The 519,689-nt window shown below is 41.8% G+C and overlaps 4 protein-coding genes, 4 long non-coding RNA genes and 1 other non-coding gene across 13 annotated transcripts; 5 read left to right on the top strand and 4 right to left on the bottom strand.

Annotated features, from left to right (window-relative positions):
- Nucleotides 1–16,206: 16,206 nt before the first annotated feature.
- Nucleotides 16,207–25,654, bottom strand: tmdd1 (transmembrane and death domain 1). 3 transcript variants are annotated; one of them, XR_013657203.1, is made up of 6 exons: nt 25,509–25,654; nt 24,991–25,182; nt 23,725–23,844; nt 22,843–22,995; nt 16,323–16,413; nt 16,207–16,237 (listed from the first exon to the last, which is right to left on the bottom strand). XR_013657203.1 is itself a non-coding variant. In XM_023956838.2 (5 exons), the coding sequence occupies exons 1-5, from the start codon at nt 25,636–25,638 to the stop codon at nt 16,373–16,375; spliced, it is 636 nt and encodes a 211-aa protein (XP_023812606.2). In that variant the 5' UTR covers nt 25,639–25,654; the 3' UTR covers nt 16,308–16,372. The 3 variants fall into 3 exon arrangements, 2 of the variants coding, with proteins under 2 accessions (XP_023812606.2, XP_020560528.3); XM_023956838.2 differs by lacking the exon at nt 16,207–16,237 and having other exon boundaries at nt 16,308–16,413; XM_020704869.3 differs by lacking the exons at nt 16,207–16,237; nt 16,323–16,413 and adding an exon at nt 19,845–20,114.
- On the top strand, nt 21,172–23,452 carry LOC144993906 (uncharacterized). Its single transcript, XR_013657204.1, has 2 exons — nt 21,172–21,692; nt 22,716–23,452. It is a non-coding gene; the product is annotated as an uncharacterized LOC144993906 (long non-coding RNA).
- Nucleotides 25,655–27,558: 1,904 nt separating the features above from the next.
- LOC144993905 (uncharacterized) lies at nt 27,559–31,319 on the bottom strand. Its single transcript, XR_013657202.1, has 2 exons — nt 28,561–31,319; nt 27,559–28,462 (listed from the first exon to the last, which is right to left on the bottom strand). It is a non-coding gene; the product is annotated as an uncharacterized LOC144993905 (long non-coding RNA).
- Nucleotides 27,748–27,826, bottom strand: mir205 (microRNA mir-205). The gene has a single exon (NR_107117.2). It is a non-coding gene; the product is annotated as a microRNA mir-205 (primary transcript).
- Nucleotides 31,320–115,749: 84,430 nt separating the features above from the next.
- Nucleotides 115,750–120,801, top strand: LOC144993873 (uncharacterized). Its single transcript, XR_013657153.1, has 4 exons — nt 115,750–116,706; nt 116,782–116,879; nt 119,597–119,697; nt 119,778–120,801. It is a non-coding gene; the product is annotated as an uncharacterized LOC144993873 (long non-coding RNA).
- Nucleotides 120,802–137,472: 16,671 nt separating this feature from the next.
- Nucleotides 137,473–138,525, bottom strand: LOC144994057 (uncharacterized). The gene is made up of 2 exons (XM_078950246.1): nt 137,809–138,525; nt 137,473–137,691 (listed from the first exon to the last, which is right to left on the bottom strand). Exons 1-2 carry the CDS (start codon nt 138,391–138,393, stop codon nt 137,551–137,553), a joined length of 726 nt encoding a protein of 241 aa, XP_078806372.1. The 5' UTR covers nt 138,394–138,525; the 3' UTR covers nt 137,473–137,550.
- Nucleotides 138,526–232,490: 93,965 nt separating this feature from the next.
- Nucleotides 232,491–481,132, top strand: plxna2 (plexin A2). Of its 2 annotated transcripts, none has more exons than XM_020704870.3 (32): nt 232,491–232,564; nt 267,894–269,224; nt 276,519–276,701; nt 329,410–329,544; nt 366,950–367,050; nt 376,720–376,843; nt 382,466–382,619; nt 385,507–385,603; nt 388,477–388,591; nt 389,032–389,232; nt 389,685–389,781; nt 390,527–390,726; nt 397,333–397,484; nt 407,525–407,642; nt 408,741–408,877; nt 413,173–413,340; nt 415,675–415,768; nt 426,454–426,693; nt 428,037–428,180; nt 428,602–428,836; nt 432,287–432,429; nt 434,014–434,282; nt 455,996–456,062; nt 456,198–456,344; nt 456,931–457,090; nt 459,935–460,038; nt 465,138–465,237; nt 468,781–468,971; nt 470,399–470,568; nt 470,655–470,867; nt 471,152–471,302; nt 477,722–481,132. In XM_020704870.3, the coding sequence occupies exons 1-32, from the start codon at nt 232,513–232,515 to the stop codon at nt 477,815–477,817; spliced, it is 5,889 nt and encodes a 1,962-aa protein (XP_020560529.1). In that variant the 5' UTR covers nt 232,491–232,512; the 3' UTR covers nt 477,818–481,132. The 2 variants fall into 2 exon arrangements, with proteins under 2 accessions (XP_020560529.1, XP_004071029.2); XM_004070981.5 differs by lacking the exon at nt 232,491–232,564 and adding an exon at nt 232,973–233,397.
- Nucleotides 439,964–442,751, top strand: LOC144994056 (uncharacterized). 2 transcript variants are annotated; one of them, XR_013657438.1, is made up of 5 exons: nt 439,964–440,099; nt 440,616–440,673; nt 440,816–440,877; nt 441,687–441,782; nt 442,276–442,751. It is a non-coding gene; the product is annotated as an uncharacterized LOC144994056 (long non-coding RNA). The 2 variants fall into 2 exon arrangements; XR_013657437.1 differs by lacking the exon at nt 439,964–440,099 and having other exon boundaries at nt 440,462–440,673.
- A 10,685-nt stretch (nt 481,133–491,817) lies between the features above and the next one.
- On the top strand, nt 491,818–517,658 carry cd34 (CD34 molecule). Its single transcript, XM_004070894.4, has 8 exons — nt 491,818–492,089; nt 510,501–510,536; nt 510,709–510,920; nt 511,044–511,118; nt 512,088–512,199; nt 512,297–512,349; nt 514,038–514,181; nt 516,483–517,658. Exons 1-8 carry the CDS (start codon nt 492,017–492,019, stop codon nt 516,672–516,674), a joined length of 897 nt encoding a protein of 298 aa, XP_004070942.1. The 5' UTR covers nt 491,818–492,016; the 3' UTR covers nt 516,675–517,658.
- The last annotated feature ends 2,031 nt before the right edge of the window (nt 517,659–519,689 follow it).

Here is a 519,689-nt window from a genome sequence, read left to right as displayed (position 1 = left end):
ATAGATGAAATTGTAAATATTGAAAGAGAAAAGCAGCAACATATAGGATCTTCAAAGTTGTTGATGTTCTAACATTCTCAGTAGAATGGGGATGTTTGGGAGCACCAACAAGCTCTCGCTCTCTGTCAAGCTGGAGTTCATGGAGGCACGAGCGCAGGAACACCTGCAGAACTCTGGGTCCAGCAAGGTCAAAATGTCTGGTTCGGGAATCGGGGTGAAGACGGAGAGGAAGTGAAGGAATTGGAGACAGTCCAGTAAGCTGTAACCTGGTTGAAGCACAAGGCTATCCTAGGTTACTTTCATGTTTGGTCTAAAAAATAAAGACACTGATAATGGTATGCCTGCTTTAGCAGGTTAGGGTTTGATTCCTTACAGTGCTCTGTAAAATATTTGGACTTTGATACATGAAAAGATGAGCATTACAACCATAAAGCTGGATCAATGCTTATGTATGAGTGGCTTTTATCATTTGAAATGATTGGTTCTGCCATTCTCTTTAGCTGACGCCCTCACAGCCTTTTAAGTCATAGTGAACATCGTTCTTCATGGCTTTTTGTACTGCTTTGTTTTTGTATACCTTGATCTTGATTTTCTCTGTTTGGTTTTGCAGCCTTTGCTGGACAACTCTTTGCACATTAAAGCAGAAAAATGTGAGCTCCACTCTCCTTTAATCACCTTTCATGGATACATTTTGGTCTCTGGCACATTCAGTTCTCTCAAAAACAAGTTCTCTTTTGCACCAATTCTTGCCATTTCTTGTAAAAGTGTAACGGTTTCAGTTCCTTTGTGTTTTGTTCCTGGATTTCCTGTTTTATTTTGTAGTATTTCCTGTTTTGTTGTTGTTTCGAGTTTTACCTTGCCCCATCAGTCCTGAGTGTTTCCACCTGTCTCGTGCCTTGTATGTATTTAAGTCCTGTCTTTCCCCTCCTCCTGTGCTGGTCCATATTGTATTCTTCCCCGGTTTCGAGTCTTTCTAGTGTTTCGAGTTTTGCTTGCCTGTTGCAGTGGTTTTATTTTTGTAGTTTCGAGTTTATGTTATTAAACCCTATTCCCTGCATCCTCCTGCCCCCTCTCCTCTCTGCGCCTGGGTACTTCCCTTTCCCCTCGTGACATTATGGACCAGCCATTCCAGTACCCAGCAGAGGGGACCTGTCTTTGGTGGACCCCTGACTCCTCCCAGGTCTATTTGGACTTCAAGGGGAGTCGCCTGGCCGTGAGAGGGGGTCGTCGTCATCACCGCCGCCCTAATTGTAAGTCCTCCCCTGTTTCCTGGAAGGAGCAGGACGTTCTCCGGCATAGGTCCTTCCTGGACCCTCTGGACCAGGACCTATGGCTGTGGGAGGACTTATTTCTGGAGGAGGAAGGGGCCGCGATCCAGTGGGCCTTGGACTGTCCCCAGCTCCCTGCCTCCATCTTTGACGGGAGTCATCTGGCTGTGAGGGGGGGACGCAGTCGACGTCATCGCCGCCGCCCTACTCGACGTCCCGTATTTGTTTCGGAGGTGGACCTGAAGGCACCCAACCCGATCCTGCTCCGAGGAGGGTGCCGGTCCCACCCTGCCCCGTTCCGGCTCCGAGGAGGGTGCCGAACGCTCCACGACCTGTTCCTGCTCCAAGGAGGTTGCTGGACGCAACCTCGCCCGTGGCTGCTCCTAGGAGGGTCCCGGACGCACCACGACCCGTTCCGGCTCCGAGGAGGTTGCCGGACGCAACCCCTCCCGTTCCTGCCGCGGACCCCGAACCCGAGCCGCCTGCCGCGGACCCCGAACCCGAGCCGCCTGCCGCGGACCCCGAACCCGAGCCGCCTGCCGCGGACCCCGAACCCGAGCCGCCTGCCGCGGACCCCGAACCCAAACCACCTGCCGCGGACCCCGAACCCGAGCCACCTGCCGCGGACCCCGAACCCGAGCCGCCAGCCGCGGACCCCGAGCCCGAGCCTCCAGCCGCGGACCCCGAGCCGCCAGCCGCGGACCCCGATAACCATCCACCTGCCGCGGATCCCGAGCCCGAGCCGCCAGCCGTTTGCTGGTTAGACTGTCGATGCTGGTTGGCGCTGCCTCCCGGCCGCCCTCCGAATCCGCTTCGCCGGCCAGGGCGGTCTCCAGGCCGTCCTCCGGACCCGCTTCGCCGGACTGCTGTTGGCCCTTGGATTGGCCTTTCGGGCCCCCTCCTCCTGGACTCTTGGAGGAACCTCGGTGCGGTTCCTTGAGGGGGGGGGGTTATGTAACGGTTTCAGTTCCTTTGTGTTTTGTTCCTGGATTTCCTGTTTTATTCTGTAGTATTTCCTGTTTTGTTGTTGTTTCGAGTTTTACCTTGCCCCATCAGTCCTGAGTGTTTCCACCTGTCTTGTTGCCTTGTATGTATTTAAGTCCTGTCTTTCCCTTCCTCCTGTGCTGGTCCATATTGTATTCTTCCCCGGTTTCGAGTCTTTCTAGTGTTTCGAGTTTTGCCTGCCTGTTGCAGTGGTTTTGTTTTTGTAGTTTCGAGTTTGTTATTAAACACTATTCCCTGCATCCTCCTGCCTCCTCTCCTCTCTGCGCCTGGGTACTTCCCTTTCCCCTTGTGACAAAAAGTGGACGCATCAGACTCTGCTTTGGCTTCTGTGCTCTTGAATCAAATCAAATAGGTTTTTAATAATCTTAAGGAAATTTAAAAATGCCCATCTGCTCACACTCATAAAACACACACATACACACACACACACACACACAAACACCTACACACGCACGCATACCCACACACGCGCACACACACGCTAAAAATAATAAAGATAGTAAAAATAGCAATTGATTAAAAAGATTAATAGATAAAAATAGATTTAAAAATCAGTGGCTAAAAAACATAAAAAACAAAAATGACAAGAAATGACTTAACATGCCCTGACAGAGTTGTATTGCCTGATGGCACGATGAACAAAAGATTTCTTCAGTCTGTCTGCGGAGCAGCGCTGGGACAGCAGTCTGTTGCTGAATGTGCTATTCCTGATGATGATGAAGGTCTCATGTAGGGAATGTGAGGGATTCCTCATGATGGCCCTGAACCTGGTCAGAGTTTTCTGCTCTGCCACCTTCTCCACAAAATCCTGCTTCTGTCTCACCACTGAGCTCACCCTCTTGATGATTTTGTTGAGCCTCCAGATGTTCTTCTTGCTGGTATTTTACCAGTATACAGCAGCATAAAAGAGAGCACTCTCTACCACCAACTGATAAAACATACGGAGCAGTTTTGTGCAGATTTTAAAGGAGCGCCGACTCCGGAGAAAGTACAGACTGAACTGTCTTTTCTTGTAAAGCTGGTCCGTTTTGGTAGTCCAGTCCAGCTTGTGGACACAACCCCCAGGTACTTGTAGGTCTGTACCATCTCCACGCTTTCTCCTTCTATGTGCACGGGCTGAGGTCTTCGAGGTTTCCTTCTGAAATTCAGAACCATCTCCTTGGTCTTTTGGAGATTCAGCTGCAGCTGATTCTACCTGCACCAGGCCACAAAGTCTTCCACCAGCCGCCTGTACTCACTCTCCTCTTCTCCTTTGATTTATGCCACAATAGCTGTGTCGTCCGAGAACGTCTGCATGTGGCAGGTCAAGGTGTTATAGCGGAAGTCGGATGAATACAGCGTGAAAAGGAGAGGAGACAGCACCTTCCCCTGTGGTGCCCCTACACTGCAGCCGAGGGTACTGGAGACAGATAGATCCCCCCATGCGGACAAATTGCTGCCTGTTGGTCAGATAGTCCATAATCCAGGACACCAAGAATGGTTGCACAGTCATCTTGGTGAGCAGCAGGTGAGGATATATGGTGTTAAAGGCACAGAAGAAATCCCCGGGGGACAGTCTATCAGCTGTCCCCAACTTACCCCCTTCCTCATATAACCTCATAATAGGGTGAGGGGGTGGGGGGCTTAGCCTGCGATGAGCCTTGGGGGGGGTTTTGCTAGGCAGTGGCCCCCCTCCTATGGTTGCCGTATGGAGTGGGCCCCCCCTCTTTTGGTTTTATTTGCACCTTAGACATGTAGGGCCCTTGGTAGGGGGGGTGCTTGGACATCACTGCCAGCAAGCAGCGGATGTCCTCCTAGCACCCTACCCGCCAATTTTAACCGCACCTTAGACATTTAGGGCCCCTTGGTGGGGAGGGTGAGGGGACGTCACTGTGAGTAATCAGGAGATGTCCCCTTAGTGCCCTACCCGCCAATTTTAACTGCACCCCCCTTAGTACACACACCCCTCCCCCCTCAATATATACATCCCAACATAAACACACACACATGCACACACACACCCTCTCAAACACACATACACGCACACACATTTTGCAAGGAAGGTGGGACCTGGGTCCATCTGTCCCCTGCCTCTTCCCTGGTGGGGGGTACGGGCCCCTTTGCAACGGCGGCCGTGTCCCCGGGGTGCCGGCTTCCTGGGCCCGGCGGTGCCCTCTCCGCGCGGTGGGGGGGTTCACATTTCATCTGAGCCGGGGGTGTCTGGTCCCTGGGGGGTGGGTCCTGGTCCTTGCTCCTGAGTGCTGGGCCCCGCCAAATTTCCAACTGTGGCCGAGCCTGGTCGGGCCATATTTACAACACCCCTTGTGGGCCCTCTTTTTTCCCCGGGGTTCCCCCCTCCTGGGCGGGGGCGGCGGGCCCCTGCCTCGCTCCTCCCTGGACCAACCGTGGGCCGGGCGGATGGCTGCCTGGAGTGCGGAGCGGGTCTCCCTTGGGGGGTCCTGGCTCGTACCTGGGGTTGGGGCGGGGGGATGCCCGGAACTCCTGGGTGGTGGTGGGGTGCTCGTTTGGGGCTGTGGGCGTCCTTCTCCGGTGGGGCCCTGCGTTGGGTTCTCCCGGCGTGGCGGGGGGGCTGCTCTCCTGGTTGGGCTGGGGCGGCGCTCTCTTTCCCTCCGTGCCTCCCTGGCCTCTGGGGGCCTTGCGGCGGCCCTGCTGGCCCTGGCCTGGGTGGCGGGCTTGGTCGCCCGGGCGGCGGTTGTTCCCTGCCGGTTCCCGTGTGGCGTTGGGGGGATTCCGGCTGCCGCTGCCGCTGCTGCTGCGGTGGGGGTCTTGGGGTGGGGATGGCTGGGCACTCTCCCTCCTTCTTGTCACGTTCCACCATCCATTTTAGAAGAACATAAACACTCACCTGAGCACAGGTGTTAGCTCACCTTTGCACTAACAGTTTGCATGATTGAATGACTGAAATATTTCACACTAGTTGGTTTTAAGGCATAAGTATGCGTGTGAACACTATCTGTTTTGTGTACATGTCGACAGGTGGACATTTTTGCAGCTAGCAGGTGTGTTTATAACATTTGAGTGTGTGTGTGGACAGGCTCCGCCCTTTTTTTTTTTTTTTACTACATTTGAACCTTACCATAATGATTAACAACCAGTAAACTTGTTGCTTTATGCTGCTTCATGGTCTTATCCCCCTTCCCCTCCTATTATCACCCCCTACCCCCCCTCTCTCTCTAACGTCCCTCTCGCTTCTTCCCCTCTTTCCTTTTACGTCCGGTCCAACACCAAAGATTTTCAGACATGATTGAAATTAATAAAGTTTGGCCTCAATTACAAAGGGGTTTATTCAGACATACCTTTGGTTTGTCTGAAGATTAATAACCCCTCTTGTTAAAGTAAAATATGTCCAACACAAGAGGCCCTCAGCTCTCATCTGTCTGCCCAGCTGTTGGACAGGACAAGTTTAAAAAATAAAAAAAATAAAAAAAAAAAGGCACAGAAGAAATCAAAGAAAAGCATTCTCTCACCACCACCTCTTTCATCCAATTTGGAATAGGTGCGCTGTGGCAAGTAGAGGATTGCGTCTTCCACCCCTACTATCCCTGTATGCAAACTGCAGTGGATCTTGGACATGCTGCACCTGTGGCTTCAGCTGCTGAAGCACTAACCTCTCAAAGGTCTTCATCACATGTGAGGTCAGTGCTACAGGCCGATGGTCCTTGTTTTCTTTAGGATGCTTAACTTTGGGGAGAGGAACAAAACACAAGGTCTTCCAGAGGGATGGAAAACGTCCCACATTTAGGCTTTGGGTGAAAAGGTGCTAAAGAGGAGACCCAAGCTCATTTGCACACATTTTCAACAGCCTGGGACACACTCGTACCTGCACCTGCTGCTTTCCTGATGTTCAGTCTCTGCAGTTCCCTCCTCACCTGATGTTCAGTGATGTGGTGGGGAGCACATTCTGCAAGTGGAGGGCGTGGATCACATGTAGAGCACATGGGAAGAGAGAGATCATGGCTGGTTAGTGATGAAGGAGCAGCCTGAGCAGCTGGGCCCTCCTCTGGCTGAGGGGTGAGGACAGGTTGAGGAAAGGGCACTGTGATGGGTGTAGCGTGGACCGGGCTGGTATTGGAAGTGGGGGGGAGTAGCGGGTGAAATGTCAAACCTACTAAAAATGGTATTCAGCTCATTGGCTTTTTCTGCGCTTTCCCCCTCTACCTTTGTCACCTTCTTGCACCCTGTGATTGTTTTCATGCCTTCCCATATTTCCCTGATGTTGTTTTTCTCCAGTTTCCTCTCCACCCTGTCCTTGTAGGTATTTTTTGCCTCCTTCAAGCAGCTCCTCAGTTCTGTCTGCACCTTTTTCATTTCCTCCTGATCCTTTTTGTTGAAAGCGCGCTTCTTTTTGTTTAAAATCACTTTCACTTTCCTCATTATTCAGGGTTTGTTATTTGCAAAGAAATGGCCTGTTTTGTGGGCACAATAATATCCACACAGAAGTTCATATAGTCTGTTTTGCATTGAGATGCTCCCTTGATGTCCTCTCCAGCAGAATGCTCCAGTCAGTGCTTCCTAAACAGTCCCTAAGCTCCTCCTCAGCCTCAGGTGTCCACCTCCTCACGCCTCGTTTTATTGCAGGTTGTCCCCTCACCAAAGGTGTGTAAGAAGACTGTAAGGAGATCAAAACCTGATCTGATTTGCAGAGAGCGGGGAGGGGTGTGGCCTGATAGGCATCTTTGATGTTGCAATTAAACAAATCAATCGTCCTGTCATTGCGAGTTGGGCAGTTCACGTACTGCTGCATAGATAAAAATGGGGAATCCAGGGAGACGTGGTTAAAGTCCCCTGAGATGACCACAAGTACCTGTGGGTGTCGTGTTTGTAGTTCCATGACCGTACAAAAAACCCACCTCCATCGCTGTCTCTGCGTGCGCTCTGGGAGGAATGTAAACACAGACAGCCAGACATGCGTAAACTCCCTTGGTAAGTAAAACAGCTGAATGCGTACGGCTAGCACGGTCAGTACGCACCAGAGAGAAGCCGGGTAGCTCCATGTTGCTGTCGGGTGTGTTCGCTGTTCGCCAAGTCTCTGTTAGCATGAATAGACAGCACTCTAGATCCTTTGACTACCGACAACCCAAGGAGTTCATCTGCCTTATTTGCAGAGGCATTTACATTTCCCATGATCCCTGGTGGGACTGGTGGTTTATATCTCCATCTGCGTTCTTTTTTGGCGATGGCCCTTTTTCTCCTCTTTGCCCCAGCACAGGTCCCTCTGTATCTTCTTCTTAGTGTTCCAGCCTTGCTTTTCATCATAATCAAGAGTTCAGTTCTCTTGTAAACAAGCTTGTGGGTTTTAGAGACTTTTTTACAGTTTTTCCTTTCCCACTCACATTCAAACAGAGCAGTAAACCGGCAGCACATTTGACCCAGCGGCGCCATCTTATCTTATATTTTTCTGACTCTGATAACAGTCATGGGCTTTCTTCTCCAGCAAACTGACCTCATGTAAAAACTACAACATAAGGGACAAGGAGCTTGGTGACAAAGGATAAATGAAGGTTGTCTAAAAAGACGAGGATTTCGTCCCTGCCTCCCTGCTCCCATACAGGTTTTTTTAAACTAACATCTTACAGGATTAAAGTGAAGTTTGAAGATCGTTTTGAGGCCTTTACAGTGAACGAAATCTTTGCACGCACAGATAAAAGTTAGCTTTGAACACACCTTTATCTGTCAGAGGTTTCATCTCTGTTGCATGATAGCAGATCTTCATCTCAGAGAGCTGTTTGACATCAAAAGCTTTACCTCAACACAATTTCAATGATCTTTGTTTTTGTATTCAGTATTGCAGGATAAACAGGAAAATTAAAATGTCAAACCACACCGGTCATGCCTGATGTTTAACACTATTTCAAACTCTACAAAGGGAAAAAAAAGAGCTTTAAAGATAGAAACATACAGTGGCTGCCCTGTTTGTTACAAACAGACACACACTACGTTTGTCAGCTTTCAGCTCTTGACTTGGAAAATTATTCTCTAAATGAAGAATTTACGTGAACATTCCAGTTTCATGCTGAGTTTTGCTCAACAAACTACAGCAAACAGTAAAAACTCAATAATCAGGTTTTTATTGAGCATTAATAAACTGCATTCACTGCTAACTGCTATTATTTTGCTGCAAATAAAAACACTTTTTTGTCAAAAATACTCTTTTTGACAATTTTAAGATTCTCTTTCGCTCCCCAGCATGGAAAGAGAATAGACTCACTGGATGTGTGTGTGCGTAATTCTTGATTTGTCATTTGTGTCTTCCTGTTTGTGTGTGACATTGGATTTGTTCGTGTGTAATACTTGTTTGGAACTCATTCAATACATTTGGACCTCGTAATCTTTGGTGGATAGGCTCAGGGCCGATGAGTTTTTGCATGTGTGGGACAAACTTAGACCGTAGATAAATTAATGTATATTTAGGTATATAAAAAAACTATAAAAAATGTTCATAAATGCGTGTTTGCAGGTTTCTGGGTCCAAAGCTCTCGCATTCATGAGTCGCTATGCAAGTGTTTATGACCGTTTTCAGGCTTTATATAAAACAAATGCAGCTACTGAATGATCTTTGAAAGTTACACCAGATTAAACTACTGGCGGTTCTACACTAGGTTACTCCCCAGGGGCGAGTAACATCCCCCCCGCAAACACATGAACATGCAAACAATCTTGTGTTCCCTATTTTTATTTGCCCATTTTACACAAAAAATGCATGACCGTTGTTCACTCAGATTACAGTGGTGTCAAATTCAGTAACACAGGAGGCCTAAATGCTTGGTGTGTGGTTTCCTGTGTGGGTCTTTGTGAAACGTATCAGAGGGATTTGAATTTTTTTTAAAACATTGAATAACATTTTTTGGTCTTATTAAAAATTAAAAACTAAATCATAAAACTAATGATGGGAATTACTCCAAAAATATTTGGCATTTTCCTAATTGTGTGCAACACCAACAGTAAAAATCCAAAAACCTTAGTACATTCATAAACAAATGCTTTATTGTTTATTATCTCAAAACACCAACTAAACAACAGGCAAACGTAAAAATTACATTTTATATGGAAAATGCCCTTCACCCCTCCCCTTTTATTTCACAAATACATTATTTGCGGCACCTTCTCAAAGACCGGTTACAAACTCTGTGATATAAAAGAAATAGTGAACTACTAGTGGCGCAGGTGTTTTCCTTTTTTTTATAAGCACTGAGCTGCCGCTCCCCTTTAAATTTGCGCCCCGGGAAATTGCCTGTATGTGTGTGCCTAAAACCAGCACTGGATTGAACTTTGACCAATAGGGGACTCGGACTTTGTAGTGACATTTAGATCGCTTCCTTTTTAATTCCAACCAAAGTGCAAACCGTTTAAAAATTAATCATCGAAGAGAAATTCATTATTGCAGTTTTCACCCAGCCAGAATTTTATAACACCAAGTCTTTCATATAACGGAATGGAGCTGTGAAAAAAAAAGCCTGGAGAAAGATTCACGAGATTTGCACCGCTTTCCGCACATTTCACACCAAGCCTCTTCCAACTGTAGGTGGCAGACATGCGCAAATATCAGGTAGCAGTGTGAACACCATGGGCTAGACGCGCTTTCAAGCGTTTAACACAGGGGTCACCAACCCTGTGCACCCCTTGTGGCGCCCGCAGGGAATGCACCCAAAAAAAAATCTTTTTTTCTTTTTTATTGAAGCAAATATTCAACAAACAACCACCGCATGTCTGTCAATGACAACAATATCAATTCTGAGATAAAGGTAGACAAAGAAAACCCAAATATGTAAACAAATATAACTTAAAAAATAATCACTAAAAGTAAGGGTCTATTACAAAAGTTTAAATAGATCAAATAAATTACACAATTTCTGGGCATTCTTATGATTCATGTAATGTAAAGATTTTGAGAATAGGTTGAGGTGGTTGAGTAATCCATTAATGTGAGGATTAATATTCCTGTCTGTTTTTATTTACATTTATGTTTAAAAAGTTAAAATTAAGTTAAAGTTTTAAAGGTTTAAAAGTTTAGCTTTAGTGTGTTCAATAAATATTTATCTTGTTCGGCTGCAACCTAAAGTCTGTTTTGAAATTAGGCTCCCTCTGCAACTGAGTTTGACCCCCCCCCCCCTGTAATACGAGTCTAGAAAATTCATGCATGTTTTTGTGTGTAAAATGAGCAAATAAAAATAGGGCACACAAAAGGAAGTCCTCAAATTGTGTTGTTTTTTGTTTTTTTTTGGGGGGGGGGCTAGGAGGTTTTTAGTGGCGCCCTTCATACCACTTGGTGCCCATGAAATAGCCCTCGGTCTCAAAAAGGTTGGTGAACCCTGGTTTAACACATTCAAGACATCATATTTATATCTGCAGGCAATAGTCAGAAATAGAGGGCCATTCATAGACTGTCTGACCACTGAGAAATTTATCATAACACTCTCTTTCCTCCCTTTACAAAATACTTTTGATACTTTTTGTGCAGGTCAAATATGTTCTTCACTTCACCAGTCGGGGGTGTTGCGACTCTGCACATCCAAACAACAAGCAGGACTGCAGAAGGCCGCTCTGAGCCGTCGTGTGCCTACCTTTCAAAATAATTGTGCAGAGGACCTGCTGAATCTGCGGTCCTGCTGTAATTAACTGAGAGTGATCATGACCACAGCTGTGAGCTGCAGACTAGCCAAGGTGCAGTGGAGTGTGGTGAGAGGCTATAAAAGGGTAACCGCAAAGGAAAGAAGATTTACCCAGAATCAGCACTTTTTTAGCTTTGCCAGGACCAAACTTCCATACCTAAAACTACTAAGGAGGGGAAGTTAAAAATATAAATAAAGTAAATTGCTGGGATATAGGGTTAAAAATGAACTCTGATGGAAGCAGGTGAGAAAACACAACACACAGAGACGCAATCTTAAAAGTGCTGTCACATAGTTTCAATACATTGTTTGAGTAAAACTTAGTGACGAGTCAGCAGAAGTCTAGTAAAAAGTTGTATCAGCACATTTTTTGCTGAGTGTAATTAGTATTTTAATGGAATTTCTTTGATAAGATACTTGATTAGCAACACCGGGCCTTCTGAAGGACCATGAATCAAAACAACCTTCTGTGCGGGACACCAAATGTTTCTCTTGTGCTTAACTGCCAACACATATAGATCTGCAAAGGTATGCTAGAAAGTTTTTTCTGGTGTGATTAATCATGGAGACAATTTTTTTTCCTAATTTTCTTTACTGGCAATCAAGCCAATAAGAAAAATGCACATTCTAGTGAGCAGCAAGAAGAAGAAATTTAAACTACTGGTAGGTTTGAGTCTTTTGAATTACTGAAAAAAAAATAACTTAGTGACAAAAACTTTGTAAATGTTACCAAAGTTCATTCTAAGGTATTCAGACATACCTTTCACTCCTATTTTACAGCAAATCTGCACCTCAAGATTACAAGCTTCTGACACTAATCAGCATAATTTGGAGCCCAGGGAAGGCCTCTCATCGCTTGATGTGGATGATTACATATATGTGTGTGGAAATGATTTTACCTTTTCTTCTCTGGCTTATTGTTTTTCTAAAATTAGCATTTCTCAGACTTTGCTTTTATTTGAAATACAGGGGTGCTCTGATAGAATATTTAAAATACAGAGAAATGTTTTATCTTTTTATAATTCAAGTATTTCATTCATATTATCCCTTTCAGGGTCACAGGGCTGCCAGAGCCTATGCCAGCCACTTGTGGGCAAAGGCAGGGTACACCCTGGACCACAAACACACACCCATTCACTCTCACCTAGGGACAATTTAGAGTTGCCAATTGACCTATGAAGCATGTTTTTGGACAGTGGGAGGAAGCTGGAGACCCCGGGGAGAACATGCAAACTCCACACAGAAAGGTCCCCAGTTGATGTTCTGTTTCAAGTCCCCCAGCCGGGACTAGAACCAGGGGCAAGAACCTGTGAGGCAAGAGCGCTAACCACTGCGCCAACGTGCACCCCTGATTCAAGTAGGCAAAGAAAAATTCTTAAATTCAATGTTTTTGTTTACTCTGTGTTCATTCTGAATGACACAAAATGACAAACACAGTAGCCATTAACTTAGAGACGAGTTCATTTTAACAATCAGTAAGAAACAGCTCTGCAACAAACTAGCAACCTGTCCAGGGTGTACCCTGCCTTCACCAAAACAGTAGATGGGGTAGGTTCCAGTACCCTGTGACCCTTTCAGGTTCAGCAGCAGGCCCTGAAGATGGATGGATGAAAGTAAGAAACAATATTTTTAAAGAGTATCATTCAAGAATTGGAAATCTAAGAGTGAAAAAGATTTATACCAGCTGGCAATCAGTGGATTGATTGTTCTAAAGCCTGATATGTAGCTGCTAGGGTTGGTGCTAAATAAGTAGCACCAACCCCAGGAGCGACATATCAGGCGGAACAGGTTTGTTTTAACCTGTTAAAGATAAATATTTTAAGGCAGAACCCTGGAGGTGTTCAAAGTTTATGACTTACTGGTTCATTATTAATGGAGCAGCTGGACCCCGACCAGCACCGTACATTCTACAACCATTAAAGCACGCAGCTGAGCACCTCTGATTTAGAGTCCTCAGATTTTGTTTGGTTGATGGTGTGTTGGGTCTGCCAAAAGTAAAAACAAAAGGTCATGATGGGGCGCAGCTATGGGGAGACAAGGAGACGCAACATCTCCGCCAACAAACTTAAATAGAAAAAAAAAAAGGTTTTTTATTTTTGCCAAACAAAATCAAAGAATGTGCTCACCAAAAGTTCTGGGAGCACATATTGCAAACCACTGCAAAACTGCTATATCCAGACCGGCAAAGTTTAACCCCATCCCCCACCCTCATAAAGGCTTAGCCCCTCCCACAGGCCAATAAACCAATCATTTCTTTCAAATAAATTTCTGCCTTACAACTAGGGAAGTCTTAAGCATAATCCAAAAAAGTGGAAATATTTAAACATGATTTTAACTTATGAAATACAAAAATAAGTTCAAAATCATTTTGGCAGAAAGAACAAAAAACTGTCAAATGAAATTCTGACATATGAAGTCACTTCCTGTTTCCTGTTGTGGATGCTCATGTGTGGTAATGTGTACAATGCTTTGGTTGGAATGTTTGTGATGGTGAGTAAAATTCCATTTAAAACGAAGTGACACCCCTTGGAATTAAACAAAATTGGGTATTATGTTGTGGTAAATTCCGAATGATTTATGTGCCTGAGTGTGTATTGTGATAGATGGGTGTGTCTGGTGCAAACTATAGACTGCTAATACATTCAGAGATGAATGAAAGTATTTTGTTTTAACATGGTGTTGATATAAGCAACTGCAAAGAAACCTCCAAACAAGCAAGAATTCTGCCCCTGTTACTTCTTCTTGAAAACGCTCTTCTATCCTCCACTTGTCACCTGTATTAATGGCTCTGGCTTAAACTGGTTATCTTTATCAAATACACCTGTCCACACCCTTAAACAGTCAGACTGCAACCTCACCACAGAGACCAAAGAGCTGTCTATGGACACAAGGGACAAGATTGTAGACCAGAAAAAGACTGGGATTAATTTACAATAAGCAGCAGCTTGGTGTGAAGAGAACAACTGACGAAGCAATCATTAGAAAATGGAAAAAATACCAACAAACTTCCTCCATCTGGAACTCCATGAAATATCTCACCTGGTGAGGAAAAAGTAACGTCTTTTTAATTTAACTCAAGTCTGTTATCAATTTTAAGATAAAATTGATAGTTTTAAGAAAAGTGAGGAAACAGTCCAGAACTACACAGGGGGAAATGGGAAAATAGGTGGGACCACAGTAACAAAAGTTACTATAGTAACATACCATGTTGTCATGGATTCAGATCCTGCAGGGGTCCAAAGGCCTCCCTGCTTAAACCAGCACATGTCCAGACCCATCTGAAGTTCTACAGAATCCCCCTGGAGACCAAAATGAAACTCTTTGGTATAAACACCATTTGGCAAAACGTAAGTTACATCCCGAGAATGTCAAACCCACTGTGAAGCGTGGGGATAGAGACATCATGGTTTGGGCCAGGATAACTGATCCATGATGAAATAAATGAATGGAGCCACGTATGGAGAGATTCTGGGCAAAAACATACTTCCATCAGTGAGAGCATTGAGGATGAAACATGGTTAGCTCTCCCAGCACTGATTACAAACACATCGCCTGGGCAACAAAGGAGTGGCTACGTAAAAAGCCTTCTTAGATTCTAAATTGGTCTAGCCGGTCTCTGTATCTCATCCAACAGAGAATCTGTTCAGTAGTTGAAAGTCCCTGTTGTTTAGCACCAGCCCTAAAACAACCCAGCTCTCTAAAAGATCTGCATGGAAGAATGGACCAAAATAGCATCTACAGTGCAAACCTGGAGAACAGCTAAGAAACATTTGACCATTTGACCTTTGACCGGGATTACATAACAAAGTATTGAGTTGAACTTTTGTTTTGTCCAAACCCTTCTTTACTTCGCTCCCAGAGGTCAGAAAGTGAATACATTGACCACACTAAAATACATCCATCTGAGTTTTTTAATGACTAACTGATGCAATGGTCTTGCTTATGAAATCCATATTTTAAAGTTCAGATAAAAAATGAAATTTAATCAATTATTACAATAGATTTTAATTAACAAAGTATGTTCAGTTCATAAAAGCTTTTTAGAAGTCCAAGGCCCAGAGAGATTTTTATGTTAAATTTGTCTGAATATCCAGTGGTTCCACACTATGGAGACTAATTGCAGGGTGTCGGAGGGCATCTCCTTATTGAGTCACAGAACCTTGACATTTAGGTTCCGCCTGCCTTCACAGAAAAGTCTTTGCTGACAAAATTGTTTGCTCTGACCTTTAGAAACGGAAAGATTTAAAATTATGAACAAGAATCCAGAAAATCTCATGTTGTAAAAAGATTTAAACAAAAACATAATGGATGAGAAGGCAGGAGGACAGTGGAGAAGCGGCAAAATGTCTGGAAATGTGAATAATGGAAGCTATGACATTGATTAAGCGACAGTACTTAGCTCTTTGCATATGCATTTCGCAGACAGTGTTTGGGGGTTTATTCTGCATCATTAACAAACCAGATTTTTTGCCAGGAACCATAAATCTCAATAGTGTAACGTCAGCAAAATGTATTTGGACAGGGCTTATTTTACGAACTTGCTGAGAACAAATCAGACCAGCGATAGCTGGCGTTAATTAGTGCTGCACTTTGTCTCACTCTGGTAGTTCAGCAGCAATTAAACACACTAACAATAGAACACTTTTGCATGATTAATTAAGCTATAAATGTATTGAGTCTGCACCTCTGATTGCAGACTGGGTAATTATTTGTACATGAATTAGGCCTTGGACCCTGTGTCTGATTGAAGGTACCACTCCAACCATTGGGGTTTATCTTTAGTAGCTTACAGATGTAATGAATTTGTTCATTATGCCGTCATTATTGCAAGAAAGGTAATCCAATACGTCAACCGTTCTGGAATTATAGTTTTGAGCTGCCTGAACAAGTAGATGCAATGATCATTTTCTCTGGAATTGGGATAGAAACAGGGAGATGTGCAACCACTGAGATAAAGAAAAGGCATGCAACCAATCTCTTTTATCAGCACGTCAACTCAGTAAACACCACAACTGTTTTCATCTTCTAATTAGATGAGGAAATAAAAAAAGGATTGAGTGATAACTGTAGATATATCAGCTCCTTACTGAGCTGCTTGGCATCAACACAGAAATAAGATGAAACAATGTAAAAGCAATGTGGTGCAGTAATCCAGGGGCTCATTAGAAGCCTGCAGCATTCTGTCACAAGAACAGGCAGACTGCTTATTCCAATTGCAGCAGGTTTATTCAGCTAAAAGTCTGCAAAGCTAAACCAGGATCAGGCAGGCAGGGGTCGATGCCAAGCATAAGTTCATCAGAGGAGAGACAGGAGTAGTTAGGATCCAGGAGAGATTTGGGGGAGGTGGCAGGAAAGCTGAGTCAGAGACAAAACAGGGTCAAGAAATCAGCAGATCATGTCTGGATATAATGCTCAGTAATGCAGGCAGAGTGGCACAAACAATGCTTCACAATGAATGAGAGTCAGGTGTACGGGACTCAGGAACTGCACTCAGGGGTTTCTGGGAGATGTAGTGCGTCTAGAACTGGACACTGGAAAAAATAAATGAAAAAATACATAAGTTTGCACGTGGCATTTTTATTACATTTAAAAATAATCACAAAATCAAAGTTCCTAAAGGAAACGAAAGGGAAAAAAAGCAGTGATTTAGCAACCACTGTGCTGCAACAATTAAAAAAAGTCTAGTTAACACATTTAAACAGAAGTAAAAGTCAAATTTATACATTTTTTTCAATATTCTGTATTTTTATTTGGCATAGACTTCAAAAACAAACACCAAATCATTAGAAATCGACATTAGAAATAAACGTTAACTTAAACGTTGTCTAAGATGAATGAACTGGGAATGCTTTGAAAATTGATCAAAACATGATGGGAGGACCCAGAATAAAGACAGATGGACAGCTGTAATGAGAGGTGATGACCGCTAGATGGCACTGTGGTTTCATCTGGGAACACACACAGCCACACATTAGCATCAAAAACTTTGAAGAAGTCTCAGAGCCCCTGAAGGAAACCATGAAAGACAAAGTTGTGAAAGCCCATGCAGAGACGATTAAAAAAAAGAGCTGCTGTTGTGATCTTGCTTCCTGTGATCCATATGTATTGAGCAAAAAGAGAGTGATGGCTAAGTGGGGACTACAGCAGCTCCGTGCCTCTGCAGATGAATGAATTTGCAAATGCAGGGAGGGGGAAGTTAAAACCTTTAATGGCACTAAGCACACCCCAGAGGCCGCGCCGCAGAATGCTCAACCTCAGCACATCATGGCTCCCGCTGCCTAAGCATCCCCTCGGCACGCATTACATCCAGTTCATCTGCATTTTCATGCAGACAAACACTTGACTCCATGTGCAGAGCCGAGCCAGTGACAAGAGACAGATGCGCCCTCCTCAGAGAATCCATCCGATAAGCTGCTGCTCCACAAACTATTAAACACCCCAAAGAAACTACCGGAATGAGAAAACGCTCTATTTTACATGAGAATGGAAATGTCTGGAAATCATACCCTCGTACAGTGGCTTCGCCTTGGCTGCAAATGTCAATTTCATGTCAGACTCCATCTCCATTCATCCATGTGATTGCTTTATCGCTTTGCATGACAATGGAACAGTGGGCTATTCTTTACATCTATGAAAATAAAATAAAAAAGCTGAAAGGATGGAGTTGCAGATGGTCACATGATCAAGTTTGGCTGTGTACAGTACAGAGCTGACTGGGGTTTGAACTTTAGTGACATTTCTAAGGATCTTCCCACTTTCATGCTAATCCTCATGCAAAAAAGATTCTAATAAGCCAAATGAGGAAAAAAAGTAGTCTTTTACTTATTTATAGATTTAAATAAAGACATTCTAAATTTGAAAGCTGCTGGAGTTTGAAACGTCTTTGACTTTGTGGTTCGACAGCAATGGTTCACAAATGGTTTGCCTCAACAAGCTCCTCATCGGCTAAGAGGCATGGTGGTGCAGGCCTGCAAAAGAGTGTCACAACCACGACACTGGCCCCATGTGGCATGTTGTTTCTCCGGCTCAGTCAGGCATACAAAACTGCAGCTTTCCTCTTCACTGCTTGCAGAAATGCAGGCCAGCCTTGGGCAGGTGAACCTGTCACAGTCAGCACCTGCAGGAGCCTAACAGCCAGTGGGGGAATACAAGCAAAACTGAGGAAGCTTTGTCATGAAGTGTTATGAGAAACTCCGTTTTTCTTTTTAAAAAAAAATCTATCGTTAAAATGTTATCTTATTGTCTTCAAAAACCAAGATTTTTCATGATGCAAAAGTCTTTTGTTATTTTTATGGATTACACTGCTCTGATAACTAAAAATATAACATGATTCTTTGGTCTTTTCACTCTTTGCTTGCGTACTTCTTGGCACCATCATTTGTTTAAATGTTGATTTATGAAGTAATGGGCTGTAATTGCTGCTCAGTGCCAGAGTTAATCCAAGCTGCCGTCCTCCTGAAGCACATTAGGCTAGATTTGTATAATGAAGTAATTAGCTCAATTATGACAAAGAAAGTTAGGACACTAAAAAAAAAAGAATTCATGAAGCCAGAGCGTACTCCTGTGCCACTAGCCTGCATTTCTTCTTGCTGTTGTTAAACTGCATACCTCAGAAGAGTAAGTGGAAATAATCTGGCTGTTATTGATTAACTACACTAATTAAAGCCTAATCAGTGCAGTCATTTTTGTTATGGAGTGATATATTTAATTAGTTTTGGTTTTCTTGCAATAGCTTTGCACACACCCCTTCTTCTCCTTTCTAAATGTTGTGTAAAAATTAAAATGTTTTTGTTTTTGTTTTCTGTATGGCATTTATTACCATCGCCAACCCCAAAAAGAGAGCTTCATTTTCGTTGCACTTTCGCTGTTTTTTAGTCTGTTCCTGGCGGAGAATATCAGCAGTCAAGCTGGATAATTAGTAGTTTTTGATAAAATGATGGGAGCACTGCCATTACTTGGAGAGGAGATGGAAACCAGCAGAGTGACACCAGACGGTTTTGTATGAGAGCCATTCTGCTTGCATCCGTCACTTTACTGGTAATTCACTCATTAGTATAAACCAGGGGTTTGCAACTTTCAACTCTTAAAGTGCCATTTGGGTTGATTTCTCACCAACAGTAACCCAACAGGAATGCTTCACACTTAAGACACTGATTTGTGTTTATGTTTGTTACTATAATAATAAATGTATATAAAAATGTGTTTTTTTTTTGCATAAATAAAACATAAAAACAAAAAGGAAATAGCCGTTTTTTGAAAATATAAAATAGTTTTGATAGATTTACATTTTCCTTTCAAAATAAAAGACATCTAGTACCACAACGGATTATCTCAAAGCAGCAAATGTGGGTAGTGCAATGTCAGTAGTAATAATTAACTAAATTCTTTCTTTATTTATTTGTTTATTTTACCATTTTGGTGTATCTCAGCCAGAAATTCATAAATTTGACTACCTAATATTTATACAGAGCTAAGTTTTTAGCTTATAATCCTTGAATTTTTCTGAAAAATAGAAAGTCTGCCTTATTATCTGGGGTACTTTAAGTCTGAATTCTGGTTGTACTTAATTACCTCAAAGTTTTTTTCTGTGGTATAGAATCTGTCTAAATGCCGTGCAGCTTTATGGATTGTTGAGCATTATGGGAAATGTAGTCGGGAGCCTGGTGGAGTCGAACCTACTTCGCATCAACTGTAAAGTTCGAGATATGACAGTTTTTTCTTTTTTTTTTTTTGCTTTTGATGTGCCTTGTCGTTTGAAAAATAGGTAAAGTTTTCAAATGAAAAACATTTGATTTTTCTTTAACCAAAATCCACAATGGAGAGGTAAAGGAGCCACGTCTGGCTCCAGAGCCTCAGGTTGAAGACCCCTGGCATAAAAAATTCATTGGAAGATGTGGTTAATGGTTAATCATTCAATGCAAAAAACAAAAACAGAAAAAAAAAAAAAACATTTTTGCAGCAGTTTTTTTTTCAGTTTTCTAAAACCTTTATTATTTAAATTTTGAGTTTGACATCCCAAAGGTTGCATCTCCCAACTTCACATCTCAGCTTTGGCCCAACTCCCAACATTCTGTGAGGCACTGGCCTCGCTCAGATCTTTTCCGAATGATGATGATGAAGAGGACAGCTGCAAGCAAGGTGACTCCTATTGCCAGAAGTGTGCCGTACAAAAATGGCACAACCACAGATGAAAGGGCTCCTCGGACCAGGTCAGGCCCTGGCAGATCCTTCCCTAGTGTCGAAAGGGGAGGTGGTACAGCAATAGTGTTAATGTCAAGAGGTAATGAGTTGGAAGTGTGCCCACCCCCACATTTAATCCACATCTCATCTGCACTCCAAATAGATTAGGGCAAATACCATAACTCTTTCCTTTTCATGGAAAAAAAAAAGAGTACTTTTTAGGTAGGCTTTATGGAGGCCCACCTTGTTTTGTTTGACTAAATACAATCCTATGCATTTTGTCTTATCTTTTATTGATAGAGAAGTCTACCTGTGTGTAATGCTTTATTAGCACATTTGTTGTACTTTATTAGTCAAAGAGGGTTTTTCATGCCAGGTCCTCAACACCTTCAACCTGCATGTGTTCAGTGCAGACTAAAGACCTGATTAATCTCATCATCGACCCTAAAGAGATCTAGAGCAATAGTTATTAAAGTCAGGTGTATTTGGGAACAAGTCTGAGTTCAAGATCCTGAGTTTGTGTCCGAATTCATTCACTACTCATTACTTTGTGAACTATATAGTGTTTGCCATTTTACAAGTAGTGCTGTCTGAATCTACAATTCCTAAATCCAGCGCTCTGGAAATTTCACCAGTCTATGCAAAAACCCAGTGAGCATACTCACTAGATTGCTGTAAAATAGACCACAATGCATTGCTTTTAAACAATTTTTCATGAATTTTTTTAAAATTAACTTTTTATCCAAGTTTTGATCATCAGATGGATCCATAAATCGTCATCATAAAATGCTCGTATTTGTTAGGTTTTTACTTTTCTGTGATGTTATATTCTGTGTTTTTATAAAAGGTGGTGTCCAAAATTCAGAGCACTAGATAGTCCCTTCACTTTGCAGTTTTTTAGTATTTAGGAAGCAGGGAGGGAATTTGGACATAGCCTCAGTTTCAATACTCATTCAAGTTTTTTCTTTGCAATCATTGTAAATTAGCAATTGACCAGAAAACTGCTAGCGCCACTTTGTTTAGCTAAGAAAGTTATAAAACAACATGCTATCATGTAAACTTAACAGCCTGATTTTTGGCTGTTCATTTTTAAAATTGTTTTTATGACTTATTTCAGACTTATTACTATAAAACATGTAGGTATTTCAGACTTATTACCATAAAACATGTAGGGGTTAGCAGGGTATACTGTCAAATTTGTTAGGCAAACATCTGCAACACCTCCGTATTTTCCTCAATAGCTGACCTCTTTTCCAACATTTCTTGCCTTTAAAAGCACGTCTCTGCTTCCAAGAAAACAAAAAAGGATGACCTTTTCAGTGACTGCTCACATGTTTCCTTTCCTTTTGGTTGTATTTTTTCAAATAGCTTTGCTGTATTTTTCAACTTCTGTGTTCCATAGGGTAAATATAAAGGTGGACGGTTGGAGGTTAGCCCTCTTTACCTTCTCATGTGTTCTTGTTTTGATTTTGCAGGTTTCTTCTGGAGGAATTACGGGGAACTTGGGGCTGTGAAAAGCCAGGAAAGCCAAACAGAGAGGAGGGGGTGCAGCTCCATGCAGCAGGGTTGGTCTGCCTCAACAATCACTGGATGAAATTCAGAAGTGTGTCTGCTGTGCTGCTTTAACTGGGTCTGTCCTGATCAGAATTTTTTGTCCCCGATCATTTGATTTTGATACCAATCCAGAGTCCCGATCCGACACTTTGACTTTCTTCCAAAATTCTTATTGTAGCATGAATGTGATCACTTTCATGAATAGCTCATATTAGTGAAAGCGTTTATTGGTTTTGGTTGTTTTTTTGAGAGATTATGGGTTTATTTATTTATTTATTTTAATTCCCCAAGAGCCTGCAAGCTGCCGCCGCCTCACGGACAGCTCTCTGTCAGCAGCAGGGGAGCGCCGTTCTCATTACAGAGAATCAAAAATCCAATCTTTTTTGTGTTGAAATGCCTTGGTAGGTCATTTGCGTCACAACAAAAAGCAGGAGACACTTGCTGTCAGTTAAACCCCAAAGTCAGAGTCTGCGAATATCTTGCTAACTTTACAGAGCGGTTTTCGTCAGCCTTTAGCCTCCTGCTGAAACTGCTGCCGTATTCCGCTACGCTTTACGGCACTGAATTCTGTTCGATCTGTTCATGATATGCAGACTCCTACTAGGACATTTATTTGAAATATACAGCGCTGATTTAAAATAATAAATGAACAAAAATCAGATCCTGATCTGGAGACAACATCTGATTTACGATTAAGTCAGACCCTACATGATTGGGCCCGATTTCAGATCATGTGATTGGATGGGGACATCCCTATATAGCTTTAACTCTTTACATTCTTTCAACAACTATTATGAAGCAGAGAAAAGCAGCTTTGCACTAAAATGCAATCAACATTAATCTGCTATACAGAGTGAATCGGCGAAAAGTCACTTTTCTCCGCATCAGAATCAGCTGATCATGTTGTTGGCAAAAAGGTTACAGTAGGTCAAAGGTCGTGTGTTATTCAGGTGTTGCCGGTGATATCTCTGGTGTTAAAGGGTTAAATGAGTGACACCATAATTTCTATGATTTATGAATTTGTTCAACAGGGATTTTTTATCGTGCCGTGGATCTAAATCTTCTGAACAAACTTTTTTTTGAATTTGTTTTTCCACAGGAAGCCTGTTATAGGATTTGTTCACAAATCCTGACACAAACCTGGGCCTACACTCTCAGCTTTAAACAACGTTTTTGTGATGCATCAAACTGAACTAGGCAGTAAGCAAAAAGATGGATGGTCTTACCTGCTCTGTTTGAGGCCCTCTGATGTGCACGCTGATGGGTTTTTGTGGCTTCCTTCAGCGATGGGAGGTTCAAAGACATTACATATTTATGGTAATCCTCAACGTAGCGCTTCAAGCTCAAGGCTTTGTCCTGGTTAATGTTCTTCCCCACTTCTGTCAAAAACAAAAGCCCAAAGCCACGTTTATATTATCAAAGTCAATGTCTAGGAACAAAACTTGACTTTATGAAAAAAACAGTTAGAGTTGCAGGAGAAAGGATCATAACTGCTTCATTCTGTTTCACAGTATTCAGAGCCTCTAAAGCCTCGGCTCCCCTCCTGTTTTACAGCTCCCATCATCTCCTTGTGATTTTTATTACATTCTTTTTTTTCCTCTCCAAAGCTGCCGATGAAAGGAGCAGATGGTTTGTTCCCTGACTGATGTCAGATCTGCTGAGTCCTCTGTCAGATCATTTACACCTTCTCCTATCCAACGCCACTCGGCTGTGGAGTGGAGTTGTGCACATGCTGGACGGGAACACATGCCAGAAGCCGGCGGTGTGAAAACTATGTCACTTTTGAAGATCCAATTAAAGCAGATATTCGATTAATAAAGCAATTACACTCTGTTGTTAAAATCTTCAAGAGGCCTTATTGACCAAAATTAACTAGTTTTGAAAATAAACCCTCATACAGGCAAAACGATGCTTTGGTCCATTTTTTCTTTTGTCAAGAGACATGCTGCTTCCAGGGATTTGCTGCAATCAACTCTATCCTTCAAGCAGTAGTTGTTCCAGTTCCAAAGTTGTACTATTTGTGGCATCAAAGAAATCATCTGTAATATAATTACGAAGTGGTACACACGTGTGTTCTTTTTTTTTAATGTCTGTATTTCCTTTCTCACCAATGGCAATATCTGTTCTGCCGATGTGCTGCAAGGCGCGAGAAAGTCTGTCGTAGTAAGTCCTCTCACCGTTCTCCAGCATCCAGCCTGTCAGGGCTGCTCGACACTGAGTCTCATCATCTAGAAAAACACAGATGATACCGCCTCAGAGAGACAGACAGGCCTCTGACTGTCAGCTTCAGACAAACTCTTCAATTTGAGAAAGGCAGATAACAAAACGGACAGCTTTTATAGTGAGCTCTTACATGATATATAGCTTTCACTGTTTTTTGTTTGAGCCTCTCTTTGTTTTTTTCACAAATTAGGGGATAATGGTTGACTGGGGTCAGTGATGCAGAGTTTTTATTTGTTGTTTCATCTATTAATCAGTTTAATCTATCAATTGCTTAGTCTTAGCTCTTCCCCCCAGCGACAGTTCAAAACAGGCCCCTTAGAAATAAATCCAAAATTCTTCCCCCAATTGGTAGATTTTCTACAAATAGGCACAAACAAAATCTGCCAGTGGGTTAGGAAAAATTGTTTTTACCAAGAATTCTTATTTTAAGAAACAAATTCTAGTCACCCAGACACGTTTTATCAAATTAAGAATATTTTGCTACTGAAATGCTCTTTTGAAAAGATGATTTTTCTTGCAAGACAGAAAAAATAACTTTTTTTCTTTACTTTTTTAAGATTCAGTTTTTGCTCTGCATGAGCTGTAGATCAAGAATAAACAGCTATACAGGGGACCAAAATGAGCATAAGTAGGGTTAAGATCTTCTTTTGAAATGTGATGCAAAAATGCTTCCTGGATGCCTTCCTGTGAGGTGAAATATCTCAGCCATGGTTAACCAGGAGGGCCAGGGTCACTCGCTGAAGACATTGTATCTGCAGGTTGGCCTGGGCATGCTGCTGGATCTTTTTCAATAAGATGCAAAACATGGTTAGGTGTAATGGAAGTGCGAGAACCTTTTTGTTGAGTCTTCTGGCCCTGCGACCCGAACAGCAGATAATGAATGGGTGAAAATATTTCTGTCTTTCTCTCAACTGTCAAAGGGTTGTTTTTTTCCCCCAAACGAAATATCCTGCTTGCAGTTTGCAGTCAGTAACTAGGTGGTGGACTCTTACTTCTAGCTAATCCCTTGTGCTATCTTATATGTCCCCACCATTACATTGACATGTTATTCCTACCATGACATGACATGTCACATGTCTTCATCTACAGTTTTATGGAATACACAAAAATCATAAAAGGTCAAAGATCTCATATGTAAGAAGAAGACTAGCCTGCTGCAGTAGACGTGTCTCTCTTGGCTCGAGGTTGAAGACCTAATTGATTGTTTTCTGGCGATAGGAGTTGGATGTGCTGGAAAATGTTCTCCTCTGGGTTTGACAGGGCAACCAGGAGGTCCTCACACTCCTTAAATGTCAGCAGATCCACTAAACGTTCCAGCTGATGCACACTGATGTCCTCTGCCACTAAAGAAACAAAGAAGCACACTGAGGACCGTGCAAGAAGTGGCTTCAGCTGAAAGGCAGAACAGCCAACTGTCACATGACGCCTCGACTGTGCTGAACAGTCCTCAGCTAATTCTGAGTAATGAAGCATGCTGTTGATACCACACAAACAGTACTTGCAGCATGATGGTGCTTTCAATTAGCAACTGCTGCTCATGTGGCGTGAGACTGTCATTTTACCCCACTCAGCTGCCGAGAACGAAACCTGAATAATCCTCATTTTCAAAAGCCGTCTCGTTTGCAGTGTCAGACTGGCGTTGCACCTGCAGCAAGAGTGCAGCTCTCACCTGTGTCCTCCCCAGACATCCAGGTCGGTGGCAGAAACAAGAAAAAAAAGACAAGCACTTCCCAGACCTTCATTTTGGCTGTTAACCTCTGTTGTTCACAAGTAAAGATATTTATTTTCAAAATGCCCATAAAATCTAGAATTATTTGAAAGATAAACAACCAACTAAGTGGATATTTAGAATATTTTTAGGTACATCACCATTGGTTCAAATCTGCCTTATTCTTTCCAACGGAGCAGATATTTGGGGGGGGAAACTTTTTTTTCTAATCTTTTTGCCTTACTTACTCACAATAAAAATCCAGATCACACTAAACCGTCAAAAAGAAATGCCAAAAGTGACAGAAACAATGTTTATTCTTAGTCAGTAAATGGCATTAACTAAAGTTACATTTGACCTAATTCAAAATGCAAAAACGGAATATTAACAACGTAAAAATACTCTTGAGTCTTGGAAGAAAAAAAGTTGCATAAAAAAAATTCTATTGCATAATATTCTTAGTGACAAAACACGTCTTAGTGACAAGAATTTTTTTCTTAAAATAAGAATTCTTGGTAAGATCTTTTTTTACACCCAGTAGCAAAATCAATAAATTTACAATACTAAAGTTGTAAAGTTATGAGCAAATAGTTGTAAATTTATGAGAAAAAAGTAAAAAAGGACAAGAAAAAAGTGGTAAAAAGAATATGAGAAAAAGTTGTAATTTTATGACAATAAATTCATTGAATTTTGTGTGAAAGAGTCAATATTTTACAGCAGTAAATTTGTTGACATTTACAAGTGGACAATTGGTAAGATTAAAGTCTTACATTTTTTAAGCAACAACAACAAAATAGGAACCAGTCTCATGTTTTGAGATGGCTTCATTGATGGATTTAGTCAACATGTAGCCCACTGTGGATGGAGGCTCACACAACCAACACTATATTTAAAAACAAAAAGGCTTTTTCCATGTTAAATTACAACTTGTTCTCATAAATTTACTATTTTATATCCTTAAAATTCTGACTTTTTCTTGCAAATGTATGACTTTCCTCACAATTTTACAACTGTACTTTCATAAAACTATGACTTTTTCTCATAAATTTAAAAACTTTATTTTCGTAAATTTATTTTTACTTCTTTTTTTATGGTGGCCCTAATACTCTATTTAGCTTATTCAATGACCCCCCCCCCCCCCCCCATTTTAGGAGTGACATGTTTCTACGGGGTATGTTTTTGTAGTGCATTTACTCTGAGCTTTTTAGATTAACTTTAAAAGGACATTTGTCTCAGGTTGGTTTCAATCATTGTTCTGTCCAGATTTGACATCTTCTTGTTCATATTAGTTAATTTTGTCTTAGGCCTGGATTTCTTACTTTTCATATTTGTTATTTTCCACCATTAGAACTTGTTTATTGACTCAAAATCACCTCATATAAGTCAAATTCTTATATAAGTCTTAACTTCATTGCACTGGGACTGCCTGGAGAGTACATTTAAATTCACGAGTGTATCCTTATATTTGACTTAAATTATAATGGTTTGCTCTTTTGGGCTTTTTCAAATGTTGTAACATGAAGGCATCAAAGAAAGCAACAAAAACTTATTTTTGAAGCCTAAAAGATGAATCTGTAACAAAAAACGTACAAAAACTAAAATCTTAGCCCCTCTATTTGGATGAATGCACCTACGTAGCAAAGAACCTTACAATGCTTAATATTTTTATTAAATATAACACCAATAATTTCAAAAAAGGTGATTTTATTTTATTTTATATTAATGTTTTGCTTTTTTAACCTCTCCATAAAACATAATAGTCCATTAAATGACTCATTCAATGGCATGAATTAGAGAGCTCTAGTGAGGGCATGTTTTAAATTGTTAATAAGCCTCATCTGCCAAGAAGTAAATGTTGTTTGTGTGGGCTGAGTTTTGAATCCACAATGTTGGCTAATAGAAAAATATCGTGCTGTGGGGCTGAGAAACAGAAACTCTGGTGTGGGTGGCATAATGGCTTTGTAACGGTTGGAGATGTTGAACTCAGAAAGAAAAAAAAACACCAAAGACACAAGGTCATGAGATTTATTCACAATACACCACAGATAACATTTAAAAAAAAATCACTGTTTTTGACAAAAAAACCTCAATAAATTAAATAAATTAAAAAAATCTAAAATTGTTTCTTTTGTCTAACGGACAATAACAATCCGGGATCCTTTTTAAACTTCCCGGTTTCTCTGTGCTGAAGTTTTATCCCCATGTCTTTTACACTTCACACCACTGAAATCTGGTTCCATACAGGCACAGACTCCGGTGGAATGAAGGACAGAAAACATGGAATATTCCTGCTGTTTCCTGAAATAAAGCAAACCAATTGTCAAAAAAGAAAACATTTGTCATCTCCATCTCACTCAGACTTTAATTCGGTCCCTGATTTCCGCGTGAAGCAGGAAAGTGCCTTTTTATATGTTGAAAAACAGTTTAACGAAAGCCTCGAGGTTTCTGTGTTGAGCACCAGGAGAGATGGCCCGCCCTGCAACCAGGTGCAGAGCATGCGGCTGTGATTCATCCGAAACCCTCCGGGGGCCCAGGCGGACGCAGTGAGCACAGCAGATTTGGATCAGAGCCTCTCCCTTTCCTACTGGTTGAAGTCAGAGGCTGAGCGAGACCAGGCCTGTCCCGCTGCGTGGCTCCAGGGTTTCCGGCTGTTTTTGAAATCTTCGGCTCTGGCATGTTGTCACAGGTCTGAACCAAATGACTGTTTAGTCATCAGTGATGCAATACCACCGCTTCTCAGCTCCAGTCCAACTTCAGCCTCGCCGTCTGCCCGCCTCAGAGTCCTGCTCACGGGCAAACACGACATGCTGCTTCCCTCTTACACCTTTCTGATCAGTTTTCCATCTTTTTCTATGATTTTAAGGTGATTTTTTTCATTAAAAAAATCCAGTTTGTTGCTAAAACTGGCTGCTGATCTTGAAAAAAAAGAAAGATTAAAATACATTTAACTGTTACATAAAAACTTACCAGCGGATAGATAAATACCTCATCCTGGCTTAAGATCCTCACTTACATCGTTTGTGTCCAGACTTCCTCTGTTACCCCGCTGTGAGTTTGAACCAGAGAAATTCTCAAAGTGGGCTAAAGTTACAACCGACAAGTTGCTGTCAGGTTTTCCTTTGAGTTTTTTCCTGTAGCTTCCTCAGGTATTGGTGTTTTTAGAAGAATCCGCCAGCCAATTAAATGCAAGCACCTGAGAAAGGACCACCCTCTCCTCGGCCATTAAGTCCTGCCACACCTTGCTCGACTTTATTTAAGTAACAGAAAATAAAAAAAATAAAAACGTGTAAACACAAGGAATTACATTTTGATACTTAAAAAGTGACTTAGTATCCAACAAAAAAAAACAAAAAACATTCATCATGAAGAATTCTCATTACAAGGATATTGGAGGAAGACTTGAGGGTAGCAAAAACCTGCAAATCAAATAAAGAGCTTTCATGTAATATTCATCTCATAGGAGCCTTGTGCTCATTGTTTGATGAGTCTCAGCTGTAATTTGTTCATTTTTCTTCACAGCCTCGAGAGGAAGCTCCGTTCTTTATTGAACCATTCCACCAGTCTCCACTGCAAAAACCAGTTTGTGAAATGTAATTTGCAGCAGAACCAAATGAAAACACGTCCAGTTTCTTAAAAAGCAGCTCACTGTCCGGCTTCACCACCGTTCCAACACCCTAACGGTTTCCAAACAAGGCTGCGGCTTTTAGGAGTTACAGGTAAATATCCAAGTCGCATGCTTGAATGAAAAACAAGGGGAGTGACTTCCATGACTTTTTGAAAAGGATGCCTTCTTCTCACAATAGCCAGGCTAAGAAGGGAGGGGTTGGGTTGCTGGCGCATTCCTGAAGTGGAGAGCTGCACCCAGTCCTCCCCCCTAAAAAAGATATTCCTCTCGGGGCCACATCCATTCAGGCCCAGTCCTTTTTATGTGTGATCTTATTGACAGGGACACCAATATCTTTGAGTTATGAGCCGTTATTCTCGGGGGACAGGCTGTGCTTTATCTCTGTGTTTGGCGAGAGCCTGACACCTCTGGACACTGTGACTTGTTCAGAGTAATCCTTTGGACCGTTTGGGGGTGCCAAATGACAAACGAGCATGTAAAAGCAAGCAACTCCTTAAAGACCCACACCAATGAAAAACGTGTTTTTGGCGTTTTGAACATGTTCTTGTGGCATTTTTCTGATGATGGAGGACAGTTATTTCGAAAATTATGCTGAAAATTGCATTTTATGAGTATATGTTTATTCAAATTGTTGTGAATCCGGAGCAGACAAAAAAAAAGCGTATTTGTTACAAAGAAAATACACTGGCTGGTCTCCAAGTATATTTTGTCCAAACACCAAATTTGTCATAGATGTACCTTAGAATCTTCTCTTTCAGAAAAGCACGTTAGCTACCAAAAACAATCCAAAATGTTTGTAAAGATGGCGGTCATAGACTCAATTGTTACAGAAACAATGTTTACTTGTCCCAGTCTCAACAATACAGGCTCTCCATGAGAAAAATCCAGACTTTAAACTTGAGGGGTTTATGCTGAATGTATACTTTATATAAAATATATATATTTTAAAATCTAGGACTTTCCTGTTGCCAACATTCTTTTTCTGAAAGAGGAAATCCTTAGGTACATCCATGCTAAGTTGGGTGCTTGTAGCATAGGATGCACAATTATTTCAAAAACTGGCTCCTATATGTGGCAATGTTGGTGCAGGACACTTCTGTAACACTTTCTAGCCTGTCTCTAAAATGTTAAATATAAATAAAAAAGAAACTTTGACAGTGAGGACACAGCTTCCATGACCAGTGAAAAATAGCATCTTTTTTCAGTGAAATTTGAAACAAAAATGAAAAAGAGACTGTTTTCAAGGAGTTCAATATCAAAAGAGGCTTCCAGACTGGAAATGCACGGTGTGAAAATTGACAATAACTTTGGTGAAAACTTATTAAGATGTACTTGTTTTTTTATGGGAAGAAATTAAATGTTTTTCTTTGCAATAAAACATTCATGAAATAGTTCATTTGCATGTTATTAAAATAGTTTGAAGAACGTCAAGAAGTTTGGACATTCCTAGTGTAAACAGATGGGTGATGGGAAGTGGGGGAGGGAAGTGGGAACAGCCCCACCCACAATTTAGAGAAAAATGTCTCATGAACTACTGCGGCTCTGCAGAAACTATGCCTTAAAAAACAACACTTTTTAAAAATTTATTTTGGCTTAAAACAACACCATCATAATGAAAAGACCACTGGGAATATTTTTACAGAAGATGATGGGAGTGGATCCTTGTTTTTGGCTCCAGAGATTGTTGTGCAGCACTGCACAGAAACACGGTTATATCTCCAGCTGGTGTTGTTGCGTCGCTACAATGAAACCTGCTTTTATTCTCTCCTTTGCAAGACTTTTACAATACTGCCAGCACCCGTCAGTCTGCCTCAGATACATCAACGGATGTCTCCTTGAAGTCTGACAAAAGTGGATGTTGTTTTGAGCAGGCTGTCAGTGCGGGGCTCCACAGTGCTGGTGTTAAAATCCACAAAAATCTCAGCTTTTCTCTTCATTGGTATTGCCAAAACAATATTGCGAAACATGAAAGCATCAAAAAACCGAGTCGTTTAAGCGGTCTTCAAAGACTGCACGAGTGCTTCTGATGCTTTAGATCATGGAATTTGTGTAGTTCTGTTTAATATCTATCAGGAAAAAATATCTTTCTAACAAGCGTGTTTGATGCTTCAAGTAGAAATTATGTAGTGGCTCTGCTGATATCAAGTTTTACATATCCAGCACTACTAGGTGACACAATTAAAAGAAAATGTCTGCAAAACAAGGATTAGGAATAGCTAACCATTCCTATGTTGGTGTGCGACATGACCCTGAAAGCTCAGAGATGTTGAAAGAAGAAGTGCCGTGTTTCAGCATCACATTCCCTGAAGGAAACAAAGGGGTGGATGTGTTGCAACACGTCACACAGAGGAATGTGAGCTAATTAAACTCACAGAAATGCTTCTGCAGTGCTACACGGACATGCGTGAGTTTCCATGGATGTACAACGTCCAGCAGGTCTACTTCAGAATATGCTCAACTGAGCTCAATATAAAACTTTCTTCAATCAGATAAACATTTTTTCAAGTGTGAACTAATAATGTTTAAACGGAAATGATGGAGATTTCTCATGCAGGTATACTTTCCACCTTTTGAAGTTCTCATGACTTTATGTGGCGTGAACAAACGATTCAGGGTTGAAAGATCCAAACTAGTTTTGTTAAAAACATGCACCGTTCCTTTCGGTTCTCACACTGTCACACTTCAGTCACACTTTCAGCATTCATAACAGCAGTAGTTTGCAGGCAAGTTCAGGCATCTTCATCTTTGGACATACAGAAAGAACATTTGAGTTGTGAACATTTCCGCGTGCATCCATTAAGCCTTAATCACAAACATTCCTGGAGTTGTCCGGGCCTGTAGGGGATCGTAGAGAAGAGGGGCTGCAGGTGAAAAGTAGTGCAGGTGGGTCTCACGTTTGTAAGGCTCACATGATCACCTTAAGTGAAGATGTGCGTGTGATAAGTGGATTGTGAAGTATTTCTGAAGTACTTGTAAGAGTTATGTCAGATACATGCACTTATGATGTACGGGTTATAACAGTCAGGGTTCGAGCAAGGATCAGGCAAGGACCTCGCATGTATTACTTGAACAGTGGTATCGAGCCCCGTGCGCAGTTGCACAGAGTGTGTTATATACAGTGTGTTATATACAGTGTTCACTGCAATCTGTTAGCCACAGTGTGTCCAGAGAAAAATATGTGCTCTACGGGCTAACCAAGCGGTTAGTAGCTGCGTTTCCAGTGACTGTGAAATTGCACATACTGGATTTGCGATGATAAATGTGCCAAATGGAAATGTGCCAATTTTTGCACTTGGAGGAGGTGGTATTTGAGGCATATCAAAATTAACGTATTTGGCAAAACTGCCACAACCGGATGCAACTGGGCACAACAGTAGGTTCCACAGCCAACTACGATTCCCCAAAATCGCGTAACCCTTGTGATATCTTAGATAACCCCACCCTTACATTGACATGTTCTCCCTACCATGACAAAGGTGGATAAAGGTGGAAAGATTTCATGTAATCCATGGACACCAGGAAAGATCACAAATCATTGAAGAAAAAAGGTTCAGAGCACTGTCTAGTGGGTTTACATGACCCAACTCCCAATGTTAAAGTGCCTAGGATAGCACAAGGGTTAATCCGTTGCTGTTTCCATGTGTAAGGAGCTGTCTGCTCCATGGCCTGAAACAGACGCCCACGACTCATTTGATGGATGATTATTAGCGCTAGTGCAGTGGCAAAAATGTGAATGCATTTGCTGTAAATCAAAGTATTGCTCAGATCCATGTTTATGTTGTGAGTTGGTTTTTGTTTATTGGCATAATTATCGTTTAATGGAAACAGTGTAATTGCAAAATTGTGTTTTTTCAACATTTCTAGAAATTTGATACAGTTTTTGCATATGTGTAATGTAAATGCAGCTACTCACACTTTAAACATTTATAATACCAATAGTTTGCAGGCAAATTTAGACATCTTTGTCTTTGGACATACAGTAAAAACATCTAAGTGGTGAACATTCCTGCATGCATAGGCCTTAATCACATGCACCCATACGTGGGGCTGACCCGTCCGAGTGCTGCAGGATTCTGGCTTGTCAGGTCCCATTAGGGGGTACTAGAGAGGCTGCATCATGAAGCGAGTGTAGGTGTGTCTGACAGTCTCGCTGAGGCTTGTACGGCCACCTTAAGGGAAGTTGTGCATGTGGTAAGTGTATTGTGTAGTAGGATTATGTCAGTTACACGCAGTTATGGAAATAGGATGGATGGTCTTGGCACTTGGGCTGTGATTAATTGTCTATTTTTAAGTTTTGGGAAATATTTATAACATCAAATGTGACAGTTTGCTCAACAGAAGTTTGGTCATATAAACTCATCTTTATGCATTTTATCAATAAAACAAAAAAAGCTACCTCAAACAATTCATATTTTTCAGAAAACAAGAAATAACAATAGTTGTCATTGAATTGTCATTTAGCAACGTTACGACAGATAAAGTCAAAGCTTAAATGAAGTACTTACTTAATCAGGGAACCATTTCAGTCATTATCAGTATCAGAACTTCTTGTACATAAAAGGCCGGACTTTGGACATGATGTCATGAGATGGTCATTTCCCAGCTCCTGTTTCCGTTCATTACATTTCTGTTAAAAGAAGCTGCACTCGAAAAGCGTTGAAAAAATAAGTTAGCCTGTGCTTTGTTTGAAGAATAAAAGTTCTGGTTATTTGGGAATAAATTGCTTTAGAAAATGCAAACAAAACAAAAAACATATTTATGTTTGGGGGGGGGGGTTCTCTGCTTTAATGGTCTTCTCTTTCTACTGGTTTTTTTTTTTTGACGCCTCATATGCTTTTTCCGTTCTGATTGGTCTGGCCAGGAGTGCCTCTGCTTCCTAATGCACTTCTATGTTCAAGCAAATTGACAATGAGAAGTGCCATCACTTTTTTTCTGCATAAATATTTCATTCTCCATTTAGATGCAGATGCAGGATGTCACTCCCAGAATACAAATGATCTGTCTGACTACATGGAATATAACACAGGCTCCGCGTGAATATGATTTGTGCGGGCTGTAGGTGCGATGTGATTAAGCCTCATCGAGAATCTCTGTCACTGTAAAACAACAAAATAAACAAAGAATGATTTACTATTGAACGGCATCGTTTCAGCGGCTGGAAGCAGGCAAGCGAGGAGCTTACCTGACAGCTCAACATGTCTTCATTAAGAAGCAGCTGCGTTTTTTTTCTCTTCCGAATTTAATGAAAACTGATAAAGCAACACTGACGTGAAGCTGGAGCTTGACAGACGGAGGAATCAGAGATGCTTTTAAGATGCTGGTAGGAGAAATCCTCAAAAAGAAATCAAAGAGAATCTTTCATTTACCACATCAAACACTTATAATGTGAACCTGGGAGTTACTTTAATATGCAATCGATCAAAAAAAAAATAAAGTTAAATAAAACATATTTGATTCTAACATTGTTTCTATCACAAAAATTTCAAAACACAAGAGATCTGGGTATTAGTTCAAGTTCAAAACTTGGAGACGTGAAAAAAAGTGTAATAACAAAATAAGACAAGACAAGATTAGATGAAAAAAGAAAATTATATAAAACAAGACAAAATTATATACACAACAAAAGTGCAAAAGGGAATGAGAAGAAAAAAATCTTATAAACTCTCAGCCCCTTTACCTTAAGTCATTACTTTCTTAGTACATCCACCATCAAAGTCCAGTGCCGTACCCTAGACCATATTCGGTTACACCTGCATACGTAATTCTCATTTCCAAAAACACCCAAATGAATGACGCAATCTTATTTTATAAGCATTCAATGTACAAATGCTGATTTTCTGTCTTGTTTTGTATTTGTAAATATTTATCAATGATCTTATTTCTGTATTTATTTCTGTATTTAAACTCTTTTATGATTGGACATTGTTTCGAGCATTTACTGGTTCTGTTCCACAGCTTCACTCCACATATTGAAACATAAAATCTTTTTTTAAATTTGTACGTGCTTTATGTGTAATTTATATTTTTACCCTAAAATTGTATTTTTCCTCTTTTAATGAATAACCTTTGGATATTTGTCGGTAGGTAATAAATTGATTTCTGCCTTGAAAATTATTTGAGCTGTACAATACTCTACTAGATGATAAAATTATAGTAATTTGGATTGTATGAATAATTTGTTCATGTGGTCAAGGTAACTGACTGTGTATAATTCGTATTGCTCTCTTTTGAAAAATTGAAAGTGAATGTAATGTTGTTTTATAGTTGTTCCCCCAAACCTCTACACAATAAGAGAAATTTGGTAAGACCAATGTACAGTATAACATGTGGACTGATTTGTGCTCCAGAACCAGTTTTGCTTTATTCAACACGGAGATCCTTCTGGACAATTTAGTTTGTAAGTAAAACAAACTAAATTGACCATACAAATGACCATACAGCAGTCAAATTGACTCGCTTTTCACAAGCTTTTCCCTATTTGCTACTGCGGATTATGCTTCTAAATTAGCATAATCACAGTAATGTTTGTTTTAACAGTATCAGTCTGTTTTTTGCTGTTCCAAACAAGGGTGGGAGTTACAGTTATAATGAATATGCAAACTCGGCTAACACTTCTAACATAACTAGAGTGTCGTAGCAGTGTCGGACTGTGTTTTTTGTTTTGTTTTTTATTTACGTGTTACTGACAAGATTGGGATTAAACGTATTAATTGCAAGATTTGGTTCTTGTGGTATCAATCTATTTTCTTTTGAGTTGCAAAACAAATTTGGAGTTATAGGCTTTGTGAATATGCTAACGCAGCTACAGCTTATAAGGTGGCTAACGTCTAGCGTTTTACTGACAATTTGTGGAGTTACTGTAAACACAGTTAATGAAGTCTGATTGTCTGCCTTTTTATCACACCTTATGCGCCTCATAATCCCGTGTGCCATACTGTGCAGAACATTCAGTACATGATAAAATCTATAATGTTTAAAAAGCACTTGTAATTTATCACCTTAAACTTTATTATATATTCTGCGATTTAAAAATAAAACGATCGTTTTGAAAAAACACAAAATTTCTCACAAAATTAACATTTTTTATTCAAATCAAATCAAATCAAATCAAACCAAACCAAACCAAACCAAACCAAATCAAATCAAACTTTATTTATAAAATAGGGGCTTCTCATGCATTTTTGCAGCTAAAAGCACTTTAACATTAAAAACAGAAAACACACAATATTACAGTAAAAACCCAACCCACCCCACTCCACTCTGTTAAAACATATGACCCATGGCCCCCACGTACAATAAATAATGACTATGTAACTGTAAAATAAATAAAAAAAGAAAGAAAGAAAGAAACAAGTAAGGCTTGGCTCTGCTGTGAGGAAATAGTATTTGGAAATCTCTCCATGCCAGGAGCCAGCTTGGCCATGGGAGCATCGCCACAGTGCCCACCCAGACTGGGACACCAACGGGGTCCACTTCACAGCAGTGAGGCTGCAAAGTTAAACTCCAGCTGCCCCAGCCAGGGCGAGAACCGCGACAACAACCACTGACCAAGCTGACAAGCCCTGGAAGAAAAGATCCCCATAAGAAACACCTGGGCTGAAATCATGATAAGACACTCAAATTAAAGACATAAGATATATATAAAAACATAAAATTAATAATAAGATGCATAAAATGAAATTCAATGCATAAAATAGCCTATACTAAAACTAATAAAAATAAATTAGCAGTTAAAATCAACTAAAAGCGAAATTAAAATAATCCCAAAACACCATATTGTCTTTTTAGGGACTTTTTAAGCTTTTAAGTGTTTTATAATGTTTTTTCCACATAAAAAACAACCCCAAAGCAGGACTTTGATCCATTCACACATGTTTGAGTATTCCTTTAAAAACCTGGTCTCTGAGCCCCAGTCCCACCCAATACACGAAAAATAAGGGGTTCTCACATTGTGATGTCACAAAGTGCAGAACAGCCCCAGGAAAAGTCTGCGCTCCCAGCAACTCCCACTTTCTCTGCAGCGCTTTTATTTGCACAATATGCAATCCTGAGAAGTTGTTGTTTGTTTTTGTGGGTGAAATGACTATATGCTGCCGAGGACGGCTACTGTATGACATCATGAAATGGGCGGCACCTTTAGTGCGCCAAAGGTACAGGAATATATTTTCATATGTATGGATAACTCTGACATAACTCTTACTCTGACATGCTTAAGAAAAGCGCGTTATAATCCCTTTAATATTAGGATCTTTTACAGTTTATTTTGGTCAAAAAATGGGAAATTAACTTTTTTTTGCATTGCATAAATTGGTAAATTAACATACCAGGTGATTTACATATAGTGTGTCTTGTATACTAGTTTGTAAAAACAATATGAAATACTACAAGTGTTTACTGTAATTTGTCATCGTTTTTATATCGTAAAGGATCCTAGATCTATCATAAAAGCTTTTCAACACAGAGCAATCAATACCTATTTGATAACCTAGAAGTGAATTAACTTAGCTAAACCTTTGGGAAATATTGTGACTTCTAAATAAAATATAACAGCATTCTATAGAGGCTTTGAGGAGCTGTCCAGGTCCACCTCCAGACCAACTCTGCATCGTGACTTATAATACACTGCATGCATCATTCAAAAACTCATGGCCCAAAATGAATCTGTTAGGGTGAGAGGAGCTGGATAATTCCCCTATTCATGTGTGACAGTGGGGGGCTGTCAGAACCCTGTGTTTATGCACTTCTCTCACTGACGTGGAACGCTCTGTAATAACAGTGGAGGGATGGCATCGCAGCGGGAATGGCTGAAAATGAATAGAAGTGAGGCTGGAATAGCCGCCCGATGCCATTACTGCAGCACACAACCTTGAAGATGCTGGATCCGTTTTGTTTTCCTAATTTCACCAACCATTAAGTTGTAATATGACAGTTTCATTTCATTGGTGTTTTTGCATTTAAACACACTCTTCGACTAAAACTGCAAATGCAAGCGCTTCCCCAAACACTCCCAGTAGTCCTAACGATGTGCCGTGGCGAGCGGGTCTGAACTCGTTTTCTGCTCAGACTGCCTGTCTGGTATTTCAGCAAGCCTCTCCTGTAGAAACCAAAGAAATTCCAGCTGGTTGGCGCTGGAGGTGTCTATTAGAGTGCTTTGTGTTGAATGGCAGGGCGTTCGTCTTCTGCGGGGAGGGGATGGGGGCAGGCGTGGTCGAGAGGTCACTGCTCTTCTACTGAGGAAGGTGAGACAAGCAGGAGCAACCCCCCCATTGATTAGCTTGTCCATTAGTTAACCTGCTCAAACAATAGACCAACATGGGGAACCTGGGTCAAATATCCTACTGCAGGAATTTGGTCCCCTTTTGTCCGTGTCCGTGTGTCTTTGCACAAGCACATAATTCTGTTCTGCCAAGAATTATAGGTGAAGTCCTGCAATCTTGTTCAGCTCTGACTGAGCCGCCGCTCAAACTCTGACATAAATAAATTTAATCAAGAAGCTTCTGCCTTTTTCAACACACAGATTCTTCTCTGGATTGATTTTTGTCTCTTTCAGTTTGGGTACAGCCACATGGAAAGTCGATACACGGTCTGAGGGAGCTGAATGGGGTCACCCAGGGCTAATTTAGATTCCTCGGCTCCTCAAGCCAAAGTTAATCCATAGACAAAGGAGGCAGAGGAAAAAGCAGGGAAGGTGTGACTGGGCCCACATTGTTCCGATTGCACCTTTTTGTAAAGGTTATTTGATCATATACTTTAAGCAGCAGGCAGCAAAATGCCCCATAAATGCATCGGGGGTTTGTTTGAGCTCAGAAATGTTGTACAGAAGTTTGAAACAACGACGTTTTTTATTTCAAAAAGCTTTGAAAAAGCTTTTAAATCCAATCTTTTTATTATTTTTCACTTGACTGTTTTTAACAATTCCTTTAGGTAACCTGCTTCCTCAGGTGAGTGTTGAGACATTTGGAATACAGATGTGAGCTACATAAAGGCCTCCAGCAGCCTTTTTTTAAATGAACAAAATAAAATCTGGTAACAATTTCCAAAGCAGAAAAAACACGGATTTGCACTTTTTTGTGTGTATGTGTGTGTGTCTGTGTGTACCTTTTTGTAGAAAATGAAAGAAAAATGCATTGAATTTGAACTTGTTATGTGGTAATGCCTGATATTCTTTCCACTGAGCCCTGCCGATGCTTAGTTGAGGTTGTGCTGCAGATTTTTTGCAACATTTAAAAAAATCATGTTAAAAATAAAAAAAATCATAAAATACATTTAGAAACGAGTCTTGACTTTACAAGTTAGCTTGTATGTACTGTAGGTATTTGAATAATTTCTTCTGATATCATAAAAGGTTTTTATGATTTGCTTTTACAACCTCACTTGAGGAATGCACCTTTAACTTTTTTTCTCATTCATTTGGTTTAAGGGCAAATGCTAAACCTCTAACTTACACTTTTCCCCATGATTCATGGTGTGACTACAGCCTTTGCTTTTAGCAGTTCTATAAAGTGAATGAAATTAGCATTTGTTTTGAAATTCACATAATATTATTTCCTATGCAATTTGTGCATTTGTGAAAATGACTCATGTTTAAAATATTACATTTCACTTCACTTTGCAAAAATTGATCAGTTTTTGTTCAATATTTTATTATTGAACTGTGACATTTGCTGAGACAGGTTATTTCTTTTTTGGCTTATTTCGATTAAATAGCAGAATTTGGATCTTCTTTTCCGCCTTCTTGGATTTAAAAAAAGTCTTTATTAAATGATCAACAATGAACATTCAGAACCTGCATTACGATAACACCTTCTTTGGGATTTTGACAGAAAGTTTAAGAAAAAATGAGCTTATGATCAACAACAGGTTTATCCTAAGAACTAGGCTGATTGCCTAAAAAACCTAAGGCTGCTTTTTTTTGGGACGCCGTTTGAGGAGTCAATCGTCACCCCTCATCGTGGGCGGGTCCAGCCATTTGTTACCGTTGAACAGTTTCAGTGTGTAGGTGTGAGTGAGGCCTGTTGACAGTGGAAGACTCCATCTGACCGGCCACTGATGTGACCACAGCCTGCAGCTTAACATTACAAAACAACAACATGCTGACCTATCATGACGAGGAACATGAATTTAAAAAATTTCCAACGTTTTTATAAATTGTTGACCAGTTTATGCAATGTTCTCCATGGTTTACAGAAGATCAACATAGGTTTTGCTTGTAATTTAAAATTACTTAGGGTTTCCACTTCATTTTCCCTGTTAGTTTTTTATGTATTTTAATCTGGACTTCCATAGGGACAAAGGGAGAGAATTTATAGGAACACTCCAGTGTGAAAAGACCTAAAAACAGTTTTGAATCTTAAACAAAAGTCACCACAATCATTGCATTGATTTTTATTTTTATAAAAATGTATTAAGATATTAAACCTATTTACTTTTTAGAAAAAAAAGGAGTTTAAAATATTATATTGAATAAGAAGCGGAAAGATGACGCTCGATCCTGGAGGGGATTTGCGAATTGGTTAAGACTGTTCTTGTGATTTCTTTCCTTATTTGTACATAACAGGAAAAAGAAAATGAGACTTCACAATAAGAGCCCCAGCTGCAAGTATTGTCCTTCTTTATCCTTTGTTAGCACAAAGTTAGATGTAGGAATAAATTCTGTATGAACTGGTACTGATAATTTAAGATCTCTCAATAAAAAAACAGGACATCAAAGATCATGTTTGTCGTAAAGTCAAACTAAAAACCTTGGTTATATCTGGCTAAAAGCGGTGTCTCTGATTCGATTGAAAGTAAAGCCATCAAGTTTGTGATAAATATTCATCCTGTGGCCTTTTTAATTCAACTATTGTGAAGCTCAGAATTAATGAGAGTCTTTCTCATCATTAAGTTGAGCCACTAAACCCTGCAGCTGATCCCCGGTATGTCCCAAATTTGTTTTGTCATAGTATAATAATTATTTAAACTAAATTCTAAAAAAGGACTTTGAAGATAATAATATATCTGTTTAATTTAGAGAAAATTTAATGGATAAAATGGTTGACATTGGTTGTAGCTATAGACTATATATGAGAAATACTGCTATTACTCGGTCAATCTGTTTGTCAGAATTTCAATTCTTCATCTGTTACATCTGTCTATGTGGTCTTGCTAATAGTAATTCATCATGATATGTTATCTGCAGTGCAAGTTGTAAACTGACCAATCAAAAGCCTCAATAATAGAATGTGATCTCACATCAAATGTTCTAAACATTTGATTGACAGATTCTCCAGAGTCTGCTTTCAAGTGGTAGGGGTGAAGTCTTCCAGCAAACTCGTACATGATTGGCGAGAGAGGTTGTCATAGAAATCATAAATTTGACCTCCTGGGATCAGTCACTGCTAACTGGCAATGTCTGGCTCCAACATGGCAGGGTCCATATTGTGAAAAAAATGGCGACAAAATTGACTTCCTCTGGTTGGAGCTGAAAAACATTTTCTATAGATGATGTCACACTCACTCAGTACAATTCTCTTATATAGTCAATAGCTGCTAGACCTGAGTGCTGCCTTTGATACTGTTGATCATGGGATCCTTTTGCACAGACTCCAAGACTGGGTTGGCATCTCTGGATCTGCCCTAAGTTGGCTCAAGTCTTATCTAGAAGACAGGAAATATTTTGTTGAAATTGGGAGTTGTGTCTCAGACTACATGGCCTTGACTTGTGGTGTGCCCCAGGGATCGATACTGGGACCCCTTCTGTTCAACCTCTACATGCTGCCACTAGGGCAGTTAATACGCAGTAATAACATATCTTATCACAACTATGCAGATGATACTCAGATCTATGTGTCACTGACAACAGGTGAATATGGGCCGGTGGATTCACTCAGCCACTGCCTCCAACAGATCAGTGCGTGGATGCAGAACAACTTTCTCCAGCTAAACTCAAACAAGACCGAAGTTATTATTTTTGGCCCACAGAAACAAAGAGAAAGTCTCAGCAGCTACCTTCATTCTCTGTCTCTTAAACCCTCAAATCAAGTCAGAAATCTAGGGGTAATCATGGACTCTGACCTGAACTTTAACAGCCATATCAAGTCAGTAACATCAGCTGCATTTTACCATCTGAAAAACATTGCCAAAATCAAAAACATAGTGTCAAAGCCAGACCTGGAGATACTTATTCATGCATTTGTCTCCAGCAGGTTAGACTACTGTAACGGCCTGCTCACCGGCCTCTCCAAACGCGCTGTAAAACAGCTTCAGTACATCCAGAATGCTGCTGCTCGAGTCCTGACCAGAACCAGGAAGTATGATCACATTAGTCCTGTGCTCAGGTCTTTGCACTGGCTCCCTGTACCTCAAAGAATAGACTTCAAAGCAGCTCTGCTTGTGTACAAGTCTCTCCATGGCCGAGCACCAAAGTACATCTCTGACATGTTAGTGCCATATGAACCATCTCGTACTCTGAGGACCTCAGGGGCCGGCCTCCTATTGATTCCCAGAGTCAGAACTAAACAAGGGGAATCAGCGTTTCAATATTCTGCAGCTAAAATCTGGAACAGCCTTCCTGAATTCGTAAGACAGGCGTCTTCTGTGTTCATGTTCAAATCTAGACTTAAAACATTTCTGTTTAGCCGTGTATATGACTGAAAGGTCCTATCTGCACTTTTCTTTCCTTTCCTTCCTTTATTTTTAAATCAGTTTTCAATTTTTTTTTTCTTTTCTTTTAAAGTAAATTTTATGTTGATTATTTCTATGATGTATTGTGATTTTAATGCATTCTTCTGTTTTGTGAAGCACCTTGAATTACTTTGTGTATGAATTGTGCTATACAAATAAACTTGCCTTGCCTTGCCTTGCCTAGTTATAGCCTACAAAAATTAGGCCCAAAACCAAATGAACATGTTTCATCATACATGTAAAAAATGTTGTTCAGGATGAACTAGTTTGTAATAAAAAACAAAATAGTTTGTTCTTTTATAAACTAAATGGATTGCGTAAACTCTGTCTTCTTAAGAGCTCAGTTGCTTTAAGGGCATTATCAGTTTCCTTGAACTAAACTTCAACTCAATGTCGGACCTTCTGCAAGCCCGCTCTCACAGTGAATGCTAGGATCAATGCCTGCGCATTATTACAAATGTTTGACTATTTGCCCCACAAGTAAAAAAAAATCAACTCTTGGAGAGAAAACAGGCAGTTTTTTCTTTTAAATATGTCATTCAAATTTGGTACATTTTGACTTATGGTTTGTCTCATTGAGGGTAGTTCCATTTACACTGATTCATGCTGAGTCATTTTGAACGAGTTTGCTCACGCCTTGGAATGTCGCATTATTCACATCCCCTCTCAGGAAAACTGCACCCGCTCTGGCCCACTTTTTTAAAGGCGGCTGTAAAGCTGTGAGATTGTGCCCCAGGATGGAACAGAGCGTTCACACTAGTCAAACAAAACTCACTCTGAAGGCGAATGTGCTCGGACATGATGTGGATTGACTAGTTTGAGTGTGTACGAAAATGTTATACTGTGCAACTCAGTGGTCACGGAATTTTGTGTGGTATTGTTGGATAGTGGAGATGATTAGGAACAAACATACGTCACATAAGGGTCACTAAATCTTCAAAAGTCCCCAAATGTCTGTGGACTAGGGGAAGGTAATAATGGATTCAGCGATATGTCCCCATATTACATTTGGCGATACTTTTATCTATTTGAAATGCTTCAAGACGATAATTATTTACTTATGTATGAGTGTCCTCCAGCATCTGACTCTTGTTTTCCACGTGAACCTCCAACTGCCAGTTAGCAGCAGAGCGCACTGAGCCTCTATGAGCAGCTCTACACCACACAAAACGACAAGATAACGCGAGAACCAGCTTGTGATAAATGTTCAGTCAGGTCCTTGCAGTTTTTGTTGTTTTGAGACATACACTACTTAGTTTTAACTTGGGATGGGTAATGAACCAATAAAACTCTGTGCCATGTTTCTGCCAGTATCATATAAAAACGTGGATTGCGGTATTTTGTAGCGGGCTCAGATAAGAACCAGTAAAGCACTGCAGCTGCGCAGCAGCTAAGGCATGGAGCATCAGGCAAAATGCTGTTTGCAAAGCGGGTCAAAGTTCTGCTGAACTTACAGCAAGAGATTCTTATTCAGAGACCTGATGAATCAGAGTGCTGTTCACAACGCTCTGAAAATCAAAAAGGCCAACGACGTGGCAATGATCAGTGAAATGTTTAGCTCCATGTGTGAGAAAACTGAGCTGCAGAGCTTCAGTGCAGACTCTCATGTCAGTAAAGCATCTTAGCCATATTTAAGGGTTTTGCATTTTGTTAAGTCACAAAGACATTGCACATTGTGTTCCTTTTCTTCTGTCTTTACCACTCATCCTTTTATGTTTTCCCTCTTAACCTAATTTTAACAATCATGAGTTGTTCTTGAACCCCCAAAAAGGACTAAAACACTGTAGACAAGTCTTGCATAACTACAAAGAATCTCTTAGAAATCCTGCAACAAGTCTGCACAAATGTTTTCTTCTTCTTAGACGGAAGCTTCCACGGAATTATTCAACACTGACAATTATTCCCGAGTTGCATAAACATTTCAATGAGGGATTCAGTCGCTCTCACTTTCCTTTAAAACTCTCCACCCCGTGATTCTTGTAATCTCTCAGGGAGGAATTTTCCAGAAGGGTTTCCACAGAACTGGAATGCCGGCAAGCTGGTACACGTTTCTCGGTTTTTGCCGTATCCAGAACATGTCTTTATTTACCTTTGCAAACTAGGTGTAGTGAAAACTAAGGAGCAGGTAATCTTTGAAGGTCAAACAATTTTGGTCATTTATTGCTTGACAAAAGTATAAGTCCATACATTACGCATAAACTACGTATAAACTGACCAAAAATTTTAAACAGTTCAAAACCAAATTTACGTAAAGATTCTTCAGCTGAAACCCTTGACGGACATCTGGGCACATCGACAAATGACAAACGTATTTGTGGGGGGGGGGTTCGGCCTTCGATGCACCTTGGGGGGAGGAGCCACTTTGCAGTGTTTTTTGTCCAATGGTTGCCGTATGGAAGGCCCCCTCGGTTTTAATTGCACCTTAGACATCTAGGACCCTTGGTAGGGGGGTACTTGGACATCACTGCCAACAAGCAGGAGATGTCCTCTCAGTGCCCTACCCACCAATTTTAACTGCACCTTAGTCATTTAGGGCCCCTTGGTGGGGAGGGTGATTGGACATCACTGTGACGAATCAGGAGATGTCCTCACAGTGCCCTACCCGCCATTTTTAACTGTACCCCCTTAGTACACACACACCCTTTAGCCCTCAAAATATACTCTCCAATACAAACACACACACATGCATTTCACAAGAAAGATGGGACCTCGGACTGGACAGCTGTCCCCTACCCCATCCCTGGTAGGGAGTACTGGGCCCTTGGCAACGGCGGCAGTGTTCCCTGTGTGCTGGCTTCCTGGGCCAGGCAGCCCTCTCTCTACGCAGGGAGAGGGATCCCTGAGTTCTCTTGCAAGACTAAGAGCCGGGGATCACATCACATCTGAACCGGGGGGTGTCCGTGTCCCTGTGGTGTGGGTTCTGGTCCTTGCCCCTGAGCGCTGGGCCTCGCCAAATTTTCAACTGTGGGTGAGCCTGGTTGGGCCATGTTGACAACACTTTTTGTGGACCCCCTCTTCCCCTGGGTGTCCTCCTCCTGGGCGGGGATGGCTGGCCCCTGCCTTTTACTCTCTCCTGGACCAACCATGGGCCGGATGGGTGTAGCCTGGAGTGCGGGGCGGGTCTCCCTTGGGGGGTCCTGACTCCTACCTGGGGTTGGGGTGGGGGGATGCCCAGAACAACTGGGTGGTGATAAGGTACTCGTCTAGGGCTGTGGGCGCTCTTCTGTGGCGGTGTCCCACGTTGGGGGTGGTGGGGGTGGGGGGGGGTTTGCTCTCCTGGTTGGGCTGGAGCTGCCATCTCTGTCCCCCCCATGCCTCCCTGCTCTCTGGCTTTGGGGCCCCCCGTGGTGGTCCTGCTGGCCCTGGCCTGGGTGGCGGATGTGATCACCCGGGGGGCGGTTGTTCTTTATCTGCTGCTGTGCAGGTGTTGGGGGGTTCTGGCTGGCGCTGCTGCTGCTGCGGCGGGGGTCTTGGTGTGGGGATGACTGGGCACTCTCCCTCCTTTTTACATTTCATCATCCATTTTAGAAGAACATAAACACTCACTTGAGCACAGATGTTAGCTCACCTTTGCACAAATAGTTTGCGTGATTGAATGAAATGTTTCACACTAGTTGGTTTGAATGCATAGGTGAGTGTGGGAACATTATTTGTATTGTGTAAATGTTGACATGTGAACGTTTTTGGAGCCAACAGGTATGTTTATAACATTTGAGTGTGTGTGTGGACAGGCCCCGCCTTTATAGACTTGAAGTACATCTGAACCTCACTGTAATGAGTATAACCATCCAGAAACTTGTTGCTTGATGACGCTTCATGGTTTTACACCCCCTCTCTAACATCCCTCTTTCTTCCTCCCTCCTTTCCTTTTCCGTCAGGTCCAACACAAAAGATTTTCAAATATGATTAAAATGAATTAAGTTTGGCCTCGATTACAAAAGGGGTTTATTCAGACATACTTCTAGTTTGTCAGAAGATTCATAACTACTGTTGTTAAAATAAAATATGTCCAACACAAGAGGCCTTCAGCTCTCATCTGTTTGCCCAGCTGTTGGACAGGACAAGTTAACAAAAATAAAAAATAAATAATAGACAAACGCAAGAATGACTTACATTTATCAAAAATGAATCACAAAAGACCGAAATGTCATACGTGGAAAATGCGCAAAAAGCATGTATTGGCTGTGTGACACGGCCTAAAGTGAAGTTTTACCAAAAAGCTTAGACGGAGCTCTTCATGTTCTTTTAAACAAGCTACTGTTCAGTTTTCACTTCCTCTTCCTCCTCCTCCCCCACATCCAATCCAAACAAGCCGAAGCATCCTACTGAGGTTACTGCAGGAATCTGACAGTGGAGGATGCCAGTGTTTTGTCTCCTGAACAATACTGGCACACAGAAACATGAGCTGCAGCTTTGTGAAGCTTGTTCTGTCTGATCAACTCTGGTTCAGTCAGAGGACCCGCCTGGTGGTGAAACCTGATGCAGTGGTCCGTTTTACTTTGAAATGCAGAGGTAATGCACTCAACTCACCTCGAGGATTGGAAACATTTTGAAGCTTCCTTGACTCTGGGCTGTGGGAGTATAATCAAAATGCATGAGTGCCCCCGTTTGTCCATGGACGTAATGGTGTTTGACTCCTACATAATTAGGAACAATTGAAAAGCTCATTTCTGTGGGATGGTAGCAGCAGCACTGCTTGACCATTTTCCACTTTGATGCTGATGAAAATGAGGAGAGATCCCAACATTTAGCAAATACCCCCACATTGTTCTTTAATTAGAAAAATTCCAGTGAGGAGTTATTCCGTTTTCCTTTGGGTAATGGAACGAAGCGAGTCGAAGGTGGAACAGTATTCAGCGGCACCAATGACCTTCAGCAGCAGAAAGTATTGGTGTTACATTACGCAATCAGGAGCAGGAGATGCTCTTTTGCGCCATCTGTTGAAGCAAATATAGAATTTTTCCATTTAAAAATAGGATAAAATACTTTCATATATTTTCTGGCAACCTGTGGGATCATTTAAACCAGGGGTCTTCAACTTTTACTGCTAACAGAGCCATTTGGTCAAATTTTTACCAACCAAACATCCAGCTAGAGCAGCAAAATCACACTCTACCATACAGAAAAATACATTTTGTTTATGTTTGGGACTTTTCAGCCGTTCTAAATAGATACCAACTTCAACATTTTTACTTTTAACAGCAGCACATGCACAGTCATTTCAAAATAAAGTACACCTTGTGTTAAACAAGTCCCTCCTGATTTACTTGCATTTTATTTACTCTTAAGAATTTTGCTTCTAAACAACAAGAAAACACTTTTGTGCACCTGAAGATAAGAATATGTGCTTTAAGCTTATTCTTATAAGAAACAGCTTTGACAACCAGTTAAACCAGGGGTGTTCAAGCTTTTTGCAAAGAGGGCCAGATTAGTTGAGGTGTAAATGTGTGAAAGCCAACCATTGAGCCCAATCTATTTTTCAACTTTTTTAATAACGTTAATTTTAAATGAACTTTTTTATAAACATTTTTTTGCAATAGCATATTTGACATTTCTTCCCATACAACAAATACATCTAAATATGTTTGTTAGTAAAATGACAGTCAAACTGTCATCAATATTTTGCACCATTCATTCTCAGTTAGCTTGTTGTAGATAGTATGTCTCGTCTGGCAGCGCCTCTTCATGGTGAATGTAAAAACTTTATTTAGTCAACTACATTCAAGAAATCGTACACAGTTTTTAATAAGGACTGGGGGCTGCATACTATTGATTTTTTGAAAGGAACCTGTGAGTTGTTGCAAATATGAATGTGGTCCTCAGGCCGGACTTTGGACATGCCTGGATTAAACCTTTAACCATCATTTTGCTTAGTTATCTAATGTCTGCATTTTGGAGGACTGGTAAAGCACAAATAGCCTCTTAATTTAGTGTAATGTAAGCACTGGTTCAAAAACAATATCACTATTAAAAGATAGCCTTAGTTTAAAGATCTAAACATAAAAAAACATTATTTATTCTAATCGTCAGCTTTGGCTTCGGAGCCTCAGGTTGCTGACCTGACCTAAACCTTTAATGCACTTTCTTGTTGATCTAAATTTTAAATAAAACAGTTAATATAGGAAAAAATGCATGCTTTTATTATCTTATGATGTGATAAATAACTGTAAGACATTTGTTTCTTTTTTTTAGCTTACCGTTATATAAATGTTTAAAATTTTCTGAAACTAAAGCAGATTTTTTAACAAATCAACATTTTCTCATGAAAGTCCGATGTTTTTGATACAATTACTTTCTAAAAAAAATAAAGCTGTTGGGTGACTTCTATGAAGATGATGAACAACATTTCTTTCTGAAGGTAGAGTAAAGTGCAGGCTTAAGTAAATGATCTTTCTGGGACATGATAGGTCAGGGGAATAACAGCTTTTGCAGAACCTGACATTTCCTGGAATTTGTCTTTTATCTCCCGACTATTTTAGGGTCAGTAAGTCTCCTGGATCTTTCTTGCTCAGAGTGTTTGAAACCTCTGTAGGAATTTGATTACAATTCTCCGCGGGTCCACCTCATGGCTCTGCAAAATGTGAGACGAGCACCCTGTTTAACACCTTCCCACTCCTTCTTCCCTCTGTGACATTTAATTCGGTTTCGTTCAGTGACTGTGTTCACGTCAGCCTGAAATTTTTGATAAGATTGTGTTTGATGTTTCATTTGACAAAAAGTCGAGCCGTGCTGTTCTTTGTTCTCAAAGTGAAGTCTATAGATATCAGAAAATCTGTGAAAATTTGTTCTGATTACATTCAGAGACAGATCGGCGACATTAGACATCAAACATAAACTATTTAAAACTTTTACTTTTTGTACAAAATAAAACATGGAAAAGAAACCCACACACTTATCCGACAGCTGGTGTTCGCACATCAGCATACAAATATGCACGTGCGTTAGTCTGTATATGTAAAATGCGGTAAAGTCCTGATATAAAGTAAATGTTTCCATATTACACACTTAGTCCTATGTTAATTTTGTATCGTGACTTTCAATCCTCCAGTGGTCGTCAGGTGCAGCTTTTGCAGATCACTACAATAAACTCCAGCCTGAAAACTGTTGGTGGAGGGAAAGCATGCTACACATTTGAAGTGCATTTACTCCTTATGCATCTAAGTAGTCTCACTTGCCAGTTGAGGCCTTAGTCGCGTGCACCCATACAGAGGTTGACCCTTATAGGCCTTTGCAGCTTTTTGGGTGTTCTGGGTCCATGGAGGGTCGTAGAGAGCAGCAGCTGTGTCTTTACCCTTGTGCTTTCTTGTGGGGTCCAGATGTGCTGAACCTTTTTTCTTAAATGATTTTTGATCTTCACTGGTGTCCATGGATTACATGAAATCCTCTTCACCTTTACCTGCCTTTGTCATGGTAGGGATGACATGTCAATGTCAGTATGGGGTCATCTGGACCCCATAAGATAGATCAAGGGTTAAGGGAAGTTCAGGTGTGTCTTGCAGTTCCCCTGAGGCTCATGCGGCCTCTGTAACCCTTGTGCTATCCTAGGCACTTTAACTTTGGGAGTTGGGTCATCTAGACCCACTAGACAATGTGCTGAACCTTTTTTCTTCAATGATTTGTGCTCTTAACTGGTGTCCATGGATTACATGAAATCTTTCTACCTTTCTCCACCTTTGTCTTGGTAGGGAGAACACGTCAATGTAAGGGTGGGGTCATCTAAGATAGCACAAGGGTTAAGGGACTTCATGAAAATGGAACGTACAGTCGCTGTGCGTATAAGTGTATCGTTAGGGATTTGTGAGGTAAACGTAAGTTGCACGTTCTTATGACATACAGGTGATGGTGTCATCCGCTGCACTTACTGACCGCACACACAATGCTTTAGCCCTTGTGCTATCTTAGATGACCCCACCCTTACATTGACGTGTTATACCATGACAAAGGTGGATAAAGGTGGAAAGATTTCATGTAATCCATGGACACCAGTGAGGTTCGCAAATCATGGAAGAAAAAAGGTTCAGAGCACTGTCTAGTGGGTCTAGATGACCCAACTCCCAACATTAAAGTGCCTAGGACAGCACAAGGGTTAAACACGGCATTGCAGGTGATACACAAGAACCCGTAGGATGCCTGCAGATGGGATGCCCATACAAACTACACTTTGATTATTTAATTTCCAAATTTCAAACAGTCAAGCTAAACACAAGCAGCAATTAATTACCACTTACCCTTGCGTGTTTTTAAGTGTTCACAATGACCCGTCACCGCTAGTCTTGAATGGGATTGTCCATTGTTCTTCCACAGACAGCCACATCCACCCGTGGGGGCAGTTGGGACAAAGGCATTTACCTTCTCCACTGTGTATTCGAAAATGTTTGTGGATTGGAGGGAATAATTTGTTTAAGGTATTCATCATAGTAGTAGGTTTAACCCTTGTGTGCTATCCTAGGCACTTTAACATTGGGAGTTGGGTCATCTAGACCCACTAGACAGTGCTCTGAACCTTTTTCTTCAATAATTTGTGATCTTCACTAGTGTCCATGGATTAAATGAAATCTTTCCACCTTTATCCATCTTTGTCATGGTAGGAATAACACGTCAATGGACGGGGGGGGGGGGGGGGGGGGGGGGGTCATAGGATAGCACAAAGGTTAAAGGTCGTCATCTGGACTTGGTTTTTAAAGTTGAAGACGTTTCACCGGTAAAACATTTTCAACTTTAAAATCCAAGTCCAGATGACAACCTTTAAACCCACTACTATGATGGAATCTACCTGGATGACTGAGAGTCTTCATAGACATATTGTGCAAGGTTTTGGAAGATTCCATTTGAGTTAGCCTAATAAAGGGGGTCGTTCCTGTCACTCTTTTGTTTAAGAAGAATCTTGATACAAAAAACAGGTAAATTTTTTTTTGTTTTGCATTTCTCTTTATTTGCAGTGTAGAACCCTCAAGTAGTAAAATGTTTGTGCCTAAAAAATTAATTGCTGCTAGTCTAGATTCTGAGAGGAAATATAAACAATGGCATAACATAAAAAGCCTTTAAGTAGGGAAATTTCTTCTATCCATCTATTAATATGCGTATGTAGGTTTTTATAATTGCTTTTTTCATAAAGGTGAGAAAACTGGTCAGTACTGTATAACAACCATCTGTGTGACTAAGCGCAGTTTTCTTCACATCCTGATTACTTCTTTCTTTTTTTTTAAATCACATATATTATAGCAGGAACTCACATGAAAATACATCACTTCCACTTCTGAAACCTACTGTTTACGGCTTTTTTTTTCTTCCTATGTAGGCGAGTGACTCGGTCGGAGATATTTTTCTCCTGCTGTGGAAAGGACATAAAGAATGAAGCAATATTATTTCTGAAACCAAGCTGACGTTATTGCAGTTTTATGTGTCACGGGAAATCATTGTGTCCTGGGTTGCAGCAAATGATTATTGAGAGCTAATAGTCTGCGATGGTTGATATAAGAGAAAGAATTGAAGAAATCAGTCACAGCACCTCAGGGAACAAATTAAGGGTGAAAAAAAAAACAGGATCTGAGATATCTCTGCAGACAACGAAACTTTATTACCATCTGCCTGCCCCCCTCCTATTTTTTTGACATTACAGAGGCACATACTGCACAGCTGGTTGAGAACTCTATTCCCAGTCTTCTCTGGAATGAGCAGTGTGTGTGGACCGCAGTGTTTACTGTAGCCAATTCACACGGCAAATATTGACTTGTGAAATGCAGGGGGAAGTCAGAGTGGCTGCAAACTCCTGAGGCAATCTGAGGTGTTGCCTCTTTTTTGGCATATGTTTGACTTTGCAGTTTTACTGTCCCTTCATTATAAATCTTGTTTTCTTGCGTGTACGAAGGTAATCAAACGACAAAAAAAGAGTTGGTCAGATCATGCATAATTTACGCCTTTAACCTTGTGCATCCCTGTGTTTGCTGGTGTCAGGGCATCGAATCCCCAGCATCTTGGCCACAAAGCAAGCAGAGGAGGATTTGTCTCATTGACCTTTTTTTTGCGTATAGGTGTGGTCTCCAGAGAGCTACCTGTGTGTGGGCGTGCTTATCAGCCAAAGGAGCCTTTTTTCCTATCCTTCAACAAAGGGCACCTCCAGAGACATCTCTGCACAGTGAGCTAGCCAGAAGCTAGGAAGGCTCCACACAGGGCAAATATATTCAAATAAACTAGCATCCATAATCATTTTAAATGTGAAATTTCTTTTTTTTTCAGTTGACAGCTGTAGCTCAAACAATAGATTATTAGATAGATATAAATTTAACTTTTTGATGGAAGTTTGTGAGCAAAAAACTTTACAGCTTGAAAATGTATTATATAAATGCAGGAAAAATATGATTTTAAAAAACAAGTTAAACATTATCATTAATATTTTGTGTGTCATTATGTGACATTTACAGTATGTCATTTACACCGTGGTCCGGGAATACTGAAAAAAAAAAAGGAAAGACAGAAAAAACATAGGTTGTCTTATGTTATTCCATAGTATATCGCAACAGGAAGACAGTTGAACAGTTCAGTGATTTTATAGTTTACTTTAACCTGTTTGGGTAATTAAATCATTGTGAAGTCTGCGACACAGCAGGGCTGACAGATGGAAAAGATTAAGCAGGAGGAAAAAAGACATGAGGAGGAATGAAGTTATTTAGACTTTGTTTCTTTGAAACAAACTTTTGCTTCATCATCTGGACAAAAACAGAGGTAAACTTTACGTCGTAAATTATGCTTTTTAAATATATATATATTTTTTTTATTTGTCCTGTCCAACAGCTAAGCAAACAGATGAGAGCTGAAAGCCTTTTGTGTTGGACATATTTTACTTTTACAGCAGGGGTTCTGAATCTCATTATACACCAGATGTATATTTAAATAAACCCCTTTTGTAATTTCAGCTAAACTTTATTCATGTTAATTATATTCGTAAATATTTTCTTTTTTGGTTGTTGGACCGGATGGAAAAGAAAAGGAGGAAAGAAGAGAGAAGAATGACAGATAAGGGGGGGGGGGGGGGGTAGAGGGGTGATTATAGTAGCGAAGCGTCAGAAAGCAACAAGTTGCTGGAGCTTTGTAATCACAATTGACAGGTTAAGATGCATGAAAAATCTAAAATGGGCGGGGCCTGTCCACACACACACTCAAACATTACAAACACAACTGTTGGCTCCAAAAGTGTTCACATTCAGACTAACACAGGTGAACATTTCATTCAGTCACACAAACTGTTTGTGCAAAGGTGAGATAGAACGTGTGCTCGAGTTAGTGTTTATGTTGTTCTGGGGTGGATGATAGAATGTAAAAACAGGGAGAGAACCCAACCGCCCCCCCACCAAGGCCCCCACCGCAGCTGCAGCAGCAGCAGCCGGGACCCCTCAACACCCGCACAGTACAGCAGATAGAGAAAGACCGCCTGCCGGGCAACCACATCCAGGCAGCCCCCCCCTCAGGCCACAGTTAGTCCAGGAGACAGCAAGGCAGGGGGCGGCCCCCCTGCCCAGGAGGAGGACGCCCAAGAGTAGCGAGGGTCCCCCAGGGGTGTTTTAAATAAGGCCCGACCAGGCTCAACCGCAGTTGGAAAATATGAAGAAGGCCAAGACCAGAACCTACACCACCAGGACACGGACACCCCCAGGCTCAGATGTGATATGATCCCCAGCTCCCGGTCTTGCCGGGGAGCTCAGGGATCCCTCTCCCTGCGTGAAGAGAGGGCCGCCGGGCCCAGGAAGCCACCACCCCAGGGACAGGGCTGCCGTGAGAGAGGGCCCCGGTTCACTTTGCCAGGGATGAAGCGGGGGGACAGAAGATCAGAAGTCCCTCTTCCTTGTGTGATGTATGTGTGTTAGTGAGCGTGTGCGCGTATGGGTGTGTGTGTTGTAGTGTGAATTTGTGATGTAAAGGGGGTGTGTGTACTAAAGGGTGTGGTTAAAATTGGTGGTGGGGGGGGGGGGGACATCTTCTGTTTGCAGACAGTGATGTCCAAGTACCCTCCCCACCAAGGGGCCCTGAAATGTCTAAGGTGCAGTTAGAATTGGCGGGTAGGGCACAATGGACATTTACTGCTTGCTGGCAGTGATGTCCAAGCACCCCCCCTACCAAGGGTCCTAGATGTCTAAAGTTCAATTAAAACCAAGAGGGGGGGCGCATTCCATACGGCAACCAAGGGAGGGGGCCACTGCCAAGTAGCTCCTCTCCCCAAGGTGCATCGCAGGCCGACCCCTCCCCCCCATCACCCTAATAAATGGTTATATGAGGAAGAAGGTCCACCCATCCATCCATCCATCCATCCATCCATCCATCCACCCATCCATCCATCCATCCATCCATCCATCCATCCATCCATCCATCCATCCATCCATCCATCAAGTCCTAAATAAGTCATCCTTTTAAAACCAGGACCTTGGATCTTTTGATGGTTATAGATAAAAGGATGGAGAGTACTTACACAGCTGGCACTGTATATTGTTTTAATAAAAGATTCCCGAAAAGAATCAAACTGCCTAATACACTGAACATGAGCTCATGGTGAAAATAATAATATTATTCACCCCCCCCCCACCACCTTTTTTTAAACTTAATTTACAAGAAATTCAAATAATCCCACCAACCTAAAGGTAGAACAAACAAATCAAAAAACCTTAAATCCTTTTTTTAGTTTAACTTTAACCCTTTAACCCTATTTCTGGCCAAATGATGAGTCGACTGATAAACCAACCTGGATGGTTAATCTGCCAATGTTTGGTATTTTGACCTAATTAGTATTGGCTTTTTTGATAATCTAGTCATCTGATTGGAGGTCAATTTTTAACATGACTTTAACTCCGGACGGACTTACATGTGATTTTCCAAAATGACTGTGCGAGGTCCGAGTTTACTTATCTTCATAGAAGGCTTTAAAGACGTAAACTTTAAAACGTACGGTCTTTTCTCTATCTGTAGCCATTGTAGTTACAGGTTGATCCACTTTTATAAATCATTATTAAAAGTTCAATTACGTTTTTGGATGTTGCTAATGCCAAATATTCTAGAAATTCTTTCCTTCTTTCCAGTCCTTCTGTGTTCAATGAAACCATGGAAGAGACCTTTCCCATTATTTTGAGCAACTAGAAATAAATGATGGGATGATCTTGTTGTTTCTGTTGCAATAGTTTCCCCTTCTCTTTTTCTTTTTCTGTAACTATCTTTCTCTGTAACTATATTGGGAAATATATATACAGTATATCCCTTGTGCTATCTTAGATGAGCCCACCCTTACATTGACGTGTTCTCCCTACCATGACAAAGGTGGATAAAGTTGGAAAGATTTCATGTAATCCATGGACACCAGAGAAGATCACAAATCATTGAAGAAAAAAGGTTCAGAGCACTGTCTAGTGGGTCTAGATGACGTGCCTAGGATAGCACAAGGGTTACACATATACTACTTTGGTTTTCATCACAACTGCCCCTACTAGGTGTCTGTGGGTCAAAAATGGATAAACCACTGAGTCGGCTCTCACAAAATATAATAGTTGTAGACTGTTTGGTGAGCCAGAAAGAGAAAATCTTTTTATTCAACACGTTCAGGTAAGTAAGGGTACAGTCGGTGTGCACTCTTTGCGAGCAGTAGTTAGACAATTAGACTGTAGATTGTGCCAACATCCTAATGGCGTTTCACAGGGACTAATGTTTCACGTGCACACCTAAACCAGTTCCAGCATCTTACCATCGACTGGAGTGTGACATTAGGGTACTGTGCGACCGCATTACTTGTACATCATCAGAGCGTGTAACTTAAATTCTCCTAACAAGTACTCCAGGATATACTTACTATGCTCAGGACAATGGTACGTTCCATTTTCATGACGTCCCTTAAGTAGGTTTGCAGGAGCCTCAAAGGAACTGCGAGACACACCTGCGCTCCCCTTGAGATGCAGCAGCTCCTCTGTACAACCCTCTATGGGCCCAGACAACCCAAAAATCCACATCATGCATACGTGCCAGCCCCCGTGCATGTGACCTGGGCTTTTTTTTAGTTTTTGGAAGGAAAAATTAGTAATAAAGTCATAGCTACAGAATTGCCATAGCTTATGATTCTAAAATGCCAAAATTCTTAATTAAAACCTGTTACACAATGTTTCATAAGACAGAGTTTTAGTACAAACTTGATTTCCCATGTGTCTTCCCAGTTATATTACACAAGGTTGTTGTTGGGGTAGGCCTTAAAGGTACCGAACTATTTCTCATTAGAATAAAGGTTGCTGTAAAAGAGATGATATGGGCTCAGGGTTAGACAAAGTCAAGATAGGAAATGCACTTATGCTGTTTGAAGTGTAGTTTTTTACTTATTGAAGAAACATTTACTGCATCCACTGTCTATACAGAATCTATTGCATGAAAGGAAACAACCTTGGCACTGTGGTTTATGACTTGTTTTGTTGTTTACTTGGAGAAAGCACATAGCTGCTACATAAGTGATATGGAAAAAGTAATAAATGATGGCTGTCATGTTTGCTTAGGCAGATCTGCGTCTAAGTGCTTGTAATTCATTGATAAAAACATAATTGCTGTTGAATGAGTCAAAAATGCTTACAGTAGCTTTCTCCACTGACATTTGGCCCATCTCTGGGCCTCCCCCAGCTTCATCTCGCAGTGCTGGAGGTCTCACCAGAGTGGCAGCGGAGCGATTAGTGATTAAGTTGGAAGGTCAGGTGGAATTGATTCCCATCCCAGTGGTACACTCCTGCAGCACTTAGACAGGAAGCGAGAGCCAATTTGTTTTGGGAGCATAGGATTACTGGGGAAAATCTGCTTCTTCCTTTCATTTCCCTTCTCTCTCTTGGGAATTTCATCCGCTGCCGCTGACCCTGAGGAGCAGCCGGACTGGACGGCAGCAGCAGCGTCTGACTGACTGGGAGCCAGGCTTCAAGTGACCAGACGTGGGGGAAAGAATTTAAGTCAATTGCTCCATAAAACGGCAATTTGGAAGTCGGAACGACCTCTTGTGATGATTCATTGAGGCTTTAATCATCGTTTTAACTAATAGCTGCTGGACACAAAACAGTTTGCTCCCAGTTTTGTGTGTGTGTGTGTGTCTGTGTGGGTGGGGGTGGGAGGGGTCTTCTATTGGAGATGCACAACTAAAAGATGGGCTGGACCAATCATCACAATTACTCTTACTTTTCTACACAAAGACATGCTTTCCTTTCACTTGTATTGAATCAGTGATGTGTGGTCTATTCTGCCATTCTTTTGTGGATGCAAAGGCAGACGTTGTGTATTCCATGTCATGCAGACAATATCCAAGCGGCGTTAGCCTCAGTTTGACAACTTGTCCGGTTGTCTTAAAGCCTTGTCAAGCTTTGGCAGCAAACTATAATTGTTAGCAGAGCCTTCTGTTTTGATAGAAATGACTGACGCAAAGCTGACAGCGCACACAGCCGCCATTAGCTGGGGAATGGCTTATATTGTCCACATTTTATTTAAATAAACTGATTTCTCCTGCTGTGTGACAAAAGGATAACCAAGATGTACATGTTTTTGTCCATGGATATGCAAAATACGATTTTTTTATATACCTTGCAAGTAAAACATTTTTTTTCAACATAAAAAAAAAAATTGTATTTAAGTTATAAACTGACCAATCAGATGCCTCAATAGAAGTATGTGGTCTCACATCGAACGTTTGAAGAATTTGATTGACAATTTCTCCAGAGTCTACTTTCAAGCGGTAGGGGTGTGGACTTCTAACATGCTCACTACTGATGGGAGAGTGTGGTTACCACAGGAATGTGGACTCACACCACCTTAGACCAGTCACCGTTTACTGACGATCCACCAAATTATGAAAAAAAAATAGCAACTGAATCGACTTCTTGTCATTGTATCCTGAAGCAGGTCATTTTCTATAGGTAACATCACAGTGGGCTTCAGGATCCCTGCGACCCCAAAACGGGCTTGAACATTGGGTGGATGGTTGGACATTGGAAAAAATGCTCAGGTTATTGAGTATTGAATGTCCCATATGGAATTATTGGTGGACTCTACAGCAGGTAGTTGGTTTGCTACCACCCCCACCCTCAAAATGTTGGAAACAGATGAAAACACTCCATGTACCATGTAAAAATGCAATTGCTAAACTCAACTCGCTTGGCTTAAGCCATCAGGTATAAAAAAAACTGCGGTAGCCTCGTGATAGTATGGGCTGCACTGCTAGCAGGCCAAACTGCCTCGATACAGCTAGTTACTGCTTGGAATGACAATGCAGTTATGATTACAACTTTGAGGGAATGTCTTCATAAATGTCTGCTCTCAAGGGAGGCAGCAAGGGGATGCAGAGGCTCTTGTGCGGATCGGCTGTTTTTGGCATGAATAAATGCATGTCCACTCTTGTGTGCTGCCGCGGCTTGTTTGCTCATCTCGTATGCAGCTGGCACAGCGGTCTATCCCAGGAGAGGAAAGTTTGTAAACATGAATAATAATTAGGAACAGGTTGACGAGCAGGTAATCTGAATGTGGGTTGCAAAGGTGCAGTGCCCCATATGCTGCCAGTTGGGTGGTCTTTCGTTTGGTCAGAGCCACAAGTAACAGTCTTACCCAAGCATAAAAATTTAATTTCTAATTTCTTTAAAATACGTTTGAATCTTAGAAACTCCTGGGTAAAGTTTACTTGACTTTTTATATAATATTCATCCTATACTTCTCCATATAATAAAATAAATAAGAAATAACAGCAGAAAACACATACATGTGTTCATAAGACTGTTATCCATCCTTGACTGTCAATGAATTCAATGTAAGACTGATACAAGAAAAATAGCTCATTAAAGGTTGAGACACACTGAACTATAGAGTTCAAACAGGTGGGGAATACAGCTGTACCAGGTCCCTGACCTGTTAATCTAATCACTGCTTTCTAATGAACAATTAAAACTTTGATTTTATTACTAATGCGGGAAGAGCGAGCCGTGATCTTTAGATGACTTTGGAGTGGAAAAAAAGAGGCCATATTTTCCTCAGGCACTAACGAGCTCAACAAATCTTTGATGCGTGCCCCTCCATACCCACCCCTCCCCACACTTTTATAGATGGTCTTAAGACTTTAATCCGGATGCAGTGACAGACTCATCCCCAGTCAATAGAGTAAAGAGAATATCATGCGCGGGATGTGCGTGCTATTCCAAAGGCTGCTTCAAATGTACATGTTTAGAATGTTAATCTGGAGCTCACCTCAGACGAAGGGTATCTGCGTGATTTGACTCCTGCTTCACAAACTTTTTATTTTGCAGATCTGTGGCTGGTTTTATGGTGACAAATTGGCAGAATTAGTTGCCTTGTAGTACTTTTTTACCAGTTGAAACAGTCGTCATAAGCAGTCAGGCTTTTGGAAGCATGGGTGCAATACCCCGCATGTGTTCCACTTGGTTCATGCTCATGGTATCTTTATCCTGTCAGCAGTGATCTATGCTCAGTCACATTCAGAGCTTTAAGCAGGGGAGTGTGAAGGATCTTATGGTTGGAATTAGGTGCCCTGCAGGTCGCTATCTGTCTTTGTTAGGCCTGCTGCATGTCCTATCGCACCTGCCTTGGCAAAGACTGATTACAACCATATTCACCAGCATGTGCAGCCACAGCTAATATAGCGATTCGTATGCACTTTGTAAATGTCACTAGTGGCATATTATCTCTGTTCCTTCTGGATAGAGACCCCTCCCTCTTCAATAGAATATGCAAAAACTTAAATAATGAAGCCGAAATTAGATTTTCTTTCTTGATGATTTGTCAGAAATGAATTAAATGTTATGAAAGGGAATCTTGTTCAGGCTCTGCAAGCCAGCCAACATCGATGAGACTCATTGGGCCTCCAGTCTGAGTCCAATAAAACTTAGGAAAGAAAAGTTAAGGCTGAAAGTTAGTTGATGGGTTTATTCACATCAACTTGCTTCCTTATGGTGTCCTGTGAAGAAACACAGTTTCATTAAGAATCCGCAAAAACGAACACAATAAAAGTACAACAGAGAGTTTCTTTTGTCCTATTCACAGAGAGTGACAAACACAGCTGCCATCCTGCACTCAAGTCATTTCAGCAGGCTTCGCTGCTGTACACTTGCAGCACATTTCAACTCTGCAGAACTTTGACTACAACGTGTTGTGATGGATATTTGCATTGATTTCACACTAGGATAGACGCGTGGACTTAATTTGAATATGTGGAGAATGCTAATAAATTTTAAACAAAGAAGAAAGTAACTCGCCCCTCCAGCCCTTTGAATGTGGAAGCCTGAAACGCACATATATACGCATTTACATAGACTTTTAATTGCTGAGGGCAGTGTGAATTTAGCATTCAGCATATTGTGATGCATCATTCAATTCTTCTGGTTCCCTTCCACTATTTTATCTATTTACTTCCATTTACTCTCAATTGAACTGTACTAGAGTCCGTGAACCCAAACCCTTGTTCTCAAACAAACCAAGATTAACCAGGAACCAGGAGTTTTCAGACTTTCCAAAGAAAGCAGAATTTTACAGGAAAGCTTGTGTGAATTTAACATGTTGCCATGAATTCACGGCTCGAAAGCTTTTACATGGGGGGGGGGGCTATTACCACAATGTCAAATGACAGTTAAGAAGCCTTATAGATTTGTGTGTGATTTTCCTAATCAGCACAACACAACTTTGTGTCGAACTCCTACAAAACCCACATGACATCTGTCTATGACATTGCTCTTCTCAGCTCTTCATGAATTTTTGTTTTGTAAGAGAAACAAATCAAATGTGTGTTCCTGGTTAACACAGTCAAAAAATAAAATAAAATCATGGTTGGAATATATGTTTTCATGTGAAAAGTTCATCAATATAGAGCATCCAACACCATAGATTACCTTAACCACATCAAAGAGCAAATCATCAACATAACTGAAAAAACAAAATCTAAAAAAACAACTTTTCTGAAGGTGAAAAGAAGAAGATCTGTTCAGGAACCACTGAATATGTGAGTTTAAATACACTTAAGACTAATTACAGACACAAAATTTCCAATGTCAAGCTGTTCATGGTGAGTGAGAAAAGCAGTAACAGCAAAGTGAAATGAGGGCCAACCGGCATCACTGCCTTGTGCATTCACTGAACTCCGAAACTTGAAACACGACCCTGTCCAACTCAGTTCACAAGAATATTTACTGGCAGTATGAAAAATGTGGAATTGCCTTTTTTTTTTTTTAAACAATCAAAACAAAAAAGACTAAAGAAGACAAACAAATGGAAACACATAAAAGGAAAAGAAGGCACCTGCAAACACACATACAGTTTGAATACCTATTTACATATATATCAATACATGTTGTGTATCTACAGTACATACACAATATATATGGATATACTGTATGTTGTCCATCCACATCCACGTGCCATTTCAACCACACCGAACTACTTCAAGATTCAATCATGTGGTACAGCCGGGCAGCGAGGCTTCGGACATCACTATTTTTAGCTCCGCCCCTAAAAAACACAAACCTCAATACGTACATCGTGGAAATGCCCCCTCCCTTACTTTTGCTAATGACGAAGCCACAAAACAGAACATCACATCACTAAAATAAATCTCTGTTGAATTCATGGACTGTTAAAGGTTAATATTACAGCACAAACCAAAATCAGACCATCAAGCTTCCACATCTCTGCAGCATCACCTCAGGTCTGATTAGCTTAGCTGCCAATGCTATATTTGGTTGGTGTTTTTGATCAAGGCCACATCCAAGCTTGGTCACAAATTCTGGTTGCGGCATTAAGTCAAACAGACTGTCCCTCCCCTTCAGGCTACTCATTGTTCTTCATCCATTCATCCCCCATTCCTCAGTTCAGTACCACCCCCTCCTCCAGTTGCACCCCCATTTTTTATCCCCTTCATCCTTTATGTTTATCTTTATACCACTTCATCCATTCATTGTCCTTATTCTTCATTTTCTTATCTGACCCTCATCCTTCTTCATGTCATTCATGCATTCATTCCTACTCATCCCTCTTCTTATCCACTTATCTGTTCCACCCTCCTTCCTTTCCTCTCTCTATTTATTTTTATGTGCCATCTAGGATCTGACAGGTCCAAGTATTCTCAAATGGAAACGTGACTCCAAATCCCTACCACTTGAAAAAGCTCCTGTTGACCCGAAAAACGGCTGATTTCTCTTCTCCTGTGTTCTACCAGTGGAATAACCTTCTTCAAATAAAGAAACTGACTCAGTTGCCGTCCTTGCGAGTGACGTGACACTTTTTTGTGGAGACAACGAGGCCTTGAACATTTGAGTTAAACACCATAATTTTGTCCTTACTAAGACTGTTTTGTTGCTGGATTCGTAAGAGAACGGACCCACCATGCCCAAGGTGAAACTAAATGAAAGAACAACAATGTCACATTACAGTGTGGCTCTCTTTTACTATTCTCAGTAATTAAGTCTGCCACCATCCATCAAACCTCCACATGTAACCTTGTTTGCTCATTGAAAAGGCGGACGCCTGTGTATGCTGCCAGAGTGTCTGCAAAGAAAAAAAAAAGGTCATTAAAAAAATGGATGGAATTATTTTCTTCTGACAAACCAGTATCATTGGGGTTGCTCGAAAAAAAAAAAACCCACAGAAAAAGAAACATACTTGAACGGAACCATCTTGCAAGTATACTGTGAAAACTATTAACAAGTACATATAGGCATATTAGCAGTAGATACACTCATTGTCTTTCAACCAGAGATGTTTACAGTTGTTTACAGTGGCACTCATCCGCTTGAACACCAGATGTTAATACCTTTTCCTAATCGAACTGACAGGTATTGTACTTTTTTCATTTTAGTTTTCTAGTTTCTTAGTGAAGTGGCTCTCCTGGAGATCATCAGAAACGTGATTTTTCTGCTGGAAATTTTATTCTAAAAATCATTACACCAGTCCAAGTATAAGTTTTCCTTCAGAGTCTGCTGTGGTTACAGCTGAATTTTTGGCTTTGCTGTCTTTAAGGTACATATGAAGTTCTAGTACAGTAGCCCTTTGTTTGTTGTGGGCGTTGCGTTCTAAAAATAACCTGCTATAGATGAAATCTGCGAAGTAGAATTATGTTTTAAGGCCGTAGAACTCCTCAATACACACTTCATAATCATTTTTTCAGACAGGTATGAACGTTTTCACACTTTTCTCTCTTGTTCAAACGTGATCAGATCTTTGTTTTAATTCCATGATAATGGACTTATTTTTCTGTGAAGGTTTGAACTTTGATCGCGATCAAAAATAAATGTAGATTTGAAAAGCTGAATACATTCTGGGTCCCCCTGTGCCGGTTACCAGCCTGGATAAAATACAGGGTTGTGTTGGGAAGGGCATCCTGTCTGAAAATCTCTGCCAAACCACGTGACTCGCTGTGGCAACCCCTGAAGGAATATGCCGAAAGGTGAACAACAACACCCATGTGTTAATCCTCTAGCCCACATGTGTCAAGCTCATGGCCCGGGGGCCAAATGTGGCCCCCCAGGTCACTTTATGTGGCCCGCAAGATTTTTTTTTTTTTTTTTTTTAGTTGATTACTATATTTTATATTATTATATTTTTTCTGTGTATCTGCAGTTGTATTTATTCAATGTTTGCAGGTCTTATGTGTGTATGCAGACAAATTGAGTTGGATGCAAGGCTGTGTGTAGCCTTTTTTTGTAAAACGTTACACGTATAATACATGTTCTTTCTAGCTCAGTTTGTTATTTTTCTTTATTCACTTGGACAGCTTGATCCTGGGTTTTAATAAGCGGACAAAATTTAGAAGGATTTATGCTAGAGTAACAAGCAAACATATGCTTTCTGTGCAACTGTGATTGTCACTATAAAAGGTTATATTAAATAAATAATTCGTTATTTAACATTAAGGAGTAGTTACATTTATTTTTCATTAGATTTAGTTACATGTCAAAGTTATATCTGGCCCTTTGAGGACAGCCACTATGCTGATGTGGCCCTCAATGAAATTGAGTTTGACACCCCTGCTCTAGCCAATCAGAAAGCACACCACTAATACACAAATGTGAGCTCTATTTAAATCAAAATTGTTAGTACAAAATCAGCCTCCCCAGTCATGAGTAAGAGATGAAGAGAAAAGGTTGTATTTGTGTTTATTTTTGGTGTAAGGATTACTCGTTAACATTGGAGTCACTGGAAAATTGTTCCGTTTAAAAAAAAAAAACCTCAAGCGTGTTATGGTGCCTGTCAGTCTCCTCCCCCTCCCCCTCCTGCTCTGCTCCTGACTCCACCAGCTGGGACCAATTCACCTCATCACCTGCTTCTGCTCATAAGGAGATCCAGACTCGGTATCCAACGCCAGTTCGTTGCCCCTTAAGGCCCGTACACACCGGGACGAATATTCGTCAGGCGTTATTCACCAGCGTTTTTCGCCACGTTTTTTGTGTTCACACCCAGGCGATTTTCGCTGACGATGAGCCGAGCGAACATGCAATTTCATTCCCTGACATTAGATGGCGCTTAATGTAAAACAGAAATACTCCTGTACACAAGGTGGCGCTGCGCAACTTTACGCTTCTTAAAGTCGCTTTTCACTCAGAAGAAGAGAGCAAGTATTTACGCGCTTGTCAGAATCATACAAAGAAAACATGAATATTTCAAGCACCAGTGTCTCCAACTGGTGCTTGGTTCGGGGATATTTTAGAATGTCCGTCATTATTTTGTCGCGGCAGTGTAGACGCTACTTGGCATCTATCTTCTTCGCTGATATGCTTGCTCAGAAAGGCAGTTTTGTGTTTGAGCGCCCCCAAGTTGTGTTTTACTGAAACTTCAGAAGCTCCAGACACGTGTGCAAAAGCGCCATTCTCATTGGTCGCATAGTTTTTAACGTGACGCGACGCGTCAAACCAAAAAAACGAACCCGAGGCGTTTTTTAAAAAGTGACGCTTTGACGTGTGGCGTTTTTTCGCGTCGGTGTGCACACTCACATTGGTGCCCTTTGTTTCGTCACGAGGCGTTAAACGTCTGCGAAATTCGTCCCGGTGTGTACGGGCCTTTCGGGTGACTTAAACCTGGTCTCAGTCTAGTTCCTGTTTCTGTGTTCAAGTCTGGCCTCGTATTTAACTTGCCTCTCCCTGTCTCAGGATTCCAGTCTCCCAGTGTCTCCTGTGTGGATGTCAGTTCGAGCCCTCCAGCAGTACGGTGGAAATTTCAAGCTTCGCCAAGCCGCGCTATTACCTCCAGCCACGCCACTAGCCGCTGTCCTCACCAGCTTCATACCAAGCAACCAACAACCCTCCTGGAAGGAAAATAAATACTATTACTTACCTTTCACCTACCCTTGTCCTCATTCTGGGTTTCAGCATCTGGGTCTGTCCTTCCTTCAAGTCATGACAAAGTGGTCATTTCATGAACTGCAAAATTCAGTATTACCTGGTTTGCTTGAAATTCATTCAGTAAACTGAAGCTAAAACCTTGGATACAAAGGTTGATGGTGCAAATACTATCTTACATTTGTCTGACGTTTCGCGACTCAACACTGAGATCGGACTTCACTGGAATAGAAAAAGGCCTGCCATCAGATCTAAGCAGGGTTAAGCTGCTTCAGTGATTGGTTCAGACTTTTAGATTACTGTTACATCACAGTGCATAGTCAATCCATCCAACCCTACATTGCACCACAACTGTGGTGGCTAAAACAAATAAAAAGAGGCTGCGTCCGCTGTGAAAGAAGGCATAAAATTAAGATGGAAAAGCCTGTGTCAGTACCGCACCACTGTGGCATTCCAACCAAAGCGCATTACAAACATTTCATTAAGTCCCAGAAAATAGTGTCAGCTTGAGGAAAAAGGACACAATATGTCTCCTTTAGAAGGATATGTTTTCAAGGTGAAGTAAGGAAGATTAAATGACATTTAGGACATTCAGGAAGCTTTCAGGTCAAGGCCAACTGGATGCCTCTTTCCTCACACTTTCCTTTGAATTGTAGTGAAAAAATGACATTGGCCATTCAGGAAAGCCCTGAAAGCCATTTGCAGGTTCTGCATTTGCTTTGGAAATACAGAAGTCACACAAGTAAACGGGTAAATGAAAGGAGTATTTAGATTGGAAATTCCTAAAAATCCTGTTCTCATTTGAGATAATATTTAGATTAAATTAAACACCAAAAAGAAAACACATAGCCAACTATTTTCTAGATTTGCATCAGCTAAACTGAGTGAAGCAGAGCCTAAATAATTCAAGGTAAGACTTTTTTTGTCACTAAATCTTTGGCATGTTTAGCTCAACATGTCTAAACATGCAACAGATCAGTTGCATCAATCATGCACCACCACCCTTGTTTAAACATGAAGCACCACAGTATTGACATGTTATCTTTATCAGGATGCCAATAACTATTATCGCCTGACTTGTCTTGATCATCCTTTGAGCTGTAAAATCAATCAGGCATAATCCGATCCTTTTCAGTGGGTCAAAAGTTACTGTTTGAAGGTACAATGATGGATTTCTTTTTTCAAGCTTTTGGTTGTCAATCACATATTACCATTTTTGAGCACTAGATGGAAAATATAATTAGCAGCACAATGGCATCAAGTTACCAGCTTCTAATGCAAACGAAGCAGATGACCTATGCAGATGTCAAAAAAACCTGCTCTACTCAACCCCAGTACACACAGAACTGCTCACATCCACCTTACACTTATGTGCCACATCAATACAAGTCTCCCCAGGTTATTAGTCTGTAAGCTCTTGGAATGATTCCATCAAATAAAAAAGGGGAGAGTGAAAAGAAACAGAAGTAGCAATAACCCCCATGTTTCCCATGGCAAATCCAATTTCAACAGCATATTGAGTCTGCATAGGTGTTCATTCTTGGCTGATTTTGATGGAAACATGCAATACCGTGAGCATGCGTTTCTGAGATAATGCAAAGTGACATTACCACAGGGGGAGTTGTTTTTTAAACATTTGTCTTATATAATTTACCGACTCCCAGCTGGGTCTGAAAACTCAGCGTTTAAGAAAACAAACACAGATTTTGATCAGACAAATCTACAAATCAGCAATACAAAAAATTCAGCAGACATTAAAAAGTTCACAGTCATTTGAATAATCAGCAGGCTGCAGCTTTCGTAAGGGTATAAAACAGAAAAGAAAAGTTGCAGGTTATGGAGGAATTTTCCCTGCTGTAGCTGTGGCCCAAGACCTCCGTGTCTCTGGATCAGAGTACACTAATTTGATTTCATGGCATGCTGTTGAAGATGCATTAATCTCTCGTGGACCATCGCATGCCCCAGAGCAGCTGGAGAGGGAGGGAGAGTGAGACGCAGACAGGGAAGTGGGGTCGCCACGACGTGCCTCCCATGCAAACCATGCTCTCCTGCCAGCAGGAGTGCTCCCCTTCAGGCAGGCTGTGTAAACAGTGCCACCATCTCCAAATCACATCACACCCTTTGAGACTTTCCTGGCTCTTTGTCCCTCTCCATATCTTTTCTCCCTCCAGCTGAGAAAACATGAACAATCAGCTTCACTGGCTGATTAGGCTTTTCCTTTAAGGGTCATTTTCTTTGCAATTTTCTGTTTTTGTCTTAAGTAATCATTCACACAGAACTGTCGCTGCTCAATACAAGTACAGTTTCCCCCTTATTCGGTTAGGGACCAGAGACACCCGCAAATCCGTTGAATCCCTCACCGATCCTTACTCATCAAAAACCCTTCTGAAACATTTCTGATGCTTTGTGAAATATTCATTAAAGAACATTGGACTATTGCTCAACATGAAGAATAGTTTTTTTTTTGTTCAGAGCAATAGACTGTACTGTCGTGTACTTTATAACGCACATTTGGACTGACACTCTGTGCCTTAAAGCCAGGAGTCTGTGCTTCCTCCTTCATCAGTTGTGCGAGAGGGCATCTTCTTCCAGAAGAGACCAGTTTGATCAGTCATTCATTTTTTTGGTTCAAAAACTCCTTCACTAAAAAACAATCTTGCTGTTTGCTTTCTCCTCTCCAGCACAGTTCCTTTCGTGCATTATTTCCACTTACTGAGGCCAGGTCTCTTTTATACTTGACTGATATAATGTGTGGAAGTGTGGAGCTATTCTACTCCATGCTTCTCCCTCAATGGGAGGTATGTGCACTGTGAGAAACAATGATCTGAAGAGTATTAATTAATAACTATTAATTAGTTAAGTAAAAGAATATTAATGTTAAGTAATACCTCACTTAGGGTCAAGTAAGAGTAGCCTGATGACGTACACAGAACCCCACTACAAAGTGACACTTAAATGATAAATGCCAGATGTGTTTAGTAACGCCCATCCTAAAAACATAAAACATTTAAGGTAGGATTAGTAAATGTACTTGCAAGCCAATACTTTAGCTTGATAAATCCAAGTAAACAATCAAAATTAATTATTACTTGAGCCATCATCAGAAATACACTAACACATGAATTAATAATTAATGCATAGTAATATATACATAACACTAAGCATTTAAAAAGCAACATTTTTTAGGCTTAGTAATGCGTTAAGTAAAGTTAAAATTATTAGTTAACTACTTACTAATTCATTTTTATTGTATACTCAGTGATGCATAGTATGATTTGTTAATACATTGTTTATTAGAGCAATACTGCTTAATAATGCACTAATTAATAAAGGGACTCTTATTTAAATTGTAACCTGGACGGGTTGTGTAACTATTAAGACTAGACATATTAATATTGCTATATTAGAGGTTTTTTGATAGTTGTCCAAAAGCAACTTACCAAATCAAGACATTTCAGGGGTTTTGCATAAAAGGATGTAGAACACAGCAAGTTTACATTTTGACCAGTTCTTGACCCTGATTTTTGGTAAATCTTTAACATGATAGCATAAAAATGGAAAATTATGATAGACCAAACCAATATTCATAGATCATCCTCCATAGAAAATATTGTTTTTCGTACTTAGTACGCTCAAAGTTGATGAAGTTTATAATTTTGTGCAGTGAATCTTTAGTCCCCACAATCTTGTTGTGGACCCCGTACCCCGATGCAGCTGTGTGCACCGATAACTTAAGCCAAGTAATCAAAGTGAAGACGTAGCTTTGAGGCAACTCCCTACAATTTGTTGCTTCGTAACAAAGTCCATCAACGAGCAAATGCCTCCCAGTCATTTCTGGTCAACGAACATCAAATAAAAGAAGAGAAAATGGGGAGTGGACTGTGGAGGTAAGAGAAGAAAATGATTTTTGTTTTTTTGTTTTGCTGAACTCACCTTCTGTCCCATCGGCCTACCCAGCTGTCATCTCACTCAGGGCGGCAGAACAGGCCTACCAACCCCTTTTTTGTTGTTGTTCCATTGATCAACATTAACACAAAGCGGCAAGTGAATCAAACACCACAAGCCGCGGAGGATTCGGACCTCCCTCCCTTTAAGGGTTTCAAAGGAAATGGTGAAGGAACGAAAATATGAAAATAGTCTTTGTAGGGGTCTCGGAAGAAAGGCCTCTTCCATCATGACCATTTCTATTTTTCATGTAAAGGAAAACAAGCAGTTTCTCTGATGTCCATAAACACAAAGAGGCGGGGCTCTCCGTCTGCTGGAGCTTACAGCGAAGACAGAACAGACTGAGGGCGCCAACAGATCTTTTTTTTTTTAAAAACTGTTTGGTTTATGCCCTGGGGTATGCAATCATAACTGCTGCAGATCTGCAAAACGGCTCATTTGCATGTTTGTGTTATTTGCTCAGATGAAATTTTCCTCTTATCTTTTCATTTTTAACAAATTGTTTTTGTGATTGCAGCACACAGGAGGATTCAGAAAAAGAGAAAAATAATAACTAACATAGCAGATGCTGAAATACATTAATGAACATTATAAAAAAATCTTAATTAAGAGAGTTTAGGTCAAGGAAAAGTGACAAAGCCGAAGAGTTTTTGGATCATATCGTATTTTACGCACTAAAAGGCGCACTTAAAAGCCTAATTTTTTTTCAAAATTTAAACGACAGTGTGCCTTACAATCTGAAGCATTTTATGTTTAGATTCATTCTAGTTGTGTTTACTGATATTTAAGGAATTTTGACATGGATATGTGAAAATGTAAATCTGTCTTTTTTACGAGTTTCGAATAGGGTTGGGTGTTATGGTGAATTTGCTAACACAGCTAACGCGTTGTTGTGTTAGACTGTTTTTTTAATGTGTTACAAACAAGGTTGGGAGTTACAGGTATTGCGAATATGCTAACACTAATGTGTAGCAGCCGTTGACACAGACACTAAAACAAACAAACAAAAAAGTAAGAATCGAAATCTTCTTTACCAGGCAGGGTAAAGTGAGGTCTGAGCAATGTGCTTGAAGGTGATGTGCCCATATTAGATTTTGATGAGCTGCACTTGCCTGGCAAATAAGCAAATTAGTCTTGTCTAATGTCCTTGAGATTTATTCAGCTGGCGTCCTCATAGGAGAGCAGCAGTTAATTAAAATCCCACACAGGGATGTGGTTCTTTTGACCCATTCATACACATCGTGTTTGGGTTGAGTGGCAGACCTTGGCTTTACTAAAGTGCAAACATGACAGAATATCTTCCTTTCAGAGGAAATATATATATTATTGTTGAAAGTTTTAAATGGAAAATCTCCCATTAACAAGCATTTCATGATATAGCGGTCAGGCAAGGTTGTTCTATTGATTAGGTTACATTTTTCTGCTCCTTTCAGCCATCTTTTCTTTAAATCTCTTTTCCATGCAATGCAAAAAGATTTGAATTTCACTACTGATGGAGTACTGAAAAACAAACATCCATTATTGGTTATGCCCTTTACCCAAAAAAAATCTATCAACCAGATTTACCGCAGTCCGTTTTCTTCAGTTCATTTACTTAAAACAATTTGTAACATTTGATACAGCTGGGGCAGCAAGGTGCATTATTATGGAGCTTTGAGGGATCTCAGCAAAGTCTTGAAGAAGCAAAGGTAAGTTATAACCAAAGCCGAAAGGCCCGTTCACACCGGGACGAATTTCGCCGGCGATTTTCGCCGACGTTTAACGCCTCGTGACTAAACAAAGGGCACCAATGAGAGTGTGCACACCGACGCGAAAAAACGCCACGCGTCAGAGCTTCAAAAAAAAAAAACGCCTCGCGTTTGTTTGTTTTTTTCGACGCGTCGAAATCTACTCGACCAATGAGAATGGCGCTTTTGCACACGTGTCTGGAGCTTCTGAAGTTACAGTAAAACACAACTTGGGGGCGCTCAAACACAAAACTGCCTTGCTGAACACACATACCAGCGAAGAAGATGGACGCCGAGTAGCGTCTACACAGCAGCGAAGAAATAATGACGGACATTCTAAAATATCCCCGAACCAAGCACCAGTTGGAGCAACTGGTGCTTGAAATATTCACGTTTTCTTTGTATGATTCTGACAAGTGCATAAATACTTGCTCTCTTCTTCTGAGGGAAAAGCGACTTTAAGAAGCGTAAAGTTGCGCAGCGCCACCTTGTGTACAGGAGTATTTCTGTTTTACATTAAGGGCCATCTAATGTCAGGGAATGAAATTGCATGTTCGCTCGGCTCATCGTCAGCGAAAATCGCCTGGGTGTGAACACAAAAGACGTGGCGAAAAACGCTGGCGAATAACGCCTGGCGAATATTCGTGCCGGTGTGTACGGGCCTTTAGTCACATGCATCTGTACGGGTCCAGCAGGTTTTTGTCAGGCCCCATGGAGGGTCACACAGAGGAGTGGCTGCATATTAAAAGAGAGGGCAAGTGTGTAGCTGTTTGTAGCTGTGTGTGTAGCCTCCCTTTAATCTATGCAATTAAATGCATTTCCTGGAAAAACAAACCTCTTGGACATGGGCCCCTTTTGAACTAACCAATTCAATTTTATGCAGGCCATCAATCATTTTTTGACTGCAGACAGCCTATCCACCCATAAGGGCAATTGTGACAAAGACTTTAAGCTACAAACACACCAGGCATGTGACTCTCATGTATTTTAGCCCATGGTGTTCACACTGGATAAACAGTGTGGAGCTTGTTCTTCTTTTGCTACTGTTCACTAGAGCACAAGTTAAGGTGGTGCAAATCATGCAAATCATGCAAATCGTCTTTCACAGCTCTATTTTGATAATTGAAAGACTTGGTGTCAGAAAATTCATCATGGAGGAGAAATGTATAACTGCGGTTTGTGTCCGCTTGGAATTATAAAACAGTTGGCACTTCCCTGAATTGAAGGGGACAACATGCATAGATCACTACCAAATCCGAGAGCCTGATTGGTCAAAGTTTGACCTGGTTTGACCTTTAACATTCATCAACAGCTGCACATATTGTACTAAGAGCCTGAAAACGTTGAAGAAACTTGCATGGCTATGTGTGAATGTGAGAGTTTAAACGCAGAAACCCGAAATGCCTTTACGTAAACTTTTCATTGAAAGCGGAAACTCAATGGTGCATTGCCAAGGGCGGTGTAAGTGTAGGTTATGTATCATGCCACATATTATATGCAGATGACTTACGGCTGTACTCTTCAGCAGAAATTAACAATGCGGAATTTTTAGGATCTGACTGTTATTGTTTTACTTTTTTCTTACTCAAGAGTGCAGTTTAGCAAAGCAAACAAACAACTTTTAAAGGGATGGACAATATCCGATTTTTTCGGATGATCAATGTGTCTGTATTTTAAAACAGAAAACACATTTTAAAGACTTTTTACTCTTTATGCTGCCTAAACATTAAAAAAAAAAAAAAAGAACAAAAAAGCTTCCTTGGGGCTTATAAAAACTAAATATGCACCAAAGAAGTAACAACCTTTTTATTTAGGTGTTCCTTTCAGGTATTCTAGGATTTTTTCCAAATTTTAAATCTTATGGTATGTCATCAGAAAACTGTTCACCCTGAATTTTTGAAGTTTCTGCTCCTTAGTCTTCATACTTCTGGAAGGAATGTTGTCATTTTTGACTCTGCAGTTATCCTGAAATCCAATAAAACAATTACCCAAAGCTATTTCGGAATGTTAAAACATTTTTTATTTTGCCCTCTTTAAAAATATGAGCTGCATTTGATTTCCATGCTGCTATAAATATCTTCTAATAGTCAGTCACTGTTGCTTTATTTTTTAATGTGACGTTGTGTACTTGAAGAGGAACAGCAGTGTTTGAAAGGGAAAGCAATTCCAACCTTGTTTTTAATGGAAGCTCACACGAGTGTGCACGCCATTAAGGAAGTGCAGATGCTATCAGGGAGAACGCACATCATTATTCCTCACCGTAACAGCTCATTAATATGTTTTTTTGTCTGTTCATTTTATTCCCCTCGCAGCCCCCCTCCCTCCCTGAGAGGATGGGGGCTAGATGGGACGTGACAGACGGATGAATCTCTCCGAGTCCGGGCAGATGTTTCCTGTTCGGCATTTAAATTACGGACACACCTCGACAACAGACTCAACAGATCCACTGCGAGACAAACCCAAGCATCTCAGAAAAATATTTTGGTGTCCTTGTCACATGCTTTAAATCTCCCCCAGTACTTAAAGGTCAAACGGCTGAGAGGGAAGTGTGATCTATTCCAAGCTTTGGGCACAAACGGCAGAGTCTCTGTAACCTTTGAGGGCTGTTGTGACCACGGGTCATCATCGTCTCTGAAAGCAGTTGGAACCTCAACTTCAGAAAAAAATAGTATTCTTTGGTGTTTTATACATGTTCTTATGGCATTTTCTTTATGACGGAGGACAACTATAAAGAAAATTAAGCTCAAAATTGGATTTCTCAGTATTTCTTTATTCAAAGTGTGGTGAAACAGGATCAGATGAAAAAAATTACGCTTGAAAAAACTTGTAGCTGTGAACTAGAAGCTACAATCGACTGGCACAAAGCTCCCTGCTCCGCTCGATTCTGATAAATCCATTTGTACACAAATACATCCATGTAGGTCTTTGATTTCCTGATATGAGGGCAGGCTTGCTCCATGCAAATGCCCTGAATTCAGAGGTGAATTTCTAATAACATACTGCCGCTCTACAAAAACTATGACATAAAACATGACACAGGTTTTTTATTTTGGCTAAATAATTTAATTATGAAAAATCATAATGAAAAGACCACTAGGAACGCTTTTAAAATAGATCAAAAGATGATCAAAGCGGCATAGAAGTATTTTTTTAAAATTATTTTTGGACAGTATTTAAAAAAATGTTTTGCTCACATCACATGAAGCTAATCCTCCCTATTTTTTATCTGCACTCTTATATCTTTATATCAATAGTTGTGTTTCTATTTGTTCTCAGCACAGATTGCATTCAAGGGGACTTTCCTGGTCCAGACTAAAGCTTGTGAACAAAACCATGTGACTAAAGATCTCTTTTCTCATTGGTCATATATTACAAGGGCGGAGCAAAGCAACTTAAGACAAAAATTATGGAAATCCTGTGCTTTTAGTTCATTCAAATGTTATGTTTCACCCACAAGTTTTAAACATACTCTATGTGTCAATGTCAGGTAAAACAATTTTTACTCGCTTTTTTTGGTCTGGTAGAGGCATGCAGGGAGGTTAGTGGCAAAAAACAGCTAAGAATGTACACTGCTTAGTGTCTATGACATGTAGATTGTCGGGAAAACAGTGAGAAGCAATTAGTATCACATTCAAAATAGTTTTATGTCTGAATTCATCCAATCACATTTCAATAAGTTGGTGTGCCTCATTGTTGTGTTGTTATGGCATTATTTTAAGAAACTACAAGGTAGCTTTTAGGATGATGCCATTTAACAAAACACAGAAAAGCATGTAAAACGTGTTTTCAGTAGTGTTCTGAACAACATTCCAAAAAATAAACAGTTTGACCATTTTTTTTTTTCAGACAACAAATGTCGCTTTACATTTCAGTTGCTTCATCCTACTCTGTTTACATCGGCCACAGTGGGCGTTTTGGTTCAGTTGTTCTGCTCTGAGGACAGATTGCATTCAGACTGAGGAATCTAAGAGTGAACTGAAGCTCAATCCAATTGGAAACTAACAGAGACCACCTCCGTAGACGGGTCTGAGAGCGGTTCCTGGTCCCAAACCAAATGTGTCCAGCCTTATGTAGCATATATATTACTAATAGGGATGGGTGTAATCACAACCTGTGAGTAAGTGCAACCCAATCTGAGCAAAATATGTAATGGTAAGTATAATGGACTAGTCCTCAAAAGATTTAGGCACGGCTGAAGGATATAGGAGGCAGAGACTGGAGGATTTGCTTTTGGTTAGTTCCTTGTATTGAGTACCGGTAGACATACACAAAATAACCAAACATGTAACAGAACGAATGGCCATTCCTGAAAATCTCAGTACTTGCAATGGTTTCAATATTCAAAAGAACTGTCCATAAGTTTATCTGGAGCATACAGATCAGTGTGGAACAAAACAACCCAGCAGCAGTTCAAAAGTGGCGAGTGTCCACTGAAGGAGTGAGTGAGAGTCATGAAAGAGCACTGGGTTGCAGGAGAAGTGTGAAATCAAGAGTCTGTTGGCCACAGGAACCTCTTACCACCCCAGAATAAGCAAAGGGATGGAGGAAGTTCCTCGGAAGGCTCCAATAGTTGAGTTTGTTCAAGTTCAGGCTTAACTCTACCATCAACATATGGCCTATTTCGTCAAACACGCAGCTCATTTGGGGCGGGTTTGGACTGATAGTCGGCTTCTCGTAGCAAACATAATCCGGCTCTCCACTTATGTGTTTCCGAAAGCTTCCTGGTTAGCGGATAAAAAAAGCTAAGCCAATGGGTTGGTTGTGGTCACATGAACCAAGGCACGCAAGGTACGTAGCAAACACGCAGAGCAAGAGAATACGGCATATATTGTTTTGGCACCCGTGTCACACTCACATTAGTCTTTGCTCTAAAGACGACTTGTTTCCTCACATGAGGAATTATGTTTTTAAGTGATACTAACTGAAATACTGTTTTTTTATGTGACAGGTCAAAATCTGACGTTTCCTTCTGCTGTTTTTAAAAGGTAACTTGTTTCTTTATTTTCCTTTAACAAGACAAAGTAAAAAAGTAAATCCAATATTCAGCCTTCGACAGCCTCAGCTTGGGCATTCTCAGTTGCTATGTGGCAATTCCACAAAGAAACATTATTGTTATATATGACTTTGTTTACAGTTAGGGCCCTGCAGTTGCACAACAGTTATTCATCTTCAGCACCTTATTACTGTTATATGCTACGTGTTTTTCAAGACTTTTTTCCCGCATCTAACTAGCCCAAGTGGGAATTATTTTGCACAGACGGATATGACTGGGAAGCATCACCATCCGTCCTCCCCAGATTACTGTCATGTTATAGTGCTCCAATATAATTACTGTATGTGACTAATGCAGGCCAATATCTCTTGACAAAGAAGGCCCTAAATTAGACCCTGAAGGAAATCGAACTGTTAAAATGGAGAAAGTGTATGATGTACTGGTCCAATATGATTTCTTCCCCTCCAAATTCAGCTTCTGCTTGGTGCTAAGGCACTAATCAGGACAGAAATTCAAAACACAACTCAACTCTGTATATCCTAATAATTAAAGTTGGAAGTGATTGGTGCCATGTGATGGTCAGAAAGTTTATCACTTATCTTGAGAGAGGTGGACTACTTTTAAGAAGTTATAATTCTCTTCTTTTCAACAACTGCATCCACAGGTATCCAATCAAATCCAATTTATTATTTATTTAGATGGCGTACATGGCGTATACTTGTATAGCGCTTTTCTACCTACAAGGACAAAGAGCTTTTACAGTCACCGACCCATTCACCCAGTCACACACTGGTAGACGCACTGTTGCCAAACACAGGCGGCCGCCTACCACCAGAGGCAAGGTGGGGTTCAGTGTCTTACCCAAGGACACTTCGACTCATGGGCATGGAAAGCGGGAATCGAACTTGCAACCTTACGGTCATGGGTCGACTGCCCTACCACTGCACCACGGCCACCCCACCACAATTTGATACAAGGTAGATACCACCTGTTTGGTGTTGAGAAACTGGCAAATTTTAACGGGGAATGCAAGTATCCCGTACGAAATAGCAAGGTTATAGACTGCTTGGTTTGCCCATAAGGCAAACATTTCTATGTTCATTAGCATGTTGTGAGTGACAGGTTTTAACTAACAATTCTCAACATGCAAGGGTAAGTAAAGGTGAAAAGGTGAAATAAGTGAGGTGCAGAGATGTGTAGATTTTTCATGTATTTTGCACCTGCCCCTCAAAATCTGCGAGGAGGCTTTTAGTGCTTCTTTTCCCTTCCTAGTGGGCATCCTACAAGCACTTACATATCTCTGTGAGTGCAGCAATTGTTGACGGTCAGTAAGGATCCAGTGCGTGTACCTTATTAATGACAAATGTGGCGAAAGGACACCATATGACAGCACCACTCTAATGCAATGAGTGCATGCAACTTCCATTAACCTTATATATAGTGTTCCCTCATTCACCTGCACAGGTGAAATCCATGAAGTAGGATTACAGATGTTTCATGGTTGTAAAACCCCTCACTACACACTTTATACACTTAGCTCAGACGGACATGAACATTGTCAGACCGTCCTCTCTTGTTTACTCCTTTTCACTAAAGCTTTAGTTCCAGTGGTCACATTCTTTCGGCTACCGTAACTATTCAGCCGTTCGCGCAGTTAAGGTAATTCCAGAGAGATTCTGAATCAGAGAAAAACAGCTTTGCACTGATATCTGACACTTTATGCTAGTATGGTGTTGCATATGGGTACAAAAGCTGATGTGAAAAGTCTCATTTCCTTGCATCAGAATCAGCTTATTCATGTTGATTGCATGGATGGTCAAAGAGTTACACTATGTCAAAGTTATTTGAGAGTCACTGCCGGGCATCTCCAGGGTAACAGGATAAAACTGTCAAAGTTCAAAACTTCGTGGAAAAATATGACCAGTATTGTAGAATGAAAACATTGATTGAAGATTCAAGTAACTCTGGCAAACTGAACACATTCTGTGCAGGAGACACGGCACAGAGGAGATTGATCGACAATAGTCTAGGCCAATCAGAACACAAAACAGTGCGCTGTTTAAAAAAATACATGCAAAATTCCACTGAAAAATCAGCGAAACAGCAAGACTATGAAAGGTGAACAGCAATACAGCAAGGGCCTTGTTGGGCTTAGACTAAGTGGCACAGTGGCACAAAAAGGTCATTTCTTCAGACCTTTGTGTGTTTTTTGAATGTTATCTTTTGCGTGTTTCACACCATTTATGGATTTGGGCACAAACTACAGCTGTATGGACTTTCTGGACATTGGTTTCCAATAGAAGATGACTACACGTTATGTGTCATGAATTATGTTATGTTTTTTATTTTGAAAGTACAACCGAAGTTCTTAATTTGGAACCTGGACTTTCCTTTTTCTCTGGATAGCTCTGTTGTTTAATCCAAGGACTGGCACATGGGGAACCAGGGTTTGATTCCCCAGGGGGCGCAATGAGCTCTGTGCAGTGTGGGACCTTAGATACCAGGGGGCCCAAGTCTGGGTCTCTCTGTGCCGGTCCCCAGCCCAGATAAAATACAGCATTGCATCAAGAATGGTATCCAGCTCACAAATCTTTGCCAAACCACCCGTGAGAATCAGTGAAAGATGATTCACGGTACACAAACTTTTAGTTCCAGTTTCTCCGGCTTTTTGCCCCAAAATGGATTCGTCAACGGACTGGAAATAGAACTCCTGCTAATACTTATATGGACATGTCCATATAAACATTCCGATTGGTTAATTCACATTCTATTGTTTTGTGTCAACACAAGGGGGCACAGTGTAAATCAGGGTTTATGCTTACATTTTTTAAAAACCTGATCAGGGATAACAGCAAAAACCCATGGATGTCATCTGTTGGTCACTTTTGAAAGCAATTTTGACACAATCTGGCACCCTATGCCAAATGTAGGAAACAAATCTAGTTTTGTTTAGCACCTTCAGGCAACCTCTGATGTGAACAAGAGCTTTATAAAGAAACTGGACGGACCAAAAGCTATTTTATTCCCATGAACTGCATTGGATCTACCAAAAAAGATAAAAGACTGGCTTTTTTTTCCCTCATACCTCTGAGCATTGTAGATACAAGAAAGATAACCTTTTTATCTCCATGAACTGTAAGCAAACACACAACATCCCCAAGGATTAGCTGGACTGGGTGAGGCGGTCTCAGAACGGCTGTTGGAGTCAAAATATTAAAATTACATTATTCTAGAATGTTCTATTTCCCTCAGGACACAGCACCACCTGGGTCTCCTCTTTATTCCCTCAATCCCTTATCGACTGAAGCCTTCTTCAAACACTGAACACCGAAATGCAAACAGACTAATGAGGAGTTTACCTACTTCCTCCTTTTGGACTCTCACACTTGTGGCCTGTGTTGGCACAGTTTTCATCCTCACTGAGATCTTAATCCATCTGTATGTCCTTGAATGTAGCACAGACAAAAAAGAATCTTTTAAGTCAACAGAGTAGAAGCCACCCCAGTGTTCAATAATCCAATTAAAATCATTCCTCATTCCATTACCAGTGCAACCCAATCAGCAATGCGGGGGGTGGTTAAGCGTTGCATCGCTTCTTGTGTGAGGCTTGCCACAAAGAGCTCCATTGGAGGAAATGCTCTGCCGTGCCTTAATTACCCTCCGGATCGCTAATATTTCCTGTGGATAATCACTAAATCACTTCTAGTTTAGCACAAAGAGCAGGACTGGGACCCAGACACAATAAACGATCAGTCGTAGCTCCTCTTGGAGCTCGTATCATACATTTGTGTCCTCACGCCCAAGAAATATGTAGTGAAATCTTTCAGGAACACATCAATTACTATCTTTAATGGAACCCTCCTCGAGTATTCTGAGAGGGGGGAGAGGAATTCTCACTGCAATCATCCTAAATATCTTTGGACTCCTCTGCTTTGCTTCCCCTGTTCCTACTCTTCATTTTTTTTCCTCTTTTCAAATCTCCTTTCTGTTCAGCAGGAGCTGATGAGAATTGGGACTTCATTATGCTATGAATTAGTGGGGTGTAATTGGCTCCCCAGTCTCAGAGGAGGTGCCCTGCTCTGACTGGTCCTGCAGAAAGGAGCTCTTGTGGCCCAGGTGGAGGCCTTTTGTGGGCTTCAGCTTTCATCTCAGCAGCAGCTTCATTCATTTCCACTTAAAACAAACACAACAAAGTCTCATCCGAGCTGTTTTTGAACGGGTTTTCGTTTAATCCTTCCGAACTTCCCGTATTCATAATCATACTTGTAAATTGCGATCAAAATCTTTCTTCTTCATAATCATAAGTTAATTAACACTTGCTATTGACTTCTGCGATGCTAATTGAGAGCTTTACAGCAAACAGGCGACGCGCTGAGAGAATCAAAGGAGCCTGGGACTGCCGAACGGCTGGCTACAGGTGCACGGTCCATCACTCTTAGAAATGTAGATTTTACAAATCTTTTGTTTTGCTTGGCTAATTACTCCAAAGATGGCACGTTTTGTAAAAATGCTCTACAAATGTTTTTCATTGGACGCAGCCAGATCTGTTTCCTCCATCAGTCGAGTGGATTAGAAAGACTGAGCGTGATTCAGTCTCAGAAATAAATGATCTAATGTTGATTGCTAATTGAAAAATTAGAAAGTCAATTAGAGGCTAGAGATCTAATTAAAGTGGAACTGAATGGAAATCTTTCTCAGGACTCAATTTCTCTCTCTGCTTTCTAATCGCTTTAAGGCTCTGATTTGTCTGGTGAGTGAACACAGCTCTCCTCTGCGTGCTGCAGAAACACAATCAGCTTTTCCAGCACAGCAATCTGACAGATTGATTTGGATTTGGATTCAATCGCCGTGCTCTTGCTAGACGTGTGAAGGATGAAAATAATAATGTAAAGTCAGTACGTGGATGGCAAGTCTCTGAGCAAAAGCAGACCGGTGCGTGTGCTCTTCCCTTCCTGTGGAGCCATTTTCTAATTCGCATCTGAAGACGGTCGGCAGTGGAGTCCGCTGTGAGCTGGCATGCTTCAGCAGCTCCTCCACTGTTTTTGGTTGAGGAAGCTGCAGCTACTCTTGAAGAAAGTCTCACTCTGATCTATTTTAAAAGTGGACTTTGAATCAAAATTATGTCGTTTTTTATGACAGTTTCTGCAGAGCAGCAGGAGTTCATTAGAAAGTCACTTCTGAGAGGAGGGCAGAACTGGAGTAAGTCCTCCCCTTCCCATCATCCATCTGTTTACATGCTCTCCTGTTATAGCTTACAGCCCCTCACATCCCCAACCTCAAATGAGGAAAACAAAGACGTTCAGGAATCTATTTGTTTGCAAGTGGCTTCATCAAAGGGTGGAGCAGGGAGCTTTGTGTCTTCTCCTGATTCAAAGCTATTTGAATATAGAAATACTCAGAAATGCAATTATAAGCTCATGAGAGTCATATGAAAATGCTACAAGAACATGTTAAAATCAACAAAAGCATAATTTTTATTCGAATTTTTTTGCAGTTTTGCAGAAGAAGAAAAAACAATGATAACAAATTCATCCTGATAAAAATTTTCTTTGAGCTTTCTTTCTTGTTTCTGTTTCCCTTCAATCTGCTGCATCTTTTGCATTAGTCTGCTCTGTAGATTGCTATGAGCAAAACCATCTAATTATAAATAAAAACAGCCCCAGGGCTCAATGTATAATATATCAGCTCTGCAGTGTTCTGATGCATGGAAACCAACAAAAACATGAGTTCTTGTGAAGGAAACTCTCAGACAAACTGCTGCAGGCTTAAAACAGAGAAGTAATCTGACTGAACCAACTACTCCTGGCTACAGAGGCGTTGCTCACCGTGAGCGGGGTTAAACGTGTTGCACTCTGCCCACTGAATGTCACTCTTCTTCTTTTTCACCACAATCGCCGTATTTATTTTTGCATTTTATGTTTCCACGTCCAATAATGGCACCTGACGGATTTGGGAGTGTGTCCTGAGATGATTAAACTAAAGCTCTCAACGTACTATTTTTTTTTAATTTAGAAAAAGATTTGTTATTTTGATTTTAGGACATGGACACTCCTGCTTTTTTGAGAAAAACAAAACACACAGCCCTTTTTATTTATGGCTACAGGAACAAGAAAGGCAGACTGAACAAAACTGCGATGTGTCGCTCGCGAACGAAACGGCTCTTATCTCTTACATATAACTCATATTTTGTACTAGACTAGGAAATGCAATTCGCTTCTTTTTTCCGGCTTTGTATTCCCCTACTTCAGCTCAGTGGACGAACACACCAGCCTCTTCTGCGTCAGCGCGTTTGCAGTTCTCACAGACAGTCGCAAGAGAATCTTCATCTAAACAGAGTAGATCATTACTGACTGTAGAAACCAGATCAGCTTTTACAAAACTCATACACTTGGTATTTTTGAATACCAACCTTTACTGTGACGAAAAATCCCATACAGTGGCTCAACGCACTTAACTCCGCCCTCGTTGAGGCACGCCTCGGCCTGCAGACTGCAGCCGGGGGCTTCTTGACTGATATAAATCTCTATTTTTGTTTGACGGATTTTGTGTTCTACTGAGGAGGTTTTTTTTTATAGTGTGGCCTGGATCATTTTTCTTTTTTTACTGTCATCTTCTTTCTTGCCTCGGACATTTGGAGATTCATAAAGAGAAAAGGGCCAGATCTTTCAATATTCTAAAATAGTTCTACCATAAAAATTTGAAGTACATTATCTCCTCACTATGAAGTTAGATTCCTGTATCTTCTGCTAACCTTCTGTGGGCACCTCAGCCTCTTTTTTTTTCTTGCATCCCTTTTCAGTTTCAGTTTGCTCTGGTCAAAAATGTGGTAAAGTAAAAAAAAAAAGATAAAAGTTTTTGCTCGAGGCAAGAACAGCAAGAAAATTACAAGACTGCCGACCAGCAAGACTTTTTAAAGCAATTTAGCAATCACACATTCCTATTTCTAAAAAGTGGATGGATGGACGGGTAGACAGAAGGATGGAGAAATGAATGAAAGGATGTATAAATAGATGGATGGACAGGTGGAGAGATGTGAATGCTGTTTAATTTTGGAAAACTAGTGTCAACTTCTCATGTGTTTAAATTAAGTATTTTTTGCTGTTATATTGGAAACATCAAAACAAAAAATTTAAATAAGACCTTAACAGCTGTGACAGGCACTACATTTTTTGCCCACCCCTAGATAGCCTGACAATTTGTAGAACTTTTTTATGAGCTTTTGGTCACACTTTAACTTCTGTGTTGTTTGTGTCCAATGCGACCTCAATGGGGTCAATCCAGTGTTTTTGTGAGCTGGTCCCATGTCCGGGTAAATGCAGATGGTGGCGTCAGGAAATGTTTGCAGCGTAAAACCAAAGCCAAATCACTGCTGTGAAGAGCAGATTCGCTGTGGTGTCCTCTTAAGGAAGCAGCAAAAAGAAAACCTCGAAGTGCCACGTTTGGTCTATTTCCTTAAACTTATTTGATAAGCCCCTTACTATTAAATGTGCGTGAAAACCATGTTAACTGTGCCATTTTTTTCAGTGAAATCCACAAATACATGACTTTAGAGAACAATGATTCTAATCGGACCTGATCTACAAACACAGAAAACATTTGATCTGTGCTTCATTAACCAACGCTCTTTCTGAAACAAACCAGATCATTTGCTGAGGTTTGACTTTGCCTCTATGAAGCAATTTCTCCCTTCTCATTATCCAAGCGCACTCTTTCATTAACAGGGGGGAACAATTGTTCACCTTTGCAGTTCTGCTTCATTTGCTTCTTTCCTGAGGTGGGCAGAAGTTATTGAGGCAGACCAAACTGGATTTTAGCGATATTCTGACTCACATCCTGGCTTTAAGTTGATTTTGCAAAATATTATTGGTTTTTAGGGAATGATGTATTGTTTTAGTTACCCACTAGTACAGGGGTCGGGAACCTATGGCTCGCGAGCCATATATGGCTCTTTTGATGGTCACATGTGGCTTGCAGACAAATCTTTAATTATACTTTTTTTTTCTTTCATTAGACCAGTCCTTCTCGGGCGCGATGCGATGCCAGAGGCGCGCAGTAGTATCGGTGCTTGGAGAACAAAATCTGCGCCAGCGCTATCAGTTTACTATTATCTATTATTTCACAGAGTTTGTACCAGCTGAAAACCTGTGAATTGCCGTGCCTAAAACTGCGCGCTCCAGTCTCTGAGAAAGAGCGCACAGTTGCGGGGACGGGATGTGTGAGGGAGAAAGCAGAGGGTGGGGCTGAGGTGTTGTGGGGACAGGCAGCAGGTGAATCGCGCAGGGATTGTAATAACGTAAAACCCGCTGCCCGTCACTCACTGCAGCGTGTGAGTGTGTGTTTGGCTCCGCGTCTGCATGTGAGCAGTCTTTGTCACATCTACAGAACATTCAGACCTACGATCACGTTTAAAGTATCAACGCCTGCGTGAAGCAGAAATTCAACACGTATCAACCGGACTAGACAATCAGCAAAACTACCACGAGAAATACTCATCATTTATTAGCAACAGCATAACAATGTTATTAAAAAGAATCCACAGACTTATTGTACTTTAAAAGTGTTGAATTTACATCAAATGCACACACTCATTTGTATATTTAGTTTTAAACATATTGACGCGGACTGAGTTGGATGGCTGTTGGGCCGCGTTAAAAGTTCTGGAGTTCATGAACGCATCAAGAAGAGATCTGATTGGCTCTCAGTTCTGTCGCTCAGCCTGTTGTTAGGTAGTTTGGACCAATGGGGTTCAGCTGTGAGCCGAATAATGGAAATGGGAGGGCTGACGCGGCAGGAGCGAATCTAAAGTTGGGAGAAGCGCTCTCTCTCGTCTCTGCGAGAGAGATTGAGGAGTTGCTGAATTAATTGTACGGCGTTTGTTGCAGTCTACAGTAACCAGAATAAAGAACCTTAAGAGAGGTTAAGTCTCCGTGCCTCAGTGTGGGAAAGGGACACTACATTGTTGTATGGCTCTTTCGAAATTACATTTAAAAATATGTGGCGTTTATGGCTCTCTTGGCCAAAAAGGTTCCCGACCCCTGCACTAGTAGATAAGTATTCTTCCTTTTTGTACCTGTATTCCTTCCTTGTTATATTTTCTTTCAGTGCATTTTAGGGGGAAATCAAAAGAAGTGAAGGTGGGACTTTTTTTTTCTGACCCCCCCCCCCAAAAAAAAAAATTGGATTGTGTGTCTCCTTATGTTTACCAGGTAAAATACTTTCCTCAAGATTCGGTTGAAACTTCGATTTTTGGGTCACGGTTTATTTTTTTCACGGTTAATTTAGACCATTGTCCGGGTGAATACTCGATTCTGATTGGCTGCTGGGTATGCGTTAAAAAGTGATATACCACAGGAGAACCGCACGGTGAGACAAGAAGTTCCGGTCACCTAGCTTAAATGTTTTGTATCACTGCGCCGGCTTCTTTAAAAATAACCTTTTGCTTCATGTGGACAAAAACAAGCGGTAAGAGATGAACTTTCTCTCTGAACTGATGCTTTATTCAACCCGTCGTAAAGAAATCGTAACAAATACTCTCCTTTTTGTGAGAGAAGCGATACAAATCGGAAAAAAAACCAAGAATTAAGGACTAAAAATTGGTTAATATTTAATGCTTTTGTAAGTGACCATGGTATAAGCGGGTTAATGGCCTTTGAAGTGTGCATTATCACTTTTTAACGCAGTCCTTACTTGATCTTTAAGTTTTGTATTAGAGTACACCCTTGTTTTTCGCGGGGGTTACGTTCCAAAAAGAACCCGTGATAAGCAAAATCCGTGAAATAGAAATCTTTTTTTATTTTTACAATTATTATACAATTAAATGCTCTATTATACATTGAAAAGAAAGAACAAACCATTTTACAGGCTCAAGCATTTGTTTCACAAATCAAAGTAGTTTAGAAAATGATTTTTTCAACAAATAACTTCTGTACTGTACTGTCAAATAATAATTTTAATCATCAATGTGAACAGAAGGATTAGCCCCGCCCACCGCGACCCGAGTAATTGGATTAAACAGGAGAAAATTAAAAATGATTATGAAAAAAATACAAAGTACAGTTGGACAAATAGTGACTCAGGTGTATTTCACTGCTCTTCAGACTGAGCCGCTGCATCCTGACTCCACTCTGCAGTGTTTTCTTCTTTTGAAGCCCGCGGTGCAGGTGTGTTTGTTCGGGGGAAGAACATAATGATAGGCAGTTGTCGCTCTTTTTTCTATGGGTTTTAGAGAAACTCAAAATTGCTAGAGAATTTTCATGTATGTAATTTAAATTTGGCAAGCTGTTTTATGAACGTGTACATATTAAACTGCAACGTTATTGACGCACAGGTAGAGAAGAAGCGGAGTGACTTTTTAGCCAATCAGAATGCAGAACACAATGCAGGATGCAAATCTGTGAAGTAGCGAAACCGTGAAAAGTAAACCGCGTTATGGCAAGGAATCACTGTCCAAAAAAATAACAACAAAAAATTTAAAAAAAAAATTTTTTTGACTTGCTAACAACCAAATAAGAATGAAGAAAAAGGTCTGCTGCAATGTAAAAAAAACAATACCAAATCCTTCCTACATTTAGCACAACAACTGCTTTACACTTTCAATGTAAACATAATGGTATTCAGTTGGGATGCAACGATTCACTTTCCCTATGATTTGGTTTCATGGTGTAACACAAAACGGTTCAGTTTCAATAATTGTGGCATCCCAAGTATTAGCAGTTTCTTGGCAATAATTGATATGCTAAAAAATACGAGAGTTTATGAATGATATAGCAACGTAAAGCTTTTATTTCCTTTTTTGAAGAAACACTATATGTCACAAGTGCTTTATAAACATTACAACCAAGTTCGTCATCTCAGACATTTCAACATCTCTCCTACAATATTAGTCTGTTGAATTGATGCATACAGGTTCATTGTACAGTGCAAGCTGAATAACTTTACAATGGCCTGTGCTGATGTTTTTATATATATATATATATATATATATATATATATATATATATATATAATGTATGTATATAGACTGTGTTTACTTTGATTTCATTGTGCAATTTTAAAAAGAAGCACCTACAGACGTACGGCCTAGTGTAACTAAATAAGTGTAAGGGTTTATCATCATAAATCTACTTGAGGAAAAGGATAAAGTTTGGTGCAGAAAAATAACTTTGAGGAATACAATTCTCACCAAGTTACTAAACACTGGAGCTGTCATTGGCGACAGCCAATAACTCACACTCTGTAACTTTTCGTACATTTACGCAATTAACGTAATTCTAATGGATTCTGTAGCAGAGAAAAACAGTTTTGTATTGCTGTGCAACACCATATGTTAGTAAATTGTAACAGTTACAACTGTAAAGCTTTGCACATCAGTGTAACTGCATTACTGCGTAAATGACTGAAGAGTGACGGTGATTCAAAGAACATCCACACGAGCTAAAGCTGGAGAGGTTGCAGGCAAGAAATAAATAACACGTGCTTTTCAACATGCCCTTTAAAAAGCAGCTTTTCATGTCAGCTTTGCACCAATGTCCATCCATTCATCCATTTTCTTAACCCTCTATATCCCTTTTGGGTCACAGGGTTACCAGAGTCTGTCCGGGTTTTTGTTTGACAAAGGTGGGGTACACCCTGGATGGGTTGCAAGTCTGTTGCAGGTTTGCACCGACATGAACCTACATTACTAATCTAAAGGGTTGCATAATGGTGCACAGCTGCTTTTCTCTGAATAGGATCAACTTGAAATCCATTAATTGTGTAAACAGCTGAAGAGTTACAATAATTGACGTAAACATTGAAGCTAAAGCTGAGGTGTAAAAGACTTAAATATATATATATATATATGGTAAATAAATGTACCTGAGTAAATGTACATTTACTCACTGAAAACATAATTAACACAAATGTTAACAACTTTTACACTTTAACACTTGTCGGGCCCTGGTTTATCACTTTCACTTGGCACTATACGCTTGTGTGTTAAAACATGAGGATAAAGCTTTCTCCTGTCTATGGCCAGTTATGCAGAATGTCTTTTGCTTCATGGAAGCCAAATCCTGAATGTGGTTCTAGGAATACTTCATCTTTGGCATTTAGAACTCTTAAATAGATTGACTTGTGGCTATTATCAAAAAAATAGCAAGTGTAATAGTCCTTTAAGATGCCATTAGAGAGTAAGAGGTAATAAATTATGAACAATACGCTAATGAGCTTGTGGGAGCAGCCCTATAGAACTTCCTAATGATGATTGGTCACAGACACTTGATTTAAAGCATTAACACAAATTCATTTGTTCGTTTTGATCAAAATGAGTTTGTGGGGGCGGGAGATGTGAAAAATGAATTGAAGGAGCCAAAAATGCCTCAAATATGAAATGACTATCCTGCCGTTTCATGGAACGTTCTGCTGCAGAGTCTACAAATGATAAAGCCTCCCTGCTTTGGAGCCAGTAAACACTTGGCACCATGCATGCTCTGATGGCTTTGAAGGAAATGAAGCCACACTTTCAGTCTTATGCTACGTTCACACTAGTCGTGTGACACGGGTTTACCATTTGGTGTTTCTTACTGGTTTGTCGCTACCCTATACTAGCACATGTATGCCACCTGCAGTTGGAAGAGGCTTGGTGCGAATTGTCAAAGCAGTGCAAATCTCGCGCATCTTGCTTCAGGCTTTTCCTTTCACAGTTCTGTTCCAAGGTATAAAAGACTTAGTGTCATAGAATTCCGGTCGGACACAAACCACAGTTGTTAATTTCTCCTACAACGGTTGGCACCTCCATGAATTCGAGGGAACGCCATCTAAATGTCACTACCAGATTTGAGTTCCTTATTGGTCAAATTTTAACCTGGTTGAACTTTGAACATGTGTTCACATTTTCAACATACAGCCCGATAACGGTTGTAGTAACCTGCGTAGCTATGCGCGAACGCCAGATTTGTGCGTAGAAGGCCAAAACACGCATTTACGAGCGTTTACATAGACTTTCATTGGAAGTGGTCACTTGAACATGCGCTGCCGAAGGCGGAGTGAACGTAGCTTTACAGCTACTATAGTCAGGAGCCTGGTGTAGTGATATGTACTGTACCTTAACGTAATGAATTGAAAAAGTGAGAGTATTATTGACTTTTCATTAAAAGTGGTCACTTGAACACACTGCCAAAGGCGGATTGAACAGAGCTTTAAAGGTGAGTGAAAGTGTGACATCTGTACATAGAACAGCGGGACATTCCCGTCTTTTATGAGAAACAGTGGAGAGACGGGGTGATGGAGACAAGCAGGGAGGGTCAAGGTCTAACTACCCACTCTCGTGGCTCACCTCCTCATCTGTGAGTACCCCGTGGGCTGGGCAGCTTGCCCCCCTACCCACTCTCCCTGCTGCTGTGTCCCCTGTAGTTGTGTGTGATGGGGCCCGCAGTCAGGGACGAGGGAAAAGTCACTCCCATCTGGTACAATCGGATCAGCATGGACTGAAATGGGGGTGTGAGGGGTCATGTGTCCCTCTAGATCAATGACAAATCTGCTGTGCCAGCAATGACACGCTATTTCACCGGGAAAAGCTGGTTTTCTTTGTCTGAGAGAAATAGGACAAACGTTTGTTTTCTTGGGGGGAAATACACAGGGAAAGAAATATATATATATATATATATATATATATATATATATATATATATATATATTATAAAGTTCATGGATTTAGGGTAAAATTCAGCCTTTAGGAGGTATAATAACAGCACAGAACTAGATCAGTTTTTTTAGTTTTATGTATGTTTTCAGCAAAACAAGCAATGTCTTAAATTTATATTAAAGTAGAAAGGCTAAGTGCATGAAAACTTAAGAAAAAAAATTACCAAAGCATTTAACAAACCCGGAAAAAATGCATAAAATAGTAAATGTAAAACAAAAAACTATTTAAACTGTAATTGTATCAGAACAAATTGTTAGATTAAAAGGGTAAATATTGAGAGAATGAAAGCATTTATCAATAAATTATATTTTTAACACTTGAAGTTTAATACTTTTTTTTATTATAAATTAGTCCTGTACTAAATATTTGTTATGTTGTTGTTTCATCTCTTAAATTTTATACACAAAAACTAAAATAACAAAATAATATGAAGTTTGGCATGCATTTTAAAATGAAACTTTTTTTTTTAATGAAAAATATTGGACACAGGATGATCAAGCAGGGACATTAGGGAGAAAAAGTGAATGATTTTTTTTCTTTTTGTCAAAGCTTCTTTAAAAACTTCCATTGTACTGTGTAAAGTCCTCACAGGAAGTGATGCTCTGCAGAGGAACCAACCCAACATGCACAAGATTCTCTTTTCCCATTTGTAAAAATGCTGGGCTCCAGAATGTGAGTCAGTGGACAGAAACCTTAACACACGCTGCTCAGCACAGACCGTGCACAGCTGCTCACAGACAAACTGACAAATAGTTGGGTCTTATTAGAATTTTAAAAGTAATGGCACTTAGGGGAAAATTGCCTGAAGCCAGTGGTGGCTTAGCTAAGCAAATGGTGTGATTAAGAATTAATGAAATCTATGAAATGGAGGTAATAAATCACAGGATTGGGAATTTAGCTAATCGCTTAATCTGGGGCTCAGAAAGATAGAAAACAAATTACACATTTAACTACTACTAACAGTATTTTATAGTTGAGTAATTTTAGAAAAAACTCTGGGTTTCATGTTTTGCTTATATGCCTTCACATAACAGTGAGTTTGGACTTTAGAATCAATTGAGTTTATTAACGTGAGGAACTAATTATTAAGTATTAAAAAAGATCGTTATAAATAGCCATTCCTCAGTAAGAATTGTGATAATTCAGCATTTCCTACTTTCTTTAACATAAAAAACCTCACCCTTTAAATATTTATGGCTATAATTAAACTGTCTTACATTAATCTTTTTATACCATTTACATATATGCTTCGTCTTACATTTCCTGCAGGTTTTTTTTTTTTTTCTATAGTGATGTGTTACTGTTCAGTCTTCCTGCGCATAAAGTTAAAATATTCCACATATAAAATGCTATTTGGAGATGGAATTTTTACAATCAACTTTTTTTAGGACAAAGGGATTTTTTTTAAAAATATGAAGTCTTTCTGGTTGTAGTTTGTATGGTTGCCCTGAAGTGTAAATGACTGCAACAAATCACTCAAACAATAAAACTTCAAAGATCACAAAAATGTTCAAAAAAGAAAAGAAAAAAAATTACAGTTATAAATCAAAACACAATTCTAGAAAATGTAATGAAAGAAAAATTAGACCTTTCAGAAAATGACATACAATCAGAAACCGGTAAAGGTAGCTACTGTGGGACATCGCTGATTGGATGATGATGTTTAAGTGTTTTTGAATGTATTTTTGATGTCCCGATACTAATAAAGGTTTTATTTTTGGCACAAAGAATATCCTGTATCGCTTTATGCCAAATAACTTTCGGCTTAAATGATGGACAAACGTCCTGATCCAATCAGTAGTGTCCTATGGCACCCACCTTTTTTCCAGTTTCCCTAAAAAAGTTTGAAACTTTTCCAAAAAACAAAACTAAATTCCAGAAAACAAAATGAAATGTTAAAAAAAAGGAACACAGAAAACAGGTTCCAGATCAGTAAGCATAACCAGATTTCATCCAAAAGGGGTACCTGGATATAAGGTGAACTGTTAATTTTTGGGAAAACTTTGGGATTTTAAGCGATTCTCATCGCCCCCAATAATGGCAAATTTAAATAATAAAGGACATTTTATTAGAAAACTGTCAGACGCCATGAGGACCCATTGGTTGACTTCATAGAAAGACAGCCGGCTGTACCATCCAAGTCCTATAGTACCTACCTTTTCCAGTTTCTTGTTGTGGTTCTTTTGTTTTAAACAATATATTGCGATTTCTAGAAAATACTTCGTTTGTTCTCAGAAACGCTTCATTTCTATTTTATTTAATTTTTTTTTATTGTGTTTTGGTATCTGGAATTTTATTTAGATTTCTAACATGTAATGTTGTTTTTGTTGTTGTGATCTTTAAAATGTTTTTGCTTTGAGTGATTTTGTTGGTGTGATTTGCATGTCAGGGTTTGTCCTATTTGGGATTCACTGACTACAAAAGTAAAAGCCTTTGCCAAGTTTTGTTGTTCTCCTTGTAATTGTCTCACCCTGGCTTTTATGTTAGTTTATTCAGCTGCAAAAAACACTTTTCCGTTCCACTGATGTAATCCAGCAGAGTTGAGTCTTTCTTTTAGTCTAAAGGAGCTCAAAACGGCGACTTTTTGAAATATTACTCCTGACCTTTAATCTTACCGGATTAGCGTGGCTATCATAATTATCAGTGAGATTTGTAATTATTATGTGACAGCTCTCCCAGGATTAGTCCAGAGGGTTGGAAGAAAAATCAGAACACAATGAGAGCTACACGTCTTTGCCTTTTCAAAGGCAAAATTGGACACAGTGACGTTCAGTCTATCTATTTCCATTTGCCCTTCTCCGTTGTTCTGCTTTAATTCCACGTCTAATCCCTTTTCCTCTGGTGATGAGATGGTCAGTAATTGCTTGATGAGCAGTCAGGGAACCTGAGCCACAGTTCCACTTTGTTTTTAGAAGGATCTGGGCGTGAAGGGCACAAGCAGAACCTATAAGGTGACTTAAATTACTAATTATTCTCCGGTTGGTCGGTGGAGCATGCCAGTGGTTCTGCCCTCTGCCCTAAACTATCTGTTAATCAGGATGTCACGCACAGACTGATTACTTAGCAGGAGAGGAATACAAAAAAGATAAAGAAGTTCAACCTCCAATTCTGCCGATAAAGAAATTTCATTATATTCTTCTCTTTATGTGATAGTATTTCAATATATATGTATATATAATACATAAGATGATTTATTTTATATATATATATATGATTTAGTGTCTTTAATCTTTAATCCCTGAAAAGTAATGGACTAAGCGTTTTATGTATGATGTCAGCAGTTTCCATGTGCCCTTTCAAATAACTGTCTTCTTCTCCACTCTGCAATTCCAGGAAATCAAAGTGAATAACAGTGATGAAAGTGAACAAATGAAATCAAATAAAACAGGGTCACACATCACTGGAAGGGCAACAAATGGTCACCGAATTGGAAGTAATTCTTTTTTCCCTTGTGTCTCAACAGAAATGGGGAAAAAACCCATCAGTTCTGGTCAAAAAGCAAGTTGTCATTTTGCCGAAGGCTTCGCAATCCGCTCTAAGGGGGAAAAAAATAGGTCCGTAAAGAACTTTGTGTGACAGGGGAGGGTCACTCATTTTAATAGAAAAAGACAGTAAAAAAAAAAAAAAAATGCTGAGCGTTTCAAATCACAAGCGAGTTGGTGTGCAGTAAGGAAAAAAGTTCAAACCAAAAACTGGACAACGGTCTAACAAGTAAAGCTTGTCTTGTCTCTTCCTATGCTAAAAACGTAAAAAAAACTAGACAAAAAAAGAAATGTGAGCATGTGTTTACTGCTAAATAATAACGGTTTTATCTGTTTCTGACAGTTACAAATATGCAGCCTTGTTTTTAATCATTTTTTGGCATGAATAAATTAAAAAGAATGTTTATGATTCTAAGTGTCCTTATGTTAACAAAAACATCATGTAAGTGTTTTTTTTTTTTTTTTTGGGTGGTTATCCTGCCAGTCTTGATTTAAAAAAAAGTGTTTGGAAGACAAAGATCCACACTACACTAATGTTTGAGTCACTTTTTTCCCAGCAGAGCTATTTACACTTCTGAAAATTAACAGCTGCCCGATAAACACATCTGGAGCAGACAAACAACCCAAACAAATTTTAAAAAACTATCTCCTTACTAGTAATTTAGATGAAGATAGAGACAAAGTAAGCTTGGGAGGCCCCTTTTTATATATTTTTTTTAATTTTGCCAGATTTATTGTTATTTTCATTTTTCACATTACATAAAGCTCAGAGTTTCCTGGGGAAACCAGGGCACATGCACTATGTTTTTACTATGAAGGTGACCATTGGGTCAGAATGTGTCTGACAGGTTTCTGATTAAATGGTTGTCCTTTATTAGTTTTAATTTACTGGGGGTTTTTTTGGCTTTAAGGCACACTTAACCTAATCTTTTACTTGTCTCAAAAATTGACAGTTCACCTTCTATTCCTGTGTGCCTTGTGTGTAAATTGTGGTTATGCTTACTGATCTGGAACCAATTTCTGTGGTGCACAGCGCTCAAAAAGCTGTCAAAGTGATAATTTCGGGTTTGATTTCACGCTAAATGTGCATTTAGCCTACAGTGTTCCGACAGGACTAGCAGGGAGGGGTTTCTTCTTCTTTTTCTACAATTTACTAGCGCATGTCCACCACCTACAGTTGGAAGAGGCTTTGTGCGAAATGTCAAAGCGGTCCAAATCTCGCAAATCCTACTCCAAATGTTTTCTTTCACAGCTCTAATCCTACATAGAGAAGACTTGGTGTCAAATAGTTATAGCCAGACACAAATGCAATTTGTCAATTCTCCTCCAATTTTTAAATGTCTGGCAACTCCGTGAATTAGAAAGGACACCATCCATTTGTCACTACCAAATCCAGTTAGGGTGGTTTAACTTTCAAAGTGAGTTCAATGACCTCACATTTAGTACGTGTTTAGTACGTGTTCCCAAAAAATGATTGTAGAAACCTTTGAAGCAACGCATGAACACAGGTTTTGCCCTTTGGAGCCTGAAATGCACGTTTACATAGACGTTTCATTGAAAGTGGTTGTTTGAACGCGCGTTGCAGGGGGGCGGTGTGAATGTAGCTTCACAGCTGCCAAAATCAGGAGCTGAGATAGGCTGAAATATATGTACTTTACTTAGACTTAATGAATTAGAAGTGAACAATCCTAAGAGCTTTTGTCAATAAAGTTTTACTTAATTGTCGTGTTGCAAAATCTAAGAAGACGACTTTTTACAAATAAAAGAGGCAAACTTGAATGACAACATAGTTTGCTAGAAAATCTTCCCATCATCCTCTAAGACCATTCGCCTCTTTGCCCCCTTAGGCCATCTGGATAGTGTGCTAACCACATTATATGACTGTTCCATCTTACATGATGCCCACTATAATCCAGTGAGCATTAGACTCCTAAAAATATAGGATTGTGTTTTAACCCTTGTGCTATCTTAGATGACCCCACCCCTACAGTGACGTGTTCTCCCTACCATGACAAAGGTGGATAAAGGTGGAAAGATTTCATGTAATCCATGGAAACCAGTGAAGATCACAAATCATTGAAGAAAAAAGGTTCAGAGCACTGTCTAGCGGGTCTAGATGACCCAACTCCCAATATTAAAGTGCCTAGGATAGCACAAGGGTTACATGTGTCCTCTGTACTGACACATTCACTTGTGTACTTTGCAGTGGCTCGTAAACTCTTCAAAAATTCAATATGAGTGAATTAAAAACACTCAAACCTGCTACTAAAGGGTAACTGTAAACATCTCGACAGCTGTTAGCCCTCCTATCACACTCGTGTTTCCATCCTTCCCTTCAGCGAATGCCCGGGAGATCCCACGGATGTACCGTTTATCTTCCCTGGCAAGCAACTTTCTCCGGTGATGGGGGGGTGGGGGTGGGGGGGATCTGACACAAGCTGGAGACAGTTAGGAGTCTGTGGCCACCATGTTCACCACTGAGACTGCGGCCTCACCTCCTCCCCGATGATCCAAAGCCTTCTTGACAGCATCCCCGGCATGCAGCCTGCATGATGAATCACACAGAGCGGGTAAACAGTAAGTATTACCTGTCCCACTGTTGATGTACAATTACATGTGTGTTTGGGCCTGCGGAAATGACAGTCTAATGTGGTAACAGCCCGCATTCTTCAAAAATATAGCTGCAAAAGGCAGACTGTAACACTCCTCCTGCAGTTTCCGAATGTGATTGACAGTGAAACAGTGGAATTGTATGGTATTCTTTTTTTTCCATCATGTTCTATAAATTTGCTTTCTGATTTCAAACAGGTATTTTCCTTTTATTTTATTTATTTTTTACCCTGACTGACATGCAGACATGGCAGATTGAATATGAGTCATCTATGAGAGAAACAGGAGCAGTGGTAATAACTGAAGGCCACGGCCCTGTGGGGTGCCCGAACCCACTGCATATTCACCCCCTCCCCTTCCTCCTCCGCCCTCCATCCCCAGCCCTGCAGGCCTGGCACATGTGTGACATATAATTGATTCATTAATAACGCGAACAGATGTTTCTGGTCCAGTCTGGCGTCATTCCAGCTTGCCAGCATTTCCCCGTCACAGCTTGCCCAACTGCATCCTATTAAATGCTCATTGACACAGAATGGAAAGAAGGTGATTTATTTTTAATCCCAGACCGCGCTGAGGCATATAAAAGGCTAGGTTTAGCCAGGATTTGTTGTAGATTTAGTGTAAAACTTGACAGGGTGATTTTGAACACATCCATGCTTTGCTTGGCATTGATAGAAATGATCAGTTCCTCTCTGAATAAGGTTTTCACACTGATCGATGTCTGTCTCAGGATTTGACATAAAAGTGCTGATTAAGGAGCAGACTCATTATGTGCTGCAGGTGCTGGACTCACGCATACATTTGTGCGACAAGCAGTATGCTCATCACAGCAAGGCTGCAGAGAAACAAAACTGGCTCTAAAACTCGTCATGGTGAACTTGTTGGTCTTTACATCATTTAGTGTCAGTGTTGGTCAAGAAAACCAACAAAAAGAAAATCCCAGAAAATGATATATTCTTCGGGATTGATTTATTTACAATGTATTGTTAAAAAAAATTGTTAGGCAAGTTTCTCACTTTCTGCTGCTTCTCAGCTCAACAATCTTAAATCTGATTGTCTGATTGTAACTGCAGTCTTTAAATTTATTTTACCAAAAAAACTGTAGTAGCCAACTATGTTCATGGTTTGGATTAGAACTTGGTTTAGGTTTGTTTTGGTATTAGCTTGTGTCGATTTCAGTTTTATTGCACTGTGTCTGATATTTCTGTCAATTATTGGTTACACAGTGAGCTTTAAAAAGCACCGGTGTCGGTGTAAAGGTGGTTTTCTTCTCTTTTCTTCTTCTGGTGACATGGTTTCTACTGCTTCACTAGGTTACATATTTTGATTTGTTTTCTAGTCAATTTACAAATGAACATGGCAAATACATCTGCTATGCATATATATATAAATATATATATATAAATATATATATATATATATATATATATATATATATATATATATATATATATATATATATATATATATATATATATATATATATATATATATATATATATGTATTTTTATTGACCTTTTTTTATTCATAATTTTATGTAACAATTGTCACTCTGGATTTAGTACACAAAATCATCATCAATAAATGGGAACACAAACCCAAAAGTCTTTGAAGCGCCTCATTGGCTCCACTGGCACTTTAAAGTCCCACTCTAACTATATCTTGATCTACAGTAAAATCATTCCTAGTGGTCTTTTTTTAAGACACTTTCTGCAAAGGGGCAGGAGTTTATTAGAAATTTTCCTCTGGGTTGTTGGTGAGACTGTTGGTGCAGAAGTAACCCTCCGCTAGTATCCCATCATCCCTTTGTTTCTGCCACAAGCTCACAGCCTCTTATAACTCCAAGATAACATTAACATTATTATCAAATAGATGTGAGATCATTGAAATACACCCATTTCTTAACTGTCATAAACAAACAAATGAAGTAATATACATTCAAAAGATCCTTAAAACCAGTCCATAAAGATGTGGATTTTGTAGGGGTATAATGATAGATTTCAATGTTTCGGTTGCTGGTACGATTCATAGGATTCATTGGTTCATTCTGAATGATCCAATTCACTGACTTACAATTGAGTCCGGACATCTTTAGCCAAAAATTCAACCAGTGTGACTCAGAGAAAAATACCTGGGTCCTCAACAGTGACATTTTCCAGATTCCTTGTATTCCTTGCAAGATAATCAACTGTAAATTAAATATGTGTACAAACAAACAATTAAAAAGAATTAATGGCAAATCCATTCATATTTTTGTTTCCTAAAGTTCAGCCCAATGTTGTTTTTTTGGGCTGGAAAGATAGACTGATCATGTTTTGCTGTCACAAAATGATCAGTCCATTATTGTTGCCCGCTGGGATACAATTGGTTGTTTTTACGTTATGGTAAAATCAACCTACCATACCTCAATCCAAATAGTATTTTTCCAAGATTGATTACAAGTTAGTTCTGTCATTTATGTCAAATATTAATTTATTAAACAATTAACTAAGTTAATAAATCGTTACACCTCCATTATTTTGGTGCAAAAGTTCCTTGGGTCGTTTCTGCAACTTTCCTCCAGTGGCTATTTGAGGCCTGTATATCATCATAAAACTAACACACCAGCCCATCATGTCACTGCTTCTATTCAAACGGTTATCATCTCTTGTTTATAGCAGCTCAGGATCCTTTTCCTCTTTTCCTTTTTTTTTAAGTCTTTTAAATCTTTTTAATTTGAGTGACTTACCATTAAAAACAAAGGACATAACACAATCATTTCGAATAGTTTTTTTTTGGCAGTGCTCCTAGAAACTCCTTAAGTCGCTTGAGAATTTGCTCTCTCTATTGATTTCTTCCAATTACTAAAATTTGCTTTGCAATTTCCACTTTAGATGGTATTTCCAATCAAATTTCCAATTAAAATGCATTTTTCCTGTTTAAATAAACCTCATAATTGTTCTGCTTCATCCATTCGCCGGTTTATACTGACACCGGGGAACTCATCTATGTCCTTGCTTTATTTTTCCTTAGAATATTGAAGTTCTTTGTCATCAGGAAACATTCTGCGTTTTTAAAAAGGCTTACATAGATGCAGACTTGTGTCTTTTGTAGGTAGCTTAAGAAAACAACACTCCACTCCCCCCCCTCAATCCGCCATCTTTGACTATGACAAGGTCGCAGAACAAAAAAAGGTGAAAAAAAAGACCAAAAGTGTGAAAAATAAAAGACCTTAACTGTGTATTTGTGCTGTAAAGTGCGTCAGGACTCTTTGACATCCTTGCACACCTCCACAGAGTCTCTTTTTTGTGTGTTAATGGCTTGTCAGAGCAGCCTGACCTCAGTTCCTTGCTATTCAGTCTTAGGCCAGAAATAAAAAATTGAGAGCTGAATGACACAAATAAAAAAATCCATGAAGGTATATGATAACATTTGAAATATCAATATCTACAAAAAACAAAAATACCATTAGACCTGTTAAAATTGTGTGTTTTTGTTTTAAAAGCTCAATCTTTGGTTCATCTTTTTAAAGGGTGTTCTTCCAGAGGCTAAGTGACTTTTCTAAATGCATTGTGTGAACTTTATTTTTCAATTTATTGTCTTCAGTTGTCTCCATGATGTTAACTTTGGCTAAAAACATTGAGGATGGTGTTCTATGACCCTGATTGTGTGTTGTTGTTTTGGTTTGTTTGTACCTGAAGTTGCTCTGGAGTATAAGGCAGAGCAGCCAAAAAAATTCATAAAAAAGAAGAAAAAAACAAATCATATAAAAGTCGTACCTTTGGGTCAAATTGATTTATCAAAATATGGGAACAAGAACAGACATTTCATCTGAAAATTCAAATCATACTAACAGAATAAATAAAAATAATAGGCTGAACCGTCCGACTTACAAAACCAATACATATTAAACATTAACCAGTCCGCTTTTTCACAAAAAGCAGACTATTTGTTATGTGGTGCGGCGCGACGCGCCTCATCACCGCTGCAGTCAAGATTCGGCGATATATAAATGCTGATCTTTCCGATGGGTTGAATAAAGCAACAGTTCAGAGAGAAAGTTCACCTCTTACCGCTTGTTTTTGTCCAAATGATGAAGCAAAAGCTTGTTGTAACCCTTGTGCTATCCTAGGTACTTTAATATTGGGAGTTGGGTCATCTAGACCCACTAGACAGTGCTCTGAACAATTTTTCTTCAATGATTTGTGATCTTCACTGGTGTCCATGGATTACATGAAATCTTTCCACCTTTATTCACCTTTGTCATGGTAGGGAGAACACGTCAATGTAAGGGTGGGGTCATCTAAGATAGCACAAGGGTTAAAGAAGTCAGCGCAGTGACACGAAACATTTAAGCTAGGTGACCGGAACTTCTTTTTTCACCGTGCGGTTATCACTGTGGTTTATCCCTTTTTAATGTCCACCCAGCAGCCAATCAGAATCGAGTATTCAGCCGGAACATGGTATAAATCTATTGAATTCCTCCTCTGTGTTGCCTTATGTAACGCTTCTCAGGTTATGGGACTAGACGCAATAATCAGAATTCGTCTCAGGGAGCCCAAAGTATGTAAATGAAAACAAGACAGCGATGAAAGTAAAAGGCAATCGATTGTATTAACAGAAAATAGACATTTAAACAATACAAAAAAACAACAACAAAAGGAACCGGGATATGGGTCTGAGTCCTATTGAGTGGTTTCCAAAAGTCTATTGGTTGGGATGTAGTTGAGGTTTGCTGCAGGTGAGGAGTTGTTATTGAGGGTGGAAGTATCAGGATCTCAGATTTGGGTAGCTCGCCATCAAGTTGTAGATCAAAGAATACATAACAAAAACCTGACCTAGAAAGGGTCAGAAAAAACAAATCAAGAATTGAACAAAAACAAGCCACAGTCATTTCACTGGGTATACTGATAGGTCAGATTAATCATTGTAGAAAGTAAAAACAAGAGAAACAATATTCTTATCAAAAAATCAAATAACTGTTTCAAATAGAATTCAAAGTGTGTACACAAGTCAAACAATTCCATATCAAGGTTCAAATCAAAAATGTACTCTGAAGTTACCAATTAATTTTATCCCATTATTAATCAAAGTAGAATAATTTCAAACAAATTAAACTTTCAAATTTCAAATGTTGCGCAACATGGTTTTTCATTCCATTATCTAATTCAAAGACAGTGGCCATTTTGGCATCATGGAAATAAAAGTAACAGTTCAAAGTGTTCAATTAACACAAAAGGAGGAAAGCGACTTAACAAAATTGCTTCGGCTTGAATTCAGCCAACTAAATTAAAACAACCAAACAAGAACCATTAAATAAAACAAAGTCTCAAAGGTGAGGCAGCATTAGCTTAGCTCTGTGACTATGATAAAGCTTTTTTCTGGTTTCGGTGTCGCGACCGCAAAAACTCACCAATGAGCAGGTCTCTTTGGGGTTAGTTAGTGTCCAAAGGTAAATGCTGAGGTGTCCAAATATGTTCGTATTTGTTCGTATTATTCGTAATATGTTTTAGGCGTCCTGGCAGTGGCGGTTCTACACTAATTTACTCCCTGGGCGAGTAACCCCACCAGCGCCCCCCCCCCCCCCCCCCCCCCGCGCACACATACAAAATTTGACAACATCCTGTTGTGTTCCCTATCTTCTATTTAGCCATTTTACTCCAAAAATGCATGAATTTTCTAGACTCGTATTACAGGGGGGTCAAACTCAGTCACACAGGGGCCTAAGTTAAAAACACGCTTAAGGTTTTGAGCCGAAGAAGATAAAGATTTACTGAACTACACACTAAAGCTAAACTTTTAAACCTTTTACACTGAACTTTTTGAACATAAATATGAATAAAAACAGGAACACTAATCCAGAATAACTCAAGTTAAACCTTAAATAACTTGTAATATTTTGTTCTCCATTTAAATATATTCTGTCAACATTATACAAATATGAACATGCTGCAGGACAAAAAACAAAGAAAGCCTGGAAATATTAATAAGAAATTACATATCAAATAATTCCATTTTTTTTGCTCTTTCATCATTTTTTAGAGCATTTTTTTAGAGCCGGACTCCTGCTTCATTTTTAGCAATAATTTCTTAATGTGTGACGTCCTGTGTGTGTCTTTGTGAAACATATCAGAGGGATTAGATCTAAAAAATAAAACTTATTGTGATTAATATGTTTAGGTCTTATAAAACATTAAAGACTAAATCTTAGAACTCATCAGTGGGATTACTCCAAAAATATTTGGTATTTCCCTAAATTTGTGCAACACCAACAGTAGAAATCCTCCAAAAAACCTCAATCCATATAAAATGGTCTGCGCTCACCCCCCTCCCCCCCCTTCCCCTTCCCTCTCACACGCGGCTCCGTCTCTATAACGGGAGGCGCAGCTGCGGCTCAGAGTTGATTGTCAGATAGAAAAAGACTCCCCTCACACCTGTTAGTGTGATTCAGCCAGCCACCGGCGAGTTGCGCTCCCCTCTCGAGTTTTTTTTTACTTATGTTCCAAAGACTACCGCAAAGAGGTGTGGCCGCAAGCGTCTTGCAGCAGAGGGCGGTGGTCACGTGCGCATCGGGTCTGCTGTGTCGGAGCAAAGAATTGTGGGAAATAATCCCCATTGCCTGCTTTTGTCGAAATTGGGTTGAGCACGGATGTTTGTTCTGCCTAAATCCTTTTCATGTGCCTGTTTTACGTTGTTTCACTCTAAATTATTCTTTTTTTTTTTTTTTTGCACCATAAGTGTGAAGAGGAAACAGGAGGAAGACATTATTAAGAGTCTGATGTGTCAAAATAAAAGTATTAAGTGTCGGCTGCTGAAGTAATTTCAAATTAAAACTTCAAGCTACCTCTTTGAATGTTGTATGTAGCACATTACTCATCGGACACGGCCAATGCCGCCCCCTATGAAGTGCCGCCCTGGGCGACCGCCCACATCGCCCATATCAAAAACCGCCACTGCGTCCTGGTGTGGCCACAGCAGCAGCAACAGCTGAGAGCAAGAAGCAGCCAACAGGAAGCAGGAAACAGGAAGCAGGAAGTAGCAAGCAGCAAGCAGGAAGTGCACCAGCTGACCAAGAACTTATATACACACCAGGCCTCTCACAATAAGGGCGGGGCCAGGTGCTCACAGTTAGTCTGATGGCTTGTCTGATGCCAAGGGGTTACACTTGGAACAATTCCGCCAAACGTGGTGTAAGACTGAGTGGCAATTCATCATCTCTGTTCCTGTCAGTAGCAAATACTGACACACACATCTCCAGTGCCCTTTATGTTCCTATTTGTTTATTTATTAAATCACATAAAAGTCGCATCTGAGTGTAAGGGTGTATTCAGACTGGAAACATTTTGATTGACTTAAAGTGAACCAGAGTTCATTTCCCTCAATGATACGGAACAAATTTTCAGTCTAAAAATGCCCAAGTGGATTCTGGTCCGGAACCAGGAATCATCTTTGGAGGTGGTCTGGCTTAGCTTCCAATCGGACTGAGCTCTGTGTATCGTTACGTGGCATGTGCCCGGCGCTGCTGTGATGTCATTCTTTTTTTTAACTTGTCCTGTCCAACAGCTGGGCAGGCAGATGAGAGCTGAGGGCCTCTTGTGTTGGACATATTTTACTTTAACAATAGGGGTTATTTTTGGTTATCTTTGGGTTATGCAAAGAACCCTTTTGTAATTGAGGCCAAACTTTATTAATTTCAACCATGTTTGAAAATCTTTGGTGTTGGACCGAACGGAAACGGAAAGAAAGGAAGAAGAGAGAGGGATGTTAGAGAGAGAGAGAGGGGGGGGGGGGGGGGGGGGCTAGGAGGGTGATAATAGGAGTGGAGGGGGGATAAGACAATGAAGGAGCATAAAGCAACAAGTTTACTGGTTGTTTATCATTACGGTAAGCTTCAAATGTAGTACAAAAAGGGCGGGGCCTGTCCACACACACACTCAAATGTTATCAACAACACACCTGCTAGCTGCAAAAATGTCCACGTCAACATGTGCACAAAACAGATAGTGTTCACACACGCATACTTGTGCCTTAAAACCAGCTAGTGTGAAATATTTCATTCATTCTATCATGCAAAATATTAGTGCAAAGGTGAGCTAACATTTGTGCTCAGGTGAGTGTTTATGTTCTTCTAAAATGTGTAAAGAAGGAAGAAGAGTGCCCAGCCATCCCCACACCAAGAACCCCCCCGGAACCGGAACCCCCCCAACGCCACACAGGAGCAGGCAGGGAACAACCGCCCCCCGGGCGACCAAATCCGCCACCCAGGCCAGGGCCAGCAGGACCACCGCGAGGCCCCCAGAGCCAGAGAGCAGGGAGGCACGGGGGGAAAGAGAGCGCCGCCCCAGCCCAACCAGGAGAACAGCCGGGAGAGCCCAACGCAGGGCCCCACCGGAGAAGGGCGCCCACAGCCCCAGACGAGCACCCCATCAGCACCCAGGAGTTCCGGGCACCCACCCGCCCCAACCCCAGGTACGAGCCAGGACCCCCCAAGGGAGACCCGCTCCGCATTCCAGGCAGCCACCCACCCGGCCCACGGTTGGTCCAGGGAAGAGCAAGGCAGGGGCCCGCCGCCCCGACCCAGGAGGGGGGCACCCCGGGGAAAAAGGGGGCCCACAAGAGGTGTTGTAAACATGGCCCGACCAGGCTCGGCCATAGTTGGAAATTTGGCGGGACACAGCGCTCAGGGGCAAGAACCCGAACCAACCCCACAGGGACACGAACACCCCCAGCTCAGGTGTAATGTGAACCCCCTCCCCGCACGGAGAGACCACCGCCGGGCCCAGGAAACCGGCACCCAAGGGACACGGCCGCCGATGCCAAGGGCCCCGTAACCCCCACCAGGGAAGGGGTAGGGGACAGATGGTCCTAGGTCCCACCTTCCTTGCAAAATGTGTGTGCGTGTGTTTGAGAGGATGTGTGTGTGCATGTGTGTGTGTTTATGATGGGATGTATATATTGAGGGGGGAGGGGTGTGTGTACTAAGGGGGGTGCAGTTAAAATTGGCGGGTAGGGCACGGAGGGGACACCTCCTGATTACTCACAGTGATGTCCCATCACCCTCCCCACCAAGGGGCCCTAAATGTCTGAGGTGCGCTTAAAATTGGCGGGTAGGGTACCAGGAGGACATCTGCTGCTTGCCGGCAGTGATGTCCAAGCACCCCCCCTACCAAGGGCCCTACATGTCTAAGGTGCAAATAAAACCGAAAAAGGGGGGGCCCACTCCATACGGCAACCATAGGAGGGGGGCCACTGCCAAGTAGCCCCCCCCCCCCCCAAGGCGCATCGCAGGCTAAACCCCCACCCCCTCACCCTAATATGAGGTTATATGAGGAAGGGGGTAAGTTGGGGACAGCTGGAAGACTGTCCCCCGGTGGTCAAACCCCCCCCCCACCCCCAGCGTAGGGGCCCAGGTCCACCCAGGCCAGGGGCCCCATCCCCGGAGGCGCCGACACCCCAGGCCCAGCACCACCCACCCCACACAGAGAGAGAGGAGCCAGAAAGCGTGCCCCCCCCCGGAGCAAGTCCAGGCCCCCACCCCCAAACACCAGCCCTAGAAGAGCTCTGGTCAGGCCTCGACGGGACCGAGGCAGCCAACCGGCCAGGGCAACCGCCGCTGTGATGTCATTCTTAAAGCTACCTTGTAGTTCCTTAACAGAATTCTCTTTAAAACAATACCATAACACACAACAATGAAATGTGGTTGGATGAATGCAGGTGATTAACATGATCCACGTTGGTTCAAAAATGGTACAATTGGGACAATTATTTATATTTTATAACGGAAACGCTGAAAATATCGTACCGTGCTCAGTAGAAAAATGAGGCTATAATGATATTCTGACAGCTTGAATATCCTTTTCCACAAGTTTACAGTGGCTCACTTTGTCTTTTTTACTTTGTTTCTTATATTATTTGTAAGGTTTTTGCCATATTTCACCTTGTGCTCAATCAAGCCATGCCCGTTTTTCTCTTTGTTTTTAGTGTAGCCTATCTTTTCCAATCTTGTAAGAGCCTTCCTACACGTGCCGGAACATTAGTTTTGTGACAAATATTAGTGTGCATGCTACTCCTCAAAGGGTGACAGCTTTCTCTTTGAGAGATGGAGTGGAAGTAAAATTAATGATCAGTCTTTATCATGTAAAGTAATTCTTAAAATGGTTTAAAGGCAATTCTAAAAACGGACATTTTTCCCACTGAGATTGTTCTATGTTTTTCTTCAAGCAAATGCTCCTGGTGAAAAAATCACTAGAGGAATTCCTCAAGTGATCAATTTCTCCACCGTTTTTCTCAGGTGTGTTTTTACTTTGTCATTTCAGCCTAAAAGTAAATCTATTTTTATAGTTAAAGTTTTGTTTGAAACGTTTTGTTGCAAACCGAACTTTAGTGGTTACACAACATCCAAACTTCTTTCAGAGACAGCTTTGAGCGTCTGAGGTCTGACACTGAAATCATCAAACCGTTATCATTATCGCCTCCAGCTTCAAGACTCATTGTTCCTTCACCACTGGTCAGCCTGCAGCCTTGGCCGCTGATGAGTCAGAACTGCAGTAATCTGTGGAAAAAGAGGTTGAGATCAAAATAGTTGCGGGGTATGTTGCAAAAAGTAAAGCTAAAGTCATCTCCAGCAACTGTAACAGCAGTCTACACTTAAACCTTATCAGGCAGTTGTGCATGTGGGGAATATCAGTATTCACTGAGCTGAAAGGATAATAAGTATTGTACCCAAGAAGTGAGGGCTTTTGTTCTAATGGGATGGAAAGGAGAGGCTTTAGAGCTCATAGTGACGGACTAATTAATCAGTCTCTGTAGCAGTTTCCCACAGCTATCCATTAGGGTTTCATTCAACAAGTCACTGGAGCCTCAATCGCCTTTCCATTGTTGGAAAATAGGTCCATAATAATAGCATGATTGCGGATTGATCACTGGAAAGCTCTGAAGGGAAAAAGCATGCAGGGAGGAATAATGATGCCCTGTGTGGATAGCCTTCAACAAAGACGTTTGATACAAAATTCAGGAGTCGGAGCCATTTTGAATTTGTTCCAAATCAATTATGTTTTTCCATCAACGGAAAACAGCTTGACAGCTGCCATAAAACATTTTCATCACACTCACTCAAACTGTGTGTATCAAGCGCAATTCTTGTTAGGAGGACTACTGCTAAGAGCCGCCTTTGTTTCACATATTAGGTTTAGCCTCTTGTTGTCAACATTAAACACTGTAATATTGGGCCATAAACTAAAACAGAGTAATGTAAAACGGCCTGGTGGTGTCTGTACTACAAGGTATATCAATGATGGGAAGATTTGGTTACAAAAGAAAAAAAGAAAAAAAGTAACTTGGATGTGTGTTTGCTAATTTTTCCTGTTGGAGTTTACCTGGTGGAAAATTTTGAGTTAACAAAAAACAATTTCATGACAACGGCACATTTTACAGCGGAAAAACTGTTGGTTGAGATCAGCTCTGCCTGTTCACACCCAGTTTACACCCTGCAATAGGCAGTCACCTATTTTCATCTCTATTTTCAGTCTATGTTCACACATCTGACACCAGGAAGTCTGCATTCCATATTTAGTCTCCTGCAAATGTAATCGGTGCTTATGCCCACCAGGATTTTAACCCTATTTTTGCTCATTATTAGCAGATTATGCCTTAGTCTATGATTCTACCTTCTGTGTTTGTCTGACTCGTGACTTCAGAGACTCACAACATTTTTCAAATCATGGAGGACATGTATAAAGAAAATTAAGCTCAAATTTGCATTTCAGAGTATTTGTTTACTTAAATCGTCGTTAATCCTAAGCAGACGTTCAAAACAAATCATATTTTTACATAGAAAACATGCTGGGTGGACCATGGCTCCCTGCTCCGCTCCATTCTGATACATCCACTTGCAGACAAATAGATCCATTAACGTCTTCATTTTCCTCCTCTGAGCTGACATCTGGCTCAAAACTGTACAGCTCCAATATTGCTCGCCATTTTTATTGAACCGATTATGTTAGGTTGGTGTGTGAGGGGCTGTAAGCTAGTGGGAAAGCATGTAAACAAAGAGCTTTTCTCAGTAATGGGTCACAGAAAGAGGGGCGGGGTTGCTCCTTGCCAATGGGCTGCCCTCGATTCATAGGCAAATGTCTGATGAGCCACTGCTGCTCTGCACAAACTTTATTCTAGTGGATTTTGGCTAAAAACTGCATAATCATATTTAAATGACCACTGGAAACGCTTTTTCTAATAGTTTAAAAGATAATCGGAGTGGGACTCTAAGCCCTTTAATTGGGAGTCCCTCACTTCATTTTCTGCACACCTGTTTCTGTTTCTGGAACAGTTTCAGCTCAGCTCAGCAGAGAAGAGAAGAGTACTCAGGTGGAGTGTTTTCAGACCTCAGTCAGCCATTGTTGATTCACCAAGACTGTACTGATCAGTTTCTACACCTGTTACCATCTACAAGAAGCACAATGATGCTAAAATAAACTCTGTCATTCCCTTCCTGTTCTAAATTATCTTACAATTTCCTCACCCATTTAAACATGCACACTCTTGCCTTAAAGGAAGAAGGCACTGGTTCAAATACCGGCTGGGTCCTTTCTTTGTTTGTATGTTCTCGTCATACATATGTGGGCTTTCTCCAGGCTCTACAGCTCCTCTCTGTTCAGAAAAAATGGAATTGTAGGTCAAATGGTTGGTCTAAAATGTTCCTTAAATGTGAGTGTGTGGACTTGTAAAACTATCCTGAGCTTTAGCTCCGCTATTGACATTTTCTGACCACCGTAGCTCTTCAACCATTGACGCAATAATGTATTTCCAGTGGAATCCGAAGCAGAGAAAAGATATGAAAACTTTTTAGCAGTAAAGTATTTACGCAATTCGCATAAATCAGCTGATTCTGTTTACGCAAATAGTAATGTCTGGTATTCTGGTGCAACGGCAAAATTAAAAGCTACTTTTCTGCGTGCCGGAATCAATTGATTTCCGCGAATTGCGTTAATGGTCAAAGATTGACGGTATGTCAAAGACGTGTTATTTACGTGTCGCTGGTGACATCTCGGGTGTTAAAGGGTTAGGAAAGTTTGGAGAATAAATGGATGTATGTATGGCATTTAATTAGGGCATAAACAATGTGCTATTAACTCTGAACTCATTTTATGTTGAGTGTTTGGCTTCTTTTCAGGCTGAGTGTTAGATCTGTGATTTATGCTGCTCACCACTATATGAGCAAAAGATTGGCCCAAAAATATTGGCAATTTGCTAATTGGTTTTAACCAACTTCCCTAAAAGTTTTTTCCTCTGCCTGCATTCATTTTAGTTTTGTGATAAGAAGTCTTGATTTGCACTGCAGCATTTCGTAATTAGACCAAAAACAACACACTCCAGTCTCACACTAAAGTCCTCAGTAATGCAGTTCTAGCTTTAAACTGACTGATATGCTGAGATTGTTGAAACAACGGCAGAGGAAACCAGCTACCTGGAAGATTTAAAAGCAGAGATTTGGCTATTCTGCTGGTGTGGGCCGGCGCTGTTCTTTTGCAGTAGGGTTTGTTTCTTAGTTACCATTGACATTTGTATACAAACCATCTCACCATTTTTCACTTTAAATTCCAGCGCCAACCATAAAAGCAACAGAGAAGTTACGATTTACATTTACAGTCCAACCCATTTGGCTAAGCTGTGCTTGCCAGCCTTATTCTCTCACTTGAAGTTACAAGCCATGAGAAAACAACTCTCCGGGGCCTACTTTGTCAGTAATCAGCCTTGGGACATGTACTTTTTCAAGCAGAGTCAGTGTGGTGTTAATTCTAACAGTTAGCACAGGATATAAAGTAAATCAGCTGTTCTTTGAACTCTGCATCTTTTGTCTGTTATTTTAAGGCAGTGGGTTTACTTTGGGTGTAATATCCAAATATCCAAACAGAACATAGCTTTACAATACTTTTAAAACACACACTTTTGGTGCCTGGCACAAAGCTGCAGATTTGACGTGAGTTGAGGTGTGTTCAAGCAGCAATATTAAATACATAAGAAACACAACCCCTTATATATAAAATGAACTTGTAATACTTTTGTGTTGTTATGTGTCCCTTCTGTGTATTTTCAAGAAATGAGTACTAACATTTCCTTCACCTACCTACCTGCCTATCTACTACAGACCGACCAATCGACCTGAGAAGCACTCACACGGCATCCAGTCTGGTCCGGCCTCTCCGGTGCTCCAAATCCATTTTGTTGGTTTCAAATTTTGGGTGGACTCCGGAGCCAGAATCACCCCCATCCTGTATGATACTGCACATGCTTTTTATTAAAATAACGACAAAAAGGACATAGCCTGGGCTGCAGCAGGACTGCAGCCATCCGTAGCCAACGTGAGTCATCTGCCATAGCTCCGGTGGCTGCACTGGAGCGGTCTGGATACAGTGTGAGCCCAGGGTAAGCCTTAGTCACGTGCACCTGTATGGGGATTGACTTGTACATGTGCTACGGGTTTGGGATTGTCTGGACCTGTGGAGGGTCTTCGACAGGAGAAGCTGCATCTTAACCCTTGTGCTATCCTAGGCACTTTAATGTTGGGAGAGGGGTCATCTGGACCACACAAGACGGTGCGCTGAACCTTTTTTATTCAATGATTTGTGATCTTCACTGGTGTCTATGGATTACATTAAATCCTCTCCACCTTCATCCACCTTTGTCACAGTAGGGATAGCACGTCAATGTAAGGTTGGGGTCATTTTGACCCCACAAGATAGCACAAGGGTTAAGGGGAGTGCAAGTATTTTTTTGCAGTACCTTTTACGATCGCAAGGCTACCTCACGGTGCATCATGAAGATAAAACATACCATTGTCATGCGTGAGGTGAATGTATCGTGACGTATTCGAAAGGATATTACAAGCTCCACGCTCTTACAGTGTATGGATGACGCTGTTCTACAGTGACCTTTACGCAGCGCTCCAGTCGTTAATGAGATGTGCGCACTGGCTCCTTACTGGCCCCGGGTTAATGCTTTGATGTGCACGTGATGTATGAATGCCCGTGGGATGTCCACATAAACTTGGCTCTGATTGTCAAATTTTCTCATTTCAAAATCCAGATTGTGTAATGGACACACATGGAGCACCCACCATTCCCTTGAACAGCACTAATCTGTGCACAGGATTCATCCTTACTTCCCATCACGTGTTTTTTTTTTTGCATGTTTGCTACAAGCTGTCACAACAATCATGCCGGTAGGAAAAAATCTACACGAACATTTTCACCCTGCTGGTTTACTGGGTTCACGTTGCAAGTGTCACCCGCAGACAACCTGTATCCACCTTTAAATGCAGCTGTGACTAAGTCTTTACATATGAAATGGCCCCACCTACTACTAACCGAGTAAGACACTAATTCGTAAAAACACCAAAAACAGTATGTCATCTCTTCAAATAAACAGATATAAGAAATAAGGAAGAAACACTTTGACACAAATAGTCAATAAATACCTGCCTGCTCCAAAAACATTTAAAATGGCTTCTAGTAAGCCCCGCCTTCCCTAACATCCATGATCAAAATGGCTGCCACAGGACCTAACAGGTAAGAATTGTTTGTTCATTTTTTTTAACTCGAATGTATCAACCCATCTTTACCTAAAAAAACACATCTTAAATATAAGCTCTTATAACATCAACATTTTTTTTTTCCCCCCATAACAGTTATTTTAGTACAATGGAGGTCTGGTCATTGTTCAAGTGTCGGAACGTGCAACTGAGAAGTATATAACAGCTCATCTGTGTAGCTGTCAGAGATTTAAACAGAATGAGGGAAATAATCACTTTAACAATGGCAAGAATGTTGGACGGAGCAACGCATGAGCTCCTAAAATTAGTCAATGCTAGTCACTTTGTTTGCTTTCTGTCTGTTTGTCACTTCAGTACTATTATAAGTTGTTTTGTCACGCACTTCGGAAAAAAAACAAGTATGACCGACCAATTAAATTGACATGGGTCAAAACTTCTGCCTTCGGGTTGATATTTTTACAAGAACAGTGAGTGTTCTCACTCCTGGTTTCTATATTTACACATAAAGTGGACTTTCTGTTTAAAGCTGTTAAATCAGCCATACATGATACATGTGTTACTAATGCTGTGTGACAGTCTGACTGTAAAAGGCATGAAAATGATGAATTTAACTGTCAAATCAACCGGTATACAATTGTTGTTTTGAGAAACCGTTTGAAAAGGTTGTAATTTTTTTTCCCATTTAGATAAGACTTAACAGTTATACATTGTCAAACTTTATTTATTTAAAGAAAAACAAGACAAAAAGTCTACGCTTTTTAATAACTGTGCTTCTTTTGTTTCAAAGGTGTGACACCAGTGGACTCACTGTTAAAAAAGAAGCTTTAAATGAATCCGTTTCTGAGTCTATCAGCACAAACTTTGGCACATTGAGAAATATCCTATTTGCGGACGTTCAAATGTGTCTGACTGTGTATATGTCTGTGAAACCCACCTTCAGGAATTATTACCTGCACACAAGGCTGAAAAAATGATCAAGTTAGACAGAGTAATACAGCGGAAAATTAGATTGAGGACAAGTTGTCTGGGGTTTTATGGTGATATCAAACTGAACTGACTCTGTTTGTTAATAAAATTAAATGTCATGTTGATTTACATGTTCACTCCTGATTGGAGCGACTGGTTGCCATAGAAACGTAGACAAAGACCGACACAGACCAATCACGGCCTTACTGAGGACGTCTGGTTCCAACGTGGCGTCGGATACATCACGGAAAATGGCAACTTGATTGACTTAATTTGGTTGTAACCACATGCAAGACATCACAGTTGCTTAGTACAGTTCTTTATATAGAGTCAATAATTGGGCCACAATAAATCAAGGGGTGACATGGTTGTGATGATATTTATTTTCAGTAGTGGGTGTTTGAGGTGTTTGAGTATGTGGGTTAGATTGGATTGGAAATGGTTTATTCAAAGCAATCAAAGCAGAAATAATACAAAAACCAGACAAATAAACGTAACTTGCTTACGATATTATTAAATGTATATAGGGATCATTAACTAAAGACATGCTGAGCTTGATTTATTGCTTGAAAAAGAGTGGGAAGAAGCAAGCTTTTGTTAAATATTACTGAAAGGTCGACATGATTTGGTCTTTTGTCTTCAAGTTGAAAACAAATTCAAATGGAATGAGAAGTTGAGAAAGAATAAGTGGACACACTGATGTTAAACTGATAATCATAACTTTAAGTGTTCTTCTCTAAATCTCTGGAGTCATCCATCTGTGAATTCAGGGAGTGAGGATGATCTTGAGCCAGTGGCCTGATGTTCCATACGTAATTACCTCATCAGCAATTTGTCGTAAATTTTTATACAGCCCGTTATGGGTTATTAACATCAGCTTATTGAAGTCTCTGCCCTTGAATTGTGTTTATGGCAGTCACGGTGCACATATTTTACACTTGTCGCATGAATAACTATTTACCCTCCAGGACTCTCTGTTCAAAAATGGTAAAAACTGTTGAAGAAGCCAAAAGTGGGGGACAATAAATCGGAGACATGGAAGTATCTCCATTCAGCTGTTTTATACTTTGAAGACAGTACCTTTTGCCTCAATCAATAGTTGGTAAAAACTTTGTCTGAGCATCCGGGATGGCCACTCTTTCTTTCTCTAGCAGCTCCGGTGGTAACACCTTTTACTCCAATCAAGGACGAGTGGGACCTTTTGGCTCTTCAAATGTTGTTTTGTTTGCAAATGAAATCACAAATTTTTTGTGTGTAACAAATATTTGGCATCCGCACACACACATTGGCACTGATTGGATCCTTATTAAGGGGAAACTGGAATTTAAAAAAAATACTTTGAGAATCATTAAACAGTGATGAAATGTTGGGGCCTAATGAGCCATGGAAACAAACACGACATTCACACAATGTGGATCTTCAAAGACGGAAGAAATTCACACCTGGGGAATAAACAAGTTTCATTAAAACTGAAATGACTTTCACTCTACGGCAACAAATGGGTGAGACCAATGACGATGCTTAAGCCAACTGATAACCATGAAATGTAGTGACCAAGAGTGTTCAAAACAGAAACGGTGGCTTAGGATGACACAACTTCTAGACTTCCATATGCACCATTCAGTAGATTCTGTTGAGCACTCATTTTATTGGTTTACAATTTAACACTAAATATATACATACATATACATAGCTCTCTGGTCTTTCTTATGGACCACGGTGGTGTTTGGGACTCGGGCTGGGACTCATTTTGAACTTTAGATCAAGATGACATCATAGCTCTGGGGACTTGCCGCCCAGTACATTTGTGAAGCGTTGGCACTACTTCAATACGGAAGATCTATCTCAGTTTCAGGTCCTTGTTGCATCACGCTACATGCCGTTCACCAATCAGTTCACTTTGAACTATTTGCTAAATTGCCCACCACTTTGTTGTCAGTCAAATCACAATCAAAGGTTTATCTTTAGGTTTATGGGTACTTATTTTTCCACATTCTAGTCATCTTCGCCGGGCCTCATCCACCAGGAACAATGTTTTGCTAAGGTCTGGCCTCTAACCATCACCTTCTCAACTGTGTGTTTGTTTGTTTTTTACATCCTGCATGCTTATACCAAGCATAGTGTGTGATTGACACGCAGAATAACTGCCAAAAATGATATTATTTTTTGCACATCTTTTGGTGGCTGCATAAATCTTTACTAGCATTCCTAAGATCTCTTCCTATTGAAATCAATCACAGAGACACCAAAGTGGATGCTCTGACTGATCGTGTGGGTCCTGTTTGAACGTAGCATCAAGGGGCAAGACACACTCCCCTTAAAATGTGCTTTGAGTCAGCTGCTCCCCTTTATGACCCTCCCCGGCCCCAAACAACCAAAAAACCTGCTACACCCGTACGGGTACATGTGACAATAGCTTTAATGGGTTTTGTTTTTTTGTGTGTTCATACTATACCACAAGTATAATTTAAAAAGAAAAGTGTACCATAGATATAGTTTTAAAAGTTTGACATGTATTAAAGCATTATGTTAAGCCTATGGATGTGAACAGAGTTGTTAGTGCCCAAATGTTAATGAAAGAAAATTCCACAAGTTTCCTGATTCAACACAAAACTGGAAAAAATTAAAAATAAAGATATTCCATATTTGTATCCGCATCTGTTATGTGGGTGATGTGTCTGGGTTGCAGATTAACGCTGAAGCTGCTAGCTTTTTCATGAAATGTAAACTGTTGCCACACTCGCGGGTGTTTGGAGACCGCGCAGCACTGCACCCTGCAGGGGGGAGCATTCCTGAGAGCAGCACACCATGTGGGAGAGATATGGCCATCACTTCCAGCCACCCCTCTGGTCCTGGAGCAGGCCACCATGGTGCTGAGCTGTGTGTCCTTGTTAACATTATTGGCAGGTGGCGCATGAAGCCAGTTGTCCTTGTCAGGACCCCTAAAGGCATCTTCCCGAACAAAACTGAAGTCCTGGAAACGTTGCTAACTTCTTTTCAATGGTGAGTGGGGATGCCACTGTGGATCAGGGGAAACATGGCTTTATTCTGAGTAAAAAAATGGGAAAAAAAGATAGTTCAAATAAAATATAAATAAAATGCCATGGATTCCATGCCCTGACATAGAGGTCAGAGAAAGCAATTGGATAGCTCTGAAACACTTTTTTCTGCCTGAGGAAGGGTTAAAAGGGCAGTCAGGAGTCTTGTACATTTCTTGACCACATTTATATTCAGTGCTTCTTTTCCTGTAATCATCTCCCATAGAGGGTGAAGCTGAGCTGACACTTGCAGCACCTAATTTAAGCCACCAATGAAGACGTAAACACTGATGAAGCTCCAGTTGGGACTTGAGTGAAACCCATCCAAGGGATTTGTGTTTGAAATCTTTGCTTTAAATCATATTTTTAATCTTTACACCAGAGGAAACCTACTCGAATAATGTATTTCCTCTGGAATAACAAATTTTTGTATTCTAACTGCAGGATGGAATCAGCTGCTGGTACTTCTCAAGAGTGCAACCAAAAGACTGATGAGAGGATCCTGGCAGATCTAATCCTCTAAACGTGGCTTGGAATCATATCCAGATCGTCGACAATTCATCAAGTTGGAGGCTTGGATATAATGTATAAATATACTTGCAGATGTTTATTTGCTCTCTTCCTCTGGCAGGCTATCTTGAACAGATTGCCTCTCCTCAGCACTGACACTTAAGTGCTGACACATAGACAGATGGGCTGCTGGTTGGCCCATTGGTCTCCTGATGGCATCTACGAGGATGGATGAGCTCATTTTTAAGGTACAATTGGTCATCTAACATGCTGCTGTGTATTTACTCAGTCATGTACTTGCATGGAGCTCATTTGCGCGTGGTAAATAACTTTAATTGTGAGCACATGCTGTGCTGAAGGCAGGAGCAAAATAAAGAAATACGGAAGACGGACAAGGAAAACCTCAGCTTTACGTTTTTTTTTTAGTTTTGTAAAGAAATGCCAGCTTTTTGACACAACTCCACTTCTCCCAGCTGATGACAGTTACAGCAGAAAGAGATTCGAGCTTCCCGTTCATGAATGGACCACATCAGTTGGTATTTTTGAGCTTTCTGTCTGGGAGGTTGCTGTGCCAGGCCGGAGAGGGGATCAGAAAGAGTTCCACAAATCTAGACATTAAACTAATGTTCTGAGATCAAGGGGCCGGCGCCTCACAAGCTGTCTCTTTGGCGAAAGGCTATAATATGAACGGGCAGTGAGTGAGCTCTGGCATCGGTGATGGCACAGAAACGCAACACCTGCCTCTTCCAGGCTCCATAAACACATGCATTTCCATCCAGTCATTGCATCCTCCACTTGTGATTAGTGTGATCAGCAGTGGACGCAGGATGAGATGGCTGTCTCTGGTTTGTTGGCTGTTGAGAGTCAGAGACAGAGGCAGTTATGTGTGGGAGCTAATAATTGGAAACGCCATTATGCTTTCAGCAAGAACACAGGGGATGGCTGTAAATGTGGACTTGCTTTGTGCATCTAATCCCTGTCTTCAGCTCCTACTGACTTACAGCTGGTGAAATGTAGCTTCAGGAGGACGTATTCTCTTATCCTCTTTTATTTCTCTAAAAACCTCTAACAGCAGCGATCAGCGGAATCCTTTTGGTTTGCAGCCATTAACCATCAAAATGATTCTTTTTTTAAATAAAAGCAGAAAGACATTGAAATTTCTTAGCCCTTATTCAGAAATGGGGCAAATTGAAAATGTCACCCAATTAGCACATTTTCTTGTAGTCCACCACAATTTCAGTGCATCTAAAAGGTTATTTCATGTTTTCAATTTCCTTAATTCTTTTAGGTTTGCAACATGCATAAAAGTTTTTTTAAACAAGTGATGGTCATCAACACCTGTTTCTTGATATTGCATTGAGTCCAACAAACTGATTCATAAATGTACATATATTTGACAAAAAAAAGGACATTTAAATATATAAAAGTCTGCAAATTTTAGTTTATAAAAAAAGTCAGGCCAAAATAGCTCTTCTTGCACATAAGCAACATGGAAGCAGAGTTTCTTTTGTCTGCTTTTAACAATTCTCCCTGTCAGGTTTTCAGATAAATCTTTTTTTGTTGTTATTTTTGAAAGGTCTGCATGACATTCACTTTAGACCAATGAAAATGGTTCTCCAGGATGTTCTCCGCAACAAGCCCAAAAAACAACCTCCTCCTTAATTAGGCCATAATGCCTTTCAGATTCTTTACTATAATATACAAAGTATAAGGATAAAATGTAGATACTTATCTCTTTAAATTATCTTTATATTGACTTTTCTTGGACTGGGATAAACAGCTGCACAAAATTGGCAACACATGAATGATAGCACGCCTCGTTGTTTTAATAAGCAACTTAAGAAATTCAAAAGTATATCTGCTGTGCTGCTAAGAAGAAAAAAAAAAAAGAAAGCTCAATGTCATGGGTTTATTGAGATGTAAAGAAGCAGGCTTCAGCTAGTCAGGAGCTGTATGAAGCTGCATTTGAAACCAGAGAGACTTATAACTAAAACCACTAAGTCTGTGTTCAGAACCGATGGTCAAAGCATAGTTCTGAGTGTTGTGAAAAGTTTGAGTCTGGGAATGATTTTATTTTGTTTTTTAATAAAGAAACTTTAAACAGCTCAAAACCGAATTGACATAAAGACCTGTCGGCAGAAACCCTTGATGGACATCTGCGCATATCGACAAAGGATGAATGCAAGAAACACTCCTGAATTGCATACTGTATATCACGCATAAATCACGAAAGACTGAAATTTCATACGTGGAAAATGCGCAAACTGAGACACGGCCTTAAAACTGCTTGTTCTAAGCTGGAAGAAAGGCAAGAAGACCCAAAGGTGGCCGAGGAAAAGTGGTTGACCTCTGATTGGAAGACTACATACATGTTCAGTTCCCGCCTTGTCGGTGTCAAATGTGTCAAATTGTCCTTGGGCAAGACATTGTCCTTGCAAAGTAGAAAATTGGCATACAAGTATGCGCCATTTGCCATTGCTTTAAAACATGTTGATATTGCAACTCATTTGGAAAATAAAATCACCTAATCACCTCTAATGTCAAATGCACAATGATTTCAAGCATCCCAACATATTTATATGATAACAAAATCTAATATTTACCATATTAATGTGTGTGGATCCATTCAATAGCAAATTAAGAAAATAAGAGCTGTTTTAGAGAAAAACCGTCACAGCTTTAACTGATTTTAAAGCTTGCAGATGCAACATTACCTCCGTACAGTATTTTATCAGCAGTCTCTTCTGGAGGGATAACTGTGACCTAATAATTTAATATCAAAGAAGCTTTATTTTTATTCCCAGAGATGAATTTTTCCTGACACGCTCCCTGGTGAAGCAAGTTTTTGCCACTGCGCTCTGGAGTGTAGCCTTTCCTTCTGGTTAAATAGATCTTTTTTTCCCCCCAACTCCTAAAGACATCTTTATGTCGCTCTAATTTCATCTCTGATCTGTCTCTGCCGCAGCGTTGCCACATCAAATTCAAGAGAAAGGGGTGCCGAGGAAAGAGGAATGGATTTGCTGTCTTAGCGCTGTCACATTTAAGCCCCCTGACACTGAGAGTAAGGTAAAGAAAATGAAAGTTGGATGTTTGAAAGGTGGTGCCTCCTCAGAAGGATGTGATCTAGAGCTCCTTTTCATTATCAGGAAGGTTTGGAGGGTGGAGAGTTGTTGGGTTGCACTCACAGCCTGCTGAAGATGGCTGGGAGATCATTTTCCACCAAACTAGGACTCGCTATCTATTCCCTTCCTAAAGTCCCGGCGTCTGTTCTTGATGCTGTGGCTCATGAGAGAATAACATTCTCTCCTTGTCTGACATGAGCAATTACCGTCATCGCGGAAAGGTCAAGAAATGTTTTTAAAATGCAACCCAGGTCTTTGCCCGGCTGCTCCGCAGAAATGTTCTCATACATTTATTGGGGGATCAAATGAGGGATGTGCGCCTAATGCCAGGAAAAAAGCCTCGACACGCTGACATTTCAGAGCCAGGGTGAAAGGCTGTCAAAGGACGCCGCTGCACCCTGTCCTTCCATCTCTCCGTAATCCTCGCTGCTCCAGAGTTTAAACGAATTTGCAAGTTGACGTTCCGACTTGTCCCTTAGGTGTCAAACTTTGAAGGAATCAAGTTCAGAGAAAGAAAGTTACTTGCTGGTACCTGCTGATAACTGTGGATGAAACTCAACGCTGGAGAAAAATGTTGCATTGCTACAATTTATTTATCTGTGACCTCTTTGGAAAGCTGAGCAGAGGAATGAAGAAATACAAAGAATACATGAGGTCACAGAAAAATGAGATCTCCCTTTTTTACAAAAGAGAATCTAGAGTCTCGCTTGTGTAAAAAGTAAAGTTATGTAAATAAATAATACATATTGTATTTTCTGCACTATAGGATGGAATTGTGGGGCACACTGTCAATGAATGGTCTATTTCTGAGCTTATGTCATAAAACTATCAGGTGCATAAGGCGGACAAAAGAGTCAGTCATGGTCAGTCAAATGTTAATGTGTTCAGTTTAGGTCTAGAACTTGTATAACGCTAGATTTGATGTAATTATATTTTCAAACACATAAAAAGGGGAATTACAAACAGACTTAAAACAATAAAGTGCTTGAAAAAGGACTGGGTAAAAGAAAATGTATTAATTCCCACCCCTAACCTCGGCACATTTTATTCTTACATTTTTACACCCCAAAAAGACGCATTCCTGTATTTCATCCGGGCTAGGGGCAAGCACAGGGAGACCCAGACTTGGTATGATATATTGGGTAAAAATATTCCCGGCAAAAGTAATGGTGTAACTTTTTAAAGCCAAAGTGCTTTAGGGTTTAAATATGGTAATGTCTTTTTTTTTTTCAAGTTGAAATGCGATTCTACATAGACCATCTGCAAAAACAGCTAATTTGATGGTTCAGTCAGTTAATGTGGCAAACTTCACCCTCTTCTACCAAAGATGTCAATGATGACGCTAAATAACACGTTCTTCGCACTACTGTTACTTTTTAAAGTGTTGCATATCAGCACAAAGCTACTTTTCTCTACTTCAGAATCAGTTAGAATATTGGTAATAGCGTAAATGGTTGAGGAGTAAAATGAATGTCAACAGTGGAGCTAAACTCCGGTTTTAAAGGGGTTAAGATGCTGAGTCATGAATCTACAGTAGGCATCTACATGACAGATTGTTAATGAATGCTTTTGCACCCCTTTATTTGCACCGAACAGATTTTAAAAAAATAATTGTACTTTTGGTGTGTCATAAAGTGTAAAAAAATGTTTCCATTTAAAAAAAAAAGTTTATAAGAATGGGGGCAAATGCATGTCGGAACAAACCACCTACAGCTTTACAGTCTTTAATATAAGATATCTAAAGACTAGATATTGTGGATGATTAATAAGTAGCTGTATATGTAAATGAACCTGCTGTGGCAACAGACCTCTCAGGAAAAAAACTGCATTGAAGATGCGTTATGCTTCATTCCTCTGAGTTCAGCCTAAACGTTCTTTTCAAACACAGATATGCAGATGGATGAAGAGCTGTTGGCTTATAGCAGGAATGATGTCAAAAACACTGCTGATGATCCCTTTACATGCACCTTTAAAGCAATGTTGTTTATACCGTGTTTTACTATTTGATTTTGTCATTTGATCCACTTAAACTAACAATTCTTTTAATTATGGTATTCCTTACCTGTACAGGCACAGATTTAGCCAACCCCACTAGTGCAGGTATATCAGGGGGGCAAGTCTGGGGAATGGAAATCACTTTATTACAAAAACCTTATTTCTTAAAAGTTATATTCAAAGATGCTTTTAGAAAGAGTTGCATGTTATTTTCCTTTGGTGTGCTGAGTTTGGGCTGTCATATCTGTCTGAGCCCCTTAAATGCATTAAAACCATGCTGCCATCATATCATTTCATCTATCCATATATCTATCTTCACCTATAATCTGTTTTAGATGTCTTTAAAGTTTTATTTTGAATGCTCTTCCTAACACTGCCCACTGCTTTTTACCGGGCTTGGGACATGCACAAGTAGGACACTAGTTTGTTTGTTTGTTTTCTTTTTATGTCTATCCATCTCTCCATCCAACGTTACCTTTTTTGTCTTTTAGTGAATTTTTACGTGTTTGTATTTTTACTGTTTCTTGTTTTGTTTGGGTTTTTTTATGGGGGGGGGGGGGGGGGGTAATTTTTACGTCTTTAGTTAATTGTGGATTTTTCTGGGTTATCACGTTTAACCCTTGTACATATTTACATTTAGGTCGTTTCACACAGTTGAGTTATTTTATTGATGAACTGCAAGTGAACCGGGTCCAACCACCCTCAAAAGATACTGGGTGCTGTGTGTGTCCTATTGATGTTGATTTAGAACAACACAACTGCTTTAGTCCTCAAGATCCCACAGCTCTCTGTAAGCAGAGAAAAACACAACAGTTACTATAAAATAAAAACAAGTAATGATAAACTTTCAGCTTTTTACTCAGAAGCAGCTGACAGTTGTTTCTTTGCCTTACCTAATTAGAGCTCATCTAAATAACAACGTTCCGTTTTAGAAATAATTGCATTTTGGGAGTCGACACTAATGCCAAAGGCAAGAAAATGAATATGTGTATTCACTGGGTGTTACTATCTCACCTAGTTAGATGGAAAACCGATTAAATGTGTGAACAACAGACATTACACAAACAGACTTTCCATAAACTTCTGTTTGATAAAGTCTTACATCTGTAGATTATACTTTTACATATTTTTATTTCAAAGATTTAAATTCTCAAAAACACGTTATTTATAGGTTTGGTGCATCTTTTCCGCACTGTAATTCATCATCATTCCATTAGGAGGAGTATAATGGCTTTTCCCGCTTATTTCAAAATGGCTGCCTCCTTGAAATCTCACAAACACTTTTTGGCGGGAAACATTTAGCTAATTTTCTAAACTTATGATGAGAATAACTTATCTATTGTTATTCATTTTTAAATGACTATCTCCTGCAAAATTTGCTGGTAATTAATTCTTTATCGTACTGATACTCTGATCAAATTTGAGACAGTGGGTAAATAACGTGTTTTTTTCCCCCCTGAACACAGCAATATTTTTGCAACATTGTTGTGAGCAAAAACGTATCAAATCACCAAATATATCATAATTTAAATTATCTGTATGTGTTTGATGTATTGGGCTGTGTTCAGGTTGGCTTAAGGGTCAGTTTTTATTAGGCTAAAGGATCTAACTAGTTTCACTTTGGTTTTAAAATTAACAGTAAACCCACTTCGGAGGTGAATCCACTTCACTCCTCTACAGCTTTGGTTCAGCTTTATCCATCATGGTTGGAAGTGCACGGATGTCAAAATTTCAGCTTTATTACACGTGGAGATGCAAAATTGTTTCTTATTTGAGCTTTGGTAATGCAAACACCCACTGGACACCTAGTAGAAATAACACCTTGCTCTGTTCTTTCCTTTTTTAGTGGGATTGTGAAGATGGAGCACAAATAAGAGACAAACAAAACATGTATTTTAAAGGTTACGTCTGTTTGGATCAGGTTTTGTTTGGGTCTCCTGCTAGTGGCTTTTGGCAATTTGTAAAAACAAGTCATGTAGCAGAAATGCTGCATCAATGAAGAAAAATAAAAAAAAAAGTTTGTCTTCCTATATTTAAAATGCAAGTTTGTGCAGTTTTTCTTCAAAAATAAGTAAAGATTAAAAGGCAGAAAACGTAATTTAATTTGTCTCAGTGACATTTCATTTGTTTTCTGCTCTTTATGACAAAAATCTAAATAACTCCCAAAGATAAAAACAAATTAAATGGCAGATGAGCTATATGATCACTTTGAAAAATATATTTTATTGGAGTAAAACATTTCATAAAAGCATCCAGTGGATCCCAATGGAAGACAACTCATTTGTTTTGTGTTTAAAAATGAGTTCCCCAAAATAATCCTGTAATGCGTGATGGATAACATTCATTCATTCATTCACATTCATTTTTTTTTTCTGTTAAAACAATGTTAGGAGATATGAACAGGGTGCTGAAGAAGGTTATTAATCTCTGGATTGGCTGGATCGCTATCGCCTGGCCTGTTTTTTAGCTTTCCAGAGATAAGAGGTCGTATTATTTGTCTAGTTTATAAATGAATAGTTTTTGTTTCTGTGGCCTTTTCTTGCATTTGATGTGCCCTTACATGCCATCACATGTATCCCAGGCTGGCTCTGTAGATAAAAAGTTCTCAATGTCTGTCTGGTACATTATAGATAAAATAAACACACATTTTACCACATCCGTTGTGATGATAAAGTTGTTGAAAACGTTGACTGTGAAGCTTTTTGTTTTACTCCCACATCTATTTGTAAAGTTGAGTTTACTCTGCTCTCTCCTTGTGATATGTAGTTTTGTTACTGCTTTGGTTTTACATCTTTTGACATCAATGTGGTTGGCCTTTACTCTGAATTTGGCTTGTTCCTCTGGAAAAGGTCAGGCAACTGCAACAGCTGTTTGTTTGGGAGCAATAATATTCAAAAATAACCAAGCGACCCCCCAAAAAAAAAAAAAAACTGGGATTGTCAAGGTATAGTTTTCAGACTTGATGAGCAGATTCAATTCCTCACAGCACTTTTACAGATCACCTATCAGTAATTCCGTTTTTTCAAAATAAATAGTACTCAAGTCACTTAATATGTTATTTAATATAGTTGTGCTCTTTGATCCTTTGGAAAATTGATGTCAGAGGTGGAGCTACAGGGGGGCAAGGGGGGCAGCTGCCCCTCCAGCAAAAAGCTTTGCCCAGAGCTTGTCCTGCTAATTTTTGAGTCAAATTTTAGTATCATTGTTAACAAAGATTAGGAAATCATCAACACAAGCTTCTTTGAGCCTTCGACATAGCACTTTATCTTAAAGAGCTGCTGTTTAAATATTAATAACAGAAATACAACAGTTTTAAATTGGTGTTTTGGATTATTTTCAAAATACAAATACCAGGGTTAAAAAGGATCCTGAATTGGCTAAATCTGATGCGGAAAAACTGCTTTTTATTTTGGTGCAAAGACGCCTTTCTATGCATCAGAATCAGCTGATTTCTGTTGATTGTGTTGAGACTCACTACTGCTTTTCTCTGCCTTAGAATCCGCTGGAATTGCCTTAATGGTGTCAACGGTTAAAGAGCAGGACACAGCTGTATAAAGAATGAAAACACTGGAGCTGAACTTCTGGTGTTAAACGGTTAAGCCTTATTTCCTTTCGCTATTTCAACTTTATTCTTCTTGACTAACACTTTACTGAAGTATACTCACCCAAGTGTAAGAAAAAATGAATCGTGAAAAATGAACTACTTTGTTTTTCCTGTATAGCTGAGGGGAAAAAATGAGACCCAACCTGAAAAGCATTTGTTTTTTCTCGTACAGCCAAGTGAGCACACTCAAGTCAATGTGGACAAGCTTTGTAGCAAAACACAATCTACTACTGCTGCTTATTTCTGCTGTACAAGACAAAGCCACTGATCCTCTCTGTCCATGTCCTTAAATTAAACCCAACCCCGACTTGGCTTGATGTGATCTGCTGGCAAGGAGAAACCAAAACAAAAATCAAAGTAACAACACATTATGCTACCTAGTAGTAACACTTAAAACTCCAGGATGGCTCAGTTGGTCAGGTGCAAGAATGGTTGTGGGATATCAGGGTTCGATTCTCAGGGTGTTCATTGGGTCCTTTGGCAAGACCCTTTGCACTAACTTCTAACTATGTAGCCACAAGAAGACCCGAGAATGGATCTCCCTGTGCTGGTCCCCAGCCCAGATAAGGTGAAGAAAAAAAAACATTCAAACTGTTCCAAACACTGAGTCAGCACTAATAGAAACACCCCACACCAATCACAGCAGACAACACTTGTTTCCCTACAGCTGCTATGCCCTAAAGAATAAATCTGCTTAACAGAACTTTGCTTCAATAAAAGCTAAAGGATAAATCGTAGCTAACACTCAAGCTAAAGGGAATGTGATTAGATTGGTTAAAGAAGAAAAATGAATCCGAATGTTGCTCAATGATGTAGAAAAGTATTGCAAAGTTTGGAGACACACATTAAGGATACGCAAAGTTTGAAGGATGATTCCATTTTGCTTTAGAAGTGTTTTTTTTGTTTTTGTTTTAAATGCAAAAAGAGCAGAGAAGAATAACAAGCTGTCTTCAAACTTAATATTTACAATAAGAACATAACAAAGAAAAATGTTGTGATGAGACAACTGCATGAGGATATAAAGAGAAAATCAAGTTTCTCTCAAACGCATAACAATCACAAAAAGCCCTGTGGCTGCTGAAAGACATCAAATCTCCCACACATCTAATGGGAAAATAACACCTTCATTTACAGTGTGAACAAGAACTGCAGGATGTTGAAAATGTCTGAAAAGAATGTTTTTTTTTCTACAGAAAGAATGTTCAGAGAAACGGAAGAAAAAAACCCTGTGTTACTGTCTCATGATGATCATTGATATCTCGGAGCCCCTCTGACCTTTCTGATTAATTAATGGAGTTCATGCAACTATAACAGGGTTTCTTGAGCGTTTGTTTGCACCGGAGTCATTTACAGGGTTTGGGTTTTGGCCTTTGTTGGTTCCTAGCTTTAAACCTTCACCAATTAACCCTTTAAAACCAGACTTTTTGGTTCAGCGATTGACATTTTTTTTAATTCTTCAACTGTTTACGCCAGGGGTGTCAAACTCATTTTGGTTCGGGGGCCACATTCAGCCAGTCTGATCTCAAGTGGGCCGGACCAGTAACGTAAAAGCAAAATAACAGCTTTGTTTTAGTTTTTTTACTCAGGGGAAAAAAATGCCTCAACAAACATAGTAGCCTAATCACTTGGGGCCAATGGATCTCAAATAAAATTTATTTTACTTCAAAAAAAAGTTGCTCTATTCAATTTTTTCCAGACTGAATATTTGACATCTGACACTGAATCAATCCCGATAATAAGCTTAAAAGGGGCTACAGAAAAAAAACGAAACACCGTGCCTAAAATGTAAATGTCCAAATCATTAAAAATTAAATTAAAAATTAAACCTGCTAACATTTGTGAACATAAGAATTTAACCTCCCTTTCTCTCCTTAAACTTCTCCTGACCATCAATATCAGGATTCAGATCCTGTGCAGAAACACATTTACTGTCATTCAAGTGTGCAAAACACAATCAAATGTCCTAGAGTCTTTTCCTGGTTTCTGCCTGAATTTTGTGGCAACACCTGCATTCTTCCTGACCTTTGATGGGGCGCCATCAGTGACCAGACTGACATCAGTGACCAGTTCACTTCAACATCGTCTGGCGCAGTAACTAGAGCGCTCACTATGTCATCAGCTGTTGTTGTGTCCATCAACTCAAGAAACTCAGCTGTGACGGTTTCTTTAACATCTTTAATAAATATGCATGGCTGTATATATCTGTGATGTTGGTGTTTTCATGAACAGCAACCAAAAATGCAATAAATGAGTGAACTCCTTCATTTGGCGTCCAAGCCTTCTCAGAGATGTATCTGTAATCGTAATTGACAGACTCATGTTGGCAAAGGTCGACTGCTTTTTGGGGCACAAGTTCACCTCTGAAAATGGTTTAGATGTTTACACCAACGTGTTTACAATAAGGTTGCTGTCACTGCTCCATCACTGATGTACATGCTGCAGTGAATGCAGACGGTTGTTTTACAGTCCCGCTAATTGTTGGTAAATCTTCTCTTTTCTTAATTGGTCATTAGAGTGTCGCTACTGATCATTCTAATATCAAGATAACGGGTAAGGATCATAGGGAACCAAAGTGCATCTCCCCAGCTGTTAGGTTTGCTTTTGGTACATACAGAGATATGCTGTCTCACCTGTTTTACTTTTCCTTTGCTCCCCCTAGTGGCCGAATTGCGCATTTCTGTTTTTTCTTTAAAAAACAATAACTCGCCACAGGAATGGACTAGAAACCTGCTTTCTTTTTTAAACATCTTTATGATTTTTACTCTTCGTGCATGGGCCAGACTTAACCACCTGGCGGGCCGGATACGCAGCCCTTTTAAGTAGTACTCAACATAAAATTGAAGTTATCTTACTTAAAAATTATAAGTTAATCAGAACTTAGAATGTTTGAGTTGAGGAAAATATAACACTTTAACAAAATTTCAACTGTAACTTTTTTTTAACTAAATCATAGATTTTTACTTTACTAAACTTGCATATTTGGATTTTATCAAACCTTAATACATTACTTACCGGTAAATAACTAAAAAGTATAGGGAGCTGGTTTAGCTCGTGCTGGTTTGCGGTGCCTTCCGTCCGTGAAACCTGGGTTCGACTCCGGGCTGCTCCCTGTTCCCTTCTCTACTTCTTTGCCGGTCCCAAGCCCGGTTGCTTTGAGAGGGTTGCATCAGGAAGGGCATCCGGCGTAAAACATTGCCAAGTTTACCGTGCGACTCATTCGCTGTGGCGACCCCTGATGGGAAAAGCCGAAAGGGAAACAAACAAATAACTAAAAAGTATTCATCTTCTAAATCCGCTTTGTCCCTTTCGGTGTCACAGGGCTGCCGTAGCCTATCCCGGCCACTCGTGGGTGAAGAAGGAAGGGGACACCTTGGACAGTGTGTTGCAGGGCCACAATCACACACCTAAGGGCAATTTAGAGCGACCAATAAACCTATGAAGCATGTTTTTGGTGGGAGGAAGACGGAGTCCCCGAAGAAAACCCACACATGCACGGGGAGAACATGCGAACTCCACACAGAAAAGTCCCCCACTTGCTGGTCCTTCAGCCGGGACTTGAACTGGGGGCCTCGTGGCTGTGAGGCAAGAATGCTACTGTTAGCCACTGCGCCACCGCATCTTGAGTTCACGTTCATGGGCGTACGTTATGATGTAATCACGTCTCTTCACTTATGAGTTTTGACACAGAGGTTTCATTTACTCAAAATCTTTTATTCCAATAAAGATATAACTGAAGCTGACTTGACTTGGTTGCTACTTTTGAGTTCTATGATTATAAAACTTTTGAGCTCAGTGTACTGTTTGGGTTTACAGTGAATGTGTAAATGGTCATTATTCTGAAGGTAGACATTTATAAAGAAAATTAAGATTAAAACTGCATTTCTGAGTATTTATTTATAAAAATTGTTGTCATTCAGAAGCAAAAAAAAAAATGCTGTTGGAAAAACCTTGTAAGCTGCAGCACTAATGTCATGTTGAGGTTGTGAGGGGCTGTAAGCTAGCGTAAGAGCACGTAAACAGTCTGATGACGGTAAATGGCGCCAACAGGTCCACCCACAACTCAGAGGTAAATTTCTAATGAACTCCTGCTGCTCTGCAGGAACTATATCCTAGAAAACGACACAATTTGTTTGATTTGGGGTAAAAACTGCATAATAATTAAAATACCACTAAGAAAAGAACGCTTTTAAAATAGATCAAAAATGATTATCGAACTTGGACTTTAAAGTTTTAAAGACTTTTTCTGAAAATCAAAACTAGTTTATTGACCTTTTTCAATACTTTATTAGGAATTTCATTCTAAATATTTCTTTAAGCAAAGGGCGGTTTTTCCTCACACTAGAGACTCTTTGATAAAAAAACATCATCTTCAAAATGGGGAGAAAGATCTCCACTTCAGGGATTTATGAGGCATTTGAATTTCATCATGTATTTTGGCGACTGAATGAATTATGATGGAACATACGGCACCCTCATATGTCAGTTATGTTGCAGAGACTGTGCACCAAAGCAAAGCCATTGTTTTGTCCCGTCAAGATGGCAGGAAGGAGGATTGGCAAACACTGTAGCTGTGATTGCAGGACAATGTTGATGCCATGTGGGCCTGTGATGTTCTACCAGAAAACAAAAACATGTGATCATAGAATCTGCAGGAGGAACATGACAGATGGGTAAAACAGTACTCAGAGGAGGTACAAAATATGTAGTTTAGCTGTACCAGAGCCACTTAAGTCTGGGAATAGATGTTTGCTGATGAAAGCGTTGGATGACAAAAAACAAATGCAGGAACAATGTTTACTCAGTTCCTGCAAACACAGGCTTGTATCATGAACAATGAGGCTGCATGTACCAAGTTAAAATAGATAATGGAATTGAATTGGAATGCAAATACGAAACAAAGCAGGGCTTTGAATACCTGCAGCTCTGCCCCTGAGGTTGAAGGTTTTAGGCTTTTGTTTGGATAAGAAACTAAAGTATTTGCCGTTTCCAAAGGTTTTCTGAGTTTCTCCCCATTGACTGTATCAGAGAACTGGACTGAGCGAGTGTGACATCCAGTCCCAATGACATGAAGTCAATTCAGTAGCCTTTTGTTATTTATCTTTTTGCCATGTTGGAGCCAGGCGAGCTAGTAAGCAGTGATGGGTCCGAATTAGTCTACGTCAGCATTTCTATGGCAACCACAACCAATGAGTTGGAAGAAATGATTACATTATGTTTTGAAAGTTAAACATTGTAAATATTTGTCATTAGAGGCATAGGAAGGACATTTTGATATGGGGGGGGGTGACTTCAGAGAGAACAGTGGAAGGCCATTACAAATGAAAGGGTCAAAAATATGTTTTTATGTTTTATTATTGCTACTGTTATTGATACTAAAACAGAAGCTAATGTGTTACTAAAGATGCTTGTATTTATGGTTTCTTAATCTTTGTCAATGAAAATACTAATATTGACTCAAAAATTGGGGGGCGCACTGCTTTTTGCTGGAGGGGCAGCTGCCCCCCTTGCCCTCTTGTGGCTCAGCAACTGTTTATCATATAAACGAATGTGTTTTTTTTTGGTCTAAATCCTTATTAAAAAAGTTTTTTAAATCCTTTTTAAATATATTTGAATTATTAAACGTTATTGGTTGAGTGTGAGGGTTTGACTGTGTGATGACCCAGAGCTTTTGGGGTTCACTGCAGACAGATTCCCGCCCCCCCCCCACTGCATCAGCGCTCTCATAAGTTAACGCGTCGACAGTTCCCCATTTGCCTCCGGTCGTTGTCACGGGACCTCTGACAAACTCCTCCCAAATGCCGGTCCGCGTCTGAAGCTCTCCATCTCGATGAGTGAGTGCTACCTGGACCCAGGCAGACACTGTGAAATGGGTCTGGATCTGGGAGCCCACACTACCCATGTCTGCTCCATTTACCAGGGGCCCATTTGTGAGATCATACTTAGCTGGCTCCACAGCTCAGCCGTTTTCTCATTCTGCTGCGCTAGGAGAGTTTGACCAGACTAATGTTGAAGGTAGTCTGCTCAGCTCACTGGGTAGCTGCGGCACTAATAGCCCCGAGCTCTGCAGGCTGGTAATGACTCCAGACCGGCTCAGACAGGCAGGATTGATAGTTTTGATTAGATGCAGTATCGTAGGGAATTAGATGCTTAGCCTTATTGATTTGTTTTGGGTGTTATATTAATCACTGCAACACACATGTTGGGAGATTGTGGGTGATTAAATTCTTATTAACTGCTATGCTATCTCCCAACTGTCAAAACAAATAATCACACAAAGAAGATCAATAAAGTTACCTGTAGTTCAGTGCTGCAACTGCTACATCGTCTCATGTGCTTCTTTGTTAGTTTATGAGTTCTCTGCTTATGTGTTGTGCGATTGTGTGTCATAAGGCCACTATTTCTGTCATCCCAGTGATTTATTACTTAGCCAGGCGCCCTCTGACCTGGCTGTGGCCATCTCCTCAGGCCACAGGAGTCACAGCATGCAGACATCACACAGGCACACATGCCAGCGTCTCCCTGCCTCGCTTCACTGATGCAGATGACACCTGCATTTTGCCAGGAGAAACTGCGGCCTTATGTTGCAAACCTCACAGGTCAACTGCGGTGGCCACAGGTTAATGTGAAAATAGATTAAAAGCCATGCGAGGAAAGTGGGGTGGCATGTCTCTTCTCTTCAGAAATACTGGAATGTATCATGTGGAAGGTTTCCAAAATATTTCAGGGACTCCATCTCACCCTCCAGTCAGTTTTGCACAAACTTTCATGAAGAAATAGGAGCAGAAATGGACACGCGTTCATCTAAAGTCTGTACTTTGATTACGCGCCATTGCACATTTCAATAGATCGATTTAGGGTCATTTCTTTAACATAGCACATGCTACACTGCTAGTTATTAATTTTTTGCTTTTTAATGTAATGATATTAACTGCCCTAAAATTGATCCAGGATGCCCAATACTGAACAGTGCAGGTAACATTTTCCAGATTCCTTGTATTTCTTGTAAGATAGTCAAGTGTAAATTAGATATGTGGACAAACCAACAAGTAAACAACAATCGATGGAAAATCCATTACGTGAAGTTCCTATTGAAGGCGGTTAGGATCATATTTAAGACAAATCGTGCCTTTTCCGGTACAGACACCAAATTTGACATGGATGTTTCTTATACCTCTCTTTCATATATATGGTCTGTCCGTCCGTCCCTCCCTCTCTCCCTCTCTATCGGCTAAGGTGCTTTTCTTAAAGAGGGGATGCATGCATACTTTGGTGCTTGCACCTCAAAACGCATGGCTAGATAAACAACTGGCTCCAGTATCAGTCCACTGTTGTTCTTCCACATCAAAATAATACAAATGGAAAATTTTACTACACACACATCTTTGTAAAGTGTTTCCACCATTGAACTTTAATGATGGTTGGATATTTTTTGCTGATGCCATCACTTTGCTGCACTTGGTCATTTTTAGTTATAGTAAAAAAAAACTATCATGCCACAATTCAAACATTATCTGTTATAATTGATTTCTTTATTTTGGAAATGATTTTCTAATGTATGGGTCAATTTGATCATAGCCTCAGACAGATTGATTCGGTTGGATCGTAGAAATAGAAATCGATTAATCATAAACTTTCACACTTTCCTGACAAAGCAGACTGTAAAATATTTTAGCAGTAAAATAAATCTGAAGTGAAGCCAAATGACATAAAAAAGGCTATTGTAAAAGGGTAACTTTAAGCTCATGTAAGAAAAGGAAAAACACAGATACTCTGCAGCCAAACTCAAAATTATTCTCACTCAGTGGTTGGATGGATTTCATGGATCACTCTAGATTTTCCTTAAAATTGTATTCAGGCTCAGGAATCTGGTGGCAAAAGAAACAACAGAAATGAGCCCTTTGGAAGTGCGATTTAACCATATGTGCTCTAATGAGGCTAATGAGCGATGGTGAGGGCTACTAAGATGCTTCCCTCTGGCAGATGCTTGTTAATGTCACTGTCACTTTGTCAAGCTCTGGGCCTTAAGATCAAGGGCACGGAGTGGTACGCCACCAGTGGGAAAAGAGCCTCTCATCATCCTCCAAACCAGAACATTTCACATTTCTCACGCCACCTAATTGCCCTGTGAATTATTAACCTCAATAGAATGTCTGATGTGACTCATACAATTCTCCCAGCCTTTTGTGAAAACGTGAGCGTTCTCTTTAGAAATTCTTGTCTTGCTTCTTCTAGAATTATTTAATTAGTATGTTGTTTAAATATTGAAATATTTATTCAAAATAAATGTTATATATAGTGTAAACAGCGCTTTTCTACCTACAAGGCCCAAAGCGCTTTATAGTCACAGACCCATTCACCCAGTCACACACACATTCACACACTGGTGGCGGCTCCGCTGCCGAACACTGGCGCCAACCTCCCACCAGAGGCAAGGTGGGGTTCAGTGTCTTGCCCAAGGACACTTCGACTCATGGGCTTGCAAGCCAGGAATCGAACCTGCAATCTCACGATCATGGGTTGACCGCCCTACTTCTGCACTACGGCCGCCTGTCACTGTATATATACAGTCAGGACCATAAATATTTGGACAGAGACACATTCTTTCTAATTTTGTTTCTGTACATTACCACAGTGAATTTAAAAAAAATCAACTCAGATGCCATTGAAGTGCAGACTTTCAGTCCATGGAAGAAAATAGTGGTGGATGATTGCAGAATCATTTCCATGGTGAAGAGGAACCCATTCACAACACCCAACCAAGTGAACAACACTCTCCAGGAGGTAGGCGTATCAATATCCAAGTCTACCATCAAAAGAAGACTGCATGAAAGTAGATACAGAGGGTACACTGCAAGATGCAAGCCACTCATAAGACTTTGCTAAAAAGCATCTAAAAAAACCAGCACAGTTCTGGAAAAACATTCTTTGGACAGATAAAACCAAAATCAACCTCTACCAGAATCATGGCAAGAGAAAAGTATGGAGAAGGCGTGGAGAAGCTCACGATCCAAAGCACACTCCATCATCAGTAAAACACTGTAGAGGCAGTGTGATGGTCTGGGCGTGCATGGCTGCTAGTGGCACTGGGACACTATTGTGTATTGATGACATAAGACAGGACAGAAGCAGCCCAATGAATTCTGAGGTGTTCAGAGACATACTGTCTGCCCAGATCCAGGTGAATGCAGCCAAACTGATTGGGCGGCATTATACAGATGGACAACGACCCAAAACATACAGCCAAAGCAACTCAGGAGTTTATTAAAGCAAAGAAGTGGAATGTTCTTGAATGGCCAAGTCAGTCACCTGGTCTTAGCCCAATTGAGCATGCATTTCACTTGTTGAAGACTCAACTTCAGACAGAAAGGCCCACAAACAAACAGTAATTGAAAGTCATTTCAATTGTCCAATTACTTATGAGCCCATGAAATGAAAGCATTGTGTTTAAAAAATGCTTTAGTTTTTCACACATTTATGCAATCTTTTTGTTAAACCCATGGACTAAAAGCTGATAGTCTGCACTTCAATGGCATCTGAGTTGTTTTATTTAAAATTCACTATGGTAATGTACAAACAAAAAATTAGAAAAAAAGTGTCTCTGTCCAAATATATATATAAAACACCCCTCTGACCATCCGCGGGTGGCTCTCCTCCAAGCTCGGGTCCTCTACCAGAGGCCTGGGAGCTTGAGGGTCCTGCAGTATCTTAGCTGTTCCTAGCCCTGCGCTTTTCTGGACTGAGAGGTCTGAGGTCTTTCCAGGTATCTGTTGTAGCCACTCCTCCAGCTTGGGGGTTACTGTCCCGAGTGCTCCAATTACCACAGGCACCATTGTCACCTTCACTTTCCATGCTTTCTCCAGTTCTTCTCTGGAGTCCCTGGTATTTCTCCAGTTTCTCATGTTCCTTCTTCTTGATGTTTCCATCGCTTGGCACTGCCACATCCACCACAACGGCTTTTCCTCTGTTCTTTATCCACCACTACAATGTCTGGTTGGTTCGCCATTACCATCCTATCAGTCTGGATCTGGAAGTCCCACAGGATCTTTGCCCTTTCCCATTTTGACCTTCTTGTATTCCTTGATGTGGCGCTCCCTGTATGCTTTACCTGCCAGCATCTTACTCCCTGCAGCTATGTGCTGGATTGTTTCAGGCGCCTCTTTGCACAACCTAAACACAGCATCTTACAACAACATACAGCATACATATATATATAAATTCCTAATGGGATCTTTAGGCTTTTTTTTTACATGTAACTTCAGAACAGCTGCGGTAAACTGAAATCCTCCACTTCCATGTCAAATCGTCTCCTCTGTTGTTGAACCCCATATTTGCTGATTCCACTGTAGATCACAGCCCTTCTTAGTGTTTTAATCTCAGAGCGTTCCCCGTGTTGAATTATTCAGCAAGCTCTGAATGAATAATGATTTTCTACTGTCTCTGTAAATGACAGTGTAAATGCCACATTCTTTGTGCATGTGAATGACTTATTTGAGCAGACTCTGATAGCATTAGAGGCGTCTGCGGAGAGGCATGACTGTGCACTGTGAGGCGGGGGGAGAAATTCAATTCCCATTGATCGGTGCGGTTAGTGAACTTTTCATTTCGTCCTAAGGAACTGTACTTTGGAGGAAATTCTACTCTAACCTTCGAGGAACATTCTAGAAAAAATGGAAGTATGGCTTTCACCTGCCGACACCGTGTTCACAGACTCAGCTTAGAGCCCGTTATCTACAGGGTTTGGAGTTTGACTTGGATGTGGTGCAGCAGGCCTGTCCTCATTATAGTGTCACTGTCGCTATTCAATGGAAACCTAAACCTTGCAATGCAGTATTAACTGTGAAATACACCCAAAAAAACAATACTAATAATAATTCTAAGGTCATAACTTCCAGGCATAAATACTGCTCAGGTTTCTCCTTCATCCTACAAAGTCAGAGTTCTGATTAATTTGACCAAACTAGCATGGATGTGAGGTTAGCTTCATGATCTCTTCCCCCATGAAGATCCATCCCTCTACAGGTGATGAAACAAGTTTCAGTTTTTTGTGCAAAGAAAAGTCTGTTACCTCTGCTGAATACACTTACTGAAATAAAAAATTACAAAATTGTGTGGACGCAATTCTCATCGATATAAACAGTAAGGATAAAGGCTCTGGGTCATTTGGAAACATCATATTTTTTGAAGTCCCGATTTTTGCATAGTTTGGTCTGAGGTACCACTCATACTCAGGTGCGACTTATATGGGATTTTTTTTATAATCAGCAACAACCACTAGAGGGCACTATAGGTGTGTGTATCAGTAATTGCTACTAACAGCAACACAGAAGAAGTGCCACTCAGTCTTACAGTGGCTTTGGCAGAATTATTCCAAAGTGACACAGAGGATGAAGAATTTAACAGATTTAGTGATTTAAAGAGTTTAGTTGATGTGTTAGCATGTTTTTTAGGCTATGGTTAACTGATTAAATGTTCATATGTTGTTAATTTACTAGATTCCTCCTATGTTTCATTAAATTATTTGTCACGGTTTTAGGTTCTTTGCCTTTATGTTCTAGTTGTTTTATGTTCGGGCCTGTTTGAGTTACTTCCTGTTTTATTTTGTAGCATTTCCTGTTTTGTTGTTGTCTCAAGATTTACATTTCCCCATCAGTCCTGAGTGTTTCCACCTGTGTCTTGTTCCCTTGTATGTATTTAAGTCTTGTCTTTCCCTTCCTCCTGTGCTGGTCCATTTTATGCTGTTCCCTGGTTTCGAGCGTTGTGTATTTTCGAGTTTCTAGCCTGCTAAGCAGTGGATTTTGGTTTGTAGTCATTTGTTATTATTAAAGCTCCGTTCCCCTGCAACCTCCTCCCTCCACTCCTCTCTGCGCCTGCGTACCTCCTATTCTCCCCGTAACATTATGGACCAGCCATACCAGTACCCAGCAGAGGGGACCTGTCTCTGGTGGACCCCTGGGTCTTCCCCGGTCTACAAGGACTTTAAGGGGAGTCGCCTGGCCGTAAGAGGGGGTCGTCGTCATCACCGCCGCCCCCATTCTGATTCCTCCCCTGTTTCCTGGATGGAGCAGGACGTTCTCCGGCATAGGTCCTTCCTGGACCCCCTGGACCAGGACCTATGGCTCTGGGAGGACTTGTTTCTGGAGGAGGAGGGGGCCGCGACCCAGTGGACCTCGGAGTGTTTTCAGCTCCCCGCCTCCGTCTTCAACGGGAGTCGACTGGCTGTGAGGAGGGGCCGCCGTCGTCGCCACCGCCCCTCTCGACGCCCCGTTTTAGTTCCGGAGGTGGACCTGGAAGCACCATGACCCGTTCCTGCGTCCAGGAGGGTGCCGGACCCACCACGACCTATTCCTGCGTCCAGGAGTGTGCCGGACCCACCGCGACCCGTTCCTGCGTCCAGGAGGGTACCGGACCCACCACGACCCGTTCCGGCTCCGAAGTGGGTGCCGGACCCACCACGACCCGTTCCTGCTCCCAGGAGGCTCCTGGTGAGGGGGAAGGCAGACCGGAGGGAACTGGAAACGCCTCAACCCCTTCCTGCACCAGACGTCTGGCCCGAGCCCCCTGCCCCGGACGTCTGGCCCGAGCCCCCTGCCCCGGACGTCTGGCCCGAGCCCCCTGCCCCGGACGTCTGGCCCGAGCCCCCTGCCCCGGACGTCTGGCCCGAGCCCGAGCCGCCTGCCGCGGTCCCCGAGCCGCCTGCCGCGGTCCCCGAGCCCGAGCCGCCTGCCGCGGACCCCGAGCCTGAGCTGCCAGCCGTTTGCTGGTCGGACAATCAAGGCCGGAAGGCGCGTGCTCCCGGCTGCCCTCCGGACCCGCCTCGACGGACAGAGCGGCCTCATGGCCGTCCCCCGGACCCGCCCCGCCTGACTCCGTGGCTGTCCGGCCGTCCTCCGGACCCGTCTCGCCGGTCAGAGCGGTCTCCGGGCCGTCCTCCTGAACCTCCACGCCGGACAGAGCGGTCTCCGGGCCGTCCTCCTGAACCTCCACGCCGGACTGCGCGGCCTCCCGGCCGTCCCCCGGACTCCCTAAACTCTGTTGACCCATGCAGTTGGTCCTCAGGGCCCCCCCTCCTCTTTGGTTTACTTTGGAACCTCGGAGAGGTTCCTTGAGGGGGGGGTTATGTCACGGTTTTAGGTTCTTTGCCTTTATGTTCTAGTTGTTTTATGTTCGGGCCTGTTTGAGTTACTTCCTGTTTTATTTTGTAGCATTTCCTGTTTTGTTGTTGTCTCAAGTTTTACCTTTCCCCATCAGTCCTGAGTGTTTCCACCTGTGTCTTGTTCCCTTGTATGTATTTAAGTCTTGTCTTTCCCTTCCTCCTGTGCTGGTCCATATTGTGCTGTTCCCTGGTTTCGAGCGTTGTGTATTTTCAAGTTTCGAGTTTCTAGCCTGCTAAGCAGTGGATTTTGGTTTGTAGTCATTTGTTATTATTAAAGCCCCGTTCCCCTGCAACCTCCTGCCTCCTCTCCTCTCTGCGCCTGGGTACCTCCTATTCTCCCCGTAACATTATTAGCATCAAACGTGCAGAAATTCAGGTGATTATTGTATTGCCGTTACTTTGATTTGTCTTTCAAGATGAAATGCATGTTTTTGTTCATGTATTTTGTCAAATAAATTTCTCCCAAAAGTGTCACTAAAGTGTTTTTTTTTCTTTGTTATACACTTTTTGGCTACAGGCCCGAAAAAATAGATCTTTTAAATGTCAATAGTAATGTTTGCATTGCCTCCATGTCTGCATTTGATGTCTTTCCCTCTGCCATACAAGCTTTACGTAGACGTTCTGTTTCCAGTCCGTTGACCTGTCAATATGGTGGCATTAGGGTTACTTTGTGGGAAAATCTGCATCTGAGTACACTCAAAGTATGTTTTAGAAAACTGAAACACATCCTAAATGTGCATTCATTATTTAAAGAAAGATGAATTGCTTCTTTGGCACAGTTTTTTTTCTTTCTCTCGAATGGAAGACAATTAAATCTAATACCTATACTTGTGTGCCAAGGGGATCAAAAAGAAAAAATATATATATCTTTGCACAATCTGAGCTATAAATGTGGATCTCAAAAAGACCAAATAGCTTGGCAGCATTTCAAGCCTAAAACATTCAGTGAATTAGTAAAAGGCAATAAAAACAATGCTCATTTTAAATATTATTGGCTGACCCTTACAGCCCGTGTAAAGTTGGTCTGTTTGTTTGAAAATATTTACTACTACTTTGTGTTCGAACGAGTGCTGTTCACACATAAATATACATATTTCATTTTAAAAAATTAAATTAAACTGATAGGATAAAATGTATTATTTTACTTGCAATAATCCTGAACTGTTGGTGAGCACCCATACAGATGGGTTTTTTGACACTATAGCTTTAAACTACATCCAACGCGATTTGTAAGGCAGGGGCGTCCAGTTTCAAAGTTAAGCCGATGCAAAAAGGCAACGAGAGATCCTGTAGTGAAGCATTGGGTTTGACGTGATCCAATATTTCTAGGAATGTCTACACTCTGGCGAAGAATTCACATCGCATCAACCAATAAGGTCCAAAACTAACATGGAGGAGAATCTGATTATTGCCATTTGCTTTCCTCCTGAACTTTGGTATGTTTCTTATTCGTATTGAGGAAACAATAAAAAGGCCCTCAAATTTGTATGTTCCCTTCCTCAGACTGACGCAGGACAGCGAGTTGTCAAACTGGGTCACAGACAGACGGAAGCATTTTTGAACAAGCATCGAGCAGAAAAGAGGCGTTGAATCCAAATTTGATGCATGAATTGCGTATGGTGAAGCATTATTAGTCACTTGTACCAGTGGTTCACCTGTATGGATGCTGTGGGTTTTTGGGTTGACCAGACCCATGGAGGGTCATAGACAAGACCGGCCACATCTTAAAGTGAGCGCAGGTATGACTTACAGTTGTACCCTTGACATTTGTTGAAAATGGAACGAACCATTGTTGTCCTGCTGGAAAGTGTATCATGAAGTATTCATAAGGCTAATGCTACTTCCACACACTTTTAACATACTGTATGAGTGATGCTGTTGTATGGTGCCCTTACACGACATTCTAGTGGTTAGTAAAGGCTGTGTCACACGGCCACTACATCCATTTTGAGCATATTGCACGGATGAAAGTTGGTCGCACGTGAATATACGTGGACAAAGTGAGAAAAGTTGTTGTCTTTATGTGAGATTTTCACAGATGTATCACGAATGAACCACAGATGTACGAATAAACTGCTCAAAGAACACATAAATCAATGTAGAACATGAACTGTATGTGCAAGTCATTGGTGATTTGAGCGTCAATTACGTCATTTTTGCGTGTTATGTGCGCCGTATAAGCGGTATTAAAGTTATACATTGGTAATACATGCGTGGAATGGACATGATTCCTAAGTTAGACCTAAGTGGACGTATGAGGAACAATTATGGAAAGCCACAAATTTGGCGTGTGCATCTTGCGAAAATCAGACACAATGGGGTAAGATTTGCGTAATAATTGGATACACAAAATACACGAGAACTGCTTAATTTTCTTCCGACCAAAAATTTTAAACAGTTCAAAACCAAATTCACGTAAAAAACCTGTTGGCTGAAACCCAGGACGGACATCTGCGCACATCGACGAATGTCAAACGCAAGAAACACTAATGAATATCACATAAATATCCCGAAAGACTGAGATTCCATACGTACAAAATGCACAAAATGTACATAGTTACTGTGCAACATGGCCTTTAGGTGCAAGTATTTGACCCCACATGAATACCGTACATATGAACGTAAGTAGTAGTTGCCCAAGGGAGACCCACACAAACTACGCTCTGATGGTCTAATTTCCTAGTTTCTGACATTCAGGTTGCACTTATCACATGAACAGCGCTAAGAGGCGCAGACTGGAGGGTTTGGGGGGGGGGTTAAAAAGAAAAAGAAAAATCTGCACAACGTGCCTGCATCTCACCTACTTCACCCTTACTTACCTTTGTGTAAGTGTTCTCCATGACCTGTCTCTCACAGCATTCCCGTAGAAAAATGAACATTTTTACACTATGGGCTCACAAAACAGTCTACGACCTACAACCGGAACAAGTTTACCTATTTTTCACCTGCAGACAGTCTGTATCCACCAGTAAGGGTAGTTATGACAAAGGCTTAAGTAGAACCAGTGCCTTAGTTCATTGGAACCATTTAATTGCCTCATGCCAGTAATATTTATCCAATGGCTTATCTGACGACATCATTTCCACTTTGCTAAACTTTAGGTCTCAAGTGCCAGCAGGTTAAAGCTGATTGTGTGTTTCTTTTTGTCCTCTTCTTCTTTGTTGCAGACAATGTTGGCCTCATCTGTGCCGTCAGGGGTTTGACTAACTTTGTTATTTGCAGCTGACTCTGTGTACTGTAGGTCAGCTGTCTCCGCTGAGCCTCGTTCTGGAGCCTTCAGCTCCCCAGCGTCCCTCACAGCCAAACAGCCGCGCTCGCTTCCAAGCCAATCCGACTCCTGCAGCTGACATCTCACCGAGCCATCTTTGTAATTGAAGACGTAATTCCCTTTTCCTCTGAGCAGTATAAAATCTATATTGCAACCATAAAGCAATCCAGGCTTTCCTCTGAGCCTTTTTTTTCTCTTTATGTATGCAGAGACTTATATTGGAGATGTGCAATGGCAAGCAGTTGTGATGTCTGAAAGGCCAAGCTGCAATAAAGAGAAATGAGGCCACATCCCTGGTCATCGTTGCAGAGCGGATTTCTGCCCCTACTTTGGTCCGTAGACTTTATTTGACTGTAATGCAAATTTGGTTTCAGCCTCTTCTCTTCTGCAGCAGCAGCATGTTTGTCGCCATCCCGTAAACCCACAGCAAAGCATTTTTTAAAAACAAGACTGCTCACTCTCCCCAGACTTCACAGGGTTTTTCTTGTCCATGTTGAAATGTTCCTTTTTGACCGTGCGGCTTTTTTGTTTTTTTTTGGCGCTGGCTACTGATTCTTGACTATAAACAGTGAGCGAAATAATGATTCTCCTTTTTTTTTTTTTTTTTTTTTTTTTTAGTTATTTAGCCTTTGCCTGACAGAAATGTCAAAAGCACTGAAATTCAATTTTCTATTGTTGTGCAGTGGGGTAATTATGCATGTCTAAATCTCCAGCTACCGTAACAATTTGTGCTTATGAGGCTGCTCATCATGGCAGCTCCATGTATCTGCTGCCGCTGAGGTTCCAGGCATTATTCCACTTCAGCCTGACACCGTTGTCTCTTCCAATTCCGTCTCAGCACGTTAGTCATTAAGCCCGGCACTGACACCACCCATCATATCATTTCCTTAATCACGTCTGAGCTCCACTGTGTACATATGACCATATCATTAACACAGACTTCCATCCCGAGTCTGCTCCGCTCTCTGCTTTGGTTTTATCTCCTCTCGCAGATCTGACCCTGTGTTTCATCCATCACACTTGGAAGTCCTCGGGTCTGTTCAGTGACTAATGATATTCACTTAACACAGATTCACCCGCTGATTATTTCCCCCACCATCTCGTATGCAAAATTATTCATCCCAGAAAAGGTTTGTGGGTGGTAGAAAAGGTTTGTGGGTACATAAAAAAAAAGAATGAAAAGTGAGGACTTAAGGAGTTTTTTTGTTGTTCTGTGTACAGGATACACAATAAACCAAAAGTACCGGATGTTTTTTTTGTGGAAAAACACATATTTACATCTAAAATTAGATTTGTCAAGAACTTTTGGGACAGGGGGTCTGATTCGGTGAGAACATTTTTTAGGAAACATGCCAGCCAGACATTTGTGAATAATTATTAATCACAATTTTCTTTATAGTCATTGTATGCACAACCAAATTATGATGCTCTCCAGGGGACGGCCGTGGTGCAGTGACAGAGCGGTCAACATCGAATTGGAAGTTCGGTTTCAGCTCTGAGCACCTATGTGTTGAAGTGTCCTTGGACAAGACCCACGTTGCTCCTGGTAGTTATAGGTTGGCGCCAGTGTTCGGCAGCCATTAGTGTGGGAATGTGCGTGTGTGAACAGAGCTGTGACTGAAAAGCAATTTGGGCGATATAAGTATATGCCATTTACTGTTTATAAAAGTCAGGGTTGGAAGAAAAAATTAAAATACGTTTAAAATGTAAAATGTGAAAAATCTAAAATATGTAAGGTAAAAACACAGAAGGACAATAACAGACCGCGCTGGTGACCAGAGAGCGGTGTCTTTTTGCAGTTGTGACCAATAAATAGCCTATAATTACACTTATATAACCACATAAACATGTAAAACAGTTTACACATAATATACATTTTTATTTGTACATTTAAATTTAAAATTTAAATGAATCTAGCAACAGAGCTTCAGCTCTAGTGTTGACTTTCTTTGAATATATATACTGTAGCTCTTTAACTGTGTAAACAATTAACATAATTTAATGGATACTAAATCAAAGATAAGTGCTGAAATGCAAAAATTTACATTAGCAGGGTATTGACAAAATTAATGTGAATCAACTGATTCTAATGCGGAGAAAGGTAGCTTTTTGCCGATATGTGACCCTTCATCGATTGGAATCATGTCCATCGAGTAAATGTTTACTCAAGAGTTTTACAGTAGTTTGAAGAGCGTGGGTTGTTTCGTGCTGCCGGTGATAGTTCCAGTGTTAAAGAGTTAATAAATACTAAATGTTGTTCACCTTTCTACACATCCTTTCAGGGGTCGCCACAGCTTTCTCTGATTTGCAGGTTTGATTTGGCAGAGATTTTTTTGCCTGCCGTCCTTCCTGACATAAGATTGTATTATATCCAGGTTGGGGACCGGCACAGGGAGACTCAGATTTGGGCCTCCTTGTGGGTTCACAGTTAGGCAGTATTGTGAATGGTCTTGACCAAGGACCCACACTGGATGAAGCTTTTTGCACCCCCAATGAAATGAACCCTGGTATCCAGTGTGCTTTAATTATTAAGACAGATTTCACAAACAGCTAGCTTTGTCATTGCTTCGGCTAGCCATTATTTTGCCAAAAAATTACTCTTCCTTTCATGCTTGAAGGCAATGTAAAACCAAAATATTCCTTATTGGGGAAAGTGTGTTGTTCCCTTATGGCACAGATTGTCTTGTGTGATTGGTGGCTGTCACAGGACCTCAAAGTGTGTCAAGCATAACACTGCTTTGCTAACAAGGTGCTAACCAAACTAAATAAAATTGGCATATGAAGACAAGCTTTGTAGTCTGGCTGGAGAGCTGCTGCCATCTTCTAATGATATATAAAATACACCTTTTCTCCATAATTTCATGTGAAATAGATAGCTAACTTGCTTGGCCAGCAGGCCAGACTTTGGACATGCCAGGCTGAGTCCCACTAAAAATAAAATGACCCAACACATCTAAGAGGCAACCACCATAAATAAAAATGCATGCAAGAAAGTCCAAGTCGAATTTCTCATTTCTAACAGCAAAAAATAGTCTTAGCAATCACCTGCAAATGGAGAAAAGCTTATTTTCACCCACAATTCCTTGTGGCAACATCATTAAAGTGAAGCACCATCCTCTACTTTTGGTAATTGGGATTTCTGCAGATATCTCCAGTTTCCCGCAGAGTCCACTGATGGCTATGAATGAACTGCTATTCTCAGTCTGACCGCTATTTTCCTTTGAGAAGTTGTGTTTGATGCATATGTTTTACAGTCCTTCACACGTCTTCAGGTCTGCATGACACAGATGAGAAGACCACACAAGGGGAGAGACATCAAACTGAGTTAGAAAGTTTTGAAAACAGTGATAACATGCATACAGTGAAAGCAGTTGTGATATCTGACACAAATGTAGCTCTTAATAGAAAAAAAAAATTAAGTGAACACACAATGAAAATGTTTCAATCATAAGAAATGTTTTTAACATGGTTTTTTGAGCATGTTTCTCATGATGGGAGACATATAATGAGAAACTTCAATTTAAAATTACATTTTTAGGTATTTCTTTATTAAAATTGTGGTGAATCAGAAGCAGGCAAAGAATGCCATTGGAAAAACTTTGATTGTATGACCTAAGTGGTTTTCTACCTTCCTTGAAGGCCCAAAGTACTTTACAGTCTCCTGAGCTGCAGCTCACCGCTCCGGATGGGTCAACTGTGGTCAAATGTGGAGAACATTGTGGGAAAAATACAGTATAATAAAAAAATAAAGAATGCTTAGAAATGTATAAACAGATCAAATACCACTTTGGGATTTTTTTGTGTGAATAATTAACATTATAATACACTTAAAAGCTTAAAAAGTAGATTTTTCATGATAAAGGCGCTTTAAAGAATAAGAGATAGGATGTGTATTGTTATAAAATTTCACACACATCATATTTAGGTTTGCTCATATTTTACAGTGTTACTTTTTGTCACATATATTTTGTTGCTCGTTTTCAGTAGTCTTTTGTTGTAAGAAAACATTATTGTTGATTTATTTAAGAAAAAAGAAAAAAGTTTCAGGTCATGGCTGTGAATTTTTTTTAAACCAGCCCCATAATGCATTGGGGCAATGCATCCCCTCCCCATTTTTCTTTCTTTAAGAGAGAAATCTAATTTAGGGGAAAAAGTTACTACTTTTTGAACACTGTATTGGAATTTAGTGTTGCACTTTCATCCCTAACTTTCCTTTGTAGTGTATCTTATTAGTTTTAGCTCTGGGTAAAACCCAGCAGATAGCTCTGCATCAGGACATAAATGCATAAAAGCACTTTCATCTGCTGGATGACAGTATATACACCATGGCACATAAATATGATACTGCAGTGGGTTTTATTTCACCATCACCTTGTAAAGAATTAATCTTTGAGTTTGAAAGTGCAGCCATGATTTCTTGTTAGCTAACATGGGATGAATTATTTCTGATGCCAAACTCTGGGCTATGCTTCCATCTCATTGAGATGGATATATTCCTCTCAAAGTGCAATTTCATTGACTTTGTCTTCTTCATTTCAGGGCACTTCATAACAGGCTATAGTGGTTAGATCTTGACTGAAGCTTCTTTTTTTTTTAAACAAGCAGGTGTTTGATGGATTAAATGCAGAGGTACCATGACATTTTATCACAGCAGTGATATACAGTTCATTTCCTGAAATCTTTCCTATTGTGATCTAGTTTTTGTGTATTGACTTTAAGACACTTCAAGTAATGCCTTAGTCACAACTGCCCTTACGGGCACACTTGTACGATGCACGCACATACTTTAACATCGCAGACCGCCCGGTAAGCCTGTAAAGCAAAAGTGTTCATGCAGGCAACAGGTCGTTGCAAACACTTACAAAAACACAAGGATAAGTAAAGGTGAAGTAGGTGTCGTATAGATTTTTCATTGTTCAACACCTCTCCAAAACTTGTGGACTGTGCAAGGGGCCCATTGGTGTTGTTCAAGGGAGACGTTTATGCTCCTTGTGCGCTCCATTCGTCGAGCCGGACTGTTAAGAATGAGAATGTTAAACGGTCAAAGAAAATGTTGTTTGTATTGGCGTCCTACGGGCTCTTACACATCATTTGCACACCCTGTCGGTGAGGCATTTGCACGCAGCCGGTAAGGAGCCAATGACCGCACCATACTAATGACTAGAGCGTGGTGTACTGTCACCATACAACAGCATCCCCCGTACGTCATAAGTGCGTAGAACTTACATTAGCCTTACAAATAAGATTAATCCGAATTGCTTCCGTACCTACCTACCTATTGATACTCCCTATTGGTCCAATTGTAGGGGCATTTGGAGCTATAGCAGTGTCCGAAAGTTTTTTTTTATCCCTTGTGCTATCCAAGGCACTTTAACATTGGGATTGGGGTCATCTGGACCCCACAAGACAGTGCACTGAACCTTTTTTCTTCAATGATATGTGATCTTTACTGGTGTCCATGGATTGCATGAAAATCCTCTTCACCTTTATCCATCTTTGTCATGGTAGGGATAACACGTCAATGTAAAGGTGGGGTCATTTTAACCCCATAAGATAGCATGAGGGTTAAAGAGGAGCCGAAGTGACTTAGGGATGGCTATCCTTCCGCTGATAGGGTGACCTGCACTGCACTTGTGGTGCAGAGGAGAAACACATTTCTTCACACAGGTGTGAAGGTCTGTGAAGCACAGACGTTTACACTTAAATGTATTGACTCTTTGTGTTTGAGTAACTTTTTAAAGTTATAAAACTGATAATAATTTTTTCGAAAAATGGCAGCTACACGCTATCGTGGCTTACCGGCGACTATTGATGAAGTCATTAAGCGGTAGTAAGGTCCGAATCTGAAGACACTATTTTTTCCCATATCTCTCCGCTTGGAAGAATAAATGTAGGAGTAGGTAAGCAATTCAGATTCAGCCACACGTCCAACAATCGAGTGCCAATCGTGAGCCATTTTTATGACGTCCCTTAAGGTGGCTGCATGAGCTTTAAGGGATCTTCAAGAGACACCTGTGCTCCCTTTAAGATGCGGTCGTACCTTTCCTCCATGACAACCAAAATACCCATAGCACCCAACTCCTATGTGGCTGTTTTCTTTTTTACTTGACTGAACTCTGTCTAGTTACACACGGATATAGTGGCCAGCATACGGTGAATTTGTCTATTATTTCCTTGTAATGTTTAACAATGTGGAGAAAGTTCTCAGAAACTAAGAAGGGTCTTTAGTATCTATGACAACAAAGGTGTGTGCTCCTCCTTGGGCTTCGGCGGATCAACTCTTCTCTTAACATGCCCCACTTTTAGTCGTGACTGATGGTCGTTACATCCCAGGACCTCAGGAGACTGTGCAATCTGCTGCAGTCAGAGGTTTAGGAGGAGTTAACACAGCTGCAGTTGATGGTAAATGACAGATGCTGAGTCCCACCAGGGACCCACCTTAGCCATGCAATAGTACATCTGCCTGCTGATTCTTCAGCCTGTGTGATGCGGGGTAATGAGTTTTGCTCAGCCACTCAGGTCCTCAGAGATATGAAACCTCTCATTGACTCTCCACACCTTCCTGATAAAAAACTGCTGCGGGATCAGACATAATGCCAGGAACATGCCGGAACCATCTGCAACACAGCATCAGGACTGTGACCAGGGTTGAATCAAATAACCAGTTCTGTGTTCCAGTTTGCAGTTGTGCAAAAGTGGATGGGTTAATGCAATTGAGCAGTTTTTCTAGTATTTTTTATTTTGAATACGTACAAAACGAACGTATTGGTCTATTTTACTACACAGAAATTATGTTGTGTAGCTGTCATCAAAGTCAAGACGTTTGGGTTTTTCATTTACTACATCAAAGCTGTTCCCGTCATAATCAGAAGAAACGTTTTGTTTAAGGAAATATTCTCTACTCTGCTTTGTTAGTTGCCAGGATTGTGTGGAGGGTCTTGTTGATTGTGTTTATTGGGGACGACTGAACCCGTCTTTGCCTCTCGGCTGCTCCCTTTAGGAGTTGACACAGCATGTCATCCATCTAACCTATCCTCCTCGCTAACCCCCCCTCCCATGTCCTCCTTGACCTACTTTGATTTGGTCTGCCTCTAGACCTCCTTCCTGGTAGCTCAAACCTCAGCACCCTCAGCATGTCAACAAGTTTAAGTCATGTACTCACTCCTGATCCTATCCATCCTCGTCACTCCCAAAGAGAGCCAAAACATCTTCATCCCTGATACCTCCAGCTCTGCCCCCTGTCCCTTTCTCAGAGCCATTATCTCTAGTCCAACAAGATGGTGGAGTAATCATACTGTAATATACAGTGGTATAAAGACATCTTTGATACCCTAACAATGGAAAGAATTAATGCAAAATTAAGGGATAAATATGAAATTTGTATGGAACTACGGCAGCCTCTGTTGGAACATTAACCCAGTGATCTGATATTATTCAAAGGGGTGTGGGTTCACTGGAATGGGGTGCCTGTTATCTGACTGTTCTATCTGCTTGATATGACCTTTGTCATGGTTCCCGGAACGTGGCGGACCCAGGTGCTGAAACCCAGAAACAAGGCCGGCGAGTAACAGGTAAGAAGAGTTTAATTGGATCCCTCTCCGAGGAGTTTTCTGCTTGAGATGGCGATGGTTCAGAGATGGCTGGTGGTACTCGTGATGAGATTTTCTTGTAGCAGGAGAACAAAGTTAGGGCAGGAACAAGAGCAGAATAACAGCAGAGCATCCTAGACGTGAGACCAGGGTAGTCACCATAGAGGACAACGATCTGGCGTTGAATGATGGGGTTGAGTCTCCTTTTAAACAGCAGGGCTGATGAGGTTGAGTGGCAACAGCTGGAGGTGGTTTGGAGTGGAACTGAGATGGAGGGGGAGGAGACTGACCAGACCATGACAACCTTCTCATATACCCTTATCAACATCACCTACTACTTTTCAACTTGTATGCATAAGGAGATTGTGTACATGTGAACATCAGCTATTTATGCAACTTGAACTTGTCCACGGATCTATCCCTAATTGTACGTTCATTTGTTTAACTGCTGTTTTTTTATGTGGTTTTTATTATAAATGTCGTTTAAATTTGATTCGCAGAAAATAAGGTGGTGGAGTAAACACTCTTCTCTCTGATAAACGGTCTTTATTTTGGACCATAGACATATTTACAATAAACAAATAATCTCTGAAATCAACTAAAAAGACTCTGAGCAGACAAAGCAAAGCCCGAGTTTGTTCCGCCCACCTCAACAACGTACAAAAAAGAGTGACAGGAGAGTTCTGTTGGGTCCATATATGAGTCCACCCATCTGCCAATCAAAAATCCCACCAAGAATAGTGCAGAAAATGTTGTTCTAATCAAAACAAAACAACACAATGGTAGTCGCACAACTTCATAGAATTACACCGTAAATATGGTTTGCTTGTGTAACCCCCCGCCTCAGCCAGTTGTTGGGAATAGAAATAAAAACTAGCGAAAGAGGTTGCAACCTGTCAGGTAAGTTTAGGTCTTTACTTCAGTGTCCTCTGTGTGAGTGGCAGCTCTGTCCTATCAAAAGGTCTTTCTTCTGTGCCTTTGTCCAAACAGATCGAAGAGTTTGGCTGCCCTGTGCTGCTTTATCTGCAAACTTCCAATTGTCTTCAAATGATGACCCCCCCATGCTATTGATTTACAATCCTTCCAAAGAGTCGTTTGACCCTCCAGACAGCTATTCCTGAGCCAAATCGCATCAATGTCAGAGAGAAACAGAATGCACAGACTCAGAATAACTGACTGATTACATAAACGATTCAGAGAGGACTCTGCTCCACAGCTTTCTATTTAAGCAAATATTCACATTCACACTACACAGCTTTGTTTTCTCTGTAAAGTTGCTATTTAAACTCACTCGGAAAATGTGTCTCTGTGTCGAACACGTGTTGGAAATAATAGGGAATAGACTCTCAAATTATTTAAGTTGAAGTTTGAATTATTTAACCATTTGATGGCTTCAAATGACTAAGAAATATGTATTTTTTAAATTCAAAACAATTAGGTTATGAATTAGGTAACAGGAAATGGACTGTTGGACTCTAAACAAGACCTAAATAACTTTTTTTTCTTCACTTTTTAAACATTCTGATTTCTGACTGGTAAAATAAACGACAGAAAGTCGAAAAGTCCTGTTACATTAGCAGTGCAAATAATCAAAGCCCTACTCACTTGAAAAAGACCCATCTATTATCTATCTAAATGACTATTCCAATGTTTACAGCTATAGATATGCATTCTACATTCACGAGAAAGCGATGCACAGAGTTCTATAGCACAACTCAGTTTGAACATCTAGCAAAAGACTATCTCACTCATTGTATAGCAGTCCATCGTGTTTTCCCAGTTAGAGCCACCTTTATTTAACAAAAAATGATACATAACAGAATCCATTTCAGAATCTGTAAAAATCTTCTCCATCAAGAAACATACGGTAAGAACAAATGGGTGTGGCTAGGAAATGTATTTTGTTATTACCAATTAAAGTATTGCTGACATTGTTGTAGTTTCCCTGTGTGATTGACTAAAGAAAAAACATGCATCCCTCTGAGTGTGTATCATGAATTAACCTGTAAATCAGATCAACTAGTTCAAGTCGCATCAATTCTGACATCTTCTAACATCCAAAGTCATATTAAATACCAATTTAAAACTTTATCTTGATTATATAATAATTAGAAAAATAGCAATAATTTAGAAGGTGCATTGATGGGGGTTTTGTGCTTTACAAGCCATTTTTTCAACCTTTGAGAATGCAATGGAGGGCGCATAAAGAAAGATCTGAAATGGTAAAGCACAATCTACGCAGAATCACTTTGGTGAAAGTGACTGTTCAAAATAAGCATGTTCAAGGATTTACAGTATATATATGGCACGGATTGTTATACTGTTGTAATCTGCCTTGTCATTGTAAAAGTTTTGGGTGTTTTTAAAATGTCCTAAGTAGGATTTGGTTTGTAAGATGACGGAATGTTCTGATTCTTCTGAATGAATGTTCACACATAAAATTGCATAGATATTTTGGATTGCTGTTTTGATGCCATTATCTGAGACCTTTCTAGCCCAAATGGGTTTCAGTAGAAACATTTGGTACGTATTGGAAGGTAAAATGTCGTCTGTGAAAAAAAAATCAGGAATAAATGTAATTTTGAAATCGGAGTGTTTATTTAAAATCTAAGCACTCTAATATACGTCTACAAATATCCAAAGATTAGGTAGCTACAAATGGATGTGTAGAAGACCTCTATTAACAGATATCTTTCAAAACACTGGTAGACCTCTAAGAGAGCATCAATCAAGTGGTCTGAGATGTCCAGTAGACATCTACAGTAGATAGACATAGACATACTGTGCACTTTGGGTACGATTCAACTTTGAATTGCTCTGTCAAACGGTGTGTCCTTTAACTTCAGCAAACAAATGTAACAAACACACTGCAAAAGTTCATGGACTGCGTTTAGACGTAGTATACAAGTACTGCAAGAGTTGTAGATGCTAGGGCTGTGACAAAACTTGGTTGATCGAAAGGGTTTTATTAGGACGACAACAGATAAGATGTCTTTGTCAAAACTGAGCCCATGACTGATGTGTACTGCAAATGGGCTTATGGCATCATCTTGTAATGTCATTTATTCTGAAAAAGAGATTAAAAAAAACTTTTTACCTGCACTACCAAGATGCCATTAATCATTTTTATTAGCCTGACGTATTTGCTGTGCCGCCTACAGGCATCCATATAAACTCACAGGCAGAATCAGGAGAGACTTGAGTTAGAAGAGCAAAAGCAGAGACACTCTTATGCTACATACACACCGTGTATTATACACCCATTCAAGAATGCGCTAAATGGGCAATCTTTAGCATACAGTGTTCACACAAGACTGTTCCAACCCGACACTAGCGTATGTACTCACACTTGGAAGAGGCTTGGTGCGAAATGTCAAAGCAGTGCAAATCTTACAATTCTTAATGCTGAACGGACACAACCCGCAAATATTAATGTTTCCTTCATGATCACTTTGAAAACTGTACACATTTCTGTGTTTTGAAAATGATGCTACCCATTTGTCACTACAGAATATGAGCTCCTGATTGGTCAAAGATCAACTGATTTAATAATGATAAATCATATAATAAAATGGTTGAGGTATAACGGGTTGGATTATATAAGTTCGCTTTCTTCCACTCCCTATCAAGCAATATTTTTTAACATGTCTAAATATCCTAAGTTTGATTCGTCATTTGAGTGCCAACCATTTCAAATCAAATCAAAAATTTAACTTTTAATGTTCAATGGCTGCATATTGTGTACATAGCGCCTGAAAACAGACTTAAAATATTTGCATTGTGACTCGTGAACGCGAGAGTTTTGAACGCAGAAGCACAACAAACGCATTGACACTGGCTTACCTCACGTGTTTCCGACCCCAGTGGGAAACATAGCTTTAGCTGTGTGGCAGATGTTTTAGGAAAAGACAAAAAGCTTTCTTTAAAACAAACTGATGATGTTGCCAGAAACGGCAAGGTTTGCTGCCTCAGTATAGAGACAGAGGACAAGGAGTCACTTTAAGAAAAGAGACACAACATTTTAGATTAATTAATTGGAAAAATGTGAAAAAAGATCTTTTGCAAATTGCTTTGTAACACCATATTTTAAATAACATTTTTAAAGAGGAATTCCATGATTCACTATGATGGACTATTAATTATTGGACTTTGAAAATGCATATAAAAACACAAGCTAAAAATGAATTAATTCGTAATATCTATTAAAAAAAACCTTTTTGTTGTAAAGTTTTTAAAAAAACACAATTACTTTTTCAATCCATTTTTCTTTTTCTCAGCTGAATTTTCCGATCCGTTTTTGCGATTTGGATGACAGAAACGGACTTATCGGGAAATACTGCGACATTTTTAAATCGTAACATTAGTCAATCTCGAATAAATAATTCCAATCCCTCTTCTGAAATGCAATTTAAAAATGTAAAAAGGCAAAAAACTTTGACGTTTAATTGATCTGTAAATTAATCGTTGGATTAGAAATCCTATTTAACATTATTTACATTTAATTCACAATCTGCTACCCATCATTAAACAGCAGAACTACTATTTTAAAGTCACTCCTGGTCCTGGATAGATAAGGACACGATGTGCAAAAAAACAGGAGCTTTTATAAAACATTTTAATGACAGTGAACAGTGGTGATAACGGGCACTTGTCCCGTCACCATCTGTTCACTAACAGTCGCAGCAACTATGCAGCTCTTTGTGTCAAAGACAGCCACCTGCTCTGTCTAATATACTGCAGACACCTGCTGCAGGAGGCATCACAGGCAAGTTTTGGTCTATTTAGACTCACCAGCTTAATCCCATTGGGGCAAAGCCATCAAGTTAGCAGCATAGTAGCACGTCCTGTGGAGTTGATTAAACTTTTGCTTTGACTTATGGTATCTTTTATGCACAAGTACTTTGATGCTCCTTGTGAGTCGGTCATTGGCGTAATATTTTTACAAGCTTTCTTAGCCTTGACCTTGACAGTTTTTTTGTGGTTTTCCCGTTGACTCTATCTGAGAACAGGACTGAAAGACTCCTCCGGCCTCACGTTCACATTAGAGATAAACCCAAAACCCATAGCTCTTTAGAGAAATAAACGGCTATTACTCATTGGATTTGTCAGAAAACCATTCAACTTTTTCTTTTTTACATGTTCTTTTTTTTTTTTTTTTTTTTTTTTTAACTTGTCCTGTCCAACAGCTGGGCAGACAGATGAGAGCTGAGGGCCTCTTGTGTTGGACATATTTTACTTTAACAAGAGGGGTTATTAATCTTCAGACAAACCAAAGGTATGTCTGAATAAACCCCTTTTGTAATTGAGGCCAAACTTTATTAATTTCAATCATGTCTGAAAATCTTTGGTGTTGGACCGGACGGAAAAGGAAAGAGGGGAAGAAGAGAGAGGGACGTTAGAGAGAGGGGGGGGTAGGGGGTGATAATAGGAGGGGAAGGGGGATAAGACCATGAAGCAGCATAAAGCAACAAGTTTACTGGTTGTTAATCATTATGGTAAGGTTCAAATGTAGTAAAAAAAAAAGAAAAGGGCGGAGCCTGTCCACACACACACTCAAATGTTATAAACACACCTGCTAGCTGCAAAAATGTCCACCTGTCGACATGTACACAAAACAGATAGTGTTCACACGCATACTTATGCCTTAAAACCAACTAGTGTGAAATATTTCAGTCATTCAATCATGCAAACTGTTGAAAGGTGAGCTAACACCTGTGCTCAGGTGAGTGTTTATGTTCTTCTAAAATGGATGGTGGAACGTGAAAAGAAGGAGGGAGAGTGCCCAGCCATCCCCACCCCAAGACCCCCACCACAGCAGCAGCCCCCCCCGCCACACCGGGAGAACCCAACGCAGGGCCCCACCGGAGAAGGACGCCCACAGCCCCAAACGAGCACCCCACCACCACCCAGGAGTTCCGGGCATCCCCCCGCCCCAACCCCAGGTACGAGCCAGGACCCCCCAAGGGAGACCCGCTCCGCACTCCAGGCAGCCACCCGCCCGGCCCACGGTTGGTCCAGGGAGGAGCGAGGCAGGGGCCCGCCGCCCCCGCCCAGGAGGGGGGAACCCCGGGGAAAAAAGAGGGCCCACAAGGGGTGTTGTAAATATGGCCCGACCAGGCTCGGCCACAGTTGGAAATTTGGCGGGGCCCAGCACTCAGGAGCAAGGACCAGAACCCACCCCCCAGGGACCAGACACCCCCGGCTCAGATGTAATGTGAACCCCCCCACCGCGCGGAGAGAGCACCGCAGGGCCCAGGAAGCTGGCACCCCGGGGACACAGCCGCCGCTGCAAAGGGGCCCGTACCCCCCACCAGGGAAGAGACAGGGGACAGACGGACCCAGGTCCCACCTTCCTTGCAAAATGTGTGTGCGTGTATGTGTGTTTGAAAGGGTGTGTGTGTGCATGTGTGTGTGTTTATGTTGGGATGTATATATTGAGGGGGGAGGGGGGGGTGTACTAAGGGGGGTGCGGTTAAAATTGGCGGGTAGGGCACTAAGGGGACATCTCCTGATTACTCACAGTGACGTCCCCTCACCCTCCCCACCAAGGGGCCCTAAATGTCTAAGGTGCGGTTAAAATTGGCGGGTAGGGTGCTAGGAGGACATCCGCTGCTTGCTGGCAGTGATGTCCAAGCACCCCCCCTACCAAGGGCCCTACATGTCTAAGGTGCAAATAAAACCGAAAGAGGGGGGGCCCACTCCATACGGCAACCACAGGAGGGGGGCCACTGCCTAGTAAACCCCCCCCCCCCCAAGGCTCATCGCAGGCTAAGCCCCCCACCCCCTCACCCTATTATGAGGTTATATGAGGAAGGGGGTAAGTTGGGGACAGATGATAGACTGTCCCCCGGTGGTCAAACAGCTGTCCCCCGCCCCCCCCCCCAGCAAGGGGGCCAGGCCCACCCAGCCCCGGGGCCCCACCCCTGGAGGCGCAGACACCCCAGGCCCAGCACCACCACCCCCACACAGAGAGAGAGGAGCCAGAAAGCGCCGCCCCCCCCCGGAGCAAGCCCAGGCCCCCACCCCCAAACGCCGGCCCTAGAAGAGCTCTGGTCAGGCCTCGACGGGACCGAGGCAGCCAACCGGCCGGGGAAACCTCCGATGGCCTCAGCGGAGACCCCGACCCGTCAACCCCCCCTGCCCCGTACCAATAATGCCCCCCCCCCTCCCCCAGAATGCCCCCCCACAGGACAGGGCCGACAAGACCCCCACCCCACCCCCCCCCAGACCCCGCAGCCGAAGCGGATGACACCCAGAGCGACCGGGGGCCCAAAGAGGGTTGCCCCGTCCCGCCCCAGGGCCAGGGAAGGGCCGATCCCAGCCCCAGGTGTAGATGGGAAGCCCATCCAGCGCCGCTGGGCCCCCCCCCCCCGAGCAGCGCCCCCCGCCAACCCCCCCCAGCACAGGCAAAGGGACCACCCCCCCAAGCCAAGCCAGACCACCACCCCACCCCCCCACCACGCACCCCCACACCCAAGCCCAGAGGACCACGCAGCGCCCCAGGCCGGCCCACCCAGGCGCCGGACCCGACCCCCCGACCAACGGAGCCCCCACCACCCCCGGCCAGGCACCGGAGGCCCCGACCCCCACCCCGGCCCACGGGGATTAGCAAGAACATTTTTTACATGTTCTTGCTAATCCTATTTTTTTCATTACATCTTTTCTTTACAGCAAGTTATTCAAGTTATGAACTGGCCATACTGATGCCTCAATAAAAGTGTGTGGTCTCATGTGGAACTCTCGAAATGTTTGACAGATTTCCTGTAGCCTACTTTAAGGTGGAAGGGGTGTGGACTTCCAATCACACCCATTGACTGTAAAAACAATGGACAGCTCAACCCCTACCTTCTCCTGTTCCCATATCGGAAGTACCATTGCTTCCTAATACGGGCACCGGCATGTTGAAACCAGTCCACATTGATTGGTCCGAGTCGTTCTGAGTCATCGTATCTATGGCAACTATTGTCACCATTGCCACAGATACGATGACTCGGAGCGACTCTGACCGACTGTCGACTGGTTTTAGCATAGCGGCATTCGTATCAGGAAGCAATGGCGAGGAATTTTGCCTCATTTCGCGAGAACCAGAGGTAAGGCATTTTTTTATGGGTGACGACACACCTCGATTCATCTCTTATTTTTTCAGTCTATGATCAAAAAACGGCTGATTGGCAAGAGTGGTTGCCATAGAAACAATTACCACTACACTACACGTGGCTTGCACGTTCAAAAAAAGCATAGCTACGTACATTATTACGTTTTCGGCCTCTGCGTATAAAACGTGCGGCCATTGAACGTACGCTAAAAGGTAAACCAGGTTGAACTATAACCAATCAGGGACTCCTTTTTAATTGACGGAAGTGCCAACCAGAATTCTATGACACAAAGACTCATATCGGAATAGAGCTGTGGATAAGAAAAAGCCTTTGAAGAAGATTTGCAAGATTTCATCCGCTTCAGCATTTTTTATCAAGCCCTGTCCAATTGGCAAACAAAGGTTAGCAAACAGTAGAAAAAGAAGAAGAAGCCACTCCCCGCCTGTCCAGTGTGAACACCATGGGCTGAAAAACACTTGTTTAAGAATGCACATCACATGTCCGGTGTGAACGTAGCAGGAGACACTGCTTACTGACCTCATCTGGCTCCAACATGGCAGCATCCATTACCAAAGAAATACGGCGACTGAGTTGATTTCTTTGGTTGGAGCTGACAGTAAGCCATTCTCTACGGGTAACATCTCATTGCTCTGTCTAGTTCCCATATACAATCAATGGGTGTTCCATATGCGCATTTTAGTTTAAAGAAAAAAAAAGTGTCCCTTTTAATACAACAGTGCCGTTTTGTTACTGTCCGTTTTGAAAAGAACAGAGCCTCCCTACCCTTCAAACAACACACTGAAAGAGTGCAGCCATGTAAGGACATAGAAAGAAACTTGGTGTTGTGTGCATCCGGACAGCCTAAAAATAAAAAAAGAAAATCATCATTTTGCTGAATAGAAGACCTCAGCAGCAGCCACAGTGCAGCATTTCCTCCCTGCGGCGGAGTCATTTAACGAATGATGCCAACAGCCACAGCCAAATATTAGTTTTCTCCGTCTCCTTCAGCACACAACTGGAGGGGCTCTCATTCCTTCCTCCCTCTCTGTCCCTTACCCCCGCCCCCCACCACTCTCCCCACCCCTAAATTACAGCAGCACTCATTACTTCTGCAGAATTGATGTTTTCGTTTTTAAAAGCGCCAAGCTGATATTGCATGGATTTAGAATGAATAAAATATGAAGAACATTAATATTTCCAGCATTCACATTTTCATGTCATTACAGGAGAGGGAGGGAGGGAGGGGCGGTTGAAGCCCCTGACTCAGGCTGCCTGTCAGTCACCCTCCATGCACGCTACAGCAGGCGGGCTGGAGGTGAGGCTGCTGACAGGCTTCAAGCATGTGCCTCAAGGACACCAGAGGGTATGTTGTGACACTGGCAGCTTATTTCTATACCGTCCTCTGCATTTAGGACAGCCATGTGGGAAAGCAACAAAAAACACGTCCATCTTTGATTTCTGTTAGCAGTTTAACTGTTTCAACACAGTCATAGCAGAGTTATCTGTTCTGAAATACAGAAAAAAGAAAATAAAATAAAAAAGCTCCCTGTTCCGCTCCATTCTGATTTATCCACTTGCAGACAAATAGATTCCAATATTCAATTCAATTCAAGTTTATTCATATAGGCCAATATTACAGAAATAGTCGTCTCAGTAGCTGCAGTTCAATGCCCAAAATGTCTTTGATTGGATCAAAGTTTGAGTTAGAATTAAACTGTGTTCATGGGCCCAGAAAAACCTTTTCCAAATATAACAATTGTTTACGCCACACTTTCGATCGGAAAAAATAATTCTTACATGCGCAGAACTCTCTGAAATATCAGAAACGACCGTAGAGGAAGAAATAGCGAGTTCCGTTGTAAACAAACAAATCTGCGTCATAGAGTGAGATGATCTTCTTAACGTGCTTTTAATTATTTTTATTATTATTATTGCCAACAACATTTAACCGTGGGCGCAGTTAAAATCTGTGCTGTCAATGCCGCAATGTGCATCTTGGCTGCACGCAAATATGTGGAAATAACATCGGTCTTTATTTTGTCTGGACACAACTGGAAACATGTTTTTTTACATGGTTTCTCAGGACTGTGTGGAGCGGCATTTCTGCATTCAAAAGCCGCCTCTGCCAGCTCACACACCTCCCCAAAGCCACTCCTCTTGCAGCTCGCTCACACAGAGCAGCCGGATGGACTGGGGTCCATGACAAAGCACCCTTCCCTTGCCCACAAACACGAAGCTATCCCTGCCATTAGACCCTCTATGTGAGCCTTAAATGATAAATCCTGGTCAAATAAAACCCCTAGGTTTCTAACTGTAGAATTAGAGGCTACATTTACGCCATTCAGGGAGACTATCTGAGCAGACAGGGCATCTCTGAGGTTTTTAGGACCTAGTATAATGACCTCTGTTTTTTCTGGGTTTAAGAGGAGGTAATAATATTGTCATCCAGGTTTTAATGCCTTTAGTGAAGGCATTAAAATTCTCTATGGTCATTCTGGTTAGGTTTAATGAATAAACACAACTGGGTATCATCTGCATAACAGTGAAAATTAATGCTGTGTTTCCTGATTATGTTTCCTAAGGGTAGCATATAAAACATAAACAGGATGGATCCTAGAACTGAGCCTTGTGGGACTCTGTAGCTAACTGGAGTGCATTGAGAGAACTGTCCATTTACACATGTGCTGATCGTCCCGATGGGTTGAATAAAGCATTAGTTCAAAGAGAAGTTCACCTCTTACCGCTTGTTTTTGTCCAGATGATGAGAGCCTCAGGGCCGCAGAGACTGTTCTTGTTTTTAAAGGAAGGCTCAAAACCTACCTTTTTAATCTTGATTTTATTGAATTTTAGGAATTCATCGGATATTTTTATTTTCTCTTTTTGTCAATTTGATATGTGTATATATATTTTTTAGATATTTTTGTTTTTTAATTTTTTATTTTGAATCAATCTATTTATTCATTTTAATGTATTTAGTCACTTTTACCATTTCATATGTCTGCTAAGGTTTATTTATGTATTTATTTTCTTGTTTAATTAAGTTATTTTATCTTTTTTTTTACTCCTTCTACATTTGAGCTGTAATTCCAGTTTTCCTCCTTGGGATCGTCCACATCGGTGATGGACCCTTCTCAGTGAGCGGGGTCGCTGCAATGGGATCTCCCAGGTCTGGCTCTTTGTCTAGATCTGGGTTTTTTTAATTACATGTTTGTTTGTCTCGACCTTTGTTTTTATATTTCATCTTGTAAAGCACTTATAATACCTTGTGTTTTAAAGGTGCTATAAAAATAAACTTTGATTTGATTTGATAAAGGTTGTATTGAAGAAGCCGGCGCAGTGATACAAAAGATTTAAGATAGGTGACCGGGACTTCTTTTTGGGGCGTGCGGTTATCGCTGTGCGTTATCACTTTTTAATGCACATCCAGCAGCCAATCAGAATCGAGTATTCACCCGGACCGTGGTATAATGAGTCATAATCGTGTTTGACTTTAGTGCTAAGAAGTGAGCTAGACTGTGATTTTACTGCCAAACCACCTCCTTTCCCTAATATCCTGGATTTCTGACAGTTATTATAACTGAGGAGGGTTGCTTCATTCAGCAACATAGTCATCTTGTTGTAGCCAAGTTAACTTCTCACTATAAGGTAACCACACAGGCCCTATTTGGGTTATATTAAGTGAATTATACATAATCAAAATAATTCCTGAACTGATTAAATGTTTTCTATTACTTGCTCTGAAAAATCTTCTCTTTTTTCCCCACACTGTTTTAGTGTGTAGTTCAAAGGTTAATGAGTCTGTCTGTTGCTTGATTAGGTCTGCTACTGTAACCAGCAGGTAACCAGTAGTCCGGAAACAAAAACCGCATTTAAACAGAGCACGATAAGCTAAACCTTCATGTTTCTCCCCTCACTGGTGCACAGGTCGTCTGGCATTGAGGCTGCAGGTGGGTTCGCCTGACAGTCTTTAAACGCCTCAGATAAGAGCGAATAATTAATTTATCAGAGCAGTCCAGGCTTTAATCCCGTGGTGTCCTGGCGATAAGGGAAGGTTTCTTCTGCCCTGATCCTCCTGCCGATAAGAGCCTTTTCCTTGGCGGTTTCCTGTTAATAAGCCTGTCAAAGAGGCAAACGGCTCGGCGCTCCGTCCCATACAGGTTATCTCTGTGTCGCATGTCCCCATCTATTCCCTGACAGTCAACAGCATCCAGGCTGCTGTGCCTTTGAAACCCCGGGAGAGTAGGGACTTGGGGTGTCTCTCTGAAGCGGCCCCCGTCAATTTAACCTGCTTATTTACACATCATAGGGCTTTGAATTTAAACATGACAGAAAAAAAAGGGGAGGAGAAGGAAGAATACGTTCTGTCGTGACACAAAAAATTCACCAAAATTCCAGTTGCATTTTTCTTCTTGAAGCTCTTTGCCATCATTTCAGTTTCCTCTTTAATCAGTGTATCCATCTCAGTGAGCCCTATAGTGAGGCTGTTGGTTGCTTTTCAGATTAAAATACTTTTTTTAACATTGACATATTTTGAGTTTTAAGTGTGTCTGGAAGGGTGATAAAAAATCTTCTGTGGAGCTGCTTCTGCAAAGACATATGGTAATCTTTGTCAAACCAGACCGCAGCTTTCAGGAGGTGGAATTCTTTAGAATGCAGGCATAGAAATAATAATCTGACATATCCTCAGACATCCTAAAGCGCAATTAAACAAGGCATATTCTTGTCAGCCTCCTTTAAAACAGGAAGTATTACCATCACACTGCCTGACCTTTTGAACCCAAAGGGGGAAAAGTAACTCAATTAACTTCTTAGGACTGAGTGCGGATGTTTCTGCAAATAACGGGCGACACAAAGGCATGTTCAGTTTGAATATTGAGAGCCGGTGACCTGCAGAGCCAGTCAGGGGCCAGTGCATATCGCAGCGGAACAGGAGGGTATCGGTTAAGCAGGAGTGTGTGTGTGTGTGTGTGTGTGCTGGCCTTTTCTGCCATGTGGTGACTCCACATTTCCCTAAAGCCTCATGTATTCTGCAGGCTGGCTGCATGCATTATCATATTTTACCTGGGTCAAAGAAAAAAAAAAGAAAAACAGATGAAGCCACAAAAAAGTTGCTCCAGAGAATTTGTATGTATAAATAGCCGGTGTGTGTCCTTTACTTAATTATAATATTTTTTTGATCTTTACGATTTTTCTCATTTATTTTCTGTATTTTCCACACTAAAAGGCACCCTGGATTTCAAGAGGCATCATCAACGAAAGGTCTATTGTGATATGCGTCTATATGATGCATACCGAACCATAAAGCTACGTTCACAGCACCGTCAGCAACGTTCGTTCAACCAATCACTTCTAATTATTGCTTAAACACGCATAAACATGTGTTTTGGACTTGCGTGTTTAAAACCCTCGTGTTCACATGTCGCTGTGCAAGTTTCTACGACCGTTTTCGGGCTCTATCTACCAAACGTGCGGCCATTGAATGTGCATTTAAAGTTCAACAAGGTTGAGGTTTAACCAATAAGGGACTTGGATTTGGTAGCATAGATGGCGTCCCTTTTAAAACACAGAAATGCCAGCTGTTTGAAAATTGATAAGGAAAATTAATAATTATGGTTTGTTCTTGGCTGGAACTCTATGACACCAAGTTTTTTTTATATATCAGAATAGTGCTGTGAAAGAAAAAGGCTGGAGTGAGATTTGCACCACTTTGACATTTTGCACCAAGCCTCTTCCAACTGTTGCAGAAGACTACCTTCCCACTCTTCCAGTGTGAAGACTATATCCTAAAAGTGCTAAGAATACGCGCTTGGCACATTTTTGAACGTGCATTTAATGCCTGGTGTGAAAGTAACATCGGGCACATTTAGCAAGACAAAGAGTAAGGTTGTGTCTGAATTCCTTCCCTACTCACTACGCAGTGGACTATAAGCGTGTTCGCCATTTCGCAGTGCTGTCCGAATCTACCATTGTAAAATCGAGTGCCCTAGAAGTTTCTGCAAAACACCAGTGTGCATCGATGCTCACTAGATTGGAAAATATAGACCACAATCCATTGCGTTTGAACAATTTTTGCAAAGAAAATGTATCAAAATGCATCTTTTTATCAAAATATCAACGTATAAAAACTTTAAAACACAGTGGATTTATAAGTGGTCCTTGCAAAACGCTCAGATCAATTAGATTTGAACTTTGTGAAATCGATGACGTCATATTCGCCGTTTAAAAAAAAAAGTAGTGAGCATGGTGTCTGAATTGCTTTTAAAATCCAGGGCACTACATAGTACCGCACTATTTAATTTTTTTGTAGTTAGGGGTTAGGGTGGAATTTCGGACATAGCCTAAGAGATAGGTTTGCCTGTCAGTCAGACTTTATCAACACAGTAATTCTAGAACTTGTTTGTAGCACGCTACACATTATCACGTTTGCGTTTTCACAATACTTGGTATTGCAAACACCTAATAACTCCAACCTTGATTGCAACACATCAAAAAACGTTTTGATATTGCTTCAGCAAACGTTACTTTGACCACGATAACTCCAAACCTGATTAGCTAAAGGTAAAAAAAAAAACAGTCCAACATTGCTACCCATTAACCGCATTGGCATATTCAGTGTCACGTACCTCTCAAAATCACTTTGATGTAAGATGCTCTAAATTAAAAGTGGTTTTATTAAAAAAATTAAGGCTTTTAGGTGTGCCTTATTGTGCGGAAAATACTGTATTTGTTCATTTGACGGGGACATTGCACATTGAAAAAGCATCACTGCAAATGCACCAGTTACCCAAAAGACTAGTTTTCATCTGTAGTCTCTATAAATATGTCCCCCTGAAAACAAAGTGAAAACGTATTGAAATTAACAACAAAAACACAACAGAAATTTAGAAGTATATATCAAGGGTAAAAATAGAATGTAAAAAAGAAATATATAACATTTTTATGGGCAAAAGCAGACAAATGGAATTAAAATACAATGTAAAGCTAAGTTTTTTTTCAACATCCTTCTTGATGGTTCATTTGATTGTTACTTTGCTATTGATCGGCTCTCAGCTTTTTTTTTCTTCTTCAAATCTTCAGATCTGCACCCCAGTTTACCAACAACAAAGTCAAGGTCAGCTCTGAATGGTTCACTTTGTTCTGCCTATCCGTCCGTCTTCCCGCTAACTGGAGCACTTCGATCAGTCTATCCCAGGAAAAAAAAAACATTTAGCCAATGCTGCTTCTTATCTTTTCTTGCTTCTCTAATCTCTTGTGAGCTGCAGAAGTGGAAGTACCGATGTGTGTGTGGGAGTGTGTGTGTTGGGGGGAGAGGTTGTCACTGTCCAGGGCAGTGAACCTGCAACCTTTTCAATTTCTCTCTACACCTCAAAGCCCTTCCACCTGGACCATCTCACGTCCCGGATAAAGGTGCCGTTTGCTTTTCATTTCATCTGCGATAAGTGGGGGGAAATAGAGCATTGTATATTGCAATGCTCCCTCACCTTACTGACATCAGCAAAATTGAGGTGCGGGTGAAAGATCAATACAAATTAAAAGTAAATACAAGAAAAAAGCCAATAAGCAAGAGATGCATGTTTTTGGACTACATTTGTTTTGTCTGGCTCTTTTTCAACTATCCAGTTTAGTTTGTTTGGCAGACAGTAAGAGCATTTTTATGACTGTATTTTCTGCAACTCGCACTTAAATGCTTTCATTTTTTTTTACAAAAAACAACAGTGCGCCTTAAAAACCGCTCTGCCTTTTATATATATATATATATATATATATATATATATATATATATATATATATATACACAAGAGTGAAGTAGTTAAGACACAGGCGTGTTGTAAGATATGCAGATTCATGGGTCCATATGACTAAAGCCTTAGACTGCACATGTATTCAATTCAATTCAATTCAATTTTATTTGTATAGCTCAAATTCACAACAACAGCCGTCTCGATGGGCTTCGTATCTGTAATTGAAAAAGTTCAACATAAGATCAAAATGATGATGTATACAAAGAGTTCAATAGGAAAATACTAAATTGAACTAATAAACTGACTAAGCTAAACTGGCATCCCTGTCCTTAGAGCCCCCTTCGCGGTAAGGAAAACCTCCTAAAAAATAATGGATTCCGGAGAAAACGAAGAAACCTCAGGGGATGCCCACATGAAGGAGGGATCCTCCCCTAGGATGGACAGGCGATTTAACAGAACTCATAGAAAAGAACTAACTTATCTAACTCTACAACTACATATTTAAAGTCCAGCAGACGAGCTTCATCCAGATGGAGTTGGGGGGACAGTCAGGGGCGCGAGTAGAGCCAGAGACAGGAGCCACAGCCAGGTGTAGGAGTAGCAGCAGAGACGAGGTACACAGCCAGGTACAGAGCAGAGATGAGCCAGAGACGAGGTACACGGTCAGGTACAGGAGCACAGATGAGCCAACTGGAATCTGGAAGCACTCCCACTCCCCAGGAGGGGAGAGGAAAGAGGGACAGTACATGAATTGCACTGCACCAGACAGAGGCATGGAGAACTAAATGATGAATAATAATCAAGAATAGAGGAGAGAAGGAGGGTAGAAGTAGATGAGAAAAGAGGACAGAACCCCAGTGCACCATAGCTACCCCAGCTTCAACTTCTAGCAGCCTACTAAAAACAAATAGTTATTGTTATTAAGTTTAATTTAAACACATTGACATTAAATTAAGTAATCACAGAATACTAGCTAGTCTGATAATAAGCCTGTCCAAAGAGGAATGTTTTGGCATGTACTGGCTACAGTTTGATTCTGAAGCAATTTTAAAGCCTAAACTGTCAAACTCTTTCCATACTCTTGTCATTAAAGCTTTAAACAGGAAAATGAGTTACAAGAGTTACAAGTACAGAACTGGTCGTTGCTTTGTGGTTGTTTCCTCAAACTCAAACTGCCACCACACAGCAGCTGGTGTCACCAGAATAGCATGATGGCTCATCTGGACCAGTCCACCGCACTCCCAGCTGTGTGGTCAATGTGGTGTGGAAAAAGTGTGTGTTTTCACCCACTCTGCATTCACATAAGAGCAATGAGCCACGGTGGTGCTGTGGAAGTGTCCCGATTTGATTGATTGCAGCTTCATTTCTCAAATTCTCCAACTGAACATGCCACTTAAAAACTTTTCAATTCTGTTTATCCAGCATGCCCTCCCTGCCACACATGTCCCGTACTAAAATTTGAGGAAACACAAAACGTGACATTAAGCAGATTACATCTAGCTGGAAGCGTGTCCCAGTGTCCAAACACACACCCCTCGGCCAGGCAGGTGCGGCTGCACATCAGTCAAAGTCACCACTGCCAAGGCTGGCTGGCAGGAACAGGAAAGCGCGGTTCACAGTAATGGCGCCTGCTTCCACTACTCCACTCTCTGATGGCACCAAATTACCACCGGAATGGCAGATATCACACAAATCCACAGGAGTGCATGAGAGCTGGGAAGGTGCTATTTTTATCTGACTACAATTTTTTTTTTTTTCATGGATTTTGAAGTTATAACTTTATCAAACAACAAAACCCTGAAAGACAAATAAGTCCAATTGAATCCAGATCAGAAAAATAACGTTGGACATTGGATTGGAATCAAATCAAATCATATCAAATCAGATAAAAATCTTGGAGTCTGGAGCCGAAAACAACCAGTTTTAACCTTAAAGCAGAATTATGAAAACTTTGTTCTGTGGAGTAGTAAAGAAAAAAACAAGAAGCATTACGCAGTTGCATAATATAGCCTGGAAATAAATCTTTGCTGGTACCAAAAATAAAAGCAGATAAACTGTTTGTATTCTTTATCATAAATGTAAAATAATTAGAGTGAAGTCACAAATTTATGAGAAATAGGCTGTACATTTCTGAGGAAAAAGTAATTTTGCAAGAATAATGTGGTACATTTATAATAAGGTTATAAAAAGTTATAAATAAATAAAAAGAGTAGTAATTCTATGACAAGTCATACGTTTCTGAGGGAAAAGTTGTCATTTTAATAGAATAAGGTCTGAATTTGTTTTAAAACAATTAAAAGGTCATAATTTTACAAAAAAAAGTTGTACGAGAAAAGCTCCTACATTTATGAGGAGAAGAAATCGTAATTTCACAAGAGAAATGAAATACATTTAATGAGAAGTCCTAATTTTACGATGTTTTTTTTAGAAAGTTCTAATTCTATGTGAAGTGGTAAATTTATGAGAAATAAGTTGTGATTTTAAAAGAATAAAGTCTAGATTTTTAGAAGATATAACTTTACAAAAAAGTCGTATATTTATGAGAAAAAGTTGTAAATTTATGAGAAAAAGTGATGAGGAAAGAAATTGTAATTGTACAAAAATAATATCATAAATTTATGAGGAGTTTTAATTTTACAAGAATTTATGAAAATTATTAAATATTTATGAGAAAAACTTGTAATTTTACAAGAATAGGGTCTAAATGTATAAAAAAAAAGAAAAATTTGTAATGAAAAAAAGTTGTGAATTTGTGATAAAAAGAGGTCGTCAGTTTATGAGAATAAAGGTGTAATATTAAGAGAAATTATGAAAAATACATGCTATTTTAAAAATAGTTGTTTGTGTAGGCCTCCATCCACCGACTAAATGCGTGCAGCCATTTGTTTTGTCATAGAAATACCATGATGCATCTAGACCTCTGCAACTAGGCCTACTGCCGACGGCGTACGCCAGAAATCAAGTCCTCATGGGTCAAAAATCTTCTTCTGAAGATGCCCAGTTTCCTGCAAATTCTTTTCCATGTCCTTATATGTACAATAAAACTATGTTAACTCACTTAAAGACTTAGCGTTTCCTTATTTGTAAAACAAAAACAATGCGCGGCAAACAAGAACATGTTTGGTTCTTATTTTGTTTGTTTTTTCGTGATAAACAGACTTTTGCCTCATAAAAGTATGACTTTGAATCAACTTCTAACTTATTAAATTATAACTTTGTCCTTGTAAAATATTTAGTTTTTTCCTCATCACTTTAGAACTGTATTCTTGTAAAATTACTACTTTTTTCTCATAAATTTACGGACATTCATTGATTTTTTTCCCCACATTTATCAGCCCATTGTATAAATGTGATTATACACAAACAGACACATGTGAAACATTAGCGTGAATTATCTATTTCCTAAACCAATGGCTGCCTGTATTGCTAGAGTCTATGCAGCTGAAAATATTTGCAGGCTTTCGTGTCAACATTTCATGTCAGTTTGGTGGAGAGATGTCCGTTGCAGCTAAAAAAAATAGCAGCTTCACTTCAGATTTGGTGCACACCCTTCTCTCCTGCCAGGGTTTGTTTATGTTGCTGGTAGGGAGTCCTCGCCACGTTGCTTTAAAGAATCTCTGCATTCTAGTCGTGACCAAAATGCATCAGTCCTCTCCGTCTCCTGCTGACTCCCTGACACGGCGAACACCACGATGAGCGTTGAAAGAGAATGGAAACACTAACCTTTAGGAACCGAAAACACAGATGCAGCGTTTATGGTCATTACGAAATTACACTTCCTTTCCCATGAATATTTATGGAAATTTAAAGCAGAAAATTAGGTATTCAGTGTCTGCACACACAGACAACGAGGAGCAAGCAGCCCTGTGGTTCCAGAAGCTCAGAATACAAAATAGAAAATGTAGCAAAGATTTTTCTAGAATGAAGTGAAACTGAATTTAATGTGTTTTCTGCCCTGTAGGGCACATCGGATTATACGACGCACCGTCAATAAATGGTTTATTTTTGAAATGATGTCATAGCATGCGTTGTTTACACTGGAGTGTCGCTACCTTAACCCTTGTGCTATCTTAGATGACCCCACCCTTACATTGCCGTGTTCTCCCTGCCATGACAAAGGTGGGTCAAGGTGGAAAGATTTCATGTAATCCATGGACACCAGTGAGGTTCGCAAATCATTGAAGAAAAAAGGTTCAGAGCACTGTTTAGTGGGTCTAGATGACCCAACTCCCAATGTTAAAGTGCTTAGGATAGCACAAGGGTTACACAAGCACGTGTACCTATTGGAAGAGCCTTGGTCAAAGCGCTCCAGGCTTTCACAGATTTATTCCAATTAATGAAATACTTTGTGTCATAGAATTCCAGCCTGTCACAAACCGCAAATCTTCATTTCTCCTCTATAATTAATGTTCAAATGGTTGGAACTTCTGTGTTCTGTTTTTCATCACTACCAAATCCAAGCCCGTCATTGGTCAAAGTTCAATTTGTTTTACTTTCAATGCAATCAATGGATTCATGTTTTGTACTTAGAGCCCAAAAACGGTCTTAGAAATGTGCCTATACTCGTGTACACTTCTCAAGGGGCACACGTGGCTTTTCATTGATGCTCATGCGTCCACCTTAAAGGACGTCATAAAATCAGACTGTCCAAGTGTACGTCACCTGTGCAGGTGATACCATATAGCATCCACACAAACTACACTCCTCATTTCTAACAGTCAGGCTCTCACCCCAACAGCACTAATATATATCTTAGCGTATTGTATGATATATATATATATCATACAATATGCCTGCGTCTCACCTACTTTACGCATTGATTTGGTGACCTGCAACCTGCGACCTGCAGAAAAAATGTGCACCACCATTTTCACCCTACAGGCTAACAGAGAGATCTAGGGTCTTTACATTTCATGACCCACGTGTCCCAAATATGTTTGCCCCTTTTTTGCCCACAGAAAGACCATACCCACCCATGAGGGCAGCTCTGACAAAATGTGATATTTATAAACCCAGGATCTTTAAATTAAAGCATCACTAGAAATGTTTACTTTGAGGGTAAGTTTGGTGAAAATACATTGGTTCAAAACAACTTTTTGATGAAAATGGTGTTGCTTTAAATATTTAGTTAAACTAGAATTAAGTTATTGTTTCAGAGATTTGCATCAAGTAAAAATTTGCTTCAAAAGTGACCCCAAAACCAAAAAAAATAGGAGAAATATCATAAACTTTTTTGCTGTATTTTAGAAGTAATGTTTTAAAAGAAAGCTAAGAAACCTAGGAAAATATGAAAGAATATTTTTATTTTTATAACCCATCCGCATTAAAAAGATTATTCTCAAATCGTATAAGTTACAAAGAAATCCTTTGGTAAACAGAGAAGTAGAACATAATAGTACATGCCTACCGTATTAGTTTTCAAAGCTTTGGTCCCTGCAACCCCAAAGCCTTACCTTGGGCTGCCAAACACCAGACAGAAGTCGTCTGACATCCTGACACCTGATCTCAATTCTGCTGTCATCCCTCTCATTGTCCGACCCAAAGGTCCCCTCCCCGTTCTGCAGACACAGCCACTTGATTGTAAAAAGTTGCTGTGTTGGAATTTGCAGCAGTGACCTCCGTGGTGTACGCAGACGCTTCTTTTCCTCACGATTAAGTGAAAAAGAAAAGTCCTGATAGCACAATGTCATGGTAGCAGGTGAACATTTGAGCAAAATCAAACCCCCCTCCCTTAAAAAATACCATATTGTGTGTGAGAATGCATCCTGACTGCAGAGCACAAAATCTGAGGCTTGGAGAAGAAATAATTGAGTAATTTTCATATCTGGATCATTTTCTAGTCTTATTTTTGCTTTTATTCAGGCAATTTCTTAAGACATTTTTTTTCTTTTGTAATTGCTCGTGAGCAACTGCAAAATCTAATCATTTATTTTCTTTAGGAGCGCCTTTCAAAAAATCCAAGGACACTTGAATAAAACTAAACACACAAAAATACAGCAAGAAACAATATTTTATTTCTAAACACTGTGTTTGGATTGAGGTCTCATTTCCAGGCTGCCCCGGGTAAGTAGACCAGGGACATGCGGTTATCATCATCCTCATCTGCCCCTATAAAATACACTGTTACCAAAAGTATTTGCTCACCTGCCTTGACTGACATACAAGAAGGCCCGGCTCTCAGTCTTCGCTCTGATTCATCCCAAAGGTGTTCTATCGGGTTTAGGTCAGGACTCTTTGAATTTATTCAAACGACTCTGGTAATTTCCATGTTTTTTGCTATGTTTTTTCAGTATTTTTTTGTTTTGTTTTGTGTGCGAATTTCGAAAAATGTCTGCACAAAGTTTCCTACCTGTAATCTTAACATCCTGCTTACATTTACACCAACTGTATAGGTTTGTATATTGTAGTAATAAGGAAAGACTATTTTGAACAGCACTATCTGGGTGCACAACTAAAGATCTTGGACTGTTATGATCCTGAGGACTTAATAAAAATCAGTAGGAGCTTTACCTTCTCCTCTTTGCATCTAAATATACGAAGTATCAAAAAACTTATTTAGATCTTTACAACTTAGATGGATATATGTTGCATTGCAAAAATAGAGCTGGTAAATTTGGTAGAGGAGTTTGTCTATATGTGAGCTCCTTATATTCAGTAAGGGAACACACAGATGTTGTATTTGACGATTGCTTTTCAGGTTCACTCTTTCTAGAACTTAAATGTAATAATGCTAAAAGTATAACTATTGGAGTAACATTCCGCCCACAAGACTGATTATGATACTTTTAGAGACAAACTTGAAAACATTCTTCTTGACATAATTCTAATGAAGCATATATGCTAAAAGGGAAAAACAGGAATCTACAATGTACCAGTTTTTCTGTCTGCACTAGAGTCTTCACAATGATGTGAAACAATCTGCGACAATATAGAGATTTAAAAGGAAGCTGAAATTGCAATTATTGTTAACTCACCTATAGCTGTCTCTGTTATTTCTCCCCGTTTGTGACAACACTTTGTAACACTTTCCAATAATATTTCCGTTAAATTCTTATATTATCATTTTATTTATTTGTTATTATATTTTTCTTTTCCGCCTCTCATTTACATTCTTTTGTGCTTGGCTAAAATATTGGACCCCTGATAATGAGCATCTGCTTTGGGGGTGTCCATTTTTTCCACGTTTGTACTGGGAAATGATTTCTTGTTTGTGACACACTGTTGAAAAACAAACTAAACTAAACCAAACTCTGTGCAGGCCAGTCAAGATCATCCACACCAGACTCTGTTATCCATGTTTTTAAGGACCTTGTTTTGTGCAGGAAGAGAGATCCCTGAGTTCTCTGGCAAGACCATGAGCCGGGGATCACTTCACATCCGGGCCTGAGGGTGTCTGTGTTCCTGTGGTGCGGGTTCTTGTCCTTGTTCTTGCGTATTTGTGCGGTACAACACAACTGCAACACCACGGAAGTACCTATCACAATCTCAAGTTGTGATAGAAGTTCCTGTTTGTGGATGTTGGAGAATTGAGCTACTATAGTTGTTTGGCAGTTAGCCTTGATTGTGGGTTTCGAAGCACCAATTCTCTCCACACTCTCTGCATGTAACTTCTCTGGGTGAGATTACTTGAGTAGTAACATTCTAACAGAACCTTGTTCTCACATCTAGTCCATTTTTTTCGTGTTCCAGTAGCCCACTGTCCATCAAGTAGCTCTAGTTTCCCATCACCTGACGCAAATTCTGTTTGGCCGGGCGACATCTGAGGTAGGAAGGTCTTGGGTAATTCCAATAGTTGGTTAGTTAGTTTGGTAAATTGGTTTTGCAGGGGCAAACTCTACTAAGTTTGCAGACTTTTTGACGCAAACCTTTGAGCAAATGTGTACAACAGCACATTAATGTACAACAGAGTATTTATGTGTGAAAGATGGGCAGCAGGTCAGACTGTACCAAATAACTTACCAAGACTGACTTTTAACAATTTTCTTCACCTTAAAATTGTGCTCCCAAATGTGCTGAAAATTATGAAAATTATGTTTTTGGTATTTTTAGCATGATCTTGTGGCATTTTGCTAATGATGGACAACATATATATTAAAAAAATTCTTAAATATTTATTTCTGAGTATTTCTTTGTTCAAATTGTTGTGAATGAGAAACAGATGACAAAAGAGATATTTGTGATGCAGAAAATATGAGGGCTGGCCACAAGCTCCCTGCTCTCAGCAATGGGGAGGGGAAGGGGGGCGGGGTTGCTTGGGGTCATTGGTCCAGCCCACAACTCAGAGGTGAATTTCGAACTAACTACTGATGCTCTGCAGAAATTATGTCCTAGAAAACAACTCGAGTTTTTTTTTGTTTTGGCAAAAATGGCATAACTATCATTAAAAGACCGCTGGGAACGCTTTCAAAACAGATCAAAAAATGATCATGGTGGGTCTTTAAATGGTAATTTTTATTTTAAAAAAACCTAATTATTATGAACTTAAAACTAAAGTAATCACTCCATCATTCAGTGTCAGTCACTTCAGTTCCCACCTTCCACAGTGGGGGAAAAAGCACACAGTAGATGACAGGGCGGGGAGATGCAGGGGCCTTTCCACTGTTATTGCTTCTGTAAATCCCAGTGGAACCGAGGGATTATCATCTCAGCAAATTAAAAGCAAACAGAGAATGAGGAAGAAAGAAAAAGACAAAAATCGGCACCTATTGCTCCCTGATTCACGGCCCTCGCGATCCTCAGAAGGTTGGGTCAGAGGAGCTAATGAGTGTGCATTCCAGTCCCGGTGCCAACTCACCTGCCAGTCAATAACCTATTTAATTTAATGTCACAGCCTATATGAGCAAAGCATATTGACAAGCTGCAGAATGCAACCTGAGAGGCCTGCAGCTGGAAATGCCAGATAAACTGCATTTGGAAAATTCAATCTTGCGTCCACGGATGCCCCTGAGTGCCTATAAATTATTAAAGCTTGCCCACCAATAAAGGGTGGAGGGAGAAAAAAAAAATCTTCAGGAGCTCATGTCAGCGATTTGAGCCGATGGGGTGTTACCTGCAGAAGCCACTGTTCCTGGATCATGTCTGCAACCACCTGGCCTCAGAGGTGACATGGACACAAACTGGCTTCATGAATCTTTCAGAGGAGCTGGAAAATACCACTTTTCCACATTCAGTTAGCGTTTTTTTCCTCACTATAGGGCAAACCGGATTATGAGGTTCACCATCGATGAATGGTCTATTTTTGAACTTGTGTCATATATAATGCGCAAAAACTATCGCTAAAACAAACGTCACTGTGACTACGCTAACTCCCAACCTTGTCAGTAATTTATAAAAATCGGACTGATATCGCCAAAACAAACGTCACTGTGACTACGCTAACTCCCAACCTCGTTAGTATTATGTAAAAAAAAAATGTCAGACACCACAACATGTCAGTGCTTTAGAAGCGTTAGCCATGTCTGCATATTCACAAAACCTTTAACACCCATCTTTGTTTGCAACATGTAAAAAAAAACGATTGATACCACAAAAAACAACGTCACTGTGACTGCGCTGATTCACAACATTGTCAGTACAGTATAATAAACATACACGACATCACTACATGTTAGCAATGTTGGCCGTAATAGCCACATTAGCTTATTCACAATACCAGCACCTCTCATATTTGTTAGTAACAGGTAAAAAAAACAGTCTGATACATAACGTTACTGTGCACTAACTCCCAACCTTGTAAGTGACATAAAAAATAAAATAAAAACGTTAGAGACCGCTACACGTTAGCCATGTTAGGGTATTCGGCAAACACTGTGGCAATGCAACAAGACTAACTGTTATCTGTTTTGTTTTTTGTTTCTTTTAATTAAGGCTTTAAGTGTCCCTTATAACGCGGTAAATATGGTGTCATTCCACAGAAAATGCTGGCTCCTTGCAATAGACAGACTTTTTTTAAAAAGAAAGAAACCCCTTTGATTTTTTTTTTGCTGACTTTGTCTTACAATAGTAACTATCAAAAATAATTAAAAAACACAAAAAAAGGACTATGTGATCTAGGGACAGCTGGATGCTAAAATAACATCAGACGGTGGTGTGTGAAACCTTTGATCCACCTCTTTGTGTGTCTTGTCTGCTCGGGTGCCATCTGAAGGTGACTTCCACTACAAGTCCACATTTTTGATGCCTCTGTCCTGTCACAGTCAATAAGCCATTTAATCTCGGGGCTCAGGCGAGTCGATGCGGCCGATGTCGTGTCAGGGCTTTACGGGAGACGAGATGAAGGCTCTGCACAGCTCTGATAAACCATTCATTTCCTTGAGCTTCTTTTGTCTTCCGTCTGATTCAGGAGAAAAAAGAAAAAACGGGGAAAAAAAAGAACTCTTGGCCTGTTTCGATCCCGGGCACCTCCTTTTTAATGAGCTCTTTAATCCATAACAGGGAATGCAGCTTGCCTTTCGGCGTGACACAAATGCGCCAGATTAGAGGATTACTCTCATTCTTGCATTCATGTTCTAATTTATGAACATAAGTCACCCTCGGAGTCCAATGCTAAATAATAACAGTGATAATGAGGGAGTGTGTTCTGTACATGTCAACGTTCAAAAGCGTGTGAAGTGACATTAATAATATGGAGTGTTATTTGGCAAATTCCCAGATAAACACATGCCGCCTTTCCTGTTAGGAACGTAAGTGACTTTACATTTCCATTCACAGATAGTCAAGAAAACTCCATATCTTACAAATCTTACAAAGCAACATGGAGCACTGATTAATACTCAACTATTAAATGCCTAAAATGGATTTTTAAAATCCATTTTATTATTTAAATACACTAACATAATATTATAGGAATATATATTTTTTGTCTTAATTCTTGTGGCATATTTGGCAACTTGAGGTCAATCTCTCCATCTATTTATTTATTTGGATTGGTTTTGTTAAGATTTGACAAAATGCCACCGCTCTGCGACCTAAATGCAAGTTTTTCAGCAAAATCGTCAGGTGGCCGTGCAGCCTTTGTAGGCAGCTATTTCATTTGTACACACCATGCAGCGGCCATGGATATTTTAGGAACATTTTGAAAATGAAACAGCAACCGGACAATATTTTGACATTGGGCAGTGGCTGCCCGGGCGTTTTGGAGGTTGCGTGGTGGTAGTCCAGTGAGAGGGAGGTGGCATGAAGGCAGCAGCGTGGTGGCGTTCATGTTGCACAAAACTCATCATGGAGTTGAAAGCACCACAGCGACTCAAAGACCTGCGTGTTGACGAATTGCAGTTGATGCTGAGAAGAATATGAAGAAGACAGAACAGCGTGCTTTCTAGGGAGGCATGTCATCTGAAAATGTGTAAATTGACAATGTTTGCTCAAAATCTGAGTGGTGCACAATGGTCCGCTTTTAATATACCCCCACTGGCACTTGATATGAACGCCTGCTGTCCGGAGACATTTAGACACCGTCCAATCAGAGCTGCTGCAGGCCTGCGATCTGGCCGGCCACCCAGCTGTCGCCCGATTTGGTAACAACGTTATCCCCGCCTGCCTGACGGCCGCTGTCTACATTCATGACCACGCCAACGATTTTTCCAAAAACTTGGGCAGCTGCAGCTGATCTTGAAGATTCTGCCATCGCATGGTGGCAGTTGTATATGTGACCGTAGCGGAAGCAGGATTTTTTCTCCCAGTCCTTTTTGGTTCATGTTGTTTATTGTTTAGAAGTATTAAAATTGTTACATTTGAAGAACCAAATAAACTTCAAACTTCTTTTGAAAATGCCAGGAAATCCATCCTTCCATCCGTTTTCCGTTTAACTTGCTATATTCTTTTCACTTGGTTGCCGGAGCCTGTCCAAGCAAATGTCGGGTGAAGGCATGCCAGGAAATGAGATGAGATTATTTGAAGTGGCCAAATTTTTTTTTTATTTATGCAGTTTTTTTAAACTTTTACATGTCCACATTGTAATTGGAATTTATCGACTGTTTGTAGTTTTTGTGGGATGCATGTGCGTTGTTTTTTTTTTGTATCTTTTATGATTGCTATTTTTAACTAATATTTTTTACTATTATTTATTTATTATGAAGAGTGCTATTAGGATACTCTTTAGCAGTAAAAGTGCTATAGAAATAAAGTTAAATTTGAATATTTCAAACCTTATTATCTGTCAGCATTACCTCCTTTAAGTACGACGGAGTTTTAGGGCCACGGGGAGGAAAAAAAATTCTGGCCAACATGACGAGATTAAAGTCGTCATGTCGACTTTAATCTCGTCATGACGAGAAAAAACTCGACACAAAGTTTCGAGAAAAAACTCGTCCTGTCGAGATAAAAGTCGAAATAAAGTTTCGAGATTAAAGTCGCAATGTTGCGCGCGAGCAGTGAAGTTGAGTCTTTCAGGAATATTCTGTGTTATGGCTAATGTTAGTGAGCTAGTGGCTTTGTATTTAAGAGTTTACGACAGAGTTTTATGGCCACCAAAAAAAAGAAATTTTATTAGGAGATAAAAAACTCGTAAATTTACGGGAAAAAAGTCATAGATTAACAAGGAGAAAACCCCGAAGTTGTCTGTTTATCGGAGCCTAGCTTGAAGAGGAAATATGTGGAGCCTTTTGTGAAGCTTTATTTCAGGATTATAGGTTTAAAACAAAGAGATTCTGAGTCTTTTGGCGACTCAAAATCAGATTATTTTCCGTGTAGCAGTCTTTCCGGGGTTCGGTGTCAGTAAAGCGGACTTTCATATGTAAAATAAGGAGCTCAGAGACACGTTTGGGTGTAGAGGACCGCTGCAGCCTTTATTCTCCTTTTCATTCACATAACCTGAAGTTCATCTGTCACATTACGTCATGAACCTGTCATCCGATCACCAATGCGGAAGTAAACAGTGTTACATACGCCCCCTCCTGCAGATGAAGCGACCCGTTTGATCATTAAAAACAAAGATGAATGAAAATAGTCTATTATTAGCATTACAACGTTGAAAAAGGCAAAAAGTGCTTCTCCTCCTCAGACGGAAGCATCACACAAACGTAGAGATCTGGTCTTTGGTGGAGGAAGAAAGGATTCAAGCAAACAGCTGCAGGGACACCCGATGACGGCTTCATCGGGCTGCAGTGATCCTGCAAACCAACCATCAATAAATAAAACTTTAATAACTTGTAAATCAAACAAATGAGCTTCCAGACATTTGGAACGTTATCAATAAACATTCAGCTCACCTGTTCAACAAAGTTTAGTCGGTCTGCTCTGCGGCTGCACGGCGTTCACCTGCTGCTCTGCATGCTGCTCACTTCCACAATAATCTCGTAAATTTATGAGTTTTTTTCGCTCGCGCGCAACATTGCGACTTTAATCTCGAAACTTTATTTCGACTTTAATCTCGACAAGACGAGTTTTTTCTCGAAACTTTGTGTCGAGTTTTTTCTCGTCATGACGAGATTAAAGTCGACATGACGACTTTAATCTCGCCACGTTGGCCAGAATTTTTTTTCCTCACCGTGGCCCTAAAACTCCGTCGTATTTAAGTGCTTATCAGGGTCTACTTTTTTGGAGCAATATGGTTGGGTGTTGTTGGGCAGACAAAACGCAGCGAGACGCCTCCCAGGCTCCTCTGGATGTGGCCACAGAACATCTCAGTAAATGCGGTCAGACAGATGAGTCTCGCCTCAGAGAGCTGCCTCCCAAGGGCAAAGTGACATTTTCTGAGGGGACAATATGGGACCGTAGTGACACAGAAAGCAAAAAAAATCTTCTTAACACTGCTGACTTTAGTTCCTCCAACCCTTCCTTTTTTTTCTGTATTTTTTCCAACTTTTCTCCCTCGTTCCTTCTTCTCTGCTAATTTCCTGAGTCCTGAGTGCTGCAGTAAGTGACTTCTGCCTTTTCATTCCGTTACAGGTCAGGAAACTTGACAGAGTTCCAAGAGCCTGCTGGCACTGCACCAGGAAGCAAAACTGACGAAAATGTGACTGCGCTCAACAAGGCAAAATGATTCCTGACAGTAAAGCAGCATCTAAAGGGTAGACGGAAAGTTTCCCAAACATAATAAAAGGCTTTTAAGCGGTTAAAAATATGCTCAAATGGCTCCCCGACCTGCTGATGAAATATTAAGAACAATTAATTCTCGTCCCAGTCGTATTCACTGCTCAGCCGAATATACTGCGCTGTCATCCGTTCGAGTCAAACTGCACATCTGTCAGTGAGGATCGGCACGGCGGTCTGTGTGACAGATGAGTCCTTTCCCTCTCAGCGGGGGCTCTCTCCGGGGAGGTGCAAATTTCTGCGCATCCAAGCATTGGCAATCAGGCGCGGCACCTTGATGAGAGACAGGCCCCCGCCGCTTGATTGACGGGCACGCTAACATGACGCGATGGCGACAAACACCACACATAAAGACCTCGGGCGAGCGTCGTCGACCTCGACAAGCGGAAACACGCTCCGATCCACGGAGCAAATCGCTGCACATTAAGAGCTCATCGTCCGCCTGTCTCCTTTGTACGGCATGGCGCAACTAGCTGATATCCGTGCCTAATCTCATTATGGGATGTCACAGAGCGGAGGGTGGGTTGCATTGGAAGAATGAGGTGTTCACACAAATACACTCTTCACTGTCCGCTTCAGATGAGAGTTACGGATTCAATCAGGACTATTCAAATCTGCTAAAAAAATGAAGGTTAAAAGTATCCAGTTTGTTGAATTTGATTATTGATTTCTATTTATGCACCCACAGAAATTGGAGAACTGGGAGCAATGAGATATTTACAGATTGACTCAAATGTTGGTATCATTAGACAATCCCGAGAGCTCTAGGGCTGTCTGAGCCGGGTGGACATGGGCTTTCTGTGGGGGCAGAGTGGGCAAACCTGCAGGTGACCTGTATGAAAATATCAAGGTTGTAGACCGTTCATGGAACCCGTAGAGAGAAAATGCTCACAGGGTATAGTGAACACTTATACGACACGTAATGGTGAATTAAAATTTACATTTTTTTAACCTCCTCCCAAACCCTGAGAATTGCACAAGGCGCCATTAGTGCTGTTCAAGGGACAAGCTCCTTGTCCACACCCTGTCTGTTGGAAAGGAGGAAATTAGACAGAGTGTAGTTTGCCTGTGCGTCCTCCTGTATGGGCACTTACATATCACGTGCACATGCAGTGCGTGGCGCATATGTGCGTGGTAATGAGGCATAAGGGCACCATACGACAGCTTTAATTGTGAGTCAGATGTGTGTGTATCTTACATCATCCCATTAATACATTACAATACACTTAGCATGTGGTGTTGACACCAGAATGTCGCTACCCGATACTAGCCTATGTACTCACAGTTGGAAGAGGCTTGGTGAGAAATGTCAAATCTTGTGAATCTTACTCCAGGCTTTTTCTTTCACAGTTCTATTCTGATATATGAAAGACTTGGTGACATAGAATTCCGTCCGGGCTAAAACCAAAAATATTCATTTCTCCTCCATAATCAATTTTCAAACAGTGGGTACTTCCCTGTTTTGAAAAGTACACTAGCAATACATCACTGCCAAATTTCTGATTTATCAAAGTTCAACTAGTTTAACTTGTAACGCATGTTCGATATGCGTTTTGTGCGTATAGAGCTAGAATGGATTTAAAGATTGCGTAGTGGCACGTGGACAGCAGAGTTTAGAAGCCTGGAACATGCAGCTATATATATATATATATATATATATATATATATATATATATATATAGCTCTGGTCCTCTACCAGAGGGCTGGGAGCTTGAGGGTCCTGCAGTCTCTTAGCTGTTCCTAGCACTGCGCTCTTCTGGACTGAGAGGTCTGAGGTCTTTCTAGGTATCTGTTGTAGCCACTCCTCCAGCTTGGGGGGTTACTGCCCCGAGTGCCCCAATTACCACAGACACCACTGTCACCTTCACTTTCCAGGCTTTCTCCAGTTCTTCTCTGGAGTCCCTGGTATTTCTCCAGTTTCTCATTTTCCTTCTTCCTGATGTTTCCATCGCTTGGCACTGCCACATCCACCATAACCGCTTTCCGCTGTTCTTTATCCACCACTACAATGTCTGGTTGGTTCGTCATTACCATCCTACCAGCCTGGATCTGGAAGTCCCACAGGATCTTTGCCCTCTCATTCTCTACCATCTTCGGAGGTGTTTCCCATTTTGACCTTGGGGTTTCCAGTTCATATTCTGCATACGTGTTCCTGTATATTATTCCAGCCACTTGATTGTGGCTCTCCATCTATATTTATTGGGTGTGAGACTCAGATCCTGCAGGGAGCGGGGTAGAGGAAGGACCCAGCGGTCCAGCTGTTTGTTTAAGAGCAGCAAAGCATGTGGAAAAGTCTAATGGCTTATATATATATATATATATATATATATATAAATATCAATATATATATATATGCGCGTTTACTTTTTTTTTTTTTTTAAAGGGGTCACCCAAATGTGCATTTTCCAGCTCGGTTTTAACGTAGCACAAGACATAATGTGGAACCATCTGCAAAACAAACAAGAAGCTGCCTCAGATATATGCCACACTTCCCACAGTGTCAGGTCTTGATAATGAGACTTTGTGTTCTGCGTAGGGTTTACACACATCCACAGACAAGAAACGTTGACAACAAATCAGATAAACTTGAATACATGGCTAAATCTACATCTGCTAATTAAAATAATCTGTCCTAAATTGAATTTAGGACCTGAGACTGTTCTGCCTACATGAACACTTGATGAATGTGATGATTCCAAACAATCGTATGATGTCAGGATACAGAAATAGGCATATTGTTGCCCTGTTGGATCCAGTCACCTCTGGTTTAGATGCGGCTCTGTGGTGTCCTGAAGGTCCACGTGCCCACAGCAGGAACCGGTGTCTGTAGAGGGCCGTCTGTAACACAAGAAGTGCCTGACACTCCCGCTTTGATTACTTTTTTTCCTGTTCTGAGGCTCGCTGTTGGAGGCTGACAGGCTCCGTTCGAGACAGTCTTTGTGTCTGTCCCCTCAAACGAGCACCAGCTCGGGGCTCTCGCAGCAGGATGCTGATTGGGTGTGAGACTCAGATCCTGCAGGGAGCGGGGTAGAGGAAGGACCCAGCGGTCCAGCTGTTTGTTTAAGAGCAGCAAAGCATGTGGAAAAGTCTAATGGCTTAATTGGTGTGAGTGGCAACGGACGGTACCTGACGAGACCCATTAGTCAGAGCGGGGGATTGAAAAGGCTGCAGGCTACTTAGACAGAAATGTGTGCATTGGTACCACTTGTGTGCTTGCAGGGGGGGGGAGGCTTTAGCAGCCTTCTATTCCTGCCTCCCACCCGCCTGAGACACCCGCTGACACCCTTACAGCTGTGGCGTCGCACTCGGCTACTCAAGCCCAAAGCGAGCTCAAGTAGTTAGAATCTGTTCTTCCTCCCAAGTGTGTTCTCCGTGCATGGCACAGACTCATCAACATTACGCCATTAAAAAATAAGAAAAAAAACCTCAACACCGTGCTCTACAGAGACAAGATCTCCTTCCTCTTTTGCTTTTAATCTCTATTTATCATTACCCAACATGGATACTCTTTTTAGGGGACGTTTCTGTGTCACACATCTCTGAGAGCAATCCTCATGAGGCTGATGCACATGCCCAAAACACACAACACACACACACACACACACACACACACACACACACACGCAAAGTCAAAGTAAAAACAGGCACAAGCTAAAAAGTTCTCCCTGAAGGCCAGAACTTCAAACAACAGCTAATGCGCAGCCTCTTGATTTTTTTTTTTTCCACAGCACGAGATGAAGAAATGCTCTTTTCACTGCCTCGTCTTTCTCACTGCATTCCTTCAGCTCATTTGCCCTGATCTTGTCCAGGTCACTTCACCTAATGGAGGAAAATGAAGGCCCTGAGGGCAGAGCGTGTCTTCCAGACACAAACATCCATGTCGCAGAACAACGCCTTGCTTTGTTTTTCACCGCTCTGCCCTTGTTTGTCTCCCCTCCGGCCCAAAGACGGCAAAGTCCGCTAACGGTCTCTTCCGGCCCGTTTTTCTTTTTGTCCTGGCAATAAATGGGCATCCCATTGAAGCAAAGACTAGCCTTTTAGATTTGTGCCACTGCTCCTTTGGATGCCTCCTGCCCTTCAGTACTGTTCTTAATGGAAGCTTGTTAACTATAGTTTTCCCTTGGTTATTGTGGAGCGGCATTCGAAAATATCCAGCGATAAGTGAACTCTGCAAAGTAGTCAACTTTATTTTGTTTACAGTTAATTTAGATCTTTCAAGGCTGTAAAACTCCTCACTACACACTATACTTTTTTCAAACATCAACATTTTTACACTTTTTTCCTTATTTAAACTCTCAAAGCTCAAACCTTTGTAAAAAAAAAATATATATATATATTAAATGATAACAATAAAAACAACTAGACAGTTTATGTAAATGTGGTAAGCTGAGGCCTGGGGTGTCGGCGCCTCCGGGGGTGGGCCCCTGGGCTGGGTGGCCCTGGCCCCTTTGCTGGGGGTGGGCTGGGGGACGGCTGTTTGACCACCGGGGGACAGTCTACCAGCTGTCCCCAACTTACCCCCTTCCTTATATAACCTCATATTAGGGTGAGGGGGTGGGGGGTTTAGCCTGCGATGCGCCTTGGGGGGGGGCTACTTGGGAGTGGCCCCCCTCCTATGGTTGCCGTATGGAGTGGGCCCCCCCTCTTTCGGTTTTATTTGCACCTTAGACACGTAGGGTCCTTGGTAGGGGGGGTGCTTGGACATCACTGCCAGCAAGCAGCAGATGTCCTCCTGGCACCCTACCCGCCAATTTTAACCGCACCTTAGACATTTAGGGCCCCTTGGTGTGGAGGGTGAGGGGACATCACTGTGAGTAATCAGGAGATGTCCCCTTAGTGCCCTACTCGCCAATTTTAACTGCACCCCCCTTAGTACACACACCCCTCCCCCTTCAATATATACATTCAAACATAAACACACACACATGCACACAAACACCCTCTCAAACACCCATACACGCACACACATTTTACAAGGAAGGTGGGACCTGGGTCCATCTGTCCCCTACCCCGTCCCTGGTGGGGGGTGTGGGCCCCTTGGCGATGGCGGCCGTGTCCCTTGGGTGCCGGCTCCCTGGGCCCGGCGGTGCTCTCTCCGCACGGTGGGGGGGTTCATATTACACCTGAGCCGGGGGTGTTCGTGTCCCTGGGGGGTGGGTCCTGGTCCTTGCCCCTGGGCGCTGGGCCCCGCCAAACTTCCAACATGGCCGAGCCTGGTCGGGCCATATTTATAACATCCCTTATGGGCCGCCCTTTTTTCCCCGGGGTTCCCCCCTCCTGGGCGGGGGCGGCGGGCCCCTGCCTTGCTCCTACCTGGACCAACCGTGGGCCGGGTGGGTGGCTGCCTGGAGTGCGGAGCGGGTCTCCCTTGGGGGGTCCTGGCTCGTACCTGGGGTCGGGGCGGGGGGATGCCCGGAACTCCTGGGTGGTGGTGGGGTGCTCGTCTGGGGCTGTGGGCGTCCCTCTCCGGTGGGGCCCTGCGTTGGGCTCTTCCGGCGCGGCGGGGGGCTGCTTTCCTGGCTGGGCTGGGGCGGCGCTCTATTTCCCTCTGCGCCTCCCTGCTCTCTGGCTCTGGGGCCTCGCGGCGGTCCTGCTGGCCCTGGCCTGGGTGGCGGTCTTGGTCGCCCGGGGGGCGGTTGTTCCCTGCCTGTTCCCGTGTGGCGCTGGGGGAATTCCGGCTGCCGCTGCTGCTGCGGCGGGGGTATGGGTGTGGGGGTGGCTGGGCGCTCCTCCTCCTTCTTTTCACATTCCACCATCCATTTTAGAAGAACATAAACACTCACCTGAGCACAGGTGTTAGCTCACCTTTGCACTAATAGTTTGCATGATTGAATGAATGAAAGATTTCACACTAGTTGGTTTAAAGGCATAAGTATGCGTTCGTGAACACTATCTGTTTTGTGTGCATGTTGACATGTGGACATTTCTGCGGCTAGCAGGTGTGTTGATAATATTTGAGTGTGTGTGAACAGGCCCCGCCCTTTTTGTACTACATTTGAACCGTACCGTAACGATAAACAACCAGTAAACCTGCCTGCTCTATGCTGCTTCATGGTCTTACCCCCCTTCCCCTCCTATTATCACCCTCCTACCCCCCCCTCTCTCTAACGTCCCTCTCTCTTGTTCCCCTCTTTCCTTTTCCGTCCGGTCCAACACCAAAGATTTTCAAACATGATTGAAATTAATAAAGTTTGGCCTCAATTACAAAAGGGGTTTATTCAGACATACCTTTGGTTTGTCTGAAGATGAATAACCCCTCTTGTTAGAATAAAATATGTCCAACACAAGAGGCCCTCAGCTCTCATCTGTTTGCCTAGCTGTTGGACAGGACAAGTTAAAAAAAAAAAAAAAAAAAAAAAAAAAAAAAAATGATAACAATAAAAACAACTAGACAGTTTATGTAAATGTGGTAAGCTGACTGCATTCTTTACCAGAGACACGACACAAAGAGGACTGACAACAGTCTACAGCCAATCAGGATGTAGTTTGAAATACCTTACATTATTTAAAAAAAAAAGAAAGAAAGAAAAGAAAATGCATGCAAACGTGTACTGCAAATAATTCTGGAAACAGCGAAACCGCAAAAGTTCAGCCAGCAAGGTTGGTACCCCAATTTTCCCAATTTGAACAAGCAGCATGACTGTTCACCACCCTCATGCAGAGAAGCTGCTGTTCCACCCATCAGTATTGTTTTTAAACGGAGGCATCTCTATAGATGTCTTTGCAGCACAGAGTACCTACTTGTGCAATCCCACACAGCAACCCCCTCCACCACCACCATCAAGGGGATGGCAGTTTTTTTTGTGGCAGGCACGGTTTTCTTCAACTGTCCGCCCACAAAAAAACTCATCATGTTAACAGAAGGGACAGTTCTGTTGAAGTAAAATTTAATAAAAGCTGCAGGGAGCATTTTGAATAGATGCCACTGCTTGGGTGTCTGCAATCCTGACAGCTGGAGGAGAGCTGCTACTCTTTATTAGAAGGAGAGAATGTGTGTTTGCATGGGTTTTGTATTTGGAGGGGACAGGTAGAAAAGGGGGAGCTGCTTCTTCATTATTGCCATTTGAAAAGCGGTTTGCTCTGATGTGTGGAAGCACATCAGTGACAAATTGCGTCTGCATTGCCCACCCTCTGTTTTATTTTTTTATTTTTTTTTACATAACCTTGCTGGTAGTGCATCGCAAATCTGTCTCTTCACATTTGTAAACGTATGTCGGGTTGCTTCACGGGGCATGCATTCCTCATTCACGGCGTAAAATGGGGAGGAAAAAAAAAGCAACGTAGGAAAACCATCAGGCGCTTCCTTTTTCACATGACTGCACTCGACTCATTGCTCTTTGATAGCACGGCCCTGTGACTTTAGCTGTGAATAATGATGCTTTTGAGTACTTTTGACCTTGACTCGTACACATTGAAGTCACATTTAACATGTTACACTCCTCACGGCCACTGTCTCTCGGGATGATTGGGGCGCCAAACTCCTGTGGAGGTCAAGGAGTGGAAAGCCTTTTGGTGTCGCCCAGGTAAGCAATTGCAGGCAATCGCGCGGAAGAAAGAAGTATTTCATCTAAAGGGCTGCATACTCTAACGGGAAACTACTCTGCAAAGAAAGCGGTCGACAACACAACGGGAAAAGACTTTGAAAGGCCTTGATGAAGTCTTTTTTCATCAGCCCCGTCTTAAAAGCTTGACATATTTTCCTTTTCTTTAAGTGGTATTGATCAGAAGGCTGAGACAGCAATCAAGACACTCTTACATTTGGAATCCATGTTTTTTTGAAATCCACATTGATTTTTATCAAAGTGGGGGCTCTTCCAATTTTCAGGTTGTACTCTCATCCAATTCTTTTCTTACCAGCAATTAGGCTTTTTTTTTTTTTTGCAAAAACTTCAAATGTATTCTAAATTAAAGAAATGTTTTTAACTTTGCTTTGCATAGATTTGATGATATATTCTTAAACCACTCCTCATCTTCATACTACACATTTTTTTTAAAATAATGTAATCTGCTGATACTGGCACAATGCATCAAGTTGACAAAGTTATGTAAAGGCGAAATCACTGTGACGATGCTTGGTGGCTTATATGGAGAAATTATAAGGCACACCGCCAATGAACGGTTTATTTTCTATCTATTCTATCGGCGCAATAAACATTACATCACATCAAGCGAGAAAAGCAAGACTTTATTAACTGTGTTCACAGTAACTAGAACTTTATTTTGTAATGCGCTACACATCAGCCAAGTCAGAAGGGTTGGCCCCATTAGCCTATTCACAACACCTGCAGCTACCTACCTTGTTTGCAACACATGATTAAAACGGACTGATACAAAGCAAACATTACTGTTACTACACTAAATTCTAATCTTGTTAGTAACAGGTAAAAAAAACTCAGTCTGACACCACTACTAGCAAAGTCAGAAGCGTCAGCTGCGTTAGTATATTTAAAATGGCCGACCCGTAACTCCCAGCGCCCTGGATTTTAAAAGTAAAGCACCACGTTCGCTGCTTCTTTTTTTTTTTTTACTGCGAATATGACGTCATCAATTTCAAAATTTACTTGATATGAGCTTTTTTGGATGGTCATTCATGAGTACACCGTCTTCTGATGATAAAAACGTTGATTGGTTTATTGAAAAAAAGAAATTCATTTGAAAACACTTTTTTGGCAAAAATTGTTCCGATGTGGGTACCTGATGTTCTCGGGTTGCCGGATGTTCTCGGGGTCCGTCGGGGTCCTTCCAATGAGTTATATCACCAGAGGAGACATCACGTGGTTCCTCATGGGAGGAGAGCACCGCCATCTTGGCAAGGTCAAGTTTTGAAGACCAAACCACTTTTTATAACATTTAATAAAGAGCTCTGTTTTTACTTTCAATCACTTCATTATATGAAAAAGAAGAATGGCTTGAAATTGCTTAGTTTTGTTCAGAAATACAAACTTCACGAGTACCCCTAACTTAACTACTATTAGACTATTTAGATTTTTTCTATGTTCCTTTTTTTTATTTTACTTATGTTTTTATTTATTTGTGTGTTATGTTCATTGTTTCTTTTTTACCCCTCTATTCTTTATTTTCTATGTTAATATGTTATGTTTGGCAATGGTGACTGATCTTCGAAGCAATATTCATTACATTGTTATTGTTCGTTGTTAACGTTAATGTCATTGTTAATGTATGATACCGCAATTGTCAATAAAGTTTTTTAAAAAACTTAGCGACGTTAACTCATTGGTCGTGGCAACTTACAGCCAATCAAATAGTGTGACGTCATCATTGGTCGAAGGACCCTGAAGGACCCCGAGAACATCCGGCAACCCGAGAACATCCGGTACCCACACCGACTCAAAGCACTGTTGTCTATATTCACGAATCTAGTGACCATCCATGCACACTGGTTTTTCGCAGAGACTTCTGGGAAACTTTTTAAGGCACTCTATTTTGGAATTGTATATTCGGACAGCACTACGAAATGGCGAACGCGCTATAGTGCACCATGTATTGAGTTAGGAAAGAATTTGGACACAACCCCAATCTTGTTTGCAACACGTACAAAAATAAAATCAATTCTGTCACAGCTACAACAGCGCAACGTTAGCATGTACCTTTCAAAATTGGTTTGAAATCTGAATTAATTCCCATATAAGGGACTTAATTTGGGTGCCATTTTGTTTTTAGAATAATGTTGGGCGTTTAAGTACAACCTAAGGGACTTAAAAAGAACAAAATCAAACCGTCAGCTTGGCTAAGCATTTAACACTCATGTGTAGCTTCCATCTTAAAATGTTATTTGAGCTTTGATTAGCTAAAGTTTAAAGCTTACAAGTGCGTCCCAGCATGTATTCTTGCAATTTATCAAAGAAACACGTATAATAACAACACAGTATTTTTATTTCTTCAACAAGGAAAGGGAAAGAAAAAATATGAAACGGAGCCTAAAAAGCTCTAAAAGCCCATAAAGCTGTCAAGTGCTTCTGGTTGTTTTTGATTAGCCAGATCATATTCATTATTAAACATGACAACTATCCAAACACCTAGCCTCTGTGATTTAGGGTGATTATTAATTATTGCTAATTAATTCTGCTAATACTAATTAATAACTGCAAATTGATAATAAGTAATATTTAGATCATGCAAACATATTGCTTTTCCACAAAAAGGTTGATTGTGTAAAAGCAATAGGCTAAATTTAACCATATTTTCCATAACTGTTTTCTTTCAGGACTTCTCTTTTTGTCCGTGTGATTTAAAGAATGAGCAAAAGTAAAAAAGATCCCCCCCCCCCCCCCCCCCACAGTCATTGCTCGTGCTGGCTAACACACTCATCGCCTCCTAGTTTGTTCCTGTTTCTCTGTCGCTCTTCATTAATTATGAGCGCAGCATCAGCACCGCATCTCACAGCACGGGGTTAATGTCGAGAATATGCCGCCTGGGGAGGCTGAGGCATGACTCGAGTGAGTTCTCTGCACCTCGCCATTCACACAGTGTCACCCCCATCCACACTCTTGCTGCTCGAGCCCGCCTAAGTGCTGCTCTTAATCTGCTTAAAGAACTTTCCTGAACATTAGCCGCATTACAGTGAAAATGTAATTTTACCTGCCAAAGTGAAATATCTAGCGCTGTTGGTACTCTGCTTTTCGAAGTGACTCCCACTGACAGGAAGAAAGCGTTATATTTGGACACATTTTAACATTCAGATTAATGCAAAGGTTTGTGGCTTTTGTGTTTTGCATTTCATTTCCTTTGTGAAAAGAAAGTCTGACAGAGTTGACTCAGAAAAGGGCGTGGAGCCAACTTTTTAGCATTTGTTAAGTTCCAGATGTCCATTGAGATGACTGTTGTTGTGAATTTCGGCTAAACAAATAAAATTGAATTGAAATGAATTGAATAGATGTGTGTCTGTTTTCATAAACAAATTGGCAGTATTGCATTCTTAAAACAGTGCTTGTGATCCTGCTACTCACTTATATTACTAATATTTCCCAAAGGTAATTTGTACACAAGTTAAAAACATTGTCTGATTACATCTCTAGGATGCAACAACTGACATTTCAAAAACCGTAGACAGTTCGTGTTTAATATTAGCCCAAATAATTTTTGTCCCTTTCTAGACAAATCTTAAACAAATGTCAAATAAATGATTATTTCATCATCTTTACCAGATGCACACATGCAACAGTACACTTGCATACATGCAACAAAAAGTGAACTACCAAAAATTACCATATTTTTTGGATCATAAGAGTTTTGGGGTTTTTTGTTTGCATAATTCGGCCAGGTTTACAACTTAGGAGTGACTTATATGGCATTTAAGATACATTTATATATTGGCTCTGTTATTTTCCCACTAACAACCAGTTGCCCTTTAGCGGTTCTTTCCCACTAACAGCCTCTAGAGGGCGCTGTAGGCAGGTGTATCAGTATTTGTTACTGATACCAATGTAGAACAAGAAGCGTCGTCCAAACTATTCACGATCGGTCTCCTGAACCTTAAGATTTTTTCTTATTTGCATCAAGACATATTTACTCTTGTTTTCATGTTTTCCTTCCTCAGACTAATGCGAAGCAGCAAGTCATCAACAGACAGACGGAAGTACTGCTGAACCTTTCTCCCAAAAGTGTAAATTATAATCCGGAGTGACAAATTTATGGTTATTTCTTCTTTGTTATGTTTTTTTTTGGCTCCTGTGACTTATACTCAAGTAAATACTGAGTTTTTCCACAACATGTGGAAGTAATTTGTTAAATGAGTGATCACGTTTGATTCATAATATTCTATAAATTGAAAAGTCAGATGGTAACAATGAAGGTAGTGGTGGAGCTGACAGCTCACTGCTGGTGTGGCTTGAATGTTTAAAAAAATATATGTATTTTTTTTTAATATGCTGAATTTTAATAGTTTACTAACCACGTTTTATTGAGTCCCTGTTTTCTCAAGGAACATTCATGGACACAGTTATAAAACTAGAATTTTGATGTAAGTTAAATACAGATTTATAGTTTAATTTAGTGCGGGACGAGTTGATGTGCTTCAGGAGGCGGGATAAGCCCAATTTTCTCATCTATACTTCTCCATCTACAGGAGGTCTCTCCTGATCTGGTGGACAGAAAAGGGGACAGGTCCGATTCTAATCTAAGTCATAAACTCCTGTGGAGATAATCTGGCCTACAGCATCACTTCACTGAAGTCACACAATCTGCCAAAGCAAAGATGGGGCTGCTTAGGCTTGACTCGCAACTGCCCCTACGGGTGAGTACAGGCAGTCTGCGGGCAAAAAATTGGGAAAATCTACACGGGGAACTTGGGTGGTCCACATGAAATATAAAGGTCGTAGACCAGCGGCCTCCAACTTTTTTCAGGCCACGGACCAGTTTAATGTTAGAAAATATTTTCATGGACCGGTCCGAAACCAGGCCAAAGTTAGTGTTTCATATTTTTAGGCTTCTGAAAAACGTATTTTCCAAATAAAAAATGTTCCTACAAGAAATTTTTTTTTTTAAATCGGAAAATATCAGTAGATTTGTATTTATTTATTTATTTATACTACAGATGATGAAGATTCAATAAAACAAAGTTGTAGATTTGTAGAAGTTGTTTCTGATTTGTAAAAAGTTGAAAGGAAAGCAGCATTACAGTTTTTTTTCTCCATAGAATACCATTATAACACAGAGAAGTCAGTCAACTCTCAGAGAATTATTCAGATTTATCCTATTTTATTTTTACATAAATCCTGATTAACTGTGTGGGTTTTTTTTAAGAAAGCGGAACATTGTCTTTGCTAAAATTTCTTAACAGATGCCTGCCAAAGTCGCCCTTGGTGTAAAAAAAAATCATGAATTGTTACAAGTTTTCACATATCAGCAACTTTATTTGATAGAATCTTTCTTCTCTGTGAAATCTTTGCGGCTGTCACGGTGCCCCCGGCCGGGCCCTCGTCATCAAGTCCACCTGCTGACAACGGCTGTGCCTCGTCAGCGTCATCAGGACCCAGGCTCTTAAGGAGGACCAGGACCTGTACTCGACGCTAGTTCGTTGTACTCCACGGATCCTGCCTTTGTCTGGAACTCAAGGCCGCACTCACCTCTCGCTGTTTCCTGTCTCGGCGTCCCCTTTGGTATACCATTGGACCACGGTGTTCGCCCGCAAGAACCTCCAACCATCTCCTTCGGACTCTTTCCTGCAAATTCTGTCCACAGAATTAAAACTCCTTACACTTACCATTCTGTCTGCCGAGTATCCTTCCGGGTTCCAGCATCTGGGTCTGCCACAGCCTGCTAGCCATGACAGCGGCTGGTGTAAACTGAAACTTTGTGATGAAGATTTTCAAATTTGGTTTTTATTAGCTTTTTAGTTTTGAGCTACTAACAAAAACCATGATATAAACAACCCAACCATCTGTTTCTGATGATTAAAAATGAGTGAGGGAGATGATGAATCAGGATTTTGTTTACATAAACCGACCATGTTTCATCTAGGTCTGTCAAGACTTGCCGGATCCATTTTGTCTTCTCCTGAATGCATCATGCATTTCCGAATCAGAAGTTGTAAAAGAAATAATATATTTTTTTAAAAGTGTAAAAAATGAAGTGGTGTAATTTAATTTAATTTGAAAACTAAAAATGCTGCAAATCTGAGGTGTACACCGTGAACCGGTATGGAGAGAGGACAGTGCCCTTTGGGGCTCCCACACCACTCAGCACCACATTGGACAGGACACCAGCCAGTCGGACGAACTGTGGCCTGTCTGTCAAGTAGTCAGTGATCCAGGAGACGGTGGACGCACCAGCCCCCATCAGCCGCAGCTTCTCACATCTGCACAGTCTTTCATTGAACTCTCTTTAAAAAGCATTATACCCTTCTTGTGTCATACATGCTGTGATGTGCTTTTTCATTCCTTTTATTTGCTCTGTTGGATGAGTTTCAGAATCCATGAAGGCTCTTCGGAGAAACTGACTATCATGATTGATTTGTCACAAAACATTACTTTTTTTTGCACTGACTCAGCTGATTTCAAAATGTCTTCAAACAAAGTAGGGATTTTTGCGGCATGCCTTTGATTTTGCTCACGCACAGTAAATCTCACGCTCAGTCAAATGCAGCCCCCCCCCCCACTAGCCGCCTGGGAAATACAACCCATTATTGCTTTGGATAAGTAAATTCAATTACCTCATATGTATCAAAGAACTTGGCTCTGCTTTGCTGATTTCAAAGTGATTAATGTTGCATAGGGAGCGCTAACAGAAACATGGGAGAGCCTTATTGACATTAAAAAAGATATCATCATTGCAGAGCAGACTCCACCTGTCAATGGAAGCCTCCCCAGCCAAGAGGCGAAGCAGAATGAGAAGTTTCTAATTTCAGCCTCAGCTTATTGAGGCGTCATATTACACCTGCTGCGGGCTCTCACTCGGGTGGCCTCTCAGACCTTAGCCTTTCTGTCTCAATCAGGGAAAATGATTGCCTGGCTGGCTGCTGCCTACCTTCGTCATCCTGTAATTACACTTGCTTCCATTTAGAGACACATGCCTGGGAGCTCCGACTGGGACGCGACAGCTCCCACCGAGGGACTGTGGGGCATGTATCTGCAGGGGCTCAGCTTGGGGACACTGGATGAGGTCACACTTTTCTCCGCTCTGCGAGGGACCAGAACGGGTTCAACATCTCTGGATGTGAAAAGGTGTGATTTCTAATTGAATCTGCTTTGATATGTTTTTGTTCCAACCATTGACACTATATGAGAACTGGACTGAGTGACCCCTCCCACTTTGCATTTCAAACAGGAAATATCAGAATTCCATCATTCCACCTTTCAAAATAACCATTTTTACTCTTCAACGTTCTGTAACATGTTCTTGATAATCCTCATTATTTCATTATATTGTTTTTCTTTATTGGAAGTTATTCAAGTTATAACCTGGCCAATCAGATGCCCCAATAAAAGTACGTGGTCTCACATCGAATGTTTGTAACGTTTGATTGACAGGTTCATCCAAACCTGCTTTCAAGTGCTAAGGGTGTGGACTTCCAACAAGCTCACTCCTGTTTGGTGAGAGGGGTTGCCATAGAAACGTTCTCTCATACTAACTGGAACCCATCCCTGCTTACTGACGATTTCTGGTATCAACATTGCGGCGTTTGCATCGCAAAACTCTACGAATAAGTTTGAAAAAAACGGCGACTGAATTGACTTCATTTGGTTGGAGTCATTTTCTATGAATGATGTCACAATCACTTGGTCCAGTTTTCACGCACAGTCAATTGTTCCAACAAATGTTCAATTAAGACAATCGCAGAGTCATCACTGTTGTCTACCCCCCCCCTCCACCAACTGTTTTTACATTTGTTTCAATGAGTCAGCTCATAAGGTAGAGAAACATAAAATATCAAGTAAAAACACAAATAGCAACTATTCTCTGGGATATGTTAGTCTTTGTATGCTGTGAATATTGCCTAAGTGCACGACAGAACTTGAGTTAAAATCAGCCGGGGCTTTACAGTTATAGCCTTATTCACAAATTCCCTTACGGCTAGATATGGGAGCAAGAAACATCGTGGTCGTAGGGAAAAATTAGACAACACACAAGGGTTAGGAAAGGAGTAATAGGTGGGACGCAGTTGTACGGAATTTTTTTTTTCGACCCCTCCGACCTGTGGACTGCACAAGGGGCTCGTGAACGCAGTTCAAGTGACTAGGACAGATTCCTCGCACGCAGCTTGACTATTAGAATTTAGAAAATTAGACAATTAAAGGGTAGTTTGTGTGGGCATCCTTTACATTTACAAATCACGTGCACATCTCATATGTCCGGCATTCGCGTAATGTTAAGCCAGTTCCTGCACCTTAGTAATGACTAGTGTAGCATAAGGTCACGGTATGACAGAATCATGAGTTTGCACAATTTCCATTAGTCATACAGATACTTGACTTGACTTACCACACTCGTGAAAAAACCTGCAGCACCTGTTTGGAGGCATGTGACTAGGGCTTTAGGGTCCAACCCCTCCAAAGTTTGCAAGCTGTCAACAGTGTCAGATTGGTGCCCATAATCTCCAGTAGATCCAACCTCCGTTTAACAGGTCAACAACCCTTCAGATGTTGTCTCAGGTTAACAAACATTCTCTGACTGCAACAAAACCCAGGATGGCTCTGGTTGAACTTGAAACGGGCCGGAGATACCAGCATTGACCCCATTCACAAATGCAAACATTCCGATTATCTTTGAAATGCAAAGCTGCAGGGTAAACTGGTAGTTTGCATCATTCAAATCTTCATCCAAATCCTTTTACTGTGTGGATTTTTCCTGTGGGTCTTCTTCCAGATATCTATCTTTCTTCCTCAGACTGAACACAAGTTTCATAGATTTACAGATTAAATTGAGTTTCACTCACAGTCATTGACTTAACATGAATAAGACAATAGAAGAAAAGCACACATTTGTGTTTTATTAGCCTAAATCCATCTGTCTTAGACATTTAGATCTCACTCCCTGTCATGACCACATGCAGCTGAGAGTAACACTGAAACACTCGTTCTCACAGTGGGAATCCCAAATCGAGCGTTTAATCTCTTTTCAAAATATCTCAAAGCCAACTTGAGTTAGCCTTGACTTTTTAACCTCACAAACAGAAGCACAAAGCTGTTGAAGCACCACTACTGATTATGTAAACCCATCAATAAAACCCCAGTGTTTAAATGCAAATGTGATGATATAAAAAAAAAAACTGCCCTGACAGCTTTTTTCTAAAATAAACTGAGAATAAACTTTAATTGGTAAAAAGACCATCCCTTTAAATGTAAGAAAAAAATGTAGCCTTGATTAAAAGAAATGCACAATAAAGAGGGACAGTAAATGCAGCCACTTCCAAGCAGAATCCCAAAGCTTCTGACACAGCGGGCGTGTGACAGCAGTTTGACAACGTGCTAAATGTGCTAAGCACGTTAATGCTGGTCCTTCAAATGGGGTTTAGCATATGATGTTTACACTGAACAAGGACATTCTTTTGCTAAGGTTTACTAGCGCATGACAGTCCTCCACCTTGGTAAAAGAGGCTTGGTGAGAAATGTTAGAGCAGTGTAAATCTCTTAAATCTTGCTCCAGGCTTTTTCTTTCACAGCTCTATTCCGATATACTGTATGAAAGACTTGGTGTCATATCATTCCTGTCTTATTTAAATTATTAATTTCTCCTCCAAGATCATTTTTTCAACAGTTGGTAATTCTGTGAATTAAAAATGACATCCTCCATACGTCACTACCAAATCCAAGTCCCTGATTTGTCAAAGTTTAACTTGCAACGCTCGCTGAACGGTTTGATCAAAGAAATACTCAGAAATGTAATTTTTCTCAAAATATGTCCTCCATCGTGGAAGGCCCACAAACATATAAAAGAACAACACAATTTTCATCGGAATGTGACTTTAAGAGCTGTCAAACAGCTGCAGTCTAGCCCGCTCGCATGTCTGCTGTGATTTGACATTTTTCTTGTTTTGTCCCTGTATGTTCATCAAAACAGGCAGAAAAAGCTGGTGTAGTTTTCAAGATACAGCCCAGCTGGAGATGTTGGCTGATTATCAATTCAATGGAGTTTCCATCCGTCAGAGAAAATTAAACACCTGTCTGTTAAGAATCAGTCATTTTTTTACAAACTCTGGGAAGGAAAAAGTACTTGATAGTACATGTCTGAAAACTGTTGCAAACAAACAGGTTGAAATCTCTTAGGTGGAAAATATTTTGTGAAAGCAAACACATATAGACAAACTGACGGATTTAAAACGAACACATTTGGGATCTTATTGTAGCCTATATGTTATGAGCTGAGGTTTTTTCATTCTCTGGTTCTGGATTTCTTTAGCTTTGATCTGGTTTGCACTGGCAGCTCATTTCATTGCTGCTATTCTTTATGGAACTTGGCAGAGGAAGGAAGTCCATTATTGGATGAGCACATAGTTGCAAAAAACCTAGAGAATTTTCCTCAGATGGCCCTGACATGCAATGCATACTGGGAACTTTTATTCCATAGCTCCAAAACCAACTTTGAACACGTCTATTTCAAATCTTGCTTTGCAGATCATTATATCCACTTTGGGTAGCTGCACTTGTTTTCACACTTGACTTAATGATTTCTCTGAGATCAAGTTGAATCAAAATCAAGTCACTTTCATCTTTATTTTCAATTCCACCTAAATGAAATGAGGTAGAGACAAAAATGTGCAACTTTATGCAACTCTGATATAAAAAACGTGAATTATTATTTCCTGCAGCATAAAAAAACACATTTTTATATATTTGGCTCTTTTTGTGCCCCCTTTCTCAGCTAGCTGAAAGAGGTCAGCTAACAGACATTAACAGAGAAACACTTGCCTAGATTTGGGCCAGGCGAAAATCATACCCGGTTGTGCTAACAAAATGAATTGCAGTTACGTTTAGTCTGTGGTGTTTGAAGCAAACATTAAAAGCATTAGCATCACGACAGAGACAGGTACAAATAAGACCTACAGCTGGAATACCAAGACGAGTAACACACATGCTGTTTGTGACACACCACAGCTGAGGGATTTGACAATAGCTAATTTATCTGTCATGTCCGTGGCATGTGCCTCAATTAGAAAGTAATTTTCTCTAAAACTCTTTTCAATTTTTTGGGGGCTAATTTTCCTGCTTTCCACTGGGGTTCGGCTGCAACAATGCCATACATTAGAGGCATTATCGCTGCCTCCAGGGGCTTTTTGATCACAAAACATTGCATTCAGGTTTTTAGGTGGCTGAAAGAGAAATGTAGGGCAAGGGTTATAAATTGTTTCATGATGACGGGCCATTTTTGGTGAATGGAGCCCGATATGGAATTACTTCCTTTAGGAACTGCAGAAATGGCCATCAGAGCTGCAGGCCAGAACAAAAAGGCTGCAATATCATTAGAGGCTTACATTCTGTTACTCTCGGAGCAAAGAGGAATCAAATCGAAAAAGGAACCAGCAGAGACGAAAAAGGGAAAATGCCAAGATAAGAAAAACAAATTGTTTAAATTACTTTTCAATAATTGCATTGACTTTTAGAGACAATTATGTCATGTATCTGCTGTATGTAAATGACAAATTAATGTTGGTGTGCAGTAATCATAGACCATGTGTAAGATTGATATCTTCAATGTGATCGAAGAGATCCCGATTGACAACAGTAAAGTCTACAGTAGGACAGAGACTTTAGTTAGAATGTATTCTACTCACCTCAACAATTGACCAAAATAGGCAACTGGGTGGGACACATAAACATTGAGTTTTGGTTGTGTTCACTCATGGGTCCACCTCCTTTCTATTCAATAAAAAAAAAAAAGTCTTCACCTAATTGACCTCAAAACAAAAACAACATAAAGCAATACATACAGAATTGATTATGAATATGTTTATTGGTGGTGGCAAACAAGATTCTTTCACTATGAAGTTGATGGGAGATCATTTCCTTTCACAAGCTCTCTCCAGCGGCCATTTGAGGAACTGCAAGATTTGCTACTTCTTTGTTTGCAGTGAACCGAGGAAGGATAATGGCTGTAACTGACTTTTTTGGAGTTAGTTTTTTGAGTTAAAGTTAAAGGAATGCAGAAAGAAGTATACCGCAGTTCCTTTTGTCCCTTATCGTTGCACCTGTCTGCGTTCATGGAAAGGGCTGGTGATAAGTTAAAGTCCCATTACAGTAGTTGTCAAACATGCATTCTCGTATAACCCATCACCTAAAGGTCTAGTCACATGCAATCGTACAAGGTTACACCTGCATGGGTGCTCTGGATTTTCAGGTTCTGTAGTGTTGTGGAGGGTCGTGGAGAGGAGTGGCTGCATCTTTAAGGTGGCACATGTGTGTCTTTCAAATTCCTTATGGCTCTTTAAAAATGAAACATTGATTCTTGTGCACGTGGTAGGTGTATCGCGAAGTGTTCGTAAGGTTAGCGTTGGTTAAGGCTAGCGTACTTATTACATACAGATGATGCTTGCGTTGGCAGCTCCAAAAATGTGTTCATAAAATTGACACTCCAGCTGGGAGTGGGAGGATTTACTGCCAAATGTTTGTCGCCTGATCGTTACATGGAACAGTGTTTTTGTATATCATCTGAATGATTGACTTAACATTGGCTGCCTCTGATACGTAAACCTCGTTTGGTATAAACACAGCTTTAGGGTTGCAAGGTTTTTCTTTTTTCATAGCAATATAGGGTGCTTCTGGTTCCAGCCAATGATTTCTGGTTTTGGACGTTGAAGTCTGCACCGCGACCCTCATGATTAAACTGAACTATTTTTTTTAAATAGTGAAACATCTGCTTTCCTTTGTAACGCAACATTCACACACAAGCACAGCCTTATAACTTATTTTCCTTTTTACAAAAGATAGTTCATATACAACTACACTAGAGTAAGATTTTGCCAGAGGGCCAAACAAGTCCTTTTCTATGTCTTTCTTGGAATTCCGAAAGTAAATGTCTAGTTATCAAGCTGTTTGTCAGACCTCAGTCTTTTACCAACCAACTGACTCTAAATTTCCAGCTCCAGTCTGTTTCTCCCCCGTGTGTGTCAGAGCATCCTGTTCTTCCTCTACTGTATTTTAGGTCTCCGTGCAGAGTTCATTACTCTCTTCTTCGCTTCATTACAGCCTAAAGATGGGCTGTCATCACCGCTGACATTTCTGTATTACTGTCCCCACCTCTCTCTTTTTCTCCGTCTATCAGGATGGCAGGACACCTGGTGGGGCACAGCGGGCATGGCGGCGCCGTGTGGCACGTGCGTGTTTTCATGTCTCTTATTTTCTAGACGGAATCACTAGAGCACTCCTGGAAGAGCTCCCAAGAGCTGTTATCACTGGAAACAAAAGTCACCTGTCTTTGAGGGATCCACGCAGATCAAGCAAGGCAGACGCGGGGGAGGAAAGGGGGAAGGAAGAAGGATGGTTCTAATTAAAGCTGATGGTGAATTTTTTTTCAGCAGCGGTTGTTCGCTGGAGATGTCTGCGTGATGCTTCAGGGACCTGGTGCTCCTCTTTAGCCTGGTACTGGCAACATCCGAGGTCTGCATGTAGAGATAATCAGCCTCTATTCAGATGAGCATCGGGCAGGTTTTGTTTTTGCTGGAATGTTTCACTCCGGCTCCCAGCCACATCAAAACCATGCCTGGCTGGAAGCTGTTGCTGCTGTCAGAGGTGATGGAGAATAAGCATAGCCTCTGATTGAATTACAGCTTTCATCAAGTCATTTTGTTCGGAGTCGCTGAGAGTCACAGCCGCTATCTGGTCGCCTGCTGAAAGGCTTTCATAATCAGGAAAAAAGTTCAGCGAGCAGATGAGCCCGTTAAACAATGACTTATCAAAGATCGAGTTTTTTCAATCTGTAGAAGTTCTTCTGTATTCTTTAATGTGTTACTAACAAGATTGGGAGTTGCAGGTATTGTGAATACGCTAACATAGCTAACGTTGCTAACGTGTAGCGGTGTTGGGCTTTTTTGTTCTGTTACTAACCAGGTTGGGAGTTAGCATAGTCACAATAACATCCATATTAGCGGTATCAGTCTGATCTTTACATGTTATTAACAATAATACAAATACGCTAACATGGCTAATGTGGCTAACATTAGCCGTTTTAGCTAGAAAACCCATAAAGAGAGTCACAACCTCAATTCATTTATTCCCTTTTTGTTTCCTATAAATGTTTTAAAAAACAACCGTTTTCATTTCTTTAGGGCTTTAACTTTTCTAAGAACCTATAGTGACCTCAAGGGGGCAATATGAAAGTCCAGTCCATCAAAAGTGTTTGACAAACTGGAGCTTTAATTGGGGTCTAAAATCAGTGGTGGGGAACATTTTATATATCGAAGGGGGCCAGAAGATGTTGGAAGGATAGGAAATCAGAACAGCAGAGTGGATGGCCATTACAAATGGAAAGATCAAAAATACATATTTCCAACAGTTTCATTTGTCAGTGATTCTTCTCTGCAATGCTCAAAAACAATTATTTTCATGATTTCTTAGTCTTTGTCGATAATTATACTCATATTGAAACAAAAATTAGGGGGCAAGTGAAAGAGCAAGCTGTCCCGCTTCCCCCCCCCGTAGGTCCGCCCCTGGTTTAAATCATGTATGGATGGTCAAATCTCAAAGTAATAGCTGCTTGATTATCCTATTAAAAAATGATGAAAAGGAATTCTAAATTATTGTGTTGTAGAGAATAAAAACACGTGGGATATCTGTGAAGTGTGTCAGTGTGGAACTGGAGTCCATCTGTGACAAAACAAGAAGGTTCCTGTGTCATTTCCCACTCGGCTGCACTAACATCTTCAATTAACAGCAGCCAGATACTGATTACATGCTTTCAGGATGTTGCTCTGCCTCCGTGACCGATCTCCTCACACTCTGCTGGCTTCCACACCACCTATCAGAAACCAGAGTTTGCACAGATGTACCGCGGAAGCGTCACCTCGCTCTTCATTGGTTTCCACTGCTTTCCCTTTGGGAAAGAAAAGCTAAGTGGAACTTCAGAATTGGTGTATAATCACGACTCCAGGTGTAAAGGAATTTGCAGCATCTTTTTTCCCCCCAAGGCAGCATATGGGATGCATAATCAGTTAACACTTGACCTTGGTTAATTTAGCGCGTGAACTGTCACCAGCTGTGCTCGGGACTGTGATCTTTGCTTTTTGAAGGTTAAGTTTGAAGAGTGTTTACTTTCCTTTGAAGAAGAAGCCTCATCAGACATCTGCTACAACATATCTGTTCATCTTTGGACTTTTTTTTTTTAATCTTAAACACTTTAAAACTGAAATTGCATTGAACTAATGGCCCCAATGGTTAAGTTGCAAAGAGCTAGAGACCCACACTGCTCATCTTTGGTGCTATTTTTTAAAGCATTTCAGTGGTCTTCTATTATGATTACCATATTTTCCCCACCATAGGGCACACTGGATAATAATTTGTCTCGTCAATGATTGGTATGATTGCTCTATTTTCAAATGTATGTCATAAATAAGGCACATCAAACTGTATTGCTACGTTCACACCAACCTCAGCAACGCACTTTCAAGCGACCACTTCCGATAAAAAGTCTATGTAGATGTGCGTTTCAACGCACCTTGAAAGTTAAACCAGTTCAACTTTGACCAATCAGGTACTCCGATTTGGTAGTGACGTATAGCTAGGTAGCGTTCCTTTTAACTCATGGGAGTGCCAACTGTTTGTAAATTGATGATGGAGGAGAAATGAACAATTGCGGTTTGTCTTTCACAGGTTGGAATAAAGCAGTGAAAGAAAAAAGCCCGCAGCAAGATTTGTGAAGTTTGCACCGCTTCAACATTTTGCACCAAGACTCTACAAACTAAAAAAATAAATAAAATACTAACGCTAGGGGTGAAAATACTAACTGTGCTAGTATATTCACAATGACACCTAATCTTGTTTGCAACAGCACCACCAAAATAAATCCATATATTAGGCACTCTGGATTATAAAACATACTCGGTTTAGTCTTTTGTTTAGTGTAGTTTTGTTTAAGTGAAGCTGTAGAGGTAAACTGACTTTTTCTTTAGTACTCATTTTCTCTTGTTTATGTTAGTCCAGGGAGGTTAGTGTTTGTCTTTGTTTTCCCTTTTCTTTTGGTTCAGGTAAGAAAACACATTTCGGTTAGGTGGGGCTTTGTTTGTTATTTTGGCCTTGGTTCACCCTGAAGCCTTTTTGCTGCACTTTAAGTTCTTGTTGGTTTTTATTCATTAATTTGTAAATAAATGTTTTTTATTTTTATGGAGACATTCATTTGGTGTTATGTTATATTTAAACGGGCAAAAACATTTACTTTGTATGTTTTGCAACTCCAATTACCCCTAGACCTAAAAAGGGGCGTAACATAATTGGGGGCTCGTCCGGGATTCAGGACGAGTATACATAGGACCAATTTGGAGAAATGGAAATGAAAATGATGTATTTAGTTGTTTGCTATTTGTTTATGTATGGCAGGTTATACTGTCATCGCAGTATTGATAACTAATATCGCAAATTGAGAGTTTTCCTCATATCCTGCAGCCCTGAGGCACACCGATATTTTTTACATTTTTTTTTTATTAAGGCTTATAAGCGCGCCTTATAGGGCCTTACAGTATGCCGTTTTTAGCCAAAATTAAAGAACAGTTTAGAACCAGATCCCAGCTTGGACGAGGAAACCAAGATGTACATGGATCTAGTGGTCTACGAGTGGATGCAGGGTATAGAGCCCAGCGTATTTTCTACATCACCAATACACTGCTTCTGATTCATAATAAATGGAATAAAGAAATACACAGAAACATAATTGTAAGCTGAATTTTAAGTCTTTATGTATGCCCACATGGGAGGACCAGGGTTAAGAGATGGACTTCAAAAAGCTCATCAAGCCAAACACGAATTGGCCTTTGAGACCTCGGATCTTCCCGGTTGGCGTCTCCTCATCTCTGGTTTGGAAGGATACATCATGGTGTTTGCTCTTCCTTGTTTGCAGAACCAGAGAGCTCAATCAAATAAAAGCGCTGATTGAGGTGGAGCCCGTGAGATATGTTCCTGTCTTCAACCTGATGGGGCTATCTCAGGTGAAATGAACTGGAAAAGCGGCTGTCAGGAGGTGCCAAAAGGAGAAACGGGGGAAGGAGGGAAAATGGATTGTAGTCTGATCCAGATCAGACTTTTGATAACAGGCCGGTCGGTCTGTGAGTCAGAGGACAACTGATGTGCCGTTAGCAGGTGCAGTCAGCCTTGGAGTCGATATGAGTCACATGAACCATGAAGAGCAGAGGTCAGTGGAGGTCAGCCGCTGCCTTGCAAACCAGCAACGGGGGGGAAACAGCAAGGCCGGGGGCCGTTAAATGACGGGGAGCATCTTTGAATAAGTGAAACCAATCCATCTGAGAGGAGACTGTGACCGCTCAGCTCACCTGAATAAAGGTGACCCTCTGTGGAAGTGTATAAATGCCTTATATTCTTGAAAATTTCAAAATAAAACAAAAAAAATTTAGAACTAAAAACAAAGTCTATCATTTCTATGGATCGTTTCTTTTTGCAAAAATGTACCAGAAGAAAACGTTTTTTTATTCATTCTACATTTTAAGCAAATAACCTAGAAAAAGAGAAGAAGAAAAACCTTCAACATTTGAGGCTTCGGGTAAATGATATGATCATTTTATGACAAAAAACACAGAGAATCTCACAAAACCTTTCCTGTTCTAGATTAATTTAATGTTTATATATATTGAAGAATCAATACAGATTCATGTAAAGCAAGAAATGTATATACTAATAAAAATAATGTTAAAAACATCTTAGTCTGGCAAGAAAAACTATATTTATAAATCAATTTTACATTTTAGGAATGCAAGAAACTCTGTTGGAGTGTCATGCTTGGAAAATCATTTACAGGTTCACAGTAATATGCCAACACGCAATGTCATAAATAAAAAAAACTCAAACTCACAGAAATATGAAGGCAAAAAGGACCGGCTCCTACCCGCCTCACCCACAAGCAAGCTGAACAACGTTGTCTCTCCTCTGTGCAGAACATGCATTAGAAAATTACACATTATGGACAAAAACTAAAATAGAATAGTCCCTGAACAGATGTGGAAATTCAAAAACAAACTCACGCCGTCCCGTAGCTCCGTAGCCTTGCAGAACACCCCGCTAGTTAGCCTTGCGAACTAGAGCTCTTTTGATCAACAGCGCAGCTCACTTCAGTCTTTACCACACGCCGTCGCGCAGCTCCGCGTCTATTCATTTCACCAGCTAATAAAAGCTCTTTCACTCCAACAGTGCAGACTATGTCGGTACTGCACCAACATCTCTCAAACCCTTCTTTGCCAAAGCACATGTGACGACCTAGGACCGCCAGGCTGCCAAACTGTTACCCCCTGCCGCCCGTGACGACATCCTGGCCTGTCAGCTTTGAGTCCAAACAAAAAACACACAGCGCCACTTAGTGGCCCCTCCCAGCACCAACAATTTTAAATTAGCTTAACTCCCTTGACCTGGTCATATTTAATAAATTGTAAATTATATAAATGAGCTTCCAAACATTTCAGTTAACATTCAGCTCACCTGTTCGACTAAGTTAAGTTCTCTGCTCTGCTGCTGCACGCCGCTCACTTGAAGCTCTGTATGCTCTCTTCCACTTGAATCTCGTAAATTTACGAGATTAAAAATGAAAATTTATTACTTCAAACCTCGTAATATTACTCTTTTTTTGGTGACCTAAAACTCTGTCGTACTTCTGTGAAGAAGCTAGAAAACTGAGGACAATAAACTGTTGCCTAGTATAAAAACAGGTGATAATTAGTCATGTGACAAAGTTTGTTGACTGGAGTTTTAGGATCTTCAAAACGTTTGCACATTTTGGTTAAGATAAGATTCATATCTCCAATAATATTTCCTAAAGATCGGAAACGACTTTCTTTCAAAATTGTAGCATGAATATGATTTTTATGACGAACTCGTACTAATGTAACCATTTATTAGAATTGTTTTTTTGTTTTTTTTAAGATTATAAAAGTGTTTTATACCTTTTCTCAGAGCTTGCACTTTGTAGACAGTCCTTTGGCAGCCATCTCACTGCCATTTCTCCATTTAATTCTTAGAAAAAAGAACTGGAAATAGAACAATTACAATTTCATAGATGCACATAGAGACAGAGCTTTAACATTCAGCACGTGTGAGTTTTTGTGTGACAGAATAAAAATGTCCTCTGCTTAGTCCTTTTCTGTATGCTGTTCTTTGCATTACTTCAAGCCAATAGAGACACTTGTTTTTGGTTTTAATTGAAGGAGTCACTGAGGCTGGAAGTCTGTGAATATCTCACTAACTTCACCAAACTGTTCGTGTGCGTCTCCTCTTAAAACTGGAGCCGTATTCCCTTCCTTTTTCTGGCAACACAATTTTGGTACCAAGTTTATGATATCCTCAAATATGATCTGAACATTAAGAATAAAATAAATATCCAATCCCTTATCGGGATTCAATATCCGATTGAAATCGAAACGACATGATCAGACCTGATTTCCGATCACCGGATCGAGTCGGGGCGGCGTCTTTAATCCAAACTGATACCAAAAAGATCTTTGTACTGTTTTCTCAAAGATGTATGAAGAGCAAGGTGGTGTTTTCTTTTCCAAATTGGATGTCAATATCTGCGTTAAAATCGGAGTGTCCTCATTTCTCTCCCATAGATTGGAAAGGAAGTTGAAAAGGTTTGTGTGGTGAACGGAGGCCGTCTGAGAATGGTGGGGGTTTAGAAGTGGTGGGGTGGTGAGTTTGAGGGATGGATCAGGGGAATCTGGATCAACAATGAGCAAACCGAGACGGTCACAGCCAAAGTCACAGCACCGGGGCCAAGACGAACAAAAACACCCTCCCACACACCCTGCCCTATTCACCCGTAGGCTCGTCCATCAAACGTTTCCCTCACACTTTGCTGTTTCAATCTAAATACTGTTTCCATTTGGTACCAAAAAAAACCCCCAATGTGCTAAAAAAGACAACAACAAGATTTCTCAATTCTTTCTCCCATTGTGTTTATGGATTTCTGAATCAACATCATCATTTTCTGACAGTCCAGGGCTGTCTTTACAGCATTTGTGAAACGTCGGCCATCATGAGGCCTTTCCATCTCGGCTGACCCAAACAGCTCCTAAACGTTAGGAATTGAGGCTCCCAACGCTCAGGCGTTCATGACACCCCACACCGCCCCCCCCATTTGTTTGCTTTCTCCCCCCGAAGGTCAGAGCAATGCAGAGAATTGTCCGCTGTAACCGAATTAGCAAATTTAATCTTCTAAAACAAGATCTCGTGTGCATCAAAAAGGACTTACTCCACACTTTTAGCGTAATTGCTGAAACAGTTATGCTAATTGGGGGCTTTTGCACACGGTGCAGAAGACGTTTTAACCAAAATCCAATGCTAATTTAAAGAAAGCGTTCTTCCGTCTGAGATAAAAGGGTCATGGAAATTGCATGGCCTTTTTTTGTTTTTTCTAAATGCCTATAAGTATTTTTGTGCTGGAGGTTTTACATTTTATCCAGTTTTGCCTTTTATTTTTCAATTTATTTCAATATTTTCAACATATGAAATATTTATTAAAATACCAAAATAAAAACAGTTGTTTAAAGAAGAAACAAAATCATATTTTATTGTCAGTTAAACTAATTAGGGAGAAATGCTTTCAGGCTTTTCCAACCCCAGTTGCTCCATTAAACGTTGATTCTCCCTGCGACGTGTCAACAAGATAGGGCAGTGCATGAAGAGTCACATGTGAGCGAATTTGTCTTTCCTTCTCTGTAGCTGATCACATCTGCCCAAATGAGCAGAAGAAGAGAAGAATAACAGACGTTCAGGTAGTGGGTGCACAACCCTCAGGGGCGGTGGTTGCTCGGCAACCCTAAAACTCCAGGTGATTGGGGGAAGTCTGCTTGCCTTGCTGATGGATGGGGTTAAATGAAGAGGTGATGAATTGGAGCTGAAATGGCTGCACTCAGCTGCAGACGACCCGGCTACCACGCTGTGAGTGGACAGACAGAACATCTGAGCCATAAATAACCATATTTAGATGATTTTCAAACTATTACTAGAATAAATCATCGGGAGCGAACACGACCAATAGAGAGGGGGAAAAAGTCTCAGGTATTTAGAGAAGACACTTTGATAGCAAACAGCGTGTTGTTTTTAGGACATAGTTTCTGCAGAACAACAGGAGTTCATTAGAAATTCAAATTAAAAGTCACCTATCTTTTTACACTCCCGCTACCTTTCAACCCTTACCCTAGCATTAGAGGTGCAACAAAAATGGCGAGCAATATTGAAGCTATCCAGCTGTACAGTTCTGATCCAGATGCCAGCTCAGATACTAAATTTATTTATAAAGCACTTTAAAACAACTACAGCTGAAACTAAAGGGCTGTATATCTTTTACAACTAGAAGCAAACAGGCATCAATGTGTCCACATCTCCTGAAAGTTCCTGCTCTTATGATTGAAGATTGAAGGGTAGAATCCTTCCACCCAAAAAGAATTGCCCGTCTGGCCTATAGGGAGGCAAAAGAGAGAGTTTGTTGTTTTTCTCGGGTCATGGTCACCCTCTCCCCAGTGATCCCAAACAGAGCAGTCATAGGGTTTGGCCGCTGAGTGACTTTAAGTATCCAGGACAAGGTTAGAGACACCTCCATCCAGAACCTGCTGAGGGATTGACAAGACCAGTACATGAGGATGAGTGTGGCTTCACCAGTTTTACATGTATCACAATGAGGACTGATGTTTGGGTCGATGTGGGATAGTTTAGACTTAGAGATGTGTGACCTGTGTACAACTTTAAATTGGATTAGACAATGGCGAGCACAAAGAGATGAGGAGTTCACTTGTCTAAATATTAAATTCCAGGCTTGTGGAGAAAAGGACCAGATAAGTCCAGATCCTCCTCCCATGCAGTTCTGAGCTGGGCCACACGGTGAGATTTTAGGTCTGACAGAAGGTTGTAGAGGACTGAAATAAGTCTCTTGAGGTACAGGTTTAAGGAAAGGACGGTTTCAACAATTGTTGAATCTCGGAGAGCGACAAGGACAGGCCTGAGGGAGTGGAGGTGCTGTCTAATTTGCAGGTATCTGAAAAAAACTTTTACTAGACCAAATGTTCTGCTTAGCTGCTCAAATGAGACCAGGGTGTTCTCCAAAAACAGACCTTTAATCTTTTAATGCTCATCTTGCGCCACTCCCGAAAACCCATGTCGTGAAGGGGAGGGTATGAAAAGATGATTCGAAGCAATAGGACTTAAAGGTTTATTTTAAAGAGACACACTCCGCCCCCACACTGCTGAAAGACTTGTCTTTCATTAACCCCATAATTCTATACAACGTTTACTCGTGGTTTACGTTTTACAGTCTCACTTTTCAGCAAATGTTTTTCAGTGCAATATTGCTTTTGTTTGTTTGTTTTTACATGGCAAAGTGTGTTCTTTGTCTTGATTGGCCAGAAATACCCTCAACTGTTAAAGACAGAAAACTGCCTTTGCTGATGCTAAATCTTATTTATTTATTTATTTATTTATTTATTTATTTATTTATTTATTTATTTATTTATTTATTTATTTATCTGTTTATTTATTTATTTATTATAATAGCGGAGCTGCATTTACATGCGTGGATGGATGGATGGATGGATGGATGGATGGATGGATGGATGGATGGATGGATACATGGATGGACGGATGGATGGATGGATGGAAAACTTGTCTGCATAGTGTTATAAAAAGAGCAGAAACTAAACAGAAAAATATTATAATAAGTAAGTGTCATGGTCAGCATTTAATCTACCTCACCAAGTTTATATAAAAAATAAAAGTGCAAAAATTAAAAAAAATCTGAAATACATTTATTAAAAAATGTAGATGTTTATGGGTTTAATACATGCTTTTATTTTGTTAATTGTGTCACTTTTAGTCCACCATCTAAAATTGTCTATTTGTGGTATGCGTCAAAATGCATCATGATGCTGTTTGAGTGCAGAGCCTCTGGGCGCAGCGTTCTAATTGCTGCATTTCTGATCCAACCCTCCACAGGGAGCAGAATGTACAATAGAGCATCAAAATGGATAATTAACTTCATTGTCAAGTAATGTAGATTCTCTCAAATTCAAAAGAAAACACACATAATGTTAGAGATATGATTCAACCAAAAAATCTTTGCAAGGATATTTTTCTAATTTCCTGTTTAATTAATGATCATGCTTCCTATGAGACATGATGACTGAACTGGTAATATACTGATTTTTTTTCTTTTTCATTATTTATTCACCTGCATATGCAACACTTTGGATCCTAATATTACAGTGGCCCTGAAGTGCAAATCGCATCAATAAATCAGTCGTTGCAAAGTCACAACAACAATTAAAAAAGCAAAACCAATAATAAAGCAACAATATTACAGTTTAGAAATCATAATAAAATTCTAGAAAAACCATACATAAAATATAAGCCATTTTAGACAACAAAAGTAATTCCCACAAATCAAAATAAAATCTTAAAAATGAAACAAAAGAATATTTCATTTTGATTCCTGGAAATTACTTTTGCTTTCGGAAGCGTTTTATTTATTTATTTAGTTTACCTAGCCAAATTGTTTTTTGTTTTGTTTTTAAAATATTGTTTTGGTTGTTCTTTTTTTTTCAAAGAGCAGTTAAACTATGGAATGATTTTTTTTTTCCACCTTGAAAAAAGCTTCCTCTCTAGAAAAGTGTTGCATTTAGCAAAACAAAAGAGTCAGAGATAAGTCCGTCAGTCGGTCAATCTTTATTAACTGCGCTCACAGTAACTCTAGAACTTGTTCGTGATACGTTACACGTCAGTCAACTCAAGTGTTAGATGCATTTGCTTACTTCCCATTCTTGAAACTCCCAACCTTGAAAAAAAACACATCAATATTGTTAAAACCAAAATTTACTGTGAGCACGCTAACTCCCAACCTTGTTGGTAACACGCAAAAAAACTCAGCGCGACACACACTACACACCGCGTTAATGTATTCACAATGACACCCAACACGAGATCAAACAGACTGTTACCGCTAAGACAAACGTTACTGTGACCACGCTAACTCCCAGCATTTTAGTAACAGATAAAATAAAAACAGTCCAACATCGTCACGTGTTAGCTGCATTAGCATATTTTTAATGATACCCAATGTTGTTTGCAACACATAAAAAGACTGATACAACTAAAACAACGTAACTATGACAACGCGAACTCCCAACCTTGTAAGTACCACGTAAAAAACACTCCCAATGTTGTTAGTAACAAGAAAAAAAAACAACACAGTCCGAGCACCACTTCATGTTAGCCACGTTGCCATATTTACAACAAGACGTAACCTTGTTTGCAACACGTAAAAAAGCACACTGATACGGCTAAAACAAAGGTTACTATGACAACGCTAACTCCCAACCTTGTAAGTACCACGTAAAAAAACACTCCCAATGTTGTTAGTAACAAGAAAGAAAAAGCACACTGACACGGCTAAAACAAATGTTACTACGACAACGCTTAAGCACGTAAAAAAACACAGTCCAACACCGTATTCACAATAACACCCAACAAAACATTTTGACAGAGTACAGTGTGCCTCTGAAAATCCCCTTCAAATCAGTAAACACAACCAGAATTGATCCATACATAAGGCGCTGTAATTTTTTGAAAAGAACAAAAAAAAGGGTTAGAGCGAAAAATGTGGTATATATTGATTTTTCTTTGATTTTTTTTTTGCTCCAAAGACTAATTTTTCTTGAATTTGAAATGTTGTAATACAAGTCACAGAAAGGTACTTTTTAAAAGTAAATGTTTAGAAATGACAAGGTGGCCTAATTTACGCAGCTTCTGTGCAACACCTGGTCATATCACCATGGCGCCCTCGCAGTCTGGCAAAGAGCAGTCATGCATGGTCAGCAATCATGTGGTGTCTGTCATGTGCCTGAAGCTCCCAGTCAGGATTCAATCAACCCTGGGCGGCTTAGAGGCAAATCAACTCTTCTGCAGGTGGACAGGACAGAGCATCTGACTGGCAGCTTATTCTGTCTGTCAGCAGAGAAATGAGGAGAAATCCAACACAGCCTTCCTCCTGCAGAACCCCCACCCCCTGCTGAGATTGTATGAGTTTTTCAGAATGACTGCCCATCGTTGTAATGATGCAGCAGCAAATTCAAAGCTTGATCTTCACTGCGTTTTCCAGTCTCCGGGCAGCATAACGAGCTGCTCGAGTGTTTGAAAACCCGTGAAAAGGATCGCGCTGGATTCCAAAGTCTGGCGTGAAATGAGACGATGGAGGGTTAAGAGCCCATGTCATTTGGTCGGCAGCTGATCATTTCACATTTTCACAGCCTGATGCAATGATTGCAAACAGCGTCAAAGAGGATATTATCGTGGAAGAAGGCATGGTAAAAGGCAGGATCACTTTGGACAAATTTAGTTCTTCAGTCCGTTTGCACAACGGATAAACTCAAGGGACAATAATGATTTAATGGTCAGATTTGCCTCTTGTAGTTAAAAACATCAATTTTCTTCTGTAGGAAACAGGAAGATCAACATGGTTGACCTTAATAATGCCTTGGTCACATGCACTGTATGAGGGTTCACCTGCAGGTTTTTATGTTCTCCGTGCCTCTAGAGGGTTGTAGAGAGGAGGGGCTGTACAGACTTGCCCATTTTTTGCCCACAGAAAGCCTGTATTTATCCGTGAGGGCAGTTGTGACTAAGCTGTTTGAAGTAACACTTCAGAACGGAGTTGTATTTGAGATTTACCTCAGTTGTTAAGTTTATAGGAGTTTTTCGTATTATTTCATGATTTGTTTTTCATGACTTAGGTGTATTTCTGTCTGTCTACTTCCGCTTTTTCATTTTGTGGGGAATATTTTCAGCAAAACTGTGTTTATTCCAGGAGTGGTCTGGTTTGTACTTTTACTCGTGGAAAAACAATCCTCAGGGGATTGAAAAAACTCTGTTCAGTCACAACCTCTGAACCTCACGGCTTAAGCCTTACCTCAGCTTTACACTGGTCCGTCTGCAGTGCATCTCTGTTGCGTTGCGTGGGGAGTCCGCAATGCAGACAGTTAGTTTACATTGCCTCTGTTGCGTCTCCGGTCTGTCCCCGCTCCCCCTGGCTCCCAGAGGAGTGGTTTATCCTGCCAACCCCCCCATGTCTTTTTGTTTGTCACGCTCTCTTTGCTCGTGCAAAACTTCAAGCAACCAGGCCCCATGCCCTCTCCTCCCTCACCGAGTCCGTTTTTAATGCATGTTTTGTGTCATAAATGATGTTGTGCTTCTGTAATTCTAAAATTAAACTTTTGTCATCCATGGAAAAAATGGACGCCGGTGTTATCTGTGGTATTAACGTGTGTTACTGCGTGAGCACATCACCGTAAATATAAAATACATTTTTATAAAGTTTTTATTTTAAAGTACAGCAGCAGTTATTTATTTTAAAATCGCGTCAGTGGACTGGAAAAAGAACTCGTGTTGCGTTGTGGAGAGACAAACGTGGGACACAGACACGACGGAGACGATGTAAACATTCCGATTGATTAGTGACCACTCTATTTTTTATGTCAACACAACAGAGAAACACCGCAGACAGACCAGTGGAAATCTGCCTTTAAAGGGATCACAGGTGTGTCCTGCACTCCCTTGATCGTCATTGGGCTACCTCAAAGACAGCCATAAAAACATAACGTACGATTGTTTCCGTGTGGTACGTGTATCGTCAGGCTTTGCAATACATCTTTAAAACCCAGGAACAGGAATGTTTATTAATATGTGCTGTCCCTGTATCAAATAAATAAAAAAATCTTTAAAAAAATTTTTAGCCAAAAATAAAAGTATTGTAATGTGGGCTGAAGGCATCCGCTCAGTCAACATGCTGCACTGTTGACCCTTTTTGTTGTTTACAACAACAGAAGAACGACATTAACTCCAGAGAACAACAAAAGTTTCACGTCCTCCTTAGAAGTTCATTTCCTCCTCCCCGAGCAATCGAGGAGATGCATCACTCAAGGAAATGAGAGTTTAATTTCATGCAGCCACTGCAAAACTCGTTCTAACTTCATTAGCCCTCTGGTCAGGAAGATGCATGGAAGCTGGAACCAAATGCAGTTGTGATTTAAGAGAGCCAACTTTAGAAATTATTCAGAAGTGCTGTTAGCTGGTTTCATGACATCAATGCATCAGAGTACTTTAAGCTAAGCTAGAAAATATCATAGAAAGGTAAGAGTGATTGTAGACATGTTTCTACAAAAAAATGTCGCTTCAATTCTGTTTTGCCATCATGCTTCTGGTATTTAGTTAATATTGTAGTTCAGAGAAAAGGTATGTCAGAACATTGCATTTGACAGCACCAATGTGACCTCCAATGTGGCGATAAGCAGTCCCTGTTTTGCCTCGTGAACAGGAAAACAAGCCTAAGGTGAAGGATCCAGTGTAGCAAAGTTTTGGAAAAGGTGGACACACCCCATCATGAGTGATGTTCCATGACATTTGGGTCAGGCTGCACAAACACAGTAGCATTACCCGGGGTCTTAAAAGAGACTGGGTGCTGGGGGGAATTGACGGGGTACACACACACACACACAGTCTCACCTTTTATCATTACTTAACCCTTGTGCTATCCTAGGCTCTTTACCATTGGGAGTTGGGTCATCTAGACCAGTGTTTTTCAACCTTTTCTGAGCCACGGCACACTTTAACCTTAAAAAAAATCCCGCGGCACACCAGCATCCAAAAATTTTAAGAAAAAGGAGAAACTCATAGTCTGTATTGATCTACAGCCCCTCCGCAATCTCACATGCATTTTTGTGATAATTGTTGCAGAAAAAGCTGGAAGTTGCAGCTGTTTTTTCTAAAAGATGCAATAAAAGATAAGTTAGAAGATTTAAAAACAGTTTGATGTGTGTTCGTTGGTTTCAAGACGTTTAACAACAGATCTCCGTATGCGCTGTCACTCTCACAACCCAATGCATCATGGGAGATGTAGTGCATAAAACGGCCGGAGATTGCTTTTCGGAGCTTCATTGTTTTGTTCACTTGTTCCACGGTCTGATACCGGATTCTGTGGAAAGCTACACCACTAAACATGAGCTTTAGCTGCTATTTTTTTTTAGAACTGAGCGACTTTACGAGCTAAATCGGGACAAGGAAGTGAAGACTTTAACCACTTCTGATTGGTCAGACTGATGACATGTGATTAAGCCTTCAAGAATGATTGGTGGAGACAGTTAAAGGGACGGGACGTTATCAAAATACAGCCGAAGGTGCAGCTGAATCGCGGTACCTTATCAAAATGTCTTTAATAAAATAAAATAAACGCAAAGAAAAAGTTTTTTATGATCTTTTATATTCCTAACTCCTCAGTGTTTTATCAGGGCCTGTTTGGATGAACAGAGAGCTGAAATCCTGGAGATGGAAAATGTTTTTAGATCAGTTAATGAGGGCAATTTCCCACGGCACACTTGACCATCTCTCACGGCACACTGATCTAGACCCACTACAGAGTGCTCTGAACCTTTTTTCTTCAATGATTTGTAATCTTATTATTTCATTACATGAAATCCTCTTCACCTTTATCCACCTTTGTCATGGTAGGGAGAACACATCAATGTAAGCGTGGGGTCATAGGATAGCACAAGGGTTAAAAACCCGCTGGACCAAGTTATATCCAGTGGGTTAAAAACCCACTGGTCCATGTTTTTTTTCCACTAGGGGCAGTAGAAGGGCTTTTATTTATTTTTTTTAATTTAATTTTCTGAATTTTACGGTAAGGATAACTCACCTGTTGTTATTCTTTTTTTTAATTTCTACTTTGTGACTTCAAAGAATGCCAAGTTAGTTGACAATTGATTCATTATAAAACAGTTATACCATGTCAAAAATGCCTGGAACAATTTTGAGACGGTGGGTAAATAAAGTGCTTTTATTGCTGAGCGTTGTCAATTTTGCATCTTAAACTACAATTGTTGTTGAGTAACTCAACGCGACATAAAAGGTACTATCAATAGCATTTTAAAAAAATGAATTTGCAAACTGTCTTTGTGGATTTCATCAAAGGGTTTAAAAAATATCATTATTCCCCAAAAGTTGAATCGTCTGTCAATTTTTAAAACAGTGCAGTGACATCCGATCAGAAGAGGCAAGTGAGGCACAGCCTCACCTGTCATAATTGTGATAAAACAGAAACATGTAAAGTAAGTAAATATTATTTTTTACTGATCTGTGTTAAATATACATTTTTAGTCAACTCAACATGTTTTCCACAGTTTCTGAAGTTAAAATCACTGAATTTGAGTGTTGCGCGATCACAAACGGAGCGGAAACTCCGGGTGAGGCCCTGAAGCGCTGTGCCTCATGTCTGACTGCAGGGCTCAATGTTAACAGAGACGTGTGCTGAAAACACTGGTGTAGGCCCACAGAAAAGGCTTTAGGTGAGGCATGTCTCACCAGCAGGGGCCAGACGTGAGCTGACAGCTGCTCTGTAGCTACATTGGTGCCGTAGAAAAAGAACAGAAAGAGGAGACGTCTGCATTGGGAGGGAGAAACTCATTAAACTAAAGGAAAATAAGGAGGACACATCATAGAGCTTTTTTTGTGGAAAAGGATCGACACATGGATGTGTTTTTCAATGTTTGTATTTTAAAAATAACATGGGTGGAAAAAAATGTAAGTAAAATAATTTGATTTATTTTTATGATCATTTTTCACAGACAGCATTTAATAACACTGATTAAAGCACTAGAATTTGAAGTTGGAAAAACACCAGAAATAGTTAGGGGTCAAATGTGTGCTGAACACTTTTGTATACTTCTGTATAATTTGTTTACAGTACATATGAATAATACACAAGAAGAGTGTTCTATCCATGTCTATGAAATAAATATTCTCTGTAGGACAAACATGTTCTTGTGTGTATTTAATTAGCTGCCGTTGGATGAAAGGTGAAATATTTAGTTCTTTTATTGTAAATCTGACTCTGGAGGAGTCAGTGCCTCACCAGCCATCAACCTCACCACACGTCACTGATATAGTGGGCTTTACAGGGTTAGTGTAGGCAGAGGAAGATGGTAGTTTTTTTGTCTCCTGGGATATATCAAGAATGATAGAGCACTAAATAAAGGGATAAAAAAATGGCTGGATTTCAGATTCCAAATAAGAAATGGAGCTGATTTTAGCTATGATCATACTATTATTGATGTGCTTACAGGTGTTTCTGAGTTTACTCTGAAAATTACACCACCAACAAATAACCATGTTTATCATACATGTAATATTTTTTTACTCACCCATTTTCTTTTTTTTTTTTTGTTGTTCCACTGGTGGAGTAATTAAGAACATTTGTCCACTTTCCCTGAGTTGCCAGGAAAAGTGTGAATAAAGTTTCCAGAGTTCTAAAACAGACTGAAGAGACAATTGAAACAGCAAACATGTCACTGTCAGATCCCATTTGAAATGTTCCAGAGAAATTCTACTCCTCTAACCCTGCTTTACTGAATTTGACCCCATTCCAAAGAGAACATTTATGTGGATTTGTCTTATCAATTATAAGAAATATTAGCCGTGGTTACATGGGCAAAATATCTTGATCAAATCAATGGTCGGATTAAAATTCAACCGTGCACATGGGCCCAGAAAACCTTTTTCCGATTAGAACAAACGTTCACATGCTCACACTTTCCGTCGGAATAAATGGTTTGGGCGTGCGCAGTACTGTTGAAAATACCGGAAAAAGGAAGAGTCCCACAGTAAACAAACCTTTGCTGTCATATACACTTATGCAGCAGCTCGGTAATATACGAGACGATCTTCTAAATGTGCTTTCATTAATGTTATGAATATTATGAAGCGCCTGTTCGCTCATCATTATATATTTAATCTGTGTGGTCAGTGCTTTTCTTGTGGAAGAACGGAGCTCCCAGGAGAAGCTAGCACGCGCTAACAACATTAGCCTTGTTTGATAAACTCATTCCGGATATGCCCCAATCTGCATCTTGGCTACACGTAAATATGTGGGAACAACATCAGCCTTTATTTTGTCAGGACACGACTGGAAACAAATCCCCGTGATTGTTTGAACGGTTTCTAAGGATTGAGCGACATTTCTGCTTTGAAAAGTTCGCACACCGCCCCAAACCCGGTGCTGGAAGTCCGAGCTCTGCTTGGACACACGGTTCTCCTGACAGCAGCTAACCGAGAGCGGAGGGGCGGATTACAGTCACACAAACAACAAAACGCACACGTAACAAAGCATCCTCCCTCCCCTCAAACACAAAGTTATTAATCCAGCTACTCTGCTCAGAGACACAGTTCGTTCGGTCCACCGGCACAAGAGCCAGGACCGTGCAGGGTCCCGCTCCTCCCCGGCACCCCCCTCGTGAGGGATGTAAGAGAGGGGAGAGGCGGAGTGGCGCTTCGCACCGGGCGTCCGCAGAGCAGCCGGTCGGTTTGAGCTCCAAAGCTTTCTCTGCGAAACACTGTCTATCCATGACGTGAAACCAGAGCAGAAGTGACACACGATCGGAATGAACCGTTTACATGCAACACGATCGGATCAACAATCGGCATAACCCACCTATCTCAATGGGAAAGAAATTTTGATCCTAACGAGTCTGATCGGGGCAGACTATTCCGAACGGCGTGTTTACATGACGCGTTTTCCTTCCGATCAGGCATTCTTTCCGATTACTTTTGCCCATGAACGCAGCTATTCTGCTGAGTGTTGCCATTGACTTTAAATTGGCTGCCTGCTAGCATGACTCTACAAGAATATTTGACCTTGTCTTAAAAATGTAAGATTACCGTATTTTCCACACCATAATGTGCAGATAGAAACCTTAATTTTTTTCAAAAAACAACAGTTCATCCTATAACCTGGAACACCTTATATACTGTATGGATTAATTCTGGTTGTGCTTCATGATGTTGTGGTGATTTTGAGAGAGACTCTGAGCTCTGTCAAAATGTTTTGGTTTATATCAGGAGTCGGGAACCTATGGCTCGCGAGCCATATATGGCTCTTTTGATGGTCACATGTGGCTCGCAGACAAATCTTTAATTATAGTTTTTTTTTTTCATTAGACCAGTCCTTCTCGGGCGCGATGCGATGCCAGAGGCGCGCAGTAGTAGCGGTGCTTAGAGAGAGAAATCTGCGCCAGCGCTATCAGTTACTATTATCTATTATTTCACAGAGTTTGTACCAGCTGGAAACCTGTGAATTGACGTGCCTAAAACTACGCGCTCCAGTCTCTGAGAAAGAGCGCGCAGATGCGGGGACGGGATGTGTGAGGAAGAAAGCAGAGGGTGGGGCTGAGGTGTTGTGGGGACAGGCAGCAGGTGAATCGCGCTGGGATTGTAAAAACGTAAAACCCGCTGCCCGTCACTCACTGCAGCGTGTGAGTGTGTGTTTGGCTCCCCGTCTGCATGTGAGCAGTCTTTGTCACATCTACAGAACATTCAGACCTACGATGACGTTTAAAGTCTCAACGCCTGAACGAAGCAGAAACTCACCACGTATCAACCAGACTAGACCATCAGCAAAACTACCACGAGAAATACTCATCATTTATTAGCAACAGAATAACAATGTTATTAAAAATAATCCACAGACTTATTGTACTTTAAAAGTGTTGAAATTACATCAAATGCACATATTCATTTGTATATTTAGTTTTAAACAAATTGTCGCGGACTGAGTTGGATGGCTGTTGGGCCGCGTTAAAAGTTCTGGAGTTCATTGAACGCGTCAAGCAGAGATCTGATTGGCCCTCAGTTCTGTCGCTCAGCCTGTTGTTAGGTAGTTTGGACCAATGGGGTTCAGCTATGGGCCGAATAAGGGAAATGGGAGGGCTGCAGCGGGAGCAGGGGAATATAAAGTTGGGAGAAGCGCTCTCGTGTCGGCGGGAGAGATTCAGGAGTTGCTGAATTAATTGAACGGCGTTTGTTACGGTCTGCAGTAATCGGAATAAAGAACTTTAAAAGAGGTTAAGTCTCCGTGCCTCAGTGTGGGGAAGGGACACTACATTATTGTATGGCTCTTTCGAAATTACATTTCAAAATATGTGGCATTTATGGCTCTCTTGGCCAAAAAGGTTCCCGACCCCTGGTTTATATGAATACTCCAATCTGGCTATCATGCAGCAGTGTCAGACGGTTTTTGTTATTTTAACGTGTTACTAATTAAGTTGAAAGTTAGCGTAGTCACATTAATGTCTCTTTTAGCGGTATCTGTCCGTTTTTTCATGTGTTGTAAACAAGGTTGGGCATTGTGAATATGCTAACGTGGCAAACGCTTCTTACATGAATAACGTGTTGCTGTGTCGGACCGTTTTTCTTTTACGTGTTACCATGATTGAGGGTTAGTTCAGTCACAGTAAAGTTTGTTTTAGCGGTAAACGCTTGATTTTTACCTGGTTCAAACAACAGTGGGAGTTATAGGTATTGTGAATACACCAATGCTTCTTACACAGCCAACATGCAGCGTGTTACAAAAAAGTTCTAGAGTTACTGTAAACACAGTTAATATAGTCTGGCTGACTAACGGACATATCTCTGACTCTTTTGTCTTGCTTTATAGTTGCGCCAACATAATACCGAAAAACAGACCATTCATTGACGTGGTGCATTATAATCCGGTTCGCCCTATAGTGTGGTATACAGTATTTTGTCAGGTTGGGAGGGCTTATAAGCGTGAAGGACCCAAAATACAGAGACGGGAGGCACACGGTGCTAGGGCAAGGGGTTTATTCAACTTAAAAAGTACTGCAGAGCAGGAAAACAAAATTAAACTTACTATGGGCTTACTGTGGGAAGACGGACAGGGAACAGACTGTGGTGGACCAGCACAAGAGGAAGGCAGAGACAAGACTTAAATACAGACAGGACTGACAAGACACAGGTGACAACGATCAGGAGAGATTGGAACCAGGGAAGTAAAACTCAAAACCATGACATAACAGTAAACCTTGCAAAATAAAATAGGAAGCAGGACTCAAACATGACAGAAACAAAACGGAAAGCAAAAGCCAATACAAAGAAACCCAAACCGTGACATATTTGCTACTGATTTTCTTCTTAAGATTAGTGGGGGTTTTCCTACTGTTAGGGTATCTCTTTTTTCAGTGTAGATATAATCTCTTCACTCCTTTCAGAACCACCTGTCCCCTCATTCCAAGTACTCATTTTCATTTCTTGTTTGTAGCAGCACTGCTACAAACGTTGAGTGCCCAGAAAGGCGCCATATAAATAAAATGTATTATTATTATTATTATTATTATTATTACTGCAGTTCGTGGACATTGTTTTCAGCTCCTCACACTGCGTTTCTGCCTCGTGTCCTAAAGGCGGTGCACTTTCCTTTTGCCCTGCATGGTGGAGTTCCATCTGCCCGGCATCCTTTCACCAAAGGTCGTCTCCGAGATGTCTGGGCGAGAGCAGATGTGGAATCGTAAAAGACAGTCCTCGGGCGAGGCGTACATATTTAATATCATTTTTATGGGTAATGATGGAGCTCCTCCGGGATGCATTTGGGAACGCTTTGGTTATTTCGGTGCTGAATAATTCATGGTTGAAAAATGAAACTTTGACTTAATCTGATTTGAATTTTTCTTTTTCTTTTTTTAAAGAAAATAATGATTCAGGTTTGGTTTTTTTGTGCGTTGGTGTGACCCGTTGGAAGACAGAGCTCCAGATCACAGGAAGATGTGGAGTTGCGGAAGCATGAATATGCTAAACACTAAAACGTAATTACCGAGGATAAAAAATGTGTCTGTTTGTTCAGTTGGTGCAGAGGGATGAACTCATGAAACCATATTTGCATTTCTTTCTTTCTGATTATGACCCCCAGATTGTGAGGCAGAAACTTCCTGCTTCCCAGTTTGCATCTCATATCTGCTGGAACCACCGGAGCCTGGTGTGAAAGGCCAAGTTGGATTAAGGTGTCTCCTTGATGGTATGATACCGTATGGACAGGGAGGCCCCCATAAATCCCTGTCTGGAGCAGAGAAGGTCTCAAGCTGCTCTAAGCTCTCATCAGTGACATCCCCTTTTTCACTCACCCCACCACCCCCTTAAACCAAACGGATTGGCAGGCATGAAGGCATGTACCGGTAGACATAATTGCTTTGTCTTCCATCTATCTTTTTTCTTATTTCCTCTTTGAGGTGGAAGAGACCAAATGAAATTAAGTGACACACGAGGGGGCCACAATCAGTCACAGGGCCCGCAGCTCTACGACTTCCATCCATAATGCCTTAGCCGCAACTAGCCTTACAGGTGGATACGGGCTGTTTTCAGGCAAAAAATGGGTAAATCTGTATGAGGCACGTAGGTAGAAAATGTAGGATCGTAGACCAATCAGTGAATCCGTAGAGCGAAAATGTTCACGCACATTTTTTTCTACAGGTACACTGCAGTGTATCCGTAGAAAAAATGTGCGTTAACATTTTTTTAGCAGCCGGTCATTGTGACCACTTATAAAGGGTAAGTATGGGTGAAGTACGTGCGACACAGGCACACCTTACAAATCTTTCATTGTTTCTGGGCTGAAACTTGTTAGTCTGTAAGTGCCACTCAAGTGATGAGTGTCCTCAATCAGAGCATAGTTTGTGTCAGCCCAAGCGTGCAGCATTTGCGTGGTCAGTAAGGAGCCAGTGCACGCACCTTACTAACTGCGTAAAGGGCACAGTATGTCATGAGTGCGTGTAACTTCCCGTATCATGACAAATACTCTGAACAAAAATGCAAATGAAACACTTTTGTTTTTGCTCCCATTTGTCCTGAGACGAACTCAAAGATCGAAACCATTTTCTACAAACAAAAAATAACCTCTTCTCAAATCTTGTTCTCAAATCCTATCTAAATCCATTTTACAGATGTGCCATATGTAGATGCTGATTAGACAGCATGATTACTGCACAACTGTGCAATCACACAATAAAACACAATAAAATAAAAGGCCACAATAAAAGGCCACTCTGAAACGTACTGTTTGGTTTTACTGGGAGGGTCTGGGGACTCAGAAAACCAGTTTGGTGCGACTACCATTTGCCTCATGCAGTGCAACACATCTCCTTTGCTTTAAGTTTATCAGGTTCTCGTGTGGCCGATAGTGGGGTTGGGGTTATAGTATGGGAATGTGTATGTTATGGACAAAGAACATAGGTACATTTGATTGCACAGACAAACTGCTCATTGTTGTACCATACATCTAAGATCATCACCTCATGTTGCAGCATGATAATGCACGGCCCCATTTTGCTAGGATCTGTACACAAGTCTTGGAAGCTGAAAACATCCCAGTTCTCGCATGGCCAGCATACTCACCTGACATGTCACCCATTGAGCATATTTGAGATGCTCTGGATCGGTGTATATGACGGCTTTTTCCTGTTCCTGCCAACATCCATCAACTTCACACATCCATTGAAGAAGAGTGAACCAACATTCTACCGGCCACAATCCACAACCAGATCAACTCTATGGGAAGGCGATGTGTTGCACTGCATAATGTAAATGGTGATCACACCAGATACTGATTTCTGGTTTCTGAGCACCCACAGCCTCCAGTAAAACAAAAAGGCATGATTAAGAGTGGCCTTTTATCCTGGCCATAAGGCACACCTGTGCAGCAACCATGCTATCCAATCAGCATCTTGATACGGCACACCTGTGAGATGGGATGGATTACCTTGGCAAAGGAGAAGTTCTCACCATCAAAGATTTAAACTGATTTGTGAACAATATTTAAGAGAAACAGTTGTTTTGTAGAAAATGTTTCAGATCTTTGGGTTCATCTCCTGAAAAATGGGAGCAAAAAGAAAAGTTTCGCTTTTAAATTTTTGTTTGCGATACCTTTACCCCACACGCATAACACAAGATTTATTTTCATGATGTCCTTTAAGGTGGCCGCAAGGGAACTGAAAGACACAACCTTGATTCCCTTAACCCTTGAGCTATCCTAGGAACTTTAACGTTGGGAGTGGGGTCATCTGGACCCCACAAGACAGTGCGCTGAACCTTTTTTCTTCAATGATTTGTGATCTTCACTGGTGTCCATGGATTATATGAAATCCTCTTCACCTTTATCCACCTTTGTCATGGTAGGGATAACAAGTTAATGTAAGGGTGGGGTCATTTTGACCCCACAAGATACCACAAGGGTTAAGGCAAGGCAAGGCAAGGCAAGTTTATTTGTATAGCAAAATTCGTACACAAAGTAATTTAAGGTGCTTCACAAAACAGAAAAAATGCATTAAAATCACAATACATCATAGAAGTAATCAATGTAAAATTTACTTTAAAAGAAAGAAAAACAAATGAAAATTCATTTAAAAATAAAGGAAGGAAAGGAAAGAAAAGTGCACATAGGACCTTTCAGTCATATACACGGCTAAACAGAAATGTTTTAAGTCAAGATTTGAACGTGAACACAGAAGAGGCCTGTCTGTCTTAAGATGCAGCCGCTTCTCTCTACGGACCTTCGTTGGCCCGGACAACCCAAAAACCTGTACAACCTGTACTGGTCAACCCTCCAACCAAATGGTAAATGGGATATACCAATGTAGCTTTGCTACTTTTTCAGAAGCCCAACTCGCTTTACAGTCACACTCCCATTCACCCATGCACACACACTGATGGTGGCTCTGCTGCCAAACACTGGCACCAGCCTATAACCACCAGAGGCAATGTGGGGTTTAGTATCTTGCCCAAAGACGCTCCGAAATATGGCCGGGCAGGATGGGAACCCACAATCTTTTGATCAGAGGTCGACCTCTCCACCTTTGTACCACAGCCACCCAATAATGTATTGGTGCAACGCTGGACTGGCTGCAGTCCAACACCTGGCAGCAGTTTGTTGTGTGCATCGGCCCTGCTCAGCATAAGTCATCTGTTTTGGTATGGGTTCAGACCAGATGCTGCTGATGGAAGACACTGTTATTTCTCTGCTCCGCAGACACTACAAACATGTTTTAGCTCAGCAAAACACGCTCATCAGCACCGGTAGCTGCCAGCGTATCAAGACCAGCTAAGCTGGATACACCCTTTCCTCCCATAGACTCCCCTGGATTAAGTGAATGTCTCCCGCTTTGACTGGGAAAAGGTTTCTCGTTGTAGCAGAAAATATCCATAAGCGTGAAGGATGAGGATATCCAAGGTCCTTTATTTGTATGCAAACCAATGCATCCTATTTTTCCACCGTGTCTCATTTTCATTTTCAAACGGGGGAAGGAATGGAAAATATGCAGGAGATTACTGTGTTAAACAATTTGGTTCTGCTTAATAGTGGCTCCTTTGATTCGGCGCAGGGCCCCTGAGACGAGCGCCGACGTGGAGTGATTGAGATGCGGGGCGCGCGCCTGTTCCCGAACGCTGGCTCGACTAAGCAGGCCCACTTCACAATAATAAGAGGTCATTCCTGGTGGAGTGTGGAAATGTCTCTAATTAAAACAAAATGCTTTATCAAGACTCCAGTCTGAATGAGCAGCCTCGCCAAAATAAATAGCTTGCAATTTCTCCAGATCCCGACTCAGATAAGTATCTTAATAACAGTCCAGCATGTAATGGAAAACCTGCTTTTATTTGCTGTTTTCTTTTTCTATTCTGCTCCTTTTTTACCCATAATTCCTCCTATTTCAATCTTTGAGTATTTGCCAAAACGTATAATTTCTTGCATGCAAAATGTTACTCAACAAAATAAAAGCCTTGCTTACTTTGCCGGGCGTTTTGGATTTTGCTCACCTGCCAGTTGGGCAGAGTGTAAATTGCTTTGTGCTGTGGGCACAGAGGGCTTAATTGTTTTTTTTTATATCTTCATTTTGTGTGAAAGCTGAGTTGAGGCTCTGATGTGTTGAAGGATCTGTACTCTCTTTCTCACTTCCTCCTTCTCTGTTGCTATTTTGGCAGATCCGTGTTTCCATACTGATCCCATCTGAGTCCATGGTGGATTTTTTTTTTTTTTTTCATTGCTGATAAATGAGATTGCAGTGAAAGCCTGGTGCCAGTAAAATATCTCCATGCAGGAAGAGCATAAAAATAATAAAAGGAAGAATTGCATCTTTTGGAAATTAGTTTTTATTTTATTTTATTTTTTGCGTTAAGTAAAATTCTGATGAGCTTGAAAAATCCAAAAAAGCAGCTTCACTTCAACTTTGGGGGAATTCTTTTGACTGAAAAAGAGAAAAAATATCATAACTGGAATCAAACTAGTGGAGAAAACACCCACAGAGAGTGTCAAATTGAAAATTGTTTCTTACTGATGTAGTAGGAATCAAATTCAGTTAATATATTGTGTTCAGATTGTGTTCTCAAGAAAGGTTTGAGGCAATTTATTACATTTTAGATCAATTTGGTTCCATATCTGCTGACTAAATTTTGGAAATGTAGTTTATTTTGAGTCCAAATGTGAATACCAACCTCTGATCTATGGACGGATAAAAGTAAATTACTGAACTCCAATGACCAAACATTCTAAAGTCTTTGTCCTAGCATGTTGCTGCAGTTTTCTTGTTGACTTTTTATGCTAAAATTTAAAAAAACAACAACAGCAAACAGCGTAAAAATAGTTTTAGCCAACTACCAAGGGCAGCAAAACTTGCCTAGTTTTGGGCTCCTGTATTTGCACTATGTGTGTGTGTTTGTGTAGGTTTCAGCAGCTGTTAGGTGTACTGTATCTAAGTGTGGATGAGCGTGTCTGCAGACAGGCCCAACGCATTTTAGTAAACATCTACATGTGAAAGTTGTATTGATACATTCGAGCAACTTGACGCCTCTTTTTGTTTGTAATACCGCCTCCATCTTTTGTGTTACATTTCAATGAAAACTGTGTGTTTGCTTTTTTTTTAATAGTCACATGTGGCATTTTGTTAATGATGAAAGACATATATTAAACTCAAAATTGCATCGCTGAGTATTTCTTTATACAACGTGTTGTGAATCAGGAGCAGACAAAAATTGTTTTGAAAAATCGTATTTGTGACGTATAAAATACGCCACAAGCTCCCATTCCGATCACTTGTAGACAAACGTTAGAATAATAACGACGTTGCTCACCGTTTTCGGTGGACCAATAACGTTAGTTTGGGGGTGTGAGGGGCTGTAAGCCAGCTGAAGAGAGTGTAAACAGAGCTCTCATCAACAAGGAAGAAAAGAGGGGGCAGGATTGCGCCACGTGAACCGTCTCACCTACAGCTCAGTAGAGAATTATGTCCTAGCGAATGACACAATATTTTATTATTTTGGCTAAAAAATGTAAAATCCAAATCATAAATTTTACAGAAAAACTGGCAGCTGTGGTTACCCGAATAATTGCGTTGAAACTACTGTGTTCATATAAACATTTCACTGAAATATAACAATATTGAATTTTAAATATTACAAATTGTTCCACCGTTTTATTCTGTAATGCCACCATAGCTGTAATATTTGGTGCAAACTGCTTTACATGGTGGAAAAAAAACGCTTTCACTCACCAAATAAACAGCAACCCCCAATTTTATGTATAAATATGAGCTCTTTGCATTCTAAATACACGTAAAAATCAATAGCTTTTAAATAGATGTGCCCAAAAACGGACTTTTAAACTGTCAGCATTTTTGACTTGTGTTTCTTTCTTTTTTCGAAGCCTTTCCTCCCATTTGTTTTTGTCTCTCCTAAGGCCGACAGTTTGATAGAAGAGAGGGAATGGAAATTTAGCAGAGTGGACACGTTGCCCTGCTCCCTCGTGATTTCTTCAAACATGGCTGGAGGGAGAAAAAGAAAGACGTCACAAGTGGACGCTTTGAAACCCTCCAACATGGTATGAAATCGCAGCGCATGAGCACTTTGATCAGCAAACGGACAGCCACAGCCCCGCTGTTTGCCATCTCTCCGTGTAATCACTGAGTGCCTTATTTGGAGGAATGTGCACATCCGTCCACCAGACCATCATTTCATTTGAACATTGAGCTCATCTTGCAGTTACACTTTGTGCTTTGCTTCCAATCAACTCCATTTTACCATGTTTTTTCATTATACATATATATATAGAGAGAGAGAGAGAGAGAGAGAGAGAGAGAGAGTTTGGTCCATGTTGGCATGACAGCATCAAGCAGTTGCTGCAGATTTGACAGCTGTGTTCATCCATGATGTACGGCTGTCTGCTGTACATCTGCTGTACAGGGCGGCAGTGGCTCAGGCGGTTGAGCAGGTCGTCCAATGATCGAAGGGGCGGCGGTTCGATCCCCGCTCTCCCCAGCCAACTGTCGTTTTGTCCTTGGCAAGACACTTCACCCTCCTTGCCTCCAGTGTGGCTTCACTGGTGTGTGCATGTGTATGAATGATACCGGTGATGGTCAGAGGGGCCGGAGGCGCGAACTGGCAGCCACGCCTCTGTCAGTCTGCCCCAGGGCAGCTGTGGCTACAACAGTAGCTTACCATCACCAAGTATGAATGAGGAGTGAATGAATAATGGACACAATGTAAGCGCTTTGAGTGACTTGAAAAGCGCAGATAAATCTAATCCATTATTATTATAACAATCTCCCGTTCCACCACATCCCAAAGGTGCTCTGTTGGGTTGAGATCTGGTGACTGTGGAGGTCATTTGAGTCCAGAGAACTCATTATCATGTTCAAGAAACCAGTCTAAGATGATTCCAGCTTAATGATCTGGCACCTTATCCTGCTGGAAGTAGCCATCAGAAGATGGTACACCGTGGTCATAAAGGGATGGACATCTGGAACCAGTCTGATCATTCTCCTCTGACCTCTGGCATCAACAAGGCATTTCCACCAACAGAACTGCCGCTCACTGGATATGTTCTCTTTTTAAGACCATTCTCTGTAAACCATAGAGATTGTTGTGGGTGAAAATCCCAGAAGATCAGCAGTTACTGAAATACTCAGACCAACCCGTCTGGTATCAACAATCATGACACGTTCAAAGTCCCTTCAATCACCTTAATTCCCCATTTTGATGCATTCTGATTTATTTCTGTTTGATGGCCTGTGATGTACCCACACTTTCTTTGGGAAGGGGACCCCTGGGTTAGACAGATGGATAAAGGCTGTGGAAGTAAATCATGATTCCAATCACTGCAATGTTTTATTTGATTTTTTTTTGTGTCGGCTATATTTAAAATAAAAATCTTTAAATTAAAAAAAAAGGCGCTTTCAGGGCCTGTTTTTTCATCTTGCACTCACAAGAGCAGCAACTCTGAAGCTTTGCATGTAAACATGGTTAAAAATAACAGGGGAGCCTGATGGACCAATCCTCTGCCTTTTCAGAGATTCCGAGTTTAAAGTTGACGGCATATTTGGCCGTACAGTTAAGACACTCAAAAGGCTCTGTAGTGACAGTACGGTATGGACAACCCAGAAAGGCCCAGACTCATGCTCTGGAGTGGAAGGATTATATGTTTAATTAAAACTCTGAGGACTCCAACCAGGGGTGCACTGCAGCAGCCCAAGGCTTGACGAAACGAGCAAATCTTCCGGTGGCTGGAGCTGAAGGAGACAAGTTAAGTCCTTCTGCTGAGTGCGGGAGCGTTACACAGCGGGAAAATGAGTCTTGTGTGACTTCTGCTTGGTACACAACATGACTGACATGAGTGAGGCTGACGGACGCTGGCTAGCAGGCAACGATGACGGTTAAGAAGAGGCTTAGTGCTGAGTCAGAGTTTACAGAAGCTCTTCAATGACAGGGTCTCCTACAAACTGTCAGACAGCAATGCAAAAGGGTAATCTACAGGAAGCTCCAGGCCTATTGACAAAAATCTAATGATGAACGCACAGAGGGAGAGGAACGGTCAGGAACAGTACAAGGTCAAAACTAAAACTTGAGAAGCAAATGGGTGCTCGACTCTACCTATAACTTATGAACCAGAAGACCCGGTAGAGCTGTTTTGAGTTGTTGTTCGAAGGATGTCAAAGTCATGTGACCACAGAAACGAGGCCTTGTGACATCAGGTCTACGGGTTGATCAGCTTGCTGGTTTGTCAAAAAACGTGGAGGTGTTACAACCTATCAACTTAACTGATGAATCGATCTATATCCCAACAATCCAATTAGATTGATCTGTCTGAGGCAAGTTGTTAATTGAATCGACCTAAACCATTACAAATAGTTTCTAAATGAGATAAATGGATTGTTTTTTTATGTTTGAAATACCATTTGGATTGAGGCACGATAGATTTATATTTTACCATGAGGTAGACTTGGCCATGTGAATCACATATCGACTATAAATCATATCAACAACCTCAAATTATGATGGGAATCGAATCATTGTTAAAATTAATCATTACACCCCTACACAAACTACAATTCTGAGCAACCCTACAGCAGTTGCACTTGCAACGTTCATTGCAAACAAGATATGAAGTAGAGAACATTTGCTTCATGGCAACGGCAATCGCATCTGGAACTCCAACTCTGTAACCACAGAATGTGCTGGAACCCTGAAAATGGAGAGCATATCTCTGTCAGTGCAAGCAGGTTATGACTTCTTGTTTTAAAAAACAGTTCACATAATTTTCAGAGAGTTTACATTTCATTAGGCAATGGGAGAAACAGCTACGTCAGCCACAACACCTAAGCAGGACAATTTATGGGAGCTTTTGGACAGCCCAGTTGGTCTATATTTACCATGCACATTTTTATGCTACCTGACTAAGTTTTTTGTTGTTTTTCTGGATCCCAGAAGTCGCAGAATGATTCAGCAGATACTGGGCGACACAAATAATGCTTCACCTGAGCCTTTACAAGCCGGCATCTGCATATGCAGCCACAAATGAGAAAATTCCCAATATTAATGTTGATTTGGTTGGTGAGCACTGAGAATCCTTTCTCTCGTCTGACGCCTGCAGTCTGCTGATGGCGCTGTGTTAGAAGCCTCGACACAATGTGTTGATGCACTGCTCTGTCAACCATTGTGAAGCAGAATCCCCAAGTGTTGGATTGTCCGTTTTTCTCTCCTGATGAGTTGTTGGAATTGCTCAGGAGGTCGCTGTGATGCCGTCCTTGTTACTTCAGTTTTAATATAATATCCCCATTAATTGGTGGGTGGAAAACCACATTGAAGGTGCATGCCCACCACCGAACGTGCAGGAAGTCAGAGTGAGGGACTTCTCCTGTGAGGTAAAAAGAAAAAGGGAAGCCCGAAGGTTCAAAAAACTAACATACTGCTTAGGGTGAATGTAATAGTGTTTGTGGCTGCCTCTTCAACCAGCCAGCATGTGTCTTCACTACAAAACTGACTGATGGAATTGAACTATGGGCAATGGCTTGGCTTCACCTCGAACCGCAAGTTAATCTGTCATCTTTCTCTGCCGAAAAGCAGGACAAGCTCTTCCCAGACAGGCCTGGACCGTCTGCTCCCTCAATGTGAACCCAGTTATTTTCCAATCAAAACACAGCGACTCCCTCCAAACAGGACTGTGAGTAATGGATCGAGAAAGTTTGTATTTGATTACCCCCGCCGCCCAGAGTTGACGAAGATCCATCTGAGAGGCAGCGCAGCGGAATTCCAATATGGACGCCCTCCAGCTATTGACCTTATCTTTAAGTGGGCGCTGTGCTTTTAGTGTACTTACACTGGTTGCTCCACATCTCCCTCCTTCTGGCAGTTTTGCAATACTTTTGATGGCAGACACTGGCTCCATTTTCTCCACTCTGCATTATTGATGCATCAGAAAACGTGGATAGCCTACTTTTTTTTTTTTTTGTAATAACCCAAAAAGCACAAAGTTGCATAAAGGTCAGCGGTTTGAAACTTCTTCTTTCTTCTTCGTTCTTTTTATTTAGTTATTTTTTTCTCAACATTTTCTTAAAGTGAAGAAGCCCATTTGTTGAAGTGGATAAAGTTTGCAGCCTTACTGCAACAGAAACGTATTGATAATAATTGTCAAAATCTTGCAACTTTTATTGGGGCATCTGATTGTTCAGTTTATAGCTTAAAAATGATCATTAAAAATAGGATTACCAGGAACCTACTTTCCGGCCCTTTGACTTATGCCGCCGCGTTCAACGGACTAAAACTAGACCTCCTGCATAAGCTAGCGTCGCGGTGCGGAGTGACGCAGCCATGACGTAGGCGATGTAAACATTGATTAATAAACGTTCCATTTCTTTATGGCAACACAACGTTATTCTTAAAATAACAAATTGAAAGATTGTTTTTGCTTATTTAAATAATTTGTTTTCTTCAAATTTGAAGAATGTCCAACTTATTTCCATGGGGGTTGTGTCAGGACACTGGAAAATATGTTTTTACCTTCATAGAAATAATAATAATAAAAGACATTTAGGTAGTTGGTCCTGTACTAATAACTGCTTTGACGGTGGACTTCTGAATAATGACTCGACCAAATTTCCACTTCCGTTGGCCAGCCATGACTCAGCAGAAATTAAGCTAGCTTGTGAACAGCGTCAGGGCATCATGACTTGCTTTGACTTTAACATTTTGTACTTTTTTTCATGAAAATATTGGTGAAACATCACACATTTTAGTATTTATAAAAATATATATTTATTAATCCCCCCCCCCCCCCCAAAGTGTCTAAAACTTTTAAGTGTTTTTTTTTTTTTTTTTTAGATTAGATTTAGATTTTCAATAAAATGCCCAACATACAAACAAGCACACAAATAAATACAGTCTGTGACCGTGTATGGGGGGTGGGTTGGTGGGTGGGTGGGAGAGCAGTTTAAAAACTTCCCCCTTTGGTCCATAGATGGCAGTGTTCTAATAGGAACAGCTGGATGAGCGCGCGCCAGGGTCCTGTGTCCCGTGAAGACGGAATTCCTCTGACGGGTAAGAAGACTTGAGTCTTTTATTTTTGATAGATTTGTGGATGAATTTGATTTAGCAGATACATTGATGAGGTTTTTTTTTAAAGAAAAAAAATATGGAAAAACGTTTTATTTTTTAATGATCAACTTTTATAATAATTTTATAAATGACTATTTAAAGATGTATTTTTGAGAAAGATACTTTATTAAATGGTTTCCAGATGTCTGAATTTGATTTTCAAGCTGTTTTGACCTCATTTCCTATAAAATGTTCATTTATATTGACATTTAAATTAGATTAGATTTTGGTTAAAAAGTGGTTTGATTGCGCTTTGATTGATTACTGCGTTTTTGGAGTGAAATGGTTAACACCACGGCGCGCAGGGGTGTGAGGGGGCTGGGTCTGCGCGCGCGGCGTGCCAGCGGCGGCTTTTCACACACGTACAGCGCTCGGATGGAGCCGCCAGTCTGTGCGCCTCCGACAGACGAGGAGCCCACGCTGCGGGTTTGAAGTGCGAGTCCGCGCCAGGGCGCACGATGGGCCGCGCATAACCTTCCTTCCTTCCTTCCTTCCTCCTCCTCCTCCTCTTCCCCACCTGGAAGAAGCCGGAGAAACGCGGTCCGCGCGCTGACACGCTCCACAAGAGCCGCGTGACGGGGAAGTTTACGCGCTGAATCCGACGCAAGGGCTCCCTCACTTTGAATGAATGACGCCGCAGACACGCGGGTCCTCTCCACGCCGAAAGGATCGGAGCCTTGACTGATAAGATTGCGCGGTGTTTTTTTGTTTTTTTTTTGAGTGTATGAGAAGAGCCGTGCCGGAGCGAGCGGAACCGGGAGAGGTGGACGCAAAAGGTGAGCTTTGGGCGCAGACACACTGCCACGGCAATCTGCAAATATTTCTTTATTATTTCCTCCCTCCTGACAGTCGAAAAGAGCCGCTTTCCTCTGCGTGGAGCTCATTTCACTGCAACCGGCAAAGAGGATGCAGGCTCTCCACATCCGTCACATCTCACTCCTGGACGCATCACCAAGCGATGCCATACATGCTTTTAATCTAACCTCACACCGGAGCTCCTGCAGAATCCAGACTGCAGCCTCCAGCATCCCTGCTCCATACTGTCTGTCTGTCTGTCTGTCTGCAGAGTCATTGACTTCCAGATCAGACTAGGTTTGCAGCATTCCTTATCACCACAGGCTATTTTTAGTGTTTTTTTTTTTGTGTGTGGACTCAGTTGAAAGATACACAAACACACAAAAATCTCCTTTGCAGTGAGATTCGGTGGCGGCTGACCTATAGACCCTTTGTTTCCCCCCCTGCAACAAGTGACTGATTTACTCTGAGGTAACAAATCAAATCTGCGTCAACTCAATTTTTTTCTTTTTTTCTTTTTATCCCAAATGGTGTAAAATCTAGAATGAAATGTCCAGTTTCAATCTGCATCTGTCCAATCCAGCAGATGCAGCTACAAATCTTAATTCTCCGTCAGACTGTCAGCGCTCCGGCTGGCGAGCGCCCACGACAATGACCCTAAAGGAAATAAATGTTGTCCTAAGTGGGAAATTGCCTCGCATTTGCATGAAAATAACTTAACATCTGCCACGGCTGATGGGTAGCATATTAATCCCTCTGCCCTTGCAATCAAAACCTATTTCTTTTCGGGTAAAATCGCTTCTTTTTCTCCCCCTTGAGTTTATTTTCCTTTCTCTGCCACTGTTCATTCCAAAGTGATAAGCAGAGCCTGACCCTCAAAGCAAACCACCGGGGTGGAAATTGCTGCCTTTGGAAAGAACAAACCAGCCCTCAGAATTGGTTTGATTAGAACATGCTGATTACATTCAGCCAATTAATTCCAATCTAAGGAAGAAGCGTCGTGTGACGGACCAGATCCGCTCATTTTCTTCATATCTACAACTTCTTAAAAATTATTAATTTTTTTTTTTTACGTTTTAGCATTTTTTAAGTAAAACCTCCCAAAAAGTGTTTGTTTCTTTTGTGAATCATCACAAAGTCAGCGCTCTGCAGAAGGGAAGCCTCTGAAGGCTTTCGGGAACACATTCATCCGATCGATAAGGGTTAATCTCAAAGCTGCAGAGGAATTGAGTGGAGTGGACAAACTCAGATCTCGCTCTGCTGTTCCTCCTTTTGATGGGATTTGATGCCGGATTGGGATTCCCGGAGCGGGTTTTCCACAGCTGGAAAGATGAGGGTCTCTTCTGGACACTAAAACTTCCACGAGATTTTTCTAACGGAGAGACGACTTTCAGTCCGAAAGGTTTTGAACTTTTCTGCCGTCAAAGTTTGACGTTTTTTTTTGGTTTATCCAAATGGATTCATCTAAAGAGTCCTAGATGGATGCTTCCATTTTTGGGGGCTTCCTTTATAGCCTGTCGCTACGGTTACCAAAGCCACCATCAGCATCTTTGAGTGTTTGCGCCAAACAGCCGGCTCGAGAGCGACCCCTGTTGAGCAAAACTTACAAACATTCTCCTTTTTGAAGCTTTGAGCCACCAGGAAGCCTTTTCTCCGGCTCCAGTCGTTTGGCTCTGAAGGAGTTGTTTCTGCTTTTTTTGTGTGCATTGTCACCATCAGGGTTTGTACAGCATGCTGCACGCTCCACCACAGCACCCCCCCCTTCCCTCCCCTCAAGGCAGCCAGACTCGCCACAATTTAGCTTGAGAGCTTTTGACAAGTTGCTACGCATGCGGGCAGAATCCTTGACCTATTTCTTAATGAGTGAATGCTGCAAACGTGCTCAGTGACTGTGAATTCTGAGCCCCCCCCATACAAACACACACCCCGTCCTAACTGTGTTACACTTCCTCACTCATTGAAAAAAATAAAAAAAGCGTCTTTGGCTGACTCCCACAGACAGGAGGTGCTTCTTTTCCGATCTGCTGAAGTGGACAAACGGAGCGTGTTTGTTTGATTGCGTCTGGGCCGCTTTATCTGATGCCTCTGGACCGTCCAGCTGTCACAACGCAGATCTCAATCTCAGAATGCGACCCGCGTGTCTGGGGTCGGTGCAGGGGAGGGGAGCGAGCCCAGCGGAGACTCAGATCGCTGGTGACGATTCATGGAGTGGAGGGCAGAAAGACGCCACTTCGTCCCCTCCGCAGATTACAACTTCAGCTGATCAGGTGGGGGGATCGTGGTGAGGCTCCTACAGATCAAAGAAAACATTTACTAGCCTTGTAATTGCCACACTGTGATTCGGAAGCTCCCGAAGACGGCAGAGCAAACAGAAAAGTTAAAGTCTCATTAGTTGTCACACACTAGGATGAGTGATTCTGTTCTCTGCATTTAACCCCTCCCCTGGGGGAACCATTTAATCCCCCCTTCCAATCCAACCCAAATAGTATGACTCATTCGTGGATTTGAACTCACAACCTGCCAGTCTCAGAATGGACACTGTACCATAAAATGAGTCGGTAGCCTCAGACTTTCTTGGGTACCTCCTCAGCCAATAGATGCAGAGAACCACGGCGGAGCTCCATTATTGCTCCAGTCATGCTGCTGTGGCCGTTTCCATCACCTTGAGTGGCGGCGTGTGTGCGCGCCCGCGTCTTTCAGGGACTTATTCAATCGTTGAAGCCATTTTAAATTGACGAACTGCGGGCCGCTACATTGTTAAGTAGCAGCTTGGTCTGTATGAGCAACGCATGGCGCAGAGTGAAAAAATCAATGCCACTCTAATTTCATTTTTCTTGCTGCACGATAAGCCAGTACCTTTTAAAAGTGCTGGGAGCACTTCAGAGGAGGGGGAGCACCTTTTTCCATCTGTTGTGGCTATCTCAGTGGGATCCTTTTTATTTTTTTTTTTGAAAAACCCTCTTTAATGTTCATAACAAGCTCTTGTGGTTGGACATAAATAAGTACAAAATTGTGTTTCTTCGCATCGTTTTTTTTAAGCGTAAGTCACGTTTTTTAGCACAGTTTGGCCGGGGGGTGACTGATATGCAGGTGCAACCTATTAGTAATTTTTTTTAAATAAAAAGCAATGACCACTAGGGGGCACTGGAGGTGTGCGTACCAGTAATCGCTACTGACAACAAAGTAGAAGAAGAAGTACCGCTCAGTCTTTCGCCGGGTTTGGTGGAATTGTTCCAACAGAGGATGAAGAATTAGATGAATTTATATCAAGATTTTAGTTGCCGTGTTAGCATGTTTGTTATGCTATTGTTATCTTATTGTTTATATGTTGCGCTAATATACCAGATTCCTCCGATGTTTCATGAAGCTCAATAAGCATCAATGTGAAGCGTACAGATAGTCAGTCTGTTATCTATTCTGTTTTTATGATTTGCCTTTCGAGTTGAAATATCCGTTCTTGTCCCTTTATTTGGTTAGATATATGTCTAGCAAAAATGTGACATTTGTACGATTTTTCTTCTCCTTTGGCAGCAGGTTAAAGTCCGGATAATACAGTATCTTTTGTACTCAAATTGTTGTGAATCCGGAGCGGACAAAAAAATCCAGTTTGAAAAAGATCGTGTGTGTTATGTAGAAAATACGCTGCATGGACCACAAGCTACCTGCTCCGCTCTATACGACTAGATTCATGTACGTCTTTCTTTTCCCCATCTAAGCTGACGTGTGGCTCAAAACTATACGGCTGGATGGCTCTGAGATTGCTCGCCTTTTTTGTTGCATCAGTAATATTAGGTTGTGAAGCTAGCGGAAGAGCGTTTAAACAGAGAGCTCTCAGCAGCTGTGAGGGAAAAGAGGTGTGCGGTTGCTAAGCGCCACAGTCCCTCCCAAAACTCAGAGGCAAATTTCTAATGAACTCATGCCGCTCTGTAGAAACTATGTTCTAGAAATGTAAAGACGTTGGTTTTTTTTTTTTACATCTTTGCTAAAAAACGGTACAATCATTATGAAAAGACCACTAAAATAGATCAAAAGATGATCGGAAGGAGCCTCCAAGTAAGAAGCGGGACACGGTTAACCTCTGGCGGGTGCATCCGTGCCCGTCCAGCTCCCACTCCCTCTATTGATGGCAGCAAGTCAACGTTGAGCCCCAGTGTGCTCTCTGCCGTCCCAAAGGCTTGCCAGCTTTCTCAGACAAAGCCCTTTGTAAGGGCACTAAATCCAACAGATGGAGAAGTGAACAGTAAATGAAAGTAGAGAGGGAAGGGGGGGTTGAATAAAGGAATTTAGTGGAGCATGTTTGTGGATAGGCATTTAGGCTACTCCTTTGGGAAGCCCTAACACCCTCACAATGTAGGACTGGCAGGATCCAAACGTCCTCTCGTCAGCAGGCTGCAAAAAGCAGCTTTGGGCCCCTGTGTGAGTGGAGAAGGCAGGCTGCTCATGAGGGCTCTCCGGGGCCTGGGAAGCCTTTATTGGGATGTATTAAGATGTTAATAGAACTGCCTTCATGAGACATTTCCGTGGGATGGGAACCCTCTTCTCCACCATCCTCTGTCTTTTTTCGCTGCCAGTTTAGGCATTCCAGCCCCGTCTCCACATCCCGCTGGCCCAGACACTTTCCCTCCTTATCAGATCTCCGCTGTCACAAGCCGTCCCATATTTAGCACGTGTAACAAAATGCCTTGATGCCAATGATAAGGGTGTGTGTGTGTGTGCTGGGGGGACGCTTAGGTTTGTGCAGAGGGGACTGGCATGAAGACCCGGCTGTTTGTTTTGGTTTGGTTGTGGCTCAGGTGAGTCTCACGAGGGTTTGTGTCATTTCGTTTTTTTTCTTCTCCTCATATCTTAATACGGTTGATAGCGTCCTGATCTCTGTCTGGTCCCGGAGCTTTCCGAACTCTCAGGTTTTCACATGACTTCTAATGTCAGTCATGTAGCCTGGCACCGTAGAGAATCAATTAGCGGGTGTCGCAGGAGGACGCGCGGTTTTCTATGGAAACTTCACAATAAGTGATCAACAAAAGGGAGACAGGCAGAGAAGAGAAGGAGTGGATGTATGTGTGTGTGTATGTGTGTGTTTGGGGGGGGGTTGTGTTTAGCGCCAAGGGGCATCTGTCAGGAGCAGATGACAGTGTGCATGTGTGTGCGCTCGGCTGCATGTGTTTGTGTCCGTTTACATTCGGTTTGACTGCGTGTCATGTGGGTTGTTTGCACAATCGTGTTGTGGGTGTGTGTGCAGGATGAGACACCAGGGTTGCAGTGTGGGCAGCGCAGTGTAGTGCCGCTCACACTGCCCCCTGGTGAAGAGGATGCCTCTGGCTGCCACTGTCGCCATAGTTACTGCAGAAAAAAAAAAAAAGATGCGCCGTCTATTCCACACATGTGCTTCCGTTATACCTGCAGTCAGACCCAAAAGGCCTTCTTGTGCATCAACTATTGACTGTATGTGACAACTGGACTGAGTACCCCCTTTATGTTCCAAACAGGAAGTACCTGCTGGCTCCAAGAAGCCAGAATCCCACTTCTATTCATAAATAAACAGCTATTACTCAGTCATTCTATTTGTTAGAATAACCATTTTTGCTGTAAAACCTTTTTAACAAAACTTAATTAGGGTTGGTGTATCACAGATAAATGGCGACTGAATGTACCTACGTTTTTTTGGAGCCGGAAGTAATGCCTTAGCCACGCTGGGTGGATGCGGGCAACCTCTCCTGTCTATGACCCTCTATGGGCCCGTACAACCCAAAAACCTGAAGCACCCGTACGGTCCCCCAATCATTATCAATAACATCATACTCACTTGCTCCAGTTCCCATATACATTCAAGTGGCATCACCTACAGCCTGACCTCAATATTTTGATGTGTTTTGTAGATGATAGAGGATTTTCAAGGCTTTTCTGAACTGTCTACCATTAGATTTTTAGGCAGAACATTAACAAAACTTCCCTCATCCTGCTCCATGCTAGTGACATGCAAGCACTTGCTCTTTGGCTCGTTCCATTGTTACAAATTGTCAGGAACCATGGCCTTATCTGGGTGGAAAGCTGCCCTCAGTGTTAACCAACACTCAGAGGGGTGGGAGGAGAGAAAAAGCAGGGAAATAAGGTCTTCCAAATTCATTCCCAGGACAGATAGAAAACAGAAAAGTCAGCCTCTAACCCCCCCCCCCCCCCCCCCCCCCCCCACACACACACACACACACACACACACACTCACCTTCCGCTGCTGCTGTATCTTGTTCCGTCTCTCCTGTTCACGCACATCCTCTTGATGAACATTTTCCTCTGTTTCAGACCAAAGCGAAGTGTGTTTAACTGCTGATGAAAGAGCTTGAAACTCCCATATTTTGGGGGGAAAAAAATACCTAAATGCATCACAGGGAATTTGGATTTCTAGACAGTGTTGACCGACTCACAAGGAAAGCTAAACAAAGTTTGAGGTCACATTTCCAGGCTCGCCTTCGGATGCATCATGAACCTAAGCGGAGGGTAAAGCTACTGCTGCAACTCCAGACTCTTTACTTTGGCCCTGGGTGATTTATTGTGTCTGGGCCAGGCGGGGTGGAATGAGTTCTCCCGTGGGACAATATTCACGCTGACTCAGATCCTCACAGGGAAAACCAGCAGGAGCAGAAGGATGAATGTAAAACTTTAGGAAAAAGCAACGCAACTTCTGTGAGGATGTGTGGCTAACTGAACTTCATGAAAACAGCTGGCGTATTTTCCACATAAGGCGCACCATCAATTAATGGACTATTTTCTAGCTTGTGTAATTGGCTATATAAGGCACACGTTAGCCGCTTTAGCTTATTTACAATACCTGTAACTCCTAGCCTTGTTTGCAATACATAAAAAACAGACTGAGAACGCTACAATAAATGTTACTGTAACTATGCTAACTCTTAACCTTACGGGTAGCAGAAAACACAGTGCGACAACCCTACACGTTATCCAAATTAGGAGCGTTAGTCGTGTTAGCGTAGGAACAATACCTGTAACTCCCAACCTTGTTAGATATACATTTAAAACACTGATACCCCTAAAACAAATATTACTGTGACTATGCTAACTCCAAATCTCGCTGGTACAAAAAACAGACCAACAACTCAACATGTTAGCCACGTTAGTGTAGTTACGATGTCTTTAAAGGCGGAGAACAAATTTCACACACCTAGATTCATGACAACTACTGGGACTTTAACTTAACTCTAGAGCAAACGTTACTTTGACTTCCAACCTTGCTAGTTATACAAGAACGCGGTCCGACGCATTAGCCGTGTTAGGAGCATTAGCCGAATAAGTGTATGAACAATACCTGCAACTCCTAACCTTGTTTGCAATAGGTAACAAAACAGACTGACTAACTTTACTATGACTACGCTAACTCTCAACCTTGCTATTAACAACCAAACAACCCTACACGTTAGCCATGTTAGTGTATTCACAATACCTGTAACAATAACAAGAAGACAATGATTGTGTTCAAATGTTTTCAATACTCACTACATAGTGGACTATATAGTGTATTTGCCATTTTGTATTGCTGTCCGAGTGTTTTTTCTCTGCGAAAAACCAGTGTGCATCGATAAAGTAGTCTGCATGGTGTCCGAATTGCTTTTCAAATCCAGGGCACTGCACAGTCCCGCACTTAATAGTTGTTTATTAGTTGGGGATTAGGGCAGGAATTCAGACATAGCCAATAACACCCAGCCTTATTTGTAACTCGGAAAAAAAAAAAACAGACTGACATTAAGACAGAGTGCCGTATATCTCCCAAAATTGCTTCAACATCGGCAAACAACCAGAATTAACCCATTTATAAAGTGCACTGTTGTCTTTTGAAAAGAATCACGACTTTTAAATGAGCCTTATGATGTGGAAAAAACTGTAATATTGTCTTGATTCCGACCAAAGGTCAATATTGTATTTATAAATAAAGTTTGAGCTAGAACGAGCAAGAACTATAATCTTACAGATTAGAGTCCAGTGAACTATAGCTTAGGTCTTTGAGATATATCTTCCCTTAAACCCTGCTTTGGAGCTTGAATCATCAGTTGAAATCAGTGAAACCACCACAGCTCGTCACTTTAAAGGAAAACCACCAAAGGGGAAGTTGAACATGTTGTTTCACCAACTTACTTCCTAATCCTCTTCACTATCAAAGGGAAACACTATGCGGTGAGCAGAGGGAGCTCGCCCAGACAGACACTCTTTTCTTCCTCTGCCACATCCAATGAAACGGGGGGGAACACGACAGCAGCATCTCCACGAAACCAACAAATAAAATCATTAACATAGAGCAAATGACAGGTCGGGATATTGCGGCGAAGCACGAAATCAAAATCCACCACAGTCTCACATGTCACTCTCCTCATTGTTTTCCTTGTAACGTTTAAGAGGGAATGAAGCCGAGAATCAGGGTAAATTATTCTTGGTGTGACAGCCGAGTCTTTTGCGACGGGAGGACATGAGAATTCCTCTGTTGTCCATAAAGATGTTGATTCAATATGACTGTTTGGAAACGATTGCTCGCCCTAAAGGGAGGCAGTGAAAAGGAAAAACAGGGAGAAAGAAAGCAGTAAGAAAGTAAGCAAAGGGGGACTGGGCAGGTTTGTACATGAAAAGCCATGAATGAGTGTCATTTTCTCGCCTTAATCTGCAACAGTTAGGGATTTACACGCATCGTGGAAGGTAACCACTGCTCAGATGGACGGTTTATTTGACGTCCCATTGATTTGGTTTCTCTTTTAAACTCATTCATTATTGCAAGGATGAGATTAAAATTCTAAACTAGGGATTTTGAAAAAAATGTTTTTGTAATTGGTAAAAAGGCATTTCTCAACTTGTCGTAGTTTTTCTCGTGAAATGATTTTGTTTCCTTTGTCTCCACAAACACATTTCACAGGCACGTTTGCCGGATGAACAGATGAGGGCGGTTTTTATGACAAATCTAGGCTTCATGTTGGCGAACATACCTTGAGATTAACCTTTTTAAAACCAGAGCGTTAGCTCAAGTGTGACATTCTTTCCACTAGCATATCTATTCAAACATTTACGTAATTAATGAAATTCCAGTGGATTAGGACATGGACAAAAGCAGCCTAGTGCTGATATCCAAGTTCTTACATAATCAAGGTAAATCCGTTACACTGTTGTGCAACACTACACTAGTAATGTGTAGCCTAATGGCGCAAAGCCGCTTTTCTCAGCGTCTGAATTGTCTGATTCACGTTGATCTTATAAACGGTTGAAGATTTACTTAGGTGTCACCAGTCTTGTCTCCAGTGTTAAAGGACCACTCTGATGAAAATTGTGTTTTTACATGTGGCATTTTTCTGATAATGGAGAACATATTTAGAGAAAAACACAAGCCCCCTGCTCCGCTCTATTCTAATGCATCTGTCATGATTTGAATAACGAAGCAGACCCAGACGCTGGACCCTGGAAGGAAACTCAGGAAATGAGGATTGAAACAAAAAGGTTTAATTTCCAGAATGGAACTTAAAGATGAGTCTTGACGAGTTTCGAGTTCATAACAAGGAGTTATGTGACCAGAGGCTGCAGTTTTGCCGTGGCGGGAGTTTAGGTGTGGCTGAGGAAGCGGCGTGACTGGAGACAAGGCTTGGCAGGAATCTTGACGTGGCTTGAGATTGGAAGTGTGGAGTCGGACCAGAGAAGGTAGACCCAGGTGGACACTCATGGTGAAAGGACCTGAAGATGAGGCGAAGAAACAAAGTAAGTAAATGCTAATACTTGGAAGCCGAGACAAAACTTGGTGATCAGACTAAGCATCATTATGGTTACTGAACTGGCGATGAATGCTGGAACAGGATCTCCTTATGAAGGCAGGAAGATGATGAGGTGAGTGTCCACAGCTGGGTCCAATCAGGAAGGTAGAGGGAGGAGAGACTGCCAGAGGCACCATGACAGTATCCACTTGTTGCTGGGAGTGACTCAAAACTGTACGGCTGTGTAGCTCCAGTGTTGCTCACCATTTTTTATTGCACCGATGACGTTAGCTTGGGGTTGTGAGGGGCTGTAAGCTAGCTGGAGAGTGTGCAGATAGCACTCAGTTATGGTGATGGAAGGGGAGGGGCTGCTCTGCACCAACAGCCCTGCCCACAACTCAGAGTTCTGCTCTGCAGAAACTATGTCCTAGAAAACCACACCAGTTTTTTTTTTTTTTTTTTTCATTTTAGCTAAAAACTCCATAATCATAATTAAAAGACCACTGGGGGCACTTTGAAAATAGATCAACCATGATTGGAACAGGTCTTTGAAGGGTCAAAGCTCTAGACTTAACCTCAAGCTCTGTAATGAATATTTTCCGTACTTAGGATTTGATCAAGGTGTTGTAAAAATGGGCTCGTCTTCCCTCTTTTTTGTCTGATCCTGTCTTCATCTGCCTCCATCTTCTCTGGGTTGTTTTTTAGGCTGTTAGAAGAGCCAAACTGCTCCAGGTGGAGGTTTGCCAGAGGGGGATTGACTTAGACGCTTGGAAGGTTTCAGCATATTTCACCTGCGCTTTAAGACCCATCCTGCTTTTCCATCCTCAGACAAATCTAACAAAAGACAGAAAATAAGAGTTTCAGAACGCACACATGCAGACAGCATTCGTGCTTTTCTTTCTACAGTGTTGTCACGCTGTCCTTGTGCACAGACGCTAAAGGACGATAAAGGACACCTTGGTGCTGTTTATTTTACCAAGGCTGTCATGTTTGCAGCTCGTGTTGTACAAAAGCATTACTTGCTTGCTTAGGGTTTGAAAAGCAAAGACGTTGTGTGTCTGCTCTGGCTGGATCTAACCCCCCCCCCCAGGCGCTGAGCATGTGCGGCAGCTCCATGTCAAGGCAAACAACCCCACCTGTCTTTGAATGGTACCGCTCAATGTGACCAATCAGCAGACGGGGAAACAAAAACCGAAACACTACAAAGGAAAACCATGTGATGTGACATCTGAGGCGTTTGTAACACGCTGCAACAGAGGCGCTTTACTTGGGTTGTTTATCTCTGAGTACAAATTACGTCACTGTACGTAAGACTTGAATTTAACCAGCCGAACTATGGGATGAAGGTAGAATACCAGGGGGGCAAGTCTGGATGTGCTAAGAGTTTGGGCTGCCCGTAAAATGCTTAGAAAACTGTGCTATCTTCATATCACTTCATCTATCCATATAAAGTATCTATCTTATCCTTGCATCTGTTTGTGATGTCTTTAACGTTTTATGTTAAATGCTCTTCCTAATAAAACCCACTGTATTTACCGGCCTTGGGACATGCACAAGCAGAACACTAGTTTGTGCCCCTTTAAGGCTGCATTTATTTCTTTTCATGTTTATTTTGTCCGTCTGTCCATCCTTAAGTTTTTGTCTTTTATTTTATTTTCTTTTTTGTATTTTAGTTGTTTTTGTGGGATTTTTGTTTGATTGTTTTTAGTGTTTTTTTTGGTGGTAATTTTGATTTCTTTTTTTAATTTTGGTTTTGGGGGGGCATTGCCTATATCCGGCGTTGCTGTAGATGACTTCATTTCATGGAACCCCTCTCCCAGCGGTGTCACCGCCGCCTGACGGGCCGTGGGCTGCTGCCTGCAAAGATGAACATGAAAGGCCTCTCTGAGAATCCGGCTTCAGGTGGTGCCAGCAAGCCGGCTCAAATCTCCCCTTCGCCTGAGTTCAGGAGAAAACGCAGCATTCCTAGCCTTTGGTCCAAAACAGCGGAAGAAACAGGGTGGCTTTTTTTTTTTTTCTCTTTTCTTTGCACTGAGTCAGACAGGAAGAGGAGAGGAAGCTGAAAGGGAGGGACGGAACAGGAAGGCAAATTTCTTTTTGTGGAAGTAAGGGTTTCTGTGTGGCTGAAAGATGGACGACTAGGCAGCTTTAATATGGTTAGCTACTCTGGCTCACAGAATCTACATGCAGTGAATAAAAATGGTCTCAGTCACTCCTCGTTGCTCCCAACCAGACTGAAACAGCAATGAACCAACCACCAAGTGTCCTAATTAGCCCACTTCTGCACGCCAGTGTGCCCCAGCTGCTCCTATTTATGTTACCAATGAAATGCTGAATGGCTTTTTTTCCTCCTCTCCCTTTCAGTTACATTTTCTCAAGGGTAACAAACAGTCGATTTTTATCTTTTTTTTTTCTTCCTCCTTCTTTCCTGTTATTGCACTCTCTTGCTGGAGCATGATTATATGTTTTCACTGCTGCTTATGCAGTTTATGGGGAGCAGCAACAGCAGGAGTGTTTTGTTTGGCCTAAAATGTTGGCTGCCAAGTACCCTCCTCCTGTTTTCTTCCTCTCGATCCCAGCAGCTGACTGGGAGGACGAAAGCGCAGTTTCATGTTTGTGTGGACTCAGGCGTCATCAGAATGGCCTGCGTATCGCGGAAAGGCTTTAGCTGCATCCCATTCTCCCATGGATGAAGAGGCTGGCTAGCGACTCCAAACCTCACGTTGCTGCGGCCCCTGAGACAGCGATCTGTGCGATCGCTTTCAAAGCAGCCGAGCTGCAACTTCCTTCGACTCGGCTTCATTTTCCGTGTGTGCGGTCTGGGGAAAAAAAAGTTAATACGAGGTGGAAGCTGTCATAGAGGAATTCAGATCGTCAGGGTTTGGCCAAGACTGTGCTGGCCAAGCATGAGAACACTCTTTTCTTTGATTAATTTTGAGTTAATTCTCCATCTCTGAACTGCTTTTGTTAGCCACAACCTTCTAGACTTTAACCTCGCTTACTGCCTTGTCCTGTGGAGTTTGTCCCATTCGACCACAACAAAGACAAAAAGGCTCATTTTATTCATCGCACTAGCAGGAATTCGCCTTTGATCAGAGTTTGTGGTCAAAAACTCGGTTCCAGTCGAAGAAGAGGAGACGTTCTGTGCCTGAGATTTGGCATCTGTGGAAATGCGTGGTACTTCACTAGAGAGCTGCTGCTTTTGAGCGATTTTCAGACATGTGTCTTGCCTAACATTTTAAGTCTTAGTCACATTTCAATTCAATTTAATTTATTTATAAAGCCCAATATTTACAACAATAGTCGTCTCAATGGGCTTCATGCCGGTGATTGTATAATAAACATGAATCATAAAGAACATGAAGTCGTTGGAATTCAAGAGCTGATTGCTAAACTAAACTAAACAGACTAAACTAAACTGGGCATCCCTGCCCTTAGATCAGGGGTGGGCAATTGTTTTAAGTCTGGGGCCACATTGGGTTCTAAAATTGGATAGGAGGGCCAGACCAGGAGCAGATGCGTGGAGTGAGAATTATATAACATAGAATGTAGATGAAAACATTTGGATTGAAAATTATATTCTAAAACAGAATATTCTAGAGTTTTTAGTTTAAAACTTTTGTTCCCATTTTAGATCAATTTTTGATTGTGAAGCCTTTTGGTACCTTCAAGGAGTTGTAAAGTGCTGTATGAATAAAGTTTTATTCATTCATGATCTTTTTTTAATAAAATAAACAACATTATTTATGAAATTAAAGAAAGACCAAATAACACTCTATGAATTTCAAAGACAAAAATTCAGGAAAAATACACTGATACATTTAAAAAAAAACATAAAAAAAATTAAATAGTGGATCCTCTCCCATCATAACCTTAATAAAGACTTTGAGGGCTGCTGTTCCTCACGCGTCTCACAGTTTGTGCAGCTGCGTTGTCTCCTGCACGTCTGTTTCTCACCCAGTAATAATGTAAAAGCACATTTCTATGTCTTCTGCTGCAGCTATGCATATATCTGCGTTACCTTTTCACCAGGACAGAGTTCCCTCTTTTATTGCAGGAGTTACGTTCTAAAAATAACCCGTGATCGATGAAATCCACGGAGTCTGTCTGATTACAATAACAGACGTTTATGGCAGTAAAACTCCTCACTGCCCATTTTATACACATTTCTCAAACAGACATTAACATTTTCACCCTTTTCTCTCTTGTTTAAATTCTCAACCCTTCGTAGAAATTAGGTCCAGGATCTTAGATGATCTTAGAATGAAGATCTGATCGATCAAAGATTTCTGATCTGAAGAGCTCCGCGTTTTTGTACAGGAGACACGGCTCGGATGAGATTGATTGAAAAGGTCTCCAGCCAATCAGGACACAGGACAGGGTGCACTGTTTGAAAAAACAATATAATCGCTCTAAAAGAATGAGCAAAACCGGGAAAGATGAAGTGCGATGTAGAAAGGGAAGACTGTCTTCTGTTCTGTTTGACAGGGATTTTAGAGGGTTTCAGGTTGGAGCACAGACTGCAGAAGGGGGGAATAAAATGTCATGTCTTGATTGTGTGGCCAGATTAAAAAACAAACAAACATGGGTCTCTGATATTGTTCAAACATGGAGGCGGGCCAGATCCAGCCCGTGGGCCGTAGTTTGCCCACCCCTGCCTTAGACCCTCCTTCGCGATAAGGAAAAACGTAAATAAAGAAGATACCACAGGGATGTCCACATGAAAGGGGGGTCCTCACCCTGGACGGACAGGCAATATACCAGTACTCTTAGAGAGAATTAGCTTATCTAACTCTACAACTACATATTAAAATAGTCCAGCAGATAGGCTTCATCCAGATGAGTGGGGGGGGCACGAGACGAGTCAGGGGTAGGGTCCATATGCCCTTGCAGGTGGATACAGGGTGTCTGCAGGTAAAAAAAATGGGCAAACCTGTACAGGGAACACAGGTGACCTGCACGAGATTTCAAGATTGTAGACCGCTTGATGAGCCTGTAAAGTGAACATTTTCGTGCAAACTATTTTAACCGGCATACTAGATGACAGGTCATAGCGAACACTTAAACAGCATGTAAGGGTGAAGTAGGTGAGATTTAGGTGGGTTGAACAAATTTTATTTTTTCAACCCCCCTGAAACTTGTGCACTGTGCAAATAACCAGTTGTGATACGTACATACTCCTCAAGTCATGACTGTTAGAAATTAGACAGTCAGAGTGTAGTTTGTGTGGACATCCTACAGATGTCCTGCAGGCACCTGTGTCACCTGCACACTTCGTGCATTGCACACGGTCAGTATCCGCACCTTACTAACGACTTCCGTCTTGGGTAAGGACATTGTACCACATTATCACGCATACGTCAGGTGGAAGCAACTTACATTATCCTTAAAAATATTTCATGATATCCTTTGCACACACACGACAATCGTACATTCCATTTTTATGATGTTCCTTAAGGTGGCCGTACAAGCCTAAAGGCCCGTTCACACCGGGACGAATTTCGCCGGCGTTTTTCGCCGACGTTTAACGCCTCGTGACTAAACAAAGGGCACCAATGAGAGTGTGCACACCGACGCGAAAAAACGCCACGCGTCAAAGCGTCAAAAAAAAAAAAACGCCTCGGGTTTGGGGGCGCTCAAACACAAAACTTCCTTGCTGAGCACACATACCAGCGAAGAAGATAGACGCCAAGTAGCGTCTACACTGCCGCGAAGAAATAATGACGGAAATTCTAAAATATCCCCGAACCAAGCACCAGTTGGAGCAACTGGTGCTTGAAATATTCATGTTTTCTTTGTATGATTCTGACAAGCCCGTACATACTTGCTCTCTTCTTCTGAGTGAAAAGCGACTTTAAGAAACAAAGTTGCGCAACGCCACCTTGTGTACAGGAGTATTTCTGTTTTACATTAAGCGCCATCTAAAGTCAGGGAATGAAATTGCATGTTCGCTCGGCTCATCGTCAGCGAAAATCGCCTGGGTGTGAACACAAAAAACGTGGCGAAAAACGCTGGCGAATAACGCCTGGCGAATATTCGTCCCGGTGTGTGCGGGCCTTAAGGGGGACTATAAGATACACCTTCCCTCCCTTTAAGATGCAGACGCTCCTCTCTATGACCCTCCACGGGCCCGGACAACTCAAAAAATCCCTGTCAAATCATTGCTACCAATTTGGTACGTAAAACAGGGTTTCAGGAATTATTTCTGTATCTGTTTCTCAAGACCTACTACTGCTGACACAAGTACATTTGATTCCATCACTGATTTCCTTCCCAGAGAAGTCTCCCTTCTTCTATCCAATACAGACGTAGCAGAATAGGAGTAATGAGGGAGGCTCAGCGGCCATATGCATGGAATATGTTCTACAGCATCTGTCTAGAGAATATGGATGGCTTTGACTGTCTCTGTGGTAAATCTGCAGCACAGCGGAGGATAGACTCTGGAATCGGTGGCCTGTGAAAATGAATTCAAAGCACTTCATCCCAGGTTCACTGATGTATCAGACTGGCTGCGGTTGCTCTTCATGATGCCCTGACATACAACTCTGACTCATGCGCAGAAACAAACATTCTGCCAGGCCTTCTTCACCACTGGCCTTAAGTTTACTCAATGGTTGACCTTCTCCACCATACTATCACCAAAACAGTAGTCACAGTATACTCTGTTAATGCGTCAGCCTGTCAATTTGAAACCTTAAAATATTATTTTTTATCTTAAGACTTACTCTTGTACAACTATATATTGAACATCAGTGTCAGTTTCTCTAGAGAAGCATTGAGGAAATGTACATAACACCATGTTATACATAAGAGGATTGTCCCCAAGCGGCACAATCCTAACAAGCAGTCCTGAGTTTACATGTGTGCCAATATTTCCAGCTGTAACCCAAAAAAGTTCTTATCCAGCTATGCCTGAAATTTAGGTTTTTAGAATTGGTGGGGGAAAAAAACTCATAATTGAGATCAAAAAGTATTTTGCGACAAAGTCACACAAAGTCATACAAACAGAATTTCAATTTCAGTTTGTTGGTGGATTATGCTGACATGCATAGCTCAGTGTGAACTTTGCCAGTGGTTAGTTGTAGCATAAATGATGCAATAATCATTCTTCTAGTTGCTTAACTTTCCATGATTTAGCAAGAAAAGGCATAACACCGGCCTGTTCCTGCAGGTGTAATGATTAGAGGGGTGTGTGAGTGGAAGGAAGAGACGAGGAAGCTGATGGAGTAAGAGAAAACCCGGGCAGGAGGCATTTCGGTATTGCCTGACTATTAAAGTTTACACAGCCATTTCTCTTTCCTTCCTGCCCTTGCGGCTTTGAACATAATAAGTGTTGGACTTCCCCTTCTGATCTCTTGCCATTTTCTGTGCTTCATCACATTGGGGCCCAAATAAATGGATGCATCCATCTCTTGTGCACAGTGCAATACTCAACCTTCACTGCAGTGCCGAACCAAAGCCTGAAATGCTGTTAGTCTGCCAACACCCTGTTTTTTACATCTTAGACCTTTTAGGTCACTATGACATTCTTTTCTTGCTCACCAATCCTAATATGAGAGAGAGGGAACAATTGTGGCACAAGGGTAACTAATAATCTTATGTAGGACATATACTATATGACTGCCTGTCTTTATCTATTTACCAAAATACATATATATTCTTTTTTATAAAAGCTAAAAAATAGTTTATTGCAATAATTCTGTTTGTTGCCATAATTTGCATACAATTTTTGTTTGGAAACGGACTTGTTTGTGGTGGTGACTCGCCTGCTCAGCTCTCAGGACACCGCCTCACAGGAAACCAGCCAGCGGCTTGACTTTCCGCGGCCAGCCAGTGCCGCATCCTGTCCCGGGTTCATTCGGCACGGGCTGGAGGGAGTTCTGATCCAGCAGAGCTGCTCTGTCACCCAGCCAGCTCGCTCTCTGAGCTCAGTGCCATCCCATTCACTCGTGTCCTGGCACTGCCTCGCGGCAGCTGCTGCACTCCACGGGACGATCAGGTGCATTTTTCTACACGGCGCTCGCTGCTGTTGTATAATTCATCAACATCGCAAGGCCCAGTTGGACTTTCATGCAAATGTTATGAAAGATACTCTCTGTTTTGCGACTTTGGTAAATCTAAATCATTGATGGAGTTTTATTGGAAACTTCTGAAGCTCCTGTACTGCTCTCCTCTGTTTCTCACACTGCAGCTAATAATGCATCAGACATCTCTGCATTACATAAATCTCCAGTATGTGCTCTGTAAACCCATTGAATTTTCTTTAATTTGCTCAATTCTGCTATTGCAGCTGTTGTAGTCTTAGTTCTCATTCATTTCGATGCTGCTGCACCCCGGACAAGCCCCCACCGTGGTTTTAATCAACACAGGAACCAGTGCATTTTGTTTGCTTGCTAGCCATGTTCCTGTGTGAGTAAGCACCCAATTTCCTCACCACATGCTGTTATTGCTCCTCATCCAGTGGGAGATTGGGCTAAGTAACTAGCTGTAGACTTGATTCTGCAGAGCTTTATCACATCTGATAAAATTAGGGGGAGCCTCTGTCAGGCAGAGAGGTGGGGAGGGAAGTGGACCGGGAGCGCGCAAGAAAGAGGCTGAGGCCCTCATGCTGCTGTGATGCTGCTACACCGCAGCAGAGGTCCAGATAACAGGCTTTAATGGTCCTCCGATGGTAGGGTGATTTAAAAGACAGGCGGCATTATGCTCAGGGTCACAGCAGGTCTGTAGCACAATGAGTAAAGGTTTCTTTCTTTCCTCCTGGTGAAGTTTACATAACATTACAAAACCTGCACAATCTCTGTTAGGAACAATGGATTGTGGGAAATGTTTTCGCAGTTTTCAAGCGTCTCTTTGTGTTTTTGCTAAACCGCTACTCTCATGTGAACACGAATCAACTTTAATTACAGCAAATTTTCAAAAAATGTAATCGTATAATCCCTAAAATGACTGCACTCATGCAGAGGGAAGAAGGTATTATATATCACAGCTTTGTAAGAGCAGACATTTTGAGAAGCTCTCAGGAACGTCTTAACTTCATTTGAATAGTGATCCTTAGCTGTTTTCACACTGGAGATAGTCCGCCATAATCTGTTGGATTAGGCGGGGCATATTTGAAAAATGTCACAATTTAATTTGGTTTGCTTTTACAAACAAGAAAAGGCTAAAGTGGACCAAGGCAATAAAAAAAGCATGTTGAAGAAGTTTATAGAAGGTGCAGTGGTTAGCGCTCCAGCCCCACACCATGAAGGGCCTGGTTTAAATCCTGGTTGGGTTCTTTCCATATGGAATTTTCATGTTCCCCTTTTCATGCGTGGGTTTGCACCGGGAACTCTGACCTCCTCCCACAGTCCAAAAACATGCTTCATGGGTTATGCGATGTCTCTAAATTGTCCGTAGGTGTGAATGGATGGATGGAAGAAATTCATTCTTCTTTCCATTCAATCATTGAACTTATGAGCGAACCAGGGTTTGTTTGGTCGATCAACACTAGAATACCTTTAGAATGGCTTTAGATTTGTTGTAGATTTTCCAAATGAGGGCAACAAACATTGAGGCAAACTAACACAAGGAACCCAAGAAGGAGCAAATGTTGCTTTTGATTGTCCTTTAAACAATTGTAATACAATATCTCTCTCCCCTAAAAAAAAAGCAGAAATTCAATCATTCTGGATTAAAAGTAAAACTCACAATTACACATTTCCATCCTGACAATGACTATAGGTTAAAGCAGGTCTTCGGCAACAAGGGTTCTAAAATTGTTTGAACAGAAATGTTTGGTTAAGCTCAAGCAAGGAAAGTCATGTTGTCAGGAAGATCAGTCCTTCACAATTGCTTGCGTCATCCAGATAATGTTAACTCGCAGGTTTCAGTGATGAAGGATGTTCTTTCCAGGCTTTTAATCTGCTCTTACTTAAAAACCTTAGAACCTAAGGAAAGGTAGACTTTTCTCTGGGCGGGATCAGCTGACAGATGCCGTCTGTCTCTGCTCTGGTGTGAATGTTTAGAGTTCTGCAGCCGTGAGCGAGTGTCAGAGGAGCAGACGGCGCACAGGCAAGACACCGTGTTTATTCTTTTGCAATCAGTCTGGAAGGAAGAAGTCATTAAGGTCGGACAGCTCAGCGTCTCACAAATGCTTTGATTTCAAATGCTCGTGCTTTTTACACAATGAAGTGTCTGTTGTTGTCGAGCTGGAGCAACCTGGAGGAGCACTTGGGCAGAAAAAAACAAATTACAGATGTGCTCACGGCCATAGTTCCATGATCTCTGTGTTCTTAGCCAGAGGACTTTTTTGTCTTTCTGTGTTTGCTAGAATTTCCATAACGAAGCGTAAGAGTAAGGCTAGCTGTGTGCGGATACCCAACAGAAACATCCAGAAGAAATAAAGACTTTTATACTTTATGAGAACCACACACTTGCTTCTTTTGTGCAAAGGTGGTGGAGGGAAAAGAAAATTGAAAACATTGGCAGGGATAGTTTTTTTGTTTGTTTGTTTGTTTGATGGACGAGAAACCCATATGAAAGTTTAAAACAAAGATGGAGGAATTTGTTTTGCAAATTTAGGTGGTTGTCAAGGAGATTACAGAAGAGGGACTAATGGACTGGGGTTGATTACCCCATACAACAGCTCAGTCTTTCAACCCCGTAAAACAGGCGGAGTTACTGGTGACCACTAAAGAACAAACGCTCTATGACATTTCACAACTTTTGAATTGGTCATAACAAAATTGAATTGTGAGCAGTTAACACCACCCAGTGAGGGCCCTTGGGCAAGACCCTTAACGCTACTGCCTACCAGCATGAATGCGCATGAACGATCCCGGTGATGGTCAGAGGGACCGTAGGCGCAAACTGGCAGCCACACCTCTACCATCACCAAGTATGAATGAAGAGTGAATGAATAATGGACGCATTGTAAGCGCTTTGAGCGTCTGGAAAAGCGCAGATAAAATCCAATCCATTATTATAACTGCTCGGCCATTTATATGATCATTGTGAATCAGTGGATTACGTTACTGGCGTAAACAATTCACTGCTGTAAAGTGTCCCATACCAGCACAAACCTGGCTTCTTCACTAAAGAATCCACTAAAGAAAGAGAGTTTGTTACAAACCGGGCATGTCCAAAGTCCGGCCATGGGCCAAATGAGGCCTGTGTTCAAATTTCCACTGGCATTTTCATAAAACTTTGCAAAAACTTAACAAATTAACAGTATGTTTGCTAAGTACATATTTAGTTTGACCAGTTTTCAGATAATTTCATACGCGAAAAAACGCAACTGCAATGAATTGTTCATTAAATAGTTTATTTGCTTTTGATGTTATTGAAGCTGTTCCGCGAATGTCAAAGATTTTCACCTCACCAAATCTGGCCCTCTTTGCCAAACGTTTGGACACCCCTGGCGTAAGCAAATGAAGACTTACAGTAGTCAAACGAATGTCAACAAAGAGTTCAATTCTGGCCACTCCCACTGAATTTCACACAAACTTCCTTGCATAACAATTGAGTTCCAAAGTTCAGTTGAGTTCCAAAGTTCGAAATTTGTTTAAAAAAATGACCAGCAAGAACTTCAGAATCCAGCTGTGAGAAATAAATGACATAAAGGAGAGGATATATGATCTCGCTCGTGAGAAAAATACATGACTCTGTTCTTGTTGATAATGAAAGAGCCTTAAAAATTTCCTGTTCACCTGTATGACAGGTTAGAGACACTAATGTGAACGTGGCGTGAACCCATGAGCAAACGAAGCTACTGCAGCTCAGGACACCGGTGAGTTTGTCTCATTATAGCTGAACCAAACTCGACCGTAGCACTGCCACCACGAGTGAGATGCTTTTACAAACCAGTAAAGGAGACCAAGGGCGCAAACGCCCCTCTGTCATTCTAATTGCATCGACACAAAATTGATTTCAGGCGTCGGTCGATCGCCAGCTGTGTTACATGAGTCTGTTACATCACAGGTCTCACTGTTATCCCTGCAGCTTGGAGCCCCAAACGAATAAGCAACCTTCAAACTCAACCCCACCTGTGCAGCGTGTGGTATCTAAGCAGTGTCTGGTGGGTGGTGGTGGTGAGAGGGGGTCGATCATGATGAAGATCAGTGGAAAAGTGTTCCTCCTGTTGAGCTTCTAGGGCTTGGATTTTAGCCAATCCCAACTAGCCTCATCCTTTCAGTCAGCATGTGATTACAGAGCTGCGGGCGATATCATACAGTCCTCAGATGAAACAGTAGCAGGGGATTACGTTGACTGACACAATCATTTTTCCAACACCCCCCCCCCCAGTCACTATTATATAACAGATCAGGGTTTTGGCTGCTGGAACAATGCCTGTCATTGTCTAATAACTGGATTTCGGATACGTTTTGACCAAAGGAATAAGCCTATCACCATTTTTATTTATCGATGTGACTTCATTATCCTCTTTCTGTCTGAGTCTGAGTGTAACAACCCCCACCCCGACTTGAGTGTGGCAGCCAGGCGGTGCAAATTTGCTCCAGATAATGGTGGATGTACCATGCCAGCTTCTGAAGTTGTGGCTGCCGCGGCTTGTTACTCCTCTTGGAGTAACAACCGTGCGGCTTCCTCTCCCTCCTTTTTTTTCTCCTTCACTCAAACTCAGAGGGATTGGTGTGTTGTTTGACCTCATATACCCACTTTCCCCAAACCATCTTTCACAGTTTCTGTCCCCTCATCTCATTTCTGTCTCGCTGTATTTTTACTTCCAGCTTCATCATCCCCTCATTCCTAAATCCCTTCATCTGCAGTCATCTTGGCTACTGAGCCGTTCTTTGGCGCTGTGATGAGACAGATGATTAAGAGGGTTGCTGGATACATGGTGATGTGTGACTGCTGAAACGGAAGCCCCTCTCAATGTGATCTCCGCTGGCCTGATTGCAGTGTTTCACGCACGCCCCATGCAACAGGGGACAGCTTTACCCCCCCACGTGCAGAGCAGCGCTTGGTTTTGACGTGCTTATTTGGCGTTCAGACAGGGGCTTTTTGAGGAGCCGACCGAAACATAACACCTTTGTGAGGATCGCCTGCAGATAAGGGAGGTGCTTGAAAAAAGCAAACCAACGCACGCAGACAGTAACTATCATAGTGCTGGACTTCCCGTGCAAACACACAGGTCAACTCTGTGCTCTGACCCTGTTTGGGTTACTGTCATCTGCACTCACTCGGTCGCCGTCGTCATTGCATCACATCTAGTGCTGCAGGACTGGATGCAATCTGAATGCAACAGAAACCATTTGGGCCGTTTATGATTCTCAAATTCTCAGTAGCTCATAAAGTGTTGTCCCTCTGTAGACCCAACCTGGTGATCTTTAGCACCTGGAGCTCCATCATAACTCCTCATTCTGCCATGTCTATTTGTCTTTTTCCGCAACTGATGCTTCATTCTCATCCCTTTCAAGTGACCACTTTCAATTGAAAGTCTTTGTAAACACATGTAAATGTGTTGTGTTTTCGCATTGTTGCGCAAGTTCCTATGACCGTTTTCAGCCTCTACATACAAAACGCATGTTCATTTAACCATAAATTGAACTTCGACCAATCAGTGACTTGGATTTGGTAGTGACGTATGGTCTTTTAATTCATGGAAGTACCAACCGTTTGAAAATTAATACATACAGTTGAGAATTAGTCTTTTTTCAGCATTTTCTGCTGATTGTGAGACTAATTTATGGCAACAACCACTTTGCCCCATAGATCCTCGACTACAAAGATTTCAACTGGACATTTTTGCACCTATACATTTTATATTGTGCGTGTGGTGTTGATCAAAAAGCCCAATACACGTCAGTGTATTTGTTAATCCAGGTCAGATTGCTGTTTTCTCACCCAAGATTCTTTTACAATTTCACTTCCTAGATTTCCTCCAATACAAACAACAGTGAGGAGGTGAAAACCTTCATATTGCAACACTGTACCTGAGAAGACTTCACATTTAATACTTTGGTTAACTCAGCAAGAGTGCTGCAAAGCTGTTATTTTGAAACGCGACGGAGACAAAAGACGTAGCAATTTAGTGTAGATCTGAATTTGCATGTGTAGCTGTTGTTTGCATTCGCGGGAACCTTTGTTTGTTTGTCTGAAACACCCATTCTCTCTTTGTAGGAACATTAGCGTGGATGGGAGTGAGCTGGTGTAGTTGAAAAGGGTGTCAGCTGTGTGTGTGTGTGGGGGGGGGGGGACAAAAATCACTAGATCTACAGAGACACTGTAATCTCCCTCAGTGCATGTGGGAAGCTTTAGGTGAACACCAGCCTTTTTTTCCTCTGAGTTTCAAGTGTATGAAGTGCAAGGGAAGCTAAAACCGGTGATTCCGACTTCCTGATTGACACACTTTTAGCATTTTTTTCTGCGCAGCCATTCGCTTTAATAACCGGCAATGTATTTTTGTTTGAGTAGCTACTGGAGGCAGACTGAAGCAGTGTGACCACTCTGTTTTCAGCTGAAAGTGGTGGAAGGCCTCACAGCACGCCTCTGAGCTTAAACAGTCGTGAGCAAGCATGCTAATGTGGGTCACTAACAAAAAGATAGTTTCATTAACCGCATGCAAAGTGCTCAGTTGGAGTGCCCTCTGAGCACATGCTTAATTGTGGATAAGTGCACATTAATATACTGTGCGTCAATAACTTGCAGCTCTTTTCGACGCTGCTCTGAGTCTTGTGCGTGTCATTCTAAAACATAAATAAAACAGCAGATTAGCAAAGCTTAAAGTCACATTTTTATTAATCATTTTAAAATGCCATTTTTATCTTTTTTTATAATTACGCTCAATTTTTCATCTCCAAAGGCTTGTTTATTGTATTTTCCACACTGTAAGGTGCACTTAAAAGCCTTAGTCTTTTTTTTTTTTTTAAAGAAAATGACCCTTCCCCTTACAATCAGTAATGCTTTGGGTGTGCTCTGTCAATATATCAGTCTGCTTTTGTTTGCAAGTTGCAAACAAGTTCCGGTGTTGGGGATAAGCTAACATGACTAATGTAGATAACGTGTAGCGGTGTTGGTTATAGGCTAACGTGGCTAACATGGCTAATGTGTAGCGTGTTGGGGATAAGCTAACAAGGCTAAAAGGGCTAACAAGTAGCGGTGTTGGGGATAAGCTAACATGGCTAAAATGGCTAATGAGTAGTGGTGTTGTGGATAAGCTAACGTGTAGTGGTGTTATTTTTACATGTTACTAACAAGGTTGGGAGTTATACGCTATGTCCAAATTCCTACCCTAACCCCCATATGGTGCACTACATAGTGTGTTTACCATTTTTTAGTGCTGTCCGAATCTACAATTCCCAAATCGAGTGCCCCAGAAATTTCCCAGAAGTCTCTGCGAAAAACCAGTGTGCATTGATACTCACTGGATTGACGAATATAGACCACAATGCTTTACTTTGGAACAATTTTAGCCAAAAACAATAAGTACATGTATGTTTTTAATAAATCATCGTTTTTATCTTAACAAGACAGTGGACTCATGAATAATCATCGCAAAACGCTCATATTAATTAGATTTTAACTTCGTGAAATCGATGACATCCACTGTTTAAAAGAAAAAGGAAAAAAGTCGTGAGCATGGTGTCCGAATTTCTTCAAATTCAGGGCACTATATAGTGCCGCGCTATATACCGTAGTTTTTCAGGACCTGTAGTTAGGGGTTATGGTGAGAATTCGGACACAACCATAGTTATTGTGCATACAAGAAATGACGAACACTTGTAAAGTGGCGTGGCTCAAACAAGTTCTAGAATTATTGTGAACGCAGTTAATAAGATTTGGCCAAATCGGAATTTTTCCCCTGCGGCTTTTTCCTACCCCGGCAATTGTAGGGGCATTTAAAGCTGTAGTGGTGTCCAAAAGGCTTTTTAATGGAGGAATGGTAGGAACTAGTTTAGGGTTAGTTATTCCTCCGCTAGTAGGGTGATCTGCTGTATACATGTGGGCGAAGGAGAAACACATTTCTTAACTTGTTTCACAATGAGCGACATCTCAAGTTTTCCATATCTCTCCGTTCAGAGGCCTAAATGTGAGAGTAGAGAGAAGCTGGAGGGAAAGAATTCGAATTCGGTCTTTGACTGACCGACTGACAGATCTCTGGTTCTTTTGTGTCACTTAATCTGCTTATACCCGATGAACCTTATTATATATGACACAAGTTCAAAAGAATACAATTCATTGTATACCTAAAATCAGGTGCACTCTAGAAGTGCGAAAAATACCACATCTCTTCAAACTCACCTTTTTAACTTGTCAAGCTATTAAAAATGTAAAAAATGTAATTTTATAATTCAAATTACATGGTTACAATTCAAAAATAATTAAACTAAAAGAATTTTCAAAAGTAGAAATGGTAGAACTAATCCCTAAATCTAAAGTTCGGGTCACCTTATTTCTTTTCATTTTTTTTTTCATTTCTAAAATATGTGAAGCCAGTGCTGAACATTTTCTGACCACACTTATTTTGAATGCTGATAAAACATTGCTTAACATAGCTGCACTTAAAATATTCACTCTGCCATAATTACCCCTTCAAATACGTGCAACAAACAACATCATTTAGCCCTGGACGCACTTAAAAGAGGGGCAGGCTCTGCAACAATGTCCATTTTGGCCCCACGTAGCATGATTTTCTGTCCATTTTTTGTGCATAGTCGCACTTAAAATATGTGCGATTGACATCAGTCCACTTTTTTTAGACTTTCTGTTTTGCAGCGTCTTAGCCAGTTATGCAGTTAGAAGCTTTTGCCTTACCCTGTGTTAGTATTTAATAGACTGGCATTCGTTGGTGCATGCTCAATAAGGCTGATCTAGAACTGAGACGCTTGTGATGTTTTGTGGAACTTCAAGGAAGAAGATTTAAATTGACAGGTTTCATAGAAATCCAATCCCTAATGAAAGTGAAATAAATAATAAATGTTGCAAAAAAGGTGGAAAACAACGTTTTTGAGACTAAACTGTACCTTTGTTAAATTGCGTGAATGGGGAGAGTGTTGGATGTGTAAGCCAACCATAGTGGTTATTTGTTGAACTGCATCTTGTTTTGCAACTGTAAGGTCTTGTATGACAGCAAATATGTTCTTCAAATAAAGCTGAATTTGAATCGTCTTAAAAGGAGCTAAAGGTTTTCCACTTGTATGGAGATCACCCTTCATGCTAACAGAGTAGCTTCCATGATTCTGCGTGACATTACACAACAGTTTTTTCCTAAAACAACTACATTTGTGAGTTATTGCCTTGTAGAAGGGCTGTTTTTGAAAATCCTTTCCCCGCAGTAGTATTATGGGTATAGTTAAGTATAAATCATTTCACATCCACATACACAGCCATTTTTTTTTCAAAAATGTGCTATGTTGCCTTTACTTTTTTATGATTTTACAAAAAAATGTCCCCATAGGCAAGATTAAATTGCATCACTTAAAAAAAAAGCTCTTTTTTTTTCTTCCAAAAATGGTATGATGTTTAGTAGATTATTTTTGACTTAAGCACACACATTTCATGCAATTTTTTTAATTATTTAGAGTATAAAAACATTAATCCAAACCATGAAATTAGGATCTTCCATGTCCTCTTTTTGTTTGTATCCATCGACAATAATTTAGCTCTGTAAACGGATTTGGTTAATGCTCTTTATCTTTACATAAATAAGAATTTAAGAGATCAAAAAATTTGGGTTTTATTGTTAAACAGCTGAGCGTGCAGAGACAGGCGGGTCGTCACAAAGAAGACCTCGTATCTATTTTAAGTAAATCTAAAGTTCAGAGTGCCACTCAAAGCTCTCCTCTGGTTTGATCAATGATAATCTGCCATCAGGAATGTTTTTGGATTGTTTGTGAAGCCAATCACCTTCTCCAATTCTCATATTTTTACATATGATCCTGTTGTTTCTTTTATCCTTTTATCGTCTTTCCATAAAAAGAGCTCCTTTGATCAAAGTCATTGCGTGTCGTCCAGTGGGGTTTCAGCAGAGGACTGTCATCCAACACGGGGCCGGCCCAAAGGCGGTTGATGGGGCCAGTTTGTTTAACAAGCTCTCGGAAGCTGCCTGCATTGAGTGGGCCGACGCTGCGTTTTTGTGTGCCTGCCTTCTCATTATGAGTGGGAAGTTTAGCAGAAAGCTGCCTTTTCTCCGAGCCATGATCACAGCTTGCGAGCTGGAATGCGAGTGACTCTTGACTTCGTGTTCCTCTTTGCTTTGCCTTTCTGTGTGAGCCAAAAAAATGCTCCAGATGAGTGTTTGAAGGCAGATCTTCATCACAATAACCTTTTTTTTTTGTGGGTGGAAGTTTGTTTTTTAAATGTAGTGTATCTGCGTCTTGTTTTCTCCGATAGTTTTGCATCTTAACGGGCAACAGCTGCAATGCCTCTTTTAAAGTAGCAGGATGTCGTTGACTGGACGTTCACTGTAAATAAAGATGAGTGCGATGGTCACATGACCAACTGGGTTCTTAAAAGTTGATTGAATACTATTAATAATCTGTTTAATCATTGGCATTATGGCAGGATATATGATGTTGCCAAACCCTGAAATTAAAATAAAAATTGGAAAAAGTACAGTTGACAGCTTCATTGACAATTGTTGACCTGTCAATGAAAAGGCTGCATCCCATATGAACACAATTCTGAGGTCAACTCTAAAATATCCATCCATCTATTTTGGTGTAGTCCCAGTGTAGTCCCAGTTGGGGTCACAGGGTGCCGGAGCTTACCCAGATCCTGAAGGCCATTGAAGGCGGGATACACCCTGGATTGGTCCACCCATCCATTTCAGGGCTATAACATAGCATGTAGTGTATAAAAATGTACACTTTGATTCAGAATCCAGCCACAGAGACAAAAACATGCCTGAAACCAATAGATATCAATAAATATACATTACGGAGGAAACTTAACGTTGTGCGATATTAGTGCTGAATGTTGCAACGACGATGAGACTTGCGATGTTTCCAATTTTTTGCAACATTTTAATTTAAATAAAGGTCAACACAACTTTAATTATACTCCAAACCACTCTTGTCTACATAGAAGGCATTTAACATAAAAAGCCTCGATTTGATCTGGTCAAATGTGTGAAGGACTATAATTTGTTAAATACTGGGACGCCAAATTGTCGTTACATTGTTTTAGTATGTGTCCAAACATGTAAATTAACAATTTATAGGAATGCAAGCCTAATATACGTCTATGTTGGTTTAAAGTTGAACAGTTTGGGATTGGCTTAAACTGAGACTAACCACAGGCTTTATTCAGATGGACAGTGTGGGTCTACCATTAGTTTGTAGCCATTTGGCCCATTTAAATTCAAGTTTTAAACTCTTGCCATTCTTGTTGGTTTTTTAAACACAGAATTGTGGTATTTCCAAAAATTATCCAATAGCTGCTGAAAAATGTGCCCAGTTTAAATCACTTTACTGCTGATGGACCATATTTAAGGGCTATTTCACTTTCAAATATCAAACTGACAAAGTTCATAGAAATGATCCCCTGTTTTGTAGACAAATAGTAATAAAACATTAATTTTTTATTAGATTTAAGTAGCTAACACTTCAAACAGGAAGTCAAAGTTATACTAGCTTAATTTAGTAGCAAAGCTGCTAAATGAAAGTCGCTACTTAGTATTGTCTTTATTGACCACTTAACTAGTTTTCTTTCAGTATTAATGCTAACTTTGCTGCTTTAACTAAACGTTAATATCTGCTAGCTAATCTAAAGAACCAAACTGAGAAACTGGAACCTCCGCTTTTGATTTGTTTCCCCTCCTGTAATTTTATTGATCGCCACAACAGTTGTTTCCTCCCTGCTTTTCTTTAGTTAACTTGGTAATTGTGTCTAAGTGTGAATTATTCCTTGTTGCATTTATATGTTAATGTTCTTCCCCGTAAACAAAAGAGAGGCTTTGATGTACAGAGCACCATGGGTGATCCGGTGTTCTTCACCTTCTTTTCAAGTCTCCCGCACAGCTGCACAGTACCGAGAACTTAGACGTCAGCCTCCACAAAGGGCTGGTCATGCAATCAGCTTAAACAAAGGCTTCATTCCCGGTCTTGCTGAAAGTAATATGAATGGATAACCTTGGTTGAGGCTTTTCTTTGCACCATTCAGGCCTTTCCTTTCCTTTTTTTTTCTTCTTCTGCTTCTGCAGCTGTTGTCACAAGTGAGAGAATGATGCGTTTATGTCTGACAATGGCCGACGAAGCTGGGAAGAATAAAAAAATAAAAGAAGAGTAAGAAACGCTAGATGGGAGTTTACCGCCTATACGTGTATACAATTAAGGGGCGGAGGTGTATCAAAAGCCTTAAAGGGCAAAAGGCTGCGGGGTTGGTGCAGAAAGCCAGCTCAGCAGGAGGTTGATTACACCACCAACAGGCTCCACTTCACACATCCAGCTTGTAAACTCAAACAAAGAAGCGCAGCGGTGCACAGGCAGCTGAGAGGGAGGACTAGGGCCTGACCCACGCCGCTTTTTTTTTTTTGAGGCAGTGGCACTTTTATGACCATGCTAATAAAGTGCCTCTGAGACAGAGCACCTCCCATAGCTCCCGCCTTTACACACGCCACCGACAGCTTGACTGGGCCTTAGCGCCTCTGTTTATGGACACATGGATCGATGCTTTTCCCCAGGATCTATGTTTTAAGATGCTGTTGTGTGGCCTTTTCAAGAAATGGGTTGGAAAGGCAACCCAAGAGGGTCATCAGTGGGTGTGGTGCAAAGTTGGAAAAAGAGCTGACACTGTTGTAAAGGGAATCCCTAAGCACCGTCTGGGAACCTGTCCTGAACACATTTGGTGTGGTCTCCTGGACCATCTAAGCCCACCTTGAGTTACAAGCATTAACTGTATATAAGAACTGGACTGAGTGGCTCCTCCCCCCTGGTGTTGCAAACAGGAAGGACTGCTGGTTCCAAGAATGCAAAAGCCCTTAGGCCTTTATAGAGAAATAGACAGCTATTAATCACCCATTCAATTAGTCAGACTAACCTTTATTGGTCTGATACCTTTTTTAACACGTGTCGACACATGCCGAGTTATCTAAATGTTTGACAGTGGACTTCCAACAATCTCACTCCTGGTTGTGGGGATGGTTGCCATAGAAATTTACACCAGCTCGGACCAATCACTGCATACTGACGAATACTGGTTCCAACATGGCCACATCTGGATCATGAAAAAAAAAAAACAATTGAATTTACTTAATTTAGTTGTAACCAAAAGTAAGTGATTTTCTACGGGTGATGTCACACCTTCTCTATCCAGTTCTCATATACAAATAATAGATACGAGTGCTTTTAAATTCAAGGTGCAGTTACTGATTATTCCAGCTGCATATTTCACCCTTGATCCCCCCCTCACTCATCCCCTTACTGCTGGAAATGCAAATTTGGAGCATGACAAATGATGTGGGGCCGTCTCTGACACGTTTGAGCCCCCGGCGTCCCCGTGTTGCTCCCCGGCTTACCTCTTTCAGCTCCACAGTAATTACCCTTGTTGGATCACTACGCCTGATCATACTTGATTTTGGGATGCACTGCCATTCTCTCCACTTGTTAGCCCCTTCACACTGCTTGGTGGTGATGGAGCACGGCGATAATATAGCGGGAACGAGCTATAAACACACGCGCCGCATATTCTCCAGGCTTTTATGAGGGGATTGTGTACGGACCCAATAAGGGTTGCTGATTTACTAAAGACAATTGGCGTACCGGTGATTAACTCCTTTAAAATCTGATCATGGCATCAAAAGATGAGCAGCATAAAAGGATAAAAAGAGAGCAGACAAGTTTAAAAGAATTAATTAATAGATAGTGATTCTATAAATTGTGCCCCTTAAAGGGCAGGAGGGGGAGGAGGGTGTATGCAGAAATGGTTTCCAATTTGTTCTCCGTTTGTTTCAGTAATAAGATCCAGGCCTCCTCTTCCAGTGGATGAGATAATTAACTCCTGGGGACAGAGTGCCCCGGGGCTTTATCGTTGTGTTTATGGCACACGCAGTGACAAATCTCTGCAGCCATGCTGAGGCAGGGATGCATACTTAGGGGTTGATCATATATATTTTCTATAAGTGGTACCAAAGGAAGTCAAAAATACAAAGACAAGAGGAAATGTGCAAACAAAACAGGGAACCAGACCATTAAGATGAGCATGTGCAGCTCACACATTTATCTTGACCATACAACCATATAACCATACCGGTCTTATTTAACACCTCTAAACCTACCAAATGTCGATTAAAATTCAATTTGGTGGGAAAAATTGAATCTCACTACCATCTCCTGTTATGTTCTTTTTGCCTTATTCCTTAGTTAGTCACTCAGACCTGGATAGGGGTTGACCCATATGGGAGTACTGTTGTTTTTTTGGGGTGAATCATAGACAGGGGCAGTTGTATCTCACAGGGAGCACAATTGTGTCTTGCGGTTCACTTGAGGGTTGTACGGTCTAAATGGATGTCATAAAAATGGAACTTACCATCGTAATGCATGTGATAAGTGTATCGTATTAGTATTAGTTTGGATAATGTAAGTTACACACATTTATAACACACAGGTACTGCAATCATACTGGTGCCCTTATGCCACACTCTAGTTGTTAGTAACTGGGTCTTTACTGGGCACATGTGCCCATTGGACACCTGTAAGATGTCCACACAGCCTTGAAACCACTGAAGAAGTACGCATAAACCACGCAAAGAACACGTTAATCAGCGTAAAGGACTTCATGTCCGATTCTTGGCCTCACCCACACAGTTCTTTGTCTTCTCCTACTCCTTCTCTGCCTCTGGTTTGGGAGCGTCTGGAGCTGGACCAGTTTGTTAGACATACGTGGACATACATGCAACAGTCGTGGAAAGCCACAAATTTGCATGTGCATCTTGCAAAATCATGCACAATTATGTAAGATTTATGTAATAATTTTGTATAAACTACATCAAATAAGCATAAACTGTGTAATTCTCAACCAACCAAAGATTTTGACCAGCTCGGTGAAACCCATGACGGACATCTGTGCACATCGACGAATGACAAATGCAAGAATCACTTATGAATTACCAATATCACGCACATATCATGAAAGTGCGCAAAATGTAGGTAGTGATTGTGTGATGCACCCTTAAGGCATTATGGGTTGGAGCTCAGTCACTACATTTTCTGTGAACCCTTCACTTTGACGCTTCATCCATTCAGTGGTTTTGTGCTGACGTAGCCACACTTGAGTGAGGGTGTGTGGGTGTTTGAAGCATATTACATCAAATTGTTTCATGAAGCAGGATAAATGGAAGGGACTTTTTAATGTACGGCAAGGATGAGAAAGGAGGTGAAGCAAAGCAGAAGAGGGATGTGTGGTCATGAAAATCTAGTCTATGACCACAATTACAACATATTTGACTTAACTGGCCTGATTGGTAGTAATAGTAATTGTATCTATCAACAACTCCCCGTCACCATCTTCTGTCTCGTGCAATACTTTCTAGGTCTCTCCTGGTGTGACTGGTCTGCTAGATGTCAGCCTCCTCCACATGTTCCTTAGTCTTCCTCACTTTCCATTCCCCTTGGGATTCTAGGTCAGTGCCTGACGGGTGATGCAGGATTTTGGTTTCCTCATGGTGTGGTCGATCCAACTCCATCTTCTTATCCTTATTAGTTCTTCTGCTGTTGGCTGGGTGGTTTTTTGCCATATCTCTTTGTTGCTGATTTGTCCCATTTTAATATCTTTTGAAATACATGACTTTAAATCCCTCTTTAAGGGAGGGGTGGCCATGGTGCAGAGGTGGAGCGGTTGACCTCATCAGAAGGTCGCAGGTTAAGTTCCCACTCTGCCCGCCTATGTGTCAAAGCGTCTTTGGGCAAGTAACTAATACCCTCATTGCTCGTGGTGGTTATAGATTGGCGCCAGTGTTAGCAACAGTGTGCGATGGGTGAATGGGACCTTAGCAATTTGGGCCTTCTAAGAAGGCAGTAAAGAGCTATACAAGTAAACACCATTATTGTTAGTGATATTATAAAGTAAATCTAATATAAAAAGTTTTAAATTAGATCAAATTATTTTCTGTAAGTTCCTCAATTTATTGATAGAAAATGGAAATGTAGGAAATATTTTTTCTGGTGCTTTTAATATAAGCAGATCAATGAAAGCAATTTATAGCAATTGATAATTTTCCTGCTTTATAAGTAATATATATATGTATATATTTTCCCCCATAAATAAATGTTGGCTAGTTGAATTTACTATATGGGATTTGGAATCTATTTTCCATAGTGGATAGAGTTTTAAAAGTTAGTTTGGAACCCTCCTACTGTACATTTAGATTAGCCAAATGTGCTATTTTTTGTAAGGTCAAACCTTTAATATGTGAATTTTAAATTGTGTTTCAGGTTCCGGGGTGATTTCTTTTTTCCCTCTTTTACATGAAACCTTGAGAGATGCTGTCTTTGTACTGTGTCTCCGTCAGCTCTTACATTCTTAGAAACCTTGTGACAGAGACAGATTGAGCATGAGTCATATCAGGCTCATTTCCGCCGCTGCTCTCCTTCCTGCATTGCCTTGCCCTGTCCACTGGCTCCTTTGGAATGTGCACCATAATGGTTTCCCCATATTGTCATTTTTTAATCTCTACTCCCACTTACTCCAAAGTCCTTTGCTCTGTTGAATTTAAACTGTTACAATAAGCCTTTCCGTCTGCCCTTGTGGGTCCTTGTGTGTGTGAAGTTATGCGATATCTAACTCAGTTTATTTCTTCTTCTTTTTTCCAGAAACATGTGAAAACTTCTGCGAAACCTCGGCCTGCAAGTTAGCCCTCGAGAAGAAAAAGGCACTCACCTCTACTCTTCCTCACGTTCGTTCTCCCTGCTTACTAAGCAGTTTCCTTGCAGGTCTGTCAAAAATGGAGGGCCAGTGGGCTGCACGCACAACATCATCACCCTATCGTACATATGGTGCAACAGCCGCTCTGCTGGGACTCTGGCTTCTAGCAGTCCCAGCCGAATCAAGTGGGCAGACCTTCACCAGCTTCCACCCTGAAAGACGGGACTGGGTTTTTAACCACCTCACGGTTCACCAAACCACCGGTTCTCTGTACATCGGAGCAGTCAACCGGGTTTACAAGTTGTCAGGAAACTTGACCCTCCTTGTTTCCCATGACACAGGCCCCGAGGATGACAACAAGGCCTGCTACCCTCCTCTGATTGTCCAGCCATGCTCTGAGCCCCTTGTTTCGACCAGCAACGTTAACAAGCTTCTTCTGATCGATTATTCTCAGAATCGGCTGCTGGCCTGCGGCAGCCTCTACCAGGGAGTCTGCAAACTCCTGCGGCTGGACGACCTCTTCATCCTTGTGGAGCCCTCCCACAAAAAGGAGCACTACCTCTCAAGTGTCAACCAAACAGGGACCATGTATGGGGTCATCGTGCCTTCACAGGGCCAAGATGGCACTCTCTTCATTGGTACGGCGGTTGATGGTAAACAGGACTACTTCCCCACTATTTCCAGTCGAAAGTTACCGCGGGATCCGGAATCCTCCGCCATGCTTGACTATGAAATGCATACAGACTTTGTCTCGTCCCTCATCAAGATCCCGTCTGACACGCTGGCCCTGGTCTCCCACTTTGACATCTACTATGTTTACGGCTTTGCAAGCGGGAACTTTGTTTACTTCCTGACTGTCCAACCAGAGATCCCAGAGAACAGCATGTCATCCAGTGGATCCAACAACGACCTCTTCTACACCTCTCGCATCGTTCGCCTCTGCAAGGACGATCGGAAGTTCCACTCCTACGTCTCACTGCCCATCGGCTGCGTGAAGAACGGCGTTGAATATCGGCTCCTGCAGGCCGCATACCTCGGCAAGCCAGGCCGCATTCTCGCCAGCTCTCTAGGTATCAGCGCCCAAGATGACGTACTATTCACCGTCTTCTCCAAGGGCCAAAAGCAGTTCCACCGACCGCCAGATGACTCAGCACTCTGTGTCTTCACCATCCGGGAAATCAACGCAAGAATTAAGGAGCGCTTGCAGTCCTGCTACCAGGGGGAGGGAAACCTGGAGCTCAACTGGCTCCTCGGGAAAGATGTGCACTGTACCAAAGCGGTAAGAAAAGCACATTCTCACTTTCTAGGACATTCAACCTCTTTGCATTTCTGTCACGACAAACAACTGAAGGACAGCTTTACCATGATGTGATAATTAGTTCAAGATGAAATCCCAAATGGTCTAGAGGTTGAACATCTGCAGGTTACGTGTCAAACATGGTGCAATTTTTCCCACTTAACCTAAACATACCAGAGCACCCAGCACTTGGACTGCACGCTCTAATGACATAAACAGCAATCACCTGGAAATGTTTTGAACTGTATATTATTGCATCCACTCTATTTTTATGTAACACTGTCAAGTTCCTGATATCCAAGGTTAAGCGCTCGCACTCGTGTGTCAGCAGCAGACACTCCAGAAATTAGGCAGGTTTTTTTTTCACAGCCATCAAAAAGAAAGTATTCTCCATGAGCAGTTCCCAAATAACACCCTGCTCTAGATCGTAAAGTGCATACATGTGTGTGCACTTGTATGACTTGCTATTTTAGTAGATATAATCAGTAGGGATGTAGATCTTTTCCTCTCACATTATATGATACGCTCCTCAATACATAGTCAATGAATTGATACATAAAAGATTCAATTAGCCTTTCGGCAATACGACTCAGTCCAATTTCTATTCTTAAATAGGTACAATTTAGTGCTAAAAAGCCTTTTAAAAGCCTTTTTTCACCACTCAGACTTAAGATGGTTCAAATAGCTTGTTACCGCCAACAACTGTGGAAGGGCTTACAGTACACATCCCTCTCTGTGGTTCACCTTTATCTAAGTAATGTCTTTTTGCTTGCATCACATGTACATAAAGAGGCAAAGACAAAGCCAATTATTTACATCCCAGTCAGTTTTATACCTTTTTACTAACAATAATTTGTTTTGAACCAATACTACTGTTACTGTCAGTGCTGTATTGATCTGTTATCCTTTACATCCCTATTAATTACCCATCTAAGCATCACCAAAATTCTGAGTCTACTGCAGAGAAGGGGCTTTAATTGGCTTTAGTTTAGAGTTAAACACTAGTAATTAAATGTCTGTTAAAAAAAAAAGAAAAGTTTTGGGGAGAGTTGACGTGTCTGTACTCCCCACTGTCTTTCATCTCTCAACTTTAGACCCCACACCATTTTTATTTCTGTTAAAATACCCAATTATCCTGTTAAAAGTCAGTGTATCTGCCACGTGTTGTCAAAGTAGAGTTATGTGTCTTGATTCACCTCGTTCCCTGGTGGTCGCTGTTCCTTTGTGCTTTCATTATGCAACTGTGAATGGTAGCTAAGGATTATTAAAAATTAATGACTGCCTAAGTGGATGACTTGCACATTGGTCTGTGCATCAGAAAGGCTTGGTGAGAGTGCACACTCTGTGGAGTGGGACCTCAAGACATCTCCGTCCCTTAGGGTGATGAGTGCCACTGATTAGCTTCTTTTGTTGCTAATCTGCCAGACCGCTCTTATTAAAATCAGTCAATTCGGCACTTGTACCATTTTGGAGGTGATTGTCAGGAGCAGGGAGACATGATCCGGAGCTGTCTGTTGGGCTTTATTAGCTCCACCGAGAAGGCAGGGGAAGATGTTGAAGAAAGCAGAGGGGAGGGGGGCGTGAAAAGGAGCCAGCGGTGCATCGCGATGACAGCGGTTGGGAGCCTCATTAACGGTTGGAGCTCGAATTAGAAAAAAAAAAGTTCCAGTTTCCCAGAAGAGCCCCCCCAGTCATTGGCGTGTGCATTGAAGGTTGCCAGCTGCTACCTGTAAAGCTCTACCACCCACTGCCTTCTACAGAACAGCAAGTGTTTGTCCTTTTATGGTTTTCACCAAAGCGCTCTGCCTTTTGCTTCATCAAATTATGTCTTTTTTTTTTTTTTTTTACTTGTCCTGTCCAGCAGCTGAGCAAGCAGATCAGATAAGAACTGAAGGGTTTTTGTGTTGGACAGATTTTACCGTTACAATAGTACCAGCTCAGTGGCCTTGTGGTAGAGTGTCCGCCCTGAGACTGAAACTTCATGAGTTCATACCAAAGACTCCAAAAATGGGACCCAATGCTCTCTTGCTTAACACTCAGCATTAAGGGGTTGGATTGGGGGGGTTAAACCACCCAATGGTTCCCGAGCTAGGTTGTGTCTGCAGCTCACCGCTCCCCCAGGGGATGGGTCAAATGCGGAGAACAAATCTTACACACCTAGATGTGTGACAGCTACCGTATTTTCCGGACTATAAGTCGCCTTTTTTTCATAGTTTGGCAAGGGGTGCGACTTATACTCCGCAGCTACTTATATTAGAACTAAATTGAAATAAATACATTGTTAACCCTCCTGTTATGTTCATTTGTGAGGAACAGAGATGATGTTCCTGGGTCAATTTGATGTATGAGGTATGTTAAGTGACTCAGAGAATCAGCAAACTTTTTTTAAAGTAAGATCTTGAAAGCTAACAACATACTATTCTATTTTCCAATGATTTCATAGATTCAGAAATACAATAAAAATGACAACTGTTCCTACAAATACAGGATGAAAACAGAGTATTAGTTGGCCAATGATGCTTCATGAAAGGAATAAATAAATAAGTATGAGAAAGAATTACTGTGAAATTATGAGATAAACAGTCTGCTATGATTTATTCATATGAGTTTGTGCAAGTTATTATATCTTGGTCTCAGATTTTGTCAAATAAATTTCCCGTCAAAATGCGACTTATAGTCCAGTGCGACTTATCTGTGTTTTTTTCTACTTTATAATGCATTTTTGGGCTGGTGCGACTTATACTTCGCAGCGACTTATAGTCCGGGAAAATACGGTAAGAGGACTTTAAGTTTAACCTTAATAGGGGATTATGAATCTTTGGACACATGAGGAGTATAATTGTATAAACTCCTTTTGTATTTGAGGCTAAACTTTATTTGTATAAAATGTTTAGGCATATATGTTTTTTTTTGGACCAGAAAGATAAGAGAAAAAAAGAGTGGGGTATTAAAGATGGGGACCAAAAAAAAACGTTGGAGGACAAAAAAATAAGGATAAAGAATAGGAGGGGATAGGGTTACAAAAATAAATGATGCTTTTAAGATCAAGAGTAGATTATTTGAAAATATTTGATGAAGGAAGGTTTAAATCCTTGCAAGGTAGCAGACAGATGTGCCAGCCATGTTGATGTTGGCAGGCAGATGTGAAATCATCAGCCTTAAGGAGTGTAGCTGCTCTCATCCACACATTTTCCTTCCTGTCTCTGGTTCTCGGAGTCTCTGTGTGAGGTTTTTGAAGAGAGCCCACGTGTTCAAATCATAAAATCCTCTCACTGTGATGTGATTTCGAGTTCCACGCACCTCAAAGATGGAATTTGTTTGCTTTGCCGTTAACTCACCCCCTCTTAGGTCTGCAGGAGTGCTTTTTGCATTTCAGTGTCTTGCAACCAGTGAGTCGCTGGCACACTGAAACTCGTTTTAAGCCCAGCTCTCTGTTTTTTTGAAGATGTTTCCCTGCGCGTTCTTCGAGATCAGGCTGAAATGAAACGGAGGCTGAGCCAAGGGATTCAGACCCAGCAGCCAATCAAAGATTTATCTCCCATCCGTCCAGCCTCCTGCCATCTGGAGACTCACACGTGTGGAGGAGCGCCATGATGGGATTCTTTTGTATCCGGCCTGTCTGTGAGGGCGTCTACTCCCAGACTATCACCGCCGCGCTTTTTTAAATATACATTTCTGCTATCGTCCTGCCAACTTTTGTATTTTCCTCACTATAGGGCACACCGTCACTGAACTGTCTATTTTTGAACTTATGTCACAAATAAGGCGTACAGAACTATAAAGCGCATAAATGAGACAAAATAGTCGGAGATAAGTCCGTCACTCAGTAAGATTTTATTAACTGTTCAAAGTAACTCCAGAACTTGTTTGTGACATGCTACATGTTAGCTATGTTAGAAGTGTTGGCGTATTTACAATACCTGTAACTCCCCAACAACACAGCAGATCACCGCTACATCTTAGCTGCATTAGCGTATTGACAATACCTGTACACCCTTTTTTAACTGCACTCATAGTAACTATAGAACTTGTTGTAACACACTTCATGTTAGCCACGTTAGCGTAGTTACAATATCTGTAACTCCAACCCTTGGTTGTAACGTGTAAAAATCAGACCAATAACACTAAAACAAACATTACTGTGACTACGCTAACTCCCAACATTACTTTAGCACCGTTTACATACCTACTATAACACCCAACCTTGTTTGTAACTTCTGAAAAAAAAAATAAAAAAATAGACCCATACCGCTACATGTTAGCTGCATAAGCGTATTAACAACTAAGCACCAAATCTGGTTTTTGACAGAGCACCGTGGAGCTTTTCATCAGTAAATGCTACCAGAATTAATCCATATCTCTGGGTAAGGTGCTCTGTTGTTTTTAGACAAAAACTAAGGCTTTTCAGTGTGCCTTATAGTGGGGAAAATAGGGAAGAAAAGGCAAACCACTGATTACAATTATATGCCCTAACGCTACGTTCACAACAGGCATTTTACACACTCAAAAAAGCACGTTTAGCACATGGTGTTCACATAGGACTGTGGCTACTCAATACTAGTGCATGTCCGCCATCTACAGTTGAAAGAGGCTTGATGAGAAATATCGTAGAAATACGAATCTTGTGTATCTTGCTCTAGGCTTTTTATTTCACAGCTCTGTTCTAAGACTTGGTGTTATAGAATTCCAGCCAAATAGCAATTAATGTCTCTTCTATGATCAATTTTCAAATAACAAACTTGGTTTTACGTTCAACCCGAGCCCGAGAATGGTTGTAGAAACTTGCGTAGCTACTCGTGAAAGCGCGAGTTTTCAACACCTAAGGCCAAGATGCACATATATGAGCATTTACATAGACTTTCCTTGAAAGTGGTTGCTTGGATGCCCGTTGTCAAGGGCGGTGTGAACGTCGCTTAAGAGGTAAGCTGTGATAGGAGGTAAGCCATCTCAGCTGACCCATCCTTTATTCCAAGTTTGAAAAAAATAGATCCAAATTTTGCTAAACTACCTTAATTTATCTGCTTTAGAGAGAGCAGAATGAAGCCCTGCCAGGTTGTTCAATAAGGAGTTCGATGAATCACAAAACTTTTTTTACTTTTCAAAAAAATCTGTTTCCTTTCCTTTCTACAAGCCACAAAGAAAAGGCAAAAAGGAAATCTGCGAGGGGGTGAAGAAGAAAACTCAACCACACAGATTCCAGTGGGATTTAAGGGTGTTTGCCAAGTTTGCTAAAGCGTACATCATCTGAACAATCTCGATCTAATCAGAACCAAATGGTCTGGAGCCCGGCGGACCATATGTGGAATAGCTGCAAGATTTTTAAGAGACTCGCTGTTTGAACGGCAAGAGTCTGGATGTGACGGCTGTTCCCCGGGATAGCTGCGAGCTCTCCCATCTGATGCATTCTGTGCAGCCACACATAAAAAACATGTTTAGAAAATGAAATAAAAAAGTTTAGCATTATTGCTTTAGAAAAAAATGTACAATAATAAGCTTGCAATGTTTTTTTTTTTTTTGCTTCCTTCTGCCTGATTAAAATTCCGCAGCCGAACACTTCCTTTGCTCTCTGGGCTATTTTAAGCAGAGGACATAAAAAGAAGTGCCATAAAGTGAGGGGCGGGACTATAGTGGCGGATGCGATTATTCACAGTCAGCGTTATTGCTGTAGGAAATGTGTGCGGAAAATGCTTTACAAGCGCGGGGTGCGCTGAGAGGCTGATCTGAATCCCAGAGTGGGAAGTGTCACTCATCTGTGTGTACAGTACCTCTGTGACAGGGACATAAACAAGGACACAGGGATGCTCCACAGATGCAGCAGATGAACTGACACCAGAAGAAATGAGTCGATGGTAAAGACAGGGGGCATGAATATTCAGCGGTTGTGCACAGACGATGGGATGATAGCATATATAGTACAAAGGAGCCTAATTCAGGAATAGAAAACGATTGTTTTTCCACTTCATCGCATGTAATCTGATCTAATTCAATAAGTCCTGTTCTTGGTATTTACTGCAGAGTAAGCTTTGTTGTTATGTAATTGTAAGTGCACCCAAATGTGCCAGATTTGTGGGAACAAACTCCATCCATTCATCCATCAATTTGTTTTCTAAACCCGCTTGATGCGATTTGGGATCAGAGGTAAATGGAGCAAATCCCAGCCTCTAGGTGAAGGTGAGATGCACCCTGCAAGGGTCGCCAGTCCATCCTAAGAAAATATCAATAAATTAAAGATGCACTCAGATGAAAATTGTGTGTTTGCTGTTTTTAACATGTTCTTGGCAAAAATAAAGTTGGAAAAGGCTTGGAGCAGTTACGTACAAGCTATTACGGCAGGCTTGTAGACAAATAGATTCATGTATGTCTTTGTTTTCCTGGTCTGAGCTGGAATCGGACTTTAAACTGTTCACATGGACAGCTTCGATCCTGCTCAACATTTTTGTTCCACCACTGATGTTAAGTTGGGGTTGTGAGGGGCTGTAAGCCAGCGGGAGAGAGTGGAAATGACGGGATAATGGTAAATGAGGGCAGGCTCACTTTACACAAACTGTTTTGCTCACAACTCTGAGGCGAATTCCTGATACATTTTTATCATTTTTGTTTAATTGTTTTTGTTAATTCATAGATCAAAATATTTATGTTTTTGAATAATTTACTTGTTTTCTTACTTAATGTAAAATCATGTAAATTCATCTTACTTCTTTCATTTTTTTCCACATTTATTGCTTGATTATACTTGAATTTTGATGTGAGCTTGAGCCGATGTTTTCGTCTCCACGGCCCGCCTTGTTTATAATCAGATGATATTATCGGCTTACAGTTATTGATAACTCCTGAATCAAACTCTGTTTCTATCACATAAGTAATTAAAACATAAACTATATATGTGGAAGGCTTCAGTGATGTTACATCCGAAGTGAAATTCTTTACATTTCATTATTTCACACAATTTTTTGAACAAACTTTATAGTTTTCTGTGAAAACAGACTTTTAGGTAGGAGTGAATTAGAAGTGAAAGCAACCACAATGCTCTCCTCCTCGCCACAGTCTCTCTTTTTTTGGTTTGAAAGTGTCATCCACAGCATTGCCCATCACTGTCTTTGCATCTGTCATCTTGTAACATGTCTGCTGCGTCTGGAGAAGGTTTTCTACACTCATTGTATCTCTGACCTAATTCCCAAACTCTCTTTCTGACATTTGTTTTTCCTTTTGAACTCTCTTTTGTTTTCTCCTTTCTTTGGTTTACATTTCTTCTCGTTTTTTTTCCCTCTGCGTGCAGCCGGTTCCCATCGATGACTCCTTCTGTGGTCTGGACATCAACCAGCCGCTCGGCGGTTCTCAGCTGGTCACTGGCCACACGCTCTTCACTGAGACTCGGGACCGTATGACGTCTGTGGTTTCCTACGTCTACAATGGCTACTGCGTCGCTTTTGTGGGCACGAAGAGCGGACGTCTGAAGAAGGTGAGCACAAACTCCTTCTGTCGTCTCGGTGGACTTTGCTTCAGTCTTCATTCAGTGGCTCTTTATCTTATTCCATCTGTATACTTTAGGGACACATTTATGCAACAAAATAAAGGCACGGTACTTTCTAAGGTTGCTGTGGCATCTGGACAGTTAAACAAAAGAACATTTAGTATTTCTGATTGTGGTGTGTTGGACAATTTCATCATTTTTTTTATCATCAGAACAGATAATGAAGTTAATAATATGAACATTCAAATGTTTGACCAACAGCATCATGGCTGTCATTAGTGTTTGGATGAAAGTTGGCTCTGTAGATTTTGGTGGTACACAAAAATTACTGATGCAGCCAGAAGTTTTGCTAAAGCTTGTTCACAGGCAGCATCACCTATTCCAGCTTGTTGGATCCTTTATGACATGGTCAAATCGTTGGCTTTATATCCACACGTTCTGCAGACTTAAGAGCTGCCAGACCTAAAGGTCAAATCATGGTCCAAAACATACAGTAGATGTCTGATGCTATGTACACACCGGGCATGTGATGCACGTTTAAGATTTCGATAAACAGGCATTCTTGAATGTGATTTTACGACATAGTGTTCACACTGGATTGTGGCTACCTGATACTAGTGCATGTACTCACATTTAGAAGAGATTTGGTGCAAAATGTCTATTCTCTCTCTATTCTGATATATAAAAGACTTGGTGTTATAGAATTTTAGCTGGGCAAAAATCACAGTTATTAATTCCTTCTCCATGATCAATTTTCAGTTGGAACTTCCGTGTTTTGAAAAGGATGCTGCCCATATGTCACTACCAAATTCAAGTACCTGGTTGATCATGGTTCACCTAGTCTAACTTTCATCGGGCGTTCAATGGTACAATTGTACGTAGAGCCCAAAAATTGTCTTGCATTTCTGAGTTTGGTGTGATGAAGGCGCACAGAGATGTATGGATGATTAAACATAGAGTACATTGAGTTTTAACACAGTAAGTTACATTGTACATTACTGTTGTATAACCAAATATTTGCTGTGAAAGAATGTACAAAATGAAAGTCTGAAAGCTTTGTGGTCTGTTAGCCTCCTTTCCAAAGTCTTTTTTTAACTCTATACGAACTGGTATGTCAATGTAGGCTCTCGATCATCCGAGTGACACAGTCTTAAAGTTGAGTCATGGCGTCCAGACGTCTACTGAATCGTTTCATCATACGGACTTTGAGAAGTGGCCATGCAATTCAAGATAAGAAGACTTTAAGTACAAATGCCACGACTCAACTTTAATAGTCTGCTGTTCTACAGAAGTGATGTACGATCTGAACATCAAGTCTGTTAGGTTTTATAGACTGAAAATGGGCTTTACGTTGTACTAAGAGGTAGAATTCCCTACTATCTTGTAGATCCATTAAACGCCTAGGGGTGTAGCTGTTCCAGCGATACCTTGCCCACCAAAATGGACTTAACAAGCTATTGGTTGAGTGAGTTCTTATAACTCTACATTTGAACTTTGTTACCTTTCTACTGGTCCCTACATAAGGCATAGGGACAGTAGTTGCTGTAGTGAGAGACTGCAGCAGCCTCAGAGGGCAAAGGGGCTCCCGGCCAGCTCATAATGATAGATTTCACACCCCAGCCACGGGAAAAAGGGTATTAGATGAAATAGCACTGATAGGATAACACAATGAGGACAATAGGCACATGTTCTGAGTTCAGAGATGAGAACTCTGGTTTCCATTCGGTTCTGAGCCTTTCCTGAGTCATTTGAAGCACAGTCAGTGGTTGATATCAATCAAAGCAGTGCAGTTCTATATGCTTTAAGCCAATAGATGGTGCATCAAGAATACATATATCCCATAATGCCATGTTCTTTGTCTGAAAGATGTTTATCCACATTTGTTTGGTCTTAGGTCATTTATTATTTATGTTTTCACCCTTCGGGCTGCTAGTGGTGGAGGGTAACATTCATGATGCAATTTCCTGTTGGAAAAACTCTTCTCTTCTGGGAAGCTCAAGGAAATGAGACACAAAGGGAGGGTTTGCCGCTCTTTTTAAATTTTTCTTTACACACCATTTTTATCTCCTTGCTTCTTCTGTTCGCCACGTTTCGGTCTGCGGCTGGGCTGCCAACCCCCCAACGTCAGAATCCATGCAATCCATGCAGAATGTGTGTGTGTGTGTGTGTGTGTGTGTGTATATATATATATGTGTGTAGATGTGCGTGTTTACCTAGACTGGCTTCTCACAGGGCCGTGACGGTAACCACAGTAACCCCAAACAAGAGGGGGAAACCAACAAGGATGTCAGAGGAGACAAAAGCAGCAAGTTCCACAGCAGAATAGAACTAGCACCTGCAGAACGTGCATGTGTCACCTCTTTAATTCATCATCAACTACCATCCAACCACTACCAGGTAGCTGGTAAACATATGCTAGAATCCTCAGATTACACGCATTTTCAAAGGTTTGGGTAAAATAAATCATCAATTTAAAGCATAACTTTCAATGGCTTTAAGAAACGTTTCAATTTCAATGTTGGAAATGTGATCATACTGTTGGAGCTGGATTGTGCTTGACTGAATCCATTGTGGTTGAAAAGATTTGCCCAAAAAAGACAGAGGGACAATAGTCAAGTCTTTTGCATACTGCAGGAGAAGGACAATTACAAGCTCTGACTGTTTCCCTAACATGGGAGAACAACCACAATTAAAGGCGGGGAAGAAGAGAAATTTCTTATGAAGTATTTGCCCACTGCGTCCTCGGTGTAGGGTATGCCTTATTCCATTCACGCTCTCCAGTGTCAGAGGCAGGGCAGACGGATCAGGTGACCCAACCATGTTTGCAACTCCTCTGCAGAAAGAGGATACATTCGCTGGGATGCGTCGGGCTTCCTGTCGATCCAGGAACGACACCGTTTGGCTGCCAAGCTTTGAAGCATTTTAAGTGACACTGCACTATACTGTCAGCTCTTTACTGCAAAGATGATAGACAGATGGGAGAAATGGAGGGGTGGGCAGGAATGCCTGCTGTAGGGGTGTCTGTGTGTGTGAGCCACGGCGGGAACGGCGAAGGAGTTGGAAGACGTGTGAGGGGGAGAAAGAAACTACTGAAATGTGAATTTAGAGTCACCAAAGAAACCAGGACTGCGGTGCAGCTTGTAATTGGATTGGCTCCCTTCCCGAAGTTGCCCCCTCCTCATCCTTCCATTTCCCACTTCTCCATTGAATTGCGCATCCCTCCCCTCCACCTCCCCCGCGCTCTCCCTGTAGACTGGCTCCTGTATATACTCTGCTGTTTCCTGGGCTTTGCTGGAGCATGGCGAAGCATGAGGGATGGTGCAGGCGGATCTCGCAGTCTATGGCAGACCTGTGTGGGGGATTGATAGAGGAAGAGGAGCTAAGGGGGGTGGGGGACAAGCAGACATAGGGTAAGGAGATTGGACATGTGGTTAGATCGACCCAAAGAAACAATAACATTACACTTGTGAGCTGCATTCAATGCAACAGCTCTTTTAGTCCCGGTTTGATGTGTACACAGCATGAAGTGATTACATTTGACTGTGTGATCCAGGATCAAAGGCCCTTGTGTGTGTTTTGGATGTTCCCAACGACACCATATGAAGGGGTTCTGCTCTTGTTTTCCTTGCAGTTCAGTATATTTGTGTCATGAGACCTCCAGGAGTCGATTCAGGGGTCTTTAGGTCGCACCCTTGGAGGCAGTGTTTGTTGTAGGGAGCAAGGGCTGGAGAAATCTCCACCAACAGTCCAGGACCTCGCAACATAAAAAAAAAAGGATTTCATTCTCCAACAATCCAACAATCTCTTGAACATAAAAGGACTGTAACGTTTTACATAAAAAGGCTTATTCACAACTGCCCTTGCCGGTACACACAGCTGTATGCGGGCGCAAAATGGGTGAACCCATACAGGGCACGAAGTGAAGCATGCTGCGAGGAAGTAAGGGTGTGTAAAAATGAAGTAGGTGAGATACATGATGTTCAGATTTTTCATTTTTAACCACCCCCCCGTGCAAGAAGCCAGTTGAAGTGATGAGTGTTTGTGTGCAGCCAGACGGTTAGAAAAAAGGAAATTTATTGGACAATCAGAGTGCAGTTTGTGTAGACCTCCTATAGGCACATTTGTATCACTTGCTACTCCCATTTGTGCAGGTCAGTAAGGAGCCAGTATGCGCACTTTACTAACAACTAGGGTGAGGCATTAGGGCGCGCGATGTGTTACAACAGCATCGCATGTACATCATAAGTGCATACAATTTCCATAGTCCTTACGAACCCTTCAGGATAGACTTACCATAGCGTGACAATGTCATGCTAGCATGACAATGTCATGCTAGGGAACTGCAAGACACACTTGTTCTCCCTACAAAGATCAAAGTATGTGGCACGTTCAAGAACCCGCTAAACAAACAAACAAACGTTTGAATGCACTTTCAGTGTATGATGTTTCCAAAGGTCTGTCGCCACCCAATACTAGCACATGTACTCACAGTTAGAAGAAGCTTGGTGTGAAATGTCAAAGCAGTGAAAATCTTGTGAATCTTGTTTCAAGCTTTTTCAGTCACTGCTCTATTCCGAGTATATTTGGTGTTACAAAATTCCGGCCGGACACAAACTGCAATCATTATTTTCTCCTGAATGATTTTGTAACAGTTGTCAGTTCCGTGTTTCGAAAAAGACGCTACCCAAATGACCCTTAAAATCTGAGTCAAAGTTCGACCTGGTTTAACTTGCAACACGCATTTGATGGATGTAGAGCCCAAATATGGTTGTAGAAACCTATGTGGTGATGCGTGAACATGAGATTTTTGAACATGGAAGCCTGAAACACGCATATGTGTTAACATAGGTTTTTTATTGGAAGCGGTCGCTTGAAAGCGCGTTTCCGAGTATGATGTGAACACAGCATTAGATGCACCTGCTCCCCTCTACGACCCTCCATGGGCCCGAACAACCCCTAAAACCCTCAGCACCTGTACACATCAACCTTCCGTACAGGTGCATATGACTAAGGGTAAGTTAATAGGAATCTGGTTTATCCTTTGTTATCATCATCTAAACAAGTTCTAGGTGTTCACGTTGAGCACAGACGTGTTCCTGACAGGAACCAGGGACGGTCAAAGTCATGGGCAACATCAGGGAGGAAGGGAGTTGAGGGATCTTAGGCTTTAGTGCACGTTTAAAAGTTGATATCAAAGCTATCACGGCAACACATAAATCAAAAGGCAAAGACAGGATCAGCAGAATCACATCAGGTTTTTACTCAATGATCAAAGCCAACTGGTACACGGTGAGAACTACTTTTTACATTGCCGGTTATCTTAATCTACTATCATATACCAGACTCAATGGTAACTTCATAAAGTTGAAAAATTATAGCACAGAAAGGAAAATACAAGCTCTCCTGCTTAAAAGTGCTGCTTAAATGTTAGATATTTTGTTTTCTCCTCAATTTTACAAAATGAAATACTTGATTTCTGAGTTGTACCACAGTCAACTAATCTGACTGCACTACGTTTGTCCAGTTTGGTTCTTAAACAGAAATCATGTTTTACTATCAAAAATTGAAATGCTTGTTTCAGATAAATAAAACTTCACACTCACACTCATTGATCGTACTCACCCAAAAAATATGAATATGTGAAATAAAATACTGTAAAACAGAAAGACATGAACCATGGCATACATGCAAGAGAGAAAGTGTCATCTGGAAGGTCATGGAGGACTGATAATAGCTTTTTACAGTTGAAATTAGCTACTATCAATTCAATTTAATGTTTGCTATAAAACAAGTGCTTTAATCTCGTGATTTAACTATTTAACATTTCTCAGGGAACCGAAAAACCACCATTAATAGTTTTTATTGTTAAAGGGCAAAGAACTTTGACCAGTTCTAGCTGTTGCAAGCTATCGTTACCGAGATTCTTTAGAACAACAGCTTGTACATGAGAACTGACCCGAGAAAGAGAACATTTGGGTCAATTCTTCCAGATGCAACAAACTAAAGTCAATTTGGTCTCAATTTTCATAGAGATGTTCGTATCGCAAAAGAATTGTCAGTAAGCAGCGATTGGTTAGAGTTGGTCTGTGTCGACGTTTCAATCACAACCAAATCAGAAGTGCACTTGTTGGATGTCCACTATCACTGAAAAACAGGCTATGAACATTCTATCAATCAAACATTTGGTACGTTTGACATGAGACCACATACTTTTATTGAGGCATCTGATTTGTCTTTTTTTTATTTGAGTAACTTTCACTACAGAAAATATTCAAATGATCAAATGATGATTTTTGAACATGTTAAAAAAAAGTTTTAGATCAAGAAGGTTTATTCTGACCAATAGAATGACTGAGTAAAGCTGTTTATTTCTCAATAGAGGTCTATGGGATTTTGGCTCCTTTGGAACCAGCGGGCACTTCCTGTTGGAAACGCAAGGGGACAGGAGTAACTCTAGTCAGTTTTTTATACAGTCAATGAGTTGAACGAAGCAAATGCACACTGTTTAATCACACCTACTAATCAAAAGGACTGTGTTTGTTTCTGATAGAAGTTTTAAAAAACAGCAACAGTGGAAACGTTTTTCTATCGCTTTGTGTCCTAAAGAAAGTATGGATGAGTACAAATGATTCCAGTTCAGAAATTCCTTTTTTCTTTTCATAATGCACCACTACATAATTGTGAAGTGGTTTGGACGGTGTGCTTTGCTGTTGACATAAAGGACTTTAAAGGGGTGGGATCAGGTGTCTGGATGGACAAATGTCCTGGTGAAACTGGTTCATGTAACAGAGGGTCACAAGGCTCCCGCGCTGGCCTGAATAAACAGCGTGTGGCGTGCAGACTGTCACTGAGGCTAGCAGCTGACCAGAGCGCATGAAACGATGCAGACTTGAAAGACTTGTATGTAAGAGGGCAGCTGCTACTGCAGAGCCCTGGTGGACACCATCCCAGAACGTCCATATATGGTGAACGTGATCTGAGAGCGCCGATGGTCTGGCCTGCAGGGCCAGAGGCTGCGCACCAGCGTTAGCACGTTCTTGTATTCATTCACCTTTCAAGTGATAGATAAGCTCATCGTTGATGTGTTCTCTGATCCCTTAAGCTCTGTGTTTGCTGAAACCCAGCTGAGGTTTGTTTCACTTCAGCTCCAGTGTTAACTTTCTTTTAATTGCCATAACTCTTCAACTCTTGATGCGATTCCAACAGATTCTGAAGCAGACAAAGCAGCTTTGTGCTGATAGGCAAGACTATACAGTAGGAAAGTGCTTGCCCGATCAAATCATGTAAACCCGCTGATTTTGCCTGTCAGAATCAGCTGATCCACATTGATCCCCGAGACAGTTGTAGAGTTGTACTATGCCAAAGAGCGTGTGTTATTTAGGTGCTGCTGCCATCCTCTCTGGTGTAAACGGTGTAAAGTCAGTGTGTCCAGATCAGGTTTGACAAATTCGCCTTGAGTTTAAGTCAGAATTGGTCCCTTTTTTGCTGACATGGACGGCAGAAGTCCTAAATTTGGTAGTGCGACTTCTGTTTTGCCGCCATGTCCGTGCATACTTTAATAACTTTGCTCTACTTTTGCGGCAAAATTGGGAGAACATTTTACATGACTGGACATTTTTAGCAAGCAAGGAGAGCTCATGCATGACAGCAGATGTCAGGATGTAATTTGGAAGATAATGAGGATGATGTGCACCACCTGCAATTAGGGATGGAGCCGTGAGACGGTCTCTAAACAGGACTGTGATTAAACTGGGGTTGACAACAATGATGAACGCATCTTCCCCACATCAAAAGGCAAAAACGAGCACAGTCAGGCATCCTTTTCCTTTTAGTGTTTTATAGAGTTGTGTGGAAAAAATAGGTTTAAAACCAGCCCAGATTTGGCCAGCCCCACTATAGGGGGACAGTAGAATTTCAGAAGGGATAGTCTGGGTGTGTTGAGAGTTTAGGATGTCATATCCCTCCAAGGGATTCTATCGTCATATCATTTCATCTATCTATATATCTATCTATCTTTTAGCTCTTTGATTTATCTTATTAGTTGTATGTTGAATGCTATTCCTGACACTATCCTCTGCATTTACCGGGCTTGGGACAGGCACAAGCAGGACACCGGTTTGTTGCCCTGTTGAAGCTTTTTTTCATCTTTTCTTTTCTTTTCTTTTAATGTCTGCCTGTCTATTTGTCCGTCTGTCCTTGTGTTTTTTTGTTTTGGTGTATTTTAACTTTGGGGTGCAGTTACGGCATTTTAGGAGGGCATTGCCCCCCATTGCCAATGCCTAAATCCAACCCTGTAAAAGTGTGATAAAAGGTAAATAAAGAGATATTAAAAGTAGAGTTTTAAAAATCTTAATTGGCAAAACAGTGGGCTGCTAAAATGTTGAATGTGTTGGTATCGAAGATACATTTGCGTCCCAAACTTTTGATTGACAGATTCTCCCAAGCTAGCTTTCAGGTGGTAGGGGTGTTGCCTTCCAACAAGCTCACTCTTTATTGGCGAGAATGTTTGCCAATGGAGCAGTAACTTGAACCAATTCAGATTCTTAACCGAATTGTTCTGTGGCATACCGATTCGGACCAGTCACTGCTTGCTGACAATTAATTTTGGGTTCCAACATGGTGGCGTCCATTTCATAAAAAATTGCGAAAGAATTTTATAAATTGAGAGGGGGTTGGAACTGCATGAAAGCTCACATTTTGTCTGAATTATAAAATATATAATTAAAAAAACAGATAAAAAGCATTAAGTTCCGTTTATTTTTGCCTTTATTTACTGTTCCTTATTTGTAATTTCTCACCCGATTGCAATAAACAAGAGAAAGGTAGAAAGAACGATTCATTTTAATTACTTTATTATACATTGCTGTTATCTCAGCGACTGGGGGTGTGTTAACCTTGTGGTGCCATTTGAAGAAACACAATTGCAGGAGAAAAGAGCCACCAGGTAGAATTCTTTCCAATCATCGTAAGCATGAATTGTTGTTTCTCATTAAATGGCTCCTTTTTTTGTTTAGTTTTTTGTTTCAATGGCTGTTGCATTTCTTTGTTTCTTTAAAATGGTTTGGTGTAATTAATCCCTCGCAGAACAAATAACTGCACCCTTTGGTTAGCCCATTACCCTTGCTTTGTTTTCATTGCATGAAATGAAACGATAAACCAAATACACCCGCCCGACTTATTATTACTGCTGGCATTAGTAAAAAGGAATCAAATTGCTCGGGGCAATAAGACCTAATTATTATTTTATCAGAGGAAACAGGTACCGATCCACATTTACGGTGGCTATCTTTAGGACTCCTGCCTTAAAGATCTCATTTCCAGCAATCCCATATAATTATTTAATCCCACCAGCTCTTCCTCGGTCGCCCACAGGCAAAAGCTGCAGGTTTGACATAGCCCAGAGAAATTGCTTTTTGCAGCAGGCAAACCGTTTCCGTTTTAAAACATCTTGCAGCACTTCTGCAGAGTGTCAAGCTTCTGTTTTAACCTTTAAAGCGAGAGGCCGACCGAGTCGAGAGCAAGCAAAGAGATGGCGTTTTGGGAGCGCTCCTGACGAGGAGGAGGTCTCAGAGTGAACACGTCTATAAGAAGCCTCGAGTGAGGTTGTTTTCACTCCAAGGTAGTTTGGTGGACTTGGTTTAAATAGACAAAGAATGGAGAAAAGGGGAAGAAAACGCATCAAAATGGATGTTCTTTTAACAAATTCACATTTTATTGCAGACTGGGGTTTGGTTGTTGGTCTGCATCAGAGTTCCGGTAAGCGTTCACCTGCTTCCAAACTAAGCAGAAGGAAACAAACCTTGAAGTGGAGTAAACATGAGCAAAAAGTGCAAAAATCTTTTCCTTTGGCCAAGCATAAGTGCGCATACAAGGAAATTTGACTCACGTAGCTTATATATTCATCCACAAAGGCAAAGTATAAAAACAATGTCTTCCAAACTATAATGTGCAAAAAACTGCAGTGCTCATTATAATCCAGTATGAATTAATTAAGGATTCATTCTAGCTGTTCTTACTGATGTCAAAGTAATTTTAAGAGGGCTGTGAAAAGGTTTAGTTTGGTGTTATTGTAAATATGCTAACACAGCTAATGTAGCGGTGTCTGATGTTTTTTTGTTTTCGTGTCACTAGCAGTCAGTTTTAGCAGTCTACATGTTGCAAACGCAGTTGGGAGTTACAGCTATTGTGAATATGGTGACGCTTCATACGTGGCTAACGCGTCTTATGTGGCTAACGCTTCTAACATGGTTTGCACGCGGCTAACAGTTCTGGCTTGCATATCTAATACTTTCAACATTGATAATGTTGCTAACGCTTCTAATGTGGTGACACGGCTAACAATTCTAACAAGGTTACATTTCTTATGCTAACGCTTCTTACGCAAGTAATGCTTCCAATGTAGGTAACTCTTCTAACAATGCTAAATGCTTAAATGCTTTTAACATGGAAAAGTTAGCTAACACATCTTATGTGGCTAATGCAGCTACCAATTCTAACATGGCTAATGTAGCTAACCCGGCTAACACTTCTCACGCAGATAACACTTCTTAAACTGCTAACGCTTCTTACGCTGCTAACGCTTCTTAAGGCCTGTTCACACCGGGACGAATTTCGCCGGCGATTTTCGCCAACGTTTAACGCCTCGTGACTAAACAAAGGGCACCAATGAGAGTGTGCACACCGACGCGAAAAAACGCCACGCGCCAAAGCGTCGAAAAAAAAAAACGCCTCGGGTTCGTTTTTTTTTTTCGACGCGTCGCGTCGAAATCTATTCGACCAATGAGAATGGCGCTTTTGCACACGTGCCTGGAGCTTCTGAAGTTACAGTAAAACACAACTTGGGGGCGCTCAAACACAAAACTGCCTTGCTGAGCACACAAACCAGCGAAGAAGTTAGACGCCAAGTAGCGTCTACACTGCCGCGAAGAAATAATGACGGACATTCTTAAATATCCCCTTACCAAGTACCAGTTGGAGCTACTGATGCTTGAAATATTCATGTTTTCTTTGTATGATTCTGACAAGCGCGTAAATACTTGCTCTCTTCTTCTGAGTGAAAAGCGACTTTAAGAATCGTAAAGTTGCGCAGCGCCACCTTGTGTACAGGAGTATTTCTGTTTACATTAAGCGCCATCTAATGTCAGGGAATGAAATTGCATGTTCGCTCGGCTCACCGTCAGCGAAAATCGCCTGGGTGTGAACACAAAAAACGTGGCGAAAAACGCTGGCGAATAACGCCTGGCGAATATTCATCCCGGTGTGTACGGGCCTTTACGCTGCTAACGCTTTTTACCTGGCTAACGCTTCTTAGGCTGCTAACGCTTCTTAGGCTGCTAACGCTTCTTAGGCTGCTAACACTTCTTAGGCTGCTAACGCTTCTTACGCTGCTAACGCTTCTTACGCTGCTAACGCTTCTTACGCTGCTAACGCTTCTTACGCTGCTAACGCTTCTTACGCTGCTAACGCTTCTTACGCTGCTAACTCTTCTTACGCTGCTAACACTTCTTACGCTGCTAACACTTCTTACGCTGCTAACGCGTCTTACGTGGCCAATGCTTCTTACACTGCTAATCTACTGAGGCTAACGCTTCTAACATGGCTTGCATATCTAATGTTTTTAACATGTATAATGTAGTTAACGCTTCTAATGTGGCGAACGCGGCTAACAATTCTAACACGGCTAACAATTCTAACGCGGCTAACAGGTTTAAACATCATAAAGAATTGTTATTTCAGATGACCCAAGCCAGCCTTGTTTGGCTGATGATTGTCTGGATCAGCTAAGTTCAAGTCAATCCAAATATGGAATCCTCTGATTTGGCAAAATCTCCCACAACTGCAGTTGGAGCGCATACGATCAGGAAGAGGAAGTTAGACATGCTAGAACTATCTGCTCCTGGCTCATTCTAACGCTGTTTATGAAAGTGTGGCCCAGCAGGAGGTCCTTGTAACATTCTTAAAACTCACCCTGATCTTGACCCCCTCCTTACACACTGCTCAGATAGTGACCCCTGGTCACATGAAGAGGAGGCCGGGGACAGCCTGGAGCCCCAGGCGCAGGCCGCCCCACTCTCCTGACACTCTGCATGCCCAAGCCTCTTCATCCACCAGACTCTGTCCCAGCGTCTTTTAAATGCTTTCGTTCAAAGGCCAGCCAAAGACTGAGAACCCCCGTGGTTTGCCTCATATCTGCCTTTTTTCTCCCCTACACAGCCTCCTTCATGCGATCTCATTCCCTCTTTCTTTGAGTTAAATGTAGTCTGGTCAGCCAGTTGAGTTCTCATCTCCTTCTTGCTTTTTTTCCTCCCCCACCCCTCTCATTCCCCTCCATCTTCTCCCCTTTTCTTTTTTTTTACTCTCCGTCTCAGTCTTTGTGCCAGTCTATTTTTCCTGCTTTTACTGCACAGACTATTACAATGACACCGCCTTCCCTGCAGTGATCTCATTAATCACATTCAAACAGCTCTCTTGCTGTCTCTCCTGCTATGTGTCTCCCTTTCCTTTCACTTCCTCTAATTGCTTGCTCTTTTCTCCGCCAGCCTCTCCAAGAAAGCGTCTCTTATTATCTAACAACGCGGGACAAATACTTATATTGTGCATACATTTGATTTCAGATGGATGTTATACGCTCAGACTTAAGCTTTCTGGAAGATAAGTGGGCGCACGCATTCGTATGCAGAAACAGCAAAAAGACATGCAAGGTTAAATCTGCCTTGCTTATTAATTAAGCACCGAGATTATTTTCATATTCTGATTGGGCCACTTGATTTTATTTATTCGATTTGCTGTTGTTAATGTCTAGCGCTTTTATTTATTTATTTTGCAGAAACCAATTACTGCAATGAGTGCTTCCCTTATTTGAACTTTACTCAATGACCAAGATTAATTAACCGGTTATTGATTAAAGCTGCTTCTCTCCATAGAAACCAACCTAAAAAAAGAGACTTTCTGTCTGATTTCTAAAAAATATTTTCTTGTCAACCTTGCTGCAAATGGAGCTGTGCACCAACAAAAGTATTTTGCTTTTCTAAAAACTCTATTCAATCAAAACCACTCAAATGTTCAAAATTACTCAAACAGAATGGATCATTAAGTTAAATTTAGATTAAATTAAAAAAAATTAGATGGAAATTTTGAAATTGAAAATAAGTCCTGAAATGTACTTCCGTAAGTTTGTATACAGGATTTTTATTCAGGTTCTGCACCTTTATTTCATTAGAAACACATGACAAAGTCATTCAAACAGGCCAGAATCCAATGTAACCGAAATTAGAACAAGGAAAACAGAAGGATGACAGAAAAACTGGCCCAAATTCACACAATACCAAAGTCTTGTAGTCAACTGGTTTGTATGGAGTAACGTAGTAACGTTATTTACATATATATATATATATATATATATATATATATATATATATATATATATATATATATATATATATATATATATATATATATATATATATATTACTATATATATATATATATATATATTACTATATATATATATATATATATATATATATATATATATATATATATATATATATCTTTATTTATATATATATTACTATATATATATATATATAAAATTTATTTTTATATACAGACCAACCTAAGATGAAGAGAGAAATCTGTGTTTCATGCCATTTATGTGTTTTTATACTTGAAAGCCAAGAGCTGAAACTATATTTCAAACATGCTACTCTTCTCTTTTGAGCATTTCTTTAGCAGCCCTTTAGCAGCTTAGATACAAAAGGTAGATGCTAATGTGAGCTAGCTGATGCTGTCAACAATCCTTAAACTTTTCTAGAGATACTCCTGGTCTTTGCCGGATGTCGTCGCGTGAGGAGGAGCTTTGGACTGACTTTAACCCTTTAACACCAGAGCTTTAGCTCCAGTGCTCACACTCTTTTGACTGCCATAACTCTTCAACCGGTTACGGAATTCACGTAACTCTGTAGAATAGCAGCCTTGTGATGATATGAAACACCTTACGGGAGTGAAGTGCTTTGGTGATCAACCTAAATCAACAGATTCTGTCTTGCACAAATGACAGAACGGATTAGAATGACGTAATATTCGTAAATGGTGGAGACTTACAATGGTTCAAAGAAGCGTTGTTATTTAGGTATCACTGGCGACATCTCTAGTGTTAAAGGGTTAAGTTGCTAGAAGTGGCTTGATAACATTAGAATCTAATGTGGAGTTGTTAAAGTGCATGTAGTTGGTATATCTGATTCAAGAGAAATAAAGTTCCCCCTTTTCAAGTTTTTCTTCCAATTTTTTTTTACCTACATCATTTAACCTAAAATTCACTTTTTCCCTGATAGGTTAACACTTACCTTTTATGTGTCAAATATTGTTAAGCTAAAGTATTTTATACACAACTGCAGTTGCTGTAACTCCAGCTACAGAGGATACTTTTCCCTTTGATTCTCTTGGTCTTATTTGTAGGAGAAGCTGCTTGATGAAAGTTCATCTTTCAAAAATTTTAACTAAAGGTATGTAAACACACTCAGTAAATACAACTATTTAGAAAGATCTTATCTACCCTACATTAGAATATACACAAAATTAGAATTTTGAAAGTTATTTTTTTGTAGATACATTTTTGCTTAATCAGTAATTGTTGCTGCCAAAATAAAAGCCCTTGGACTTTATGAAGAGTTTAAAAAACAAGCTCTTGGTATGATCCACTTTATACTTTCATGCCAATAATTTAGGATTGATATAGTACCAAACAAGTTTTCCTAATATTGTATTTGAACTTGTCTGCTAGTCTTTGTTGATCACTGCATAAACCCATGTCCGCTGTGACATTTGACCCCTTACTTGTAACCAGGAGGTGTCGGAAATTTCAGTGAAATCCATAACTGCCCCTCTGGACGGTAGGTTCAAAAGATCAGGAAAAAAAAAAAAAAAGCTGTAAAGTTGCCACAGATGTCAGTGTTTAAATGTCATTTTTTAAACAAACTGTAGTGTGTTTTTTTAGGATTAGCCTGTATTCATATCCCTTAACGTGTTGGTTTTTTTGCACCGAACGCAATAGAACAACTGTGTGGAAAACATTATGCAAGCAAGCAGCGGCAGGAGGCACGGCCTTAAAGTTGATCAATATTCCTGTTTAGTCTGCAGCCAATGAAGACACCACAGGGAGCAAAATTGAAATTCATAGAAATTCTTATCAGTTTTTTGGTTTCTGTTTTTGATCTGTTACTGTGGAAAATGTAGTATGAATGTAGACCTCATTTTCTCTTTTCTTCTTCCTTTTTTTTTTTTGGTCTTTTGGCCTGAGGTGTAAAACTCGGACGACTTCCAACGGTTCTGGCAATCAAAGAGTGAATTTCTCTCCGTCAAATGAGCTAAAGTTGGAGAGAGAGCTCGTCTTTTGTCCTCTGGAGTTGCCAGCTGGCATGGCATATAAGTTTTTTTCTTCCCTAGCATCCCTGCTGACCTATCTGAAATGCAAAAAAAAAAGGGCATACAGAGAACGGGCAAACATCTTTTGGAAAGAATGAGTATAAAATAAATTTAAAAAACAGTGAAAGAGATTAGTGTGCAACATCTGCCAAAGTGGATGGTTGGCTCAATGCCAGGCATTATTGATTTGCTTTACAAAGCACTTGAATTGGCCAGATAACTGTGATTAGCCAATTCATTACCGCTGGCTGGAGTGGTCCAAAATTAGATAAAAGAGGAAATGGGAAGGACAGAGGGGCAGTTAGAGCCTGTTTGAAACTTTTGGGTAGTAGCTCTCACAGCAGCCCACGATGGGTGGAAATCGTCTTGAAGATCTCAGTCAATACTTCCATATTTTTTTAATATATCATCCTCATAAAAAGTATTTACAAAGAAAGGTTTAACAACACATGTGAGTATCCAAGTAACTGCTGCAACCTCTCACTCAAATGTGTGTCGAAGGAGTCTTGTTTTTTATTTTTTATGCCTTAGTCACAACTGGTCTTACGGGTGGATTTGGGCTGTGGGTGAATAATGGGTGAACCTGTACGGAGGTCAGTATGCACAAAACCTTAAGATTGTAGACTGCTTGATGAGCCCATAGAGAGAAAGTGTTCCACTGCATGTAGTGAACACTGCAACAACACCTAAGATTGAAGTACCGGTAGGTGAGACGCATGGCGGACGGGTTCTTCATTTTGCAACCTCCCCCAAACCTACGCACTTGACCCATACAGGTGCATGTGACGGAGGCTTTAAAGACAATCCCTCAGAAATGCTAGCCTTTTTTGGCTTTGATAGTGTGGGAAACTGCTATATGGCGATGTAGAGCGCATGTGACAGCAATTAATGCGTTTTTGGGCCAGTCAGACAGCTTTACTGCTCCGGTTTCCCACTTCATAGAAGACATCAGCAGCTATCTGTTCCCCCAAAGCTCCCCTTGTCAGCACTGGTAAATGTATTTCTATGATCACAGCGACTTTACAGGAGGCGGCAGTGGCTCAGACGGTTGAGCAGGTTGGACAATGATTGAAGGGTCGGTGGTTCGATCCCTGATCCCCCCAGCCAACCGTTGTTGTGTCCTTGGCCAAGACACTTCAGCCTCCGTGCCTCCAGTGTGGACACATTGTAAGGGCTTTGATCATCTGGAAAAGCGCATTTTTATTATTATTATTATTATTTATGGCCTCTACACAAAAAAACGTCTCGCCATAAGTTTTTTTTTGTCATTAAGTAGCTGTTTGGTGGGGATTTAGGAAGGCAGTTCTGATCAGAGCTTAGACATTTTAGGAGTCGTATTCTTTCTCGCTTCTTCTGTCCTGTTTCCATTTAAGCCCACTGCTCATTCCTGTTCCGACAATGACGGATGGTATCTAAAAAAACATGTTTTTTCCCCCCAGGTTGTTCTTTTAGCTTCCCTCCTTGTAGTTACTCTCTCCACAATCTGGTTCCTTTCCCTCCTCAGGTCCTCCTCTTTCTTTCTTACCATCGGGCTGTCCAGACTCTCCGGCTAGCCATCAGCCTAATGAATAGTGATACAGTGCTAATAGCATGTGATAATATTTCAGGCTACTCATAATCCTCCCTCATCTGGCCTCTACCTGCCTGTCACTCCTCCTTTTGCACACGCTTGTGCACACGGGGAGCATCTCCCTTCTCTGACAGCTGCGTGTCAGATCTTGGGCTCATGCGTTCATGAGACAAAAACCGTCCGACCACACTCCCCTTAGCCGCTGTGTCATGCATGAGGGGCGGCTTAATCGCATTGGACAGTTTGATCTGTAAAGCTGGTAACAGATCACACACAGGACAGGACAATTTCTCAAACAGTTCATTAGTTGACCTCCTGTTAACCCTTTAACACCTGAGATGTCGCAGACAACAACTACATAACACGCTCTCTTTGACATACCGTAACTCTTCCAACTTTAACGCGATCAGTATGAATCAGCTGAATATGACGCGGAGAAAAGCGGCTTTTATATCGGCTTTGGCCGCTGTTGAGCAACATGTTTTTCTGTGACGTTAATTACGTGAGCACCACATTACTAAAAAGTGTTATATATCACCACAAAGCTGCTCTTCTCTGCTCCTGAGTTCGATTTAATCACGTACATTTCCATCAACAGTGGAGTTACGGTAGGTGAAAAAAATGTAAACACTGGAGCTAAATCTCCAGAGTTAAAGGGTTAATGATTAATCACATTTGTATTTATGGAGCCATGCTTTTGCGTTTATTGTTGCCCGGCTAGAATTATATGACTCTGTATTAGATGACACACAAGTCTTTCATATGTTGTTACAGAGCTGTGAAAGAATAAGCCTGGAGAAAGGATAACAAAATTTCCATTGCTTCAAAATTTCGGACAAGTTTTTCTACTTGGCTTGTGTAGGTGGCAGATAAGCCACCTACACAAGCCAAGTAGAAAAACTAAAGAAGAGGAAGTCTCTCCCTGCCACTTCCTGTTTGTCTGGTAATCGTCCGATGTCAACACTACGGACTGAATGCTCTTGAATGTGCAACAAATACCCAGTGTGAATGTAGCATAAGGGGGTAGTAGGTGAGCCGTAGAGCAAATTGCACAAGTGGCCCGTAAGTACTGGTCATGTGTGCATGCCCTGTACAGATTTGCCTATTTCTCGCACGTATGTAGCGTATATCTACTCGTAAAGGCAGTTTTTACTAATGCTTTAATAACGACTCGAGTGCGACATAAATACACCGTACGACAGTGACACCCGTATGTCATAGGTGCGTACAACTTACCTTGGCCTAACAAATAGGATAAACTTACCACACACGCGTTAATCGTAAATTTTTTAGGAACCTTAGGGGAACTTCAAGACACACCTGCGATCCCCTCCTGTTTACGACTTTCTACAGGCCCAGATGAGCTAAAAACGGATCAACCCCCTGTATAAGTTTATGTGACTAAAGCTTTCTGTTTTGAATTTTTGAATAGTCAAAGAAGTGACCGGTTCTTTATATTTCGGAGGATGAAGGAAAGGAAGACGATGAATCAAGAACTTTTATCGCTCCTACCCTCAATGATTCATTCATATGCTTGACCTTTGTTATATTTTTTTATTTTTCCACAAGAGTAACTGACATGAAGCCCAATTTCACAGAAATACAAAGTCATTACACACAGCTTGACTCAACGAAACCCATGGCGGATAGAGAAACGTAGACTATAAAGGAGGGAAACAGCGAAAGTATTGACTGGAGACGTCGGGTGATGAGAAAGTGCAGCCGTTGTGTCATGTGTGAAACATTAAAGTGGTTGGGTTTCCGGCAGATTGAGTCCATTTTGTCGGAGAAAAGGAGTCTTAAATGAAGACTTGAGGTCCAGAGACACCTGCGTTTTAAAAAAACAAACAAAGACAAAACCCCCGGCAGGCCACTAAGAAAACACCAACCAGGTCATAATATCAAAGAGCAGAGCAGAAGCCAGAGGCCGCCGTCAGGCTCGGGTCATCTCAGCCCCTGCTGTTGTTCATTAAACTGTAATAGTAAGCGGTTGAGAAAACATTATCCCGCCCCCCGCTGAACTCCACTAGAAGGTAAAGGTCGGGGCCAGGGTGAGACGTGGCCGTGTTTTGGGACTTGCGCCTGCAGTGTCACGGCACATTTTCAGGCCAGGCGCAGACGTGATAATTAGATAAAATCACAGGCCCGGCGGCAAACCATCAACATTCTTCACAGCAGAGCACGTCTGCAGGGAATAACACGTTTCTGTCCGTTGGAGTTAAGCGTTTACACGAGTTTGGGAAACCGAGTTTGGTGCTGCCGGAAGCAGCCGTTTGCTCAGTGGGGTGTGTGGTCAGCTGAGGCGTGGCTTTCTTGCTTTTAGGAAGAAAAAGAAAGCCGACTCACTGCTTTTTTTGTTGTTGTTTCTCCGAGTAGATTCAGGGATTTGGAAGGCAAACATGCTGTCTAGTTGAATCTGCATATCGATTCTCCAAGGAATTGTGCCTTTAGTGTGAAACAAAGGTCCTTAATTCAGTGCACACGGCGCATGTGGCGCTGGCCTTTTGTGTTTGTACCACATGATGTCTTTGGTGCGCGCGCTGAGATGTTACACGTTTCACATGCATATTTGGATGTGGGAGGTGTGTGTCAACTCCATTGATCATACACTCAAAAGGCACTTCACGTTTCAGCCTATTTCAGGAGTGTTTCATCACACGCAAGTGCGTGCACTCGCACACGGGGCCCGGGGTTTGGGCCGGGGTTGGTAGGGTTTGCCTTCTAACTGATTAGGAAATGAGAAAGGCTTCTGTCATGCAGGTTGTTTTTCTTTTTTTCTTTTTACCTAACAGGCCCAGATTGCTCCGGATGGTGAAGCATGCTGTGTCTGAGCTTAGAGTTGGAGGAAAAGGAAGTGTGTTGGTGGTGTTGGACGGAGTGGTAGATTAGATGACGCCGCAGACCTCTCGCCGTGAAAAGCGATAGGGTGGTGTTTGGGTGAAGGCACGCTGGAGACGCTGTCCTCCTTAAATGAGAGACACTGGAACAAAATGCTGCTGATCAGATTAGCGTGCGGGCTGATCGGGTTTCTTAGCAGGCTGTTGCCCCCCACCCCCTCCCTGTCTGAGCATCTTGAGTGTTAGTGCTGAACGCAAAAAGGATACAACACAACAGTCGGTGTTGGCTACAATTGATAGCAGCAGAGTGGCCTGTTTGCAAGTTGTGTTCACGTAGCCTTCCTTTTTTTGTGATGTTAGTAAAGAATTGTGAAGACTAGTGGACCTTCATGACAAAAGAAACACAACAACTTGTGCCATTCCAGTGTGTTCTGTTACTGTCTACTTTTAGTCTACGATGCGTCCTTTACAACATTCTAGGTGAAGTATGTCAAAAGAAAGAATTCCCCTTGCCTCCTCCTTTTTTCCTTTTGTCTTTCCTGATCTTTTCTCTTGAAAATGTCCGGTCCTTTCCCATCACTCTGCATTTTTCAGGCTTCGTGGCTTTTCACCCGAGGTGCAAACCGCGATCCCTTTTAAGGCCAAGGGAAGCTCCCATCTGGCTTCATATTTCCATATCAGATCTGCAGTAACAGACAGGGTTTATCCAGGATCATGCCCGGAATGTGGGGCTGCTCCTCCCGTCGGCTGTGCCAGAGCTTACTGGGCTTTCTGCTCCTGGGCGTGAACCTGGTTAAAGCCTCTCGTCTATGCTCCTCTTCTGCTAGCGCTCGCTTTCATTTGTCCTCCTTTTTGTTGAGTATTTATTGTTTCCTTCCTCCCTTTCAAATTGATGGGGACTAAGGAGCTCATTGTCTCAGCCGTGCTGTCAAAAGGAAAAGCTTTAGGAAATCATTTAACCTTTTAGCCATTTAGCTTAGCTCTGTGTCTCAGGTGCCATCACACTCTTTGTGACATGTAGGCTAAATCCAAATTGCTTCCCTACCCCTATGGCTTCTCCTTGTCCCTCCTTTTATCCCTACAAACGGAGAGATGTGAAAATGATCTTCAAATTCAAACGTTACTACCACATGATGTCGTCTACGTTAGCGCGTAGCTCCCAGTGTAAAACTTTATTCGCTCATCGTGAAACTTGTGAAGTAATGCCTTTCTCCTCCGCCCACAAGTGCAATGCTGATCGCCCTACCGTTGGAGAGATAGCTAGCCCTAAGTCGCTACAGCTCCTCCTTAATAAAAAAAGTAACTTTTAGACGCCGCTACAGGTTCAAATGCTCATACAGGTGGAGCAATAGGGAAGAGCCAGAGCGGTTGTGAAGCAATTCGGATTTAGCCGTAGACTGCAGGGTTTACTAATTTGAGACCCTACAAAGTTTAGTTAAACAAAATGTGTTGTCATGTGACTGTGTTTGTATTGGGATGGTCTGAAGTCATCATCTTTAAGTATTAGTCACATGCACATGTGCGGGTGTTGACCTGTGTGGATGTCCCATGTTTTAGGGCTCGTACGGCCACCTCAAGGGACATTATGAAAACGGAACGTACGATTGTTGTGCACGTGGTGAGTGTACTGTGAAGTACTTTTTTAGGATACTGTGATTTGAATGAACCTATAATGCACAGGCTGTGATGTCGTACGGCGCCCTTACACCCAACTCAAATCAGTAGTAGAATTTGGGCACTGGCTCTTAAATGACACACATGAAAATGCTGCTTGCATTGACTGTACAGAAGAAAACCGTACGACACGTCGCCGACTCAACTCTTTAACCCTTACTCTTGCATGTTGTATGAGTGTTCTGTACGACTTGTCGCCAACAGCGTGCCTGTAGAAAAACATTTTGAACGTTATTACTATACGAGCTCACTGAGCGGTCTATAACCTTGATATTTCATGCGGGCTACCTAGGTGTCTTGAACGGGTGTGGTCATTATTGGCCGCAGACATCCTGTAACCACTTTCAAGAGCAGGCGACTAAGGGTTTAGCTCACCATCTTGCCATATATATCACCGAAGCCTCATCTGTCTGTATGTGACAAAACATGTGAAACAAACAAGCCTGACAGGCATCTGAGTGTCGTCTGGGAAACAGTTCTAGAGCTGACAACTTTGATGTCAAATATGAAAGAAATGGTGAGGCTCATTATTTTCATTGGTAGTACAACCATCATCTCTAACCACAGGATTTAAAATGGTTGCTAAAATTATCCTGTAAGTATGTTTTAATTTTTATTTTTATGTTAGGATCTACCTATTGGTTACTTTTTGAACTGCACCTAGTTTTACTTTTCAATGCGCTTCAATCCGGAAGTCAGACCAGCGCACCTGCACAGCATGGTATTTCCTTCTGGTATTTATCTTTTTTTATAGCTCATCCGTTGTTGTTTTTTGTTGTTTTTAATTGAGTTATGCATTTTTGGTTGTGAAAAAATGGATCAATAATCTATTCATTAATCGCACACTTCAAACAATCTCCACTTCACAAAGCTAAAGGCATTGAGGTTTTTTCTACTGAAAGCTCAAAGCGTTCCTAAATGAAGCCAAACAAGAGACAAAGCCACATCTGAGAGGAACATACCAAAGCCACAAAACATAACCCGCATTTGAAAAACTCACAGGACATCTAAAGTTTGAGCTTATGTATCGGTTTTTGATTTAAAAGTTCCCGTTTTCCATCATCATGCTTCCTTTTCATGCTCCCCGAGCCTGTTCCTCATTACAGTTTCATGTTACCAGGGGCTTTCTTTGCCTTCCCTGCCGAGCTTTAATATGTAAAGTGTCAACTCTCTTGTGCGTCTGTGTGGTTTGGTTTGTTGTCGTTGAGAGTCTGCTTTTGATTAAGCCGGCTCTTGCTAAGCTTTCCCTTCTCTGCCACATTGGGGTTTTGCTTGGCAGTTGAGCCCACAGAGTGAATCTCTTCCAGGCTTTAATTGTTTTAAAAGACTGGCAAACCTGGTGTTCTCTTTGGCCGTCTTGCATCTCCCTCTGTCCTCCTCTGTTCCTCTCCCGCGTCTCCTCTTCCGTGGCACGCCGGCGTCCTTTGTTCCTCCATTCTCTCCCAGGGTCTGACACAAATAAAGGGATGTAGGGATGAGAGGGGATCTCTTATAACCCATAATGCCTCTCCCCTTTGGGGGCCCGTAGAGCTCATTAACCTATGTCGGTCCCCACATGCCTCCATTAAGGAAAGACACCTGGATCCTGAGGGCCCAGCAGAGGAGGAGGAGGAGGAGGAGGAGGGGGCAGGGCATCAAGTCCCACCTCTGTTTTCCTTCATCAGCATCCCAGATGCACACGAGGGAAAAAGATCTGGTCATTACCCTTTACGGCGGCTATTGATGCTGAAATGTTGATTCCTTTTGTCAAGTCAGCTGTGCTGTAATGTGACATGAGCGCCACACATTGAAATAATGACATCCAGATTATAGATAAGTGGCCTTCCGGAGAGTGAATCGCGACTCACTTTAAAGGGAAATCAGCCGAGTGCTGAACGTAAACAATGACATGCAGCGGCGCCCATTCACAGAGGGCGGCGGGATTTTGGTGCAGTATGGTGGCAGCTCTCCGATTAGCTTCCCGAAGGCCCGTCACAGAGTCGGGGGTCGGAATCCACCTCGTTTCTGGCGTGGCGTGTTACAAGCCTGAACTCTGTCACATGTTTTTTTCGCCACGCAGCGTCAAAGATTTCGGAGATAAGTGACCACAAAACAAATGAAGGCAATCTCTAAGACTTGTTTTATAACAAATCAGGGCATGCACAAATGTGGGCTTTTAATATCTAATCTATATTTGATTTTCAGGTTTTTATTCGTCAGCATCTCAGGTAAAGTCCCCCTCCGATGAAAATCATGTTTTATTTTCAGTTTTTGACTTGCCCTTGTGGCATTTTTTTCTCTCAAAGAGAACAAATGTAATAAGAAATAATTTCATTTTTGCATTTCTGAGTAATCCTTCCTTTTAAAGCTGCTGTCAATAAAACTTGGTTTGAATTATTGAGCCATTGGGATGTCACAACGTGTATTTTAAGTGCGTCCAAGACTGGATTCTTGTTTTGCTGGCTTAAAGTTAAAGTTCCAAATATGTTTTCTGCATTTGTGTTCTCTCTTTGACTGAGTTTGAAGGCTTCTGTCCCATATTAACCAGAGAGGCTAAACAGAAAAACAAGAAAGTCAGAGGACCTTTTGGACTATTGCCTCTATGTAAATAAGAAAACTATCATAACGTTCAGGAGCCCTGAGCAGGCTGGCTCTTTGTTTGGCCTCCAGCTCGTATCCCAGGAGCCGGCATAGTGATCAGAATCGGTAGAACCCGCCTTCGCCCAACAGTTGCCTGGACGGGTACTGTTGGACGATTTGGTTCAGAAGGGTACCGAATAGTGCCGCCCCACTGAAATCGCGCTGGCACCGCCGCTTAAATCCCACCACTGGACCTCTGGTGGGGCCTGTTCCATCGGACGACAAAAACAAATGGTTCATAAGATAATGGAGCGGAACAGGGAGCTTGTGGCCCGCCCATCAGATTTTCAAACATTTTTTTGTGATTCACAACAATTTGAATAAAGAAATACTCAGAAATGTAATTTTAGGCTTAATTTTCTTTCTACATGTCCTCCCTCATCATGTTGAAAACCCCAAAAAACCCTTTTTCCTCTGAGTGGGTCTTTAACGTCAGACTTCATGTTTTCTACAACACTGACCTCTTTGTCTTTCTCCGCCTGCAGTTTCTTTCTGTCCCCTCCTCCGTCTATCTGTGTTCTTGAAAAGAATCTTGAAATTTGCCTTTTAACAGTTTCTTCTATACATTCCCTCCCTCTCAAGTACTGAGACACACGAGCACATTATTGCCGGGAGGATCTTCAGACTTCACTTTTAATTGGGTGGTAATATTTCTTGAAGCCGTGGTATTTTGTGTCTGTGCCTCTTAATCTTCTCCAGTGGGAACTCCATGGGCGGCTTGCTGGAATCAAGAGCTTCAGTGGAACCGGGGAGAATTTTTTTTTTTTTTTCATTTCTCTTTTCAAAAATGCGGTTCATTTGTTAGGAGGCTGCAGTGATTGCAGTTTGCTTTTCTTTCACTCCAGCTGGATTTATTGTCCACCAGAGCTGAAGGTGTTAAGGTCGGCCACATGTGTGCGTACATACATTCCTTCGACCAGCAGAGACCGTTTACATTTAACCTCATCATTCATGTTTGAGTTTTCCTGTGATTCAGTCTTCCCACAAAGGTTAAAAAAAAAAAAAAAAAAAAAAAGATCCCTTCTCTGAGAGGACCACCAAAGCTGAAGTGATGTTTTAAGGAAAATAAACACGTCTCTCGCCTCATTTGCTGTGGTGGTACATTTCATCTGAAAAGAAACTGTTCAAACACTTTAGATTTATGGGCAAAGATGTCATTTACCCCAATAAGGACATGATGTAAAGATCCAGGAGCTGCTTTCAATGTCCAGACATTCCAGCTTTGGCCCTAGAACACTTCTGCTATAAAAACTTACACCATAGGGCACTACATAGCCCCCGCACTGTATAGTTTTTTAGTAGTTAGGTATTAGGGTGGGAGTTCAAACACAGCCTAAACCTAAATAGCTTGACAAAGGCTAAAGGTTTTTGTGAAATACCATTAAATTTATGGGGCTATATGCGCAAAAACCTTAGCATAATACATAGTCTAACTTAATATTGTTAGGTTTAGGGTTACCTTTGATTATAGGAGATTATCATCTGTGGTTTTTGCTAGGATATGCTATACAATCAAGTTAAAGATAGCTTCTGCTTTGGCAGATTCTCTGTAAGATCATGTGTGTCAGTTCTACTGGTATTTTAGCTGAAATTTCCATGGAATTTCCATTCTGGAACTTCATGTCATATTTGGAACAAGAAGACGTGATTCATGAGAAGAAGTGAAAACCAAAACTAAACTTTGCTGGTGCTATGTGGAAGAAGCATAGACTGAAATGGCTGAACAAAAATGGCTGCTTTAAAGCTTTTTCTGGATTTTCTTTACAATAGAAAAGCAGTAGATGTCCATTCTGAAAGATTTTGATTTATTATTGCATACCACCTGCCTAACGAAACCGTATATAAAACTATAGATGTAGCACAAGAGACAACTGAACGCACTTAAAAAATAATAAAATATATAAATATAGAATATATACACACACACACACAAACACACACACACATATACTTATGCGGCCAACGACTCTAAATAAATATAACTTGATGGAGGTGAGACTTTGTTAAAGTCACTGGAGTCTTCTAAGAAATTTTCATGCCCCAGCAGACATCATGTGTTTAGTTATTGTTTGCTCTGCCGTCCTCTTCAGCACTCGTGTAAAAATGATGAAGACTTCACTGTCCGTCCTTGTTTTCTTTCCATTCAACAAAAAGAAATGATCCAGGATAGAAAAAATCTAGTCCATCTGAACGGACTCAGGGATAAATTAGTAAAGGTCAGACTAGCAGCCAGAAAACAAAGGTCAACATGTAGGTGAAAAGCAGCCAGAAAAGCTCTTTGCTCATTACATTTTCTGTCCATGGAAAGAAAATTAAACAGGACTGAAGACCTTTTTTAGCCTGCTCACTTTTGCATTAATATTACAGATGTTATGCAGCAAAGTTGTGTTAAAGCAGAGTTTTCCTCCTCTTCTGTGTGTGTGTGTGTGTGTGTGTGAACTGCAGGGAGTACAGTAAGTGCTGATGCAAGTTTTAAGCCTCCCTGTCCAGGTAATGGCCCGAAGCGGTACTGCAGCCTGAGGCCTGCCAGAGGAGGAATGACATTTACTGCCACCTTAACTAGCTCATTAGCCTGCCTTGACAGTCTTTCTCTTCATTTGTTCCTCAGAGGGTAATGAGGAGAGCAGAATTTTTTACACCACCAGTTGTTATTCAGCTCATGTCTTTTGGGGGCTTCAGAGATTGAAAATTCAGATTGTCCTAAAAAAAGATGGCTCCCTGTTCTCTTGCTGACTGCCGGGGTCTGCACCACAGTGCACTCCGGCTGTCTCCGAAAGGAATTGCTGAATCTCCTGTGAGTGCATTTCATTGTCCTCCTGCTGGGATATCACTGCTGCGTACTCACCTACGGCGAGCTCATCTTTTAATCAGGCCTGATCCGGAGACTGATTGGCCCCATTGTTGGAGGTAAAGGCTATTGAAATCTGACTTTCATTGCTCTGAAATAGACACACAGTTGTGTTCACGCAAGCGCACACACACACACACACACCTGTGCAGACACTTTGACGGATCTGCCTGCTCTGTTAAAACAAACTGGCATACTTATTACTCCACTTCTGCGGTTGATTGGATGTTTTTTTTTTTTTTTGCATTTGAATCTCGGCTCCTCTTTAGCCGTCTCCAGTTTCTCTGGTTTTCATTAGGGATAAAGAAAACAAAAAGAACAGAAAGAAATGCAAATATCACAGATGTAATCAGAATATTACCAATCCTAACAGAACTTCACTGAACCCTTGAGCCTCTTTTTGTTTCTTTTACCTCCAATTAGATTTCCATCGAAATATTCGGCTCCAATATTGCTCTCATAATGCTAACGGATTCTTTTTATTATATTTTTTATTGCGATTAGAAGCCATTTTTTAATGTATTTTAGTCCTTTTTATTTTGTTTTTACTCCAGTTTTTTCCTCCACATCAGTGATTGAGCCTTCTCCGGGAACAGGATTGTTTTGGTGGACCTTCCGGGTTTGGCTCATGTGGTAGTATCCTCTGTGAACATGAGAGTTGGGGGGGGGGGGTCCACTGGCGTGGGTAGGTCACCAAAATATTTCTTCCCCACCGAAGTATCAAGCCAGATCTTTATTTCACATCTTACCAATGTATCATTTTACCCTTGTATGCTGTGCTGTGAGTGATGTTTTTTTTCCCCTCTTTTTGGGGGGAGGGGGCATTGTGTGTGTTTAATCACTTTCCTTGCATTCTGTATTGAAAATTGGAAAATGTTTTTATTTAATTTTTCCTCTTTTCTAAGTTGTTTTAACCAAAAGACTTTCAAAGATCCTTTTATTTTAGTAATATTGTGTTGTTTGCACTGGCAGTGTTCTTGTTGAAGACATCAACTTGAACTATTTTTTTTTTTTTTTGTTATCATCTATCAACTTAGTTGCTGTAAGTTGATTGGTACAGGTCAAAAGGCAGGACCTAAAACTCCAGTTTGCACACAACAAAGCGGTAGTTTTAATCTTTGACTTTGGAGGTCATTGATGATGATGCAACAAAACCAAAAATGACCAGAAGATTTCATAAGACACGTAAAATGTATTGAAAATAGGGGAAAAAGCAGCCAATATCAGCAAAAAAATAGAAGTAGGAGAAGCCATCAGAAAGCCCAAAGAGCTTTTGGTTCCTTTGAAGTACCCGATGACGAAATGAGGGATGGCTCAAGACTTTCAGCATGAAGCAGCTGAAACCAAAAAGCCTGCTCTCTGGTTTCTACAGCTTCTCTCTGACATTCCCACCTTTACATTAAGAGATGTTTGTTTTGTACAGTGTGACACGCACCAACCATAAGGATGCGGAGCAAAGGGTTTGCAGTCAGGCTGGTGGAGTGCCTCCAGGCTCAGCCAGTTTTCTTTGTTCTGGTGATGTTTTTTCTATGGGAGCTTAAGGACTGGAAAAAAAAACCTGCAAGATGACACTGACTGGGAACAAAGCTAGCTGCAGTTGATTGCCAGGCAATGAAAGAAAATACTCAAAACGGTTTTGGAACAGCTGTCTGCACTACCCTTTAATTTATAGTCTTCTGTCTGTTTCATTTAATCAATTATAGTTGTAGCTTTTAGGACTCCAAAACAGCCCAAGGCTTGTTTCTTATATCCGGATCCCCCTTCCTTTTTGGTAGAACCCTGTAGAGTGTAAGCATGTGTTTGCAGAGCTCCATCCCTGCTGCTTTGTTGCTGTGTTTATGACATGTGTGCAAAGATTTAGACTCTGTCTGTGGCTCATAATGAGGTAGAGCCCATGTGCAGGTATGACCGGGGGGCACAGCACAGAGTCCTCTATGTGCCTGCCCTCTTAACACATATCAGACGGGTTCCCACATGAGTCGGATTAGACGGCACAGAGTCATCTCCTCAAAGTAAACACACCTTCGCCTTCTTTCCTTGCCGGCATCAGCGCGTAGACGGCGGCACTAAACTAATGAAGCACCACTAAAACCCTGCTCGGGAAGCAGCTAAATGAAGATGTCTTGGCTTTGTTTGGAACGTCTGGCCCCAGACTACATTTAAACAAAGTCGGTTCCTCTGCCAAAGTGTGGTGCCCATTTGGCCGGTGCTCTATTATTCTCTACTAAAAAAAAAAAACCACAACAAGGGAAGTGTCCTCAGCGAGCAAATATGCAGCTGTGGCCAATCAGGAGCTGCTCTCTCAGTTCTGTCGCAATTATTCTCTGCTTTGCCCGGCCAAAATTGTAAAGCCCTTTTATATTATCTTTCACGTCAAAATAACAACAAAGTGTTATTTGGTTTTTCTCTTTTTTTATGTTGCTTTAGCTCATAGTCTACTCGTCATTAAAACAATAACTCAATTTAAGCAGCTAAAGTAAGCTGAGATATTTTTTCCTACAACGTTTCTTTAGCTCTGCTTGTGTTTCTGTCTCATGAGATAATAACAGTCTCTGTTTTTGACTTCCATTCTGTAAGAGATTGTTAGCAAAATTGTATCTTTGTCTGTTTTGTCATGGTTTTTCACATTGAGGATGTCTGGATTGTCAAAAAACATGCTGAGTTTTCAGGATTTAACAAGTAAAGACCTTCGACTTAACCCCAAAGTGCTTTACGGTTATAGTCCCATCAACCTTTTTCACACACATTCAGACATCGATTGGTTGGCTGCTTGTAGGACTTTGCGCATGGGAAACCGGGGTTCAATTCCCAGGGGGCGTGACGAGCTTCATCCAGTGCAGGACCAAGTCTGGGTCTCCCTGTGCCGGTCCCCAGCCCGAATAAAAACACAGGGTTGTGTCAGGAAACGCATCTTGCGTAAAAAAAATCTCTGCCAAACCACCTGTATGGATCAGTGAAAGCTGATTTGCTGTGTCGACCCCTGAAGGGATATGCCAAAAGGTGAATAACAAGTGTTTCGCCCAAGGACATCTTGACACATAGATGGAAACCTGGGAACCGAACCTGCAATCTACAGATTAGAGGTCAACTCCTCTGCTTGTGTGTCTTAGGCGTCCCACAAAAAGTTTCAAGGCTGCTAAAAGCAGGGCAATATCTTCTGGACTCCTTTATGGGACTTTTCTGTGTGGAGTTGCATATTCTCTCCGTACATGCCTGGGTTTTGTCTGGCTTCCTTCCATAGTCCGAAAATATGCCTTATAGGTTGATTTATGATTCTAAATAGTCCAATTGTGTGGCCATAGTATGACAACCTGTATAGGGTGTATCCTAGCTTTCCCGAATAGTTGCTGGGATAGGCTTCAGCTACCCCATGACCCTCAAAAGGGGCTTTATAAGATGGATGGATGTCATGTCAAGCAAAAAACAATGGGTTTTTTTTTTATTTGACATACAACAGATCTTGAACATATGCCCCTATTTGCAAGATCTGTTGACAAATTGATACACAACATGGGGCATCTCCAAACTAACAACCCCCCAGCATGTTTTGATATCTGCATTCTACCTCGTCAAGCTGGCTATGATGGACTTACCAAATTGTGCCAGATCACGGATTGTAACAATCACACCAATCAGACCATAACTTGCTTTGTGTTTCTAAGGGTCTACTGGTAGAACACCAGTGGGTCATGTTGACCAGTAGCACTATTCTCGATGTCGCTGTCTCGATTCAAACGTGTATGTACCGTCAGCGTCCAGGCACCTACACCGCTTCAGTAAGAGACTGCCATCCTATTCTCAAGTCCAAGGGACTTCACATCTACCAAAAGAGCTCTACTTTGAGGCCAGATGGACCCTGGTGTGCTGTCAGGCTCCTATGTGCCGGTTTGATGCTGGATAGTAGATTAACATGGAGGCCTCAGTCCTCAGGCGCATTCTGTCACAGATCTGTCAGGTCTTTTGGAAACCCTTCTCCACTCAGCTCTCATCTGTTAACAAGCTGTGCATCACACATGTTGAGAAATGCAAGCAGTCACAGAGGCACGTCTGCACAGATGAATCACTGCGCCCTGCAGTGACAAATGCACTCCCGTAAAGATGGAATGTTTCTTTCAATGTATGAACTTCCCCAAACTGTTAGGATATTGAAAGCGATTGTTTCCTCCGATGGTCAGCTAAGCAGACTCGATGGGCTGTCAGGAGGAAATACCAAAGCTCTTGTTTAATTTATTGAAGACAGCTGTACAGCATTGTAAAGCCATTTCAACAAAAAGCTTGAGTTGGACAACCACTGAACGCAGCATAGGTGCTTGATCCATGAGTCATCCGCAAGAAAAAGTCGAGTAAGATCCTAAATATATTTACAGTAAATATTTAATTTAACTGTTTTGTTTTCTAGTAGCTTGGAACTCCGAGCCACACAAGGGGGCTCTTGCACCAACAAATGTACCTTTTAAAAGATCAAATAGATTACAAGCTAAACAGTCTGATGCTTTAATCTACCTGCACCTTTGCTGTTGCTGTGTGTTAATGTTGTTGGCTGGTGTGAAAGCATTAGCGAAAATTTGCTCAAATTCCTGAGAGGTTTTGCACAGACAGGAACGAGCAGATTCAGCACTTCATTCTGTGATAATTATCTCTAAACTAAGATGATCCCTTAATGAAGCTCATTATTTCACAACCTGAAATTGTGCACACACACACCACTCATGGAGGCACACCCAGTTGTTTAACTGTAATAGTGTGTTCCTCCCAATGTAATCTTTCATTATTCCATCAAGTTTTCTTCTTGGGGAAAATTGTCTCCTAAGAATAAAAACGTCCGGGTCTCTAAAGGTCAATCGTCTGTCTCCCCTCATTTAAAAGACTTGTGATTGATTTGAACAGAACATGATCAATGGGCGACCGCATGTTGAGACAGGATTCCCTATCCTCAGCCTGCGTAGGCGTCACTTGTCAGCCTCTGCGATTTTCTATGGGCGTATTCGGTTACAGGCCAAGCTAGCGGTCATGGGCGCTCCAGCAGCCAGGGAATTATGGGAGTCAGCTGCAGTCTCCAGTCTCCTGCTCGGCAGGGGTGGAGGTCTGGGTTTAGGTGAAGCGAGCATCAATGGGGAGGGAAGGCAAAACAGGGGGGGGGGGGGGGTAGTCTTCCTTTCTGTCTGCTGGCTGCAGGCGGCACGTCAGCTGGGCTTATTTCCCCTGAATCCCCCCAATGCCAAATCAGTTATGGATGGATGGCTCAGAGGAGGAGGATGCCCCGTTTGTTCTGCCCCACTCAGCCTCCTTTATTGGACCTTCATTGGGGATTAGTGTTATTGAATTATGGAGGGAGCTGCCTACAGATCAGGGTCTAGCAGGAAGTAAGGGTGGCTGGCCTTCATGCAACCACTGATCTGGAACCCTCTATAAAAAAAACCTCTCCAGCCTTGTACAACCACCCACCCTTCCTCCAAGCCTGCATGCACACAACTAGAAACACACTGCTAGACAACTCACCACGAGTCTCCTCATTTGATGAAAATGAAACACTTTGAAGGCTGTTAGACAAACAGATTGGGGTACAAAGGGGGGCTCATATGGTCAGGACTCTACATGAATTGTTGGGGGGGGTTAACCTAGTTTATCCTTGTTTCGCCTCAAAATTATGCACCCCATCGTATCCCCCCATCAATCGTTGCTCCGCTGTCCCAGCATCCTTCACACTTGCGCTTACACCCAGAAAACCAAATGCCATTTCCGCGTGTGCACTCCAAACATACATGTTTTCTGCACCAGATTTGGTAGTGAGATGATGATTCCCCATTGTGCTGCACCCCAAAGGATTTATTTTGTATTGCTGATGTCTAGGACCTTCGTGTAGCCACTTGACTAGACGATGTCATCCACGCGGAATCACACGATTGGCTGGTGTCGTGAAACTGTTGTGGCTAGGGACCAAATTGAATTCCTTGAAATGATGTTTAGGAGATTATTGTGAGGTAATCTCGTTAAAGACGCACCGTGGGCTAAATCTAAAGGGATTAGCTTTAAATCCACCAGGAAATAGTTCATGATACCATGACTAGCTCTTTCTGTTTCCCCTTTGACCTTTTCCTGCTTCACGAGAGCTACTTTGTGGAGTGATTTAGGTGACCTTTGACCTCACTCCCCATGCTGCTAGATTTACACCTGCATAAGAAACACGTCCAGCACATACACATAGGAGGTCCTCTTGGGAAGTCATCGTCGCATTAGCGATGCTTGATTGTGCGTGTGGCAACACAACTGCACTGTTTACGGTGAACTTTCAACCCCCTGAAGAGTCTGTGTACTTTATCCTAAAAATGTCAGCTGTTACAACAGCACAGGGACCAGATTGATGTCAATCCCCCACCCACCCACCCACCCACCCAATCGCCCATCCCCTCAGGTACAGTAGGTCATTTCTGTGCTCAGCCAGAACTGAACAATGTTTGTTCTAGTCCATATGCTGCATCCGAAGAGCACATGATTGACTGCACTCCTCCATCTGCAGCTTTTTTTTTTTGTCTCAACCCGTTTGTTGGGAGTATGGAGGGACAGTGAATTAAGTTTTCCCGTCCAGATCAATCTGGATGCTCTGTAACCTTTCCTTTGAACTGATCCTGAAGGGAAACTGGGGATTGGGATTGTTATATGCATCTTTTCTATGTATCCACTGAAATACTTCAATGTGCCCCCCACCCCACCCCCACCCCGCTCCGTGACGTGCCAAAAACCGTTAAGCGACTAACCACCCTGTCCTCCTTGTCCCTCCTCCTCCTCTGTCTTCCTTCATCTGGACACAATTATTTAGCCCCTTGTTTTGGAGAAACAAAAGTGGTAGAGACATTACATTTGTGCGCCGCGACCCTCCCCAGAGGGCCTCTTCTCTTTCACTGTCTACCCCCACATTCCCACCCCACCTAGTAAAAACGAGCAGCAAATGTTTATGTTGACCAAAAAACCGTTTGTGTGTGTGTTGTTTTTTTTTTAACAGTAAAAGCAAGGCAGGGAGAGAAAACAGAGAAAGATGGATGTATTTTTTTTCCAGAGAGAGTCAGAGAGCCTGGTGGTGGGAGAACAGGAAGCCAAAGGGAGTTATGGGGGATCTGGACTGAGGTAGCCAAAACACAACGCCGTCTGTCCGGAGTCTGTGGTCAGCTCATGAGAAGGGGAAAAGGCAGCAGAAAAGCGTTTGATCTTTAAGCTTCTCTATCCCACCAAAAGACCCAAAAAAGGACATTGTACCTGATCTGGCACATAATCCCACATTACTCGTTACACTCGAACCGTGCCCCCCCCCTTTTTTTTTGCTTTGTGAGGAATCATTCCTTCCTTGATCCGACTGAGCCTGGGTTCTGCAACCGGAACACAAAACGACAGCACAGCCGAGCCTGCTCCCCTTGTGGATTTCACGTCAGGCCTGTATGCTTGCAGGAGATATTTAGTGTAACAAAAAACTGCATGTCCCCCCACCCACCCACCCACCACTGCTTATGCTAGACGTTACCTCATAAAAGTGGATTTATGCAAAGGAAATAGCTAATCCCTCAGGTAACATGGGCAGGAATCAGGCAGCGGGAAAGATCACACTTTGTAGCCCCAGTTTGAGGAGGAATAGCCCCTTGGTTATGCAGTTGTATTGAATCAAAGTGGGCCTACAAAGATGGAGGAACCGCAATCACACATTTTTAATGTAATGACCAACTGACTCAACCCTTGTGCACAATATGTATCTAGAAGTACATAGCGAATCAAAACTACCAAATAATTGCTTGTTTGTGACGCGCGTTCAAGAATGTGTGTTTACACTAAACAACATGGAGGATTATCTCTTTCTTTTGGTACTGTTTACTATACATGTCCTCTACCTACAGCTCTATTCCGATATATGAAAGACTTGGATTCATATAAGTCCGGCCAAATAACTGCAATTATTAATATCTCGTTCATTATCAATTTTCTAATGATTGGTACTTCCGAGAGTCAAAAGTGACGCCCTCCATATGTCACTATCAAATGCAAGTCCCTGAATGGTCAAAGTTCAACCTGGTTTGTCCTATCTATCTATCTATCTATCTATCTATCTATCTATCTATCTATCTATCTATCTATCTATCTATCTATCTATCTATCTATCTATCTATCTATCTATCTATCTATCTATCTATCTATCTATCTATCTATCTATCTATCTATCTATCTATCTATCTATCTATCTATCTATCTATCTATCTATCTATCTATCTATCTATCTATCTATCTATCTATCTATCTATCTATCTATCTATCTATCTATCTATCTATCTATCTATCTATCTATGTAGCAGCCCTACATCCATCCATCGAGAAGGAGAGAAAATTATTGTTATTGTTGATGGTTGAATACTTAGGACTGCCTCTGTTGCGTTGACACAAAAAAATAAAACATTCATTAATCAATCGGAATGATTGCATTGCCTCCGGTATGTCTGCGGCTGACATCCGACTCTGCAACTCAAGGCAAGCTTTATGCTGGAGTTCTATTTCCAGTCTGTCGACATGTCAATCTTGCAGCAAAATGCAGAGGAAACAGGAAAGAGGTCCGGGTTTCAAAATAAAAACTTCTGTTGTACTTTTAAATTAAAACTATAACATTGTATTTCAGATCTCAAGTGATGTGCCCACGCGATAACGCATCTTAACAGCGGAAATAACACTGGCGTCCATTTTCGCCATGGACAACAGAAGTTTAAAACAAAAACATGACATCGGTTATGACACCAAACATGCATTTTACAAGCATTCAATGAACATGGAGAGAACATGGGGCCTGATTGTTCACGTTTTGGATGAGTGAGGACAGTGGGACAAACAGACAGCGGGGAGGGGGGACAGACCAAAGACACAACGAGACAAAGTGAACCAACTGACGGTGGTAAGACTAACACCCGGAGATGCACATCAGACAATACTAACTCCAGATCTGGAGTTAGTATTGTCTTGATTCAGGAGGTTGTAGTTGCACCCTTGCATAATCCTAAACCCAGCTACAAAACTGACAGTTGTGCTGTGTTGTTATTTTTTTTTTTATGTTGAAAGACCTTCAAGTCAACACTGCTTCTCCCTTCTGCTTACCTAACTCTATCACGATGTGGCAGACGGCGGCGGTCTAAGGCAGCTGAGAGGCTGCAACAGTCATGTGGAGCGCCTCAAACTGACCTCTTATGTACCCGTCCGACCATGAACTTTCCATTATGAGACCTTAGAAAGCGGAAGAGCAGAAGTGTCATGGTGCGACAAAGGTGTGTGTGGATGAGGAAGGAATACTGATGAAGGTTAATAGAACTGATGATGGCGCCCCTGACGGTCATAGAGGATTTCAGTGGTTGCAGCTGCGCTGCAGATCTATGACAGGAATATCTTCTCTGTTCTACTGTCCTGCTTGTAGGATCTTCTCATTGGCACCCGTTTAAATGGTTCAAAGCATTTTTATTAATGTCTCTGAGCTTATTGGATTGAATGAAGTACGTTTGATCAGTAGGTCTCTACATTTCGTGGGTGTGTGTGCCTTTGTTTTATTATTCGATGCACGTATTATAAGGCAGGTTGTGTGTGTTATAATGGAAGGTTGACATTTAAAACAGTCTATTTAGTCCGAGTAAATTAGCATACTATAACTGGCTGTTCGGGAGCCGGCATTAAACCCCGCCTCAAGATTGGAAGGCTATTTTTTTTTTAAAGAGCTTTACAGAAGATTTATAGACTACAGTGTGCCAACATCACACACAACCGTGCACTAACACACACTCCCTGCTGCCTTCTCTGTGTCTGTGCCTCCGTGTCTTTTCCGGCTGGCTTTGACCTGACTGCACGCCGCTCTTCTGTTCTGCATACGCTGCACTTTTCCTCCGCTGCCACTTCAGAGCATGTGTTTGACTTATGACAGTGGGTTGGGAGACTGTGTATGTGTGTGTGTGTGTGTTGGGTAAAGGCAGGCGCTGTGTGACCGAAACGCCGAGGCCTCTTGCCGTCCTGCCTTGCAGTAAATGTCCGAAATACTGACAGAAATGTTGCGGCCGTAAGTCATCCCTCAGAGTGCTCTCTAATTAGTGGAATAATGAATCAAAGTCTGCTTTACGGCTCGCACATTGAGCAAATATGCCTAAAAGTCATTAGCTTGTTTTACGCGCGGACGGCGTTCCGCATGCTTGCGTGTACACACTTTACAGGCTACAAGTACAAATGTCATCTGGACTGTGGGCTCAGTTTAATTACTTTATGCCTCTTTTTTTATTCCTGTTTAGGCAGTGATGTTTATGGACTAAAAGCAACCAAACACAGAACACATTGATCAGTTTGGCTAAATGACGTCGCGTGGACTTAAAAAATGAACACATTTACAGCATCATTTAGAGATTTTGTACCTTTTATCCATTTCTTCTGTGTTACATCTTTATCTATCAAATTGGAGGCCTTTTTTTGTCCAGTCTATGTCTTTTGGATGCTTTATGTACCAAAGGTGGTCATAGTTTGCTATGCTAAAAGGACTAAAAAGTAGGATCATTCTGACCTCTTACAGTGTCTGTAACCTGTACGTCAAAATGTACCCACTGAGAGGCCTATGATGTCACTTTGTCATTTGAAGTCTAAAGCCTTAAAAACCTATAGGGAAACCGTCAGAAGATTGGGTTTTATAGACCCAATACACCTCATGGCCAAATTTGACTTTTTAAAAATGTATTTCTTTAATATATTTGTAACTTTTTTATTTTTTTATTTTTGAAACTTAAAAACCCAAAGCCACCCACACACTACACTCAACATGAACACACTTTCGGTTGATTCCCTGCTGCTCCTCTGTCCATGGGGAGAGGGGGTTACCATAGCAACCCTTGTCCAGCGCAGGGGCTTTGGCCTGATTTTCTTGTCAACTTTCTGAAAGGGGTCATACAATCCCACCCCTCCTTCCCAACAGCATCACCAAAGTAAAAGACTGATTGGACAACCCCTGTCCCTCAAAGTTCATCCTGCTTTTTTTTACACCCTTCTTTATTTCTGTTTGCTAGAAGGGTTAAAATTCTACGGCATTGCGTCTGCCCCCACCGCTACCCACCGTTTCTTTCAGGGGTAAGCGCATTTATCCCCAGGCTTGTAGGAACTTGATAGGTGAGAGGGTAAAGGTTGTTGTGGTGGATGGATGTCTCCATGGTGGTCAAATGGTATGTGTTGAGCCTGGAATGTCCATCACCGGGCTCTGCTGCCCAAATCCCCAATATCATGTTTGGGCTCATATTATAACTTTTATAAAATAAAACATACATTTGTAAATAAATCAGATTCTCATATAAGTCTTTTATTTTGGTGAATTCCTTGGTCTTCTCGTCATTCTAGACTTTACGGTACCTTATCAGGGGGCTCAAACTGCTGTGTTTACAACTTTATCACCGGAGATGCCACACCTATATGACACACTCTCTCTGACCTACCGTAACTCGTTGAGCACTTTTACGCAATCAACGTAAATCAGCTGATTTAGAGAGAAATGACTCGACGGCCCAAATCTGCTTTTCTTCCAATCTGCTGTTTTACATTGAACGTGTAAACACGTCACTAATGTAAGTGTGGGAGTTTCACCTTAAGGCTGCTTTTCTCCATCTCAGAATCCGCTGGAGTTACGTTAACCGTGTACGCGGTTGAAGAGTTACGGTAGTCAAAGTATTGTAAACACCAGGGCTGGGTTGATAAAATCGATTAATCTATCTGTATCAATCTAAGCTTAATGTATCAATAATTGATCCATAAAAGTAGATATTGATCTTTTATGCATTTTCTTTTCCGCATAACAACAGTAAAGCCAAAATCCGCCAGCTTGATGCTAACGTATAATGAAATTTACCATAGGACAGCTAATGCTAACGCTTGGTCAACCTAAGCAAACATTGCTGACTAAATGAACAGATTTATATACTCATTTGAAGTCCAAAGAATCTTTTTGGGTTTAAATTTTCTGGAAACTAAAGTGTCATGCTTTAGTGTGAGCTCCACCTAGTGGCCAAACTGAAACGCCCTCCAGGAGAGGCAAAATGATCTCCACATTTTTGTTGGAGTCTCTCCTTTTGTGAATTCCTGTTTCACTGTATGGTGTTAACCATCTCATTGGTTAATTATTTCACTAATGATTTCTACAGTATGTGAACTGTATCAGATTAATATGAAAATCTTCAAAAAATACATAGAGTATTAATGTATTTCTACACCAATGTGTCTAAATGTGTAAACCATGTAAATTTAAAAATAAATCGACTTGAATTGAATCAAAGTGGCCTGAGAATTGGGTTCATGAATTGAATGGGCTCAGGCTCTGGTGAATCGAATTGAATTGATTCTGGAAATTATTGGTGATATCCAGCTCTAGTAAAGCTCCGGTTTACTAGGAGCCACAAATGTTTGGACTTTTGTCCAAAACTGTGTCCCCGATAACGCTTGTGATGAAGTTTTTCAGAGTCTTTGCTGTAAAACAATAGTTCAGAATGCCAATGGGTTATGCAAATGGGGATGTACTCACTTTAACAAGCTGTTTACCAAAAGGAGCAATTAGCATGGTGTAATCCCTGGTGCAAAGACAGCTGGGACAGGCCCAGCCGACCTCTGTGAACCCGATTAGGTGCAAACGGGGGAAAAACAAATGGACAGACGTGATATTTGGTCCTTTTGGCAAAACAGCTTCATTTTGGGAATGCTCACCTACCACAGGCGTTGCTGCAACCGGTTAGATCAACCCTTTACAGCCTGGCAATACATAGGTAGATCAGACACATTACAGGTGAGAAATACAGGCTCAATGGAAGCTTCTTTTTGTTTCTTGCCCCGCCGGTAAGCATCTCATTCCTTCGCGCCCATCTCTGTCCCACATTTGAATCTTGCTAATCCACTGGGAAAAATTGAAACAATTTTAGCTAATTTTCTCCTCACCTGAACCCTCCCCAAAGCCTCGTCTGATTCATGGATCTTCCTGATCTACTTTAAAGTATACCAAGAGAGACGGAGAGTCAAAGGTGGGATGTTTTCTTCTAGTGCTTGCTGTTTGACTTTAACATAACATCTTTTGTCTCACTATCAGTCTCTGTGTGCACTGCATGTACTGGAATTGCTTTGTTCCTTGTTTATTTGCCCACAAAAATGAGTGTTTCTTCCTTCTTGCTGCATGTGCATCCCAGCAGAGAGCCTCCTTTGAAGCAGCTTTTGGCCATTTTTAAGAAAACAGGAGCTGAACTGAATTTTAAACCTGGTAACATGCGTTGACATAGACTTTTCATTGAAAGTGGTTGCTTGTAGGTGCGTTTCAGAGCCTAACACTGACCTATTTCTGAGTGTGTGAAGTTAGTCTCAACTGACTTCCTGATTCTTTAACCCTTCCTTTTTGGGGTTTTGCTTTAATTTGCATCCATTTTTTTCCTTTTTTCCTTCATTATACTCCCTATAAATGGTTTACACAAAACTTCCACATAAAGTCTCTTAGAATGCATATTTTCCTTGTTTTGATATTTAGGCTTTAATACTACATATGCGGTTGGAAAAGGTGACAGAAGAGTGAATTTTTTTTTTTTGCTAAAACAACAGGGGAACTCCATTCAAACCATTAGAATTTTGTTTTTTCTCTGTGTAACTCCATATTCACTGAGCACTATGTCTCCGTCTCCACTCTCCATTCTTCCTCGGTGAACCATCTTTGATTCCCGTCCCGCGTTCCTTTAATCCCTTCCTCGCTGGAGTCAGCTAATGAAGGTGAACTTATGCAGCGTCAGCCGTTTAGTTTGGTACACAAATCACTTGTGGCTCACTGTGGCTTTTTAATTTAATTTTGTTATATTTTTTATTTTAAGTGTATTCTACTAGGGGGCAGTGGCTTTTTCCTTTCCCCCCCAACCCCTTTTTTTTCAAGGGCTAAGCAACATTTATGAATTCCCCTCACCACATCCCCTCTGTTTCTGCTTTCTCTGAACATTCCTGGCCCGCTTCCATCAGCGCCACGCTGCTCTGCATTTCATGTTTAAACGCTGGGCTAAATATAGGCCTCACATTGTGCTGCTGTGCTTAATATATGTGTGTGTGTTTGGGCTGATTAGAGTTGAGGTCTGACTTCATTCCATTACAAAGCCCTAATGCTCTCTACAGTCTCTGGTTTCTTTTTTTTTGTGCACGGAGGTCAAAAAAAAAGAAGCAGACAGAAGAAAGTGCTGATGTCATTAGGATTGGGAACCTGTAGGTTGTGAATGTTATTAGGAAGGAGTGTAACCATCTATCCATCCCTTTTCTTAACCCGCTATATCCCTTTCGGGGTCACAGGGTCGCCATTGATAGAAAATGACTTACTTCCGGCTCCAAGCGAGTGGAGGCAATTCAGTCTCCTTTTTTATTGGGGATACCCTTGTTGGAAGCAGACGATATCGGTAAGCAGTGATTGGTGTGAGTCACCATTTCTGTGGCAACCACTCTCACCAATCAGGAGTGATCTTGTTGGGAGGCCACACCCCCCTACTTGAAAGCCGACTCTGTTCAAACATCAGACAAGAAACCACATACTTTTATTGAGGTATCTGATTGGTCAGTTTATAACACCAATAACCTGCACTGCAAGAAGATGTAAAAAAAAAAAGTATAGTACTACATGAAGAAAATATAGCGTGGTAAGATTGGTTATTTTGACAAATACATTAACTAAGTAATAGCTGTTTATTTCTCAATAGAAGTCAATGGGATTTTGGTGAGTATTTCCTGTTTGGAGCATAAGAGGGAGGGCTATCATATACTCTACACTCAATGGGTGCAGCCTGGATTTGGCCATTAACGAAACAGCTTTTCCGGGATTCGTGGTGACAAAGGGTTAAAGCTCCCTTTAAAAAGAGCCTTTTTTTTCACTAGTCACAAACAATCGATGTTTGTAGTTGCTGGCGTGTCGTTTGTTTTGTGCAGCAACTTGGACCAAACTATTAGCAAGATGGAAGGGGATGTAGAATAAAGGGTTAACCGCTTTGTTCATGGAGCAGGAAGGCAAATCAATAGACTTTATGGGGGCCAGCCAAAAATATGAAGCAATTGCCCATTTTATTGATTCAGGTCGGGTCATTTTTGCTGATATACTGCCACCTCTACCTTTAACGCCGGTTTGTCTTCCTGTAATTTAGCCCAACCCCTGTCCAGCCGTGTTATCTAGTTTCCTTTCTATCTTCTGTACTTTTTATCTAAGGCTGCACTATTTTTGATTTTTATTTTTGAAACGCGGTTTCCTGTCTTTTTTAATGCGTTTCTCCTCCATCGCCGGCGGTGTGGCCTCTCCAGCCAAAGTCTGTCCGATGGGAAGTGACACGCAGGCAAACAGGCTAACATGAGCCTTATGGGATCTTATACTGTGCAATAGGAACAGGAACAAAAGAGACGGCAGGCAGTGCTGGTGGGAGCCACCTCACGCACACACACACACAAACACACACACACACTGAGCGCACCTCCACACGGCGCTCGCTTCTGACACCAGAATTCTTCAGTCTGACATCGGTGATGGATTAGATGTGTTATCGAGGCAGAGAGAGGCTCCATCTCTTTCTCCCACTGTGAGTAGAGAGAAGTGGAAGGAGACACACACAAACACACAACACAGCTGTGTAGCTTCCACCTGAAGTAAAGAAATACTGCAGCAATCAGCTGGATTTTAACTTGGGTTTTTAGGACAGAAGCACAAGACTTCTCCAAACAGACAAATACGTACAGCTTAAGTCTCAGTCACAACTGCCCTTACAGGTGGAAAGGGGGCTGTCTGCAGGCAAAGAAAATGGGCAGATCTATACAGGTGCAAGTGACCGGCACAAACTTTCAATGTTGTAGACCCCTCATTGAGCTTGTGGCGCAAACATTTTCCGTTTTTTTTTTTATGGGCATGCTGCAGGCCAATGTCGTAAAGAATTCTAAAACAACACTGAAGGGCAACTAAAGGTGAAGTAGGTGAGACGTAGGGTCGTCGTACAGATTTTTTTCAGTTTTTCAACCCTGCACACCCTGCAATGAGCCAGTGAGTGCTGTTCAAGTGATAAATGCGCAGTCCTTCTATGCTGCTTAACTGTAAGAATTTAAGAAAGTAGACAATCATAGTGTAGGGAACTGCAATACACACCTGTGCTCCCCTTAAGATACATCCACTCCTCTCTATGACCCTGCATGGGCCTGGACAACCCAAAAACCTGCAGTGCCTGTCCAAGTCAACCTCTGTGTGGGTCTATATCACCAAGGCTTAAGCAGGAGCAGGAGGTCAGGGAACCTAAGGGTGACCCTGGCAGCAAACCTAAACGTGTGCAACTTAAATTATCCTTACAAATACTTTGCAATACATTTACCAAACACATGACAATCGTACGTTCCTTTTTCATGATGTGAGGTGGCCGTGCGAATCTTAAGGACAAGGCAAGACACACCTGCATTCCCGTTAAGATAATTAATATAGACGAATTATTTTACGCAAGATTATTGGTGTTAAAAGGCTTTTTTATCAATGCGTTATAAGTGACACCTCTAGTTGCTAGTAGTGTGCGACTCCACCTGAACCAAAACAAGTAGACGTTGGCCCGTCTGATTTTAAGAAGGCTGTAATCAGCGATAAACGTCAAAATAAGAAATATCGGCCTGGCCCGTAATGGTTGACCCTTGGCCACTCCTTTTCACGACCCTCCAAAACCCAACCCAAAATCCTGCAGCACCCGTGCGGGTGTTTGTGACTGAGGCTTTTTTAAGCATTCGGCTGTAAAAAAAAGAAAAAAAAAGATTAGCATCTCACTGGTGCTTACATTTGGTGCAGGAGATGACTTGACCTCCTTGTTAGTCATTGGAGTGGTCCGCTCACTCTGATGCATCCCTGATGCCTTAAGGGGGGCGGAGCCTGACTTGTTTGGTTGCATGTCCTGTTCCACTGGGGTGGACCGTAGATCTGTGAGCATGGCTCACACGCCCAATTCACTCTTTCACACTCACATGTTATATGTCATTCTCACACACTTGGCTGTTATATAAACAATCTCTATTATTCATTTGAGGTTACGAAAGGAAACAAAAAAGGGAGGGGGTTGGGTTTACATAAAGCTGCTCCCTGGAGTCTGGAGCTGTCATATCTCCCTGCTGGTTATCCATGTAACATCCATCCTTCTTTTCATCTTCAAGAAGAAAGCACATTTTCTTTTTTGTCTTTAAAGAGTTAAAAAAAGAAAAACAGCCCAGAAATTAGCTTTTGACCAGAAGCCGTGGCTGTCATGAAGACAGCCTTTGAATTCATAGATGCCTCTCGACGATCTTCGCTCGCCTCTCATAGACTGTCAGGCTGTCACTTGTGATTTGGTCCGTGCCGTCGCGCAATCCCAACATCCAACTCAAGGTCATTTATTGAGGCCAAGATCCCATTGGATGATTTGATAGGTTCATGTTGGTCATTCTCTGATGTCTCTGCCCTGAATTATTCCCTTTTTTCTTCTTCTTTTCCAATCAGTATAACCCCAATTGACTGCAAAGCTCTGGTTTTGGTAAGCTACTCCTCAGCATCTCTGCGAAAGGGTCGGCGCCTGTGGACAAAGCGTGGAGGCCTGTGTGGTTGTTTACTTCGTCTCCTCCGGCGGGAACGGGCAGATAAAGGCAGTGGCTGTCGGTTCGGCTCTTCAGGCTGCAGAGTAAGATTAGCGCAGAAGCAGAAGATAGTTGTGAGGCTGGTCATTGAGGAGGCTGGAATTTGCCTACCATTCTTTTTTATTTTTGGGTTCCTCTTTTGCAAAAGTAGCACTATTTCTCTTAAAACAAGCACCTTTTTCATTTTTCATTTCTTTATTTTTTTGCATTGTGTGGTATGGGTTGAAAAAGGGTGGGAAAACATCATCCACCCAAAGTCTGTTTTCGTTTTGGCAAACACCTGAAGGCAGGGGTAAACCCACCTCAAAGGTAAGGATTTAAAAATGGACTTGAGTGTGGGTAATGTGTAACAGCTGGACCATTAATGGAGGAAAACGCTCAAAAGTGTCTTGACTTAGCCTTCTATGTCTTTCCATGGGCTTGACGCCTTTGGTTTTAGTCTATTCTTGGGTATAAACGGATGGATCTGACTTTGAATTTGCTAGATTTCCAGGGAAATAACAGTCTGCATTTATTCCAAGTATGAATCGGTTCACTAACACAATCTTGTGCTTTCTAACTAAAGCAAACTGAGCACTTTAAACTTAAGCAAATTGCTCCGCACAGTAGGGGATCCAGTGTCTGGCACAACGTTCAAACCAGTACGACCAAGGGGACAGTCCGGCAGAGGCAGAGAGAGACAGGCTTTTTTCAATTGGAGTTTGGTCTCTCTTCAAATGTTTTATTTTTTTATTTTTTCCAGGATGTTTACACGGCCTGATCAAAAGCACCCAGCTGGCACGGGCCCTTGTAACTGCAAGAGGAGGCCCTCTGATGCCTCTGCCATCACTTCCCCGTTAGCCAGCTCTCTCTTATCCCTGAAGCCCTCGCACGTTTAGGTTGAAGGTGCTCTGACAGTTTTGGCATAAAAGTCGAACCCCCATTGGACTTGTTTCGCTGTTTTGGAAGTCAAAGCTTAAAAATTTCTAGAGAAGACCGCACCCCGTTGCAATTAAGTTTCAAAAGGCTATTTTCGCAGGATCAGTATACGGATTTTAAGGGCTTTAAAGCTCTAAAGGATGGATAGAGATGAGGTGATATGGCGCCAATTTTTTTCCAGCGCTGTTGTTGTTGCCACTTTAGCTGAAACGGATCTTATCAAACCCAAATTTTTCAAAATAAGGGCATAAAGGCATGCTAATTTTGTTTAGCAGCTGAGCTTAAAATTAAGCCTATCTACCAAGACTTAAATGTTTACCTTTCTGCTAATTCCTTTAGGAGTCGCCACAGCGAATCAGCTTTCACTGAATCGCACAGGTCATTTAGCAGAGATATTTTACGCCACATGCCCTTCCTGACACAACTGTATTTTAGCCGGGCTTGGGACAGGCACAGGGAGACCCAGACTTAGGCCCCCTTGAGGCTACACCGGTAGTCAGTAGCCTAACCACCAAAATGTAAATACTAAACATTGAATTAAACACAATCACCCCTCTTGAAAGTAATCTTAAATATAAAATCTGTGAAGTGAAAGAAAAATGTCGGAACCACTATGTAAATGGGTTACAATAGACGTTTCCAATGGAGAGGTGGATCATTTTACAGTGGATTGATTTGGACTTAAGAGGTAAACTAAGCCCAGTCTCAAATGTTTTCTATACAACTAGATCTGTACTTAAATACCTCCAACTCTATGAAAATATGAAGTGACTGTCAAGTCGTCGCTGATTTAGTTTACCATACTTCCTATTTGAGTTAACTTATCCATCCATTTTCAGAATCTACTGAATCCCTTGGGGGGGTGAAGGGCTTTCTCGACCCAACCCAGCTAATGTCGGATGAAGCCGGGGTACACCCTGAGGTCGCTTATCTGTTGCAGGGCCGCACACTGATGTACACCTAGGGGCAGTTAAGAGATAACAATTACCCTATGAAGCATGTTATTGTACTGAGGGAGGAAATTCACATGCACGGGTGAAACTTGCAAACTCCACACAGAAAGGTCCCAGCCTGGATTTGGACCAGGGCCTTCTTGCTATGAGGTGAGAGCGCTAACCACTAAACCACAGTGCAGCCCTGAGTGAAATCACTGGGAGGTATTTTTTTTTGATGGGGCAGCAATCCAAAGGCTCTGTTTTAATGTAACCCTCAGTGGTTTAGCCCTCCCTGTCCCATAAGCCCCGGTTCTTGCCCTCTGACACGATTGCTTGCCAATGATGAGACCTTTCTGACTTTCAGCTATCATGTCTAAAAAAGGCGTTTTGCGCTTATTGAAGTTATCAGTCTGCATGAATGAAACTTCTCACACTGTTTTGGTAAAATGTAAATAGGTTGATGGGAATTTTTTGAAAAAGTCTTGTGCTAAAAAGAAAAATCTCTCAGTAATAGGGATACACATGGTGGGTAAAACATACAGTACAGACCAAAAGTTTGGACACACCTTCCCATTCATTTGAATGAGAATGTGTGTCCAAACTTTTGGTCTGTACTGTAGCCGAAGAAGCCAAACATTAGAACTCCATGGAAAAATAACTTAAAGTATTACAACCAAAGACATGTCTGCCATTAGGAAAGCCATTCATCAGTGGATCTAGTTAAGGGGGGGGGCTTTTTTTCTATAACCTGCATGATACTTTCCAGAGGGTCAAGGAAAAGACAGTCGTTTACTTTGGCTACTCAAAAGTACTCGATGGCGCCCTCATGAGTTCCCGGGTTGTTCATAGACTTCAAGGGAATTTTTTCATTAATTATCGGAAAAAGGTTAATCCAAGACTGCTTAGTCACAGCATGTTGGGGGGTGGTTGCAGTGCTCCAAAGAAACCTTAATATATTCAGTCAACGGCCACCTGAACTTGTTTGGAGCCAGACTTTTAAAGCACTTTTATGCTTTTAGAGTTTTTTCCGGACTACAAGGCTCACCCTAAAAGCCAAATGGTTGGGTGTTATTGGGAAAACGCTAACACGTAGCCCTGTCGGACTGTGATATTTTTATGTGTTACTAACAAGGTTGGGAGTTAGCGTAGTCACAGTGATGTTTGTTGTAGCGGTATCGGTATGTTTTTTTGATGTGTTGGTACCAAGGTTGGCAGTTGCAGATATTGTGAATACTCTAATGTGGCTAATGTATACCGGTGTTGGACTGCGTTTTTTTAACGTTTTTTACGTGTTACTAATAAGGTTGGAAGTTAGCGTAGTCACAGTGACGTGTGTTTTAGCGGTCTCAGTCTGTTTTTTGTGAGTCGCAAAAAAGGTTGCGAGTTGCAGGCAATGAGAATACGCAAACCCGGCTAACGCTTTTAACATGGCTAGCGTTCAGCGCTTTACAAACAAGTTCAAGAATTACTGTGAACACGGTTAACAAAGTCTGACCAAGTGACAGACTAATCTCGACCTCTATTGTCTCGCTTAATGCGCCTTATATTTCGGTGCCTCTTATAAATGACATCATTTTGAAATTAGACCATTCATAGACGATGCACCTTTGAGTCGCTGTGCCCTATAGTGCAAAAAGTCCGCTCTGTTCGAAATATTTAAAACTGATTTTATATAGACTAAGAAAGCATAAGATTGAGATACAATCCACAAACTAAAAGTTCCTCAAACCAAAACATTGATTTGATCACAGTAATGAGGAAATGGGACATTTTAGCTGAAAAATTGTTGTAATTCTGTAGAATGAATGAGCCCAAACAACAGTCTGTGTTCTCTTTCTCTTGTTAGAGCCTTTTCTATATTAAACTCTGGTGCTGCAAAGTGCTTTGGAAAGAGTAACTGAATTTGGCAGCCTTGTGTGCTTCTGGGCTTCTCTAGGAAGGCCTCCCACTGCTTCTGTTTTACATGAGGACGCTGATTTCTGAGCTCTGTCATCCTCACTGCTTTCTCTATCAGTGTTTGGGACGACGTTCCGGGTTATGTCTTGTTACATGAAGGACATCAAATCCCTCCTGAAGGTTAAATTTAAGCACCGGTTGCCATTGTTTTCTATCATTTAAGACGGCAATGTTTGCTCTTTCTTTAAACCTGCAAACTCAAGCCCGCGGTGCCCCTCGGGTTGACAGTTTTCCCAACACTTTCATCCATCTTTGCCTTTTTTCTTCTGCTCCTACTTTTTTTTTGTGTTGCAACTCTGTGGCATTGCAGACAGAAAGAAAATGTCTAATAGCTGCTGTGGTGAAATGGGGATTCTTGTCAAACAGTATCAAACCAGTACACAGCTGTCTGGGGTGCTGTGGATTGTATTATTGCAAACTAAAGACAAGGATAAATATTTAAAATAGTGTTTTTTGGGAATGGATACTCGGTTACAGTTGAAGTAAACTGTAGTTTTTGCATGAGAAGAATAGAGGTGCTTTCAGAGCAATGGAATCTGTTTACTTGCAAGAGAATCCTGGTTCATTCCATGGTTCAGTTACAGTGCAGGCAAACTATTAGTGGACCAAAAAGGAGAAATCAACCCAAAAAAAAGGGGGAGTGGAGATGACTGGAGGGTTTTATGAAAGCAAACCAGACAAAAGTGTCATCATTTTTGAGTTCTCTAATTGACAACCTGTCTATCGTTTTCCACGCCTTTGTCCAATTGGGACCTTATGACCCCCCAACAGGACGGGGTGGGTTTAGTAACTGGATGCAAAGATTCTCCGCCTAATAATGTTACATGGGATGTTTTGGTCTCATGAGTTGTAACTAATTTATAAGTGACAAGGCGGTAAAGAAGTACAGTACAGGTTCATCTTTTGCTGTCTCATTGTTTCGCAGATGATTTTTTGGGTATTTGTACATCCTTTGTGTCCTGATTGGTCATAGACTACTGTCAGTCAAACTCCTCCGTGCGTGTCTCCACTCCAAAATGCGTTGATTTTGCCACATTTACATAAATCGTTAATCACAATCAGATCTTTGTTTTCATTTCATGATATTGGACTTATTTTACTATGAAAGTTTAAACTTTGAGACTTTAATGAAGAGAGAAAGAGGGAAAATGCTCATGTCTGTCTGAGAAAAGAGTGTAGTGTGTGGTAAGGAGTTTTACTGCCTTAAAACATCTTTAATCCCACTTTTTGGATCTCACCTATCGCAGGTTATTTTTAGAGCGTAACCCCTGGGATAAACAAGGAAACACTGTACAACTAAGTTGAAAGAGCACTGGAATATCTGCGGTTTAAAATGGTTTGAGTTGTGTTTTATATAGTAGAATAACATTTTAAGTACTACCGGTAGTAGTACCAGAGAAAGTGGACTTTTCAAGTGGAGTTTAATTGTTCATTCTGCGGATGGATGGATGAATGAATGAATGGATGGATGGATGGATGGATGGATGGATGGAGTAGTAGCACACAACACTCTAAAAATTGAGTTTTCATTTCCAACATTCTGTTTTTGTGTCCATTTGTCCGGTGTTTGCTTCCTGTTTTCATATCCTTTCTGTACGCAGATCTGTGAGTTTCCAGGAGTCGCTATGGAAAAGTCAAAAAGTGTATTTAAAAAGCAGATGGATGTGGGATTGTTTGCGTGAAGCGTTAGGGCGAGGAGGATTTTGGCTCAGCAATGTGGGCCCCAATCACTTTGTGAGCAGATAGAGGTTAGTTTGTCTTATGGTTTTTCCACATGACGAGACAGTCTTGGCTTTGGCTGCTGACACATTCCAACAGTGAGTGTGTACTTGGAGGGAGGGGGGTCTGCTTGTGGCTATGTATGAATTAAGAGGCCTCTGGATGGTGGTGAGAGAACGTGTGATAGAGATCAGCTTCAGGCTCACGGAGGGGAAGTCTGGGTTATCTCACCCTTCCTCAGGGCAGCCCACTAGGACGCATATCACAGTATGACAGACCCCCTTTTACTGAGGTGACTCATACAGAAGCGTGTCCACACTGAACTGCAATGAGCAGAGCAGCTCTGGGCCAGACAAGAATGCGCATGTTTACTGAGGTCTTTGCGCTGCTGTGTCAGTGTTCGGACAAATGCTGGCTCTAGTGTCAGACTCCTCCCCCTTACACACAGCTTGTGTGTCCTGTGGACGTTCATGTTTGCTGCCGGGGTCAGCTGCAGGTCAGCCAGGTCAGGTTCTCTGACCTCCTGCTTCTGTGAATCCAGCAACCTTAAGCCTTAGTCACATTTGAGGGTTGACCCGTACGGGTGCTGCAGGTTTTTGGGTTGTCTGGGCTTCTTAGGGGACCGCAGGCCTGTTTTACAGTTCTCTTGAGGCCCGTACAACCACCTTAAGAGTCACAAACATGGGACATACAATTGTTGTACTTGTGATAAGTGTATAGTGTAGTTTTTCTAAAGTGACTTTGTTGAAGGGTGTCCTTACAACACATTAATCAATACTTAGGAACGAGTACTACTCTCTAGCACTAGCATGCTGCATGCACAGGGTGTGTAGATGATGACGTTCCCATTGCATGACAGTACGACCTACACAAACTACTTTCCTAATTTCCTATTTCAGACTGGACTTATCATGGGATCAGAGCTCAAGGCATCCTGTGCAGTCCGTAAGATTTAAAGGGGTTGAAAAAAATGAAAAATCAGTTTGACACACCTGCGTCTCACTAGTTTCACCATGAAGCTACAAACGAACTAGGCATTTGACACGCGCTCAAGAACGCGCTGAACGCGCTGAACGCGAGTTCTTGAATGCGCTTTTAGCAAACGATGTTTTCACTGGACTGTCAGCACCCAATACTAGTGCATGTCCACCCTCTACAGTTAGAAGAGGCTTGGTGCAAAATGTCGAAGTGGAGCAAATCTCGTGAATCTTGCTCCAGCCCTTTTCTTTCACAGCTCTATTCTGATATTAGAAAGTCTCCATGTCATATAATTCCTGGCGGGCACAAACCGCAATTATTCATTTCTTCCTTCATGATCAATTTTCAAACGGTTGGCACTTCAGGGAGTTAAAAGGGGACACCATCCATATGTCACTACCAAATCTGAGTCCCTGAATGGTAAATGTTCAACCTGGTTTGACTGCCAACGTGCGTTCAGTGGCGGCGCATTTTTGTATGTACAGCCTTGAAACAAACTTAAAAACTTGCAGTGTGCGACTGTGAAAGATTTGAGCGTGGAAGCCTGAAACGTGCCTGTACGCCTGTTTGCATAGACTCTTCATTGGAAGTGGTTGCTTAAACGCGTGTTGACGAGGCAGGTGTGATCGTAGCTTTACTCATGGTTACGTGTTATCTAGGTGTTCTCTATGACCTGGATCACTCTTGTAGAAAGAACCGTGCAGTAGCTTTTTCATTCTACCAGCTTACTGATTAATCTACAACCTTGTTGCCTGCGTGCCCCACACAGATTTACCCATTCGTTAGCCCATATCAACCTGTAAGGGTAGTAGTGACTAAAACTTTAGTGTCCAAACGCTTAGAATTTTGACTGTGCGCGGGGCTTTGGCACGCAGCCTACCATGTAATGTATTTGCTCATATACCCCTCTTCCCTCCCATTAGACCTTCTCCTGACAGACACAAGACCCCAACGTGCCTCTCTTGGGTATTTATTCGAGAAGCTGCTCTTTTTCCCCCCTGGACAGATAGATGAATGTTTGGGTGGCAAAGGAAGACCTCAGCTTTGATAGACTCAGACCCATAACACTTGATTTGCTGTCCTGCTCATATGTTCGTCAAGCATCATCTGCTAATACAAACTATACACAACCTTGTTTGACGTCCGTAAAAGGCCTTAAAAAAAGAGGTCCCAGCCTCAGTTTCAAAGCCGTGGAACAGAAATCCGTCACTCATCAGGAGGAAGAGGAAGGGAAAACAGGGCTAAGGTTTCACAGGGTTTTACATCAGCAGTCACTTCCTCACAGTTTTTGTAACCCAAGAAAGTACAAGGAAATGACGTTGGCCTGACATTTCCCTGAGAAACATTCCAGTTCAGCACACATCATCGGCAAATTAAAAAAAATCAGTTCATTCTAGGAGTGTGAAACTTATTACTCTTCTGTCATCTAAATCTCCAAGCAAGCGTTTTTTGACCCATGCCTGTCGCTGCTGTCAATCACTCTTTGCCTGTTTTTTTTTTTCCCACAGTTCCCAGCGCTCAGATATAAATAGCTCCTGCTGACCTGCTCCGTGTTCTGCTTTTTTCTTCGCAGATCCGTGTGGACGGACCGCCTCACGGCGGCGCCCAGTACGAGACGGTACCGGTCATAAAGGACGGCAGCCCGGTCCTCAGAGACATGGCCTTCTCCCTGGACCGCAGCTTCCTCTATGTCATGTCTGAGAGACAGGTAGGGGTTGGGAGACTCACCCAAATCTGCCCCACCCACCAACAGCACCACCACCTCATTACACAAATGCTCTGACGGAAGGACGGATGGTTTCAGTTGCAGGAAAAGTGCACACATGCAGATGTTTAAATGTCAGGAGAAAGTGCCGCTGCTCCAGCAGAGCCCGGGATGGCTTCACCTCCACACATCCACCCGCTACTGTTGGCTATAAATAACCTGCACGGCACACCGGGGGGTGGGGGGGGGTATCCTGACAGCGTTTGATAATGAAGGAGAACAATGAGTTCAGGGACAAAGAAAGAAACGGAGAAACAAGAAAAAGATGAGGTAGACGGAGAGTTGGAGAGAGGAGGATGGGAGGGAGAGTAATGAGAGAAAGAGGGACATCTGGCGAGAAGCGGAGTGCAAGGTCATCCCTTCACACCTCTAATGAAGTGACACAGCATTGCAGGCCGGGTTGGAAGCAGCTGATGGCCATCAGTGCGGCCTGACACTCTCTGTAGGTAGAAGGGACAGGGCCGGGCAAGGGTAGAAGGGGCACAAGGACGGAGTGGAGGTCAGGGAGAGAGTAGATGTGGCTGGAGAAGGAAGGGATGACAAGACGAGGAGTGGCCTGGGAGACGGACAACGTGCCTGGCCAATGGTGCTGACTGATAAACATCCTTCGTCTTTAAGGCTGTATCTGAATTCTTCCCCAACCCTTACGACTTCTCCCTATCCCTTCAATTGTAGGGGCATTTTGAGGGATAGGGGTGTCCTAGATAGTTTTAAGAACGCATTTCTTCACGTAGGTGTGCTTACATGTGAATGTATGTAAAGACTTTTTGTTTCAGCATGACTTTTTAAAGTTTTAAAACTGATGTTATCCATTTTTCTGAGCGCTGGCGGCTACTCACCAACGTGGAAAACCGATTACTATTGATGAAGCCATCGAGTGGGAGTGAGGTTTGACATTAGAAGACTATTCATTGACTCTACTCATTTAGCCCTCTGTTTGGATGGCTAAATGTATGGGTAAGGAGAAGAATTTGAATTTGGCCAAACTCTTATCCTTTGTCGATGCTCGTAAACCCTCGTTCTAGCAACCGCTTTGAACGAAAGTCGATGTAAACACACACATATGTGCGTTACGGGCTTCCGCATTCAAAACTCACATCCACGTGCAGCAAGTCCAATTTTCTGTACGTACAAAACTTACAAAATGCACGACGATTGAATACACTCAAAAGTTAAACCAGTTGAACTTTGACCAATTGGGGATTCGAGTTTGGTAGTGATGTATGCGTAGTGTTCTTTTGAAAAACAGAAGAGCCAACCGTTTGAAAAAGCAATAATGAACGTGAATTTATTGATTGTGGTTTGTGTCCAGCCGGAATTCGATCAATTCTATGACACCAAGTCTGTCATATGTCGGAATAGAGCCGTAAAAGAAGAAGGCTTTGCAAGATTTGCACCACTTCAACATTTCGCACCAAGCTTCTTCCAACTGTAGGTGGCGGACGTGCGCTAGTATTGGTTAGCAACAGTCCTGTGTAAAAGCGTGTACATGATCCCACGTTCAGCGCAATCTTGAACACGTTGTGTACGCAGATTTATGCTATGTTCACACCAAGCATGGGTTGCGTGTCCTTGACTGAACGTTCTTGTACGCGTGTTTAGCATATGGTGTTCATGCTCGACACAAAGGGAGGGACTTCCTTTTTTTCTTTTTCTACAGTTTACTAGCTAATGTCCACCACCTACAGTTGAAAGAGGCTTGTCGTGAAATTTCAAAGCGGAGTAAATTCTGTCTAGGCAAAAACCGTAATTATTCATTTCTCCTATATGATCAATTTACAAACAGTTGGCACTTCTGTATATTAATAGGGACGCCATCCTTAAGTCACCACGAAATCAGGGTCCCTGACTGATCAATGGTCAACTTGGCCTATCTTTAAGGTGAGTTCAATGGCCACGTGTTGTATATATAACGGCCAAAAACTGTTTCATAGCTACGCGTGAACGTATTTGTGCATTTCCATCGACTTTTATTTGGTATCGGTCGTTTGCGTGTTGGAGAGGGCGGTGTAAACATAGCTTCACATGTTACCAATCAGACAAACGGCCATTTTCCCAGAGCAATTGAACGATTTACCAAGGTAAAAAGTTGCTCTCTGGCCTCCAGCAGACGATTAAAAGTTAAAGCCGTCATTCGCCGTTTCAAAAGAAAGTAACAAAAACTTGCTGGATCAACACAAGGCATCGTTATTTATTTATTTATTTGTTCAATTTTAAACATTTTTTTCATTTGATAAAAAAACAAAACATCAATACCGTATAAATAAAATTATAACAGTTAATAAATGAGAAGGAGCAGAAAAGCAAAGTTATATTATCTGATAATAATCTGACTCAGAGACGAATCATCTCAACGCTGACGGCCTCAGTTTGAAATATCCAAATAACGATTTAAGCATTTTAAATATTAAACTAAAAGCGGAATCGTAGCGCTGCTGAAGAACAGTTTGCTCTCAGTCTGAAGGTGCGCTCCCCAAATTTGCCAAAGTCTTTATTCCCACTCATTCCCCAGATGAAACAGGCTTTTGATGGGCGCCACTAACTCGCAATCATCTGAATGAGAGGCCATGGCAGCAAATTATTATTAGTATTCATCCCGCAGCCTCTCCAGCAGAGGCAGGGGAGGATGGAGGCAGACGCACGTCTGCTTTGAAGATGCTGCCCTGAATGTTCAAGGGTACCACTCCGTTTTTTTTTCATACCTGGGGAGGGTAACTAGATGCGGATCCAGACTGCCTTGTTTCCGAACCAAAACCCTTCAGCATTTCTTTGACCTCTGGGGGTTTAACGTCACCCTGATTGGCGGGAGTTGCATCCCGGACGTGGATGCGTGTCGTCTGAGCTTGTTCCTGCGAGTTTGACCATTCAGGTTTGAAGCCAAGACGCGTGGTGACGGAAGGCGGCAAGAACAAAAGCAGTTTGGGATGGGCTTTATCAAACATGAACCTAGGCAGATTTGGCTCCAGTTGCATTTCCTACTCTGATTAACAAAGGAGTCCTCTGTCTCTGTCTGGCACGGTGGGAAAAGAAGAGAACGGAGGGAGTGGGGAGGGAGACCGACCCTGGAAAGGAGGAGTAGACACAGAAACAGGGAGGAAAGGGTGTTATTTGCACGGCAAGGCCGTGCACCGTAGCTACTGCTCTCCTCCCTGCTCTGTCGGTGAGAACTCAAGGATGTGCCACATTCTCATTGATAAAAAAAAATACACACGATAGTTACTTCCTTTTGGTCATTTTTCATACATTTAGTAGATGAAGCCAATTCCCATCTTTAAGCACAGTGAAAGAGCCCAAACTGGAATTCCCTCGACTGTTTTTTTAGTTTTATAAAAGACTGCCAAAGATGTGATGCAATGAAATGTATAGTAGAAAACAAATGAAGCCAAATGGGTGAAGGGAGTTAGATGAAAGCCGACAGTGGAGGCGGCCTGAGATGAACCGTCTGAGGTCAAAGATCATTCATGCCTTGGTCACAACTTCTCTTACGACTAGATATGGGTAAACCGGTATGCGGCAAGTCTGTAGAATGAAAATGTTCATGCACCTTTTTCTCTACAGGCATGCTGCAGGCAACAAGTCGATTATACAACACGTATAGGGGACAGCAGGGTAAACTAGATGAGAGGCAGGCACGCTGTATCCCTTGTTTTATCTTATGGGGTCCAGATGACCCCACTCCCAATTTTTAACGTGCCTTGGAGGCACGTTAACATTGACAGTGCGCTGCACCTTTTTTCTTCAATGATATGTGATCTTCACTGGTGTCCATGGATTACATGAAATCTTTCCACCTTTATCCACCTTTGTCATGGTAGGGAGAACACGTCAATGTAAGGGTGGGGGTTTTTCTTTATTTTTTCTAATGAAAACTCTGCGTAAGCATATATATATATATATGCACATTTTGGGTTTGTGCGTTCAAAACCTTTGTGTTCATGTGTCACTTTTTAAGTCCACTTTTGGGCTCTGCAAACATAACATGCAGCCATTAACCCTTGTGCTATCTTAGATGACCCCACCCTCACATTGACGTGTTCTCCCTACCATGACAAAGGTGGATAAAGGTGGAAAGATTTCATGTAATCATGGACACCAGTGAAGATCACAAATCATTGAAGAAAAAAGGTTCAGAGCACTGTCTAGTGGGTCTAGATGACCCAACTCCCAATGGTAAAGTGCTTAGGATAGCACAAGGGTTACACGCACGTTGAAAGTTAAACCAAGTCAAACTTTGACCAATCAGGGCTTGGGTTTGGTAGTGACACACGGGTAGAAGTGCCAATCGTTCTATGATTGATCATGGAGGAGAAATCAATAATTGCAGTTTGTGCCCTGGACAGAATTCTCTGACACCTAGTCTTTCACATGACGGAATACAGCTGTGAAAGAAAAAGCTTGGAGGAAAATTTAGGAGATTTGCACCAAACTGTAGGTGTCGGACATGCACCAGTAAAAAAAGAAGAAGAAGCCCCCCCCTGCTTGTCCGGTGTGAACACCATGGGCTATATCCGCATTCAGGGCCCTGCGTTTAGCGCGTTCTTAAGGCTTAAGCAGTTGGGCGGGGCATCGTGAAGATGCGATTCTGCAAAAACAGTTGGAGGATTGTGGCGTAAACAGCGTTTTAAATTTGATTGGCTCATGGGAGATTTGCTGGGAACGGACTTGGACTTGAATGGAGGTTGATAGTAAACGTGTGATTTAAAAAAAAAAAATCAGCAATGAACTTCAAACTGTCCTCTGATCCCACCCCTCCTCTCCCTCCTTTTAGTTCATCCCTTCAGTGCATAGTTTGAGAAAACACATCTTAGTGTTTTTCCTTAAAATAAGAATTCTTTGTAAGACTTTTTCTTACCCAATGAGCAGGATTTATTTTTTGTTTTTTGCTAACTAAAGAAAAATCTGCTAATGGGGTCGAAATTGTTGACTTATTTGACTGTTTTTTCAGTTTTCACTCCCACACAAAATACCATCATTTATCATCTGCAAACATATCCAACAGCTCCCCGATGGTGCTGCCAGGTTACAGTCTGCCTTTTGTTTCGCAGATGAAATGACAATAGCATCCTTGTTATTAATGGGGAACTGACTTGATGTGTGCATTCTTTTCTTTTTCTAACCATGCATTGGTGCTCATGCAGGATGTTGCAATTGAAACCCCTGCATCCTTAATTCTTAGATTGTTAACCACATGGGAACGCCTCGAGCACACATGGTGGTAAAAGGAGGGTAAGTTAAAAGCTGCTTTGAGGAACTCCTCTCCTCCGGCCTTTCTGGTCCTCCGTCCGTGTCATATGTAATGCGCTTTGAAACGCCCTGCATTCTTCAAACAACTCGCTGCGTTTTAATTTTGCATCAAAAGCTGCGGATTTCAAACTGAATTTCTCCGCTCGCAGACACGCACATACAAACTTCCCGACGTCGGTACAGATCACCTTGACGAGGAAAAAGCGCCGGCTTTTGTTCTCCGTCCATCCATCCAGGGGTTGGTCTCTCCACCAGCTCCGACAGTGATTCAGTTGGACAAGGTCACGGTTGCAGATGTTCCATTCAAATGGTGGCGTATGTAAAGCAGAGTCGTCGCTGCTGCTCATGCAAATCGCTCGTTTCAGCGGCGCGTGACCGAAACAAGGAAACAAATGACCCTGGGGTCATTTTTGACCCCATGACCGGTGCCATATTTGCATGCATTTGCTTGGACTGCTTTAGTTGTTTATTTTGGTGAATCCAGAATTCATTGTTGCTCCTTTTGGTTTATGAATCCATCAGTTCAGCCCCCCCCAAAAAAAGATAAACTACCCCCCCCCCCACTCCTGTATCAAATGGAGTCTCGTGGGGCCGTCAGCCTCTGATGCCTTTTCATTTCCTTTGTGATGCTCCGTGGAGCTGTGGCTCTCGGCTCTGAGCAGGAGGCCGAGCGCCCGCTCCACGCAGAGGAGAGTCGGTAACTGCATTATTCGGGTTGCTTCGGTCAGCAGCCGCTAAGCACAGAACGGGCTGTAATGTATTATTCATGGGAAACAATCAAGATTTAACGTCAGGGAAAAGAACTTTGAAGTGAAAACCTGTGGCGTGGCTATCTTTCTGCCTTTTTATGGCTTTTTTTTCCAAAATAAAACACCTTTGAAAAGAAGAAAATAAAATATTCAAGATAAAACAGAAGTTAAAAGTTTTTATCTAATTTAAAAAGAAGCAGATGCTACAAAAGTCAATGGTTTTGTTTATAGTCCCACTACAATCATCTTTTGATCTACTGTAAAAGTGTTCCCAGCGGTCTTTAAATCATTGTTATGCTGTTTTTAGGCTAAATCCAAAAAGCTGTGCGGCACACTGGTTGAAAGAGATGGTCAGATGGTCAGGTGTGCCGTGGGAAATTACCCATTCACTGTTCTAAAAACATTTTCTGTCTCCAGGATATCAGGTCTTCTTCATCCAAACAGGCCCTATTAAAACACTGAGAAGTTAGGAATATGAAAGATTGTAAAATACTTTTTTCTTTGTTTTTATTTGATTCTATCAAATACATTTTGATAAGAATAACGGTAACGTGATTTAGCCGTAGCTTCAGCTCTGTTTTTGGAAAAGTCCCGCCCCTTCAACTCTCTCTGCCAATCATTCTTGGAGGCTTAATCATACGTCATCAGTCTGACCAATCAGAAGTGGTTAAAGTCTTCACTTCCTTGTTCTGACTCTGCTCATAAAGTCGCTCAGTTCTAACAAAAATACCAGCTAAAGCTTGTCTTTAGCGGTGTAGCTTTCCACAGAATCCGGTATCGTATCGTGGAACAAGTGGACAAATCAATGAATCTCAGAGAAACGAGTCTTTCTGCCATCTGCGGCAGTTTTTAACACATCTCCCATGATGCATTGGGTCAAAGTGACATCGCCTCAGCGTAAAATGAGTCTTCCCTGTTAAACGTCTTGAAACCACAACAAACACACATCAAACAGTTTTTAAATCGTCTTGATGAGATCAGAGGTAAACAGTTTAGTTCTAATTCAAGGTTTGTGTTTATTAACAGCCAAACATCCCATAGTTTGGTCCAAGTCATTTTTCTAACTGAAACACTTCTAATAGGTCTGGATTATTTATATGTTAAATTTAAGAAGAAGTAATAAAACAATTAAGAAACAGGATTAAGAGGAAGTGGCCAACAGACACAACTAAACTAAACAATAATTTAATTATCTAAAAAGAAATACAACATTTTTTTAAAATTTTTCAAAGACTTCATTTTGTATTAAGACCAGAGAAAAACTAACAAAAAATTCAACATGTTCACTTGCAAACACGGTTGGGAGTTGCATATGTTGTTAAAATGCAAATGTGGCTAATGCTAATAACGTAGCTAACGTATAGCGGGTTCGGACTGTGTGTTTTTTTTACATGTTACTAGCAAAGTTGGCAGTTAGCGTAGTAGTCACAGGAATGTTAATTTTAATGGTATCAGTCTGTTTTTTTATGTGTAGCAAACAAGGTTGGGACTTACAGGTATTGAGAATAAGCTAACACGGCTAGTGCTTCTAACGTGTAGCGTGTTACAGACAGCTTCTAATGTTACAGTGAATGCAGTTAAGCCTGACTGATGGTCTTGACTCATTTGTCTCGCTTAATGCGTAGTTCGGTCCGCCTTATAAATGACATCATTTCAAAAATAGACGGCATGCCTTATAATCCGCGGCTGCACCCTGTAGTGCGGAAATTACTGTATGTGTCCTCCATCATGAGAAAAATGCCACAAGTACATTTTTAAAAACACAATTTGTGTCTGTAACGGCTGTGCCACACAGGAGTGGATAATAGACCAAATGTTCCTGTGGAAATGGTTTTTCTCTAATTGCCGGCTCTTTATAAGGATAATGCGTTAATTCATGCTAGCATGACCAGCTGAAGGATACTGAGCTGGCCATAGGAAAAAAAAAGTCTAACATTTCATAGACAGATCCTCCCAAAGCGTTCAGCCATGTGCTGCTGTCACTCTTCAGGACTCCCTTGGCTTTTGAGCAAACATTAAACTGTGTGGTGAGCTTTAAATCCTCATCCTCCGTCCACTTTCATTTTGTCTGGATTGGAACGGCAGCATTACAGCTCACAGATGACAACATGAAAAGACTGTCTGAGGCCTGCTTCTCTTTTTTTTGTGTGCTCAGCTGTGAAATTTGAAATGTATGCATGACTTCTTGTTTTTTTTTCTCCAAAGAGGTTCTGCACTCAACCTTTACCTCCCTTTAACCCCACCCCCTGTCACCTCCCCGCCAGCCGTGTTAGGATTCTCCATTCTCCATCACCTTTTCCTCTAAGTTAATTGTTAGTTGATTGTTTGCCAGGATGGGCTTAGTGGCTATTAGGACTAGAGCAGCAGGGTTTGCTTAAAATCTTAAGAATAACAAACATGCTACTGGGATTTTATTGTGAAGAAACCTTAAATCTGGAGGGGGGCAAGTACTAATATGCAAAATCCATTTACCTAAACATGCATTTCAATTATGAACTATTAATTGCTGCTTGTTAATATTATAATTCATTATTTTTTGTTTTTTATAAGAACAATTTGTTTGTCTTTATAACAAAGAAAGGACCCAGATGGTTGCAAAAAGCAGAAACAGCAGTTATTGTTGTCGCACCAGACGTGGACCCATGTGTTCCAAAAGCAGGATGGAGCGCCGCCCTACTAGTAATAAGTGTATTCGTTGTATAGTTTCTACTTTTTTGGGGGGATTCTACCTTCAGGCGTCACGCAGGAAGATTTTTTGTGGCCTTCGATAAAAGAGAGCCAGAGCAGGTTCTTTGAGGATAAAACGTTGTCCAGGAGAAAAGGCGCTTTCAAGCTAAGAGGACAAATGCTTACTTTGTCGTACCTCAAGGACTGGATAAAGTCCTGTGCCTTATTTGCAAGCAGGTAAATGCAATGCTCAAAGTATTCAATACAAATTGTCACTATGTTACAAATCATAAAAACTGTGACAAATTTACCGGCGCAACAATAATCTCCAACAACTACAACGAGGCTATGCTGTACAGCAGATGTTTATAAAAATGGCTACATCCAGTGAAGCTGTGACAGAAGCTAGCTACGTTGTGGCTTTGGAAAAGGTCCGGCGTAGCAATCCCTTAAGTGACGGGGAGTTTGTAAAAACAATGTATGCGGAAAGTAGCTGACATTGTTTGTCCAGAGCTAAAGAAAGTCTGTCAAATGAAACTATTATCAGACGAGTAGAAGATCTGGGCAGCAACCTCCGACTGCAACTGGGAAAACATCTGGAGGGCCTGGATAATTGCACAAATGACACTTGGTCATTAAAGTTATTAAAAATAACTTTTTCTGTTTATCCATTTTTTTCACCAAAATTGGCCCCCAGTCTAATGTCTGGTTCCTAATTTGGCCCTCTGCTACAAAAACTTTGAGAACCCCTGCGCTAACCCTTTGATACGAGATCTTTAGCTCCAGTGTTGGCATTCTTTTGGTTTTCGTAAATTTTCAACCATTTTGTTGTGGAGAAAAGCAAAATGAGTTGGTTCACGTTGATCGTATAATCATTCAATAAAGTTAATTGTGTCTCCAAAGTTAACTGACTTCTTAAAGACAAAGTTTGTGTTTGTCACATACCTTACATGTTTCGGCGGAATCACTTCCGCTAAGTCTTGTCTTTTGGGTGAACCAGTGGTTGCCTGAGTTTTTTATATGGTTGCAGGCGGAAGTGATTCTGCCGAAACATGTAAGGTATGTGACAAACACAAATCGTGTCTGAGAAAAAATCACTTTAAGAAGTTGATGGTATAAACAGTTGAAGAGTTATGCTACGTCAAAGACATTGAAGTGTCGCCAGTGTTAAAGGGTTAAGTTACGTATCTGTTTAATTACGACCATTTTTGTTGGAAATCAGAGTCTCATAATAAAAAAAGAAAGAATCTGTTTTTCATGTGGGAGAAGCGACGTATGTTGCTTGGCTTGGGACACGCCGCGTGTTTTGGCGCGTGATCCCACTCTCAGCATCGCTTTTCCCAAAGATTGAAAGAGTGGCCACAGTTCACTTGTGTTGCTCTGTTTTTCAACAAACCTTGACAACAGACAACATCTTTGGGACAGCGAGCCATCAGTCAGGCAGCAGAAGCCGGTTTTGATAGATAGGCCGTCATGCTTTATCTGAAATGTAAGCACAACAATGGCTTTTTTTTTTTTTTTTTGACAGCTGGAGGGGCTCAGGCCAGCAGATCATTCGCTTGGTTGCATCTGCAACCAGGCGCTATGTTGTCAAAAAGACGGCCAGAGCTGCAGCTCCAAACTTCAGCCGCAGGGTTTTCTTTTTTTTTTTTTTTTTTTTTTTTTTGGTAGACAGCCTGAGTTAATATTGACAGGCAGACAAATTGGGATAAATTCCTCCGTCAATACACTCGTCCAATGGTATCGACGAGCCACTTAGCATTAGATCACCAAGAAACCGTCGTTTACCTGATTCGTCAAACGCACTCAATCTGGTGTTTGCTGGGATTTACCACTGATGCAATTCCATAAAAGTACTTTGCAAAACAGAAATATTCCGTCTTTTTTAGCTTAACTTTGCTGCATCAATGACATTTTATTTTGTCTTTTATTTACGTTAAAGAAGCAGAAATGAATCCCATTTATGGAACTTTTGTTATAAGGCTTTTGGTTTTATTACAATTTTGGATAAATTGTATTAAAAATAGTTTATCCATCTTTTCCCACTCAAGTTTTAGGAGGATTTATGTCTTTTTTTTTTTAACAAGCCCCCATTTCCTGCCTCAAACTCACCTGTTTGACGGCTTCTCTGCACACGTGTTGCCCCTCACGCTCCATTTGTTTCATTTAATCGTCATGCCATTTCTTTGCGAGTGCCCTCCCTCCGCTTTATGAGGTCAGGAACGGCAGGAAGTTAAACACTTGACTGGGTTTGTTCATCAAACAAAACAGAAGCCCCTGCAGGTCAGCTGGGGGACCCTTTGCAACAAGAAATGCTGGCACATCATCCATCTGCCTAACTTTTCATTCTTATCATGACCCACATATGCCCCTCCACCTTTTTTTTTTTTTCCCCTGGTCTGGTAATGTTTCACATGTTTGGATGAGAAGGTCTGTTAGCCCCCTTCTGCTCATGCCCACCAAACCACAGCCCCCCCTCATTTGCATGACTCCCCAAACTGGCATTGTTAATTGACTTAAGCCAGGATTAGTGTTAATCAGGTTTCGTGCCCTGGAACCATTGGCCAATCCTAACCTCATTATTTGATAGCAGCACGCGTCCTGTCAGCCCCATCAGCTGTTAATTATGAGGAGCCCAAACACACCGGTGTCCCAGCCTGAACCCCTTGTTGCCAACCCCCCCCCAATTAGTCCATGCATTTGTTGTTTTATTGTAGATCAACACAAAGGAGGGTTCCAGACATGATTCATACACTTGGATGTCTTATCGTGTTCATTTCTTGTGCAGCGTCTATGTTTTGCTGGAGCTCACCCAAACTCTGCCGCCAACCTTAAGCTACGTACAGACGTGTGGCACGTTCAAAGAAAGCGCTGATGGGTTTGCATCTCTATTCCAATTTATGAAAGGCTTAATGTCATGGAATTCCGGTTGTAATTATTCAGTTGTCCTCCATGCGATATGGCGCGATATGGCCTTTTTTTTAATTCGATATCCGATTTTTCCCCGATTTTCCCCGCATAGGTGATTGTTCTCCACCGTGCCCCTTTCCTGTCATATGTGGTGGCTTGTGCCAATTTGGCTACAGTTAGCTGTTTTTAGCTATGTTTTTTTGGTGACTGCGATTTTGTAATTTTTGAAATCGCCCCTAACAGAAAATTCAAATTAATTAATTCAATCGATTTTTCGCCAAGGCCTAATTGGGAGTGAGGTCATCTAGACCCACAAGACATTGTACTGAACCTTTTTTCTTCAATGATATGTGATCTTCACTGGTGTCCATGGATTACATGAAATCCTCTTCACCTTTATCCACCTTTGTCATGGTAGGGAGAACACGTCAATGTAAGAGTGGGATCCTCTGGACCCCATAAGAAAGCACAAGGGTTAAAAAGAATGCAACCAATACCTCACAACACAAACTGAGTCATTGATTTGTCTTAGGTTAACTGGTGTAACTTTCAACGTCCATACAGTGGCCACGTAATTACCATGTAGAACCCGAGAACAGTCATAAAATCTTGCGTGAATGTGAGAAATTTGAATGCAGAAGCCCGAAACGTGTACATATGCTATTTCTGTTGACTTTTTATTGAAAGTTAATCATCAATAGGTCAACGGCTTAGATATTTCATGCTGTCCACCTGCGTGCCCCATACAGTTTTGACCATTTTTTCTCCTGCTGACATTTTGCATCCACCCGTAAAGGCAGTTGTGACTTACTCAACTCCGGTCGACCTAACAAAGAGGTTTGGGCTAAATGCAAATGAACTCTGGTGTGGTTCCCTTACAGTGTCAATGCTGGTGGACCAAAAGATGTAGGTGATGAATGGGCTACGTTGGTGGCACCCACCCCTATAACTGAGCTACAGTTGTAGCTGCAGAGCACTTACAGACAGTTCGCTTTGCTCAACTGTAAGAATCAATTCTAATCATACGGATCGGGGTGGAATCCACCAGACCGTCCCGGTCTGAAAGGACCTCTGGATATCAGAGTAGGCGTTTCGAGACCTGCCTCATAGTTTGTGTCTGACTTTTTGATCATCCAGCAGTGCAGACTCCAGCCCTCTGGCTGCTCCAACCCCTCTGCGGGCATCTTTCACCAGTCTTGTGACATAATAGGAGATAATGGGTATACCTGATCCTGAAAGAGTCTGACACCTCTGCTTCTGTCTGCACGAGTCCACCACTGGCCACTTACCAGTTGCCCGTCACAAAGTCTAAAATGATGCATGCTTTGGAGGTTCACCACAGAAACAAAAGAAAAGAGAAAAAAAGCAATCGTTGGGATATCAGCGCAGATAATATGTCCAGTCGAAGTGCTGAAAATGTGCTGGAAATGCCATTACTGTCACGCGCAGGCCAAATTTCAGCTCTAACACTGTCAGCATTTTCATGTTAATTTCAGAATAAATCAACCCTTGCTGTCTCCATGCACTCTGTACTTTAATATGACTCAGTGTGTAATTGAGTGTAGTACAGTTTATGCATGCACACTTTGAAACCGTGAATGTGAGCCAAAGGAACAGTCCAGTGAGCCATCCTGCTGGAATAATCAGCTCTATAATTAAGAGCTGTGAGTACATCAGTCGCCTTCATACAAGCTATAGACCCCCCCATCACACACACACACACACACACCCCGCCACCACACACATAGACACGCACAAACGACCACCCTCCACCCCGATCGGTACCTTTTCACTCTCACTGTCTGTCTGCCTCTATAATGGCCCCGTTGTTGTCGCTGCTGAGGCAGAATGCTCTGTGACATTTACTGTGGGAAGTAATGGCTGGGCTTTAGTCCTTCTAATTGTAGGCTTTAATTGCAATAATTATTTACAAGTCTAATTAAAGCCTGGAGAGTGTCAGAAAGAAGCAGGACTTTCCAGTGGAAGCGATGACAGGCTTTGTCAGGAGCCGGGCAGAAAGGAAAGGGAGTAAAGCTGTAAAGTTGGGTCTGTAATTGGACGGTGGGGGCTACGTTTGAATGTCCATCTACCACACTCCCTCCTCCCTTTGCTGTTCTGTTTTTTTTATTTTTTATGCCAGATGCAAAGCAGGTGGGCAACAGTCAGCTTGGTTAACAGCTCTGTGGCAATGCAGACTGGCTATGAATACATCGCATAGGAAAAGATAAGAAAATTAGGACTTTAATTGTTGACAAGGAGCTCTAGAAAGCTGCATACAACAAAATAAATGCAGTTGAAAGTACAGCTCAGACTTGAGCTGTCGACTTATTGCGTTTCCTAATTATTTTTTATTTCTAGGTGGACCAGAGTTAGAAAAAACAGTTCAGATGAGACCTTACGTTTTTCACACCTGCAAACCAAGTAAATAAATGCTAGCTCAAATTTTGATGTGATGGAACACTCTACCTGCAATTACACTTTAAAGGTTGGGTGCAAAATCCTAAATTCTCTCATTTGTTCTTTACATTTTGTACCTTATATCCCTAAAGATTGTGCTGTGTAATGCCCGGATACCAGGCTCGGAAATGCAGGTTTGTGCAACTGCTTTCAATAAAAAAAATCTATGTAAACTTTCTTATATAAGCAATTTGGGTTTCTAGGTACAAAACTCTTGTGCTCACGCGTCGCTATACAGTCCTTTTTCAGGCTCTACGTACACAATGCGCGGACATTGAACATGCATCAAAAGTTAAACCAGTTGAACTTTGCCCAATCAGGGACTGGGATTTGTTAGTGACGTTTGGGTAGTGTCTTTTTTAAAACGTGAAAGTGCCAACCGCTTGAAATTGATCATGGAGGAGAAATTAATAATTGTGGTTTGTGGCCGGCCAGAATTCTATAACCCCAAGTCTTTCATGTATTGGAACAGAACTGTGAAAGTGAAAGCCTGGAGCAAGATTCACAAGATTGGACATTTCTCACCAAGCCTCTTCAAACTGTAGCGGACGTGCGCTAGTATCAGGTAGCGACACACCAGTGTGAACACCGTATACTAAAAGCGCACGCAAGACCCAAGTTCCTGAACACGCCACGCATGCTCTGTGTGTATGTAACATTGGTGTCCAAGCACCATGCTGCATTTGAGAAAAACAAAAACAGTATCTTAACACTCAAAGTAAATAAGAACAAAAGCCATTGGAACAGTCAGCAAGGGGGACTGACTATTACTTTCTTTGATGTGTTCTTGAAAAGTTACCGACGACTCATTTTGTAACATGAACAGCTGCTGCGCTGAGGCCATTGTCACATGCAACCACACCAGGGTTTGCCTGTACAGGTTGGGTTGTCCGGGCCCGTGGAGGGTCGCAGAGAGGAGCGGCCGGTTCAAGGCGCATCTTAAGAGGAGCGCAGGTGTGTCTTGCAGTTCACTTGATGCTTGTTAAAACACAAGATTGTCCTGTGTGTGGCAAGTGTATTGTGATGTACTCGTAAGGTTAAAGTAAATTGCGTACCGGTAAGTTGATGACTCTGATATAAAGTGCCCTTTTTGCCACTTTAGTCATTAGTAAAGTGCTTGTGATAATCAAGTGCTTGTAGGACGGCAATAGGATTCTGACATAAACTACGCTCTGATTGTCTAATTTCCTCTATTTTATCTGTAACCAGCTCAGTGGCCTGTGGTAGAGTGTCTGCCCTGTGACTGGAAGGTCGGGTGTTCTAATCCAGGCCGAGTCATCCCAAAGACTCTAAAAATGGGATCCAATGCCTCCCTGCTTGACACTCAGCATTAAGGGGTTGGATTGGGGGGTTAATCCACCAAATGGTTCCCGAGCGCGGCTGTGTCTGCAGCTCATCGCTCCCCCAGGGGATGGGTCAAATGTGGAGAACAAATTTTACACACCTAGTGGTACTTTAACTTTAACTTTAAGGGTGCATGCAAGGAGTGCACAATTATCACATAAACATTGTTCACTAGCCCTTTATGCAATCGACCAAACTTGGAGGAGAAAGAAAACCCAAAATCCATATGACATTACTTTACTCTTACTTACCCTTGCGTGTTGTTCAAAGTGTTCGCTACGACCTGTCGCCCACAGCATGCCCGTAGGGGGAACAAATGTCGTGAACATGGTCACTCTACAGGTGCACAGAGCAGTCATGACCTTGATATTTTGTGCGGGTCACCTGTGTGTCCTGTACCAGTTCGCACACGTTTCAGCCGCAGACAGCTTGTATCCACCCGTCGGTGCAGTTGTGGCTGAAGCAAAAGGTCTGCAAATGTGCATACATATGAAATCACGCCGTTCTTTTCAACCAGGTTCCTTTGCGGTGGGCAGACACTCAGGTGGTCGTTGACACTTGTCAGAGTGTTATCACTGAGTGATGTGGCCGTGCTCTCCTCTGTCTGTCCTTCACAAGGCCAGTCTTAGTAAACAAACTGCGGCATGAAAGCGCCAGGTTTTCAGATGCTCTTTCATCGGCTGCCTACCCCCCACCCTCGCATTTTACAGAGTTGTGCAACATTTTTACCAGTTCCCTCCCACCCCCTCTTCCCCTTTCCGTCTTTTCTGTCAGAGCAGCGTCCGACGGGAGGACTCAATCCCACAATGCCGCTCCCCCATCCCCTGCGGCTCACATTGACACGACTGTCAGTCCAAGCCCCGCCAATGTCTTCAGCCTGATGCAGCTAGCGCTGGCGTAGATTTCCGCCTGTGCACTGCCATGTTTATTTCAGGAGAGTTACACAGTTGAAAACAGATCTGGTACCTTCTTTTTAAACGCAGGCGGAGGAATCATCTCAGCACGCACAGGGAATCCATTAATCATAAGCAGATACCAATTACAGATATGTTTGTACCCGTCCTTTGCTTCCTGCGCTATGAGTTGGTGGTTTTTGGATGCCGTTTAGAAACTTTGCATTAAAAGTTATAAGTGTCTGGGGCCCTGAAGCAAGCGATAACATTCACAAGCAGCCATGTGGGAATATTCCTGTCTTTGTCAACATGTGCAGACACAGGTGGCACTTCTAGAACGTTCAATGACCAGATAACAGCAGTCATTTCAACCCTGTGATCCAATAGGAGCTTTTTAATCAGATGAAGACGTTGGGTGTGGACTGATGGGTAGAGGTTGGGATGGATTTGGATGAATAAAAGCTACCGGGTCTTTCACTCTGTTCTGAGGTGATGGTAATCAGACCATGGGGCTGCAACCTTTAATGCTAACTGACCAAAACACAGCGAGAGTTGCCAAGTCCCACTTAACCTTTTAGAAAAAAAATCACTTTATTTATGTTTTTATAAACCATTCATTGATAAATTCTAGATTTTAAATATTAAAAATGGCAAATATTTTAATAGCACCTCATAACCTTCTGAGAAGGCCCAGAGCACTTTACAGTCACAGGCCCACTCACCCACACACACACACACACACACACATTTACACACTGATGACGGCTCCACTGCGAACATTGGCATCAACTATAACCATAAGAAGCAATGTGGGGTTCAGTGTCTTGCCCAAGGACACTTCAATGCATGGGCAAAGTGGGAATCGAACCTGTGATATTCTGATCCGCTCTACCTCTGCACCATGGCCCCCAATTATTTTTTATAATTGAATAATAAAAGTGTTTTGTTTGTTTTTGAGTAACAACTATAACTTCTTTTACTTTTGACAGAAGTTCATTCCAAAATAAAATACATCCCGATGCTCTTCATCTGGAGAAATAAGATATGCCAATATACTAATGAATGCTTTCAATAAAAATATTTGAAACAAAATAAAATACATCCCTGGTCCGATTCCAAATGCAAGAAATCCAAACCAAACATTGGCATTTTCTGTCATTATGACTTTAGTGCGCCTTCATCTTTTTTTTTTTTTTGTACAATCAAAAATAATCATGACAACATTGGTGTACAATCCATTTTTTTCAGGTATCCTCCTGAGAACCAGCCCATTCATTCATGTCTCCCTAAGACTTTAAAGTTCACTAACCTTACCCGAACACAGGACATATCAATGGAAAGACATCAAATGAGTCAAAAGACCTCATTTAAAAACAAATGTCCCCTACAGAGGACGATTGGGTTGGCTCTCAGGAGGCTATACGTGTCAACGCCATTTTTTAATTAAAGGACCTATATCATGCAAAATCAACTTTTTTTAGGATTTAACCCTTGTGCTATCATAGGCACTTTACAATTGGGAGTTGGGTCATCTAGACCCACTAGACAGTGCTCTGAACCTTTTTTCTTCAGTGATTTGTGATCTTCACTGGTGTCCATGGATTACATGAAATCTTTCCACCTTTATCCACCTTTGTCATGGTAGGGAGAACACGTCAATGTAAGGGTGGGGTCATCTAAGATAGTGTTCAGTCTTCATAAAAAACAACCTCAGAGAGGTATTGGCGAAACCTTTATGTCATTACAAAATTAATTTTTTGTGTGCCAAAGTAACATAGTATCATATATATACATGTATATATAGTTTACTCTGAAAAGCTTAAGAAAAGCATGATATGGACCCTTTAAGGGAACCTCTAAACAACAACTAGAACCCATTGTGCTGCATAGACTAGAACATGTTTTTAACCAAATGAGCGAACTTATTCTTTTTTTTTTAATAGTAAGCAAGTTTTTTCTAAAGCCAAAGAGCTACAATGGAGGGTTTAAAGAGACACATGTGGCTCCAGAGCCTCAGGTTGCAGACCCCTGGTCTAGACCATTCCTGTACCCCAAAAGCATTTGAAGCTTCAGAATCTTCCTCTTTTTTATTTTTTAGGAATAACATTTTCTGAAGCAACTGGGGAGTATTTAATTTAGCTGCATGGAGGCAGCTGTCTGAGAATCGTTCGAGAAAGAGACACAGGGTGGAGAAAAAGGGAGACACAAAGGCAGTTTGGGCTCATTATGTTGATTTTTTTTCCCTCTTCTGCCAAACAAAGACACCCAGGCACTTTCAGACACCAGCAAAGATCACTCATTGCCTCCTTTTCCTCCCTCCTCACAGATTTCCTTCAGAGACAAATCTAATCTTTTTTCTTTTCTTCAAGGAAGAAGTTTTCCCTGCAATCTTTGTTTTTTTCTTTTTGTCCTTTTAATGTTTTTATCGCTTATTTTTTTTTTTTTTTGCATATAGGGTAACCCCCATGAGACCTGCCCAGTTCTGACACCTGAGTGTCAATAAATCCCTTTCTGTATGTCTGTTGTTTTTTTTTTTACTTCTCCACCAACATTCATCATGCAAACACACACTGAGCCCTGAGAGCAGTGGGGTGTATCCAAACCTTTCATTTGTATGTACATCATGTACACCCGGAGAGATGCTGAAACAAAGAGAACAAACATGCTCACGTGCACGCGCGCACGCGCACGAAAAAAAAAAAACCCGAACAAACTCCACATGCACCGCCGAGTCCCTGTGTGGATCAGAATTCATTTCTGTCTGCTTTTACCCCGGCAAATCAATACCCCCGATGGTGGACAGACAGCCTTAAGTGTGCCAGGGAAGCTCTCTAGCCTTTGCAGCCTCCACACACACACACACACACACACACACACTCCTGCCTGTTGATGTGTGATGGCCTCTGCTGCTTCTTTATTAACTCCTCACATGCTGACTGAAGCATACACCTCATTACCGGCGGCATTGACAGCCCCGGGATCCCGCTGAGAGACACTGGGACGGCTCGGACAAAGACCGAGCCGGGATGGATCAAGACACAAAGGGGTGCCGACGAGGCGACAAGCGTGAGGGGCTGTCATCGAGACGAGCAGCCGAGACAGGTGGACCAGGAACAGGTTAGGGAGGGGAAGAAGAGAAAAAAAAAATATCCATCATAAACGCCGCACAAGAATTAGGGAAGGCGTAGACCTGTCACTGTCAGGGGGGGGGATGGCATTGTAGGAACAAGAATGAAGGAGAAGGCAAACATTAATTACAGTGAGGAACTGTTAGAGGTTGCTTTTCATTAAGTTCCCTCCTTTTTCTTTTACTGGAAATGACAAAAAGAGCTGCTTTGCCAGGAACCTCACACCATTTGCATGCTGGTCTAGTTTGTCATGTGTCTAATGGTGAAGGCGAGCTGCATTCTGTGACACAAACAAGACATCAAAAAAAGACTGAATGCTCCATTTGCACTTTATTACAGAGCTATTGCATATTGTTCTCATTCAAATCTTAAATGTTTCCTAAATACTCAAAGAAAAGCATTAAATGGCTTTAAAGACTCACTCATATTTTGATCTGTTGAACAAGTGTTCCCAGCGGATTTTTATTTGTGATTATCCATTTTTAGCCAAAATATATATATATAAAAAAAGTGTCGTTTACTAAGACATAGTTTCTGCAGAGCGGCAGGAGTTCATAAGAAATTTACTGCTGAATTGTTTTGGCAGAGCAACCCTGTATCCCATTTCCCATCACCCATAACTGAGAGCTCTCTGTTTACACGCTTGACCGCTAGCTTACAGCCCACCTCACACTCCCAACCTAACATTATACCACAAAGTATTTTTTGTCTAGTTTCTGATGAACTCCTGTCGCTCTGCAGAAACTATGTCCTAGAAAATGACTTTTATTTCCATTTTGGCTAAAAACGTCATAAACATAATTAAAAGACCACTGAGAACACTTTAAACTTTAGGACTATAGGTTTATTATAGTTTAGACGTAAGAATAGTAGAACTATATTGCCAATCTAAATAGGATATATTTGAGTGAAAAAGTGTATAAATATACCCAATTTACAATTTATTTATTTTTTGTTAACTTGTCCTTTTTTATAACTTGTCCTGTTCAACAGCTGGCCAAACAGATGAGAGCTAAAGGCCTCTTGTGTTGGACATATTTTATTTTAACAACAGGAGGTTTATGAGTTTTCTGACAAACCTGAGGTATGTCTGAATAAACCCCTTTTGTAATCGAGGCCAAATTTTATTCATTTTAATCGGATTTGAAAATCTTTTGTGTTGGACCGGCGGGAAAAGGAAAGGAGGGAGGAAAAAAAGAGGGATATTAGAGAGGGGGGGGGGGTAAGAAGGTGATTATAAGGGGAGGGGGGTAAACCGTTAAGCAGCATAAGACAACAAGTTTCTGGAAGTTTATCATTACAGTGAAGTTCAGATGTAATACAAATCTAGAAGGGGCGGGGCCTGTCCACACACTCTTTTTTGAAACTCTTTTTTTAAGCAATACACGCATATTTAATACATGATATGTCCATTTTACAGAGCAATATACTTTATAATAAGTGTTTATTACTAATGATGAAAAAAATGCTACAAGAACACAGCATTCTTATTGGAGTTGGTCTCAAAAGCAGAGTGCATGTGGGCCCATGCATTCATTTCCAAACTCCTTCCTGTGGCCGTCTCCTAAATGTCATGTAAACCGGTTGGCAGAGAGCAAGCGGGATGACATGGGGCTTAAAGTTCAAAGTGCTCCAGGATGTAATTTCCTTCTTTTAGGCTCCTGAGTGAATGACTTAGCGAGGAGGCCCCCTCGATAGGAACAGCGGGGAGCCTGACGGCTGGGGGGGAGCAAGAACAAGATCATATAGCTGATGACCATCACAGCTCATGTGAGAAGAGGGAAGTTGGCATCTGGAAAGGAGTCCAGTCTTTGGAATTAGCAGAGCTTGGTATTGTGCTCCGACTCCCGAGTCAGGCTGGTATAAATAAATAAAGATGTTTTCTTCTCGTTCGGTCTTTAAATCCATTCCTTCACTGTAAAGAATGTGAACGGAGAACAAAGTAGACAGCAAAATCAGAAATCTCCTTGTGTTTACGGTGTTTTTTTTCTTCTAGTAACTAAGGTATTGAAAGCCGTTGTTGGCATTATAAAACACCAACTGATTTGCAATAGATACAAAAGCACCTTTGGAGCACAATCGAAATCGCACATTCACACATCCCCTCCTCCTCCTCCTTTTCCTAAAAAAAGGGCGATTCATTCCATAAATAATTGATGGACTCCTGGCTGTATTGACTGGCTAGAATTTTCATCCCTCTCACTGGTCGATTCCTTTACTCCATTACCTCTGCATTCGACCTCGCAGTCCTTTGTGATTTCGTCCCGCCGCTAATGTCTCGACACACACTCGCCAACGTGCGTAAACGCGGATTAGCAGAGGCTTCCGTCTTCTCCGAGCCCAGCTGCCGCGCCTCGCCGTCAGCGCGTACAGCGGACCATCAGTCCGGTCAACACATGCTGAAACCCGATCCTGCGTTAGCACAAGCTTGTGGAGGATTTTCTTTGTATACTTTACTCACCTGCGTGTGTAGAAGAAAAGCTTGTTTTGTCAGATGTTGTGCTTGAGGACGCTGTTGTGTCACCTTTAAATTAGAACAAACGTCTATGTTGCAGATAAGGACTACACTATTGTTAAAATCAAGAGAAGAACCTTAGCAGGGCTGTACCATTTTCACATTGAACGCAATTTGTACGTCAGTTTCACTTTAATGTCAATGCGCACATACGATTGGAGGTCCTGCAGAAGTTTTGAGTGTTTAAATATCTGAATTTTGCTAAAGAAGGCACGTCAACCAATCAGGGCCTTGGCTTTGGCCCGTGACGTGTTGAAAAATGTGGAGAACGTAAAGAAAGAGGCAGAAAAAGTTAGGGTTAGGGTTAGTCTCTGCATTGACACAATAATAAAAAGAACGTCTCGTTTTATTGTTATTTTTGTATTTTCCCTCCTCGGACTAATGTGGGACGTCAAACCGTCAAACTGGGTCACAGATAGATGCTAAAAGCGGTCGTCATTCAGATGCAGCTCCTGCAGTAGATGGTGAACCTCACCGTCTCTGAACGATCTCATGAACCCGGACGTTAAGACGTGTTTACCGGTTTTATTTAGAGCTCTACAGCAGAAAACAACCTGATCTGTTGACATCATCTGTGTCTTCCATGCATCGACTGTGTGAGATAAACAAATAACGACAATGCTTCAATATAGCAATGAGGCCCAAAACTTTTCACCAGGGGGGGGTCAGAATCCAGGCCTCGACACATAGCTGTGTCCGAATTCCTTCACTACTTACTTTATAGTGCACTATATAGGGTGTTCGCCTACACCAAATGCCTTAAAAATTTCCCAGAAGTCTCTGCAAAAAACCAGTGTGCATCGATGCTCACTAGATTGGCAAATGTAGACCACAATGCATTGCGTCGGAACACTTTTTGCCAAAAAAATGTATATTTTTAACAAAATACCAACGTTTTCATTTTTAAGAACACAGTGGATTCATAAATGGTCGTCACAAGACGCTCATATCAATGAGATTTTAACTTTGTGAATTTGCTAACATCATATTCGCTGTTTCAAAAAAAAAAGTAGTGAGCATGGTGATGGTGTCCAAATTGCTTTTAAAATCCAGGGATAGTCCCGCACTTTATAGTTTTTTAGTAATTAGGTTGGGAATTCGGACTTAGCCCATGTTTTTCAAGCAACCTGCCATTGAAGCTCTTTATTGGCTAAACACACCTGATCCAGGTAATCAGCAGCAGATAAGGCTGGACTTCTGGAAATCTGGAAATGTGGGCACCCCTGCTTTAGACAGTAGCTCCTCCCACATGCACCAGAAGTGTCAAATTTATGAACACATTTTTGGACAGCAAATATGACGCACAAATCGCGTTTAGTTTGAACACACTGTAGCAGAAAACAGTTTCATATGAGCTTTTTTCAGAGCAGAGGCAGAACGTCTTGGCGATGGGCCACAACCATCACAGCTGTTTTTTTTGATTGGGTCGTATCTCCTGTGGCGGAGTCCTTCCTGCTGTTTTCTCTTTGAGTCAGCAGACTTTTATGCACTTCTCTATTTAGGCACTAACTGACCACAGCGGTAGTTTTTAATGCACTCTTTTTTTGTTTACTAAAAAACAAGTTATTAGCATATTTCCTATGGTATAATTAGTTTTGTGGTGCTGTAAGCGTTTTAGTAATGGACACACAGTATGAGGGAAATATGTTGCTTGTCTGCCTCTGTATGATGTGAAAGTCACACCATTGCTTTGGGAATTGCAAAGTCGCTTGTGTAGTTGGACTTTGACACATAGGATTTCACGCTGAGGTCACAGACGCTGACAAACATGCATGTAATTTAAAACTCACACGTGTACTTATTTTACTCCTCCATGGATTTACATTACATTAAAGCTTGAATAAAAAAAAACTGATGTGTGAGGTTAAAGTACACATTCTTTGGCTTTTTAGCAAAAATGTTTTTTTTTCATCATATTTCGAGAATTTTTTAGCACAAAATGTGTTGCAAAACTTAATTCAGGTTCAGTAAAATTTGTCTTACCAGTAGGGGGCAGACTTGTGCCCGTGTGAATAAATATTACTGTGCGTGCAGCAAAATGTGGCCTTTTGTGTCACACATCTTTTATATACATCTTCAAGCTTTTTGCCTTGCAAGTGCGAAACAATGTGACTTCAATCTATTATGTTCTTTCTCTCATGGTTTAGGACACGTATTAAGAAAATTAAGCTTAAAATTCCATTTCTGTGTATTTCTTTATTTAAATCATTGTGAATCAGGAGAATAGGTTAAAAGTCGTCTGAGAAAAATGTATTTGTGACGTAGAAACTACAACGGGTGGGGCTGCAAGCTCCCCTGCTCCACTCCATTCTGATGCATCCACCTGCAGACAAATAGATCCATGGACGTCTTTGTTTTCCTCGTCTGAGCTGGAATCTGGATCCAACCTGAGCGACTGGATAGCTCCAATAATTGCTCGCCATTTTTGTTGCACCGATAATGTTAGTTTGGAGGTGTGTGGGGCTGTAAGCTAGCAGGAGAGAGAGTAAACATAGAGCTGTCAGCAAAGGAGTGGAGAAAGGCGGTGGGTTTGCTCCACGCTAAAGGTCCCGCCCACGGCTAATTTCTAATGAACAAAAAATAAATAAATAAATACTTTGGTTGATGTAGTAATTAACTATGTCTGCGGAACAGTCTAGCTAGCTAGCCAGCATGCTAGGAGGTTTCTAGACAATTTTTTTTGGCTACATATTCTGTTAACATCAAGAGTAGAGACTGATGTATATTTTGGTAAAACATTTCAGGTCTTCTGGGAAAATCTTAACTTAAATTTATGACTTGGAGCCTTTTGGGATTTTAAAAAATATGTTTTAGTAGCGAGAAAATCCATGTATATGTAGATGGTGTAAAGTTGTTTGTTGACCCATTTAGAGAAGTGAGATTTTCCGTTTAGTGAAGTCAGCTCAGACCAGTGTCGGTAATCTGAAGCGAGGCGGCTGGTCTGTCACAGCAGGACCGGCTCCTGTAGTCTGTTCCTGGTTAGGATTCGGAGGAACCCTGTTTCCTGCACTTGTGTGACTTTGTACCTCCTACACAAACCTCAGTCCACACAAAGTGTCAAAGCAAACCATGACTACACAGAAACACTACCCATTATGACACACTGGGGAGTTTAATTGAATAATTATTGCTTCACTTGAAGCTTTAACACCTAATGGCTGCTGAGCTTCAAAGTTCAAACTTCGGTCAGGCGGTGCATGCATGACCTGACACGCCCCCACCCTCTTGTTGTTGTTGTTTTTTTCTCCCCCTGCCTGGCAGTTTGTCTTTTACCGGTCTGTTACTTCTGATGAGCTGCCAGGGCGCGGACCGAGGGTTTTGGGTGGGGCCCAAGGGTTTGATCGAAGCTCTACATTATGAGGATTTGGAAACTATTCCATTACATTTCAGCAGCTCCCTCCGTCTGCTATCAGGTTTGAAGGATTCATGGTGTGGGGCGGGTTCGGTTGCTTTGTGTACAGCCTCTCATTTTGTCCCAGCGCTGCAGGGTCTTGACGTTTTCAATTGACCTAAATCGAGGAGCTCAGGCCAAATCCAATTAGCAAACAAATCGTTTTTGTCTCCATAACTGTTTGTTTTTTGAGTGGGTTAAAGGCACAAAAGGGGGGAATCAAGGAATAGGTGTACCGGAGTAAAATGGCCTTGACAATAAAGGTTAAAAGCTTCAATTTTCACACCAAATCATTTTTTGGAGTGTGTTGGTGTGAGGGAAAGCTGTGTCATTTCATTCTGCACCAACCTTGTTTCCCCCCCCGCTCTTGTTGGGCCTCTTGAGATCAGAATAATATCTACTCTGAATGCTATTTCTGCTACTTCAAAATCAGTTTGCATGAGACCGAATAACCCGGCCAACCATCAGAAGAGGCTCCAACAGCGTTTCATCCGGGAGTCTCGGATTCTGCACTAAGCGAGCACTTGAACGTTTTTGCAGTAGAAGGAAATCAATCCTCCGTATCTAACAAACAAACCTTTACGTTAGTCTAACAACATCCACGGCGGTTCTTCTCGGCGAGCCGCTCGGAACAATGCGTCTCCGGGGGATAAAGCTTGTGGCGTGTCTTGATGTACACGATGAAGAGATTGCGCGCAGGCATGATGAGCAGATGAAGCTGCAATAATTGCTCTCTGCACACCCCCCGCCCCCCCTTCCCCCCGGATATGCCTCTTAAACCCCCCGAAGCCTCCAGCTGCTGTGGTGTCTTGGCACATTCTCCTCAAGGCCTCCTGAAAGATCAGCACCCACTCACCCACAGCAATCACGGCCGTGCCCCCGACGCGTCCTTAATCAAGCCAGCAGTAATTGGCGGCAGTCTCGAGGCGTGATTATCCTCAGACTAACCGCAATCCTTCAGGCAAAACCTCTCGCCTCCTTCTTCTTGGGAGCATCTGACTATTGAGGGTATTTCTTTTAAAAATAAACTTTATTAACAAATATTGCACATACAAAATACCAAATATTGACACTCCACACAATGTGCGAAAGACAACATTTTCACATTTGCCAAGGAAATGAAGAAAAATGTCAAAAAGCCATAAGAATAGCAAAATAAAACAGGGTAAAAAAATAAAACAAAATGAATAAAAGCAAAGGAATCTGTTAAACATTTCATTTTTCAAATTTCGACTGTTCTATCAGCTTTTCTGTCAGTGCAGGATTTAATACTGTTTACATACAGAATCATTTTTTTATGGAAAACATTTAAAAAAAATGTTTTTTTTGTTAGCATATTTCCACTTCTGTGTGAAATATTTAGCCATAATTATAAGTAAGTTAACTACATACATTTTCTCTGCATTTGGTTTGATTTATTGAGTTCTTTCAAGCATTGTAGTCAAAGCAATAAAGAATTTACACATATTTATCAAACTCATTACAGAAATGTAGAAATGCATAGATTAAAAAGACAGAAATTAAAAAAAAGGTCACTTAAATCACATTTGCTTAATTAAATACAGTGATCATTAACTAAAGTCAAGTAGAGCTTGATTTATTGCTTGAAAGGGAGTGGGAAGAAGCAAACTTATATAATCCCACCCCTACTGAGTTCATTCATTTGATAGTTTTACATAGTTTTGGTAATCCGGTTCTGATCCGATAGATTCTTTTCAAATAACAAAATGATTGATTATCTTACAAAATAATTGATGATCTTTAAATCTTTAAATCACCCTTGTGTAAAATCTCCAAAAAATATGTTCATTGAATAATTTATAGTCTCTACATAGATGGGTTGTTATAAAATGTGTCAAATCTTTCCAAACAACTGCTGGACATGACAAGTTAAAAGAAACGAGGAAACAAGAAAGTTATAAACAAGTTATAAACTGGCCAGTCAGGTGTCTTAATGAAAGTATGTGGTCTCATGCTGAACGTTCGAAACGTTTGATTGACAGATCCTCCTCCTTTTCAAGTGGTAGGGGTGTGGACTTCCTTCAACATCACTCCTGATTGGCCAGAGGGGTTGTAATGGAATTGTAGACTCAGACCCATCACTGCGAAGAAAAAAAGGGCGAGCGACGGAATTAACTTTATTTGGTGTGGAGCCAGAAGTAAGTTATTTCCTATCGGTGATGTCACACTCGCTCAGTCCAGTCCTCATTTACAGTCAATGGGCCAGACAAATTCCACTCACATGTTGTTGAGCCAAAAACAGAAACCCCCCCAGGGAAGACATTCCCACTTCTCACTCTTTTTTTTCTAAACTGGCAACACAAGGAAACCAGAAGTCATGTCATTTAGAACACAAAAAAAAGGAAAACTCCCACCTTGGACCTGATTCGGTCCAAGCGAGTTCAGCCAACGGATGTTGAGTAGAAAACAGGAGCAGATGAAGAGAGAAGAAAGAGATGAGAAAAGCGTGGATTCTGGATTACTAGATCAGATTAAAGGGTGTCCTGCAGTAGGGAAAGTTCAGACCCCCCCACCCGGTGCCCGGTCACTGTGGGAGGAGGAGCCTGACAGTCTATTTCATCTGTTTTCATTCAATCAGCAGCAAGTATTTGTTCTGCCCTCGTGCTTTTGTCATTAGTCCCACTCAAACACATATACTCTCAAACACCCCCCCCCATGCCTTCCTCCTTCCTCTCTGCTGGAATGGTGTTCCACTCATGATCGATGTGCCTCATTGCCGTGATGTGGTAGCCCGGCTTGCTCTCATTAAAAATGGAAAAGGGTGCAGAGGAGCCACCAACGTGTGCGTGTTCACATGCGTGTCGAAGGGAAGGTGTAGATGGCGGAAAAGTCCCCGGAGGGGCTGGCTGTTTACCATGCAGCGCTCAAGGTTTTGAAGGTTGGAGGGATTGGTGATGGTGCTGCTAGATGTAAGAGTGATCCCAAGGTCAGAGTCTGTTACCTTGACAACAGCATGCAAAATGCTTCTTCTTTTTTTTTCATTTTCTCCTCTCTTTGCCATTCGGAGTGGGATTTTTTTTTCTTTATACCGCAATTTCTTTTGCTTAACCTGGTCTGGATCCAATCCGAAGTTGTGGGAGTGAGCTGTTTCCTCTCTGCACTCTTGTCTGTCTCATCTCCATCCACTCCTGCGACTTAGCCCCCGCGCCCCCAGCCATCACTGAGGCGCAGCGAGCAGGGTTCCAGCCAAACTAACCGAAATATAGTTCCTCCCCTGCTGTTTAATGCACGGACCTGTAGGTCTAACCATACTGGGGAAAGAAAACGTTCAAGATGACAGAGTGTTCTTCACGTCTGCAATGAAATTGTCGTGTTTCCTGAAGCAGCAGTCAGCAAACAGTGGAATGTAGAAAGTCTGCTTCCCAGGCCACGGACCACATTTCTACCAAACCGTCTTTTTAAGAATTGTTTAGCTTCCAATTTCCCTTCTTTTTCAGGGTAAAAGTGAATCTTCAACCTCTGTCCAATATTTCCTGTTGGTTTAAAATTAATTAAAATTAAAATGTCGATTTTCACTTAACTTAAACCGTAAAAGCGGAAGCTTAAAATAAGACGCCAACTTCAACTTCGTCTGGCTTTTAAATGGTGGTAGATAAATACTGCAAAATAAAATGACATGAGTATTGTCTAAATATAAGAACAATCCAGCGTGTTTTAAACTTTATTAGCAGCATCCTCGTAACACTAGACAGCCGGTTGCTGAATATCACAGGTTCATTTTATGGTTTGTGGAACAGCAATAAATCCATATTTCAGACTTTTGGTTTTGTCTGTTAAATCCAGATTTCTTGTACTTTTACTCTTTTTTTCCTTTCCTCTCTGGACTTTCCAAAGATGCTCGTTTTTGGAAGTTTCAATGTAGCTGTCGAAGCTGCAGCTTTAAGAAAGTAGCGAATAGTTTCGACACGTGATAGAGGAGAACAAGAGGAAGATATTTTGGAGAGAATCCAGTAGTTTAACAAACGAACACTTCCTTCAGACTTTGCTTCTTCTTTCTTTGCGGCCCGGTACCAAGTGATCCACGAACCGGGGCTAGTCCACCATCCAGGTGTTGAGGACCACTGTTCGGTATTATCTTGAATTTTCTAGTGCTGCAAATACATTTGTAACTTAGAATCGTCTTTTAGGGCCGAACAGTTTGTCATCCTAAATGTTTACGTTGATTATAAAATTCGTAAACACGGAAACTGACAGATTTTTTTTTTCCAACCAGAACGTGGTTAAATCTTTTAAAGTGATGATTCAAAGGAGATCTATGAAACTTTGAGACTTTAATTTCAGTTTTTCCAGAAAAACATTTCCTGCTTCAAGGCTTCAATTTAAGAAAAAAAAGGTGACATCTAGTGGCAAACTGAAGCCATAGCGCCCTTTGAAAACAGCACTTTTTGTTATGGTTTCTGTTTCTTTGCCCTTGTGGTTTGTTTCCTTTTTGTTCTGGCATGTTTTGAGTTACTTCCTGTTTTTATTTTGTAGCATTTCCTGTTTTGTTGTTGTCTCAAGTTTTACCTTTCCCCATCAGTCCTGAGTGTTTCCACCTGTGTCTTGTTCCCTTGTATGTATTTAAGTCTTGTCTTTCCCTTCCTCCTGTGCTGGTCCATATTCTCCTCTTCCCCAGTTTTGCGTGATAAGTGTTTTGAGTTTCGAGTTGTGGTTTTCCTGCTTTAGCAGTGGTTTTTGGTTTCCTTAGTTTAAGTTATTAAATTCCTTCTCCACCTGGAACTTCTGCCTCCTCTCCTCTCTGCGCCTGGGTACTCCCTCATCTGCTCCCCGTAACACTTTTTCTATCCAGCAGTAATAAAAGTTCATGAAAGTTGTGATTGCATTCTGCTGATGTTTTTCTTTATTTAGAATCAATAAAATGATATTGTCTTAACATTTATATGTGCTATATTTCAATAATTTAAAAAACGTAGGATATTTGTTTGATATCTGTTCAGAGTGAACAGTTTTCGTACTGTAGGTATGACAATAAACACTTTGAATCTTAAATCTTGAAAAAGAATCTTCATAAATACTTAATAACACAAATAAAAACACTTAGAAACAAAAACAAACAACATAAATCATCATTTAAAGTTGAATGGGTTGCGCAGCTGGGTTTGTTGTTACGCTTCAAAAACTGAAACTAAAGTGGAAGCAACGAAAATCATGATTAAAGATCAGATATATCGGAAATTTTAAAAAGTGTTTTTTTGTAACTAATTAAACATAAGAGGCTGTAGTTTACTTAACTATACTCCTTTTAGACTGTGATAATACAATAACAATAAGCAAACGAATCATCGGAAATGCTTCTCTGCAGCTCTTTCTACATTGTGACTTAGTTTCATCAGTGAAGGTTGGACTTTCAGAACAAGTCTGCAAGAGAAAAGAGGCAGCTTGACCCCGCCTCCCGTCATCGCCACCCTCTGTGCTCCCAGTGTAGGACTCCACTGTCTCCTAACTGCTTGAATAACCCGTCTCCTCAGGTCATCAGAGGCTGGAATTGGATTAGCATTCATTTGTCGGAGCCCGCAGCCTCTCGCTGACGGACGCCGCTCAGCTGGCCGTGAGTCAGCCGTGTGTGCACCGGCAGGCCGGGACGGGAAAGGTTAGAGGTGTAATGAGGTCACGCGCAAAGCTTTTTTATGTTCCTGCAGAACTCAGAAACCCCGATCCATGCGTCCGCTACGGACGGCGGGCATGTGTGCGTTGAAACGGCGGGAGGAAAAAGGAGGCTTCATTGTGCAGCCCCCGCCGTGTTGAGTGACTGTAGCGTGTGCTGGGCAACAGCTGCTATAACACCCCCCACCCCCTTTCTGACCCATGCTGCTCTTGGTAGATGCATCTACCATGAACAAAACACCTAAAATCCTGTCGTCCTTTTTTTTTTTTACATTTTTTGCAGATCTTTAAACTGGATTTTTTCAGCGGGAGCTGCTCTTTGCCCCCTCTGCTGTTTTTGCCCCATTGCCCCCGAGGCACACTCGAAAGTACACACGCAACTCTGACAGCTGCCTCCACACTGTAACCCTTTCATGGGCCTCTGCGAAAGTTACACTATAAAGTTTCAGCCCCCCTCGCGCTTGTATGTTTTGGCACAGAGCTGAAGACTTCAGCTGCTCTTGAGGTTCACGCTCTCTCCAGCGGAGCTGCTGTTCAAAAAAAAAAAAAAAACTGCTCTTGGTGGGCTTGGTTGTCATCAGACGCCGCTTCTGCTGCCGATGTGACCCCCGTCTGCAGCTCATTACAGCGCGCCACCTGTTTGTCCCGGAGCTAAGCGAGACGGGCGCACAAACAGAGTTTGTTGAAGTGACGGACGGGGGGGGGGGTCAATCTAACAGGAGCGTCCGGCGCGGAGCTGCCACACATACTGCCAGCTCCCCACCGTGTTAATGGCTTCTTTTGTCCTCTGGGACCGTCTCTCTGTTGCCACCGGGCTTGGGACAGAGCAGACAGGTGGATTTGAAAAGACGAACACAATTAAAACAAAAAAAACTTTTTAGAGTGGATGTCACAGTTTTTCCCGGCAGGTGATGAGTTTTCAGCAGTAATAAGCATGCGCACGTTACCAATTTCACTGTCAGCCTTGTTTTTGAGTGTGTCTGATGAAGAGAAGTGAGCTTTTTATTCCAACCAGCTGACAGTTTATTCAAGCCCTCAGCGCGAACCGTAATTGATACCGCCCATTGGGTGATACGCCCGGGGTCAGAGGAACACTGGAAGGATGTTATTTGCACGTCCACTCCCCCACGTTTTACACAAGAGCAGCTTATTAAGTGTTGATATGAGCTTGTGGTTTGGAGCTGAACAGGGCCAGGCTCTGTCAGAGTCTGCTCTCGTCATCAATCAACTGACAGAAAATGAAAAGACAAACAGAAAGAAAATGAATCTCTGCCGTGTTCAGAAACTCTATTCATCAGCCTTTACCAGACTTCTCCATTGCCCGAACATAATCTCTCTTGAAGGGTGCTTCAAAGGCCCCTTTCACTCCAGGATAAGCTGGAGACTTTAGTCTGATTGTGCTGGATAAAGCTGAAAAGGTTCACGCCTTCATTGGGATGGTTTTGCTTTCACACTGCACTTTCGAGAGCACATGAAAACATTGAATTGATTCCAAACACTTTTGATGATCATTTATTGATAAGTACCTTCATTTTCCTTCTTTACTTTCACTTGAAAGTCATTTTTCAGCCTTCGTAGTTTTGTACTTTTTTGGACTCTGGGTGTTTATTTTTTCAAAATATTTTCTTGAAATGTGAGACATGGGTAGTATAGTGGTTCAAATCCCGGCTGCATCGTCTCTGTTTTGAGTTTGCATGTTCGTGTTTCATGTTTAGGCACTTAAGTTTCCCCCCATTGTCCAAAAACAGTAGCTGAGCTTAACGCTTTAACACCAGAGCTTTAGCTCAAGTGTTTACATTTTTTTTACTTGAATTCTTGAATTGTTCACATAATTAATCTAATTGCATTGAATTCTGAAGCGGAGAAAAGCAGTTTTGCACAGATATGCAACACCTTACAGTAGTACAGCGTTTACGCCAGGGGTTTCAAACTCATCTTGGTTCGGGGGCCACATTTGACCCATCTGATCTCAAGTGGGCCGGACCAGTAACATAAAAGCAAAATAACAGCTTTGTTTTAGTTTTTTACTCAGTTGGAAAAAATGCCTCAATCAACACAGTAGCCTAATCAATTGGGGCCAATGGATCTCAAATAAAATTAATTTCAATTAAAGAAAAGTTGGTCTATTCAAATGAATACAGACTGAATATTTTACATCTGACACTGAAGCAATCCAGAAACTTTTCTTTATGGTAAGTCTCTTAGTGGTGCTGTGAATGTTATATTCTTTGAGCACTGCGATGTTGATGACATATAAAGCATTTGGGTTTTGCATTCAGCTTCGTGAAAGAAAGAAAAAACTGGAAGGCTCTTCACTCCACTTCACATTTGACAACATTTTGGTCATTAGGGTGTCGCTAATGATCATCCTTATAGTAAGATAACAGCGGTAAGGCTCATAGGGAACCAAGGTGCATCCCAACCAGACGCGTGCAGAGATTTGCTGTTTCAACTGTTTTTCCTTTCCTTTGCTCCCCCTAGTGGCGGAATTGCACATTTCGGTTATTTCTTTAAAAAATCATAACTAATTGTGATTTTTACTCGTGGTCCGGAGTAAACCACCTTGCGGGCCGGATAAGGCCTGCAAGCCGTATGTTTGACGCCCCTGGTGTACGCAATCAATGTACATCAGCTGATTCTTATGCAGAGAAAAGCTGGTTTTCGCCGTTATGCAACACTTTACATTAGTAATGTGTGACATAATGGCACAATGTTGAAATGAACTTCTATCTACGTCACAATCAGCTGATTCACGTTGATCACGGAAATGGTGGAAGATTTACTGTTCGTCAAAGAGCGTGAGTTATGTAAGTATCGCAGATGACATCCCCAGTGTTAAAGGGTTATTTGATGACTCAAAAGCCTCGTTTCCACTGGGCGGAATGGTACAGTCCAGTTTAGGTGAGCGTTTCCACTCATTGGGCACATGTGGGTGTAGACTGATTGCGTAGCTTTGCTTTCATAGTTGTGAAACAAAGTGAAGCTTATTAACAACAACAATGTATGGAAAGGAACGTCTATATTTCCAGTGCCGACCCGACCTTGATGTCTGTTGCAGGCATCTTTTCCTGATACACGTCAACTGAAAGACAACAGTCGAATGTTTGGAAACGGTGCTGATTTGGCTTCTTTCTTTTGTCATTATGGCTTTCCGCCAAACGACTGGTCTGTTCCATTTTTCAATGGACCTATAACTAACTGGGGCCCGAAAATGGTATGGTTCAGTCCGACTTAATGGGTCATAATGGAAATGCTCAAAATAACGGACCGTACTGCTCTGTGGAAATTAGGCTTAGATTTTCCCTAAGCATGAATGTGTGTGTGTGAGATCATGGCTAAATTTGACAAACTGGCAATCTGTCCAGGGTGTATCCCGTTTTGGCCCATTAATAGGCTCCAACAAATCCCAAAAGGGATTCACCACCCCTTTTTCAGGTGGACCAGAGTTTAAGCTGTACCTGTTCCTACAACCTTACACAGATTTGCTCAAACAAAGCATTCTGTTTGAATAAATTGACTTTGGGGTATCTCACATTAGTTTGGAAACCAACAGCAGATTTTTATTGTTCCTTTTGAAATATCAAACCAAGTTTTAGGTCCACGCAAATAACAGTAACAATAATGATAAATGTGAGAGGTCGCGAAATGGATTAGACAGGTTAATGGGATTTCGTGAGAGCTCTTCTTGCACAGTTTTACTGTTTTACAGACCTTTTCTTAAAGACTTAGCAACTGTTTTGAAAAGCAGCCTAAATTTGATCAATCTCCACTGTGCTCGTTTTTGTAGCATGTGTTCAGAAGAACGTAAAAATCCTTCCCAGATTAGCAATACTTGGGTCTGTTTTTGCAAAGAGACTGCTTTTGACACCGTGAGAAGAAATGTGAGTTAGCCTGCCCTTCGGGACACTTAAAGATAGACAAGTGTGTTCGCGCTCCTACATCTGTACCTGCATTTGTGAGGGGTATCTAAACATTCAGAAGCATGTATCAAGGAAAGAAAGCAGAGCTGGATTTTGTTAAATCCACACAACATAGTTTGACAGGTATAAAATAGGATTTTTGAACCAACAATGTCGTCCCCAAACAGGTATTAGCCTAAACATAGCGTACCTTTGCATAGTGGACAGTGTGACCTTGAATACTGTGAGTAAAGTGGACAAGTTGAGGACAACGTGGAAAAAGCAAAATGCTTTCGTATGCTATCATCACGACACTGCCTCATCTTTAGAGCCAAATGGCCTTTTTCTGTGCAATTTATGGGTCACTGTTAAGTACTAGATTTTTCTGACTTTGAGGTGCATTCCCTTTAATTTTCTCAAAAATATAATGCGGTGCGTCTTATGCACACATTCTGGTTGTGCTCACTGACCTGGAACCATTTTTCTGTGTTATACAGCACTCAGAAATCTGTCAAAGTGTTTTAGTACCACTTTTGTAAACTACAAAGCCGCTCCGCTTATTAGATTTTTGGAGCATTACAGCTAACAGGAACCTGGTGGAACCCACTGTATTCCAATTGAAAAAGTGAGAGTATTGGGTTTCTTTTTATGTGTTACAACTGAATAATGATAAGCGTTATTGTGAATAAAGATTAAATTTCTGTTATAATGCACTTTCTGCAAAGACTACCAATTGCAGAAAAAGGAGACAAACATAAAGAACAACAGTTTAATAGAAAAACTTCCCATCGACCCTTCTGACAAATCACTTGTTGCTTTTTGGCCCCTCTAGGCATTGTGGGTAGTGTAGTGATACTATGTCATGTGACTTTTTAAACTGTAATATAAGAAGATGTACCTACTATATGAACCTAGTAGGTACTATATGTACTGCTCAGCTTCTCTTTCTGTATTGACTGTGAACCCAAAACGGGTTCCTGACAAATTTGACATTTTTGTCATCAAGTCTCTACATCTGTCCCGACTCGTCCATGCGTGGGTGCGTTCCAGGCTCCCGGTGTGACAGGCAGATATCCTGGGTGAGAAAGAAGCCCATTGATGGCAGAGAAACAGCCTGCTCCAGCCAACTGATCCCAGCTGCTCACAGCTGTTTATGGCTGGGGATGAAGACAACAGGAGTCGGTGCAGCTCACATCTCACACAAAATCATTCAGAGGCATGATGTGCCCCCCTCTGTGTATCAGGTTCACAGGCAACAGAAACGGCTTAACTCTGAGACGAAGAAGGCGTGGGTAGCTAGGGCTGCAAGCTCGGGCAGCAAGCTAGGACTTTAAAACCTTTTGACTTTATTGATACAAACTTTTATTTAACAGGTTTTACATTTTATACAAACTTGTGTTTCTTAGCGTATTTGCTACTACTAGCATACTAGCCATAAGGAGTTTGCTACTGGAAGTTTAGCTCAGTAACATAGAAGAAGAAAAATTGACAGTATTGATCTATGGCAGAACAAAATATATTCAGAAACTAAAAAAGAGCTAAAGCATTTAGCTAAAAACAAAACTGAAGTCTGGAGCAAATTGTAGGTTTTTAGCTTTTCACAAAGAATAAAAGTTTTGGGATTTGGGGACAAATTTTAAGAGTCAACAGGTAGTATTCTAAAAAAAAAAGAATAATAAAAATAAGGAAAACTACGATTTTTATGGACTTTTATAGCAAGTTCCTGTTAGCGATTTGCTGCTACTAGCTTATTGGCTACAGGAAGTGTGCTAGTGAATGTTCAGCACAGTAGCATAAAAGAAGAAGAATCAGCATGGCTGAAAAATAAACATATTGGGAAACAAAAACAAATAAAAGGGAAGCCTACTAATTCCAAGCGCAAAAAGATTTTTTAGCCAAAAACAAAGCGGAAAGGTTGTTTAGGTCTCGAGCAAATCTGAGGTTTTAACCGCTCATCCATTTAGCAGCTAGGTGGCTAAACTGGCACACAGGAAATCAAGTTTCAATTCTCAGGGGCTGCAATCAACTTCATCCAGTGTGGGTCCCTGGGCAAGACACTGAACTACCTAACTATGCAACCACAAGAGAGCCCCTGTGCTGGTCCCTAGCCTGGATAAAATACAGGGTTAGGTCAGGAAGGGCATCCGGCGTAAAAATCTCTGCTGAAAAGTGAACAACAAGTACTTTTTATCCTTCTGCAAAAGTTCAAAGTTTTGGGAGTATGAGAACATCTTCATCCCAACTAAAACCACAGGGGACAAACTTTCACAATCCACAGGTTGTAAAATTAAATTAAAAAATTACAAATTTGTGTTGTAAATAGAAAAATGAATGGAAGTTTAGCAGAGTAGGATTGACAAAGTTTCACAATGTTTAGCGGTAAAAAGCTAAAGCAGTTCCCCTGATTGATACCAAAAAGATCAGTCAGCAGCTACATGAATCCTTACCTCCAGCCCTACTTCTTCCCACATTCATTTTCTCTTTATTGGACTTTGTTTGGTTTACGGTGCCTGCTTGTCGTTGCAGGTCACTCAAGTCCCCATCGAGTCATGTGAGCAGTACGAGACCTGTGGAGAGTGCCTGAGCTCCGGAGACCCCCACTGTGGCTGGTGTGTTCTCCATAACATGTGAGTATCCCTGTCTTTGGACTCTCTTCCAGCAGATTCTCCTCACTATCCTCCAAATTGCTGCCCCCCCCCCCCCCCCCACCACCACCACAAAGTGTGTTTTTGCCAAAATGAGGTGGAGCCACGGTGACTTGCTCTGAAATGATTTCACATTCATGGAAAATGACACCGTTCGGTTTAAAAACTGTGTGCACTGTGGTTCAAAGTCACGCTTCTTCAACAAGCTGTCATGCCTGCAACAACCATAGACAGCTTTGGCTGCGCCTCCCGTCATCATTAGGTGAGGGGAGGCGCACCAACTATGGAGGAAAGTTTGGGGATATTTGCCTTGTAGCTCAAGGTTAAGGTGAGAAACCGTGAGTGACACCTACTGGAGCTGAACAATTACTACAAGGAAGATTAGGGGGAAAGGGACCAAGATACAAAGATAGAAGACCAGTCATTATATAAATTAGATATAAGCATGTTGCTATGCTTATCTGAAATCAATGAAGCCACATTTAAATGGAATGAGCGGGACAGAGGATGAACGCTGCACCCTTCTAGGAAAGCTTAAAGCTTTGTCTCCATCTGTCCCACTATGTTTATGTAAGCGCACACCATCACTTTTTCTCAGTTGCTGGGCCTTAAGTTCCTCACTTATAGCATTCCTCCAAATGCAAACGCCTCATCTGAAGGTATAGCTGCATATTTGCGTGCGTCAAAGCGCCACCGCTATTATCCCCATCGTAATGGCGGCCCCGGCAAAGTGCACTTAAAGTAATTTACATCACTCTGAAGCTGGAATAGGACAAATAATTGCCTAGCGACAAGATAACTCAGCATGTGAGGTGGTGGGAGTGGTGGTGGTGGTGGTGGGGGGGGGGGGGGGTGCAGATTAAAGGCTTGTGTTGTCTGCAGCCTGCGTGCCTTCACACAGGGATCATTTACCACAACAACATCCGATGTGCCAGCCTGTTAATCACATGCATTTTTGAAGGTGTGGTAGGAAGTGAAAAAATTCATGTTGATAAGAATTGAAATCATGTAAACGGCGTTAATCCTGGCCACTGAGCAGGTTTCAGGGGCTGCAGCAGAGGCAGCTGTGACAAGCAAACATCTGTTCGGCATGTAAACACCGTCTCCAGTATAACTGTGCGGGGGGGGGTTGGCGGGGTACACGTGCACTGATCTTTTTTTGTGTACGCGCACAAAAGCCCGCGTGGACTGTACTTTGGGGGAGAAAAGGTCAGCACCCTGATTTATGCTAGATCTGCCATCTGTTCACTCAGCACCGGGAACCTTTGTGCCACCTGTCTCTGGTTCTAATCCCCCCTTTCTCTCTCCTGACCCTGCGCCGAGTGTGGCAGGACCCCTGTCCGCTCCGGCTGAGGCACAGCTGAGAGGAAGTACAGTTGGAAGAGGGCGAGGTGGCTCTTTGCTCGTTTTTTGTGGGCCTCCATATGGACTCTCCCACAAACCATCAAACTGGGTTTTGATGATTTTTATCTATCTATCTATCTATCTATCTATCTATCTATCTATCTATCTATCTATCTATCTATCTATCTATCTATCTATCTATCTATCTATCTATCTATCTATCTATCTATCTATCTATCTATCTATCTATCCATCCATCCATCCATCCATCCATCCATCCATCCATCCATCCATCCATCCATCCATCCATCCATCCATCCATCCATCCATCCATCCATCCATCCATCCATCCATCCATCCATCCATCCATCCATCCATCCATCCATCCATCCATCCATCCATCCATCCATCCATCCATCCATCCATGTGTCCAGAAGCATAACCAGAAGTCAGTAATTTTTATCAAGGTTGTTGGACCTTAAATAGTATCATTTACTGGTAAATTGAAGCCTTGGAACCTTAGAGGTTCACAAATGTTACAACTTTTTTCACTATTTTGAAATGATTGGTTTTTTTTTTTTTTAGTTGTGGTGTCATATCCTTTCAGTGGTCGCAACGACAAATCAGCTTTCACTAATTCTGGATGTCACCAGATCCTCTTCCTGACCCAACCCTGTATTTTCTCCGGGCTGGGGACCGGCACAGAGAGCCCCAGGCTTGGGCCCTCTTGTGGTTGCATAGTTAGACAATAGCGTGAAGGCTCTTGCCCAAGAACTCACATATTAATGCTCATCACACCCCCTGGGAATTGAACCCTGGTTTCCCATGCGCCTGTCCTACATGCAACCCACTGAGGCATCCAAGTGCTTAGAGCCATCATGATTTGTAGAATTTCTATAGCACATAATCTATTCACAGTGTAGAGTTTCATAACGCGACAGACCAATGCTGAAAGTCAGTAGAAACTTCTTTGTAATCAACACCAACAATAAACATTTTCAGCGCTGACTTTTAGCAAGTGGGAGCTGTGCAACTAAATAAACAGCTCTTTTTGGGACTGGACACATCGACAAATGACAAACGCCAAATAACATTTATGAATAACGTATATTACGCATGTATTAAAAAAGACCAAAATATACGACGTAAAGTGCTGCATATCGGCACAAAGCTGCTTTTTTTGGCTTCAGAATCCACTGGAATGATGTCATTCCATAAACAGTTGAAAAGTTCCAGGTGAAAGAATGTCAACGCTGGGGCTAAAGCTGCAGTTTTAAAGGGTTAAACTCAAGACTGCAATCAGGTCAAAATAACTAATGATGGCTGTCAGAGAAGCCAGTGACTAAGAGTTACTTTGTTTGATGAAAACTGATGTCCAGTTAATTTACCTGTGTGTTGGAATAATAATTTGTGGTCTTTCTTTGAAACAAAAGTGGTTATAAATAGCTTTTAAAAGAAAAAAAACAGCTTCAGATAAAAATAAGTCGGTCTAAAGTCTGCCATGAAACCAAAGCGCAGAACCAGGAGTCTGTCAGCCTCTGCAGGAGAAAAGCAGCTGCATCCTTCTGCTGATGAGCTCCCCACATCCCACTCACTCAAAATTACATATCCTGACAGCCGGAGTGTCATCCACAGCTGTGATCGGCGCCATTTCCCCTCTGCCTGCTTCTTCTTCTTCCTCAGTTTTTATTTTCTGCCCATCATCCATCCTTCAGTCATTGTTGATTTTAGGGAATTATTTTCCCTGTTTCTGCAGCTCCCTCTGCCGCAGCAAAACGCCGCCAGACGTCACGTCCGGCTGTCGGCCCCTGTTGCAGTCTAGAATCATGCTCTTCCTCATTTTCAGAGATGGTGGACTTGCCGCACATAAACTCTGCTGCCTTTCATCCCCCTCAGAGTTCCTCCTGTAGCTCCAATTTCTCCTGCTTTCCTCCAAACCTCCCTTAGCTCTTTTCCTTTACGCTTGTGCGCGACTATCGAAGTGCAGCACTCTTCTGCCTTAATTAGCAACATGGAAGGGCATTAGCTCGACATGATGAGGGGGATGGAATGTTTTTGAGGGGGAGTCTGCAAGTAGCCGACCGAGATTTTCTTCTTTTTTTCAACTCGGTTTGGTTTCCGACTCCAAAATCCTATAATTACCAGCAGCTGCTAGGCATCCACTGAATGCACGAAGAAGGGGGTCGAAAGAGGAGCTGAGAAAGGGTGTTTGATGCTCTCATCGGCTCAGAGGCAGCTCGCCGTCTCGAGCGCTCTTCAGTCCGGCGGGTGGGCAGCAGCGCGGCCTCCATCTGACCAGCGTCCAAGAACGCAGACTAACTCCCGGCGCTCGCGTCTCTGTGCTCACGGATTAGCCGTCTAATCGTGCCCAAAAAAGAAGCTTTTCCGTCTCAAAGTGTCCCACATCACTCCATCCTCTCGACTCACTCCAATGCTACAGCGGCGAACCAGCGCTTTCCTTCAGATTTGACCGGATTAGCAGCCAGGCTGACTCTGCCCATGAGCAATCCGTCGCCAAGGTCAGTAGATAAGCAGTTTTGAGGGTTTCTCCACGTAAAACATGGATGAGAAGAGACAATTCCTTGTGTGGATGGCAACTGAAGGCTGATGGCGCTGTTCCCCCCAGCAAAGACTGAGTCCCTCCCTTAAATATGTAAAAAAGATCATATCAATGATCCTGCATTGCAGCACATTGTAGATTTTTGGGTGTTTTTTCACATGTTCTTGTAGCATTTTTTCATAATGGAAGACAGAGGTTGGTTGTAAACTGTGATTGGTTTGAGTCCACGTTTCTATAGCAACCACTATGGCCACACCCCTACCACTTGAAAGTGAGCTCAGGAGAACCCCCTTATACTTTTATCGAGGCATCTGATTGGTGAGTTTATACCTTGAATAATTTGCACTACAGACAAAATAGAAAACAAAAATTAGGATTAGCAAGAACGTGTCACAAAATGGAAGAGCAAAAATGGTTATTCTGACTAATAGAATGAAAGTAACAGTTGTTTATTTAAACTAGTGGCTTCTTGGAGCCTGAAGGTACTTCCTGTTTGGGATGCGAGGGGGGAGGGGCCACTCAGTTCAGTTCTCACACACAGAGAATGATTCTGCCAAAAAAACTTCAATAAATCACATTTTTATACCTCAATCTCAAACACAGTTGAGCTTCAGAAGCAAAAAGGAACGTTTTTTGTCTTTTTTATTCCATTTTTAATTCAAAGTTTTAAACGGATGTGACGATGTTGCATTTCTGTCCAAATATATATATGTATGTATTTTAAGCAGCCTTTCAATCACTGTAGCTGTAGCTCTAATGATCCCAGGCAGCAAACATTAAAATCCCCTCTAATTTGCCATCGGCAACAACAATTAGCACAGCGGTGGAAATGGCTACTTTAGTTCATTGTAAATGTCGGGCTGTGCCTCTAATGGCCGGCTCATCAGCTCCAGTCTCAGTTAGCAGTCAGGGAGCGCGCCTGCATCCATCTTACCCGTTTTACCTAATGAGATATCGATCCCAAACACGCCGCTCTGTCAATATTTCCATAGATTCCTGCCGCTGTATGTCGGCTATATGTGAGGAGGCAACATATAATGTAGTTAATGGCCCCAGAAGCCCCCAGTGTCTGAGCAGAGTGCTAACTGCTTCTGCGCCGTCCGTCACTCTTCTGTCTGCTGGACTCCCAAAAAAGATCTGTTGCTTTCCACTATTCAACGGCTGACGAGTTGTGGAGTCACAATTTAAGATGCTGAGAGACACACAGCTTTTTTTTTTATATATATATATATATATTAATATCAAAAATTAATCCATCAGGAAATAAAAAGGTTTTTAAGTCACACAAAAACACAAAATTTCACAATTTTTTGTGTAGTCTTTAATTTAAATATCTTATTACACTTAATACAAGATGTATTAGTAACGTTTCAGTAAGATCTAGCGACTTGTTTAAAGACCCACTCAAACAAAAATGTGTGTTTTTGGTGATTTTTTCTGATGATGGAGGACATAGATGCAGAAAATAAATCATTAAAATAGTATTTCTGAGTATTTCTATATTCAAATCCCTGTGATTGAGAACCAGAGGAAAAAGGACTTTTAAAAGAGATTGTACTTGTTTAATGGAAAATACATAGAAATCCCAACACATTTATATTTTTGTCAATATGAGGATTTTACTTTGCCATGAATTCACTTTTCTGACTTCTTTAGCTGGAATAAGGGGCTGTTGAAGAAAAGACATAAAGGAACATTTATTTTTTTCTTTATCCTGGAAAATAAAACACATTTTGTTTTACAATACAATGCCAAAATGTGTCAAATCAAAAAAAATATTAAATCAATTTTCTCTCAATAAGGAAAAAACACAATCTGCCAAAGTGGTAAAAATAATCATTTTGGTATTGAAAAGCCTTTTTAATAAAAATATTCTTCCGGCAAGACAGAAAATAAGACAATTTTTCAGGATCTGCATCACTTTTCATCATCTGATGGCTATAAATACAAATAATCTATAATTAAAAGTTTTACCGACCTGCTTTACATTTATAAACCTATGATCAAGTATACGCTATCTTATTATAGCTAACTGTTAAAGGTAAATGTTATAATATGATATTAGCAAGCAGCCGGGCTAGCATGAGCAAACATTTGTGAGCTGTCGCTAACATGCTAGCACCATTTTTTTAATCATTTGAAGATGAACTAACAAGTTTGAAATGGTTTTGTTGACAGAGCACACGTCACCAGAAATGATTTCTTCAATTTTGCATTAAAAAAACAAAATCTGTTACATGTTATTAAACCTGCTTTGGGTGAGTGGAGCCCAGTTACTGGCTCCAACCGTCAATCCGTTTTTAACACCCGTTTGGGGTCACATGGTTGCTGGAACCTATCCCAAAGACTGTTGGGCTAAGACAGGGTATCGGGGACCCAAGATGGGTCGCCAGTTCATCAGCGGGCGATTTTGATTAATTTAAAAACACATATATATATATATATATATATATATATATATATATATATATATATATATATATATATATTTGTATATATAGCAGCAGTACTTCACATCTGGGTTAGATTCAAAGGCAAGAAGGGATCACATGATGATGACATTGTTTATTGTTGTTTAGTTTACATGCAGAAGGGTCCAAAAAAAGAAATGCTCTTTGTTCTGTAGTGCATAAGTATGTTTTAGTTTGTAAAAAAACTTTATTCTAAAATAAATTTCTAACATTCAGGCTACAGTGATGGTCGGGTGATCCACTCGCAGCAAAATAGAGCAGGTCTTGTAGAATGGAATTTTAGGGAAACAAAATAGATATTATAAATATATATTTAATGATCAATGAGAGCAAAATCACGAATGCTTTTATTTTGCTCGCATAATCCATATTTTTCATAAAACACCGGACTGGAGCATCGACTTCAGCACCATGGACAGAGATTTGTTGGCGATGCCTGCCAGAAAAAAAAGAAGAAGTTGCTTTTGACAGGAAGCGAGTGCTTTTGGAGTTATGTGCTTCAAGGCGGATGTTGGGGAACATGGATGCGATGATGTAACAGCGCACGCAGGTGAAGCAACGGAGTGACAGGCAGGCCTGCAGGAAGGGGGGCTGGGGGGTCGGCCATGGGAATGGAAGGCAGATTTTAGTCGACACTTAGAGGCTTCCTCTTCAGCTAATGAGAGAGACAAAGGGGTCAGCACCTAACCACACACAGATAATGACCGTCTCCGGAAACCATGGCAACAGCAACCCTTCCTGCATGTCTCACACCCTCAGACGCTCTCATCTTCCCTCGTCTCACCAAAAAGGACATTTTTATTCACAAAAAACAAACTTCTCACATAGAAAAATCAATGCAGAGCTTTTTTTTCATAAGTTCATCGCCTATGAGGCTTGCATAAAACATGTTCCTTCGCCTGAAAGCATGCCAAGTACGCCATTTTCTGCTACCATTGAAATCAAGAAGGAAATGGCAGATTTTGTAGAAGGAGTTTCCCAAAGAAAGGTGTGCTGATTTCAGTTTGTGAAAGAGCAAAAGACGAGGCCTGCCCGGCAGCGACGGAGTCAAACGCTGAAGGCGACAGGAAGTCACCAAACCACTGGAAGAGGAGGCGAGGTTTATCCCACTCCAAAACCCCAGAGGGAGGGTCCGTGCGCTCGTTTCACACCAGCCTGAACTTTTGACAGCATAATCACACACGCCAGTGGCTGTGGATGAAGACGCGGCAGCCAGTTTGTAAGTGCGAAAAAAATATGTTGTTAAAAAGACGGGATACTGCACACAACACACTGAGTGTGCGTCGAGTGCAGCGGTTGACCTGTCGGAGCCCAATTAGGAGTCGCTGTGGCCAGTCAGCCAAGTCACCCAGGCGCTGTGCCCGCTGCGCTGGATGAGGATGGAGAGCCTCCAGTGTGCTAGGGTGGAGGAAGCACTTACTGTCAATGGGAAGCAGAGGTTTTAACCCTTGTGCTATCTTGTGGGGTCTAGATGAACCATCTTTCTTCAATGATTTGTGATCTTCACTGGTGTCCATGGATTACATGAAATCTTTCCACGTTTATCCACCTTTGTCATGGTAGGGAGAACACGTCAATGTAAGAGTGGGGTCATCTAGACCCCCACAAGATAGCACAGGGGTTTTTAATGAGGGATGTGCTGGTTTGCTTTGGTCCTTGATACCCCGTTCGGCCATTAAAATCTCTTAGGATTGAGCCACTTTGCCATTTGCACTCGCTGTGCCCCCAAAGTTCTGCGTTGACTGCTCGATTTTTTTCTGTCGGCTTGAAAAAAAAAAAAGCCAGCTTGACGTCGGGGGAGGCGTGACATCACAATCCATGTTTTCAGGGTCCAGGTTTTCCCACCTTTTTTTTTTTAAATTGAAATATAATCATTAAAAAACTTTCGCAGACACAACCACGCAATGATGCAAGGCACAGCTCCTCACAAAAACAAAGATAAAAAAAATAAAAACAAAACAAGAATGTACACATATATAAAAAACTTTCAGCATAAATTAAAATACAAGGCAAAAAACAATCTGGACCTTAGATTTGTAACCATTCTGTAGCAGATTTACAAATGTCATCAATGAAAGGACTTGAGTTGTGAATACATTTCAATGAGGATAAATACAATATGACTTCATTTTTAAAACACAGGAAATTCGGCCAATCTTTTTTCCACGTTTTCTTATGAATATGATATTTTCCCAAAATCAGGAGGATGTTCACTAATTTTATTGTCTCTTTTGGCAACTTACTGTTTTTTTTGAATAAGCCAGTTATGAAAATCTTGCCAGACAGGTTTTCCCACCTGCAACCCTCAAGATTTGAGGACTGATGGGTAATTAACAGAATCTGTAAAGACAGGAAAACAATGGAGCAGTTACATCTCCGTTTACCATGTGCTAAGTAGAACAAGAGTATAGGAAAAAAAGAAAAAATACAGACAGGTAGCAGGAATAAAATTTGTCGTCTGTCTCCGGGGAATATCTGCCGCCTTGATCAACAGTGAAGGAACAACTGTGCATGGCTAATACAGACAGCACAGAACCAAACAGTCGCAAAGCATTTAGTGTCAGCTATAATTGCATTAAAGAGTGTAAGTGAGCTGTTTAAATGTCTCTAGACAAGCAAATAGGGATTAAAAGGTAAATGATATTCACACATTTTCAAAGACTTTTCCGAGCTCCTCTGTTTGATCTTTTAGTTTTTAATGTTTAAAGACGCTCTTCATTGGAGATTGTGGTTTTTCTTCTAATGATGGAGGACAGAATGAAGCTCAAAATCCCATTTCTGGGTATTTCTTTATTCAAATTGTGAAAATGCCGTTTAAAATAGATTGTATATGTGACGTGGAAATACACTGGGCGGGGCACAAGCTTGTTGCTCCGCCCCTGTCTGATCCCTCCACCTGTTGACGACTAGATCCGTGCACGTCTTTGTTTTCCTCGTCCGATATGATCGCCAATTTTTTTGCGGTGTAATGTCAGGTTGGGAGTGTGGGAGGCTCTAAACTAGGGGGAGAGCATGTAAACAGAGATCTCTCAGCAGCAGATGCAGGCAGGGGAGCTCTCCACCAACGGTCCCGCCCACAACTCAGAGGGGAATTTTGAATGATGTTCTAATGCACTGGGAGCGCTTTTAGATCAAAAGATGATTAGAGTGAGTCTTTCAGAGCTTTTAATTTGGTAAATTCCAGGAAAGTCTGAGCAGCCTCTCTGAGAAACTATTTTGGCTAAAAGATAATTTAAGAAATGAACCATCTCGTTTGCTGTTCTGGTGTCTTCCCAGGTGCTCCCAGAAGAGTCGCTGTGAGCGCGCGGATGAGCCGTATCGATTCGCCGCCTCTCTTAACCAGTGCGTGAAGGCCGCCGTCTATCCGGACAGCATTGCTGTGTCAGAGCCCAGCGTGCCGGTGAGTTTCATGACCACTTATACACCTGCACACTGCAAAAATAAAAAATAAATAAGAAAAAGCACCACAGCGGGCAGTTGTGGGCCTCACAGAGAAAATGTCGTCTGCCTCACACCCCACTGTCTACCCACATAGAAACAGCAGCTCGCCTTGATTGCGGCTGTTGCATAAACATTAGTTGGGGAGGCTTGTGAGGGCTGCATGTGGGTGTTCAGGCATGCATATGCTCACTTGTTTCAGAGCAGGCAGTTTGTGTGCCAAGACATGTTGTCTTGTGTGTGTGTGTGTATATGCGTGTGTGTGTAGGTCGGTGGGTGTGCGATCGTGTGGGTGTTGAGGTTGTCAAGGTGCAGTGGAGTACACTGCATTATTTCCACATGGACTGAGGAAAAATGGGCAGCAGATCATCTGGGAAGGAGTTTGCCGGGCCAAAGTCTGATGAATGCTCTTCATCTGCAGCACACAGACTGACACATGCTTTGGCTTTCTATCCCCTAACAGGAAACAAAGCTATTTTTCTCCCTTTGGCTTTTACCACTGCTATAGCCAGAATTCAGTACAGTTGGTTAAGAATGATTCAAATTTGGAACCATTCACCCCAACTCCACCTTGGCAGCGATTGGTCGGAAATCTGTCAATCAAACTTTTTCAATGGGAGCACTGAGTGACTTTTTTGGAATATTGCCGTCGCCACATCGGAACCAAAACTCCTGAGTAAGCAGTGATAGTTTTGAATTGATCTGAGTCTTCATTTCTATGGCAACCACTCTCTCCAATGAGGATTGAGTATGTTAGAAGATAACACCCCCCTCTTCTGAAACCAGGCTCAGGAGAATCTGTCAAGCAAACACTTTAAAAGTTTGACGGAAACATTGATGAAAAGAATGATGAAATAATTTATTATTAGCAAGAAGATGTTTAAGTAGAGCAAGAATTGTAAAGGCCCGTACACACCGGGACGAATATTCGCCAGGCGTTATTCGCCAGCGTTTTTCGCCACGTTTTTTGTGTTCACGCCCAGGCGATTTTCGCTGACGATGAGCCGAGCGAACATGCAATTTCCTTCCCTGACATTAGATGGCGCTTAATGTAAACAGAAATACTCCTGTACACAAGGTGGCGCTGCGCAACTTTACGCTTCTTAAAGTCGCTTTTCACTCAGAAGAAGAGAGCAAGTATTTACGCGCTTGTCAGAATCATACAAAGAAAACATGAATATTTCAAGCACCAGTGTCTCCAACTGGTGCTTGGTTCGGGGATATTTTAGAATGTCTGTCATATTTCTTCGCGGCAGTGTAGACGCTACTTGGCGTCTATCTTCTTCGCTGGTATGTGTGCTTAGCAAGGCAGTTTTGTGTTTGAGCGCCCCCAAGTTGTGTTTTACTGTAACTTCAGAAGCTCCAGACACGTGTGCAAAAGCGCCATTCTCATTGGTCGAATAGATTTCGACGCGACGCGTCGAAAAAAAAAAACGAACCCGAGGCGTTTTTTTTTTTTTGACGCTTTGACGTGTGGCGTTTTTTCGCGTCGGTGTGCACACTCTCATTGGTGCCCTTTGTTTAGTCACGAGGCGTTAAACGTCGGCGAAAATCCGTCGGCGAAATTCGTCCCGGTGTGAACAGGCCTTTATTCTGGTGGTTTGTTTCTCTATAGGAGTCTATGGGATTTTGGCTTCTTGGAGACGGCATGTACTTCCTGTTTGGAACGTGAGGGGGGAGGGGTCACTCTTTCCAGTCTCACATACAGTGAATATGGAGAAATTAGGCCTGTACAAGAAATCGCAAATTTATCGTTATCGCGATAGATGGAGAAAAGATGGAGAAAACTGCGATAAATGGCAATCAGATAGACGCCTTCACGTCGTTGACCAATCGGATGGAGCTTTGTATGTTAGATGCTGGCCTCCTATGAAGACGAGGGTTAACTCTAATTTAAATTAAACTGCTGCAGTAAAAAAAGGACGGTTTTGCTATTTTTTCATGTATCGGAAGTTATATCATCATTGCAACATTGATCATTTAAATTGCACATTGCGTGCAGACCCTAATGGAAATTAGAATATACATAAAAAATGATGTATTTTTTGACATTTCATGCATAGAAGCCTGCTCCTCAAAAGGCCAGATCCGTCCAGAGATGTTTTTTTTTTTTTTGCTTTTTTCAACAATCTTTAAAGCATTGCAAATTCTTTTGTTGTCCCGCATCAACATCCTTAGAGATTTTTGGCATTTTTTAGGGCTTCCCTCACCCTGACAACCACATAGAAGCTCTGAAATGAAGCTGACTATCAATGTGATGAGGAACAGCAGGACTTTTTTCATGGAAAACAGGAGTCTTCAACCTTAAAGCACCAAACTACACAATTCTTCCATGAAGTAAAGAATTAATCTAACAGTACTTCAAATTGTTAGTACTTATATTAACCCTTGTGGTATCCTATAGGCACTTTAACATAGGGAGTGGGGTCATCTGGACCCCACTAGACAGTGCGCTGAACCTTTTTTCTTCAATGATTTGTGATCTTTCCTGGTGTCCATGGATTACATGAAATCTTTCCACCTTTATCCACCTTTGTCATGGTAGGGAGAACACGTCAATGTAAGGGTGGGGTCATCTGGACCCCATAGGATAGCACAAGGGATAATATTGTTCTCTTTTTCTAACTTTTGTGTAATTCCCATTTCTAACAAATGGGTGTTAAAACTGTTTGGCATATAACCCAACTTACTGCAAATGTCCTATTCCCATCTACCTTTTGTTTGTTTGAATTTTATCAGACATTATTCCGTTTTTTGTCTATTTTCTTCCAGAGCACAAAAAAAAAAAAAAGAAGGAAGTCAAATAGACGCTGATCTGTTCTGAATGCTTTGATGTGGACATTTTTGTCTCACTGAACTATGGGGTGGACCAAAATTAGACGAATCTCGGAGGATGGCATATTTATCTCCATGACAACGCAGCCTCCTCATTGGGGGTAGCTGGACAGTTAGAAAAGCACAGAGGGAAACAAAATAAATGTAATTACCCTCACTAAAAGTCTACCGCCAATTAGGTTGGTCGCTGCCAAGCTACAAAAAATAAATAAATAAAAACACCAAAAAAATAAAAATAAAATAAACACCCACGAGCATCATCAGGGATGACAGGAGAACAAAAAGAGCATTGGATACACAAGAATTTAGCTATTTGTGTCTGATGAAGATGAGAACTAATTAATGTGAGAGGTTATTCTGGTGGATTAAGAAATTAAACCAAACACACTGACTGTCAGCGTCATAGGACGAGAGGCGCTCGGCGTCCCTCCTCAGCCGCCTCGCCTTGCAGCGTTCAGCGAGAGGCAGATTGAAACAAAGGAAAAACTTCAGACGGTGCGGCCCAAAAATAACCACTGATGGAAGGAGGCTGTGAAGTGCCACAGTGATAATTATCCAAGGCCGCCTCTCCTAGCTGGAGAGCCGGATTCCACAGCCAGTGCAGGATGCATGCGTTTATAGATGAAGCAGCTGAGTGGTTCTGCCGTGACTCCAAACACCTGTATGTTCATCTGCATCTACTCTGAACGAACGCTGGAACTTCAAAACATCCTTTTTTTTTTTTTAAATAAAAAGGCGATGTATTACAGCAGATACATACCTGCTATTCCTTTAACCCTTGTGTTATCTTGTGGGATTCAGATGACCCCACACAGGGCTCCAGACTAACTTTTTTCACTAGGAGCACAGTGGCCCCTAACTGATAATTTTAGGGGCTCAACCAGAAAATTTAGGGGCGCATACCGTAAATCAACATTATAACCAAATCTACTAATTTCTACTGTATTACTAATAAATACTTTAATAATAGATGCAGAAATTACAATGTGCTGTTTCAAATTCAGTGTCACATTTTATTCTGCACTTTTGAAGATGCACCAAGAAGGTAAACTGACAAAAGCATCGCTGTCATGACAGTACAAATAGTAAAGAAAACTGATGGAAATTTATCTTGGTGACACCAAATAAGTGCAGCCAAGATGCACAATAAGCGTGTTTGAGATCACCCAGGTGAACTCAACGCTGCGCAGATCACCTGGTGTGTGAAATATATTTTTGTTTTTGCTCCAACATCAACTGTCAATCGAGAAAGGGGTGGGAGCAAGGGGCAAACCTACCCGGACACAGCTGGAAACTGAACTGACTGAAAGCTGCCCTACAGACTACAAAACAATGCATTATGGGACATGTGTCCTGATGGTTTTTGTAGTGGAGTGATTAATTAAAATAATTTAAAATACCAATTCATTAAAAAAGGCTACATACATCACAAAACATTAAAATAATCATAAAATATATAATTTCACAGATCATACTAAGGGGGAGAAGAATATTAAAACTAAATTGAATGTTAAGGACTACTCCAATTTCCTGTTCTCCTTCAGTATGCTGCAGATTCGCTTTCATCTCACAGCCCCCCCGCCTGGTCTCCCCAACGATCCAGGCGAGGTGCTGGTTCATCTCAAACACGTCTATCGTTGCATTTTCCCCAAGTATTTTCAGTGAGTCTAAAACTAATGTTGTTTTTGCTCACACGTGTTTAAAGTTCAAGCCCCGTTAGCTGTCACGCATGTAGGTGTTGGACATTTATTCTCCTCAGCTGACCCGACTCCCGCGGGAGCGGTGTGCTGCCGTAACGGCCGTGCATAACCGTCTGATGCGCCGCCGTAACCAAAACCTAAACCTTCCTCCGGGTCTGTGTGACCCAGAGAAAAGTTCAGCACGGACTGCATGTATTTAGAAAGTTACGAGCGAATAAATACGTTCTAAAGGAAAGTAAGGAACTCCTTAATGTGGTCCGGGGGGGGCTGTCAGGTTTCCTGCTTTCAAACCCTGTCATTGTCACGCCCCCAAGAGTCATTTACCCCACTGTGATTGGTTGGTCAGCTCCACGCACGACAATGAAAAAGTGTCATTCATACAAACCGGCGGGCTGCAGTAACATTAAACCTTCATATTAAGGCGGGGACCGCAAAATATCATCTTGGGGGCCGCAAATAGCCTGCGGGCCGCGAGTTTGAGACCCCTGCTGTACACTCTGGCACTGGTACACTAGCCGCAGGTCGGAAGAACGAATCAATAGTTCGCTTGCTCATAGCTCAGACGCACATATCAGGTTGTGATATTTTTCTCCGTTTCCTTCCCACAGATGTTTACGCACACGCTCGATTATCTCTAGGCCCCTCCCCCTCCACGCATTTTAGCCACTTAAAGTGGCTTTCCCTATTCTTCTCACACGCAGTGGCCGCCTCACACACAGGCATCACGCGAGAGTGTACGTGCTCGCGTTTCATGAGTATGTGCGCGAGTGTGTGTGTCTGCCTGCGTGCGTGTGCGCTCGCGTCTCATTGATTATTTCATTGATCATTGACGTGTCCCTTCCATGTTTAATGTATAAAAAAATACGGAGAGTGGGGGAGGCAAATTTACTCGTCGCACATGTGCGACTGGATGTAAAATTCAGTCGCACACTCTCAAATTTTGGTCGCAAAATGCGACCAATTGCTCGCAGTCTGGAGCCCTGCCCACAAGATAACATAATGGTTTTTAATTGATTGATTGCTATAACTTGTCTTGCATTTCTGTGCAGCTGCTGGTAAAAGTCAGTGACGTTCCGGACCTCTCTGCCGGCATCACCTGCTCTTTCGGTAACTTAACGGAGGTGGAGGGCCAAGTCAACGGCAACCAGATCCTCTGCGTGTCTCCTGCAGCCAAAGACGTCCCTCTCATCCCCACTGACCAAGGTACATGGACCGAAGAGACACCGCCATCACGATGTTTGTCGTGCAAACACAGAGGCTCGGATAACCCCGAATGCGACGGATGGAGACAAACAAACAGAAGGATTTTGTCTCTTTGAACTTTTAACACCGGAGATGGCAGGATTCCAATTTCCTATTATCATTTGCGAAGGAAGCAAAGTTCTTAGTGCAATGAAATTCTCATTTTGTCATCTACCCCGTGCAGACAAATATAAAAACCTACAGTAAAAAGGCAAGTAATAAATGTAGTAAGTAAACAGAAAGGAATACAAAACAAAGAATGCATTAAAGTTAAAGATGCTGGCAACGAATCGCTCTTTGACGTACTGTAACTCTTCAACCATTCTATGTGATTGACATCATTCTTATGGATTCTGACGAGGCGGAAAATCAGCTTTAAACAGATATGCAACACTTTTAGTCATTTAAGTTAGTAACTTAAACTTTACATTAATAAAGTTACCAACTTTACGTTAATATATTTATGTTAGTAAAGTTACTAAGGTCAAGTTAATTTACAAACGTAAAGTAAGCGTGAAGGTACTCTTGTAAAGTTTACGCTTACTTTACGTTAGTAAAAGTAAGTGTAAAGTAAACGTAACGTACGCGTAAAGTTACTCTTGTAAATTATGTGTAAAGGTACTCTAGTAAAGTAAGCATAAAGGTACTCTAGTAAAGTACGCGTAAAGCTACTCTAGTAAAGTAAGCGTAAATGTACTCTAGTAAAGTATGTGTAAAGGTACTCTAGTAAAGTAAGCGTAAAGGTACTCTAGTAAAGTTTACTGAATAACTTTACTTTAGTAAACGATAAGTTTACTCATGTAAAGCAGCCAGCAGCCAATCAGAATCAAGTATCCAGCTGGACCAAGGTTTAACACAAAGTAACTTTTCCTTCGTAAAGTTGACTTTACTAACATATTTCTAAGTTACATAAGGCACTTTTATAAACTAGCATATTGACATTAGTAAAAGTACGTAATTTAGTAAATGTTACGTTTAGAAACATAAAGTTACCAATGCAAAGGGTTTTTTTATCAGTAAAGAAAAGCTGCTTTCTCTGCAGCAGAGTCAGCTCATTTTTGTTGATTCACTACTGTAAAGTGTTGCATGTCAACGCAAAGCTCATTTCTCCATTTCAGAATCCTTTGGAATTCTGTTTTTGCATTCAGGGTTCAAGAGTTCCGGTAGTGGAAAGAATATCAACACTGGAGTTACAGCTCGGCTGTTAAACGGTTAACACACACAGACAGTTTCAGTGATTCAAAAAAGCTGTGTTTAAACCAAAGCTGCTTTCCTAACAGCCGCCCACCAATTTGGTATGAGGTGTCTTGTTGTGAAGTGTGCTACAAACAGGACAGGGCTGCATTAGTCCTGATGAAGGATCTCACCGGGGTCCCCTGACCTGCAGTCTAGCTGCAGGGCATCCAATCACTGCAGCCGGATTTAGATAATAGCGGTCGGTGTGACGTTAGCATCAAGTCAGGGGACTATTAAATGGCAGGGCTGATGCGGTAGAGTACAAGCTAAGACAGCAGCTTTACTTTAAAGTAAACATTTAAAACCAAAAAGTGAAAGGATGCAGTCAAAAGTTGCCAATTCCCTTTTCTTGAACTTCTCCTGCGAGTTCTCGACCTTCTGACTTTTAATCCACACAGATCCTGCAATATAACTATGCCTGACGGCTTTGGCGTTCTGTTTGTTTACACGCACATACCATATGCTATTATGAATCTTAACATCTGGCGTTTTGACAATGGATTACCGCGGTTTGTACGCCAAGATGGCTGCAGAGTGACAAAGCAAACACCCTGAATAATATATCACATGCAGAGCGTGAGGAAATCTCTGTGTGGTTTTTAGGGCTCAGTAATCCTCCCTCCTGTGAGTAAATGACAGCCCTGTTTGCCCACAGCTCCCGGTGGGGGCGGTGCATCAGGAGCTAATATAAATGTTCCTCCCTCAGGTAAATGTCAGCCATTCCTCCCTGTAAGCCTTCCCATCATTCCCAGCTGTTTACCCCCTCAATTTTTCCCTCCCCATTCATTCCCTGAGGCGGCTTCCTGCTGACCTCGTGAATGTGAAGCGGTGGGTTTCTCGCTGCTGCACGTTTTTCATATCACGCCGTGAGAATTATTTGTGGAGAAATTTAAAGGTGAATTGAGGGGAGTGTAGGAACAATTAAAAAGAGAAAATGGAAAAATCAGGAGAGCTGAGGAGACAACCCTGCAAATAGAGGGAAGGAGAGATCGCGATCCAACTATGATGACCCCCGTCTCATTAAAGAAAACAGTTGGCCTGTTGTCCACGAAGGAAAAAGCTCCTAAAGGAGGGTTAGGTGCAGAGAGGACCCCTGTGGACCGCTGTCAGGTCCTGAGAGACCAGAATGCAGCATTAGACGTCTGCTTCTGAAAGCTGTGCCAAATGAGCGCTGCCTCCCCACAGGTGCTGAGGAGCCAACGCAGCACCGAGGGTCAGTCCAGCCTCCTACACAGCAGTGTTGTCTGAAACTCTGCCGCAGCACATACTACCCACATACCAACACTTATTAATGGAGTCTGGATTCTCACGGGGACAGATAAGAGGCACTTTTGCACACAACACAGCCACAAATCCATCTATAGGAAAAGAAATCAAGTCAAACTAATTAAAAGCTTCTGTGTGAGGCGCCATTAAATGAATCATTTATGGTTTATTTCTCTTATCGACAACAACATTCCTTCAGCTTGAATTTACTGCTTAAAAATATGTATATTCTTGTTTTTTAGCTGCTTTTAAAGGTTAAAGGTCACATTTAGCAATGTGCTATATTTTTTATTAGCATTTAATGACGTTTGACCACATAAAAGGGCTCAATCTGTTTTTCTTTCAGACTGGTCAGGCGTGGATCTGAGGCTCAACTCTAAAGAGACTGGTCAGATGCTAATCAGCACCGAAATCAAGTTTTACAACTGTAGTGTTCACCAACTGTAAGTATCAAAGTCATTGAAGCACATGCGAATCCAAATAAACGAGGTAGCAGCTAGTACCTGTGCTAATGTTAACTATACAAAAGGAAAAGCTAATGTGAATTCCTTCACTACTCACTATAGTGAAGGAATTCGCACACAACCTTAAGCTAGCTAACGTTAGCTAGCTTAAGGTTGTGTCCGAATTCCGTCACTACTCACTATAGTGCACTATTTAAAGCTTTCACCAGTTTGTGGTGCCGTCCGCATTTACAATTCCAAAATGGAGTCCCCAGGAAATCTCCCAGTCTCTGCGATAAACCAGTGTGCATTGGGGCTATGTCCAAATTCCCACCTTAATCCCTGCTAAAAAAAACTATATAGTACGGGACTATGTAGTGCCCTGGATTTTAAAAGCAATTCGGAAACCACGCTCACTACTTTTTTTTTTTCTTTTTTTTTTATGGCGGATATGACGTCATCGATTTCTACAAAGTTATAATCTCATTGATATGAGCATTTTGCGACAATCATTTATGAATTCACTGAGTTCTGAAGATAAAAACGTAGATGGTTTATTAAAGAAATACATTTAAATACATTTTTTTGGCAAAAATTGTTTAGACACAATGCATTGGGGCCTATTTCGAACTGTTTTAGTGAGCATCGATGCACACTGGTTCTTCGCAGTTCGGCGAATATAGAACATAATGCATTGCGTCACAACATTTTTTACCAAAAAAAGAAGGGGAAAAAAAAGTAAAATTATTAACTAAAACAAGAAATTACACACAAAAAAACAACAAATCTATGGCTGATTTTGGACATTTTAACATACAATTCAATGTTATTTGCCGCAAAGACATATATCTGCTGTTGGTACGGTCCGTTCCGCAGCATGTATGCTACATCTAAGTATCTCTGTAGATGTTTAACTCTTCAAGTTGACCTTCATTTTACATTCTTCACACACCAATGTTGATTATCCTACAGCCTATCCTACAGCCACGTCTGTATTCATTTTTAACAGGAAAGACAATCCAGACAAAGACCAGACCGCTCAACAACTGCTCATGAATGCATCGTGAGGCAAAAGCCGTCACAATTAAAAAGGAGTGTTGGCTTTGCTATGGCAACCTACAGAGAGCCCTGCAGTTTCATCCACCTAACAAGCCAAACACTGGATGGCATATTTTCTTTAATAACCTTCTGAAATATGGCCTAGAGATTTCTCTTGTACTGGTGGGAACATCTCCACTAGGAGAAGCAACAATGGATAAATGATAGATTATTTACCATACAAGTTAACGCTGTTATGATACACGTCTCACTATTCATTGATATCCAAGTATAGTTTTATTTCACCACTTTAAACCAGTTCAAACTCAGTTTTATAGATTTTTTTTAACATATTATTTGACTGTCATTATCTCTTTTCAGACTTTTTCCACTCTAGAATCTACTGCTTTCTCCAATTTTCCTCCCTACTCCCTAATTACTAAATTCTATATAGTGCTGGACGATTTAGAACCCTGGATTTTTAAAAGCAATTTAGACACCACAACGCTCACTTCTTTTTATTTTTTTTAATAGTTAATACGACCTCACCGATCTCCCAAATCAAAATCCAACAAAAAATATAATCATTTTATGAATCCACTGTGTTCTGACGATGAAAACTTGGATTGTTTATAAGAAATTATTTAAAAAATCCAAACACATTGCATTGTGGTTTAAATTCAACTATTTTCTTAGAAGGAACTTTATTGACTAATATTGCACATACAGTACATCGTTCAGTGATACTCCATTCTAAGTGCAAACAAAAAAGCAAAGCAAGAACATTTTTGAACTTTTCAAGAGGTAAAATAGAAAAACCAAATCAATAAAAGCAATAATACATTCAAGCTGCACTATGGTTTTTCACAGAGCCTTCTAATATTTTTATGGCTTTTAGAATTTAGACACATTTGTCGACACAACCTTAATTTTCTAGTTTATTTTAGCTTTATTTGTGCTGTTTTTACAGCGTTTCTTAGTTTTACCCCTCTCTGCATTAGTCTTTGCTCTGAATTTAATTAAGAAATGCAACATTTTTGGGTGTATTATTTTTTTTTTTTATTGTTTGGTTTTGTTTTTTCCTTTGCTCTTATGGTCACTTAGCTGCAGTTCACAGGCGGTATGTCAGATCCCGATTAGCCCGGAAATGTCCGCATCCATTTCAGGGATACGGATGGGAGCAAAAACTTGTGAAATAAAAAACCTCCAATGAACCAAAGTGAACCACATATAGATAGATGCAACTCGATAAATCTAGCCAAAAAAAAAAAAAATAGAAGTGCGTTTTTGTGCTTACATGCAGTTTTACCACGTGAAACCTCAGAGTTTCATTCATCTAGCCTCAGGTAGTTTGGTACTCAACTTTAGCAAAGAGGCGGCTGCTTCTGCCACGGGCAGTACAGTATGCATCATAATGCGGTGCAAACACTCATGCCTACATGTTCTGTACGCTAAAACGCTTTCATGCAAAGACACATATATAATCAGCTGGTAACCATGGCAACCTCCCAGCCATGTGGGGCTAACAATAAAAGCCGGATCAAGCCGGGCCAATCTATTCGCTGTACTTGGGTTTGTGTTCCATCACTCCTTCAGGCTTGTGCTTTGTTTTTGTGGTTTATTAACATGCCCAAACACCAGGGGAAACGTTACAGTATGAGAACAGGAAACAAAGGGAGGAAGAGCCCGTTCGTTCCACCAACAACAGCAAGTCACGTGGACGGATTTTCTTTGTGGCGCTTCCTGCACTTTTGGCGATCTCCGTGGCCTTTCTCCAAGCGCTCGCCCCTCACTCATTGTGCGTTCTGGCGTGTGCTTTTGTTTGCCGCACGCAGGTGTCTGTCATGTGTGAACAGCGCTTTCCTCTGCCATTGGTGCAAATACCGGAACCTGTGCACCCACGACCCCTCCAGCTGCTCCTTCCAGGAGGGAAGAGTCAACACCTCTGAGGTCAGTGGGGCACACACACACACACACACACACACCAACTGCCACATGCAAATCTTGTTTTTGTAAATCAGATCTTGCTCTTTTTGCAGTTTGTTTTTAGAAAGACAGGCGCTGAAGCTCTTCTATTTTCAGAACGCTGCCTCTCTTTCAGAGGGCTGCTGAAGCAATTAACAGTCTATTATCCCTGGAGTTATTGAGCCTAGCAAGTTGGAACAATGTGACCAGATCACTCAGTCGTATGAAGTGCCTTTTATTTATTTTTTAGCTTGATAACTGGAACTCAGGGTGGCGTTCCACTTTTCCCATCGCTGAGACAGTCCCCGTTCTGCCCAAATTTGCCGTTGACCTTTGCGTCGACACTCACAGCTTTTGTTTTGGTGTTGTGCCGACACTCCAGCGCTCTCTGCCCTGTGCTCCCGCCCCTCCCCTGTCCCCCGCAGGACTGTCCCCAGCTGGTCCCTTCTGAGGAGATCCTCATCCCAGTTGGGGAGGTGAAGCCAATAACCCTGAAGGCCAAGAACCTGCCACAGCCCCAGTCTGGCCAGCGAGGCTATGAATGCGTCCTTCACATCCAGGGGGTCAGCCATCGAGTCACGGCGCTCCGCTTCAACAGCTCCAGCGTGCAGTGCCAGAACAGCTCGGTGGGTCGGCCAAAGCAGGGGCCAAATTTCACTGCCGTTTGTGCCTCTTTTCTTAATGTTTGCTTTTGTACGTTCGTGCATGGACGCCACTGAGTCACAGTGCATGCATCCTCTGTGATTAAACTGGAAGGAGCTGCAGCTCCGGCTCGTGCAGCGTCCTCCAGAGGAGCCACAAACGCACGCACTCAATGAAAGTCAGGCTGGATTTAAGGGCAGAGGAGGCAGTTAAGGACAGCTTCAATAAAGGCCAGAGCTGCAGCTTCTGCCCAGCTGCCCCCTTTTCCCTTTTGTCAGCCCAAAAGTACGGAGTTGATGTAAGTCAGACGTAACATCCGAGGGGACCCAGTTCTGCATCTGCGGCACGTCCGGGTTTATGGGAGTAAAAAACCCTCCATCCTTTCACATCCTGACGGCCATTTCCCTCCTTCTCCACTCGTCCCGTCTGCCTGTAGTATCTGTACGAGGGCATGAAGATCAGTGAGCTGCCTGTGGAGTTCTCTGTGGTGTGGAACGGCAACTTCATTATCGACAACCCAGAGAATATCAAAGGTGAGAAACAAAAATACAACGAATGTTATTCATCGATTGTATTGTTTTCAAATCCTGCATCCTCTATACAAAAAGCCTAACAGTGTAAATGATGTTGTTTTGTGCTCTAAAATGTGAGGAGAGTGTCGCTGATTGACAGATGGAAAGTGTAAGTGGTTGATTAACCCTTGTGCTGTCCTAGGCACTGTAACATTGGGAGTTGGGTCATCTAGACCCACTTGATAGTGTTCTGAACCTTTTTTTTTCAATGATTTGTGATCTTCACTGGTGTCCATGGATTACATGAAATCTTTCCACCTTTATCCACCTTTGTCATGGTAGGGAGAACACGTCAATGTAAGGGTGGGGTCATCTAAGATAGCACAAGGGTTAAATAGAAATTGTGGTCACCTTTGGTTCTATTGTCATTGTTTGGTTGAATTTTTACAATAGCTAGGCGCGCTGCTCAGCTTGAGAGAAGGAGCAATAGTCCAATATTCTACAATCTTTACTTTAAACAAGATGAAACATTTAAATGTTTAGGGACAAAGGAGGACAAACATGACAACATATTGTTTATACAGCCCTGCAACAGACTGGCGACCTGTGGCTGGGATAGGCTCCAGCATTAATGGAGACAAAAGTATGAGGGTTGATATTGCCAAGTAGATTTCAGTTTGTTTTTTTAGTGCAAACATTTATGATAGTGGCTTCTCTTCATCATCAACACAATCTTGAAAGTGTCTCCATACGCTCCCCTCCACAGTGCACCTGTACAAGTGCGCCGCCCAGCGGGACAGCTGCGGCCTGTGCCTGAAGGCGGACAGGAAGTTCCAGTGCGGCTGGTGCAGCGAGGAGGGGAGGTGCACGCTGCGCCACCACTGCCCCGCCATCAACCCCTACACCACGCGCTGGCTCAACCTGTCCAGCAGGAACGTGAAGTGCACCAACCCACGCATCACCGAGGTCCGTCGCCACGACTAACCTTTTCCCTCCTAACGCGCTAAAATGACCGTCCACCATGTGATAATCAGCTGCTGCTGGGAGGCGTCAAACATGATACTCCGCTGTGCTTATTAAAGCACCGGAGGTGACGGCGCTTTTTCACACTCAAAGTTGTTTCTGCTCTCCATTCCTTTCAGCTGAAAATGGTCTCAAACCTCATCTTTGCTGAGTTCTGGTATCTCTGAGACATTAATGGTTAACTCTAGCTAATGCCGGAGCTCTGGAGAGCTGATACGCATCTTTAAAATTTACCTTAGGAGGCACCGCATAAGAGCCAGCCTCGCCTTTCGGGTTTGTTCTTTAAATAAGACGAATAAGCCCTCACCGAGCTCCCAGAGGTGCCTGCCTCATCTACCATCTTTCAAAGTTTGCTGTCTGTCAGACTTTTATCTCGTCTTTTCTTTCCTCCTGCTTTTCGGTTCTCTTTTATCTAATTGAGAGAAGAAGAAAAAAAGAGTAGCTGTTTAATTGTTTATGTGCTTTCGGCGTGTCTTGTTCACCTTCCAGATTGATGCAAGGGCAGGCTGGAAGCGCAGCAGAGACTCGCCTCTCTGTTATTTTATTTTCTTCTAACAAAGATGACTGCTCACATTTGACTGTCTCCTGGATTTTGCACAAGGTCATTCCAGATCTTTGAAAGTGGCTGCGGCACCAACAAAGGACTTCTCGTTTTCTCCTTAAAGTCCTACTTTGATCATCTTGTAGTCTATTTGAAAAGCATTCCCAGTCGTCTTTTCATTTTGATGATGCTGTTTTTAGGCAAAAATGTAAAAAAAAAAAAAGTTTGTGTCGTTTTCTTGATTAGAAAATGAGTCCTTCCCTACCTTGTAGCTGAGAGCTCTCTGTTTACATGCTCCCCAACTAGCCCCTCACACTCCCAAGCTAACAATCCCGGATTTAAAACAATGGTGAGCGATATTGGAGCTATTCAGTCAAACAGTTTGGATCCAGATTCCAGCTCAGAAGAGGAAAACAAAGACGAACATGGATCTATTTATCTGCAGGTGGAGGCATCAGAATGGAGCAGAGCAGGGAGTTTGGGACCCGCCCAGTTTATTCTCTACATCATATAAACAATCTTTTCCAACAGCATTTTTTCAACTGCTCCTGATTCACAAACATCTGAACAAAGAAATACTCAGTAATGCTATTTAAATCATAATCTATGTCCTCCATCATCAGAAAAAGGCCACAAGAAGAGCTTAAACACACTATATTCATGGTAGTGTATCTAAGAATAAGAAAACCTCCCCAACCTACTTTGTAGACCTTCAAAGACAGAAAAAAAAACCTCATAAAAGTCAAACTCAGTTGAATTCATCAACAGAACCTGGGTCATGACCTGGAAACACCTTAACCGTTCCTCATAATTAGGGTTTGACCTACGTTCTCATCTGCTGTGGTGCATTTGCTGTCTCAGAGGAGTTGATCCAATAGTGGGGGGGGGGGCATACTATTTAATTAGGCTTAGTAACACACCAGTGCTTTGTGGTTAACCCAACAGAGCTCTCTGCCCCTAAATTGATTCTTCGGCTTTCTTGTTCCTCCAGATCACACTCATATCTACTCCAGCCAATTAAAAGCTGAAGTTAACAAATTGGTGAATGAATCTGGTTTAGCAGACAGAGGCTTTGCACAGAAACCTATGCTTCTAAACCATTTCACCTCCATTGCTTCTTTTATATATATTTTGGGCTGACATTTAGGTCTCAGCTGTAGTTAAAAAAAAGAAAAAAACCCTGGTTAGTTATTTAACAGACCCACTCTGATGAAAAGGAAAATGGTGTTTTTGGAGGAAGACATATATACAGAAAGTTAAGCTCAAAATTGCCTTCCTGAGTGGTCATTTATTCAAATGTTTGTGAATCAGGAGCAGATGAAAAAATGCTGATTGGAAAAGATGTTTGTTACATAGAAAATACACGGGGCGGGTCTTCCTGCTGGGCTCCATACTGATGCATCCACTTGTAGACGACCACAGTAGATCCATGTAGTTCTGTGTTTTCCTCGTCCAAGCTCCAATATTGCTCACCATTTTTTCTGCGCTGGACATGTTAGGTTGTGATTTTGGCTAAAGAATTAAAAAAAAAGATCAAAAGATGCTCGGAATGGGACTTTAAAGTCTCATTTTGCTGTTAATTCTCAGTCGTAAAGTCAGTTTGTAGAAAATAGGGTGCAATAGGTCTCAATAAAGATTGAGCTGACAATCAAACATTTTATTCCTCAAAGAATCCTCAATAAGAGGCGAATGAAACAGGCAAATCAGGAGGTGCACTCAGGCATTAATCATTTTCAGCGCTGAAACCTTGAATTATTAAATCCATTCTTGGTCCAGTTGTCTATTGATTACAGCTCTTGCCAGGTTGACACAGTGTCACCTTCAGGTGTTTCCAATACAAATAAAGCATTTCCTCATGAGCGTATCTCACGTGTTTGCAGTGCATGTCCGGTTTGGGTGAGACGTTTGTTTGTGGTCAGCAGTCAAGCACAAATCGATCTAGAAGGCAATAAAAAAAAAGGAAAAGAAAAGTTCTGGAACTTCTTTTTCAGCAGTTTGTGCCATTTTTGAAATATTACTGTACACTGAAAAGAAACAGAAAGAGCCCCAACAAATGACCCTTTTTTATTAAGTTTTTGTCCAAATTCTTTCATATAATCCTTAAAAACCCAAGTGGAAGTTTGTTTTTTTCTCTCTTGAAATCGAAGCTGCACGATGACAGAAACAGCTCGTTTCTCCTCCTCATTGCCGGTGACGGCGGCTCCTCCCCGGCCCTCCCCACGTCTCCCGTTGATTACAGTTTCTTTAAAAAGCAGACGCTCCCCTCGTGGGCTGAATTCATTAATAAATTTGGTTTTGATTGTGTGCACCAAAGCTCCCATCACGAGTTGATTTGTATACATACTTGCACATTAGTAGATGTGCCTGCCAGAAGATAGGCCTTTTGAATAATGAATGTTTCTGTTAAGTGCGACGTTGCCTCCCACCTCGAGTCATTAATATTGAACAGGCGTAAGCTCTCGCTAACAACAGAGGGAGCAACGTCAAATGAAGCAGGGAGCCGGACAGGCCAATGAAAGGGATCTCCTCAATCGTCTTTGGCGGGGAATTTACAGTAAAGAACGAGGCTCCTCCCCCTTGACAGGGTACATAAACATCTGTCTGTAGCCTGAGGAGGAAAAAAAATAAACCTTGAGCTTTTTTTTGTTTGTTATCTCCTTCCCCCATCCAGATGTTTTTAAAGGTGATTTGGGAGGATTTACATCGCACGAATAGTGATTCTGAGACAATTCAATTCTAATCGCATCGGAAACCCTGACTGTGCTTTGGTACGAACCAATAAAACCTTCAATCGTAAAAGGATTTTCACTTATTTTGTCTCTTTTGACAACAAAAGCTTGTTTCTTTAAACTTCCCTATAGTCGACCGTTTACTGTGTATCAGAACTGGAGATAATGTACCCCCCCCGCCGGCGTTCCACACAGGAAGTACCTGCCTTCTATATATAAAGCTATTTCTCAGTCATTGTGTCTTTATTAGTTTTTTCTCCTTTTTTAACATTTTCTTGATAATCCTATTAAACTAAGTACGTGGTCTCACATTAAACATTTGAAACATTGGATTGACAGATTCTCCCAAGCCCACTTTCAAGTGGTAGGGGTGTGGCCTTTCAACAAGCTCACTCCTGATTGGTGAGAGTTGTTGCCATGGAACTGTTGACTTAGACTTACTCCGGCCAATCAGTGGTTACTGACAGTTTCTGATTCCAACACGACAGTGTCCGTACTGCCAAAAACCGGCAACTGAATTGACTTCTGTTTGAAGCTGAAGTCATTTTCTATGTGTGACGTCCCACTCACTCCGTCCTCTTCTCGTACACACTTCAACCAAACAGCCTCCATGGGAAAGTATCTAAAACTCCATGGACGGAAGAATAAGCTCATGGCTTTGGATCCGGTCAGGCTCCACCTCCATCACCTGGTGTCAGCCGTGGGAAATGTCTGCTGTCGGGAATTCCTGGACACCGTTTTGAGTGAATAAAACACAAAAGGTTGTAATCAGATTCCTTCAAAAGGAAGATGTAATGTCCATGGAGAGCGTTGAACATTATTGGCTAAATTCTAGCGGAGGACCTGATGGGATCGGGATGCATCTACCAATGAGAGGCCAGGGCTGCAGAGCCTGCAGGCAGCCAGGCTGGTGTATTACTTTCTGCTTTATATATTGAGTTTCACTGCGGCTGCATCAGCACATCTTTCCCCACAATTACTTTAGCCGAACATGTCAAGACCACACTGACAGCCAACCCCGGGCTGTTCACACAGGAAAACCATTCCTTTCTGTCTCCAGTTTGTATTTGTAGCCTCGTAAGCCATTCTTTTTCTTAAAAAAAATCCTTTTCTGGTTTGTTAGAAATGTTTAATATCATTGCTTTTCTCTGTAACCTTTTCTTTTTAAATAATAGGCACATGTAAGGAAATAGGCAGACACATCTGTGGCACCTTGAGGTAAAGAGAAATGGATTATGGAAAAATGGGGAGCCAGGCGAGCAGCTTTTCAAGCTGACTGGCTGTTTGTTGGGAATTACCATGCATCGATGGGGCGACAATGGCATGCAAGCAAAAAGCACTGCTTCTAAAGGGATTACACCGGGAGCGTGGAATGGCAGCACTGGGTGGGAACAGTGGGAGCAAGGGCAGCAGGGCGTGCATGCATGTCCAATGAGGCTTCCTCCTCCCTAAAGAAGGTTAGTGTGCTGAGAAAAGCAGCGATGGTGCTTAGAGGAGGACAATGTGTCACCTAACCAGGGATGGCTGAGATAAAAGAAAGGAATGCAAAGACCATGATGCTGATGTGGAATGGATGTCAAATGAAGTCACAGACACAGCAGAGACTACAGAGCGGCGCTTCTCCCACTCCTCCGCCTGGAGACATGGATGGCGTGCATCTTTGATGTGGTTGGTTTTTCTGTGATCTCGATGAATCAAGGCCGTGTGCGCCAATGGGGGGATCTCAGTCAGATGGGTTTCATCCGTGGATTATACCGTCTTCCATTTGCTTGTTCCACCATGGGAACGGCTCCGTTTCTTCCTCCGGGGTGGAGAGGGCCGGTCTCCATCGGCTTTTCGACGCCTCCATCTGTGTGTGATGGCCTCACCTGTCAGCCATTGCGACCTTCTGGGAAACTAACGGCGTCGTATCCACTTTCTCCTCCTCGTCCCTGCACTCTCTTCTTTCAAGAATTTAAAAAATAATAAACACCCACCCTTCCCCTCCCCCACCACCCTCCGTTTCCCCCTCCCCTGTTCGATTTGACGCCGGTACTGTGGTTGCATAACAGCTACCGTCGCCTGACAAGGATTTGAATAAGCCATTACGTCCTCCACCCTCGTCCTTGTCTTGCACGGCCAAGAAGTGCTAAAAGATTCATGTGTTCAGACACCTTAGGCGGTGCAGTGACACACTTACTTTACATCCAGAGCAATTAATGTCCACTAAATCTGGATCACAATGCCAGCATCCCAAAGGAACAATGGCGTGTCCTGGTGGGTGCATTAGCACCTTTTAGAAAACTAGCCATCATGTGATGCTTTGCAGCTCAGTGAGCAGGTACAACTGTCGGTACTTTTCTTTTTTTTTCCTCTTCGCTTGCATGGCCAGTAATAGCATATTGATTGTTTACACAGCAGCAGCAGCTACACACAGCAAAGTGACAGCCATACCCTCCCTGCTGCCCCTTTCTTTCTTCGTCCCTGTTTTTCTTCCTTACCTGTCCACTGAATAGTCTTTTTGATTGTTTTGTGTTGTTGTTGCTTTCTTGTACTTTTTCTTCCTCCTCCTCGCCCTCTACTATTACCAAACTCTGGATGGCAGCCAGGTTAGAGCCTCAACAGGGCTCTGCAGCCCAGAAGGCGCCGTGCCGCCGTGTGCCAAGGTCATGCTGGGCCGCCATATTTCCCTTTATGAGTAGGAGGTCTGCACTAAGTATTCATATGTTAGAGTAAGCATCCATGGCAACAGCAGCAGATTTGGAGCAGACAGTTATCCAGATTTTCAATATTGCCCATTGCTTCTTTATTGTGAAGGTTGTTTTAGTTGAGGAACTCTTCCAACGTGCACAGAGAATCCGTGCTGAAGGCAGGGAAGCTTTAAAATGCACAACTTGCGTGTGACATAAACGTGACTATATTGATCCGGAAAAGCACAATAGGTGGGGGTTTTATTCAAATGTATGTTGTGTCCTTATTAGAGTTGCAATGGGATATTAGTGATAAATGTTGCAATGATGATATGACTTGCGATACATGAAAGAGGAGCAAAACAACAAATACGTCATTTCTATTTCACTGCAACAGTTTGGTTTGAATAAAAAGTCGACATATCTTCAATTATACTCCAACATCACAACTCATTCCTTAGTGGGAGACTAGAGGTCAGTGATTTGTGCAGCGGTCTGCCAATCGGTTGTTGGGGTTCAATCACCAGATATGATGTATCGTGAAATCTATGTAAATTGACGAGATGCAGCATGAATCCTAACCTGTTATATGTTTTTTGACACATTTTAGGTGACACCAGTGGCTGGACCGCCTGAGGGAGGCACACGAGTGACCATTTACGGCACCAACCTCGGCCTGTCTTTCTCAGACATGGAGGACAATGTGCAGGTGGCAGGGGTCCAGTGTACCCCCGTAGAGGATGGATACATTATCGCTGAACAGTGAGTCATTGAAGGCACAGATACTGCATGTGCTGATTTTTAAAATGAACTGTAATTATTCTAGCTAACAAGACAAAAATTGCGCCATTTGTTCACAACTTAGCCTTCTGACAAGCCCATCCATCAAATTTCCAAACCCAGTTGATGCTTACCGTACTCTTTCTGTCACTGGACAGGATTGGCTCCTTTACAACTCACCATATTTTCCTGTTTGGAAGCTGCAGTTTTCTAGTTTTGACATCAGAGCTGAACAAATGGAAGCTTAGGTTAGTTCGATGTTAAATTAAAGTCTACACTTGGTACTCAATTAAAATGAATACATTAGCAGTAACCTGCAGACAACGTGGATACTTTGTTTAGTTCATAGAGTTTAGCCAATCATGTTCATTTTCTAGTTTCACAACTAAGAAAACAACACAATGCAGGTACACAAACACATGATACATTATATTAGCAAAAATATGGTCTGATGACAGGTGTATAAGATCATCAGTCAGACATGCAGACGGTTTTCACTAACATTTGTGAAAGAACGGGTCGCTCTCAGGAGTTCAGTAAATTCCAGCGTGGAACTGTCACAGCATGCCACAAATGCAACAAGTGACATTCCCTCGCTCCTTAATATTCCACAGTCAACTGTCAGCTCTATCAGAACAAAAATGGAAGAGTTTGGGAACAACAGCAACTCAGCCACGTAAACTGACGGAGAGGGGTCAGCGGCTGCTGCAAAGACGTCACAGACTTTCTACACAAACGTCACGTGACCTTCAGATAAGCTCAAGTACAGAACGCAGAGAGCTTCATGGAATGGGTTTCCATGGCCAAGCAGCTGCATCCAAGCCACACATCACCAAGTGCAATGCAAAACGTTGGATGCAGTGGTGTAAAGCACTGCCCCTCTGGACTCTAGAGCATTTGAGACGCCTTCTCTGGAGTGATGGATCACGCTACTCCATCTGGCAATCTGATAGGCGAGTCTGGGTTTGGAGGTTTTCTGGAGAACGGCACGTTTGGGACTGCATTGTGCCGAGTGTGAAATTTGGTGGAGGACGTATTATGATGTGGGTTTGTTTTTCAGGACTTGGACTTAGCCCCTTAGTTTCCAGTGAAAGGAACGTTAAGATATAAAAAAAACATTGTGGAAAATTCCATTCGCCCAGCCTTGTTGGAACAGTTTGTAGCGGGCCTCTTCCTCTTCCAACATGACTCTGCACCAGAGCACAAAGCAAGGTCCATAAAGACATGGACGACAGAGTCTGGTGTGGAGTCCTGACCTGAACCCAATAGAACACCTTTGAGGTGAATTAGATTAGAGACCGAGACGAACACTCTTATGGACAGCCTTTCCAGAAGAGTTGAAGCTCATACTACACTGCATAATCTGTGCGGTTCATCTGCTTTTTTTTAGGGAAAGTAAAGGGAATTTCTAAAATGCTGATGCAGTAAGGTCCTCGTTAAAGAAGACTGTATTGGGTCCACACAGCATGGTTCTAGTTTGTTTTGTCTCTGCTGCTAATCTGGTCATCAGCAATCTCATAACAGCTGTGTCCGTTCAGTCCTGTTTACCTCCTGAAACGTCTCCTGCTGTGTTTGCATCACGATAACGTTAATCCTGTTCACCCTGATCTGAGAAAATGTGGCCCGTGCTTCACAACCTGCCCACCTCCCCCCTTTGGCTGAGTATGTAAATGTGTGTTCACTTAAACACGCACTACCTTATGGTTTGCTTTATCACCTTAGGTGATGCGCGCCTCACATGGGACACAGGATATATACTTACATTTACATTAAATCTACTTGTTTACACTTTAGATTGCTGAAACCTACATTTGAGGTCTGCAAACATAAAATAAAAATAATAGATCGTTTACACCAAGTCCTACAGAAATGCATTACATTTCTGTTCTTAAGGACATGTCTCTCTTAGAGGTTTTTGTCAAATCACAAGTGAGTTCCGCAGTAATGTGTTACATTTCATTCAGTTATTTTAGTAAAAAATTGTACTTAGTAAAGTAGTTTTACAGCACTTTACTTTTTACTTCACGGATTTGCATCGTGCATTGTGTTCTGCATTCTGATTGGCTAAAAAGTCACTCCGCTTCTTCTCTGCCTGTGCATCAATAACGTTGCAGTTTAATATGTACACGTACGTAAATCAGCTTTCCAATTTTACAACACGTACGTGCAAATCATTTTGCAATTTCGAGTTTCTCTAAAACCCATAGAAAAAAGAGAGACACCAACTGCCTATCATTATGTTCTTCCCCCGAACAAACACACCTGCACTGTGGGCTTCAAAAGAAGAAAACACTGCAGAGTGGAGTCAGGATGCAGCGGCTCAGTCTGAAGAGCTCTAACATACACAAACGGCAACTCCTATCACAACTTGAGATTGAAGCGATACAATACAATGCCACGGGAGAGCCAGAACAGCAGGTCAGAGAGGAGGTTATACCACACTCCCACCCTGAGATTGGGTACACAGCCCCAACAACCACAATTAAGCTGAGCAAGGCAGCAACTGACCTGAAAGACAAGATCATGTCTACAATGAACACTAGGCAACCCCGACACCAGCTACAACGGTTAAGTGATGTACTGCCTGAAAGTCTACTGGAAACTGTGAATAAAGCATTGAGGCAATTCCTACCACAACCATCACAGAAACCAATGAACTGGTTTACACTTCAGCAGCAGTGATCCTTGAGATGCTTGGCTACAAGAGCAACCATGGAAGAAAACAGTACCCACCATGGAAGCAACGGTTAGAGGCCAAAATCAAGGCAACTCGGAAGGATGTGAGTAAGCTGACAGAGGCTCAAAGAGGTACAATGAGAAAGCAAGTACCTAAGAGATACAGCCAGATGCCCATACCTGAAGCACTGGAAACTGCCAAACAAAGGCTCCTAGCCTTGAGCACCCGCCTAAAGAGGTACACAAGAGACAATGAAGCCAGACGAATAAACAGGCTCTTCGCAACTCAACCTGCAAAAGTGTACGCTCACTTTTCTGTTGGGGTGGGGGGCTTGTCGGCCCTGTCCTGGGGGGGGGCGTTCTGGGGGGGAGGGGGGGGCCATTATTGGTACGGGTCGGGGGGGCTAACGGGTCGGGGTCTCCGCTGAGGCAATCAGTGGTTGCCTCGGCCGGTTGGCCTCCTCGGTCCCGTCAAGGCCTGACCAGAGCTCCTCTAGGGCCGGCATCTGGGGGTGGGGGCCTGGGCTTGCTCCGGGGGGGGCGGCGCTCTCTGGCTCCTCTCTCTCTGTGTGGGGTGGGTGGTGCCGGGCCTGGGGTGTCGGCGCCTCCGGGGGTGGGGCCCCTGGGCTGGGTGGCCCTGGCCTCTTTGCTGGGGGGGGGGGGGGGGGGGGGGGGCTGGGGGACAGCTGTTTGACCACCGGGGGACTGTCTACCAGCTGTCCCCAACTTCCCCCTTCCTCATATAACCTCATATTAGGGTGAGGGGGTGGGGGGTCTAGCCTGCGATGTGCCTTGGGGGGGGGCTACTTGGCAGTGGCCCCCCCTCCTATGGTTGCCGTATGGAGTGGGCCCCCCCTCTTTCGGTTTTATTTGTACCTTAGACATGAAGGGTCCTTGGTAGGGGGGTGCTTGGACATCACTGCAAGCAAGCAGCAGATGTCCTCCTGGCACCCTACCCGCCAATTTTAACTGCACCTTAGACATTTAGGGCCCCTTGGTGGGGAGGGTGAGGGGACATCACTGTGAGTAATCAGGAGATGTCCCCCTAGTGCCCTACTCGCCAATTTTAACTGCACCCTCCTTAGTACACACACCCCTCCCCCTTCAATATATACATTCCAACATAAACACACACACATGCACACACACACCCTCTCATACACACATACACGCACACACATTTTGCAAGGAAGGTGGGACCTGGGTCCATCTGTCCCCTACCCCTTCCCTGGTGGGGGGTGCGGGCCCCTTGGCGATGGTGGCCGTGTCCCTTGGGTGCCGGCTCCCTGGGCCCGGCGGTGCTCTCTCCGCACGGTGGGGGGGTTCATATTACACCTGAGCCGGGGGTGTTCGTGTCCCTGGGGGGTGGGTCCTGGTCCTTGCCCCTGAGCGCTGGGCCCCGCCAAACTTCCAACATGGCCGAGCCTGGTCGGGCCATATTTATAACACCCCTTGTGGGCCACCCTTTTTTCCCCGGGGTTCCCCCCTCCTGGGCGGGGGCGGCGGGCCCCTGCCTTGCTCCTCCCTGGACCAACCGTGGGCCGGGTGGGTGGCTGCCTGGAGTGCGGAGCGGGTCTCCCTTGGGGGGTCCTGGCTCGTACCTGGGGTTGGGGCGGGGGGATGCCCGGAACTCCTGGGTGGTGGTGGGGTGCTCGTCTGGGGCTGTGGGCGTCCTTCTCCGGTGGGGCCCTGTGTTGGGCTCTTCCGGCGCGGCGGGGGGGCTGCTTTCCTGGCTGGGCTGGGGCAGCGCTCTCTTTCCCTCCGCGCCTCCCTGCTCTCTGGCTCTGGGGGCCTCGCGGCGGTCCTGCTGGCCCTGGCCTGGGTGGCGGTCTTGGTCGCCCGGGGGGCGGTTGTTCCCTGCCTGTTCCCGTGTGGCGTTGGGGGAATTCCGGCTGCCGCTGCTGCTGTGGCGGGGGTCTGGGTGTGGGGGTGGCTGGGCGCTCCTCCTCCTTCTTTTCACATTCCACCATCCATTTTAGAAGAACATAAACACTCACCTGAGCACAGGTGTTAGTTCACTTTGCACTTATAGTTTGCATGATTGAATGAATGAAAGATTTCACACTAGTTGGTTTAAAGGCATAGGTATGCGTGTGAACACTATCTGTTTTGTGTACATGTTGACATGTGAACATTTTTTGCAGCTAGCAGGTGTGTTGATAATATTTGAGTGTGTGTGAACAGGCCCCGCCCTTTTTGTACTACATTTGAACTGTACCGTAATGATAAACAACCAGTAAACCTGTCTGCTTTATGCTGCTTCATGGTCTTACCCCCCCCCCTCTCACTATCACCCCCCCCCCCCCCGCCCCCTCTGACATCCCTCCCTCTTCTTCCCTTCTTTCCTTTTCCGTCCGGTCCAACACCAAAGATTTTCAATCATGGTTGAAATGAATAAAAGTTTGGCCTCAATTACAAAAGGGGTTTGTTCAGTCATACCTTTGGTTTGTCTGAAGATTAATAACCCCTCTTGTTAAAGTAAAATATGTCCAACACAAGAGACCCTCAGCTCTCATCTGCCTGCCTAGCTGTTGGACAGGACAAGTTAAAAAAATAAAAAAATAAAAAAATAAAAAGTGTACGCTCAGTGGCAGGGTCAAAACAGCTGAGCAGACCCACCAAGCCTAGAAACTGAACAGTACTGGAAAAGTATATGGGAAAAAGAGACAGCACATAACAGCAATGCCCAATGGCTGGTCTCTCTGAGAAAATAACAACCTCCCTGAACAGAATCCAGTAACCATCACAGTGGCAGATATCCAAGAAAGAGTCTCAGGTATGAAGAACTGGACAGCACCGGGCCCTGAAATGATACATGCCTACTGGCTAAAGAAGCTTACCGCACTCCACGAGCGCCTGGCAGCACAAATGAACCAGCTGCTAAGAGATGGGACTCACCCCGAATGGCTAACGGAAGGGCGAACGATCCTGATCCAGAAGGATCCTTCAAAGGGTGCAGTCCCATCCAACTACCGGCCAATAACCTGTCTCTCCACAACATGGAAGCTCATGTCTGGCATCATTGCAACCAAGATAAAAAGGCACATGGATCAATTCATGAGTAACACACAGAAGGGCATTGGTAGAGACTCCAGAGGAGCCAAACACCAACTCCTGGTCAACAGAACAGTCGCTCAAGACTGTAAGTCACGACACCACAACCTGTGCACAGCCTGGATTGATTACAAGAAGGCCTATGACTCAATGCCACACACATGGATCACTGAATGCTTGGAGCTGTACAACATCAACAGGACTCTAAGAGCCTTCATAGGAAACTCAATGAAGCTGTGGAAAACCACCCTTGAAGCCAATGGGAAGCCACTTGCACAAGTGTCCATCCAATGTGGGATATACCAAGGTGATGCTCTGTCCCCACTGCTGTTCTGCATAGGTCTGAACCCCCTCAGCCAAATAATCACCAAGACTGGCTATGGATACCGACTCAGAAATGGGGCCAACATCAGTCACCTCCTATACATGGATGACATCAAGCTATGCGCTAAGAGCAAGCGTGACATTGACTCCCTGATCCACACCACCAGGATCTACAGTACTTACATTGGGATGTCATTCGGGCTCGAGAAATGCAGCCGGATGGTGACTAAGAGAGGCAAGGTAGTCCACACAGGAGGGGTCTCACTCCCAGAAGGAACAATAGCAGACATTGAGGACAGTTACAAGTACCTTGGAATTCCACAGGCAAATGGCAACCTGGAGCAGGCAACAAGGAAAGCTGCAACAGCTAAATACCTCCAACGAGTAAGGCAAGTCCTGAGAAGCCAGGTCAATGGCAAAAATAAGACCCGGGCAATAAACAGCTACGCACTGCCAATTATCAGATACCCTGCAGGAATAATAAGATGGCCAAAGGAAGAGATACAGACCACGGATGTTAAAACACGAAAGCTCCTCACCATGCATGGAGGGTTCCATCCCAAATCCAGCACCCTGAGACTGAATGCTAGCCGCAAGGAAGAAGGCCGAGGACTAGTGAGCGTAGAAGCCACAATCCAGGATGAAACATCCAAGATGCATGAGTACATCAAGCTCAGGGCCCCAAATGACAGTGTGCTCAGTGAATGTCTCAGGCAATGGAGAACAGAGGATACAGTGCTGGAGTACAGATCCTCATGGGAGGACAAACCCCTGCATGAGATGTACCAGCGGACCATAACTGAAGTGGCTGATATCAAGAAGTCCTAACAATGGCTAGAAAGGGCGGGCCTACAGGACAGCACCGAAGCGCTCATCCTGGCAGCCCAGGAACAAGCCCTGAGCACCAGAGCATAAAGGCTCAGATCTACCACACCAGACAAGACCCAAGGTGTAGGTTGTGCAAAGAGGTGCCTGAAACAATCCAGCACATAACTGCAGGGTGTAAGATGCTGGCAGGGAAAGCATACATGGAGCGCCACAATCAAGTGGCTGGAATAATATACAGGAACATGTGTGCAGAATATGAACTGGAAACCCCAAGATCAAAATGGGAAACACCTCCGAAGGTGGTAGAGAATGAGAGCGCAAAGATCCTGTGGGACTTCCAGATCCAGACTGATAGGATGGTAATGGCGAACCAACCAGACATTGTAGTGGTGGATAAAGAACAGAGGAAAGCCGTTGTGGTGGATGTGGCAGTACCAAGCGATGGGAACATCAGGAAGAAGGAACATGAGAAACTGGAGAAATACCAGGGACTCAGAGAAGAACTGGAGAAAGCATGGAAAGTGAAGGTGACAGTGGTGCCTGTGGTAATTGGAGCACTGGGGGCAGTAACCCCCAAGCTGGAGGAGTGGCTACAGCAGATACCTGGAAAGACCTCAGACCTCTCAGTCCAGAAGAGCGCAGTGCTAGGAACAGCTAAGATACTGCGCAGGACCCTCAAGCTCCCAGGCCTCTGGTAGAGGACCCGAGCTTGGAGGAAAAACCACCCGTGGAGGGTGAGAGGGGCGTTTTTATATATATATATATCCATATGTATGTATGGATATGTCCATGTATATGGACAGACTGATACCACTAAAATAAATTTCCGTCACCGATCCTTATCAAAAACATTTCTGATACTTTGTAAAACATTTATTAAAGGAATATTGCTCAACATAAAGAGTTTTATTTTTTTTAAATTCAGAGAAATAGATTTTAACCAGAAGCCTGTCCTTCCTCCTTCATCAGTTAAGTGCGAGAGGGCATGTTCTTCTAGAAGAGGCCGGTTTCATCCATCAGTCATTCAGCTGATGCCTTTTTGCCTTTTGTGATCAACCGGAGGAGTCACGTGACTGAGAAAATAAGCAAATTAGCGGAAAAAAAACTGTTTGTAAAACGTAAAAAAACATACCGATACATCTAAAATAAAAGTTACTGTAACTAAGCCGACTCCCAGCCTTGATGAGAACACGTAAAAAAATGCATTCATGTATTCACAATAACATAATATCAATACCGGTATGTTATTCCATATATAAGGTGCTTTGGATTAAGGCACACTGTCTCCCATGAGGCAAACTTAAGGCTTTTAAGTGCGGCTTATCGTGCAGCAAACAGAACCATTTTTTGGAAGCTCTGAGTCACGGAGACTCTTGAGTATCATCACCTGGACCCTTAGAGAAACTTTTCACCAGAATAACCACCTCCAACTCTAACTTCCAGTTGTTAAAAATGCGTCTTATCCAAACGCAGCTCTTGCAGACATCTTGTGAGAATAACATGAGGATGTTTGTGCGGTACAGTCCGCAGATTACAGCATGTGTGCGACGCTGGACCTTTGCACCGATTGATTCAAATTCACTGACTGTCTGGACTGTTGGGGACAATTTGTCTGCAAATCCACTCAGGTCAAACCAGGGAATTCCTTTATGCAGTTCCAGAAATAAATGGACTTAGCAACAATCCTAAATTAGCTAAATGTCCCTTTCTTGGATCAAACTTTAAGAGATGAAGATGAACTTTCATCATCCTCTTTGGGTCAAATTGACCCAACTATGTTCCTCTCCTGATGTGAGTCTCAGGGTTTGCTTCTGCTCTCAAATTAGTCGCCAAGCTTCCCAAATTATTATGGACTTTATGAGACAAAGACTCTGAAGCTTCCATATTTGAATCTTTTATACCATCACTTCAGAGGAGGGAGGAAGAGGAACTCTGGCTTTGAAGAAAAAGTCTCAGCCTCTGCGTCTTTCACAACTTAGACACTGGATTTTCTCTGACAGACGAGCAACTTTAGCTGCTTTTTTTTGTGCCTAAATTCATTCATTTACAAGAACTAAACACTTTGAATTTTTCCCTTAAGTGTGAAGGGGAAATCTTACTTAGTGATCTGTTCTTAAGAGCAAGAAGTGTTCATATAGTTGCAGCTACAACAACAAAAAACGGCACATGGTTTTTGGCGAGAAAACAGGTCATTTACAGCTTTTGTGTCACAAGAAAACGAAAAAGAAAAAAAAAATTGTAATCAAGATGATTAGCTGGTGGAAAACAATACATCAGCTCCACATCTGCTTCAGCCTTCAGAGATTTGATCTCCCTTTTCATGCAAGAATGGACTTCTTGTATTTCATTCCAGGCTGGCAGCAGCGATCAATAGACATCTTCACTTTACTGTGTCACTTGATCTAATCACATGCTGTTCGGGGTGGCACCTAATAACAGAGCTGAGGAACAGGATCGATCATATGATGGGATGTACATTGAGGCAGCGTGGCACTGGCTATGGGTTTGTGTGGCTATGAGCGAAGGAGGTGGGGCTTTGAACAAAGTAGGTGGAGCTTTGAACAAAAGAGGTGGAGCTGTGAACGAAGGAGGTGGGGCTTTGATCACATTTCCAATCTGTTATTAAAAGGGAGGTCTTAAATCCAGATGTGTCCCCTAATGTAACAATAAAGGCAAACTGCAACTTATGTGAAAGATGAATGGAAAAAAAAGGTGAATAAGGCTTTTGTTTAGTTTGATAGCAAATCTTTAGGAGCGTTTCGGCAGGAATGCCCTTTTGGTCATGGAAAACATCCATCCATCTTCAGAACCCACTTAACCCCTCTCAGGGTCATGGGGCGGGGTACACCCTGAACACTCATATCAATCACTCATATGCACAAGTATTAGGCACACCAATTCATTTATGAAACATGTTTTCGGACTGTAGGAGGAAACAAATGAGCCCAGACAAGACACAAGCATGAACGGGGAGAACAGGTCAACTCAGAAATGTCCTGGTTGGGATTTGAACCCCGGCCCCCTTGCTTTGGGAGTGCTAACCACTATGCGCCCTAATGGAAAACACACAAAAGGTTTTTTTTTTTTAAAACATGTCCAAATTGATTTTTTCTTAAAGTGTTTTTTTTGTTTTTACGCAGGATCGTCTGTGAGATGGCCGCCGCTCCTGCGAGCAGCCGGCCCGGCCCGGTCCAGCTGTGCGTGGGGGAGTGCAAACCGGAGCTCAGCACCCGCTCCTCGCATCTTTACTCCTTCGTGGTAAGGACACATATGACCACAGTTTGTGGTTTGTTTTTGGCATCTCCTCTGAGCAATGGAGCTGTTTGTCTAAAAATACTGTAGGACTCAGTGTTGACACATCAATTGATGGTAATTCATCTTTTTTGGGGGCTCACGTTAATAAAGTTGGGGTGGTTGCTTATGCCAATCCTTGTAATTAGGCAGTGTTTATCTCATTTTTAGTAAGGCATTTTGATTGACAGCACTAGGGTTGTCTTCAATAATCTGCTTTGTTGGTACTTTGTCTTTTTTTCTGATGAAATCTCAAATTTAAAGTCTCCTCACAGAAAATTTACACTTGACAGTGTTGTCTCTGGGGTCACTTGGGTTTCTTATTGGGGGGGGGGGGTGTTGTTGTTTCTTAGTTGCGTCAGTAAAACATTGAAGTTGATGTTGGTTAGAAAAAGAAAAGACAGTGTTTACTGCCGTTGTTTTTTGCCCTGGAAGTCGTGCCGCGCCACACAGTTTGAGTTTTTGGGGCTTTTTATCCACCAGTGACCCTGCTGACTTAAAAGTGTCCTTGCTTGCTAATTGAACGGAAAATAAACTTTGAAGCATATATTGCAGAATGTTTCTTCAGCGTCTGCGTTAAAGAAAAAAACGATCTATAAGAAGCGGCGCGGGCTAAGGACTCTTCCCTGCAGACAGAGGCGGGTGTGTGAGCGCATGTTCTCATGCATGTGAGCACAACTGAGTATGACGGGCTGTCTTAGTGGATATTTACCCATCTGCCTGTGTGATGGCAACCTAGCTGTAAACACTAGTTATTTTCAGAGCGTCTTTAAAAAGCTTCTCTCGGAAACAAGCCCGAAACGCGCAGCAGTGCGATCTCTCAGGGATTGTAAAAGCTCCTAGTTTCATCCTCCCTCCTCTTGCTCGCTCTCCGCGCTCCGCTTCCATCAACCTGGCAACCAGAATGACTGTAATTTTCCTGGGATCTGTGGTAATACATGAAGTTGTCAAGTGTTACAGCTGGGATGCTTTCTTGTTTACTCTTTCTGTACTCATCTCTGTTTTTTTTTTGTTTTTGTTGTTTTTTTTCTTCTGCTAATCCTCTGTCTACCTACACCCGTTTAGACCCCAACAGTGACAGGGCTGTCCCCCAGCCGGGGGCCGGAGTCTGGAGGCACCAAAGTGACCATAATGGGGGAAAACCTGGGAGCCGGCAGTACCGTCAACGTTCAGTTTGGGAACCAGACCTGCGAGTTCTTCAGGTGAGACTCTGTCCTGACAGGTGGATGTGGATGACCCTGAAAAGTGTGGAAACCGACGGGAGGGGGACCACAGCAGAGTAGTACAACCCCCGAGGGGCATCGCAGGCCGAACCTCCCCCACCTCACCCTAATTAGTGGTTGGATGAGAAAGGAGGGTAGTTCAGAATGACCCCCAATCGGTGAGACAACTGTCCCAGCATTGGGCCCAAGTCTCTCCAGCCCAAGGCCCCATTACAAGAATCCCTAGGATGACTTTTCCTTTGTAGATGGCACATGAGAAGATTTTTTTTTTAAACTGAGGGGATTTCTAAGGTCAACGAAACTTCAGTTGTGGTTTTAGACTAAACCCGGTGGTGGGTTTTTATACTTTTCTTTGGAAGTTTTCTTCCTATTTGTACGAATATGTGAAAACCGCCAAACGTCACACTTTGCCACAACATGGGCGTCCTGTAAAAATTTTAAAACTTCCTTTGGACATTAGTTTAATAAAGTTCATAGTGTCTGTATCGATAACTAACATCTTAGGGTCTTCTAATATCCAACACTGATGTCGGACATCCGTTGAAAACATTCCTTTGATATCACCAACACGTGTGTTAGGGTTTGGGGTTAGCATTAGCATTACGGTTAGGGGTTAGCATTAGGATTTGGGATAAGCATTAGGGTTAGGAGTTGGCATTAGGGTTAGGGTTTATGGTTAGCATTAGGTTTAGGGGTTAGCATTATGGTTAGGGGTTAGCATTAGATTTAGGGTTTAGGGTTAGCATAAGCATTGGGGGTTAGCATAAGGGTTAGGTGTTAGCATTAGGTTTGGGGTTAGCATTAGCATTAGGGTTAAGGTTTTGTTACTAGATTTTCGCAATAATGTTTTTGAGCCCCATAAGAGATTTTGACCCCATTTTTTTTTTCGACGGTTTATCACGCTGTTATGTCATCATTTTTTGGCAGGGGTTGTCCACCATGCCTGAACATTCATTTTGTAATGGGTAGAATTACCAAAACAACACGGTCCTTAAAGGCTATAACTGCCAGGACTTACAGACAACATAACCCAGAAATAAGAACGGATGCTGCAGATTTGAGTATCACAAATCTGGACTAAATCTACTGGGCTCTTTTAGTTAGCTTCATGCTGGTCAGTAGGTGGTCGTTTGTTTTGTTTTTTTAGGGTGTAGTGTTAAAAAATGTAAATTACTTTTTCTAACAGAGCTATGTACATGTTTATGTCAGAAGAAAAAGTACACATTTTGTTGTGGAAAATGATGAGTAATTTTCAGCAAACTTATACACACCAGGTGTTTTACGAAGCCTAACTCCACCGTGGGTGTCTGCCTCTTGGAGGCATCCTGCTTCTTTTACATGCACCCCTCCTTCTGCTGCTTTCGATTGGTAGAAGCCACCTGATCCAGTTAATCAGCAGCAAGTATGGGTGGGCGATCTGAAAAACAAGCAGGACCCCTGTGTAGAGTCCACATTCTGAATCAGCAAGTCCTAACCCACCGGCCCTAGCATCCCTGCCCTGTGTGCTCGTTTCTTTGTTTGGCCTGATTCCACTCATCAGCTTGACAGAAACCTGAAAATAGGCAGCCATTTGAATCAGGAGATAACAAGAGAAAAAAAAGGGTTAGGGTTAGTGGAAAAAAGCCAAGACCAAAAGTCAGAAGTTGGCAGACCCTCGCAACAATGCTAGCTGAAGAGAATCTCTGATCCTCACATGTTTATTTTGCGCTCTTCACACAAGTGGTTCATTAGCTGAAACAGCACGATTAGGCTTCTGTTTAACACCAAACACTCTTCATCCAGAAACTGTGATCAGGTGGAAATGTGCTGAGATAATATTCAGAGCAGTGGTGTGACATGACACACCTGTGACACTCTGCTTTCACTCTTACAATAACAGCTGCACAATGAGGAAATGACTCTCATGCTCCCATAAAAAGGCTACTTGTACCTTCCTTACTTGCAGTAAAACCATTTTTCTGTTATTTGTCATTTCTGCCCCTTCATATTGTTTCATTGTGTTTTGTTTTACAGATTAAGTTTGAACAAATTGACAAAAAGTTTTGTGGATTGTTGTCATCAAAGTTATATTTTGCAACCACAAAATAGTTCAACTATATAAATGAAATACTAATTTGCGGTCACAACGTAATAAAAATTTATAAACAAAATACTTTGTAACCACAAAATGGTTGAATCATTCAAAAAAAAGCTGATTTGTGGCTCGGAAATAGTTAAACTAAGAAACCTAATTTGTGCCTATGAAATAGTTAAATTGTATTAAAAGAAATGCAATTTGTGCCACAAAAAAAGTAATGTTGTACGAATCAAAATTCTAATTTGAAAAAGTGAAAAAAATTGAAATCGTAAGAACAAGAAATATTAATTTAAGACCAAAAATTAGTAATATTAAATGAATAAAATAGTAATTTGTGGCTATGAAATTGTTAGATTGTGTGAATGAAAAATAATTTGTGCTACTTTTTGCAAATGAAACAATTCGTGGCCACAATATAGTAAATCAAACAAATAAAAAACACCAGTTCAAGGCTATGAAATAGTTCAATTGTGCAAACAAAATAATTGATGGCCGCAAAATAGTAATATTGTATAAACAAAATACTTATTTGTGGCCACACAATATTGACTTTTTGCCAGTCCACTGAGAGCCCATTTAAGCCAATGTGGGCAAACACAGGTGGAGCCACCATGGAAACTGTGGACAAAGCCATTTGGGGCCATTTTCTGCCCCACTTTTAAACCATGTGGGGCCCACTTGGCCTTGCTGGCTGAGTTGTTACGAAAAATTAGCCAAAAAAAAATGCAGTTCGTGGCTACGAAATAGTTTAATCATGCAATCAAAAAACGGATTCATGCCCGTAAAGTAATAATTTTTTACAAACAAAATACTAATTTGTGGCCAAAAATATTATACGAAACTATGTTTTACGAAATAGTTCAATTGTGCAAATGAAAAATAGTTTGTGTCTATGAAATGGTAAAACCATATGAACAAAATATGGTTTTGTTAAATTAACAAAACTGTTAAATTGTTCATGTTAAATTGTTAATGAGGAGTTTAATTGTGTGAACAAAAGAATTCCTAGCCACAAAATCGTTAAATTGTCGGAGCAAAATCCTCATGCATGGCCGTGAAATAGCAATAATGATGTTATTATCCAAAGACAGCTGGGTAAATAAATTGAGTGCACCTTCTAAAGTAACCTGGCTCTCAACAACGCTCGGAAATGATGGTTCTTTGCAATGCCAGGTTTTCAGGATGCATTAGTAGCTCATTTGAAGCCAAAACTACAGTTAGATTCTAATTATGTCCATATGATTCATTAGGGGCCTATGTTGCTCGTATGTTTTAATTATTTCATGGCCGCTATTTATTCATTTTCCTCATGCAGACTCTATTTCCTTATCACTTGTTATGTTTTTTTTCTTTGCTTCTGCTATTACTGAACACCCCCCTCCTCCCCCCCAAGGGGAATCTCTTTTCCTGCCTTGGACACAAACGTGGGCAAATCCTAATAAGATTTTGATGACCCGCTGCATCAAGACTTGAAATAACAGCTTTTTTTGTTGTTTTTTAAGAACATCTCTTCCTCCTCCTCCTCCTCCTCATCTTCCCATCATTCTATTTACGCCGGCACACGCAAACACCTCCCTCTGAAAGTTTTCCTCTCTGCTCAGTCCTCCCTTCTTCCTTTCTTTTTTTTTTTTGCCTCCCCATCCTGGAGGCAGACTATTTTAAGCCTCGCCGCGGTAGTGTGACTGTATTATGTCGTAGGGCTGAGAAGTCGAGTCGGCTTTAATGAGATATGGGGCTAATTGCTGCTTCGTGCTTCTTGGGCTGTAGTCGTGGCATGGGAGGAAGAGGAGGATGGAAGGGGTGGGTGGGTGGGGGCATTCTCCCTACAAGATACCCTCTGCTAATGAAGGAGGACAAATGCAAAGGGTGTGCAGGTAGATAATGAAGTCTTGTAGAGGAGAGTTAGAGTAGTTTCTGTTAGTTTGTGTGTGGGGGGGGGGGGGGGGGCACCTGTGTTCATGCTGTGTTCTAAGACAGATAATTACAGAACAAGGCTGGGGGAACAAATTGCTTAATATATTCTGTTGCTGTAAGCGCTGGCTTTTGCTCATGTAAAGTGGATAATATTTTAGGGTAATGCAGCATTTAACAGGGTTATCATCAGTTTATCTTATTTCCCTCCATGTTGACGTTCCCCCCATTCCTCTTTTTTTCATTGGGCGAGCGTTTGATACCTGGTCTTTTCCCTTACCGGCAGACGGACCACAACGGAGATCGTGTGCTACTCCGCCCCATCCTTGTTTGGCATCGGCCCGGTCCAGATCAGCGTGCGTGTGGATCACGCCAGAATCCGAGAGAGCCTCCCTTTCGAGTACATAGAGGACCCCACTGTGCTGCGCATTGAACCCGACTGGAGCATCGCAAGGTAACCTCCTTTCTCCTTAGCGCTGCCCATCAAGGAGAAGTTTTCCCTCTCAATCCAGACTTTTGGGTCGGCAGCGATGAGTGACGATGAACAACTAGTGACGAGGTTTCTTCAAATAAGTCTGGATAACTGCATCTGAGAGACACCAGGGTTCTCCAGTAAATCTGCCGACCAAAGTCAAATGTCCATGACGGATCAACACATTAGGAATAAATAAGACTTAGTCGACCGGGACTAGGGCTGCACCGCATGAGTAAAATGTGTGCATATAATAATAATAATAATAAATTGGATTTCCCTGCGCTTTTCCAGTTGCTCAATGTATCCAATAATTCCTTCCCTCCTCATTGATACTTGGTGATGGTGGGGCGCCTACGGCCCCTCTGACCACCACTGGGACATTCATACGCATCCACACACCAGTGGAGTCACACTGGAGGCAGGGAGGGTGTGGGGTCTTGCCCAAAGACACAACAACAGTTGACTGGGGGGGGGGGCGCTAAACTTGCGGTCATTGGCCGACCTGCTCAGCCACTAGTGATCAATATTGCGATGACAATATGACTTGCAATGCAAAAAACTAAAAACAACTAAAACATCATTGATATTTCACTGCAGCTTTTTTATTTATATGAAAAGTCAATGTAACTTCAAATATACATCACGTGAGTATCTACACAGGAGGCAGCCATCTAACATAAAAGAGCTCTAGTTGATTGGTTAAACAACATGAAGGGATTTATCCGATTGTTCAAATACGTAAAGGTCTCTATTATTGCCATTTATGCTGTCTTTTTGCGATACGCATATTGCACGATGATATCAGCTCAATAAATCCCAAATACATTCTGGATTGATTAAGTTGAGCTAGCTAGGACGAATCTGAGCTCTTTAAGAGTCTTAAAGGGTTCAGGTTTTCTCAAGGTCATTTGTCCTTAGAAAGGTTACAACAGCCATTGTTCCACAGTGAATTCAGTTCTGTGATCATGTTTGTAAAAGGACGGTTTATGCTGTGGAAGGTTCTGAAATATTGATTTAACAAAATAAAACAACAAATGTCTTAAAGTCCCACTCTGATCATCTTTTGATCTATTTCCAGTTGTCTTTCAATTCTGATTATGCCGTTTTTAGCCTAAATGAAAAACCTTTGTTGTTTCCTAAGACAGTTTCTGCAGAGCAGCTACGATTAAGAAGAAATTCACCACTGAGTTGTGCGGGGAAAAAAGGTCAAAAAGTGTCAGGTAGGGAGGGCTGGTGACCATGAAGGACCCCGAATGCAGAGATGGGAGGCACACGGTTCCAGGGCAAGGGGTTTACTCATAAACTAAAGCGCTGCAGAGCAGGGAAACAAAACTAAACTTACTGTGGGTTAACATGAAAACATGGAAGAAGACAGGCAGGGAAGAGACGGTATGGACCAGCTCAAGAGGAAGGCAGAGACAAGACTTAAAGACAAACAGGACTGACAAAACACAGGTGAACATGATCAGGAGAGATTGGGACTAGGGAAGTAAAACTCAAAAGCATGACAAAACAGGAAACCTTCCAAAATAAGACTAAAAACTAAGGCAAAGACATCCAAACCATGACACTAAGCTTTTCAAAATAATGGTAACATTCTTGGAGTAACACTTAGGCAGGACTCAGCAGAAGCTCTTTACAGCATTAATATTGACACAGAACTGTTGGTGCTACTAGAATCCAGGCTAAAAGTGAGTTTTTCCCAGAATCCCATTCCCAACTCTGTGGATTTTTATTATTTTTAAGGGGAAAAAAAGAATTTTGAAACTTTTTCTTTTTTTTATGCTATTTTCTGTTTGTGGAAATAATTATACCCCAAAATGCTTTTATTTTGAATCAGCATTCAGCATCAGATTGATAAATGGGTCTTCGTTAGAAACTGATATTTTCCTGCAAACGTTTATTTCCCGACACTTTTGCTCGTCTTTCAACTGTGAGGAGCACAGGGAGAAAAGCAGCAGCCTCTTCTCTAAGGAGACCCAGAAGGAGCTCAGCACCTTAGTATGCTTCAACCATCTCTACTTCAAACACAAATGTGTGGCAGTCCACAACTCTGAGCGGGATCACTTCAAATTCAGAGTCTAATCATCCTCCACTTCAGAGGCTATTACCTCCAAAATAAACCTGAAGATGAGATTAGAGTTAATGCCTTTAGCGTTGCCTGATGATTGCCTTTGGACTTGCCTTGTTTCTGTTTACGTCCATCCTTTTTTTCTTTTTAGCAACTAGACAAAAATTGAATCCGATTAGGAAAAAGCATTTGGCTGAAAGTAAACGATGCTTCAGAGATGTCTTTTGTTTGTTTTCTTTCAGTGGAAACACCCCGCTAATGGTAACTGGAACCAACCTGGATGTGGTTCAGGAACCACGGATCCGGGTCAAGTACGCCGGCCGCGAGTCCATCAACGTAAGAACCAATCATCTGTCCTTTTCTGATTGTGTCCAAAATAAAGGGTCTGAGTCATCTGGAGTCGGGATGATTCCATGTTTGGATTTTATACCGTGCCAGTGCCAAACCGGTTCTTCTGAAATGGTTCAAGTCCCTAAACGGTGATCAAACCAGTGCTTCAAACAGGAACGCCAGTTTTTTCCAAAAACATAGATAGAGGGAAGGAAACCCTTAGCAAAAAGTAAAGTAAAGTTTATTTTATTAAGTATACTTGAGTATAACAATAGCCAGTATACCATAGATCATGAACGTGTAGTCTAGGCAGTAGACTAACTGAAACCTTTTTCAGACTATGTAGATAGTACACTGCCTCATTTTTAGTACAGACTAAGTATACTGGTAGTACTGTACTCTTAAATAGATAACTATTTCCTAAGGAGAATGCTTTGTAAAAAAATCTTTTTTTTTTTCATAGAATACCATTATGATACTGAGAACTCAACCAAGTCTCAGATCATATTTCAGGGCAGAATGATTGATCATACTTTGTTTTTACATAAATCCGGATTCATTGTGTTTCTTTAACACAGGAACATTTTCTGTGCCACAGTTTCTTAACAGATGCCTGCCTAATTCACTTTTGCTCTTGTAAAAATAATAAATGTCCTTTTTACAAGATTCCACAAATCATTTGATAGAATCTTCATTCACTGAAAAAGGTTTGCGGCTGGTTTAAACTGAAATTTTGTGATGAGGATTTTTCCCTTTAATGTCACAGTGGATGCTAAAAAGTGGATGCTAACTTCAGCCGTGTCGCCCTCTTAAGGTGTGATGGATAAATAAAGCAAATTGAAATGACAAAATATAACCCTAAACATGAATCTGCCGTGTCTGGAACTTCATTATCTGTGTGTCTGAAACATTTCAAAGTCATTCGCCGCATTTTAGGCAGAGCGGCTTCTGGTACGTGAAAAAACTGTCTCAAGAAATCCATATTTGGAGGAAAATGTCTGGTTTTGTCGGTAAATAGCAGCTTTATTTTTTCTTCTTCGGTTTCCTCACTGGCTCTTTTCTCCCCATAGAAACTTTCCAAATGTGTTTAAATCCGCCCATAATCGTTTTTTTTTTTGTTTTTTTTGTAGTACTGCAAACATCTGTATGGGAACTAACTTGGCACAGAGTTTTGGGACCCATCCCTAATCAGAAGATGCCATACAAGCCAAGACATGTTTAGCTTTTTGGGAAAAAAAGCTTCTCTGCTCCTCCTTCGTAAAGTGCAGCCATCTTAAGCACGGGAGCTGGCAGTTAGAGTGACCTGCATGCAGTATTTATCAAACACTTTGAATCCATCCCTCTATCCATCTCCTGCCACTTATCTGGGTCAGGGTGGCTGGGGCGCCACAGCTTGTCCGGCTTGTCTCTTTTTCTTTGGCTTTGGAGACGCGCTCCCCGGCGTCCTCTCCGTGTCCTCGGATCTCCTTCAGGTTTCACATGTCTGAAACATTTCTCCTGGAAGGCGTCCAGGCAGCTTCATCCTCCGTCTTTAGCCCTTAGGACGGCGTTTTGGCTGGCTGAGGGCCCAATGGACTGGTACAGAGATCTTTAAACGGACAGCTTGTTTGAAGCTCAAAGACAGCAGGACGGCAGTCTCCGATTGGTGGTGTTTGGTGGTGAGGGCACAGAGACTCCTAATGGCTTTCAGCCGGAGATTAACGACAGTCGGGAGCCTTTGGTCAGCAGAAAAGGGTCCAGTTTAATCAAAGTCTCGGCTGCAGGAAAATCTTTGCAAATGAAATGAGTCCGTCCCGAGGGTCTTTGTTTAGTCAGGAGGAGGTTTGGGTTCAGGTTGGAAGGGCAGAAAAAAAGAACCGTGGAGGAGGACGCAGAGAAACAAAGAATGAATAATAATAGCGGCTCTTCTGAGACTGTGGCCCCCAACCCCTGGGCCTTGGACCGGTACCAATCCGTGGGTTACTTGGCAAAAGACAAAACAAAAACACAACAGCCACTATTTCTGTTTTATTTTTCATTTGATTGTTGCAGACGTTTTATTTTGAAAACCATCGGATTCTCTCTCTCTCTTGGATGTTGGCCCGTCACGTGTTTTACATTCCCTAATTCTTAACCCTTGAACACTGCAGCTGTAACTCCGATGTTAAAGCTCTTTGAGTTTACCGTAACTCTTCGACCGTTTGAGTAATAACCAGAGTTCCAACGAATAATATTTCCCGTTTCCAGGGAAACCTCAGACGTTAAAGGCTGCTCCGAAAGCTCAGCTGAAACCCTTGAGCTAGCAAAGTTACCAAAAGAAACCCAAAGATTTTTGGAACGTTTCTTTATGCAGAAAACAATTCACTGAGAAAACATTTGAGCCTGTAAGGAACAACAACCATAACAGCTAGATTTTAACAGACAAAACTACTCAAAATATGGATTCATTGCAACAGTTGTTCCTACACACTTAACCCGACCTCTCAATGTTTCAAGGACATTGCTAAAAAAGTTGCAAAAACGGTGGATTGTTTTTATGTTTAGGAAATACCAGTGTTTTTTTTGTCATGATTAGCCATGACGAGAACAGACCCAATCGCTGGAACCCGGAATGATCACGCACGAGGACATGACTTTAAAACGTTTTTATTTTGTCCTCGGGAGTTGACGAAGAGTTTCCCTTGTGTGTAAAGGACACAGTTTCGACGGGGCAGGTGAGGTTGGAGCTTGCAGCTTGGGACCTCACTGCGGAAACGTGGCGTGGAGAAATGGCGTGGCTGGAGGTCTGGATGGCAAGACGGACTTAATTGTCAGGAGCTTGAGAGCGAACAAAGGTCGGCACTTGTGACGGATGAAGTTCTGTAGACAAGAATAATAAGCTTGGTTACTTGAATTATCAAAGGAGAGGTTATCTAAACGAGACTTCACAAGAGAGCAGGTACTGCACCATAGTGGGCAACGAAGTGGCGATGAATACTGGAGAAAGGCCATCTTAAATACAGGAGGGTTGATGAGGTGAGTGCCAACAGCTGGGTTCAATCTGAGGAGGAAGAGCAAAGAAGGGAGGGGGGAGGAGAGGATTCCCGGTGGTACCTGACAGTTTTTTGTTGTTGTATCTATTCGCCTTAACTGAAGTTTTACGAAGCGGAAGTTGACGTCTGTCTTTTAGCTTCCACTTTGATGGTCGAGGGTAAAATAAGTTAAGGTAAAAGTTAAGCCTTCAACACTGGAGCTGTCGCCGGCGGCACCGGAATAGCCCACCGTCTTTGAAATACTGCAAATCTACGCTCATTTACGCGATCACCATGAATCAGCTGAGTATGACGAGGAGAAAAGTGGCTTTGCAGGATCAGCTTTGCAGCAATATGCAACACAGCATTAGCGTAAAGGTTGAAAAGTGTTGCATAACATGGCAAAGCCACTTTTCTCCGCATCAGAACTGGCGCATTTATGTTAATTGTGTAAACAGTTGAGGAGTTGCCAAAAGAATGTAAACACTGGAGCTAAAGCCCTGGTCTAAGGGAAAATCTGGATTGCATTTTATTGCAATCTCTAGGAAATCTAGTCAACAAAGAAAATTTTAAGCCAGCTGCAGATATTTTTCAGAGGTTGAAGATGAACTTTTCCCTTGGTGGAAGCTAAAACAATTGGCTGGTCCGTTACAAAACATGACATTTAACCGGCTAATGACCTAAAAAAGGTTGAGGACCGCTGCTCTTAGCTGGGAATAGGGCTGCACGAAATGAGGAAAACTCACGAAATGCGATATTGGTGATTAATAATGCGATAACGATATAATTTGCGGTATATAAACAAGTATCAAACCAACCAAAAACATAATTTCCATTTCAATGCAACAGTATAAAATTATACTCCAAATGACCCTTGTCGACATAGGAGGCAAACATCAAACATAAAAGGGCTCATCTGATTGATCAACAACGTAAACGGATCCTTCTGATTGGTTAAATGCATAAAGGGATTTATTTCATTTATTCAATATTTCAAGCTGCCATGAGTTTGTTTTAGCACATTTAACCCTTGTGCTATCTCAGATGACCCCCCCCCCCCCCCCCCTTACTTTGACGTGTTCTCCCTACCATGACAAAGGTGGATAAAGGTGGAAAGATTTCATGTAATCCATGGACACCAGTGAGGATCACAAATCATTGAAGAAAAAAGGTTCAGCACATTGTCTAGTGGGTCTAGATGACCCCACTCCCAATGTTAAAGTGCCTAGGATAACACAAGGGTCAAGGTAACCATTTATTGCGATTTTCGCCGTCTTTTGCGGTATGCATATTGCACAGCTTGATGTCGCGATAACGATAAATTTGCGGTATATTGTGCAGGCCTAGCTGGGAACGATGGTTTGTGTGGCGTTGGGCGTTTTCCTTGTCGGTAACTCTTGCATTGCCTCGTGTGTTTTTTTGTAACACAACCGGCGTCCAAAGCCTGGTCAGCAGACTTTCAGCTGTAACCCTCCTTCAGTTCAACTAACCAACGCCACCTCCACACACTTAAAGACAGTCTCACACAGCCTTCCACTAACCTCTTTCTCTAACAAACTAAATTTCATGCTTCATTTATGGCGTTTCAGAACAGGTTAGCTCTTGTGTGTGCGGAAGCACTGTTTCCTGCAGATTTCAAAGCAAAATGGGGCTTTTTGCATTCCAAAACTGTGCCCAAGTGTCTCTGCTGCTTAGTTAATGTTTCTTTCATAGAAAAAAAAAGTTTGCGTATGCCCTGGGGTTTCTGCCACAGTGTAGCTTCCCTGAAAAGACCTCTGTGGGTTCAGAGCGCATATTAGCGGCTACAAGTGAAGTTCAGATCTGTTCTGATTTCTGCTGAAAGAGGAGATGGGAGCGCTCGATTGACGAGGTGGGAAGAGACGCGCTGGAACGTTGGCGTCATCGTCTCCCTGACTTTAGAAAGAGCGAAGAGAAGAGATTTCTGTTAAATGCTAAGGTTTGCCCCTCTTTTCCCCCCAACTCCAACCCCATTTCATCGCTGGAAGGCAGCAAAGCGGTACAGCAACAGACCTGTCTGTCAGCCGGCCTTCAAACAATCACCTGTCTGCGGCTAAATTGCTTTTCTTCCCTCGCGTCACGTGCGGGGATTCAAACAAAGAAGAGGAAAGAAGTCATGTTTTCTTTAGGAAAGGCTTTACATCTGTCAGCGGATCCCCTTTTTGAACCCTATGGGGGATCTTGATTACGGCTAAAAGAGGGTCGTTTTTCAGCGGGACTGAATCTCGGCACACTTAAGACGTCTGTACTGTGTCAGAATCGGGTCATCGGCTGCACTTAAAGCCCCGCGTGGTGATGGACGGATTGTCATTGGGACTGTTTTGTAATGTTTTATGCATGCCGGGTCTTTTAACCCACAGTCCCTCATGCTATATCCTGAGCCGTACATCTTTTGCTACTGAGCTTTCACCGCTTCATTTTAGTAGAATTTTTGTTGCTGTTCTCACTTTGGTGGATGCGGTTCCTAACACACACACACACACACACACCCACACACACATACATACACACACTAAACAGCTACATCCTTTTTTATTGCTGATTACTTTTTGTCAAAGGTGTTCAATCGATTGACTGTATAGGGGAACTGGACTGAGTTAGTATGACATAAAAAAAGGCTTACTTTTAAACTGAACAAAGGCTTACTTACGTCAATTCAGTGGCCATGTTGTAGTTGTAAGCAAGGATTAGTCCGAATGGGCATGACTTATCGTTTCTCTGGCAACCACTTGCGCCAATCCAGTGTGAGCTTGTTACAAGTCCACACCACTACTCAGGAAGGAATTTGTCCATCAAACCTTTTGGACGTTCAACATGAGGGCCAGCAGGAACCGCATACTTTTATTGAGACCTCTCATGGGTCATTCAATGCAGTTCTCATATGCTGTCAATAGATAAAATGCAAAACTAGCTGAAAACATTTTTTTAAAGAAACTTTATTAACAATTGAGTGATCACACATAGATTAACAGTAACAATATAAACAACCTTACCATGAATAACATTCACCATTGGCTAACATAACATATATATAGAACATAAAAGAAAAGAATAAACAAATACAAAAACAAAAAAGAACATAAACCATCCAAATAGTTTAATACTTGTTCAGAAAGTTTATATTTGTGAACAAAACCAAGTAATTTCAAGCCATTCTTCTTTTTCATATAATTGAGTGGTTTGGTCTTCAAAAACTAACTGCAAGCATTGTAACCGGATTTTAGCAACATTTTAGCTAGCTTAATGAAGAAATGATAATGGCTAAATGATAAGTTAGCTAAGTAAGCTAGAATAAATATTATCAAAAACGTTTTACAAAACAAAAAACAGAATATTGCTAAAAATGCTTTTAATTAAATGCTAAATAACATACAGATTATGAAAAATAGAATTATTCATTTTTGTAAACAGGTACGGTAGCGCAGAGATGGCTGGAAAACTTTTTTTAAAAAATTTTTTTTAATTCAATTTATCTTCAAAGTAGCATCATCTCACAATCCCAAAGATTGACCTTCCACTGTTCTGTGAAGCAGATCTGTGCATCCAGACCGGAACCACGGTCCGCCAGTTGGCGATTCTGGACATAGATGTTGGCGAGATGAATGGAAGCTGAATTTCCAGCTAATGCCAGTATTAGCAGTTGGTCGGAGCAGCAGGCGAGCAGGAAAATAAACACAAGTGTGGGAGGAACCAAGTACAGTGCTCCAAAGAACCAAACGTTAACCCCCAGATGACCTTTGACTCTGAACCTCTCAGATTTATTCCTACACATCTCCTTTCACTCCGTTTCACCAGCACCCTGGCTAGAGACCTTTGAAAGACTGAGTGGGTCGTAGCAGCGCAGTAGATCATGGTAATGTATTCAGCCAGAGGGGCTGGAATGGTACTGCTTTGAAACAGCCCGGCTCCATCCAGCACCACAGAAGGAAGACAGATGAGGCCAAGATTCCAATTATTTTCTCTATCTGTTGGCCTTAGCTCACTTCATCAACAGTGGACAACATGCAACCTCATGTTGCCTAAAGGAGCAGACGCAACCAAGTGTGTGTTTTTTTCCCGAACTTACTGGGTATCGGGATGTAAACAGAAAGACGTGGAAATAGGTTAGACAAAATACGTTTTTCTATCAGGTGACTTGAGGCGAAGTTCAGCCCTCATCCCTTTTGTTTTCAATTCTGACGGATGATAGCAGCAGGTTTTAGTGACACAGTGGAGGAAAGGATTACAGAAAAAGACTAAAGGCAGTTCAGGGTGAAGAAAGAAAAAAAAACGCTATCCAGGCAGAGCAGATGGTAGTCAGAGCTTTCGTTGACTTGCAAATGTCCTGCTGTTCTGATGTAACAGTCACAAGGATGCTGCGGAGCATCTGGGCTTGTCCATACGACATGTCACTGCGCCAGCAGTACGGCAGAGGCCCACAGCTAGCGTAACCTGAGCTCGCCTAGCTATTAAGCTTTCAATGAATGTGTCTATTTGATTTAAAAGAGCACACCGGCTGACTGGCTCCATTGTTCCACAACAGCTTGTGCTCACACCAAATGGGCCAAAAAATAAAAAAAGTGCAGATGACCTTATAAGAAATGCTTTGGTGTGGATAAAAAAAAAGGAAGTTTGCATGTTAAAATCCTAAATTCAAGCAAACAATTTTCTACTCATCCACAAAGCGCTCGTTGTTTTGCCAGTTGGCCACAAATAAATGCACAGGTTTTATTTTTGGCTCCCAAACAATGCTGTTCACATTGTTTTTACTCCTCTTGGTTCACTGCAAGGTGGCGTTCATGCATGCCAAAGCCCGTGTAAAATTTTCATTAACACTCGTCTTTCCCCATAACTTTTTCACTTATTCATGTGACTTCACAGAACCTCAACTTGGTGAAAGTGTGTCAGGGGTCCTGTCTCCATGTGCTATCTATTTTTCAGAAGAGCTTATCTTGTTCGCTCTCGTCATGCTCAGCCGCTGCTGTAGCTCGCAGAAATGGGAAGTTAAAAGAAAATGTCAACAAACCAGGACAAGTTTCATCCAAGCATTCAGAGTTTAAATACTGCCACAGATGTATTGCTTAATCATTTATGTCATGGAGACGCTTTATAAAAGTGGAAACATAGAGAACTGTTAAGAAAATTAAGAGTTTAGTTATTTAAGCACTAGGCTTACTGGTAGAATATTTCTATGAAGTTTTATAGGCATTAAGATTTAGAAACATTTTTGCAATTACAGCGTTCCCTCATTTGTTCTTAAAATAACCTGCTGTACACAAGATGCATGAAGTAGTCGTCCTTATTTTTTTAAGTTAAAAGCCTAGATGTTTTAAGGCTGTAAACCTCCTGTTTTCAGACAAACATGAACATTTTTTTTACAATTTTCTCTCTCGGCCAAACCTTTGTAGACAAATACGTCTAGAATGAACGATCTGATCGCGATCAAAGATAAATGTAGAGTTGGATAACTGAACACATTCTAATCAGGAGACATGGCATGGAGGAGATTGATGGACAATAGGCTACAGCCAATCAGAATAAAAAACGAAATTGCTCTCAGTTGCTCTGAGAGAAATAAACGAAACACACGAAATGATGAGTCGGCAAAAGTTGAACTGTGATGTAGTGAGGGGGCGCTATATTGTCCTGTTTTTAAATGGACCCAATCATTGACATATTGCCATAATTACAGATTATTCCGTTTTAGCTCATTATGTTTATTTATTTGAATGTATTTAGATTTTCAAAAACTATTTCAGTACTCACTTGTTTTGTTGTTTGGCTTTCCTTGTGTAATGTGGAATTCATTATATGAGCTCTGTGTTAGTATGTATATTTTATCTTTTATCTGAACGTATTTAGCTTGTTTAGCCTTTTCTGCTAGAAAGATTAGCATTTAGACATTCTGCTAGCATTTTTTTGTAGCATTCTTTAACAAAAAAAAATAGCTAATTACATTTTTCATAACCTGTTTATATCAATTAGCATTAAATTTTAGCATTTTAGTAATACTCATTTATACTTTTTATAATGATTTGTTGTGCTAATTTAGCTTTTAGCTGTTATTGCATATTTGACATTTGGCCAATTCTAGCTTTCTTAGCTAACTAGCCTCAATACTTTAATTGTTAAGCTAGCAAAAATCTAAAATGGTATTCACAGAAACATTTTCAGCTAGTTTTGTATTAAATCTTACTGTTAGGATTGTTCAGCAGTGTTCAGCATTTCAGCTTTTAAAAATGTAATGCACCTGTGATTTTGGGGGAGCAGGGGCCTGAAGGAGTGACAGGTAGCTTTAAATAGTGAAGGCTATTAAACTTTCCTTTAACCATGACGTTTTTAAATATAATCTTGCATTTGGAATGGTAGATGGCGTATACTTCTATTGCGCTTTTCTACCTACAAGGTCCACACACAGTCACACACACATTCACACGCTGTTGGCGGCTCCGGTGCCGAACACAGGCGCCCGCCTACCACCAGAGGCAAGGTGGGGTTCAATGTCTTGCCCAAAGACGCATCAACTCTTGGGCGTGCAGGGGGGGAATCGAGCCTGCAATATTGCGATCATGGGTCAGCCGCCCTACCGCTGCATCACGGCCGCCCCCAAGGCTGCAGCACCTTCAGAAATGTTGAGACAGAGGCAAAGTGGAGCATCTTTCATTTTTTTTTTACAGCCCAAGTGTTCATAAGAAACAGCAGCAAAACATTAACAGACTGCAGTTGTTGCACCTGTGCTTCCTGCCATGTTTCAATGAAGTCACAGTGGTCCTTAATGAAGTTCAAAAAGGAGCATTTGTAATAATTAAAACTGATGAAAAGCCTTTATTAAAAAGTACCTGATTATTGGGGGTTTAACCACTAAACACCAAACTCCAAGGACTATTTCTAAGAGGTACATACTAATCCTCTTCTCCAATCACGCCTGTGCAACTCATCTCTCAGTTTGCTGCATGGTAAAATCCAATAGTTGTACCCTGCACAGATAGGTTTGGATCGATCTCGCCGGCTCTCTCCACAGCAACAGACAACAGGTAGCAAGCATGGTGGACGCATGGTGGTTGCTAGCTATCACCACCTTTGATGATATTTATCTCTAATTAAGTTATTTCCCCAGAGAGAAGGCAGGGAGGGCGTGAAAGGATAAAAAACAACTCTTTGAGCTGGAGGCTGTGTAACAATCAATCCTTCCTTAGTTCCCCCTCTAAGGCTGAGGCAGGGAGGATAGATGGAAGACAGCTCTCTCATCTGGGCAAGCTGGAGAGAAGTAATAAAAGAGCCATAGCTCAGCCTTTACCTGCGGAGACAGGGGAGCAATTTCTCCTTCCTTTGTGGTGGTTGTTCTGAAGTATTTTACAGTCAGGCAATCGCAACCATTTGTTTCCGGTTCTATCAGGGATTCTACTACTAAAAGCATGGCTTTAGAAAACAAAAAACACATTTTGGATGACTGATTATACATTCAAGATTAATATTGTGTTTGAATTTAGGCTTAAAATAAACGTGATGTGTAGATACATACATACAGATTCATCATGATTTGATTAAAGACTCAGAAAGGCAGTTTTCAGTTTTTTCTTTATATATGTCCTCCATCAAGAAAAAAATGTCACAAGAATATGTTAAAAACACCAAAAACACCATTATTAATCGAAGTGCTTCTTTACATAATTAATTTTCTTCCTCGTTGTTCTGACTTTTCAGGTCTGTAAGGTGCTGAACACCAGCACTTTGAGCTGCTTTGCTCCCTCCCTCATGGTGGAGTACCAACCGGGCTTGGACACGGTCAAACACGCAGACGAGTTCGGCTTCATCTTCAACAACATCCAGGCGCTGCTTGTTTACAACAACACCAACCTCCTCTACTACCCCAACCCCTATTTTGAACCTCTCAGCAACACCGGTGTCTTGGAGCAAAAACCAGGATCTCCGATCATTCTCAAGGTACTGATTGGCATCTATGTTGATGTTCAGATTTCTGATGGTAAATCCACACAAACACAATGACAAAGACAATGAAGGCAGTTTTTCCAATAGCATTAGTGGAAATAAGGTCATACTCAAGATACCCAGTTCTATGTACGAAACGCACAACCATTAAACACATGTTGACAGTTAAACCAGGTCAAACTATGACCAATCAAGAACTCTGATTTGGCAGTGGAGGACGTCCCTTTTAATTCTCGGAAGGGCCAACAGTTTGAAAACTGATCATGGAGGAGAAATTCTATGAGACCAAGTCTTTCATGCATCGGAATAGAGCTGTCAAAGAAAAAGCCTGGAGCAAGATTTGCTAGAGTTGCACCGCTTCAACCCTTTACACCAAGTCTCTTCCAACTACGACGCTCTCTGCTCGCCCAATGTGAACAACTCAGGCTATAATCGCATCCAACACACATCACATACCCAAAGAGACACGTCCTAATCTTTCTCCCTGTATCGTGAAGGTATAAAAGTTGTGCTAAAGCAGGAAGGTGGTCAGTTTCCTTCCTGTGATGATAGATGTAATAAAAGTCTGTAACTGAAACAAGAGCTGCTTCATGGCACCATCAGCACTGGCACATAAAGAAAATGATTCTACAAGATGTGTGAGGGTGTACTTTACTAGAATAAAGAGTACTCGTCAACGAAGTTGTAGTTTTCTTAGATTTTCATCATCTGCCTATTTGTGTTGCTTTTCTTTTTCATTACCTTCTTATAAGTCTTAAAAATGGCAGGAACATATTGCTGTCTATGGTTCCGATCATCAGCTATTCTCATTTCACCAAACTCTGAAGAATCTTACAGTTTCACACTAGAGCCCTGGTTCAGAGCAGCTATACCCTCAATATTGAATCTCATTTTGGTGACATTATGGGATATTAGGGAATTTTCCTTCTGATGTCACACCTCTATAAGCTTAGATCAAAGGTCTTCTCATCTTGGTTTGTTAAGAGGCATCTCCACTCATCCTTAAGACTTTCTTAGTTTTAAGCATCTCTTGTAGAGTTTCAGACGAATAAACTGTTTGGGAAATCCCAATGTCCCTGACTAAAGTCTACATTGGTCACTTGGATCACATGACTGAAGGTGGGAACTAACTCAAGGGTGCTGTGAAAGTGGTAGTAGATGAGGCTACCTCCTACACTATCCCCGTTTTCTCATAAGGATTGTGGTCATCACTAGTGTCCACTGTCCCTTACATGCAGGTGGATTGTTGAGGGATGTTCCAACTTGTTGTCCCTAAAGATGAACCAGTCCTTAAGCCCTAATGTGCTCAGTGTCTTTCCACCTGTGTGTGTCAACAGGGTAGAAACCTGGTTCCTCCAGCAGCAGGAGGGGTCAAGCTGAACTACACAGTCCTGATTGGAGAGACTCCCTGTTCCGTCACCGTGTCTGAGAGCCAACTGCTGTGTGAGCCGCCCAACCTAACCGGCCAATACAAAGTCGTGGTCAGTACTGATGTGAATTGCCTACTTTGCGTTGGTCCTGATGTAAGCCATGGGTTTTTCTCAAACTTGCCCCCTAAACTCTTGATTTGGAACTCATTGTTCATTGGTCAGCACCAGGGAAGGTGTCGGCGTGGAAAGGTTTCTCAGAAGAACCGTTGAGACCGAGCCCTGCACTTTTTCTCTCAACTCTCAGCACACAGATGTCTGTCTGTTTACACCCAGCAGACAATATTTACTCAGGTTTTAGCAGGAAGAATTAACCTTGACTCAAGCACGGCTGCGTGCCAATTACAAAGAGAGAAAGAGACCTCAAACTGCTGATTACGTTTTTGGGAAACCTAAACACGTGTGTGTGTGTACATGGGTGTGTCATCTCCGTCCCAGACAGCAGAGGACTTACAAACGTGTGTTTTTCTGGCAGGTTCAAGTGGGCGGCCTGACCGTTTCTCCCGGAGCTGTCCACATCATGTCTGACAGCTTGCTGACCCTCCCCGCCATAGTTAGCATCGCAGCAGGTGGCGGGCTCCTGCTCATTATCGTCATCCTCGTCCTCATCGCCTACAAGAGGAAGTCCCGGGAGAACGACCTCACCCTGAAGCGCCTGCAAATGCAGATGGACAACCTGGAGTCACGAGTCGCCCTGGAGTGCAAGGAAGGTCAGCTTCTCGCAGTTAGTAGATTCCAAGCTGTTCGGCGGCGGCGTCCATCTTTGACTGAGGCTAAAGTTTTTCCGATGGTTCTAGAAGTTGATCGATTTGAAGTTAAGCCGATCTTTAGCCTTCCATGCAGGTCGTCCAAAACAAATAGACTCAATCTGACTTCAGGTAAACGGCTTAAATTATTAGAAATAACACATCAAATTCTGTTGCTTTTTGTTTCCTTTTAGCCAAAGTTGGCCAGCCGACATTCTGGGTTTGACACTTTCGAGTGGATTTTACCCCTTCCCTTCCACACACACACTTGTCTGCTCTTGCAGTGTCAGAAATGGGGGCAACAAACATTTAGTTGCAGCAGAGAACTGTCCAACGAAGACAGGACAGGAAAGCAGATCCACAGAGTTTACTGACTTGGAGAAGCAGCCTTTGGGGAAATAAGGAGATTAATGTTTTAACCATAAGCTGTGGCAAGGAGAGTCCTGCCTTGCAGGATGGATTTAGATAGGTACCTGGGCTGCCGCGTGAGTTCCCATGAGTCACCGTGTGGAGGGGTGGGGGGAGCTCTGAGGCCAGAAGCTGAGGCCCAAGACTAGTTGATGGGGTTGGTGAGGAGGGTGTTAGGGGGCTTGCCGCTGTTTCTGTGATAGGCTGCGGGCAGGGAGCCTCCCCAAGGGCAGCTGAGCAAAGTAACAGAGCCTGGGCCTGAATGAGATGGAGCCAATTAAGTAGTGCTCACCTGCAGCCTCGCACGGAGATGCCACGCTCTTTCACGCTTTCGCCGCAACCAAATTAAGGAGCAGTGGGTAAAAATGAGTTTGAGAATTGGGAAGTGTGTTAGCGGGCTCTGCTTTGTCTCATTTGTTTTAATAATAAATTGATAGGGAGAGTTTCTCTGACACTGAGGATGATCATTCGCTTGCAGAATATTTATATAAATCCATGGAACTGAGGAAAATGTCTGTTTTGATTTGGGCTGTAACAAGTATTCGACTACTTGGATATTCACAATCTGTTCCCAAAAATTCTAGTATAAATAATTGCGATGTCCAAGTTTGCTGATTTACGGTCTTTATAAATATAGTAGACTATAGTAGAGTGGTAAATAGCATATACTTGTACTTTACAATCACAGTCCCATTCACACACATTGATGGCGACTTAGTTACCAAACACTGGCGCCAACCGATAACTAGCAGGAGCAACGTGGGTTTCAGTGTCTTACTCTAGACCAGTGTTTTTCAACCTTTTTTGAGCCACGGCACACTTTAACCTTGATAAAAATCCCGCGGCACACCAGCATCCAAAAATGTTTAAAAAAAGGTGAAACTCATATTGATCTACAGCCCCTCCACAATCTCACATGCATTTTTGTGATAATTGTGGCAGAAAAAGCTGGAAGCTGCAGCTGTTTTTTCTAAAAGATGTCATAAAAGTTAAGTTAGAAGATTTAAAAACTGTCTGATGTGTGTTCGCTGTGGTTTTCAGACATCAAAGGAAGACTCATTGAGCGCTAAAATGCTGTCACTTTAACCCAATGCATCATGGGAGATGTAGTGCAAACAGCCGCAGAGCGCAGAAAGACTCGCGTCTCTGAGCTTCATTGTTTTGTTCACTTGTTCCACGGTCTGAGATCGGATTCTGTGGAAAGCTACACCGCTAAAGACGAGCTTTAGCTGGTATTTTTGTTGGAATTGAGAGACTTTATGAGCCAAATCAGAACAAGGAAGTGAAGACTTTAACCACTTCTGATTGGTCAGACTGATGACGTGTGATTAAGCCTCCAAGAATGATTAGTGGAGACAGTGAAAGGGGCGGGACTTTTCTGAAAACAGTTATAGCTGCAGCTAAATCGTGGTACTGTCATTCTTATCAAAGTGTCTTTAATAGAATCAAATAAACACAAAGAAAAAAGTATTTTATGATCTTTCATATTCCTAACTACTCAGTGTTTTATCAGGGCCTGTTTGGATGAACACAGAGGGAGCTGTGAGGGAGCTAGTTTAGCTCGTGCTGGTTTGCGGCACCTTCCGTCCGTGAAACCCGGGTTCGACTCCAGGCTGCTCCCTGTTCCCTTCTCTACCTCTGCCGGTTCCAAGCCCGGTTTGAGAAGGTTGCGTCAGGAAGGGCATCCGGCGTAAAACATTGCCAAGTTTCCCATGCGACTTGTTCGCTGTGGCGACCCCTGATGGGAAAAGCCGAAAGAGAAACAACAAACATTTGGATGAACACAGAGCTGATATCCTGGAGATGGGAAATGTTACTGGTTGAAAAACACTGCTCTAGGACACGGGCAGGAAAGACGGGAAGACGGGAGAAAAATGTGGATGTTGCTCTAAAATTGCAGAACAATGTTGGATTTCAAGTCTATAAACTACACAAATCAAATGTGCTTCTGTGTTGGTGAAATTTATGGTTCTCAAAGTAAAACTGTCAAGTGATTTTCCTAAATGAAAAGATGAGACTGAAGTTCCATTTGCTGAAATAAGTTCTCCAAACACGATTTTCTTTTAAATATACCTAACAGTTTGAATACAAATCAAACACATATTTAATTAGGAATATTACAAAAATTCTTCCAATTAAATGACATCATATGACAGTATGCTAGCATACTATAAGGAGCATTAAACTAAAGAGTCAGAGATAAGTCCGTCAGTCAGTCAGACTTTATTACCAGCATTCACAGTAACTCTAGAACTTGTTCGTAGCATGCTACATGCTAGCTACATTAGATGCCTTAGCTGCATTAGCATATTCACAATTTCTGTAACTCTCAACCTTGTAAGTAACATGTAAAAAAAAAACACAGTCTGACACGCTATATGTTAGGCATACTAGCCTATTTACAATAACACCCAATCATGTTTGCGACTCGGAAAGAAAAAAACAAAAACCCGACTGACATTTTGACAGCACCTTATAGTACAGGAAATCGACTATCTTTTTATCACCCATCGACTGAAACTGTTGTGAACGTTACTTTGAGGGTGGAAAAACTGGTAAACATTTTCAGGATTTGTTAAAAAAAAAGATAAAATGGCTACACCGATGTTTATATTTCGTTTAATGGTGTAGTTAGCTTGGAAGTTGACAGAAAAAAGGTTGAGAAAAAAGGTTGAGTGTGACTTTTTAAAGTGACTAATACTATTTCTTTCTTTTAAAATCTTTGTATTTTTATCTGTGATGTTCTTTTCATTCTTATTTCCTATTCTGAATGAATGTATAATCGTAATTAAATACATATTTTCATGTTCATACATCCAGTTAAAAGAAGTAGCATCCTTTCAAACAAAGTATGTTGAATAGTAAGAATTGGGTTTTGATCTGTGAATCGTTAGCCTTATTCATGAATCAAATCAGATCGCTGCCTAAGTAACAATCCCGAACCTTTTGTTTGATATTACATTTTCAAACTGGAATTGCTCACTTCCTGTCTTCCTTCCTCACCAGCCTTTGCTGAGTTGCAGACAGACATCAACGAGCTCACCAGTGACCTGGACAGGGCTGGCATCCCTCACCTGGACTACCGAACGTACGTCATGAGAGTCCTCTTCCCCGGCATCGAGGATCATCCGGTCCTCAGGGAGCTGGAGGTAACTACCCAACAGCTGCAAATATGACAAACAGTGAAAGGCAAGTCCGTGAAGTTTGGAGGAAGACACAAGCGGGGCAGCTGAAGAGGGCCTCTTCCCTCACCGTTGCCCCTGTAGGGCAACCTCTGCTGGCGTGAAATTGCTCAAGGGGGAAAGAATGCCAGAGTGTCAGTTATCCTTTCCGCGCTGCGGCCTCGCACGCAGCGAAGTCAGGCTGGGCGGCATGCATACACATAGATAGCGCTCGCACGCCAGCTCCCTCGTGCTCCCAGCACATTGCTATTTCATCCACCAGCGGCTGCAGGATGAGGGGTAATGAAGTGAGTAATTCACACTCCTCCAGCATGAGTGAGGGCTCCTTCATTGGGAGGGAAAAAAGCTGGCCGGAAAACACATTTTACCCTTCGTGGGGCCAAAGTGAAGTTGGTTTTATGAAGAATCCAGTCAGATAAAGGAGGAAAGTATAGATTTGAATGGAATTAGTCACAGATATGTGCTGTTTAAAACTCTGATGGGACTAAAAGTGCAGGCAAAAGGAATGGCATTTAGGTCGCAGAGGCATTCCCAGAACTCTCAGAACACTTTCTCCGGTCGGAGAATCTCTCCTAGATGCCAGGGTACTAGCACAAGACCTTGTGGAATTCTTTGTCCCAACCACGTGAACATCCTCTGAAAGTGGAGGCAGATCTGCTCCGAGCTTCTCCCAGATGAACTCCATGTGATGCAAACTTCCATCCATCTTCCGAACCTGCTGGATCTCCTCTCAGGGTCACCGGGTTGCTGGAGCCTATCCCTCCAGGCGGGGGTACACCCGTGACCGGTCACCAGTGCGTTGCAGGGGAAAATAGGGCATAATCATAATTAAAAGGCGCTTTTACAATAGATCAACAGATGATTGGAGTAGGATTTAAACATTGCGTACAGGCACACCTGTGTGTCCCGTACTGGTTTGCTCATTTTTTGCCAACAGCCCGTTCCACCGGTAAGGGCAGTTGTGACTAAGGTATCTAATGTCGCCAGCCACATCTCCGTTTAATACTTACGATCACAGATAAATGGAGGAACCACAACGTGATGAACCTCCTCCTCTCTCTCCTCTATGACAAAACAAAGCATCCAGTGATGTAGAGCCCCACCTCCTTTTCCTCAAACGAACTTCAATGTAGTTCATCACCATCAATCCGCATCAGACGGACGTCACATCCTCCTCTCGGAAGACATTCAGTTTGGAGAACCCATCTGAGGGAACATTTTGTGACATTTTTCCACAGAGGATGGATAAGATGGTCACTTCAACTTGTATTGGTGGGGGAGGGGTAGAAAAAGGAAAAATATATTTGGGTTTGTTGGATTTGGTTTCCTAGAAAGTTTGACATTTGTCTTAAAAGTGAAGCTGCTGGTTTCAATAATTGATTGGGATCTTCTTAGTTCCCTCAGCGAGAGTAGGGATATCTGTCTGGCTGAGGTGTAACATGAACAAGGCCTTTGATGCCTCGGTGGCGTGAAATCGTTATTTTGTGTGACTCAAGGTCAAACGGAAAAAGTGGAAGAAAAAAGCCACTTTCCCTCCTGCTTCTCACCCAGGTGTCGGGTAACGGCCAGCAGAGCGTGGAGAAGGCGCTGAAGCTCTTCGGCCAGCTCATCAACAACAAAGTCTTCCTGCTCACCTTCATCCGCACGCTGGAGATGCAGCGCTCCTTCTCCATGAGGGACCGCGGGAACGTGGCCTCGCTCATCATGACCGCCCTGCAGGGGCGGCTGGAGTACGCCACCGACGTCCTGAAGCACCTGCTGTCCGACCTGATCGACCGCAACCTGGAGAGCAAGAACCACCCCAAACTGCTGCTGCGCAGGTACCCAGGCCGAGTGACTTCTCTCTGTTCCGTCCTGCACTTTGATCTTTTTGTCATCACACTCTTCTAACTTTATTTGTAGTCACCAAACAGTAAAACAACACAACTCTTTATTCTTTAGGAAGAAACCATTTTAAGCAACAGGAACAACAGGAGACTGGCTTTAATCCTGACATAGTGCGTAGTGTAGGATGAGGAGACTGCTGATGCGTGCAGGCAGATAGATTCTACCGCCGCGCGCTCTTCTACTAATCTATTCTGACTTTGCAAAGGAGACGCTCTTCAAAACAAGCCGTGTAATAAGTGCTATAGTTCATCTGCGCTTTGTAGGGGGAGAAACGGCAGGTTCTGTTGGCATCAAACGACGCGGCAGAATTCTCTGCATTCTCTGCGTGGCGCCGTCTCTCCTAACGTCAGACTCACTTATGCTCCAAGATTTCGCTCCTTATAAAACATTCAGATGTGGTTCACCTGATTTTTTTTTCTTTTCCTTTTGAGGTGGGGGTTCTGATAAAAGTATTGTTTTCCTGAGGTCTTTGGAGATTACGTTGGAATATGAAACTCTTATCAGGTCCATACCAAACTGACCTCACCTGACTGTTTTGAAAATGATAGGATCTAAAATCACTTCAGTCTTCTAGGGCTAAAATCATAAATACCATTTATGAAATATTTTTAATCACTGAAATAAATTGGATCTTTTAAGCTTTTTAATTCAAAGTTTCTTATTCAAAGTAAAAAAAAACATTAGCATTGTTTTTAATCTACGTATGACAACATTTTAACTTACTGGTACAAAAATGGATGAAAAGAAAAAAAATTGGATTTCTTTTGTGTGTCGGCCATGTTTGTAGTTTTAAAAACAAGTTACCAGTTCTGGTCTTGTTCTGCCAAGATGTTGTGTTCTACCTGGTGGTTGTCCTGATATTACCCCTGAGAAAACTTTGCTCTTGAACGAAGGCCAACACTTCCCTTTGGCGGTAAATTTCAAAATAAAAGTACAATTTTTAAAAGTACATTCACTTAGGGCAGGGATGCCCAGTTTAGCTTAGTCTGTTTAGTTTAGTTTTGCAATCACCTATTGAATTCTATGATTTCATGTTCATTATATAATTATTTAAATTGTATTGTGTAATAATATAATTATAAAACTCATTAAACTATTGTTGTAATATTGGGCTTTATGAATAAAATTGAATTGAATCTGAAGTCCCTAGATGCCAACAGACATCATAAAAATATAAATCTGTGTTTTTTTTTAATAAAAATTCTTTTTCTTTTTAAGCTAAAAATGAGACTAGATAAGTAAAGCCATAATTCAAAGCTGTATTTGATTTTTGATTAGGTTTCCAACAGGAAGTTGCTGTGCCTTCACCACCTGTGCTCTAATATTATCCCTTCTGCCGTCCCCATTTATAATCCCCACGTTAACAGTTTGAGAAAATTGCTGCCAGACAACAAGAAAAAAAAAGACATGCTTATAGACACAGAGGGGTGGACAAAAGCAACGCAGCGTCAAATTAACCTGCACTGAGCTGTTTTTTTTTCCATGTGACAGCGGGGCCCCATGTCACCTCTAAGTTCCATTATCCCATCTCATTAAGAACACAGTGGTACATAATCCTGAGGTTCTTGCGTTGCAGCCTGGAGGGGTAAACGTCCTACAGCGCAAAGAATTTAAGGGATTACCGATTTGTCACGGCTCTTTGTTGTTGTCTCTTTTGCTTATTTAGAGAAAAGGCGACAGTCAAGACAACCAGCTGACGCGCCGCGGTGACAGTCAAACCAAACATGTCCCTCTGCGGAAATTGTGTTTGCGCGGCGTGTACAATGGCGTCATGCTTTGTTGCCTTTTTTTCTTCCTCTCTTGCCTCTTTTACACTCGCCATCTAATGTGTCTTTTCATATCAGAACAGTCAAATTATTGCTAGTATTTTGGGTTAAACTCTATGGAGTCAAGCTCAAAGGGAATGAAAAACCCTTTGTAAACTGAAAAAATAGGCATTGCAAATTGAAAAAAAAAACATTGAAACTTGAAATATTGAAAACTCAAAAATTCATTTGAATTTTTTAATTTGAAGAAAACATGACTGAAAAAAACTTTAAACCGAAAAAAAATCTACGGTTGTGTTCCAATTCCTTCACTACTTGGTGCACATCACAGAGCGTTTGCTCTATAAATCTTTAGAAATTTCCCAGAAGTCTCTACAAAAAAACAGTGTTCATCGATATTGGTGAATATAGACCACAATGCATGTGTCTGAATGATTTCTTTAGGTATAAAAAATGTTTTTCAATAGAGTTTTCATTATAAATAGCCTTCTTAAATGTTCATGTTTCTACTTCGGGAAACTGGTGACATCATATTTGCCATTTTAAAAAAGTAGTGTCTGAAATCCAGGGTACTAGACAATCGCCTGTCATCGTTTTTAAGGGACTTTATATACAGCCTGTTTTTGTAACAGCTGCTGCTTTGTATTTCTTTCATTTTCAGTTCTCCATTCACGGTTTCACTTTGCATCTTTTGGCGTTGACCCTAATTATATGTGGGGGCGGGGCTTTGAGCCCATTGGCTACTGGGACTTGATTGACGTCAGGTGACAGAGGTTATGGTGATGTCATTTCAGCTCCACACCAGTGTGTGTTGGCTGTGCCGCCTGCATCATCCCTCCTCTGATGTACTAACCTTTAGGATTGCATTATCACTAATGGTCTGAAGAGTGCTAGCATGACTAGACGAGTTCAAGTGTTCAAAAAAGAAATTGAAGTCAAACAATTTCATTCTTGATTTATAAATCCATATTGAAGTGGGTTGTAGGTACATCTTTCTTTTAGCATTTCTTCCCTCTCAGCTGTCAAACACTTTTCTCCAGAGGCCATCACGCTCACAAGCTAGCACGCTAGGCTTTTATTTTATTTAATGCCAGTCAAATTAGCTTCAGCTATCACGTCTTGGCAAGCTGTCTCATGTTCCCACCATTGGTTTACTTTGTTCAACACATCCATGCAAATGTTTATTCACAGATTTTGCCGCCTTAATTCTGTCGGCACATTCTGGCATCAAACGAGTCTAACAGACGAGTAGTAAATAAATAAACAAGTAGCATTAGCATAACTCTCTCTGTTCACTGCCTAGCTAGGTGGTTGATCTCAGCTACAACCTCAATTACAGCAAAAGATGAAAAAAAAGGAGCATTTGACTTTTTAATTTAAAAATTAATTTGTTTTTCTGAAGAATTTTTTTATATTTATGAAATGAATTTTAAGTTGTTTTTTTAGCTTTTTCAAATTGACATTGGCTTGATTATTTTAATTTTATTCAAAAGGGGTAAAGATTATTTTGATGGAAATATTTAACTTAAATGTTTCTAAAATGGCAAGTCACTTTTTGAGTAGTGAAAAACTCATATAATTAACTAATTAGCATGCATTTCAAAACAAAGTTATGTGCATTTTTCTTTTGTTTCTATGTAAATTCTGTGCAAGATGTGGATGAAGTGATCAGACTGCCACAGTATTCCCTTTTAAGGCGAAGCAAAGCACTTTTCATTACTGCACCGACTTTCCCTGCTGTGGTTTGTAGCAGAATCAGTGGCACCATCAAAAGCCACCAACAGTTAGAGAAATTGCATCACATAAAGACTAAAGATTAAAGGAAAACCTGTTGTGGGCAAATAAGTTTAGAATTTAAAAATGAAAAAAAGCAATGTTTTTTTTTAACAAAGTGCGTTTATTCCTTTTCTTTTCTTTTTTCTTTTCAAATGGATTCTTCAAGTGCATTTCAGTTTAAACCTTTAATACTCAATAACATGCTATTTGACCGTAATTCCTCGACGGTTTACGCGCTCAACGTAAATCAGCTGATTCTGACGTGGAGAAAAGTGACTTTTCATATGGGCTCTGCGTAACGCATAACGCTGCAAAGACACTTTTCTCCATGACCGAACCAGCTGATTTTTGTTGATCGTGTAAACTCTCCAAAAGTGTTTCATTGCAGCGCGAAAGCGGATTCTGTTGGATTCAGGTTAATTGCATAAATGGTTGAAGAGTTACAGTAGTTGAAAGAATGTCAACACTGGAGCTAAAGTTCTGGTGTCAAAGAATGATTGAAATAGGATGTTTCCATGCCCTGCAACAGACTGGCGACCTGTTTAGCTATCACCTCGCCTTCACCCAACAGTTGCTGGGATAGGCTCCAGCAACCTCATGACCCCAAAGGAGATTCAGCAGGTTTGGAAAATGGCCGGTTGTCCGTTTTTTCACTCATGAAAATAAATACTCTCACAAATATGTGCTTTTATTTTTCATTTCCAGTAGGTAATCCCGAATTTAACTGGCACATTTTCATGCAAGTTATAACTTTAAATCAACCCAGTGTCCAAATACATTCATTTCTATATTAAACCCAACAAAAATGATTGACAAACCCTATTTTTAACCTCTCTATTTTTATTTTTTCTGGGAGTAGACAGAGTGTGTGTGGTGTGGTATGTATCAACCCAAACAGCAGGGATCTGAAAACTTCTTTAGATCACAGATCTCAGTGAGAAAACACCAAAAAAACTCCTTAGACGATATATTGAGAGTTTACGTGAACGCAGAGTAAACAGTTTGGACGGCTGACATTTTTATGAGGGATAAAGGAACTCCCCAACAGCAGCAGCAGCAGCAAGATGGTTAATCTTATTGGCTGACTCAGTAGCAGAACAGTGCCAAAAGAAAGTCTTTTTCTATTTTTGTTTCAAGAACCTTCAAAGTGCTCGCTCTCATTACAAGCTCCTCCTGACCTCCTTTCTAGTTGTTCACTCAAGCTACTCTGAGGTTTGTTTTTCAGGAAAAATGCGCTTCTTTTCAAGAACTGAAGTTTTCTAAATTTCTTCTTCTGTCTTTATCCGTTTCTTTTTGATGTATAACAGATTTTTATGAGGGGCCGTATAAGACATTATTTATTCTGAACCATTCACATTCATACATTCTTGCTCTCACAGTCATATATACTCTCTTTCGCATACATATATTCTCACTTGCACATCCATATATTCTCTCTCTCGCATGCATATATATTCTCTTACGCATTCATATATTCTCACTTGCACATCCATATATTCTCTCTCTCGCATGCATATATATTACTTTACACATACATACATTCTCACTCTCATTGTCACTCTTAAAAAAGAATGTATGTATGTGAAAGACAAGTATATATGAACGTGTGAGGAAGAGTTTATATGTGTGTGTGAGAGAGGAGTATGCATGAAACGGAAGTTACTTTGCATGAAAAGGAAGGCACTTTGAATGAAAAGGAAGGCACTTTGAATGAAACGGAAGGCAGATGATTTCTCGTGCTCTGATTGGACGAGAGGCCGCCACCTCCCATTTTGAACACACTCTAAACCCTATCACTTGTACTGACTCATAACTATTAAGGTTACACAACTTAAATGTCATTTTGTAGTTGATTCAACTATAAAGTATTAAGCTCTATCAAGATTTTTTCAAATTTAACTTAACAGTGCTAAATATTTTAAAGCTTATTTGTATCTGGCACTCAAAAATTTTAAGATCCGTGAAGTAGCGTTATGACGTCATCACGTACTGGTGGGAGGGTCTTTCGTTTTCTCTACGTTAGCTCAGGTGGCCATGTTGGATTTGCCGAATGCGAGTATGCGACGTTTGAAATTGAAAGTCGAGCATTTTATTATTCTGCAAAGCGTTGCGATTTCGACCCGCTTCCAGACGCCCCAACCTCGGGTTTTTTTTTCATCCGCCTCATCGCTGATGGTGCCGTCTTGTCTTCAGCCCTGATTTAATTTGGTAAGTATCGTTCATGGTTTATGAATGAATGCTTTAAAAATGCTCTTATACTACCGTAAATGTGGTTTACTGTTGTTTAAACATATGTGTGTTATGATTGTTTTAGAGATTCATGTGGAAATGTATACATGATTAGTTTGTCATAGCAGACGTATGGCGAGCCAAACCCAAAATGCATTTCTGCCCGTAAATTACGACAGTGATGAGGTTTTTTTTTTTTCAGAGGTAGAAATGATCTGTTATGCTGCAATCACACTAAACATGATCCGCGTGTGAAATTCGCGTTGGAGGCCTCTGTCTGTGGCTAAAGTTTGCTGCTGGACATTTGTCCAAAAATGTCACTCAAAGCCTCTAACGGTTGTGTGGGAGGAGCTACCGCCAACAGTTTTAAGCCTGGTTGCTACATGGAAGCATTGGGTTTTGAATGCAGCTTTAAGCTTTTATAAATCACTGATCTCCGTTATAAAAAAGGTTTTTGTAAAAATAAATTAATCAACGTGCTCGTGTTGTGTTCAGGTACCGAACTACAGAGTGTTCAGTGTTTCACCTCCAGGTAGACGCCAAGGCCAGCGAGGTAACTTGTCTCAGTTATTTGTCTAGAGCTATTTTAAAAAAACAAAAAATGCAATAGGTTGTGTAGTGCAATAAATGTTTTTTGATCAGAATATAATTGAAACATTTTTTAACATTGAAAAATCTCTTTTGGACTTTTTCAGATACTGAACTTCAGAAAGTTCACCAGAAAGTCACCATTTCACCAGAAAAGAGGTGTCAATGGGTGAGTTTTATACTTATTTAATACATTCATCCTGAACTATTACCATTATTAGATTTATACGGCAGCATGGAAACATTTATGCACATTTTAACTAGCCAAAGGTCTAAATAGAGCTGAAATTATTTACAATTTAACTAAACATATTTAGATTGCAGGCTGAAGGTGGCACAATGGAATGGAGGTGCAAGTTGTGTTCTGTTACTTTGGCACTATGCAGTACTACATATAATACTGCAGTACTACATAGCCAATATTCCAAAGTGTTTCCACTGCCATGTATGTGGAGACACTTTGGAATATTGTCATGTCTTTGACAGTATATTACAATAATAAAATGATGTTGCATTAGCACCATTCCATCATTTGAAACCATGAAAACTCATCTGTCAAGATCTGAAATGGATTTATGTAGAGTAGATGCAGTCAGAGGAAATTGTGCAGTTTTTACATGTTTGTGTAACTTAAAGCTGCCCTTTTCTGAGACTAAGTCCACCAAAACAGACAGGAACTGGCCAGCTTGGTTAGGATTTATGACCTCCAGGTGAATTTCTAATGTGCATAATTCAAAAACGGATAACAAATCATTTGTAAACAGCTGTAAGAAGCCACGGTGTAACTTGCCTTCAAATGACTTTGGGTCTTTGACCTGAAGTGGATCATGACATAAACACTGTATTGTCCTCTTACTAGAAATAGACATCTAGAAAAGGTATCATTTTATTATTTCTTAAAGTTCCTTAAGTAAATATTGGAAGTGTTTGCTCTGCATTTGCTTCAAAGGTAATGGATATTTCTTTTTATTCTTTTAGGACCAGCGTGACGTGAACATGAGACGGGCACTTGTCCTCCTTGCACTTCCTGTTTATCTGCATGAAGATGCCTCCAACTTCTTCAAGACCTGTACAGTAAGTGCACACAACTCCCTGTCAATGGTTTTCACTAATCCTTTAATATTGATTGAGATTTTATTGAGTGACATAATAAATAGGGCAATTGTTTGTAGTTTGTAAACTGAGTGATATTTTTAAATGGTTTTAAAACTGAGACGGAAGATGAAAGGCGAACATCAGGGACTCCTGATTGGAAGGAGTGGGAACATTTTCGTTTACCTTTTCTGCTCCTGATCCATCATTATTTGAATAAAGAAAAATGAAGCTTTAGTCTTAAATTATTTTATAAATGTCCTCCTTCAGAAAAATGCTAAAGAACTTTTTAAAAACACAATTTTAATTGGAGTTGGTCCTTAAAACATCATAGCCAGTTGATTAAAAGCTAACAGAATGTTAGCATGAAAAGATTCCTATTGACAGATGGCAGGAATGGCAGTTTTGGACATTAGTGTGATGAATATCTTTGAGGGTCTGAACTCATCTGTGTTTTTTGTTTTGTATTTTCCAGAATACCAGACCTCACAGACACTGCTGTGGGTATCTTCTCAGTTGTCGTGGTGACGCTCCGGATGCTGCCGTCAGTGGTCCCACAGATCTGGCTGACTAATTTCTTCTAACTCTTCGGGGACATCTATGCTCTGGACCTACAGCACCCCAAAAAACTTGAACTTGCCTTCATATTTATTCAGAATGCTGTCTTGAGCCTTGAGGACAGCAAACCACTGAAAGGACATTTATTGACGCTGAAGAATGTTTCGTTGAGTGAGTCTTCCAGAATGGACTATTTGTTGGTTTAAGTGTTATGTAACTAATGTGTTTTGTTGTGATCATATGCTTTTTCTGCCGTAAAATACAAAACCAACTCTTTTTGTCAATATGTTGTGTGGCACTCTTATAATGCAGTTTTATTGCACTGATTGTTTCTTCATCCTCTTGATATTTGTGCTTTTTTTTAAAGAGCAATTAAAAAAAGTGTATTAAGCAATCACTATTGTGTGGCCTTCACGTTTGTTGGTTTTTATCAATGTTAGCCTTTAAAATGTAGTGGGGCAGTATCAATATCTCTGTTTAGAATACATTTTAAGCTGAAGAATTTTAAATATTTTCAATGCTACACATTTAATGAGTTAAAGAATTTATAAAGCATTTGAGTGAATTTTACATATTTTATGAGTTGAGTAATATAAAAATATAGTTAGTTAAAGCGTTTTTTAGTTGGAAAATATTAAAAACTTTAAGTAAATAATCTCTCTTTTATAAGTTGAGGAATCTTAATATTTTTTATATGAAATAATACAAATGTAAGCCAACTGACAATATGAATTTTAATAAATGTTAACTTAAAAGTTTTAATAATATAACTTAACTGTTGCGTAATCTGTTACAAAATAATTTTTAAGTTCAGTCAACTCGCTAGGGATTACAGTGCAGACGCTAACATGAACCAGCAAGAAATCCCAAATTAACAGACTTGTGTTGTGGAAAGGTATGTTTTTTAGCTAGCAGTAATAATCAAAGTATCCGTTCTCTGTTTTAAAATGAGATTGCCACAAAACCGTATGTTATCTCATACTGGAACAGCTTTGGATGTAGAATTCAGTGGGAAAAGGTTTGGACCCTGCCACAAAAGTATTTCATCACCAATAAAATCAGAGAAATTTCTTTCAAAATTCTTCACAAATTTTATCCAGTGAAACATTTCTTTACTAAGTTTAAAAAAGATCTGGACATAAACTGTTCATTCTGTCATTCCTCACCAGAAACTGTGCCTCATCTTTTTTGGTTTTGCTCTTTCACTCAACTATTTTGGAAAGATGTGATACATTTTATAAGAACTCATCTATGTGAAGATTATAGATTATTTTACGACCATATTATTTTGGGATATTTTACACAAGAAAGACTTAATGCAGAAAAAATATATGTAGTTAATTTACTTATAATTATGGCTAAATACTTTATACACAAGTGTAAATATGCCAACAAAAAAACCGTGTTTTATGTTTTTCAGAAAGAAATGGTTTTGTATGTGAACAGTATTAAATCTTCCACTAACAAAAAAGCTGTCAGAACAGTTGAAACATGGTCTCTCCTGAAACTTTAACAGATTCCTTTGCCTTATTATTTTTGTTTTCTTTTTGCATAACCTGTTTTACATGGTTATCATTATGTTTTTTTGTTCATTCTCATGGCGAACGTGAAGATTGTATTTTGCACACAGTGGAGTTTTGTGTTTGGTATTTTGTATGTGCAAGATATTGTTAATAAAGTTTATTTTTTTTAAAAAACGAACCGGCAAGAAGTAGCCACGGGGGTCCTGCAGCCATCGGAACCTTAACAAATATTTCATCTCCACCTCACCGTTGCCTTTTTTAAGAAATGACAGCTGGTTTTCCCACATTTATATGTAGTTATGGATCGAAAACAAGAGGAATTTGTTTTAATGTAAATGCGTGTTCCAGCGTCTACAGGAAGTGTCGCCCATAATTCACGCAAAGGCTCATGGGGGCTAGGAATAAGGTGGATACGGATTTTCTGTTTCGGTGGCACTTCTATTACCATTATTGGTATTTGAGACATTCCTTTGTGTCTCTAGAGATGCAGACAGATTTGTGACCACTTGAGGTGAAGATAAAATATTTCTTAAGGTTCCGATGGCCTTCTTATTGGTTCGTGTTAGCGTCTGTTCAAAATGGGAGGTGGCGGCCTCTCGTCCAATCAGAGCACGAGAAATCATCTGCCTTCCGTTTCATTCAAAGTGCCTTCCTTTTCATTCAAAGTGCCTTCCTTTTCATTCAAAGTGCCTTCCTTTTCATGCAAAGTAACTTCCGTTTCATGCATACTCCTCTCTCACACACACATATAAACTCTTCCTCACACGTTCATATATACTTGTCTTTCACATACATACATTCTTTTTTAAGAGTGACAATGAGAGTGAGAATGTATGTATGTGTAAAGTAATATATATGCATGCGAGAGAGAGAATATATGGATGTGCAAGTGAGAATATATGAATGCGTAAGAGAATATATATGCATGCGAGAGAGAGAATATATGGATGTGCAAGTGAGAATATATGTATGCGAAAGAGAGTATATATGACTGTGAGAGCAAGAATGTATGAATGTGAGAGAGAGAATATATGGATGCGTAAGAGAATATATGTATGCGAAAGAGAGTATATATGACTGTGAGAGCAAGAATGTATGAATGTGAATGGTTCAGAATAAATAATGTCTTATACGGCCCCTCATAGATTTTAACCGCTTTCATTCTCATCACAGCTTTCTAAAAGCAGCATATAAGCTCAATGCTTAATTATTCACCATCTAAGTGGAATCCACACAGGAGCCTAGAATGTTTAGACTCTTTGTAGACTTATTAATTACAGCCTTTATTAGTGCTCAACTATGTCTTCCTCACATTTCCATCTTTGACTTTCTATTTCTGCCGACTGCCTTTGAAACTGGATAACTGGGATGTGTAATGTGGAGAAAAATTCAGATCTAATTTAAAATCAGGTTGCCTGGTTCCAACATGACGAAGGACATATCACGGAAAAATGGCGACTGAATTGACTTCATTAGGTTGGAACCGGAAGGAAGTCATTTTCTACAGGTGACATCACACTCAATCCATCCAGTAATATTATACTGTACAGTCAGTGGGTGCAACATACCACCCACGCAAGTCATTACCATTGACTGTATATGAGAACTGGACTGAGTGCCCCCTCCCCTTTTGCATTCCAAACAGGAAGTACATGTTGGCTCCAAGAAGCCAAAATCCCATTGAGTTCTATAGAGTAAAAAACAGCTGTTACTCAGTCATTTTATTTGTCAGAATAATAATTCTTGCTCTCTGTTTTAACACTTGCTAATCTAAATAATTTTTTTTCCATATTTTTCTGTTATTAAAAGTTATTGCAGTTGGAAACTGACCAATCAGATGTCTCAAAAAAGTTTGTGGTTTTATGTCGAACGTTTAAAACGTTAAAAAGATTCTCCCGAGCCCGCTTTCAATTGGTAGGGGTGTGGCCTTCCAACAAGCTTACTCCTGGTTGGTGAGATCAGTTGCCATAGAAATTAGGGCTAGGTTGATAAATCGATTAATCGATCTGAATTGATCCAAGCTTAGTAAATCAAAGATCAATCCATAAAAATAGAAATCGTTTTTTTATGCCTTTCCTTTTCCGGTGACCTAATGCCTAACAGCAGTAATGCCAAAGTCCACTAGCTTGATGCTAACGTATAATAGAATTTCCCATATAGGATATATATGACGATATATATATACGATATACGATAGGATATATATAGGATATATAGGACGGTTAATGCTAAACATACATTGCTGACTAAATATAAAAATGTTCAAAACATAAATAGATTAACCCTGCGACAGAGTGGTGAACTGTCCAAGGTGTACCCTGCCTTTGCCCACAAGTGGCCGGGATAGGCTACGGCAGCCCCATGACCCCGAAAGGGATAAAACGGCAGAGGGTGAATCATGAATATATTGCATTTCTATACAGATATGTCTGAATGTGTAAACCATGTAAATTCAAAATTGAATTAGATCGAGGTGATCGAAAGAATTAAGAAAGAATTATTTAAGAATTAAAAAAAAAAAATTGGAATCCAATGGCACTGGTAAACTGCACTGAATCTGGACATTATTGGTGATACCCAACCCCTGTTGACTCTAGCCAATCACTACTTACTGACAACGTCTGGCTCCAACATGCAGCGGTGTCCAAATTGCGAATAAATGGCGACTGAATTTACTTAAGTTAGTCATTTTCAATGAGTGGCATCGCAGTGACTATGTCAATTTGGCTTTTACAGTCAAAGGTTATTACACTCCAGTAAATATTGTTATCGATGCATTTACCATTTTTTTATTGTTGATTTTTCTATTAAAATACACTATGAATTCCTCAAAATATTGTTTCTTTTTTAATGTTTTATCTCAAAACTTTAAAAAAAAACATTGATATTTGTTATGGATAGATGACCAAGAAAACTCTCTGTCTCATGTCCAATGCTATTTTGTCATCTACAAAAAGATTTTTTTTTTTTCCCTAAATCGATTCAAAAAAAAAAAGTAAAATGCACTGTATAAAAACTAAATTCAGCAAACAATTCATATGGGCTAAATTATTGTATTAGATTTTGATCACAGACACATCAAAGATGCTTCAGAGTGAAAAACTAATTCAAGAAATGTCTAAAGCAGCCAGTAGCTGCAGGTTTTTGCGTTTATCCTCATTTCTTAGTGATGCCATTTACTCTTATATTGTGATCTTTCCTCCATTCTCTCCATTTCTGTTGAAAGTTTTGTCTCCCACATTTCCAGTTCCTTTATCCTGGCCATAATACTCTTTTAATGGAATCACAGAACATTGCCTCTATCAGCACAGGACTCTTCAATCTTGTGTTATTTTCCTCCTCAGCGTTTTTATAATGAGATTTCCTCCCATGCAGAGCAATGAGGAACAGCATTATTAAGAGTGTGAGGACTGTGTTTGGCATTAGTTTCAATGGAAGACATTTCACTGACTTGCTGATATAGTGACCCCCCCCTCCCTCCCTCACCCACCACAACCACCACCACTGTCTTCCCACCATTAGAGATTGGGTTGGGTGAGGGGGGGGGCTGTTCTTAAACACCACGCGGGATAATGAAATCCTGATGTTCGTTAATGAAACTCCATTAATTGAAAGAAGGAAGTGGTGAGAGATGAGGAGGAGGAAGAGGAGTGCTTCTCCCTCACGACATTCAAAAGGAAAGATATTAAGGTAGGAATGGGGGGGGGGATAGAAAGCCCTCCACACACAAAAGCCTTTTTTTTGTTATACCTCCATCTTTGAGACTTGCTGAGCTTATTAAAATGCTTAATAGGTTCCATTAACTTCGAACACACTCAAGACTCATGCAAAGAGAGGGACACGCTTGCTGAAGGGATGGGGGGTGGGGGGGATTGTAAAGGAACGAGGGCGATTACAGAGGGATTTGGGGCATTGTCCAGAACGATTTAGTGTATTTGGGAGTGAAAACACACAGCCGGAGGCTCCTCTTGTGGCTCCTTCAAAGGCTTCCACTTCATTACTTCTTCCTGCAGCGTTAGTTCTTATGCGCTTCATTGTATTTGCATACAGCTTCACTTTTGTCTTCATACGTTTCTAGAAGCCGGAATGACGGCGGCAAAAGGGAAAACGGGCTGCTGAGCCTCCGTCCATGGTTTTAGAAAGCTGCCGTTAAACTGCCCATCAGATTTCCAGTGTGGACGACATCCTAATAGTATCACATACTAAACAATGACCAAACTGAGGGGGAATTCAATTCAAAGATCAGCTTTACACATCTTTAGTCTTAAGCTACGTTCACGGCGCCCTCTGCAATGCACATAAAAGGTCTACGTAAACCCAGGTTTTGGGCTTCTGCCTTGCAAACTTGCATCGTTTTGCACATTTCTAAGACCTTTTTTGGGCTTTATGTACAAACACATGCTGAAAGTCAAATCTGGTTGACCTTTGACCAACAGGGACTCTGACTCTTTGGATGGTGTGTCTTTTAATTCACAGAAGTACCAGCTGTTTAAAAAAAATTGATCATAAAGGAGAAATTAATAATTGCGGTTTGTCTCCGGCCGGTGTAGGTACCATAACCGTTCGGCCTGGAACTTCTGTTCGGGGTCCTTTTGACTGAAGGTAATGTCACACTACGGTAACCCCACTTGGACAAACTACGTAGCGTCGAGATCTGCTCTGGTTTTTTTCATTTCACATTTCCTTTCATAACCTTAAGTTATTTTCCCTCATAAATTGTGTCTGACAATATTCTTTGTAATTTCTATAAAGACATGTTGCCACAATCCGCTTGTTATTCCAGTTTAAATTCAGCCTTGGCTGAAAATGTTGTCAGCACGGCTAAATGTTGATCTTCCGGGTCCGTTCTGCCAATAATAAAGCACTCTGCACACGGATTAAAAAAAACTATAAGCGAACATGCATTCAATAATCATAATAAGAATAATAAAGGCACGTTTAGAAGACACTCTCGCTCTATGTCGGAGCTCTGTTTGTTTACAACAGACTTCATAATATTTTATTCTATGATAGTATCGTAATTTGTCCAGACCAATCACTATCTGACACGTCATTGGACCAACGGACAGCCAATCACAAAATGTGACGTCAGCATTAGTCCGTGGAACCCAAACGGAAGTTCCAGGCAGAACGGTTATGGTACCTACACCGGAATGATGACACCAAGTCTTTCACATATCAGAATCGAGCTGTGAAAGAGAAAGCCTGGAGCAAGACGTACCAAATGTACACCACTTCAACCTTTTCCACTAAGACTCTTTCGACTGTAGGTGGTTAACATGCACTAGTATTGGGCAGCGACAGTCCAGTGTGAACACCGTAAGCTAAACACACATTCAGCATGTTCAAAAACACATCAGTCAAATGCCCCTGTATGGGTGCTGCAGCTTTTTCGGTTGCTCGGGCCCGCAGAGGGATGTAGAGAGGAGCAGACGCATCTAAAGGGGACCACAGCAGTGTCTTGCTGTTCCTATGAACCTCATTGAAAATGGAACGTACGATCGTCACGCGTGTGGTAAGTGTATCGTAAAGCAGCGGTCCCCAACCATGTGGTACCAGGCCACACAGAAAGAATAAATAACATTACTTTCATTTTTATTTATTTCGGAATCTGACAGATGTTTTATTTTGAAAATTGCCTGATTCTCTGTCAAATCCGTTTCTGTTACTCTTGACGCAGGCCAATTCACTCCTCTTGGTCATGTGATAGGTTACCGCTAAAATAAAACCCAGGAGCTTGCAAAATGAGTAAAAAACAAACGTCTTTGGAAAGTTTCTTTGCCAAGGGGAAAAGGCCCAGCCAGGAGACAGAAGAGGAGCCTTCAAGCTGCATTGAATAAACAGTACTTCTTTTTTGCACGATGAGTGTGGGAAGGCGAGAGGATGATGACACCTGTGCGATGTACAATGTCATGCGTGTCAAAATAAAAACGCTCAGGCTTCGTCCTGTCATGTCTCTGTTCCTCTTTTATCGTAATGCTGCTACAAGAATAATCCGCCTACAATTTAAAGACCAGGTTGTGAAAAATTTCTGTGACGTGACACCGGTCCGTGGCGTTAAAAAGGTTGGGGACCACTGTCGTAAAGTATTGGTATGGCTGATGTGAGTCACACACGGGGTGATGGTTTTGTACGGGGCCCTTTCACCACTCACTTGTGGCGTAGGGGTGATGGTTTTGTACGGGGCCCTTTCACCACTCACTTGTGGCGTAGGGGTGATGGTTTTGTACGGGGCCCTTTCACCACTCACTTGTGGCGTAGGGGTGATGGTTTTGTACGGGGCCCTTTCACCAATCACTTGTGGCGTAGGGGTGATGGTGTTGTACGGGGCCCTTTCACCACTCACTTGTGGCGTAGGGGTGATGGTGTTGTACGGGGCCCTTTCACCACTCACTTGTGGCGTAGGGGTGATGGTGTTGTACGGGGCCCTTTCACCACTCACTTGTGGCGTAGGGGTGATGGTGTTGTACGGGGCCCTTTCACCACTCACTTGTGGCGTAGGGGTGATGGTCTTGTACGGGGCCCTTTCACCACTCACTTGTGGCGTAGGGGTGATGGTGTTGTACTGGGCCCTTTCAAATTCAAATTCAAATTTCAAATTCAAATTCAAATTTTATTTGTCACACACACAATCATACAGCGTACAATGTGCAGTGAAATGCTTAGGCGACCGCCCGCGACCTCAAACAAGAAAGAATATCAATAGGAATAGGAAGATAGATATAAAATATAGGAATATACAATATAAAAACATAAAAACATAAAAATAGAATGTCCGAATGTGTGCAAATATGCTCTAAAGTGACATATGTGAAAGTGGCTTGTGTGTATAATGTCCATGATTACTGGTTAAGAGTCCGTATCGCCTGCGGGAAGAAGCTCCTCCTCAGTCTCTCTGTGTTGGCCTTCAGAGAGCGGAAGCGCTTTCCTGACCGCAACAGCGAGAACAGTCCGTTGTCGGGGTGGCTGAGGTCCTTTGTTATCTTCCTGGCCCTGGTCCAGCACCGCCTGCTGTAGATTGAGTGCAGGTCAGGGAGCTCGGTGTGGATGATGCGCTCAGCTGAACGCACCACCCTTTGGAGAGCTCGTCTGTCCTGCATGGTGCTGTTCCCGAACCAGGTTGTAATGTTTCCTGTCAGGATGCTCTCTATGGTGCACGAGTAAAAGTTCCTAAGCACCACAGAGGGCAGTCTAAAGTCTCTCAGACGTCTAAGATGGTAAAGACGCTGCCGGGCCTTTTTCACCACGGTGTTGATGTGACAGGACCATGACAGGTCCTGCGTGATGTGGACACCGAGGTATCGGAAGCTGTTCACTCTCTCCACTGGGCTCTTGTCGATGACGGGGGTCTGGTAGTTCCTCTTCTGCTTTGTGGCGAAGTCCACTATCAACTCCTTTGTCTTGCTGACGTTTAGGAGGAGATTGTTCCTCTCACACCAGTTTTCCAGATGTCCAATCTCCTTCAGGTAGGCCGTCTCATCATTATCAGTGATCAGGCCCACCACAACGGTGTCGTCAGCGAATTTGATGATGGTGGTGGAGTTGGTGGACGCCACGCAGTCGTACGTGTACAGTGAGTACAGTAGAGGGCTCAGAACACAACCCTGAGGGGCTCCAGTGTTGAGAGTGATGGAAGCTGAGACAAATCCGCCCATCCTTACTGCCTGTGGTCTGCCAGTTAGGAAATTGGAGATCCACTGACACAGAGATGGGCTGAGTCCCAGGTGCTCCAACTTGGTGGTGAGTGTGGAGGGAATTATGGTGTTAAATGCTGAGCTGTAATCAACAAAGAGCATTTTAACATAATTTCCCCTTCCAGTGTCCAGATGAGTGAGAGAAGTATGAAGTAGATGAGAGATAGCGTCGTCCGTTGAGCGGTTCGAACGGTAAGCAAACTGTAGTGGATCCAATGTGTCAGGTAGTGAGGAGATAATGAAGTCTTTGATCAGTCGCTCGAAGCACTTCATCACTACTGAGGTGAGGGCTACAGGTCGATAGTCATTGAGGGAAGTAGGATGGGGTTTCTTTGGGACTGGAACAATAACAGACTCCTTAAAGCATGTAGGGATCACCGACTGAGATAAAGAAGTGTTGAATATCTCTGTGAACACAGGTGCTAGCTGGTCTGCACAGGCTCTGAGGACTCTACCTGAGATGCCATCTGGACCTGCTGCTTTCCTGGTGTTTACTCTCCTGAAGGCTCTCCTCACGTCATGCTCGGAGATGATGAACGCGTTACTGGTACTGGTAGTGACTTCCTGTCTGCAGCCGTTAGTACCGCTAGCATTAGCGATGCTAGCATTAGCATCGCTAGCGTCCTTGGCTGCAGCCTCGAAACGAGCATAGAAGGTGTTCAGTTCGTCTGCCAGAGTCCTGTCCGCGTTCGTCACACCGGATGTTGGTGCTCTATAGTCCGTTATTGTTCTTAGTCCCTGCCACAGGCTCCTGGAGTCACTCTGTTGGAGTTGTGACTCTAGTTTCCTCCCGTAGCGCTTCTTCGCCTCTTTCACCGCCTTCCGGACGTTGTATGACGCAGCCTTATACAGCTCCATGTCCCCGGACGCGAGTCCCGCGTTATAGGCAGCGGTGCGAGATCTCAGAGCGTCACGGATGGTTTTATCCACCCACGGCTTCTGATTGGGAAACGTTCTGATCTTCGTTTTCTGTACGGTGTCATCCGCTAGTTTCCCCACAAATCCCACAACCGCTTCCGTAAACACGTTGATGTCATCGGAGCTGTTTCGAAACATGCCCCAATCAGCGTCCTCGAGTGCGTCCTGTAAGGCGGCCACCGATTGGCCCGTCCAGCGCGCGACCTCTCTCTGAACCGGGCGACCTCTCTCTGAACCATTCACTTGTGGCGTAGGGGTGATGGTTTTGTACGGGGCCCTTTCACCACTCACTTGTGGCGTAGGGGTGATGGTGTTGTACGGGGCCCTTTCACCACTCACTTGTGGCGTAGGGGTGATGGTGTTGTACGGGGCCCTTTCACCACTCACTTGTGGCGTAGGGGTGATGGTGTTGTACGGGGCCCTTTCACCACTCACTTGTGGCGTAGGGGTGATGGTTTTGTACGGGGCCCTTTCACCACTCACTTGTGGCGTAGGGGTGATGGTGTTGTACGGGGCCCTTTCACTACTCACTTGTGGCGTAGGGGTGATGGTCTTGTACGGGGCCCTTTCACCACGCTTTAGTAGTGTGTGAGTACTGGTCCCTTACTGATCGCCTGCAAATGGAGGACTCACGGGGTACAGGGGATGCATAATTGTTTGGAGACGCGCCCTGATTGTCTATTTCCTCATTTCTAACAGTCAGGCAGCACGCAAGGAGCGCTAACTTGTCCGTACCACACACCTGCATTTCTCCTACTTCATCCTTACGTATTCTAGAAGTGTTTGCTATGACCGGTGGAAGAAATGCGCATTTCCACTCTATTGGATCACATGCGTGTCCCATCCTGTATCCACCTGTAAAGGCAGTTGTGACATAAGTTTTTCCCTCATGTCAGTGGCTAAACTCATGCATGAACCTCTCCAGGCTTTAGTCCTAGCCCGGGCGCCGATACGCGACTCAGCAAAGTCACGTCCATGTTGGACTGAAAAGCTATAATCATGCGTTGCGCTGCAGAGGAGACGGAAGCATTTCCACATTGCCATTAATACCTGCCTGCTTGGATTCCCACTAATCCGCGGTTCATCACCTCCCGCCGTAAAGCCCCTCGATCATATCCACCAGACTAATCACAGTCATTTACTGCCGCATTAAGAGGGTCATTTTCTGTCAACGCACTGCCGTCTGAACAGGCAGTGCTCATTTTCCAGCCAGTCTGGCAGGGTTCATCTGCAACCAGGTGACAATCCCAAGCTGTCAGTCTCTTGTAAACCGCAGTGGGATGGGGGGGGCACGATCCACGTGTTATTCCTCCATTATAGCAGTTGCCCACAGGAACACGGCGCAGGCAGAGAGAAATCTCATTCTTTCGAAAAATATTTTGAACATTTCTGCTTCACTTGCAGATTTTGTTTGGATCTATGAGTTTGTATGAAGTGGGGGAAGGTAAACTTGTTGACTTCTATCAGAATTTTCTTTAAAAAAAAGGTGATATTTATATTGAAGTTACATTTCAATTCATCATTCCTCCTTCTTGTAAGTCAAACTCTTATGTTTGTAAACGTTCCCTCAGAAGGAAAATCACTACATGAAGGAAGAGGAACTTTCATCTCTAGACAGAAAGTCTGTATAAGCATGCTTGGAAATAATTTGTTAAAATATACATTTTCTTTCTAAAAAAACGGAAAAAAAAGAAAAGAAAATGTTAAGTTGGTGACTCATGAATTGTTCTGCTTCTTGTTACATTTATATTAATGCAAATTAACAACAAATACAAAGTTTTTATTTAAATGTTTGCGAAATATTTAAACAAATATAACAAAACACATTAATGTCCACCTGTAAACGTATAAATGAGATAAAGTTTCATTTTTCATCCCTATGTCTATAGAAGTTTGAACTCATAGAATGTGAAACAGAGAAATGATTCAGAAATGACGCAGGATTTGCATTCCAGCCACAACTAAACACCGCTAAGAGGACCGGCCGGTTGCTATGGTGATTCCCGCTTTGTTCTTGCAGTTGGAGGGAGAGGAAGAACCGGTGTCGAACAGGTGGAGGCAGACAAAGACGCGCTAGAAAAAGAATCTCAGATGAAAAGCTGAATCCAGAAGAAGAAAACATCGTGTTATGCTGGATATTTGTAAAAAAAAATATTCTGAAGGACACAATAAACCAAAACACACTGCTGACAGCTGAAACAGGGACTTTTTTCTACTTCTAATGAGAAATAATAGATCCTATAGACACTTACTGCTGGTACTTGTGATTCATCATATTCACATTCCGCTTGTTTGAGAAAGAAAATCTTTAAGCCCAAAAACTACAATTTACCAAAAAATTTGTTTTAAATTTTCATTTAGATTATTATAATCACCTAATAATGTAAAATATGTTAATTTCATTGTGCAAATGTTATAAAATACATGACATTTCAACTACAGCCGCAATTTCTTTTAGTTTTTCTGTATTATTTTTAAACTGATCTGACAGAGGACGAACATTCAGCCAAACACAGAAAGTGACGGGTTAAAAAGAGCACATTCAAAATCCTACATATTTATATTAAACTTAAAAAAGCTAAGTATAAATCATAATCTAGTTTCAGGTAAAGCATGTGAAGCATAACAGCCCTGCTTTCCAGTTTGTTCATAGTTTCACATTTATATTCTTTTGAAATAGATTTTAAAATGTGTTGACAACAGAAAAACATGCAGAGACAGAATTTAAAAAAGATCGATTAGTTTACGACTTTGATACGATGTTGACGACTAAAACACAAACGCACCAAAACGGTCATGCAGCAAAAATAAAAGCACAATAAGAAGCTAGAAAAAAGTTTGCAAGCTGATGGGAAGGATGCTTCGATGCTCACGCACTGGAACCCATAATCATTATGGGATGTATACAGGCTCCCCTCATCGCCTGTAGAAGCAAATATTCACAGGTCATCGCACAATTGCGTTTTTTTTTATTTGTTTTCATGCCCAATCAAGCCCAGCAGAAAGCCTACCTCCATCTGTGATTGACTGGGAAGGGCGGACAAACTGGAGAGGTGTGTGTGTGTGTGTGGGGGTGTGTGTGTGTGTGTGTGTATGCGGTGGGGGGCAGCAGAGGAAGGAAGGAAATGAGAGGAGATCATTTTGGCGTTACCTGGCTGTGACAGCACTTGTCTCTCTCAACAGCTGAGGCTTGTCACAGCTGCTGATGTCCCGCTGTGTCGAACCACACATGAATAATCAACAATAACACACACACACACACACACACACACTTATACAGGGCGTGTGCGCACAGATGCCCTCCGTCTCCGCTCGGCTTTGCTCACTCACTGTGACCGCGAGCGCAGAAGCGAACCCGTGTGTCGGCGAGGCCAACATGTCAAGATAATGTCCCCGAAGATTGGCCCCCAAAACCTCATGAATTATGGAGGATTTCGGTTCCGCTCGTATTTTATCAAGAGGGAAACTTCATGTCGATCCTCTAAATGTCCTGTCATTCCAGAACGGAATCGGTTGCAGAGAAGATGCTCACAAACTGGTTTGCCTTCCTCCTTCACAAATTCCTCAAGGTCAGTACGCAGAACAACACAACCTGCTGTGTGTGGGCGTCTCCTCCTAAATGGCCTCTTTGTTGTTTTATTTTGAAAGTTATCAAGTGTGAGGGTTTTTGTTTTTTTTAGCGTGATGGCTGTGTGTGTTGGCAGGAGTGCGCGGGGGAGCCTCTGTTTATGCTGTACTGCGCCATCAAGCAGCAGATGGAAAAGGGGCCCATCGACGCCATCACTGGAGAGGCCCGGTACTCCCTGAGCGAGGACAAGCTCATCCGCCAGCAGATCGAGTACAAAACCCTGGTAAGGCCACACTCCGCCGAACACCGCGGGGGTTTACACAAAGGCTCAGAGCAGACGCCGCCGCCGCCAAGATGCTTTTTTAACTCTTTTCACAATGAACTGCTTCTTAGATGTGTTTTATCGCATCACTCAGCCGTGGGAAGAAAATTAGCTAAGTGCCTGACAACAGGACACCGTGTTGGTCCAACATCCAGATAGGTGGTTGTAGTGATTGAAACCCCCCCTTTGTATCTACACACAGCTACACGGGAAACATAAAGGAAAAGCCCTCACACAACCAGCATGTGACATGACAACGCTCTGATTGCTCCGACTTTGAATTTGGCTCATTACGTGCTAATACCCCGGCAGAGTTGGAAATTGGTGTCCCGCCGAAGGTGTGAAATTAGATTTTGGGATGGCTGTAAGAGCGGAAATGGTGTTTCCGAGCTCCTGCTACGCTCCGAGGAGACTCTAATGAAGGCGAAGCTCCGAGCCTGGAGCCAAGCCCAGTTGGTAGCGGGACATCTCAAGCTCCTCTCCTTCTGTGATGATTGACTCGTTCTCTTCTCTGTCCACGCCCTCCACCCTTGTCTGTACAATCCAGATCCTGAACTGCGTGAACCCCGACAATGAAAACAGTCCGGAGATCGCAGTGAAAGTGCTGAACTGTGACACCATCACCCAAGTGAAGGAGAAGATCCTGGACGCCGTTTACAAGAACATGCCCTACTCCCAGAGACCCCGCGCCGTCGACATGGACCTCGGTACGGCACACAAGCGCAGTCAACACCTGTCATTTTCACAGATTGCCAGATTCAACCTTATATAACCACTGCTATCATATCTGATACTCGCATTTCTAAGACCTTTCCTTAACCCTTGTGCTATCCTAGGCACTTTGTGTACAACACAATGCACTCAATAAATAAAAATGTAAAAAAAAAACGTGCAAAATTGCACTAAAGGAATCCACAAAACAGCAAGACCATAAAAATTTTACTAATTTGGTCCATGTTTTCTGCCCTGTAGTTTATCATCATTCCACTAGGGGCAGTAGAAGGGATTGTCCTGGTCATTTCAAAATGGTTGCCTCCATTAAATTTAAAAAACACTTTTTGGTGGGAAAATATCATAAGTTTACTAAATTTTCTAAATGTTTAGATTAACTTAGCGATTGGTGTTAATTATTAAATCACTACTTGCTGTATTGAAACAATGCAACATTTGTGGATAATAAATTCTTTCTAATAGAATTACGCAATGTAAAAATGTATTGTATTAGAGAAGTGGCTAAATAAGATGCTTTTTTTTCCCCTGAACACTAATGTCAATAGTTTGCGTCTTAAAAGAACATTATAAGCAACAACTTACCAAATTACTCAACATAAGTGAAACTATATATATCTCATCAAAAAATGAAACTGAAAATCTTTAATGTGGACTTTATCCAAGGGTTAAAAATAGCATGTTAATTCCAAAAAAATGAATTTTCTGTCAATGATTTCATGTAGTGACCTATACAGGGAGGGAACATCTAGGCGTGTGTACCAATGATCAGCACATTAGTGAGATAAAACTCCAGCAGCCCGTCAATGGTTGCCAGGCCGTCTGTCAAACAGACAGAGCGGAGCATCAATGTCTGTTGGCGCTCTCTGGCTGGTGGGGCCAGGAGGACTCAGTGCGTTTAGGCAGAACAGAGGGCTTGTTTTACAATGAGTGTTTTTACATTTGTGACGTGGACGATCGTGCTTAGCTCCACTCCACTCCCACGCAGTCTGCCACTTCCATCCTTGCTTGTGTCTCTACCTCCACTCTGTCCTAGTTTTATTTATTTTTTCGTCCATATCTAACAATTTTACAGCTTCTTGTTGATTTGAGCCTAAGTGGAACCCCACTGAGATAAAGAGACGTTTCATGCTCATGCAGCAGGGGTGTAAAGTTACACAACCCAAATAGCAAGCTGGAAATCAAAGCAACAGACAACACAATGACTCAGCGTTCCCTCTTTGTTTTTGATTTCGACTTTTTGACTGTTTGCTTTTTCCATCTGCTGTGCTTTCTGAACAAGATGGGCTGTGTTTGACAGACATTCACCAGTTAGGAAACATAGCCTGCCTGCCTGCCTGCAAGCATGCAATAGTCATGTGAAAGGTAAAAATCAGGATAAATCCACCCCTGTCTGCGTGAAGATGCTAGAGTATACCCCCCTACTACACTGCATTGGTGCTCCATCATATGATCCGTTTTTTTCCTGGCCAGCATTCCTGCAACCAACCTGCATTTTTACATGTTTCAAGCAAAACTGTAATTATTCATCACGCCTCGTCAACCAACAGCATTTGGATCCTAGAACAGGCATACATTAATGTTGCAGAGCCCATAAGATAAGAGTGTTTGATGGTTAAGACCACAAATCCATACAATGGGAGTAATACCAGAGTATAACGAGGAGTTTTCCTCTACAATCATGTTTTTTAGATGCAATACTTCACTCAGCTCAGCAGTTGGGAGTCGCAGACAGAAGGAAAACCTGATCAGAAATCGTAGTTTAGAATCCGTTTTTTGTTTTTTTCAATTGCCCTCAGAGCCCAATGTTTGTTGATCCGACTGTAAATCCTTAAGGTATCAAAAGTCCCTGATCTAGAGGTGGTGGACTAATACTTAAGTCCACGGATAAATACTACATGCCAAATTCACTTTAGATGCACCATTAAATTGTTACTTAAGAAAAAATGTATAAACACTGGAATACTTCACACAAAAACTGAAAAAAAACTTATATATACGCCTTTACAAATAATATTGAATGTTTGCATACATACCAATATACTTTTACACTCAATATTTTACATTTATATTTTATACACTTATAATATTTTATACTTATATTTTACACTTCAATATTTTTAAACTTTTACACAAATACTTTTAAACTTTTACACAAATACTTTTTAACAATTACATACGTATTAAAAAATAATTTTACATACATGCTTATATACACAAATACTATTACAGCCTTATGTACATGCTAATATGTATTTAACGTGTGTAGGATTAAAGCAGTGTGACTGTAACTGTTTTGTGCACGGAATATAACAGTATACAGTATATTCAAGAAGATAATAGTTTTTATAAATGAATGTACTTTGTAGGTGTAAGAGTACCCTCAAATTTGTGCAACAAAGTGTGTATACTCTGTTGTTTCTTCTTCTCAGTGAGATACGTAAAGGTAAACTGCTCAGAAAAAGTACAGCGCTTCAATGTTGCTAACTCATATAGCATTTCTCTTCAAAGTACTTCTCGTGGTTTAATGGTAGTTAGCGGTCTGAGCCGCTACGCCAGCAGCTTCGCCATGTGCTGCACATATTTGAACGTCAGCTGAGAAGCAAACTTAAAAGTTGTGTGACTCTAAGAAATGAAGGATAATATTTCCATTGTGTTTGGTTTGCATTTGGCTAGGTTTGACACTGCACGTGTAAGCTAGCTCTGGGGCTACACCAACCAAATCGCAAGTGTTGGCTAGCTGTGAGCGCTAACGCTTGCAGAGAAAAGCAAAGGGAAAAAAGAATTCCAGCGAGCTTACGCTCTCTTCTTGGTGCTTTCAGAGTGGCGCCAGGGACGAATGGCCCGTGTGGTTTTGCAGGACGAAGACATCACCACCAAGATTGAAAACGACTGGAAGAGACTCAACACACTCTTGCACTACCAGGTAGAAAATGCACACAACAAACAGTATTCTGCTTTTTAAAATCATCCCTCAAACTTTACTCTGGGTTTATCAGGATTGTTTTCTCCTGCTCCTATTATGGAAATAGCTTCACTGACACTTTAATGTTTCCTGCTCTCGATTTTAAGACAGCCGGTTTCTGAAGCCTCATCTCCATGCACAGATAACAGGCTCACAGAGCAGAGGACCATTACCGTACACAAGGAGGGAGGGACCAATTATTATCTCTTCTCGGTTTTGTTTGTCTTTTTACTCTCTAACTACTGAATTTACAAAATAATTTTTTCTAATACTTTCTTGAGTCCAGTTCAATGAAGTAGTGAGATAAAGTGGAGGAAAATGACGAGTTCTGCATCTAAAAAAAAAAGGAATTTGTGTCATTTATATGAATAAAACAAAGAGAGAAACAGCAAAAGCCACAGATAAAAAATAATAAGGAATGGAATAGGAAGTGTGTCTCCTCTTGCTTGTAGTTATATATTCACCCGGCCCTCATTAGCCAGCCAAAGGGGACCATCTGCCTAAAAACTGCGTGAGTTTTGATTCTACCTGCGTCAGAGCGGAGGGGTTTGACAGGGATGCATCACGGGGGCGGCTCCATCTTAGCAGCAGAGCCAGAGGACGAGGTAGCGAAGATCTTGACCTCACAGGCGGAGGCCGCTCTGAGCTCCTGGGCCGCCAGAGAACAGGCAGAATCACTTAGCAGATGCAGGAGTCATTAGAAGAAAGGGACACATCGTCGTGTCCTTCACAGAGAACTCGGTATCATGCTGCTTCTTCCTCCTTTGTCCTTTTTCTCGTGACGTTGTCCGTTCTGCTCTTGACCTACTTTCTACTTATCTTTCTCACTTTTCCTCTTTTTTTTGCAGCTTTTTTAATGTTTTCCACATTATTTTTTTAAACCCATGTTTAAAAAGTTTCTACCTGCAAGCAATCATATGTGGGAGCACTTCACCTGCTTTGTTTCTTAACAGTCCTTAGTACGTTAATCCATTACTAGCAACAACTACTTTATTTGCAGTCACTTTCCAAGAACAGCTTCACCCTGCTGTGTCCACAGCTTGATCTTAAAATGATTCTGTTACCCCGGTAACAAGAGGACAATTGGTAACCGTTTGAAATCAATTGCACTTAATTTTACTCTTTGGAACCAGATTGTAGAACAAGTTTTTTGATGCATTTGCATTGCGTACATAGATAAAACCTCAAGGTTTCACACTGCAAACCACAGATAACAAGTGGTTTACTGAGGGCCATGAGTCTTTTTCTCTTCTAAAACCGTTAAGAAGCAGAAGGAGACAGATTGAAAAGAAATAAAAAAAATGTATCAGCTTTGCACCAACCTTTGAGTGACCAGCTAAGAACAAAGCTAAATGCCCCTCGTCTGACCTAAAATGCCCCTCGTCTGATCTGAAATGCCCCTCGTCTGACCTGAAATGCCCCTCATTTGATCTGAAATTCCCCTCATCTGACCTGAAATGCCCCTCATCTGACCTGAAATGCCCCTCGTCTGACCTGAAATGCCCCTCATCTGACCTGAAATGCCCCTCATCTGACCTGGAATGCCCCTCATCTGACCTGAAATGCCCCTTTCTCTTCAGGACAGCAATAGAGAGAACACAGATGATGTCACCGACAGAAAGATCCAGTTGCCTGTCTATGTCATCGGCCGATGCTGCTTGGCTGTTTCAAATCAAACTTTATTTTTTATAGCAACTCATGCTACTCAAACTGCTTTCCATAAAAACATCAAGTCCCAGACCTGGATCTCCCACTCTGGGGTGGGCACACAACTCAGAAAAGATGTAACTATTCTCTTTGTAAATGTTAAACAAGAACATAAAAAAAGGAAGTAGGACATTGGATCACCCTAGCTCTCAGCTGCAGTTTTGCGATTTTTGCATCACAGTCCTTTTTAAAAAAAAAAACATTTTAGAAAAGACTGTGAATCCATTGCTGCGCTGAGGAAAATCCTCTGAAAGGTGTCGAGATATGACAGCATGAGTCCAGACGAGATGGGAGTACTGGGTAGGAAAGACTGTGGTGGGGGGTTGAGAAAAGAAAGATAGAGGATGACCACACTCTGCTGTCTGGTCGACTCACCGCTGTCTAATGGAAGGTCTTATCACAGGCGGGCCTCGCCGCTCTTATCACACCTGCCCAATATCAGCCCCACACTGGATTATCCCTGAAAGGCGAATCTGCACGCCTTCAATCATTTGGGCTATCACAAGGACCCATCTCTGCTCCGGCTCCTGTGTCAGCCATGAAAGGCAGAGAGAGAAAAAGATGGAGGGACTTGTAAAAGGAAAAGGCTGCTGAGAAGCTATTTCATGCTCTCTAGAGTAAATGTATCACAGCGTTGGGGTGGAAACTTTGCGGAAAGTTGCTGGCGGATTAAAGGGAGCGTACATGCCGGCAGACAAAAGGGAGCTCACAGAACGGGAGAGTTGATCAAAATGATGTTGAAGGACTCAGGAATGAATGAGACGCTTTAATGGAGGATGAATGAAGGGAGAATTGAGACGTTTCTCCTCAAGAAACCCGAAATTCATCCTATGGCCTGTGTAGTGTGTTCAGAGTGGCCAGTTAATTCCAGATCCAATATCATGGTCAGGAGTAGCTCCTAAAGCCTCATGCACCTGTGCTGTGTTGACGTGTTTGAGTTGCCTGGGCCCGTGGAGGGTGGTAGAGAGGAGCGGACTGCCTCTTATGAGTGCAGGTGTGTCTCGTAGGGCCACCTCAAGGGATGTTGAAAATGGAGCGTACACGTGAAGTATTGGTAAGTAATGTAAGTTGTATGCACTGATGAAGTACTGGTGTTGCTGTCGTATGGTGCCCTTATACCACACTGTAGTCGTTTCTTAAGGTGCCATTACTGGCTCCTCACTGACAGTGGAAACAACGCACACACAGGGTGTGCAGGTGATACACGAGCGCCTGTGGGATATCTGCACAAACTGCACCTTGATTGTCTAGTTCCCTCATTATTAATGCTGCGTTCACACCGAACGCAATTGGGTGTTAAGTTACGTTCACAACTGGGCATGTGATGAGCGTTCAAGGATGTGCTAAACAGGAATTCTTGTGCTGTTCACACTGGACTGTCGCTGCCAGATACCAATGCATGTACTCAAAGCTGAAAGAGGCTTGTTGTAAAATGTCAAAGCGGTGCAAATCTCATGACTCTCGCTCCAGGCTTTTTCTTTCACAGATCTATCCTGAAATCTGCAATAATTGGTGTTATAGAATTCCGGCCGGGTACAAACCACAATTATTCATTTCTCCTTTATGATCAATTTTCCAAAGGTTGGTACTACCGTGAACCGAAAGGGACGCCGTCCATACATCACTACCAAATCTGAGTCCCTGATTGGTCAAAGTACGACTTTCAGTGCGCATTCAATGCTGCACATTTTGTTCATAGAGCGCAAAGACGGACTTAAAACTGTTTGTAGCAATGTGTGAACACAGGAGTTTTGAATCCAGAAGCTCCAGACACGTGTGGGAGGAGCTTATGTCTTTTTGAGCCTCATCTCTACATGGTAGCATTGACTGTATATCTAATTTAAAATGCACGGAACACACGGAGGATGTTTACAGATCAGCTTTGTTTATTTTGAAGAACTCCCCAAAAGTTTCAGTAAGCACGTCTACATGTCTGGGTTATGAGATCATTCATATCTCTGTCATTTATCACACTCAAACATTGAAACTGGACGTCTTTGATGCACAAATCCCATTGGATGTGAACGCAGCTCAACCGCCAGGCTGCATGCTAGGAGCGTACTGTTTCCACATGAACAGCGCCAACGAGCTCCTCGGACAGTCCCTATGATTTGGCCGGTCGACACTATTGCATCTTACCTTCCTCACCCTTACTTACCCTTGTGTGTGGTAAAAATGTGCATGAACTTTTTGCACCCTGAATGGTCCATGACTTTGATATTTCCTGTGGGCCACCTGCGTACACGTTTCCCCAATTTTCCCCCTCAGACAGCTCATATCTAACCGTAAGGGCTTAGAGAGCTGCCTCTCAACAACCAATACAAACTCTACCAAAAACACTCAATGAGTGATCCATTTTCCATCAAGAGAAGGACAAGACCTCCTTCTCTTTGAAGGACACAAATAAAGAATTTTCAATCCTTTCTGTGGATTCTTTGAGGTATCTTTCTGAGGGTGGAGGCCTGACATTTGCCTATTGTTTCTCTTGTGATGGAGGCTCGTCAGTTTTTCTTTGTGGGGCTTGAAGCAGAAAGCCCTCCTGTGGGTAAATCTGTAAAGGCCAGCCAACAGGCTCTTTTGTTTTCAGGGTAAAAAGGAAGAAAAAAAGAGAAGTTCAGTTTGATGCCTTCTGTTTTTCCTTCATAAAAGCTGGACATGTGAGTGCGCTCACAGTAGTGACATCAATTATGACAGCGAAATGATGTCATGCATTAGCTGAAGAGGATCCAATGGACCATTTTATTTCCCTCAAATTGAAAGTTTTCTTAATTTCTGCAGCAAGAAAGGGATACAGGAAATACATGTCAGTGTTGGTTTCCTTTTAAATTGTCATACCTGACTTCACATTAGATGTTTGCCGTCTCTGACGTAATGTTAGCTTGTCTTTTTTTTTTTGTCTTTGTCTCCATCTCCAAAGCTTACATCATGTCTGCCAGAGCATTGACAGTCATGTTGAGTACAGCCGCGATGCAGGCGCAGCACTTTGCCGTGCCGAAAAAGCCACAGGGCTGCGGCACCGAGCAACAGGGAGCACAGATATGACACGAAGAGATGAAGGCTTCTGAGATGTATTTTACTCAGGGGATTGCTCACTCGGGGTCTTACATCCTCTCATGTTGTTTTCTCTGTGGTGTGAAATAAATCTGTGAACATGTTGTAAACAAATATTCTGACAGGCTTTCCAACTGAAGAAAAAAAAAACCTTCTTGGAATTGATTTTATTTTATGTTTTTTGTCACAAAGGCTGCGACTTTTTCTAAGGAACTGAATTAATTTAACACTTATAAGGGCCAGAAAACAGCTATTTTTCTGCATATAATCTCACTGAAAGGGTGTTGTTTGTCTCGACTCAGGTGTCAGACCGCTCCGTGGTGGCTTTGGTGCCCAAGCAGACGTCCTCGTACAACATCCCGTCCTCAGCCAGCATATCGCGGACTTCCATCAGCAGATACGGTGAGTCCCGACGTTAGAGCTGCCCGATCCTGGTCCTTGAGATCTACCAGCATGCTAGTTTTGCTGTTTTCTCTGCTTTCCACGGATTTGTTGACTCAGGTTTCTCCTCAATTTGATTGACTGGACACACCAGGCAAACAGCAGCAAAGACGTGCAGGGAGAAAAGTGGAATTAGTCAGGATGGTAGATTTGGCGGATCAGGAGTGGACAGCCCTGCTCTACTTGGGCTCCCCTCATTTGAACTTGATGAAAAATCAATCGGACACAGAACCTTTGCACCATGTTTGTCAGTGACGGAGCTATTCAGGTTTCAATACAACACAGAAGTATGGTTCTTTTACACACCAAGGCAGGGGTCCCCAAACTTTTTCCAGCGAGGGCTACTTGACGTTTCCATTCTCTGATCGGGGGCCAGGGTCAGTTTGAAACAGAAAAAGTGTGACGGTCACAGGGGGGCCTAAATGTAACTGAAAGCCACACATAACCAAATGTTATTAACCCAATCTGATATCAAATAATCCTCTCTGGGTTCTTTAGCCAAAAAAAAAGAATTATAATAATGACCAAATATATAATTAGGCTCTTTATGAAATCAGTAAAAAAACAAATAACCCTCTCTGGGTTCTTTACATAAAACGTCAGGAAATATATAATAACAGTATTTTAGATTTAAGAAAATCAATAATAACCAAATAAATCTCTGTGGATTTCACAGAATAAAGCTTTTGTTGTCAATGCACAATTTAAGGTAAATATTAAACTTCAGTTTTTAGAGCAGAATCTCTTAAATGACTCCTATGAGCAGCAGGCTCTCAAAATTTTTGTGTTCTTTCTTTATAATCCAGTTTTGGAGGCTTCAGGAGGCTAGCCGAGTAGACACCATTGTTTGTTCTCTCTGATCAACTTCCTTGGTTAATTTTTCCATCATTTTTCCGTTTTAAAGGGGGGCGGGGCCACGTTCAAGTTCTATGACTGGGGCAAAATGAGGTGGCAGTTGCAACATTTTTAGCTTGGCTCACATTTCAATTCAATTACGCTTTATTTACGTAAGGAAACAATTCTAGGGATTCTGTTTTTCATGCTTCCATGAGTCTCGATCCTGATGCCAGGATAAAAAAATAATAATGCAAAAGAAATAAAAAAATAAAAAGGGTCTTTCTCTGATATCGTTCAGTCAAACGGGTGGGAGGGCCAGGTCCGGCCCGCGGGCCGTAGTTTGGGGACCCCTGCACTAAAGGGTGCATCAGATTGCTAATGAATGGTCTGTTTTCTGAGCTTTTGTCAGAAAGTTATATAGAGCGCACTGTACTATAAGGCCCATTTAACAAGACAAAAGAGCTAGAAAGAAGTACGTCAGTCAGTCAGAAGCTGTGTTCACAGTAAGTCTACAACTTGTTTGTAACACGCTTCACGTTTTTTTTGTTTTTTTTGGGCTGGGTGGGTGCCTGCAGCATAGGGCGGGTCTCCCTTGGGGGGCCCTGGCTTGAACAATCACTCAAGCACAGGTGCCGTCCCACCTTTGCACCAGTAGTTTGCGTGACTGAATGAAATGTTTCACGTATGTTAGTCTGAATGCATAGGTTTGCGTGTGCGAACATTAGTTGTATTATGTCCATATTTAATTTTTTGTATGGGAACATATGTAACATTTGAGTGTGTGGACAGGCTCCGCCCCTTTAAGATATTTTATACATCTAAACCAGACAGTAATGATTATAAACATCCAGTAACTTGTTGCTTTATGATCCTTTATTATTTTACCCCCCACCCTCGGCCCTTTCTATAATCACCCTCTTATCCCCCCCCCCCCCCCCTCTCTAACAGGCAGAAAATAAATAGTAACCTAGAAAATTGAATATGGAATTAAAAAAATCTGAGATTTTATTTTTTTTGGCCATATCGCCCAGCTCTACTTCATAGGTTCTTCGGTTACTCTGAATTACCCCTAGGTGTGCATGTAAGGGTATGTGGGTGGTTGTGGTATAGGCCTGCAACAGACTGGTGACCTTTTCACCCAACAAGAGCTGGGATCTGGCTCCTAACCTCATGGCTAGATAGCTCTGACATCGCTCGCCACTTTTGTCCAACCGTGAATGTTAGGCTGGGGTTGTGAGGGGCCGTAAGCTATCAGGAGAGAGTTTAAACAGAGAGCTCTCAGTTGTGGGTGACAGGAAAGGGGGCAGGGTTGCTCCGCTCCAACGGTCCCGCCCACAACTCAGAGGTGATGAACTCCTGCCGCTCTGCAGAAACTGTGTCCAAGACAGTATGTTGATTTGGGCTAAAAATGTCCGAATCATAATCAAGAAACCGCTGGGCCATCTTTAAAAATAGATCAAAAGAGGATCCCAGTGGGTCTTTAAAACATGGGGTTGTTGGCACACCTCCGTGTGGTTTGTTGTTAGAGCCTCTGAAAAGATGTCGTCTCCTGCTGCTGGTCCCGTGCCACTCCAAGTGGATGTGCGTGGCATTGAAAGGAGCCGCTGTTCTGGCGCCGGCCCGGCTCTCATCAATCACTTGTTGGCACAGCAGCTGTTCTCCGACACCTGCGGATGGATTTTTACCAATTTCACGTCCAGCACTTAGCATCTTGACTCAATCTGCACCGCTGGCGCGCCTCCTCCTCGGCCTGATCGCACTCCCGCCGTGCCGGCCAGCTGCATCCTGGAGCTGACGGTGAAAGTGCAGGGAGGCTGAATCGTGACGGGATTCCCAATCTCAGCCCACCCCCGCAACTGATACCATATATAAAGCAGCCTTTGTCCCCAGTGACCGCGCCACATTTTCACTGTTTGGGCTCATTTGAAAGGTATCAGGGGCCTTAATGGCCGCCATGCTTTGTTGTTCGGCTCGCCTTTTGAAGGTGAGAGAGAGAGATCCTCGCCGGATTCCTCAGATCCTCCAGAGAGCCGGCCGCCTTGAGGAGATGCTGACTAATTAGGAGGGGAACCGGTGTCATTCAGAGTGAGGCGGCAGATGAGGGGGATGTATGGATGAAGGATGGTGGCTGTAGTGCCTTTACAAATTGGGTATCTTTTGATGCCTTGATTAGACTGTGACAGGGCTGTTTTCAACATGGCGCCGAGGGAAGAGCCAATTATGAGCGCCTTTACCAGAGGCCAGGCGCAGCCGTGAGACAGGGATTATGTAAGAAAGAGAGAATGGCCGATGAGTGAGATAAGAAAGACTGTAATTATCTCCTGATTCATGACACAGAAAGAGGAGCGAAACAGCTAATAAACAGATGATTAAAAATGCAACATCCCTCCTGCCCTCCACACATCGGTCTGTCTTTTTGTGCGGCAACACAAGAGGTGTTGGAGTGTTTTTTAGACTTTTTGTGTGAAATCTGGATTAGTGCTGAGAACTGTTGCTGTGCAAGCGACCGCGATTTTCCCCAAATCCTCTTTGTCCTCAAACAGATCATCATATGTTGCTGTTAGAAGACATTCTTTTGGAACCACTCACTTATTTTGATGCGCTGCCTCATTTCCAGCGACATTAATCACTGCAAACACTGAATTTATATACTTTTTTCCTGGACAGACTCTTCGTTCCGCTATACGGGGAGTCCAGACAGCCTGCGTTCCCGCGCTCCGATGATCACCCCCGACCTGGAGAGCGGCGTGAAGGTGTGGCACTTGGTGAAGAACCACGAGCACGGAGATCAGAAAGAAGGAGATCGGGGCAGCAAGATGGTCTCTGAGATTTATCTGACCCGGCTGCTGGCTACCAAGGTTGGTACCCCTCTGGATCCCCGCTGCCCCTTTAGAACAAAAGTGACTTTTTTAAGCAGACACAGGTCCAAGAGAATGCAGAATAACCAACGTAAATTGGAATGAAAAAAAATGACAATTTAATGAATTATTGCTTTAAGTTGCCACAAAGGATGGTTTTTCATTCAATGCATGTCCATCAACTGCAAAATGTTTATATTTATTAAAGGAAACAACCGTAATCCAAGAACTATTTTCAGTAGTTAAGCAAAATTGGTAGAAATCAGCATTTCCCAGTCTTGATTCCAACACCATTTTTGGTCTTTTCCTTTTTTTTTTTTTTTTTTTTTTTTTTACTTGTCCTGTCCAACAGCTGGGCAGACAGATGAGAGCTGAGGGCCTCTTGTGTTGGACATAATTTTTGGTCTTTTCCAAAAAAAAAATCTTTTTGTCACACAGTCAGCACAGCTCATTTCCTCTGTACTTTGGTTTTAAATGCTCCTACTTACTTGGTATATGGTATTTTAACACGTGAGAGATTTAGGTTACATATTTAGTCTTGATATGACAGTATTTCTCAGTTATTTTAAGGTTATGTTAAGGTCCATCACAAAAAAATGACTCCTATACTAACTAGCATTGCTTATGGTGTTCCACAGAGTTCCATATTGAGCCCACTTTAGTTCTCGTTTGTGTTTCTTACACATGTACCGTATTTTATTTTCCTTTTATCATCCAATTTAACATATATCCAGCCTGATTAAAGATGAACATTGCTAACTTGTGTTGGAGAACACAGGATTCAAACATCTGATGGTTCCACTCTTAAACTATCTGATTCCCTTTCTTTAAGACCTGGACCTTTAGCTTTTCTAAAGTAACGTTTATTAATCACCATATGTCTGAACATCTCTTCTTTGTGCCTTGTAGACCTATTAAAATAAACGTTTTGCTCCTCACATCTGAAACCATCAACTGAAAGGCTTTAGTGAATCCCTCAGATCTTCATGATCAGCCTATGACGCCTATAAGACGTCTTTACTGGGGGAGTGCAGGTCGACTCAAATCTCACCTCGACCCCCTTATACTCAACGTTTAGACTGTTTCCTGTAAAGAAAAGCAAACTTTTACAAACTTCTGCACACGTAGTTCTATTTTTTGTTGGGAAAGGTTCTCTGTGAAGTTTGATGATGAACAGAATCTTGAGGGTTGAGCTGTGAAACCATTCAGGACAGCCATGAGAAGTGGTGCTGAACCGGCACATCTGCCCCTGATATTTTTGCATTTCCATGTTTTAAAATATTTTCAAAATAAATGTTTTTTATTTTTTTTGTCGCTGTATTTCTTTGATATCAGAGCATCTGCTTGCTTTTAAGTTCCAGCTTTTATTTTGTTTTTTACCATCAGACTTCCTGTCTAACCTGCATGTTTTTTCAATCTTCCACCAGGGCACGCTGCAAAAGTTTGTCGATGATTTATTTGAGACGCTGTTCAGCACCGTCCACCGGGGGAGCACTCTTCCTCTGGCCATCAAATACATGTTTGACTTCCTGGATGAGCAGGCGGACAAGCACGCCATTTATGACACGGACGTCCGCCACACTTGGAAAAGCAACTGGTAACATTTGATCGTTTAGTTTAAGCAAATAGATATTTTTGTTCCAAACTATTGATTTTGATCTCCGTTGTTTTGTATCTGTTCAGTCTTCCGCTGCGCTTCTGGGTGAACGTGATAAAAAACCCGCAGTTTGTGTTCGACATCCACAAGAGCAGCATCACAGACGCCTGTCTATCTGTAGTAGCTCAGACCTTTATGGATTCATGCTCCACTTCAGAGCACCGCCTGGGAAAAGACTCCCCATCAAACAAGCTGCTCTACGCTAAAGATATCCCCAATTATAAGAGCTGGGTAGAAAGGTAGGTGCTGATCCTCCACTCAGATACCTTTTTTTTGTCTCCTTTTACCATAAAAACTGGGATCTTTGGGCAGCTCGATTCATTCGGCTCTTTCTTCCTCGAATAAAAGCTTAACCAGATTTTGCTAAAGCACTTTTGTGGGGGATTTCTAGCACGCATCGATTGTCAGAGCAAGTGGTATTATGGCTCAGGAATTTGTCCATTAAATAATTCAGATCTGGGTTAAAAATATGACATGAGCCGAGGGGCTGACGCAGAGCCTTTCCTCTTGTCTGCGTTTGCAGGTACTATGCTGACATCAGCCGGCTGCCAGCCATTAGTGACCAGGACATGAATGCCTATTTGGCAGAGCAGGCCAGACTCCACTCCACAGAGTTCAACATGCTCAGCGCGCTCAACGAGATCTACTCGTACGTCAGCAAGTACAGCGAGGAGGTAAGGGACATCTGGAGGCTGGAACAGCCGTGGATTCTTCTGGACCATCACCCACACTACATTTTTTTCTCTCTGGGTTTTTTCTTTTATGAAGCACAAAGTGATTTGAGTAAGTTTGATTGTCTGAGTATCATCTCCTGACTGATCATTGTGTGAAATTTCATGCATAAAAATCCTACAGAGTCTTTTTTTTCCCTTTTGCACGTTGTCTGTATTTTTTCCCATGATTCTTTGAGTTTCAGTGACTCAAAGCTCTAAGGAGACGCCATTTTTTTAAAACAGTCAACAACAAAGACAAAAGAACTTGTCCTTAAAAGATTACAACAGAGATCGGCTAAAGCAGTGCAAAGCATAAACGAATGAATAAAACTTTGTTTAAAACTTTGCACTTTACAACGACATCGGGTAACAAAAAGCTTTAAATTAAAAACCGAGAAAGAAAGAAGAAAATTCAAAGAAAATTTGAGCTTATTAAGTCCAACAGCATAAAATAACAAAAAGACAGATAAGAATTTAATAAAATGGGTTAAAAAAAGATGGCACTACCTACGTTTTGAGTTCAAAATAGTTCAGGTCTGATATCAGTTCTCCGGGGTTGTTATTCTATAACTGGGGGGAACCAAAAAAGCCCGGTGACCCCATTGTTTCTGCCGTGACCTGGGCCCATCAGGCAGATACTGCAAACGGGTAACAGTTCTGTTTGGTTAACGGAGGTAAGAGCATGAAGAGCTTTAAGAAACCTTTCCCACAGAACCACACATGGGTGGAAAAAACCCTGTTTTACATTTGACTAAACTACGTTTCTACAAAGCAGAGTTTTATTTTTTAGACAAACATCCCAAAGGTTTGATGATGGCGGGTTGGACAGATTATTCTATTTTTAACCCCCAAACTCTGTGTCAGGTTTTTGTGTTAGCTGTTCACGTAACAGGTGTGTGATCCTAGCGTGTAGACAGCCTGTATGCTCCTGTAAGGACAGTCATGACTAAGACGGGCAGCGTGAGGACACGGTACAGCATCAACCCTATGTCATAAGTGCGTGCAACTTACATTACACTCACAAACACTTCACGATACAATTACCACATTGTCAACAAGCCTTCAGGGACCTGCAAGACCCACCTCTGCTCCTGTCCGTGACCCTCCTTGGGCTCAGACCATCCAAGAACACACAGGACCGGCACGGGTCCACTTCCTGTTCGGGTCCATGTCACGATGCCGAAGACCTTTTTTTTTAAACCAACGTTTGTCAGAAAAAAAACCCTGGAATGTCTCAAATACCACAATAGAGGAACCAAATAGTTTTAACTTGGTGAATTGATCTTTATTTCAATGAAGTGAAGGCAGTCGCGCTGCACACCAAACAAAGCCAAACACAAAGAGAACACAAACAAACCACAGTTTTTCCTAAATGCAGAAGATTCAAAGGCTTTATTCCTCACTTCTCACTCTGTGTATTTGTCCTACGGTTGAAGTGAAATGATGTGATTCCTATCATGCTGTGATAAGAGTAACACCATGAACAAAGACGAGGAAGCCAAACAGAAAGAATGTGTAAAAATGATTCTGAAGTGCGCTGCAAAGTTTTAAAAATTGAAAAAGGCTAAATTAAGGGATTAAATGATGGAAAACCCAAAAAAACATCAGTGAGACTATTTGACCATTTTTATTCTCCACAAGTGCTGCAAATAATGGGAAAAAAAACATTAGAATTGGATTCTTTGACTGCAAAGGCACATATAGAAGAGTTGTGGAGCATTTGCATGCAGCAGGATGCTGCTGTCCTTCATCTGCAGATTTTACCTGCGGCAGTCCTGATTGCACAATGAGCCGCTGCCTCCATAAATCAGCTGCTAATTGCAGAGTGTGAGCGCGATCTGGACGAGAGGCGAGCTCGGCTTCTGCTGAGTTTAACCAGGCAGGCGACACATATGTGAGCAGAACACAGTGGGTGTGGACAAACCGAGACACACACACTGGGATCACAGGAAGCATATAAAGGAAGGGAGAAGATTGGGAGGGAAAGCATTTATGGAGACATTCTGCGTGTAATGTCAGCTCCTCCGCTGAGAATCTTTAGCCTGACCTTTATGTCGAGCAGTGATATCCCTCTCCTCCACTTTCTCCCTCCGTCCCGTCTCCTCATTATCCAGTCAGCTCCTCCTCTGCTGGCCGTGAAACCTCATTGCGGCTCCTTCTGATGCCCCCGCTGACGCAGACGTTTGCCAACACGGCGGTTTTTACGCAGACGCTCCTGCGTCCGCTGTCCTTCCTCCAGCCTGAGTGTTCGTCGTCCGGGCCAGAGCTGGGGCCTGTCTGAATGGATCTGGGGAGCTGGACCTGACTGAAGAGCAGCAGATTAATAATAGATCACAATCAGGCTCGAAGAGGAGGAAACGTTATGACTGCAGCTGCGAGCCTTTAAGAGCACTTGGGCTGATGAGCGAAGCGCAGTGGGTGGGCAGACGGACACTCTGTTCTGCATCATCAGGGTGTGACGGTTCCCCGGGATCCTGTGGAACTTTTAAGAACATGCAAAACATTTCAACTTTAAAAAAGAAGCCGTCCAGATTTTTCAGGAATCATTTCTTTTACCCTTGTGCTCTCCCAGGAGGTGGTGTATATTTGTGTGCATGTGGATGTATGGGCCATTTTAAAACCCCTACCCCCCAGGTCTCCTCCCTAATAAGCAAAGACATTTTCCGTCCGTCTTAGAATCTAGCCACAGGGGTTGCAAGCCAGTAACTTCTGTGCCGGTCCCAAGCCCGGATAAATAGAGAGGGTTGCGTCAGGAAGGGCATCCGGCGTAAAAATTGCCAAAATAACCATGCGAATCATCCACAACACTTTAGACATACCGGATCGGTCGAGGCCCGGGTTAACAACGACCGCCACCGATGCTGTTAACCTACAGGGTGTCGGTGGAAATTTGACTACTGTTGGTGGAAGAAAGAGGGGAGGCAGAAGGGTCCGTGGCCAGAGAGAGAAGGGGAAAGGCAGGAACATAGGTTTGAGAATAGGGACTCTTAACGTTGGCACAATGACAGGGAAAGGCAGAGAGCTGGCAGACATGATGGAGAGAAGGAAGGTAGATGTACTGTGTGTGCAGGAGACAAGGTGGAAGGGCAGCAAGGCACGTAGTATTGGAGGAGGATACAAACTTTTCTATCATGGTGTTGATAGGAAGAGAAACGGGGTAGGAGTGATTCTGAAGGGGGAGTTTGTGAACAGTGTTCTAGAGGTGAAAAGAGTCTCAGACAGGATGATGAGCCTAAAGTTAGAAATTGAAGGGGTGATGGTGAATGTAGTCAGTGGGTATGCGCCACAGGTTGGCTGTGAGTTAGAAGTGAAGGAGAGATTCTGGAGTGAGTTGGATGAGGTCATAGAGAGTTTTCCCAGAGGAGAGAGAGTTGTTATTGGAGCAGACTTTAATGGGCATGTTGGTGAGGGCAATAGAGGTGATGAGGAGGTGATGGGCAGGTTTGGTGTGAAGGAAAGGAATCTGGAGGGACAGATGGTGGTGGACTTTGCGAAGAGGATGGAAATGGCTGTAGTCAACACTTACTTCCAGAAGAGAGAGGAACATAGAGTGACATACAGAAGTGGAGGTAGGAGTACTCAGGTGGACTACATCCTATGTAGACGAGGTCATTTGAGAGAGGTTAATGACTGCAAAGTGGTGGTAGGAGAGAGTGTAGCCAGACAGCACCGCATGGTGGTGTGTAAAATGACTCTGGAGGTCAGGAAGAAGAAGATAGGGAAAACAGAAAAGAAGACCAAGTGGTGGAAGCTACAGAATGAAGAAACTTGTGAGGAATTTAGGCAGAAGTTGAGGCAGGTCCTGGGTGGTCAGGATGAGCTTCCAGAGGACTGGAAAACTACAGCAGAAACTATCAGGGAAACAGGTAGGAAGGTGCTAGGTGTGTCATCTGGAAAGAGGAAAGACGGTAAAGAGACTTGGTGGTGGAATGAGGAAGTACAGGAATGCGTCCAGAGGAAGAGGTTGGCTAAAAGGAAGTGGGATGTAGAAAGGACTGAGGAAGGTAGACAGGAGTACAAGGAAGCGCAGCGTAGAGTGAAGAGAGAGGTGGCAAAGGCCAAACAGAAAGCTTACGATGAGCTATATGACAGGTTAGACACAAAGGAAGGAGAGAAGGACTTGTACAGGCTAGCCAGACAGAGAGACAGAGATGGGAAGGACGTGCAACAGATAAGGGTGATTAAGGACAGAGATGGAAAGGTGCTAACAACCCAGGAGAGTGTACAGAAAAGATGGAAGGAGTATTTTGAGGAGCTGATGAACGAGGAAAATGACAGGGAAAGAAGGGAGGAAGATGTGGTTGTTGTGGAGCAGGAAGTAGCAGAGATTGGAAAGGATGAGGTTAGGAAGGCTCTGAAAAGGATGAAGAGCGGAAAGGCCGTTGGTCCTGATGACGTACCTGTGGAGGTATGGAAGTGCCTAGGAGAGACAGCAGTGGAATTTCTAACAAGGTTGTTCAATAGGATTTTAGAGAGTGAGAAGATGCCTGAGGAATGGAGGAGAAGCGTTCTGGTCCCGATCTTTAAGAACAAGGGTGACACGCAGAACTGCAGCAACTATAGAGGAATAAAGTTGATGAGCCACACAATGAAGCTGTGGGAAAGAGTAGTGGAAGCCAGGCTTAGGAAGAAGGTGGAGATTTGTGAGCAGCAGTATGGTTTCATGCCCCGTAAGAGCACCACTGATGCCATTTTTGCTTTGAGAATGTTGATGGAAAAGTACAGAGAAGGTCAGAAGGAGCTGCATTGTGTGTTCGTAGATTTAGAGAAGGCGTATGACAGGGTGCCGAGGGAGGAGCTGTGGTACTGTATGAGGTCGTCTGGAGTGGCAGAGAAGTATGTCAGAGTAGTTCAGGACATGTATGAGAGAAGTATGACGGTGGTGAGATGTGCTGTAGGTCAGACAGAGGAGTTCAAGGTGGAGGTGGGACTACACCAAGGATCAGCTTTGAGTCCTTTTTTGTTTGCTATGCTGATGGACAGGCTGACAGACGAGGTAAGACAGGAATCTCCCTGGACAATGATGTTTGCGGATGACATTGTAATTTGCAGTGAGAGTAGAGAGCAGGTGGAGGAACAGCTAGAGAGGTGGAGGTTTGCTCTGGAAAGAAGAGGCATGAAGGTCAGTCGTAGTAAGACAGAATACATGTGTCTGAACGAGAGGGATCAAGGTAGAAGCGTTAGGTTACAGGGGGCTGAGGTGAAGAAGGTGCAGGAGTTTAAGTACTTGGGGTCAACAGTTCAGTGTGATGGGGATTGTGGAAAAGAGGTGAAGAGGCGAGTGCAGGCAGGTTGGAGCGGGTGGAGGAAAGTGTCAGGAGTGTTGTGTGACAGAAGAGTGCCAGCAAGACTCAAAGGAAAGGTGTACAAGACAGTGGTGAGACCAGCTCTGCTCTATGGGTTAGAGACGGTAGCAGTGAGACAGAGACAAGAGGCTGAGATGGAGGTAGCAGAGATGAAGATGTTGAGGTTCTCCTTAGGAGTGACCAGGTTAGACAGGATAAGGAACGAGTACATCAGAGGGACGGCTCATGTTGCCTGTGTTAGCGACAAAGTCAGAGAAGCCAGACTGAGATGGTTTGGACATGTTCAGAGGAGGGATAGTGGATACATTGGTAGAAGGATGTTGGAGATGGAGCTGCCTGGCCGGAGGGCAAGAGGACGGCCAAAGAGGAGATATATGGATGTCTTAACAGAGGACATGAAGTTGGCTAATGTTAGGATAGAAGATGTTCATGATAGAGTGAGGTGGAAAAGGATGATTCGCTGTGGCGACCCCTGATGGGAAAAGCCGAAAGAGAAAGATTTTCCGTCCGTCTTAGGCACCTTCTTCAGCTCGTGTCCACCAGGGGTCGCCATTTCCACGTTTCCCTTCCTCCTTTATCCACCAGGGGTCGCCATTTCCCCCGTCCACTTTTTTTGAACAAACGTTAGATGGCGCTTTGCCCCACTAGATGTCACTGTTTGCCAGTTTCGCTGAACGAATGGCGAAGAAATGGCGCTTTGAGGGGGAGTAACAGCAATCATCCACATTCATGGCGTTTTTCAGCATCACCTTCGTCATCACTCAAAATATTTGGCACGTCACATGACGTAAGTCGGGTCAATGAATCATTTAGTTTTAAAATCCTGGGAGGGGAATCTCGTTCAGTTGGAGAAACAAAAGTGATTCCGAAACGTCCATGTTGGAATGGGCGGCGGCCTCTCTGGTTTCCGCCACCCGCAGAGACAACAACAAACAATACAAAACCCAGAAGCCTCCTGCAGAAACACCTCTGACTATTTATGAAGAATTCTCCATCATTTGATATCAGACTAGCGTTTGTTTTTCTAGAGTCTAGATGAAGTCGTAACGGTTGGTGTTTGTCTTTTCGGCACAGATCACGGCGGCGCTGGACCAGGACGAGCAGGCCAGGAAGCAGCGCCTGGCCTACAAGGTGGAGCAGCTGATCTCTGCCATGTCTCTGGACAGCTGAGGCCGCCTCCCCCTTTCCCGTGAGGGAGGAGGGGGCCGTGGGGACCGACAGGACCCGCAGAACAGGTCGTAACTTACCTCTCAACGTGGGACCCGCAGCCGCGAGCCACACCCCCGAGGGCCTCTGCGTCGACAGCCAGATGAACATGCAGCCGCTCTCATTCTCAACCCCCCCCAACTGGAAAACGGCGGCGGCATGGAGTCCTCCTGTCAGGAAAGCGGCTTGTGAAACTACAAATGTCATCTGAAGGAAAGAGACAAACCAGCAGACGACGAAGATTGCATTCAGATTTTTATTTTTCTACGCTGCACATTAAAAAAAAAAAGCGGTTCTGAAATATCCGCCGCCGCTGGAGAAAGTCGCATGGCGGCAAAAAGGAAACTCCTGGTGATCCGTGTCTTCTCTACTTCCTCTTCGGTTCGCTTCAGTCAAACCAAACTGCTGCTCTGCTTTTAATCAAAGGTGTACAGGAAAGCCTGGATTCAGAGAAGGGGGAGGGGCCTTAGGAAGGGGGTGCCAATGGCGTCGTCCTGCCGTCTGGTCACCTGGTTTGGTTTGGTTTGCCACTAAATGTTTGTGAATGTACTTTTTTTTAAATAGTTTTCTCGCTCCTGAGAGTTTTGCAGATAGCGTTGCTTCCGTTGAGCTGAGCAGTGTAGATATTTACGGCCGATGTGAAGAACTTCCCAACTCCAGCTCCAGCATTTTGGTGTTTTAACCCTTGTGCTATCTTAGATGACCCCACCCTTACATTGACGTGTTCTCCCTACCATGACAAAGGTGGATAAAGGTGGAAAGATTTCATGTAATCCATGGACACCAGTGAAGATCACAAATCATTGAAGAAAAAAGGTTCAGAGCACTGTCTTGTGGGTCTAGATGACCCAACTCCCAATGTTAAAGTGCCTAGGATAACACAAGGGTTACACATTTTTGCCAGAGCAGAGCGCCGATCTGAGCCGTTTTCCTCAGCGGTGGAGATGGTGACGCCGGCTACACAGAAGTCTGCTTCAGGTTGGAAAAGCTCCTCTGAGCGTTTGGTTCGACCAAAAACATCCGATTCCTGGTTTGGTGTTCATGCTTTACATGAGGCGGGGAAAGTGAAAGTAGGAGAAAGTTTGTTTGGGTTCTGAGGCAAAGCGAACAAACTTAAAGGCTGATGGGATCTTCCAGACCAAACTGTAGATGGCACCACTTCCTGGGATGAACTTGTTTCCTTCCTGTTGGTGTTTGCTTTAAAGGAAATACTTGAACCGGGTTTATTTTGAACGCTTGTTCGTCATGCTGCAGTTGTGCTTATGTTCTCCGAGGCCTTAGAAACCTCGCCCACTTCCAGTCATGCATCTTCAAAAGGGGGCGCTACTCTCCGGAAAACATTTGGCTACCACAAAGTGAGAGGAAAGGGGACGCAGGAGGTCACGGAGGTCGATGAGGGGGGCCGTAAATCCTTGCAACGTGATCAGACTTTTAAAGGAGGAGGAATGACGGATAAAGACTCGACTGATAGGGATGGAGGAATCGAACCAACCGGTCAAGAAAAGCGTAGCTTTTTTTTGGGGGGGGGGTCCACCAGCAGAAGAAACTAGACGTTTTGTGGAACAACCATTAACTTTTAAAGAGAGCTGGATTGAGGACTTTGCTGCCTTTTTTTTGGCAAATTATTCAAGGCATAAACTGACCAATCAGATGCCTCAATAAAAGTAGGTGGTCTCACGTTGAAAATTCAAAACCTTTGATTGACAGATTCTCCCGAGTTATCAAGTGGTGGGATGTGCCCTACTCATAAACTCACTCATGATTGGCCAGAATGGTTTCCATAGAAACGTTGACTCAGACCGTCAAGAGCCAATCAATGCGTACTGCCGTTTGCCTCAACATGGCAGCATTCGTATTGTGAAAAAATGGCAACTTAACTGACCATATTTGGCTGGAGCTGGAAGTCAGCCATTTTCTATGGATGATGTCACTCAGTCCAGCTCCCAATTACATTCAATGGGACTTTTTTCCATCTTTACTTCATAAGGAAGGACAGAGAAAAATTACTCATAAAATAACTTCTAACTAAAGTTATATAATCTCTAACTAATATTTAAAATGGCTAAATCTGCCAATAGCAAGACAAACATTACCGTTGCTGTGTGCCAAATGCCCCGCCCACTTCATCAATACCGTAGAGCCCCGCCTCCTCCGTTTGTGTCTTCAGTTTTATGGTCACGTTTTGGGCTAAATCAACATTTCCTGTTTCGTTCATTTCTTCTATTTATGCAACTGTAAGGAAGACCAGAGTTTTGAGCACACATCTGCAGGGTTCCTGCTCAAAGGAACCATGGCCGATGCACACAAACAGAGCAAAGCTTCTTCCTGTCCATGAAGGCGTCTTCCCAAGTTCAGCGGATGGAATTGTATCTTCCTCATACCTCACCGAGCTTGCATGGAGCTGTAGGTCCTTTCCGTCTTTCAGATGTCCCTCTCTGAGAGATCAGCTGTAGATCAGGACGCCGTTTCCTTTGATTTATTGTTTGTGCATGCAGTTTACTTCCTGCTTTAGTCCCGCCCACTCTCTCGCATCGATCCGTGCCAAAATCTAATCAGACGACAGTTCTTCCATTTGGAAAATGTCTTAGATCACAGCTGAAAGCACCTTTTTTTTGTGAAAGAGATTTTGTGTGAGTGTTGCTTGTTTGTGTTTCCACACTTAATTGTGCAGCTCTTTTGATTTAATTTAAAGAGAAAGAAGAAAACGCTGGCTCCTCTTTGTTCCTCCTGCAGAGCAGAACAGGAGGAAAGACTCTGAACTCCCACCTCATTCCAAACCGAGATTATTGCTGAAAGGAACTGGCTCGGCACTTTTATGCTTCCAGCAGAAACGCTCTTGTGGTTGTTTTTTTTTTTCCTTACAGGAATCCACGCGTCTCTGTGTATTTTCTGCCTGTTTGATTGCTCGCTTCTCGCCATCAGTCAGGGGAAGTGAACTGACCATCAGCATATTACTCTCAGTATAAATGAGACCCCGTCACCCCCCCCCCCCCCCCCCCCCTGTAAAGAAACCCTTTGTAGACACTGGAGTTCTGTAAAATAATAGATACTGGCAATGGTGACGATGATAATAATAATGGCTGTCTGTTTTTTTGTTTTATAAAAGTGTTGTGAAAATTGTAAGAAAGTATTTAAAAAAAAAGTTGTGTTTTTTTATTTGCTTTGATTATTATATATTATTGTGTACTTATTGTAAATATGAAGCACACCTATTTTGCAAGCCAAGGATTCTCTTTGTACTGTTGTTATATATAAATAAACTTTGCTGGGTGAAAAAAACGCCACAAATGCTGATTCTGTTTGACGTCCGATGGAGCAAAGGTCGCATCCTTTAAGGGTTAGTTGATTTGGTCGTGCTATTGAATTATGGGAAATGAAGTTGTAAAAACTCGAGAGAGGACACTGGCTCCCACATTCTGCTTTCCTATTATTCCAAGATTCCTTCAATAGTTTTTAGAATTTGACAAAACCAGGAAGTACCAGATGTTGCAGTACCTCACATGACCACTAAGGGCAGAAAAAGTGCGCTATTATCCGTTAGCTGTTGTATTTAGAAAGAAGGGTTTTCTTAAAGTGGCTACGATAGCACAAGGGTTAAGAAAATTGAGCTCAACCCAAATGTAACAATAAAATCTGTAAATCTGTCCAATACAAGAGGCACTCAGCTCTGATATGTTTGCTCAGCTGTTGGACAGGACAAGTTATAGAAAGAAAAATAAAAACAAAATTGAACTCAAAATTTGCACATCTAAACAAAAAATAAAGAAATAAATACGTAAAGACATAAATATGTTGGACAGGACCAGTTGAAAGAGAAACCTAACTTGCTCTGCTGGTTTGTTTCAGGGAATCTAGCTACTGGAAGCCTAATTAGGGGGTGTTTTGGTTTTTTTCTGATCTTAGGCCTGATGTTTGTTGATGTGACCTTTGCACAGAGTGCTGCCCTCTTTCTTTAATGAGAGCTGTGACGGTCCCCAGAGACGGTGACCATGATGACAGGTCTGTGGAGCAAACTGATGGATGGACAGACTCTGACACATGACATCACGTACAACCGTGGGACCCATTTTAAAGAGATTAAGCTACTAAATGACTGGATGTTACCTCCAGTCACGTTTCTCGGTATCTTGTGGGAAAACTTCTGAAACTCTTCATCCACATTTTTCTCTGCTTGGAGTTGGTTGAGTTGGAAACAAAAAGCATTTCTCCATCCGTCCTCTGCAGCTCCGTCTTCCTCCCGACACGTTTCCAACTGGCTAGCAGCTGCGGCGTGCTGAATTGCGATCATTTGTCTTCATGCGTGTCTATTTGCACAGACTGGACTCGGCTTCTCCGCTCCGCCACAAGGCCTGCGATCACATTAGCCTCCTAATGGTGGTGCAGGTCGGTGTGCTTAGCTATAATGAAATGCCCCTGAGGTCAGCCGTTTCCACAGACGGACAGCCGGGACGAGAGGCGGAACATCGACTCATTTCGTCTTTTTGACACAATCTTCTCTTATTAGAGAGAATAAAGTGTTCAAAGAGTGCATCAGCAGTACAGACAGGAGCAGGAAGGAGTCCCTGTGCGTTTGGAGCAGGAGAAACATCAGCGATGATCAGGCCAAGGAGAAGCTGTGCATGCATGCTATCATTTTATTCACATGAAAGGACTTCAAAAACCCACTCCGATGAAAATCTGGTGTTTGTTATGAACTACTGCCGCTCTACAGAAACTATGTTCTAGAAAAACAACACAGGTTTTTTCTTATTTTTCGCCAAAAACGGCACACTCATGATTAAAAGACCACTGGAAACGCTTGAGAATATGATGAGCGAAGTGGAACTTTAACAGTTTTCAGTCATTGATGCTGATGGCCTAAACAATCAATACTTTTATTTGTGATTTCTTTGATTTTTGAAGCAAATCTCATCGTTTTCCTGTTGTGTGAAAAGTGCTTTATGAATAAAATTTGATTTTATCTTTATGACACTTCTTTTAATATAAAAAAGCAAGTTGACCATATTTAATTGCTCTTGTTAAACAACCCTAACTTTTCACATTTTTCAATTCTTTTTTTTTTTTTTTTATCAACGAAGGCCGTTTTGGGGGGAAATGAGGGAGAATTGTGAGAGTTTAACCCTTGTGCTATCTTAGATGACCCCACCCTTACATTGACGTGTTCTCCCTAACATGACAAAGGTGGATAAAGCTGGAAAGATTTCATGTAATCCATGGACACCAGTGAAGATCACAAATCATTGAAGAAAAAAGGTTCAGCGCACTGTCTAGTGGGTCTAGATCAGTGTTTTTCAACCTTTTTTGAGCCACGGCACACTTTAACCTTGACAAAAATCCCGCGGCACACCAGCATCCAAAAAAAAAAAAAAAATAAGCAGAAATTCATGGTCTCTATTGATCGACAGCCCCCCCCCGCAATCTCACGTGCATTTTGTGATAATTGTGGCCAAAAAAGCAGGAAGTTGCGGCTGTTTTTTCTAAGAGATGAAATAAAAGTTAAATTAGAAAATTGGGCTGGGACACTGGCCCTTTAAGCCAATGCATCATGGGAGATGTAGTGTGAAAACTGCCGAAAAAGGGGTGAAAGACTCGCGTCTGTGAGCTTCATTGTTTTGTTCACGGTCTGACACCGGACTCTGTGGAAAGCTACACCGCTAAAGACGAGCTTTAGCTGGTATTTTTGTTGGAACTGAGAGAATTTATGAGCAGAATTAAGAACAAGGAAGTGAAGACTTTAACCACTTCTGATTGGTCAGACTGCTGACATGTGATTAAGCCTTCAACAATGATTGGCGGAGACAGGTAAAGGGGCGGGACTTTCCCGCAAACCGCTATAGCTGCAGGTAAATACCGTCATTCTTATCAAAATGTCTTTAATAGAATCAAATAAACACAAAGAAAAAGTAATTTTAAGATCTTTTATATTCCTCACTACTCAGTGTTTTATCAGGGCCTGTTTGGATGAACAAAGAGCTGATTTCCTGGAGATGGAAAATGTTTTTAGATCAGTGAATGATTAATGAGGGTAATTTCCCACGGCACACTTGACCATCTCCCACGGCACACTAGTGTGCCGCGGGACACTGGTTGAAAAACACTGGTCTAGATGACCCAACTCCCAATGTTAAAGTGCCTAGGATAACACAAGGGATAAAAGCTCTGCTTTCTTGTCCAAAAATGAGATGTGAGACCAGCTGATTGTTCACTAACGTCGGATTAATGGAGTAGATTTGAAACAAAGAACCTCTGGATGTCCTTGTGCTTTTAACTTGGAGCTGCAGTCGGAGTATCGAGTGATCGGTCCTCTAAATCTTTGCTCCTCTCGGCCATCTCCTCTCCTGCGTTTCCTCCAGGGAAGCTCTAATCCCTGCTGCTTCTAATCCTGCACTGCTGAGACCAATTCAAATCCGCGCGGGACTTAACGCCCTGTAATGCCTTTACAAGTAGTTGCGTAAAGCTGACATCCCATTCGTTCTGGGGAGGATTCCCAGGATTACAAGGCAAATTCTGAAATAATTAATGTATGTTGGAGGAAGAGGACAAACGGGCTAATTTTTCAATCCTGTTTCCAAGAATGGGTTTGCATTTAATTCCCTGCTGACACTATGTCAGCCTCCATTGATTCCTATTCCGATGGGTTTGTCGGGAATTCCAGCTACTGCTTTTTTTGTTGTAATACGTTGAAATTCAGCATCAGAATGTCTTTTCAGAAGTCACAAGCATTCAAGTATGTTCAGGCACCAAACTTTGGGGGGGGGGGGGGGGGGGATCCAAAAAAGGTTAAAGTGGCAGGACAAATCAGACTATCATGGGAACCTCGGTGTGACAGGATGACCAGATTTCAGGTGACTGACTCCTTTTCAGCCACAAACTCCTCACCAGCTTCACTGTGACTGCAGGAACACGTGACAACAGCGTCCCCTCATGACTTACAGGTGAGATGATTGTTCAGAAGTCCATCACATGGCGTTTCTGGGAAAAACACGAGCAGGGATCTTTACCGGGTCCCATCAGCTGTTAGATTTAGCAGATTTAGTCTGAAAAGAGCATGAAATAGCAGCTCAGACTCATTGAGAAACACAAACTCCAATTTGTTTCTGAAAGGTGGCACTTTGACTTCCTGTTTGAAGCAGGTTAAAAACCAGAAGACATTATGACCGGGTCATCCGTCCACGGGGAGTGAACCTACCCGGGCCCTGTCAGCCAGGCCCGAAGACAGTGTCAGCTTTTATTTTTTTGTAACATCACAAAGAAAGCAAGTGCATGGCTGGCATCTTTTGGACCACTTCCCTCCGCCCTTTCAGCCCTTCCTTTCACAGCGTTCTTCCAGATTGTGCAGGCGTCAGTCGTTTTCAGGTGTGCTAATGAACAGTGGCATTAAAGTGCACAGGTGCACCCGGGAACAGGACTGTGCTGTGAATGCAGCCAGGAAACACATCTGATTGGATTTTTTGTGGGTCTGTGTGCTCCTTCTGTTGCCCACACACAGACACACCACACACACGCACACACACGCACACACACTGACTGAACTGCCCCGCTGCTTTCAGGCGCATGGTGCAGGTGAGGAGCGCTTGCCAAATTTCCCAAGCTGGAGCGCTCGTTTGCATATGCAGATGTTAATTACTACCGGTGCTTGCATGGGACAATCAGAAGGCTAGAACAGCTTGTGCACTCTCCGACCAGCTCTCCACACACACACACACACACACACACACAAACGGGCTGCTGTTTCCACGGTTACTCCCATGGCTGATAATAAAGATAATCACCTCCGATTTCCTTCATGGCTCATTTTCTTCTGCTTGCTCCTAAAAGGCCAGGGCGCCTGTCTGATTCTCCACGGCGAGCCCTTATCAGAGCGGCGGGGTCGAGGAGGGGGGCAAGTCGATGAACCACCTGCCACACAGTCACCGGATGGCGGAGGGGGGGCATTTGTACATAGATATGGTGGGAATATAAGAAGTTGATCATCTGGAACAGTGGAGGGAATCAAAGGAGACTTTAAAAGAACCCTTAAAGGACGACTCTCTCCACCGATCGAAGGATCAACCACACCACATATTTGGAGCTTTCTACGGTCAATCAAACCTCAAAAAGCGAGCAGTCAGCAGATCTCCCAGCCATCAGGAAAAGTCACGTTCCGCCTCTTTTCAAGCAATGCCTGTAGGAGTAGCACTGCACATCCAGCTGACACCTTTCTGAAAGGGAGCCATCTGTTATAGACACAAACAATAGATCTAAATCCAAATCAGTGTTTCTCCATTTCTGCCTCCCCTCCCGTCCTCTCTCTCTTTTCTTTCCGCCTGCCTCCCCTTTGCTCCCCTGAATCCATTGTCCGGATACAGAAACGTGCCTTGGATAGCAAAGCCTCGCTTTCCGCGCACTTCTTTGAGAATTATTTAAGGCTTAGGAGATTCTGTGAAATGAATATTTGATGTGGAGGACCTGAGCGTCTCCCGCCCGAGCCCAGAGCAGCACTTCAGAGAACAGCTGGGGTGGAGGTGTACAGCTTCAAAACGTTGGAGGACACCAGCTGAGCTCTCACACACCCGTCCATTCCTGCACGTGCCCAGAACACGCAGTGTACCTCAGGTCTGGAGGCCATTCCCTCTAATCTTAGACGAGTCAACTTCTTTTTCTTTTACTTCAGTTTCATTTTGTTCTGCTCACAGAACCAAGAGGTGCTGGTTTTCTTTTGGAATTAACTGCTGAAAATGTCATTTCATTTTTTATCTTCGCCCTTCTGTGTTTAATGTGAAGAAAAAAACAAAAAGGAGGCCTTCTTCATCTAACTACCACTAGAGGGCGCAGTGAAGTAACTCAGAGAAAGATTTCCCCCACTAAACAGGCAGGACTTGAAAAAAACCTGGGTGTACAGCGCCATCTAGTGGTTTGTTTTTTGAGGACACTTTCTCTGACGGTAATGCAGAGATTTGACCATATTTCCTTTCAAAACTTGATACCTTTTAGATTTTTTTAACCATTTCAGGTTTTTACAGACATTTTAAAAATATAAAAAAAGACATTTGTAATATTTTTATAACTATTTCCTGTTTATATGGACCTACCAAAGATTTGCCAGATGTATCTGATTGGAGGGAAAAACAGAAGCTCCAATCGGATCCTTGTGATGCGACAAAGCCGTATGGATGCCAATTATAATCCTATTTAAAAACGAAAAACTAAGAAACTTTTTTATTGTTCTTTTCCCCTTCTGACTTCAAAATAGATCTGTAACTTCAACTAATTCTCTTTTATTACTTGATATATGTTTCTGAAGTTGTCCATGAGCTTTTCTCTGCATCAATATGCACAAATATACTGGATTAAAATACTGCTTTGAAGTTTCTGGGGTCACAATTGCAGATTGTGTAAGTCTGAACACCCTCCCAGCTTTCATAAACAGCCCACCCGTCACTGGAAATCACTTCAAGATGCTTCCCAATCAAAGCCAAAGCACAGCTGCTTTATCCAGTAGGAAGATGTAAAAAGTGTCTCTGCAGCACATAAATCAATCCCACGGTTGAGCGCAGGTGAATAAAATCATGACAGGAATCCTGGCAGTCAGGGGAAAACATGGATCTGTAGAGATCCACAGCAGGGGCGGCTTTTAGGACCACAGGAGGAGGCTCTTCACGGGGAGGGGTGCTGACAATCCCATCGACATAGAATCAGGACAGAGGTGGGTCCAAGAATTTAAACTCTTTGCCACAATAAGCCACAAACCCGTCAGTCAAGACTTTTCCCTCAGTCAAGAGAATCTCCATCTGCAGCCATTGATGGCTCTACAGCTGGGTCCAAATTCCTTCACTGCTCCCTAAACCCTCCAAGAAATCCTGATGCATCCGTCCTCAAGCATGACGTCACACATTTGTCGAAGTAAAATCCTGGTAAATAGGAACATTTGACAAAGATTACTATTGAATCCACTGCATTCTGAAGATGAATATTTGGATGATTTATAAAAAAGAAATATTCAAAATAAAAATGAATAAATAATAATTACAAAAATGATTTATGCACTACTTGTTTCTACTATTTTTCAGATGACAAATCATTTCAATGAAATGCGTTGTGGTCTGAAATCGCCAATCTAGTGAGAGAGATTTCTGGGAAATTTCCGGGAAACTGGATTTTGGAATTGTGTATTTGGACCATTGACTGTAGATGAGAACCGGACTTCTGACTCCAACCAAATGAGGTCAATTCTGTCGCCGTTCTTTGGCCGTAAGGACGCCGCCATGTTGGAGCCAGATGTCGTCTATTAGCAGTGATTGGTCTGGATCGGTCTGAGTCGTCGTTTCCATGGCAACCGTTCTCACTAATCAGGAGTGAGCTTGTTGGAAGTCCACACCACCCCTACCACTCGAAATCCGGCTCGCGAGAATCTGTCAATCAAAGGTTTTGAACGTTTGAGGTGGGGGCCAGCGGGCGGTACACGCTTTTACTGAGACATCTGATTGGTCAGTTTATAACAAATAACTTGCAATAAAGAAATAATATCATGACAAAAAAATTGAATCATTAAGCATTAGAGCAAAAATGTGTAATTCTGACAAACAGAATGACAGAGTAATGGCTGCTTATTTGTCAATGGGATTTGTCTGTGGGATTTTGGCTTCTATTCCGTGCTCTAGGAGACAGTCTGGTGTTGCTCTAAAACTCCTAATGTTACAGCAAACAAAGACCATTTTGTCTGTGGTTCACTTTAGTTTTTTGCCTGTTTTGGTTCACACCTGCTTGAGTTTGCAAATCACAGCAGCTGCTACTCGTTGCCTTTATTGGCCTTCAGTTGACTGAAAACCACTTTGGGCTTTTTTTACTTGTCGTTTGTCTGTTCAGCACTTTCAGCTCTTGTTAGTTAAAAGCTTTGTTTGTTTTGTTTTAGTCCTTACATTTAGGTTTTGTTCTTTATCAAAAAGTGATCTATAAGTGTATTAGAAATATATTTAGTCTATACTTTAACCCTTGTGCTATCTTAGATGACCCCACCCTTACATTGACAAAGGTGGATAAAGGTGGAAAGATTTCATGTAATCCATGGACACCAGTGAAGATCACAAATCATTGAAGAAAAAAGGTTCAGAGCACTGTCTAGTGGGTCTAGATGACCCAACTCCCAACGTTAAAGTGCCTAGGATAACACAAGGGTTACACCAGACCTTGTACTTAAAGTTTACTTTTTATGCTCCATAAAGTGTAAACTTTAAATGTTCCAATTGAGTCTGAAGAAGTATTCGGTTAGTATACTACTGTACATGGTCAATAGTAGGCTTGCTACACTCAAGTATACTTCATAAAAAAACTTCCAGTGTGCTACAATTTGACATTTCTTTTTCCTGAAATCATGTTTCATTTTATGAAATGATTTGAGGTTTTGTTTCTCCTTTAGGGACTTTTGGGCCGCTAGATTTAGACCCCCCCCTCACTCTGATGTTAAGCCTTTAAATAACACTCCCGTCTTTGATGCCTTTTCATTTTTCTGCTTCAGAGACTCCAAATCATCTGACTCCAAGCATAACATTTTATTTTCACTGATGCTGAGAAGTAATGACCTTCTTTAGTTTCTTCATCAGGGAGCTCAATTGTAGCACAATCCAGCCTCTATGAGGAGGAACCACCAGGCAATTGAGATGTCAAAACATTGACACGTTTGTGTTTCAGGAGTTTCTCTGGAGCGAACCCTTGTGGTTGACTTCCAGGTGGGGTCTGGCTTTTAGGAAGTGTGTGAGGAAGACAGCAGGAACTAAACTGGGAAGTAAATCTGGAAAAACTTTTGTTGTTTTTTTTTCAAATCCAGCTATAAATGCATTGCTGAAAAAATGAAGACGTGTTGTTCAAAAGAGAAGGGCCTGTTTGCAACGCAGAACTCAGAGCAGGAAAGCCCGTCCCTGAGGGACCGAGGCCATGTGCAGATCCTCGTGATGTCCTGCTGCTGCCCTTGTCTCCACACAGAGATGCTTTGTGCATCTGAATCCAAACAAATCAATGCTGCAGATAAGAAATGTGAACGTAAAGGAGAGGAAAGAAGGGAGCAGGAGAGGAGGAGGAAACAACAGAATCTGTTAATGGATCCATGTTTTACAATCCTGCAGTCTGAGTGTTTAATAGTCAGTCGGTTGTGGGTTCAAATCCCATTTTTGGGGTAAGACTCCGAATCGTATGAATCGTTGAATTGAAAAAGTTGCTTTGAATGTCCAGTTTAAGAAGATGTGCCTCACATCCACACGTCTGTGTAGATCTTTGTTCATCCAGTTTGATTCCATCGGAGCTGAAGGTAAAAAGCACTCAACTGGTTTACCATTGGAGACATTTTCACCTCTTCTCCAGGGGGATTTCTCAATCCTGCATTTTAGAATTCACACCTTGAAATGATGTTCTGGTACCCATTTTTAGGAAGAGGATGGGAAACGTGCAGAGTATAAAGCTGATGGTGAAGTTCTAGGGATGAAGAGTGGAGGCTCAGCTGAGGTCTGATGTGAGGAGCAGTATGGTTTAATGCAGTGGGAGATGGAACACCAAGGATGGAGATGTTTCGAGAAGATCAGGAGTTGTCTTTGAGCAAAGGTAGGGTAGATCCTGCACAGGCCACCAGTCCGACCACAACTGCATACTGGGGGAAATGTTTGCACACAAACACCCTGATCACCATATGGTCAAAGTCTGACTTTGTCGGTTATCTTCTTCATCATTCCTTTGATTGGTTTTATTAAATCATCCATTCAATCTGTTGGGAATAAACTCGTAGTCTTTGCTATTGAGTTCAAAATCTCATTTTGACTGAATCATCTGGGAATTTTCCTGCAATTACACTTCAAGCATGGGAACTTCTTTTGGAAAGCAGACGTCCTTCTGATTTTTGGCTAACAGTGTCCCCATTTGGTGGCATTGTTGTTCTGACTGGTCCCTAAGGCAGCCTTAAAGTCCAACTCTGATCATCTTCTGATCCATTTTCAAAGCTTTCCCTGTTTGTTTGTTTTTTTAATTTGGAGGAAGTCCTTTTTAGCCACAATCAAAAAACCTGTGTCATTTTCTAGGACAGTTTCTGCAGAGCAGCAGAAGTTCATTAGAAATTCACTTTTAAGTTGTGGGTGGGGTCGTTGGGGGGAGCAATCCTGCCCCCCTTCCCGTCACCGAAAACCTAGAGCTCTCTGTTAACGTGCTCTCCTGCTAGCTTACAGCCACTCACACCCCATAACCTAACAATAGCGGTGCAACAAAAAATGTCAGAGCTATACAGCCTTAGAGTTTTGAGGCAGATGACAGCTCATCTGCAATCTTTTTCAAACTTCATTTTTTTTTATCTGTTCCTGATTCACAATGATTTGAACAAAGAAATACTGAGTAATGTGATTTTGAGTTTCATTTTTCATGAGAAAATTGCCACAAGAACATGTCAAAAAACACCATTTTCATCCTTAAATTCCAGCAGTGGGATCTCTGTTCCTCCAAGGTTTGCTCTGGCTGAACAGTCAAAAGAGGTGTGGAAAACGCTCGCTTGTTGGAGCAACCATTGCCACAAAGCAGAGCAACGGTTTTTGAGCTTCTCCTAAAAAGACATTGGTTTAGTTTGAGTTCTGCACACGTTTGCCCCAGTCGATGTCACCAAGCATGTGAGCCTGCATGTTAATCATTAGTGGCTGCAGGTCAGCCGTCCGGGATCACACCAAATACTGCAGGAACTCGATTTTGGGCATGCATCTTCTCAAAAGCGTCCAGAGCATATTGGAGCTGCATCTGCTACTGCAGGAACAGTAGATTTCCAGACGTTGTGGAGAAAGTTAAGATTTGCTGAAAAAGAAAGTGAGTTCTGCAACCAGAATGACAAACTACAACCAGCTTCTAAAAGGCACATCCTGCACACGTGCATGCAGAGCTCCTCTGGAGAAGGCAGAGGCTGTGGGTTTGAGGGGAAACGGGTGAGCAGGCGGCAGTTAGAGAAGGGGTGTGGAAAATGTGCAGGGAGGGGGGCGACTGAAGAAGTCCAGCCATATAAAAAGGGAGACAGAACACAGGCCGTGCTTTATTCTCCCCGTCTGTCCTGCTCGCTCAGACCTCACAGGAAACCTCCAACTCCCCCGGCTCTCCAGCTCGCCTCCACTTCCCACACTTTTTTGAACTTTCTCAGGCGGTCCCGCCAGCTGCGCTTCATCTGGGAGGATGGCTACGTCCATGCTGGGAATGAATGGGCTCTGCAGAATAGCTGGAGCTCTGCTGCTGTTCGCTCTACTGAGTGAGTATGAAGAGGAAATGACTTACTGTCCTAGAAGTTTGTGTACACACAACTTACCCTAATGTGCATGTGGAAATAAAGAAATGTACTTCTTTTGCATGTAAAATGTCATGCTGGAACATCCAGCCAGTGCTCTGAATTATTTGGAGGGAAATGTAGTTTGGAGGCTGCCTGAAGTTGTGTGGTGGCCTCGTGCAGAAGCGTGCAGACACAAAGGATCTGCTCAGCAGTGGAAAGTTGCAGTTGGGAGTTATTACGTTCCATCATAACTGGGTGGAGCCAAACTATTTGAATGCGTTCCTTAGGTCTTACACACACATGGGGCTTCCTTTTGGGTGTAAAATTCAGATTGAGCTGTTGCAAATCCTCAGGAAATCTCTAGTTAGGTGTCTTTCCTTTGTGTGTGCATGTGAGCAGACACGCTCCTGGGGGTGGGAGTTGTCTTGCAGTGACCCCATAATGCACTGGAAGTCAACAGAAACAAAAAGAGTCTGTCAAAATGTGCACTTTACTGACTTGTGAGGAGAAACGGCGTGCGTTTGCCAGGCCGTTCCCTCCACATGGGTTTGCGACCTGATGCTAATTGCAGGGGGAAGCATGGCTTGGATGGCGCAGCTGCCTCCCCAGTTGTAAAGCAGCGGCAGTTCGGATCATGGCAACGACCTTAGCAGAGCTCTCATTGGCCCCGTCTATAGACACACGGCAGTAAATGTTTCGACCTGAGGAAGACTTTAAAAAGCAGTTTAGCAGACTGAAGACAGCAGCCGAGCGTCGACTTTGGGGAAGATCACGAGGCGGCAGAACAAGTGTAGAGTTTGTGCAATAGAAAGGCTGCACGGCGAGCACTGCAGCAGCAGCGTAATGGATGGTAATTGGATTTTCACAGAAATTCAATTATTTTGGGCTCTCCTCATCAAGCCCAGTCACTTTTCAGCGGTGAAGCCCCAGTCACCAAACAGCGAGCTGTGGAACCAATTTGGTGGTTTAATCCCCCCCCAACCCAACCCCTTAATGTATCCCAAGTCTTTGGTACGACTCAACCATGGATTTGAACTCACAACCTTCCAGTCTCAGGGCAGACACTCTACCACAAGGCCACTAAGCTGGTCAGACCAGCAATGTAAGCCAGAGAGAGTGTAAGCAGAGAGCTTTCAGTTTTGAGTGAAGGGAAGGGGGGGCGGGGTTGCTCCGCCTCAATGGTCCCACTCACAGTCAATTTCAAATGAACTCCCGCAGAAACTAGAAAATGACACAGAATTTTTGGTTTTTGGCATAAAACGTCATAATCAAGATAAAAACCAGCGCTTTGAAAAAGGATCAAAAGATGATTGGAATGGAATTTTAAAAACATTGAAAACATTTCAGCAGCTGCAGCAGCTCCATCTTGAAACTTGGAGAACAACCTTTTTTTTCACAAATTCAATGAGATTTGAGCAGATTTTAGTCCACTTATATAATAAAACCAACTTATATTGAAGTTTTTCCCTTTTTACTGCTAAAGAATGTGTACAAATATCATGTTGGTTTCACTTTAATGCTTCTAATTTCTATTGATTTCTTTTAGTTTTCCACTTTCGGGTTTTCCCTTGTTTATTAATCCCCCCTGTGTTTCTCCACCAGTTGTCCCCCCCCCCCCCCCCCCCCCCGATCCACAAACCTGAAACATGTGCACCACTGGCGCTAAGGTGTGACCTGGTTACATGCATCTCTGAAAAACAATGCTGGGCTATCGCTCGTCTAAATGTAGGCGCGGGATGTTCAATGTGGGGGAGGCACTGAGGGTTTATGCACATGTGCGAATGTTCGGCTTATCTAAAAAAAAGAAAACACACTTTCTGCTACTTTCCCACCACCAGCCCAGTCACAACAATCGATCCTTTACCTCACTTCACCGTCTTTCATTCCGTTTGGGGCTGCAGGCTGTAAATAGGTCAGACCAGTGGCTTGGTGATGTCAGCAGTCATCTGAAGATCCCAAAAGTGCCGGAACGCTTCAGGCTGCATTACGGCTGTTTTGATCTGGAACAAAAAAGCCTCTTTGTTGAATCATTTGGATGAATGCAGATTTTGCCGGACTGGAGGGGGGAAGCTCAGAGGGTCTCTGTTTAAACTGTTGCTCCCTTATCTTGGTTCCAGATGGATGGATTGACAGATTTGATGGGAATCCCCCTCAGGCTGGCCCAAATCCCTGCAGCTTTTCTCATGTTCCAAGCAAAGGATTCCTTTTTAACTACAGTGAATTTAAAAAAAAAAAAAAAATTTGCAAACTTTTTTAAAAAATCGGACGCCTAAAGATGCTCATTCATATTTATGTCAGGTTACTTAAGATTGTTCAAGTTTTGAAAAGCGGTTCTAGCGTCTAGTAGAGCACTTTTGGTGGATTACAGCCACACCTGCCATGCATCACAGAGATGTGTCCGTTAAAAAGCAGCTGCTTCAGACAAACAACAGATGCAGAGATAACCTCTCCAAAAACATCTGCCACAGGCAGGAAACAGTTCTGTGAAAAAGTTCAACCTCCTTAAACTTTTGGAGAAAGGTTCTTGCATTTGCATGCAAGCCAACAGCAAGACTTCCTAAATCAAACAATTTCATGGGAAGAAATAAAAACACAACTTTTCTTTATTTCTTTTCTCTGCAAAAATTGTAACTGGCAAAATGCCGTCATAACTGCAAACATGCTTCAGCACTCCTGTCCTCATGTAATTTTTTTTATTATTGTGGATGTACAAAAAGACTGCACAACTGTTCAATGAAATGATCCTATTTTACGCACTTAAAAATCTTCATATTTTTCAAAAAGTGACAGGATGCCTCCGGAGCGCCTATATATACTTTAATTCTCGTTGTGCTGTTGGAAGCAAGGCTGTGTCTTATTGTGAGCACACTGATTCTGTTAACGTGAAGCGGAGAAGCTTCTGACCCCAGCAGAGGAGTGGCTTTGAGGACGATGTGTGAGCTAACAGGGGCGGCTTTTGAAAGTAGAAAGGCTACACAGTCCTGAGAAACCGTGTAAACAATCACGTGAATTTGTGTTACCAGTCATATCCAGACAAAATAAACGCTGATATTCCTCCTCTATGTAATAATGTGAAGCCAAGATGCACATGGCGGCGTTACCCGCATCCACGGCTAAAGGATGTTGGCACATATTAACCTAATCCTAACCCTTCCTCCGGGTCTGTTTGCCCAAGAATAAAGCACTGACCGCATGGATTTAGAAAATTATGAGCGAACAGGCCCTCAATAATATTCATTATAAAAAATATGAAGGAGTGAGGACAGAATGCAGGCTAACACTGCTAAAAAATGTTATTGTTTCTATTTTCTATTTATGACGACTTTAAGTGGCCGGAGTTTTTTTTTCTCATTCAGCATTTTTTCTTCTAATAGAGGTTAATTATGTACATTATTAGAGAGGTGTTTTTGTTTTTGGAGGTGTGTAATCCCATGGATATTCTAAACAAAGCTCATTTAATTTAGACTCAGACATTAGTGCTCTGGTCTCACAGCAAGGTGGGACCCTGGGGGGCCCTGGTTCAAATGCCAGCTGGGTTCTTTCTGTGAGGAGTTTGCATGTTCTCATCATGCATGTGTGGATTTTCTCTGGGCGCTCCAGTTTCCTCCCACAGTCCAGAAACGTGCTTCATAAGGTTGATTTGTGACTCTGAATTGTGTGAATGTCAGTGGTTGTGTGGACCTGCAACAGACTGGGGACCTGTTCAGAGTGTACCCCACCTTTGCCCAATGGTAGCTGGGATAGGCTCCAGCAACCCTGTCACCACCAAAAGGGCTAAAGAAGATTTAGAAAATGAACAGACTCAAATCGATCTGCTGGTCATTGTGACAGTCGGAATCGTACATGTGATGTCGTTGGTCATCAATCCAGTCAATAAAAACCCACGGTCCACACCCTAAAGGCCCGTACACACCGGGACGAATTTCGCGCGTGGTATTCGCAGATGTTTAACGCCTTGTGACTAAACAAAGGAGTGTGCACACCGACGCGAAAAACGCCACGCGTAAAAGCGTCATTTTTTTAACAACACTTCGGGTTCGTTTTTTTTGGTTTGATGCGCCGCGTCAAAAACTTTGCGACCATGAGAACGGCGCTTTTGCACACGTGTCTGGAGCTTCTGAAGTTACAGTAAAACACAACTTGGGGGCGCTCAAACACAAAACTGTCTGAGCACACATACGTCACGGCGAGGAAGATATACGCCAAGTAGCGTCTACACTGCCGCGAAGAAATAAGGCGAAGAAGATGCACTCACTGACGGACATTCTAAAATATCCCCGAAAATGCTCATGATACATTTTCAGCTCTTGTACCAGTCGATAAAACTCCCCATGTTCTTCTCTTCTCGTAACTATGGGATGTACCCAAAACCGACGTCTTTTCCGGCGTCTTTCATCATTCAACAGAACAATAATTTCTTCATCGCTGGAACTGGAGCTAGAGCTACTGGTGCTGGAAATATTCATGTTTTCTTTGTTTGATTCTGACAAGCGCGTAAATACTTGCTCTCTTCTTCTGAGTGAAAAGCGACTTTAAGAAGCGTAAAGTTGCGCAGCGCCACCTTGTGTACAGGAGTATTTCTGTTTTACATTAAGCGCCATCTAATGTCAGGGAATGAAATTGCATGTTCGCTCGGCTCATCGTCAGCGAAAATCGCCTGGGTGTGAACACAAAAAAGGTGGCGAAAAACGGCTGGCGAATATTCGTCCCGGTGTGTACGGGCCTTTAAGGTGGGTTTTTAAGGCCTTTATTTTCAACAACGAAACAAATAAATCATCCTAATCATTCTCACATCTGGCATCCATCCACAAGGTGGAAGTGTAATGGTTTGAGTAATTGGAGCGAAGCCTAATATTCCTCCAGAGTATAAAAAGTATTTATTAGTTATGCAGTTGAAAAAGCAGTGCATAGTATTTTGATGTTGATGTTCTTTTGTCCACAGACCTTTTGCTTTATTTTTCTTCTAAAGCAGGTCAGCCATCCCTGCAGAAAAGCCTCTTCATCCCTCCACTTACTCCACAGCTATGCAGACATGGAAAATGCAGCGCTGAAATGGGCATGCTTTGAAAACGTGGGTGATGTCATGCATGGCCTGCTGGAGTATGATATAAGCTGTCGCTCGCTAGATTTCTCGGGGAAAACCCGGGTTTTAAATCTTGCCGTGTGTCAGAGGAGGAACATCTTGGATCACTTATTTTGAGGTTGTCATCCACGGCGGCTCCTCCTGCTGCTCGGTCGGGGCCTTAGGCAGAGCAGAAAAAGACTTTCCCTGTTCAAACAGACCACAGATTTTTCTCACTCGTGGCTGGATCAATCTGGAGTCGATGTATTGAAAGCTATCAAAGCCCCGTAGATATTGTTTGCATCACTCGTGTGGTAGGACTGAAGTGGCACAAACCGAGAAGTTCTGATCTTAAATTGAAAAAAACAACAACAACAAAAAAGTAATAGTTAACTTTTCAGATTTACCGGGCCAAAGAAAAACTCTGCTAGAACATTGACAATCTTTCTTGCAGCATCTAAGCTATTGATCGGCATTCTTTTGGACCCATGTTGTGTGCAGAAGCTCGATTTGCGTCATCCGTGGGAGGGTGTGGGTCTTTTTATGTAACATTTGGCTGATTGTTGTCTTATGTCAGGCGAGGGCGGGTGTCCACTTGGGCCAAGATCGAGAAGCTTTGCGAGCTTTCAATAATGTCATTAACCTCAGAGCCTGGACTCGGTTAACGTTTCAGCACAAATGTTTGCGTGCAGAAATCATATTCTGTTGCAACTTTTGAGCATAATTCATGAGAAATAACTTCCCTTTTTGACTACAAACTCTGATCCAAGTAAAATACATTAAGGATATAAAACCAAAAGCAGCGTTTGACACCAAGTTGGTGATTATCCAGGGGAAAGAAAAAGACAACAACATAACAACATTTACTTTGTACAATGGATCTAATGAAAAGCAGGAGGCTGCATTCGAGTCTTCCTTGTTGCAATTACTGCTGTTTTGGTGAACTTATTGGTTCTTGTTTCCCTGGCACCCCGCTGTAGTTTTACAGCTGTTGGCTTTCAGCACCATGAGGAGGGAAGAAAAGCATTCTCTCCCAGTTTGCCTCCGTTTTTTCGTTAGCCTTGAAAAGTCCAGAAACTGCTCAGGTTCATAAATCTTGCTCAGCGTGCCGATCTCGCGGCTGCGTCACTGCAGGTTTGGATAATAATTAATACAACTCGCTGGTTTCTGCACTCCTTTTGCTGCTGAGCTTCACACAAAGCACATCCTCTAGGATGGATAAGGTGGGTGGGCTGTCCTCACAGAGGGCTGCACTGTTTATCCAGGAAAATAAAAGCATGTAATGAGGCAGAGTAATGCTCCTTGTAATTATTCTGTACTAAACTGCTTGTTTTGAAGCCAAACTTTATACATCTTATTAAAAAAACCACCAGATTACACTATTTTTCTGAGTTTAAACACCCACACTCGTTCTAGCGACCACTTTCAATGAAGAGTTTAGGTCAATTTCTGCGTTCAAAACTCTCGCGCTCACAAGTAGATATGCAAGTTTTTGGGCTCTACTTGAACAAAGTGAGGTCATTGAACGCCTGTTAAAAGTTAAACCGGGTCAAGCTTTAACCAACCAAGGACTTGGATTTGGTAGTGAGATATGGCTGGCGTCCCCTTCAGTCCCTGGAAAGGCCACAGTTTGGAAATTGATCAAAATTGATGAAAATGAATATTTTTGGTTTATCCCTGGGCAGAATTATATGACACCAAGCAGTGAATGAAAAAGTCTAGAGCAAGATTCACCGGATTTGCACCACTTCATTCCACCATCATGTCCAACTGTAGGTAACAGACATGCCTAGTAGAAAAAACAGAAGAAGGTCCAAACCTGCTTGTCCAGTGTGAACACTGTGGCCTAAATGTGCGTTCTTGAACGTGTGTTACATGCCCAGTGTGTAAAAAAAAAAAAAAAAAAAAAAAAAAAAAGTATATAATATATATACTGTATTTCAAATTTATTTATATTAAGCCTTTCTAGGCACCCAAGGTCGGCTTACAAGTAAAGAGCAAGACATAAAATGCGAATACAGGAATATAATTGCAATCAGAAGATTCTAATAGACAATAAATGTATAAACTAATTAGGATTGATATGCAAGACTTGGGATGTAGGTTTTAAGATTTTTAGAAAAATGATGGAGTGAGTCGATGATCCTTGGATTACAGGGAAGGTCCTATAATCTAAGGCCCTCGGCTCTGGAACTTGAGGATAAGGATGATATGGGGTTGAGGTTGTGGAGGGCTTTGAAGGTCACTATGAGGATTTTGAAGGTGATCCGATGAGGCACTGGTATCCAGTGAAGCTGCTGCAGGACAAGTGTGATGGGAAGAGGAGGAGGGTGAGAAGTGGAGGGGGTTTGTTTTACCGCAGAGTTTTGGAGCAGTTGAAGCTTGCGAATAGTTTTGTGAGGGACTTCTGATGGAACAGGAGTTGCAGTAGTCCAGACAGGAGGCGATGAGACCGTGCGTGGTGGTCTTAGTTCTATAGCATCCATCCATACTTTTTCTGAACCCGTTTTCTCCCTTATGGGGAGCCTAACTCGGCCACTGTTAGCCCAAGCGAAGGCAGGATACGCTTTGGACAGGTTTCCAGTCTGACAGAGGGCCACATGATCACACACACATAAACAAACACATTCACAACAAAGAACAATTTAGAGTCATCAATTCACCTATGAATCATGTTTTTGGGCTGTGGGAGCAGAGGTAGCTTAACCCTTGTGCTATCTTAGATGACCCCACCCTTACATTGACATGTTCTCCCTACCATGACAAAGGTGGATAAAGGTGGAAAGATTTCATGTAATCCAGGGACACCAGTGAGGTTTACAAATCATTGAAAAAAAAAAGGTTCAGGGCACTGTCTAGTGGGTCTAGATGACCCAACTCCCAATGGTAAAGTGCCTAGGATAGCACAAGGGTTAAGTTAAGTCAAAGCAAAGTTGTGTTTACAAGCTCAGTTCATGTCTTGCTTGGCCTTGGCAAATCTTCTCAATTGAATGCCTTTCTAAAATGCAAAAACTCTTACATGACAGATTTATAGGGGCGCATGTGTTTTGACTCAGTTGGCTGAACGTTGACACGCCCTTTTAGCTTTTGAGCATGCTTTGCTTAAGCTTGTTAGCAATAATTAACATTTTAATGTTGCTTAGATTAAATTAATACTTGGACAGTTTTGCTCAACCCAATAAGGCACCATGTGAAGAAATTCTAGTAAAAAATAATCCAGTAAATGTACTTTTTGTGGTTTGAACTTTTGGGAGTAAAAGTATGGAAGGGAGGGTTTCAAACAGCCATTCCTATACTAAATGGTGTACACTTATTCTGCCTTACTTAACCCTTGTGCTATCTTGTGGGGTCCAGATGACCCCACTCCCAACGTTAACGATGGGTGGAGAAGGGCCGGCAAAACCGTCCAGAATGCAAAGGTAGACAGCAGTTTATAAAAACATGACTGTGATTGGCTGAGAGCAGGGCGAGCTACTTAGCTATTTGTTCAAAGTGAAGGCTGACGATGGTGGGGGCAGTGACATAACAACCCAATGGAAGGAAGATCCTTCTTAGTGAAATTGCGCCAAAGCTTCACACACACTTTGACAAACTATCCATCCAGATGGATTCTGATGGGTTAATTCACGCCGAGTAATACATAATGGATCATTTAAAGCAATAACTAAATTGAACCCACTCATCTGCCCTTTAGAGCAATCCTACTGGCAGAGGGCGGGGTAAAGTCTGTCACTGTTTGGATCTGGTGAGATCACTCAGTTGGAGTACAATTCTTCAAAGCTGCAACTGTTACCCATTCAAACCGTCAATGTAAACACCTTCAAAACTGTCATCTTTCCATTTGTTGGTGGCTAGTTGACCAAAGAGGAGCGTGCACACCCCCACCCTTCTGTTTTTGGGTCGACGAGGTGAACTGTCGGCTCTAGGTATGCTAGACTCTTAAGCTGTTGATGCTAACTAAAAGAGGGGAGCAGTTAGCAGCTTGCAAAGAAGATGTCTCCAGGGAACATGTTTAAAAAGTTTTTTTTTGGGGGGGGGGATAGGTTTAGAGTTTCCCTGCCCTGTTGAAACTACTTTAATGAGTAAATTAGAATAAAAGCTGCCATAGATGGCTGAGATCAAGCATACTGGGTTTTAATTTTCCATTTTTACCACAGTATTAGTCTAGAAATCATGCAAAAAAAAAAAACTATGAGTAAGAATATAATATAAGATATAAGTATTATGAACCAAGAATCTAACAAGATATACCTCTTTTCTGTAGGAAAACAACTTTTCCACAGTAACTTCAGCCCAGGATCCCTGTTATCTGCCTGTTCCAGCCGTGCCAAAGGGTGACTGTGTGCCGCATTCCGCCACTGCCGCATCCTGTCATGGGATGTGCATGGATACTGTTGCAAACTTGTTGTTCATTCTTCATCTTCTTCTCTTTTTCGAAACAATCCCATGTTTTGTTTGAAAACACCATGGGTGTGGGCAGGGAGGAAACGGTCAACCTTTGCCACCCGTGTGTAAAAAAAACAAAAGAGGAAGCTCATGGTTAGAGGCCTGAGTGTTTTAGTCCCGGAATTCTTCTGTGCAGACTGTCATTTGGCAGATTGTTGTAGAACGGACGACAGAAGTGGAAACATTTGATGGCTATGTTACATAAAGATGTTTCCTTCTTCTCTGTGCTATTGTCCTGCTGCTGCTGAAACAAGTTCATGAAGTTCAACTTGCTGAAGATTTGATAAGTTCTAGAAAAACTTCCAGATTGATTTGGGGATTCTGTCTTAACCCTTGTGCTATCCTAGGCACTTTAACATGGGAGTTGGGTCATCTCGACCCACTAGACAGTGCTCTGAACCTTTTTTCTTCAATGATTTGTGATCTTCACTGGTGTCCCTGGATTACATGAAATCTTTCCACCTTTATCCACCTTTGTCATGGTAGGGAGAACACGTCAATGTAAGGGTGGGGTCATTCAAGATAGCACAAGGGTTAACCATGTTAAAAGTCTCCTGTTTTACGAAAAAAAAAGCTAAAGTTTGAATTTTCCAAATATGGACTAGAAGGAGGATGAAATGAGGGAATACATGTGTCCTCCCTGGACGTCTGGATAAGTAATGCAGTGAGGGGTGCGGCTTGTATTGACATACAAGGTGCTGTCCCTGCAGTTTGGGTGGAGGCCCAACTCAAGTCCAGAGATTTAGTGCCGGCTCTTTCCCCCTTTTTGCACGGATTCAACACACGGCACATGCGCAGGGAGGGAATGCAATTCCAGGAGGGGAGACTTTCTGCAGCTGCGACCCCCAGCTCCCCCCCCCCAACACCCCTCCCTCGCTCTAGGTCCCCTCCCTGGTTACTCAAGGGAGGAAGCAGGCCTCATCTTCACATGCTATAAATGATAAGCAAAGAAATATCTGTCCCTTGCTGGTAATCTCACACTGCAATGTTTTAATCAGGTATGGCAGTGTTTTCGCAGCATTTTTCTGTCTTCCACCATTACAAAACACAAAGGCAAGAATGGAGATCTCACTGAGAAGTTCCTCGTAAACAAAAACAAGCTGCAAAGAATGAATGACACAGGCAGCTAGGAAACGAGGAAGACAATGTTTAACAGAAATTCAAATCTGCCACAATAATAAAATAGACAGGTAGTTTTTACCTTATATTCATAGTTAAGTGATACCTAACTTACTGTTTACTTTTCGGCATATCCCGCCAGGGGTCGCCATAGCAACAGGTGGTTTTGGCAGACTTTTATGCTGGATGCACTTCCTGACACAACCCTGTATTTTATCCAGAGACCCAGACTACGGCATTATTTAGTGATACATTACTATAAATTAATAATGAGATAGCACTAAATGATTACAAGTGACATATGCTTTATTCACAAACGAAACAAATTTTGGACGTTTAAAAAAAACAAAAAAAAGAAGTACTCATCACTTGACATGATTTCTCAAATCCCATGACACCATGTTATTCCCTACAGAATGATAAATTTAGCTGTGACAACTCAACCTATATATACTATCCATCACAGACGAGCGTGAAATTCTTGGTGATCTGCCAGGAGCCATGCCTGTGTTATTTTTAAATCTGATAAGTAACAAGCTGGCACTGCAACTGTGTTGGTCCAAAGACGTCTACTCACTAGAATCTCTGATGTCGCCCAGAGAATTGGGAAGAAAATGATGCCTAAAGTTGGTTGACCATGTTGACTGGAGTTTGCTCCACCCACCTCGAAAATCTTGTTAGAAAATGCGTGATTGTGCAGAAAAGTGAGTTTTGTGGGTCTTTTGTGCCTGTCAATCAAAACAAACAAAACCAACCACCTTTGCTAGTGAGAAAAGTCCATCCGTAGAAAAGTGCTTACTTAAGGCCCGTTCACACCGGGACGAATTTCGCCGGCGATTTTTGCCGACGTTTAACGCCTCGTGACTAAACAAAGGGCACCAATGAGAGTGTTCACACCGACGCGAAAAAATGCCACGCGTCAAAGCGTCAAAAAAAACAAAACGCCTCGCGTTTGTTTGTTTTTTTCGACGCGTCGAAATCTATTCGACCAATGAGAATGGCGCTTTTGCACACGTGTCTGGAGCTTCTGAAGTTACAGTAAAACACAACTTGGGGGCGCTCAAACACAAAACTGCCTTGCTGAGCACACATACCAGCGAAGAAGATAGACGCCAAGTAGCGTCTACACAGCCGCGAAGAAATAATGACGGACATTCTAAAATATCCCCGAACCAAGCACCAGTTGGAGCTACTGGTGCTTGAAATATTCATGTTTTCTTTGTATTATTCTGACAAGCGCGTAAATACTTGCTCTCTTCTTCTGAGTGAAAAGCGATTTTAAGAAGCGTAAAGTTGCGCAGCGCCACCTTGTGTACAGGAGTATTTCTGTTTACATTAAGCGCCATCTAATGTCAGGGAAGGAAATTGCATGTTCGCTCGGCTCATCGTCAGCGAAAATCGCCTGGGTGTGAACACAAAAAACGTGGCGAAAAACGCTGGCGAATAACGCCTGGCGAATATTCGTCCCGGTGTGTACGGGCCTTTAGGGAGACTCCACACACACACAAACACAATAATTCCCAATAAATATTCAAATTATTTATGACACTATAGATTATTTTTTTGTTTAAATCATTGTTTTCCATGGGAGTGAAAGTTAAATCACACCTTTCTGAAACCAGTCTCTTGTTAGTAACATTCTGAGCAAATACTTTGAGTCCAGCTCCCATAGCATCAGTCCTAGTATAAATGACCAGTTTGTTAATGATGCCTTACAAGCCCTCAGGAGTACACTGTTAGACAAATCCGAGTAGCACCGTGGTTTAACGCTGAAACGCGTTCTCTTAAACAAGAAACCCGTAAATTGGAAAGAGAATGGCGCCGCTCCGGTTCAGAGCAGTCTCTGAAAACCTGGAAACAGAGCCTCTTAAATGATAAAAAAAGCACTGCGTAGAGCTAGAACCCAGTACTATTCAACCTTAATATCAGAGAATGGAAATAATCCAAGAATTCTTTTTAGTACAATAGCCAGACTAACCAGCAGTCAGAGCTCAGTAGAACCACATGTTCCTGTTTCTCTCAGCTCTAAAGATTAACTTCAATTTTTTGATAGTAAAATCTCAAATATTAGACATAAGTTGAATCAAGTTAGTCCTACTATCAGCCCAGAGTAGACTGAATCGGTAGAAGTGAAGGCATCCATAGAAACTTCTGTTACAGACTGCTTCACTGCTGTGGATCAAGCGGAAATAACATCAGTTATTACGTCCTCCAATTCCTCAACTTGTCTCTTCCAACCCCCACTAAGCTTTTTAAAGAAACCTTCCTCCTAATCAATGAATCCGAATGAACTATAATACATACCTCTCTAGAAACAGGTTATGTGCCCCGGTCTTTTACATATGCAGTTGTTCAACCTCTTCTGAAAAAGCCCAGTTTAGATCCTAGCAACTTGGCCAACTATGGACCAATTGAACTCACACAGTTGGAGTTTTCCAAGTTGGAGTTAAGCTGCTTTACCCCCACCTTTACCCCCACCTACAGGACAACAGCCACTTTCAAGATTTTCAGTCAGGGTTCAGACCACACCACAGCACGGAAAACTGCACTAGCTAGAGCAGGGGTCACCAACCTTTTTGAAACTGAGAGTTACTTCATGTACCCATGAGACAGCCCAAGTCATATGAAAGGCTACCAGTTTGAATAACACATTTGCTCGGTTTGCCTTTAGTTATTTATTAATAATGATTAATTATACTCATAAATGTGAAAAGATTCACCACTTTAAAGATTTCTCACAATAGTTATCAACAATGACAACAAGGCGGGAAACAGATATCGATATTCACCCCTTCATTGATCTCAGTAATTGTTACATTTTCAGATGATCCCTTACATCACTGCATTCCATAGGAAAAATTTCCCATTTTCACTATGCTGCACCATGTTTATCAATTATGTAGTGTTAAAAAAATCAACTGAACTTTTTACATCTTGTCACATTTTGAACTAGTTTAACAAAATTATAACTGCTACATGAATTGAATAGTGGTTGTTTGAGGAACTGCAACACTTGATTCCTCAATAGCCATCAGTAGCCACGGTCATCTGCATTAGCACATAGCTGCAAGCGCTCAGAAAATACATAACAACATTAATGTTCTAACTTTAAAAAGTCATGCAAGTGTGAAAAGTCCATACTTTTTCATTTTAGTGTAAAATTCTGTGCTTCAGAGCACACTCTTGTGAAAAAATGTGCAACGCAGATCGCCCAACTGGTGGAGAGATACCCAGCCCTAAGTCACTGTGGCTCTCCTTTAGAAAAACAAGTTTGCACACCACTAAAGCTCCAAATACCCCTACACTTACAGCAAATGGGAGGAGCCAGAGGAATGGGAAATAAATTCGGATTTGGCCTTACATCCAGGAACACTAGGTTGGGATTTGACGCACCCATGTAAACAGAACCGTTCACATTTGTGACAGTGCAGATGTTCCACTGGTAGGCAGGAAAAGACTTGCCAAATTTATTGAGTGTTGCAATATGAAACCTCTTTTTTCAAATAGCATTGATTACTAAATATAATTCAATCAGTATAAGCACCTCTCCATGAGTTTACCAATCTGCCAAACCTTTCCTCAAACTGTCTGAACCTTTTCTTCACCTCAAATCCAGGGCCCAAAGGTTCTGAGACAGATGGGTTTGTCATGAAATTCCAGCCGGTGGAGTGCAGCAGGAAAATAAGCAGAAAGACCCCAATCCTCTCTGGAGGGGGGCCAAGGTTGTGTTTATGGTGTGCTGTGTTGGTTTTGCTGTGTTTTTGTTGAGACTGGAGGTCTATGGCTTCATGTTGATGCTGAAGTGTCTGCTTGGAAACAAGCTGAGATTTTCACACAGACGTCCGTCCACCAGGCTTCTCGTCCTCTGGACTCAAAAGCTTTGACTTGTTGATGAACCTATTTTCATCTTTTCAGGTAAAAAGCAAAACCTTTAGTGCGTAGACCGTGTCACAAAGTTAGAACAAATGGTGGCCGGTGCTGAACCATTTAAATGAAAGCCAGTCAGCTCACTTGACCAGCCAAACAGTTGCCTCAGTTTTTATCAGCTGGCTAGAAAATGTCCACATTTGATACACACGTGTCAAATGTGTGTATTAAATACCACATTTTACACGGGGGATACATTCCATAATTAACCACAATAGGTGAAATTCGACAACTAGGGTGACAGATGTTTTAAGGCGGCAAAACTTCTCACTACACACTTCATATATATATTTATTTGGACAGACAAACATTTTCACACTTTTTTCTCTTGTTTAAACTCTCAAAGTTCAAACCTTTGCAGAAAATTAAAAGAATGAAAACAAAGATCTGATCTAGATTTGACACGCTGAACGCATTCTGTACAAAAGACTTGGCATTGAGGAGATTGATTGACAAGTTCTACAGCCAATTACGACGCAGAAGACATATGGAGTTACCAAAAGGCATGCAGAGGCATGCTAAAACGTTTTGCGGCACCGCCGCAAAGGGTAGCGAGGGAAGACTGTAGTGAAGTGCTAATACATCACATTTGTCCAAACATAAATGGATAAATGGATAGCAGCCTGAAAATACAGATTTTTTAATATATGCCAACACGAAAGTCATGTGTGACACATCCTGTGGTTAACTATCAAGTGAATGAATTTGGTGTTGTTATTAGCAGATCAAAACAGAGTTTAAATCCACGTTTCCAGCACAATTTGTTTTTAATAATAAGAATAATATTAGCGGATTGGAGTTTTCTGTGCTTCCCCAGACACTCGAAGCGGTTACATTATTCATTCACTCCTTAATCATTCTTGGTGATGATAAGTGTCTCCTCTGACCATCAGCAGGACATTCATGCGCATCCACACACCTGTGGAGCCACACTGGAGGTAGGGAGGGTGGAGTGTCTTGCCCAAAGACACAACGACGGTTGGGTTGGGGGCCACCCAACCCGCCCCTTCGGTCCTTGGCTGACACATTTTTCAGTGATTACAGAAGTGTTTAAGGTTTCCTCTATGCGAAGATGAGTGTTTGTGTTCATCTATTGTGAACTGGGGGAAGCAAACATGGAGATTCTTTCATGTTAAATGCACCTCCTTCTTTTTATCATGGGTGACTGCTTTCCTGACAGTTTTTTGTGTGTGTGGTTGTATCAAACAACACAAGTTCAGTTGGCAGCGTAAGGGCACCATGCAATAGCTTCACTCGTGTATCATAAGTGCGTGCAACTCACCATACCCTTACTTAAACCTCACAATAAACTTACCATACTCATGCCAACCGTACATTCCAATTTCATGACATCACTTAAGGTTGCTGCAAGGGCTCAAGTGAACTCCAAGACACACCCACGCCCCTTTTGAGATGTGACTGTTCCTCTCTATAATCCCCCCCCCCCGATGGGCCTGGACAACACAGAAACTTGCCGTGTTTGTAACTAAGGCTTGTAGGGCTAATTGAGAGTCACAGTTTAACCCATGAAGAATGTGTTTGGACAAGAAGAACATGCAGGCTGCACATCAAAAGGACCCAGCTAAGGTTTGAAACAGGGCCTTCTGAGTAAGTGCTAACCACCACAGCCGTGGAAACGTCACACTTCTAATGCATCATTAAACTCATCTGAGATGCAGGAAGACCCGAGGTTTTCTGTTATCTGCACCAACTAGATAACTGAGCAAGCCTATCTTACTTCCTCTCATGAGGAAATTTTCTGCTGTTGAGAACATTCTTTTCAGTGTGTCCTTCTTGTGGTCACACCTCTCCATCCTAGAACTGTGACAGAAACAGGACATTTTCAAAAGATTGATGTGAGGTCAGGCGGTCGTCTCCTCTTTGGCTCCGTTGTTGGTTTTGCATCAGCTGCAGACTCTGAGAACAGCCATCGATGTGGCTGCTAATTAGTCAGTCCTCTTGAGAACACAGGCCAAGTTGGGTTGGATGTGAGGTTTCAGTCATCAAAACGAGAGATTCTAATCTCCCCTTTCCCTGACCCCCTTCCCACAATGACTTTGTTCTTACAGCAAGCTTGAGAACGCTAAGAAATAGAGGTTAATCCACTTTAGAGTTTGTATTTTAGAAAAGAGAAAGACTGTTTATTATGCCCCCTCATTTCTGCAGAGCACGTTTTATCTATTGATGGAAAATTGAAAATAAATCCTGATAAATTCTAATCTTGAAATAAAAAAAATAAACCCTGATTTAATCCTTTTATTATATAATATTCATGTCATACGAACAGTTTATGTTCAAACAAAATCTAATAGTTGCACTTTATGACTTTTTGAGGTGACGGATGTTCACGTTTTCTTGCTGCTTTTCAAAAAACTGTCACTAGAGTTAAAATATGAGCTTTTGGACTCTTGTGTTCCACAAGTGGGAGGCGTTGTCTGTGTCAGACATTCCTCATATCTCTGAGTTGCAATGAAAACGTTGCTGAGGGAGTTGAAAAGAACTACACGAGTTGCAAAATCTATAACATTTCCAGACTTGGTCAAGTCTCAGTGTTGGCTTTGTTCAAGAAACAAAGGCAAAAGTGCAAGAAACATCTGCAGGAGGAAGTAAATGAATACGCATGAAGTACACCGAGACCCATAAAACAGTTGGACGGTTAGACGGTCCAGCTGAACCTCATGATGGAACGGATAGAAACAGAGAGGTTGAAAGTAGGGCTGTCCAACCCTGGATCCTGAGTAACAACCATTTTTTCACTTCCTGCTAAATACCTGAATCTACATTTATTCACAGCTGTATACAATCGTTGCTCACCTTTCTGCATTTTGCCACAAGTAGCATGTAGGGTCTTGCCCAAGGACCCACACTGGATGAAGCTTGTAACACCCCCTGAGAGACGAGCCCTGATTTCCTAAGTGTCAGTCCTACGTGCAGCCGCTGACAGGTGCTACACGATCGAGCGTTGAACAACAATCAGGGTGATATAATTCAGACATACTAGGTTGGGCAGCTCCGGTCTACAGTTAATGTGAGTCTTGAACAAATACGCTGATCAATTATTCCAGTTTATGACACAAATTAGATTTTTCTTTTATTGTTTTAGAGGCAAAAATGCAAATATCAATCAGTTTGTGCTAACAACTTTCTACAATGGTCATCGGTACATCCTGCATTTTGCTTTGTTGTTCAGTCACTATGAAGTATGTGAAGACACATGTGGTTTCCTCACATTGGTGAATTTATTAAAATTCAACAAACACAGTGAAAACAAAATAAAAACAAAAAACACACACCAAACCAACAACTCTTGTCAAAATAAAAGACAAATCTTTATGCTAAACCTTTGTTCTCATGAGACAATACCATCATGTCTTATTTTATCTCCTTTTTTTGATTAATTGATGCTGACTTTTACTGTCTTTTATTGATTTCTCCTTTTTTTCGTTTTTGAGCTTGACTACAGCGCTTTCTAAGGGTGGTGTGTAAAAAAACACATAATAAAGCAAATCTTGTGACTTCAGATGCATGAAACATAAAATAAAATGTGGCAGATACTGTCACACTGTGGAGAAATGGATCCGGAAAAGGTGTGAAGTGTATCAGTGTTCTCAGCTGAATCATTAAAGCAAACTACCAAAGAATCTTGAGGAACCTCATGAGTTCTTTAAAACTAAACAGGATATCACATTTAAAAATGATTTTTAAAAAAATCCAAAAAAACTAGATAGAAATTCAAAATCCTAACTTTCAGCTAAATATGCTACTTTTGTCTTTCAAAGGACAAGAGTAAAGTGGTTTTGTTTCATTTGATTAACTGTTTTACTCCTTCTTTTTTGCAGGTGAAGTGATGTGTCAAGACAACTCCACTATTCAAGGTGCAGCAAAAACATCCCATCAGCCCTGCTTTGCTGATAAAAAAAAAAAAAAACTTTACAAAGACACATTCACTTTTCAGTAGGACATAGCTACAAAAATACTTCCTAACACAAAAATTGTCTCCTAAAAAGCCTCTAAAGCCTTCTCTCTGTATTGTGTTTTCATTTAAAGGTGCCAACTCCACCCAAGATGGAGAGACCCCCCAGTCTGGTGGAACCGCAGCAGCACCAACGGATTTACCTGCGACTGAATCCCAGCTGATTAACAAAACGGTGCCAACACTCGGTAAAGGGATTCCCAATGATGGCCCTGTGGATAAAGGCTCTGCAGACGTTTTAGCTGGTGCAGCGACAAGGGACTTGCTGCCTCTTAAAGAAGTTATGGTAAGTGTTGGAATTTCCCATCATCGATGGGATCCCATGTCCCGCTGTAGACAACAGCTTTACCAATCATTCATGTTAGCGTTGCGGTGGACGGCATGATCTGAGCTCCGTTTCTTTCCGCAGCCTGACGTGAAGTGCGTTGGAAATGAAGACCTGCACACCATCACTGTGAAGGCTGAAGTCATAACGACAGACTGTGTGAGTTCAAACTTCTCAGAGCTTTACAACATTCAAGCTGTTGGCTCTACACAATCTCTTTTCAGGGGTTTTCTTGACTGATACACATGAAACAATGCCTAAAAGATTAAAAAAATTAACTTAAAGCTGTTAGAGCAGGGTAGGGCAGTGGAGTAGTGGTCTGCACTCTCACCTTACTGTGAGAAGGAACTGGTTTGAATCCCATGGCTGGGTCTTTTCCTAGGCACAGTCCAAAAAAATGCTTCAGAGGTTACTTGGTATCCCTAAATTGTCTCTTGGTGTGTAACAGAAGCTCGGATAGGCTCCAGCAACACTGAGACCCCCTGAGAGGGTTGATCCAGGTTTGGAAGATGGATATTACAGTTGGACAATAGTTACTATAGTTACAGAAATATATAGGATGAACACTCTGACCTATAGCCACCCTCCTTCATTTTTTTTTACATTTGTTAACACAAGCAATTTCTAAGTACTCTCACGCGTAAAGGATATGACTCAAACTTCATGTAGCTGCAGCTTTCAGTCTAGGAACTAAAGCGATAGTATCAAGTAATATGGCGTGTGACGGCTCACAAATAAAAAGGAGTGCAGCTTCATGTGGAGAGCTCTGCAGCTTGAATTCTGCCTCCTGCTTCTTTTTTTTTCTCCAGCTGTGGGTCCACTCCCAGCTAAGAGAGGATTTGGGGTTTGGGGGATTTGGAGAACGTCTTCTGGGGCTGCTAGAAGCCGTCTGGATCCCATTACTGAAAAATGACGTGCATGCAGTTGTGCAAGGAAGTGATATCATAATTTTGGGATGAGACTAGAAATAAAATGAAAAAAAACAGGTGTGGTCAGTGAAGTTCTGGAGCTGTGCATCATCCTTGTTTCCTTAAAGTTTCCTTCACCCTGTGTTTCAATACTTTTACTAAGACTAACATTAGAAATAAAATGTTAATGTATTCTGTTTCTCTACATGCACTTTTGTAGAATGCAACAAAGAAGATTATTGAGGAAAACCCTGCAGGCTGGTGCCAGCAGGAAAGCTGTCAACTAACAATATTCCAAGACGGAAAAACAATCTTTGTGTCTAGCAATGACAGTAAGTATCTGTAAGAGGCTGTTAGATTCTATTACTTGAAATCAAATGTTTTTTTCCTGACAAGAAAACCTGATTTTTTACTTTATTTTATCTGCAGCTAAGCCAGATACATTGGTGAATGCACTCCAGAGTGAAAAACTGAAGAATAAGGTAAGACATTCCAACAGAATTAAGGATTTTCACATAACCGTACAAATACACTGGAGACATTGTGAAAAATTCAGTGGATTGGTTTCTGTTTCACCTCACAGATTTTTGGATAAGGAGTCAATTTTATGTGGGTGATCTGCACACCTCCTGTTGTATTTTCCATATAACGGTCTCACTGTGTGTAGTTTGATTTACTTATTGGGACCAAAAACTTCTCAAAGAAAAACTTTTTCAGTGTTGCATCAATTTAAACACTCTGTGGGTATAAAAAGCTGATTTTATCCAGTAAGTTCATCATTCCAACAGTCATGAACACACAACGTCACTTAACGGACGAGCAGCGTCACCTGGCCACACAGCGCCTTCAGGTTGGTAGTATGTGGCAATGACAAGTGGACTTGTCTCAAAGTGTCATTAGCAGACCTGCATCAAGAAACACAACTGCTGACAGAGTTTGTGATAGACACAGCAGTGGAGCCCAACGACTGACATTCCACAACGATGACAAGTACCCAACGATCAATACATGCACTAAGACATGGTTTAGCAAATGCTGCACAGCTGTAGGCCCGTTTACCAGATATGAGGGGTACTAGGGCTTTCAAAAAAACCATCCACAACCAACTCCATCCCTTTGACCAAAATGCCAGACGACTGTTGCAAGTGCTTCCACTGACACCAAGACACCGGCGTGAATGGTCACAAGTGACAAAAAGACCATGTGACCTGGACAAAGCAGCAATGGTCTACCTTCCTGTTGACTGATGAGTGTCGGGTCACCTTGCACAGAAATGATGGTCACCACTGTTGGTGGAGAAGATGAGGTGAGCGATACGCAGAAGTCAGCATGGTCCCCAGGGTTAAATGTGGTGGAAGAGGTGCAGCAGCCTCACCAGTCAGCATAAAACTGATTTAGTTAGTGTAGATGGCCAGGTCACTGCAGGTTCTTACTACTGAGACATCATGGAACCTTTCATCATTTCATCAATTCCACCAGCACACCCCCAACTGTATGTTCATAGATTGTAATGCTCCACTATATGGGCCAGATAGTCACAGGTAGATTTCAGGAAGTCGGACTGCCTCGTATGGTTTGGCCAGCGATGACCCCTGACCTTAACCCCATAGAGCCCGTCTGGGACCAGCCGAGGCAGAGACTGGATGATTAGACCCCACCCTCAAGGGACCTGGCGGGACTACATGTAGCACTTGTGGACCAGTGGAATGCATTCCCTCAGAACAACATCATGAGGCTAGTGATGAACAGGAGACATAGCTGCCAAGCTGTCATTGCAGCAAATGGTGGAAATGCCCGCTATTGACACGCTCCATTTCTGTTATTTGGGGCTATGTTTATTTTTGTCTTAATTTTTTGAGGTAATTAATAGTAAACAAATGAAAATGGTGTTTCTACTTATTCCCTATTAGTAATAGGAACTTTTACATATTTCGATAAAATTCAGACCAAAACAGGAAAAGCACTCAGGTAAAAAAAAATATCGCTAACTCATTGTGAGTAGTGTAAATTATAACTAACAAGAGAAACTTTCCATTTCATGAAAGATTTGTGACTAATTTATGTCCTACATATCAAGCTAGAGGTCTGTTTACTAAAGTTATCCCTGCTACACATTATTTATTTAGAGTTCTGAATGGTTTTCTTCAACCTGTCTTGAACTTTCCTGCAGCTGGGTGTGACGAAGACGGAGATCCAGTCGTCGTCCCGTTCTGTATTCGTGGGAATCTTGGTCACTGGTTTGCTTGCCGCCATTGCACTCACCGTGGGCTACTTCAAATGCCAGCGCAGACCTGCCGCCAAAGGAGCCCGGCTGGTGAGCACGAGGCACGAGCTAAACAAGCTGTGCTTCAAATACTCTAAAATTTTAAAGAACTGTGGATTAATGTTGTGTTCTTGAGTGACTTTACTGTATCTTGTTGGTGAGCTTTGTTCCAAAAAGCATTTTTCACTGCGTTTATGCTTTTAATCAGTTTCTGCTCAATCACCCTAATCAGCCAGTCTTCACTCCTTAAAAATATATTTTTTTAAATGATTTATTTTGGAAAATGCTTGCCGTGGATTTAATTAGTGAACGCTGTCGGCAAGTCATCAAAGAAATAGAGTGATCCTGATCCAAAGACCCTGATGCAATTAAAGACTCCCACTTACATCTACTGGCCAGAAGCAGCTGTTTCTTTGCACCACTCAACGTGACTAAAAGGAGGCCATAGAAGTGGGAGTGTTGGAGACTTTAGGGGTCATAATGACCCTGAACAGACAGGGTCAGTTGATATTGCTTCATCCATGTGCATTGTTTTATCAGAACAAGGGAGGAAAGTTTTTTTTTTCTCCAATCCTGATAAGGTTTTTTTTTTTTATCATTGTAGCTTATTTTTACAGCAGAAATTAAAAACTGATGTAAATTTAGTGCTTCAATAACGACAAAGTAAGCAACATATAAAAAAAGAAACATTTTTTAAAGATTACAGTTTGAGATCCAACACCCTGCATTTGGAAGAATAATGCAATTTATGAGGCGAAAGAAGCCAGATGATCACGAGGATTCACTTAATTAATGCGTTTTAAATCGTTAAGAATATGGTGGAACACAGAAATATCCAGTGACCCAGAAAAACACGTCAGTTTGAACCAAACAGTTAACTTTATAAAAACAATAGTGCAGAAAGATGATAGTCATTCTGATTATTGAATTTCTGTGATTGATGAAGTTCTTTAGTGGGAAAATACTGAACTGTTGGAATGTTAGACCTGACAGAGCATCTAAGATTTTTGTCTAAGAGGAAAGAAATTGAAATGCTGTTGCTAACAGGAAGTTAAAGCCTAATCACAACAAATTAAAAAAGTCAGACATGAAAGGAGTCTGCACAAGTGGTTGGCACTATCGCCTCACAGCAAGGAGGACCTGATTTAAAACCCCAGCTGGGTCTTTTTTGTGTGGAGTTTGAATGTTCAAAAAACATTCTATATAGGTTTGTTAATGATTATACGTGGGTGTGAATGTGTTAGTGTGAGCGTTCAGGGTAAACCCCGCTTTCACCCTTCCCCTTGTGACCCCGAAAGGGGATTTAGAAAATGAATGGATGGCCAGTATTAACAAAGTGAACATTGTGGTGATGACTTAATAAGGAAGGAAAACCACCTTGCTTAGTCTGATTAGACAAACTGATGAATTACGTGAAAAGGTTCGTTTCAAACTAAAAGTCTGGATTCATGTTTTTCTGAAGCTGTTTCACGTGAAAATCAAATAACAATGGTGTGAATTTGATTTTTCTCATGACAATCTTCTCTATTCAAAAACATCTTTAGGGAGACCCGAGGTCGCCCTGGCAACAGTGCTGGAAAATAAACCTGGTATTATTTGTGTGCTCCTGCATTGTGGAGTCATCAGCACAGCAAAGAGACTTATTGTGGGTTGTTGCACCGTGTTTATAACCCTGGGACAATTTGAAATAAAGTTAAATGCCACTCTTTATGTCGGCTATGTCCAAATTCCCCAACCCCTAAAAGACAACAGAGTGCGGGACTATTTACTTCCCTGGATTTAATGAAAGTTGGACACATACATGCTCATTGCTTTTATTTTTATTTTAAATATGGCATCAACCATTTTTACTTTTTCCAAAAGTAAATATCTAATAAATATAAACTTTTCACGAAGTCTTTATGAATCCACTGTGTTCTGATGATGAAAACTTGGATGATTCATATAAAATAACACTGGTAATTAACACTTCACTGTCCTTAAAAAAAACAAGTTATTCAAACCCAATGCATTGTGGTCTATATTCGCCAACCTAGTGAGCATGGATGCACAATGGTTTTTTGCAGAGACTTGTGGGAAATTTCCAGATTAGTGGGTTTTGGAATTGTATGTTCTGACAAAGTAAAAAAAAGGCAAATGCCTAAAATGATGAACTGAGTAGAGATTAGTAAGGAAATTCTGACACAGCCTTTGTGTTTTAGCGTTTTTGAACGTTTTCTCTTTTTTAATCCCACAATGCTTCTGTTTGTATGATCAGTGCATGACCAGAGAGGCTGGCTAAAAGTTCATGCTTTTTTTGTTGTTGCATGAAACAAACATGCATTGAGGTATTTTTTTGCGTCATGTTTGCAGGCAGAGGAGGCCAGTCCTGTAGATCCGGAGAATCAGGGAAACACCCTCGCGTCTGAGGCCCCTCTCAACCCCCCTCCAGAAACCCAGGAGAAGCCCAACATAAATGGGGAGTCTCCGGAGGCAGAAAAACCCCAAAGTCCTCCTCCCACCAACGGCCACTCCAACGCCAAAACAGCAGACACAGAGCTGTGAAACAGCCCCCCGGAGACTGCCGTCTGACAATTTCCTCCAACAGATTACCCCCCCCCACACACACACACACTTATCCCAAAAAATGTTTTTATAAGAAACCAAATTCTTCCCAACCACAGAGACCACAACAAAGTGAACACCAGAGACTCTGTCATTCCAGCTGTTCTGACTCCTCCTGCAGCTGTTGCGCGTCAGCAAACATCAGGAAAATCTGGCCTGATGATTGGCGGACGTGGGCGGCGCTGATGATGACGAAGGCTCAGCCCCTGAACTGTTGACGACAATCAGGCTGGAGACCAGAGAGAAGATCGGCGGTTCTGGTTGTTTTTTAACCATTAATTAGGGCACGATCACTTTCTGACTGCAGTTGTTGGATCCTACTGAGCCCAACAGAACCTCTGCATGTCGTCTGGTACAGAACTCCACCCGGTCCCTCTCAGTGCTAATGAAACTGCTTCTTAATTGTACACAAAGCTGTAAATTTGGGCTTTCCTATTTTTGCTGCATTTTATTCACATTCCTTCTGTTTGTGGACAGTAGAAATGTGAATTCAGGCACCCAAGCTCCTCTTCCTACCTAATGTACTGTACATATAATACTTGATAATAAGCTGCACCGAGGCGGTGGCCAAACATAACGCTGACACTCCATTTCACTGTCAGCTCCTTAATCTGTTTTCAGTTTTATTCTCATGTCAGTATACTGTATATCACACTCTTGCTTTTTTGTGTGCCATACCTCTTGTTGTATGCTTTATGTTTTTGTTGCCCTAACAGTAACAGAAGTTCATGTACTCAAGGATTTCCCTTTCTGCCAACATACGTGCTGACAGAAGTCCCTTCTAATAAAAAAAAAAACAATGTTTGCATTTTGCATTTTGTATTTTGTTGCTTTCATTTCATCATTAATACTAAGTTTCTACTTGTAATCTGTACTTTAATGTGTATTTAACAAGAAAAATAAAACAAAAAATGACAAAAAAAAGTTTGTTAAATTTTTATCCTCAATTTTAAGAAGTTGCTTCATAGATTTATCTTTAGACTTAACCCTTGTGCTTTCCTAGGCACTTTAACATTGGGAGTTGGGTCATCTAGACCAGTGTTTTTCAACCAGTGTGCCGCGGCACACTAGTGTGCCGTGGGAGATGGTCAAGTGTGCCGTGGGAGATTGCCCTCATTAACTGATTTAACAACATTTCCCATCTCCAGCCAGGATTTTAGCTCTCTGTTCATCCAAACAGGCCCTGATAAAACACTGAGGAGTTAGGAATATAAAAGATCGTAAAATACTCTTTCTTTGCGTTTATTTTATTGTATTAAAGACATTTTGATAAGAATGACGTTACCACGATTCAGCTGCAGCTCCGGCTGTATTTTGGAAAAGTCCCGTTGCTTTAACTGTCTCCACCAATCATTCTTGGGGAGCTTAATCACATGTCATCAGTCTGACCAATCAGAAGTGGATAAAGTCTGTCGATCAATAGAGACCATGAATTTCTGCTTATTTATTTATTTTTTTTGGATGCTGGTGTGCCGCGGGATTTTTGTCAAGGTTAAAGTGTGCCGTGGCTCAAAAAAGGTTGAAAAACACTGCACTAGACAGTGCTTTGAACCTTTTTTCTTGGTAGGAATAACACGTCAATGCAAGGGTGGGGTCATCTAAGATAGCACAAGGGTTAAATTAATACTTATGTTTGATGTTACTTAACCCTTGTGCTATCTTAGATGACCCCACCCTTACTTTGACGTGTTCTCCCTACCATGACAAAGGTGGATAAAGGTGGAAAGATTTCATGTAATCCATGGACACCAGTGAAGATCACAAATCATTGAAGAAAAAAGGTTCAAAGCACTGTCTAGTGGGTCTAGATGACCCAACTCCCGATGGTAAAGTGCCTAGGATAGCACAAGGGTTAAATCCCCCTCGGAGGGCAGACAGGTACAGCAGCCTACCAGTTTTCAAGGTTAAGACTGCCTTACTTTTAAAAAATGAGAGACATTTGCTTCGTCATCCGATATACTCATCTCAGCCGAAGCAGACGAGGACCGTATGGAACAAAAAACAAACGTTTGCAGCCCGGTGGTGTGTTCGATTTTCACAGTTTAACCCTATAACACCGGAGTAGATCTGCTAAACAAAGCAGACTATCCAAAGAATCAAACCTGCCACTGGGAATGCCCTCTTAACCCTTGTGCTATCCTAGGCACTTTAATGTTGGGAGTTGGGTCATCTAGACCCCACAAGACAGAGCGCTGAACTTTTTTCTTCAATGATTTGTGATCTTCACTAGTGTCCATGGATTACATGAAATCCTCTCCACCTTTATCCACCTTTGTCATGGTAGAGAGAACACGTCAAAGGTCATCTTGACCCCATAGGATACCACAAGGGTTACACTGCAGGTGTGAAAAACTTTACAAACATCATGTAGTTGTATTCAATTACAGACATAATCAAGTATTTATGAAAAGTGCTATGACTGACTTTTGCTTTTCTATTAAATTTCTTTCCATCTTTACCTTCCAGAGAACATTATCGAAACATCCCAACAAAAAATAGCTCTGTATCCAAAGTTAATGTTTTTATTCAAATCTTTCTTATTCTTAACAAATTAATCATTAAATTCCCACTCCGATCATCTTTTGATATATTTTCAAAATGCTCCCAGTGGTTTTTTAATGATAATGATGCAGTTTTTGCCCAAATAAAATGAACTACGTTGTTTTCTAGGACAAAGTTTTTCCAGAGCGGCACAAGTTCATTAGAAATTCACCACTGAGTTATGGGCGGGACCGTTGGTGCAGAAGTAACCCAACACTTGTTTCCCATGATCCCTTTGTTTACACACTCTCCTGCTAGCTTACAGCCCCTCATAATCCAGACCTAGCATTACCGTTGCAACAAAAACAGCAAGCAATAATGGAGCTATCCAGCTGTGCGGTTCTGAACCAGATTACAGCTCAGAAGAGGAAAACAAAGACGTACACAGATTTATTTGTCTGCAAGTGGAAACAT

The sequence above is a fragment of the Oryzias latipes genome, chromosome 7 (genome assembly GCF_053564925.1).
Source record: "Oryzias latipes strain Hd-rR chromosome 7, Olatipes_Hd-rR_3.1".
Taxonomy (NCBI): Eukaryota; Metazoa; Chordata; class Actinopteri; order Beloniformes; family Adrianichthyidae; genus Oryzias; species Oryzias latipes.
This window is presented reverse-complemented; position numbering and strand designations above follow the sequence as displayed.

Bases quoted from the DNA above. Each gene is read 5' to 3' on its own strand.
- tmdd1 (XM_020704869.3), bottom strand. From the start codon at position 25,638: ATGGGCATTTTGAAAATAAATATCTTTACTTGTGAACAACAGAGGTTA. The intron at 23,845-24,990 runs GCTAGTCTTCTT...GTGTTTTTCTAG, and splicing joins AGACACGTCTACTGCAGCAG to ATGATGAGACTCAGTGTCGA. The intron at 22,996-23,724 runs GTGAGAAAGGAA...TGTTTTTGACAG, and splicing joins CAGAACAGATATTGCCATTG to AAGTGGGGAAGAACATTAAC.
- cd34 (XM_004070894.4), top strand. From the start codon at position 492,017: ATGGCTACGTCCATGCTGGGAATGAATGGGCTCTGCAGAATAGCTGGA. The intron at 492,090-510,500 runs GTGAGTATGAAG...TCTTTTTTGCAG, and splicing joins GCTGCTGTTCGCTCTACTGA to GTGAAGTGATGTGTCAAGAC. The intron at 512,350-514,037 runs GTAAGACATTCC...ACTTTCCTGCAG, and splicing joins GTGAAAAACTGAAGAATAAG to CTGGGTGTGACGAAGACGGA.
- plxna2 (XM_020704870.3), top strand. From the start codon at position 232,513: ATGAGCGCGCGCCAGGGTCCTGTGTCCCGTGAAGACGGAATTCCTCTG. The intron at 329,545-366,949 runs GTAGGGGTTGGG...TTGTCGTTGCAG, and splicing joins ATGTCATGTCTGAGAGACAG to GTCACTCAAGTCCCCATCGA. The intron at 415,769-426,453 runs GTAAGAACCAAT...CTGACTTTTCAG, and splicing joins CCGGCCGCGAGTCCATCAAC to GTCTGTAAGGTGCTGAACAC.
- LOC144994057 (XM_078950246.1), bottom strand. From the start codon at position 138,393: ATGGGTCAACAGAGTTTAGGGAGTCCGGGGGACGGCCGGGAGGCCGCG. The intron at 137,692-137,808 runs GTCGTGGTGGGT...ACGCAGGAATAG, and splicing joins CCTCCTGGGAGCAGGAACGG to GTCGTGGTGGGTCCGGCACC.